This window comes from Macaca mulatta, chromosome 3, assembly GCF_049350105.2.
Source record: "Macaca mulatta isolate MMU2019108-1 chromosome 3, T2T-MMU8v2.0, whole genome shotgun sequence".
Lineage (NCBI taxonomy): Eukaryota > Metazoa > Chordata > Mammalia > Primates > Cercopithecidae > Macaca > Macaca mulatta.
In genome coordinates this window covers 89656173-90232888 of record NC_133408.1, presented here as the reverse complement: position 1 = coordinate 90232888, position 576716 = coordinate 89656173, and the positions used below count along the sequence as shown (strand labels likewise).

At 39.7% G+C, this 576716-nt stretch overlaps 5 protein-coding genes, 4 long non-coding RNA genes, 2 pseudogenes and 6 gene segments (V, D, J or C); 3 read left to right on the top strand and 14 right to left on the bottom strand.

Moving 5' to 3' along the window:
- The first annotated feature begins 25161 nt into the window (after nt 1-25161).
- On the top strand, nt 25162-78610 carry STARD3NL (STARD3 N-terminal like). Of its 4 annotated transcripts, none has more exons than XM_028844925.2 (10): nt 25162-25359; nt 51383-51497; nt 54948-55230; nt 61852-61929; nt 62521-62598; nt 64473-64526; nt 64641-64758; nt 67031-67126; nt 76737-76809; nt 77859-78610. In XM_028844925.2, exons 3-9 carry the CDS (start codon nt 55006-55008, stop codon nt 76790-76792), a joined length of 705 nt encoding a protein of 234 aa, XP_028700758.1. In that variant the 5' UTR covers nt 25162-25359; nt 51383-51497; nt 54948-55005; the 3' UTR covers nt 76793-76809; nt 77859-78610.
- LOC144339868 (uncharacterized) lies at nt 59331-69411 on the bottom strand. The gene is made up of 2 exons (XR_013415397.1): nt 69252-69411; nt 59331-59559 (listed from the first exon to the last, which is right to left on the bottom strand). It is a non-coding gene; the product is annotated as an uncharacterized LOC144339868 (long non-coding RNA).
- Nucleotides 78611-86484: 7874 nt separating the features above from the next.
- TARP (TCR gamma alternate reading frame protein) lies at nt 86485-161811 on the bottom strand. Of its 11 annotated transcripts, none has more exons than XM_077996919.1 (8): nt 161584-161811; nt 161158-161472; nt 103104-103151; nt 98927-99256; nt 94558-94605; nt 91717-91764; nt 88967-89014; nt 86485-87092 (listed from the first exon to the last, which is right to left on the bottom strand). In XM_077996919.1, exons 1-8 carry the CDS (start codon nt 161624-161626, stop codon nt 86929-86931), a joined length of 1044 nt encoding a protein of 347 aa, XP_077853045.1. In that variant the 5' UTR covers nt 161627-161811; the 3' UTR covers nt 86485-86928. The 11 variants fall into 11 exon arrangements, 5 of the variants coding, with proteins under 5 accessions (XP_077853045.1, XP_077853046.1, XP_077853047.1 ...); XM_077996920.1 differs by having other exon boundaries at nt 86485-87071; XR_013415390.1 differs by lacking the exon at nt 161584-161811 and having other exon boundaries at nt 161158-161248.
- On the bottom strand, nt 122415-179041 carry LOC720538 (T cell receptor gamma constant 1-like). The segment is given in 4 exon segments: nt 122415-123003; nt 124892-124939; nt 128109-128438; nt 178818-179041. Coding segments are annotated over 4 exon segments (567 nt in total).
- LOC144339865 (T cell receptor gamma variable 9-like) lies at nt 138238-144030 on the bottom strand. The segment is given in 3 exon segments: nt 138238-141112; nt 143011-143120; nt 143902-144030. Coding segments are annotated over 2 exon segments (435 nt in total).
- LOC114676934 (uncharacterized) lies at nt 164062-168027 on the bottom strand. Its single transcript, XR_013415395.1, has 3 exons — nt 167834-168027; nt 165985-166788; nt 164062-164940 (listed from the first exon to the last, which is right to left on the bottom strand). It is a non-coding gene; the product is annotated as an uncharacterized LOC114676934 (long non-coding RNA).
- An 8824-nt stretch (nt 179042-187865) lies between the features above and the next one.
- On the bottom strand, nt 187866-190908 carry LOC144339867 (uncharacterized). Its single transcript, XR_013415396.1, has 2 exons — nt 190769-190908; nt 187866-189369 (listed from the first exon to the last, which is right to left on the bottom strand). It is a non-coding gene; the product is annotated as an uncharacterized LOC144339867 (long non-coding RNA).
- Nucleotides 190909-191905: 997 nt separating this feature from the next.
- On the bottom strand, nt 191906-198285 carry LOC106997452 (T cell receptor gamma variable 4-like). The segment is given in 3 exon segments: nt 191906-193455; nt 193559-193618; nt 197659-198285. Coding segments are annotated over 3 exon segments (630 nt in total).
- On the top strand, nt 193109-221172 carry LOC144339866 (uncharacterized). 2 transcript variants are annotated; one of them, XR_013415394.1, is made up of 3 exons: nt 193109-194044; nt 203666-203769; nt 220325-221172. It is a non-coding gene; the product is annotated as an uncharacterized LOC144339866 (long non-coding RNA). The 2 variants fall into 2 exon arrangements; XR_013415393.1 differs by lacking the exons at nt 193109-194044; nt 220325-221172 and adding exons at nt 197896-198326; nt 206048-206339.
- Nucleotides 196951-197525, bottom strand: LOC106997418 (T cell receptor gamma variable 8 pseudogene; annotated as a pseudogene).
- Nucleotides 202277-203693, bottom strand: LOC704883 (T cell receptor gamma variable 5-like). The segment is given in 2 exon segments: nt 202277-202985; nt 203101-203693. Coding segments are annotated over 2 exon segments (601 nt in total).
- Nucleotides 206089-208274, bottom strand: LOC106997453 (T cell receptor gamma variable 4-like). The segment is given in 2 exon segments: nt 206089-207355; nt 207459-208274. Coding segments are annotated over 2 exon segments (570 nt in total).
- Nucleotides 211621-212382, bottom strand: LOC106997451 (putative non-functional T cell receptor gamma variable). The segment is given in 2 exon segments: nt 211621-212084; nt 212199-212382. Coding segments are annotated over 2 exon segments (385 nt in total).
- Nucleotides 221173-228224: 7052 nt separating the features above from the next.
- On the bottom strand, nt 228225-475124 carry AMPH (amphiphysin). 2 transcript variants are annotated; one of them, XM_001100126.5, is made up of 21 exons: nt 475034-475124; nt 384697-384777; nt 352920-352974; nt 343388-343482; nt 340034-340129; nt 326009-326116; nt 324507-324592; nt 316050-316125; nt 315346-315428; nt 312858-312996; nt 311168-311296; nt 279928-280044; nt 276154-276177; nt 274110-274133; nt 271212-271244; nt 266642-266698; nt 262118-262243; nt 238526-238732; nt 236294-236563; nt 234339-234440; nt 228225-229455 (listed from the first exon to the last, which is right to left on the bottom strand). In XM_001100126.5, the coding sequence occupies exons 1-21, from the start codon at nt 475100-475102 to the stop codon at nt 229348-229350; spliced, it is 2085 nt and encodes a 694-aa protein (XP_001100126.3). In that variant the 5' UTR covers nt 475103-475124; the 3' UTR covers nt 228225-229347. The 2 variants fall into 2 exon arrangements, with proteins under 2 accessions (XP_001100126.3, XP_001100038.1); XM_001100038.5 differs by lacking the exon at nt 262118-262243.
- Nucleotides 271901-274056, bottom strand: LOC144339864 (uncharacterized). Its single transcript, XM_077996918.1, has one exon. The coding sequence runs from the start codon at nt 273794-273796 to the stop codon at nt 272069-272071; it is 1728 nt and encodes a 575-aa protein (XP_077853044.1). The 5' UTR covers nt 273797-274056; the 3' UTR covers nt 271901-272068.
- Nucleotides 475125-499661: 24537 nt separating the features above from the next.
- Nucleotides 499662-500765, top strand: LOC712596 (keratin, type II cytoskeletal 8 pseudogene; annotated as a pseudogene).
- Nucleotides 500766-532146: 31381 nt separating this feature from the next.
- On the bottom strand, nt 532147-533881 carry LOC704337 (protein CFAP144P1). Its single transcript, XM_015133686.2, has 2 exons — nt 533103-533881; nt 532147-533005 (listed from the first exon to the last, which is right to left on the bottom strand). Exon 2 carries the CDS (start codon nt 532796-532798, stop codon nt 532391-532393), a length of 408 nt encoding a protein of 135 aa, XP_014989172.1. The 5' UTR covers nt 532799-533005; nt 533103-533881; the 3' UTR covers nt 532147-532390.
- Nucleotides 533882-576716: the final 42835 nt, after the last annotated feature.

Here is a 576716-nt window from a genome sequence, read left to right as displayed (position 1 = left end):
TCCACTCCTGCTAACTGCCACTGCAGACAGAGCTTTGATGGACACAGAGCCGGCAAGCTCCATCCCCACCAGCACCCCTCCCTTGTGTTACACTGCAGAAAGAACAGGGGATCCTCTCACACCCTGAGAGATCACTCCTGCTCGCAAGGCACAGAGAAGGCACCCAGACCTCCACTGGCCAGCACCCCACCCCAAGCCAACACCACCTCCAGTTGCAATAATGCAAATCGGATTATGTAAAGAGACTGAATCTACAACTGATTGTTCTACTTGAAAGAGATGGGGAAAATGAAACCAACCTGGAAAATATATTTCAGAATATCATCCATGAGAACCTCCCCAACCTAGCTAGAGAGGCCAACATTCAAATACAGGAAATGAAGAGAATCCCACTAAGATACCTCACAAGAAAATCATCCCCAAGACACATGACCATCAGATTCTCCAAGGTCAAAATGAAAAAAAACAAAAAAGTTAAAGGGAGGCAGCCAGAGAGAAAGTTCGGTTCACCTACAAAAGGAAGGCCATCAGACTAACAGTGGACCTCTCAGCTAAAACCCTACAAGCCAGAAAAGACTGGAGGCCAATATTCGACATTCTTAAAGGAAAGAAATTCCAACACAAAATGTCATATTGGCCAAACTAAGCTTCATAAGCAAAGGAGAAATAAGATCCTTTCCAGACAAGCAAATGCTGAGAGAATTTGTTACCACCAGACCTCTCTTTCAAGAGCTTCTGAAGGAAGCACTAAATGTGGAAAGGAAAGACCATTACCAGCCACTACAAAAACACACAAATACACAGACCAGTGACACTATAAAGCAACCACATAAACAAGTCTGCAAAATAAATAGCTAACATCATGATGACAGGATCAAATCTATACATATCAATACTAACCTTAAATGTATATGAGTTAAATATTTTAATTAAAAGACATAGAGTGGCAAGTTGGATAAAGAAAACATTGGTATGCTGTATTCAAGAAGCCCATCTCACATGCAGTGACACACATAGGCTCAAAATAAAGGAATGGAGAAAAATCTACCACGCAAATGGAAAACAGAAAAAAGCAGGGGTTGCAATTCTAGTTTCTGACAAAACAGACTCTAAATCAACAAAGATCAGAAAAGACAAAGAAGGACATTATATAATGGTAGAGGGTTCAATTAAACAAGGAGATCTAACTATCATAAATCGATATGTACCCAAAACAAGAGCACCCACATTAATAAAACAAGTTCTTAGAGGCCTTCAAAGAGACTTAGACTCCCACATAATAATAGTGAGAGAATTTAACACCTCACTGACAATATTAGATAGATCACTGAGACAGAAAATTAACAAAGATGTTCAGGACCTGAACTCAGCACTGCATCAAATGCACTTGATAGACCTACAGAACTCTCCACCCCAAAACAGCAGAATATACATTCTTCTCATCACCACATGGCAAATACTTTAAAACCAATCACATAATCAGAAGTAAAACACACCTCAGCAAATGCAAAAAACTGAAATTATAGCAAATAGTTTCTTAGACCACAGCACAATCAAATTAGAAATCAAGACTGGGAAATTCACTCAAAACAATTAAATTACATGGAAATTGAATAACCTGCTGCTGAATGACTTTGTGGTAAATAATTAAATTAAGGCAGAAATAAAGAAGTTCTTTGAAATTAATGAGAACAAATATACAACATACAACAATCTCTAGGATACAGCTAAAGCAGTGTTAACAGGGACATTTATAACACTAAATGCCCACATCAAAAAATTTAAAAGATCTCAAGTTAACAACCTAACATCACAAATAAAAGAACTAGAGACCCAAGGGCAAACAAATTTCGAAGCTAGCAGGAGACAAGAAATAATCAAAAGCAGATCTAATCTGAAGGAGACAGACACATGAAAAATCATTCAAAAGATCAACAAACCCAGGAGCTTGTTTTTTGAAAAAAATTAATAAAATAGATAGATTGCTAGATAGACTAATAAAGAAGAAAAAGAGAAGATTCAAATAAACACAATCAGAAACGATAAGGGAGATATAACCACTGACCACACAGAAATGCAAACAACTATCAAAGAATATTATGAACACTTCTATGCACATAAACTAGAAAATCTAGAAGAGATAAACTACTTCCTGGACACATACACCCTCCCAAGACTGAACCAGGAAGAAATTGAATCCCTGAACAGACCAATAACAGTCTCTGAAATTGAAACAGTAATAAATAGACTACCAACTTACAAAAGCTTGGCACCAGATGGATTCACAGCTGAATTCTATCAGATACACAAAGAAAAGCTGGTTCTATTCCTACTGAAACTATTCCAAAAAAATGAGGAGGAGGGACACCTTATAACTCATTCTTTGAGTTCAGTATCATACAGACATCAAAATCTGGCAGAGATACAACAAAAAAAGAAAACTTCAGGCCTATGTCCTTGATAAACATTGATGCAAAAATCCTCAACAAAATACTGGTAAACCAAATCCAGCAGCACGTCAGAAAGCATACCCACCACGATCAAGTAGGCTTTATCCCTGGAATGCAAGGTTGGTTCAACATACACAAATTTATACATGTGATAGAATTGAAGACATAAACAGAATTGAAGACAAAACCTACATGATTATCTCTATAGATGCAGAAAAGGCTCCGTGAAATTCAATATCCATTCATGTTTACAAACTCTCAATAAATTAGATATAGAGGAACATACCTCTAAATAATAAGAGCCATATATGCCAAACCCACAGCCAACATCATACTGAATGGGCAAAAGCTAGAAGCATTCCCCTTGAAAACCAGCACAAGATAAGGATGCCCTTTCTCACCACTCCTATTCAACATAGTATCGGAAGTCCTGGCCAGAGTAATCAGGCAAGAGAAAGACATAAAGGGCATCCAAATAGGAAGAGAGGAAGTCAAACTATCCCTGTTTGAAGATGACATGATGCTTTATCTGAAAAACCCTGTAGTCTCAGCACAAAACTCCTTAAGCTTATACGCAACTTTAGGAAACTCTCAGGATACAAAATCAATGTGCAGAAATCACTAGCATTCCTATAAACCAACAATAGTCAGACTGAGAGTCAAGTCAAGAATGCAATCCCATTCACACCTGCCACAACAAGAATAAGATACCTAGGAAAATAGCTAACTATGGAGATGAAAAATCTCTACAAGGAATACAATAAGGCACTGCGCAAAAAATTAGAGACGACACAAACAAACGAAAAAAACATTCTATGTTCATGAATACAAAGAACCAATGTTGTTGAAAAGGCCATACTGCTCAAAGCAAGTTATAAATTCAATGCTATGCCTATTAAACTTAAGATTATTCACAGAACTAGAAAAAAAACTATTTTACAATTCACTGGGACCAAAAAGGAGCCTGAATAGCCAAAGCAATACTAAGCAAAAAGAACAAAGCTGGAGGCATCATACTACCTGATTTCAAACTATACTACAGGGCTACCGTAACCAAAACAGCATGATACTGGTACAAAAACAAACATATAGACCAATAGAACAGAATAGAGAGCCAGAAATAAGACCACACACCTACAACTATCTGGTATTCAACAAAACTGACAAAAACAAACAATCAGAAAATGATTCCCTATTCAATAAATGGGGCTGGGATAACAGGCTAGCCATACGCAGAAGATTGAAACAGACCTCTTCCTTACACCATATACAAAAATTAACTCAAGATGAATTAAAGACTTAAATGTAAAACTGAAAATCATAAAAACCCTAAAAGACTACCTAGGCAATACCATTCTGGACACAGCAATGGGCAAAGATTTCATGACAAAGACTCTAAAAGAAATCACACAGAAGCAAAAACTGGCAAGTGGGATCTAGTTAAACTAAAGAGATTCTGAACATCAAAAGAAACTATCAATAAACAGACAACCTACAGAATGCAAACATCTACAAAGGTCAAATATCCAGCATCTATAGGGAACTTAAACAAATTTACAAGAGTAAAACAACATTATAAAAAAGTGAGCAAAGGACATGAACAGATAACTTTTCAAAAGAAGACATACATATAGACAAAAAGCATATAAAAAAAGCTCAACATCACTGATCACTAGAGAAATGCAAATCAAAATCACAGTGAGATACAATCTCACACCAGGCAGAATGACTAATATTAAAAAGTCAGAAAATAACAGAAGCTTGCAAGGCTGTGGAGAAAAAGGAACACTTAAAAATTGTTGGTGGGCATGTAAATTCATTCAACCATTGTGGTAGACGGTGTGGCAATTCCTCAAAGACCTAAAGACAGAATTACCATTTGACCCAGCAGCAATCCCATTACTGGGTACATACTCAAAGGAATATTAATTATTCTATTATAAAGACATATGCATGCATATGTCTATTGCAGCACTATTCACAATGGCAAAGACACAGAATCAACCTAAATGCCTATCAATGGTACACTGCATAAATAAAATATGGTATATATATACCATGGAATATGATGCAGCCATAAAAAGAATAAGATTATGTCCTTTGCAGGAACATGAATGAAGCTGGAGGCCATTATTTTTAGGAAACTAATGCAGGAACAGAAAACCAAATACCTCATGTTCTCACTGATAAGTGGCAGCTAAATGATAAGAACACATGGATACATAGAGGGGAACAACATGCACTGGGGCCTACTAGAGGATGGAGGATGGGAGGAGGGAGAGGATGAGGAAAAATAACTAATGGGTACTAGGCTTAAAACCTAGGTGATGAAATAATCTGTACAACAAACCCCCGTGACAAAAGTTTACCTATGTAACAAACCTGCACGTGTGCCCCTGAATTTCAAATAAAGGTTTAAAAAACCTGCATGTGTATCCCTGAAATTTAAAAATAAATCATGTTAATGTGGCTTGCTTAACTAAAGGAGAACAGAGATAAACAACTAAATGAAATCAGGAAAACAATGGATGAATAAAATGAAAATATCAATAAAGAGATGGAAACATTTTAAAAAAACAGAAATTCTGGAGCTGAAGTGTACAATAGCTAAATTTTAAAAATTTACAGTAGGTATTTAACAGTATACCAAGTAGAAGAAAGAATCAGTAAACTTGAAGACAGCTCATTTGAAATTATTAAGTTAGGGAGTGAAAAGAAAAAAAAAATGAAGAGAGACTAAGGGTCTTACAGGACACCATCAAGTCAACCAATATACACATTATAGTAATTCCAGAGGGAGAAGAGAGAGAAAAGAGGAAGAGAGTCTATTTGAAGAAATAATGACCAAAAACTTCCCAAATCTGAGGAAAGAAATGGACATACAAATTCAAGGAGCTCAAAGAACTTCAAAAAGACATACAATAAAAATAAAAAGAATTACACCAAGACACACTGTAATCAAACTGTCACATCACAATGAAAAAATCTTGAAAGCAGCAAGAGACTCATCATTTATGAGGGAACCAACCCTGTAAGATTATCTGCAGATTTCTCAGCAAAAACCTTGCATGCCAGAGGGAGTAGGGTGATATGTTCAAAGTGCTACAAAAAAAAAAAAAAAAGAAAATAACTGCCAATCAAAAATATTATCCAGCAAAGCTATTTTTCAAAAAATTAAGTACAAATTCAGACTTTTCTAGATAAATAAAAGTTGAAAGACTTTAACACCTCTAGACTTATCCTACAAGAACTGCTAAAGAGAGTCCTTCAAGTTGAAATGAAAGGACACTACATCTTAACTCTAAAAAAAAAAATTACAAAGTCTTTACAAATTTGGAGAAGGAAGATGGATGTGGTGGCTCATACCTGTAATCAGCACTTTGGGAGGCCAAGACAGGCAGATTACTTGAGGTTAAGAGTTCAAGATCAGCCTGGCCAACATGGTGAAACCCTGTCTCTACTAAAAATACACAAATTAGCTAGGTGTGGTAGCACAGGCCTATAGTCCCAGCTACTCAGGGGACCGAGGGAGGAGAATCACTTGAACCTGGGAGGCAGAGGTTGCAGTGAGCTGATATCATGCCACTGCACTCCAGCCTGGGCAACAGAACAAGACCCTGTCTCAAAAAAGATTTGGAGAAGGAGACTTTACTTATTGTAAAGGGTTACAGTATGCAAAGTGATCATTCTGCAGGCGAGGAAGCATGGTCTCTGACAGAGAACCAGAAACTGGCACTTCAAAGGAATAGGGGTTGGGATAGGAGGTTTATGCTGAATGAGTTGGCGAAACATACATATGTAACAGGTTATAGGAGGAGCTATGAATATTCATGAAGGTGGTTCTAATGCATGTGTATTGAACACAAATGCACGTTACATGGGTCATAGCCCATATTCGCTTTGGGGTGGAGCCTTAACATGTAAATGTATTACAGTTAGGCCCTAAATGTCAAAGGATCTTTTCAGGACGCAAAAGCACTCAAGTCCATAACCCCTGTAAACTGGCCAGAAACAGTTCATTGTTGGTGGTCTTCTTTTCAGGGGAAAATAACTAAAATCAGCATCGTGTTCAATCAACACTGTAGTTATGGCTTGAGGAACAGAGGGACTCTGTTAGTCAGTGTTTGATGGTTGGTGAGCTGCAAATTCTTCAGCATTGCTTATCTCAAGGTCAGTGCTTGTTTAGCTGCTAGAAAAAGAGAAAAACCTTGTGGTATTTAAAACATAGTTTATTATTTAAGTGTAGAAGTACATGACTTAAACCCTTGCTTACGTGACCTTAGATCCTATTTATAATTTGGTATCTTATGGCCCTAGGGAGCCTGTTTTGTCAGTCTTATAATCTCTATTTTAATATTAATTCTGATCAGTTTTTGTATCTAAACCCCAAAAGGGAGGGAGTATGATGAGGCATATATGATCTCCCACCCCATCATGACCAAGAACTCAGTTTTTAAGGTCTTTCTGGAGTCCCCCTGGCTGGGAGGGAGTCCATTCAGTAGTGAGGGGCTTAGGTTTTTATTTTTACTTTACAACAGCAATGTAAAAGCATATGAAAATGTTAAGTTTTCTGGGAAAGGTAAATATTTAAATAAATATAGAATCCTCTAGTATTGCAATCACTTTTATTGTGGTATATAAGTTAAAAGACAAAAGCATAAAAATAACTATACATCTATGTCAATAGATACACAATATAAACAACATAATATGTGACATCAATAACATAAAATCAGCAGGGTACAGAAATGTAGAGTAGTTTTTATATGCAATTGAAGTTGTTAGCAGTTTAAAATAGATTGTTGTAACCGTAAGATGTTTTGGGTACTTCCCATGCTAACCACTAAGAAAATTTCTATAGAATATCCACAAAAGGAAGTAAGAGAAGAATTGAAGCATGCCACTACAAAAATCAACAAAACACAAAAGGAAGGCAGTAAGAGAGGAAAAGAATGTTAAAAAAAAAAAATAGCTTCAAGACATACAGAAAACTATTAACAAATGACAAAAGTCTTTCTGTCAGTAATTACATTAAATGTAAATGAATTAAAACACCAATCAAGAGACATATTTGGCTGAATAGATTTTTTAAAAATCCACTTATATGCTATCTATAAAGGACTTTAGGTCTAAGGACATACATAGACTGCAAGTGAAAGAATATAAAACTATATTCCATGCAAATAGTAACCAAAAGAAAGCAAAGGTGGTGTGTTAGTTCATTCTGGTATTGCTATAAAGAAATACCTGAGGCCGGGCATGGTGGCTCATGCCTGTAATCCTAATACTCTGGGAGGCTGAAGCAGGCAGATCATGAGGTCAGGAGATCGAGATCATCCTGGCTAACATGGTGAAACCCCGTTTCTACTAAAAATTCAAAAACTTAGCCAGGTATGGTGGCGGGTGCCTGTAATCCCAGCTACTTGGGAGACTGAGGCAGGGGAATGGTGTCAATCTGGGAGGTGGAGCTTGCAGTGAGCCGAGATTGCACCACTGCACTCCAGCCTGGGCAACAGAGTGAGACTCTGTCTCAAAAAAAAAAAGAATACCTTAATTGGTTCACCGTTCTACAGGCTGTACAGAAAACATGATGTTGACATCTGTTCAGCTTCTGGGGAAGCCTCAAGAAACTTACAAACATGTCATTAGGCAAAGGGTGACCCAAATTCTTACATGGTAGAAGCAGGGGCAAAAGAGATGGAGGCAGGAGGAGCTACACACTTTTAAACAACCAGATCTTGTGAGAACTCACTATCACGAGAACAGCACCAAGTGGATAGTGCTAAACAATTCATGAGAAACCACTCCCATGATCCAACCATCTCCCACCAGGCCCCACCTCCAACACTGGAGATAACAATTCAACATGAGATTTGGGCAGGGACACAGATCCAAGCCATATCAGGGGGCCATACTTATATTGGACAAAATAGACTTTAGTCATTTATGCCTAGTGTTCCATTATTGGAATGCTAAGCTGTAGGAGATCTATCAGAGTGGTGGTAGAAACTATAGGGAAAGCAGCAGGCCTTCTGAAAGGTTGGAAGGCTCTGCATAGCTTTGGGGCGAATAGCTGAAGGCAGTTGTTCTCTAACCCTGAGACATAGAGCAAGGAGTATGTGCAAGGGAGTGAAGGGGAAGTTATCTTGATCAGGCTTGTTTGTTTGAAGTTGTCCAGGAAGTGACCTTTGAACATCCGTGCACATGACATTCCCTGAAAGGGGAATATATACATGTTAATTACTCACAGATAATACATGTTAATTACCCACAGCTGTGTTTGCTCCAGACTCTTGGTATGTGCCTGCACTCAATAAAAGCAAGCAGCTCCAGATTCTCTAGGTTGCACTTTGGCCACTAGAGCCGGGCAGTCCACTAGCTACTCTTACACTGCATACCTGTGTCTGAGTACTCCTTTCATCCATCAGCCAGGGTCTATGGGACAGACTTGGCAGGTGGTGCCCCATCTGATGAACACTGCAATGGATCATGACAGAATCCTCGAAAATGAAGGTGAAGTGACTGTGCAGTAAGTAATTGGTGCCTACTTGGGATTTCCAAGTTCAAGGGGGTTTTCAAGCTAAGGTTTCATGAGACAACGGTTATCAGCTCAACAGCAACAGTATATAAAAGTATTGAAACAGTTGCTTAAAGCTATTAGAACCTTGGTCTCAGAGGCCCAATTAAGAGACCTAATGCAAACTGTTGTTTCCCATAACCCATGGTTCTCAGAAGAAGGCACGCTAGTCTTAGAGCTCTGGGAACAAGTGGGAAGAAATCTTAAAAGACATCATGCACAAGGGCAACAGGTCCTAGTAATATCTTTAACGTTATGGGCCTTAGGTAGGGTTGCTTTATCCCTTCTCTACACAGAAGACCCTAAAAAGGGAAGGGAAGAGGAACCATCACCTACCTTACTGCCTCCTCCTCCTCCCTCAGCCCCGCCGTTACCTGGTATAGGTGCCACAGAAGAGACAGAGATTTTCTCTGAGCCCCCTCTCCCAATAAATTGGAAAAAAGACATGGGATACACTATGGGACCCTGTCTTCGGCAAGTGGCATTAGAAGGGGAGCTCTTGGCCTGCCCGGTGATGCAAGATCAACAAGGCAATCAGGCACATGAATCCATTACTTTCAACTCTTATAAAGAAATAAGAAAAAGCATTAGAGAAAACGGAGCCACTAGCCCATTTACAAAAGGATTAATTGAGGCCACAACAGATAACTTCCATATGACCCATGGGACTGGTCAGTGCTAGCTAAAACAACTTCAGAGGCCAGTCAATACCTCCTCTGGTGGGCAGAATATGATGAATTGTGCAAACAAGAAGTCAACCAGAATCAATTGACTGGGCAAAATATAATGGCTGCTATCCTCCGGGGGGGGGGTCCCTATGTCAATGTACAACAACAATTAAATTTTGTACCCCAAGCTTATGCTCAAGTGTCCTTATGCACCCTCAGGGCTTGGGACCGAATCCCCAAAGATGTTCAACAGGGATCTTTTGTAAATGTTCAACAAGGGCCTCAGGAGCGATTTGTTGAATTTATCAATCAGTTAACCAAGGCAATTAGGAGACAAATTAGTCATGCCCAGGCCACTGGTAGCTTATTGTTGCAATTGGCTTATGAAAACGCTGATGTAGACTGCCCGCGGGCAATGCAGGCAATCAGAGGAAAGGCAGCTACAGTCCAGGAACTTATACTAGCATGTCGGCTGGTGGAGACTGAAACACACAAAGCCAGAATATTGGCTATGGCCTTAAAGCCTCCTTGCCGCTGGCAAAATACTCCAGTTCTTATCTCATATTCCCATAGTTATGCCTACAAAGGTAGTTCCCTCCCCCATACCTAATGCTTTAACGTTTTTCACTGATGGCTCTGGTAAAAATGGAAAAGCAGCTATCTGGTGGGAACCACATAACTCCCTCACTCGATCTGGGTTTACTAATACTCAGAGAGCTGAGGCTAGAGCCCTAATATTGGCCCTGGAAGACTTTTCCGCTCAGCCCATCAATACTGTCAGTGACTCTGCTTACTCCATTTATGTATTGCAAAACCTCGAAATAGCCCTCATTAAGTTCACTCTTGAGCCCACCCTGTGTGCCCTTTTTCTTCGACTTCAGCAATTGCTGGATCAATGCACACATCCTATTTTTATTATACACAGCCAGGCCCACAGCTCACTGCCCAGTCCACTAGCTCATGGCAATGATCAAGCAGACCTGCAGGTTATGACGTCACTGCTTGACCAAGCCACCCAACCACATCAATTTTTCCACTAAAATTGGAGAAATTTAAACAATTTCAGTTAACCCAAAGACTAGTGAAACAAATCATCCTGCAATGCCCTGATTGCCAGCTCACAGGCACATCCCCTCCTTCAACAGGTGTTAATCCTAGAGGTCCAGAACCTAATCAGTTATGGCAAACAGATGTTATGCATGTCCCTGAATTTGGAAAACTAAGACATGTACATATATTCGTAGATACTTTTTCCCACTTAATTAGTGCAAATGCTCTTCCTGGAGAGTTCACCCGATATGTCATTAAACATCTTCTCTTAACTTTTGCGTTTATGGGGCGGCCCACAAAAAATAAAACTGATAATGGTCCGGCTTACACCAGCTCACAATTTCAACAATTTTGTCACATATGGAATGTCCAACATTCCACGGGTATCCCACATAACCCCCAAGGACAGGCCACAGTAGAATGTGCCCACTCCACCCTTTAAAATATGCTCAGAAAACAAAAAAGGGGGAATATGAGTAAAGACCCTACAACACTACTAGCACAAGCCTTATTCACCCTTAATTTCTTAAATTTAAATAATAAATTTTAATCAGCCATAGAAAAGCACTTTGCTAAAACCTCCCAAGATATAAAACCTTTAGTTTTATGGAAAGATGTAAATAATAATCTATGGTGCAGTCCAAATGACTTATTAACATGGGGAAGAGCATATGCTTGTGTTCACACCCCCTCAGGTCCTCTTGGATTCCAGTACGACACATCCAACCATACTATGGCATGGCTGAGACCCAATCCAGTACCAGAAATGAAGGAAATGATCCTGCAGGACCCACAGCCCAGATGATGCAGCTTCCTTGGACAACACAGACCCCGGACATTATGCTGAAGAAGACAACTCTGGAGGCTGAGCAAATCCTGCTCCAGACACAAACCCCATTCACTCCAGATAATCTGTTCCTTGCTATTCTCTCTGTTGTACATTGCAACTCTCATAGGGTATTGGATTTTCTTATTCTCTCACTCCACCTGCAGCCTGTACCTGTTATACTCTATTAGGCCCATCTTCTAGATCTGCCTTTCTTCCACTCTGTTACTTCAGTGGACACCCTGTTCCCAGCTTCTAACAATGGGACTGCTTGGCTAGGATGGATTAAAATACCCCTGGTGGGGTTTCTTAACAATAACCCTATAGAACAATGTGCAAAAGCACCCCTCCTGGATAGATCCCCACTCCTGGGGGTCACTCTTTGATTGGAAAAGAATGTTACTGATTATACTCATGTTTGCCTTATGTGATCTACTGGTTCTAGGATGCAAAGCCAGAACACAACTGTAACCACTGTGCCTGTCAAGCCTGTCACTGTCCACATCTGTAGGCTGCTTCAATCAACAAAATCTGATGTAAAAAACAGAAAAGGGGGGGATGTAGGAGATCCATCAGAATGGTGGGAGAAACTATAGGGAAAGGAGCAGGCCTTCTAAAAGATCAGAAGGCTCTGCATAGCTTCAGGGGAGAATAGCTGAAGGCAGCTCTTCTCTAACCCTGAGACAGAGGGAGAGGAGTATGTGCAAAGGAGTGAAGGGGTGATGTTCCCTTAAAGCGGAACAATAAATGTTAATTGCCCATAGATAGTGTTTGCTCCAGGCTTTTGGCATGTGCCTGCACTGAATAAAAGCAAGCAGCTCCAGCTTCTTGAGGCTGCACTTTGGCCACTAGAGCTGGGCAGTCCCCTAGCTGCTCTTACACGGCATACCTGTGTCTGAGCACTCATTTCATCCATCGGTTGGTGAGGGTCTGTGGCACAGACCTGGCACTGAGCATGTGGGAGTTATTTATATCCTACTGCTCAAGATCATTGCCAAGGTCTGATTGCAAAAATTCAAAAAATTGCAACCTGAGGCATAAATGAGTTAAGTCAGAAACTGCCCTGGAAACAAATAAGGACACTTTATAATGACAAAATGGTCAATTCACCAGAGAGCTATCACAATCATAAGCAAATCTTAACATCAGAGGTCCCAAATATATGAGGAAAATATTGACATAATTGAAGGGAGGAATAGATAACAACAACAAAAATAGTAGGAGACTTCAATATTCTATTTGTAATAGTGGATAGAATAACCAGACAGAAGATCAATAAGGAAATAGAGAACCTGCGAAACACTATAGCTCAATGGGACCTATAGACATATACAGAACACTGTATGCAAAACAGCAGAATATACATTTTTATCAAGTGCACATGGAAAAATTATCCAGGACAGACTATATGTTAGGTCACAAAACAAGTCTTAACAAATTTAAAAAGATTCAAATCATACCAAGTATCATTTACAACCACAATGGAACAAAACTAGAAAACAACAGCAGAAGGAAAACTGGAAAGTTTAAAAATATGTGGAAATCAAACACCACACTCTTAAGCAAACAAGGTCAAAGAGAAAAAAAATCATATAGGAATTTAGAAAATATCTTGGGACAAATGAAAATGAAGCCATGATGCACCAAAACCGATAAGATACAATGAAAGCGGTACTAAGAGGGACGTTTATAGTGGTAAATGCATATATTAGAAAATATGAAAAATCCCAAATTAATGATCTAAAGTTACACCTCAACAGAACAGAAGCAACTGATGCAACAGAAATAAAGAGGATTATATGAGATTGTATGAACAATTATACAACAACAAAATAGAGAACCTAGAAGAAATGGATGAATAGCTAGACACATACAACCTACAAAGACTGAATCATGAAGAAATTAAAAATCTGAACATACCTATAACTAGTAAGGAGATCAAATTGGTTATCAAAAATCTCCCCCTCCCCCCCAAAAAATCATTAAAAATGGCTTTATTGAAGAATTCTCAAAAATACTTAAAGGACAATTTATACCAAAACTCCTCAAAATCTTCCAAAATATTAAAAAAGAGGGAATGCTTCCAAACTCAGTTCATGAAGCCAACATTAACCTGATAAGAAAAGAAAATTTACTGTAAGAAAAGAAAAAATTCAGACCAATATCCATAATAAATATTAATGTACAAATTCTAAACAAAGTACTAGCAATTCAAAATCAACAGCATATTAAAAGAATTATACACCATGACCAAGCAAGATTTATTCCTGGAATGTAAAGATGGTTCAACATATGAAAATCAATCAGTGTAAAACATAACATTAACAGAGTGAAGGATAAAAAACAAATGATCATCTCAATCAACAAAGAAAAAGCATTTGACAAAATTTAACACACTTTCATGATAAAAACACACCATAAACAAGGAAAAGAAAAAATGTACCTCAATATAATTAACATCATATATGAGCAGCCTTCAGCTAACATCATACTCAAGGGTAAAAAGCTGAAAATTTTTTCCTGTGAGATCAGGAATATGGCAAGGATGCTCATTCTCACCACTTCTATTCAAATAACATATCTCTGGAAGTCCTAGAACAATGACACAAGAAAAATATACAAAAGGCATGCAAATTGGAAAGGTAAATGTAAAATTATTCCTGTTTATAGATGATGTGGTTTTATATTGCAGAAAACCCTAAAAGTTCAACAAAAAAGCCTGCCAGAACTATTAAACAAATTCAGCAAAGTTGCAGGTTACAATATCAACACATAAAATTTGTTGCATTTCTATACACTAACAATGAACAATCCAAAAGGAAATTTAAGAAAACAGTTTCATTTACAAAACCATAAAAACAATCCTTAGGAATAAATTTAACCAACGAAAATAAAAATGTGTACACTAGAAACTACAAAATATTGCTTAAGGAAATTGAAAAAAGACACAAATAAATAAAAAGATACCCTGTGTTCATAAATGAGAAAGCTTAATATTGTTAAAATTTCCATACTACCCAAAGCAATCCACAGAGTCAAGGCAATCTTTATAAAAATACAATGTCACATAACCATCCTAAAATCAAGGGACTCCCATATAGCCAAAATACCTTGAAAAAGAAAAAAGTTGGAGGCCTCACACCTTCTAATTTCAAAACATTATAAAGCTACAGTAATAAAAACTATGGTAATGGCATAAAGACAAATGTTTTGACCAATGGAACACAATATAGAGGTCAGAAATAAACCCTTGTGCATATGGTCAAATGATCTTGGGCAAAGGTGTCAAGACCATACAATAAGGAAAGGATTATCTTTTCAACAAACGGTGCTGGGAAAATTGGATATCAACATGCAACAGAACAAAGTTGGACCTTTAAGCTACACCATAGATAAAAACTAAATGGATTAAAGATTTAAACATAAGATTAAAGATTTAAACTCTGAGACACCTAGAAGAAATTATAGTGGAAAAACTTCATAACATTGGATTTAGTAATGATTTGCTTATAGTGACTGAGTTCACCACGAATGAATATTGATTATGATGATGTTGTCCGCTTGTATTATTTTTCATTTTTTAAAAAGCAACTTTTATAGATAGCATAATTTTATAAATAAATTTTTATATCAATATCATGCTGCCAAAAGTTAAAAATTATTAACAATGCTTTCATTTGAAATCTTTTTTAACACAAGAATTTCTTAAATTATTTTATTATGACACCAAAAGTGAAGAAAACCAAAACAAAAATAGATAAATGTGATTATATCAAACTTAAAAACTTATGTTCATCAAAGGAAACAATTTACAGAATGAAAACAAAACAAAGCACCCTGGCCCAGAGCCATCTTACAATATTTCATTAAAATTAACATCATTCCTATCTGACTGTCTCCCTGACCTCTCTTTCTCCTCCATTCTCATCCCTCCAGCTCCAACTTCAACTGGGATCAACCATCACTGTCAGAGAGTGGGGAAGGAGTCTGGTTAGAAAGACAGAAGAAAGAGACAGCATCCTTTTATCCAGGAGCAAGTTGTCCATATGTAAAGAGCCTGGCTAAGAGAAAGGGGATGGCTTTCCTCTGAGAGGAGAATGAAGTGCTGATCAATAAGATGAGGCATTCAAATTTCTGGCATAGGACTATATAGTTTACAACTTAGAGTGAACTAGGAATGAACAGAAGAGTCAATAGACACGCCCAGCTTTAATCCATTGGAAAAAAAAAAAAAAAAGTCCTGCTTAGCTTATTTAAGGAGACAATAGGAAACAAAAATAAAGATGTTTTAAAATTACAGCCTGTGTATTTTACCTGTTCAATACACTGGTTTAAAATATTAATGCATACAATGTTAATACAGAGAGAAAGTTGGAAAGGCTGTACCTAGATGGTTAACAGTTAACAGTAAGCATCTTTGGGGAGGGATTGGAAAAGGGTGTGTTTGAAAGGAGATTTTCACTCTACACTCACTACACATTTATGCAAGCAGTATGTATTCCTATGACACTTATGTAAGTGATGTGGTATTTTTAAAGTCAAAAGTTGAAATTAACATATCGTACAGGTTTATTTCATATATGTAACGGGTCTAAGTACTGTCTAACTTTGTTATAACCAGATATTAGTGAACCTCTGTGAAAGACAAACTTTTTTGAAACTGTTGGAATCCAGCATTGATAATAGAGCCAGATGACAAAACTGTTTTTCTAGATTTTTCACTTTTCTGTAGCTAAAAGAGGAAGAAAGAAAAGAGGAAGGAAGGAAAGAAGGAAGGAAGGAAGGAAGGAAGGAAGGAAGGAAGGAAGGAAGGAAGGAAGGAAGGAAGGAAGGAAGGAAAGGAAGGGAGATCGGTTCAATTTCCTTTTCCCTAAAATTTTAAACAGGCGAATTTTTAAAACAAACAAACAAAAGTACCTCAATAACTCTATCAGTTTCTGATTATAGGGACTGAGTTCACCACAAATGAATACTGATTATTATAATGTTGTCTGTTTGTATTATTTTTTCTTTTTAAAAAAGCAACTTTTATGGATAGCATAATTTTATGGAGAAACTTTTATATCACTATCTTGCTGGCAAAAGTTAAGAATTACTAACAATGGTTTCATTTGAATTCCTTTTTAAACACAGAATCAGTATCAGGTTTCACATGCTTACAAAAACACTAAGAAAACCCCCAATAAGTCCAAAAGGCAATGTGGATAATTCCCTTTGAAAATAATTAATGATAATTGTAAACATTGCTTTCCTGGATATTCTGCCATTATGTTGGCCCTTCCTCACACGTTACCACTAGAATCTTTAGGAGCATCTTCTTGCCAACATAAACTGTGTGAAAACTTTACAAACATAGCTGGGAAGAATAGACCAATGACCTCTCTATGACTTCTTGGCAGCTTTGCAAGTCAGAGGCCTAATTTGAAGTGTGGAATTGGTGGTTTGACCAGTTTTGGCTAACACTGGGTCCACATGTCAGAGAGATGCAGCAGCTCCGTTCCCGGGTCACCAGCTCAATCCCATGCATGGTGAGTCACAGTGGCAGAGGGTGCCTCCTTCCTGGCTGTCTTGACTCACTCAGTGGAGCAGGAGAGGATTTTCATGGGAGTTGTGGTCCTGTGTTACATGACAGACCGCAGTGAGCTAAACTGCTTTACCAAAATGCAATCAAATACCTCAAAGAAGGAGAGAACAGGATGGAAATGACCAAATTTACTGATGGTTTGGGTTGGCAAAGTTCTATAAAGTTCTAACATTAGCTCTGGGCTCATAAATCATCATTAGCTCTGTCTTTTCCACTTCTGATAGTTAAATTGCTGCAGTTGAAGTTGATTTTTCAATAAGTTCTATAGTAATTTACATGCAGTCAAGGTTGAATGAATGGTAGACTCGCACGTTGTTCCCTCTATTTTTCTCCTGTAATGGCTTGTCTTTCTCCGTCTTCTACTTACTGTCTTACTGCTTTATATCACTTATATCCTTGAAGTTGCAGCTGGTCTATTTAAGCAAATATTCCCATATTTGTGTCATTCTGTTAAGATTTCTATTCTGTGTTCACTTAATTTTTGTTCCATATCACTTATTACTTTATTTAAAGTCTTTTATCACTTTGCGCTCAAAACACTATGTTTTTTAGTCAACCATGACTTCTCCCTATGTTTCTTCTCTCACCTGAGTTCACTGTGTCCATGTTTCCTTTTGGTCTCTTCTGCTTCAGCCTACTCTAAATAATGATATTGCCAAGATTCTACCATTGGTTCTCTTTCCTTCTCAATCTGTACACTCTCTGAGCAATAGCACCTATACCCATGCACATGATGATGTCTGTCTTGAGCTCTCCAGGTTTATCATCTAGTTGACTTCTAGACATCCAGATGAACTACACCTATCTCAGACGTGAAATGTTCAAGAGTGAGTTTATAGCTTTCCTCCTGAATTCCTGATTTAAATCAATGGCAAAATTCCTTAACCCATCACCCTTTCCCCATCCCTTTATTTTCCCAAATAAAGGCAATTGTCAGCTTTTGTCAATTCCACGTCTTTAATAGATTACATATTTAAAACTTATTTTCCATCTACCCTAATGTGTATTACTGATTTCCATTATCAATATATTTCTTGCAAAACTTCAGGCTTTCATCATGTCTTCAGTAGAGGCAACGTAGAGAATGGATTTGATAGAAGCATGTATTTACATGAAATTATAAACTAATATGTTCATTGCATCATTTATTCAACAAATATTTCTAAGCCCCAGTTCTGAGGCAGAAAACAAAAGGTATACCTAGTTTAAAATACAAAGTGGGAGGATTAGTGGCAGATGAATTGGGAATATAATAGTAAAAATTTCCCTAGTAATTTCAGTGTTTACACTGTCATAATTTAAGTGGAACATTGCAAATATTTAAAGTAATTTAGATAGTTCTTTCATAATTACAATAGCTATAGATCTCCCTACTACCTTCACTCCATGAAAGTTTGGGAAGGGGAACAAACCTCTTCTGAACATATTTCTTTTGGTAGTAGTTGAGCCACTGAATTAATGTTTTTTGAGTTGAAATTCACATAACATAAACTTAAGCATTTGAAAGTTCATTAGGGTTTGAAAAATTCATTAGGGTTTACTTAGTACTTTTCAAATGTTGTACAACTACCACTTCTGTCTAGTTTCAAAATATTTTCATCACCTCAAAGGAAAACCCCTTAGCCCATAAGCACTTTCTCCATCCTCCCCCTACTCCCAAACCCTGATAAGCACCAATCTGTATTCTGTCTGTATGGCTTTACCTATTCTTAATATTTCATATAAATGGAATCACACAATATGTAATCTTTTGTGTCTGGCTTTTTTCACTTTACATAATGTTTTCAGGTTTATTCGCATTGTAGCATGTTTCAGCACTTTGTTCCTCTTTATGTTAAATAATATTCTATTGTATGTATACATCACATTTTTTTCTGACCATTAATCTGTTGATGGATATTTGGGATGTTTCCAACTTTTGGTTCTCGTGAGTGGTGGGACTATGAACATATATATGTACTTATACTTGTTTGAGTACATGCTTTTAATTCTTTTGGGTATGTACTTAAAACTGAAAATGATGAGTCACATGGTAAATCTAAGTTCAATTTTTTGAGGAGCAACCAAACCGTTTTCCACAGCAGCTTCCCTATTTTCCATTCTCACCAGAAATGCACAAGGGTTCCAATTTCCTGTCATTCTAGTGGCTGTGAAATTGTGCCTGTGGTTTTGATTTTCATTTCCCTATTGACTAATGATTTTGATCATGTCTTCATGTCTTCTTGGTGATTTGTATATCTTCTTTGAAGAAATGTCTGTTCTGTTTCTTTTCCTATTTTTTAGTTGCGTTGTCTTTTTGTTGTTGAGTTGAGGAGTTCTGTATATATTCTGGATATTAGACCCTTATCAGTTAGATGACTTGCAAATATTTTCCTCTATTCTGTAGATTGATTTTTCATTTTCTTGATAATGTTCTTTGACATAAAGCCTTTTTAATGTTGATGAGTACAGTTAATAGCAAAATTTTTGTTGTTGATGTTTATGATTTTTTTCTGCTACCAAGGAATCCATTGCCAAATCCAAGGATTTACCAAGATTGACCCCTATGTTTTCTTCTAAGAGTTTTTGGTTTTAGCTCTGATATTTAGTCTTTGGTATATTCTGAGTCAATTTTTGTAAATGGAGTGAGGTAGAGGGTCTCATTTCACTCTTTTGCATATGTATTTCCAGTTGTACCAACAACATTTGTTGGTGAGATTATCATTTTCTACATTTGGTACCCTTGTTCAAAATCAACTGGAAATAGTTGTACGAGTTTATTTCTGGACTCTCAATGATCTATATGTCTCTATACACCAGTGCCACACTTTCTTGATTACCATAGCTTCTTTGTAAGTTTTTAAGTCAGCATATATGAATTCTTTAACTTGGTTTGTTTCAAGATGGTTTGGCTATTTTAACATTATTGTTAAATTCTTGTAGAATTTAACAATGACAATTCTACATGAATTTGAGGATTAGTTTTTTCCTGTTTGTAAAAATGCTATCAAAATTTTGACAGAGATTTCACTGAATCTGTAGATGATATTAACAGAAAAACTTTTGAGAAGTTAAATTTAACAGCATTTGAGCAGAGAATGATTCATGAATTAGGCAGCACTCAGAATAGAAGAGGTTCAGACCTCCACTTTGCAACATGGGCAGTGAATATTTATAGACAGAATGTGATGTAAAGTGCAGAAATAGCTCGATTGATTAGAGCTAGACATTTGACTGACATGGATATGGTCCGATCAGTTGGCTGCCTGTGACTGGTAAAGATCAGGCCATGTGTTATAAAAATCAGACTCCCAAGTTGTTTCTTTATGTACTGAGTTAGATTGTGATACATTATGAAGGAACTCAAAGTACGGACACAGTGTTAGGTCAATGGCCTCCTGTTTATTTAATTTAACAATGGTGATCAGAAGTATTGGCATCTTAAGTATATTGTCTTCAAACTCTTGAATACGGTATGCAATTCCAATTATCTGGGTATTAAATTAGTTTTAGCAATGATTTTTAGTTTTCAGTATACAAGTCTTTCATTGCTTAATTTCTAGCTATTTTAATTTTTGAATGCTTATGTAAATGACATTTTCTTAATTTACTTTTCAGTTTGTTCATTACTAGTGCATAGAAATACAACTTAGATTTGTGTTGATCTTGTACCTGCAACTTTGCTAAATTATTCGTTCTAGTGGTGTCATTCTTGTTTTTTCAGATTCCTTGGAATTCCCTAGAAAGAAGATCATGGCATCTCTGAATAGAGATAGTTTTACTTCTCCCTCTCTAATTTGTATGCATTTTATTTCTTTTCCTTGTCCACCTGCTCTAACTACAACTTCCAGTACAATGTTGAAGAGCAGTGGTAAAAGTGGGCATCCTTGTCTGTTCTTGATTTTTAAGGGGAAACTTTCTTTATTTCATTATTGAGTATGACGTTAGCTGTGGGTTTAGGAAATTCCCTTCTTTTCTTAGTTTTCTGAGTGTTTTTATCAAGAAACAATGTTGATTTTTTTCAAATGCTATGTGTCAATTGACATGATCATATGGTTTCTTTCATTTTCTTACGACGATACATTAAATAAACTTGATTTTCTTTTGTTGAACCACCCTTGCATTACTAGGATACATCCCACTTGGTCATAGTATATGATCTTTTAATATGCTCTTGGATTCAAATAGCTGATAGTTTGTTGAGAATTTTGAGTCCATAATCATACAGGAATATTGGTCTCTAGTTCTTATAGTGTCTTTGTTCGGCTTTGTCTGCTTTGGTATGAGAACATTACTAGCCTCAGAAAATCAGTTAGGAAGTGTTCCTACCTCTTCAATTTTTTGGAAGAGTTTGAGAAGGATTGGTGTTAATAATTTAAATGTCCAGTAGAATTCACCAGTGAAGCCATCTGGTCTTTGGCTTTTGTTTATTAAGTTTTGTTGTTACTGTTTTTAAAGGACTAATTCAATCTCTTTGTTAGAGATCTGGTACTTTTTTCTTGAGTTAGTTTTGGTAATTTGTGTGTTTCTAGGAACATATCTTTTTCATTCAGGTTATTTAATCTGTCAGCACACAACTGTTCACAGTGGAATCTTATAATCTTTTTTCCTTATAAGTTTGATATAATGTCTTCACTTTCATTTCTGATTTTATTTAATTGAATCTTCTTTTTTTCTTTGCCAAATTTGGGGAGTTCTTAGACATTTTTCTCCTCTAATGTACTTTTTCTTTTTCTCTCTCTTTTATTTGTGTGACTTCTGTAATACATATTTCGGTATCCTTGTTGATATCCCCTAGGTCCCTTAGGCTTTGCTCATTTTCCTTTCTTGTTATTTCTTTCTGCTCCTAAGACTGGATAATTTCCGTTTTCCTCTCTTCAAGTTACTGATTCATCCTTCAACATGCAAAAAGTGTCTCCTGAAATTCTCAAATGAGGTTTTCATTTAACTTATTTGTACTTGCAAGCCCAAGATTTTTCTATTTGGTTCCTTTTCACAATTTCTATCTTTGTATTGATATTTTCCTTTTGCTTATACATCATTACCCTATTTTCCTTCACATTTTATGTTCATGGTTTTGTGTCCAGAATTGGTGGGTTCGTGGTCTGGTTGACTTCAAGAATGAAGCTGCAGACCCTAGAAGTGAGTTATCACTCTTAAAGATGGTGTATCCGGAGTTTGTTCCTTCTGGTGGGTTTGTGGTCTCACTGAGTGCAGGCGTGAAGCTGCAGACCTTCGCAGAGTGCTACAGCTCTTAAAAGTGGCGCATCCAGAGTTGTTCATTCCTCCTGTTGCGTTCGTGGTCTTGCTGGCTTCAGGAGTGAAGCTGCAGACCTTCACCATGAGTGTTACAGCTCATAAGAGTGGTGCAGACCCAGAGAGCCAGCAGCAGCAAGATTTATTGCGAACAGCAAAATAACAAACCTTCCACATTGTAGAAGCGGACCCCACCAGGTTGCCCTGCTAGCTCTGCTGGCCTGCTTTTATTTACTTATTTGGCCCCACCAACATCCAATCCTGCTGATTGGTCCATTTTACAGAGAGCTGATTGGTCCATTTTACAGACAGTTGATTGGTCCATTTTACAGAGTACTGATTGGTCTGTTTTTACAGAGTGCTGATGGGTGCATTTACAAACCTTCAGCTAGACACAGAGTGCTGATTGGTGTGTTTATAAACTTTTAGCTAGACAGAAAAGTTCTTCAAGTCCCCACCCAGACATAGAGTGCTAATTGGTGCATTTATAAACTTTTAACTAGACATAGAGTGCTGATTGGTGCATTTACAATCCTTTAGCTAGACAGAAAAGTTCTCCAAGTCCCCACCCAACCCAGAAGCCCAACTGGCTTCAACTCTCAGTTTCCTTTAGTTCTTTGAGCATATGTGAGACAGTTGACTTAAATCATTGTCTAGTAAGTCCAATATCTGAGCTTCCTCAGGAATGGTTTCCATCAATTTCTTTGAGACTTCAGAGGCTACACATGAGTAAATGCAATTAAATCCACAATGTGATGACCCTACCTATTCACCAGAATGTATAACATTTAAAAAGGAAAAGAAAAAGGAAGAACACAAAACACAAATGAGTACAGTAAGTGTTGGCAAAGATGCAGAGTAACTGAAATTTTCATTCAGGGCAAGGGCATGTATAAATTAGTAAAACCTAAAAACTATTGGGCAGTGTCTATTAATACTGAATATATTGAATATATACCCTCTGCATAGTAACACTACTTCTAGGGATCTTCCAAAATCAAATGTGTAACTATGTGCATCATAAGACAGGTACAAGAATATTCATAGCAGCGTCATTTGTAATTACCCCAAACTTTAAATGATCTACTGTCAGACAACAATAGAATAGACAAAAAATTTTGGAATTATATACAAAAATGAAAACGAAACTATTATATTCTTTAATATGGATCAATCTTACAAATATAGTATTAAGCAAAAAGAGCCACATAAGAGTACATATTATGTATGACTACTTATAAACATTCGAAAGCAGGCAAAACTAATTTGATGGTAGGATTCAGAATTGTGCCTGTGCATAGGGGTATAATGACTAAGACTGAGCATGAGGAAAGCTTCTATATTGCTGGTAAACATTTAAAATTTTGGTATGAGGTGGTAGTTACACAAGTTTGTTCACACTGTCACTAAGACAAGCACTTATGATTATTGTATTTTGTATATGTGTTATCCTTTAAAAGGTTTTCGCATCTACCAGTTTATAGAAGTTTTTAAAATTGTATTTTATCAATTTTGGCAAGGATACAGGGAAAAATTGCTCAAATACTAGGAGTGGGAATGTAAGTTAGAACAACTACTCAGGGGAGCAAATCAGTGAAATCTATTAAGGATTTACATCGTGCATACTCTATGATCCAGTACATTCTCATGTTGGTATCTGTACTCTAAAGAAATACTTGGACCTAAGTACAAAAAGACACCTACATATATGTTTATGGAACCATTACTTCTCACAGTAATATTAATAAACAAATATAGGAGGTTGGGGGAATGGTACATTAATTATGTATATGTGTATATATATACATATTGGTTCTGAGGACATGCAGCATTTTCAGAGAATGAGGTAGATTTATATACAGATATGGAAAGATTTCAATGCTGAGTGTAAAAAAACATCTACACCTGCAAATGCACAGGATCTAGGAGTCATCATCTACAGATTGGGTTTGTAATTAGGGCCTAAAAGGTATACAAGCATAATTTGTAACGTTTAAGCTTTTTTTTTTTTTTTTTTTTTTTTTTGCATGGACATAGTCTTGTGTAATTTAAAATTAATATCGACACTTATAATGACTTTGGAAAAATATACAAATAATGAAACGGGGATCCAAAGAATGCTCACTGTATACCTCTGTACTTCTAAAAATGTGTATAACTGTAGCATCTATTGGGAGAAAAGTTTAATTAAATTTTAAATAAAACAATAAAAGGTGCCTAACTTCGTGTGAAAACAGACACAGAATCAAATGTGACTACCCCTTAGAGATGTTAATTACGAACTAGGAGCGCAGAGAAAAGGTATCCTAAATAGGTCTGGGGGAGGTGAGAGTTAGAAGAGGTGACTCTTGAACTAAGTACCGGCATAGAAATGGTTTGCCCTGTTTTCATTCCTGGAGGGCTCAGCATGAGATGCCCAAGGGGCCCTGAAACCCATTTCCATGACATTTTCCCACGAGCTGGAGCATAAACCCCCATCGAATGACTGAAGGGAAGCGGAAGGCGCAGAAACGCGGACGAAAAGGAATCCGACGCTTGTTAAATCGTGTGATGCAAAATGCGGGAAAGTCCAACCAGCTCGGTGTTTCAAAGCTGGAGTCCAGATTTCCCACCCATTCCTACAGGCAGGCCGGCCCGCCCTCTCCCTCCTTTCCGCGTCGCTTACTGGTCAGTAGGAGATTGACAGGTCATTTGACCAATAGGTTGGCTCCTCTACGGAGGCGCTCGGGAGCCAGTCGGGTCTTTGGTCCCTCGAGCGAGATGCGAACTCTGTGCGTCGACGTCAGCGTGCTGACGTCACGGGCCGGAGGTCCCGGGGCTGCTGGGTGCGGGCGGTGGGCTGCACGTCGCCCGCCGGACTGTGTCCCGGGTCCCGCCCCGCCAAGCCCCGCCCCTCAGGCCGGGGAGCGACCGCTGAGCCGCAGTTCCCGGGCCAGCCTGGGGCGGCCGGCCAGGAACCACCCGTTGAGGTAGGCTGGGTTTCTCGTTCCCCTATTTGACAGGTTGGAAAACTGAGTCTCTTGGGTCAGATGACTTGCATGGGGGCGTACAGGGGACCCGCGGACGGAGGCCATAGCCCACTCCTGTTCTGTTTACTGAGTCCTGCGCGAGCCTCCGGGGGAGGAGGGGCGAGGCAGGCTGTGCTCATAATGGACACAAGAGTGAAGTTGCAGAATGCTGAGTCCCGCTGCTCCCACGGCTTGGGCAGGGATTCAGCGATGGATATAGGTAGCGGGAGTGTCCCCATTGCTGCAGCCTGCGGACCCTGAGGAATCCCCAATGGGGTCGTCCCCGTGCTGGCGCCATGGGCCCTCCAGAGGGACCAAGAATTTGTGACTGGGTGTAATGCGTGGGTTGTCCAGACATAGGCGGCTGTGAGTCTCTTCTATTCATTGAGAAAAGTCGTGTTCAAAAAAAAAAAAAAAAAAAAAAAAAATGAAAGCACGAATCATGAATGTTCTCGCTGTGGTTTCAGTTCACTGCTTCGCCTACTCATAGATATCTCGCCATTGTTTGAAATTTTAGTTGCTTGATTACTTTTGATTTAGGGTTAGGGATTTTTTCCCCCTCTCTTTTAGTTCAAACATGGGTCGACATTGTGGAACTTTTCTTTGTTCACTATGTCATTTGTCTTCTATTTCACAGATGGAATCACTGAATTCAACACTTGTACTAGTTTGGATAAGTTTAGCAAGGTAACAAAGTAACGGGTCTAATTAAATCTTTACTGGAATTAGTCCAGTTTGCTGCATTTCCTTGTTAGGTAGAGTTCTGAAAGGTAATTCCCATCTACATACCATCTACCCATACGCCTCTTTATAGAAGCAGGATCTCACAAAACAACTTATGGTATCCTTGTATTATTTACGGATTCTGGTAATTAAAGTGGTGGATTATTCGTGTTCATAAAGTGAAAACGTGTACAATATGTTGTCATGCAGAAGTCACCCTCTTTAAAATCTAGCTGTCTCAAACATTGGTCTTTTAAAACAGCATTATTGCATTGCCTAAAACTGCATGAAAGAAATGAAATTAAACAGCCTCTGAGGGATATTACCTTACTTATGTTCACAGAAGGATGGTAATTAACATCATTTGGATTTATTCATTGGACAGTTTATCTGAGTGATTATCTATGCCATCCATTGTTTTAGGTGTTAGAGATTGAGTAGTGAGCAATTTAGATAAGGCCCCTACCCTCAAAGATTTTAACTTTTGATGGAGAATATAATACACATGTAAATCAAAAAGACAAGTTTAGATAGTAATTAATGTCAGAGAAGGTATTACTGGGTAGGGAGCTTGAGAGTGACTGGGTTGTGTGGAGAAATGGGGTGGTCAGGAAAGACCTCCATGAGGAGGTGACATTTTGGGTGATAGCTGAATGTTTAGCTGAGTCAGCCATGAGAAAATGGGCTGGAAGTTTCTAGGCAGATATAAACAGTGTAAAGGAGCTAAAGGAAGAGTGAACTTGGCATGTTGCAGGGACAAAGGGAACCTTTGAGTGAACCTAGGGAAGGGTGAGGTGAGGGGACAGGGGTCAGAGGTGGCACTGGAGAAGTGTACAGGGATTGGATCATCTTGTATCCCATGTGAGAATTACAGGCAAGCAAGGGAAAGATAATTTGTATATTGCAAAGTCTTGTTTTCTTTTAGTGATACTCATAAACTCTAACCAACTTTCTGCTTTGTTTTGGTTATGAAATCATTGCAGTAATTCATTGTGTATATATTTTTTCTCCAGAGGCCCTCTGAATGAAAAGATCTTGTTTCCTTCAGCACCTTATCTTATGTAGTTTGTGTCCTTTCCATTGTTATATGCAGAACTCAAAGTCTTTGCTTTTTCTTCAGCTCCCTGCTTTTTAATCCTTTCTACTTCCAAGCATGAATCCTCTTTCTTATTACCTGTACCTGCCTTCCACTTGGAAAGCAGTGGCAGTCTGTCTCTGCTCTTCTCCAAGCCAAATTCTAGGAAGCTGCATTGGCAAGTGGATTATTGTTCTTCATTAGAACTTGTATTACTGACCAGAAACGTAATGCTTGCCTTTATTTAGTACCTATGATATGCCAGGTATGTTATATACATTCTATTCCTTCCAACATGTTGCAAAGGAAAATATTAAGCTTTTTTGATAGTGAAGGAAACTTACACTTCAGCTACTGAGCTAGTACTGATGGAGCTTGGATTTGAACTCCCATTAGCTTTACTCCAAAGCCTAATTCATTCTACCCCACCTCCCATTAACCCCCAACCTCACGACCCTGAGCAGCAGCAAGTCTCTATTACTTAAAATTATGTTTTATGATGTGGCATTTTAGAGATCACGTGATTCACCCCCCTTAATTTAGCGATCATGTGATTCACCCCTCTTAGTTTAGAGCTGGGGCTGTGGAGGCCCAGAGAAGGTCAGTGAGTTTTAAAATAATGCACCTAATGGCCAAACTGGTATCAAATTTTCGCCCTGCTCATTTTCAGGCTAGTGTTTTTTCTGCTATATTTCCTTCATGAAAGTCCCCTATCAATACATTTCTGTATATATAAAAATATAATATTTCAACAGCATGAATTTATTGTCCACAAACTTGTAAAAGTTAATTTTAAAAAGATGAGACGTTGCTTCTTCTTGGGCTACGATAATCCTTTGCCTTATTTTCCTTCCCTTTTCTGAAGAATGAACAGGTATAAACTTTCTGGATGAATCTGATTTCTGTTAATAGAAAGCTGTAGTTTAAAAATGACTTTTAACATTTTGTTTTAATTTTAGAAATGTTTGAAAAGGAGTTTAAAATGTGTTACTATTTTCCTAGCCTTAACTTTATGCTTAGAAGTATTGTCTAGAGTTTGCTGACTCATAGTTTCTCTTAGCAAGTAGAGTTTCTTCCTGTTATTGAGGAAGCCCTTAGGTCAGTGATATAACTTCTTTTTCTTAGTAATATGTTATGTTTAAAAATAAGTCAAAATCAGTTTATAAATTAATGTGATTGAGCATGCTGTTAACAGTGGTCTTAAAATTTAAAAATACGCATTATTTATTTCTAAGGTTTGCATATTTTAGTAATTATGAGTGGAATATGGTAGACAAATAACAACAGACTAATAAATAGCTTAATTTACTTTCTGTATGTCTTTTTGACTCTCCTGTAACTTAATAGAATTTATTTTTTTCTTTAGAATAATTTTAATGGAATTAGTATCTTCTTTTTTAAATATTGGAAGGTACTTAAGTTTAAGCAAAAGAGAGTTTTTGCTCTTTAGGCCAAAATATGAAAACTAGACATTCTGACTATCTCTGTTCTTTAAAATTGTTCATGCAACTGATGCCCATATTCTGAAGACCCAGGTCATCATGATTTGACCTCCATCTTTTGCCATGAGCCCAGTGCCCCAAATTGGACTCCTGGTCTTTGCCTCAGGCTTTCCAGCTTCAGTGCCATTACTTGTTCTGCTTGGAATGCCCTCTGGATAGACAACTCCAGCCAGCCAAAATTCTACCTGTCCCTCTAAGTCCACTCAAATGCTGCTTTATCAATAAAGCATTTCCTGTGTCTCTATAACAGAAGCCTTCTTTTCTCATAGCACTTTTGGGAGCATCTCTTTGATACCAGTTACCAGTCCTGATAGCATTGGTATTGCACTATTACATACACAGGTGTTAAAATATATGTTGACTTGAGCTTAAAAGACTTGACAATTTGTGTTATACATGCACAGTTTTTTGCAGATTGTAGAGCTCTGTTATTTTATTTACACTTTTATCATCTTATCTTTGAGAGACAAACTGTTAGGCTTTTCTCAGCTTTGATTCCACAGAACCTGTTTTCTGTTGTAGTTAAGGGTCTGCCTTCTGCAGTTATCAAGAGGTCCTTTGAGAGAACTCATGTCTTTGGGCTATAAATGCTGAAGGCACACGGTCACGAATAAAATCAGTGTTCGCTGTGTTTATGGTATTGGAAAATACTAACAATGATTTCCACTTTTTAATATTAGAGATGAGAAAACTGAGGCCCAGAGAGATTAGCCCTGTGTTACTTGCAGTGCTAGGCTAAGAAGCCTGGTCAGTACCCCTGGTTCATGGCTGCAAGGGCTTGTAGCAGGCCGTCATCAGTTCTGATGTCCTGTGTTGGAACTCCCGGCAGCCTCTTACACGATATATCAGTACAGCTCAGGCCTTTTCAGTTGTTTTGCTTGCTTTATTTGTGAGCTGACCTGGATCCGGAAGATACTTCTTGTGGTGAATCAAGATTAAAGCTTTAACTCTCACCAGGAATCCCTGACTCTGAGCTATTTAAGCCTGGAGGATCTTCCTGAACAAGCGGTATGGAATCAAGTTCAGTAGGCTCTTTAGTTTAAAACCCTTCTCTTCTTCCTCTCTAGTTACAGTTTTCAAAATAGTATTGTGAGACTAGCGAGCAGCCTCAGTGTATTCAGTCTGGAGTTTGGAGGAATTTGGCCCAGGACCTTCCAAGTTGCTGTAATCATAGGTTTCTATGTCCTATATTTTCCAGGACAGTATACTTTTCAAATACTGTGCATTATTGCTCACCAAAGTGTGTTCTTGTTTGCTGCTTGTTTCAGGAAAATATATTATCAGAATTATTTTTTAAAATTAAGCATTTATTAAATTAATGATGTGGAAACTGAATTTCAAGTACCTTTTGCTATTTTAATTGTATGTTAAATTCCTCAAAGGTAACACAGAGGGCATCAAACTTTTCTCTAGCTGAGGGGAGGAACACCAGCCAAGACTTGCCTTGGGCATTGGTGGTAATAACTGATGCATACTGAGGACTTTCTTTGTGCCAGGAGTTGTTCTAAATGCTTTATGTCAGGGCTTCTGTGCCTCAGCGCTGTTGATATTTTGGGCTGGGTAATTCTTTGTTGAGGGCTGTTCTGTGCATTGTAGGATATTTAGCAGCATCTCTGGCCCCTACCCACTAGATGCTAGTGGTACCTTCTCTAGTCATGACAACTAAGAATGCCTCCAGACATTGCCAAATGCTTCAGGTCTTGACGGGTGAGGGAGGGGGAGTACACAATCCTCCTCACCACACTGTTGAGAACCACTGTTTTTTATAAACTGATTGATTCCTTACAGCAACCCTCTAAGGTAAATTGTAGTATAATTGTCCCTGGTTTACAGAAGAAGAAACGTAGGCATAGAGAGGTTAAGTAACTTGTCTAAGGTTATACAACTAGTAAGCAGCAGTACTGGAATGTGAAACGAGGAAATGCTCTATCTGAGCACTCACCCAACACAGCTGACTCAGACTGGCCACCAACTATTAGGGCTTCACAGACCCTGTAAGCCAGGAGGAATAATAAATGCTGGCAGGGACCAGGCAGAGCTGGGAGTGAGCAAGGTGGCTGGGTGGCAGACGGGTAAATGGGGGAGTATTGCCACGATTGCCTGTTTTTATAGAGGAACAAGAAATCTGGATTTTATTTATGTGAAAAGCTCACATCTTTAATATTGCAGTTAATTCAGTGTTTAAGAAACATTGTGTTCAAGATCAGCCTGGCCAATATGGTGAAACCTCGTCTCTACTAAAAATATAAAAATTAGCTGGGCATAGTGGCAGGCGCCTGTAATGCCAGCTACTTGGGAGGCTGAGGCAGGAGAATCACTTGAACCCAGGAGACGGAGGTTGCCATGAGCCAAGATTGTGCCACTGCACTCCAGCCTGGGTGACAGAGTAAGACTCTATCTCAAAAAAAAAAAAAAAAAAGAGAAAGAAACATTGTGCAAGCCAACAAATACCATCACCTCTGTAGGGACAAGATTTGGTCCCAGGCTGTTAGCTTGTAGCCTTCTTTGTGTGGACTGCAGCAGTGTGACGCTAAAAGGAAGTGTGCATTCATTTGATTTAGGAAATGAGGTGGATTCTATGTGGAGGGCAAAAGATCCTCTTTGTTGAAGACTGGAAATGAAGGTGGGTGAGGTGGGGCTTCTGGACTAGAAGGGGCCATCCAGCCCACTCTGAAATTTGAATGCTCCGCAGACTCAGTTTGAAAGTTACGTACTCCTCCTAACTTTGAAAAGTGTTATTCATAACTATTTCTTTCATGACCTCCATTTGTCTGGGTGTTAAAATAGATATTTTATAGGACACTGAGAAAATGTCATTTCTGGAGTTGACCAGCTGTATCCTGGAGAAACCACAGCCACACCTTTTTGTTGACAGCCAGTAACCAGTGGAGTCCATGTTTGTTCTCTTTGAACGATGAGGCTCTCTGCCAGCTTTTTAGAAGCAATGGACTCTTGCTGGCCTTTGGAACATTTTCCTTGTCCTCAGGACCTAGCCTCCTCAGTCAAGCCTGCATGCCCTTGGTGTAAAAGGCAGGCGCACACTCCCATGCTGACTTCCTGGCACTCTGTGCCATTCCAGCTTTCCATTCCGGCTGCACTTCCTGTGACTCCCTCACATGGGGCCTCTCCAGATTGTCCAGCTCCTTGCTGTTCACAGACCTGCTTGTGCTTCTCTTTTTAATTTAGTCTACCCTTTCCTTGGAACATAAATTTTCGTTTCTTTGAAAGTCTCATTTTCTCTGAGGCCAGCCTTTTCATTAAGCCTTTCTGGTCATACACACCAGAAGTTCAGTCTTCTTTGTATTATAATTATCTTTGACTCTGATTTCTAATTATTTATGTAACTGTATTACCTCCTTTATCAGACTCATTCAAGCTTGATAAAGGAGGTAATACAGTTACATAAATAATTAGAAATCAGTTATTTAAGATTGAGGATCAGTACCATGTCTTCCATTTTATTTCCCGCATAGTATTTAGCATGGTGTTTTACTTATGGAAGATGCTCAATAAATATGTCCATTTGTTTGGGTTAGATGGGTTCCTACTCATGTAGTGATTTCTTTCTGTTTCTCTATAATTGTATTCATTTTTGTAGTGTGTTGTTAGAATGACTTCACTAAATAGCATTCAAAATATATTGGAAAGAAAGATTACCAATTTAGTTAATTTGGGAGAGTTGGGAACATTTTTATTAATTAAATAAAAATATTATTGGCTTATTTAATATACTGCTGACCCTTGAATAACACAGGTTTCAACTGCACAGGTCCAGTTGTATGTGAATTTTTTTCATAAATCAGGGACCTGACCTAAAATAGTTTTCACAGCATGCCCTGTATGCTGGTCGTCCTGGAACCAATTCCCTGCATATACCAAGGGAGGGCTGTACTATGTTGAAACTCCAACCATATATGTAAGTTTTTCTCACCTTAGTTAGCAAGTACGCAGATGACTTTGTACTTTCATACAGTGATAGTTGCAATTTTTAAACTAATTGAATGCCTAACACATGCCAAGCATATCTTTAGGTGCTTAGAATATAGAATGTTCTCTAGGAGTTTTCAGTATAGTGCTGAGAAGAAGATGTGAACAATATGTGAAACGTGAAAGACTGGAGGTGCTCTTAAAGAAAGGTATGTGGAATTTATATTATACATAGGTGGTCAGAGAAAGTTTCATTGAGGAAGTGATACCTAAGCTACCTTGAACAATGAATAGGCTTATTTTTGCTGTTAATATGATAGTTTGGTGTTCAAGGTAAAGGCATTCCAGGAGAGGGAGAACTGGGGCAAAGGCAGGATGGTGAAACTTCCTGTGTTAGTCCATATGTGTCACTTCCGATAGGTACCTTAGGCTGGATAATTTTTATGAAGAAAAGAGGTTTAATTGGCTCACAGTTCTGCGGGCTATACAGGAAGCATGGCTCGGCTTTTGGTGAGTCCTCAGGAGGCTTACAATCATGGGAGAAGGAAAAGCTGGAGCAGCATACCACATGGCAAGAGCGGGAGCGAGAGAGAGAAGGGAGATGCCACACATTTTTAAACAAGCAGATCTCACACGAACTCAGAGTGAGAGCTCACTCATCACCAAGGGGATGGTGCTAAGCCATTCATGAGGGATCCACCCCCATGATCCGAACACCTCACCCCGGACTCCATCTCCAACACTTGGAATTACATTTCAACATGAAAATTGGAGGGGACAACCGTCCAAATTCTATAACGTCCTGTGCAGGGGAACTGAAAATGGTAAGCACTGGGTGAGGGAAATGGTATTTTGAGTAGAGGAATGAATGTTTTGGAGATGAATAAGACTGAATTGTTGGAGTAATGTGGGTGAGGGATGATTAGGAAATAGTGAAGGAAACTGATGAGAGATAGTAAAGGGATGGAGTTGGTCACCATTCTGACTCTTTGGAGGATAGAGTCAGCAGCAGAATCAAATTTAATACATTTTCATTAGACAAACTGTAAAGAAGATTTTACTGATTATTATTGGTTATTCTTACCTTAAACATTTTAAAGTACTTATAGGCAGCATATCTACTATATATATGCATTATATCTACTATATATATGTATTATATATAGTATATATATGTATTATATATAGTAGATATGCTGCTTATATGTCTGTATCTCCATAGTCATAATTTATTGCTTGTTTTGTTGCATTATTTGAGAGCAAGTTTTTCAAGAATGGTGCTAGTTTCAAACCTTTGTTGAGAGCCTTATGAAATTAAAGAGATCCTACTACTTTTATTGTATTCTCTGCCTCTGTAATGTGCTCTGAGTCTGTTCTCATTATTAGACTGTAAGGCACACTTTATTTTCTGAGTATTTTAGCCTATAGTTGAATTGAGTCTTGTGATTAGTTGTCTTTGTGTGATTCTATTTTCTGAAACATGAGTTAGGCTGATGGTAAAGGGGATCACGAGGTTACTTCTATTGCTGATCTTCTTGAGGGTCTGATTTTCTCTATGACTGCCTAAGAAGTCTTTTCTTTGTTTTTGTTTTGTTTTGTTTTGTTTTTTTGAGACAGGGTCTTGCTCTGTCGCCCAAGCTGGAGTGCAGTGGCACAGTCTTGGCTCACTGCAACCTCTGCCTCCCAGATTCAAGTGATTCTCTTGCCTCAGCCTCCTGAGTAGCTGGGATTATAGGTGCCCACCACCAAGCCCAGCTAATTTTTTTGTATTTTTAGTAGAGACAGGGTTACACTGAGTTGGCCAGATTGGTCTCGAACTCCTGACCTCATGATCTGCCCACCTTGGTCTCACAAGGTGCTGGGATTACAAGTGAGCCACCACGCCGGGCCAGAAGTCTTTCAGAGAAAAGGATACTGGTGATTTTTAAAACTTAGGCATCAAGATTTTGAGATTGACTTTCCCTATCTGTCACATGTGCCAAGCTTTGGACTACAAACCTTTATCTGTGGTATGATTCATACTTTCTTTTTGGACTTATGTGCTGTTATTATATATCACATCGTGGGAGATAATGTGTGTAACTTCTGCCTGTTGGTGGATACCTCTGGCCATACATGTGAATGGCACACCTTTCATTAACCTGCTCTATTTTGTGACATAGGGTGTTGGTCTCAGCTGTCTCTGGGGGCAGTTGATGTTACATCTTCCCTAGCATTGCTGTTAGTGTGCCACTTCCACCAACTAAGAGCCACCAAAGGGACAGTGAGTAGAAGATGACTCTGTCAACTGGACTGACATTTTCAGGAACACTTATCTCCCACATTCTTGAGGAGTTTTATGTTGTTGAATGAAAAGAAACCTAGCTTGTCTATGAATAGCTGTGCTGGCTTTGCTGACTACTTACCAGCTGGCCCCTGGGAATTCAGCTTCTGTTTAGAAAGCTGAACAGAAAGATAGGTCCGGGGAGGCATTGAAGAATGTGTGATGAACACACATTCTTTGGGATGAAGGATAGTTACTAAAAGAAGAGTACACTTTTAGTCACTTGCCTATGATTCCTAGGAGAGCAGTGAGCTCACCGCCGTTCATACTATTGATTTTCAGATCTAGATTAATAAGATCTCAAGTCCTGTGCTGAAAGTTGACAGCATTTATTTGAAAATTGCTTGTAGTAAGTATTGAAGGAATGACATTATGTGATGCAGAGATGTCCTCATATGCATTGGAAAATATTTCAAGTTCCTTAATTGAGGGACCTTCACCTGTCTAGATAGTAATATGACTCTTGACTCCTTCATTGCCAAAGCTGGTGATACATCTCTAAGATGAAGTTTTAAATATTCATAGATAATATTTATATGTACACTGAGGAGCAACACAACTCCTCGGGTGCTGGTCTGCTGATGGTTGACAGAACTAATGAGTCAAAATTGGCAAAAATAATGGTAACTTTGCACTAGCCATCAGGTATTTTATAACTGATGTATTGTGTGATTTTTTAGGAAAGCTAAAAGTAGATTTTGTTATGGGGGACCAAAGAAAAGTTCTGGAAAAAGACAGTCAACAATTAAAAAATCAGCAGTATTTTGTACTTGTGGAAGTGACCTTATTAGTCTCCTAAAGGAAAAATTGGGTTACAAATAGCTCTGTGACCTGGAAGATTAAAACAAAGGAGTTTCTAGGTGAGCTGTGGAGAAAATACAGCTATATACTGCATAACAACATTTAGGTCAACGACGGACTGCATATATGATGGTGGTCCCATAAAATTATAATACCATATTTTTACTGTATCATTTCTGTGTTTAGATATGCAAATACTACTTCTCGTTGTGTTACAGTTGCTTACAGTATTCAGCACAGAAACATGCTGTACAGGTTTATAGCCTAGAAGCAATAGGCTGCATCATATAGCCTAGGTGTATAGTGGGCTCTACCATCTAGGTTTGTGTCAGTTAACACTGTGATAATGAGGAAGCTACCTAATGACACATTTCTCAAAGTGTATCCCTGTCATTAAGTGACACATGGCTATATTTAAGTTTAGGAGTTAGAGCCAAAGCTGAGAAAGGCGGGGGGAAAAGGGCTGCAAAATCAATTTGAACACCAGGAGAAATCCACTATGAGGAGAATAAAAGGTTGGAGACAATAGAAGCTGGAGGAAGGTAGCTGTAGAGACCCCGTTTCAGTTACTTTGGGCTACCTTACAGCAGCTTCTAAAAAAAAAAGAGAGAAACAAATGAAAGAATACTCTTAATCCCCAGGGCCCATCTTGAGAGAGACTTGCACTAAACGAGTGATGAGATCCAGCTCCAACATGCCAGCTGGCTGACTCAGCCCATGCTAGTGAAATAACTGACTACCAAGTTGTTGACCCCTGCAGGGTTGATGAGCTAACAAGTGTTTCGTACCACCCAACATTACTGGGCAGCTGTATGGCATCTTCCCATTTTGCCAACCTGTAGTCTATGGAATGACCTATATACGTTGTCAAATGCCTTTCCTCTTTCTGGCTTGCTCTTCTTTCCCTGGACCAAGCAACAGTCCTAATGTCATGGTTATTGTCAATAATATATACTTGATTTTTTCCCCTCTCTTCAGTCATTCCCTTGTATTATTTATGTATCTTCCCTATTGGCTAGTTGTAGGTTCTGCTGAGAGCATGAGACCTTTTGTATTACCTTTGAACCATTTTAAATGCTTGTGTGGTGTTACATTTCTTTGGTTTTCAACGCTTACGGTTTGCTAAAATGGGAACTCTTAGTGGACTTACATAGGACCCACTTTATAATTGTTTTCTGTTCTATAAATAGATACAATTTATTAGTTTTTGGTTTTTTTTTTCATTTTTATGGCATAGAAGAATATTCTTATTTCTGCATATTTTATGTTTTAAAATTTCATCTCTATGCTCCCCTGAATTCCTGATTCATATCCAGCTGCTTACTTTATCTCGACTTGGATATTAATAAGCATCTCATGCTTTATGTCTAAACTGAACTGATATTCTTGCTCAAAACTGCCCCTTCTCTAGCTTACCACTTTCACTAAATAGCACATCCATCCTTCCAGTTCCTCAAGCTCTACATCTTGCGGTTCTGTTTTAGTCCTCGTTTTCTCCCATACCCCATGGCTAATCTGTCACCAAATGCTTTGGGCTCCTTATTTAGAACCAATCTATTCTCATCCCCTCTACTGCCCTCACCCTATTCTATGGAGTCAGTACATCATCTCTCTCCTGAATTATTGCCGCTGTCTCCTAACAGGTTTCCCCACGTCTATGCTTTTTTCAGCAGAGCAGCCAGAGAGCCTGTTAAAACTTAAGCTCATTATTTTTCTCTTCTACTGAAAATCTTCCAGTGTCTTCCCATCTCATTCAGAGTAAGACTTTACAGTGGCCCATACACAAGGCCCAGCCCTTTGTTAACTGATCTGTCATCATCTGATGTTCTTCCTCTCTCTCACTTGGCTCCAGCCTCGCTGGCCACCTGGCTGCACTCCTCTGTGACCATCTCCACCCCTCCTCAGAACTTTTGCCCCTGTTCTTCCCTCTATCTGAAGTGTCTTTCCTCATATCTACCTGGCATTTCTCCCTTATCTCCTGCTAGTTGTTGCTCAGATGCCGCCTGCTCAATGAAATCATCTTGACCTCTCAGTTTAAAATGACAATATTTCCAGCCCTACTTTGTCTTCCATCCGCTTCCTCAAGAAGGTAAACTATGTGAGGATAGATGTTTTGTTAATCACCATGGGAGTGCTCAGAAGAAGACCTGACACAATTTTAGTGCTCAAACATATTTGTGGGTGAATGTAGTAGATGTGGTATATTCTTGGCAAACTTTGAATTTGCAAACATTATCAAGTGCAGTTCTGAAACCATGTAGTTCACGTCCAGATTCAGCTTCTCAATGTCTATTTTAGGTTTGTCTCGTAAATTATGAAAACATTGATACGCGTTTACCCAGCCATCTTTAAATCTTAATATTTCTCTCTGCACTGTGTCAAATGAAAGTTTAGTAATATTTTTAATATTCCTATAGGAAATAGATCACACAGAAATTATGTTGCTTTAAAAGACAGTTGGAGTTCAGGAGATAGATTAATGTCTGCCAGAGGAGTGACTTAAAAGCACTATGACATGTGTTTTTCCCCTTTAAGTTTTCTAAGTCATTGATGTTAATTTCTAAATAAATCTGAGTCTTAAAGCAGATTGTTGAAAGGTTAAGTTCTGTTATGTGCACACAATTACTTTTATCTGCTGATGGTAACAGAAATCATTGAATGAGACAAGACTACAAAACGAAGACCAAACTTTAGCAGGCAGCCTTGGATGTGTGTGTGTGGGAAGAGGGCAGAACACAAAGCATTCACGAGTAAGCAGATTTATTAAGACGGAATGAAAGCATTAATTACATCCCAAAGGAAAGTAAATGACACTGGAAAATACGAGGCCTAGAAAATAAAGATTAAGAATAACACCATGGAGATAATATATAAAGATGTTACCATGGAGTTGGGCTGTCGAAATTCATAAAGAAAAGTAAGGAGAGGAGCAGAAGGAAGTGCAGTTGAAATGTGCGTCCTAGTGTAATAAGTCAGCCATGTGAATTAAATAACACATGGTGTGTCCGAGCCTTGGTAGGTGGTGCTTTGTAAAAGATCTCTCTTTCCCCAGGGGTCCCTGAGTTCTAGTGCAGGGAACAAATGAAGTTTGTTCATTTGTTTGTTCATTTTGAAGCCAAGTTACAACAAACTTGGCTTGTAAAAGCTTGTGGTGTATGTTATACACATTTTTACTAAAGACCTGAGCAAACTTTAGACCCTGAACCATTGGATGATGTGACTCCACTCTCACATACATCTTATAACAGCAGCAATAATAAAAGACCATTTTCAGTTATATAAGTGACATTGGCTCAAAATGAAAATAGAATGACTTCTATCTATAGTCACGCACACTTTAGAAGCCTTTAAATATCTCCATTTGTGTTTCGGTAATTTGATGGTTGTATTAAGGGCAGAATGATTTGAGTGTCCGGAATTCTTATATGGGTTTTCTTTTAAGTCTATTAGTGCAACTCAAACTGTTGTGTAGGTAAGAATTGTTATACAAAGGTACATGTACAAAATTCATATGCATTCTGTGTTATAGCATGATTTAAGAGGTTTTTGAGGATGTTTGGTTTCTCTTTGCCTGTAAGTGTAGCACATACTTAAGAGCAAAGTTGGTCTCATGATTTTTTTGCCATGAAAATTTGCCTTTGCTTTCTTTGCTATACAGTAGTTACCTCTTATCCATGTACAGTACATTTCAAGCCCCCCCAGGGGATGCCTGAAACCACACCCCTATAAACCAAAACCCTATAAACATTTTGATTTTACTTATGCAATAATGGGCGGATAACACATATGATGTGGCTATTCTGGACAAAGGGGTGATTCATGTTCTGGGTGGGATGGAGTGAAATAGTGGGAGATTTCATCACGCCACTCATAATGACACACAATTTAAAACTCATGAACGTTTATTTCTGGAATTTTCTATGTAGTATTTTTGTAGTTCAAGCAGTTGACCACAGGTAACTGAAACTGGAAAAGGAAACTGCAGATAAGGTTGGGGAGGGGGATTATGGCACATACATATGTTACATACGTATATGTATACTATATGCATCTTATGTTTAAATGTATTCATACTGTGTGTATGTGTGTATATACTGTGTATAGATAGACAGGTACAGACACAGCAGTGCCATCTCAAAACAGCCTTATGTGTTTACGTTTTTCCAAATAAATCAGAAATAAGTTTTTTTCCAAGTGAATCAGAAGTAAGTTGCATACATGATGACACTTATCCTTTAGTACTTCAGTGTGCATCTCCTAAGAATAAGGGCATTCTCCTAACTGTAATCAATTCTCCAATTGTCTTTTGTGGCTTTTGTTTTTTAATTCAAGATTCATTCTAGGCTTGTGCATTGCGTTCGATGCTCGTGTCTCTTTATGCTCTTTTCTATTTGAAGAGTATTCACACCACTATCCTTTTTATTTTTGTTTTTCACCACATTGACTTCTCTGAAGAGTCCAGGATAGTTGACTTGTAGAATGTCCCATATACTGTTTATTTATTTTTTTTAATGACTAAATTCAAGTAAAACTTCTGACAAGGATTTATCATAATTGATGTTATATAGTTCTTATTGCAACATATCAGAAGGCAGGTAATGCCAGCTTGCTTTAGTATTGATGCTGTTTGATTACTTGGTTCAGGTGGTGACTGCCAGATCTCTCCACTGTAAAAGCGTATCATCCCCAATGAAATTATTAAATAATCTGAGAGATGCTACTTTGAAACTATAATATCATATGCCCCAACAACCTTTTAATAATTGCTGGTGTCCATAATGGTCCTTGCCTGAATCTGTTACTACTCTGGGAGTTGCAAACCATTGATTTTTCTAATTTTATTATTCCTTTTACATTTTTATCTGACTTTTTTCTTTATAGAAGAACTCTTCCCATGCCATCTGTCTTTTATTTACAATATTACTGTGGACTCATGGAATTTTTAAATTCGTCCAATGTAAATTCCAACATTACTGTCATTATTCATTTTTATGTTCAAGTTGTCCCAAATGGACCAGGGGGAGCCCCTTCATGACAGCCTACACAATTTTTTTAAAGGTTATAACTTTTTGTGTCTTCTTTAAGAAATCTTTGCAAAAAAGATTGCAAAAAAATTGTCCTACACATTCTTCTAAAGCTTTGTGTTTTTAATTTTTATGTTTAGGTCTGTAAATCATCTTAAATTATTTTTTACCTGGTGTGAGTTAGGGTTTGAAGTTCCTTTCAGTTTTAATATCCGGTTGTTTTCTGCATTGTTTGCAGAAAACACACTTTATTTTCACCATTGGATTACTTTGACAGCTTTGTCAAAATTGAAGTGACCATATATGTCTGGACCTGTTTATATGTTATATGTTTATCTGTTTATATGTTATATGTTTATATGTTATATGTTTATATGTTTATCTGTTATGTTCTATTGACCTATTTGTTTATTCTTATGCTGGTACCATACTGTTTTGATTACTGAAGCTTTACGGAAAGTCTTTAAGCTAGGTAATGTGTCTTCTATTTTTGTTCTTCTTCCAGATTGCTTTGGACAGGCTTATTTCTTTGCATTTTATATACATTTTAGAATTAGCTTGTCAGTCAGTTTCTATTAAAAAAAAAAAAGGCATGGTGGGATTATGATTGGAATTGAGTTGAATCTGTAGATCAGTTTGGGGAGAATTGATATCTTAACAATATGAATTCTTCCAATCCATGAACATGGTATATCTCACAATTTATTTTCAACTACTTCCATTTCTCTCAGCAGTATTATGTAGCTTTCAGTTTTACGATATTGCATATCTTTTATTAAATTTATTCCTTAGTGTTTTGTTTTTGATGCTATTTTAAATGGCTGCCCTTTCTTTTTTTTTCTTTCTCTCTCTCTTTCTGTGTCTAATTTCTTCTCCCACTCTCCCAGATTGAAGGAAGTGGTAAATATATGAATCACAAAGTCATAAAAGTAAGCTCTTGTTAACAAAGTTTTGTTGTTGTTGTTTGCTTGCTTGCTTTTTTAAATGGAAGAGCAAAAGTAATCTTGATGCAGCATGATAGATGTAATAATAGAGGTCTGTGTACACTTTTCTCTGATGGGGCAGAGAACTTTAGAAGAGTAAGAGGAAACAAAGGTTTCCCTGAGAAAATGGGCTTTGAATCAAGGCTTATCAAATGGGTCAGAACTTTAGAGATAAGGAGAGTGGCACTCGAGGTGCTTACTGGAGAGAAAAATGCAAGCAGAGGTTTGTGAGAACATAATGTCTTTAGGGAACTGCTTGTGATTTTTTTACCATGGTGAAGTGGTTGTGGAGACGTAGGCCAGTGTTAGGTTAGGCAAAATTAAAGAGTTTGAGCTCTACCTGAATGAAGGTCCCAAGAAACCATTTAATAAATGATCTCATAAATTTAATTGGCTTCTCTAAAAAATCTGCTGCTGTCGACTAAGTGCTTTTTTAAAAAATTGAACTAATGTTTAATATTCGGAAAATTTCCTGTTACAATTCAGATTTCTGGCTTCCACTGATAAATAAAAGTCTGTGCTCTCTTTCCACACATATAGCCTCTGAAGATTGGGCACACACCCCTCTCCTGTTTGTTTCTCCTTGTCTCCTGAGGCCAACTGTTAGTTTCTACTTTTCTTTCAGCTTACATTGTTGTTTTTTTAATGTCAGGGATGTGTTTATCCATGGCTCTTCCCAAAATCCTTCTCTATGTGTTTCTCTATGTCTCTTTCAGAATAAGAGACTTAGAGAGCCACATTTTAAGAGAGTGAAACAGATATCTACTTGGAAATGAAGAGTTGTCCTACAAAGTTTGAAATTATGCAAGTTCCCCCCGCCACCTGCCTCCAATTTAAAACCAGTCAAAATGTACATAATTTCAAAGCTTTTGGCCCAAATGAATTGTAAGTTGTGTTGGTGCATGCTTTTGAAATGCAGTGAAATGTTTTAATGAGTAAACAGAAATGGTCTCTTCTCCTATTAGGATTAGTTTTGTTGTTGTTGTTTTTTTTTTGTTTTGAGACGGAGTCTCGCTCTGTTGCCCAGGCTGGAGTGCGGTGGCACGATCTCAGCTCACTGCAAGCTCCACCGCCCGGGTTCACGCCATTCTCCTGCTTCAGCCTCCCAAGAAGCTGGGACTACAGGCGCCCGCCACCACGCCCGGCTAATTTTTTATATTTTTAGTAGAGACAGGATTTCACCGTGTTAGCCAGGATGGTCTTGATCTCCTGACCTCAGGATCCACCCGCCTCGGCCTTCCAAAGTACTGGGATTACAGGCGTGGCCAGCGTGCCCAGCCGGGATTAGTTTTTATCTATATGTGTTTTGAATTATGTGAGGTTTTAGGAATAAGCTGTGATATGTTTGTTCTACTTGTGGGAGCTGTTCTGAGGTTTAAGTGACATAATGTGTCTTAAGTACTCAGCATTGTGTCTAGACACAATAAGTCCCGGTGTAAGGAAGCTCTATTGATTTTGTTATTATGTTAATATATGGTATATAATGTTATGTAATAGATAATTATGTTATATTAATATGTGGAGTTAGTTTATACTTTTGTCCTGTTGTATGTTACAGCCTTTCATATTCTTGTGTTGTTACATGTTCTTGTTCAGATAATGTCAGTATTATCCTAGCTTTATTTAATAATAGAATAACTTTCCTTTTTAACATTCTGAATCAATATGTAGGATTTTGTCTTTTATTTCAAATATTGAAATGCCTATAAAACTGTCTGACTCCAGTCCCTTTGCTAGATAATTATTTTTTGCTTTTTCAATATTCTTTTTCTGGAATGGTTTATTCTATTCAGGTCATTTGCTTCTTCTTAGTGTAATTTATTTCCAGAGTATTGACTTTAGTTATGGTTTTCAATGAAATTAAAATATTACTTATACTTCGAAAGTGACCTCTTCTTTAGTGGTACTTGTATTCCTTTATGAGTACTCCCTGTATTAGTACTTTATTTTTATTTATTTCCAGAGTATTTTATTTATTTCCAGAGTATTGACTTTAGTTATGGTTTTCAATGAAATTAAAATATTACTTATACTTCGAAAGTGACCTCTTCTTTAGTGGTACTTGTATTCCTTTATGAGTACTCCCTGTATTAGTACTTTACATATGCCCTCTTAAAGGACTGATCACTGAGTTTATCTGTATATTTTAAATTTGTTTATGAAGTGTTCATCCAGTGCAAAAGTAGAGTTTTTGTTATAAAGAATCACGTTTTTCCCACTCCCCAGCTTGCAACAGTTATCATTCTCCTTTTGGATTTACTAATTGTATTCATTGTTTTTCTTTTTTATTTTCTATCCTTTTCCATATAGAATAGTTACAGCTTTCTAACTTTATTATTTACATGCCTAATTATTTTATTTTATTTTTTATTTTAAAAGTAATTAAATTACTTTAAGGTAATGATTTTGATAGTAAGCCCAAGTTTACAGCTTTCCACTGTTTTTACTGTCATTTTTTTTCCAATAGTTTGTTTTACTTTTTAAGTATTTTTACCCCAATGTTATTTTAGAAAATAGTACTATGTTATGGAAGTCTATTTTACGGCACTGCTCATTCTCTATAGAGTTCCTTATTGCAAGATTTATTACGTGTTTTTTGGTGGTCTAGTTTTGTTACCAATTTTATAAATATGGCTTACCTCCTCAACATAGTATATAGTCTATGACTGTGGAGTTAAAATAATTATCTGTTTTAAAAATTTTAATTATAGTATTGAAATAATCTGTATTCATATCATTAAAATATCAAATAGGCTAAACAAGTAAATGTCAAAACCTTTCATTGTTATTATAATCTTCCATTTACATAGCATTTGCCTTTTTTTTTGTTTTAAGAACATTTTGTATCTCTGTTCTTTCACATAAAGCATACACTGATACTGAGTGGTGAATATTAAGCCTAATTTTATATATATATATATAAAATATATATATATATTTATATATATAAAATATATATATATATTTATATATATATATATATAATATATATATATTTGGAGTGAGCCTCACTTTGTCGACCAGGCTGGAGTGCAGTGGCGCAGTCTCGGCTCACTGCAACCTCCACCTCCCTGTTCAAGTGATTCTCCTGCCTCAGCCTCCTGAGTAACTGGGACTACAGGCGTGCATTAGCACGCCTGGCCAATTTTTATATTTTTAGTAGAAACGGGGTTTTACCATGTTGGCCAAGCTGGTCTCACACTCCTGACCCCATGTGATCCACTTGCCTCGGCCTCTCAAAATGCTGGGATTACAGGTGTGAGCCACTGTGCCCGGTCACACTTCTCAGTTTTTAAAAATCCCAGTGTTAACCATACTTGCTGAGTTGAAAGAGTATATGTCAGAATTTTCAGAGCTTAATTATGCACCTTGAGTTATTGTGGACTTATTAAAAGCCTTTGTGTGAGCTGTGAACCTCCTCTGACTTTTATTGGGTATGAATTAGTAATCATACCCAAATACATGCAAGTCAGAATAAACAAGTGTAGTATTATTATTGTATAGTCAAGTTCAGTGATTCTAGCTTTGCTTTGAGCTTGCTAACTGTAGTCCACTTAATAATGCCAGTTATGGAAAATTATTGATAATTACCTGTAAGTTTATAAAGAGATACTGGGGGAATATCTGAGTGATGATACAACCTTTCTACAATTCTTTTTTGGAATTACTACTTGCATACCATGTACAGAATGTGTCAGTATTTTGTGATAGCTATCCATCATTTAGATTGTGTCCGAATAATCTCTCTAGAAGTTCCCAAAGAGCAGTTTGTAGCTGATGGTGCCAGTGTAGGTTATTAGAAACACATCTAGACTCCATCTCCCAAAAAACTACTCAGTGTTATCACACTGGTGACCTTATTCGTGTTTGAACCCAGACCTTCGCGTTGTTAACTGAGAAACTTGATTAGTCAGCAGCTTAAAGAACTCAGTTGCAAGTGGCTTTGCCTTGCATGAGTAGGCTCACGTCTCAGTGTCTGCAGTGAACACCTTAACTGCCATGTGGACTGAATGTTTGCTTCAACCTGACCAGCTTGTTGTTTCCTTACATAAAATATTACATCTTAATCAGAAACATGGAATTAGAAAAAGGATGTGGGAGGTATGCAGAAGATTATTAAATTAAATCGTTGTCAATTAATTATAGGAATTACTTGGCCAATGGATGGGAGATGCTTGATGGAGTGTCACATTGGATTGTGACACTCCTTTTCCTGTGTTTTCCTGGCTGACCCATCTTCTTTCTGATGGGCACATTGCCTCTTCTCCTCTTTAGACTTGAGCATGTGCCTGTCAGCTTGTTCTCATTGGTTGGCTTGTGAGCTATTTTGTTTCTTTAAGGATCCAGCACATCTACTTTGATTCATTATGTGTTGATTTAATAGGGTAACTCTCAGTATTACTTTGTTTCAAAATTTTTCCCCATTGTAGAACTGATCATGTGTATCTGTGGAATGCTTTGTAGAGTTTCATACATAAACCTCTTTTTTTCTATTTCTTTTTTAAACATTTCACTCATTTTCACTTGGCACATTAGGAATTTGATGACAAAATTTGATTATTTGACTCCAAAAATATTTTTTAATTTGAAGTAATACCAAATAATTGGCTGGGTGAGTTTATTTAAATGCTTTATAGAATTTTTCACATATTATTTTGGGATGACTGGTTTCTACCCATATTTCTCTATATAGTAGCTTTCTGTTGCCTCAGCTGTTAATTTGGATGTAATTTATGAGAATAAATTTTTAGAAAAAACATTTTTAAAATTGGGGCTACTAGATTTAATTTTTAAACACCTTTTTTTTTTTTTCTGGACATTGTATTTAATAGGGAGCATATATGGCACACAGGAAAACAAGGCTGCTTTGAAATGTCAATGTAAATGTAATGGGCAGTTTGCCAAAGAAAGATTTGTTTGCTTTTGGCTTTATGAAACTTTTCCTGTAGAGCTTCGTGGTGAAAGTTCTCAGATTCAGGAGGCTGGAGTGTCACACACATGCATCAACTCCCTAACCTTGCCCCCTGCCAGTCCTTTCCCTATGAATTTCTCATCCTGTGGGATAGCATTACGTTTTCTTTCTTCTCTTTCTCTCCTTCTCTCTCTCTTTCTCTCTTTCCATCTCTCTTTCTCTTTCTTTCTTTCTTTCTTTCTTTTTTTTTTTTTTCTTTCAGGGTGTTGCTCTGTCTCCCAAGCTAGAGTACACATAATCTTAAGCTCACTGCAGGCTGGAACTTCTGGGCTCGGGTGATTCTCTTGCCTCAGCCTCCCGAGTAGCTAAGATTACAAGTCTACACTGCCATGGCGAGCTAATTTTTAAATATTTTGAAGAGATGAGGACTCACTCTGTTGCCCAGGCTACTCTCAAACTACTCAGCCTCCCAAAGTGCCAGGATTATATTTGTGAGCCACTGTGCCCAGCCACTTGTTTCTTTTTTTAAGAATATCTTATCTACAAACCATTTTTGAAGTGTTTTCAAAATTTAGACAGGCTCATATAGGCAGACATTAAGCAGAACTTTTTATTTTACCAAATTTTGAATTACAGGTTAAATTTTACACATCAATTTTCCAGGTCTTGTTAGCATGCCATAATGTTCCTCATGTCACATGGGTGCCTTTAGAATATGAAGGTGACTCTGTCTTGCTATGTTTTTAGTATTCTGGATTAGCTTCTGCCCCACATCTCTCTCTTCTCTATGCATGCTTATTTTTAAAGCATCTGTGTTTTTTCAGGCCTCTTTCTCATACTAGCAAGGTAAGTATATAAATGTCAGGTTATTCACTCACTGTTCTCATATCCTACTTCTAGCTGCTTCACCTCGGAAGGGAAGGTGAGGACTCTAAACAGGACTTCTGTGTCATTAACCAGGTCTCATAACAGTGGGGGGCCTTGCAAGACAGCCAGCTCAGGCTGCTTCTTGCTTCCAAGGACACCCAGTCCCAGGATACAGTAGGCACAGCCATGGCAGTCTGTGCTTTGGGACTCTCAAATTGCATGACTGTATGTCGCACACCATGTGAACACTTCTTGATGTATCTCCCACTTCCTTCTATGAATCTGGGGTAAGGCAGGATGATGGAAAGGAAAGAACCAAGTTTGAATCATAACTATACACCACCTTGAAATATCTCTTAGATGGATCCATGTAGGCCCCACCGTTTTTGCCTGTAAGAAGAGTCAGAAAGATCAGGCTGGCAAAGTCAGTTGCCTCCATGCTAGGTGAAGATTGAGGCCAACTGGAGAGTGTGTGCCCCACTTAAAGTGGTCAGCAGCTTGGCTTTATCATCATGGTAAGAGAATGCAGGCCTGATGATTCTATATCTTTTGACTTTTCAAAGAAGCTAGAAGTCTGGGGAAAAAGTAATTAAAATGTTAGCAGTTAAGTCAGTATCTTAAGAAACACTGTTCAAGACCAAGAAAACGTGTCTCTAAGCCAAATCATCTCCAAAGACTTTTGCTAAGATGATGACTAAAGCCTTTCTAAATTAAATATTTTTAATGTCTGTTATTCCAACATTCTTTGGAAGAAAACATACAGTGTCCTGGCTGCTGCCTTAAGTAGTGCTGAGAAGGCGGGGTGGTTGGGTTGAGAGACTTGGCTTCGGGCTGTCAACAGGAGGTGCACAGTCTCTCTCTTCTCCTCCTAGGAAGGCTGAGAGATTGTGGGGCTCCTGTAAAATGCAAGCAGTGGTAGCTCGTTCTCCACGGCAGCTGCTGTCCACCGTCTGGGTAGTGTCACTTCTGTGTGGGAAGCAGATGGAGCTGATGTTTCAACCCGGCTCTGTACCCATCATGAGGTGCGGCCTAGATCAGGTGAAATTCAGGCAGCGTACAGACCTGTGAGCTTGAACATAAATGTGGGTTACTTTCAGCCATTGAGTGTTTAGTGATTTGTTAATGTAGCATAAATAGAAATAGCTGACTGATACTATAGTATAGAGGAGGATAATTACACATTGGTATAAAACAAGACATCAGTCTCTTTTTCAAAAAACAACCAAAGGGGATTCTCATCTTCTCACCCATATGTTTTTCTTTATTTTCTAATTCTTCACTCCCATACTTCCCACACAGTTGGGATAAATTCTGAATTGCAGATTTAGCTTCCTGTGTATACAGCTAATCAATACTTAGCACCCTCTTTAGAGAGGTATGGCTTTCCTTAAGCCAACCCCAGAGAGGATCTCAGTACTCCGGATTGAATATTTAATAATTCTGAAATGACATCTGGAAAAATACCCAAGCTCTTCCTCAGAAACAAAAACAAACAGTTGTAATCTCCTGAATTCAACAGAGATTGCTGATAGCCTACTCTCTGCTAATATCTGTGCTAGATGCTAGATAGAATTTATACAGTTGATATTTGTTCTGTTCCTGCTGTCTGTCATGTGCTGTGGTCATTTTCAGAGCCTTTAAGGAATATACTACTTAGTGGGAGAGGCAGCAAAGTGGATAATTAAGGCCTATTGTGGTAAGCAGTACCATTAAGTGTCACATCCACAGATTAGGGGAGCTTGGGGGAAATGTATCTGGTTGGAATATGGGGAGCGTTCAGAAAAGTGTCTCTGAAGGAACTCAACTGTACTTCAGCTTTCTGAAGGGTATGGTTAGGGTGAAATCCAATAATCAGACAGTGGAAAGCAGCTTTAAGGAATGATCATTCTCTTTACTCATTAAAAGGAAGCTGTCTTTCTCAATGAGTGTCAGAATCACATGGATCAGGTATTGAGGATTAACCAAGATCTACATGTGATATTGGTACATATGCACACCAAAAATTCAGAACTTTATTGCATGTGAAAATCCCATGACACGTTTTCTGCGCTTTCTCAGCCTCTTTTGGCATTGCCTCAAGAACCTGCAGCCACTGGCTTTGCTGGGCAAGCAGCTCTACTCTAGTCTGTGGGGTTCCAGCACCTAGGCTAGCCAGTCCCACACCCAGTTTTCGTGTCTTCCCTCAAGACTCGAATGAAATGTCATACCCAGGAATGTGTAATCTGGTTTTAAGAGAGACTGCTTTGGCCAGATGAAGCAACTAGAAGTTTAATAGAGTTGGCTCACTGTCAGGAGGAGTTTGACAGGTGGAAATAGGCAACAAGAAGCAGCTGGGTAGATGTAGTCCTCCCCACTGTTCCCCTCAAAGCCCCCACCCGAGACTGCTCTGAGGCATGGTTTCTCCATTTCACCCATCTGGAAATGTATCACAGCCCTTAACCTGCTGTGTCGCTTCAAGGCTTGTGAAGAAGCTAGTGCAGTGCTTCTCGTTCTTCCCTTTTCCACTATTTGTTATACTCATTTAACCTATATATTTTTTAAGGAACTCAAGCTAAACATTCTATGTGTTAAGCCTGAGTTCCTTAAAAACATTTAGAAGTATATCTAGTATATTAACTCAAATACACTTGTATTTAGAATATCTTTAACTCAAGTTTATCCCAATGAAATGAGTCACAGAAAAAAAAATTCAGTCTTATTATAAGGGCCAATAATGCAGAAACCAAGAGTTTCCTACAGAGCATAAATTAGCTGACATTTCCTTAGTATTTTTCACCAGTGCTTCCCAAATTTTCCAGTTTACAGTCTGCTTTGTGGGAGTAAGAAAGATTCTTGAGCTCTCTTTTCCCACCAGCCCACAGGCCCTTACCAATCCCCCAAATATATTATCAGTCAGGAGTAATTGTTTTTTGGGGGCATGGGGAGAAGAAGCTGTCAAATTTGTTGACCTGCTGTTGTGTGCTGCAAGAGGCCATATGTGACTGTTAGTCAGTTTCACCAGCAGTAAGGGAGATAGAGGACAAAGATGGCCAAATGTTTCTGAGTTCGAATAGTATGTTTTTAACATGAGTCCCTCAAACTAAGCACCCTTCTTCTCTTATTTTTCTGTTTTTGAGTAAAAGTTTCACTCAAAAAATTAATTCTAGAAGTCTGAACTGTGTGTTTTCATAACCTAATGGAGATTAACCTTGTCATTGGTTTCATCTAGACCAGTTAATTCACTGGATTAAGTAGGTAAATCAGAAAGAAAAAGAAAAGCAAGCTCGCTTGCCTTTTTACAACTTCCCTCTTTCCCAGAGAAAGATCAGTTTGATTAGAGCCAGTCTGCTTAGAGATGTCTGTGCTTTGTGTAACTTTTTTTTTATTGAGGTGAAAGTATCTATAAATTCTTGCTAATTAGCAGTTACACATACACATATGAAAAATCGTGTAATGATTCTCATTTCCCAAGCCATATGTATTCCATTGTGTATTTAATATCATATTTTGTTTTGAAATGTATCTCAGATTTCTAGGGTTGTATGTTTCTTTATTAATCTTTTTTATCCACAAGAAGTGCGTTTGTGGAAGGAAAAAGGAGTGAAACTAAGAAAATGATTTAATTTCCTTGAAAATGCTCTTCCTCCTAAAATCGGTCCTCAGTTTGAATTTTGAATTTGTTCAATTTTCTGTTCACATATTAGTGAATTTAATAATTTAAATTGATTTTTAAATATAGCTGCTAATTATTAGACTGGCTTAGAATTATCTGAGTTGCTTTATCATAATGTAGGATATATTGTTGCAAAAATATGTCTGTACTCATTCATCCAGATTTCTTTTTTTTGTTTGTTTTGTTTTGAGACAGTCTCACTCTGTCGCCCAGGCTGGAGTGCAGTGGCACGATCTCAGCTCACTGCAGCCTCTGCCTCCAGGTTCAAGCAATTCTCCTGCCTCAGCCTCCCAAGTAGCTGGGACTACAGGTGTGCACCACCGCTCCCGCTCCCTTTGATAGAGACGGGGTTTCGCCATGTTGACCAGGCTGGTCTTGAACTCCTGGCCTCAAGTGATCCGCCTGCCTCGGCCTCCCAAAGTGCTGGGATTATAGGTATGAGCCACTGCGCCCGGCCTCAGCTGTTTTCTTAAACTTAAAATGTGTGTTTCATCACAAAAGATGTATTAATTACATTCATATTTACTTATTGTTTCAGAATTAACTCCTAGAAGTCTGACAGGTGGTAGTGCCTTGCAAGCTTTGTGTTAAGAGCTGCTACTGGGGAATATGCCGTTGCTATGCCTTCCACTAGGGTGGCATTGATCTCATTAAGACAGAAATTAGGCCGGGCGCGGTGGCTCAAGCCTGTAATCCCAGCACTTTGGGAGGCCGAGACGGGCGGATCACGAGGTCAGGAGTTCGAGACCATCCTGGCTAACACGGTGAAACCCCATCTCTACTAAAAAATACAAAAAACTAGCTGGGCGAGGTGGCGGGCGCCTGTAGTCCCAGCTACTCGGGAGGCTGAGAGGCAGGAGAATGGCGTAAAAACCCGGGAGGCAGAGCTTGCAGTGAGCTGAGATCCGGCCACTGCACTCCAGCCTGGGCGACACAGCGAGACTCCGTCTCAAAAAAAAAAAAAAGACAGAAATTATATAAGAATGCTTTCAATTTGGGAGCTTAATATTTTCTTTCCTTTTACTAAACACTTAAGTGGCTTCTTACTGAGTTTTTCAAAATGCTTTGCTGATTTGCTGACTCTGAGGAAACAAATTGAATGAGACACATTACCTAATGTTGCCTGGATCAGCAGAAAAGAAAGGGAAAGTCTGCTTAGGGTTCTGAGGACATCTGTCCAGAACCCCGACAGAGTGATGTTTGAATTTAGTGCCTCTCTTTGTAAACATATAACACGTGCAAAAAGTGTGAAAAAGGCCAAAGGAGGGGGAAAATATAATCTCATCAGTCAGAGAGAATCATTGGTAATATCTGATATATTTCATAGGTGCATTCCTATAAGAATTCGGTTTGGGTTTATTTTACAGAGTTCTGAACATACTATATGTGTGTGTATTCCATTTAGTATTCGATTTTTTTTTTTTTTGAGGCAGAGTCTTGCTCTGCCGCCCAGGCTGGAGTGCAGTGGCATGATCTCAGCTCACTGCAACCTCCACCTCCCGGGTTCATGCCATTTTCCTGCCTCAGCCTCCCGAGTAGCTGGGACTATAGGCGCCTACCACCACGCCTGGCTAATTTTTTGTATTTTTAGTAGAGACGGGGTTTCACCATATTAGCCAGGATGGTCTCGATCTCCTGATCTCGGGATCCGCCGCCTTGGCCTCCTAAAGTGCTGGGATTACGGGCATGAGCCACCCCACCAGGCCTAGTATTCGATTTTTAATTTAGTTATCATAACCCAGGCATTTTTAAGTCATTACAAATGCTTCATAAACATTTATTTTAGTGACTATACTGTGGCTATACTGTGATTTATCTAATTATTCTAATTAGTTATTTAGGTTGTTTTCTAATTGAGACTATTATAGATACCTTATGATAAAGTTTTTTAATAGGGATTTTTATTGAAAGATAATATACACTATTCAGTTGTGTGTACATGTATATACTATATAGCATTTTGAATTTTTCCTGAGCTAACACATGACTAAAACTACTGTGTACATCAATAAATTATCACTAAATGAACACAACCATGTTGTCACTACTCAAGTTAAGAAACAGAACTTTACCAAGTCCCCTAAATATGTCCTCTACCCTCTGCCTTCTAATCACTGCTTCTTCCCTCTTTCTTGAAGATAATCACTAACCTGACCTTTAAGGCCATAGATCAGTTTTTGCTTTGAATGTCTGTAGCTTGGTTAATCTCATTTAGATTTAGGGTTACAAGATCAAGAAGTATGGATGTTTTAAAGTAACTTATTTCATATAATCAAATTGCCTTCATAAATGCTGTGCCATTTTACCACCACATTGTTAAAAAGTATGAGAAAGACTTTGATTCCTGAGTGTGGAATTAGGAATTAGAAAGGAAGAGAAATTAGGGTCAAGTGTAAAGAGAAAAAGTTCTGGACAGTGAATGATAAAACCAAATAGGATCATATTGCCTTAGGGAAATCTCAGCCATCTGTTTCTAAATTCTATTTGAAAGAATAGAATTTGAAAGTCTAGGCTTTGAAAGTCCTCTTCTTTACCTGGACATTGCCAGTCATTGTGGCAGAAAGAAACGAGAACGTAGTGAGCCACATACTGGCTCTTCATGCACCGGCTCTGGACACAAGTGGCATATGAACTTCTGCCCACTTACATGTCACATTCATGACTAAAGAACAGATATGAGTTCAGTAGAGCCAGGAGTATATAATCCCACAGGGAGAGGTCCTACAGAAAAGGAAACTTGACTACTTGACAATCATACCATGCACCACACTTTGTTTAATATCCTTGTCCCATCCATAAGCAGATCAGATTATTTAGATTGCTCATCTTTTATTTTTATTATAAAAGTGCTCTCTGGTCTTGAGGGGCCTGCATCTCTGTATAGAACTATACCTTCTGTAATTATTGGTTGGGTGGTTTGCCTGGTGCTAAACTTTTTGAAGTGTGCACTTCTTTTCCAAGAAGAGGCCTGGAAACATCCTTGTTCATTGAGAGGATGGGGAAATGCTAACTTTAGTTTATAAGGTACTTTTGATGGAAAGAAATTCCTCCTTAGGAAGTAAGGATTTTTGTGTGATTTTTGTTTTGTTTTTGTTTTTTTGTTTGAGGCAATGTCTTGCTCTGTTACCCACGTTGGAGTCCAGTGGTATGATCATAGCTCACTATAACCTCAACTCCTGGGCTCAAGCGATCCTCCCACGCCACTCCTGAGTAGTTAGGACTATAGGCTTGTGCTGCCATGCACAGCTAATTTTTCTTTTTTGTACAAACAGGATCTTGCTGTATTGCCCAGCCTTGGAAATAAGCTTTTTTATAGCTAATTTACACATTCTGCTTACATGCTCCAGGAAAGCTTTCAGTAAATGATTTTCTAGCCTATGCATAATTATACTTACAGGACTGTGGAGGTTTTCTCCCTGGCACAGAAAGGTAACCGGCATGAGTTGTTCACCAAGAGGCTTGCTCCAGGTCATCAGGAACACTGCTTTCAATTGTAGCTAACATCCTGTTCTTCACCCTTTCCTAGTCAATTTGCTTCTTCTCTATTGCCATTCTTTGCTACAACAGCTGTTTTGTAGTATTGCTCTAAAACATTATGTTTTGCTCTCATTTCTCTTTCTCTTTATGTCTTCATGAAAACATAAATCAGTCAAGGTACTCTGTTGTTCAGTTAGAGAAATAGTTGCACAGTGGAGAGGGTAACACAGTTATATTTGGTCAGCTTGGATTTAACATGGTGTCTCTATTTTATTTCCCAAAGGTGTCTTCTCTTTAGGGATGGTGAGGTTGGAAAAAGGCTCCTGTAACCCTCCTCCAGGATGAACCACCTGCCAGAAGACATGGAGAACGCTCTCACCGGGAGCCAGAGCTCCCATGCTTCTCTGCGCAACATCCATTCCATCAACCCCACACAACTCATGGCCAGGATTGAGTCCTATGAAGGAAGGGAAAAGAAAGGCATATCTGATGTCAGGAGGACTTTCTGTTTGTTTGTCACCTTTGACCTCTTATTTGTAACGTTACTGTGGATAATAGAGTTAAATGTAAGTTGGTGGTTCTTTCATGACTTTTTAAGAAGTGTTTCCAGAGACAACAGGGTTTTTTTTGTTCATTTTTCTTATCATTTGTCTCATTTAGTAATTTCCATCTTTTTCCAAATGAAGCCATTGCTGTTCTTCTGCTGATTTGGACCTTTCTTGTACTTTAGTATTATTGTTTAAGGCAAATGTGGTCAGTTTAAAACTCATGTTGTCTGGGATTTTGAAATTTGAATTGCTAGTATTTTGCTCTGTAACAGGAGTTGACAAACTATAGGCTGCAAGACAAATTCAGTAGACCTGTTTTAATAAAGTTTTATTGGAACACAGCCAGGCCTATCTGTTTACATATTGTTTATGGCTGGCCTTTGCACTGAGTAGTTGCAGTTGAATAGTTGTGACAGAGACCCTCTGACCCACAAAGGCAAAAATATTTATTCTCTAGTCTTTTTCAGAAAAAGTTTACCCATCCTTCCTCCAGAAAATGTAGGATGCTTTTGGAATATGTTTTAGATGTTTCGTGTACTTTTCTAGTTCCCAGATTTAAGATTTGGCATATGTTTGTTCTTTACTTTCTTGCAAAGAGATTACTTATTTATGTTTCACCAGAAAAGTTGTCCTGGAGACATTCGGAGGTTTATGCAGTTATTCTGTATTACCAACCAATTGTCTAGACCAGTACTGTCCAATAGAAATATAATGCAAACTATTAAATATGTAATTTTAAATTCTCTAGTTACCGCATTAATAAAAATCAGAATAAACAGATGAAACTCATTTAATATTTTTTATTTAACCCAGTATATGTGTTTTCGTCCCAAAGCCTTGGCTCTGATTGTTTACATTCCTTACCGACAAATAGGTGAGCTCCTCCAGAAGGTTTTCCTCACAGGCAGAAAGTCTCTGCTTTCCTATTTTCAGCAGTTCATTTATTTCCAGGAAATGTTTGCTAAGACCTGGTTAGTACTAATTATTCCCTGTTGTTGTTTATTTTTAGGGGGTTACTCTTTGCTAGGCACAGTGCTAGATGCTTTATGAGAATTTGTTACAATACAGAAGTTGTGAAAAGATGCTGATTCCTGTTTGAAAATTATTTTAAATTTTGTCTTTTAACAGCAAGAAGGAACATCTTAACCTAATTTTTTATTAGTATTCTAATTCATAGCAGTAATTTCAATTCTAAACTCTAATTACTTAATAATTAGGGTCACTGAATCTCATTTAATTTCTTCATGAATCCTAACAGAGGACCTAAACTCATTATGAAAGCAGGCAGTTACATTAGAAAATAATGTTCATCCCATAATCACAGTGATGTGGAACATGAGTCCACTGTTAAGTTTCTGTTTACAGATTTTTCTTCTGTTAATTTTGCACTGTGGGAATGCCTAAGTTTTGTTTATAACCAGACAGGCCAGTGATATGACATAGTAATTTAGAGTTTCTTTTTACTATTTGTTCTATATATGCACATTAAAGAAAATATTTTAATGCATATTTTAAAGGAGTAATATGTTTTCAAAACTATAGCTATGTAATGAGAGATGAAAAGGAAATGCATCTCTTTTTTTTTTTTTTGAGATGGAGTCTTGCTGTGTCACCCAGGCTGGAGTGCAGTGGCATAATGTTGGCTCACTGCAACTGCTACCTCCCGGGTTCAAGCAGTTCTCTTGCCTCAGCCTCCAGAGTAGCTGGGACTGCAGGTGCACACCATCACGCTCTGCTAATTTTTTTGTATTTTCAGTAGAGACAGGGTTTCACTATGTTCTCCACACTGTTCTCTATCTCCTGACCTCATGATCCACCTGCCTCAGCCTCCCGAAGTGCTGAGATTATAGGCATGAGCCACCGTGTCCGACCAGAAATGCACCAGGAAACACAGCAGTAATTTTAAGGGGGCACACTTAAAAATCATTTTAACGTCAACAGCAAGTCCAGGCATTCATTGCTTTGGCTGCTTATATCACTATGTGCCATTAAATGAGGAAAGTCATGGGGCAGAACTGTGGTGGGGTTCATGGGATCACACTTCTCATTTCCCTCCTTTCGGTTTTCTCCAGGGAAATAGAAATGAAGTAGGCCGCCCCCCATTCTTGTTCGCAGACAGGTTATCTATTTACATCTGCATGCAACATGTTCTAAATGAAAAATCACCAGGCCTAGCAATTTAGAAATGTGTTTTTATCCTCACTTTTTCACCAACTACTAGTTTCCCCAGTTGTAAAATTAAAAGATTGGAAAAGGGTATACGATCTTTAAGCAAGAACATCATGACTTTTTTTAGTATGAGTGTTTTTCAGTGTCCACTTTCTAGTTCTACTAGTTTTGAATTGTCAATCTTGACCTGGCGTTTCGCTACACACAGTACCATTCATTTTGTTTTGTTGTCTCTCTGTAAAACTCTAATCATTCAAATCCATTATTATTATTTTTTGTGTCTTTACATTTACTGAGTGCCAGAGAACAGGTTTCTAAATCAGGTGTTGCAAGCTCTACCAAAAAAAACTACGTGAAATTTAGAGTTTAGCTGAATAAATATGGCACATAATCTTATGCTGCCTTGTGACGTAGTCTTAAAAGAAGAAAGAAAATGTCATAAAGAGTGCTTAGGCCTTTAGAATATGGGGAACCAGCTGTTCTCTGCAATTATAACAATAACCAAAGTACTTTGCCTCCATGTATGACTTCCACCTTAGCCACCTTCCCTCTGTGCTCCAGGGACCTGACTGGCACCATCCCAGCCTTGAGTGTAGGGCTCGGATGAGCCAGAGAAGCCTAACACCACCTTAGTTCATTTTCCTTCTAGAAGATCTTAGGGTTCCTGATCTCTTTTCAGTCAGTTAAAAGGATGGTTTTGATTCTATCCAAGGCCTCTTGGTCCACCTTTGAGTAGACTGATTTCCCAAGTTGGATCTGGAATTAATTATGGCTTGGGTTCCCTGAGGACTCTGTTCCCTCTGCAGACTCTCTCCTAGTCTCTGTAGACAGTATGAACAGGGATCAAAATAGTGACAGTCGAAAGGAATTTGGCTTTCTTTTTAGCTTTTGATGCTTGATTGAGATTATGGTTCAAAAAAAGCCTTTATCAGTGCTTAGTGACTTTTTTCTTGTTATTTTCTAACTGGTGTACTAGAAAATGTCATAACATTCCTAATTTGACTTAGAGCTTTCGTGACCAGGTCTTTGGCCTTAGGCAAGCTGTTTAATAAGTTCTCTGGGCCTTTTGATCAATTCAGCAAACTAATACTGGTCTTGCCTTCCTCATGGGTCCATGTGAAGATCAAATGGAAAGATGTATACAGCAGCCCCTTTGAAGATACAAAGGTCTGCACAATTACAGGTTGTGTAATTTATTAATAACTAAAATAGATTTGACCCAGAAAAAGGAAAAAAAATGCTGGTTACTGTTTTCTCACTATTGTTACATTTAAGTTTCAGGTACTTATTACCCTGCTAATTCTGATTCTATTACCTCATTCCTATTATGCTCTATAAACTGTGATGACCAAGTATAACAGAAATTCAGATGAGAGAGATCAGTGGCTTGGACTGTTTGAGGGAGTGAATGGAAGAGATGGACTGTGAATTGGATTTGGAAGGATAGGTGGCAGTTAAGATGGGAGGATGATCTGGGAAGGATGATCCTTCAGTGTGGAGCTTGGGGAGAGAGTTTGGAGATCAAGGTGCATGGAAGTACTGAAGCAGGAGTATGTGCTTATGTGTGGGGAGTGTGTGCTCAAGTGCTTGTATTTGGAGGGGACAGGGGCAGAGGCCGAGAAAATACTAACCTGACTAGAAAGTAAGGTGCCTATTGGAAATGAAATTGCATAGGTAGGCTGGTGCTAGATTATTCAAGTTATTAAAAGGTATATAGAAGGATTTATGTTTACTGCAATGAAGAGCTGTTACAGATTCTGGAGCAGAATGGACAATGTGATTTTGAGATTTTGCAGAAGTCAGTGACTCACAGTCTACATCACAGCCTCCTTGACCTGTCCAGTTGGATGTCTGACTTAACATGCTTCCCCCAACACGTACACACAGCTTCTTTCCCCCTTCTTCATCAGTAAGCAAACGCAGAGACTCAGACCAAAAGTGAAAACTCATTTTTGATTTGCTTGTTTGTTTTATATTTTTCATGCTTCATATCCAGTCTAAAAGTAAGTCCTGTCAAATCTGCCTCTAAAATACATTCAAAATGTGACCACTTCTCCTCTTTTCCACTGTTTCCAGCTTCAACCAAGCCACATTATCACTCATCCAAACTGCACTCCTGGCTGGTCACCTGCATCCGCTCACCATACAATCCATTCTTCTCACAGTAGCCAGGGTAACCTGGAAAAAACAAAAGTCACATCATGTCACTTTCTGTTACAACTCTTCACTGGCAGGCCAGGACATTTAGAGTAAAATCCAAATGTCGTACCTTGGCTTGCAGAGCCCCCAGAAGCCTCTCAGACTTCCTCCCCATCCTCTGTTCCTGGCTCATGGTAGATGAGCACACTTGCCTCCTCCTGTTCTCAGTCAGGAATAAGCTCCTTTCTATCTTGGGGCCCTTCTACTAGTCGTTTCTTCTATATGAAATGATTAATTTCTTTTATCTTTTTGTAGAATTCAACTTCTTATCTTGCTAGTATCAGTTTAAATGTCTTCATTGTTCTATCACACTGTCCTGCTTCTGTTGTCTGTGTAGCATTTATTTTCCTACTTGCCATCTCTCTCACCTTGCCTGAATATAATCTCCATGAAGACAGATATTATTTTGTTTACTGAAGTATTTCTTATATTTAGAACAGTGCCTGGTGCATAATAGATACTCAGCAACTATTTGGTGAATGGATAAAGATCATTGTGGCAGTGGTGTACAGGTGGGACAGATTGGCAGTAAGAACATGAATCAGAAGCTGTTGCAGGAATGTCATTGAAGGTGGTGGGAACAGGAAGGAAAGAACTAACCTGAGAGTCACTAAAGGAAGGAGTGTGAGAAGACTTGTTGATAGGCTGATTTTATCATCCCCAGTATGCAAAGATGACTCTAAAGTTTCCAGTGATGAAACCTAGAAGAGTAGTACCAGAACTGACTGGGAAGGGATTTTGCGTGAAACTAATGATGGTTTATTTAAGACATCTTGAGCTAGAGATAAAAATTTTGAAATGAGGATGTAGAGTGTAAGTTAGGGATAGAAATATAAATTTTAGATAATGTCTGTTTGAAGGCAACTCCAAATCAGAGTATTTTAAAGTATGCAGATACCAGTGAAAAGCTATGGGTTATTTATTGCAAAACTGTATTGGCAGCTTTGATTCCTGTTCTCCCAGGAATCAAGGGGAGGTCTCTAAGTGGTAGAGAGCCCCTGTTTGCTATAGGCTGCTTGGAATATTCATTCTTTTAATATTCTGGATATTGGCAAGTTTCCTTAGTCTGGAGAGACACAGTATTGAGACTAAATGGTTGGGTGTCTTTCGATCATTATTCCTCCTTCCTCCCAAGTTTTCAATTCTATTCATTTGTAAAGGTCTATAGCCAAGCAGGTCTACAGAGGATCCAAGCTAATTACAAAGAAATGTAGACCTCCTTAAGGGATTTTAGGGCACAGGATAGTATTTATGGTATGCTTTCATTTGCATAACAAATACAAATATGTGAAATGACATCTAAGCTAAGAATACCGTTCCCTATGGCAACTTTCATTCGAATTTGAACCTGGCAAAGGTGTTCCTTATTGTTTTCCCTCTTATCCAGGTCTCTGGTTAACTGTCCTTCCTTTGGTCCTTTTTCAGGCTCTCTGCATTTGTTTGCCAGGCCCATGCTCTGCATTGGAAATTTGAATTTACTTTTGCATGTCCTGCTCCCTCTGATCAGGCTAATTCAGGGACTCTGACAGTTACCCTGCTTGGGTGCTGCATTAGCTGCCGACACATGTCCCCTTACTTGATTTTTAAAAAGTATTAAGCTCCATAGTTTAATTTGTCAAATTTTGAACTCGATGATATAAGATTTATTTTGACAGTAGAATTGGGAGAGGACAGAAAGTTGTATCAGGTTTGAGTCTAGTACTGTCCTTATTTTGTTATCCATGTTAAAAATATATTTAAATTGATAAAAGTGCAGAATGTTTAAATGCCAGGAGAAATAAAAATGAGAAACCGCCACAGAGAATGTTTACACTTCTATCCTGTGTCATGCTAATGGCCATCATTGACGTTTGCCAGGAGGTCAGGGGAGCCATGGCCTTCCAAGACCTAAGACTGTGGAGAGTGATCAGAAAGTGAGGGAGTCCTGGATAAAGGTGAATTGCCTTTAAAAGTATACTTTTGTATGATTGAAGACTTTATCTTAGAAGGGAAAAAATAATTTTCTTAACATTTTAATTTTCCCAAATATGAACTACAGAAGCTATTATTTTTCACTATACAGTTACATCTGTTGAATGAATGAATTCAGAATTGAGGAATCAGAAAGTGCTATCCAGCCCTTTTCTATTAAAATGAGAGTTCTTTTCTTCCGTACTTTAACATTTCTGGGTTCTAAGAAGATAGGCAGGAAAGTTGGATAGGAAATCTTACCCTTGTTTTAATTCCACACATAAACCTCTCCTTGTTTTTGCTTCTTACTCTCCTTGCTAGGTGAATGGAGGCATTGAGAACACATTAGAGAAGGAGGTGATGCAGTATGACTACTATTCTTCGTATTTTGATATATTTGTAAGTATGATGTTTCATTTCAGATGTGGTAAAACTGACCCAAAAGGCAGATTTCCTCTAAATAGACTTCAAATTCCATGCCCTTTTTTCCTCTTTTGAACACTGACCATATTTTCCTTTTCTTTTAATTCCCCACCATTCAGTGCTCTCTCCCTCTAAATAAGGAATTGTCTGACCATCTCAAGGAAATAAAAGATTAATGACAGATAAGGGAGGGCAGCATAAGGAGCCGTTCCTATTTTCTTGTTGGAGAGCCTTTATTCTTTCAAATGACTGAAATAGAACCTATTGACATATCTAGTCACTGAAAGGAAAATTCACCTATTTATATAATAGGATGATAAAAATGCCATCTTTTTTTTTTCTTGCCTTGTTCTTTCTTTCATAAAGGGAGATTAATGTGAGACCTAATTTGCTATTACATTAAGTTCTAGAGCAGGGATTCCCAAATGCTGGTCTACAGACCAGTGCCAGTCCCTGGTAGTCTCCAGCTAAATCACAGTAATGAAGACAGTCTGGTAAGTTCTTCATAAAGCTATGTCATTTTTGTGTAGATTTTTTTAAAACATCTCTTTCTTTTCTTGCTTTCAGCTTTTGGCAGTTTTTCGATTTAAAGTGTTAATACTTGCATATGCTGTGTGCAGATTGCGCCACTGGTGGGCAATAGCGGTGAGTATGCCCTGCTTGAGTGGGTCATCGCCTCCAGTGCTGGTGGCCAGGTGCTGTTCTCTACAGGCCTGGGCTGGAGAAGATACAGTTCTAATGCAGGTGGAATCCCACTAGCTTTCCTGAGTCCCGTTTCCTCCATACTTAAGTAGGTTTAATACTCCAGGGCTTCTTTCCAGTGTTAATGAGTAACTAGATTTGTCTCTTGGTGCTGAGCCAAATGAGGAATCTAGAAGCCCAACAGTGATTATTGGCCAAGCACCAAGCCACCCTCTACTTTATTTTGCAAATAAGAGATGGGAGTAATACATCTGTCACAGAGATATTTGGAAAATGTCTTATTTGGTTGAAACTGCTTAGTGATTGTTTTTCATGATATGGTCTGTACTTATTTAGATAATTGCCTTAGCCCCTTCTTTCTTCCCCACAACCCCCCATCTTGGAGGGAAAAGCTCTCAATCTTTCTGTTGTTGCCTTGGGCTTCTCAAGGACAAGGACTTTTTTACTCCTCTGTTTCCTTGCATCTAGCACAGAGAGCTTTGGTATTCTTAATAAATATTTAGAGATTGATAGAATTGCTAGCAATTCTGCCTGACAGTTGTCTGAATATTTGCCTTTTGTACAGCTTTAGTGAGTCAATTCTGTGGGAAGAAAATGTGGAGCTCCTCAGACTAGAGAGAACTGCTCAGAAATAACCTGCAGTTCTGCCATTAGAAGGCGAGACCTCAGGTCTGGGTGGCCCAGGCTGCCCTCCTGAGTCCACTAGGGGGCGATATCTGTCTGGGCCATCTGTTCTGAGCATTCTCAGAATCACGGGGCAGTGGTCAGACCATTTGTTAATCCAGAAGCTCTCATTTCATGGATATAGGCTGACAGTCTTGGCCAGATTTGACTCCCTTTCCTGAATACTCTTTTGCTGATATAGTCATAGCTTTTGATGATTGTACCCTCCCATTTTTCTGCATTTTCTACAACAGATCCCTTTGGGATGTTATATTCCTAAGTCCCCATATGTATGCTGGTATTTGTCAGACCATCCCTCTCAATGTTTGTTTTAGAAAAGTGTTTGACATGTATATTCAGTGAGAGCTGTAAGACAGTATCTTCAATATCTGCTTTCAGATTATCTGAAGAATAAGTCTAATTTAGCAAATCATTTTATTGCTTCTGATTCTTGCTTTAAAAAACATTTGCAGAGAAGAGTCCAGAAGCTGGAAGGAGGAGAAGTCAGCTGGTATCTAAAGAGCACTTAGTGTGAGCCTGTAAAGTTAATTAGTGTCAGAATATGAAATGCTAAACTGCCTCCTCTCCCAAGCAGCTTACAATGTGTGTGTGTGTGTGTGTGTGTGTGTGTCTGCAACTTTGATAATACTTATTGAGCAAGATACTTGGTGTTCCCTGTCCTCCCTTCTGTCGATCAAGCTATTATTGGTATTCATTTTGGTCAGGTTTCACCATGCTAAAAATATTAGTTGACGGAGACAGTGACAAGGCTCAGGTATTACGGTATCTCTGGACTTCACAACCCCTGACGAAAGCCCTACCTATGCACTTTACCGGTCTGTTCATGTGCTTGAGAGGCTGTGGAATTGTACCTTCTGGTAGATAAATCTTAGTTACCTAGCACACCAGCCTGCTGACATGTGGGAGGAGAAACCACATGCAGTCATTTAGGGATCGTGTCACATATAGAAGCCCGTTTTACTGCAGTGTGGGTCTAGGGGATAGAGACTGAATGATATGGGAAGGAGCCAGGCTAGGCATAGGTTTTTCAGTCATTGCCTGCTCCTAGCTCAGATGGGTCTCTTGTGAAGAGGGAGGTACCTTCACAGTGTGAGATGCCTAATGTGAACAGTGCTGGATTATGTGTCTTGCAGTTGACAACGGCAGTGACCAGTGCCTTTTTACTAGCAAAAGTGATCCTTTCAAAGGTATGGCCTACCACTGTTTCTGTACAGTTACCATCTTCAGTGATGAAGCCTCGTTGTCCAGTGTGAGTTTGTGGTAACTGCATTTCCCTTTCCTGGTCCTATCTTTTCTTCCAGCTTTTCTCTCAAGGGGCTTTTGGCTATGTGCTGCCCATCATTTCATTCATCCTTGCCTGGATTGAGACATGGTTCCTGGATTTCAAAGTGTTACCTCAAGAAGCAGAAGAAGAAAACAGTAAGTTCCTCTCAGAGTCAGCCTCCTGAGACGGACTGGGTACCAAGCTGGGAGGAAGAGATATGGTGTCTTGGTGTGAATCGGGCTGCAAATGGGTAGAGTTAGGAAGTGGTGGGGTCTCCATTCTTTAGTGGCTACAGCAGAAATCGAGAGAAAGGTTGGGTGGATGAAAGGGTAAATAATAGAAAGCAGCTCCTCTCTCCCGCTATTGAGCCAGGCTTTCCCTGGAAGAAAATGTGAACACTGGTGTAAAGAGCATTCAAGCAATAACAAAAAATAGCCTGCACTTCTTTCTCCCCAGACAGCTTGTTCTTTTCTCCCTGTTAGCAATAGGCAGGACACAAAGCATTTTTTTGCATATGAACAGAACTGTGCTGTTTAGGGGCAGAGAAAATAAAACCAATTTTAAGTGAGTAGAAGCAACTATTCTAAATACAAGCCAGTGATTCTCCAAAGTCTCCCATTGTGATCCATACAGCAGTTGGTGGCTTCAGATGGGCCACAGTTAGAACAGTTAAATGCCTAGGGCTGAGGACCATTGGTGGGTTTAGGATGAAGATTATTCACAGGAGGATGACAGCAATCCAGAACGAAGCTCAGCCTTTCAGCGTCCTCTGAGTAGCTGAGTCATAGCTAACAGGGTGTACTCATGAGTCCTGCCAAAGCTGCTATAATCTCATCATGGCTTTGAGTATCCCAGAATATTCACTAGGAAGGCCAAATGATTGATTAAGCTTTATGATCAATTACCAAGCTGGAACTCTTCTCCACATAATGTCCTTAATGGAAGCCCACCTGCCCCACCCACCCATCTTAAGGATGAAACAATCAAAGCTCGTTCCAGACACCCATGCAGTTTCAAGACATGCTGTTTTTACGCCTCTGCCAGTCATCTGGCTCAATTTGCCTTGCCTCATAGGAAAAAAAAGTATCTTATAGAAAGGTAAGCATGATTATAACTTCAAAAAGCAGCAGGATGCAAAATAATCTTGCAAGTGATTTTACTTTGGAAAATCTCATTTACATAGAAGAAATATGTAAGAAAAGAATTACAATTCAAGAGTAGATTTTTAAAACCCATTAATCAGACTGAGGTGTACCTTCTATCCTGTGCCCTCTATTCCTTTGTGAAAGTGTATTGTGGAGAGGTTATGAGTAAAGCTAATTAAAGTCTTTTTTAATTGTATATAAATACGAAACTGAACTTTATTGAAAACCTATCAACTATAACTATGACTGAGGCTTGAATGGTTATGGGATTAAACCACACTCAAAGTGGCTAATAAAGCAGAACACACAATTAATGAAAATTTTTAAAATAGCACTTATTTTCATTGTCAGTAGCATGTATGACACACATACCTGGCATCTACTATTTGGCCTGGTGCTTCCTCCTACTCTATCCTAAGGTTAACTCAGCTTTCAGTCAAAAGAACTTAAGTGTTGATGGCCTTGCATGTGTTAGTGTTCCTCAGCTGTCCACGTCCTGCTTTCTTACCTTTTCTTTGTTTTTTTAAGACATCTTTTTTCTTTTGAAACCTTCCTGTTGCATAAATATTTCCTCGTTTGTCATCTTAATTGTTCTTTATATATTTATAAAAGGCCATCCCTGTATTGCACTTTACATCTGGCATCTCTCTAACGAGACATAGCCAGCAGACCATTTGTAGGAGCTGACTGTCTTTTTTATTTTACTTTGCATTTTGGTTTTGAAATTGTGCTTTTTTTGTAGGAAGGCAGGTATTCACAAGGGAAAGATGTAAATACTCAGTTATTTATTCTGAGACAGGGTCTCACTTTGTGAAGTGCAGTGGCACAATCATGGCTCACTGCAGCCTCGACTTACGGGGCTCAAGCAATCCTCCCACCTCAGCCTCCCCAGTAGCTGGGACTACAGGCATGCGCTACCACACTGGGCTAATTTTTAAATGTTTTGTAGAGACAGGGTCTTGCTATGTTGCCCAGGCTGGTCTCAAACTCCTGGGCTCAAGCGATCCTCCATTCTTGGCCTCCCAGAATGCTGTAATGACAGGTGTGAGGCACCATGCTCAGCCCCATGAGGCACTTATTTAAACTGCTTAGTTATCTGTCCTTACAGTATTGTTTGTCGTTTGTTAATGAAACTTATTGTTTGGTTGAAAAATTTTTAAAGTACCTCTTTTTCTAAAGGTATTTCATTGTAATAATAATACCATTTTATTTTACTTAATCTTGCCAAAAAGCTACCAGAAAGGTGACCTCATTCCCAACATCTGAATTTCTTCTCTTCCAGGACTCCTGATAGTTCAGGATGCTTCAGAGAGGGCAGCACTTATACCTGGTGGTCTTTCTGATGGTCAGTTTTATTCCCCTCCTGAATCTGAAGCAGGTAAAAAACTTCATTATTATTTGTGCTTGTTTCTCTCATTCAAAAGCTCTGCTCTTCCTCCCTCTCCCTAACCCCTCTATTTCTCAATATACTTAGCTAACATTTAACATGCCAGGCATTAGGGATATGAAAATAGGTGAGACACAGTCTCACATGAGACCAGTGGTAAGACACAGAATTGTAAAAATAAATGTCATGGAGGAGTGATTAGACATCGTGGTTTGTGATATGTATCTTAGAAGACACACAGACAAGGGGAAGGGTCTCAGTGCTCTCATTATTCCAGTTCATCACCAAACCAACCTCCCTCTTGGACTCCCATGTCTGAGAATGGCAGCACTGTCCACCCAGTTGCCCAGATCAAACACCAGAGCCTCACTGTTGGCTCCACCCCGTTCTTATGGCTCACCTCTCATAATTCACAAAACTGTTTCCATCCTCTCTCCCTCATTTCTACCTCCATTTTCTCGTTCAAATCCTGCCACTTCTTATCAGCTCCAGCCTCATTTCAGCATTACTTTCTGCAGTTTCTGCAACAGCCTTTGTCTCCCTGCCTCTGGTTTTGTCTTTGCTAACCAGCAACCAGAGTGCTCTGTTAAAAATAATAATTACACTCAACAACAAAAATAAACAACCTGATTAAAAAAATATGCAAAGGTTTTGATAGACATTTCTCCAAAGAAGATATACAAATGGCCAATAAGCACATAAAAGATACTTAACATCACTAATCATTAGGAAAATGCAAATCAGAACCACAGCAAGATACCGCTTCATACACATTAGGATGACTATTACAGAAAGCAAAACCAAACAAAAAGGCAGAAAATAAATATTCGTGAGGATATGAAGAAATTGGACCCCTTGTGCATTATGGGTGAGAATGTAAAATGACATAGCCCCAGTAGAAAACAGTATGGTGTTTCCGTAAAAGATTAAACATAGAGTTACCATATGATTCAACAGTTCTACCCCTGGGTATGTACCCAAAGGAAATGAAAGCAGAGACTACAGCAGATATGTGTATACCCATGCTCATAGCAGCATTATTCACAGTAGCTAAATGGTGGAAACAACTCAGACAGCTGTCAGCAGATGAATGGATAAACAACATGTATGTATGTCCAATGGAATATTATTCTGCATTAAAAAGTAATGGAAAGTTGGGCACAGTGGCTCATGCCTATAATCCCAGCACTTTGGGAGACCGAGCTAGGAGGATTGCTTGAGCCCAGGAGCTCAAGACCAACCTGGGCAACATAGTGAGACCTTGTCTCTACTAAAAAAGAAAAAAAAGAATAGAATTCTGACACATGCTATAACATGTATGAACTCTGAACACACTATGCTAAGTAAAATAAGCCAGACACAAAAGGGCTGTCATATGATTTCACTAGATGAGATACCTAGAGAAGTCAGATTCTCAGAATGGGATTGCCATTCTGAAGGTGGATGTTGGTGATGGCTGCACAACAGCGTAGATGAACTTAATGCACTGGACAGCACGCTTAAAAATGGTTAAAGTGGTAAATTTTATGTTAAATATATTTTTCTTTGGTAAACACTATTTTTAAAACTGCTAACACTTTTTTAAGTTGTCAGGTGCTGTTCTAAGCTTTATTAATATTCACTCATTTATTCCTCCCTTGTCTGCTTATCTTCTGAGATACAGATCACAAACCATAGTGTCTAATCCATTACATTCATTTTTACAACTCTGTGTCTTACCACTGTTCTCTTGTAAGATTGTGTCTAACCTATTTTCATATTTTTAATGCCTAGCATATTAGATGTTTGCTAAGTGGCTCCACTCTGTGATGTAAAACTCATATTATCCCTAATGTAGAGATGAGCAAATGAGGCACAGAGAATTGAAGAAATTTGCCCAACATCACACTAATAATAAGTGGTGTAGCTGGGATTTAATCTGGGGTCCAGTCCTAGAGTTCATGCTTATAACTGCTAGAGCATATTAGCCTCTTGGTGTTTATGAAAATATAGACTTGGTCATGCTAGTCCTCTGCTCAAAAGCCCTTCAGTAGCATAAAGGATCAAGAAATCAGTAGATCTTAGCCTGGCTGGAAGTGCCCCTGGGGGCACTGTCACCAGTTGTCTAGTTTCTCACCTTGCGACTGCCTTCTCGTGTGCTGTTCATAGCTCTTGTGAAAATGCTGTGCTCCAGAGCCCTCCAGCCATTGTCCACCTTGCTGTTTCCATTCTGAACATGATCTCCTCTGCAATCTTAGTGTCTGCTCACATGTTCCCAGGTTCTTCCCAGCCATGCCTACCCTTCCTGTCTCTCCCAGCAGTCTTAGAACATCCTCGGCATGTTCTTTGGAACCTCTTCCACAGCCCTGTCATCCTGTGTTGTCTGCACTGCCTTCAGCGCTGACCTGGTCTGTTTCTACTGCTGGGTTGTAAACTCAATTTAGGGACTACATTATTTTATCCCCTACATTAGGCCTAGTTAATATTTTCTCACACACACACACACACACACACACACACACACACACACACAGAGTGATAAAACAGATTCCAGACAGACAGAGCCGTGAATGATTGAAGGTGCAGCAGTGTGAAATATCAGTGTGCTGGAGGAATTCCAAGTAACTTGAGATTCCGGACTATTGGTGTTGGATCTGAAAGCAGCGTACCACACAGAAACATGGAGCCAGATGAGACACAGATATGGATTAGTAGAAAATCTGTTTCTATAACAGTAAGAACTAGAATTAAGTATTAAATTCTTTTTTTTTTTTTTTTTTTTTTTTTTGAGACGGAGTCTCGCTCTGTCGCCCAGGCTGGAGTGCAGTGGCGCGATCTCGGCTCACTGCAAGCTCCGCCTCCCGGGTTCACGCCATTCTCCTGCCTCAGCCTCCCGAGTAACTGGGACTACAGGCGCCCACAACCGCGCCCGGCTAATTTTTTGTATTTTTAGTAGAGACGGGGTTTCACCGTGGTCTCGATCTCCTGACCTTGTGATCCGCCCGCCTCGGCCTCCCAAAGTGCTGGGATTACAGGCGTGAGCCACCGCGCCCGGCCAAGTATTAAATTCTTTATTACCTCATAAGGATTATTTCATTGAGAAGTTTTGTGTCATAGGACTTTACTCTTTGAAAAAAGGAAATTCATATTAGAGTTCATGCATCTCTACTTCTTTTTCTAAGACTAATACAGGTTCCCAGTACTAATGTATTTTCTTAACTAGAGTTCAGAACATAGAACAGTAGTGACATGAGGAACACCACCTCAAGCAAGCCTCATCAAGCTTTCTAGTTCTGGGATCCATCCGCATTTCACCTTTATCATTTACCACCACCTAGTGGTATCCTGGAGCATTACCCTTTCCTTGAGTTAGGAAGGTAAACAGGAACAAAATATTTTCTTGGTGTTCCACTGTGTAGCTGCTTTGGTTGACAAAAGACAGGTTACTAATGGGCAGAGAAGGAGGGGTCAGAGTGGACTACCTTATTTTATTTGCATTGTCTGAATGTTCAATTTAGGAAAGAATTAAAAATGAAAACTCTTACTGGAATTAATATGCCTAGGAAAAAAAAAAGACTACTCTAGAGCAAAGCTTTTCCATTATGCCAATAGCTAAAAATTCAAGCCTTTCGGTAGCTGATGTTCTAAGCTGCTGTTGCCCTGCTACAGTGCTGACTTCCCTGGTACACATGAGGGCGTCTGAAAAAGGCCTGACGTGCCTTTTTGTTGTCTTTTTTTTTTCTCCACCACCTAATACAGTATCTGGCTTATATTAGACTTATAACTGTTGAAGAAAGGGATGAAAAGAAAAGGGAAAGAAATAGGAGGCACCATAAACAAAAATGTTAGCAGTTTTCCTTGTGAAGGAACAGCCTGAATTTTAGTGTCACAGTTTATTAGATACACTTGTAAAGGATATAAAAATAGTTTGTTTGCAGGCTTGCTTATTGATCAGACCACATCCTGCATCCCTGTGTATTAAGTGGAAAGACCGAGGAAGCATGATCCTCTATCAGATGACTGGGTTGAAATTATGCGTGGTCAGAGAGCTTAAATGAACCAGTTGTGAAGCTGAAGAAAGGGTAATTCTTCACCTCCTAGACCATGGAAAGACTAACTTAAAATGAGGAATTGCTCAATTGCATCATATAGCCTGTCCTGTGCAAGTCTAGATAAGGCATTCATTACAGTTCTAAGTTGCCACCTCCCCAGAGTAGCCATGCATCCTGGATTGCCTGCAGCAGCCCTGCCTTCTTCTGGTTGCCGCATGTAGTTATTATTAGAAACCCTGTATCTCTCAGCAGTGTTCTTGTTTAGATGATGATTTCTATGATCACCCTATGTGTAGTGAATAGATTTGAAACACAGTTTTTTCCACCTTTTAATTAAAATTTTGAAAATTACTGAAAAATCATTACCAGGGATACTGAATAATATTCACTTTTTTAAAAAGCTTGATTGAGGTGTAATTTGCATATAATAAAATTCATCCATTGTAAATGTATAATTGCATGATTTTTAGTAAAGTTATACATTTTTAACCAATATTACAATGTAATTTTGGAAAGGTTTCATCACTTGAAAAACTTCTTCCATACTTATTTGCAGTTAATCCCCACTTCTACCTCTGATCCTAAGTAACCACTCATCTTCTTTGTATCTTGACAAATTTACCTTTCCTGGGCATTTAATGTAAATGTAGTGATATGATACATGGTTTTGTTGCATCCAGCCTCTTTTGCTTAGCATAAGGTTTGAGGACCAACCATGTTGTAGCATATATCAGTGTTTTGCTCCTTTTTATGGCTGGATATTATTCCATTTTATGGATATACAACATTTTGTCTATATCCACAAGTTGATGGACATTTAGATTGTTTCCACCTTTTGGTTATCATAAGTAATCCAGCTATGAACATTCACATACATGTCTCTGTGTGGATATTTGTTTTTATTATTCTTTTTTTTTTTTTTTTTTTTTTTTTTTTTTGAGACGGAGTCTCTCGCTCTGTAGCCCAGGCTGGAGTGCAGTGGCCGGATCTCAGCTCACTGCAAGCTCCGCCTCCCGGGTTCACGCGATTCTCCGGCCTCAGCCTCCCGAGTAGCTGGGACTACAGGCGCCCGCCACCTCGCCTGGCTAATTTTTTTTTGTATTTCTTAGTAGAGACGGAGTTTCACCGTTCTTGAACAGATTTCTAAGAGAAGATTTGCTGTGTCATATGGCAAGTTTAACTTTTTTTAAAATTGTGAAACTGTTCTTGATCTTGGCTGTTTTATTTTACATTCCCTCCAACAATGTACAGTAGTCCCTTCTTATCCACAGTTTCACTTACCTGAGGTCAACTGAGGTCTGAAAATATTAAATGGAAAATTCCAGAAATAAACAGTCCGTGAGTTTTTAATTGTGTGCCGTTCTGAGTAGCATGATGAAATCCCACACTCTCCTGCTTCATCCTGCCTGGAATGTGAACCATCCCTCTGTCCAGATCCATACTGTGTGCACTGCCCACCTGGTAGTCACTTAGGAGCCATTCAGGTTATCAGATCGACCATCCCAGTATCACAGTGCTTGTGTTCAAGTAATCCTTATTTCACTTAACAATGGCAAAGTAGTACTTCTGGCAATTCATATATGCCAAAGAGAAACCATAAAGTGCCTCCTTTAACTGAAAAAGTGACAGTTCTCACCTTAATAAGAAAAGAAAAAAAAAATCACATGCTGAACTTTGTCACGTTTGTCATACAGTAAACTTTTTCATAGTTATGTATGTATAAGAAAAAACAATATTGATAGGATACAGTACTGTCTGCGATTTCCGGCATCCAGGGATAAGGGGGATTACTGTATATGCATTTCCGTTTCTCCATATATTCACCAATGCTTAGTATTGGGTCTTTTTCATTATAGCTAGGCTAGCAGGTTTAAGATGGTATCTCATTGTGGTTTTAATTTCTATGTCTGTAGTGATACTATTTTTCATGTTTCTATTATATGTAATTCATAAGTCTTATTTAGAGAAAAATCTATCTCATGTCTTTTGCCATATCTTTAATTGTGTTGTCTTTTTATTATTGAGTTGTAAGAATTTTTTATACATTCTAGATAGAAGTGCTTTCATATATGATTTGCAAATCTTTTTCCTAGTCTATTGTTTGTCTTTTCATTGCTTCACAGAATCTTTTGAAGCACAAGTTTTAAATTTCGATTAAGTGTAGTTTATGAATTTGTTCTCTTATGGATAATGTATTTGTTGTGGTCATATCTAAAAAACTCTTTACCTTAACTCTATGACATGAAAATTTTCTCCTACATTTTCTTCTAAAAGGTTTTATAGTTTTACATCTTTCAATTAAGATTACAATACATTTGAATTAATTTTTAAATATGGAGGAGGTAAGGGATTATCATTCTCTTGCTTTTGGATATTCAGTTGAACAGCACCAGTTCTTGAAATGACAGCCTTTCCCCATTGAACTGATTTGACACATTTGCTAAAATCAGTTTACTATAAACTGATTTTGTGCCAAACCAATTTTTATTTTTTTAATTCTGCTTTCTTAAGGTGAATACTTATATGATTGATTTGATACTTTTTTTTCTTTTCTTATATAGCCATTTAAAGCCATAAATTTTCCTCTAGGAATTGCTTTAGTGACATCACATGAATTTTGATATGTTGTGTTTTCATTTGAATGCATTCCCTGGCTTTCAGCAGGTTGACATGGATGTATCTGCATGTGGATCTCTTTGTATATATCCTAATCTGTGTTTATTCTCCTTATAAAATATGTGGATTAATATTTCTCAGCCAGTTTGAGAAATTTGAACCATTAAGTCTTCAAACTTTTTCTGACTTTTTCCTCCTTCTGGGATTCCCATTACATGGTTGATTGATATGCTTGATGTCTCTGAGCGCTTCAACCTTTCTTCAGTCTTTTTCTCTCACTCAGAGATAGTTTGTTTTGACTGTCATTTTTTCCTGGGAATGGTTACACTTTCTTGATTCTTTGCCTATCTTGTATTTTTTGATGAAAAGTATTTTGCTGAAAATAAAGTAACTCTAGGTTCTGACTTTTTTCCTAAAAGGTTACTGTTATTGCTCTTTATTAGTTTAGTAAATTGTCTGTGCTAAATCTGTGAAATCTGTACACCCTGGGATGTGTGGCTACTTCTTGTTTTATTGTCCATTAATTAATTCTTGCCTGTATTTTTAAGCCTAGCTTCCTAGGAGTTACCCGTGTCTAGAGCTTACTGATTAGGCAGAGCCTAGCTTGTGATTACACAGAGGATTGCACTGAAACACCTGGATTAAGGCTTCCATCCTCTGCCAGGTAGAAATGTACATGGGTTGGATAGCACCTTCAGAGTTCAGGCCATTTTCAAGTCCTCCCCAGCTTTTACTTTCTGCTAAGTCCTTTCCTGCTCTGTCTGCATATGCTTAGAGCTCAGGCTAATTGGCTGGCTTGTGCTCTCTTGGGTCTCCTCTGTGCAGGGAGACAACCCCAGCTGGGCATACACTTGTCCCAGTGGTGACCACAACTCAGGCTCCCAGGGTAGTTGGCCCTTTCTGTTCACTTGCCTCTGAATTTGTCACTTCATTGTCAGTGTCACTGGGCATGAGCATGGCTCCCCACTCCAAATTAAGTGATCTCCCTTCAACTGAGTAGCTTTGCTGCCAGTCCCCATGGCCTGCCCCACCCTGGCAGAACCTCCATGGCCATTGAGCTGGGTATTGGGAGGTTGGAGAAGAACAGGAGCAGCTCCAGGCAAGACACGACTGCTATTCTCTGAATTCTGCAGTGTTTCAAACATAAACATTTCTCCAGTTGTCGTATGCTTTTGGTTATTTCTCCAGTGGTGAGATGGCTAGTTTTGCCCATTTTGCCACATTTTGGGGGTGCTTTTCAGGGAGAGGATTTATTGACTTCTTCACTTGGCTGTAGCCAGAAGTCCCTTTAAAAATATGTAAAGAAGACATATTGTTATGTTTTAATTAAGGGTTTAGCTTTATTTAGGACTCCCAAACAATTCCAAGACATGGCAACTAATTGTGGTTTCAGTGCCGCTGGCCTGGCAGGTTGAAGTGAGCCTGGGAACAGGAAGATCTGGTGTGACCATCTTCCTCAGCCTCCTTCCACAGTGAGGACAGGCAGTTCACCACCTTTTGTCTCTACGATGGACAGCATGTTAATAGGCTAGAAAGTAAAGCCTTCAACATTTAAGTCTTTACCTATTCATTTTACTACAAATTCAACCTAACCATGTGACATTTATGAGGTTAAAATGTTCTCTTTAGATTATCAGGCATTCTTTCCCTATACCAAATTTGTTATTGGCTATAATTCAGGTAGACATTCTTTTAAGGAAAAAAGAATGTCCTTTATAAAGTATGTTATCTAACAAGATTCAGGTGCAGTTGAGAGAGGCTGCGGCTTTTACATGTGAATTGGTGGCATCTCTCACCTACTACTTTGGTCTTCTCTCAGGGCCCCCTCCCCTTTTTTAAATTCCCCTTCCCTGAGTATGAAAGTCATGCATTTAAAAAAGTGGAAAGAACAAAAATTAGAAATCACGTATCCTTCAAACTATTTGGTAACATCAGTGTTGACAGTTTAATTTCCTTCTTGGTGGGTGGGGGTGTGTGTGTGTGTGTGTGTGTGTTTAATATCACATCATTGTGCCCATGCTGCCTATATTATTCATATTCTGCTTTTTAAAAATATAATTTAAAAATAATAAAGACAATTCAGGTTTATTGTAGAAATGTTGAAATATCCAGAAAAATATATAAAAGTTACACGGTTATTTTCTTCTACTCTTTCTCATTTGCACACATATATTTGGTTTTTAATTTTATCAGATGTGATCTCATGGCATATAAAGTTTTATTTGCTATACATTTGCTTTTACCTTACAGCATATGCATTTTTCATGTTATAAATTCTATATAACCATAATTTTAAGTGGATGCAAGATATTTTATGGAACTATGGTATTAACCTTTCTTCTATTATCAGACACTTAGGTTTCTTTTCTAATTTTTAGAGAGAAAATCTACATAATGAATAATAAGCATTATTTCCTCAGGGATAGGTCTGTCCTAAGGAAAGAATTCCAGAGTGAAATGACCAGGTCAAATCTAGGAATATCCTGAAGCTTATGAGACATTGATCCAGAAGGTCCAGACGGTGGTCACTGCCACAGTGCTCTCTCACTGCTCTCTCACTCATCTGCCACAGCTATTGTTAGAAACACTTAGATTCGATTATTTGTACCAAGCTCAACATTTTTGCATGTAAAAAATATATACAAGCTCATCAGCAAAGAGGTGGAGGAAGAATAGTGATTGATAATAATTATTGGTCTGCATGAATGTTCTTAGTACATAAGTGAAATCCATTTTGACAGATTAGTGTAAGTGGTAGATTATTGTTTAAAAGTTTTCATCTTACAAGAAATAAACTAAAACTTTCAAATAGCAGTTAACCTAAAATCTCTTGAGGATTAAACATGTTTAATGTTTTTGTGTGTATATGTTATAATTTTAAACATTTATTTAAAATAGTTTGTTAATATAATGGAATGAAATACTTTTTCTTCTTCCCTTTTTCCGCCATGTAGGATCTGAAGAAGCTGAAGAAAAACAGGACAGCGAGAAACCACTTTTAGAACTATGAGTACTACTTTTGTTAAAGTAAGTGTTTGAAATGAAACCGTAACAACAAAGTAGTTAAGTATGGAGATTTCCTTTGAGTAGAGTCCAAGTAGAATTCAAAGAATAAGAGTTTAAGTATAGCCAGATTTGGCTTACTTGCATGAATTTATCAGTCACATTTTATTAATATCAAGTGTCTTAACATTTTTTGTATAGGTATACATTTGTACGGTTTGAAAAATCCCTCAGATTTCTAAATTTCTAAAGAATACAGATGAATTTATGTTAGTTTACTTAGCCAGAATGTCTACATGCCAGTCACATGTCATTGTTTTAATGATAAGTATGAACCTGTGTTAGAAGGGCAGCAGTCCTGTGAGATGTGAGTGCTGTTATCACCTCCATTTTACATTTGAAGCAGCAGAGACATAGAATGGGTCACTTATCCAAGGTTGCACAGCTAGACATGGCAGCACCGGGCTCAGGCCCACACTGTCTGGTACCAGGTCCACTGCTGCCCCTCACTGGGATATTTCTCAAGGATTTTGGAGCCTCTGAGATGAAAGCTGCTGTACATGCAAAGCAGTCATGCTTAATGGGCTCCAAAGTGGAACACATTGTTAAATCCCTTTAAGTCATCAAATAAAATCATTTCAACCTCATAAATACAAGGCAATTGAAGTACATTGTAGTAGCAGCAAATCTGCCTGACAGTTTAACAATAGAAGGAAAAAGCTCCCGGATTGTGAGTCATTGGGAAACCGGGACAGAGGGTGACTGGGTGGGAGAGGCAGCCAAGGTCATGTCGCGTGGAGCCCCTGTGCCTGCCTCCTCAGCCCCCAGCACACCTCAGCTGCATCTCTCCACCACAGTCATGTACACACGAAGCAAAAAGGTGGGCATGCTGGTAGTTGAGCCTTTTCTGAAATATTTTAACATGAATTCTAGTGTGACCACACCCATGGTCCTTCGTGTGTCTGTCACAGCCCCTCTTCAGCACACAGACTTTTATGTACATGTAAGCTGACCATGGCATTTTGCCTTTTAATGCTATTTCTCAAATACTTTGTCTTCTCTCTTTTTCGAAGTGTGAAAAACCCTCACAGAAAGTCATCGAGGCAAAAAGAGGCCGGCAATCGAGTCTCCCTGTTGACAGTAAAGTTGAAATGGTGACGTCCACTGCTGGCTTTATTGAACAGCTAATAAAGATTTATTTATTGTAATACCTCACAGACATTGTACCATATCCATGCACATTTAGTCACCTGCCTGTGGCCGGTAAGGTAATGTCATGATTCATCCTCTCTTCAGTGAGACTGAGTCTGATGTGTTAACGAATAGGTGAAGAAAGTCTTGTGCTGTATTCCTAATCAAAAGACTTAATATATTGAAATAACACTTTTTTAGTAAGCAAGATACCTTTTTATTTCAGTTCACAGAATGGAATTTTTTTGTTTCATGTCTCAGATTTATTTTGTATTTCTTTTTTAATACCCTACATTTCCCTTGTGTTTTTTAACTCATGCACATGTGCTCTTTGTACAGTTTTAAAAAGTGTAATAAAATCCAACGTGTCAATGTGGCTAGCTTTTTTCTTGTTTTGCATTATGTATGTGGCCTGAAGTGTTGGACCTGCAAAAGGGGAAGAAGGAGGGATTGGGAATACATGTAAAATGTCACCAGACATTTGTATTGTTTTTATCATGAAATCATGTTTTTCTCTGAGATATTGTTCTGAAATGTTCTAACTACTCTTATTTTGAATGCACAAAATGACTTGAACCATTCATATCATGTTTCCTTTGTGTTCAGCCAATTTCAATTAAAATGAACTAAATTATACTGTGCACTATTTTTTCAAACATGAATATTCCCCTTAATGATTCATGGGAAGTCAGGATGTCTGTTAGTTTTCTTTCATCATTCATTGTGTCATTCAAGAAGAACCTAATTGCCTGTAGTGGTGATGATGCTGGCTTGGGTAGAAACTGACATTTTGTGCATATCAAGTCACTTCTATCTGTGCTTGTTCTAAGAGTGGATCAGATCGCAACAGTGCAACAGGGAGGCTTGCTGGGAGGCTGGAATCTAACCAGGATGAGTGTCTCATAGTGGAGAAGGGGTGAGGAAAATCTCTAATGTCTGGCCTTGAGACTAAAACCTTAGAACTCAATGGTGTTATGTGAGTGAGAATCTCCTGTTTCAGGATTGGAGTTGCATATACACCAACCCACAGATGATGCTTAAGCTGCCAATCAGGTTGTTCACTTAACCGGAGAAGGAGCTCTCACCCAGACATGTTGAGCGAACCAGTAGGATGTTGCCAGTCCTCAAAGGAAGCCAAGTCTGGCTCAGAAGTCACGTCTCTAAGCACAGACCAAGAAGAATGTGGTATAGTATTTGAATATGCTAGGAAGTCAGACTGTGGGAGCCTACAGTGATTATTTCAACGATTGAGTTACATACTCCCCTGGGACTGCATAGATTCAGCCCAGGATTGTGGGTACCCACTCTGCCATGTTTCGGTGGAGTAGGAGTGGAGCCGTTTGTCCTTTATGCTCACATTGCTGAGCAGTCCTCTTATGGACCCCTATCACTTATTTATCTGATGTTGATGTCCTCTAGTAATCCTTGCTCTGGTTGACGCCGAAGTCATTTTGTCTCTGTAGAGGGACTCGATATGATTCCATTTATGACATTGGTTACACAGTTGATCTCAGGGCTTCTATATCCCTGGTTTCCTGTGGAGAAAGAAGCACAGCATTGTTGCCCACATCTATGATCTACCTGTGCTAATACGTTCATGAGTCTTGTGTCACCCTGTTTACACTGAGGAAATGAAACCAAAGGTATTAGTGTCTCTGAATCAGGTGCCTCTGGAAGGTACAGATACTGGATGGAATGTTAGGATCATCTCCATGCCACAAGATGTCCTCTGCTCTTCAGAACAGTGTCATGGGAGTGGACCGAAGGTGCAGTGTCTGAACAGTCCTGAACAGACACTGATTCCCAACTCACCTAGTAGCTAATGAACCTTGAGTATCAAATGCAGGGAGCCCCACCTACCCACAGCGTGGAGAGTGTGTTTGATAGTAATCTTGTATGTGTGAAGATGGATATTCTATTTCCATTAGTTGTGGGCTCTTGAAAGTGAGCAAAGTTGGTTGTGGTTTAACTGTCCTCGTTTTGTCTTATAACACCCTAGCCACCTCATGCACAGGCCCAACCGGTAGGGGCCGGTTTGACTGAGCATTTTCCATGAATCAACCACATTTGACAGAGCACATAAACAAAAGAAGCCTGAGAAAATAAAACACCATCAGCCACATCAGCACCCTCCCACCACCCACTCTGCCTCCTCCACCACCACTGCGTTCTGTCTCTACATTGCTGAAGTTCAGGGCAGCCCAGCTTGCACTAGGGAAGGAAATCGCTAAGAAGTGTGAAACCACAGGAGACGTTGCCACATTGCCCAGTACCCCGACCAGTGATAGCCCCACAGAGCCCTTAGTGATCTGAAAGTTTCCTCTCCCAGTGCAGAAATCATTCCAGATTTCTCTATAGAGGCCAGGTATTTGCCCTAAAGAGATTCAATCGATTCATGAGAATCAAGGAGTAGATCTAAATTAAATTTGATCCTTCTTAAGTCTGGTTGTTCTTACTTTGTTTACAAATAGGATTCTCTACTTGGTTTCCAAAAGAACATGTTTCACAGAAACTGAAGCTGATTGTAGGCAAACCAGAAAACCTTCCCAATGTTCGGTAACACATTGTTTTAATTCTAATGTATAAAAATGTCTACTTTAAAAGGATTCACTGGAGAAAACAGAAAACACACAATCACTTATCATTTTTTCACCCACCTACTATACATGGAACATTTTGTTTTATCTTTGTCTGCAGAAATACACAGTCACACATATAAATGAGTGTCATGCCTATTTGTATTACTACTCAGAAAACACGGTCAAAGGACATGAACAACTACGGTACAGAATAATATAAAATAGACCTTAAACATAAAAAGATGTTTATCTTCACTCACAGTAAGAAAAAAACCAAAACCACAATGTGGTACTATTTTCACCTGTCAATTAGCAAAACCCCGACATTTAGCAGTACGCTCTCAGCTCTCACACACATTGTGGGAGAAGGGTTTAGGGCTATTTCTATGGAGGGCATGTGGGCGGTATCTATCAGAATTACCAGTGCACATGTCCAAATGACATAAAACACTATTATTCATTTCAGCATTTTTTATAATAGCAAAAGATTGGAACTAAACCAAGGCACTGATTAAAAGTATGTTCACCAGTGAAAAATACCGGTATTTAGCCGGGCACAGTGGCTCACGCTTGTAATTCCAGCACTTTGGAAGGCTGAGGTGGGTGAATCACTTGAGGTCAAAAATTTGGGACCAGCCTGACCAAACTGGTGAAACCCTATCTCTACTAAAAACACAAAAATTAGTTGGGCATGGTGGTCGGAGCCTGTAATCCCAGCTACTCGGGAGGCTGAGGCGGGAGAATCACTTAAACCCAGGAGGCGGAGGTTGCAGTGAGCCGAGATCAGCCACTGCACTCCAGCCTGGGCGACAGAGCAAGACTGTCTCAAAAACAAAAAAGAAAAATACCTGTAGTGAAGTGCCCCTGTATATAGACATAAAAAGAGCTTTAGGATTTATAAATGAAAAGAGATGTACAGAATAATATATGTTGTATACTCCCTGTGTAAGAAGGGGAAATGAGAATATATATACATGTACATGGATACTTATATATGTATATCCATATTTAAATAAAAATTGGAGTGTTTTTGAACCATGTAAGTGTTCAAATGTATTTATCTCACAATAGGATTAATAGGAATTTGCTATGAATATTATTTTTCAACACCACGTCTATTTATTTTCCAGTTTTTAACCCATTTCCTATTTGCCCCAAGAATACTCATCTCTAATCCTAACGCAACAGAAATGTATATGATGTTACATTAGGATTAGAGACAAGTTCTGTATAGAAACAACTCCAAGAACAGTTTTTGTTTTGTTCTGATTTTAAGAGAGTCTCGCTGGGTCGCCCAGGCTGGAGTGCAGTGGTGCTGTCTCGGCTCACTGCAACCTGCATCTCCCAAGTTCAAGTGATTCTCCTGCCTCAGCCTCCCAAGTAGCTGGGATTACAGGCGCACACCACCAAGCCCAGCTAATTTTTTGTATTTTAATAGAGATGGGGTTTCACTGTGTTGCCCAGGCTGGTCTCAAACTCCTAAGCTCAGGCAAATCCACTCGCCTCAGCCTCCCAAAATGCTAGTATTACAGGTGTGAGCCACTGCGCCCGGACCAGGAACAGTTTTTATATTTTATTTTCACATGGAAAATCAGATTTGCTGCAGCCTCAAAACCATGTTTATGTAAAGACAGCAAGTTGCACTTTTTTCTAAATGAGAAATGGGTTAAAGAATCTATACTTTTTGGAAGATGCATATTGGTCTATTTATGAATTTCTGATTGTTCATCTGAGTTAATTTGGGGCTGTTTGAAATAGCACTATCGTGAATGAACATCCTTGCACATAAATCCTGGTACACACCTTTCGTTTCCTTGGGAAACAGATGGGTGCCATGATAAGAACACCTTCCAGGTGGTGTGTGTTCCACCCGTGTGTAGCGGGCTCTGCGTTGTTTCCTCACGGCTTGCCTGGAGCAGAGCTGGAGTTCAGGTGCTATTTCAGTCACTTGTTGACCTCCACCCTGGCTGCGCATTCGAATTACGAAAAGAGGATTTTCAAAGGCCTGATGGCTGGTCTGTGATAAAGGCTTCCAGAAGGAGAGCCCCTGGTAGGATGGATAAGGCAGCAGGTCTTAAGTCAGACAGTCCTGGAATCATGTGAACTCTGGGACTCACTCAATGGGTAATTGGGCGTATTTTTTAACCTCGAGACCTGGTTTTCTTATCAGTGAAAGGAGCATAATGGCTGTAAGGTGATGCAGTTGAGAGCATCGAGAGAGAGGACGCAAGCTGCCGAGCCAAATTTCTGGTGCTCAGTAAGTGGTTGGTACTCACTATTCCTCAAATACAACAGAAAAAGCCAACAAATGAAAAAGAACCTAACAAATCATGGTGCAAGCTACGCATCTACTCAAATAACTTTTCATGGCTAATGAAAATCTTGAGTTTCTAGCTGTTGGACTGAATTATATTGGTGTAATATCTCTGCTTATCTCTTATTACTCAGAATTCCTCACTGGCAGTTATATAAGACTTTGATTAGTATAATGGGGAAAACATTAATTGTGACCTTCTTGAAAGACCAAAAACCTTCAGAAATGAAATCTATGAGGAAAGGAATTCCAAAACAGTAGAAAGAATGCATAATTAGAAATATCTTGAGAACTGTTGAACTGAAGTTTTCCTTCTTTATAGTTGAGAAATATATGGAGTATATATATATATATATATATTTTGTTTTGTTTTGTTTTGTTTTTCCTTTTTTGAGACAGAGTCTCGCTCTGTCGCCTAGGCTGGAATACAGTGGCACGATCTCGGCTCGCTGGAACCTCCGCCTCCTGGGTTCACGTGATTTTCCTGCCTCAGCCTCCCGGGTACCTGGGATTACAGGCACAAGCCACCACAAGTGGCTAATTTTTGTATTTTTAGTAAAGACAAGGTGTCACCATATTGGAGTTTTTTTCTTTTTTTATTTGACAAGCATATGGAGTATGCTAGCTCTGCAGTGATTATTGAGATATGTATTTTTATGTAGAACTGTATAAAACTTTGCCTAATTTTTCCATTGCATACCTGTGGGTGCTGCCTGTTCTGGTACTTATTTTGTCCAACCATGTGCTTCGGTCTTTAATCACAGAAGTCCTATTTGGTGGATGGGAACTCAGCATATAAAAGTCTTCCCAGCTTTGACAAATGGACAGGTTGGCTTATAACCCTCTAATGATCTGAACAGCATTGGAGCAAGGAGGAGAAATGTGAACAGCCAAAGAGGCAGATTCCTTCCTACTTCGTAGCCTAATAAGGAAGGACATTTTCCTGTTTTAATTGAAACTACAAGTAACCTGTTTTCATGTAAGATGAAATAACATAGAAGGTAAGAGCAGAGCTCCTGGAGCCAGGCTGCTTGAGTTCAAATTCCAGCCCTGTTTCTTAGTAGCTGTTTGGCTATGGGAAAGTTCTTTAGCCCCCCGCCTCAGTTTCCCCATCCGTAGAACAGAGATAATTGTACATATAGGATTTTTGTGAGAACTAAATGAGTGAACATGTCCTTAAGCTGGTACCGGGTACATGGTGAGCACTATATGAGTGATTGCTGTCATTACTTCTTCAAGGTGTTAATCACTGAATTTGCAACTTTAGGTAGAAATCTGAAATTATTTAATCTAAACACATTCTTCTGAAGACAGATGAACTTAGGCAATGTGGGATGGTTAAGAACAAATGGTGGCTGGGCGTGGTGGCTCAAACCTGTAATCCCAGCACTTTGGGAGGCTGAGTTGGGCAGATCACCTGAGGTCGGGACTAAGATTAGCTGAGTGTGGTGGCAGGCACTTGTAATCCCAACTACTTGGGAAGCTGAGGCAGGAGAATCGCTTGAACCTGGAGGAGGAGATTGCAGTGAGCCAAGATCGTGTCACTGCACTCCAGCCTAGGCAACTGAATGAGACTCCATCTCAAAAAAAAAAAGGAAAAAGAAAAGAACAAATGGTACAGCTGTTTAGAGCCAGACCAAGTGGCCAGGGCTCTAACTAGCTATGAAGTGTGACTAGTATTCCTCCCACACCACGTGGCCTCCCTATATGTGGTAGCTGCGCCATGGTGGAAACGTACTGGACCAAGAACAATGCATAACCTTCTTCTACCTCCTATCTCAGAAACGCACCTGAGTGTTCCAGAATCTCCTCCAAGGTGATTCTGCAGAGCTCTGGGCCTCTTTAGTCTCTGGAAGGAGCTGGGGTGTCAGAATGCTATACATACCCAGAGAGCACCATGAACCGTCCTGCTGTGCCTGAAACTTACAGTCCATTAGCACCCCAAAAAAAGCAGCTGCAGATCTAGGACACACACTCGCAGAGGTAGAATTTCCATACTCTTTACAGCCAGGGAAGCAAGTATGGTAATTCCAGAGTATGTCAGTTTTACCCAAAGAGAAAAATCAAATGGGAAATTAGTGACAAACCAGTGGCCTGCAGTATAGATAAGGAGAAAACACAGGTGCGCCATTATTTCCTTAAGAAAATTCTCATTGACTCCGGGGAGGATAACTTTAGTAAAGAAACAATGCATGTTTTGTTTTTGTTTTCCCCAGTTGAAAGTTGGTGAAAGGAAAGACATGATGTTGGATAAATATGTGTATGTGTGTCTCTAAATATATGGGCTCTGGGTTCACAGAGACCTAGCTTTAAATTATGACTATTACTTTAAAAATAGTGACCTTGAGTAGGTAATTTAATCTTTCTAATCTATAAACTGTGAGCCTTAATTGTACTGACCTCAACGGGCTCATCAAGGATTTCTGGATGCCTAGTGCATAGTAGGCACTCACTGAGTCCCTATTCCCACCACCTAACCTCTATGCGGAGAGGTAAGACTAGAGATAACTGTTAGTGCTTTTGCATATGTATGGAATCTACTGTGTGAAAGGAAAATAAATACTCGGGACCCCAATTCACCATGCTATGTTTTAGAAAAAAATAAGCCAAAAGCTGGGTCATGCGAGAAGCTGCCTTTCCTTTTGTGCCTAAACAGAGTACTACAGATGAAAGGTCAAATAGCTCCAGAGGTAGCTACTCTATGTTCACCGTATCTTATGTAAAGTGCTGATTTACTGATCTCAACATGAACACATCAGTGGCAGTTCCCCTGCCTGCTCCCTTGCTCTTGCAACATGTGGATTGTTATACCCTCCCTCTTTTCCCTCCAGCCCACTTTCCTTTTTTAAATATTGAGGCCCTCAAATTCATCTTTGGAGAAAGGCGCAGACCATAGACAGTTTCTGTGACTCCGTGTTATTTTCTTCTGGGCGTGCCCTTCATCTACCAAAATAAACTTCTAAGTTGATTGATGCCTGCATCAGATACTTTTTGGCTTATTACTGTCTCTAGAGTAGAGTTACCAACGGTGCACGCTGATACTATGGAGGACTTGCATGTGCCAGGTGCTATTGACTCATCTAATCCACATAACTTCAGGAAACGGGGCATTATAACTTCATTTTACATGAGGAGATTATGGCACATAGAGTTCCTGGAACAGATCTGAGGTCACACAGATACTAAACACCATACCCAGGATTCCTGGGACCAGAGAGACTGTGCTGAGCTTCTCCATCATGCTGCCTCTTTGATGTTAGCTCTCCTGGGGGTATCGTGAGGATCAGGAAACACAGTGTCTGCGAAACACTCCAGAGCTGAGCTCGCATGGTACGCGTCACAGGAGATGGTGTCCTGTTGCCACTGGAATGTCCTAAACCAACTTAATCTGGTGACTCTGGTGACATTTAAAACAGAAGCCACATGGGCTCCTTCATTCGGTTATGATTCCTCTTAGAAGGTGTCATAGACACTAGCTCAGGGAAAGAAATAGAAATGGGATGTGGGACCATTCTTACAACCAACACAGAATTCCATAGCCCAATTGCCATGAGGTTTCTTACCTTGGATTTTCAATTCGATATCATCCAATTAAAATACACATGGACAAAAGTCAACTTTTCATTGTTTTAAATTTATTTTGCCTATTAGGAAAAATACACCACGTAATTCAACTAGCAAAGAAGGCTGCTTCAGGACATGTAAAATGAAAGGCTTCCAGGCAGTTATCTGATTAAATAACACTAAGGGAGGGACAAGGCTAGAAGCTGCGGACTGTCTACACCATGGCAGTGGCTATTTGGGTTGGCTGGAGGAGCTGTGGAGACTATGGAGAGAGTGGTGCTGGGGACCGCCATGGCTGTTCCTCATTGTCATCACAGAGTGAGGTTTTCCGTGTGCCCACTGGTTTGAAAACCATTTTACAACAATGATAGAATAGTACACACATGAGAACTGAAATAGCCCAAACCCGGAAAGAAAGCCCAACTAGATCCTCAGAAGACACTTCTAGGCACAATAGCCGATGAGGAAAAGATGGCGTCCTTGTGCCACCGTCTGTTACGATCTCTCTCCATTGCAGCAGACAGCCGTTCTTCTAAGCAGACAGACGGCGATGATGGCAAAATAGACCTCACTCTTGACGAGCAGGAGGAGGTACATGTAATATGCAGAGGTGTTTGTGAGCTGCAGCAGTTGTGCATCTAAGAGAAATTTCACATGTTCTTTTTACAGAATAAGACATATTAATGGGAGAGGGGTTCACAAATACTTATTTCTGACGATTTACGTTGAAGTGATATTCTACCACCACCAAAACCTAAAAGTAAACATCTACTGCTACCACCACCACCAAGAGTCAGACAAGTCAGCATTCAGCTTTCAAGTTGATTAACAACCTCTGCTAAATTCACGTAGAACATTCCAAGCTATTAAAAAGTAAGGTTGCTTTGTAGGAAAGCAAAGAAAGTGGTTAATCCAGATTCGCTGATGTGTTAGGTAGTTGTGGCACACCCACCTGTCTTTCCTAAATGTCTCTGATTATGGCTATGCTATTATTGGGTGATTGCATTTCATATTATTTGAAGCTTTGCAAGAGATATGTGCTGTCAAGGAATAAGTAAAGACAGTGATGGTGGACAGCAGTTGCTACTCAATGAGCTACAAGGCTGAGTCTCTTCCTGCGGAAATTTCCATTTACATGTTTTGTCTTCATCAAGTGAGAACTCCAGAAACATCAGTCCTTGGTGTGGAAAAGGATCTCAAGAAGTGATGTGTTCGTAACTCCCTGCCCTTGGTCAAGTGAGATGTTACTGCCCCTCCTTGCCTGGTGTGGCAGCTTAAGTCAGAGCCCCTTGGTATTGGAAATAAAGGAAAGTTGAGCAGGGCTAGGGCCAACGCTTCTGGTCACATTCTTTGTGTATATGTAGAGAGAAAAGGCCAGAAACAAGTACTCATTCTGTGTCTGATAAATGAGATACCCTATGCCAGACATCTCACATTCATGTCCTTATCTCTTCAATAACTGTAAATCAGGTGTAATTATTCGTAGTTAGGTGATGAGAAAAATGTTACTCACAAAATGTAGGTCACTTACACCTAATCATTAAAAGAGCTGGAGTGAAATTTCACTCTGCAAAGCCCATGTCCTTTTTGTTTCAGGTCCCTGGCTTTGTAATTTCTTGCTATCTGACTCTACTGTAGAAAAAGAATAGAAAACTTAGTAACTGCATGAACTCTTCGTTTGATGTCCTGATTTGAAATCCCAGGCCTAGCTGTGTGACATGTATAAGGGATTTTTATAATTATTTACTTTAAAGGGACTATAAAATGGGAGAAAAAAATATTGTACCACTTTATAGGAATATTAAGAGGATTAAACTAGAAAATGCAGAACAAGCCCTTCTGTGTAAAAAGCACTTGATAAACACTAGTTTGTGTTATTAGCTACTAGCAAAGACAAAAGACTAAAACAAAACTACTGGAGAAGCAACATGGTATCATGTTTCCCCCAGTCATTAAAACAAAAGACATGAAGCCGGGCACAGTGGCTCACACCTGTAATCCCAGCACCTTGGGAGGGTCGAGGGGGCATATCACGAGGTCAGGAATTCGAGACCATCCTGGCCAACATGGTGAAACCCCGTCTCCATTAAAAATAAAAAATTAGCCAGGCATGGTGGTGTGCACCTGTAGTCCCATCTACTCGAGAAGCATGGCTGGAGAATTGCTTGAACCCAGAAGACAGAGGTTATGGTGAGCCGAGATCGTGCCACTGCACTCCAGCCTGGGCAACAGAGCAAGACCCCATCTCAATACAAACAAACAAACAAAAAGACACATGGATGAATAAAGTCTGTTTTTTTGAAATAACTTTTGAAATAACTGAAAGCGTATCACTCTAATTTATAGTCATCTCATACCTGAAGCAGTAGTTAGGTTTGTTAATACAACTCCTAGAAAAGGAGGGACTAATTTAAAATATCACTAGGTCCATTCTGCAGCATCCAACCTAGCAAAATCTATTCTCTGATTTTTGAAACTAGAGAAGTTCAAAGGTTAAAATGATCAGGAGGAAATAAAAAACACAAAAACTTACCATTTGCATCTTCTGAATAATTGTCTTTGGGATCCACTGTGGTGTCATCTAGAAGAATGAGAGCAAGTACTAGTCAATTGTTCATGCCCATTATTTGTCAAAGGGTGTGTGTGTATGTCTGTGTCCATGTGTAATTAAATGAATATTCATAAAATCTTTCAACAGAGAGGCAGGAAGACAGTTATTAAAAATATGAGCCCACAATCCCAGAAATAATTGGTCTGATTCTATGTAATTAGGTAGAGCTAATTCAAATATTACGTTTTTGCACATCAAGATGTTGAAGTTCATGAAGAATAGTGTTTTCTTTTTCCTTTTTTATCACAACTGGAGTGTAGTTTCCAAGAACATTTGGTCTTCCTTCTGTATTCATAGCTCCTAGCACAGTGCCTTTTTATTTATCAAAAAAGGTTTTTGATAAATACTTGTTCAATGGAAAAATAAACAGAACAAGTGGCTACTTTACAGCCTTCAGCACACACTGCTGACCTGAAATCAGCAAAAAAAAAAATAGTTTTGGGTTTTTTGTTTGTTTGTTTGTTTGTTTTGAGGCAGGGTGTCACTGTTGCCCAGGCTGGAGTGGAATATAGTGTGGTGTCATCATGGCTCACTGAAGCCTCAAACTCCCCATGTTCAGGAGATCCTCCCATCCTAGCCTCCCGAGTATCTGGGAGTCCAGGCACACACCAACACACCCAGCTAATTTATGTACTTTTTGTAGAAACAGGGTTTTGCCATGTTGCCCAGGCTGGTTTCGAACTCCTGGGCTCAAGCAATCTTCCTGCCTTGTCCTCCCAAAATGCTGAGATTACAGGGATAAGACACCACACTGGGCCAAGAATTCTTTCAGTCCTAGAATCCACAACGGAATCTTATATGTTTGAAGGAGTCTGGCTTAGAAAAATTTCTCATCTAAGCAGGAAAAAGCAGTCATTCCTTTCCAAACCATGCATATCCCCCAAAGTCTCGAGCAAGTACCCACGATTTTCTGGAGGTATAGTGTTTCTAGACATAACAACAACAATGTTAACAAAAGCTAATATCTACTGAGTGCTCGTTATTGTCTCAAGCACTATGTTAAATGCTTCCCATGCATTTTTTTTTTGTTTAATTTCCCCTTAACACTGAAGTGAGTTTTATTATGTATGGCCCCATGTTCTGAATGAGGAAATAAAGTTTTAAAAGTGCAGGCAACTTGCCAAGAGTTATATCAGTGAACAGCAGAGCCAGTATTCAGACAGTAGTCGTAGGGGAAGAAAAGAAATTGGACATTTCAAAAGTACTTAGTAGAAATAATCCACAGAAATAGATAGAAAGTAATTTATAAAGAGACAATATAATGTCACCATTGTGTACTCTAAGAAAATCTCTTTGAGTATGTTAATTACTCTCAGTAAAAGGTCTTTTTTATTATAGGAGCTCAGCATTTCAGTGCAATTCTTTCTGGGACTAGAAAGAGACAGGCCAAGCCACACTGATAATTCTCTGAATAAAATCTGAGGTGAGACTTGAATTTATCTGTGATTTTTTTTTAAAAAAAAGGAAGACGCAAACATGCATACAAAGATAACATATTTTAAAACAGAGGAAAACAGAGTCACATTGGTGTTTGGGTTTATTATTTTTCTAGTAGATGTGTTCTTGTCTATATGGATATGACTGGTGTGCAATTTTATGTACTCACTGAGATCTTTATTTCATGTATTCTAAAAAAATGGACTTGAGGTATGGGTTTTGGGTCAATCTCGCAAAGGCAAATGTTAGTTATCACGTCTGCATGCCCAAATATCTTTAAGAACTGATTTTAATGGGTTTTCAAGGTCTTTTTATTTTCCTTAGGGTGACTTTATTTATTAAAAGATAAATAAAAATGACTATCACTTATTTCCATGCATTGATTGAGGTAAAAAGAATAAAGCAACTATTCCCGGTAATAAAATCTCTAAGTGTATCCTGAGTTCTCTCTCTCTCAGTCAAGATTGGTTGCAAATGTGGACCAGATTAGTTTGATCTCCTTCAAAAGCAGTTCATTGATTATACAATATGATCACTTCCATGATATATTTTTAGCTTTTCTCAGAAAAACAAACTTCCAAGAAAGAGCATTAGAAATCTACTGTAGAATTTCATTAAGACAAGTGTCCTCCTTAATGTAGTTGCCTCAAGAAGTGCATGAAAGACAGTTTACTTTTAGACTGGGCGCAGTGACTCACGTCTGTAATCCCAGCACTTTAGGAGGCTGAGGGGGAAGATCACGAGGTCAGGAATTCTAGACCAGCCTGGCCAACGTGGTGAAACCCAGTCTCTGCTAAAACTACAAAGGTTACCCAGACAGGGTAGCATGTGCCTTTAGTCCCAGGTACTTGAGAAACTGAGGCAGGAGAATCGTTTGAACTCCAGAGGCAGAAGTTGTAGTGAGGTGAGATTGCGTCGCTACATTACAACCTGTTCAACAGAGTGAGACTCCGTCTCGAAAAAAAAGAAAGAAAGAAAAAAGACACATGGATGAATGGATGAATAAAGTCTGTTTTTTGAAATAACTAAAAGCATATCACTGTACCCTTCAATTTACAGTCATCTCATACCCAAAGCAGTAGTTAGATTTCTTAATACAACTCCTAGAAAAGGAGGGACTAATTTAAAATATCACGAGGTTCATTCTGCAGCATGCAACCTAGCAAAATCCTTTCCCTGATTTTTCAAGCCAGAGAAGTTCAGATCAGGAGGAAATAAAAAACACAAAAACTTACCATCTGCATCTTCTGAATAATTGCCTTTGGGATCCACTGTGGTGACATCTAGAAGAGTTAGAGCAAGTACTAGTCAATTGTTCATGCCCATTATTTGTCAAGGGGTGTGTGTGTGTGTGTGTGTGTCTGTGTCTGTGTGTAATTAAATGAATATTTATAAAACCTGTCAAGTTTTTATAGGCAAGAGGCAAGAGGCCAGTTATTAAAAATATGAGCCCACAATCCTAGAAATAATTGGTCTGATGCTATGTAATTAGGTAGATCTAATTCATATATTATGTTTTGCACATCAAGATGCTGAAGTTCGTGAAGAATACATTTTTCGTTTTTTATTCCAACTGGAGTGTAGTATCCAAGAACATTTGGTTTTCCTTCTGTATGCATAGCTCCTGGCACAGTGCCTGCCACAAAGTATGTTTTTGATCAATACTTGTTCAGTGGAAAAATAAACAGAACAAGTGGCTCCTTTACAGCCTTCAGCACACACTGCTTACCTGAAATCAGCAAAAAAAAAAACAAAAAAAACAGCAAAAACAAAAAACAAACAAACAAACAAACAAAAAACAAAAAAAAAACCTAAATAATTTTGTGATTTTTTTTTTTTTTTTTTTTTTTTTTTTTTTTTTTTGAGGCAGCATCTCACTGTCGCCCTGGCTGGAGTGGAGCATAGTGTGGTGTCATCATGGCTCACTGAAGCCTCAAACTGCCCAGGGTCAGGTGATCTTCCCATCTCAGCCTCCGGAGTATCTGGGAGTACAGGCACACACTGCCACGCCCAGCTAATTTATGTACTTTTTGTAGAGACAGGGTTTTGCCATGTTGCCCAGGCTGGTTTCGAACTCCTGGGCTCAAGCAATCTTCCTGCCTTGTCCTCCCAAAATGCTGGGATTACAGGGATAAGACACCACACCCGGCCAAGAATTCTTTCAGTCCTAGAATCCACGACGGAATCTTACAATGTTTGAAGGAGTTTAGTTTAGAAAAATTTCTCACCTAAGCAGAAAAAAGCAGTAATGCCTTTTGAAGTTATGCATATTCCCAATGTCCCCAGCAAGTACCCATGATTTTTCTGGAGGTACAGTGTTTCCGGACATAACGACAACAACATTAACAAAAGCTTATATCTACTGAGTGTTCATTATTGTCTCAGGCACTATGTTAAATGCTTCCCATGCATTTTTTGTTTAATTCCCCAATAACACTGAAACGAGTTGTATTATGTATGGCCCCATGTTCTGAATGAGGAAATAAAGTTTAAAAAGTGCAGGCAACTTGCCGAGAGTCGTATCAGTGAACAGCAGAGCCAGTATTCAGACAGTAGTCATAGGGGAAGAAAAGAAATTGGACATTTGAAAAGTACTTAGTAGAAACAATCCACAGAAATAGATAGAAAGTAATTTATAAAGAGACAATATAATGTCACTATTGTGTACTCTAAGAAAATCTCTTTGACTATGTTAATTATTCTCAGCAAATGCTCGTTTTCATTATAGGAACTCAGTATTTCAGTGCAATTCTTTCTGGGACTAGAAAGAGATGGGCCAAGTCACATTGATAGTTCTCTGAATAAAACCTGAGGTGAGAGTTGAATTTATCTGTGATGTTTAAAAAAAAAAAAAAAAAAAGGAAGACGCAATCACGCAAACAAAGACAACATATTTTAAAACAGAAGAAAACAGAGTCACATTGGTGTTTGGGTTTATTATTTTTCTAGTAGATGTGTTCTTGTCTATACGGATATGACTCTGGTGTGCAATTTTATGTACTCACTGAGATCTTTATTTCATGTATTCTAAAATAATGGACTTGAGGTATGGGTTTTGGGTAAGTCTCACGAATGCAAATGTTAGTTATCATGTCCGCATGTCCAAATATCTTTAAGAGTTGACTTTAATGGGTTTTCAATGTCTTTTTATTTTCCTTAGGGTAACTTTATTTATTAAAAGATAAATGAAAATGACTATCACTTATTTCCATGCCTTGATTAATTGAGGTAAAAAGAATAAAGTAACTATTCCCGGTAATAAAATCTCTAAGTGTATCCTGAGTTCTCTCTCTCTCAATCAAGGTTGGTTGCAAATGTGAACCAGATTAGTTTTATGTCCTTCAAAAGCACTTCATTGATTATATAATATGATCACTTCCATGTTATATTTTTAGCTTTTCTCAGAAAAACAAACTTCCAAGAAAGAGCATTAGAAATCTACTGTAGAATGACATTAAGAGACGTGTCTTCCTTAACATAGTTGCCTTGAGAAGTGCATGAAAGACATTTTACTTTTAGACTGGGCGCAGTGACTCACATCTGTAATCCCAGCACTTCGGGAGGCTGAGGCGGGTGAATCACTTGAGGTCAGGAGTGCACGACCAGCCTGGCCAACTTAGTGAAACCCAGTGTCTACTAAAAATACAAAGATGACCCAGACATGGTGGCGTGTGCCTGTAGTCCCAGCTACTTGAGAAACTGAGGCTGGAGAATGGCTAACTAGGGAATCGGAGGTTGTGGTGAGTGGAGATCACGCCACTGCACTCCTGCCTGGGCAACAGAGCGAGACTTCCTCTCAAAAAAAAAAAAAAAAAAAAGGCACATGGATGAATAAAGTCTGTTTGTTGAAATAATTGAAAGCAAAACACTATACCCTTCAATTTACAGTCATCTCAAACTCAAAGCAGTAGTTAGGTTTGTTAATACAACTCCTGGAAAACGGGGGACTAATTTAAAGTATCACTAGGTTCATTCTGCAGCATCCAACCTAGCAAAATCTATTCCCTGATTTTTCAAACTAGAGAAGTTCAAAAGTTAAAATGATCAGGAGGAAATAAAAAAGCACAAAAACTTACCATTTGCGTCTTTTGAAAAACTGTCTTTGGGATCCACTGTGGTGACATCTAGAAGAATGAAAGCAAGTACTAGTCAATTTTTCATGCCCATTATTTGTCAAGCTGTGTGTATGTGTGTGTGTGTGTGTGTGTAATTAAGTGAATATTTATAAAACCTGTTACAGAGAGGCAGGAGGACAGTTACTAAAAATATTAGCCCACAATCCCAGAAATAATTGGTCTGATTCTATGTAATTAGGTAGATCTTATTCATATATTATGCTTCTGCACATCAAGATGTTGAAGTTCGTGAAGAATACTTTTTCCTTTTTTATCACAACTGTAGTGTAGTATCCAAGAACACTTGGTTTTCCTTCTGTATGCATAGCTCCTAGCACAGTGCCTGCCACAAAGTACGTTTCTGATAAATACTTGTTCAATGGAAAATAAAGAGAACAGGTGGCTACTTTACAGCCTTCAGCACACACTACTGACAGGAAATCAGCAAAAAGAATAATTTTGGATTTTTTTTTTTTTTTTTTTTTGAGGCATGGTCTCACTCTCACCCAGGCTGGAATGGAGTATAATATGGTGTCATCACGGCTCACTGAAGCCTCAACCTCCCCAGGGTCAGTCGATCCTCCCATGTCAGCCTCCTGAGTAGCTGCGAGTACAGGCACTCAGTACCATGAGCAGCTAATGTTTGTATTTTTTGTAGAGACAGGGTTTTGCCATGTTGCCCAGGTTGGTTTCAAACTCCTGGACTCCAGCAATCTTCCTGCCTTGTCCTCCCAAAATACTGGTATTACAGGAATAAGATACCACACCAAGAATTCTTTCAGTCCTAGAATCCACAACAGAATCTTACGTGTTTGAAGGTGTCTAGTTTAGAAAATTTTCTCATCTAAGCAGAAAAAAGCAGTCATTTCTTTTGAAATCATGCATATTCCCAACATCCCCAGCAAGTACCCATGATTTTCTGGAGGTACAGTGCTTCTGGACATAACAACAACAACATTAACAAAAGCTAATATCTACTGAGTGCTCGTTATTGTCTCAGGCACTGTGTTAAATTCTTTCCATGCATTTTTTGTTTAATTTCCCAATAATACTGAAGTGAGTTGAATTATGTATGGCCCCATGTTCTGAATGAGGAAATAAAGTTTAAAAAGTGCAGGCAACTTGCCAAGAGTCGTATCAGTGAATAGCAGAGCCAGTATTCAGACAGTAGTCGTAGGGGAAGAAAAGAAATTGGACATTTGAAAAGTACTTAGTAGAAATAATCCACAGAAATAGATAGGAAGTCTTTTATAAAGAGACAATATAATGTCACCATTGGGTACTCTAAGAAAATCTCTTTGAGTATGTTAATTATTCTCAGCAAATGCTCGTTTTTATTATAGGAACTCAGCATTTCAGTGCAATTCTTTCTGGGACTAGAAAGAGACAGGACAAGTCACATTGCTAGTTCTCTGAATAAAACCTGAGGTGAGAGCTGAATTTATCTGTGATGTTAAAAAAAAAAAAAAAAAAAAAAAAAAGGAAGAAGCAAACATGCAAATAAATACAACATATTTTAAAACAGAAGAAAACAGAGTCGCATTGGTGTTTGGGTTTATTATTTTTCTAGTAGATGTGTTATGGTCTATATGGATATGACTCTGGTGTGCAATTTTATGCACTCACTGAGATCTTTATTTCGCGTATTATAAAAAAATGGACTTGACATATAGGTTTTGGGTAAGTCTCATGAATGCAAATGTTAGTTATCATGTCTGCATGTCCAAATATCTTTAAGGGCTGACTTTAATGGGTTTTCAATGTCTTTTTATTTTCCTTAGGGTGACTTTATTTGTTAAAATATAAATGAAAGTGACTATCACTTATTTCCATGCCTTGATTGATTGAGGTAAAAAGAATAAAGTAACTATTCCCGGTAATAAAATCTCTAAGTGTATCCTGAGTTCTCTCTCTCTCAATCAAGGTTGATTGCAAATGTGGACCAGATTAGTTTTATCTTCTTCAAAAGCACTTCATTGATTATATAATATGATCACTTCCATGTTATATTTTTAGCTTTTCTCAGAAAAACAAACTTCCAAGAAAGAGCATTAGAAATCTACTGTAGAATGACATTAAGAGACGTGTCCTCCTTAACGTAGTTGCCTTGAGAAGTGCATGAAAGACAGTTTACTTTTAGACTGGGCGCAGTGACTCAACGTCTGTAATCCCAGCACTTTGGGAGGCCAAGGCAGGCGGATCACTTGAGGTCAGGAGTTCGAGACCAGCCTGGCCAACATGGTGAAACTCCATCTCTACTAAAAGTAGAAAAATTAGCCAGATGTGGTGCCAGGCACCTGTAATTTCAATTCTCGGGAGGCTGAGGCAGAAGAATCGCTTGAACCTGGGAGGTGGAGGTTGCCGTGAGCTGATATCACACCATAGCACTCCTACCTGAGCTACAAGAGAGAAACTGTCTCAGAAAAAAAAAAAAAAAAAGACATTTTACTTTTAGAATTTAGTGTGAAGTAAAACACATTGTGAAACTGTAACTTCTCTCCCATGTAGTATTCACTGCCCTGGAATTTACTATACTTTTTATTTTGCCGTGATCACTGGAAAAATCAGAACACTTATGCACAGTGGTAAGACTACCCTCAAGCTTTGCACTTTTGTCTTCTCTTGGTGTCTCAGCAAAGGAAATAGAAAATTGGGACTCTAGGGGCTGGGCACCCTGGCTCACGCCTGTAATCCCAGCACTTTGGGAGGCTAAGGCGGGCAGATCACCTGAAGTCGGGAGTTCGAGACCAGCCTGACCAACATGCAGAAACCCCGTCTCCACTAAAAATACAAAATTAGCCGGGCGTGGTGGTGCATGCCTGTAATCTCAGCTCCTTGGGAGGCTGAGGCAGGAGAATCACTTGAACCCGAGAGGCGGAGGTTGCAGTGAGCCGAGATTGTGCCATTCCACTCCAGCCTGGGCAACAAGAGCGAAACTCCGTCTCAAAAAAAAAAAAAAAAAAAAAAGAAAAGAAAAGAAAATTGGGACTGTTTTTATAACCCCACTTCAGTTAGTTTTAGGAAAGGCTATACCTAATACAGTAAATACACGAATGAACATATCCATGCTACCGTGTTGAAAGCAAGCATTTTCCCTGCCATTGTTTCTTTTGCACTCCATCATAGCCCCAGGAGAAAGTCAAGGCAACTGTCCAAATCACATTTGATCATTGCAGAAACTCAGGATCTGAAAAGCTAAAGACTTACCCTAGAAATTTGGAATGGTACATGGCGAAGGTCTTCAAATATTTTGTTAATGCTTTTTCCCCCACTGGCTAAAAAGGACTTGTTAACCACAGGAAAATGCACAAAATGAGTCCTTTTCATGACCACTCTGGAGCTGTTGGACTGTTATGTTCATATTCAGGATGTTGACATACAGTGAGGGACTGGACAACTGGCCCAGGGCACGTTCAGCCCTCTGCCCAATGGTCTAGACGTGTACAGAGTCTGCATCAAAGGCACTGTTTGGGGACCTCATGCATGAATCATGAGTGACCCTGAGTGATCAGGAAGCGAGTATATTCGCTGCACTGTCATGCATCCTCCTTAGGACAGTAACTCATCCTTGTCTGCTCATCCACATTTCCACTAAGCCTGGCGTGTCATAATTGTACAATAAATGTTTATTGAGATGCATTCACCAATGGTAGGAAATGCATTTATTATGGAAAATGGAAAAATGTTTGTACATGTAAACCTTACCAACCTTTAATTATGAAATGTTACTTTATGGTGACATGTAAACTGAAAATCTGAAAAGCACAAGGCCCCCATAAAACTACAGTGGCCAAGACTATTTTATGTTTTGTAGAGCCTTGCTCTGGCTTCTTCAGATAAACATCATTTTGTCAACAATGAACCCATGGTTTGTAGGTTAAACTTTGTGGGTAGCAAGATTGAGGTGAGTTACTCTCCTGCTTGGGCAGAACATTCCTGAAAGACGTATACTTGTTTTTATTTCCCGATCAAGTAAAGTCATCAAAAGAAAGGAGAACTCTTTTTGAGCATTTACCACTTGCTACATTGCTAGATGCTTCCGTGTAGGTTGTTTCCTTTAATCCATCTAACAACCCTAAAAACCAGCATGTGACTTTCTTATTTTGGATAATGGAGCTGAGGCTGAGAAACCTTCAGTAACTTTTTCAATTTCGTTTTCTCCAAACCCATACCATTTTAATTCTATAGAAAAGTAGCAGGGCATTTACGCTACCATTAAATGTAACAACATCTAAGAAAGATTTATGTTTGTTTTTCATTAATTACTGAAATTAAAAATGCAGGATTCCCTTTCAAAGACGTGTTTGGAGAGATATGTGTAAACACATACCTGTCTTTATTGGAGGAAAGATAATTTCTTGATCAACTCCATTTCTATTATTCTCGTGTCTGACGATACATCTGTGCTCTTTATCCAGTGACTTTTCTGGCACCGTTAACCAGCTAAATTTCATGTATGTGTTGTTAGTCTTCATGGTGTTCCCCTCTTGGGATTTCAGAACCTTGTTGCTGTTCTTTTCTTGCCAATGTATCTCAATAACATCTGGGAAAAATTTCTCAAGAAGACAAAGGTATGTTCCAGCCTTATGGAGGTTTGTTTCAGCAATGGAAGGAAGAAAAATAGTGGGCTTGGGTGAAACATCTGCATCAAGGTGTTTATCTATGGGGAGAAATGGAATATGAATTTAAAAGAATCATGAGAGAAACACACACATTGCACGGTTTGGAATGGCCTAGTACATAACAATAAAAAGAGACAGTGCCATTGAGCTAGTGTCCACCGGGGCCTTTCATCCAGGATAGGCTGCACAGTACTTGTTACTGTGCTTATTTTACAGAGGTTGAAAAGAGGATCAAAATGTTAAATAACTTGCCAAAAGTTACAGCTCTCAAGTGTCACATGCTGGATGAAAATCTGGCCTTTGTTTATTCTGCACATGCTGTGAGGGAGTGTGATTTTTAACTGCCTCCTACCAAGGCTTCCAATGTTCACAAACATATTTATTTTATTTTTATCTCTTTTGTTTCATCATATGAAGCATGTTTTCAAGGTGGATGGCAGGGGAAAGGGGAAAAGATCAGATAACTTCAATGATCTTTCTACAGATGAAACTCTGGTCCTTTTCCCACTTCCCTTTTCCATCCTTTGTAACTTATGTTCTTTAGCCAAATAACACACATTCTCACGTTTCACAATTTTGTGTCCTCCCACTCTTCATTTCACTGATTCTGCAATGCACCATATTTATCTGATTATTTATCTTATTTTCCATATGAATAAATGTCAGAATTTTAAAATATTATTATTTATCTTATTTCCCATATGAACAAATGTCAGAATTTTTTTGTTTGTTTGTTTGTTTTTTTTTGAGACTGCAGCTTGCTCTGTCACCCGTGTTGGAATGCAGCAGCACAATCATGTCTCACTGTAGCCTCAACTCCCCAGGCTCAAGTGGTCCTCCCACCTCAGCCTCCCACGTAGCTGGGACTACAAGTATGCACCACCATGCCTGGCTAATGTTTGTTTTTTGTAGAGACACATTTCACCATATTGACCAGGCTGGTTTCAAACTCCTGTACTCAAGTCATCTGCCTGCCTCAGCCTCCCAAAATGCAGGGATTATAGGTGTGAGCCACCATGCCTAGCCATTTTGTTCACTTTTATTTTTAACAATACATAGTCACTTGTTTTAATCAGAATCTACTTCCACGTGTACGTACTGTCTATCGAGTTAACCATGTAGCTTCAATGTATATACCATGAGCAGTCCTCCTAGTTAATATCTAACTTTATATAACATCTCAATTTCACATCTGCACCCTCCAAATTTTGGGGTGGAGCAATATTTACAGCTGTACCTCCAGATTATTCACCATCTCTTGAATTTAGAAACAAAATGGCAACATTTCCAAAACTCTTATTTAAATGTTTTATTGATTATTTTCAGAAATCCTCTCGAGTTCATCTTATCCAATAATACACTTATCAAAATTTTGTTTTCCTTTAGAAAACATACACCAAAAGCAGGTTTTATTTTGGAATTTCATTTGAATTTTAAGAATGACTAAGAATGCACCAGGGGTGTATTTTTTTATATTGGTTTTTATATAAATTTACCCCATTAATGAGAAGATCTATGTAAATCAGTATATCTCTATTTTGACTCCTTATGTCTCTCTTAGAATTTGTGTCTGTTCTCTATATTACTTAACTGTTTTAAAGCTCCACTATTCTCTTTGTCTTAGCCTGCTGAATAAAATCTATATGTAATTGCTCTATTAAAATCATGGTTCCAGCGCTTCTTATATGCATAGGGTCAAGATATATAACAGAGCATTATACGTTTACAAAGGCATATCACTTGAATCTGGAATGTTAACGGGTTCTACATTTATTTTTAATCTAATAAGTGAAATTAGAAATGTTACAATTCTTTCTAATTTGATTTCGAATTGAAATTCCAATGCTTTGGCTGATGTGAAGTGAGTTTGATAATTGAACAATTTCTTAAGAAAATAAGAATTAAATTTCTCATTTGAGAAGAAAAGAAAACAATCTTGATAATTTCTGTTTCTGTAGCAAAGTTTCTGATTTTCATACAAAATTAATAAACATATACAGTAATATTAATTTTTGAGCATGCTATAAATTTAATTAGGCATAATGTGCTTACTTTAATTTCATACTCTTTGCTTTTAGTGCAAATAGTATTTTATTTGTTATACTTGTGAGACAGTGTATATTTTTCCACTATATAGTTTGTTTCTAATTTTAAAAGCATGTTATAAAATATAAGATTAATTTTTCAATTGTACATTATATTTCTATAATTTTAGTCTCTAGTCAATATATTTTCCAATCTAATTTTCATCCTAGGAACTAGTGTCTCTTCATGGAAATACTTCTAATTCATTGTACTAAAGAAATTAAAAATCAAATGATAAACTTGGACATTTTTTGTATGGTACCAAGGCATTCATTGCCTCTTGTCCCCTTTCTTTAGCTAGATTCTTTAAGTTTCATTCTTTTCAGGACAAAATGAATCTGGAACTTCCATAACTTCCTCAACGTAATAGTTAACAAATCATTAAATAGCATACTTCATTATACATGGTAAGGGCCGATATTCTGAATCATCCTCTCACATGATTTTTAAAAATACTACTTTTAAAATGTACATATTAAGAGTGTTTTTTATGGTCAAGTATGATAAGTTTTTACTTCAGTCATAAATAGAATTTATATATTTTATTTATTTAAAATGATAAACCTGCTGGATTCATCTATGCACATTTATTTGCATAATTAAATAGTATATGTGAGTTAAATTGCCTAAGTTGTTTGTAGTTTATTAAAATACAGCATTGCAAATTTACCAAGTATCAACTACATTTTCTATAGACGGCATGATATATTAAATCTACATATGGGTATTTATTTCAGTGTTCTCTGTTTCTTATTTTTTCGTTAGATAAATAGTTATAGCCATTTTATATTTAAATATGTATTTCAGATTTATGATGTTTCCATCTGGATTTAATTGATTTGATATCTTGACCATTTTTGGTAAGATTTTAACCTTTTTTTTCCTGAGACATAGGAACAGAACCCTAAACTAATTGGCTACAAATCTTAGGACCAATATGTTGGTGTTAGAAATGGTATCAATTAAGATAAAGGATTAAGTAAAGCACATAGAACAACAAAAATAAAAAATAAACATCTTAATGCAATGTTTTTGCCAAGTGATTAAAAATCTTCTAACAAGAAACGAATCGATAAGTTCAATTTTTGTGTGTGTGAGCCGATGTTGAGATAACCTTCCATTTGAGCAGTTAGAAGTACAGCTGAATTCTCTGGAGAAATTTTATGGGCTGAGAGCAACTCTCCATAGTAGATCCCATTCTCTCTTTACACGTGAATCCAGAGAACATTTGTTGGGCACCTATTTTGGGTTGGACAATGTGCTGGGTACTAAATTCACACTATCTTGTGCAATTCTTATACAACCCTGCTGAATTCATACTGTTATCCCATTTTATGGATTAGAAAACTGAGGTCAGAGAATAATCACTCAATTTCACTAAGCAGCGAGTGGTGGAGGCAGAGTTCCAGGTGGACCTGACTCCAACACACAAGAGCCAACATCTCTTGTGACCATCAGAGATGAATATGTGTCCACTTTATGGAGTCTATCACAAACTTACCTGTCATAATACATTTTGTCTCAGGGTCAAACATTTTAATGGTATCATTTCATACAATATATATGAGCACTTTATAGAAGTCCATATATGCACAAAGGCAAATCCTATTATGATATTTGTGCAATGTTATCTGTGTTCTCTTTTAGTATGAGCATTTGTTTTAAAGTCTCTCCTGAGATTTCTACATCAAATCCCCATCTAATTCCTCTCTTTTCTAAACATTATTACATTATTCCATTGTAATCATTTCTTGCCTTCCCTCTATTACCTTGGAAATATTGTATTCTTCTGATACTTACCTGTGACAACAAGTGTTGTTCCACTGCCAAAGAGTTTCTTATAATAATTCCACAGTGATTCAGTCCATATCAAAAACTCTAATTCAGTTTCCCTGAGTTCTTCAAATTCTGGTGGTCTGGGATTCTCAAAAGACCAGAGTTCCAGTGCTGGTTAATTTTGCTCATAACAAGCTCTGTTGCTTCACAAATCAAATAACTTAAAGCTTTTGGTGTTTTATCTATCTAAAAACAGTGATGTTAGTGGAAATCAGTTCAACATCACTACCAGCACTGAAGTGAGACCAAAATGAAACAAGATATAAAAAAGCAATTTGATTAAAATGTTATAGATCCCAGTGCAGTGGCTCATGCCTATAATCCCAGCACTTTGGGAGGCTGAGGTGGGAGGATTGCTTGAGCTCAGAACTTCGAGGCCAGCCTGGGCAACATAGTACCTAGTGAGACTCCATCTTTACTAAAAATAAAAAAAGCATTAGCAGAGTATGATGTGCATGCCTGCAGGCCCAGCTACTCAAGAGGCTGAGGCAGGAGGGTTACTTGAGCCTAGGAGTTTGAGGCTGCAGTGAGCCTTGATCACACCACTGCACACCCACCTGGGCAATAGGGGAAGACCCTGTCTCAAAAAAAAAGTGCTATGGAAATATAAGAGGCTATGATGATAATGTCATCATCATTGTTATGATTAGCAATCTGTTTGCTATGATTGTGTGCCTTGACATGACATTTTAACCCTATAGGACCAAGCATTGCCTTTACTAAAAAAAAAATTCAGTGTTTTGGAGTGTGGCGGTTAAATCTGTAGCAATTAAGCAGGAAGAATCACTTCTTTCTCAGTTCCTCTGTTTGCATTCCACTTTGCTCTGACATGCCTGGGATTCTGAAAGCCATCATCCCCATCATCACAAGAAACATGCCTTCCACACGCCCAATCTTTAATAGGCTATCATTTGCCTTACCTGCCGTGTTAAGAAAATCAAAGAGAACATTACATTAACTAAAGTCTAATATACGCAGTCAGTGTATGGAAATTCTTCACTTTTGTTTTTCGAAACAAGTGAGGCTTTTTCTAATCAGCAGCACAATTTATTTGCCTTCCAAGTTTCACCAGAAACTTCAACCTCAAACTGACTTCTGTCTAGTTCATGCCAAAGTCCAGCTTAAAACACCTGGCTTGACCCTTCAAGGCAGAATGGCAGAGAAATGGCAGGAGGCCTGGTCCTCAAATCCATCTTTCTGTTGTCACTTTAGATCACTACATGTTATCTGCCTGACCGTGTCTGCTGAGCATCACCATCTGTGCATCTCATTAAATGTCAGGCTGCCCATAGCACTGATCCAGTGGTAATATGCAATGGGTTTGTTTCATGACCATTCCTTTCATTTTCCAAAATGGAATTTGAAGGCAATGGCCCACTCTTCCATTTCCTTCTAAAGGACTCATGCATTGAAGTCCTTTTCTAATTTAGTAATAGAAAAAAATACGATATTTGAAAAGTTGATGTGCTTCTTTTTATCAGTTAGTAAGAAGTATGTATTCCCCTACCTTTTTCTCCTTCCTTTGATCATAAAATTTTAACCTGTGCTCCTTGCTAGGTAATCACAGGCCTTTTTCCTTCTTTCCTTAGAGCTTTAGATCATCTGCATTAATTTAATGGTCTGACTGTGCTTGTGTGTTTTAACTTAGGTCTTCTCAAATAGATTTTGGAACAGGTAGCTTAAATAAATAACAAATAGTTTGTGCATTCAGCATGTTTCTCTTTTGTCCTCAGGAGTAGATTGTTTTGTAAGGTCAAGCTCAAATAAAACACAAGGAATGGAGAACACGTTTGGAAATCCTAGCTCTGTGATAGGGATACCTACATACTAAATTTAGATAGACGGGAAGTGCCAGACCATAAAATGAGGCTTTCTTTCCCAAAATTTTCTCTCACAACATGGGGAGGTGCCTTGTGTATGGTACAGTCTTTGTGTAACATCTCATATTAAAAAATGTTCTTCTAATACTCTGCTTTGATCCAGAAGGATGGACTGGACGAAATACCACATGAAATGAACTCAGTGAATGCTAGCTTTGGCAATGGTAAAAGGAAATAAAAGCAAAGAAATTTATCATGAATTTGGTCATTATTACTTGGGGCGAAAGTCCTTGTAGTTTTTACTTACTTCATACAAATATAGAATAACAGAATAAATCGGAAAAAATAATTTCCTTTCCTTTTGTGAGTGGATAATTGTTTCTTAGAATAAAATATTCAGGAACACCATCGGAAGGGGATTCCACAGTGGAGACTGAGACCTGAGATGCCTTAGAAAGTTGCTCTAAAGTAGTTGCTTTAGATGCATGTGAAGCATCAAAACAAAATCTTTAATGAAATATAGGGCCACAAAGCCAATATTTCTCAACTGTAGGCATAATCCAGTTAGGAAATTAAATGTTGTAAGTAGACATTTGACTGTTTTACCTGTATCCCTATAAATTTACACATTCAAGTTGGGGGAGGGGAAAATACATATTTTCTTAAACTTGTATAAATTTTCTCTGGAAAATGGAAAATCACCTTGTATTCAGGCACATCATATTTGAGATAATACGTAAAACATTCTAATTACTTTTAGAAGCAGGTACAATTAGTCTTTTAGAAATAGAAAGCATTTTACAAATAGTGATATTTGTTCTGAAGTGAGCTGTTGAATAGATGGGGGTTGATACATTTGTCTTATTCCTGAGTGTATAAAGACCTCTCATGGGTAGTAACTTGAATTCCGGAAGAGGAATTAATATTTCTATCACCTACCAAGTGCCAGGCATTCTGGTGGGTAATTTCCATATTTAATTTCATGTAATATATACAACATTCCTTCGAGATACATAATCTCCATTACCTTCATTGTACAGATCAACTTGAAATTGGAACTTTCAACTTTGCTCTGTTATTGCAAAATATTAAGGACATTTGAAAAGAATGTTTATGAAGTAGTGAGAAGTGAAAAAGCCAGATCTATTATTGTGTGTCTAGTATGATTCCAACTTTGTAAAGCAAACAAACAAAAGGCATGGGAAAAAGGTTGAAATAAAAGTATAACAAAATGATAATGTGATAAGGATCGATATCATACTTAAATGCTTTGTTTATTTTTGTGTGTTTTCGAATTTTTCTATAATGAACCAGCATTTTTATAATTTGAATACTTGGTGAATCAAAATACACTTCCTAAAGGGCAGTTACATAGAAAGCGGCAGCCCCAGGAGTCATCGAGAAACAAAGTCCATACACTTTCCTGCACCGCACTTTCCTGAAAAATCACTTCTCAGAAAACTACAAATTATGACTTTGATTGCTACCATTCACATGAAATCAACCGGATGAAAGAGAATCAGAAGGTCACTTTTTAACTTATAAGTTAATTTCATCATACGATCTCAACCACTAAGGAAACAAAAATATATAATTGCTTTTACTTTTCTCAATGCTGTGTCAACTTTGTGAAAATTCTCTGAAAACTTTCATTTCAGTGGATGTAATAGACAGAGTATCTTTGTAAGATGTTTCTTCTCATCCAGGCAAAATGACATCTGAAGCTAACACATAATAAATGAACTTATTGGACTGATTTATAAAAAACAATAAATGCAGCTTATGTCACTTTTGAGTATGGTCACACTGTGAAATATTTCGACATTTGATATTAATCATGCTTCGGTCAAATTATCAAATATTTCACCTTCTGGTGACCAAATGAGGAGGGTAGCTGATTTTTTTTTTTTTAACTTTTTTCCATTGGTTATTTTTAGAATTGAAGAAACGAAATCTCTGAACTAAACTTGTTCACAAAACTTTCAACAGAGAGATACCAGTGGAACATAAGGCCTCCGTCCTTTAGAGATTTGCAGTTGGTCTAAGCTCCTTAGTAATGTCTCCCATGCTAGGGCTGGAAAAGTTCTGACTCCCATGGCATGAACCAAGTCACCTGACCTCTCTGTAGGTTTCACCATGATTAGTGACCAAACCAGGAGGGAATCCTAGAAATCTGAGCCAGCTCCTGCATGCCTGCGTCACATCTCTTCTCTACATTGCAAAATTTGAAGAAAACTTACCTGTAATGATGAGCTTTGTTCAGGGGCCAAACACCTTGATTTTTTTGCCAAACTGTTGCCTACCACCTGAGAAGTCTTTATAAGAATCTCCCCTTATGTTTGTTTTAAAATTGTGCCAACATTTTTCAATATTTACATAAACGCATAAAAATTGGCCCTGCTGACATTAAGCCAAGACAAAGGTCAAACAAAATCACAAAAAACCTGAATGTAATCAGGAATTTAAGGACTGACCTCACCTTGCCCTGGGCACTTTGGGTTATGTACATTCTCTCCTTGTATCACATACATTGAAATGTCTGATTTTACCTTTTCTCATGATTTTGCCTGAATCTTCTAAATCTTCCCTAAAGAGTTTTCATGTATACACTTTGTCTTAAGTGTAATTTAGAGTTAATATTTCCTTAATTTTCAAAGAGAAACAATAATAGGATTTGTATGTTTGACATTTAATAAATAGATATTGAATATGATTTATAGGTATTTTGCGATTCGTATTTATGGAGGGATGGGTATCTAGATTGATTCTAATGTAACTTCTTTTGGGTCGGGCAGGGTGGCTCACACCTGTAATCCTACCACTTTGGGAGGCTAAAGCCGGTGGATTACTTGAGCTCAGGAGTTCAAAACCAGCCTGGCCAACACAGTGAAACTTCATCTCTACTAAAAATATGAAAAAACAAAATTAGCCAGGCATGGTGGCAGGTGCCTGTAATCCTAGCTACTCAGGAGGCTGAAGCAGAAGAATCTCTTGAACCCCAGAAGTGGAGGTTGCAGTGAGTGGAGATCGTGCCACTGCATTCCAGCCTGGGCGACAGAGCTAGACCATTCATAGGATCAAGTTACAGAAGAGGAAATATTCAAAGTATAAAAATATTACTTAATATTGCTAAATATCACATAAGGGTCCAGACCAGGCACTTGGAAACAGATAGCCTTAGCTAGATCCCAGTCGTTGCCACAGTGACTAGTCATGTGACTTTAAGAAAGTAACTGCTCTTCTCTAGGCCTCAGTTTCCTCATCTGTGAAATGGGACTAAGAGGATCTCCTGCATAGGTCTAATGAGGAAGGAGATAAAGCACTGAAACTATTTACCATGGTGTCTGGCTCTCATTAAACTATACTAATATTAATTTTCTCCTTAAAGGAACAATATCGGGTCATTTTATCAAATCTTTCCGCCAAACACCATACATAGATCTTATAAGCAATAACTGCTACATAAATTAAGAAAGAAAACAAGCTCATGAACCCAAGACCTTCTGCTTCTTGGGCAGCCACAGGCCAAAGAACATGAGCAAGGCCCAACCAAGCCAGCATCTAGAATACTTATCTGCCAGACTGGCAGCTTTTGAGTGTTGAGACTGTGCTTCTTTGCCCTTTTATCTCCAGCATTCAGAACGAAAACTGTTTACAGTAACTATTTGCTGAGAGGATGAATGAAGAAATGAAGATGTAAAATCAGGAAGACTCTTTTCATTGACCTTGGAGCTGACATGGCTGGTTGAACTTACAAATTCTATTAAACTGGGCCATTTCCGGGTGATATAACAAGAGTCCTAGTAGCATAAGTTTTGACTGACTTCAGCCTCCCTCAAAGAAACTAGAGCACTAATAAGTAGGATGCATTGACGTTCTATAGTAATTCACTATAAGAAGCAATTTTTTCTGTACTGTTTCTCAGGATGAGATCAAAATCAATAATATGGATTTGGCAGGCTAGCAGAAGAAGGGAACACTATGTTATATCTGAAAATACAGAGAAGAAGTAATTTTCAAAATTCCATTTTTTATGTCTCTCACTTAAAAGACCTACAAAAAAGTAACTTGGATCAAGGACTTACAGCAATGGTTTACAGACATGGTCCTCGAAACATTTTAATTTCTCTCCAGAGTCTACCGTGTGTGTGTGTGTGTGTGTGTGTTAGTGTGTGTGTATTCTAAAAGTAGAATTTCAATCCACTTACAGACAGGGAAGGGAAGATATCATGGACAAAATCGTTTTGTTTCCATATCCAGCTAGCCTGAAAAATTGCTGTTCATATACTGAGGCCAGGGATGTGACAAATTCAGATAAGGTTGATCATTTTTTTTCTAAAAAGTGTCTATCCATTTTTCATTACTGGGATAACAACAGAAAAAAAAAGTTACTCACCAGGCGAAGTTACTATGAGCCTAGTCCCTTCAGCAAATTTCTTGATCCACCAAGTGCTATCACACTGGTCTGAGCTTCTACAAAAATCTCAGCCTTCTGATCCTCATGACATGACCAGCAATCCAACAGCTTTGAACTAGCAATTTGATCTTCTGGCTTTTTTGGAAGTCCTTGAATATAGGTTTTGTGACATCTGATAGTTTGTAATTTTTCCCCATAAATTGCCTGCTTTCTTCGAAGGCAGTAATTCTTGAAAAGCACCAACAGAAAAAGGAAATGTTAAGAAAAAAATAAAAAGAAAAAGATAGGCCAGGTGTGGTGGCTCACGCCTGTAATCCTAGCACTTTTGGAGGCCAGGCGGGCGGATTGCCTGAGCTCAGGAGTTCAAGACCAGCTTGCGCAACACCGTGAAACCACATCTCTACTAAAATAAAATACAATAATAATAATAATAATAAAATTATCCAGGCGTGGTGGCATGTGGCTGTAGTTACAGCTACTAGGGAGGCTGAGGCAGCAGAATCGCTTGCACCCGGAAGGCAGAGGTTGCAGTGAGCCGAGATCGTGCCATTGCACTCCAGCCTGGGCAACAGAGCAATAAAACAGCAGGCTCAATGGGTCAACGTACTACTTTTCTAAATTGCCAGGAAAAGTATTCAGAGATTTGTCTTTAAAAAAAAAAAATTTCCAGGTGTTCAATTGTGTTGAAACTGCTTTGAGATTACATCAAAGGAAAAGTGCTTCTGTCCGCACAAACACCAGGGCCTTTCTGTTGGCAATCTGGGAAGATACTTCTGAAAGGAGGAAGCTCTTCAGTAACTGAAAATGCAAATGTGTCAGTGCAGATATACTTGAGAAATTTGAACAAAGGTCTCCACTTTCAAAAAGCCGCTTTTATCATTTGTCAACACGATGCTTTACCAAGGCAATGCCAAATGAGAAAATGTGTTGTACAATGACTTATTATCATTTTTCCTGGAATAGCAGAAGAATTTTGTAGAATTCTCTCTCCCATGAAATAATAGATTCTTTATTTAAACTATAACATAACGAAAAAAAAAAAAATCCAGTTGTCTGATACATCGAAAGATCTGCCATCTTAAGCCGGGGTCTGCTGTGTGATCTCCTGAGTACAGAAGAGGTGTTCATTTGCAAGGACTGAGGAGAACAGGTCTAACGACCTCCATGTCCACTCCAGCTCCACCCTGCTCCAGCCTAAGTCCCCTGAGTCCTCATTCAGGAAGGTATAAATGAGGTCACAGAGGGCACCTGTCCATACAGTACGGCTCACAACCCCCAAACCAATGGAGAGGACAATGGGGCTGGGTGAAAATTATGTTTGGAAAGGGTTTCTTTTTAGTAGAAAATTCAAAATTATTACGTGGCGCTGTCGATGACCCTTTACACCTGTGATAGACGGAATGATGGCCACTCAGTCTCTTTTGTCCTCTGGCCTTCTGTATTCCAGGACCATGAGGGGAAGCATCAGGAGTCTTAGCAGCTGTCAATATTCAGGAACCATGGAGGATTTAAGTAATAAAATGTGAAAAACTAATGAATTATAAAATCTTTTATTAAATTTACCAAAATATATAAGAACAATATGAAGAACACAGTATTTAGTTTCCCTAAGGACATAAGATAAAACCTAAATACATGGAGAAACATACACTGTTGAATAAAAATCTTCTGTCATAATGAGGCCAATACACCCTAAATTCATCTATAAATTTCCAGCAATTCCAGTCAGAATTACTATGAAATGTTGTTGTTGTTGTAGGGTGTGAGGTTTAATGTTGGGCCAGATAAGCTGCTTTCAAATTCTATACGGATAAATAAATATGAGTGATTGAAAAAGTATTTTCTGGAAAATGGTACAGTGAATAGATATTTGGCATAGTAGATCTTAATAAGTATCACAAAGCTACTGAGATAATATGATAACGATACAAGAATAATGAAACCGACAGATAAAACAGTAATTCTCCAGAAAATGTGTCAAATATGTGTGTTCATTTAAAAAACTCTGCAGCATTTTTAAATTTAAGGAAATGATGGATTGTTCAGAAACGGGCATTAGGAAAATAATTACCTGAGAAAATAAAAATATCACTCTACCTCATCCCAGATAACACAGGGTCCAAATAGATGAAAACTAAAATTACAAAGCTACACGTGGCCAGAAGGAACATGTAGGAGAATAATTGCATCCATTGAGTAAAAGGGCATGGGATGGAAATGGGGTAGGAGAAACTTAACACACTAATTTTTAAGAAGTAAGAATGTGGTCAATTTTCTATTTTATAGTATTTTCAAATAAATGTTTTTGAAAGAAGAATAGACAATGAGGACTTGCTAAAAAATTTAGAGAAGAAAGTGACATGATCACATTTGCGCTTTAGGAAGATATATGTATGAGCAGAAAGCAAGGGTGCTGCCCGAGACAGCAATTTGTGTGAAGCAGATGGTTTTATAGTTGGTTGCCATAAGCCAATAAGAGGCAACAAGGACCTGGGTTGTTGCAGTGATCGTGGAGATGGACAGAGTGGCTGGAACAGTAAACATCAACAAGTTTCCTCGAGTTTTCAAAATATTCCTATGAAATAAATTATTATCTCAGGAAGTTGGGAATGAAGAAAAAGACACTTTAAAATTGGAAAACCTAGGTTCAGATTCCAGTTCTTCCACTCCTGGTGATGTGCCCTTGGGCACAGACACATCTCAGAGCCTTGGCTTCCTCACCTTTTAAACGGAGAGGATTAGACCTAATTCCCAGGACTTTTGTATGATATTTATAATAGAGTTGGGGACACAGGAGGTGCTAAAAACTGACTAATTTTCTCTTATCATTTATGCAATAATTCAGACTGAGAGACTTCACTTTGTAAGGTAGAATGGAAACGTCTTGTTTCTGTGTCTTATTATCTGAAAATTATAAGTTATTGTTACTTCGGACTGTCAGTTGCCCTTTGCACCTGTCATAGATGGGATGATGTCCATTCAATCCCTTTTCGTCCTCTGCTTTTCCTTCTTCCAGGACCATGTGGGGAAGTATCAGAAGACTTAGAAGCTGTCTACATTTCAAGAGCCTTGAAAGATTTAAGTAATAAAATGTAAACAAGTAAGTAATGAATTATAACATCTTTTATTAAATTTACCCCCCCAAAAAAGAACTATGTGACGACCATAATGTTCAGTTCTACTAAAGGCATAAAATGAAACCTAAATGAAGGTGTATAAAGATGAGCAATTTTGCTTCTAACCCTACGTTTTGGAACACACACAGCACCCCTCCCATATTTGTCATGTCTTGACATAATCAACTGAGGCAACTTAAATCCTGCATCCAAGAAGATGGGTTATGAATGAATAAATATATAAATAACAATTAAGTCAAGTGAGGTAAAGCACAGCTGGCACTGCGTTGCTTGAAGTTTTGCATCACTTTTTCAAGTTTGATGATAATAACTTTCATAGAGAACAGCTTCAACCAAATTTGTTAGACCATCAAAAGATATGAAGACATACCTCACATTTCATCAGACTATCTAAGCTAGTCTTTCCCACAATTTAATTCTTACAGTAATACTCCAAAGGAGATATAATCAACCACATTTCACAGATGAGAGAATTGGAATCCTAAAAAGGTTACATTTTTCAAGGTCATTTGACAAGTAAATAATGGAACCTGGATTTCAACTGAAGTCTAACAAATTCCAAACTCCTGGTTAACACCCATTTTATATATATATAAAAAATATATACATGATGTATATAATATGTATACTTATATGTATATATAATATATAATATATACATATACCACATATATTATATATTATATATCTTATGTATACATATAATACACATATCACATATCATATGTACACATATATAATATATAATATATAATATAATGTATAATTATATATTTAATAATAAATGTATAATATATAATTATAAATATTGTAATATATTATTAATATTATGATATTGTAGATACAATAAACATATCATATGTATATAATATATGTGTCAGATATATATATTATTTTATATACATATATTTTTTATTATACTTTAAGTTCTAGGGTATAGGTGCACAACGTGCAGGTTTGTTCCATATGTATACATGTGCCATGTTGGTGTGCTGCACCCATTAACTCATCATTTACATTAGGTATCTCTCCCAATGCTATCCCTCCCCCTTCCCCCTTCCCCAAAATAGGCCCTGGTGTGTGATGTTCCCCTTCCTATGTCCAAGTGATCTCATTGTTCAATTCCCACCTATGAGTGAGAACATGCAGTGTTTGGTTTTCTGTTCTTGTGACAGTTCGCTGAGAATGATGGTTTCCAGCTGCATCCATGTCCCTACAAAGGACACGAACTCATCCTTTTTTATGGCTGCATAGTATTCCATGGTGTATATGTGCCACATTTTCTTAATCCAGTCTGTCACTGAGGGACATTTGGGTTGGTTCCAAGTCTTTGCTATTGTGAATAGTGCTGCAGTAAACATACAGTGCATGTGTCTTTATAGTAGCATGATTTATAATCCTTTAGGTATATGCCCAGAAATACCATTTAAACCAGCATTATTGGGCATGCTGGGACCCAGTAATGCTGGTTCAAATGGTATTTCTAGTTCTAGATCCTTGAGGAATTGCCACACTGTCTTCCACAATGGTTGAACTAGTTTACAGTCTCACCAACAGTGTAAAGTATTCCTATTTCTCCACATGGTCTCCAGCACCTGTTGTTTCCTGACTTTTTAATGATTGCCATTCTAACTGCCATGAGATGGTATCTCATTGTGGTTTTGATTTGCATTTCTCTGATGGCGAGTGATGATGAGCATTTTTTCATGTGACTGTAGGCTATATAATTGTCTTCTTTTGAGAAGTGTCTGTTCATATCCTTTGCCCACTTTTTGATGGGGTTGTTCGCTTTTTTCTTGTAAATCTGTTTGAGTTCTTTGTAGGTTCTGGATATTAGCCCTTTGTCAGATGAGTAGATTGCAACAATTTTCTCCCATTCTGTAGGTTGCCTGTTCACTCTGATGGTAGTTTCTTTTGCTGTGCAGAAGCTCTTTAGCTTAATTAGATTTCATTTGTCAAGTTTGCCTTTTTTTGCCATTGCTTTTGGTGCTTTACACATGAAGTCCTTGCCCATGCCTATGTCCTGAATGGTATTGCATAGGTTTTCTTCTAGGGTTTTTATGGTTTTACGTCTAACATTTAAGTCTCTAATCCATCTTGAATTAATTTTCATATAAGGAGTAAGGAAAGGATCCAGTTTCAGCTTTCTACATATGGCTAGCCAATTTTCCCAGCACCATTTATTAAATAGGGAATCCTTTCCCCATTTCTTGTTTTTGTCAGGTTTGTTAAAGATCAGATGGCTGAGGTGTGTGGTATTATTTCTGAGGGCTCTGTTCTGTTCCATTGGTCTATATCTCTGTTTGGGTGCCAATACCATGTTGTTTTGGTTACTGTCGTCTTGTAGTATAGTTTGAAGTCAGGTAGCATGATGCCTCCAGCTTTGTTCTTTTGGCTTAGGATTGTCTTGGCAATGTGGGCTCTTTTTTGGTTCCATATGTACTTCAAAGCAGTTTTTTTTCCCGATTCTGTGAAAAAAGTCATTGGTAGCTTAATGGGGATGGCTGAATCTATAAATTACCTTGGGCAGTATGGCCATTTTCATGATATTGATTCTTCCTATCCATGAGCATGGTATGTTCCTCCATTTGTTTGTGTCCTCTTTTATTTCACTGAGCAGTGGTTTGTAGTTCTCCTTGAAGAGGTCCTTTACATCCCTTGTAAGTTGGATTCCTAGGTATTCTATTCTCTTTGAAGCAATTGTGAATGGGAGTTCATTCATGATTTGGCTCTCTGTCTGTTATTGGTGTATAGGGATGCTTGTGATTTTTGCACATTGATTTTGTATCCTGAGACTTTGCTGAAGTTGCTTAAAGTATAAGCTATAAAGTATAAGAGACCATGAAGATAATTTCAGAAAGATTTCAGAAACTCAAGGGTCACTCTCAGATACCAGAAAGCAAACAGCCTGTTGAATTGTATTATTTTAGTTAATTATGGTGGACCTCAAAAAGCAGTAGAAATTTCCTCTATCACTCATAATAGTTGATGGCCTTTTATTAAAAGACTAAATTTTAAGGTCATAAGAGATATTATTGATCCACTAAATGATAGCAAATACCTTTTGAGTGTCAAACATTATACGTATTTATTCTTTTCTTGCTAGCAGGAAGTAGGTGTTACTTTTCCCCATTTTTCAGACGAAATTGAAGCTTACAGAGGTTAAATAACTCCTCAAGATCACCTAGCTAATAAAGACCACACCAAGAATTTGAATCAAACAGACCAGTCCCCAGAGCCTGTGCCATAAGGGAACTGCTTGGCTGTTTATAATTCAGGGATTAATTTATGTCTTCATAAAGCGGCTGCATTTTAATACAAAATATGATGTTCTATTTCCTAATGGTTTTCAACTCTCAGCTTCATGCTTTAAAAGTAGTGTTTTGAATGCATTTAGTTATTTGTACTAACATGTAGCACCCCTTCCTCGCCATTTGAGGTATATCATACGTGTTATATTCCCCAATATTAGACTCCAATAACTGGCGTATATTAACAGTAAAGTCTTAGTATAATGAATGGAAAGGGCCCCAAACGCAAGGCAGGTTCCAATTGCATGCCTTCTGTGCTTGACAGTTTTAGGCAAGAGACTTCTACTTGCAGGGTTGTCATTTCCCCCGCCTCAAAATCAGAGGAGTGGGTGATCTTTTTGATCCTTCCAGTTCCAACTGTGATTGTGAATTCAAATGATAAACTGGTTATTGAAACAATAGGTGTGGTGAAATGAAAAATGGAAGCTTCCTGTTTTTATTTTGATCCAATAATAAGGCATGTTGTTTGCTTCCTCTTGACTCAACACTGTTCTAGGAAAAATCTATTCTACATAGATTCCTTAACAAAAACACGTTGATTCCTAAAGGTCTTCTGAATGTTTGGATAGCTAATGGCTTTGCAGCCCAGCCTGGCCACTACATGAGGCCCATGACTCCAACAAACTTATTTCAGGCCAATGTAAATGCAATGTTCAAAAATCCCACCTAAGAAGGATGGGAACACTGAGGTTTGAGTAGGTAACATGCAGGTGTGTGCACACGTCCCCAAGAATGCACACACACATACATGGACACAACTGCAATCGATACAAAACGCTGAACTGTGCTGATTCTTACAGGTACTTGGTTCTGGCCCAGTCTAGAAAAGCAAAAAGACCGTAGGTCAATCTACACATGCATACAAAATAGAATTCCCACCATGCTTCGATGTTATCTATTTATAATTTTCAATGTTTTAATGTTTTGTGGTCTTAAAAAATACAGGAATTATTATCAATGTACCTAATGTGCCTTGACTCTGAAGGACATGGTAATTGCTTGTGGTTTGGAAAATGTTTGGGCTAAAAGACAAGTTCTCCTCTTCTCATTTTTATATCACAGAGCTGTGCAGGGGCTTGGATCAGTGCCTGAATCCAGTGTTCCTGAGTGCAGAGCATCTTTGCTCTGGGTGAGCTTTGACCATCCTGGAGAAGAAGGCTGCTGCAGGGGTGGGACAAAGCCAAGACCAATGGCCAGCGGCCAAGGCCAGTCAGATGGCTGTGTGCTGGCAGCCAGCATACACGGATTTTACCTGAAGGAAAATGTCACGTTTTCCACAGACAACTGAAGAAAAAGAGCTCTTTGGATTACCCTAATCGTTATTTACTCGTTGGAACCACTGTTTGTGATGGATGGGTTATTCATTGTCCAAAATTAAGTCTCAAAGCATAAACATGAGGCTTCAATGAGTTATCCTGAAATCGGTGCTTGATATTCTGTCATATTTCTCAGTGCCTCGTACATTATCACCATTAATCCTTGTCAGTTATGTGTAGTTTTACACGTTTGTTTTTTTATTTTGCTCTTTTCTCTCCTTCATTCCCTACTCCTGTTCCCCCATAGGTGCCCAATCTAATGTATTTGGTATCTGTCCTTAGAGCCTCCATATCTGTGAAGACTAGAGTCAGGCACTTCCTCACATTTCAGTAACGATGGACCACATGGACCACAGTCCCGTGAGATGATAGTGGTGCAGAAACATTCCTGTCACCTAGTGACATTGTAGCCATCATAATGTCACAACACATGACTCTCATTTGTGGATGCTGGTATAAATAAACCTACCGTACTGCCAGTTGCATAAAAGTCTAGCACATCCAGTTATGCACAGTATATAATACTTGATAATAAATGACCATGTTACTGGTTTATGTAATTACTACATTATACTTTTTATCATTATTTTAGAGTGTACAACGTCTACTTGTAAAAAAAAAAAAAAAAGTTAACTGTGAAACGGCCTCAGGCAGGCCCTTCAGGAGGAATTCCAGAAGAAGGCATTGTTGTCCTAGGAGATGACAGCTCCATGTGTGTTATGCCCCTGATGACCCTCCATGGGGACAAGATGTGGAGCTGGACTACAGTGATATTGAAGATCTGGACCCTGTAGGCCTGGGCTAATGTGTGGCTGTGTCTTAGTTTTTAGCAAAAATGTTTTAAAAGTGTTAAAAATAGAAAACGGTTTATAGAATAAGGATATAAAGATAATATTTTGTGCAACTGTACAGTGTGTTTGTGTTTTAAGCTAAGTGTTATTACAAGTCAAAAAGTTAAAAAATAAAAGTCGCGAAGGTAAAAAAGTTACAGTAAGGCAAAGTTAATTTATTAGTGAAGAAAGAAATGCATGTTTTGATGAATTTAGTGTAGCCTAAGTGTGCAGTGTTTATAGTCTACAGGAGTGGACAGCAACGTCCTAGGTCTTCACATCCTCTCACCACTCACTCGTTCACTCGCTCACCTGCAAGCTCCATTCACGGTAAGTTCCCTATACAGGTGTTTTTGTACTTACACTTGTATATCCTATTTTTTACTGTAGGTTGTCTATGTCTAGATATATTTGGATCACAAATACTTACCAATGTGTTACAGTTGCCTATAGCACTCAGTACAGTAACATGCTACACAGCTTTGTAACCTAGAAGCAACAGGCTACACCATATAGCCTCTGTGTGTAGTAGGCTGTGCCATCTGGGTTTATGGAAGTGCATTCCACAATGTTCGCCCAAGGATGAAATCGCCTAAGGACGCATTTCTCAGAATGCTTCCTTGTTGTCAAGCAACGCATGACTGTATATAGAATTGTTCATGAATACTGTGTTTTTCGTTGTGTACTGGCATGCCATTTCTACCTGTCCACGTCTGCACACCAGCTCATGCCCCTCGTTCATGCTCCTCTCTGCTGCTCATCGCTCCATGGCTGGCAGCCCCTGCATTCCATCCATCCATTCCCCCAAACACAGGCATGTTGCTATCAGCAGGGAGCTCTGACGGACCCCTCACAGTGTCCTCTTTTTCCCTGGTAAGCCTTTCCCTGGGAATGTCCTCCCAGCATTGCTGGTCAGGGGGAACACACACTCATATCTTCACTAAATGCTACCAGGGCCATGGTGTTATCAGAAACGCTCATTTTATTTATTTATTTATTTATTTATTTATTTATTTATTGCCGATCTGATAGCTATCAAGCTGTCCTGTCTCTACGGCAAATACAAAATTAGGGATTTAGTAGAAACCCCATCTCTAGTAAAAGTACAAAAATTAGCTGGGCATGGTGGGGCACACCTGTAATCCCAGCTACTTGGTGTCTGAGGCAGGAGAATCACTTGAACCCAGGAGGCAGAAGCTGCAGTGAGCCAAGATCGCACCGCTGCACTCCAGCCTGGCCAACAGAGTGAGAACCTGTCTCAGAAAAAAAAAAAAAAAAGAAGGCACAGATCTGATTATTAGGAAGCTGAGGTCCTTTTTTATAGTTAGTATTCACTGAAGTATGAATTACCTTTCACGTCCTCTAAGCATACCAACAAGGAAGCTGGAGTTAGAACTTATGTTAGAGTGCGTCTGCCTGGGGCACAGCCTGGCCCTGCCATTTATTGACTGTGTGACCATGAACAAGCTTCCTCATGAAACTCTGTCTTAGCTTCCCCGCCTTAATAAGTAAAAAGATCAACTACCTCATAGATTTGTAAAGATTAAATAAAATAATACACACAGTGTGTAGCAAGTGACAGTCAACGAATGTTATTATTGTATTATAATATATTATATTGCCATATTATAAATAAATGTAAATGATATAAACAAATTATAATAATAGTAATTATTATTCATTTCTTGACTTGAATAAGTTCATTGTGGTTTTTAGACATTTATCCTTTGTGAATTTGGGGTGGAACAAATATTTTAGGCAAATCTGTCTGCCGACTAACTATCTCAAATATCTTTTCATTAAATATAAATTCTTAATTTTGGAGTCAAACTCTTTTTTTCTTCTTGCCATATACTTTGGGTGTTTTGCAGTGCTGTTTAAGAAAACTTTCCCCTCTCCAACATCACGGAAGTAGTTAGCATTTTCTTCTCATAGTAATTTTCAAATTTTATTCCATGCTGATCCTGAGGTTAGGGTTTCTGGACTTCCCTGAACTAATTTTTCAATCAGCCTCTTGTTCATTGACTCAGCACACGAGTGTACAAGATCAGGAGTGAATACAGCATGCAGAGAAGGTTGGAGACAGTGTGCCACTTGGTGGGGAAAATGAAGGGCTAGGGAGTATCGTATTTACTCTAAATGTGGAAAGGATGTAGAAGGGTGAGAGGACAATAACACATTGTTTTAAATCTAATGTATTAAAATGTTTACTTTAAAAGGAGTCACTGGAGAAAACAGAAAACACACAATCAGTTGTCATTTTTTCACCCACCTACCATACATGGAACATTTTATCTTTGTCTGCAGAAATACACAGACACACATATAAATGAGTGTCACGCCTATTTGTATTATTACTCAGTAGAAAAAAATGGTCAAAGGACATGAACAAATATGGCACAGAATAATATAAAATAGACCTTAAACAGAAAAAGATGTTTATCTTCACTCACAGGAAGAAAAAAGCAAATTAAAAACACTATGTGATACTATTTTCACCTGTCAAATTAGCAAAGCCCCAAGATTAAGCAGTACGCTCTCAGCTTTCACACACATTGTGGGAGAAGGGGTTAGGGCTATTTCTATGGAGGGCAAGTTGGCAGAACCTATCAGAATTACCAGTGTACATGTTCAAATGACATAAAACACTATTACTCATTTCAGCATTCTTTATAATAGCAAAAGATTGGAACTAAACCAAGACACTGATTAAAAGTATGTTCACCAGTGAAAAATACCTATATTTAGCTGGATACGGTGGCTCACGCTTGTAAATCCAGGCCTTTGGGAAGCTGAGGTGGGCAGATCGCTTAAAGTTAGAAGTTCAAGACCAGCCTGGCCAATCTGGTGAAACCCTGTGCCTACTAAAAACATAAAAACTAGCTGGGCATGTTGATGGTAGCTTGTAATCTCAGCTAATGGGGAGACTGAGTCAGGAGAATCTCTTGAACCCGAGAGGCAGAGGTTGCAGTGAGCCGAGATGGTACCACTGCACTGCAGCTTGGGAGACTGAGCGAGACTGCATCCAGAAAAAAAAAAAAAAAGAGAAAAATACCTGCAGTGAAGTGTCCCTGTATAGAGACATCAAAAGAGCTTTAGGATTTATAAATGAAAAGAGATGTGCAGAATAATATATGTTGTACACTCCCTGTGTAAGAAGGGTAAATCAGAACATATATATATGCACATGGATACTTATATATGTACATCCATATTTATCTAAATAAAAATTTGAGTGTTTTAGAACCATGTAAATGTTCAAATGTATTTATCTCACAATAGGATTAATAGGGTTATGTTATGAATATTATTTTTCAACACCACACCTATTTATTTTCCAGTGGAATCTACTGTGTGAAAGGAAAAGGAAAACTCGGGACCCCAATTCACTATGCTATGTTTTAGAAAAAAATAAGCCAAAAAAAATAAGCCAAAAGCTGGCTCATGGGAGAAGCTGCCTTTCCTTTTGTGCCTAAACAGAGTACTACAGATGAAAGGTCAAATAGCTCCAGAAGTAGCTACTCTATGTTCACTGTATCTTATGTAAAGTGCTGATCTACTGAGTGCAACATGAATACATAATTTGGCAGTTCCCCTGCCTGCTCCCTTGCTCTTGCAACGTGTGGATTGTTATACCCTTCTTCTTTCCCCTCCAGCCCACTTTCCTTTTTTAAATATTGAGGCCCTCAAATTCATCTTTGGAGAAAGGCACAGACCATAGACTGCTTCGGTGATTCCATGTTATTTTCTTCTGGGCATGCCCCTCATCTAGGCAAAATAAACTTCTAAGTTGATTGAGGCCTGCATCAGATACTTTTTGATTTATTACTGTCTCTAGAGTAGAGTTACCAACAGTGCACGCTGATACTGTGGAGGGCTTGTGTGTGCCAGGTGCTATTAACTCATCTAATCCACATAACTTCAGGAAATGGAGCATTATAACTTCATTTTACATGAGGAGATTATGGCACATAGAGTTCCTAGAACTCATCTGAGGCCACACAGATACTAAACACCATACCCAGGATTCCTGGGACCAGAGAGCATGTGCTGAGCCTCTCCATTACGCTGCCTCTCTGGTGTTGGGGCAGCTCTCCTGGGGGTATTGTGAGGATCAGGAAACACGGTGTCTGCGAAACACTCTAGAGCTGAGCTCGCATGGTACGCGTCACAGGAGATGGTGTCCTGTTGCCACTGGAATGTCCTAAACCAACTTAATCTGGTGACTCTGGTGACATTTAAAACAGAAGCCGCATGGGCTCCTTCATTCGGTTATGATTCCTCTTAGAAGGTGTCATAGACACTAGCTCAGGGAAAGAAAGAGAAATGGGATGTTGGACCATTCTTACAACCAATACAGAATTCCATAGCCCAATTGCCATGAGGTTTCTTACCTTGGATTTTCAATTCGGTATCATCCAATTAAAATACACATGGACAAAAGTCAACTTTTCATTGTTTTAAATTTATTTTGCCTATTAGGAAAAACACACCACGTAATTCAACTAGCAAAGAAGGCTGTTTCAGGACATGTAAAATGAAAGGCTTCCAGGCAGTTATCTGATTAAAGAATACTAAGGGAGGGACAAGGCTAGAAGCCGCGGACTGTCTACACCATGGCAGTGGCTATTTGGGTTGGCTGGAGGAGCTGTGGAGAATATGGAGAGAGTGGTGCTGGAGACCGCTATGGCTATTCCTCATTGTCATCACAGAGTGAGGTTTTCCGTGTGCCCACTGGTTTGAAAACCATTATACAACAATGATAGAACAGTACACACATGAGAACTGAAATAGCCCAAACCCAGAAAGAAAGCCCAACTAGATCCTCAGAAGACACTTCTAGGCACAATAGCCGATGAGGAAAAGATGGCGTCCTTGTGCCACCGTCTGTTACGATCTCTCTCCATTGCAGCAGACAGCCGTTCTTCTAAGCAGACAGACGGCGATGATGGCAAAATAGACCTCACTCTTGACGAGCAGGAGGAGGTACATGTAATATGCAGAGGTGTTTGTGAGCTGCAGCAGTAGTGCATCTAAGAGAAATTTCACACGTTCTTTTTACAGAATAACGTATTAACGGGAGAGGGGTTCACAAATACTTATTTCTGACGATTTACGTTGAAGTGATATTCTACCACCACCAAAACCTAAAAGTAAACATCTACTGCTACCACCACCACCACCAAGAGTCAGACAAGTCAGAATTCAGCTTTCAAGTTGATTAACAACCTCTGCTAAATTCACATAGAACATTCCAAGCTATTAAAAAGTAAGGTTGCTTTGTAGGAAAGCAAAGAAAGTGGTTAATCCAGATTCGCTGATGTGTTAGGTAGTTGTGGCACACCCACCTGTCTTTCCTAAATGTCTCTGATTATGGCTATGCTATTATTGGGTGATTGCATTTCATATTATTTGAGGTTTTGCAAGATATATGTGCTGTCAAGGAATAAGTAAAGACAGTGGGGGTGGACCACCAGTAACTACTCAATGAGCTACAAGGCTGAGTCTCTGCCTGCAGAAATTTCCATTTTACATGTTTTGTCTTCATGATGTCAGAACTCCAGAAACATCAGTGCTTGGTGTGGAAAAGTGATGTGTTCCTAACTCCCCGCCCTTCATCAAGTGAGATGTTACTGCCCCTCCTTGCCTGGTGTGGCAGCTTAAGTCAGAGCCCCTTGGTATTGGAAATAAAGGAAAGTTGAGCAGGGCTAGCGCCAATGCTTCTAGTCACATTCTTTGTGCATATGTAGAGAGAAAAGGCCAGAAACAAGTACTCATTCTGTGTCTGCTAAATGAGATACCCTATGCTAGACATCTCACATTCATGCCCTTATCTCTTCAATAACTGTAAATCTGGTGTAATTATTCGTGGTTGGCTGATTAAAAAAGATATTACTCACAAAATATAGGTCACTTACACCTAATCATTAAAAGAGCTGGAGTGAAAGTTCACTCTGCAAAGTCCATGCACCCACCCATCCCCACATTATGTCCTTTTTTTTTCGGGTTCCTGGCTTTGTAATTTCTTGCTATCTGACTCTATTGCAGAAAAATAATAGGAAACTTACTAAGTACATAAACTCTTTGTTTGATGGCCTGATTTGAAATCCCAGATCTAGCTGTGTGACATGTATAGGGATTTTTATAATTATTTGCTTTAAAGGGACTGTAAATTGGGAGAAAAAAATAATGTACCATTTTATAGGGGTGTTAAGAGGGTTAAACAAGAAAATGCAGAACACAGCCCAAACCCTTCTGTGTAAAAAGCACTTGATAAACACTGGTTCGTGTTATTAGCTACTAGCAAACACCAAAGACTAAGACAAAACAACTCGAGAAGCAACATGGTATCATGTTTTCCCCAGTCATTAAAACAAAAGACATGAGGCCGGGCACAGTGGCCCACATCTGTAATCCCAACACTTTGGGAGGGCGAGGGGGCAGAACACGAGGTCAGGAATTTGAGACCAGCCTGTGAAACCCCGACTCTACTAAAAATACAAAAATTAGCCAGGCATGGTGGCATGTGCCTGTAGTCCCAGCGACTTGAGAAGCTGAGGCAGGAGAATCACTTGAAGCTGGGAGTCGGAGGTTGTGGTGAGCTGAGATCGTGACTGCCTGGGTGACAGAGCAAGACTCTGTCTCAAAAAAAAAAAAAAAAAAAAGACACATGGATGAATAAAATGTTTTTTGAAATAGTTAAAAGCATATCACTTTACCCTCTAATTTACAGCCATCTCATACCCCAAAGCAATAGTTTGCTTTGTTAATACAACTCCTAGAAAAGGAGGGACTAATTTAAAATATCACAAGGTCCATTCTGCAGCATCCAACCTAACAAAATCCATTCCCTGATTTTTCAAGCCAGAGAAGTTCAAAAGTTAAAATGATCAAGAGGAAGTAAAAAACACAAAAACTTACCATTTGCATCTTTTGAACAATTGTCTTTGGGATCCATTGTGGTGACATCTAGAAGAATGAGAGCAAGTACTAGTCAATTATTCATGCCCATTATTTGTCAAGGTGTATGTGTATGTTTGTGTGTGTGTGTGTGTCATTAAATGAATATTGATAAAAACTGTCAACAGAGAGGCAGGAGGACAGTTATTAAAAATATGAGCCCACAATTCCAAAAATAATTGGTCTAATTCTATGTGATTAGATAGATCTAATTCATATATTATGGTTTTGCACATCAATATATTGAAGTTCATGGAGAATATACTTTTTCTTTTTTATTCCAACTGGAGTGTAGTATCCAAGATCATTTGGTTTTCCTTCTGTATTCATAGCTCTTAGCACAGTGTTTGCCACAAAGTATGTTTTTGATAAATACTTGTTCAGTGGAAAAATAAACAGAACAAGTGGCTACTTTAAAGCCTTTAACACACACTGCTGACATGAGACCAGCAAAAAGATTAATTTGGGTTTTTTTTTTTTTTTTTTTTTTGAGGCAGTGTCTCACTGTTGCCCAGGCTGGAGTGGAGTATAGTGTGGTGTCATCACGGCTCACTGAAGCCTCAAACTGCCCAGGCACAGGTGATCCTCCCATCTCAGCCTCTTGAGTAGCTGGGAGTACAGGCACATGTCAGCATGCCCAGCTATTGTTTGTATGTTTTGTAGAGACAGGGTTTTGCCATGTTGCCCGGGCTGGTTCTGAACTCCTGTGTTCAAGCAATCTTCCTGCCTTGTCCTCCCAAAATGCTGGGATTACAGGGATAAGACACCACACCCGGCCAAGAATTCTTTCAGTCCTAGAATCCACAACAGAATCTTACATGTTTGAAGGAGTCTGGCTTAGAAAAATTTCTCACCTAAACAGAAAAAAGCAGTCATTCCTTTCCAAACCATGCATGTCCCCAACGTCCCCAGCAAGTACCCATGATTTTCTGGAGATATAGTGTTTCTAGACATAACAACAACAACATTAACAAAAGCTAATATCTACTGAGTGTTCAGTACTGTCTCAGGCACTATGTTAAATGCTTCCCATGCATTTTTTGTTTAATTCCCCAATAACACTGAAACGAGTTGTATTATGTATGACCCCATGTTCTGAATGAGGAAATAAAGTTTAAAAAGTGCAGGCAACTTGCCGAGAGTCGTATCAGTGAACAGCAGAGCCAGTATTCAGACAGTAGTCATAGGGGAAGAAAAGAAATTGGACATTTGAAAAGTACTTAGTAGAAATAATCCACAGAAATAGATAGAAAGTAATTTATAAAGAGACAATATAATGTCACCATTGTGTACTCTAAGAAAATCTCTTTGAGTATGTTAATTATTCTCAGCAAATGCTCGTTTTTATTATAGGAGCTCAGCATTTCAGTGCAATTCTTTCTGGGACTAGAAAGAGACGGGCCAAGTCACATTGATAGTTCTCTGAATAAAACCTGAGGTGAGAGTTGAATGTATCTGTGATGTTTAAAAAAAAAGGAAGACGCAAACATGCAAACAAAGACAACATATTTTAAAGCAGAAGAAAACAGAGTCGCATTGGTGTTTTGGTTTATTATTTTTTTAGTAGATGTGTTCTTATCTATACAGATATGATTCTGGTGTGCAGTTTTATGCACTCACTGAGATCTTCATTTCATGTATTCTCAAAAATGGACTTGAGGCATAGGTTTTGGATAAGTCTCACGATGCAAATGTTAGTTATCATGTCTGCATGCCCAAATATCTTTAAGGGCTGACTTTAATGGGTTTTCAATGTTTTCTTCTTTTCCTTAGGTTAATTTTATTTATTAAAAGATAAATGAAAATGACTATCACTTATTTCCATGCATTGATTGAGATAAAAAGAATAAAGTAACTATTCCCCATAATAAAATCTGTAAGAGTATCCTGAGTTCTCTCTCTTTCTCTCTCAATCAACGTTGGTTGCAAATGTGGACCAGAAGAGTTTTATCTCCTTTAAAAGCACTTCATTGATTATATAATATGATCACTTCTATGTTATATTTTTAGCTTTTCTCAGAAAAAAACAAACTTCCAAAAAAGAGCATTAGAAATCTACTGTAGAATGACATTAAGAGCAGTGTCCTCCTTAACGTAGTTGCCTTGAGAAGCGCATGAAAGACATTGTACTCTTAGGCCAGGCACAGTGACTGGCGCCTATAATCCCAGCACTTGGCAGGCCAAGCAGATGGATCACTTGAGGTCAGGAGTTCGAGACCAGCCTGGCCAACATGGTGAAACCCCATCTCTACTAAAAATACAAAAATTAGCCAGGTGTGGTGGCGGACGCCTGTAATCCCAGCCAGTCGGGAGGCTGAGGTAAGAGAATCGCTTGAACCCGGGAGGTAGAAGTTGCAGTGAGCCGAGATGGTGCCACAGCACTCCTGCCTAGGCAACAACAGTGAAACTCTGTCTCAAAAAAAAAAAAAAAAAAAAAAAAAAAAAGCAGGTAGAAAGACATTTTACTTTTAGAATTTAGTGTAAAGGAAAACACATTATAAAACTGTAACTTGTCGCCTGTATAATATTCACTGTCCTGGAACTTACTATACGTTTTATTTTGCCCTAATCACTGGAAAAATCAGATCACGTAAGCACAGTGGTAAGACTACCCTCAGGCTTTGCACATTTGCCTCCCCTTTGTGTCTCGGCAAAGGAAATAGAAAATTGGAACTGTTTTTAGATAAATATCATTTTGTCAACAATGAACCCATCATTTTTAGGTTAAACTTTGTGGGTAGCAAGATTGAGGTGACTCTGCCTGCTTCAGTAGAACATTCCTGAAAGGCGTATATTTGTTCTTTTTTCCAGATCAAGTAAAGTCATCAAGAGAAGGGAGAACTCTTTTTGAGCATTTACCACTTGCTTCGTTGCTAGATGCTTCTGTGTACGTTGTTTCCTTTAATCCATCTAACAACCCTAAAAACCAGCATGTGACTTTCTTATTTTGGATAATGGAACTGAGGCTGAGAAACCTTCCGTAACCTTTTCAATTTTGTTTTCTCCAAAACCCACACCATTTTAATTCTATAGAAAAGTAGCAGGGCATTTATGCTACCATTAAATGTGACACCAATTAAGAAAGATTTATGCTTGTTTTTCATTAATAATGAAAGGAAAAAATGCAGGATTCCCTTTCAAAGACATGTTCGGAGAGATGATATGTGTAAACACATACCTGTCTTTATTGGAGGAAAGATAATTTCTTGATCAACTCCATTTTTATTATTCTCATGTCTGACGATACATCTGTGCTCTTTATCCAGTGACTTTTCTGGCACCGTTAACCAGCTAAATTTCATGTATGTGTCGTTAGTCTTCACGGTGTTCCCCTCCTGGGATCCCAGAATCGTGTTGCTCTTCTTTTCTTGCCAATGTATCTTAATAACATCCGGGAAAAAATTCTCAAGAAGACAAAGGTATGTTCCAGCCTTATGGAGGTTTGTTTCAGCAATGGAAGGAAGAAATATAGTGGGCTTGGGTGAAACATCTGCATCAAGGTGTTTATCTATGGGGAGAAATGGAATATGAATTTAAAAGAATCATGAGAGAAACACACACATTGCAGGGTTTGGAATGGCCTAGTACATAACAATAAAAAGAGACGGTGCCATTGAGCTAGTGTCCACCGGGGCCTTTCATCCAGGATAGGCTGCACAGTACTTATTACTGTGCTTATTTTATAGAGGTTGAAAAGAGGATCAAAAAGTTAAATAACTTGCCAAAAGTCACAGCTCTCAAGTGTCAGATGCTGGATGAAAACCTGGCCTTTGTTTATTCTGCACATGCTGTGAGGGAGTGTGATTTTTAACTGCCTCCTACCAAGGCTTCCAATGTTCATGAACATATTTATTTTCTTTTTTATCTCTTTAGTTTCATTATAGTGAAGGGTGTTTTCAAGGTGGATGGCAGGGGAAAGGGGAAAAAGATCAGATAACTTCAATGATCTCTCTACAGATGAGACTCTTTTGTCCTTTTCCCACTTTCGTTTCCCATCCTTTGTAACTTATGTTCTTTGACCAAATAACACACATTCTCATGTTCCACAATTTTGTGTCCTCCCACTCTTCATTTCACTGATTCTGCGATGCACCATATTTATCTGATTATTTATCTTATTTCCCATATGAATAAATGTCACATTCTAAAAATCTTACTATTTATCTTATTTCCCATATGAATAAATGTCAGCTTTTTGTTTTTTTTGTTTTTGTTTTTTGTTTTTTTTTTTTTGAGACTGGGCTTTTTCTGTCGCCCACGCTGGAATGCAGCAGCACAATCATGTCTCACTGCAGCCTCAACTTCCCAGGCTCAAGTAGTCCTCCTACCTCAGCCTCCCAAGTAGCTGGGACTACAGGCATGCACCACTTTGTCTGGCTAATATTTGTATTTTGTAAAGACAAATTTCACCATGTTGACCAGGCTGGTGTCAAACTCCTGCACTCAAGTCATCTGCCTGCCTCAGCCTCCCAAAGTGCGGGGATTAGAGGTATGAGCCACCATGCCTAGCCATTTTGTTCACTTTTATTTTTAACAATACATAGTCACTTGTTTTAATGAGAATCTACTTCCATGTGTATGTACTGTCTATCAAGTTGACCAGGTAGTTTCAATGTATATACCATGAGCAGTCCTCCTAGTTAATATCTATCTTTATATAACATCTCAATTTCACATCTGCACCCTCCAAGTTTTGGGGTGGAGCAGTATTTACAGCTGTACCTCCAGATTATTCACCATCTCTTGAATTTAGAAACAAAATGGCAACATTTCCAAAACTTTTATTAAACATTTTTATTGATTATTTTCAGAGATACTCTTGCGTTAATCTTATCCAGTAATACACTTATCAGAATTTTATGTATTCCCCTACCTTTTTCTCCTACATTTGGGGATAAAATTTTAACCTGTGCTCCTTGCCAGGTAATCACAGGCCTTTTTCCTTCTCCTTTCCTTGAAGCTTTTGATCATCTGTATTTATTTAATGGTCAAGCTCAAATAAGACACTAAGAATGGAGAACACGTTTGTAAAACCTAGCTCTGTGATAGGGACACCTACATACTAAATTTATATAGACAGAAAGAAAGTGCCAGAACATAAAATGAGGCTTTCTTTCCCAAAATTTTCTCTCACAACATAGGCGGGGCGGGGGGGGGGGAGGGTGCCTTATGGATGGTACAGTCTTTGTGTAACCTCTCATATTAAAAAATGTTCTTCAAATACTCTGCTTTGATCCAGAAGGTCTAACTGGACGAGATGTCAACATGAAATGAACTCAATGAATGCTAGTTTGGGGCGATAGCACTGGTAAAAGGAAAGAAAAAGCAAAGAAATGTATCATGAATTTGGTCATTATTACTTGGGGCTAAGGTCCCTGTAGTTTTTACTTACTTCATACAAATGTAGAATAACGGAATAAATCGGAAAAAATAATTTCCTTTTATTTTGTGAGTGGATAATTGTTTCTCAGAATAAAATATTCAGGGACACCATCATATGAGGAATCCAAAATGGACACTGAGAACTGAGATTCCTTAGAAAGTTGCTCTAAGGTAGTTGCTTTAGATGCATGTGAAGCATCAAAACAAAATCTTTAATGAAATATAAGGGCACCAAAGCCAATATTTCTCAACTGATATTGGTATTGACATAATCTTTAACTTTGTAGGTATGATCCAGTTAAGAAATTAAATGTTATAAGTAGACATTTGACTATTTTACCTGTATCCCTATGAATTTACATATTCAAGTTGGGAGAGGGGAAATACATACTTTCTTAAACTTGTATAAATTTTCTCTGGAAAATGAAAAATCACCTTGCATTCAAGCAGATCATATATGAGATAATACATAAAACATTCTAATTACTTTTAGAAGCAGGTAAAATTAGTCTTTTAGAAATAGAAAGCATTTTACAAATAGTGATATTTGTTCTGAAGTGAGCTGTTGAATAGATGGGGGTTGATACATTTGTCTTATTCCTGAGTGTATAAAGACCTCTCATGGGTAGTAACTTGAATTCCGGAAGAGGAATTAATATTTCTATCACCTACCAAGTGCCAGGCATTCTGGTGGGTAATTTCCATATTTAATTTCATGTAATATATACAACATTCCTTCGAGATAAATAATCTCCATTACTTTCATTGTACAGATCAACTTGAAATCGGAACTTTCAACTTTGCTCTGTTATTGCAAAATATTAAGGACATTTGAAAAGAATGTTTATGAAGTAGTGTGAAGTGAAAAAGCCAGATCTATTATTGTGTGTCTAGTCTATGATTCCAACTTTGTAAAGCAAACAAACAAAAAGCATAGAAAAAATGTTTAAATAAAAGTTAACAGATAATGTGATGAGGGTCAATATCAAATTATATTTTTTGTTTATTTTTGTGTTTTCCAATTTTTCTATAATGAACCAGCATTTTTATAATTTGAATACTTGGTGAATCAAAATACACTTCCTAAAGGGCAGTTACATAGAAAGTGGCAGCCCCAGGAGTCATCGAGAAACAAAGTCCATACCTTTTCCTGCACCGCACTTTCCTGAAAAATCACTTCTCAGAAAACTACAAATTATGACTTTGATTGCTACCATTCACATTAAATCAACTGGATAAAAGAGAATCAGAAGGTCACTTTTTAACTTATAAGTTAATTTTATCATATGATCTCAAGCATTAAAGAAATAAAACTATAAAACTGCTTTCATTTTTTTCAATGCTTTATCAACTTTGTGAATATTCTCTGAAAACTTTCATTTCAGTGGAACTAATAGACCAAGAGTATCTTTATGAGATGTTTTCTCTCATCCAGGCAAAATTACATCTTTAAGCTTAAGCTAACAAATAATAAACAAACTCATTGGACCAATTTAAATAACAACAAATGCAGCTTATGTCACTTTTAAATATGGTCACACCGTGAAATATTTTGACATTTGATAGTAATCATTCTTTGGTCAAATTATCAAATATTTCATCTTTCAGTGACCAAATGAGGAGGGTAGCTGAATTTTTTTTTCCTTTTTTTACTTTTTTCCATTGGTTATTTTTAGAATTGAAGAAACAAAATCTCTAAACTAAACTTGTTCACAAAACTTTTAACAGAGAGATACCAGTGGAACATAAGGCCTCCATCCTTTAGAGATTTGCAGTTGGTCTAAGCTCCTTAGTAATGTCTCCCATGCTAGGGCTGGAAAAGTTCTGACTCCCATGGCATGAACCAAGTCACCTGACCTCTCTGGAGATTTCACCATGATTAGTGACCAAACCAGGAGGGAATCCTAGAATTCTGAGCCAGCTCCTGCCTGTCTCCCATCCCTTCTCTACATTGCAAAATTTAAAGAAAACTTACCTGTAATGATGAGCTTTGTTCCGGGACCAAATAGCTTGACTTTTCTGCCAAACTGTTGCCCACCACCTGAGAAGCCTTTACAAGAATTTACCTTTGTGTTTGTCTTAAAATTTTGCCAGCATTTTTTTCAATATTTACATAAAGACATAAAAATTGGCTGACATTAAGTCAAGACAAAGGTCAAACAAAATCATAATAGTTCTGAATGCAATCAGGAATTTAAGAACTGACCTCACCCTGCCCTGGGTACTTTGGGTTATGTACATTCTCTCCTTGTATCACATACATTAGAGAGTCTGATTTTAACTTTTCTCGTGATTTTACCTGAATCTTCTAAATATTCCCTAAAGAGTTTTCATGTATACAATTTGTCTTAAGTGTAATTTAGAGTTAATATTTCCTTAATTTTCAAAGACAGACAGTAATAGGATTCTTATGTTTGACATTCAGTAAATAGATACTCAATATGATTTATAGGTATTTTGTGATTCATATGTATGGAGGGATGGGTATCTAGATTGATTCTAAAGTAACTTCCTTTTGGCCAGGCACGGTGGTTCACGCCTGTAATCCTAGCACTTTGGGAGGCTGAGGCAGGTGGATCACTTGCGCTCAGGAGTTCAAAACCAGCCTGGCCAACATGGTAAAACCCCATCTCTACTAAAAATACAAAAAAAAAAAAAAAAAAAAAAAAAGTTAGTTGGGCTTGGTGGCAGGTGCCTGTAATCCTAGCTACTCAGGAGACGGAAGCAGAAGAATCTCTTGAACCTGGGAAGCGGAGGCTGCAGTGAGCAGAGATGGTGCCACTGCACTCTAGCTGGGTGATAGAGCGAGACTCCATCTCAAAAAATAAAAATAAAAATATATAGAGTAACTTCTTTTTAGAATCCAGTTTTCATTGATAGAATACCAGATAAGTTGTTACAAAATATGAATTCTTAATGATGATTCATTGCTGAAAGACTGCTCCTTTTGACTTGAAAATACCCTTACAGTTTCATTGAATTAAATCGTGTGCTACTCCACAGAGAATCTGAGGCAGCTTGAGTTACGCAACTTAGCACTGCAATACAGCATAGCTGCAATAGCTCCTTCATCAGTTTCAACATATCTAGCAAATTTGATGCCAATACAGAAAGACAACTGAGCGGAATGATGTCAAAACGACTCATTCTATAGAAATACGGTAAAAATTATATTTTGAATATTTTATGCATGCGTATTCCATATGACTTTTTGGAGGAGAGAGAGGTCATTTCAGTGCCATAATTAGAAGTAGAATAATTATATTAATACACAAACAGTAATACAAATTGGAAGTTGGTACAAGAAAAATAGTCCATTCATAGGGTCAAGCTACAGAAGAGGAAATATTCAAAGTATAAAACTATGACTTAATAATGCTAAATATCACATAAGGGTCCAGACCAGGCACTTGGAAACAGATAGCCTTAGCTAGATCCCAGTCGTTGCCACAGTGACTAATCATGTGACTTTAAGAAAGTAACTACTCTTCTCTAGGCCTCAGTTTCCTTATCTGTGAAATGGGACTAAGAGGATCTCCTGCATAGGTCTGATGAGGAAGGAGATAAAGCACTGAAACTATTTACCATGGTGTCTGGCTCTCAATAAACTGTACTAATATTAATTTTCTCCTTAAAGGAACAATATCGGGTCATTTTATCAAATCCACCCACCAAACACAATACATAGATCTTATAAGCAATAACTGCTACATAAATTAAGAAAGAAAACAAGCTCATGAACCCAAGACCTTCTGCTTCTCTGGCAGCCACAGGTCAAAGAACATGGGCAGGGCCCAACCAAGCCAGAATCTAGAATACTTATCTGCCAGACTGGCAGCTTCTGAGTGTTGAGACTGTGCTTCTTTGCCCTTTTATCTCCAGCATTCAGAACAAAAACTGTTTTCAGTAACTATTTGCTGAGAGGATAAATGAAGAAATGAAGATGTAAAATCAGGAAGACTCTTTTCATTGACCTTGGAGCTGACATGGCTGGTTGAACCTTACAAATTCTATTAAACTGGGCCATTTCCAGGTGATATAACAAGAGTCCCAATAGCATAAATTTTGACTGACTTCAGCCTCCCTCAAAGAAACTAGAGCACTAATAAGTGGGATATATCGACGTTCTATAGTAATTTACTATACTAAGTAATTTTTTCTGTACTGTGTCTCAGGATGAGATCAAAATCAGTAACATGGATTTGGCAGGCTAGCAGAAAAAGGAAGAACTATGTTGTATCTCAAAATACAGAGAAGAAGTAATTAATAAAATTCCATTTTTATGTCTCTCGCTTAAAAGACCTACAAAAAATTATCTTGGACGAAGGACTTGCAGCAATGGTTTACAGACATGGTCCTCGAAACATTTTAATTTCTCTCCAGAGTCTACCGTGTGTGTGTGTGTGTGTGTGTGTGTGTGTGTGTGTGTGTTAGGTGTGTGTGTATTCTAAAGTAGAATTTTAATCCACTTACAGACAGGGAAGGGAAGATATTATGTACAAAATCGTTTTGTTTCCATTTTCAGCTAACCTGAAAAATTGCTGTTCGTATACTGAGGCCAGGAATGTGACAAATTCAGATAAGGTTGATCATTTTTTTCTAAAACGTATCTATCTGTTTTTCATTACTGGGATAACAACAGAAAAAAAAATTACTTACCAGGCGAAGTTACTATGAGCTTAGTCCCTTCAGCAAATATCTTGATCCAACCAGTGCTATCACACTGGTCTGAGCTTCTACAAAAATCTCAGCCTTCTGATCCTCATGACGTGACTAGCAATCTAACAACTTTGAACTAGCAATTTGATCTTCTGGCTTTTTTGGAAGTCCTTGAATATAGGTTTTGTGACATCTGATAGTTTGTATTTTTTCCTCATAAATTACCTGTTTTCTTCTAAGGCAGTAATTCTTGAAAAGCACCAACAGAAAAGGGAAATGGAAAAAAAAGCAGGAAGAGAAAACAGCAGGCTCAGTGGGTCAACCCACTGCTTTTCTAAATTACCAGGAAAAGTATTCAGAGAACTGTATACTTTTTTTAAATTTCCAGGTGTTCAATTGTGTTGAAACTGCTTTGAGATTACATCAAAGGAAAAGCCCTTCTGTTTCCACAAACACCAGGGCCTCTCTGTTGGCAATTTGGGAAGATACTTCTGAAAGGAGGAAACTCTTCAGTAACTGAAAATGCAAATGTGTCAGTGCAGATATACTTGAGAAATTTGAACCAAGGTCTCCACTTTCAAAAAGCCACTTTTATCATTCGGCAACACGATGCTTTACTAAAGCAATGCCAAATGAGAAAATGTGTTCTGCAATGACTTATTATTTCTCCTGGAATAACAGAAGAAATTTGTAGAATTCTGTCTCCCATGAAATAATAGATTATTTAATTATACTGAGGCATGATCAAAAAAAAAAAAAAAAATCGAGCTATCTGATATGTTGAAAAATCTGCCATCTTAAGCCGGGGTCTGCTGTGTGATCTCCTGAGTACAGAAGAGGTGTTCAGTTGCAAGGACTAAGGAGGACAGGTCTGATGACCTCCATGTCCACTCCAGCTTCACCCTGAGTCCTCATTCAGGAAGGTATAAATGAGGTCACAGAGGGCACCTGTCCATACACGGCGGCTCACAGCCCCCAAGCCAATGGAGAGGACAATGGGGCTGGGTGAAAATTATGTTTGGAAAGGGTTTCTTTTTAATAGAAAATTCAAAATTATTACGTGCCACTGTTGATGACACTTTATACCTGTGATAGACAGAATGATGGCCACTCAGTCTCTTTTGTCCTCTGGCCTTCCGTATTCCAGGACCATGAGGGGGAGCATCAGAAGTCTTAGCAGCTGTCAATATTCAAGAGCCGTGGAGGATTTAAGTAATAAAATATGAAAAAGTAATGAATTATAAAATCTTTTATTAAATTTACCAAGAAAATACAAGAACAATATGAAGAATACAGTATTTAGTTTCCCTAAGGGCACAAAATAAAACCTAAATACATGGAGAAACATGCACTGATGAATAAAAAGCTTCTATCAGAAAGAGGCCAATGCATCCTAAATTCATCTATAAATTTCCAGCAATTCCAGTCAGAATTACTACGACATGATGTTGTTGTTCTAGGATGTGAGGTTTAATGTTGGACTAGATAAGTTGATTTTAAATTCTATAGGAATGAATAAATATGAGATGATTGAAAAAGTATTTTCTGGAAAGTGGTACAGTGAATAGATATTTGGCATTGTAGATCTTAATTCTTATCATAAAGCTACTGAGATAATATGATAATGATATAAGAATAATGAAATAGACAAAATAAATTCTCTAGAAAATATGTCAAATATGTGTACCTATTTAAAACAAGCTGCAGCATTTTTAAATTGAAAGGAAAGGATGGGTTGTTTAGAAACGGGCATTAGGAAAATAATTACCTGAGAAAATAAAAATATCACTGTACCTCATCCCAGATAACAAAGGGTCAAAATAGATGAAAACTAAAATTACAAAGCTACACATGGCCAGAAGGAACATGTAGGAGAATAATTGTATCCATTGAGTAAAGGGGTATAGGATGGAAATGAGGTAGGAGAAACTTAACACATTAATTTTGAAGAAGTAAGAACGTGGACAATTTTCTATTTTATAGTATTTTCAAATAAACGTTTTTGAAAGAAGAATAGACAATGAAGACTTGCTAAAAAAATTTAGAGAAGAAAGTGACATGATCACATTTGCACTTTAGGAAGATATATGCGTGAGCAGAAAGGAAGGGGTGCTGCCTGGGACAGCAATTTGTCTGAAGTAGATGGTTTTATAGCTGGTCACCATAAGCCAATAAGAGGCTTATGCATTGTTGCAGAGATGGTGGAGATGTACAGAGTGGCTGGAGCAATAAACATTAACAAGTTTACTCGAGTTTTTAAAAGATTCTTATGAAATAAATTATTATCTCAGGAAGTTGGGAATGAAGAAAAAGACACTTTAAAATTGGAAAACTCAGGTTCAGATTCCAGTTCTTCCACTCCTGGTGTTGTGCCCTTGGGCGCAGACACATCTCAGAGTCTTGGTTTCCTCACCTTTTAAATGGAGAGGATTAGACCTAATTCCCAGGACTTTTGTGAGATATTTACAATAGAGCCAGGGACACAGGAGGTGCTAAAAACTGATTGGTTTTCTCTTATCGTTTATGCAATAATTCAGAGAGACTTCACTTCATAAGGTAGAATGGAAACATCTTATTTCTGTGTCTTTTTATCTGAAAATTAAAAGTTATTGTTACTTCGGACTGTCAGTTGCCCTTTGCACCTGTCATAGATGGGATGATGTCCACTCAATCCCTTTTTGTCCTCTGCTTTTCCTTATTCCAAGACCATGTGGGGAAGTATCAGAAGTCTTAGAAGCTGTCTACACTTCAACAGCCATGAAAGATTTAAGTAATAAAACATAAAAATGTAAGTAATGAATTATAACATTTTTTATTAAGTTTACAAAAAACCAAAAACTATGTGAAGACCATAATGTTCAGTTCTATTAAAGGCATAAAATGAAACCTGAATGAATGTGTATAAAGATGAGCAATTTTGCCTCTAACCTTATGTTTTGGAACACACACATCCCCCCTGCCACATTTGTCATGTCTTGAGTTAAACAAACTGAGGCAACTTAAATCCTGCTTCCAAGAAGATGGGTTATGAATGAACAAATACATAAATAAGAAGTAAGTCAAGTGAGGTAAAGCACAAGTTGGCACTGCAATGCTTGAAGTTTTGCATCACTTTTTCAAATTTGATGATAATAACTTTCATAGAGAACAGCTTCAACCAAATTTGTTTGGCCATCAAAACATATGAAGACATATCTCACATTTCATTTCAGGGTTTGGTGGCCAACATGAACCAAAATAATAATTTGCACTATTTTTCACATTGATTTGTCTTTTAGAAATTTTAATGGATCTTAATTAAATCAGGTACAGAAGTAAGTTAAGACACTTCCAAGAGAGACCACTGTCTGAAGCAAAATAAACACATTATCTGACATGTACAAGAGATAAAAAAATCACATACTGACCATCTGTGGACCACTAACTTTCAAAAATTAGCATAATTTGATTTCACATATGTCATCACTTAGATGATATCAGATATGTTACGATATAGTCCAGTGGATCTTTACTTGTTTCTGAAAACACCGGGGCAGTGTTTGGGAGAGGCCAGGTCACTGCGCTTTCAATCAGTCTCCCTTTTAGCAATTGTGCCACCTGCCTTCATTCTTAACCTGATGATTTAGTCTTTTAGGGTTTCTTTTGCACTTGGGGTATTTAACATGCCACTATGCGTATTATAGACACTTTTCAACTGATACTACTCCCACAGGCAACATGCCTGGTGAAACACTTGTTTCTTTTTGACAAACAAGAAATGTTTGCATAAAAAGACTTGTGTCTGGAAGAATGTCTTGGGAAATTAATATTCTACTCTAAGCCCCAAATCTCCTTTTGGCTTCCCTTCCCCCTGCTCCAGGATGACAATCCATGGCCCTGTGCTTTTTGATATTGAAAGAGAAGAAACTCATAAATATAGTGTCTACCGTGAGTCAGGCACCAATTATGCATTTCTCTCTTTCTGCCTTACCCTATAAATGGTTATTACTATTAAAAGTCATGTGAGGAAACAGAATTAGGGAGTTGAAACTGAGCCAGGATTTCAGTGCAAATTTTCTGGATCCCAAACCCTGTTCATCAATTACTTGGAAAGATATGTGTAAGGAATGCAGTTCCCAGGTATAGTCTAGGTCTGTATAATACAGATAATCTGTATCTCAAATGGCCATATAAAGGATGCTGGGTATTGCTTTCTAGGAAGCACAGAGCATATCAAATGAAATAAAAAGCAGATGAAATGGCTGATTTGCATATTCTAAAAAGCAATGAGTAGGCAGTGCCAGCACCTAGCAAAATAATCTGTGAGGAGTGGGACTAGTTGAATCTGAATATCAAATTATATCTCACAATTTATTTTCTTTGTATTTGTCTTTCAGTGACACCAGGAGATTATAACATCCATGAGGCCATTTGAGCCATGCACTTCAGAATGACAATCATTGCTGTCGTGGCTGGCCTGTTGCCCTGCACATGTCAGGGGGAACACAAAGAGTTTCTAAACCTGCAGTAAGTTAGAAGACTAGGTGTTCTCTACATTGGGTCCGTAGTGTTTCGGTTGGGGGCTCTGTTGAGACAGCCTACTCCAGTCTCAGATTGGGCCACACAAGGTTGGGCCTGGTTTGTGGGTGTCTTTCTGGCAGGTGAAACCAGTTTCCAGAGGTCCTATAACCTCCCTTCAGATCTCATATCACAGGAAACTCAATAATAGTTGGGTCTCCTCACTCTTCTCTCATTACCAGGAGAAACAAAAAAACATGGAAGTCAACAAAACACTATCTGCTTGAGAAAAAACCCTTGCCATTGCATCAGATGATACAATATACTGTTGCCATTTACTGCAATAGGAAAGTCTGGTGAGGAAAATAATACATGCTTGGAGATTGGGGGAAGGGAGTGGAATTGGAATCAATAATTTTTTGGCTACTTGTCAGACATCTAAAAAGAGAGGTACTGAGCTATAATGTAATGATATAGATATGGTTGCTACTATTGTTCTTGCTATTTTCTAGGTGTGGCTGGTAAGGCCTTGGACATGAACAAGGCCTAGGTCACTCTAAGAGAGCAGAAATCAAGCCAGGGCTACCCAATTTGAAACAAGTGTGTGGCCAGCCAATTAGGATTGGTTCCAGGTTTCAGAGTGAAGAGTAGGAAATTCCAGCCTTGGTTCAGCAGGCACTTCTATTATAAGAATTTACTAATGTAGTCAGAAGAAAAGTTAATCTCTACTTCCCACTTGCCCATATGTGTGATGGGCATACCAGGGAAACTGCTCTGATTAGTAGGGATTTCAGAACAGATAGGAAGCTATAGAAACAAAGGGCAGTAAATAGCTATGGGAAGACAACATGGGTAGATGGAGTGTGGAGTCCATCCCTGCTGACCTTTGTCCCCTTCTCAGCAGTATGGTAGTTACATGTTTGGCCGATATCAGAGTTAATTGGGGCCTAGGGGTACCACTGAGGAAGACGACGCATAGGGAAGTTGTCACAGTTCCCTTTTGAAAGAAATGTGATTCTGCTGAAAGAAGTTCAACACAGACCACAAGAGAGGCAGGAAGAGGCACTGGACTGAGAATCTGAAATGCAAGAGTGTGGCCCTACCTCTGTGGTTAACTAGCTTGAGACAAGTCACTTGCTGTCTCTGTGCCCCCAGTTTCCTCATTTGAAGTGGGGACATTGGGCTAAATATGTTCCAAGGGCCCTCCCTGTTCAAACAGCCTATGAACCAATGAACAAGAGCATTAAGGAGTCTGTTGTGGTCGCAGGAGTATGAAAGCAGTCAGGCGGTGGTCATAGGAAGGTTTTCTTTCAGGTCCCTTCTGACTCTGTGACATTGTGAGATCCCAGCAGGCACAGTAGTAAGTGGCTTCATCCAACTTGGCAACATTGTTAATGATCAGGTAAAAAATACCATCATGTTTATCATCTGCCTCCAAGCGGGGATTGGGCCTGTCTTGCTTGTAATTTTTGGCTGAGCCATAAAGGATTCGTCTCAGGGGCTTCCCTTCTTTTTGTTGATACCAGTGCACAACGGTCTTCTCGAGAAGAACCCCAGATAGCTTGCACCTTATGTGCACTGTTCTGTCTTGTCTGCGTGTGGAGGAGAGTTGATCCTGAGATATTCTCATTTTGGTGTCTCCATCTGAAAAACAAGGAAGAGAAATGAGAGGCACTGAAAACAGATGACTGTGGACACAAAAATTATGAAAAGACAAGCAAGGAGTAAAGTCAACCTACAAACCCAAGCCAAAGACACAAGAAAAACCCATGAGGTTGACATTGCCAGTGGCTAGTCAGAGTAGACGCTACAAGGGAGCACAGATTAGGACTGAAGATGTAGTGGCAGCTGTTGCTCTGTGACAGGGAGGGAAAGGTTTGTTTGAAAACCAATGAAAGTCCTTCACAGGGAGATCTCTGTTGAAGTGGTATTTGTCATGTTCTGGTGTAAAGAAACTATCAAATCCAAGAAGATCTCGTGAAAACACTTCTGTAATAATAAGTCAATGTTAACTTCCCCTTTGGAGTAATTCCCTCCTATTGTTTTTTTAAGTGTTACTTTAAATAGGTCTATCTTTGACCTCTTTCTCCACTCCCATTTTGGCCATATTTTGTCAGAGTTGTGGGTAGCTATGCAGTATCATGAGTATTGGAGGAAAAGTATAATCACTGTGTATGGTAACAAACGATATTATAATTTCACAACCTCTTGCAGTACTATGTACATTTTATAGATTGGAAAATGTCCCCAAACTTCACAGTGTGATAAATATTAACAATTCATGTGGTTATTGCTTTAGACACTGGGCTGTTATACTCTATTGTGACTGAAGCAAAATTTTGGAGGAAAAAAATATTTTTGGTTTATTACCCTCCACTCTTTTCCCATGCATAATTTTTAGTTTTTCAGAATTAAAGTTATAATTTACTGTTGTTTAGGGGACAATATAAGATTTTATATTTATTTATTTAGAGACAAGGTCTAGCTCTGTCACCCGGGCTGGAATGCAGTGGCACCATCATAGCACACTGCAGCCTCGAATTCTTGGGCTCAAGTGACGCTCCCACCTTAGCCTTCCAAATAGCTAGGGCTACAAGTGACTACTTCCACATCCAGCTAATTTTTGTATGTTTTTTAGAGACAGGGTCTCACTATGTTGCCCGAACTGGTCTCACACTCTGGCCTCAAGCAATCCTTCCACCCTGACCTCCAATACTCACACCTGAGATTACAGGTGCGAGCCACCATGCCTGGCCTGTTTTTAAGCTTCTACACATGGCTATTTTAGGTGAGATAGCTCAGTGATTTAGTCATAAGGGAAAGGACACAAAAGAAGTGATTTGTTGAGCACTATGTCAGAAGCTTTCGTATATACGAGGCTCATTTAGACCTCAGCGACTCTATGAGGTGACTAATGTTAGCCCCACCTGAAGCTGAATAAACAGAATGAAAAGGCATTAAGAATTTTCCTACATCACACTGTCAGTAAGTGGCCTGGCAGGAATTTGAAATCCATGTCTATGTTACTCAAAAGGCCTTGTATTTTCCAGCACTCTTTCATTCATTCACAGTCAATAAACCAGCCCAAAAGCCAGCCCAGGCTCCCAAGGGGTGAAGTTGGATGATAAAGTTTCTCACTGAAAGGAGCATCAGAGGTTGGGCCCTTGGGCTCGTGCTCAGACTTTGCTCAGGACACATGCACCAGAGAAAAGTGCTCTGTGGTCAGCAGCCAGGTGCCTCTAGGAGGCAGAAAAGAGGAGGTGTGTGTTTGCACAGGTGCAGCGGGCGTGGGAGGCGTTTTTGTTCAGTTACAGTGGAGCATTTTGATAGAGTGTATCCCAACAGGCACAGTAATATATCCCTGCGTCCTCCTCGGCAACTCGGTGTATTCTCAGGCTGGAGGACAAGTCACTTTGCCATTTTCTTGCTTCATATCTTTCCTCACTAACACCTTGTTCATGGACTACATTTTCATTTGAGGAGATATACAGAATTCGCTTTAGGGGCTGGTCTGGCTTCTGGTGGTACCAGTGTATACATACATTCTTCTTGAAGGTACTGGATTTTATCTGGCATTCAAGAAATGCTGTATTTCCTTTTTTCTTGGTGACGGATGTTACAAGTTGTGTTATGAGATTGTCTCCGCTTGTATCTGAAAGAAAAACCAAAAATTTTGAAATTTTTCAATATGAAATGTTGATGTTGACTAAGATAGTATGTTTGTTTTCTATTAAGGGAAAGCTTGGGTGTGAAGCTTACATTTTCTTCCTGGAGAACTCAAGGTAATGGTGGAATTTGTCAGCTTAGCTTGAATTACCATGTGGCTTTGTTCCGCCTGAAAATAGTGTGATTTAAGTGTCCACACTTAGGTTGATTCATGTCTTTGCTATTGTGAACAGTGCTGCAATAAACATACATATGCAATGTGTCTTTAAAACAGAATGATTTCTATTACTTTGGGTATATACCCAGTAAAGGGATTGATAGGGATACCATGGAATACTATACAGCCATTAAAAGAACAAAATCATGTCCTGTACAGGGACATGGATGGAACTGGAGGCCATTATCCTTAGCAAACTAACACATGAGCAGGAAACCAAATACCATATGTTCTCACTTATAAATGGGAACTGAATGATGGGAACACATGGGCACATAGAGGGGAACAACACAAACTGGGGCCTATCAGAGGGTGGAGGGTGGGAAGAGGGAGAGGATCAGGAAAAATAATGAATGGGTACCAGGTTTAGTATCTGGGTGGTGAAATAATCTGTACAAAAAAACCCCATGACACAATTTAACCTATATAACACACCTGCACATGTACCCCTGAACTGAAAATAAAAGTAAACATTAAAAATAAATAAATGTCCACATTTTCTGTGCCTCCCTTCCAATGAGCGAGATGTCCCTTGGGTAAAGCAACTCACACGTCCACAGGGAGGCCACCAGGATGCCTGGTAGCAGGAGCAGCATTCTGCAAGCTCTTGTCCAGAGAGGTGGCTGAACACGGGGTATTCTAATCACAGAGAAAATCTGAGGTCTGAGATGGCAGGAGGAAGTGCGCTCTGAACACACAGCTAAGACCCGCAGACTGCAGGGGAAGGGACCCATGCTATTTTACTCAAACATCCTGTGAAACTGGTTTTCTAACTCAGTGTTTCAACGGATTTCTCATTGCTGTGTGATTTTTACTATCTGAAGATGTTTGTGTAAAGAGCCATTTTCTTGCTAAAATATAAACATTTTTTATTGGTCTAAAACAGAGAGGGAGAGAGAAAAAGAGAAACCCTAAAGTCTGCCTTTGAGGTGCCTCGGGGGCAAGTGTTCTAACACAGTTGCTCTCACTGCACATCAACACCTAGATCCACTTAGCTGTGGATCTAGGCTAAGGCAAGAGCTAACTTACGTATGACCCAGGTTTCTCCTGTAGACAGCCAAGCCAGAGCAAACTTTTTTCAGATTCTCTTTCTTTTGAATGTTACCATTAAATGGGAACCTTACAGAGGTTGTGTCCTTGAAGTATACTTTTAAAGCAAAACATTTTTATACATTCTAAAAACAAGGGCCATTGTTATTTCCTATCATAAAACAAGTGTAGATTCAGTAGGGGTCATAAAGAAACATAGAGGAGAAAATAGTCACTTTTTGTCCCCACCAGCCAGAGGCAACTACTATTAACAGTTTGGTGTATTCCCTTACAGGCTAATATCTGCTCATCTTTTTCATTTGCTTCACATAGATATAAGGTGTGTGCTCGATTTTAAGCTCTGTCTTTGTAACTTAAGATAACACCATGAACGTTTTTCTGTTCTGTGGTTACTTTCTTATCGTGTTCTGACACTTAGCGAGATTCCCGGTTCATCACCATACTGACCATCAGATCACATAGGGGTCTGCAGATTTTATTTATTTTACATGGCCAGTCCCACAAATTACAGGAACAGAAGAACAAGAAATTATTATTTAATTGATCACTTAGGTTTTGAACTTCTATGAGGTTCCTGTTGCTCCTTTAGTATCTAGTTAATGAAAGTAACTTAATTCTCTGCCTTCCTTTTCTAACATCACTTCCTTATTCTCCTACTAGTCTTCCTGTATCTCCCAAACAAACTAGTTGTCCTTAAAGCCTGAGGCTCACTTCCCAGGGGAACTCAAACTAAGACCGGTTGACTGGGTCCTTTTCAATAAAGATGCCCTCCCGGTTGTTATAACAGCTCCATGTCCCTCCAGACCTAAGAGTAGCAAGGACTTTTGTGTTGCAATAGCCCATTTGAGTAGTTAGGACAGAGACAATGTTGTCCCCCGACATGGAATATATTTACTATTGGGCCCTTTACAAAAATAGTTTGCCAACTCCTGTTTTAGAGCAATTAAAAAATAATATTTAAAGAACAATATTTTACCTTCATTTATTCTATTTCCAGTGCTTATCGTTTCTTTGTGTGAATTCAAGTTTTTGACCCATATCATTTTTTTTTGCCTGAATGACTTCTTCTAACATTTCTTGTGAAGTGCATCTGCTGGCAATGAATTCTCTCAGTTTTTGTTTTGTCTGAAGCTGTCTTTATGCCAAGTGACAGTTTTTTAATTCAACACTTTGAAGATTTCACTCCAATGTCTTCTTGCTTGCACAGTTTCAGATGGAAAATCTGCTTTTTTTCCTCTAGCTACCTTCAAGTGTTTCTCTTTATTTTTGGCTTTCAACAGTTTAAATCTAATATGTCTAGGTATTTTGTTTTGTTTTTAATATTTATCCTGGTTGGTGTTTTCTTAGCTTTTTTGTTCTGTGGTTTGGTGTCTATCACTACATTTGGAATACTCTCAGCCATTAGTTTTCCAAATATTTCTTCTGCTCCTTTGTCTCTTTTGTTTCTGGGATTCTAATGACAAACATGTTTGAAAATACAATATTGTCCACAGTTCTGTCCTTCCATGAAGATATGCTTTCTCTCCTATTCTTTCTTTCTCATCTCCTTCCATTGCAGTTTGGGTCATATCTAGTGGCCTATTTTTATGTTAACCAAGTCTTTCCTTATCTCCATAGGGTCTACTGGTGAGCCCTTCAAAGGCATTCTTGATTTCTGTTACTGTGGGTTTTTTTTCTTTTTTTATGTCTTGCATTTTCATTAGATTTTTTTAATGTAATTGCTGTCTTTTTGCTGAAATTCTCTGTCTGATCTTGCATGTTGTCTACCTTTTCCATTAGAGCCTTTAACATACTCAGCAGTTATTTTCAATTCCCTGCCTGACAGCTCAGACATCTGAGTCATATCAGAGTCTCATGCGTATGATTGCTTTGTGTCTTCAGACTGTGTTCCTTCTTGTTTTGGGGTAAGGTACTTAGATTTTTTTTAAATGAAAGGGGACTGTGTTGTATAACACGGTAGATAAAGAGATAATTATATTTGATGCTTAAAAATGCCTACATTGGACAGGCATGCTGGCTCACACCTGTAATCCCAGCACTTTGGGAGGCCAACGTGGGCAGATCATGAGGTCAAGAGATCGAGGCCATCCTAGCCAACATGGTGAAACCCCGTCTCTATTAAAAATATAAAAATTAGCCAGGCATGGTGACGCATGCCTATAGTCCCAGCTACTCAGGAGGCTGAGGCAGGAGAATTGCTTGAACCCAGGAGGTGGACGTTGCAATGAGCCAAGATCAGCCACTGCACTCTAGCCTGGGAGACAGAACAAGACTCTGTCTCAAAAAAAAAAAAAAAAAAAAAGAAAGAAAAGAAAAGAAAAGAAAAATGCCTACATCTTTCTTTCTGCCAGACCTTTAGTGTGGGAGTTTGTGTTAATCTAATTAGGAGCAAGACTGGGTTAGAAATTTATTGTTTCTACTAAGTTATCTGGACTGGAGTTTGTTCTTCGTAGGACATCAGAGACTTTAGATTTCTCTAATCATCCCTTGTTCTTGGCTTTGAGCCTTCCCTTTGTTCTGCTCCTCAGAGATAGTCTTGTCTTTTGAAGCTCTCTTCACTGCATTCTACTGTTGCTTTTACTCAGGATAGTATGGTGGTGAGAGGTGAAGAAAGGAGACATTCTCTATTTTCATTCAGCTTCTGTCTTAAACAGGCATGGTCAAACCGGGACTTGAGAATGTACCTTCGCAACCATTGCTGCTCCTATTCCAGAGGTGGCACATTTCCAGTCATAGGAGGCAACCACCAGTGCCTTGGGCTATGCTTTTCATACCCACCCTCCTGCAAATTAAAACTTGTTACTCTGTGGAGATAGGGATGAAGTATTGGGCACAGTCGGTGGTGGCCTCCTTTTCCCTCCCTCAACTAAAATGAAATTCCATGGAAACCTTCTCTTGCAGACTAAGTCCTTCTTCTACAGTGGAGAGGAGGTGGGGTAGGTCTGGGTGAATTTCAGCAGTGGCTACTGTTCCCCTCCTGCAGCCAGTACCAAAAGGGGAGCTTTCTGTGGATTCTCCATGCTCTTCCCTGCAAGAGCCTGGTAGGATTCCTGGAGAAAAAATATAAAAGATGGTGGGAAATTCCTTAAATTTGTGGCCCCCAAGAGCTCACACTCTCCCACTAGTCTGCACTCAGCCTTTATAATTTCACTAAAATGTCTAGTTTAATCTCCTATCAGTTTGCTTTCTAGCTGTAGAGACCAAATATTAGATGCCATTTTTACTTCCTCTCTCAGAGTCAGGACACAGCATGGTTACGAGGACAGACACTGAAGCCAGAACCCCAGCCCCTCCCCACCCCAGTTAGAACTCTGTGACCACAAAGTAAATCACATCACTCTGCCTCTGTTTCCTCCCCTGTAAGACGAGAATCGCAACAGACCAATGTGAAAAGATATCCCAAGGATGAGATGAGTTACACCTAAAGGATTTAGAGCAATGCCCAAGAGGGAGCAGAGTACCCTAAATAAACGGTTGTTGTGATCACAGGCAGAAGCCGGGAAGAGGATCCATCCTGGTGGGTATCTGCCTTGTCAGTGGATCATCTAATGCCCCCTCCCTTCCTTAGGAGGATCTGAGACCTGTGCAAAGGAAGTGTGCTGGCTGGGCTATAGCAGGATCCCTCAGAGTGGAATAAGCCTGAGGAGAGGGCAGAAGCTTCATTCCACACTCACTCCCAGCATGAGTGGAGCAAATGAATGCTAACTTCTTCAGGTCACAGGACACTGCTGAGGAAACGTGGGCATTTGGGGTTTAAGAAGGTATTTTATCTTTCAAATTATTTCATATTAAAGTGGAAAAAAATGAAGATGACGTTGCAAAAGTATTGCAACGGTTATATAAGATGTGTGAGATACCCAGCATGTTTCCTGCCACTCAGTGATTCCCTCTTTGAGTCTGGATCGTATAAACTTACAGGTAATTCCTGGACTGTGAGCACAGAGTACACTGATTTCTGTATGTCCTAATGTGTGAACATAATCAAGTTTCCAGAGGTTGAGGGGGAAGTCCTGGGAGGTGCAGTCCAACCCTCACAACCTGCTGAGCCTGTGCTCCTGTTACAAGGGGGCCGGTACACACAGACCTAAAGAGGGATTATGTGTGGGTGTCCTGACATCTCTCATCTGTGATTCCAGCAAGCACATAACTATCCCCATTTCCTTTTCCTGAGATTTTATCTTACAGGTCAAAACAGATCTAGGAACATCATTTTCAGCTACAGCCCCTAAGTGAATTGAGCAGGTCATGTGTTGAGGAAAATGCATTAAGTTATGCTTCAGCCAGTATAAGCGGCTAGATATCACCCCGGATAGTATTTGGACTTTTAACAGTTTTCCCTGGAAATTAATATTCAGGTTGCTCCAATTTATTCTATTCAAAACAAGCTGTAAGCAAAGAAGAGAAATCTGTATGAAAACCTAAGGTATAACAATGCACCATTAAAGAATTTCTTTGTTCTCTCCTCAAGAGTCAAAATGATGGGGAACACGTATGAGGCCAGAGAGAGGAGAAAATGATGTTTCCAGCAACGACATCCTGCTGTGTCCCAAGGAGAAGGCAGGGAAGTGTGTGCTTGATGGCCAGTGGCTCAATAATCACAGCAGTAAGTGATCTCACCTTCCTTTTTGTGAAATTTACTTTCAAGGTTGAAGTGGAAGGATGAGCATCATTGTAACCACAACACCTAATGGACCCCGAGCAGGTGCGATTGTCAACACACATCCGATGCTGACTTTGGTTTTAGTTGACACCAGTTTTTGACTTCATTTTCAGTCTTGGCTGGATATTTTACGAGGTATAAAAGCATCACTATCTTTTGCCTTGGGCATTTTAAATTTGTGCCAACTTTAACTCCCCGAGAATAACTGTAAGCAAAGAAAATTAATTCTTGTGAACACCTGATATGTAAAGATGAAGTGATAAAGAATTTCTTCACCTGACATACAAAGTGAAATGACTGAGGAGCAATCCCCAAGGTGAATCTCTACATGCTCCTAGTGCTGACATGCTCTGGTCTGCCAGGCTGTGTTCCCAAGGAGAAGCAGGAAAGTGAGGATGCCTGTGCCTAGAATGTTTAGCGTGTGGCAGGGGTAGCTTGGTCTGAGCAGGTGTCAAAGAAAGAAGTAGTGGGTCACAGTGACTCCCTGACAGCCCTCTCTGTAGAGTGCAGCGTTGTCAGGTCTGAAATGGCTGGCCCTCTAAATACTCCAGTGCCCAGGAGATCTGGCAATATGGTGATGGTTAGAGGAGAGCTCTTCCTATGAAGGGTGAGGTGTGGGTGAGTGGTGACAGTGGCAATTAACTTCATTTTCTCTCCCCTTTCCTGTTCGCTCCTATTTCATTTTTCAGTAGCCTTAGTGATATGAGGATATGTGATATGTGGATATGAGGATATAGTGATATGTTTTTTGTGCGTGAAGCAAAAGTTACTCTTCTTGTGGGTTGACTGTGGATCTAAAACTCAAGGTTATAAAAGACCTGTATTTCTCACTATATAAAATACTGAAAATTTGTGCTGATTTTATAACAAATTTTATAAATGAAAATAAAAGTACATATACGTGGACTGTTGAGTACATTTTTTTTTAATTAATTGGGATGTTGTCAGCTATTTCAGCCCCAGAGAGGCCAAACATCAGCTCAATATTGCTCTCCAGAAATTAGAGAGGACACTAGATAAAACCATCCTATGGAAATGGGATTGTCTTGCACTTGTCCCAGACTATGGAGCTTATATCTTGAACACTTTGGTCCTTAGACCCCCACTCCCCACACCATAGTATGTAGGAGGGACCTTCTGAAAAGAGCTTCTGACTCAGTAGGCCTGGGCTGAGGCTTGACTGACTAGATGTAAAAGAAGCTCCTAAGTGAAGCCAATGCTGCTGGTTCACAAATCAAACTTTGAGTACCAAGGACTTAGAGTATTAGCCTAAATAATTTTATTTTCTAATATGCAATAATAACTCATAGGATCAATGTAGTGCTTCAATTTGTTGAGCATTAGGCATGCCCCAAGCACTTGCAAGAACTTTATTTGTATTATTTAAGTTACTTTTCTCAATAGTTTATTCGAGTAATTATTATTACGTTCTCCATTTTACAATCAGGAAAATGAATCAAACATAGGCTAACTAATTTATCTAAAGTCACACAGCTAATATGGGGAGGGTGGATGTGTAACAAATGGTCATTAAAGAAACATCGAGAAATTGGGAAACACTAAATATGAATAAATGTCACTCATGAGTATTGTCACTCTAGGGCAGTGACTGAAAATCATTTTCTGTAAAGACCCAAATAGTAAATATTTTGGGCTTTGAGGGTATCTGCTGTAGCTATAGTCATCTCTCAGAATCTGTAGGGGATTGGTTCCAGGACTCACAGCAGATACCAAACTCCATGTATGCTCAAGTCCCTGATATAAAATGGCATAGTACCTGCATGTAACAAATGTACATCCTCCTCTATACTTCAGATCATCTCTACATTACGTATAATACCTAATACAATGTAAATACTATGTATGTAGTTGCTATATTATATTGTTTTTATTTATATTATTTTTATTGCTGTATTATTTTTTATTTTTTTCAAATATTTTTGATCCACAGTTCGTTGAATTCACAGATGTTTAATGCATAGATGGTGAAGACTGACTGTACTCTACCATTCGAGTGCAAAAGCAGCTAGCAAAAACAGCCATAAACAATATATAAATAAATAGGCATGGCTGTATTTCAATAAAACTTTATTTACAAAACTGGAGCCTGCTGGTCATAGACATAGTTTGCTGAACTTCTGCTCAATAATAACCAGTATTATCATGAAGGTTGGTATTTTTGTTTGTTGTTTTTTTTTTTTTTTTTCTGAGAGCTATAGAGTAGTTATGTGATTAAGTGGAAGAACGTAAAAATAATTTTAAGTGTGCCATATATAGTTGTATTTTACATTGTTGTATAAACAATTTCATTATCAAGTACATAAATCAATAAAATATTGAAGCCATTATGGCATACAGCTTTAAACGTAGTAGCAGCTTTTAGTTACAATGTGTAAAATCTGTGCAAGTATCAAGAAGATGTTAAAATCACCCATGCTTTCAGAGACACCCACTCTTTAAACTTTGGAGAAATTTTTTCCTTTTGCTCTTTCTTCAATATATACATGTATGTACATGAGAGCTTACTATTTAAATCAGTTCTGTGTTCAATATCCTCCTTGATAATATATGGTGAATACTTTCAATTTTACTTATAATTCTTGAAAAACACTGTGCTTAATTGCTACATAGTATTTCACTACTTTAAATTCACACAGATGAGGTGTCTTTCCTTCCTGTTCCTCATTCTAGTGTGTCTCTAAGTTTTCTTCCCCATAAATCTCCCAGGAGTCTCTTGAAAAGTCAAAGTGGCTTCATCTTCTAAGACCTGACCTTGTATGGCCACTATGGTCACTTTACACTGCTCCTTTGAGGATTAAATAAAATAATCCATGTAAAATACTTAACACTGGGATTGTGAAAAGCTGAATTCCATCTTTTCACTCACCTATTTCTGGAAAGGTTCATGTTCTCAGGCTCTGTATTTCCTTAACAGTCTTCTTACCTTTGCTTCTACGTATGCATCAGGTGAGAGGTGAGGTCTCTTGAGACTCACTCAGGCATCGGGTCATTCTCCCTGTAGACCACCATGGTCAGGAATCATGGTGGACAGGATGTGGGACTCCAGATTCTGAGTCTGCCCCTGGAAAGGGGCTGATCTGCCAGGGAGGCTCCTGGTATTCCCTCACTCGGCTTTCAATAGCATCTCTCCTCTTACCCTATCAGGATGGTACAAGCTGATCCTCAGAAGGGAGAATGGGGAAAAAATACATTGCAATTACTTCAAGGACTGTAAGTAGATTGCATGCATGGCAATATGCTGTCAGATATCCATAGTACTAAAGGTACCAATAGGAGAAAATTTTAAAAACTAAGGATTTTTCATCATTAATTTCTTTGTTGTTTGAAAGTGAGTTTCAAAGAAGTGAGAGAGGACTTTTACAGTTTTACAGTTTACACTTTGTTTCATTATTTTTTGAAAGCTCCCAACTACCCAATGATTAATCATGGAATACACATAAAATAATTGCTAATCATTATTTCTTATTTATTAATTTATGAGGGGTATCATGGTTATTTCCTTTATCGATGCAGAGAGCATGTATTATCTTTCTGCTTAACTATCTAATCTTATTTTACTCAGGAGTTTTAGTTTTCTTTGCAGAACCCTGAAAGACAAGATCTCCAAAGCATAGCCCCCACCCTGCGATCCCCCACTGTGCCTAGGAGCTGGGTTGCAATGCACAGTGCTTGTTTTGTTACAGCACTAAGCCCTGAGTGTGAAGTGAGCTGCATGCTCTTCCTCTAGGACACAGGATTTATACTTTCATCTGTCATATAACCCAAACAGCTGATTGTTTACTTATAGATCTACTTACTTGTCCCTAGATTTCTTCAGGAAGGCCTCAGGGTGCTAATAAAAAGCATACAATTACTATGTTTGACAGATCATTCTAACTTTGAAAACCTCCAATGCAATTGAACCAAATGGGAAAATAGTGATAAGAACAGGGAATATCTGTGTAAAATATATACCGCTTCCTGCCTTCTTTCTGAACCATTTAGTTACTAGAAATCTCTACGTAGTGAATTACTAGACAGATGAATTTTGCTCTAAGCCACCCACCCTGTATTTTCAGAGTTCCCAGCTATCCTAATGTTGTGGGAAATAGTGTCAAACTGTTCCTAATTCGGATCCTAATTGCTGACACCGATATGGGATTGGGGGAGGGAAGTGCTGGGAAGGGAAGGGTGTGGTCCCTGTCGAGGGCTCCACCCCCGGGCCTGTGTCCACGGACCTCGGTGAGGACAGGCACTCCTGCCTCGGCGCCCAAATGTTGCATTTCCCAAGACCACCCTGGCCCACCACGCCCCCATTCTGTGCCTATAAAACCTCCGAGACCCTGGCGGGCACACACAGAAGTGGTTGGACATCGAGAGGAACACCGCTGTGGAGGAGCACACCTACGGGGACTGGCAGGCTGCAGACCATCGACTGGAGGAACAAAGTGGAGTTTGGCCGGGGTGGCTGGAGGGAAGCCCGGCCGCTGAGCTGTCAACTCCAGGGGAAAACCACCTTCCCACTCCATCCTTCTGGTTCCTCCATTTGCTAAGAGCTGCTTCCACTCAATAAAACTTTGCACTCAGCCTGGCGCGGTGGCTCACGCCTATAATCCCAGCACTTTAGGAGACCAAGGCGGGCATATCACGAGGTCAGGAGTTCAAGACCATCCTGGCTAACACGGTGAAACCCCGTCTCTAGTAAAAATACAAAAAGTTAGCCAACCGTGGCGGAGGGCACCTGTAGTCCCAGCTACTCGGGAGGCTGAGGCGGGAAAAAGGTGTGAAGCCGGGAGGCGCAGCTTGCAGTGAAGGAGATTGCGCCACTGCACTCCAGCCCAGCCACAGGGCGGACTCCGTCTCAAAAAAAAAAAAAAAAAAAGAAAGAAAGAAAAAAGAAAAGAAAAAATTTGCACTCATTCTCCAAGCCCACATGTTATCCAATTCTTTCAGTACACCAAGGCAAGAAACTCCGGGATACAGAAAGCTCTCCGTCCTTGTGATAAGATAGGGGGTCTTATTGAGCTGACTAAAACAAGCCGCTTATGGACAGCCAAACTAAAAGAGCACCCTGCAACACAGGCCTACTGGGGCCTCAGGAGTTATAAGCATGCACCCTTAGACACTGCTGTGGAGTCAGAGTCCCACAACCTGCACGTGTGCATGCTCCCCCTAGAGGTTTGAGGAGTGGGGCACCAAAAAGTGAGCCACATCCTCATCGCACGCCCTGAGAAGGGACAAGAGAACTTTTCCCGTTTCGACACCATGAGTCACTGATGTGATTCTGCACACCAAGGGAGCGGAATCTAAGATGTCTTCCTGCAACTTTCCAGAAGAGTTGCAGGGAGGGCAGGCTCTGGCTGGGCACTCAGCTGAGCAACCCTCTGTGGTTGCCCATACGGAGAAGGATGTGGATGGGCACAGACCTGGAGATAGTTTCAGTGTAGGTTATCTTGAGAACTCTAACCCTGTGGCGCCTAATCCAGCAGGCACAGTGGTATACCACCTCATCTTTCTCTAAGAAGTTTATTTTCAAAGTGGAAGCGGAAGTGTGAACATTTTTACTTACCTCAAGTTTCTTAGTCTTAAGAAACTTAGTCTTAGTCTTCCCACCTGAGCCATCTTGAGCAGAGATTGCCAAGAAGACATGTAATAAATATTCTAAGCTTTGGTTTGGTTTCTGCCAGTACGAGTGTATGATTTTACTGCTAAAGCCTTGGATGGATGCCTTTCAAGATATGTGGGCACTCTTATTTGTTGGTCTGGAAATATATGTTTCAGGTTGCTTCAAATGCCCAAGTCCAATTGCAAGTGAGGAAGAGAAATTCCCATGAGCCAATGATATGTGAAGAGGTAACAATACAGAATGACTTCAGTCTCTTCTGTAGACTGAAATGATTAGGGGGTAATTCATAAGCCCAGAGGGAGAAGAAGATAATGGCTACTACCAGTGGCATGCTTTCTGCCAGTCTGGTTCCCCAGGGAGAAGGTAACCCTATTAGCTGGCGGTCTCAAGTCAGTGGCTGGAGGGCAGGGCTGTTGAGGTCTCTCAGAAGTACTAGATCAGGTGGTTTCTTGAGGTTCTTCATGAGCTGCTACAGTTATGAGCAGTTCCAGGGTTTCCTGTACCCCATGAGTGCTGGGCAGATCGGGTAAGTGGGTTAAGTGGTACACATACGTAATGACGCTATCGTCTTAGTATTACTACCAAACAAGAGAAAATTACTTTGTTAAGTATATCTTACAACAAAACCTTAGTTTTTCCCTTAAGAAAATATATAAAAATTAGTAAAAGTACATAGAATAATTTAAATGATTATTCCCTTGGGAATAATTATTCTAAAATTTTGGATAATTCCTTTCTGGCTTTTTAAAAATTATTCCATCAACACAGACATTTATATTTTAAGAGGTTTTGTACACTTCAAGAACTTTTCTTTACATTGTATTGTGAAGATGTTTGAATTTTATTAATAAATGCATAAAATGTCATTTTCACAGGCTACATAGTATTCTATCATTTGAATGCACTATGAATCCAGTGTCTCTTTCTTTGTTTATTACCATTTAGTCTGATCCTAAAAGGCTGTGGGAGAGCTCTGCTCTATGATCTTGACACAGGTATCTGGCTGTGGGTACCTCATTGCTGCTCTCTGAGGCTGTTTTGAATAGTAGATGAGACAACCACAAGAAGAGGGTGACACAAGTATTTCCACAAGGCCGTTTATGCATCCCTGTCTGAAAACAGCTTATGGTCTCAGATTCGCTGTGTTTTTCCTCAGATCTTACTGTCTACTTTAGCTAATATTAAAGTTAACAAGTAAAGGCCCATATAGATTCGAGAAACCAAGTGTGGCCTACCCTGAGGGAACATGATGGTCAGGAATTACACAGACAAGATGTGGATCACAAAAGGCTGAGGTGCATCGGGATGGGAGGATAAAGACTGACCGATTGTCTGATTCCAGCCCCAGGTCAGCCTTTCCTGGTACCCCCTTTATTTCCTTCAGTAACCTTCCTGGGATGATGAGGGTGAATATGTTATCCTGACCTTGGAAATTATCGAATAAATAAGACAACACATGGCACAAATGCAAGGTGGTATCTATATTTTTCCATGGGGTGCCTAGTATGTACTGCTATAGGAAAAGTACATGGATTAAAGGTATTCTTCATTTTTCTTAATTATTTTAGATATGGCATCATAAAATAATCTAATTTGTATCACTTTATATTTTGAAAAAATTGATAATTTATTGTTATTTCACTTATTCAACCAGGATTCCTAATTGCTCAAATGCTAGTTACCTGATTCGGTTCAAAATAATAATTATGCCAGTAAATGTTTTACAAAAGTTGTCAGTATTGTCTTCTCCATGGGAGTAGGAACAATGTACTTCTCTTCACCCTTCTGTGATTAAGGAGTACAGACTCTGGAGCCAGATTAGCTGGGTCCAATCCTACACTGCCACGAACCAGCTGTGGGACCTGGATGAGTGGCTAGGACACATAGATCTCACTTACCTGAGTAAAATGCACTTCTGTTCATAACAGAACAGACCTCAGAGGTTGCCAGAGGTTAAAGGACTTAATAAATGCAAAATATGGCTCATTTAACAGTCTGATGCCTGGGGCTCTTTTCTGATGACATCACACTGCCACACCCCTTAGTGTGAAGTGAGGAACCATCTTCTTCTCTACAGAAAAAAGACACTTGCTCCACCCCAAAGTCACCTCAAAGAGTCTGTTTGTTGTACAACTGTGATTTTTAGATATTCAGGGTGGCCTCATGATCCTGTTTCAAAAAACAAAAATCATGCACTTCTTGTCTTCGACCAGTCACTTTAACCTTGTAAGCTTTAATTTCTTTATTAAATGGGCAAATAATAGTTCTGTTGCAGGGGTGTTGTAATAATGATATATGGGATTCCTGATACACAACGATTCTCTTCCTTGGCCTAAGCCATTTGCAGTTAATAGAAGTCTCCGGATGCTGACAGGAATGGGGCCTTAGCCTGTGTCCACTCATTCCCTTAATTCATTAGGAAGTAGTGTTCAATGAATATCGGGGAACGTCATGATCAGGCATGCTTCCTGCTTAAAACATTAACCCAAGGTGGCTTCCTACAAAGATCCAGAAGTGCTGCAGAGAAGGCAAGGTTGAGGCTGGGAGCCCAGCTAGGAGTCCATAGCGTTTGCTCCCATGGGAAGAATGTGGGGTTGGGCAGAGACCCAAGAGAGGATGTGGTGTGGGACAGTGTGGCACTGATGCTGTGGGTCCTAAGCAGTGCAGTATATATGGCCTCCGCTTCCTTTTCTATGAAGTTTATAGTAAAGACTTAAGTAGGCATTTGAAAATTTGTTCTTACCTCAAGTTTGTTGTTTTTCTTACCTAACCAAACCTGAACTGGGACTTTCTATTGAAGTGATATATGTCAGATGGTTCATAATTTAGAATCAGTTTCTGCTGGTACCAGTGTATAACTATATTTACATAGTCTTCAGTGGACACCACACAAGATACCTAGACACTTTTATCTGTTGCTCTGTTGACAAAAATGCAGTTGACATTTTTTATTGCTTTAAATTTAACTTACCAAGTGCAACTGCAAACAGAAAAGAGAAGTCCCTGTGAACCTGGGGACATAGAAAGAGGAAGTGATAATGAAACACTTTCATCTGGCCGGGTGTGGTGGCTCATGCCTGTCATCACAGTACTTTGGGAGACCAAGGAGGGCAGATCACTTGAGGCCAGGAGTTCAAGACCAGTCTTGCCAACATGGCAAAACCCTGCCTCTACTAAAATAAATAAATAAATAAATAATCTATGTGCAGTGGTGCATGCCTGTAATCTTAGCTACTCTGGAGGCTGAGGCACAACAGAGAAATGCTTGAACCCGGGAGGCAGAGGCTGCAGTGAGCTGAGATCACGCCATGGCATTCCAGCCTGGATGACAGATCGAGACTGTCTCAACATAAAAGAAAAAAAGGAATTACTTTCATCTCTCATCTATGTTGAAATATTGAGGAGCAACTCACAGCTGCAGAGGGAGAAAAAGATGAATATTCCCAGCAGGGACACTTGCTGCTGTCTGCTGAACCGTATCCCCAGGAGAAGGGCCCTGGTTGCTGGCTGGCCCCGGTCAGTGGGGAGAGAGCGTGGCATGACTTGGTGAGAGAGAAAAATGTGGCGGGTCAGGTGACCTCTGGGGACTTGATGGCCTACTGCAGAGCTGAGCAGTTCCCAGGAGCACTGCACTGACCACTGACGCGGTGCAGAGTGCATTACCTGACAAGAATGTGTCTGTGGAACCGGATGGGGGCAGCTCTAGAGTTGAACTAATTCTGCTTCAAACTTAGCTGTGGAACCGGATGGGGGCAGCTCTAGAGTTGAACTAATTCTACTTCAAACTTAGCTGTTCCCTCCTTGATTTTCAGACTGTACAATATTGTTCCAGATATATGAGCGTGTAGCTTTCTTTACCTCACATAAAAATTGATCCCTCTGTTAATGTTTTGGGGATTCAGGACTCAGGAGTATAAAACATGGACAGTATTTTACAATTTTAAAAAAGGTAAACTGAAATTTTACACTAGCATTATTCATGCCTCATTTTAAAAACTCTAGTCATTTCTATTTGAAATCCAGTAAAGTATTTGGTTTATAATTAATTGGGATGTCACAATGCAGATTATAACTCAGAGAAATCCAATTTCACTTATAATGAGGGTGCGCCTCAAGAGGAAACTTGATTGAAATTGCTGGAGGGACCGACAGGGTGGTCTGTGGGGACTCACCTTGGAATTTGGAACTATCTCATGAACACTATGTCACAGAGAGGGGTGTTTTTAAATAAAGTTCATTTTTACATGTGATAATAAACCTTTAAAATTAACGTTATATCAAACATCTATTGTAGACTTGCTAACATTGTTCTAAACATTTTCTTCCATTACTTCCTTCACACTTCTCACCAGCGTTGAGAGGCAGTGGTATTATTATCTCCCTCTGATAGACGACAACAACGTGGCACACATGACGTCCCAAATCACAAAGTTGTGGAGCTTGGAAAAGTACCCAATCCTCACTGAAGAAAACCTCACCAAATGTTGCAAAATGATGAAAATATTTTGAGAAGATTCTAGTAGAACATTAATTAATTAATTAATTAATTAAAATAAAGAAAATAAGAGCAACCAGAATTTATTTTTAAGCATGTTCTCTACACATTTGTAGATAGTAATATATTTGTTTGGATCATTAACACAGAATCACAGGGTTAAATTTTTTTTTTTTTTTTTTTTTTTTTTTTAGACAGAGTCTCACTCTGTCACCCAGGCTGGAATACAGTGGTGCGATCTCGGTTCACTGCAACCTCCACCTCCCAGATTCAAGCGATTCTCCTGCCTCAGCCTCCTGAGTAGCTGGGACCACAGGCGTGCACCACCACGCCCGGCTAATTTTTGTATTTTTGGTAGAGACCGGGTTTTACTATATTGGCCAGGCTAGTCTCAAACTCCTTACCTCATGATCCGCCCGCCGTGGCCTCCCAAAGTGCTGGGTTTACAGGCATGAACCACTGCACCCAGCCATGATTAAACATTTTTAATGGGTTTTACATTTACAGTTTTATATTCTGTTCTTTTAATTTTATATTTAAAAATATATCAGGTCCTTCAAAAGCTCATCTGAATATCACTATTAATGACCTGTGACAATATGCACTCTTCTAGACCACTTACCCTATCCAACATTGGCTGAGTTATTTGAAATCTTTGTGTCTCAGTTCTACATCTACAAGTGCCTAAATGGCTTCCAGAGACTTAAGAAATTTACACGATCACATAATAATGATAATGAACATGAAGTATAGATAACAGTACCTGTCACATACCTAGATATGGAAAACCCAAATTTCTTATGTTTTTATATTGAAAAGTCAATTGGTACTTTATCGGCATTTTATTCTCTGAATACACCTAATCACTGGAACCCTGGGCACGTGCTTCAGCACACAGTAGTAATTTGTGTCAGTTAATGTTTCATGATGGTCAGTTCTGTCTCCTCCATAGGGATAGAAACAACGTGTCTTTTCTTTTATACTCCTGTGATTAAGAAGCAGTTTAGTGTCATATTCAAGAGGAACCAGATTACCTGGGTCCCTCCCTGGGCTGTCTTGCCACTTATCAGCTCTGTGATTTGGACAAGTGCATGAACTAATACTCCACTTATTTCAGGAGTTAGATATGTTTGATAAGAACAACAGGGCAGACGTTATAGGTAGTGTGGGTTAAAGGAGCTAATACATACAAAGAATTGAGAACACTGTAGAGAACTTACACACACACACACACACACACACACACACACACACGATACAATTCTCTCTTCCTTTACAGGTAAGATGAAGGGTTATTCCAACATGGAGGGTCTCATCCAACGATACTCGGGGTGACTTGGAGCTCTAGTCTGACGATCTCATGCTGGCAAATTCTCCTCTCTACCCCTCGCAGAAAAAAAGGCACTTACTCCCTCCGGAATTTATCTCAGATATCCTAGCATTTACTTAGAGAATTACAACCCTTAAACTGTTCGGTGTGGTCTCACAGACCAGCTCAAAGACATGACTCGTCTGGCAGATCATGCAACCCCAATTCTGTAAGCTTTCATTTCTTTCATTGTAAATGGCACCAGTGATAGTTATATTGCAGGGGGGTTGTCTTGACTGTACATTATAAGGATCCCTCTCTCAACTGCACCTTGCTACTTACTAGAAGTCTCTAGGTGGTGATATGATGGACAGTGGCCCGACCTATGTTCTCTCAGTCCCCAGACAAGCCTTTAACTCATTAAGAAACAGTGTCAAATAAAGATTCTGGAGCACGAGTCCTGGGATCAGGTGGGAATGAAAGTGTAAGCACAACCCATAACAGCTTCCTGGAAAGCCCTGGAAGAGCCTCAGAGAAGGCGAGCCTGAGTCTGGGAGCCCAGCTGGGGACTGGCTGTGGTTGCCCCTGTTGGGAAGGATGTGGTGGGCACAGACGCTGGGAGGGGATTTTGTGCATGTTGTCTCTACAGTTCTAGTACAGTGTAATCCCATCCTGCACAGTAGTAAATGGCCATGTCTTCTTTCTCTATGGACTTGATGGTAAGGATTGAAGTGAGAGTTTGAGAATTCTTTCTCGCTTCCACTTTGTTGCTCCTCTTACCCATGCTGCCATGAGCTGCGGATTTTGTTGAGATAATATAGATCAGATGCTCCAAAGCCTGATTCGGTTTCTGCCGGTACCAGTGAATGACATCGTTTTCAAAGTTTGTGCTCCTTATCTTGCAAGATATGTCAATACTTTTCTTGACTTCCGTGGAAATGGATAGCTGGAACTGCTCCACTTTCGATAATCCAAGTCCAACTGTAAGTAAAAGAGGATAATTTCCAATGAACATCTGAGAGTGGAAGAGGGAAACATTGAAGAATTATTTTGGTCATGCAGCTAGACTGAAATGTTCAGACAGCAACTCACGTGCCCAGAAGGACGAGAAGGCGAATGCTTCCAGCAGTGACATCCTGTCTTCAGGGTGGTGTCCCCAAGGAGAAGGCAGGAAAGTGCGGACCTGGTGGCTAGACACCTCGGGTCAGGGGCTGGAGGGTGTGGCCTGAATTGGGGAGAGAAAAGAAAGTGGTTTTTTGGGCACTTCAGTGCCGCCTGCAGGCTCAGCACTGCGCCCCCACCCTGCTCACCCTGCTTATCTCAGTTCAGGCTAGCAGTCTCGACGGGGTTCTCTGCCCGAATTTGAGGGGGCCATGGGGATTGCCTAATTTCTATGGAAATGAGAAGGATTTCTAATTGCTTAGGAGTTGTTCATAAACACTTTTCCTCAGCATAATATTTTAAATTGTTGCATATTTAATAAACATTAACTTTTATAATAGCAAATACTTACTGAGCATTTTCTATTTGCTAGCCTTTTTTTTCTAAATGATTTTCACCTTCTAATCTTCACAATGATCACGTAATATGGGTACTTGGAATTTTCATTTTATGGATGAGGTAATGAGGCACAGAGTCATCAAGTAACGGCACAGAAGTCACACAGCGGATAGGTAGAACGTGCTGGTAACGGTGCTGGTTGAAGAAACTCAGAGCAATGGGGAAAGATAACAATAAAAACATCTATGGTCATATCACGAAGGCCCACTACTATTCGCATTATCATATGCTCGACTGTAGATTTTTTCATTGTAGATACATGAATATTAATATGATTTTATGGACTATAGATATATTTACATGTATAGTGTTCTGTATTCTTTCAGTTCAGCTTATGTTCTGAGCAACTTCCCATGTCATTGGAGAATTTTTTATTTATATGTATTTTTTGAGACAAGATCTTGCTCTGTCGCCCACCCTGGAGTGCAGTAGCACACTCATGGCTCACTGCAGCCTCATCCTCTCAGGCTCAAGCAATCCTTTCATCCCCAGCCTCTTGAGTAACTGGGACTACAGGCGCACACCACCATGCCTGGCTAATTTTGTATTTTTTATAGAGATGGGGTTTCACCGTGTTGCCCAGGCTGGCCTCCAACTTCTGAGCTCAAGCAGTCCACACACCTCAGCCTCCCAAAGTGCTAGGATTACAGGCGTGAGCAACGGCACCCAACCAAAACATTTTAAAATGTCTAACTGTTCATCTTTATCACACAGGGGCTGCCTCACCCTGTGCAGACTTCTTAATCTCTTTGCGTCTCAAATCTCTCATCTGAAAATGGATACAATAATAACACAGACTAAATAGCCAAGTACACCTAGTATAGCTCCTGACATACAGTAAATTTTCAGTAATTAGTAGATTTTATTGTTACTACTACATTTTTATCTCCCCCCTATTTTTTATTTTTATTTTGCAGAGATAGGGTCTTGCTATGTTGGCCAGGATGAAGTGCAGTGGTATAATCATGGTTCACTGCAGCCTTGAATTCCTGGGCTCAAGCCATCCTCCTGCCTCAGCCTCTTGAGTAGCTAGGACTACAGGCATGCACCACCATGCACAGTTTCCCTCCATTTCCAGCCGTTTAATTTCCCCAACAGTTTTCATTGTTAAAATGCTTTGCTGACTGTTTTGAAGTGGTAACCCAGCTAAATCAAGGGGAACCAGTCAAATATTGTTAGTACTTCATTTTCCCACATTACGGAACTTCTCTTCCCCTCCATTCGGTTCCATTTTATGACTTCCATGTGGCCTTCTTGGAGATCTTCTGGTGCCTCAGGGCTCCTTTAACCTTGGACAGTGATTGTCCCTGTCACTTTTGTCCAGCTCTGGCTCGTGTGGTGTGGGACAGGTGTGAACTCTGACAGCTTAGGTTTCTCCCTAGGAGACAGGAGAGGAAGCAGCTGGCTCGGAGGGCTCCTCCTAAAGCAGTTGCCCTGTTCACCCTCTTTTCTGATAAATACCATTTCTGAGATACTCAATGCTGGGAAGTTGAATGTTGAGGAGGTGGAGGTCAGCAGACCAACGGACCTGTGGCTACAACTAGAAGGACTCGTTCTTCCCCTGCACAGGATGTGTCCTGGGAATGGGAAGGAGGAGAGGGCACCCATGCTGCAGGGTGAGCCAGTCTGCAGGACCCGGCTTAGAGCCCTGGTGCTGCCACAGCTAGGGCAGCCACAGTCACCCTGGAACTCACTAGGCACCCTGCACACTCCATCCCTGCCAGACAGTTCCTTCCAGATCCTGCAACTCCAGCAGCCGTGTGTGTGTGTGTGTGTGTGTGTGTGTGTGTGTGTGTGTGTGATGGGGAGGTTGTGAGGAGTGTGTCTAATTGCTGGAGTCCACAGTCTACCTGACTACCTGGAATAAAGGCTGAGAAAATGCATCAGGCATTTTCTTTTCTGTAGAGGCAGATGAATTCATTCATTCACCAAAACCCATGAGGTAAAAATTCCCTAAACACAGGAAAGGATTACTAGCAGTCTAGAAGAAAGACAAATGGACACTTTAAAGACACTTTTTTGTTTGCTTTTTTATTTTTTTATTTTCAAACAAATAAAGGGAACAAAGGCATAATTTATATTATTGAAAACATTGTCAGAAAACAGATATTCACTTTTCATAATATTAATAGTTTGCATTAATTGAGGACATTGTCTGTGGCAGGCTCTGTGCTGTAAGCACCTTTGTCCATTATCTGTTAAGTGAGGGTTCTTATTATTGTTCCCATTCTCCAGATGGGAAAATAGAAGCTTTGACATAGCAGGCATTTTATTCAAGACCAAGGCATTTTTACAGAGCAGGCATTTTGTCCAAGTATGCACTTTGTTCTGTCAGGAGTTAAGTGACAGGACAGTAATTTGCAACAGAGGGTCTAACTCTAGAACCTGTGTGCTTAATGAAACCTTTTATTTCTCCCAAATATATCAATTATATAGATATATGTATACACAAACATATATACATATATAATGTACTTGTGCATGAATACATTTATTCTTCTTTTCTGTTGCAGATATAAATATTTCTGGTTGTGCCATTTTGATTACCCAACTAGGAAAAGAGAGAGAGAGAGATGGAGAATAACATAGGCTTTTGACTGAACACCTGAAATATCAAAAGAGCACATTAAATTCTTTTTAAAAATATTCTCACATAATTTGAGCAAAGAGAAAAGCAATCTCATTAGCTCAGAGGAAATTGCAGATGATTGCTGGTAACCAGGCATCTTGTCTACTCAGTCTTTGCCTCTGAGGACAGGTCAGAGGCTTCAGGTCAGTGTCAGGTGTGTGTGATTGCTGGTGTGAGGAAAGCAGGTAAGTGGTTCAAGCAGGGACTACCGTTCCATGTCACTCCTGAGGTTTCGATACATCTGGATAACATTAGCCAGGCTGCAACAACAACAAACCCACCAGTTCATTTACAAATAATTAGATAGTTAAACAGCAGCGAGACACAGATAGAGACAGAGAAGAGATAGAGGTGGAGGTGGAGGTGGAGGTAGAGATAAGTGTATCTAGTGAAGATTGCAATATCAGCAATGTCCCTGAGGGAAGGTTTTCCTTGATTAGTTGTCCAAACCATTTCACACAAGGGGATGCAGACAAAAGTGAAATTAAATAACAAATACTGGTAATTAGTACTTATTGAGTCCTTTCTCTAGTCCAGGCTGGATGCTCAGCATTTTGTATTTATTATCTCAACTAATCCTCACAACAGTCGCTGGAGCCTGTCACACAGAAGACAAAGCTGAAGACACTCAGGTTGACTCAAGCCCTCTGACTCCAGAGTCTGCATTCCTTGACTTCACACCATGGTGTCACTTATGTGAATGACTTTTTTCATGACCATCAGTTTTTCTCAAGGCTCTGGAATGTACTGTCTGGTGGCTGAATTCAAACATTATTTTCATTAGTTCTTTAATGATTATTTTTGTGTAAACTAATTTTGTCTTTCCATGGGGTTAGGAAGCTTCATAGATTCAATTTATTTAAAGCCTTGTATCTTGTCTGTGTGGCTTTATCACGAATTACCTCCTAAACAGACACCCACTCCCTAGAGCACAAATAAGGGTTCTTTTTACTAATTAACAAAAGGCATGCCCTTAGGCAGAATAATTAGACAAAGACACCTTTCTCCAGCATGTGGCAGCCCAGCTCCAGAGTGCGCAGGGGGTGGGTGTGAGATGGGATTTTGGTTCCCACTGGCTCCCCTCACCCAAGTGACTTTGAGCAGGGCACAGCCACCCAGCTAACTTTGAGCAGGGCACAGCCACCCAGCTAACTTTGAGCAGGGCACAGCCACCCAGCTAACTTTGAGCAGGGCACAGTGGTGGAACATGCACACTCTATGATTCAATGCAGAGGGGAAATGTACACAACCTATACCTGTCATCTCTTGCTCATTCTGATATTGCGGGGAGACAGTAAACTTACCAACTTAAAATAGTTTCCACCAGGTTAGAGCAGCCTTTTTCAGATGGGCTCGGTCTCTTTGTGGTGCCTGCTTAGGCTTTTCTGTGTTTCTCTGTCTTCCTCCTTGTCATCCCCAGGATGACATCGCTACCCAGGGGCAGGGTGTGTGAATGAGTTCTTAGCGTTGTCTTCCTGCTAATCTCTGCATCCTCAACAACTTCCAGCACTTTGCCCTGCTGATCTCAGGGATTTCACTCTTCCTCTGAACTGGCTGGTGTAATAACCAGACTGAACTTACCACTATTGACTCCACATCATGCCCTTGGGATGTAAAGTTCCCTTCCTGCAGCTTCTCATCGAAATCCCAGGTGCTGTGCTCATCGGCCCCCTCAGTACCTTTGTATCCTCTCAGAGACCCTGAGAAGCATCTGGGACTCCTACATGCACAGCCTGTGTGGAAAGTGGTGCTGGTTTGGGCTCACCTTTGCAAATGCCTTCCACTTTTGGTGAAGTTCTACGAGGGCCATATTAGAGAAGCTTGACAGGAGCCAGACACTCACAGATTCTCCTTATGCCTATCTTGGGTTTCCATTGGGCTTTCTATCCCTTCTGGCATAAGGCCCTCAGAGGCAGGGGAACCAGAAAGTTCCTCCATGTAATGCTCTACCCCTCTCACTCTCCTCACCAGCTCGCACTTCCCAGCCAGAAGGAACAGCGCTTCTCCCTGGGAGGGTGTTAACGTCACCGATATCATATGCTGAGTCTTCATATCCAGCAGATGTAATAAAATTCTGTGTTCTTAGTTTGCCAGGGTGGCCTTTTGACCTACAAATGAGAGAATCACAACTTTAGAAAACTCTTTAAAAAAAAATTGAACCTGATTTTCAAGCCCAGCATCTCACAATTAATTCAAAAAGTGAGTTTGTTCTAGGCAACTATCATCTCTTTCCATGGGTAGTAAATATGGATTAGCTATAATAAAGATAGATCGAAAGGTGACATGATTTATTTTGGAGAATAAAAATATGTTGGCCACATGTTTCCAAAACATGATCCTCATTACACATTTTGATCATTTCCTTAAGTCTGGGCCATGAGGTTTTGATCCCTCTCCAGGTATCCCACCCATGATATTATCTGCTAAAGTAAGTTCACAATAACAGAGACGATTTTCTGTTTTCTTAGCCTTTTCCCCTCCATTAAGAAGAAGGGTCCTAGGGCAGAATGCTGGTGGGGAGCGGTGTGGGGAGCAGGGTGGGGGTGGGGTGGGAGGTGGGAACTCTTCCAGATGTGTGTCCAACATGATCCTTTAGCCATGGCTTCTTGAGTCACTGCCCATTCTGTCTTGACCTGGCTCTGCAGGGCTAGGCAGTAGGTCCGGGTCAGCGCATAATTACCCACAAAGGCCATAGTTTATTCTATAAAGTTTTGTTTGTTTTTGAGACAAGGTCTTGCTCTGTAGCCCAGGCTGGAGTGCAGTGGTGCAGTGGTGCAATCTTGGCTCTCTGCAACCTCTGTCTCCTGGGCTCAAGCCATCCTCCCACCTCAGCTTCCAGAATAGCTGAGACTACAGGCACGCCCCACCACACCTGGCTAATTTTTGTGTTTTTGTAGAGATGAGGTTTCACCATATTGCCCAGGCTGGTCTCAAATTCCTGAGGTCAAGTGATCTACCCACCTCAGCCTCTGAAAACATTGAGATTATAGGCCTGAGCCACTGCACCTGGCCCTATTTCTATAAAGTTAATAAACACTAAGGGTATTCAAGGTGGTCCAATAGTGCAATTGAAAGAGCATGAACTATTTGTTTGGACAGATAACTGTCCCTGTCTAAGCATCAGTTATTTCTTTCACGAATAAGTTTACTTACCAGGTTCTTATGATAATCACCTGAGATTCTGAACATGTAGGACATCTATCCCATTTTCTGGCAGTCAATGGGAACTGAATGGATATTAATTCCATTTTGTTCCTTGCCAGCATCTTCACTCTGAGCATTTCACTATGACTAGAATTCTCTAAAAAATGAAATAATGGACCTTGCCTTCTCTCTGAAATAATCATGTAGTTTCAACAAACATAGTCTCTAAATAGGAACCCAAGTCAATAGGAAATGATGTCAAATCAGAAAGTTGGGGGTATAGTTACTGGCATTTGTGGGGTGCAATTGATAGTCATCAGGTTCCCTTTCTGGTTTCCTGTGATCACAGAGGCATCATCTGAGGAACACAGGAAGTGCTGCAAGCTGAGGCTGAGGCCTAGCCAGGGCGTAGGGCTGAAGGAGGCTCTTCCACATTGGGAAGGATGTGGTCGCCTACATGATAACGGGGCAAGTGCTCATTACCTCGGCTCCAATGTCATGCTAGGTTCCTGGGGGCCGTTGTATTGGGTCATCATGTCTTTCTACTTTTCTGGGAATTTTATATTAAGAACTAAAGGGGAGTAGCAGAATTTTATATATAGAATTTATATACAGAATTTTATATATGGTTGCAACTCTTTGCCTATCATGGACCTTGAACAGGGTTTTTTCCAAGTAAATATCAAAGCCTCAAATGCCTGATTTGGTGTTTGTCAGTACCTGAGTGTGTATGAAAAGTTCTATCTGGATAACCTATGGTGAAAATACATGCTTTGTTTCTGCTAATGAAATAAAGATTTTCACTTGCTTCCATTGTTTTTACCCAGTTTCAACTAGAAACAAACTAGCATTTTCAACAAAACCAAAGTTATCAAGAAATGAGACATTCATTTTCAAAAAAATCCCTCAGCCAATCTGAGAAGTAGGGGAACAAGTTCACATTCCCAGAGTGAAGAATAGGTGCATGTCTGGAGCTGTGATGTCCCTTCTGCTCAGACTGAGTGCCCGAGAGAGGCTGAGGAGATAGGAAACCTGGAGCAGGAGAAGCCATGCCAGGATGAGGAAGGGGAACCTCGTAGAGTGTTCACAGAGAAAATGGGTGTCCCCAGGCCCTGCACCCAGATCAGTCATTTCTGAGGGTGCTGATTGGTCAGGATCACATGGGAACTCTACCCATAGCTATATGACACCATGATAATCAGTCCATTTGCCAGGGTAAAAGTTATTCACATCTTGTTGACTCTTAGAAATTTTAGAAATATTCTTTCTCATTATTATTATTTCATCATGATTATCTAACTGGTTTCAGGGAAGAGTTGGTCCAAGTTACCACGTGTGCTATGACCTGAAGCCACCTGTCCACTTTTCCAGGTGAGAGTCCTCACTGGTTTATCTGGCCACCCAACGCTCATGGCACAGACCCAACACTTCCATGACCCACACGAAGGGCTCTGCTCTGGACCCACGGTGGATGTACGACCTGAGAGTCCTATTTGGTGTGGAAGTAGGAGAGCTATCTCATCATCTCCTCACTGGGAGAGAAGGGAGTTTCCAGGGAACTCCCAACAGTGCTTTTCAGAGAAAGTCTTTGCAAAATTAGAGTCTCTAAGCTCTACTGTATTTAGCCTGGATATAGCTCATGAGTCAAAGATTGGAGTCATCAATTTTGTCTACCTCTTAGCAAGTCTTTGAGAAATATAGCCAACTAGCCCAGGGTTTCTCAGCCTCTGCATTATCGACATTTTGGGCTGGATAATTCTTTCTTGTGGAGCCGTCCTGTGCATTGTAGGATGTTTAGTATCATCTCTGGCCTCTACTCACTAGATACCAGTAGCATTCTCACTCCATTTGTGACAATGAAAAATGTCTTCAGATGTTACCAATGTCCGCTGGAGAGGGGATTGCCCTCCATCCAGAATCTCTGGTTTTGTCCTCTTCTTTTGGATTACTACCATTCTCCTGAGCTTAGAGTGTCAGCGGAGATTGGGACAAAATGAAACTCCCACTGAACATCCAGTATGTAAAAATTCTCATCACTCAATGAGCAGTATCACTTAATCTTCTTTGCCACCATCTATTTTCCTAAGGAATTGGAGTGGATATTACAACAAATACCTCTATCGCTCAGCATATAGCACTGCAGCTTTGCTAGACCACTTGTTACCGGCTACTTTCATAGAACACATGCTAGATTTCATTTTTGCTACATCAAAGTCATATGTTGTAGGGATTGTTAAAGCCCCTCATTTCATCAAGAAGGATGCCTTCCCTATACTGGGAGCTCCATAAATATTGACTATCCTTAGGAGGTAATTCATATGAGAAATCATATTGCAATGAATGAAATGTGTTAAAATAAAACTATAACTCTTCGTTATGGTGTTTACAATTTCCAAAACACTTTTACGAACATTGGCTCATTTAATCCAAACAATATTTTGAGGCAGGAAGGGATTCCCCATGGGGAAGAGGGGGTAATGTAAGGCCTCTCAGCTAGTAAATGGTACAGCTGGAACTAAAACCTATTTCTTCAATACCAAGAAAATCCACATATTGTGCTATACAGGTGAGCATGCAATCATTCAGTTCTGCTTTTAATTCCAGTTCAACCTGCTGTTAGCTTGACTTGTTGCTCTCTGACACCCAGTGCCCTCAACTATGAAAATGAAATTGAAATGTCTATCTACCAGCATTGGCTTAGATCGATGCATAATATGCCTGGCATACAGTGGGAGCTCAGTGGATTCCATATCCTTCACCTCCTTCCTCTCTACTCTGCCTCCTTGTTGAAGCAGGATCAGCACAGAGCTACTGTTAGAAGGCCTAGTTTTGGTTTTGGGATATGCTCTTTATCTTAGGATTTTAGTTCTTTAACTTGAATGACAATAAATAACATCTCTAGACAGAAGAACTCCCCATCATGAGGTGTGGTGGGGCTCTCAGCCTTGCCCTCCAAGTGGAGGTTCTGTGACGTGGGGCCTCATGACCAGTCGTGGGGCTGCCACACCCCTCCTCTTCCCCCAGAGAGGTTCCCCACGTCTACACCTCACCTCACAGCAAACATGGGCAAGGAAGGAACTGTCTGCAAATGTCCCATTTATCCTGTACCCGAGGAGGTGGTAAAAATTAATTCACTGAAGAGTTTGATTAAAAAAATAATGAAGTTCTATAAATAAAAACATATCTGTAAATTTGGGATGCTTTTTTCCTAAAATACGTCCTTTCAGTATTAGAAAATGTAATGATGACAAAAGCTAGGTTTTACTGTTGCAACCAGACTGTGCGTGACAAAAATGAACTTTCTCCTTTTCTTGTTTGGCAAGACTTTGACTTGAATATTCTGGCTCTGTGAACCCTTCCCAGTGATCCATTAACTTCTTCCTGCTCAGAACATTTATCTATGTCATGGAATCAAGGACTTTCCTTTTTTTTTTCCTTTGAAGAACAGTGAATAGTATGCTGGTATTCTTATTGATATTCACTCAAAAGAGTCAGGCTGTTTGATTGCTGCATTATGTTTCATCCAGTAAACTGGAAGTCTTCCTGCTTCAACCTTTTTCATTAAAGGGCCAAATTCCCTACTTGGGTACACTTACAGGAACACATTCTGCATCCTTGTAAATATACAGAGAAGTCTGAGCCCCTCTTCCCTCCCTTGTCATTTATTCCAGTTCTTGCTGTGTGAGTGTGGTGTGGTGGGAAGAGAGTAAGTCTTATGGACCGTCGCAATGGCTCTATATCCCTTCTCTGCTACTAGTGATGTTTGCGTGATCTTGGAGGCTACAGAGTTTCTCTGAATCTCCAGTTCCTCCTCTGAGAAAGGGGATGATAGTATCTAAGAGAGAAAAGCATGTAAAGTTCCAGGCCTGACATTGACTTGGCCCTCCGCCCATCCAAAACCTCCCTGGGCAGCCACGCAGGAAGCAGAACATGATGTGGCCATCTCAGGCCAGGCTGCAGTTGGGTCTTGGCCTTTCCTCCCTTTCCCGTCCACCTTTGGATAACATTTCTGTGCTCCTCAGCGGACTGAGGGTAAGGGAATGCAGCAGAAAGGTGATAATTAGGGTGAATATCTTTGTGTTCCATCTCGCTGCTTTTCGGTTACTCAATAAGCACAGTTTTGGTTACGCTTTTTTTCTTGTTTAAAAAAAAAATCTTAGAACCCAGAAGTCAGAAAAACTTGATTGCATAAGAAAATTCTCTGTAGAGAATTCTCTGCAGATTGTATCTAAGTAAACACCGTTAGCATCAATTTAACTAACTTCATGTGACCCTGGGGAATGGAGCTTAAGGCTGCAAGTGAAAAAAAATCACAAAACGAAAAATAAAATTTTTTATTTTCCCCCGAAATGTTTCCATTTAAAAGGTCGTGTTTGGTTTTGTTTTTCTCATCACTGTAGGAGATCAAGGCAATAGATTTTGTAGTCGGACAGACCTGGATTCAGATCCCAGCCTCGCTGCTTACTATCAAGTATCTTAATTTATCAAAGCCTCAAATCTGTACCTAGAAAATATCTATAAAGGGCATTTGTTCCTGCAACAGAGCCGCTGCCGCCATCTCTGTCTTTTTAAGATCGCCCAGGTCCCTCCACCGCCACCACGCCTCTGGGATGCGGCAGCGCGACCCTCTGGCCAGCCAGCCCCCTCCCGCCGCGCCCTCTGCCCCCCCCCCCGCCCGCGCACCCCGCCCACCCCCCCGCCCGCGCACCCCGCCCACCCCCCCGCCCCGGCAGCCGCCCCATCTCCGCCCCTTCCGGCCAGCGGAGCCTCATGGCTCATATGGCGTCCACGCCGCAGGGGTGACCGTGGACTCGGCTGTGGGACACGTCATGGGCAGTGCCTTAAGCTGGGGGAGCTCGGAGCCTGCCCAGCCTGCTGCCCAACAGACCTCCACCTACACTGCCCCTCAGCCCTTGCAGATGGGGCCCTGTGCCTACGACAGCAGGCAGTTCCTGGACTGTTCGACCACTCAGAGTGACCTGTCCCTGCGTGAGGGCTCCAGCGAGGCCCTAAAGCAGTGCAAGTACAACCATGGTCTGAGGTGCCTGCTCTGAAGAGTTGGTACAGACTCGGGGGCCAGCTCTGCACCCACCTCTACCCTTTGCTGACAGCTGGACCACAACACTAGATTGTACCAGATAGCTGGGATTGGAAGTGAAGAGGTTTCTCACCCCACGAATAACCCAAGACACAAATGTGGAAATAAAATAGTTTATTAAAAAAAGAAAATATCTATAAAAATGAGATAATAATAATGATAGTATTTTGTTAGGCTCAGATGTCATAAAGCATGCAGTATAAAGTGTCATGCACATAAAAAGTACTCAATAAACAATAGCTACTATTATTACAGTCATAAGAACATTTACTACATTATTTATTTTCACATAGAACTGAGCTCTTTCAGAGAACAGTTTGTACATTTAACTCTGTACACGTAAACTCACTGATTTTTCTGTTTTTCTGTGGCTAAACAAAGAAAATAAGGAAAGTCAGAGACACCTGCTGACCCACGGACTGCAAATCCAAATTCTGCCAATTTCAGAATACAAATATGGAGTTTTTATAATTACTCTAACTTTAACTTATAAGTAAGTAAAATATAAAGAGAATGGGACTACAGTAAAGTACAGCACATGATGCAATCTCTCTGAATCCATTAGTACTTTGCTAATTTGCTAGTTAAAAGTTGACTTAAAAGTGACAAGAAATTAAATTAGGGATCTACAGAAGAGACACATCAATTATAGCAACAGGGGTAAGGGAATAAATTCTACTTGATACGAACGTGACAGGCATTTCTCTATTCTCAATCATCTAATGAGAGTTGAGATTGTTTCCCTATTTTAAACTTAGTTATTGTTGTAAAGAACACTATGAGCACAACTGGATTAATCATACTATTGATTCATGAAGCACTATAAACATAAAGCACTATAATCATTTATCTAAATGTATGTCACTTTTATGTTTCTTATTTGAGTCTACTACATGTTGGTTATTTATTTAATGAGTCAACAAATACCTAAGACTCCTTCACTTAACTCAAGAACAAAAGCATTATAAATAATCTACATGCTCCTCTATATTAAGAAATCAACTAAAGAAGTACTAATGAATGATGATCTCTCAAGATTTGTCCAGTTTCCTGTTTTTTTACTCAAGGAACAGTCACACATCCTGTTCTGTTGGAGATGGGACCTTGGTGGCTTTGTGGAAAGTGAAATGAAACTAGATAAAACCTTCTTGCTCCCTAGCTTGTCTTACTTATTTGAGGTCAAACATAATCCACTTATTGGGCCATCTGCAGGATTTCCTCCTTTGCTCATCCAAGTTCATTTTCCACCTAACTCTGCCTTAAAAGTCTGACCGCCCTGGGCTGCGTGGATGGTCTTCCCTATCCTGCAGGTGTTGTTTGGGGGTCGAAAATGGAAACACCAGCAGGCAGCCGGGAAATAGGAGAGTGGGGTCAGCGTTCCCTCCCTGAAAAGGGGCCTTAAGTTGGCTGCATCCTCCCCCATTGGCCAATATACAGTGCCATTTGCCCAACAGCCAGAGCTGATGTCCAGGATTCAAGAGGTGTGGGTAGGAGTGGCCATTCTCTTCTATATCGGTTAGCTCACTGAAAAAAGTTGTTTCTTTTTTCCCAAGACCTTTGAGCTACAGGCTTGAAAATCCTAGTGCTCAAGGAAGACATACAAGCCGAATAAGCTTCCTTGAGCACTCAAATCACTAACATTTTCTTTAGCTCAGCATAGTAGTCAGTAGGAAACAGAAGAAAAGATAAGATTTTGTGTTTTAAAAGAAGCAAAAGTTATTAAAGAAGAGGAAAGAAAAAATAGTCAAGCAGAACCCCTTCCAGGCCTTTCTAACCAACAAATTTTACATATTGTCTCTAGGTGCTCAATAATATGCAAGGATATGTTTAATATTATAAAACATGAATTCTTTTTTTAAGTAAATTTTAAAGTAAAATTCAAAAGTAATGTGTTTTCTATTAGACCATTTCAAAAGTACAGAAATGACACATACAAAAATACTCATGAGCGCAACGTCTGGAGATAAGCATTTCAAAGTCTGTGCCCTTTTTTCTCTACCCCAGGCTGCCTCTTGTGAACCCCTTCACAGGACTGAAAGCAAAAAGCACCCGAGACAAAACAGTCGACATGGATTTCCAGGTGGGTACAGCAACTTCTAGAATTGTGGCTTCTATAAGATGACTCCTGGGCAGTAGACATTACTTTTTCCATAGTATTTGTATGTGTGGGGAGTTCGGCAACAGATGCTATGATGTATGAAAATATTCCTTTCCAAGATTTCCTTAGATTTTATTCAGATTTTATGTTAACTAGATAATATAATGTTGATTCTATTATTCAGAGTCATTGTTTTTCACCCACCTCAGGTAGAAAAGCAAATGAGTTGAACCCAAATCATCAGAATATTCAGGGCATCCATCCATACAACCCCCTGACCCATTAGGTAAAATGAACCCCTCAATAATAATGAAAGTATCAATCTCAATTCAATAGATATTCATTGAGGCCCTACTATATGCAGTGCAGTATATTCTAATAAGATGCTGTCAGCGTTTCTGTGAATCCAAAATGTAAACCATTTAATTGGCAAATATTAACTTAGAGCTGGTTTGCCTCTGGCTAGTTTTCCTTTGGTGTGGCCAAAATGTTCCTGGTGAAGCTCACCTTAGCCAAAAGGAGAAGGGCAGGAGGAGTAAAGGACTATAAATTTCAACTTGTTTTTCCCCCATAATGGTCGTCTGCACTACACACAAGGTCACTGTCCTCTCCCGCTGTGTGTGAGTCAAAGGTCTTAGGGAACCATGACCAAAAGCTTAGAATTAAATTAATCTGGGATGACCTCTTTTTTTTTTTTTTTTTTTTTTTTGAAACAGAGTCTTGCTCTGTCACCCAAGCTGGAGTGCAGTGGTGCAATCTCAGCTCACTGCAAGCTCCGCCTCCCCAGTTCACACCATTCTCCTGCCTCGGCCTCCCAAGTAGCTGGGACTACAGGTGCCCACCACCATGCCTGGCTAATTTTTTTTTTTTGTAGTTTTAGAGAGACTGGGTTTCACCATATTAGCCAGGATGGTCTCGATCTCATGACCTCGTGATCCGCCCACCTCGGCCTCCCAAAGTGCTGCGATTACAGGCGTGAGCCACCATGGGATGACCTCTTATAAGAGTTTCTTCATACGTAGCTATTCTCTCTATAAAATGTAATAGCCACACTATCATAGATGTAGGCTAAGCCCTAGATATATAAAGATGTGTGTATTGGCCAGGCATGGTGGCTCACGCCTGTAATCTCAGCACTTCGTGAGGCCAAGGCGGGCGGATCACAAGGTCAGGAGTTCGAGACCAGCCTGGCCAACATGGTGAAACCCCATCTCTACTAAAGATACAAAAAATTAGCCGGGCGTGGTAGCGCGTGCCTGTAATCCCAGCTACTTGAGAGGCTGAGGCAAGAGAATCGCTTGAACCTGGCAGGCGGAGGTTGCAGTGAGCCGAGATCACACCATTGCATTCCAGCTTGGGCAACAAGAGCGGAACTCCATCTCAAAAAAACAAAACAAAGCAAAACAAAAGATGTGTGTGTGTTTTCTTGTATACACAGTCATGTGCTGAATAATGATGTTTCAGTCAAAGATGGACAAATTATAATGAAACTGCCCTATACTCGTGTAGCATTTTTCTTTTATACTGTATTTTTACTATACCTTTTCTATGCTGTGTTTAAATACACAAATACTTATCAGTGTTACAATCGCGTATAGCATTCAGTACAGCAACATGCTGTGCAGGTTTGCAGCCTAGGAGCAATAAACTCTACCATATATCCTAGGTGTGTAGTAGGCTGTATCATGTAAGTGTGTGTTAAGGGCACTCTACAATATCTGCACAACAAGGACATCGCCAAAGGATGCATTTCTTAGGATGTATTCCTGTCGTTAAGGGACACATGACTATATATGTGTGCTTGCTGGTTTTTTTTGTTGTTGTTGTATCTAGTTTTTTTTCTTGTCAGATAACACTGGGCTGTCACAATATGCCAAGCACTGGGCCAAATCCTTTATATGCATCATGTCAGGAGTTCTCGCAGCCACCCATATGGTAACCACAGGACCTTTGCCTCACAGGTAAGGAAATGGGGCTAGAGAAACCCAAGGTCTTGCCACACAGCTTATCTGTGGTAAGCAGAGGCCCATTTGGACCTATGTACTTCTGATATGACAGGCCCAGGTCTTGACCACTTTGTACATTATATGTATACTCAGATAATTATTGAGCTGTTGAAAAATCAAAGTATCAGAGAAATTTGAGAAGATGAGACTAAGAATCATTCATCTCTCAACTCTTTCCCAGTGGAAATCTACTTTTCTCTATTTTATATTTGTAAGATCACATTTCAAGAAAGGGTTTCATGGCAAAAACATAAATTAAACAACACCATCAACCATAATAAATTACAAAGACTGAGTTGAACTAGAAGTAACGAAAATTCATGAGAGATTTACAGTCATGAGTTATATTCAAGTTGAGGACTGTCATTTTAGTGGTGAATGGCAGCCCAGTAGCAGAAAGTGGTTAAACAGAAGCAACCTCGGGCCTTTGCAGAGCATATGGGCCTTGTAATTTCTGCTGTGCATAATGCCTGGCTCAGAGTAGTCTATCAAAAACTCATGGTTGGATGACCAGGCACGGTGGCTCACGCCTGTAATCCCAGCACTTTGGAAGGCTGAGGCGGGCAGATTATGAGGTCAGGAGGAGATTGAGACCATCCTGGCCAACATGGTGAAACCCTGTCTCTATTAAAAATACAAAAAAATTAGCTGGGTGTGGTGGCATGCACCTGTAGTCCCAGCTACTCAGGAAGCTGAGGCAGGAGAATCCCTTGAACCCAGGAGGTGGAGGTTGCAGAAAATGAATTTTTCCTCAAACCCCAATCCAAAGTGGACTTTGATTTAGACTTGATTAGTGGAAGTGTTTATGAATTTTGTACAAAATCCAACATCACCACTCAAGGCATGCATGTGATAGACTTGTCATTGCAGTCTGCCCTGCTCACGGTTAGATCATTCTGCATTTGTTACATGTTAACCTCCAGAAAAATGAATACCATTTAAGGTCATATCCATTTTTTAATCAAGAGAGATAGGAAGATCAGAGAAAACTTATGTAATGCATATTGACTAGTACAAAAGAATCACACTAAAAATGTGTATATATTATGCCAGAAAAACAATGTAGTGAGTAGGAGAGGTTAAACCAGATAAACAAACATGGGTGACCTAGAAAAGCTGTTGGTGAGAGAGTAGAACCCTGAAAAAGATGAGGCTGGTCACTTGTATAGACTTCTGCAAAGCTTCTGCTTTGAGAAAATATAGAATTTGGCAACTCCACATAGAGTCACCACATGAATGTTTAGCTAGAAGACTGTTTACAAGCACACTGGTGGTAACTATGGCTTCCCAATTCATAATTATAAACAAAGACTTAATAAACATTTATTGAATGGGATGGCTCTAACTGTCTGCTACTGTGCACCTCCCACAAGGCACAATAGTAGGTAGCTATGTCCTGTTTCTCTACATTGTGAATGGTGAGGGTGGATGTAGACGTTTTGGGTATCCTATCCACCTCAAATTTGCCCGATGGAATGCTGGATTCCTTTTTGACAGTGCCGTCATAAAAAATGCACACCAGGAACTGTATGACTTCACCAGGTCTTTCTCGATACCAATATATAGATGTTTCAGAAATTGTTACTCCAGACACCACACATTCCAGGCGGGCTGTTTTTGACAGCATTTTAGTACTGGAAATTTGAGGTTGCTCTAGGTGACCTGCACCATATACACACACTGGGGGGAAAAAGTGGGAGGGAGTAAATAAACCAAGAATTTGGAATTTGTAAAAATATATAACAATAGAGAATATCAGTCCAAAGTGATTGGGGGAGCAAAACTACTTACGAGCCCCAAGGACTGCCAGTGTTGACGCGTGGAGCAGTGACAGCATGTCTGCAGGCACTGTGCTCTCTGCCAGGGCAGCCTGGAATCACCGCAAAGAAGCGTTAGACCCCTGTGGCTTGGCTGAGTCCACCAAGTCAAACTTCCCATGGGTGAGGGTGACATGGGGCCTCCTGCATCATTGTAAAGTGGTGTCCTCACCACCTGTTAGCACTTCCAGTCTGTGTGAAGATAGTCCTACGAGGTCTGAGGCCTGAAATCAGACCACATAGTTCAGACAACCACCTCAGACCACACGGCGGCCACCGCAGCAAGTTGTCAGGCTGGTGTCGTTGGTTGTCGGGGCTGTGACATGCAGCCTTGTCTTCTGAGAGCTTGTCTTCAACCAGCTGGAGAGATGTTGATCCGTCAAGCTGCTTAGCTCTGCTCCGCTACCCACACAGCCTGCAGCACGGGGCCCTTCTGGTCACCTTCATGGAGCTGGGCCCTCCATGCCAGTTTGTTTGCTTCTGTTGAAGATTCAGGTTCCTGTCCCCTCCCTCAGCTACCTGAATAATGTACGTCTCCTGAATCCCTGCTTCTCCTCGATGACAGTTTCCTACTGTCTGTTGTTCTTTCTCTAACCCAAGACATTTAATCTGTCCCAAGGTATTTTTACAAACTGCTGTCCCCCAATGCACCCCTTAAAAGCTGCTGTGCTCCAGATTTCCATTCTTAATTTACACACTGGGAGCTGCGGCTCACTGCCACTGCCCAGCATCGCAAGAGAGTATCAAAACCTTATATCACTGTCCTGGGGAAAGAGCAAAGGTCAAATTATGTTTTCTACCAAATGCATGTCACTTTTGCACCATCATAAAGTAAAAAAAAATCTTAAGTTGGACCTTAGTTAAATCAAAAACTGTCTGTACCCATATCCAGCTAACTCTGGGACATTTTCAAGTACGTCTGACACGGGATCTCAAACCAAGTCTGCTCATAGCTAGAGTGAACTCATTCCCTTCTCCCAACCCTTATCTTCTTCCGAGTTCCCTGTATGACATGACTACCCCTAGGACATAATGTGACCTTGCCCCAGCTCACCAGCAGCAATGCACCCACATTGCCCAGACCGGGAACCTGAGTATCAGCCTCAATTCTCCCCTCTAACTAATTCACCACACTCCAATTCCTGAGGATTCTACGTCCTAAACATTTCCTGGCTCACCACTGCCTCCACCTCACGCACTTCCGTGCGTCCCATCTTGGCCCCTCCCACCCACCTTCCCCATGGCCACTAGACTGACCTGGTCATTTTCCTGCTCTAAATTCCTCCCTCGCTCTACCTTGCCTCTGAAGATGACGCCCAGAGTTCTTAGGATAAGAGGCTCTCTGTGATGTGGCCAGTGCCTCCCTGTCCTTCCATCTTCATTCAGTCACTCTCTGCCTAGAATTCCACGACCCACTTCTGTGGATTGACTTGCAGTTTTTTGTGTTTGGACTGCTTTCTAATCCACTTTCCCTGGCTAATTCCTATTTATCCTTTTGGGCTCAGCCCCAGGCAGTCTTCCCCAGGAAGCTTCCCTTACCCAGTAAGTCCCGGATGGAGATGCTTCAAATTGCTTTCTCTTAGCGCCGCCTAGTGTCTTCCTCTCTCCTAGCACCTCCTGCCCAAGCCTTGGCCTGTTTACCCATTTCTCTCTCATTCTGAACTCCAGTTAGAGTTCCCAAGGGAGTAAGATCATGTGCTGTTTATCTCTCTATTCGCAGGTGTTTGTTGAATAGATGAAAGGGTAGAATGAGGGAATGGACGGCCATTGTAGTATTTTTTGTCATTCTGATGTTAATGAAACATTACCATTTAAAATACAGTTTTTAAAGAGTTACCAAGCAATGGACACTTAGTGAATGCCTTTCATGTGTCAAGCACTTTGTAGCCATTATGATATTTAATCCCACAAATTTAGTCTAATCTTCACAAGGCCCTACTTAAAGCAGGTCAGGTAATAGGTCAAGGTTTAACAGCTTGTTGGTGACAGATTTAAGATTAATTCTGTCGGGCTGCAAAGCCTGAGCTCTTTGAATAGTTCTCTCTGCCTCTCTTTTCTCATCTATCGAATGAGAATAAAATCACAGCCTACCTTACCGGATGTTGCAAAGAATAAACGTTAGCCCAGGTAGAGTGTTTAGGGCAGTGCCTGACACGGAGCAAGCCCTTGGAAACTGATGGTGATTCCTGTTATACTCTCCCACTCTGTCTTCTGTGACCTTGCCCCAGCTCAACCGCAGCAATGCACCAGTCACGCTCTTGTCTTGATCAGACAGACTAGCTGGGAGGCTCCCCAAAGCAAGTGACGATGAGAGGGAAATAACTTGGGACCATTTCTAAGAAATAAAAGTTGAAAAGTCTGGTGATGATGCCTCTGAAGGTGAGATCACTTAAGAAAGATATAATCTTGGTCTCTAAGCTAGTCTATCACCCTGGAGGTTGAGGCTGAAACCAAGTGGTATAATTCAGAGGGAGATCAATTTTGGACATTGCTCTTTTCTCTGTTTTGGAGATGAGGAAACTGATGGCTAGGAAATTTAAGACCTTGCTCAAGGTCACAGCGTTCATGAAGAGTAGAAGAGTAGAGCAGGTGTTGGTGAGGAGTGAAGGTGGAGGTTTCTGGTGGTGAAGGTTCACTGTAGCGGCAGAGTCTCCTCTTGAGGAAATGAAAGATGTTGTTCTGTAAGGAGGTGACTGGGGAGCTTGCTCCTCCATTTGGCCACTCCCTGATAATCACTATTTCACCAAATTTGCTATTGTTTGGAGTCAAGCACTGAGAGAGGGGGCAGGTAGCAGAGGGGGCATCTCTCTGTGCCCATTCAGTTTTATCAGCACAATTAGAAAAATGAAATGAAGGAGCAACCCCAAAACAGAATGAAAGTTTACTGCTGTACAGCCTCTGTCCTTCTCACACAAGTTGGAAGGCCTTAGCCGTGACCTGAGCCTTCACTGAGGTTGGAGACACTGGGCTGTTTCAGAACCAAGGCGTGGCTTTTTTTCTTTTGCTTTTTTTTTTTTTTTTTTTTTTTGAGACAGAGTTTCACTCTTGTTGCCCAGGCTGCAGTGCAAATGGCACGATCTCGGCTCACCCCAACCTCTACCTCCCGGGTTCAAGCGATTCTCCTGCCTCAGCCTTCCAAGTAGCTGGGACTACAGGCGTGAGTCTCCACGTCTGGCTAATGTTGTATTTTTAGTAGAGACGGAGTTTCTCCATATTGGTCAGGCTGCTGCCAAACTCCCGACCTCAGGTGATCTTCCTGCCTCGGCCTCCCAAAACGCTGGGATTACAGGAGCCACAGTGCCCAGCCTGCAAGGCGTGTCTTAATTATCAATCTCTAGCACAAAAACAGAAGTTGAGAGAGGTGGACAATGAGTGAAGGAATGCGATGGACTGAGTTCCTTCAAAATTGTTTGGACTTTACATTCATTCATCTTTTTTACTAATGTCATCAAGTCACACATAAACTTTCAATCTTCCATTGAAAAGGTGTTTGTTTTTGGTTTTTATTTGTATAACTTTAAGGGGTACAAGTGCAATTTTGTTACACACATATAATGCATAGTGGTAAAGTCTTGGCTTTTAGTATACCCCACACCTGGATAATACGCATTGTGATGTGAAATTACTTAATTTCCATCTGTACTCCTTCTGCCCCCCACCACCTTTACAAGCCTCCAATGTCTCATTCCATACCCTATGTCCATGTGTACACATTATTTAGCTACCACTTACAAGTGAGAATATCCAGTATTTGTCTTTCTATTGCTGAGTTGTTTCACTTTTGATAGTGGCCTCCAGTTTCCTCCATGTTTCTGCAAAAAACAGGATTTCATTCTTTTGTATGGATGAGTAGTATTCCATTATGTGTATATACCACATTTATTATGGATGAATAGTACTCCACTGTGTATATGTACCACATTTTCTTTATCTAGTCATCCACTGATGGACATTTAGGCTGATTCCATATTCTTGCTATTATGAACAGTGCCATAATAAATGTATGAATGTGGTCTAATATAATAATTTCTTTTCCTTTGGATGGATATCCAGTCATGGGATTGCTGGATTGAATGGTAGTTCTGTTTTTAGTTCTTTGAGAAATGTCCATACTGCTTTCCAGAGAAGTTGTACTAATTTACATTCTCATCAACAGTATATTAAGCGTTCCTTTGAAAAGGCATTTAAATTCAGCTTAGACTTCAAAGAATTTCTTTTTCTTCTGCACATAGAGTGGCAGTGGGGTTTCCTGTTTAGTGCTGGAGGATCAGTAACACAGGTTTTCTTTCATTTATTTTCTGTTAAAGAAGACTGCTTTATACGAAGGTAGTTGGCAGAGTGATCTTATGTGTATGGCTTTGCTTTAATATAAAAATCACAGTCACATAACCTAGCAGACATTTGGCTAAACCCCCTCATTTGTCAGATGGGAGAACAAAAGTCTAGAGAAGCTTGGGATACACACATGCTCCACAGTGGGGTCCTGTTCAAGGAGAAGTGGAAGGCAAAGTCCCAGTGTCTCATCCAGGGAGTATTGCTCACCCTGCCATGGCAACCGTCTATGCACATGAGTTCCTGTGCAGCCTGCCCACCGATGAACATACTGAGGAGTGCGCAATCTTGTTTCCTATGCTTCTAATTGCTGACTCTATTGCAAAATGGTAACAGTCCCAGGGCCCAGAGCCTGGAAGCTGGAAACAGGGGTAGGCTTCCAGTCTCAGCTTTTCAACCATTTTGGGGTAAATCTCAGCCAGCCCTCCACCCTTGAAATCTCTTCCAAAATATTTGATTTGTGCATTCTTCAGGGGAGATGGTCAGACTCTTAAATGATCAGTCTCTAACAGTACTGTCCAATAGAAATAAACGTGAGTCACCAAGGTGAGTCACACACTTAAATTTTTCTAGTTGCTGCATTAAACAAAGTAAAGAGAAACAGGTAAAATTTGTTTTAATGCTATTGGTTTTAGTCCAAGATACCTAAATATAATCATTTCAACGTTTGATCATTATAAAATTATTTCATTTTTTAACACTAGATCTTCAAAATGTGATTTTGGACATACAGCCCATCTCAGCTTGGACTATTGTACTTGGTATGTTTCCCATGCTCAATAGCCACATGTGGCTAGTGGCACCCAGATTCAGGTGCACAGATCATCCTGCAAAGGCTTCAGAGACAATGAACGGGAACATCTTTAAACAGGCCCCTTTCAATGAGATAGATCACTGAATCTGCACAGGCTGAGAGCCTCGTCCGTAGTGGGACTGCGGAAGGGACCTCCAGGATAGATGGGGAGGTGAGGGACAGGGGACAGGACTTTTTTGCTTCTATGCCCCAGGGAAAGCCAAGGGACCAAGAGTTAGTGAAAATGCCCAAGGCCTTGTTGGATTTGGAGGAAGAGTCCTTTTTGTGCAGGCCTGGGGTGGCGTGCAGGGCTGCTCAGGTCCCAGGCAGTGCAGTAGTTCATGCCCTCGATGCCTGTCTCCAGCTTCAGCGCTGCCAGGGTACAGCTGCTGCCATCCTTGGCTGTGATTTTATCTACTTTCAAGATGGAATCCCACTGCACATCCAACGTGGACATGGCCAGCTGGTGGAGCCCCTCAGGGACCTGGCCCTTCTGCTGCCGGTACCAGTGGATGTAGCTGATCCTGGTGCAGACCAAGCACTGCAGGATGACCGAGTTTCCCTAGCGCCCCAGGACATGGGCCAGCTGCTTCGGCCTGATGAGCCACCAGCCAGCTGTCAGGGAGACAGCAGTGAGGTAGGGATGACCCAAAGCCTCGCCACCTCTCCACAGGTCCTTAGGTAAGAGACTGACCTGGAAACAGGATGGACCAAAGGAAGGCAAGGCGGCCCAGCACGTCTCTGATCCTGACCAGGGGAGAGGAGCCCAGAGTGACCTGTTTCAAACTGTGGACCTGAGCCACACTTTTCTGAGTTATGGTAACAGCCAGCTTAGGGCCTGAACTGCTGTTTCCCTTGTGGTGCAAGGAGGTAACCAATGAGAGAAATGGGGGAGGAAGAAAGAAGTCCCAGAGGAGAGACAGAAATCTGACCACAAGATGAAGGGTGAGAGGACCAATAGCTAGAGTTCTAAAAAAGGCTTAAAGAGTGTTGATGGTATAATTAGCGAAACTCTTGGACTGCACTAATTGGTTTATGGTCATTGCTTTATTAAATCCTTAAATAACTCTATAGGATAAATGTTATCTCCAATTTAGAAATGAAGGAGTAAGGCTGTTTTTTAAAGTAGCTTTTCCAAGGCTGTAACACCTAAGGAGAATCAGAGTTGGGACAGAAGCCAGGCCTGACTGGTGACAAACCTCCTGTTTCATGTAACCATCCTATACTCAGAGAACAATGCGTGTGCTGCTTGCTCCAGAGGAAGGGACAAACAAAAAACAGCAATCCCTGACAAAAACCAATGCCCACGTCTGAGCCAGCTTCAGAGCATCGCACCCAGAGGTCCTAGTAGAAGGAGTTTTTCAGTGCCCTAAAATAACATGATAGCTGTGTAGTCTTGGGCAAGTTATTTCACCTGTTTTCCCTCATCTGTAAAGAGGGGTGTCATGGGGCCACGTGGAGAGTAAACAGGAGAATGTGAGCAGAGCACACAGCACAGTCCCAGCTGCATAGACCATGCTCAGGAAATGTGGGGTGTTGTTATTGCACCTGGAAACTGGATGGGTTCCAGTAAATGATCTCTGGGGTTTGCACAAAGTAAAAATTATAGGGACTAATGCAGTTTTCAAGAACCAGGTGTGGGTGTGTGTGCATGCGTGTGTGTGTGTGTGTGTGTCCAAAAGAAGAAGGCTAAGTCAAACCAGCAGACAGAGAGGGCCTGGAGGCAGGACTAGCTCATTCTCTGCCAGTGGCATGTCCTTGGAAATGGTGAAGACAGGGCGTTGGGAAGGACACATCTGCCAGAGGCTTGGAGAAATAGACCCAGCCTTGACTTCCTACTGAAATGAAGGTCAATTTTCAGCTTTGCTAATGATACCCAGGACCTCCTGAGTAGTCAAAGAGATGGCCATGAGGGGAAGGCTGTGGGCATGGCAAGAAAAGGGGTCTGACTTGGGAAGGGAAGTTGTGAGTCCCTGGGCTCCCACGACCAAACCCAGTTCCTGAGTTTCCCTCCTGTGGCAAAAACTGAAAGTCATGATTCCAGTTTTCAGCATTCTCACATGCAGGGCTTAGGGTTGTGCAGAGTTGGTGAGAAGGTGGTCAAATACAAAGCAAGCAGAACATTTTGACAGAGGGATATTCTGGGGCTATCATTTATACCCTCTGTAGACCTCTAGCCCAGTGGTGGGCTAGACTAATGGAAAAGAAAGTGACAACTATGGTCAGAACATGTCAACACAGGGAAACGACAGGTAGAAAGTGCAAAATACAGACAGTGAGCTATGAAAATGGGCAAATTGTTTGTCTTTAATATTTCTCTATTTTTTAGATATTTTTAGCAGTAAGAAAAATATTATTTTGGAGGAGAAAAAATTTATAACCACTACCTTTGTTTTCCATATTCAAATTGGCTATTTATTGTACCTTGTGCTTATAAGGTGCAATATGCACATGAAAACAGTGATATGTTTCACTTTAGTCTCGTCATAACAAATCAAACCATGTTAGAGTCACATCTGAGGTAATATACCAAGTCAACATGGCATTGCATAATGAAGTGCAGTGTAAAGCCTCATCCTGAAGTCTTATCTTGAAGGTAAATTTAATAGGAAAAAAAAAAAAAAAACTTCAGTAATGCTTACAGGATACTTACGCCATCACTGATTTATGCACAAGCTTGGTTATTACTATTCTATAATAAATTTGGTTGACTTTTGGACAACCTCATTAGTGAGAATAATTTTTGTAAAGTTTCCATTTTCTAATTTTTTTGTTTGTTTATTTCAATAGTTTGGGGGCAATAGGTAGCTTTTGGTTACATGGATAAGTTATTTTGTGTTGTCAGTGTTCAAAACTATGTTTCTCTTCATTGCTGTTTTAACCGTTTTAATTCAATTGCGATCATTATATATGTTAGCAACAGCCAACCATATATTTTGTTTGTTTGTTTGTTTCTTTGAGACAGGGTCTCATTCTTTAGCTCAGGCTGGAGTACAGTGGTGTGATCTCCGCTCATTGTAACTTCCACCTCCTGGGTTCAAGCGATTCTCCTGCCTCAGCCTCCCGACTAACTGGGATTACAGGTGCGTGCCACCACACCTTGCTAACTTTTGTATTTTTGGTAGAGATGGGATTTCGCCATGTTGGCCAGACTGGTCTTGAACTCCTGACCTCAGGTGATCTGCCCACCTTGGCCTCCCAAAGTGCTGGGATTACAGGTGTGAACCACTGCACCCAGCCCAACCATAGATTCTAATAGCATCTGCAGTAAACCTGCAGCCACACATTCTGTCTGGTGGCATTTGCTTTCCTTTCCTCTACTTGTCTTCCCAATTAGGTGGGCCTGTGCTCTTCTCCATGTAGCACTTGCAGGTTCTATTTGTCTAAATTAGACATATGTTTAAAATAATAACGGGAAAAATCTTGGGCAAAACGCAGTCAAGATGTAGGAGGGCTTGCCTTCTCAAGCCCTTGGGTGGCTTTTTAAGGATGCTGACCAAGATCCCAGATCTCCAGGGAAAGAGAAATGCGATGCTGAGTGAGGGAGAGGTGTGTCCCCTCATCCCATGTCATCCAATCACTGCCCAGGTGGAAGCAGACCTCAGCCAGCCTGGGGTATGGCTGCAGTGGTGGGGAAGAGCAAATCCAGGCTGAGGCGGCCCCTGCATGAAGATCCAGCGACTGAGGGCTGGACCTTTAAAGTCACGCATCCTCTGCATCTTCCACGTGATTTATCTGACCCAGGACAGCGCTCTTCTGGCCATCCTAGAATCTGAGAACTCATGTAATCGGACTTTGTCACTTTGTCATGTAGGATAAATTGGGTGTTCACAGGATGACAGTTATTAGTGAAATTGACAAGACTGGGACACCAGAAAGAGGAATGCCACTGAAGGGTTTTGATAAGAAGACTGTGGATTAAATTGAATTTTGTTTCCAATTTACAACTTCATAGCACTGTTTGTTGAATAAAACTTTTTGTTAAATCTATTTTGTGGGAATTAGTAATCCTCTATTTCAGCTTTATCGAGGTATAATTGATAAATAAAATTACATATTCCAGGTATACAACATAATGTTTTGGCCAATGTATACATTGTGAAATGGTTACCACAATCAAGCTAATTAATACAGTCATCATCTCACATCATTACCTTTGGGTTTGTATGGTGAGAACACTTAAGACTGACTCTCAGTAAGCTTCAAGTGTACAATATAGTATTACTAAGTATAGTCACCATGCTGTATTCCAGATGTCCAGAACTTATTCATCATAGAACTTCAGGTTTATATCCTTTGACCAACATCTGCACCTCCCTACCCCTATTTATTTTTGCTATGTTTTGTAATATACATGATGCATTTCTATTCTGGTTCATGGTTCATAGTTATAAATAAGTGTACCTATATATTAGGGGTTTATTCTTCAATAAAATTATGCCTTAATTTGATTATGAAAAACTCTTAATTTTTTTTTAAAAGCTATAGTAATTAACATATTGTGCTCTTGGCACAAGAATACACAACATAGGGACTCAGCCCCATATGTAAAGTTGAAGTTGTGCACACACAGCCACCCCACCTCTGGCTGTGTCTTTAGAGAAACTGGCAAAAGTACAAGCCAACATGCACAGTGGAGAAGAAGAGAGAGCAGAAGGGGCTGAGTGAGCATATGGAAACTTCACCATCACAAAGGTGGCCTTGAACTGAGAGTTAAAGATGGGTTAGGTCAGTAATTTGGGGAGAAACTGGCTCTCCACTTTAAGATTCCTAACTCCCACCCCACGCACAAAAGGTAGATCAAACAAATACATGTGCAGAAGAAAACCTTCAAGGTATTGAGAGAATAAAAACGAGAATATGTTTATGCTTCAAAGTAAGGGACAGGCTTTCTTAAAAAGGTGTGATCCCCGAGGAAGGAGAGCAAGTTAAAGCAGATTCATTTAGCACACAACCTTTTCTTGCCTGAGGTCACAGGAAGCCAGAAGGAACTGCGGTTGTGGGATTATCGTGCAAAAGTGTGAGAATCTGTCAAAGCAGCAGTTTGAGGGGTTGGGAGAGATTAGAGTGAGGTAGATTTGGTGAGCTGCGAGGGAGCCCGTGAGCAGCTTTCCAGAATACCTTCATGTGTCAGGCTCAGGACAGTCCCTTGATTTCTTGCCACCAGCGCAGCAGTTTTCAAAAGTCAGTTTGAATAAGAATCAGCTCTGGAGGTTATTTTAAAATACACCTTTTCACCCTTCATTCCAAGATTCTGTCTTATTGTGTTGGGTGCTTCCCAGAACCTGTACTTTATTATTATTATTATTAAAAGCCTCACGTGCTTCTGATTCAGGTGGTCCATGGAGTTCACTTTGAGAAACACTCTTCTAGGAGCCAGGCTGATTCAAGGTTTAGGGTTCTGGAAGAAAGAGGATCCAATAGACGAGAAACCAGATACACATGAACCCAGTACTGCTCCCCTTCAGTATTCTGGACTCTGAATTTCTCAAGCTTCTCTGTCATTATTCAGAAACCTCTTCCTCATGACCACATTTGTTTCATCTCATTCCTGCATACTAGGGCCTTTGACACATCAGCTGTGATATTTTCTAAACAGAAATTAATTATTCACAGTAAGTGTTGCTTACCTGCTTTCTTCTCCTGCTGTTTCCTAATTACTTTCTTATTCTTTACACTAGCCATGTGCTTCCAATTCACCAATTAGAATGAAGGACTGCATTTTGAGACAGGAAGAGTCATTTTCTAAGACCTGCCTCAAAGTCAAGACATTTTCAAAAGAAAAAGATTTAAGACAGGTTGCAATAGCCAGAGTGTGAGCTCCAGTCAGTGAAAGAGAATAAGCCATACGGGTTCCAAATGGAATAAAGGAATGTAGCCTGCCTGGACTATCCAGGAGTGGAGGGCAGCCTCCTTGTTTTATGTCCATTCATCACATCCACTCTGATATTCTCAGACACAGGGTAGACACCACAGTCAGTCCATCCACCTATGGGATTGCACTTTTAGATAGACTTGGGCCTTTAAAACTAACATTAGAGTGGGAGCTTCTATGAGTCCTCACTCTAATGGGGGACCACGTTGACAATATGGGTTTCTTGGTATCAAAGTTAGCTCAGATGCTGTCTCCAACAGCCTTGAAAGACCTGGTTATTCTCCTTCCCTAGATGTATAAATTTCTCAGGTAATTGGTCTTCCATCTTTTGCGGGAAAAGGCTCAGAGAATCACTACCATATATACTTGCTAGAACATTACAAGGTTCTCCCTCAAGACAATCTGCCTCCCCCTTCATTCAAAGGACTCTGAGTTGGAGAATGGGAGGAGCTGACATCATTCTTTCATTCATCTTCTCTTAATATGTTCCAATTACATATATAGATGAGATATGTATATACATGTATATATGGAAAATATATGTGGAATACCATTGTGGTAGCCCAATTTCCTTACCCTTAGGAACACTGTGGTTTATTAGTTGTCACCCCAGATTTCTGTTGAACAGAGCTCCTTGGCTGCTTTTCTGGCTTTACGTCTTCTCACACTAATTCTGCCCATTTGGACTCTTATTTTGAAATCACATCATTTCCATTGACTCTAGGGAGCTAATTCCTTAACAGCATCTCCTATAGTCATCCCCACAGGGCACAGCGTCCACCGAGACTCTCAAGAATGCTGATGCCTCCTATTTCAGAACATGCCTTGTCTTCCTAATTCAGAGGGTTCTCTGGGTTCTCGCAGGGAATACAGTTATCCAGTGAGTTCTCAGGTTTAGTGGGAAAGTCCACTCTAGCATGCCTACCTCTCGAAGTCTTTTCATGCCTTCCTCCATAACTCCGTCCAGGCAACTCTGACATCTCCGTATCATGTCACGTGACCAAGGTTTCCTGCATGTTTCCATGGAGCCATCCCAGGAGTGTCTAAGGACCAACACCAGGAGCCCTGTCAGGGTAATAGATTATGAAAATACCTCTGTAGGATTAAACTCTGCTTCTTCAGGCTTACATTCCACAATCCACCAGCGAGCACCCTCCAAATCTAGTTCTAGTCATGTTCTCCATGTCGGCCAGGATGTGTGAACTCCTTGAGTGGATAATCCTTCCATCGCTCAGCAGGGCTGTAGTCTTCCCCAATGGCCCATGCTGAGACCTGATCCAAATTATCAGTCTAATATCCAGAGGGGAGATGGAGTGAATTCTGCTGCAAGGCAAGCGTCAGATCCTTCAGATGCTCACATTACAGCAGGGATGCTTGCGATGGTTCAAAACCTGTGATATGATTTGTAGGTTGGCATATCTATGACAATCACTTTTTTACCCATTCTCATGCAAACCAATAATACTATGATTTGATATGTCAACAAAAATATCAGTTTGTTCAAAAGATAGCAGATCTGATACATGTTAGGTGTCTTATTGAAGTGCAAAGTTGTTATTCCAACATTTATCCTGAGCAGTGAATAAGCACTATTTCAGCCATGATCTATAGACAATAATTGGATAAATGCTTGAGAGCAGCTGGTCTTCCTATAGAGTTTCCTAAATGTATCCCTCTACAGATCAGTCCATGAGGAACTTGTCTGTCTTAGGAAGCAGAAGGAATGGGTCTCCATCAGCCCCTAGAAGAGCTGAAAGAACTTCGCTGTAAGCCAGGCTGCATGGCTGACACAGCTGGGAGATTGTAGTTTAGACTTTAGGTAACTCATGAGGGTGGGGTAGAGAACAGGGTGCAGCTGGTGCCAGCACCATGTTGGCTAAACTGGTCGCAATCTCCTGGCCTCAAGTGATCCTAACAACCGGACTACCCAAATGCCGGGATTACAGGATGAGCCACTGGGCCTGGCCAGTATTATTATTACTAACACAGTAATTATTGTATAAAAATTCCTGATAGATCAATGATGCCATCATTAAATAATCAATGCATAAAAACATTCAAATACATGATATAGATTTCTTTATGCACACTTATGAAGTATGTGCACCTTTAGAAGTCAGACACAAAATCCAGACACGCGAAAATAAAAGATTGATTAAAATGTATAAAAACCCAAATCGAATATCAGAACGAAAACATAAATATGGCATTGAAATAGAAACAATACATACTCTGCTATGAAAAACAGAATGAAAAGGCTCAAATGAACTGATAAAAATATTGTTACCTATAGGGTGAGGGAGAAAAGAGGAACGAGGAATCTACAACGGAAGTTAAAATCTTCAAATGAATCTTCTTTTATAATTTTAACTTCAGCTCCATGTAAATGTTTTATATATACAAAACAAAGACGAAACAAAACAAAGTAATACAACAAACTTCCAAAATATAAAAATGAAAACTGAACAATTAAAGTAGCTGTATCAATGTTGGCATGAACAAATAGAGAAAAATTATTTCAAATGATTTTGTGGAAAAAGTAGTTTGATTATGTACCCAAAAAGGAAAGAAGGAGAGATAAAAGCAAAGAAGAAAGGAAGGAAAAAAAGGAAGGAGAATGGATGGAAGGAAAAAGGGAGGAAGGGAGGGAAGGAAGGAATGAAGGAGGGAGGGAGGGATGGAGGGATGGAAGGAGGAAGGGAGAGTGAGAAAAATAATAAAAGCAACCAAAGAAGAAAGAAAGAAGAGAGAGAGAATAAAAGGGAAGGCAGAGGGAGAGAATGTTCAACTGTATATCTAGGCCTGGTGTTTTAGTGGTAATTATGGCATTACTTATATTGTTATAGACATAAGGAATAAGCACCACTCTCAGCTGTGATCTCTGGATCATGGGATACACGATTCAGTATAAATACCCTTCCCATTTGCTGTCCAAAATATCTTGCTTCACAGCTGGACCCTAGGTGTACCTGTCTGTCCTAGGCAGCAGAGTGAGTGGGCCTCCCCCACGTCCTAGGAGAACTAAAGAACCTTGCTCTCAGCCAGGCTGCTTCGCTGAGGCTTAGCTGAGATGGCAGCTTGGTCTTCAGGGAAGTCCTGGGGGAGGGTGGGGAACAGGAGGCAGCTGCTGCCAGGGGAGTGTAATCCTGTAGGGGAGATCAGGAGTTAAGCTGTGTTTCTCTTGTTCAGCATACAGTAAATTTGGTGGCAGGAAATGAGAGGGGGTGGTTCTGTCTTGTGTACTAGAAGCAGCCACACGGCAGATTTTCAGTGTGGTGTTCAGCAGGTCTGAATCACTGTGCCTGTCCCAGTTGGCACAGTAATAGACCCCAGAATCATTTTCAATTAGATTTCGCAGTCTCAATCTCAAGTTGTTCCTTGTGCTTCCATAACTATCATACTTTCCTGGACTGATTCCTGATTCCAACACAACCCTGGAGTTGGAGGTGTCATAGTACAGAAGACGCTGTGGGGCCTTCCCCACCTGGTGTAGGTACCAGTGGATGTAGAAGCTACTGACTTCAGGAAGATCACAGGTGATTTCAGCAGATGACCCAGTTGGCCTGGTGACTGACTTTGTTCTCCCTTCCAAATTGGAAGATTTCTGACTGGCTGTAATGGAGGCAACACAAAATATAATAAGGCATTCCTTAGTATGGCACCCCTTGCAAAAGAAGAAAACAAAACAAAACCTCTCTATAGGCAGCACACTCACCAGGAGACAGGAGAGCTAGAAGCAGGACTGGGGCCCACCACATGCCTTCCTCTCTTGGGCCTTGGAAGGAAAGGGATCAGATGAAGAGGAGCAGAAGATCCTCTCAAAACTCAGGTCCCACTCAACAAGGAAGTGATCCCTAGCACAGAAGACAGTAGGAGGAGCTGGTCTTCCTGAGACACAGGCAGAGAGAAGTGACTGAGGATCTGTCTTAGGGGACTCCCAAGCCTTCCTCCCAGCAAGGGTGGTGCCTGGGAGGACCCCGCAGAGGAGCTCCTGCCTCTCTGCTCAGGTCCATTCTCCTGCGCCCTCTTGTGGCAGCTGAGAGCACGCCCTCTGCAGGAGAGAGCCCGGAGCGTGGAGAGCTCAGGCCTGCTGCAGAGAGAGTGCAGATGTGGCGAAGCTGACCCTGGAGGTAACAGTCTCAGGCCTTGAAGCGGGCAGTCTCACAGCAGGCTCACACCCAGCACTTCAGAGTTACAGCAGGTAAGTCCACTGCCCGGCCCTCATTCTGCGGGGAAGCTTCTGATTAGGGCCCTAAACCACCATCCTTTTCACGTCTGCAAGGACACTGGAGGCAACACTGAGGGGCATTCTGAGAAGGTCTGAACCTGCTTTATTAACAGGACTGAGGGTCAGGCATGTTGGTGGGTCTTGGACTCTCCTCTAAGGTAAATGGATGTGTGGGGGTGGGACGGGTGTATGTGTGATCCTGTGTGAGTTTGTGTGTGTGTGTATGTGTGTGTGTGTGTTGGGAATGTGTGCCCGTGTGTGTGATCTCTTTATTAGAGGATTTCCATTCATTCAAGTAGAAGTGTGAGTTGTTTCTTTTTTTAAAGTAATACAGGGTGCCATGTCATGCAATATTTGGTACATACTTAAGCTAAAAACTTGTTATTGAACTGAACTTCCAAATTTCCTGAGTATTGCATATTTTACCTAGCAACCGTACCCTCAGAAAGCTGACCGATGTCTGCAGTGCACCTGGATTCATAGATGGAGATATAGGTGATAAAACAAGTATAGTAAAATAATTGTGAAAATTCAGTAGTGCATACACAGATTTTCTCCTCTTCTGTAAAAAAAAAAAAAATTTAGACACATGTTTAAGATATTCATAAAATGTAGAACAACGTCCCTTTTGGTTGCTGTTTTGACCCAGCTCAGAGAGTTCAGTTTCTGCTGACATCACAGCTGGGAATGAGAAAGGCAGAGGACTCTGGTTGGTCTCACTCTGCCTCTCGACCGCATGTACAGGACTTGAGGCTGCCACAGGAGCAGCTCTGAAAGCTGAGTCATCGGGGTCCTTGTGAAGGAGGGAAGCTCACCTGCCTTGGAGCCAGGAAAATCCTGCCTGGGATAGAACTCTCATGGTTTAAAAATGAGAAGGGAGAGAACTGCCATCACATTAGAATGCACAGAAAATCCTTAAAACAAAAAAGTAATGAGAGAAACAATCTCCACTGGATTATAAAATGAACTATAAAACTACAGTGCTGAAGAGAGGCACTAAACTGAAAAGATTCATGGAACACAGTGGAAAGTCCAGAAAGAGAGTCACATGTATGTAATATTTTATCATGTCCTAAAGTTGTATGTTAATATCCACAAGGAAATACTTGATTATTTACTATGTTCTCCTTTGGGAATTGACTTACCATATGGAAACAAATATTCTTGGGTGGCTAACTTAAAAAGTTAGAGATTTACTTGTAATAAAACTGAAAACAGGAAATCAGACTTAAACGATGATGAATTGCACACTAATTGTAGGTGACATTGGTCTCTCTGAGCCTGACATCATAATACAGACCCTAGAAAAGTTGATAGATTTTATTAAAAGTAATATAGAAAGTTCAGTTCACCAAAAGGTGCTGAAAATAAATGAAAGCAAATGACGAGAAATATTTTCAACACATTTGATAAAGGATCAATATCTAGGAAATGGTGTATATTAATTCTTACAAACAAATAAGAAAAAATTAATACCCCAACAGAAGAATAGGCAAAGAGTATGAAAAGGCAATTCACAAAAGAAGAAGTATAAATGGCCTATAAAGTTGTAAAATAATGCTAGTATTCATAAAGATAAGACAAGTCAAATTGGATGAACAAATCTCATTTTCTGAACCCCAGAGCTTGGATTGAAATCACTATCAAATTAAAGTATATGACTTAGGTAATGTTAGGTAACCCCTCAATTTCTCATATGCTATATTCAATGGTACTTAAACCCGTCAATAAGGTTTCTGTGAAGATTAAATAAAATATACATGTAATGTGCTTAGTACAGTAACTACCAGAAAGTCAGTACCCATATTTATCATCAATATTATTATTACTATAGTAATCATTGTATAAAAATTCCAGATAGATCATGATATCAATATCAAGTAATAAATGAATAAAATATTAATGAAATGATACAGATTTCTTTATGCATACTTCTGAATTATGTTCACCCTTCCAAGTAAGACACAAAATGCAGACATCAGAAACTAAAAGATTGATTGAGATGTATAAAAGCAGAATATCAGAACAAAAACATAAATATGCCATTCAAATAGAAACAATGCATACTGCACATATGACAAGCAAAAGATGAATTTCTGTAATAGTGATAGACTTCTGAATAAATGAGAAAAAGTGAAAAAGTTCAACTGAACTAATAAAGATATTGTTACCCACAGGGTGAGATACAGAAAAGAGAATTCTAGAATAGAAGCTAAAGTCTCGAAATTGATCTTGTTTTATAATTTTGACTTCAGTTCCCTGTAAAGGCTTTACATACACAAATCAAAATAATACAACAGATTTCCAAAATATAAAAATGAAAACTGAACGAATAAACTAGCTATATCAAAGTTGGCATGAACATATAGAGAATTATTCTGTATTCTGATTGTGTGCCCAAAAAAGAAAGAGAGAGAAAAGGAAGAAAGGAAAAAAGGAAGGAAGGAAGGGAGGGAGGAAGAGAAGGAAGGAAGGAAGGAAGGAAGGAAGGAAGGAAGGAAGGAAGGAAGGAAGGGAGGAAGGCAGGCAGGCAAGCAAGCTAGGAAGGGAACTAGGGAGGGAGGGAGAGGAGGGCAGAAAAAGGGACGTGTAGAAAAACAGCAAGTAACCAGGAAAGTAGAGAGAGGAAAAATTAAAGGAAGTTAGAGGGAGAGAATGTTCAACTGCATATCTAGGCCTAGTGTTTTAGTGGTAATTACAGTATTGCTTATATTGTTATATGCATAAGGAATAAGCAACACTCTGGGCTGTGATCTCTGGATATATGATTCAGTATAAATACCCTTTCCGTTTGCTGTCCAAAGTATCTCACTTCACAACTGGACCCTAGGTGTACCTGTCTGTCCTAGGAAGCAGAATGAGCAGGCCTCCCCCATGTCCTAGGAGAGCTGAAAGAACCTTGCTCTCAGCCAGGATGCTTGGCTGAGGCCTGGAGATGGCAGCTTGGTCTTCAGGAAAGTCCTGGGGGAGGGAGGAGAACAGGGTGCAGCTGCCAGGGGAGTGTGATATCAGTGGGGAGATCAGGAGTTAAGCTGTGTTTCTCTTTGTACAGAATACAGTAAATTTGGTGGCAAGAAATGAGATGGGTCATTTCTACCTTGTGTACCAGAAGCAGCCACAAGGCAGATTTTCAGTGTGGTGTAGGGCAAGTATGAATCACTGTGCCTGTCCCAGTTGGCACAGTAATAGACCCCAGAGTCACTTTCATTTAGTTTTAGAGGTATAAATTTCTGACTTATCCTTGTACTTCCATAATTATCATGCTTTCCTAGGCTGACTCCTGATTCCAACACATCCCTGGAGTGAAGGGGTCATAGCACAGAAGATGCTGTGGGGCCTTCTCCTCCTGGTGTTGGTACCAGTGGATGCAGAAGGTATTTTCTACAGGAAGATCACAGGTGATAACAACAGATGACCCTGACCCCCTGGTGCCTGACTTTCTTCTTGCTTCCAAGTTAGTAGATATGTGACTGGCAGAATATAATGAGGCATTTCTTAGTAGGGCATCCTTTGCAAAAGAAGAAAAAAACCAAACCAAACCAAACCAAAACAAAACCCGTGAGCCTCTCTGTAGGCAGCACACTTACCAGGAGACAGGAAAGCTAGAAGCACGGCTAGGGTCCACCGCATGCCTTCCTCTCTGGGGTTGTGGAGGGAAAGGGACCAGATGAAGAGGAGCAGAAGACCCTCTCAAAACTCAGGTTCTACTCAACAAGGAAGTGATCTCTGGCACAGACGGCAGTGGGGGGAGCTGGTCTTCTTGAGTCACAGGCAGAGAGAAGTGACTGAGGATCTACCTTGCGGGACTCCCAAACCTTCCTCTCAGAGGGGTGGTGCTGGGAGGACCTGCAGAGGAGCTCCTGCTTCTCTGCTCAGGCCCGTTCTCCAGCGCCCTCTGTGGCAGCTGAGAGCAGGCCGTCTGCAGAAGACAGCCAGGGGCATGGAGAGCTCAAGCCTGCAGCAGAGGCACTGCAAATGTCCAGGAAGCTGACCCTGGAGTCAGCCGGCTCAGCCCTCGGAGGGGGCAGTCCCACAGTAGGCTCGCACCCTGCACTTCAGAGTTGCAGCAGCAAATGCTGATGCCAGGACCTTGTCCTGCCAGGAAGCCTCTGATTAGGGCCCTGAACTGCCTTCCTTTTTGCCTCTGCACGGCACTTGGAGGCAACCACCCAAGGCCACTCTGAGAAGGGTTGAACGTGCTTTATTAAAAGGACTGAGGATCATGTATGTTGGTGGGTTTGGACTCTCCTGTAAGGTAAATGGGTGTGTCGGGGGGTGGAGGTGGGGAAGGGGTGTCTGTGATCCTGTGGGTGTGATCTCTTTATTAGAGGATTTTTGTTCATTGAAGTAGGTGCATGAGTTGTTGTTGTTGTTGTTGTTGTTGTTTAAGTAGTTCAGGGTGCCATGTTATGCAATATTTGGAACATACATAAACCAAAAACTTGTTATTTGCCTGAACTTCCAAATTCCCTGGGTATTGTCTGTTTTGTTGGGCAGCCCTACCCTCAGAAAGTGAACTGAGATCTGCAGTGCACCTGGATTCACAGATGGAAATATAGGGGACAAAACAAGTACAGTAATATAATTGTGAAAATTCACTAGGGCATACACAGATTTTCACCTCCTCTCTAAGAAGTATATAGAGACACACATTTAAAATATGCATAATGAGATGTAGAACAATGTCCCTCTTTGTTGTTGTGTTGGCCTAGCTCAGAGAGTTCAGTTTCTGCTGTCATCACAGCTGTGAATGAGAAAGGGAGGGGGCTCTGGTTGGTCTCCCTCTGCCTCTGGACCACACGTGCAGGACATGAAGCTGTCGTAGGAGCAGCTCTGAAAGCTGAGTTCTCAGAGTTGGTTGCGGGAAGTCAGGGACCCCGAATGGAGGGACCAGCTGAAGCTGCAGCAGAAGAACATAAATTGTGAAGATTTCATGGACATTTATCAGTTCCCCAAATTAATACTTTTATAATTTCTTACGCCTGTCTTTACTGCAGTCTTTGAACACAAATTGTGAAGATTTCATGGAGATTTATCACTTCCCCAATCAATACTCTTATAATTTCCTATGCCTGTCTATACTTTAATCTCTTAATCCCATCATCTTCATAAGCTGAGGATGTATGTCACCTCAGGACCCTGTGATGATTGCATTATCTGTACAAATCATTTGTAAAACATGTGTGTTTGAACAATATCAAATCTAGGCAACCTGTTCTTACAGGATAACAGCAATTTTCAGGGAACAAGGGATATAACCATAAGGTCTGACTGACTGTGGTGTCAGGCAGAACAGAGTCATATTTTTCTTCTTGCAGAAAGCAAATAGGAGAAATATCGTGAATTCTTTTCCCAGCAAGGAATAACCCTGGGGAAGGAACGTATTCCCAGGGGCAGGCCTATTGACAACCGCTCTAGGAGTGTCTGTCTTATGTGGTTGAAGATAAGGGATGAAATACGCCCTGTCTCCTGTAGTGCCCTCAGGCTTACTAGGTTGGAGAAATTCCAGCCTGGTGAATTCTAGTCAGACCAGTTTTCTGCTCTCAACTCCTGTTTCCTGGTAAGGAAGATAGTATCAAGATAGTATCAAGATAGAATGTACCCAGTGGGACATGGAAACTCATCAGTAATTCTAATTTTGCCCTGGCCTTGTGATCTTGCTCTGCCCTTCTGCCCTTGTGATCTTTTATTGCCCTTTGAAACGTGTGATCTTTGTGACTTACTCCCTATTCATACACCCCTCCCCTTTTGAAATCCCTAATAAAAATTTACTGGCTTTGCGGCTCAGGTGGGCATCATGGAACCTGCCGATATGTGATGTCACTCCCGGTGGCCCAGCTGTAGAATTTCTCTCTTTGTACTTTTTCTCTTTATTTCGCAGACTGGCTGACACTTAGGGAAAACAGAAAATAACCTACATTGAAATATTGGGGGCTGATTTCCCTGATATCTGGTGCCCAACGAAATCAGCACCCAGTAGGGCTCCTTGTGAAGCCGGGGAGTTTGCCTACCTTGGAGCATGAAAAACTCTTTCTGGACAGAAGTCTCACAGTCTAAAAATGGGAAGGGAGAGGATTGAGATCACACTAGAATGCACAGAAAATTCTTAAAACAAAAAAATAATGAGAGAAACTTCATCAGAATGTGAAAAGAACTATAAAGCTACTGTGCTGAAGAGAGGACAATACTGGCACTAGAATGACAAGATTCATGGAACACAGCGGAAAATCCAGAAAGAGAACCACATGTATGTAATATTTTCTCATGTGATAAAGTTATATGTTAATATCCACAAGGAAATAGTCAATTATTTAATAAGTTCTCTTTTGAGTATTGGCTTACCATATGTAAACAAATATTGTTTCATTTCTACCTTACCAGTTACAAATAGTGATTTAGTAGTAATACAAAGAAAATCTTTAGACTTAAACGATGATGAATTGCATACAAATTCTAGGTAAGATTGGCCTCTCTAAGCATAACATCAAACTAGACACCCTAGAAAAATTGATAGATTTTATTGTGTTTTTATCAAAGTTCAGTTCACCAAAAGTTGCCAAATGTAAATAATAACAAATGAGGAGAAATATCTTCAACACATTTGATAAAGGGTCAGTATCTCTAAAATGGTGTATATTAATTCTTATGACCAATAAGAAAAAATTAATAATCCAGAAGAAGAATAGGCAAAGAGTATGACAAGGCGATTCTCAAAAGAAGAAGTATAAACGACCTATAAAGTTGTAAAACAATGCTAGTACTCCTAAAGATGGGGGAATGCAAACCAAATTAACAAATCTCATTTTTGGAACCACAGAGCTTGGAATGCAATCATTATCAAATTAAAGTCCATGATTTAGGGAATGTTAATTAAACCCCCAATTTCTTATGTTACATTCAATGGTACTTTAAATCCTTAATAAAGTTTCTGTATAGATTAAATAAAATATGCATGTAATGTGCTTAGTAAATTAACTACCAGAATGTCAGTACCCATATTTACCATCATATTATTATTATTAGTTTTTTTGAGACAGAGTCTCACTCTGTTCCCCAAACTGGAGAGCAGTAGTGTGATCTTAGCTAACTGAAAACTCCACCTTCCAGGCTCAAGAGATTCTCCCGCCTCAGCATCCAAAGTAGCTGGGATTACATGTGTGCACCACTACAGCCAACTAATTTTTTGTACTTTACTGTAGAGACAAGGTTTCACCATGTTGGCTAAGCTGGTCACAGTCTCCTGACCTAAGTGTTCCTATTGACTGGAATACTCAAATGCTGGGATTACAGGCACAAGCCACCGGGCCTGGTCAGGATTATTATTACTAATACAGCAATTATTGTGTAAAAATTCCTGACAGAACAATGATGCCATCATTAAATAATGTATAAAAACATTCAAATACATAATATGGATTTCTTTACGCATACTTATGAAGTATGTGCACCTTTAGAAGTAAGACACACAATCCAGACACAGGAAAATAAAAGATTGATTACAATGTACAAAAACGGAATATCAGAATGAAAATATAAATATGGTATTGAAATAGAAGCAATACATTCTCCACTATGAAAAACAGAGTGAAAAAGCTCAAGTGAACTGATAAAAATATTGTTACCTATAGGGTGAGGGAGAAAAGAGGAACAAGAAATCTACAATGGAAGTTAAAATCTTCAAATCCATCTTCTTTTATAATTTTGACTTCAGTTCCATGTAAATGTTTTATATATACAAAACAAATATGAAACAAAACAAAGTAACACAAGTTTCCAAAATATAAAAATGAAAACTGAACAATTAAAGTAGCTGTATCAATGTTGGCATGAACAAATACAGAAAAATCATTTCAAATGATTTTGTGGAAAAAGTATTTTGATTATGTACCAGAAAAAGGAAAGAAAGAGAGAGAAAAGTAAAGCAGGAAGGAAGGAAAGAAAAGAAGGAGAATGGATGGAAGGAAACAAGGGAAGAAGGGATAGAAGGATGGAGCGAGGGAGGGAGGGAGGAAGGAAGGGAGAAAAAAATAAAAGCAAGCAAAGAAGAAAAAAAGAGAATAAAAGGGAGGGCAGAGGGAGAGAATGTTCAACTGCATATCTAGGCCAGGTATTTTGGTGGTAATTTTAGTATTGCTTGTATTGTTACAGACATAAGGAAAAAGCACCACTCTCAGCTGCGATATCTGGACCATGATTGGATACACGATTCAGTAAAAATACCCTTCCCATTTGCTGTCCAAAATATCTTGCTTCACAGCTGGACCCTAGGTGTACCTGTCTGTCCTAGGTAGCAGATTGAGTGGGCCTTGCCCATGTCCTAGGAGAGCTAAGAGAACCTTGCTCTCAGCCAGGCTGCTTAGCTGAGGCGTGGAGATGGCAGCTTGGTCTTCAGGAAAGTTCTGGGGGAGGGTGGCGAACAGGGGGCAGCTGCTGCCAGGGGAATGTGATATTAGGGGGAGGTCAGGAGTTAAGCTGTGTTTCTCTTTTTCAGCATACAGTAAATTTGGTGGCAGGAAATGAGAGGGGGCGGCTCTATCTTGTGTACCAGAAGCAGCCACAAGGCAGATTTTAAGTATGGTGTTTAGCAGGTCTGAATCACTGTGCCTGTCCCAGTTGGCACAGTAATAGACCCCAGAATCATTTTCAATTAGATTTCGCAGTATCAATATCCAACTCCACCTTGTGCGTGTATGAGTATAATACTTTCCTGGACTGAGTCCTGATTCCAACACATCCCTTGAGTTGGAGACGTCATAGTACAGAAGACGCTGTGGGACCTTCCCCTCCTGGTGTAGGTACCAGTGGATATAAAAGTTACTGTCTCCAGAAAAATCACAAGTTATTTCAGCAGATGACCCAGTTGGCCTGGTGACTGACTTTGTTATCCCTTCCAAGTTGGAAGATTTCTGACCGGCTGCAATGGGAAATGACAACATATAATGAGGCATTCCTTAGTATGGCACCCCTTGCAAAAGAAGAAAACAAAACAAAACAGAACCTATGAGCCTCTCTGTAGGCAGCACACTCACCAGGAAACAAGAAAGCTAGAAGCAGGGCTAGGGCCCACCGCATGCCTTCCTCTCTGGGACCTTGAAAGAAAAGGGATAAGATGAAGAGGAGCAGAAGACCCTCTCAAAACTCAGGTGCCACTCAACAAGAAAGTGATCCCTAGCACAGAAGATAGCAGGAGGAGCTGGTCTTCCTGAGACACAGGCAGAGAGAAGTGACTGAGGATCTGTCTCAGGGGACTCCCAAGCCTTCCTTCCAGAAGAGGTGGTGCCTGGGAAGACCTGCAGAGGAGCTCCTGCCTCTCTGCTCAGGTCCGTTCTCCAGCGCCCTCCTGTGGCCGCTGAGAGCAGGCCGTCTGCAGAAGAGAGCCCAGGGCATGGAGAGCTCAGGCCTGCAGCAGAGGGACTGCAGATGTAGGGGAAGCTGACCCCTGAGTTAACAGGCTCAGACCTTGGAGGGGCAGTCCCACAACAGGCTCACATCCTGCCTTTCAGTCTTGCAGCAGCTAATGCTGAAGCCAGGGCCTTGTCCTGACAGGAAGCCTCTGATTAGGGCCCTGAACTGCCTTCCTTTTTGCATCTGCAGACACATGGAGGCAACCACTCAAGGCCACTCTGAGAAGGGTTGAAGCTGCTTTATTAAAAGGACTGAGGATCAGTACGTTGATGGGTGTTGGACAGTGCTCTAAGGTAAATGGGTGTATGTGTGTCTGTGGGGGCGGGGGGCAGGGGGTGCCTGTGATCCTGTGGGTGTGATCTCTTTTTTAGAGGATTTTTGTTCGTTAAAGTAGGAGTATGAGTTTTTTTGGTTTTTTTGGTTTTTGTTTTTTTTTTTAAGTAGTACTGGGTGCCATATAATGTAATATTTGGAAATACTTAAATTAAAAACTTGTTATTTATCTGAACTTCCAAATTGTCTGGTATTGAATATTTTATTTCTCAGCCCTACCCTCAGAAAGCAGACTGAGATCTGCAGTGCACCTGGATTCACAGATGGAAATATAGGGGACAAAACAAGTACAGTAATATAATTGTGAAAATTCACTAGGGCATACACAGATTTTCACCTCCTCTATAAGTAGCATATAGAGACACACGTTTGAAATATGCATAATGTGATATAGAACAATGTCCTTCTCGGTTGTGGTGTTGGCCCAGCTCAGAGTGTTAAGTTTCTCCTGTCATCTCAGCTGGGAATAAGAAAGGGAGGAGGCTCCGGTTGGTCTCCCTCTGCCTCTGGACCACAGGGAGAGGTCATGACATGACATGAGGCTGCCACAGGAGCAGGACATGAGGCTGCCACAGGAGCAGCTCTGAAAGCTGAGTTCTCGGGGTCCTTGTGAAGCCGGGGAGCTTGCCTGCCTTGGAGCGTGAAAAAGTCTTGCTGGACAGAAGTCTCATGGTCCAAAAATGGGAAGGGAGAGAATTGAGATCACACTAGAATGCACAGAAAATTCTTAAAAGAAAAAAATGATGAGAGAAACCTCATCAGAATGTGAAAAGAACTATAAAGCTACAGTGCTGAAGAGAGGGCAATACCGGCACTAGAATGACAAGATTCAAGGAACACAGTGGAAAATCCAGAAAGAGAACCACATGTATGTAATATTTTCTCATGTGATAAAGTTATATGTTAATATCCACAAGGAAATAGTCAATTATTTAATAAGTTCTCTTTTGGGTATTGACTTACCATATGGAAACAAATATTGTTGCATTTCTACTTTACCAGTCACAAATACTGACTTACATGTAATAAAAAGAAAATCATTAGACTTAAACGATGATGAATTGCATACAAATTCTAGGTGAGATTGGCCTCTCTAAGCCTGACATAAAACGAGACATCCTAGAAAAATTGATAGAATTGTTTTTTTTTTAAAGACAAATTCACCAAAAGGTGCCAAATGTAAATAATAACAAATGAGGAGAAATACCTTCAACACATTTGATAAAGGGTCAGTATCTCTAAAATGGTGTATATTAATTCTTACGACCAAGGAGAAAAAATTAATCCTCCAAAAGAAGAATAGGCAAAGAGTATGACAAGGCGATTCTCAAAAGAAGAAGTATAAATGACCTATAAAGTTGTAAAATAATGCTAGTACTCTTAAAGATGGGGGAATGCAAACTGAATTAACAAATCTCATTTTCGGAACCACAGAGCTTGGATTCCAGCATATGACTTTAGGGAATGTTAATTAACCCCCGAATTTCTAATGTTAAATTCAACAGTACTTTAAACCTTTAATGAAGTTTCTGTATAGATTAAATAAAATAGAAAGTAATGTACTTAGTAAATTAACTACCAGAATGTCAGTACCCATATTTACCATCAATATTATTATTATTATTATTAACTTTTTTGAGACAGTGTCTCGCTCTGTTGCCCAAACTTGATAGCAGTAGTGTGATCTTAGCTCACTGAAATCTTTACCTACCAGGCTCAAGTGATTCTCCTGCCTCAGCATCCAAAGTAGCTGGGGTCGCATGTGTGCACCACTACAGCCAGTTAATTTTTTGTATTTTTAGTAGAGACAGGGTTTCACCATGTTGGCTAAGGTGGTTGCAATCTCCTGGCCTCAAGTGATCCTAACAACTGGACTACCCAAATGCTGGGATTACAGGATGAGCCACCAGGCCTGACCAGTATTATTATTACTAATACAGTAATTATTGTATAAAAATTCCTGATAGACCAATGATGCCATCATTAAATAATCAATGCATAAAAACATTCAAATGCATGATATGGATTTCTTTGTGCACACTTATGAAGTATGTGCACCTTTAGAAGTCAGACACAAAATCCAGACATGGGAAAATAAGAGATTGATTAAAATGTATAAAAACCAAATATAAGAACAAAAATATAAATATGTCATTTAAATAGAATTGATACATACTGTGCTATGACAAACAATGTTAAAAAGTTCAAGAAAACTGATAAAAATATTTTTACCTATAGGGTGAGGGAGAAAAGAGGAATGAGAACTCTACAATGGATGCTAAAATCTTCAAATGGATCTTCTATAATTTTGACTTCAGTTCCATGTAAATGTTTTATATATACAAAACAAATATGAAACAAAACAAAGTAACACAACAAATTTCCAAAATATAAAAATGAAGATTGAACATTCAAAGTAACTGCATCAATGTTGGCACGAACAAATAGAGAAAAATTATTTCAAATGATTTTGTGGAAAAAGTATTCTGATTATGTACCCAAAAAGGAAAGAAAGAGAGATAAAAGCAAAGAAGGAAGGAAGGAAAAAAAGGAAGGAGAATGGATGGAAGGAAAAAGGGAAGAAGGGAGGGAAGGAAGGAATGAGGGAGGGATGGAGGGATGGAACGAGGAAGGGAGAGAGAGCAAAATAATAAAAGCAAGCAAAGAAGTAAGTAAGAAGAGGGAGAGAATAAAAGGGAGGGCAGAGGGAGAGAATGTTCAACTGCATATCTAGGCCTGGTGTTTTAGTGGTAATTATGGCATTGCTTATATTGTTACAGACATAAGGAATAAGCACCACTCTCGGCTGTGATCTCTGGATCATGGGATACATGATTCAGTATAAATACCCTTCCCATTTGCTGTCCAAAATATCTTGCTTCACAGCTGGACCCTAGATGTACCTGTCTGTCCTAGGCAGCAGAGTGAGTGGGCCTCCCCCACGTCCTAGGAGAACTAAAGAACCTTGCTCTCAGCCAGGCTGCTTCGCTGAGGCTTAGCTGAGATGGCAGCTTGGTCTTCAGGGAAGTCCTGGGGGAGGGTGGGGAACAGGAGGCAGCTGCTGCCAGGGGAGTGTAATCCTGTAGGGGAGATCAGGAGTTAAGCTGTGTTTCTCTTGTTCAGCATACAGTAAATTTGGTGGCAGGAAGTGAGAGGGGGTGGTTCTGTCTTGTGTACTAGAAGCAGCCACATGGCAGATTTTCAGTGTGGTGTTCAGCAGGTCTGAATCACTGTGCCTGTCCCAGTTGGCACAGTAATAGACCCCAGAATCATTTTCAATTACATTTCGCAGTATTAATCTCAAGTTGCTCCTTGTGCTTCCATAAGTATCATACTTTCCTGGACTGATTCCTGATTCCAACACAACCCTGGAGTTGGAGGAGTCATAGTACAGAAGACGCTGTGGGGCCTTCCCCTCCTGGTGTAGGTACCAGTGGATGTAGAAGCTACTGACTTCAGGAAGATCACAGGTGATTTCAGCGGATGACCCAGTCGGCCTGGTGACTGACTTTGTTCTCCCTTCCAAATTGGAAGATTTCTGACTGGCTGCAATGGAACCAACACAAAATATAATGAGACATTCCTTATTATGGCACCCCTTGCAAAAGAAGAAAACAAAACAAAACCTCTCTATAGGCAGCACACTCACCAGGAGACAGGAGAGCTAGAAGCAGGGCTGGGGCCCACCACATGCCTTCCTCTCTTGGGCCTTGGAAGGAAAGGGATCAGATGAAGAGGAGCAGAAGATCCTCTCAAAACTCAGGTCCCACTCAACAAGGAAGTGATCCCTAGCACAGAAGACAGTAGGAGGAGCTGGTCTTCCTGAGACACAGGCAGAGAGAAGTGACTGAGGATCTGGTCTCAGGGGACTCCCAAGCCTTCCTCCCAGAAGGAGTGGTGCCTGGGAGGACCCGGCAGTGGAGCTCCTGCCTCTCTGCTCAGGTCCGTTCTCCTGCGCCCTCTTGTGGCAGCTGAGAGCAGGCCCTCTGCAGGAGAGAGCCCGGGGCATGGAGAGCTCAGGCCTGCAGCAGAGGGAGCGCAGATGTGGGGAAAGCCGACCCTTGCACCAGCTAGCCATGGCCCTTGGGAGAGGGCAGTCCTACAGCAGGCTCACAACCTGCTCTTCAGAGTTGCAGCAGCTAATGCTAATGCCAGGACCTTCTCCTGCCAGGAAGTCTCTGATTAGGGAACTGAACCACCTTGCCGAAATTTCGCATCTGCAAGGGCACTTGGAGGCACCACCCAAGGCGTATGTTTATTGCGGCACTATTCACAATAGCGAAGACTTGGAACCGACCCAAATGTCCATCAATGATAGACTGGATTAAGAAAATATGGGACATATACACCATGGAATACTATGCAGCCATAAAAAAGGATGAGTTCATGTCCTTTGTAGGGACATGGATGAAGCTGGAAACCATCATTCTGAGCAAGCTATTGCAAGGAAAGAAAACCAAACACTGCATGTTCTCACTCATAGGTGGGAATTGAACGATGAGAACACATGGGTTCAGGGTAGGGAACATCACACAGTGGGGCCTGTAATGAGGTGGGGGAAGGGAGGAGGGATAGACTGGCAGAAATACCTAATGTAGATGACGAGTTGATGGGTGCAGCACACCAACGTGGCACGTGTATACCTAAGTAACAAACCTGCACGTTGTGCACATGTATCCTAGAACTTAAAGTATGATAAAAAATAAAAATAAATAAATAAATAAAATAAAATAAAAAAGGACTGAGGATCATGTGTGTTGGTGGGTCTTGGACTCTGCTCTAAGATGAATGGGTGTATGTGTGTGGGGTGTGTGTGTATGTGATCCTGTGGGTGTGATCTCTTTTTGAGAGGATTTTTGTTCATCGAAGTAGGAGTTTGTTTGTTTTTTAAAGTAGTTCAGGGTGCCATGTCATGCAATATTTGGAACATACTTAAACTAAAAACTTGTTATTTACCTGAACTTCCAAATTGTCTGTCATTGTATATTTTATTTGTCAGCCCTATACTCAGAAAGCAGACTGAGATCTGCAGCGCACCTGGATTCACAGATGGAAATATAGGGGAAAAAACAAGTAGAGTAATATAATTGTGAAAATTCACTAGGGCATACACAGATTTTCACCTCCTCTTTAAGAAGACACAAGTTTGAAATATGTGTAATGAGATGTAGAACAATGTCCCTCTCAGTTGTGGTGTTGGCCCAGCTCAGAGAGTTTAGTTTCTGCTGTCATCACAGCTGGGAATGAGAAAGGGAGGGGGCTCTGGTTGGTCTCCCTCTGCCTCTGGACCACACGTACAGGACATGAGGCTGCCATAGGAGCAGCTCTGAAAGCTGAGTTCTCAGGGTTCTTGTGAAGCCGGGGAGCTTGCCTGCCTTGGAGCGTGAAAAAGTCTTGCTGGACAGAAGTCCCACGGTTTAAAAATGGGAAGGGAGAGGATTGAGATCACACTAGAATGCACAGAAAATTCTTAAAACAAAAAAATGAGAGAAACCTCATCAGAATGTGAAAAGAACTACAAAGCTACAGCGCTGAAGAGAGGACAATACCGGCACTAGAATGACAAGATTCATGGAACACAGTGGAAAATCCAGAAAGAGAACCACATGTATGTAATATTTTCTCATGTGATAAAGTTATATGTTAATATCCACAAGGAAATAGTCAATTATTTAATAAGTTCTCTTTTGGGTATTGACCTACCATATGGAAACAAATATTGTTGCATTTCTACCTTAGCAGTCACAAGTAGTAATTAAGTTGTAATAAAAAGAAAATCATTAGACTTAAACGATGATGAATTGCATACAAATTCTAGGTGACATTGGCCTCTCTAAGCCTGACGTCAAAATAGAGACCCTAGAAAAATTGATAGATTTGATTTTTCAAAGTGCAATTCGCCAAAAGTTGTCAAATAAAATAATAACATAGGAGAAGATATATTGCAACACATTTGATAAAGGGTCAGTTTCTGTAAAATGGTGTATATTAAGTCTTTCATACCAACGAGAAAAAAATTAATCTTCCAAAAGGAAAATAGGTCAAGAGTGTGACAAGGCAATTCAGAAAAGAAGAACTGTAAATGAGCCATAATGTAAAAAATGCAAGTACTCCTAAAGATGGGGGAATGCAAACTGAATTAACAAATCTCATTTTCAGAATCGCAGAGCTTGGATTCCAATCATTATCAAGTTAAAGTATATGACTTAGGAAATGTTAATTAACCCCCGAATTTCTAATGTTAAATTCAACAGTACTTTAAACCTTTAATGAAGTTTCTGCATAGATTAAATAAAATAGAAAGTAATGTACTTAGTAAATTAACTACCAGAATGTCAGTACCCATATTTACCATCAATATTATTATTATTATTATTAACTTTTTTGAGACAGTGTCTCACTCTGTTGCCCAAACTTGATAGCAGTAGTGTGATCTTAGCTCACTGAAATCTTTACCTTCCAGGCTCAAGAGATTCTCCTGTCTCAGCATCCAAAGTAGCTGGGGTCGCATGTGTGCACCACTACAGCCAGTTAATTTTTTGTATTTTTAGTAGAGACAGGGTTTCACCATGTTGGCTAAGCTGGTCGCAATCTCCTGGCCTCAAGTGATCCTAACAACCGGACTACCCAAATGCTGGGATTACAGGATGAACCACCAGGCCTGGCCAGTATTATTATTACTAATACAGTAATTATTGTATAAAAATTCCTGATAGATCAATGATGCCATCATTAAATAATCAATGCATAAAAACATTCAAATGCATGATATGGATTTCTTTGTGCACACTTATGAAGTATGTGCACCTTTAGAAGTCAGACACAAAATCCAGACACAGGAAAATAAGAGATTGATTAAAATGTATAAAAAACAAATATATGAACAAAAAATATAAATATTTCATTTAAATAGAATTGATACATACTGTGCTATGACAAACAAAGTTAAAAAGTTCAAGAAAACTCATAAAAATATTTTTACCTATGGGGTGAGGGAGAAAAGAGGAACGAGAACTCTACAACGGATGCTAAAATCTTCAAATGCATCTTCTATAACTTTGACTTCAGTTCCATGTAAATGTTTTGTATATACAAAACAAATATGAAACAAAACAAAGTAACACAACAAATTTCCAAAATATAAAAATGAAGACTGAACATTTAAAGTACCTGTATCAATGTTGGCGTGAACAAATAGAGGAAAATTATTTCAAATGATTTTGTGGAAAAAGTATTCTGATTATGTACCCAAAAAGGAACGAAAGAGAGAGAAAAGCCAGGTAGGAAGGAAGGAAAGAAACGGAGAATGGATGGAAGGAAGGAAGAGCGGGGGAGGGAGGGAAGATGGAAGGAAAGGAAGAAGGGAGGGAGGGAGAGAAAAATAATAAAAGCATGCATGGAAGTAAGAAAGGAGGGCGAGAATAAAAGGGAGGGCAGAGGGCGAGAATGTTCAACTGCATATCTAGGCCTAGTGTTTTGGTGGTCATTATAGTATTGCGTATATTGTTTGGACATAAGGAATAAGCGCCACTCTCAGCTGTGATCTCTGGACCATGATTGGATACATGATTCAGTATAAATACCCTTCCCATTTGCTGTCCAAAATATCTTGCTTCACAGTTGGACTCTAGGTGTACCTGTCTGTCCTAGGCAGCAGAGTGAGTGGGCCTCCCCCATGTCCTAGGAGAGCTGAGAGAACCTTGCTCTCAGCTAGGCTGCTGAGCTGAGGCCTGGAGATGGCAACTTGGTCTTCGGGAAAGTCCTGGGGGAGAGTGGGGAACAGGATGCAGCTGCTGCCCAGGGGAGTGTGATATTAGCGGGGAGAGCAGGAGTTAAGCTGTGTTTCTCTTTGTACAGAATACAGTAAATTCAGGGCAGGAAATAAGAGTTGGCTGGTCTATCTTGTGTACCAGAAGCAACCACAGGCAGATTTTTAGTGTGGTGTAGGGCAGGTCTGAATCATGGTGCCTGTCCCAGGTGGCACAGTAATAGACCCCAGAATCATTTTCAATTAGATTTTGCAGTCTCAAATTCCAGCTCTTCCTTGTGCTTGCAGTGTCATACTTTCCTGGACTGATTCCTGATTCCAACACAACCGTGAAGTAGTAGGGTTCATAGTACAGAAGACGCTGTGGGGCCTTCCCCTCCTGGTGTAGGTACCAGTGGATGTATAAGGTACTGACTCCAGGAAGATCACAGGTGATTTCAGCAGGTGACCCAGTAGGCCCGGTGATTGACTTCGTTTTCCCTTCCAAGTTGGAAGATTTCTGACTGGCTGCAATGGAAACAACACAAAATATAATGAGGCATTTCTTAGTATGGCACCCCTTGCAAAAGAAGAAAAGAACAAAACAAAACCCCTGAGCCTCTCTGTAGGCAGCACACTCACCAGGAGACAGGAGAGCTAGAACCAGGGCTAGGGCCCACCGCATGCCTTCCTCTGCGGGGCCTTGGAAGGAAAGGGACAAGATGAAGAGGAGCAGAGGAACCTCTCAAAATTCAGGTGCCACTCAACAAGGAAGTAATCCCTAGCACAGAAGACAGTAGGAGGAGCTGGTCTTTCTGAGACACAGGCAGAGAGAAGTGACTGAGGATCTGTCTTAGGGGACTCCCAAGCCTTCCTTCCAGAAGGGGTGGTGCCTGAGAGGACCTGCAGAGGAGCTCCTGCCTGTCTGCTCAGGTCCGTTCTCCAGCGCCCTCCTTTGGCCACTGAGGGCAGGCCCTCTGCAGGAGAGAGCCAGGGGCATGGAGAGCTCAGGCCTGCAGCAGGGGGAGTGCAGATGTGGGGAAAGCCGACCCTGGTGCCAGCTGGCCACGGCCCTTGGGAGAGGGCAGTTCCACAGCAGGCTCACAACCTGCTCTTCAGAGTTGCAGCAGCCAACACTGCTTCCAGGACCTGGTCCTGCCAGGAAGCTTCTGATTAGGGCCCTGAATCACCTTCCTTTTCACATTTGCAAGTCCACTTGGAGGCAACCACCCAGGGCCGCTCTGAGAAGATTTGAACCTGCTTTATTAACAGGACTGAGGGTGAGGCATGTTGGTTTGCCTTGGACTCTACTCAAAGAAAAACAATGGCCGTGGCTCTCACTAACCATCGGTAGGACATTGTAAGCACCAAAAGAATAACACCTACACAAAATCTTGAAAACCATAGCATAGCGATTCCTCAAGAATCTAGAACTAGAAATACCATTTGTCCCGGCTATCTCATTACTGGGTTTATACCCAAAGGATTATAAATCATGCTGCTATAAAGACACATGCACACGTATGTTCATTGCGGCACTATTCACAATAGCAAAGACTTGGAACCAACCCACATGTCCATCAATGATAGACTGGATTAAGAAAATGTGGCACATATACACCACGGAAAACTATGCAGCCATAAAAAAGGATGGATTCATGTCCTTTGTAGGGACATGGATGAAGCTGGAAACCATCATTCTCAGCAAACTATCGCAAGGCCAGAAAACCAAACACCACATTTTCTTACTCATAGGTGGGAATTGAACAATGAGAACACTTGGACACAGGAAGGGGAACATCACACACCGGACCCGTCATGGGATGGGGGGAGGGGGGAGGGATAGAATTAGGAGATATACAAATGACGAGTTAATGGGTACAGCAAACCAACATGGCACATGTATACATATGTAACAAACCTGCACATTGTGCACATGTACCCTAGAACTTAAAGTATAATATATAAAAAGAAGAAAAAAAGAAAAACATGGTATAGCAAAATAAAGTCTCCTCTGGAGGTTTCTAAGACACTACCTCATTCTGAAAACAGAAAAGGAAAAAATCAAACATTTACATTGCCAGTTCTGTACAAACTACTTTTCAGAATACCACAGAACTTAAGAATGAAAATTCTTTTTTTTTTTTTTTTTGGAGTCTTACTCTGTGGCCCAGAGTGGAGTGCAGTGGCACGATCTCAGCTCACTGCAATCTCTGCCCCCCGGGTTCAAGCTATTCTCCTGCCTCAGCCTCCCAAGTAGCTGGGACTACAGGCACATGCCATCGCGCCCAGTTAATTTTTATATTTTTAATAGAGACAGGGTTTCACCATGTCGGCCAGGCTGGTCTTGAACTCCTGACTTCAAGTGACCCACCCACCTTGGCCTTCCAAAGTGCTGGGATTACAGGCGTGAGCCACTGTGCCCGGCCAAATGAAAGTTCTTTTGTGGAAGTATTACGACCAATAAATTTAGGAGAAATGTTAAAAGGAGAATATTAGCATTATGCAACCCTAATGATATATTGAATTTAGACAACGACCATGAATTGCTTTATAGCTTTCATGTGCACTGGCTATATTTCTGTCTCTACTATTCTATTTCTCTATCTCCTGCATTGCTTTCTATCACTATGTTCTTCCATCTCTGTCTTTATGTCCATATTTATTTTTTCTCTGTCCCGTTGCTGTTCATCCCTTTACATTTTTCTTCTATAGCTCCCTCTTACAGCTCAGTCTCCTCTATTTTGCTTTGGTGCTCCTGTTTCTTAGTCTCTCTCTTCATATCTCTATATTTCTGTCTCTCTATCTGCCTATCTCTATTCATCTCTTTTTCTGTTTCTCTATTTGTATCTCTCCTATCTATTTACTTTCTCTCCTCCTCTCTTTCCATTTCTTCCTATGGTCACAATAGCGCCTTTAAAGTCTTTGTTATTCCAACACCTGTGTCATGTCAGGATTAGCATCTGTTGTTTGGCTTTTCCGTTTGGAGACGCTAAGATTTTCCTCGTTCTCCACATGCGGAGTAATTTCGGATTAAATCCCGTACACTTTGAATATCATGTTATAGAGCTCTGGGCATTGTTTAAATATTACACAGAATGTGGAGGGTTTTTTTTTTTTTTTTTTTTTTGGTTAGCAGGCTACTGACCCAGTTAGGGATTACAAGTTCCTACTTGTGTTTGGTGGGCAGTTCCCCTTGGTTCCGTTTTCCAGGCTTTGCAGTGCTTGTCAGACCCGTCCTGTGTGTGCGCCACCCAGTGGCCATTCTGGGACCTGGGCAGTGCCTACTCCTGCTTTGGTTTGCAAGGCCTTTGGATTTGGAGCTGTTTGGGGTTGTGTTTATGCATGCACAGGTAATGGGTGAGCCCAGGAATCCAGATATCATTGCATGATGTTTCTTTCTTAATCTTCCTCCCTCTGCACGCTCTGCAATACTTTCTAGTTCTTTCTAGTCCCCTCCAGTCCTCTGGCCGGACAGGTGTGGCTTTAGTACACTGCATTTCCCACCATTGTGTCTGACTCCAGGGCCAAGCAGTGAGAGGATATAGAGAGAACAAAAGCCACCAGGATTCTCTCTCAGGGCCACAGCTTCCCTGGTCAGAGAGAAGGATCCCTTTCCTAAGAGTTTTAGGCTCCTGGCTCACCATAGCTGCTGCCACTGCCACTCAGATTGCCTGGGGGCTGCAGGAGAATGGAAAAGGATGAAAAAGAGAAAACCAGGGCTCTCTGACCACAGAGAGTCCCCCTTTCTCTCTGTCCTCACCAGGTGTACAGTTGTGCATTTCTGATTATTTGTGAGTACAGGCCAGGGGATAATTGAGGAAAAATAAATAAGAAACTTACTGTGAATTCACAGTGCTTCACTTTCCGATTTCCTCCTCCAATTGACTTGCTATTGCTTATTTTTCAAAGTCCTCAGATTCAGGGTTCATAGTTGCATTTGTGAGTCAGACAAGGCAGAGTGGGCTCACTGCAAATTTCCCAGAGGTGAAACTCATTCGTGATAATTCAAAGCTCCTTCGATTAAGAGGCGCCGTTTATTCCCCCAGCCTTTTTTTTTTTTTTTTAAATACAAAAAGAACTCACAAGAACTCACAGGGCTCCAGTTCTGAATCGAGGCCTCAAGTGGCCTGATATGCTCTTCGCTTTCTGTCATTGTCATTAGAACAAATCCAGGCTAGCCTGCAGGAGGATGAAACCCTGTGTGTAGTGGAGCTGATTTATTCGGACCCAGGCACTTTGACCAGGCAGTCCCCCTCCCAGCTAACCCAGCAGCTGCCTGACATGTGGCCAAGCCCAACCAAGATGAGATGAGCTTGGTTTAGATCAGCAGAACAGCCTAGCAAACCTATGCACTTGTAAGAATTCGTCGATGATTATTGTGCTAAGCCACTGAGTTTGGCATATTTGCTACATGGCGTTATTGTGGCAATGGTATGGATAGACAGACAGATAGAATATATAAAGAGAAAAGGAAAGCTAGAAATACACATAATTTTTTTTTTTTTTTTTGAGACGGAGTCTCGCTCTGTCGCTCAGGCTGGAGTGCAATGGCCAGATCTTGGCTCACTGCAAGCTCCGCCTCCCGGGTTCACGCCATTCTCCTGCCTCAGCCTCCCAAGTAGCTGGGACTACAGGTGCCCACCACCACCTCTGGCTAGTTTTTTTGTATGTAAATACATATAATATTTTATATAACATATTATACATGTATACATACATTTATATATTATTTTTAACAATATATAAATATGCATATTTCTTTATTTTTCTCTTTATATATATTTTTCTATCTCAATGTTTACCACTATTTCTGTATATTTACCTCTATCTTCCTAACACTCCCACACTCTGTGTGTCTATGTGTAAGCTTCTGTCTCTCCAGATCTATCGTTCTCTCTCTCCCTATCTCTCCCCCTAACTCCAGTTCTCTCTTCTTGTATCTTTCCCTATTTCTCTGTCTCTCTCAGTCCCTGTCCCTCTCCCTGTCCCTATATTTTTATCACAGTCTCTCTCTCTTCTCTGTTGTTTTCTCGCTCCATCTTCTCTCCCTCTCTCTATCTCTCTCTGTCTCTCTATCCCTCTGTCTCTCACCCTCTCTCTGTGTGTTTTGTCTTTCTGTCTCTGTTCTCTCTCTTTCTCCCAGTCATGATAGAGACCTACTCCTCTCTATGTGTCTCTGTCTCTTGCTCTTTTTGCTTGTATGGCCACTGTCCCAATCATTTTCTTTCCTTCTCACTTCCACTCTGCTCTCCATCCCTCTTCATCTTTCTAGTTTCTGTTGCCATCACTGTCTCTATATCACGCCCTCTCCCTCTTCATATTAACCTCTGTCCCCTCTTGTGTCTCTCCTTTTGTCTCTATCAAGTCCTCCTTGCCAGTCTTCTGGGCGCCTGAGGGTGTGATCGGCTCACTATGGTGGGAGACAGGTGCAAACTCACAGATGTAAAAGTTCTTCTGCTTCTCCTCATAATTGTACCTTTACCTATCAAGAGGTCAGAATGATGATGATGATGATAGAAGAATTGTTAAAAAAAAAATAGCACTGCCTTGGGGAGAAAGTTCTAGTATGCAGATAGTTGCTTATATTTCTGTTTCAGTCTGCTGTGAGATGTTCCCTAGCAACATTTTGGGAAATAATCTTCTTACTAAGAATTGTTAGAATTTCCTCATCTCTAAATGGTTGTCTGGGCTCTCTGTATCACTTTGTGACCACAGTGACACAGGACAGTAGTGTTTTCAACAAGCTTAAGGGGGCACACACCTCAGTATCAACAGCACACAGCACAAGGCCTGGAACATAGTAGGCATTTAATGTGTATCAGTGAGGCTGGGCACGGTGGCTCATGCCTGTAATCCCAGCACTGTGGGAGGCTGAGGCAGGCAGATAAGGCAGTTAAGCCCAGGAGTTCCAGACCAACCTGAGAAACATGGTGAAACCCAGTCTCTACAAAAAATACAAAATTTAGCTGGGTGTGATGGCACACGCCTGTAGTCTGAACTACTTGGGAGGCTGAGGTGGGAGGATCACTTGAGTCTGGGAGGTCAAGGCTGCAGTGAGCTGTGATCGTGCCACTGCACTCCAGCCTGCGCAACAGATATATGCAACAAATATATGCATATTTGAATGGGATAAATTATCAGGTATGTAGTTTAGAAGGCTTTTATAAGGGTGCCAATAAAACTGAATTATATAACGTGTGTTCTTTCCATAGAAAATTAAAAGGAAAAATGACAAATTCTGCAAAGAACAGGATTTTAATATGGTCAGTCTGGGCTGGGGCATAGATGGGAATGAGTAACTCATGCACATCGTCACTGATCATCCTGGACTAAAATAGGAGTGGACAATGGAGAAGATATGAAGCCAGAGTGGGTGGAGGACGGTCCCCAGTTTATGTTCCTGTGTCCTGTGCTGCTCACAGGGTCCTGCATGTTCCCAGAAAACAGCAGCATCTCCTGCCAGTGTTGTGGCCAGGCTGTGTCAGGCACCGTTTCCAGGGAAGTTAAGTGTGTCGCAGAAACCTCAGCCAAAGCTTCACTTCCTGCCTGCTCTGTCCTCCGACCCTGTGGCTGCCTGGTGCCCTGGGAGTGGTCTCGTCATGGGCCTCAGCCCAGGATGAGCAGCCAAGAATGCAATCCTACGGAGAGTGTGCGGAAGGGAGAGGTTGCTTCTCAAGATGGAGCTGCCAAATAGGGACACTTTGGAGAGTTTGACATGAGAACTTTTAGCTCCGAGAACATATTGCTTTGGAAAAGGCAGAATAAAAATCCAAGCGCTGCCACTTAGAGGTAGTATGTCCTTGGGAAAGTCACTGTATGTGAATAATAACCTTTACCCTGGATACATCATTCATCTCCTGGGGCCAGGGATTGTGCCACCTCATTCATTTCTAAACTAAATGGTATCTAAGCTAGTCTTTACCACAATTTAATTCTTACAATAATACTCCAAAGGAGATATAATCAACCACATTTCACAGATGAGAGAATTGGAATCTTAAAAAAAGGTTAAACTCTTCAAGGTCATTTGACAAGTAAATAATGGAGCCCGAATTTCAACTGAAGTCTAACAAATTCCAAACTCCTGGCTACCAGCCATTTTATATTCATATATATGCATAAATATTTTAATATAAATTATGTAACATATAATATGTCTATGTATGTCATATGTATATAATATTATATATATTTCTTTTTAAGCTATAAAGTATAAGAGATCATGAAGAAAATTTCAGAAAGATTTTAGAAACTCAAGGGTCACTCTCCTATGCCAGTAAGCAAACAGCCTAAGATACTGTTGAATAGTATTCATTCAGTTAATTATGGTGAACCTCAAAAAGTCATAGAAATTTCTTCTAGCACTGTTAAGTAAATAGCTAATGGCCTTTTATTAAAAGACTAATTTTTAACATGATAACAGAAATTCTTGGTCCATTAAATGATAGCAAATACCCTTTGAGTGTCAAACATTGTATATATGTATTCTTTTCTCGCAAACATAACGTAGGTGTTACTTATCCTCATTTTTCAGATGAAATTGAAGCTTACAGAGGTTAAATAATGCCTCGAGGTCACCTAGCTAATAAAGAGCACACCAAGAATTTGAACCAAACTGATCAGTCTCCAGAGCCTGTGCCATAAGGGAACCGCTTGGATGTTTATGATTCAGGGATTAATTTCTGTCTTCATGAAGCTGCTGCATTTTAATACAAAATATGTTATATTTCCTATTTGTTTTCAACTCCCAGCTTCATGCTTTAAAAGTAGAGTGTTTTGAATGCATTTAGTTATTTGTACTAACATCTAGCACCCCCTCCTGGCCATTCAAGGCATAGCATACGTGTTATATTCCCCAATATCAGAGCCCAATAAGTGGTGTTTGTTAACAGCAAAGACTTAGTATAATGAATGGAAAGGACCCCAAATGCAAGGCAGGCTCCAACTGCACACCTTATGTGCTGGATAGTTTTAGGCAAGAGACTCCTTGCAGGGTTGTCATTTCCCCCGCCTCAAAATCAGAGGAGTGGGTGATGGTTTTGGTTTCCTCCAGCTCTAATTGTGATTCTGAATTGAATTGATAAACTGGTTATTGAAACAATAGGTGTGGTAAAATGAACAATGGAAGTTTCCTATTTTTATTTTGATCCAATAATAAGGCATGTTTTTTGCTTCCTCTTGACTCAACACTGCTCTAGGAAAATTCTATTCTACATAGATTCCTGAACAAAAACACATTGATTCCTAAAGGTCTTCTGAATGTTTGGATAGCCAATGGCTTTGCAGCCCAGCCTGGCCACTACATGAGGCCCATGACTCCAACAAACTTATTTTAGGCCAGTGTAAATGCAATGTTCAAAAATCCCACCTAAGAAGGATCGGAACACTGAGGTTTGAGTAGGTAACATGCAGGTGTGTGCATGCATATCCAAGAATGCACACACACATACATGGATACAACTGCAATTGATACAAAAGGCTGAACTGTGCTGATTCTTACAGGTACTAGGTTCTGGCCCAGTCTGAAAAAAAAGAAAAGATCCTTAGTCAATCTACACATGCATACAAAATAGAATTCCCACCATACTTCGATGTTATCTATTTATAATTTTCAATGTTGTAATGTTTTGTGGTCTTAAAAATTACAGGAATTATTATCAATGTACCTAATGTGCCTTGACTCTGAAGGACATGGTAATTGCCTGTGGTTTGGAAAATGTTTGGGCTAAAAGACAAGTTCTCCTCTTCTCATTTTTATATCACAGAGCTGTGCAGGGGCTTGGATCAGTGCCTGAATCCAGTGTTCCTGAGTGCAGAGCATCTTTGCTCTGGGTAAGCTTTGACCATCCTGGAGAAGAAGGCTGCTGCAGGGGTGGGACAAAGCCAAGACCAATGGCCAGCGGCCAAGGCCAGCCAGATGGCTGTGTGCTGGCAGCCAGCATACACGGATTTTACCTGAAGGAAAATGTCACGTTTTCCACAGACAACTGAAGAAAAGGAGCTCTTTGGATTACCCTAATCGTGATTTACTCGCTGGAACCTCTGTCTGTGGATTGTCCAAAATTAAGTCTCAAAGCTAAAATATGAGGCTTCAATGAGTTATCCTGAAATCAGTGCTTGATATCTTCTTGCTTTTTGCTTGTTTTTTTAAAATCTTAATTATCATATTTTTCTGTCGTATTTCTCAGTGCCACGTGCATTATCACCATTATCCATGCCAGTTATGTATAGTTTTGCATGTTTGTTTTTTATTTTACTCTTTTCTCTCCTCCATTCCCTACTCCTGTTCCCCCATCGGTGCCCAATCTAATGCATTTGGTATCTGTCCTTAGAGCCTCCATATCTGTGAGAACTAGAGTCGGGCACTTCCTCACATTTCAGTAATGATGGACCACATGTGCCACAGTCCCGTGAGATGATAGTGGTGCAGAAACATTCCTGTCACCTAGTGACATTGTAGCCATCATAATGTCACAACACATGACTCACATTTCTGGTGACCCTGGTGTAAACAAACCTACTGTACTGCCAGTTGCATAGAAGTCTAGCACATCCAGTTATGCACAGTATATAATACTTGAAATTGATAATAAATGACCATGTTACTGGTTTACTGGTTTATGTAATTACTATATTATACTTTTTATCATTATTTTAGAGTGTACAACGTCTACTTGTTTAAAAAAAAAAAAGGTTAACTGTAAAACATCCTCAGGAAGGCCCTTCAGGAGGAATTCCAGAAGAAGGCATTGTTGTCCTAGGAGATGACAGCTCCATGTGTGTTATGCCCCTGATGACCCTCCATGGGGACAAGATGTGGAGCTGGACTACAGTGATATTGAAGATCTGGACCCTGTAGGCCTAGGCTAATGTGTGGCTGTGTCTTAGTTTTTAGCAAAAATGTTTTAAAAGTAAAAATATTAAAAATAGAAAACAGTTTATAGAATAAGGACATAAAGAAAACATTTGGGTACAGCTGTACAGCTGTATAATGTGTGTGTGTGTGTGTGTGTGTGTGTGTGTGTGTGTGTGTGTGTGTGTTTTCGAGATGGAGTCTCGCTCTGTCACCCAGACTGGAGTGCAGTGGCGTGATCTCAGCTCACTGCAACCTCTGCCTCCTGGGTTCAAGCGATTCTTCCGCCTCAGCCTCCTGAGTGGCCGAGACTACAGGCAAGCACCACCACACCTGGCTAATTTTTGTATTTTTCGTAGAGATGGGGTTTCACCATCTTGGCCAGGCTGGTCTTGAACTCTTGATCTCGTGATCTGCCTGCCTCAGCCTGCCAAAGTGGTGGGATTACCAGCACGAACCACAGCTCCTGGCCTGTTTGTGTTTTAAGCTAAGTGTTATTAGGAGTCAAAAAGTTAAAAAATAAAAGTTACTAAAGTAAAAAAGTTACAGTAAGGCAAAGTTAATTTATTAGTGAAGAAAGAAACACATGTTTTGATGAATTTAGTGTAGCCTAAGTGTGCAGTGTTTATAGTCTACAGGAGTGGACAGCAACGTCCTAGGTCTTCACATCCTCTCACCACTCACTCATTCACTCACTCACCTGCAAGCTCCATTCACGGTAAGTTCCCTATACAGGTGATACCATACTTAAGCTTATATATCCTATTTTTTACTGTAGGTTGTCTATGTCTAGATATATTTGGATACACAAATACTTACCAATGTGTTAAGTTGCCTACAGCACTCAGTAGAGTAACATGCTACACAGCTTTGTAACCTAGAAGCAACAGGCTACACCATATAGCCTCTGTATGTAGTAGGCTGTGCCATCTGGGTTTATGGAAGTGCATTCTACAACGTTCGCACAAGGATGAAATTGCCTAAGGACGCATTTCTCAGAATGCTTCCTCGTTGTCAAGCAACACATGACTGTGTATAGAATTGTTCATGAATACTGTGTTTTTCGTTGTGTACTGGCATGCCATTTTTACCTGTCCACGTCTGCACACCAGCTCATGCCCCTCGTTCATGCTCCTCTCTGCTGCTCATCGCTCCATGGCTGGCAGCCCCTGCATTCCATCCATCCATTCCCCCAAACACAGGCATGTTGCTATCAGCAGGGAGCTCTGACGGACCCCTCACAGGGTCCTCTGATTCCCCGGTAAGCCTTTCCCTGGGAATGTCCTCCCAGCATTGCTGGTCAGGGGGAACACACACTCACATCTTCACTAAATGCTACCAGGGCCATGGTGTTATCAGAAACGCGATTTTTTTTTTTTTTGCCAATATGATAGCTATCAAGCTACCCCATCTCTACTAAAAATACAAAATTAGGATTTTAGTAGAAACCCCGTCTCTTGTAAAAAAAAAAAAATACAAAAATTAGCTGGGCATGGTGGTGCACACCTGTAATCTCAGCTACTTGGTGGCTGAGGCAGGAGAATTGCTTGAACCTAGGAGGCAGGCGCTGCCATGAGCCGAGATTGCACCACTGCATTCCAGCCCGGGCAACAGAATGAGAACCTGTCTCAAAAACAAAAACAAAAACAAAAAATGGCACAGGTCTGATTATTAGGAAGCTGAGGTCCTTTTTTATACTTAGTATTCACTGAAGTGTGAATTACTTTTCACGTCCTCTAAGCATACCAACAAGGAAGCTGGAGTTAGAACTTATGTTAGAGCCCATCTGCCTGGGACACAGCCTGGCCCTGCCATTTATTGACTGTGTGACTATGAACAAGCTTCCTCATGTAACTCTATCTTAGCTTCCTTGCCTGTAATAAGGAAAAACAGCAACACCTCATAGATTTGTAAAGATTAAATAAAATAATACATACAGTGCCTGGCAAATGACAGACAGTAGATGAATGTTGTTATTATATTAACTATTGCCATAACTATAAATAAATATGATATAAACAAATTATAATAATAATAATTATTCATTTCTTCTTGAATGAGTTCCTTGTATATTTTAGACATTTATCCTTTGTGAATTTGGGATGGTGCAAATATCTTAGGCAAGTCTATCATCTGTCTACCAAGTAACTAACTATCTCAAATATCTTTTCATTAAATATAAATTCGGAATTTTGGAGTCAAACTCTTTTTTTTGCCATACACTTTGGGTGTTTTGGAGTGCTGTTTAAGAAAACTTTCCCCTCTCCAATATCACAGAAGTAGTTTGCATTTTCTTCTCATAGTCAGTTTCAAATTTTATTCCATGCTGATCCTGGGATGAGGGTTTCTAGACTTCCCTGAACTAATTGTTCAATCAGCCTCTTGTTCATTGACTCAGCAAACGAGTGTACAAGATCCAGGAGTGAATACAGCATGCAGAGAAGGTTGGAGACACTGTGCCAGTTGGTGTGGAAAATGAAGGGCTAGGGAATATCGTATTTACTCTAAATGTGGAAAGAATGTAGAAGGGTGAGAGGACAGGGGGATTTTGAAGATACAGGACTTGAACTATGCCTGGGGAATGGGATTAGAAGCCAACAGGAGCTGGGAAGGCATCCCAGGAGGGGGATTGCAACATGGCAAGAAAGGTGTATAGCTGAGGGGGAGAAGGTGGGTGGGGTGCTGAGGGGACACCTCTGAAGCAGGCAGTGGATGAATACTGGGGAAGAGATGAAGTTCAGTTCTGAAGACCAAGCAGAGGCTCCTGGATCTGGTATGACATGCAGTAGATATTCATCGTTTGTGTGTGTGTTTCTGAGAGGGAGAGGTGAGGAGGGAGTGGGGACCTGTTAGGTACTTAAAATGGGTGGGCAGTAGGGTACGAGGAAGACAGGAATTCAAGTGACAAGGGAAACAACAAGGATCCAATTTGTCTTCTCTGGCAGTATGAAGAATAGAACCCCAAATAGATTAAAGTGCAAGGTTGTATGTTTTGAGGGGAAATCATAGCAGGTGCCCCAAATCTGGAAAATGATGCACAAAGGAAGCTCCCAAGTCTTCAGGCCCAATATTCTGAAGAATGGAGAAGCCCCTTGGTGATGCATCATACAGCAGTTTGGAAGGAAGTCCCTTGAGCGCAATGTCTAAGTCTTATGAATGCGGTCCCCATGTACGGTAACTGACACTTAGCTGGTGCTTGATATATTTTAATGAACAAATGAACATGTGTACTTGGAAGCAATAATTGGACACTCCAAAGGCAACATTCCTTGGACAACTAGAACACAAATTGAAGGACAGATCGCTATTGCCCCACCCCACTTCCAGCACCCACAGGAAGAAGGAAAAAAAATTAGGAACATAACAGAGAAGGAACAACCAGAGAGGTAAGAAAACAAGGAAAGTTCTTATCTTGGAATCTTGGGGGAGAACTGGAAGTCTGGTGGCATCTCCAAATGCCACAGACAGAACTTTGTGATCACTGGTAAGTTTTTGGAGAGCAGAGCATAATGACACAGAGTTTAATATTTACTGGTGGGAGAGGGTATAGGATATCAGCCATGTGGCAGGGTGCTTATGGACAAGGTGCTCCTGGGCTGGGCTGGTCTTACAGGGCATCAGAATGCAGCAGGAAGAGTTTCTGGAGTGTTAACTACAGATGCACCCTATGTAGGGTGCGGCAGGGAGGGAAATGAGCATGTAATTCTGACCCAACCCTCAATCAGACAACCTGAGTGTTTGACTTGAGATCAGGGGGGACTGGGAATTAACTGGATTTTAGGAAACAGAGATAAAATTTAGATTCCTTTGGATAGAGCTTCAAGGTACCTACCTGGCCTTCCTCTCAATTTGCATAGATGTAAGGGTTGTGTCTCAAATACCTTTTAAGTGAAAAAAGTCACTATTTGCTGCTGTTTGTTAAGTGGTCCTTAAAAGGTATTACCAATGAGTCACAAAATATTTGGATGGAATATTACGCTTATTTGAGCATAGTTTATTTGGCTTTATGAACAATTTATCAACCCCCTGCTGTGTGCCTTGAAGAACACTGCCCGTGAACAGCCAGGTGGTCTCCTGTTGGTGATTCAGGACAGGATCATCATCAAACAGGGATGCACCTGCGGGGCTCACAAATGAACAGAACCACCTGGATCTCCATTTTCTAAGTCTTCCAAGAGAATTTTGATCATTGTCTTCTCTGTGCGGTTGCCAAATGTCTGATTCCACTTACTGAAGTCCTAGGAAGAAGTCACCCCAGGAAGACAGTAGCTACAGCACTGTATAGACAAGCTGTGCGATCTGCTCATCTCCAAGTTCTGACATGTTTATAAGGTTTTTAGTTGAGTTCCAAGTAAAAATCCGAAGGCAGCTGTTATTTGGGCTCCTTTGAAAAGAGGAGTAGAGTCCTTGCAAGGCCAATCCATTGGCCGGTCTATTTCTAAGGCTTCAAGGTGTTCAGCCGTGCAATTTGGCAATTTGTGTGGAATAAAGCACTGAGCTTCCGCCATCTTTAAACTCATTGATTTCTCATAACTTTTGTAGTTTCCCGAAGGCATTTTCTTTAATGGGCCATCTGAATGGGCCATGAGGTCATGCCGGGATTGTTCCAATGGCCTGATTAGAGGCTTATGTGAGAAAAGAGGGCTCAGAATTCTAAATGTGCACACGTCACTGGGTAGCCTAAGATGTGATGGATATGGTTTTCTGGCTGACTCCAAAGCTGCCCCAGCTTTGTCAGGAAGAGCAGGCATGGTGGAAGCAATGTGACAGCATGGTACAGGAACCTTTACCTGTCCCAGGCGCCCTGGCTACTCTGCGATAGTGTTAAAAATTCAAATTGCCGGCAGGGCGCGGTGGCTCACACCTGTAATCCCAGCACTTTGGGAGGGTGATCACAAGGTCAAGAGACTGAGACCATCCTGGCCAACATGGTGAAGCCCCGTCTCTACTAAAAATACAAAAATTAGCTGGGCATGGTGGCACGTGCCTGTAGTCCCAGCTATTTGGGAGGCTGAGGCAGGAGAATTGCTTGAACCCAGAAGGCAGAGGTTGCAGTAAGCCAAGATCATTCTACTGCACTCCAGTCTGGTGACAGAGCGAGACTCTATCTCAAAAAGAAAAAAAAAATTCAAATTGCCAGGCAACTTTACTTTGCAATTATATACATCACACAGGTTTAAATGAGTGACTGTCATATTGGTAGGAATGCCAGGTAGGTGTATGTGTGATAAGAACTACTGGCTTTCTTTCCAAACAGTTCTGACTCATAACTATTTGAAGGTCTACGTGCCATTGGGTTTCTAAGAGGAATCTTAAATCCTGGAGAGGAAGCTCAGAAAGGACCAAGGCCTGGTTCAACGCCATTTGGGATCAATGAGCTACAAACTCACCATTATATGACTGGGTGATGTGCCTAGGATGGGTTGGTGGCGTGAGAACTTGAACAGAATAACTAAGAAAGGGAAGTGGGAAGAACTTCACAATAGTAACCCCAGAAAGTCCTTGAAACTAACATACCTTAGAAAATGCACTGAAATGGAAAACAATGTTCACTCCACATTCAAGGACATTTCTGGGGAATGCCACCACCCCACACCCATCCCCTCCATCTCCTTTGTTTTCAATGCATTAGGAATTCTTGGATTTTGGCAATTCCTGAAACAAACAAACAAACAAACAAAAATCTGATGACTCTTATTTAGTGTAAAAAAATCCAAAGGCATTTTAAAAAACAGGACTAAATAGCTAATTAAAACCACGTCATTTCAGAAGAACTTGTTACATTCATCCAGGAACATTCATCTAGGGCTACCGTTATCTGGGCCATGTCCTGGCCAACAGTACACTGTGAGCAGCCACTGTGGGCAGGAAGGTGAAAGGAATTTAAGAACAATTCATCACATCTTCTGCTCCAGGAGATGTGGCAAGGCAATTATCTTTGCAGAACATTAGGTGCATTTTTTTATTAGAGCTAATTTTTCAGTCTTGGCTTTTAACATCCTGTGTGCACTCTAATGTCAGGAGTGGCTTTCTATTATGAATCTTACATTGCTGTCTTCCACTTGCTGAATTATCAGTCATGCTCCTGGGCAGTGACATTTGCTTTTCTTGCACTAGAATAGCATTCATGACGACCCAGCCTCTCTGTAAATTAGCCCCTGGAAAAATCTTGGCTCAATAACAGTTATTTCCCTATTCACACTTAACACAACAAAGTCAGTAATACGCCAGGAAGATTCAAACCGTGAATCAGGAATACACACCAAATCTAAAAGTCTAATAATATACATTCTTGATCAGCCTATGTTGTATAAAGAATTACATTAGCAGAAAAGAGTCCAAATTAACTAAAAGGCTTCTGGGTTAAGAATTCTCTTCTGGAAATAATGGCCAAGTGAATTCACTTTCCTATTCCATCTGATATAATTTTTATGTACCTACGAACATAAACATGCCAGAAAGAAAAGTGACCAGAAAATGAAGCTGGTGTGAGAAGAAATTGCTGATTATGAAGGTCGTAAGATTATCATTGATTCACGTACTGGGAGTCCACAGCCGGCACCTTTAAGGGCTCTCCATTGGCAGCTGTTATTGGTGCTGCAGTAATTGCTGGATGTCAGGGAACACCGAGTGACCAGCAATGACTGGAATGAAGGAAGTGGGGAGGTGAGGTGGGGGCGTGGAGTGCATCCTAATGGAAGAACAAGCATATTTCTGCACAAATAACAACTCCAATATCAACTGTTTCAAGCAGAGTATCCGACTGGAACAAAACAAAATTTCAAAAAAAAAAAAAAAAGACTCATCAAAAGGAATTAGGGTAATCGTTGGAGATTACCAAAGGTTTATTTGGAATGACACAGCACTGAAAACATAATTGTTACAGATGATTTGTGGATACAGCATACACCATCTATTTTACTTTAGAACAATCTGTGAAGATGAGTTGCATAAATAGAAAGAGGTGGAAATATAGAGGAGCTGTTTTTATAGTGTTCTTTTGGGGGTGGATGAATATGCCCCATCTTTCTACCCAATCTCATAAAGGCAGAAGAGAAGACTACTTAGCTGCCCATCCCAACTAGCCTACCTCCAGCCACAGCGGCTGGACAGCTAGATAAATCAGGCCCTGCTTTTTCTGAGGGGGCCTCAGTGTGGTCATGCTATCTGTCATCTCATCCTGAAAACTGCACAGTACAAACACAGATACTGTTGACTGTTTTGGCAATGGGATGGCTGGTTTTGCCATGAGGCAAAACTGCGACTGTAATGCCAGTCAGCATAAGAGCAATGCATGTATCAATGACACTTGAGAGGCAAAGAGTTACAATGGAAAGGAAAGAAAGCAACTATGTATATGTAGCCTTCTGCATACACATAGATCCAGGAGTCATGGGAACTAGCTTGCGTGACTGTGTGTCCATATATATATACATATAGATGTGTTGGAAAATAACATTGAGAACTTTTGCAGCAGTTTAGTTTTAAACACAGTAAACCTGAAAGGGAGCGAGAGCACGTGCTCACACCTGGTCAGGGGAATAAGATAATCTTGTACCACAGGATAATTCATCACATCTTCTGCAGGGCAGCCACTCAATACCATACACCTGATGCAGAGAAATAAAAGTCTGATCTGGAGAAAGCTATTTTAGAATTGGTGGGAGGGGATCAAGTACAAGAGTCCACTGTTTGGACAAAGCACAAACAAACCTGTTATTGACAACATGGGAACGAGTGAGGATTTTTTCCTTAATTTACTTTTCTTTCTCTTACGTTTTTTTTGCACACATACTCCATTGATACATCTTCCCAAGGTTCGTCTGGCATCAGTCTGTAAATCATTAAGAGCATAATAGCAAAAGTGAACTCTTCAGGTTTTCATGAAGGTTTAAAAACCCAGTAACTGAGCTCTTTCTTGCAATACTTGTTGCCCTAATCCAAGCGTCGGGTGAAGTTCTCCGGAAAAAGGCCTTTGTAGGTGGCAAGGTCTCTGTACTGAAGCCAGTCTGATTCCTTCACTCCCACCAGCCAGCCTGCATCCTGAAACACAATGACAGGACTTTCAGGGTCCAGCAAACTACTGGAAAATCCACACTGCCACAATTAATAAATAATGTGTTACATTAGTGTTGGGGTTCTGCACCAGGATATCACACTACAGGTAAAGTGCTGTGCCATGATCAATGGGAAGGCCTATCCCAAATAAGTTGTTAGTTAAAAAACAAAAAAGAAAAAGGAAAAAGAAAAAGAAGGAATAAACGTTTTCAATGACTTATTGACTGTACAAAGTATAGTTAATTGACAATTAATATTAATATTAACATTATGACTGTACAAAGCATAGTTAATTGACATTAACTGGATTATAATATGAGTTCTTAAAGAGGAGAAAAGGATTACAATTACAACCAGTGCGAAGACAGGAATACCACGTGAAAGCATTTCATGCACAAGAGCATGACCTGTTCTGGGGTCACAGTGTAAAAAAGGTTTTAGGTTCCTTGGGTTAGAATGGAGTACTGATGAGACCATGGAATGTCTTATATTTCATCCCAAGCCACTTGTTATAAGAAAGAACTCTGACCCCCAGCTCATATCCTATAACCCCAATAAACTACCTATGTAGGGCTTATCAAATACTAAAAGCTAGATGTGTATTGCCTGATATTACTATTGTGGTTTTTATAATACCTAATTTTTCAAGTTTATATAAACTACAAATCAGTTGGATGTCATGGTATTCTTGCTGGAAGCACTCCTATATCCTTTATAAATTATTTCTCATAGACATTTGTCTGTCCTATAGAAGTGCCATCACAAAAATGGAACATTTTGCCCCAGAAAGGGTAGAGAACCCATCCACGTATGGTCATGCAGAATGGGAGACGATACTTAAAACTGAGAAACAGAGGCTGTGGTCTGCCCTTGGCTTCCTAGCAGAGTCTAGCTGGAAAAGCTGTGTTGAAAGAAACAGCAGGAAACGAGACCATAGGAAGTTCAAGGAGTGGGAAATGACTATCCTTATTATGTTAACCAGTGCAGAAAGGAAATTCCACTTCAGATGAGGGATGGCCAGGGTTAGTCTGAACCAACCCCCAACATAGTTCAAGTACATCAGATAAAATTAGACCTCAAAAATTAAATGAAGAAGCTGAATTCATTCGCTTTTGATATAATCTGAGACTATAAATTGATGCTGCCATATAGACAAGAAATATCAGTATTTAGACAGCCCAATTTTTGAAGGCAGGAAAAAAACCACTGGAGAAAAAAATGACTCAATAAAATAACTGATAATATCCTAGCTGATGAGGAAAAGTGCCCTCTTTAAAATTATGATGTCATATATGGGAAGGACAAAGCTATACTTAAAATAAAAGATGATAGCTAAATATTTTCTGAACCTCTAGAAAGCATATAAAAGGTCATTTTTCCCCCACAAGTGTCTATATTTGACTTTATTTACAGTGAGTGAAAAATCTAATGGAGCCAAGTAGAGTTAAGCACTTAAAAATTGTTTCAATAAAGAAAACAAGTAAAGGACTACACAAACCCACAATCAAGATATATTCCAACACATATATTCTGAAAGACAACTTGTAGAGAATAATAGCCAACATCAATCTTTAGCTGAGGAAAATATAAAAAATTAAATATTAACTGCTTAAAATATGTGGTAGAAAAAGATTTCCAGTTTTGGTAATGGCAGAATAGCTTGTATTAGACAAATCCTTCTGGAGAGAATAATTAAAAACACTGCAATAACTATATATCTATAAATATCTATATATACATATATGCAACTATTTATACATAAAAACAACTCTTGGTTATATAACATATAAAGTATACATTTATACATAATGGGATGGGTATAAATAATGGGTACAACTATTTGAAGATGCTGGAAATGACCAAAAGCAGGCAGAAATTACAGGGTATTTGACCCTTGAAAGTAGAGAACTGCACGGGGTGAGATCTATACTGATACAGCTTTTCCCCGGAGGATTATCCTCACTCAGTGTGATGTGGGGCATTCAGATCATAGAGTGTAAGGCTGTCAGAGAAGCTGTACACTCAGGGGGTATTATCTTGAAAAGAAAGGAGCCACTGGGGGATGGGTATCCTAATATATGTGGATAAATTGCCTTGAAGTCCTGGGCTGACCCCCAAGCTGTGCATGCATAAAGGGTACAGACCCACCCTAACAAAGTATAAAACCAACTCCCATCAATTCAAGGGAATTATTCAGTAATTTATATGTCTACTAAAACAAAAATAAGGAATTTTCAGATATAGAAAACAGAGTCAGACTCTTTACCATGTATGGTCTGCCTACTATGTCTAGTATCAATTAAAAAATTACTAGACATGGAAAAAAACAGGAAACTATGACCCAAAGATTAAAAAGCAAACAATAGAAATATGCCCTGAGATGGCCCAGCTGTTGGAATTAGCAGTAAGAAATTTAAGGCAGCTATTATAAATTTGTTCAAGTATATAAACTGAGAGACAGTGATAATGAAAGAATATAAGTGGGAAATCTCAGCCAAGAAATGGAAACCATATGAAAGAACAATATGGAAATGAAGAATTCTAAGACTCTAATATCTGAGATGAAAAAGTCACTGGATAAACTTAACTACAAACTCAAAGTAGAAGAAGAAACAGTCACAGTACTTGAAGACAGATCAATAGAAATTATCCAACCTGACTACCAGAGAGAAATAGTGAAAGAAAAAGAACAGCATCTTAGCCCTCAAGAAGTCCAACATAAGTATAATTAGATACCCAGAGAAAAAGAACAAAGAGAATTAGTCAGGAAAAAAAATTAAAGATAAAAAGCAAATACGGTGAAAAACATTAGGTTACAAGTTTAAGGAGCTCAGTGATTTTCAAGTATGAAGACCATAAAAAAAACCAAAAAAACCCTACCCAAACACAATATATTCAAACTGATGAAAATGAAAGATACAGAGAAATTTATTAAAAGTAGTCAGGGAAAGTCACTTTGCATACAGAGAAGCAATATTAAACAAATGACAGTTGATTTCTAATTATAAACAATAGGGACCAGAAAACAATGACACATGTTTAAAGAGTTGAAAGAAAAAAAAAATCAACTCAGATTTCTTTCTTAGTGAAAGTATCATTAAAAATTAAGAAGAATAAAGACATTTTCAGATAAACAGAAGCCAAGAAGATTTGCAGCCAGCACATTAGCACTGCAGGAATAGCTAAAGAAAGTTCTTTAAGGAGAAAGGAAATTAAGACCAGATGGAAACTCGGACTTATAGGAAAGAATGAAGACGTGGAAATGATAAACATGATGGTAAATATAAAAGACTACCTTTTTTTCCTTTTATTTCTTTACAAAATAACTTCTGGTTAATACAGACAAAAATCCCATTATAAATGGGACTTTTAATATCTTTGAGATGTGTGATGCTGACACTTTTTCTTGATATTGGTAATTTATGTTTTGTGACTTTTCTTTCTTGAGTCTTTCTAAGGTTTTAACAATTTTGTTAATCCTCTCAACAACCTACTTTTGGCTTCATCAATGTTATCTGTTATGTCCTTTATTGCATTCATTTGTGAATTTATTTTTATTATTTCCTTCCTTCTATACATTTTCTACTTAATTTCTATTTAATGATCATTATGAAATATTTTTAACTCACACTATGATTTCTTTGACCCAGGGGTTATTTAGAAGTGTATTTTAAAATTTTTTAAATCTTTGGGGGCTTTTAAAGATACATTATTGTTATTAAGGTTTTTTTTGAGACAGGGTCTTGCTCTGTTGCCCAGGCCGGAGTGCAGTGGCGTGATCATGGCTCACTGCAGCCTTGAATTCCTGGGCTGAAGCGATCCTCCAATGTCAGCTTTTTGAGTAGCTGGGACTACAGGTGTACACTGCTGCACCCAGCTAATTAAAAAAAAAAATTTTGTAGAGATGAGGTCTTGCTATGTTGACCAGACTGGTCTGGAACTCCTGGCCTCAAGTGATCCTCCTGCCTTGGCCTTCCAAAGTCCTGGGATTACAGGCATGAGCCATCCTGCTCAGCAGATTATTGTTACATAAATTTCAAACCTAATTTTATTGTGGTAGAGACTGTTTGACCCAACACCTGATGTATCTTGGTAAGTGTATTGTCAAAAGAAAGAACAAAATGTTGAACATGTTAAGTCTTAACCTCAAAGGCAGTGATGCTTGACTTTATTTTTTTAAGGGGAGAGCTCATGAATCTCTTTGAGAATAGTATGGAAGTTAGAGCTTTTCTCTCCAGAAAAATATGTTTGCAGATACATTTACTTGTGTTGCATACCATTTCAAGGGTTCACACATTTTATGAACGAGAACAAGATGGAGTTCTCAGTACCTTACATCAGATGACTCTTTTAGGAAGTGATATTTTTAAAGAATCTCTTTAAATTGAGGTATAACTTGAATACTGTATAATGCAGAGATGGTTAGGTATATAGCTCAATGAGTTTGGACAAATACATGCAGATATCCCTCTCAAGATACAAAGCATTTCCATCACTCCAGAGTGTTCCCCAGGTTCTTTCCTAATCAATATCCACACACCCAGAGGCAACCACTTTTGAAGGGGTCTTTTAGTTCACATTCATAGTGTCTGCATTTCCTGAAGACAGGTGTTACAGAGACAACATTCCTAGAAAGTGGTTACATGATTAAGAAATGGTCAACTGTTTGTATTACATTAAAAAAAAATGCAACAGCATCCCAAAAGGGTGTCCTAGAAACCTGGTTAATGATCTAGGCTGTCACAAGCCCTTAACCCCTTTTTAGATGGCTTGTAGCATCTCAGAAAATAGAAACATCTTTAGGAAGTGATTGTGTCCTCAGAAAAAATCAATGTAGCACAAAGCATCTTCCAATCTTTATCTTTTACCTGATCAGCTTCTGAATCTGAGGGGACCACCAGCACCACGTCACCCCTTTGTAAGGTAAGTTCATCAGAATTTGCTGCCTCAAAATCATGCAGTGTTTCCACCTGCAGAAGATAAGAAGAATATATAAAAATCAATTTCCCAGCCAGATTATAAGCAGACACTCTTACAAGCACTCTCCAAGCTGGATGAAAAGATGAAGATATTTGCCATATGCCAAGGAAGAAGAAGGCCTCTAAAGCCAGAAGAGAAGTCCTATTCTCTGATATGAGGCCATTCATATGTATATTTATTAATAGTAATGCAATGCCCTCTACAACAGGGAAAAGTACTATATTAATCAAATTTTATTTCATCTTATTTTTGTTAGAGATTTGCATTTTATTATCACTGATGCTTTATTACTGTTTGTTGTTTAACTGGAACCAAAAATGTCTAAAGCTCCTCTAACCCCAGCTTCTGTCAAATGATAATCAGGAAAACCACCACTTGTAGGTTATACAGTAATTACTACGAAATAAAACTCTGTGATCAATTTCCGTGTAAATATATTTCCTTTCTTCCCTATCCTACCTTATATACAATGGCAACCAGTTTCTTTTCCTTTCCCATTTTGAAAAAGATTTCCTTAAAATGTTATTATAGGAAAATATTTTAAAGCAGAAGAAATAACGTAATGAACCTCCATGCATCCGTCACCCAGTCTGAGTCACTCTACCATCATGGCTGATTTTATTTTTCCACCTTTCCCTCAACTCCACCCCTGAGAGTAAACATCGGCTTTTAAAGTGTATATTTTGCCATTGGGCATATTCATAGAATCATAAATTGTCAGAGTTGGAAATGGATTATGTTATCCCTAAATTAATTTCTCTGATGGGAGAACTGATACCCAGAGAGAGGATCTATAGGGGTGCCTTAGCTTACTCTACAGTTAGTGAGGAGGCCAGAATGGGCCAAGCAAGCTCTGGCCATGCTTGGCACAAGGCTTCTTAGACTCCTTGTGCTCCAATTAAAACAGAACCTGGCAAGAAACAACCCCCCATCTACAGGTTTAATTTTTTCTCTAAATTAATCATTCATAAATCCATTATAGCTGACCCTGTCCCCACAAGAGGTAGCAAGGTAGTAGTTACTTTCTAGTGGAGAGAGATAAAGACACACACACACACACACACACACACACACACACACACACACAGAGAGAGAGAGAGACAGAGAGAGAATGATATGACATTTTACGCTTTAGAAGAAAAAGAGCTGAATTTTGAAATGTAAAATCAAATTTAAAAACTTAAAATTCCTTTTCAGATTCTATTAGGAAACATCTGAGACAGGAAACACTTGGGTTAGGCCAGTGTTTTCAGGTATTTACTAAGTTTTTCGGTAAGAACGCTTTGGTTTATGAAGGCTCTAAGCAGCCTGTCTGAGCAAAACCTTCCTCCCATTAACTTAGCCACCTTTTTTTTCTGCCTTTTGGTGCAAGTTTATTCATATATGTATCCACTAATTTACAAAATATTTATGGGCTTCCTACTCTGTGTCATGCACCCTACAAAGTGCCAGAGTTGACTGAAGGATTGCTGCCTGACCCCCAGCGGGTATAGCCCAGTCAGGAGCTCTTGGTGATTCGAAGGCCTGGTCTGAGCCAGGCTCCACAGATTCACAGGCACCCGGGGGGAGTAGAGAGGAGGGAGGGCTGGAAGAGACTCTCTCATTCATTACCCAGGGGCATACTGTTTGCCCTGTGGTGAGCTTCCCTTTAGTTATTCTTTGTTAAAATATGAAAATCTATTACTGTCGACCTGGCTTGTCCAAGTGATGTTGTGGTGAAGGGAAAGCAGTTCAGAGAAATAATAATTGCAAAAAGTAAAAGTAAACACTGGAAAACCAAAGGCTTAAGCAAAAGGGACTCAAAGCAAAAAAAGGACAAATGAGAGTTAAAAAATAAGAATACCTTGTAGAGAAAGCCAGGAGGCAATTCCTGAGAGGCCTCCCTTACAGATGCTAGCTGGTCAGCAGTCCCCAAGGCTGGTGCAGAAGGCATTGGCTGAGGGTCCTGCAGGGGCTTCGGCTCCGTAGCCAGCTCTGGCGTCTCACTGGTGGGGCCCAGAGGAGCCGTGTCCTCGGTGGTCTCCTCGGGCTCTGCACCTATAGTTATTTCGTGTTCTCCCTCCTCTTCATGATTGGAGGCAGGCTCTATGACCACTGAAGGGATGACCTTCTCCTGGGGGAAGAAAACCCGTGGCAGTGCCCAGCAGGGCCTGGAAAACAGAACCTCCTTGTCCTGCACAACCTGCCTCAGCCCCCAGCCCAAAGCTGGGGCTGCCACTTCCATAATTCCCCATCAGCCAGAGTCAGGCTCCGGGTCTTCTGCTGTGCCACACAGCCTCCTTCTGTTCCTCCTGAGGCCTAAACCCTTAGTGGAATTAACTTCTGGATCCTTGAATAGCCAGGCAGTTTGGTAAGCATGAGGTTTCCGTGGAAATTGGGAGGAGGCATAGGGGATGGGAGACTGAGTCTTGAAGGGTGAGGGAAACCATCCTGAGAGGGATTGCAGGAGTCAGTGCAGGCCGGCCTGGTTCTTTTTTTTTTTTTTTTTTTTTTTTTGAGACGGAGTCTCGCTCTGTCGTCCAGGCTGGAGTGCAGTGGTGCAATCTCGGCTCACTGCAAAGTCTCCCTCCTGGGTTCACGCCATTCTCCTGCCTCAGCCTCCCGAGTAGCTGGGACTACAGGTGCCCGCCACCACGCCCAGCTAATTTTTTGTATTTTTAGTAGAGGCGGGGTTTCACCATGTGAACCAGGATGGTCTCGATCTCCTGACCTCGGGATCCGCCCGCTTCGGCCTCCCAAAGTGCTGGGATTACAGGCGTGAGCTGCCGCACCCGGCCCCACAGGCCGGCCTGGTTCTTGTCCCATGGAGCCCTAACTCTTGCCGCTGGCAGTTCACCTCCTATGAGCCCCTTCCTCCCCTCCCCCAGTCCCAGGAGGCCCCCAGTGCCTGAACCATGCTTGCTGGTGAAGATCCAGCCGGGGTTTGGAGATTATCCACCAGTCCTTCGCTTGTGATTCCAGCCCCCCACTGCTGTGGCCGCTGCAGGGACCACACCTCCCACAATCCACTCCAGGTACTCTAGTGTCTGAACGAAAGGATTAGGACCACGCTTTCATTTGTTTAACAAAGATGAGCATGGAGGGGAGTTTCATCAGCAAAACAGGAGTCTTTCTATATTCCCTCTGCTATCAGCGGACTAGAGCAGTAACATTCGTCAACTTAGAGAGATAATACCGTCTTTCCATGAGTACAACAATATACGCAAAAACACTCTGGGAACTGTGATGAGAAAATCTAAGGGGAAAAAGGAATATTCTTTTAAGTTCCTTCTCCCACAACACTGCTATCTGCCTCAGCCCCCAGCCCAAAAAGGGATAATGAAAGGGATAATTCAGTTTCAAGTTTTAAGCAACCCTGGAGAAATTTTTGAAAATTTATTGGGAGTAAAATCATCAGGAGAAAACAATACATACCATTAAGGCCCCTCTTAACATTGCCTTCTAGAATACAGAAGAACCAGACAGTGGAGGCAGGCCCTGGGGTTGGAGGCCCCTGCAGCGGTAGAGTATGTGGCTTTGTGGCCTCTCAATGCTGCTCTGAGGCAGTGCCGAGCAGGGCCCGCTCCAGCCTCATGCACAGACCTAATGGCCCAGGTCCCTTTGTTTCCCTTCTCAAAGTACCACACAGTGGTGGGCTCTTGGTGAAAGGGGCCTGATGGTGAATTTGGGACACTCTGATGATGATAATAACCACCAAACAGTAATAAGAATAATAAGATCTAAATACTATTGAGTTCTCCCTGGGCTAAGTGCTCACTTCATCACATTCTCTTTCTCCCAGCTCCATTCTCATCTTTTTCACTGTCCTGCTTCATTCCTTTCTCCACGTCACCCCAGAGCTCCCCCTTCCCCTTTCCATGCTTAGGCCCAGTCAGCCACGCAACATTGCGATGCTGATACTGAGCAGCTGGGATTACTCTTTCTGAGAATCTGATAATAATGTTATTTGGTGGAGTCACAAAATTGCTACAAACCTATTTTACATCCAAAGAGTTATCACCATGGACCAACCAACAGAGCACCCAGCCCACGCCACCTCCCAGGAGCTACCCTGGCTGCGACATGGGACACTCACCTGAGGCACTGTTGCTGCCAGCTCCTCTGCTTCAGCTTGGGCACTCTCTGCACCCTCGGTTTCAGTTCCAATTTTGGCCTCCTCTAAACTTACTCCTTCCCCGGCAGGGAGAGTGGCCTTCTCTGCCTCTGCTTCCTCTCCTGGGGCCCCCTCAGCTGCTGACACCAAGGTTCCAACAGCTGCATCAGCATCAGCTCCAGGTATGATCTGCAGGGCAGAATCCAACAGGTCACGTCTGCATCTCCATGGGCCTCCGCCAGGAGTCAAACTCAAGCCTATTTCTAATCTCTCCTCTGCGGAGGCTATTCAGATTTGGAACATTCTTTGCACTCCCAGGATTTAGGTACAGCAGAGTCTGCCATGTATTCATCAACACTCTGACTTCTCTTCTCCTGAGCTCCCAACAATTCTACACTCCTTAGCTTTCCTTGCTGTCAGGTGTGGCAAATGGGATTGGAATGGAAGTGACATATACTATTCCAAAAACACGGCTTTTAAGGTGTAGGTGGTCCTCTCCACAAGCTATTTCCATTTTTATTGGCTGGAAGCAACAAATGAGGCCTTAAGGGAATAAAAGAAATATAATTGAATCTCGAGACCTTAAACTCACCATGCCAAAGGAAAGCTAAGCTTGGGAACAGAGTCACACAAAAACAACCTTCCTTTCATTCCCAAACACAGAGCTGTAATTTCACATGCTTCCTTCATCTTATGTAACATGCAGAACTACAGAGCGTGAGATGAAGGCATGAGTGACTGTGTGCCCACTCCCCCTTTTTATATGTGAAATGTAGATTCACTGAGCACTAATTAGAGCCTCACAAGAATGTGACACTTGCCTCATTGCCTACCCACCTTCCTTTTAAAAATTTATTCCCTTCTTGCTTGCTATTTCCCCTTTAAATACTGAAGTTCTCAAAACTCTCTTCAGAAAAAGCACCGGTTACAGATCCTCCTTTGACTCATGTCTCTTTTTCCAGGTGCATCCTTAACCTTGGCTAAATAAGCCTTTCCATGACTGAGACCTGCCTTGCTCACTTTTTGATTTACATAGAACATCTGGGTCAGAGGATGGAAGTGACCTGGGTCAGAAAGAAAAGCCATATCAGAAAAGCATCCTCATCGCACAAAGTCCACATTTCGAAAAATTGCATTTTAGTATAAACTTTCAAATCTTTGTGAGGAAGGTTCCAAAAGCCAAATCACTTTCATAGGAAAAAAAAAAAATAAGGAAGCTTTCTCAATGAACCCTCAGGAATGAAGGGGAAATAATTTTTGTAATCAAATATGCATGGTAATGCTCCAAATAGCTGCAGAGCCCATTACAGGCAAAATACCAAAATCACAGTTTAGGTCCAGTAAGGAGAAGTGAAATAGAAAAAAGTCAGAATTTTCTTTCTAAGGTAGAAACACAGTCAGAAGAAGAGTTTTAAGTAGTATTTAAAATTTGAGATAATGAAATAAAGGAAGTGCAATCAGAAGTTTCAGTTTTGAACAAATGGGTTGGAGTCCAACTCTTTAAACAGGATTCTGACAACATCAGCTTGACAGACTTGATTTGAGAGGTTCACATGAGAACGACTACGGAAGAAGAATCTCAGGTTGATCTTATATAATATATCCAGGACACATATTTCAAAAGTGGCTCTTACTATCTGATGTGATTAGGATTAACTACTTTTTCCATGTTGAATACATTCTACCCAGTTCAACATCTTAAGTTAGGAAGGCCCTAATGTTGCAAATATTAACTTTCAAACTCAGAAAACAGAAAAGGATAATGAAGAGTACCTCCGAGTGGGCATCAGAAATTGGAGATGAAGAACATGAACCATACACCTACACTTATAACAAAGCAGTTTTAAAAACGTTTCTGCTGGCTCAAAGCTATAGGTAATAGTTTAAATAAAAATGCCTGTTACAGAATATATACAGTACATTTTTCTACAAGATAATATTTTATTTGGGAATGAAAAAGAAATGTTAACAGCTATACTACTCATTATATGTCCAAGTATTCCTCATATTTTTAGAAATTTATTTCCCTCTCTTATGAGAATCTCGTATTATGAGGATGTGGCTCTCCACACAGGGTGTACAATGATTTAAAATACAATCCCTAGCCATGACTTACTTCCTTCTTCCTGCCCTGTCATGAAAGTATATGTGACATGGTTTGGCTCTGTGTCCCCACCCAAATCTCATCTTGTAGCTCCCATAATTCCCGTGTGTTGTAGGAGGGACTCAGTGGGAGATGATTGAATCATGGGGGTGGGTCTTTCCCATGCTCTTCTCGTGACAGTGAATGGGTCTCGCCAGTTTTGATGGTTTTAAAAATGAGAGTTTCCCTGCACAAGCTCTGTTATTGCCTGCTGCCATCCATGTAAGATGTGACTTGCTCCTCCTTGCCATGATTGTGAGGCCTCCCCAGCTATGTGGAACTGTAAGTTCAATAAACCTCTTTTGCAAATTGCTCAGTCTCAGGTATGGCTTTATCAGCAGCATGAAAATGGACTAATACATTATGGGTTCACAAAAGTAATGCTTTCTCATGAATTGTAACAGACACTTATTTAAAGTGAATTATAAATGCTGATGGTTATTTAAGTGGGGTAAAAAGTACATGAGGGTTTATATTTTGGCAAATGGCTGAAAATTCCTATAATAAAAAGTTTATTTTGAAATCAAATAGAATTTCATCTCTGTTTTAAATAAGCATCGACCTTTTTATGGATGCTATTGTTACTGTTGTCAAGAGAATAGTAATCAGAACATAAATTAGTAGGGTATCTTAATCCCAAGAAGAACAATGAGCAATTGCTCATAGCTTTATTGTTGGAGACATTAACAGGGTTTCTCTAGGATACTAAGGACCTAACAAAGTTTCTTCCATATTAAAAACTATCCTGAAAGAAAATGTGCATGCAATAAACTTATGAGCTCAAATGTAGAAAATAAGTTGTGTCATGATTATAAGCTTATTCTCTCCATCTGCCTGGAAAATCACACCTATGACTATCCCACTAGTTTCAACAGCTTGGAAGCAGATGGACTCTATCTACATGCAGACGGTATGGACAAACAGAGCAGCAGACACCACCACTACACACACATGCAGCAGAGGCACTGCTACAGATGAGAACGCAGACAGGATGTTATTTCATGGGCTACTCTCCCAGTGGTTATGCATAAATCCTTTTATACACATCTGTTGCAACTACACATTATTAGTAATTGGCTTTTAGTCTCAGTTGAATTGATCCTACATCTCTGGGACAGAATATACTTCTGTGACCTATAGATGGTGTTGCCACAGGTAATTTTTTAAACTTGTTCCATACAAACATGTTTATTATTAACCTGTAACTTACCTCTAGAGATCTATCAATTTGGTTGTATAAGATTTTACCATCACTAAATATGCATGTTATCACCTTTCCTTTGCTAGATAATTTAAGCAGGCAATGAAACTAGACTCCTATCTTTTGCCATATACAAAAATTAAATAAAAATGGATTAAAGGCTTAAATCTAAGGCTTCAAACCATGAAACTACCAAAAGGAAACATTGAGAAAACTCTCTAGGACACTGGACTGGGCAAAGATATCTTGAATAATACTCCAAAAGCACAGGCATGCAAAGAAAAAATGGACAAATAGGATTACGTCACATTAAAAAGCTTCTGCACCGCCAAGGGAACAATCAACAAAAATGACCTGCATAATGGGAGAAAATATTTGCAAACTACCCATCTGACAAGGGATTAATAACCAGAATACATAAGGAGCTCAAACAACTCTATGGGGAAAAAAAATCTAATAATACAATCAAAAAATGGGCAAAAGATCTGAATAGACATTTCACAAAAGAAGACATCAACAGCAAACAAGTATGTGAAAAGGTGCTCAATCTCATTGATCATCAGAGAAATGCAAATCAAAACTACAATGAGATGTCACTCACCCCAGTTAAAATGGCTTTTATCCAAAACACAGGCAATAACAAATGCTGACGAGGAAGTATAGAAAAAAGAAAACTCATATACTGCTGGTGGAAATGGAAATTAGTGCAAATATTATGGTGAACAGTTTGGAAGTTCCTCAAAAACAAAACAAAACAAAACAAAGGACAAAAACTAAAAGTAGAGATACCATATGATCCAGCAATCCCACTGCTAGGTATATACCCCCCAAAAAGGAAATCAATATATCAAGGAGGTATCTGCACTCCCATGTTTGTTGCAGCACTATTCACAATAGCCAAGATTTGGAAGCAACCTAAGGGTCCATCAACAGATGAATGGATAAAGAAAATGTGGTACCTATACACAATGGAGTACTATTCAGCCATAGAAAAGAATGAGATCTTGTCGTTTGCAACAACATGGATTGAACTGGAGGTCATTGTGTTAAGGGAAAAAATTCAGGTACAGAAAGACAAACTTTGAATGTTCTTACTTGTTTGTAGGTGCTAAAAATTAAAACAATTGAATTCATGGAGAGAGAGTAGAAGGATGCTAACCAGAGGCTAGGAAGGGTAGTGAGGAAGTAGGGGAGATGGTTAATGGGCACAAAAAAGTTAGAAAGAATAAATAAGACCTAGTATTTCATAACACAAACAGGGTGACTACAGTCAACAATAACTTATTGTACATTTTAAAATAACTAAAAGAATATTATTGGATTATAATGCAAAAAAAAGGATAAATGCTTGAGGAGGTGATAGATATCTACCCTGATGTAATTACTACACGTTGTATATCTGTATCAAAATATCTCATGTACCTCATAAATATATACACCCCCTATGTACCCACAAAAATTAAAAGTAAACATAAAATAAAATAATTAAAAAAAAAAAAACAGGTATTAGCTGCTGTAACACCAACTACCAGCAGGTGGCGGCTAAAGGCTCTACCTGACTGCTCTGACGTTCCTGACCTTGCAGGAGCAAATACCTCAGCCTCAGCACCTCAGCAATTTACCTCATTTCTGTCATATAAAAAAGAACTGCAGCATGCAGAAAACTGATTTTAAGAATAATAAATAAATATCAGGAAAATACTGAAATTAAAAATTCTGGCAAAAGTAAGGTGCTAAGGAATTGGCACTTTAGACTATAAAGGGAAGCCAAACAATTTGAATGATCTGCTTGGAAAACAAACAATTAACACTTCTACACCCTATCTCTGAGTCCATTAGTAATGAATTGCCACTTCTCCAGCTGCTGTTTACTTAACACGTTGATTTTACAGAGCTTAAAATCGTTACTTAAACAGAGAAGGATCATCCACTATCTGCGTATCCTTACAGCTTTCTGTTTCTGACACCGGTCTGATGATCAGGGGTGCCTCAATCCTCCCTTCATGTCTGGAATCTGGTCCAGATTTTTTGCTCTTACCAAAATATTTCCAATGCCCTATTTACTGACCGCAAGAATAGAACAACATAAAAATACAATGGAAAACAGGAACCCATTTGTTCAGATTAGGTGTTAGCTGTAGACAAAATCAAGAAAAGAGTGAAAAGGTTTTCATTGACGAAAGTTATACCTCTTATTATTATTGTTGTTGTTATGCATTTCAATTTGTTAGCTATTTGTAGAGCTATAAAAGAAAAAAACCATTTTCTATGCTTTGCTTGCTACAGTACATGTTATATCTGCTAGGAAAAACCACAATGATAAATGACTGCTATTTGCTTTTTAAAAAATGTTACCCAGGAAGACCAGAGGACTGAACCTGCTGAAAGTATTTCAAGCCTTTCATACCCAGTGCTATCAAATGCTTCTCTTCACTCTAAATGTTCAGAAAAACACAATTATCCTATCTTCTGCCCAAACTATACTATTTATTGGTCAAATATATTTATGGGGGAAACAGCTATTGCAAAGAGAGACTAAAAAGGTTCTCCTTGACCTTGGGCACATATTTACTTTATCTATGAGGTCTATGAGGTGCAGAAACTAGGAGTATTGCTAACCCTCCTATATATCACACAGAAATCACAGCGACCAGCACAGAACCTTCTGGAGAGAGTAGGTGGTGGGTCTCTGCACCATACATACCTCATTGCTTTCTCTTTTTCTTTTTTGAAATGAAATCTCACTCTTGTTGCCCAGGCTGGAGTGCAATGGCACGATCTTGGCTCACTGCAACCTCTGTCTCCTGGATTCAAGAGATTCTCCTGCCTCAGTCTCCCGAGTTGCTGGGATTACAGGCACCTGCCACCACATCCGGCTAATTTTTTTGTATTTTGAGTGGAGACAGGGTTTCACCATGTTGGCCAGGCTGGTCTCGAACTCCTGGCCTCAGGCGATCCACCTGCCTTAGCCTCCCAAAGTGCTGGGATTACAGGCATGAGCCACCGCGCCCGGCCCCTCATTGCTTTCTAATATTCTGCCTCAATCATCTCCTTGGTGGAAAGCCATATAATTATGGTATTCATGCCAGGGTCCTCTAAACACCAGTTTAAAGTTGCTTTAGCAAAATTGTCTGGAAATGTAATGACATGAACAAAATACAACAATAGCCTAGGTTATCAATCATGTAAAATAGCCAAACACAACCAGGTGACAGAAACTAGCCAGTCCTGCTATGAGATGGTGCCGTAAAAGCAGGCCAACAAGGACCAAGACTCCCAAACATGTCAGAGTAGTGATAGGCTCAAGAGAACTTGTCGTCTCTGAGGTTTATGTCATGCATTCGTACATTCATTCACTCGTTTATTTATTTGCTTGTTTTCTTGGTAATATTAGCTCTGAACAATGCCTGAAAGTAGTTTGTCAATCACGCAATTGGTCTGGATGAGACAATTGAAGAAGATACTTTGATTCTCCTTCTGCCCATGAAATTCCATACTTATTTATCAAGCAGGTTATTGTAAGTGATCATAGGCATTTTTCTAATAAAGCAATTAAAATATTTTTTCTAACAAATTTTAAAATAATAAAAGATAATTTATGGCAACATTTTGATATATTTAGTTGTATTCATTTTCTAATCATACAAGGTTTATTTTGCAAAACATGAGTCATGTTTCTTAGAAAAGTTATAGTAATGGATATGTAATAATTTATTGCTTATTCTATTTAACAAGTTATTTAACAGTTCTATTAGAATTAAACACTAGTTGGTTTCATTTTTAAATGTTACTCTAACACTGTGAGAAAGATCTTTGGTTTGTAACCCAACAATTATTTAGGTTACATATTTCAATAATTTAAATACTAAATACTGCTCTCTTTATTTATTTATGATATTTTCATTAAACATGTTTTTGGGGTTTCTGCTCAACATAATAACAAATTTTTTAAAAAAAATTTCAAAAACATAGAATACAATGAACTTCTAAGTGCCCACCACCTAGGATCTTCAACAGACATGTCACCACATTTGCTTTATCACATGTCTTCCCACCTATCTGCCTTGATTTGAGCCATCTTTTGGTCAACTGCAATGTATCTTCACAAAATGCTTTTTAGGAATTCTATGGAAAGTCTCTAGCACCTTATGTAATTGGTAATGTCTTTCTGCTGCTTTCCTACATGGCCAACTATTGACTTGGGGTAGAATTACTATGTTGTGTTTCTTTGTGCTCAAAATCTGTATGTTATTCTAATAGCTTCTGACCTTTAGTATTGATATGGATAAGTCAGAGAACAACCTAATTGTTGTTCACTTGTAGTGCTTTCTTATTTCTGATCTAGATGCTTGCAGGACTTTTTTCTTTAAACTCTGAACTTAAATATTTAAAATCATACATTTCAATGTAGTCTCTCTCCATTAAGTTTGTTTTTTTGGGTGATTTCTTATGATCCACATGCATTAATTCCATCAACTAGGAAAATTTCTGCTCGAGCATGTTTTCTTCTATTATACTGGCCACTTCTGCTTCTGTAACATTCTTATAGTCTCTTCTTCAGGATGAACTTCTACCCATGAGCTGTATCTTCACTCCTTGGCCCTAAATCCATCACCTTTACTTGTGCTTCTCTTTATGTGTTGGGAGAACTCCTCCAGCTTGTCCTCATATCACTAAATCAATTCTCTATAGTGTTGCTTCTCATCTTTACCACATCTCATGCAAATTTTAATTCTAATATTACATTTCCTCCCCTTAAAATCTTTACCCATGTTATTGAGTTCCGTTTTCATCTGCCTTTCAAAGTGACTTTCTTTTCTTCTCAATATGGTTGCCTTATCATCTCACCCTTCATCTTTTGTTTCACCTATCGAGGTCATCTTGAGTACTACTGACAACAAAAAGGAAGGCAATTTTCAAATTTTGTCTTTGTATGTCAGGTAATTTTTGTTATTGTTGCATATTCTCTAAAGAAACTTTTAACTCTGGCATGCAATCATTATTTTTTCTTTTGTATTGCTCTTTAGGTGTTTGCTAATCTTAAAACGTATTTATTTGCTTAGTTTTCTCAAATCAGGGGAAATCTCTATAGGCTTGATGTTTACAGTAGATGTGGAAACATTTTCTTTGTTCCATTTTACTCATTATCTGGGGACTCTTAGATATCCTTTTCAGAACAGGAGCTGGAGAGGGATTTATCAAGTCTTTACACAGAATCATCTGTTACATAAATCCCCCAAATATATGTGTCAAAGGATATACTTGTGTGAGAGTAGCAGCAGGCCCCAAATGGCCTGGATGCTTCAGAAAGGAATCCCATACTCATGGCGGGGTAGATGCAAGTTGTCTCTGATTGAGGGTGGAGATGGATGACACTCTCAGATATTTTCCCTTGCCTGGCTCAGGTATTATGCTTCAGGGATCCATTTATACTTTGTTTTATAGAAAATTCTCTTGGGTTTAGCTAACATTTCTAAAATATACTTTTGAAATGTTGACTTTCTTTTTCTATATGCTGGGTTTTTTTGTTTAAGAGTAAAATCATTAAAATGAAAACAAACAAACAAAAAAAACTGGTAATAATGAATCTGATTTTTTGAGTGATTTTTAAGTGTTTTCAGCTTTCTCATGAATCTTCATTTATACATCCCAATGATAAATTTCATTTTAAAAAAAAATGCTCCAAGGATTTTTTTTTCCTCCCAAGATGGCTGACTGGAGACGTCAGATGCCAGTTCTCTTCAGAAAGGGGATCAAAGTTACAGATGAGTGGCCATGATCTGAATGGAAAGCTGAGAGAGGAGAGCCAGGACCTGTTGGAGTTCCCATGGAAATAAGCTGGGGTGTAGAAAAGGAAAGCTACAAAAGTCTGGCAGAGACTGACCCTTAAGGAACTTAGAATTCGGTAGTAAGGATAGGTGGGGGTGTTTCTCTACTCCCCTCTCTTCTGTGACAGACTGCTGACCACTAAATTGTCAGAGAGCGCCTCTGCCCTTGTGGCCTTGGGCAATGCTGCTGGTAGCAACCTCTGAACTTCCTGAGGACAGAGCAGCGGTGGTCAGCTCCTCCAGGTGTACTCGCACTCCCCTCAGGCCTGCACTGAAACGGCAGGTGCCATACCAGCTGTGCGCACAGTGTAGGTCACTGCCTGCCTGAGGAACCTCGGCCTTTGTGCAGCTGTATCACCAGACCCCCTGCAAACATACCTCAGAACCCACTCTGATTTGGCATTGATAGGTGACTGATAGGGAGGATGCTGGGAAGTTGTGGGTACTCCAGAGAGCTAGCTCTTGGCACAGGCCACCCTGAGGGAAGGGGGAATACGGCCTGTCAAAGTGCCCCTTGGAACAAAGGAAATGCAGGCATGGTGCTGATTTCTGCAAGGGGCAGGACTAGTGGCTGGGAAAGATCATGGAAAAGGGGCCATTTCCCACCTCCCCCACCCACTGTTGTGGATGCAGAGCAGATTTTCTCTGCTGGGGGCTGGTGCCAGTGCACTCGGAGAAAGCCTTTTCAGTGCATTTCCAGATGGCCGCATCCCCAGTGAAAGTGAGCCTATGCCATTTGGGTTTGCACAAAGGGCAGAGCCCATCTTCCCCTCCCTAAACAGAGTGGGCAGCATGGTGGCAACAGAGGACAGACAAGTCACAGAGCTATCTGCTCTGGATTGGGGGAAGAAGCTCTGCCCCAAGGCCATTTTGCTGATAGCCACCAGACAGGTCCTTTCACAGACCTCAGTCACACTGCAGACTGGAGTCAAAGGACAGCATCTATTGAACTGAAGGTCACGAGTCCTGCAACAGTAAAGTGGATCACATTCCTGCCTATCTAGGATGAGAAGCTGGCGCAGCCCCCTAACGCTTATCCCCAAGAGCTCAGCACATCCCAATACAAATCCTCCTGTCACTCTTGTCAGGGTAGGTGCCTCCATTCATCATCCAGCTACCCAAGGGTAAGCCAGCTCTCATCCTTAAATGCCACCTACTGGACTGGAGACTGAAGACCAAATAAAAAACCTGCTGCAGAAGGGCATAGTGCTAATGTATGACATAAACTTCTTGAAACCTCCACACTCCCAGCCCCCACAGAAGACAGTGTATCAACTCATATACCCAATATATTGCTACAACAAGCAGCATTTGAGAAAGCCACCACACAACAGATATCCATAACCAAGGAACCCATGTAGAGCCTTGGCCTCCTGAATGCACCTAGAAACAAAGCCAAATAATCATATACAACAAACCCCACAGCCATATCCTCAAGGGAAAAAAGAATAAAAAATTTAAATGTCCCATGAAAGGATGACTAATTTAAACATAAGAAGTGACAGCTTCTTCACATGAGAAAGAATCAGCAGAACTCTGGCAATACAAAAAGACAAAGTGTTTTGACACCTCCAAAGGAGTGCAGTATGTTCCCTTAAACATATTTGAGGGAATGATTCAGAAAAAGTTTTCCTGATCTTGATAGAGAAGTATTTATCCAGATACAAAAAATTCAGAGAACACTTGGGGGGTACTATATGAGATTAACATCATCAAGAAATATAATCAACAGAGTATCCAAGATCAACACTAAAGAAAAAAATCTTAAAGGGAGCTAGAGAGAAGTGTCAAATTTACCTACAAAGGAACCAACAGACTAACAGTCGACTTCTCAGCAGAAACCTTATAGGCCAGAAGAGATTTGGGGCCTATTTTTAGCCTTCCTAAAGAAAAAAAAATGCCAGCCAAGAATTTCATATCTTGTCAAACTAAGCTTCATGAACGAAGGAGAAATAAAGTCTTTCCCAGACAAACAAATGCTAAAGGAATTTGTCACCACTAGACTGCTCATACAAGAAATGCTGAAAGGAATTCTAAACATGGAAGGGGAAGGATGATACCACCATAAAAGCACACATAAGTACAAAGTTCACATATCCTATAAAGCAATTACACAACTGAGATTGTAATGCAACTAGCTGATAACACTATGATAGGAACAAAATCTCACATGTCAATATTAAACTTGAGCATAAATAGCCTTAATGTTCCACTTACAGATTGGAAAATTGGATTAAGAAAAACAAAACCCAAACCCAGCCACCTGCTGCCTACAAGACACCCATCTAACATGTAATGACACCCACAGGCTCCAAGTAAAGGGGCTGGAAATGACGTATTATGTAACTGGAAACAAAAAGAGCAGGAGTTGCTATCTTTATATGAGATAAAACAGACTTTAAGCCAATAACATTAAAAAGAAAGACAAAGACAGCATTATGTCATAACAAGAGTTCAATTCAACAAGATTTAGCTATTTTATATATATATAAATATATATATAAATGTGCATATATATGTGTGTATATATATATGTGTGTGTGTATATATATATCCAACACCAGAGCACCCAGATTTATAAAACAAATGCTACTAGCCCTGAGAAAAGAGATAGCCATCACTACAGTAATAATGGAGGACTTCAATACCCCATTGATAGCACCAGATTGATGACCAAGGCAGAAAACTAAAGAAGAAACTCTGGACATAAATGTACTTTTGACCAAATGGACTTAATAGATATCTATAGAACATTCCACTCAGAAACTGCAGAATGTACTTTTTTTTTTTAATCTGTACATGGAACATTCTCTGAAATCAACCATATGCTTAGCCATAAAGCAAGTCTCAATAAATCCAAAACCCTGAAATCATACCAAGCAACTTCTCAGACCACAGTGGAATAAAGTTAAAAATAAATACCAAGAGAAACTCTAAAAACCACACAAGTATTTGGGAATTAAACAACTTGCTCCTGAATAACTTTTGAGTAAATAAGAAATTAAGGTAAAAATAAAAAAATTGAAACAAATGAAAACAGAGATACAACATATCAAAACTTCTGGCATACAGCAAAAGCAATGCTAAGAGGAAAGTTTATACTGTTAAATACCTACACCAAAAAGATATAAAGATCTCAAATTAACAATCTAACGTCATATCAAGGAACTAGAAAAATAAGAAAAACCAAACCTAAAGCTAGCAGAAGAAAAGACATAACAAAGATCAGAGCAGAACTAAATGCAATTGAAAATTAAAAAAAAAAATCTTATGAAGGATCAACAAAACAGCCAGTTGGTTATTTAAAAGGATAAATACAATTTATAGACTGCCTTAATAATTAATATTAGGTGTCAACTTGACTGGATTGAGGGATGCCTAGATGGTTGGTGAAGTATTGTTTCTAGGTGTGTCTGAGAGGTTGTTGCCAGAGGAGACTCACATTTGAGTCAGTGGACTGGGAGAGGGAAGACCCCTCCTCAATGTGAACGGGCACCATCCAATCAGCTGCCAGGATGGCTGGACCACCATGTAGAAGAGGGGGATAAGCTTGCTTGCTCTAAGTCTTCTCTCTCTCTCTCTCTCATGCTGGATGCTTGCTTTCTCTCCTATTGCCCTTGAATATCAGACTCAAGGTTTTTCGGCCTTTGGGACTTACACCAGTGGCCTCTTGTGGGCTCTCAGGCCTTTGGTGTCACACAGAGGTGCATTGTCAGCTTCCCTGGTTTGAAGCTTTCAGACTTAGACTGAGCCATGCTACTGGTTTCTCTCTGTGCCCAGCTTTGCAGGTGGCCAGTCGTAGGACTTCACCTTGTAATTGCATAAGCCAATTTTCCCTAGTAAACTCCTCTCTCTCTGTCTCTGTCTCTCTCTCTCTCCATATATATATATAGAGAGAGAGATGTCTTCTCTATCTATCTATGCCTATATCTATATATAGAGAGAGACAGAGAGATAAGATTCTGTTAGGGAAACTCTCTCTCTCTCTCTCTCTCCAGATAGATAGATAGATATCTCCCCAATGGGCTCTGTCTCTCTGTAGAACCCTGACTATACAACTGCTAACTAGATTAACCAAAAAGGATGATTCAATAAATATAATCAGAAATGATAAACATGACATTACAACTGATACCACAGAAATACAAAAGGTCATCAGACACTATTATGACTATCTCTGCGTACAAATTAGAAAACCTAAAGGAAATGAATACATTCCTAGAAACATAAAACCTACCAAGATTGAACCAGGAAGAAGCAGAAAACCTGAACAGACAATAATGAGTAATGAAATTGCATCAGTAATAAAAAATCTACCACCAACAAAAAAGGCCCAGTATCAGATCGAATTCACAGTAGAATTTCACCAGATGTACAAAGATGACCTAGTAACAATTTTACTAAAACTATTCCAAAAAAAAAAAAAAAAAATCAACGAGGAGGGATTCCTCCCTACTTCATTCTACAAAACCAGTGTCATTCTGATACCAAAATCTGGCAAGGACATAACAAAGAAAGAAAACATTCTTGATGAACATAGATGCAAAAATCCTCAACCAAATACTAGCAGCTGAATCTCACAGCCTATCAAAGACATAATCCACCATGATCAGATGAGTTTTACTTCAGGGATTCAAGGATTGTTCAACACACATAAATCAAGAAATGTGATTCACCGTATAGACAGAATTTAAAACAAAAACCAATGATCACCTCAATAGATGCAAAATTTTTTTTAACATATCTGACATCCCTTCATCATAAAAACTCCCAACAAAGCAGGCATCATAGAAACATACCTTAAAATAATAAGAACCATCTATGACAAACTCACAGCCAACATTGTATTGAATGGGAAAAAGTTGAAAGCATTCCTCCTATGAACTAGAACAAGACAAGGATGTCTACTCTCCCCACTCCTATTCAAAAAAGTACTGGAAATCCTAGCCAGAGCAATCAGGCAGGAGAAAGAAATAAAAGGCATCCAAATTGGAAAAGAGGAAGTCAAATTATCTCTGTTCACCAACAACATTATCTTACATTCAGAAACAAGGACTGAAACAGTTTGTCTAACTCTAAACTCTGTATTTTCTCACACCATCCCATAACCAAGAAGACCACACACCTCTCAAGTCAGGGAGTTCCACAGAAATTCTGAGACCTCCTAAATAATTTTTGGTTCCCAAGTAATGTCTGACAAAGAATGTGAGTGTATTCTTATAAACAGTTGATACATTCACTTAAGTTGTTGGAATGCTACTCTTTAAAGTGAGATGCATAGATTATAAATTTTTTCTTTATTCATGCACACATACTACCCGGGCACCAAAGCAAACATATCACAAAATCCCTCTTAATCAATAGTGAATTATGCAATAAAAAGATATCAAGAAGAGGTTGGTTTGATAGAATTTCTCTACATTACTTTTGCCTACATTATTGTTCTACATTATTTTGTCCTGTAGTTGTCCTATAGATTTCATTTCGTCCTGTAGATTTCATCGTTAAGATATGTACAGGCTGGAAAAGTGGAAAAGATGACCAATTGATCCATTGCACTACAGAACTACAACTGAGAACATTTAGAAGTTGGACATTTTGCCTTTCGTTTATAAGTATGTTCACAAGTTAGAGATTAATCTGATCCCATGGCTGGAAGGACCACAGGGCCTAATGTTCTCATTTTACAAGGGAGGAACTATTATAAAGTAGAAGCAGCACTAGAGATAGACTGGAGACTGGGTTTTAGTTTTGACTCTTCCACTAATTCACTATGGAGCTGGAGGAAGTCCCTTTGGGCCTGGCTGTGTAAACTCATGGGGAAAAGTAACAAAGGAAGACAAATACAGTGGGAATCCTGGCTGCAGGGCACCATTGCCTTTTCTTGACTATCTCTAATTCTAGATCCAACTTGAGCTCTTGACTTGTCTGAAGATCCTTGGCATTTTAATGAAAATACAGCATTTTCTTCAGAATCCATTTTAAAGAAAAGCCCAAGAGGTAGGTAGAGTCTCTAGATCATCATTATGGCCCCAAATAGAAGATGACTGAACTATGGCACGGGCTGGTGACTGGTAAATCTCTTTGCGTGAACTATATTTAAAACAATCTGGGTCATAATTTTCCTTCGGTGTGACTGCAGGGGCAAGCTCTCTCATGGTACCCCGTGTCCCCAGTAGTGTTCCTTTCAAAGCTGGCACTTGGTATCGCAAATTTCATTTGACATATTTATGTGCTTCCTTTCTAATAAAGGAATTTAGTGGTGTCCCCCTCACAACGTTCAGCTCAATCATCTTTTTCAGTCTGCTCTCCAGGTATTGCCTGCAGTCCCATCATGAACCCTCAGCAGCTGGGTCCCAGAGCAACTCAACTGCAGGCAGCACTGTTGCCATGGCAATGTCTGTTAGAACTAGCTCCATCACTTTCTTTAAAAATTAAAGTCTTCTACAGAGATCTCAAAGTTAACACATTTTGGTTAATTTGGCCTTTAAGTTTGTGTCAGAATATCCAATAATAATACAGATCAGTATTTAAAGTTTTAATTAGTGATTTATCTGCAACATGTAGGGGACAAGTGGATAGGAAAAGGGGACTTATCTTTTAATGCAAATGTAAATACCATGGATTGTTCTCTCTCAGAGACGAGGAAATGAGCACACACTAGTTTTTGGAGCAGTCACCATGGACAGCTTCAACAGGGATTGCAAATAGTTTGTTAAAGAGGTTGCTTAAGGAAGACACTTTCATGGTACAATAAGCATTTTCCCATGGCTGGCTATGTCATCTTTGAATGGTATGTAAAGTGCCTGCTGTTACCGCTCAAACTGCCTTCTCCTAAGCAGGCCCAGGCTCAGGTTGGCAGAAGGCAGAAGGAAGGCTGCCAGACACATCCGGAGACTAGACTGATAAACAGTGATCTGCAAATCACCTGAATGTCATTACACTTTGTTGGCAAAACTCCCAAACCTGACCCTGTAAAGCACGACATATATCTCAGTGTGCAACCTGGGACCCAACCCAGATGGCAGTGTGGGGCCTGAAGCTTGAGGAGGGGTAGGCAGCTGAAAGTCACACTTGGAAGGCCTGACTGCCAACCTTTGAGTTCACAGCCTTTGAACTGGCCATGGCATTAGTAAGTAAAAGCCACTCCGCAATGATATGTCATCCCAAAGGCCTAGCAAACAGAGGCTGGAAAAAAGCCATAAACACAGGGTGCTCTTGTTACTACAAGGAATTGTTACTACAATGAATTTTTAAAGTAATACATTTTGATTTTGGGGAGCAGGAAGAGGTTATCGTGTACAACGCTCTTAAAGGAGGATGAGAAAACTGGCATGGAGGGTAAAATTATTTCCCCAAGGCCACCTCACTGGTTGGCCATGGAGTCAGTTCCCCCATATTCCTAATTCAGGGTCTTTCAAATACATCCCCTCTGAAATTGCTTTGCAGCCAAAGTGGAGAATTAGAATATACATTACCTCTGAGAAGCTCAAGGTTGAGGCTACACAGAGTTTCTGTTTCAGTTCAACTCCTCAACCACAAACCAGGAACATGTATCAAGTCTAAGCATTCGTTGTAGGAAGTCTTTGTGTCAGCTTGGACCCTAAGTTGTGAACCTAATGGCTTTAGTTAGACGTGATATGAAATGTGTTGATAATATATTTTTATAAAACCCGCTCTTTTTAAAAGCACCTGGAGTAGTCAGGAGATGGACAGCCATGGATTAAAAGAGCAGGTTTTGAATCACAGGTCACTACTTTGTAGGTGTGCGATCTTGGTTAAGCAAATAATCTCTCTGTGTCCGTTTTCTTAATCTGTAAAATGGGGATCCTGATGCCTAAATAATCCTATTTCATGGGACTGCTGTGAGAGAATGCATGACAATGCTAGTGCTCCCTAGTATCTCTTATCACAGTATGGCCTTCTTTACTATCACCTTACTCTCTTCGATCATACTCCTTCACTTCAGGACACACACAGTAGTCCTTAAAGGCAGTATCTGAGCTGCTTGGGCACTGATGCTGGAACAAAAGGCAACTGTCCAGAGAAAAGGAAGGGATCTCTGATCTCAAATCAAGCACTTTTTCCTGATCATATTTAGGGTTCCAGCTCATGTCTCTGGAGGGCTAGCAGGAGGGATTCATGCAAGGGCTTTTCACTCCTGGAGATGAGGGATGGACAGAATAGGAACAGGCAAGAAGCGGACGAGAACTCAGCACACATGGTCTGGGGGGTTGGTTCCACATCATCCATGGACTAAACAAATCCCAGCACTGCCACCGGTAGGCGAAGAGGGGTGAGCCAGTAGGTAGAACACATCTGTAAGGCTCTTGTAGGTCTAAATTCTGATTTCTGGAATGGGATTGGGCTTCATATTGGGGTGGGGCTTTATTATCTCAACAGAGTTGTCTTTTTAACCTCTGAATGGGTCTGGTCTTACATAGGCTACCCAATTGTGTTGATGACCAGGAATCGTTTCAATGAGGGATTATGAACTGGGTCCAATACATATTCAGAAGAGAGAATAAGAGTTTCTTATCCTGAAGCTAATGATAACAAGTCACATTAAATATTTCAAGCTAAAGCTCTAGAGTTAGTATGTGACAAAAAGTATACACCAAGGCAGACACAAAATCATCTTATACTCATGTGTTGTCTGGTTCCATTTATATCAGCTCTCTAGTTAGATAAATTCATAGCAGATTGGCAGGTACCAAGGGCCTGGGGAGGGGAAGATGGGAGTCACTGCTTAATGGCTATGGGCTGTGATTTGAAGTGATGAAAATGTTTTGGAACGAGATAGAGGTGATGATTGTACAACACTGTGAATGTACTAAGTGCCACTTAATTGCTCACTTGAAAATGGTTAATTTTATTTTATGTGAATTTCACCTCAGAAGAAAAGTACATGCCAAAAGTAATACTTAAAAGCCACTGGGCATCTATCACCTAAAAATGGCTCCTCAACAGTGGAAGAACAACCTGAATCCTGAGTTCGTGTTCACATAGATTTATAACCACACTCTGAATAAACAATGACATTTCAAAAGTCTCACTTGGGCCTGTCTGCAATAGGGCTTTGGAAATCACACTCCAGAAGGCAGGGAAAATGGTGTGTGTATGCTGCTACTAGCAGTTGGTAGGTGGTTAATGAATACTTAATATCAGCCACATCTCAAAACATCAGAGATGGCCACCTACCAATCCAGATCAACCTGCTCTGTGAGTTTGGGGGAACTGATCACCGTGTTGTTACTTTCACTTTACTCTTGGCTAACTTTATCTCTTCCCTATGACTTCCTGCAAAGACAGAGAGAAAGATCTAAGTTCAGTTACTTGTATCGGATTTGGATGTATCATATTTATAGATCATCTGCCCTTCTTTTTCCTTCTACAACCACATTGAAAGAGGACGCAGCTGAGAGGGCACTGCCAGTTCTCTGAATACTCATATCTCCTTGGCAATGAAGATAGAAAAAATCCCTATTCATTCACTGAGTATGAAGGTGCCTAGAAAACAGAAAGTCTTCTTAGAAAGGACAAAGAATTTTGATGGGACACAGCTTGTTTGGAAACCACATGGAAATTTGTGTTGATGGAGATCTAGCAGGGACTGGATCCTTTGCCATTTCTGACACGAGGCAACACTGGAAGAGGGGGCTGTTATCCTTTGCCTCTGCTGCTTTCTCCTCCCCAGAGTACATATTTCCCCTGCTTCTGCTTATTTCCTTCTCAACAACTTTTCATGAGGATGGTAACAATAATGATATCACCAAACTGTCATTAATAACTTCTGCATGACAGATGCTGAAACTGACAATATGTATTATTTCTAAGCCCTCATAGAAAACTTTTAAGGTGATTATCATTAACTCCATTTTATATTTGAGGTAAGTGGGGCTTAGGTGTCACAGAGCTGTGGGGCAGAATGAAAAAACTGACATTGCTTTTGATCATCATAACTGGCTTGCTTTTCCTAAATATAAAAAAGCCAAAATGTCTGAATGAAAAAAAAAGACAAGGAAAACGACCATATAAATATCAGTACTTTAAGAAATCAAACTGCAGCCCCTTTAAGGACCCCAAGACTACAGTGTCAACCAATTAACAACTCAATGACTTAGAATTTGATGGGCATGTATTATATACTCTGCTGTGTGCTTGGTATCGTGAACAAGAGAGAAACAGACACTTGTTTAGCTTGAGGGGCCCTGAAAATGTAATTATTTGCTAATGGGAATACAGTCAAACTCAGAAAACAACCAATTCTGTGATTTTTTTTCTACGAAATGTAAATAGGAACATCCATCTCCAAGGTTCTCATAAAAAAAAGAAAAATATATACATACGTATGTTTGTTGACATCTTAAAGCATGCTTCAGTATGAGCACTTGGAGTTGGAAGATCATTCTATATTTATAAGGGCAGGCAATAATTCAAGCTCCCTGGCTTCCTCTGATCTTCAATGTCTTCCTCTGACTTACTGGGAGATGACATCTAGAGGCACAGGGGAAACGCTAGCTCTCATGTTTACCCTGCAAAAGGAGAAAACCCAAATGCTGTTTCCCACGAACATGAGTGTCACTGAAGGACACCTCAACCTCCGTGTAACGTGCATCTCAACCACCAGTCTGTGGAAACTAGGAGGCAGGAGCCATATCTATTTATCGCATCCCTGTATTCTCCAGATCCAGAATAGAGCCTGACACCTACAGAGGACTCAAATATATCTGTCAACTGAGTAAAAGAGGAAGTGAACACATGCATTCTGTTCAGACAGAAATATTCCTAGCAAGATGAAGCTGATAGACTATAGTCTGGCAATTCTGATATGTATATATTTGTTGGTTTAAATTGGTCTTGACCAGTTAAGTGGTAAAGTTTTTAAAAAACAAAACACAGCAAAAACCAAAGTTGTCCCCAGAATAATGGGTCAATAATGTTTCATAATCCAGGATTCCCCAACAATTTTAAAAACGTCTTTACCAGTCTTTCTTACATTTATATGTTTTAAAAACTATGCTAACTCTAAATTTAATTACATGGCATTATTTTGAAAAAATAATAGGCAAAAAACACCAACAGTGGTATAATTCACATAATTTAAGCAAAATACAGGCACTGACAGAAATTTAGAGAAAATTAGAAGGGGCCTCTCTAGAAATAAATGGAACAAATGTGGGTAAAAATTTAACCATAATTAATTGTAACCAAATAATTCATTATGAATTGACTCTGTGCTCATCTTTACCTGCTTTTCAACCTAATTCTCTAAAATACATTGAAACGAATTGAAATCGTATTGAACTTTTTTTTTTTTTTTGAGACAGAGTCTCAGTCTGTCACCCTGGTTGGAGTGCAATGGTTAAGATCTCAGCTCACTGCAACCTCTGCCGCCCGGGTTCAAGCGATTCTCCTGCCTCAGCCTCCCAAGTAGCTGGGATTACAGGCACCCGCCATCATGCCAGGCTAATTTTTGTATTTTTGTAGAGATGGGGTTTCACCATGTTGGCCAGGCTGGTCTTGAACTCCTGACCTCACGTGATTTGCCCACCTCACCCTCCCAAAGTGCTGGGATTACAGGCGTGAACCACCGCCCCCGGCCCCAAATCATTTTTTTCTAACAAATATTTTCATTATTTACATAACATAGAAACATCTGGAAAAGGAAAGACAACAGTGTTGTTTTTGTAAATGCATCCTGTAGACATACTAGTAAAATTTGATATTATTGGAAAAACCATCAACAACACTAGCTATATGAGAAATAAAACAACAAACTAAAATGTAATAATTAAACTTTTCTTAAAAGCCCTTTGGAAAACACTGTTAAAATTTCCCATGTTTGAAATTATACTTGCCTCTTAAAAAAAAAAAAAAAAAAAAAAAAGAACAATCACAAACTTCATCTCAGATGAAATGCATTTTGTCAAAACCTGAACTAATAATTATGGTGACATTTCAGCAGTGAAAGGGATTACCTCAAAAGGTCATGTCAACTCAATGCTGACTAATGACAACCACAACCAGCCTATTAATTAATGCTAGGGACACAATGGGGATTTTTGTTTTTACAATTAATATCACATATCTAGCAACCTAATAGACACTTCTCCAGAGAAATATAACCCTAATATTATGTTAGATTATTACGACCAGAAGGAACAAGCTATAAATCTACTTTAGGAAACAAAAATACATTTTATCTGATTCTGTTTTCCTAAGGAGAAGGGAGAATGACGGGAAGAATTGATTTCATCCAAGTATGTCCATGTTAAAAACATGGAAGGCAGCCACTACTGATGAGCATTAGGCAAACTGAATTGCTGTAAACTGTCTCCTCTTAGTTAACATTGTTACTGTTATTTTTCAGTCCATATGGAGAAGTGAACTTGAATTTTTTCTCTGTGGAAAGCGTGGATCACACTGCGAGCTCTGCACCTGCGATTCTTGCATCACCTGTGGATCTCAGGAGGTGCCTAAATCCTTCATAAGACTGTAAATTGCCTTATATTTTATAAGGAATCACAATTTTTGATTCTTTACATTTCACCTATGAGCTTTAGGAGAAAAGGTATTTTCAGAATGAAGCATTCTTCCAAAGAGCTGCTTACCCAACATGAGGGAAGCCGGTTTGAGTGACGGTTGGTGCCTGTGCCACAGGGTGTTGAATATTTTTCATATTACCCTTAGTTTAAACAATTATCAAACATATGCATATATATTAGCTATTACATAGTAGGTACTTAATAATTTGTGGCCACTAATATTGTCCACTGGGAAACCATAAACCTGGATTCTGAAAAAAACAAAAGCCTTCTTAGATTGGTTTGTTGAAATGAGGATGGGGGTGTGGGAGGTATATGGACATGGCATTCTTAGAAGGGATCGTGGAGAATCAACGTTCAGCCTGTATTGAACACAGTAGCTCGTCTATTCCACATTTCCAATCTATCGCACAACATCCAATGCTGCCCGTGCTCAAACACATGGGCATGATGGCATTAAGCCTTACACTGAATAGTCTTGGGCATAAAATCAATGAACTAGTTTTAAAACATTGGTGAAGGTGAAGTTGGTTCTGCTGTTCAAAATAGGGATTTGATGAGAGCTTTTCAGAATTGAAACGATTTCCCTCAAAACCTAAATCAATATCTTTTTAACTCCCTGGCATCATCCACATTCCTTTAAAAATCAATTATCTTCTTAATTATAACAGTAGTGAAAAATTAAATTCTATTTTTCCCTTCCTTTGTTATTTAAATAATCTTAAAGCTAAGGTGAGTAGACAGATCACCATTGGACACCAAATGAAAAAGCACTGTCTGCATGGACTTGCTGAAATCTCCAGCAAATCTGGGAGCGGCCCTGGACACAGCACTCCCTGGTCTAAAGTCCCTGCAAGCAACGCCTCTAGGAGAGATTCAGTCCCACTTTAAGTAGTTCCATTACTATCTTGCACTATTATTTATTTTTCTACTTGATTAATAAACTGTTGATGTGACAGATGACCTACCATTTTCCCTGTAAAATGACTTAAGGCACCAACGACATGAAGTAAGCCTTATTTCTCTAGGTATCTAATCTAGGGAATGTTATTTTTGGTAATAGAGAAATTGGTTTTCCTATTTATACAGTCTATGAAGGCTGTAGTAAATGGTACCCTGATTGAAACTGTTGGAAGACATTTTTCTTCATTTCATAAATAAATGACTTTTCACTCACCATGGGTATTTTGTACTCTACACTTTCATGGGTATTACAATGTCCAATTCTACTTGGTACATATCAGAGCTCAGCCCAGTTTGCAATGTGGTGTTCTTTATGGCTGCATGGATTAGGGTAAGAGCAGGTTTCCAGGCAGACAAATGGATCTCCATCCCAGCACAGAAACACAACATCCTCAAGGTCCATATTATTATAAGAGTCATCAGCAGACTTAATTGTGAGCAAATGGTGAATCCTTATAGATTCATGGAGTTGTGATAGGGGATTTCAGCACCTCATTGGACCTTAACCAACCTACAAAATGAACATTGTAAGTAATCAATATGTACACACAATGAACAAAGTTATTATTCTGTTTGTCACATCCCTAATAAAGGTACGTCTCCAGCTGTCACAGATAGAACAATGCATTAACAGTTCTGATTACTTGCAAGTTCTACAACCCTTCTACTGTGCTAAACCTGTGGCTGTGCACAGTTTTCTTTAGATCATAAGATCAGTCATTAAAAAATGAAAGAGAACAGGAATGAAGGCTATTTGAACCTGGGAGCTACAACAGATATGGAGCATGTTTGGCCCAAGTGAGGCAAAGATGAGAGTGATGCATGGGGTCATGAGATGAGCATGGCTGTGGCAGCGAGGCAGATAGAGGGTGAGAGGGAGGTAGCGCTCACCACTGCCTCCTCCACTGGCTCCTCAGCCCGAGTGTCCATTCCAAGGTCCAGCCCAACGCCAGGTGTGACAGCAGCCAGGGGCTCCTCTGCTTTTGGCTCTGTGGGTGGAGCCTGTTCAGATTCAGCCTTGGAGTGTTTGTTTTGAGGGTTAGAGGAAAAAGATTCAACAGGTAAATAGATAACATTACAGAATACTGGACAATTAAGATTTTCTTTGTCATCCCACAGGCAACTAGCTTCATGAAATCCGTGCTGGAGAAAAGCCCCCTGTTTGACATCATAGGCTTTTAGAGAACGGAAAAGACTAGAAATAAAATCTTATTAAACTTCTGCTTTACCATCATCAAGACTGTCATTTCCCTTGAAGTCAGGCAAGACTTACCAAGTTTTACCTACCCATTTTACTTACTTGCAACATTTTGAATACCTACTTACCTATGATAGCTATAAAAGGTTCTGCTATTTTCCAGAGAGAGAGAGAGAGAGAGAGAGAATTCTAGGAGGACCCACAATTATTTGCCAGTGGGAAGGAGTAAGGAAGAAATCGCAGGGCACACAGTTCCAGGGCCTTTCAGTTTTATGAATATGCATTGCACCAAAAAAATCAAAGAGTCATTCTAATAGTCAGACTAAAATGCATTCATTTGACTCAACAGGTCACCACGATGCTAGTGTTCCACTTCCAAGGCTGGGAGGAACAGAACCAGCTACCTGGCTATTCGCTACCACAATCATAGATACTTTACTGCCTTGTTGTAAATTCCTGTTCAGTTCCTTGTTCCCTTTCTCCCTCCGACAAAATCCTTAGTAATGCATTTACTTCATATAATAGTTGTTTAAAGAACCACAGGACAGTATTCTCCATGTGGTTCAATTACACCCGCTGAATTGTGTAGGCGGGGTGAGGTCTTTTTGTCCCAACACAACACATAAACATCATCCTGATTTCAATTACATATATGCTAAATCAGGCTTCTGGCATCTCTTAGATCAAGGCCTTTTTAGTTTTAAAATTAGCGATATCAACTAACAACAAGCCATTAAAAGCACCACAGCCAGTGCATGTCACTACAACTACTGAAAATATTCCTTCTTTTTCCATTCTTATTAATATAAATACACATATTTATCTAGCATGATTCTTTCACTAAATGGATGGCCATTAGAGGGCTCATAAGATCCTTTTCTATCATCACTTAAACTGTAAAAAAAAAGCTGAAAAGTGATTTCCCAGTGGAGTAAGAAGTCTCTAATTAATGCTGTGATTGGAGAAATCAGCAACTTCTATCCAACTCACCATAAGCAATCAAAACCCACCTCTATTTGTCCTGTACATTTATCTGAGTCAGTGCACATGGCAAGTTCCCCAGAGAAGTGATGGAAAAGTTATGCTGAGGTAATACAAAATGAATATGAATAGCCTAGTGTTGGACAAACACACAAACTATTTGTCTTATGTCTCCCACCAAATCATTCCATTTTTATGCATGCCAGGATCACACGACCATTCTTTTCAAAGGGCATAATAAATTCAAAGGACTGGTAGACAGGTGTATAGACATTTGATTTTTTATGGGCTTTTTTAAGCTTTAAGAGGTGGCCTGACATAATTTTTAGGAAAGAATGAGATAAAATTCACACGAATATGCTCTCAGGAGTCCTTTATGGAAAAATACTTCACTTTTATTGTTCGAAAAGAATTATCTTCATAATGGAACAAGTTTTCATAACAGCAAACAGATACTGTAAGCGCTCAGGGAATGATCTTACCATTTAGGAAGTCAAGGTGATTTGCTATGACAGCCTGGTATCAAATGACCTTCACAATGAAGGATAAAAGGGCAATTTGAGAAAACACCAAGAAATCCACAAGTAGATGCTGTTCACTGCAAGCTGAGTCTATGCTACGGAAGAAGTTAGATTGAAGCCAGATGAGAAGCCAAGAGATGTTTTAAAACATGAGTCAAAGAAATATATCATCATATATTTTACAAAATGCAAAGATATCTCAAAATGCAAAAAATATTTGCATCAGAGTCTAGGTTTCTTAGAAGTCTCAAGAAATTCTGACATTTTTTATAAGGCAAGAATAAATAGCTAGGGTGATTCTATACATGAGTCTAATTGCATTTGCTTGTTGAAATTTGACAGTGTGACTGTGGTCTAGTATCAGGAGAACATAGGATTGCTTATGTCCCCACAAGTCACAAGATGTTTCACATACGACAATAACACATGAAATTTCACAGTAAGGCATTACAACTTAACCTAAATTCCAGGAGGATAGTATAACTCACTAAATGATGAGTAACAATGAAGCCTGGTTGTATATAAAATCAGCTACCTAAATTTAGAAATAGAAGCCACCTTTCTTTTCCAAGATAATGCAAAATTATAAGTGTTTTGTCAAGAAAGAGGGAAAAACTAAGATAAAATGTGAGCAACCTCTTGTGGAGAGATTCAATATAGTCCTGTGGGAATTGTGCCCTACCTTCACCATTTTTTTCTATAAGATGTCTCCCTCGAGAGACATTGCAAATAGGCTGATCCCCTGCCACACCTATTTTGGAGTGCTGAGAATGATTTCCTATTGTTTGTTTCAGTAGCAGTCATTACACATTCAGAGAAGAGGTGCATCCTTTACAGATATTGGTGGCAGTAGATACCACAATGGTTGAACTCTGAGGACCATAAACGAATTCTTCCTTTAGAATAAAATAAGGAGTATAGCCTTGCAGCACCTTTTCTGGTATCCTTTGTGATAAGATGAAAGGCGGGTCAACACAGAGGAAAAGGAGATGGGTTGGGAGAGCAGGGGCAGAAGTCTAGTCACATCCAATGTGGCCTTGTATCCAGTTTCTCCAATCCTGAGAGAGCTAATTTAGTGAGAACTGCAGAGGGCTTTAGAGGCAGCTCTGAGCTCTGAGCAAGAGTTGCTGATTCAAAAGGGTTTAAACCTGTACTCAAAAGATGTCCTGTGGGGCTGTATGATGCAGACTGGAAGATGTACAGCTGATTATCAACTTCATCTCCTACTTCGCTCAGAATAGTCAATGAGCCAAACACTGGGAAGTTTTCTTGCTCCTGGGAAGATCGTGTACAATCAGGACTCACTGGGAGACATCGGTTCACTGTGATTTCCTAGATCAGAGGGCAGGGCCAATGTTAGCAGCATTTGCAATGCTGAACATGACAAAGCTAAGTTCCCCATGGAAAGAAGGGGCAAGATGTCTGCTTCAGAGAATACATACAAAGAGAAGAGAAAGACAAGCATGGAAGCTCCTAGGACCAGCCAGGGATGATATGGAAAGGCTCACCAAAACTTAAAAACCACTGAATTCTAGACCTGAATGTTTTGCATCAGTGTAGTAGGTGTGAGTTTAATTATAACCAATTGCCTTTCCTTTTATACTGGTATTTCTCCATTTCTCATAAACCATTCACGGTTGATAATTAAAAATTCCATTCTCCATCTCCATCACCCAGCTGGAGAATCACCAATGAACATGAAGAATGAGTTTCACTGGCTCCATGACTAACACAAGTATAATTTGTATTTGAAACATTTAAATATTTATTTGCAGGCCAGAGAGACTCTGTCTTTCAGCTGGTTGTCCAAAAGGCAAAAGCGTGACAATCTATTGACAAGGTATGAGAGACACACCTGCCTTTGAAAATATATCAAACCAGCCTTGAAGACAAACCCTCCAGAACAGAATTCCTTACTTACAAATAAAATAGTTTTAAAAAATTCATTGTATTTAATCTTAATTCCAAGTATCCAATATGAAAGGCAGAAGCTGGGATAAGTATGCACTACTCCCATAAGAAAACCACAGTGCTACAAATAACCCTCATGACCTAGTCCTCAAAGAGCCCAAATCCTCTGAAATGTAGCAATGACATGCTCAAAAGCGACATCTCTTAAGGTCTCTTCATTCATCTTTACTAGTAAGCTTTAAGCTGTTGCTAAAAACGTTTTCCATCGTAACTGCAACACTGATCTTTTAAGAATCTCCTCTAACACCAGGAGTAACTATTTCTATTTCTTACTCATCCCCTAACTAAGCTTTTGTCTCTCCTCTCATTTGGTATCAAATTAGAAATCACAACTCTACTATGCATTACTGCTTTCTACCTCTCACAGAGTGGAGGGATGAGATGAGAAATGGGGTAGTTTCAGGTTCAAGAAACAAACAAGGATTTCTTTTGAAACATGGATTCTTGAGGCAATTTCACTTTAAATACTGGAGCTTAAGTTATATTCATATGGAAATATACATATCCTTAATGGATTCACTGTGTTCTGCTGGGGTTCATAATTAGGAGACTGGTTTTTGCTGGAATGACTGTGCCTGTGTGAATAGAAATAACTAAATGCAAAGTCACACTGAGGTTTTACAGACACGTTCTCTCCTGTCTTCTAGAAAAGCACAGGATCCAGAAACCACATTCTGGATATTAAAACTCTAGATGCAGGGATAACTAACAACCTCCCGAGAGCACAAACCCAAATCAACTTACCAAGTTGCAGATCATACTCTGGTCTGTCTGCATTGCGAATAATGAAGTATCCTGGGGCTGACAATCAAGGATAAAAATAGAAGATGTTTTGAAAAGATATTTAAATTAGCTACCATCAATTCTCTCTCTCTCTCTCTCTCTCTCTCTCTCTCTCTATATATATATATATATATATATACAGACACACACACACACATATATATAGACTCTAATTTTTTTTTCTTTTTTTTTCTTTTTTTTTTTGGAGAAAGGGTCTCCTCTGTCCTCCAGGCTGGAGTATAGTGGTATGATCATGCTCACTGCATTTTCCACCTCCCTGGGCTCAGGTGATCCACCTCAACCTCCTGAGTAGCTAGAAGTACAGGTGCACATCACCACGCCTGGCTAATTTTTGTATTTTTTTTTTTTTTTGTATAGACAGGGTTTCATCATGTTGCCCAAGCTGGTCTTGAATTTCTCAGCTCAAGCAATCTGCCAGCTTGGCCTCCCAGAGTACTAGGATTAGAGATGGCAGCCACCATGCCTGGCCTCAATAAATATTATTTTAAACATGTTAAAGTCCCCTTTTATTTTAAATCATTAAGTCAAAACATGCAAAAGTAAGTTTTAATATAAGTCTCTGCTAGCAGAATACTACGAGAGTCATTAAACAGAGGCCACTGGCTTCAGGGGCATCTTTAGTCCACAGCTTCTCTTCTGGCTGTTGATACCAAATCGGAAGTTAATGGTTGAAGTTCCAAAATTCAAACTTTTTAAATGTTGTGAATTCAATCTCACTATATTACTTAAGTGTTCTTTCTAATGGGTTATGTATGAGCCACATGTTAAAATTTCATAAAATATGTTCATTGACCTAAACAAATCAAGCTGGAGGAAATCTAAAGGAAAATTAACCTCTAAAGGAACCTTCATCTCTCATTACATTGGTAGCCAGGCTTGCACCCTCCAAACAGGAGACCCAATTGCCTTTCCTGGGAAATCTGCTAGCTCAAGGGAAAAAACAAAATGCCTGAAGAAATGACATCCAGGGGACGCCTAACAGAAAAGATGAGTCAGTGACTTTTGGATGAAGATGGTGTTTTGAACACATGCAGTTACCTCTGTTACCTCCTGAATCCAAACTAAACAACAATAAAGGGATTTTTTTAAAGGCATAAACCTGTAAGAACGAAAAGAATGAGAAGAAAGACAGAAACAACAAAATGTTGCAATTGAAAAGCAGATGAAAGAGTAGTAACTTGGTGGATCAGAGAAATCTGTATCCTAAGGTGATGTTAGAAATGCTGAAAATCAGTCTGATTTGTTCCTTAGAACTCCCAGTGATGAAGAATTAGAAGCATAAAGAGCCATAGGAAACAGGAGTGAGGGCGGTGGTAACAACAGAAAAATATAATAGACTTTGTAAATGTAATAGACTTTGTAAAAGTCTATTACAAAGTTGTCAGACCTCAAGATATTCTTACCTACTAAGAACACCAAGCAACATCCTTGCCTACCCTAGCAGAAGACTTGAGATTAATTATACAGAGGCTGAAACAGGGTCCCTGGACTGGGGAACACACAGGCACATCAGGAAGGTAGAAGCACTGAGTATTTACATAATAAATACTGAGACCATGCACCCCTCTCTCACTACTCTGCTCCCATTTTTTCCCCAATCACCTCCATTACACTAGTAGTCAGACCTGAACTTTGCAGACAGGAGACAAAATAAATCTTCCTTGGGAAATCTGGCCAGCCCAAACGAAAAAAAAAAAAAAAATGCCTAAAGAATCTGACCTCAGTGGCTCGCCAACAGAAAAGATGAGCCAGAAAGTCCTGCAACAATGCCCACAGTCAATGAACTCTATCTACCTGTACAACTTTCCAGTCAGCTTTTCAGATTCCCACTTTTAAATATGAGTATTCAGTCAAGATCACCAAACATTTGATAAGTCTCAAATACAAAAGAGAGAAATGGAATAGAAAGCAAGTGGAAGAAACAAAGACTTTGCAAAAAAAAATCAAAACTGATTATTAATATTTTAGAGATATAAAGGAAGAGAATCATTCATGACACAAGAAGAAGACGCTGTTGGAAAATAAATATGCAGTAAATAAAAAGAGTTATTGGAAATTGAAAAAATTATAGGGGTGAAAAACCTGTTAGAATAATTGGCAAACAGAGAAAGTAGAGAAAGACAACAGAGAAAAGGAAACAGCAAAGAAAAAATAATAGAATACTAGTCAGGAAGTTAACATATGAAAAAGAGAAGTGTTATGGAATGAGAGAACAAAGGAAAAAAAAGATAAAGCCATGATTATTTTTTTACAATTCTCCCAAATCAAAACCCATAAATTTTGAGATTAAAAAGGCTTATACAGTGGATGAAAAGAGACTCAGACCATAGCCCATCATTGAAACATTTCAGAAACACTGAAGTAAAAAGAAGATGCTACAAAGTTCCACAGAGAAAGAGAGAAAAGGAAGATGAAAGAAGTAGGAGGAGGGAGAGAGAGAGAAAGAATGAGGAGTGGGAAGAAGGTTTCTTACAAAATATCAAGACTCAAAATTACAATTTCTTGAAGGCAACACTAGGTGGTAGGATTGAGTGGAGTGATGGCTTTAAAATTCTAAGGGAAAATGATTTACAGCTTCAAATATAATACCCAAACTAGCAGTCCATTATATTAATATATACGTAGGACATGTTCAGATGGGTAAGGTCACAAATATTCACCTTCCGTGTACACTTTTTTCAGAAAGCTACTGGAGGTTGTGCTCCACCCAAGTGAATGATTAAACCACAAATGAGGAAACTTGCATCAGAAAACAGTGGAAGGACAGGAGAGAGAGGTGAAGGTAGCTCCCATGATCAACAGGATGGAAGAGCCAGAGAACAGCTCTGCAGCAAGTCACAGGCATAGGGTACCAGGTTCAGACCAGAGCAGCCCAGGAGGACAGATAGGCAATTTCTTCAAGAAGATGAAACTGATCGAATGTCTAATGTTTTCAGCAGAATAGGAGATTTATATAACTACAGAGTATGGGGTTGAATATGCGATAAGTACCTAGAAAACTAAGTGGATCAACCAACAGGCAAATAAATAAGACCCACAATTATAACCACAAAGGAAAACAAAAAAATTGGCATGAAACAAAATGTGAACTTCATGACTTGGCTACTAATAGCATTTTCATCACTGTTCCATTACCACAGATTGCCTGGATGGCTCTGATGGAACTCTATCAGAGGAAGGGCAGGAAGCAGAAGAGGGGGCGAATTGGGTGGGTAGGAGGTGGAAAATACTTTAAGTCTTCGCCTTCCAGAGGGATGAGTCAATAGATAATACTTTAGAAATCAAAAAGCAGCATAATAAGAAACCCATGCACACATATAGGGCGGAAACAGAATTTGTTGAAGGAAGTGAAACTATTCACCTCTAAGAAAAGGAAATGAAGGGAGTGTATGATGGTCTGAAGTTTTAAAATAAAAGCCCTTATAAAAGTTGTTACTTTTAAAATTATGTGCATTCATAACTCTGATAGAAATACAAACCTGAAAAGAATGAGAAATTTATGACAATGCCTATGATAACCTTTCAAAAGAATTATCTGAAGATGGAAGAGATGCATTAACATCTCTCTTTGTGTTTGTGTGTATCTGTATTTGGATGTAGGAATATCAGTGAGTTTTTATCTTTTTATAGGTAACATGGAAAAATAATGAAACCTTTAAATAGCGAATTCTATTTATGAATATATTGTGAATATGTATTTAGAGAATTCTAAGTGCTAAATTATTAGAAACTGTTCACGTCTGACATTCTGAGACAAAGCAGGCATCACAGACGAGCCTGTTTGAGGTCTCCGTTGAAGAGGTTGTCCGAACTGATCCAGGAGCCTGAGAGCCATGTGGCCAGCCTTTTACATATGTTACACCTGCCTACCTGTTGGGACATACACATACACTGTCCTAATGGGACAATTCATCTTGTGGTTTCTCTTTCACAGACTCCCAAGGAAAATACTGCCTTATTGGACACAACCAGCATATGGTTTCTGAGCTTCCAACAGATCCTTCCTGGAGAACTGCTGAAGAGGCAAGGCTCTGTGCAGTGGGGTTCCTATAGAAATCTCTAGAAGGAAGCTCCTAAAACCCTCTCACATTTTCTAAAGATCCATCTCATTAGTTCAAAACAATCCTAGCTCTTCTTTAGAACAGCTGAATCCAGTGGATCTCTCAGATCAGAACAACTTCTCATTTCTAGTAGAGGAATCGGTAGAAGGTAGAAGCCCATGGTATAGCTAATCATATTAATAAAAGCTAACCTAAAGTCAGGGAGAACTTAGTGTGTGCTAGCCTGCTGGGCTAAACACTCTGTTGCATATCTCATTTAATCTTCACAATAATCATACATTGTTGCTACTATTCTGTTTCCATTACTCAGTTTGTAAGTAGTGGGGTCCAATTTTGTGCTGACATTCTTAATCATTATGCTGTATTAGTGGCACAGAGAACCAAACCACATTGAAAAAAATGTGCATCATGCTCAGCAGATGGATCTTGTAACAAAATAGATTCCTTACCTGTGTGAATCCATTAAATGAACCACCAGAAGCCTAAACAGAAACGAAAATCAGATTGTGTTATTTTTTTCATTATCATTTTTGTAGGACCAGTAAATATCCATTAGACAAGTTGGAAAGTAAAGACTATCACAAGTTTTAAAATCATACAAAAGGTTGCTGTGCATGAAATAACTTAGGAAATGCAAAAGGCCACACTGCATGATTTTAAATAGGCTGACAAAAAAAGAAAGGTTAATTTTACAATGATTGCTGCTGCATTATTGCTTGGTGCCGACCCAAACCCACTTTCTCTATGAGAAGATGATTCCGGAAAAAGGCCATTAGGAGTTAAGGTGCTTGTTTTCAGGCCATTGATAGAATCTGGAAGAAGCTTTTCCAGTGTTTCTACAATGCATCATTTTGATGAACAGCAATTATGATATTTTACAGTTTCAGTGGGCCTGGGTTGAAACATTTCATGTGTTCTTATTGGAGCAGAACCATTTTAGGAACAGTAAATTAGTCTGTGCTGCTCTTGGTTTAGCACATTTTTAGTTCTTGAATAGTAAAAGTGAAAGTAGAGAGAATCAACTCAGAAAATGAAATGGTAACATAGATTCTCATTAATTCCCAACACAATCATTCTGCTTTGTGTGTGTATGTGCCTATGTTGTTGGGTTTTTTGTTGTTGTTGATGCTGCTGCCTTTTTTTTTTTTTTTTTTTTTTTTTTGGTCAACCTATTTGTGTTCGGTTTGCACAGATTTCAAGAAGTACATGACAATCTGTTAGAGAGATTAGGCCTCCTAGAAGATAGTGATGGATAATGAAGTAGGTGAGAGACATGAGGAAAAACAGAACCTACAGAAGTTTTTGGCTAGTCTATGCTACAGACCAGGGTAAGTACCTCGTCTTTGTCAGCCTCTATTTCTTGGTACAACAATCCATATCTCTGGTTAGCAATTTCATCTTCAGATAAATCTGAGTTGTTGATGTCCTGGTCTCGGGAACTAGCAGAACTCTCAGTGCTAGCATTCCGGGAGGTCCCCAAAATCAATGGTCTTGCTATCTCCTGGCTTTGTTCCCAGCAGCTAGCAATGGCTTGTTTCCTACATACACCTGCTAGTAAGTCCACCTCCAGTTCTTCCTTGTGCTCAACTACATCTAAATGTGTCCAGCTATTATCTAAGCCTTCTGTATCTCTGATAGGCCCATGGTTAATAGAATCCAGACAATTGGCAAATCCACTTGCTTGGCCATCTGGTATACCAGAGAATCCTGTTATATCCAAATTATTCAATGCTGAATCCAAGCTTGGCTGCCAGATTTGACCTGGATCTGTTCCCCAAGAGTCTATCTCTGCAATTCTTGGCAAGTTAACAGTATGACTACAGTTCTCAGTTACTGTTCTTTCAGACCCTTCTATTAGTGAACTTTCTGCCTTACATGAACATAAATCTCTTCTGTTTGCATCCCTTCCCAGAGAATAATTAAGGTCAGTCCTAGACTGAGCTTCTACTTCAAGTTTTATTGATAAAACAGCCTGATTTTTATCACTGTCACCTACAAGAGCATTTAACACAGTCTCACACTGAGTTTCTTCAGCATCTGTACTGTCTTGTGCTGGGTAATATATCATATCATGGTTGGGAGTGTCTATTGCATTTTTCTTTATGTCTTCTCTAGTGAAATCCCATCCCTCAGGGCTGCCATCTTTAATCTTAGATACAGAGTAGGTCTGGAGAGATGGATTCAAGATATCTGGGTGATTGGCAGGTTTGGCTCCAAAGCCGCCTATCATCTCACAATTTTTGATTACCTTTTGAATTCCATCATGTAGACCTTGGTCTCTGTCACTAAGTTCTTTTGCCATATCTCCTCTTTCCATGTCCTTTTCTAATAGGTCAGTTTTCTCAAAATAATTTTCATTGGTGTTTATACTTTCCTTATACCCTGCTCTTACATCTTTTCTAGTTTCCACTTCATTAATTTTTAAGGTCTTATGTGCTTCCTTTCCTATGGTATTAAGATCTACCACTCTGTTTCCTGTCCTTTCACATGCTTTCTCTTCAAATTCCTCTGTACCTTCTAGTGTCTTGATATCAATAGCTCCAGTGTCTACCTTTTGACATGTCTCCACACCTGCCCACAGAGAATCTTCTATCTTCTGTTTCTCTTCCTCTTCATCTGACTTCTTCACATCTTCATGACTTTCTTTGAACAGGCCAGCTGTGTCCACGGCTGGCATGTCTGAGTCAAGTGGGTCATACGGCTGCTCCATCTCCACACAAGGAGCAAAGGTAACTCCAGCCTCAGGCGCAGGCTTTGGGGGCAGTTGTTCATTTCCACCTGGAAGGGCTGGCCCCGGGGCATGCTCACCCTGTTCAGCTACAGTGGGCCAGTCAGCAGACGAAAGCAGCCTGGTGGATAATCTTATGTCTTGCTCTGCTTCGGAGAGACATGCAGAGTCTTCTCCAAACCCGCCTGAGGTAATTTCCTGGCTGACCCTGTCTGTACTAGCGTCAGGGCCCCAAGTAAATGCACCTATATCATTTTGAGATCTTTGAATTTCTTCGGCCAACCCACTGTCTGGAGTTTCCTCCATGATCACGTTACACAAGGAAAGACTTTCTGAAGAGTCAGTCTTTAAAGTATGCAGAAGAGCAAAGGAAAAAACAAAAACAAAAACAAAAACAAAAGATGAAACAGATCATGGCAAGATTTGATGAGAAACACAAAGCTCTTCAGGCAGGTAGCACCAGTAAAACCAAATTGGAAAGTGATTACATTCATTGGCTTAAGGTTTAAATCTATGACTAGCAATGACATGGGGAAACAGTTCACTCTAGAAAATATGCTATGTATGTAATGCATATCAAATACCAAAAAAATCCAGAATGTTCTGGATATTTACCTACCGGCTGTACCAAATCAGCGCTTGTCTGTATAGGTAAAGAAAATAGTAACAATAAGGCAAGAGAAGAAAATTCACTAACACACTAACACTAATCCTATGGTGTCTAGAGTCAACATTCTGCTGAAGGCTATAGCTTTTACTGGCTTAGGAACAAACTTTACAACTTGTTTTGTGATGGGAATGATTTTTGTTCCAAAATTGTTTAAGACCACTGTAGAAAAGGTACAACTAAAACCCAAAGAAAGCCTCTGTCATTTTGTAGCATCAACAAGGATGTTTTATGGCCAGTACATGACTTCTGCTTTAGCAGACTCTGAAATGTAAAGTTTCAAACACATAAGCAAGTTTGAGAACATCGGAATAAGATCAAGCACTCGAGGTCAAGAAATTACACAGTAGCACACACTCTGACACAGTATCAGAAGAAAATATTCCCCAAACTCATCCTATACTTGGCTCTGTCTTTGAGGTGGATGTTTAGATGGAGAATGGTCTGATATTAACCAGTCTGACTGCCTGGAGAGTTCTCTTGATGTCATTCCTCCAAATTAGCAGCCATTTTCTCCACATAACAAAAAAATCTTGCAAAGTTGAGACGATTAATAGCTGTGAGCAATTATGTTCAGAAAGCTGTTGTTTTGCATTCTTGTTATTGGTACCATTCCTAGCAAGTTTGTCCTCTGAAATGTTCAATAGCTGTTTCTAGATGATACCTTCACCCTCTCCATACCCTCCCAGCTAGGGAAGGAAAATGTGTTACAGTTCCACTAAAGATACAAATATTGGAATAACAAAAAAAAAAGCTTTGTCTTTTTAATCTCCAAGAAAATTAACACAGAGTTGAAGTTAGAATTCAAATGACTTGAGCATCAATCCATGCATGCCTTTTTGTGAATATATGAGTAAAACTTTTCACTAGAAAAGATATAACTTAGTCATTGGTAGTTTCAATCGACATTTTTAATCTCTCTTCTTGAGCACCTTCCTTGATGATCCAAGGATCTTAAAGACTGCAGTATAAGCCCTGCAACTGCAGAAAGAAGGGACAGACATCTTTTTGTTTTGAAGGGAGAAAGAAAGTGGCAAAGTCAATCCAGAAGTGGCATTGCCCAGGAATAGCTAGATCTAGATCTATTAAACTTTCCATTTTTTGCCTCACTATAAAAGAAGAAAACATACAACTTAAGTTGGGTTCTTAAGACCACATCACCAGGGCTTTTCTAAAACAAAGACTCTGCTGCAAGGGATATGAGGCTGTAGAGGTGTGTGACCAGTCACCTAATTTCACAGCACCAATGAGACCACCACAAAGCTCTGTTTGTGACACTTTCCCAAGTCTAAATTATGGAGTAGTTATCCTTACACGTCAGATTAGCTGAATAAACATCAATAATAATATCTACCTTTTATTGACACATACCAGACACCAGGCTACATACTCTACAATTATCTTATTTAAACCTCACACAACCTTCTGAGGTAGGCATTGTTACCCTTATTTTATAAATGAGAAAAAATGATGCTTAGAGAGTTTTAGAAATTGCCCAAAGTCTCAAGGTTATAAGTAGAAGAGTTTGGACTAAAATCCAGGGCCATCTGGCTGTAAAGCTCAAGTTCTTATTAACTCAAGCTTCATTAAATATAATAATTTTTAAAAAATGATTCCATGTGCCAAGTAGCCCATCTCTTCCATTTTCTCATTCACACTTTCCTTGTCTTCTATTTAAGTGTGTGTGTCCTTCACTACAATAGCTCCTTTTGCCATCAACCACCACAGAAAGAAACAAAGGGCCAATTTATTGACCATTATTCAAATTATTGACCATTATTCATCCAGGAATCTGGTCCACTGTACTCTTCCTTCACCATCATCTTCAGGTTCTCATAATGCTCAAGACTTTCAGTGGCCTAATGACCACCCTAGGGGTCTACATCATCATTAAATTGTATGAGTCTTCTTTCTGTTGCAAATGAAATAAAATATAACAAGGTTTCCAAATTTCTGGGGATCAAGATACATGAAAACAGAGTTATTAGTGGCTTACCGTCCATAGGTCCCAGGGCAATGTCTGAAAGCAAATAAACAAAAATATTGTTAGTTATACAAATCTAAAATGTAAAAAAAAGCTGACGTGACAAAAGTTCTTGAAATTATAAGCATTTTTTAAGCATTTCATACGGCACTGTTCAATAGAACTTTTTTTGGTGATGGAAATGATCCATATCTGTACTTATCCAGTACGGTAGCCCTGGTCACATGTGGCTATTGAGCACTTGAAATGTGCTAGGGTAACAAAAGCACATTTTAAATTTTACATAATTTTATTATACTTAATATAAGCTTAAATGGCATTTAGCTTTGGATAGCACAGGTCTAATCAATCTCACCTTTCACTATGTGAGTAGAAAACTATATTTGAAACATGAATGAGGTTACTTTAACACACACACATACACACACATACCTCATTAAAATGAAGTAAACGAGGTGTCCAAATTTTAGAGCTTATCACATCTTTGAGGAAATGCAGGCGCTAATCACTGCTAATGCTATTTCCTTCTCATCTCATTTGAGAGGATATAGGATGACCAGTTTGATGGTAAATGAGCCCCAGAAAAATAGTTCTTCAATATGTTAAATTAGATGATAACACACTGCTCAATGAATTGGTAATCATACAAATTGGCAGAGCACCCCCTAAGACATGAATGAATTACACTTACTACTGCTATTTTATTTATAAAGCTTATGAATCCTGGGGAGTGAGGCCAGATGGTTCAAATGACTTCCACTATGGCTGAGGGGAGTAGGGGAGACTTCTCTTTATTTCCTTTATGATTGAGAATTGCTGCTAAAGCCACATCGTGTTATGCCCATGTCTTTGTCATTAGAATGGATCCATGTTTGTGTACTTATTTTGAATCACTAAATGTGAACAGCAAACTAGAGAGCCTGGCATTCCCACCTTAAAAATACGATGGTTTCCAGTAGAGATTGCAGAGGCCTCATTTGGGTTCTGTATTATAGAAAGCGGGCCCTGAGTTCTAACTGACACCCACCCACCTGGTTCGGACCCATTCTAACCGCTCTGCACTGCCCGCCTTGCATCTATCTCCATGCAGCCTGCCTGGTCTCTTGCTTAGCATCTTCTTGTAGGACGACTAAGACAGGAGAGAACAGCTCCATGGAAAGCCACAATTTTCTGTACATGGATCTAATATATGTTTTCTGATTATCTAGATGATTTGCATTTCATTGCTTCACAGCCCCTTAAGAATCAAAGATCATAAAAGCTAGTACATGTCTCTGCATTATGCACACATCACCAGTATTTTCTTTAAAAGGAAGGCAGGAAATGTGAAATGTCATGTTTATCAATCCTCAGGATCATGAAAGGATGCGTTAGTGTGCACAGATACTGCAGAGATCACAAGATGAGGTGTTCTGCTAGCAGCAAGAACATCACTTGAAAACATGGGGTCAGGTGATGAGTAAAGGAGGTCATTTTGAGTGAAGAGGAAAGAAACCAGGCAGACCTAACAGTGCTGTGCTTTTTTTGTCATTCAGTCAAGACTTTTGTTCTTAGCAAGAGAGGAGAGGTATGATCAAAGCTGAATTGTAGGACAACGATAGTGTAGTGACTCAGTTATGGCCACCAGGAGGCTAGAGGGTTTTATTACCTGGCCATGACGAAGAGCACAGGGACACACACAGCTTGCCCTCACTGCGGTGATATATGTCCTTCAGAACTAAGATTTTGAAGATTAAACCAGGTCATTTTTGTTTAATTTTGAAGAATCTCTTAGTCATGAGGCCACACACAGTTTCATGATTTATGGATTAATGTAACCATGAATTAACATGAAAGAGGTTTCTCTCCTGATTCAAACTTGTAGACAGAAATGCTACGAAATCTTACCCACTAATCATTCTAGCATCCACTGCAGAAACTTTGCTTCTGCCACAAAAGAAGTGAAGCATGGGCCAGGCATGGTGACTCATGCCTGTAATCCCAGCACTTTGGGAGGCCAAGGCAGGTGGACCACGAGGTCAGGAGATCGAGACCATCTTGGCAAACATGGTGAAACCCCATCTCTACTAAAAATACAAAAAATTAGCCAGGTGTGGCGGTGGACACCTGCAGTCCCAGCAACTCAGGAGGCTGAGGCAGGAGAATGACGTGAACCCAAGAGGCAAAGCTTCCAGTGAGCCAAGATCGCACCGCTGCACTCCAGCCTGGGTGACAGAGTAAGACTCTGCCTCAAAAAAAAAAAACAAAAAAAACAAAAAAAACAAAAAAACATGGAGCGTAAGGCAGAGAAAATCCCGTGAATTCTGAAGGCTGTCTATACAATGAGAGAGCTCTGAGAAGGAAGTATATTCGATTATATGTATATTCACTTTGTACTTTTCTTGGTCACCAAGGTGGAATCCTCAAACTTGCTGACAATACTTCTCAAAATATTGTTTTAGAGAACATTCCAATGAATATTAAGACAAGTATGGTTAACATAAATTTCTGTGGTCAAACATATTTGGGAAACTCTAAGTTAAACAAACATAAACAGTTTTTTTAATTGCAGAACTTCTCAGTCTTTAGTATTCTCAGTCTTTAATATTCATAATGCACATCATGAATCTTCTAGAAGAGAGTTAATACAGGAGGCTTCCTGGAACATTCACCTAAGAGACCCATTTATTTTTTGCAAAGCATCTTTAAGGCTAGTGTCTAGACTATTAATTTCCTACTTTATTAACACCTTAGACATTTATTGTTCATATTTTACAACAGGAAGGCCTTTAGAAGTCCAATCACATTCTAGAATAAAGCATGGAATAGACATGATCCTTATTTATTGGGGTTCATATTGAGCTATTTATTCCCTAGTAGTTTACTGTGATATACCAAGAAGGCTTCAAGACCAGGGAATCAAGCTAGGTCTCAATTCCTAGGGTGAATGTTACAATACTCTTTCACTAATTCATTTGAAGCATACTCTAGCAACTTTGGTTTTGCCTAAATTCAAATGTGGGGCTCCAACCATATGCAAAGTACTCATATAAACAGTTTCTGTTTCATCAAATTTTGAGTTAACTTCCTTCTATTAGCATAGAGAGCTGTAAACTAACTATATTTCAGAGGACCTACCCACAGGTCATTACGGCATCTACCACCAGTATCCTCTGACAGAAAATGTAACGACAGTAACTATCAGAAAGGAAGAAATGTGGAGAGGGAGGGAGTGGTGAGCAAAAAGGCTTGGGGAAGCAAGGCAACTCTCCATCAAACCATAATCATGATCACAGGAAGGGAGCTTCTTCAATGTGGAGGATGAACACAGCATCATCAAGTTCAGAACTATCAACACTGAAAACGGCTTCTGCTGGGCCATGCTCTCATGGTCATTGCAAACACACCTTAACTTGCAAAGTATGAGGAAGGGAAGTAGAGAAAACAGCAAGAAGAGTAAACCCAAAGCCAAAAGAAAGAGCTTCATCCAGGGAAGCCATAAAATGTATCCTGTAAACCTGAACAGTTCTGAGTGCAAAGTGGACACTGGTAACAATTACTCTGGGAGAGAAAACAGGAATGTATGGTTATGCCAGCTCTATGGGTAGAGAAAGCTGATGGCATGGGAGGCTTAGAATAACTAATATCGATAAGGTCCCCTTTCTACCCCTCTTTCCTATTAGGAAATATCTGTCGACCAAAATTAAAAATAGATAGTAGTCATGAAAGGTATAGGGATCATTGTTTACCACACTGAATTATTGAGGTTTACGAAATATCTCCAAATATCCAAAAAGCACCTGATACCTGAGACATGGGTGAGTGGGTCACTCCAGCAGAACCTGCAGGTGTCACCTCGGGCTTGAAAGGATCGAAGTCCAGATCCAGCAAAGTCTCCTCTTTCTTCACCTCAGGGACTTCGTTCTGTTAAAACAAACAACAAAACAAAACAAAACATGTATTAGCTTGAATCTGATAAGACCATGATATAGCCCATGTATACTCTCTCTAATATTATTATTGGGTATCCCCAAAACACACTTTTATAAGCATGGTGGCTCACCAATATGTGCCCAGTCACTCAGCTAAACACAGTGAGAAGGAAATAACTACCTCTGGCCAAGTATAACCTAAGTTGCTCTGGAATGTGTTCCAGGCTCTAGCTCTTGTCCTTTGTCTAGTTCCAAGTCCAGTCAACAAAGAGAATGTTCCAAAGATGCATCCTAATGTACTAAGATGCAAGGAGTCTCTTCTGTCAGCTCAGAGAACTCAGATCAAGAAATTACAGATGACCCAATCGATAAAATGGGTCAAGATCTGGACTTACTACAGCAATACTGCTGATGTTATTCTGGGAAGCTAAAATTTTAAAAGGAAGGTGCCATTGTGTACTGCTGACCACATCCCAACTGCCTCATTCCCTCATTGGCACCCTATCCCTTGATTTGGTTATCATTTGATCCAGTCTTCATCCATAGTATTGTTAGTTTCAGTTGTGTATGTGTATGAGTGAGGGTGAACGGGAGGGAGAGAGGAGACAGCCATGCCTCCCAACATTTGCTGCAAAATGAGCTCCCATTAATAATATTTTTGAATTAGAAAGAAGGTAAGCCAAATAAGACATAGGACAAAAGTCCTGCTCGGATAATAAAAAAAAATCTGTAATACTAAACATTATCATTTGTTCATTTATTTCTGGTATCATAACACATGAAAACCATGTGGGCTTGAAATCGGCATAACCCAGGCTCAAGTTACACAGTAAAGGGCCAGACTAAGACAAAGTCCCATAAAGTATAACACAGAAAAGGGGGTTGGTGTCAGTTTTCATACAATTTAAATTATATGTGTTTAGCATTCAATATAAAATTCTTTTTAAAAAAAACTCTGTTGCCTAGAAATTGAAATGTCAAATCAATGGGTAAAGTATTACATAAAAACAGATTTTTGGAGACTGATTTTTGAAGAACAGGAGTTATTTTAATTAATATTCATCACAGACATTAAAAACTGAGAAATGTATGAAAAGTGAGGGCCAGACAAGTGGCTCACGCCTGTAATCCCAGCACTTTGGGAGGCCAAGGTGGGCAGATCAGGAGGTCAAGAGATTGAGACCATCCTGGCTAACATGGTGAAACCCTGTCTCTAGTAAAAATGCAAAAAAAGAAAAGAAAAGAAAAAAGAAAAATTAGTTGGGCATGGTGGTGCATGCCCATAGTCCCAGCTACTTGGGAGGCTAAGGCAGGAGAATAGCTTGAACCTGGGAGGCGAATGTCGCAGTGAGCTGAGATCGCGCCACTGCACTCTAGTATGGGTGACGGACCGAGGCTCCATTCCCTCCCAAAAATAAAAAATAAATAAAGAACAGCGAAGTGGTATAACCTAAATACTTTCCTTAGCATATCCGTACTTATTGCAGAAGAAAGCTGCTAATATATCATGCTATTAGCCTTGTGTTTTCTATTTTGCAGCATAGTAACTCCCCATATATACTTTTAAAAAAATTTCACAAGGATAATGCCCTTCTGAGAGCTACACTTTCTTCACTAATTACAATCACAAAACTATCAACCGATTTCCTATTCAAAATCTGCATAAGCTTTGTTTTTCCCCAACTTTTATGTTGGTACAAATTATATTTTTAAAATTTAGTAAATGTATTCTACTTGAAATATGATAGGCACTGTTTGAAGAACTTTACACATATGGACATTAGCTCAAGTTAACAACACACTTTGGTGCAGTCTAATGTTGACAACACTTTATTGCCTTTAAAGCATTTATCTTGCCATCTTCTCCAAACTGCATTGTACTTGCCTTTTCAAATATAATCCTTACAAAAAATTGAGGGAGATATGGCAGCAATTCCCCATTTGGGAGAATGAATAGAATTGGCTGAATGGTAATCTGTTGTCATGGCCCCCAGCTGCCATGCAGCAGAGGTAAGACTGCAGCTGGTGCCTCTGACTCCAAGGCCTGCCAGGCTGCTGCTGATGCCTCAGACCCAAGTTTCTCAATTAGGAACCCCAAGAATCCGCAGAGGAATTCTCAAAGTTCTGCAAGTTCTCCATAAAATTTTAGGTCATGTGAATATATTCATTATTTCCCTTTAAGCCGAATGAATCCCCTTAAGGAAGCTCAAATGGGAATTTAGAGATGAAGGATGAAATGAGGCATCAGACTATAATGGGCTATGCTCAGACTTTGATTGAGATCAATCTGTGTCTATACCCCAATATTACCACTTGCTAGCTGTCTCTCCCTGGCCAATTAATTGAGCTTCTTTGAGCCTTGGTTTCTTCGTGAATAAAATGGGATTAATAAGACCTAATAGGATTACCATGAGTAATAAAGATGATAAATGTATATGTACATAATAGATAGGAAATACTCAAAATGGAAATGGAAGCTAATGTTATTATCATTAGCAACAATGCATACATGTGATTATGGTTTGGCTCTGTGTCCCCACCCAAATATCATCTCAAATTGTAATCCCCTTGTGTGAAGGGAGGGACCTGGTGGGAGGTGACTGGATCATGGGGGTAGTTTTCCCGATGTTGTTCTCACAATAGTGAGTGAGTTCTTGTGAGAGTTGATGGTTTTAAAGTGTGGCACTTCCCCCCTTGCTGTCTCTCTCCTGCCACCATTTAAGATGTGCCTTGCTTCCCTTTCACCTTCTGCCATGATTGAAAGTTTCCGGACGCCTCCCCAGTCATGCGGAACTGTGAGTCAATTAAACCTTTTTTCTTTGTAAATGACCCAGTCTCAGGTGATTCTTTATAGCAGTGTGAAAATGGACTAATACAACATGTGAATACATAAAATTACTGTCATCAAATATCCATAATGCCAATTTGACTGCCTTCAAAATATGTAGCTGGTTTTTTCAGACTCAACTTCTACTTAGCTTTGCCCTCTTAATCTTGAGAATTATCCCTTAAAGTACTCATGTCAAAGAATATTCTGGTAAAGCTACAAAAATAGCAAAAGGATTTTGCCTATTTACGTAGTATTCTTTTTTAAAAGGGCAAGAATGTACTCACAACTCTGTCACTACATGTTGAAACACAGTAAAGTATAATTTTCCTTAACAAGACAAATGAATCCTGTACACCTTCATCACAATTAGAGTACATATGGTATGGTCTCAACGTTCTTAGCTTTTTAGGAACTTGATCATAAGTACTGCTTTACCATCAGAAATCTACAAGGGGTGACTTGGAATGTGCTCCTAAGAAAGGAGACCAGCTGTGGAAACCACAGTAGTGAAAAATCTTCCAATAGGAAAATATTGCCAATTGTAATAATCTGTGCTATGTTTCATGAGGTGTCTTCTACTTGGGACATCTAAGTTTATTAGCAAGGTAGTGGACCTCTTCCAGCGCAGATGTGCAATTTGAGCATAATCTATATGCCTAGCCTTGCCAAAGCTTCTTGATAGATGGATTTTACTTCCCCATCCCTTATGTGGGGTTGACCATATGTCATGCTTTAGCTAATGGATATTAGTTAATGTAATGCAAACCAAGGCTGGAAATATGCTTTCATAGTTGGTTGGTTGGTTTGCATTCCTGCCATTCACCATGAAAAGTACAGCCTTGTGTAGCTGCTAGTCCGAAAAGAATGAGACACATGCAGCACATGTGGGCCAATCATAATATAATTTTCTAATCAGTGTTGAAGACAAATTCATAAAAAGAACCAGAGAAAAGAAGACATTTCACTGACAGAGGAACAACATGAAGGTAGCAGTAGATTTCTCACCAGAAATAATGAAGCAAAAAGACAGTGAGGAAAGTACTAAGAAAAAGAAACTGTCAACTTAGAATTATATGCCTCTTGATAATACTTTTTAAAATAAAAATTCAATGAAGATTTTCAGACAAACAAAATCAGAAAGAATACATCACCATTATATATACACTACAACTAATATGAAAGATATCTTTCAGGCAAGAGAAAACGATAACAGAAATATGCATCTACACAAAGGAAGAGAACCAGAAATACTAACTGCCTAGGTAACTATATATGAGTTTTTATTATTTAAATCTTTTAAAAAGATAATTGGCTGCTTATACAAAAATCATAACAAAGTAATGTGAAGTTTATAATGTAGATAAAATAAAATCCATGAAAAACAATTGCACAAAAACAGAAGTGGGGAAATGAGAGTATATTATTATTAGATTTTTATACTGTACCTTAAATGACTTTACATAATTGAAAGTTAGACTGTGATAAATTAAAATATATACTAAAACCCTAAAGTAACCACTAAAATGATAAAACAATGTATAGCTAATAAGCAAATAAAGAAAATTAAAGATAATAATAAAAATATTCAATTAATACAAAAGAAAGCAGAAAAAGAAGGTTAAATGAGCAGGGAGAAAATGGAAAACAAGTGATCAATATGCTAGAGTTAAACTTCATCGTATGAATAATAACCTTAAATGAAAATGGTCTAAATCATGCAATTAAAAGGCAGAGATTATCTAATTATACAGAAAAGCAAGACCCAACTAGATACTGTCCAGAAGAAACTAATTTGAAATATGTAGACACAAATAGGTTCAAAGTAAAAGGACATAAAGGATACACCATGCCAATCTAACCAAAAAAAAAGCTGTAATAATTACATTAACAATAAAAAAGTAGATTTCAAATCAAAGAATATTATCATGGATAAAGAGGATCATTGCCTAAACATTTATGCACTCAATTACACAGCTTCAACATAAAGCAAAAACCAAGAGAGCTGTAAAAAAAAAAAAATTAAAAAGCACACACACTTTTATAGGAAAGACTTCAATGTTCCCCTTTCAATAATTGAAAGAACAAATGGAGAGAAAATGAGCAATGGTATAAAAGATTTAGATAACACTATGACTAAATTTGACCTAATTTATACTTATAACATTCTGTCCAATAACAGCAGAATATAAATTCTTTTCAAGTGTACATGGAAATGTAACATGATAAGCAGTATTCTAAGACATTAAATAGGTCTCAACTAATTCTTTTTTAAAGGCCCTATCTGTGATTTTACTTCTAAAAACAAACAAACAAATGAACAAATAAACAAAATGGAACCTCTTTCTTGCATAGATACCAAATACAATGCTAAAAAGTTCCCAGTATAACTTTATTATAAAGACATACGCAGGGGTTCCAAGATGGCCGAATAGGAACAGTTCCAATCTACAGGTCCCAGCATGAGGATCACAGAAGACGGTTGATTTCTGCATTTCCAACTGAGGTACGAGGTTCATCTCACTGGTGCTTGTCGGACAGTGGGTGCAGCCAACAGAGCGTGAGCTGAAGCAGGGCGAGGCATCGCCTCATCTGGGAAGTGCAAGGGGTCAGGGAATTCCCTTTCCTAGCCAAGGGAAGCTGTGACAGATGGCACCTGGAAAATTAGGTCACTCCCAACCTAATACTGTGCTTTTCCAATGGTCTTAGCAAATGGCACAGCAGGAGATTATATCCCACGCCTGGCTCAGAGGGTCCCACGCCCACGGAGCCTCACTCATTGCTAGGACAGCAGTCTGAGATCAAACTGCAAGGTGGCAGTGAGCCTGGGGGAGGGGTACCCACCATTGCTGAGGCTTGAGTAGGTAAACAAAGTGGTTGGGTAGCTGGAACTGGGTGGAACCCAATGCAGCTCAAGGAGGCCTGCCTGCCTCTGTAGACTCCATCTCTGGGGTCAGGGCATAGCCAAACAAAAGGCAACAGAAATCTCTGCAGACTTAAATGTCCCTGTCTGACAGCTTTGAAGAGAGTAGTGGTTCTCTCAGCACAGAGTTTGAGATCTGAGAACAGACAGACTGCCTCCTCAAGTGGGTCTCTGACCCCTGAGTAGCCTAACTGGGAGGCACCCCACAGTAGGGGCAGACTGACACCTCACACGGCTGGGTACCCCTCTGAGACGAAGCTTCCAGAGGAACAATCAGGCAGCAACATTTGCTGTTCAGCAATATTTGCTGTTCTGCGGCCTCCACTGCTGATACCCAGGCAAACGGTCTGGAGTGGACCTCCAGCAAACTCCAACAGACCTGCAGCTGAGGGTCGTGACTGTTAGAAGGAAAACTAACAAACAGAAAGGACGTCCACACCAAAACTCCATCTGTGCATCACCATTACCAAAGACCAAAGGTAGATAAAATCACAAAGATGGGGAAAAAACAGAACAGAAAAGCTGAAAATTCTAAAAATCAGAGTGCCTCTCCCCCTCCAAAAGAACACAGCTCCTCACCAGCAATGGAACAAAGCTGGACGGAGAATGACTTTGACGGGTTGACAGAAGAAGTCGTCAGATGTTCAAACTTCTCCGAGCTAAAGGAGGAAGTTGGAACTCACAGCAAAAAAAGCTAAAAACCTTGAAAAAAGATGAAACGAATGGCTAACTCAAATAACCAGTGTAGAGAAGTCCTTAAATGACCTGATGGAGCTGAAAACTGTGGCATGAGAACTATGTGATGAATGCACAAGCTTCAGTAGCCAATTCGATCAAGTGGAAGAAAGGGTATCAGTGATTGAAGCTCAAGTGAATGAAATGAAGTGAGAAGAGAAGTTTAGAAAAAAGAGTAAAAAGAAATGAACAAAGCCTCCAAGAAATATGGGACTATGTGAAAAGACCAAATCTATGTCTGATTGGTGCACCTGAAAGTGACAGGGAGAATGGAACCAAGTTGGAAAACACTCTGCAGGATATTATCCAGGAGAACTTGCCCAACATAGCAAGGCAGGCAAACATTCAAATTCAGGAAACACAGAGAACACCACAAACATACTCCTCGAGAAGAGCAACTCCAAGACACATAGTTGTCAGATTCACCAAAGTTGAAATGAAGGAAAAAATGTTAAGGACAGCCAGAGAGAAAGGTTGGGTTACCCACAAAGGGAAGCCCATCAGACTAATAGCAGATCTCTCGGCAGAAACTCTCCAAGCCAGAAGAGAGTGGGTGACAATATTCAACATTCTTAAAGAAAAGAACTTTCAACCCAGAATTTCATATCCAGCCAAACTAAGCTTCATAAGTGAAGGAGAAATAAAATCCTCTACAGACAAGCAAATGCTGAGAGATTCTGTCACCACTAGGCTGCCCTACAAGAGCTCCTGAAGGAAGCACTAAACATGGAAAGGAGCAACTGGTACCAGCCACTGCAAAAACATGCCAAATTGTAATGACCATCAATGCTAGGAAGAAACTGCATCAACTAATGAGGAAAATGACCAGCTAACATCATAATGACAGGATCAAATTCACACATAACAATATTAACGTTAAATATAAATGGGCTGAATGCTCCAACTAAAAGACAGACTGGCAAATTGGATAAAGAGTCAAGACCCATCAGTATGCTGTATTCAGGAGACCCATCTCACATGCAGAGACACATATAGGCTCAAAATAAAGGGATGGAGGAAGATCTGCCAAGCAAATGAAAAACAAAAAACAGTAGGGGTTGCAATCCTAGTCTCTGATAAAACAGACTTTAAACCAACTAAGATCAAAAGAGACAAAGAAGGCCATTACATAATGGTAAAGGGATCAATTCAACAAGAAGAGCTAACTATCCTAAATATATATGCACCAAATCATGAGTGCCCAGATTCATAAAGCGAGTCCTTAGAGACCTACAAAGAAACTTAGACCCCCACACAATTATAATGGGAGACTTTAACACCCCACTGTCAACATTAGACAGATCAATGAGACAGAAAGTTAACAAGGATATCCAGGAATTGAACTCAGTTCTGCACCAAGCGGACCTAATAGACATCTACAGAACTCTCCACCCCAAATCAACAGAATATACGTTCTTCTCAGCACCACATCGCACTTATTCCAAAACTGACCAAATAGTTGGAAGTAAAAAACTCCTCAGCAAATGTAAAAGAACAGAAATTATAACAAACTGTCTCTCAGACCACAGCACAATCAAAGTAGAACTCAGGATTAAGAAACTCACTCAAAACCACTCAACTACATGGAATCTGAACAACCTGCTCCTGAATGACTACTGGGTACATAACAAAATGAAGGCAGAAATAAAGATGTTCTTTGAAAGCAATGAGAACAAAGACATGACATACCAGAATCTCCAGGACACATTTAAAGCAATGTGTAGAGGGAAATTTATAGCACTAAATGCCCACAGGAGAAAGCAGGAAAGATCTAAAATTGACACCCTAACATCACAATTAAAAGAACTAGAGAAGTTAGAGTGAACACATTCAAAAGCTAGCAGCAAGAAATAACTTAAGATCAGAGCAGAACTGAAAGAGATAGAGACACAAAAAACCGTTCAAAAAATCAGTGAATCCAGGAGCTGGTTTTTTGAAAAGAGCAACAAAATTGATAGACCACTAGCAAGACTAATAAAGAAGAAAACAGAGAAGAATCAAATAGATGCAATAAGAAATGATAAAGGGGATATCACCACCAATCCCACAGAAATACAAATCACCATCAGAGAACACTATAAACACCTCTATGCAAATAAACTAGAAAATCTAGAAGAAGTGAATAAATTCCTGGACACATACACCCTCCCAAGACTAAACCAGGAAGAAGTTGAACCCCTGAGTAGACCAATAACAGGCTCTGAAATTGAGGCAATAATTAATAGCCTACCAACCAAAAAAAGTCCAGGACCAGATGGATTCACAGCCGAATTCTACCAGAGGTACAAGGAGGAGCTGGTACCATTCCTTCTGAAACTATTCCAATCAATAAAAAAAGAGGGGATCCTCCCTAACTCATTTTATGAGGCCAGCATCATTCTGATACCAAAGCCTAACAAAGACACAACAAAAAAAGAGAATTTTAGACCAATATCCCTGATGAACACCAATGCAAAAATCCTCAATAAAATACTGGCAAAACAAATCCAGCAACACATCAAAAAGCTTATCCGCCATGATCAAGTGGGCTTCATCACTGGGATGCAAGGCTGGTTCAACATACGCAAATCAATAAACGTAATCCAGCATATAAACAGAACCAAAGACAAAAACCACATGATTATCTCAATAGATGCAGAAAAGGCCTTTGACAAAATTCAACAGCCCTTCATGCTAAAAACTCTCAATAAATTAGGTATTGATGGGATGTATCTCAAAATAATAAGAGCTATTTATGACAAACCCACAGCCAATATCATACTGAATAGGCAAAAACTGGAAGTATTCCCTTTGAAAACTGGCACAAGACAGGGATGTCCTCTCTCACCACTCCTATTCAGTATAGTGTTGGAAGTTCTGGCCAGGGCAATCAGGCAGGAGAAAGAAATAAAGGGCATTCAATTAGGAAAAGAGGAAGTCAAATTGTCCCTGTTTGCAGATGACATGATTGTATATTTAGAAAACCCCATTGTCTCAGCCCAAAATTTCCTTAAGCTGATAAGCAACGTCAGCAAAGTCTTAGGATACAAAATCAATGTGCAAAAATCACAAACATTCTTATACACCAATAACAGACAAACAGAGAGCTAAATCATGAGTGAACTCCCATTCACAATTGCTTCAAAGAGAATAAAATACCTAGGAATCCAGCTTACAGGGGATGTGAAGGACCTCTTAAAGGAGAACTACAAACCACTGCTCAACAAAATAAAAGAGGACACAAACAAATGGAAGAACATACCATGCTCATGGATAGGAAGAATCAATATCATGAAAATGGCCATACTGCCCAAAGTAATTTATAGATTCAATGCCATCCTCATCAAGCTACCAATGACTTTCTTCACAGAATTGGAAAAAAGTACTTTAAAGTCCACATGGAACCAAAAAAGAGCCCACATTGCCAAGCCTATCCTAAGCAAAAAGAACAAAGCTGGAAGCATCATGCTACCTGACTTCAAACTACACTACAAGGCTACAGTAACCAAAACAGCATGGTACTGGTACCAAAACAGAGATATAGACCAATGGAACAGAACAGAGTCCTCAGAAATAATACCACACATCTATAACAATCTGATCTTTGACAAACCTGACAAAAACAAGAAATGGGGAAAAGATTCCCTATTTAATAAATGGTGCTGTGAAAACTGGCTAGCCATATGTAGAAAGCTGAAACTGCATCCTTTCCTTACACCTTATACAAAAATTAATTCAAGATGGATTAAAGACTTAAATGTTAGACCTAAAATCGTAAAAACCCTAGAAGAAAACCTACACAATACCATTCAGGACGTGGGCATGGGCAAGGACCATGTCTAAAACACCGAAAGCAACAGCAATAAAAGCCAAAATTGACAAATGGGATCTAATTAAACTAAAGAGCTTCTGCATGGCAAAAGAAACTACCATCAGAGTGAATAGGCAACCTACAGAACGGGAGAACATTTTTGCTATCCACTCATCTGACAAAGGGCTAATATCCAGAATCTACAAAGAACTCAAATAAATTTACAGGAAAAAAACAAACAATCCCATCAAAAGGTGGGCAAAGGATATGAACAGACACTTCTTATCAAAAGAAGACATTTATGCAGCCAAGAGACACATGAAAAAATGCTCATCATCACTGGCCATCAGAGAAATGCAAATCAAAACTACCATGAGATACCATCTCATACCAGTTAGAATGGCGATCATTACAAAGTCAGGAAACAACAGGTGCTGGAGAGGATGTGAAGAAATAGGAACACTTTTACACTGTTGGTGGCACTGTAAACTGGTTCAGCCATTGTGGAAGACAGTGTGGCGATTCCTCAAGGATCTAGAACTAGAAATACCATTTGACCCAGCCATCTCATTACTGGGTATATACTCAAAGGATTATAAATCATGCTGCTATAAAGACACATGCACTGTATGTTTATTGTGGCACTATTCACAAGAGCAAAGACTTGGAACCAACCCAAATGTCCATCAATGATAGACTGGATTAAGAAAATGTGGCACATATACACCATGGAATACTATGCAGCCATAAAAAAGGATGAGTTCATGTCCTTTGTAGGGACATGGATGAAGCTGGAAACCATCATTCTCAGCAAACTATTGCAAGGACAAAAAACCAAACACTGTATGTTCTCACTCATAGGTGGGAACTGAACAATGAGATCACTTGGACACAGGAAGAGAAACATCACACACTGGGACCTATTGTGGTGCTGGGGGATGGGGGAGGGATAGCATTAGGAGATATACCTAATGTAAATGACGAGTTAATGGGTACAGTACACCAACATGGCACATGTATACATATGCAACAAACCTGCACGTTGTGCACATGTACCCTATAACTTAAAGTATAATAATAATAAAAAAAGACACATGCATGTGTGTGTTCATTGAAGTAATATTCACAACAGCAAAGACATGGAATCAACCTAACTACCTATCAATGAAAGCCTGGGTAAAGTAAACATGATACACACACACACACACACACACACACACACACACACACATATATCATGGAATACTGTGCAGCCATAAAAAGAATGAGATCATGTCCTTTGCAGGGACATGGATGGAGTTGGAAGCCATTATCCTTAGCAAACTAACACAGGAACAGAAAACCAAATACCACGTGTTCTCACAAGTGAGAGCTAAAGGTTGAGAAAACATGGACACATAGAGGGAAACAACACACACTGGGGCCTATTGGAAGTGGAAGGCAGGAGGAGGGAGAGGATCAGAAAAAATAGCTAATGGGTACTAGGCTTAATACCTGGGTGAGGAAATGATCTGTACAACAAGGCCCATGACACAAGTTTATCTTATGTAACAAACCTGCACTTACACCCATGAACTTGAAATAAAAGTTTAATAAAAACTTGCCCTTTTCCAGAGCACAGCATGAAGGTGGCTGCCATATGCATACTCAGTCCACTCTTGTCCTAGTGGCCTCATCAAGTGAGATGCAGCCTTCTTCCTCTCCCTGGCAGTCTATCTTCTGTTTTAAGACCCCATGTGTCCCACGTGGAAAAAACTGTCACTGAATCACTTCTGCCTTCAACTAATTTAAAAACATTCAAGTCACACGAAGTATGGTCTCTGACTCCACTGGAATTAAATTGGAAATCGTTAACAGAATGGTCTCTAGAAAATCCACAACTATTTTAATCATCCAGAATGATCTCTGCAAAATCCACAAATAATACTCTTCTAAATAACCCATTAAGTCAAAAAAGAAATCAAAGTGGAAATTAGAAACCTGAATGGAAATGAAAACAAAATATCAAAATATATGGGATGCTACTAAAGCAGTACTTATGGGAAAATTTATAGCACTAAACTCCAATATAAGAAAACAAAAAAGGTCTGAAATCATTAACCTCACCTTCTTTTTACCCTAAATACTAGAAAAAAATATAAACAGAGCAATAAAACCCAAAGTAGAAACTGGAAATTATATAGATTAGAGTGGAAATCAATGAAACAGAAAACAAAAGATAAAGTGAGAACAAGAAAAAGAGAGAATCAATAAGACCAAGGGCTAGTTATTTGAGAAGATCAATAAAATTAATGAACATTTAGCCAGTCTAATTGGGACAAAAAAGAGAGAGAGTGAAAAAGGATGTATATTACCAATATTAGGAATGAGATAGGGGAGCATCATAATAGATATTAGAGATATTAAAAAATAAAAATAAGGAAATATGATGAACCACTTTATTCCAAATACATTTGACAATTTAGATGGAATGGACAGATTCCGTGAGAAACACAAACTACAAATACAAAGATCTCACTCAAGAAAAATAGATACCCTGAACTGCTCTATATCTATCATATAGAAATATATCAAAACAAAAGAAAACATAACAAAACAGAGCCCAGATGAGTTCTCTGATGAATTCTATCAAACCTTTAGGCAACAAATAATACCAACACAAATTTAACCAGTACACTGAAGGGGAGCAATTGATTTTCAGTTCAATTCATTCAATACCATTACCCTGGTAATAAATCATAAAAACCCTTTTCTTAAAAAAAAACCTTAAAAACTAATATTCCCCAAGAACAGGAATCTAAAAATTCTAGACCAAGCTTTAGCAAGCAGACTAAAAGATATATAGATTAAAAGGATAACAAACCATCACCAAATGGGGTTCATCCTAGGACTTCATGGTTGGTTTACCATTGGAAAACCAATAAGTATAATTCACCATATTAACAAACTATAAAGAAAACTCATATGATCATCTTAAGAGATGCAGCAGAGCATTTGAGAAAATCCACATTAATTCCTGTTTAAAACTCTCTAAGTGGGAATAAAAGGCTGCTTCCTCAATCTGATAAAAGCCAGCTAATGAAACCTACAAGTAACAAACACTGTGTTCAAAAGTGAAATACTACATGTTCTTCCTCTAAGATCAAGACAAGGATGACTGCTTTACTGCTTTTACTCAATATTTTTCTGGTAGTACAAGAATGAAATAAGGTAGGAAAAAGAAATAAAAGGCACCTAGACTGCAAAGAGAAAAGTAAACTTTCTTTATCCATAAAAGATATAATATATATAGAAAAATCCAATGAAATCTACAAAAAAGCTATCGAAACTAATAATTCAGTTTACCAAAACTGCAGATACAGCATCAATATACAAAAATCAGTTGTACTTACACACAATAGTGTGAACATCCAGAAAAAAACAAATTTAAAAACATGATTTATAATAACAATAAAAATATAAAATACTTAGGGATAAATCCAACAAAAGATGTGTAATGTCTGTACATTGCAAACTGTAAAACATGGCAGAGAGAAATTAGAGAAGATCATTAATAAAGGGAGAGATATATTGTGTCTATGCATCAGATGACTCAGATATCATTGATCTATAGACTCAGTACAACATGATTTAATATCTATACTGCTTTGAGTAGTACCCCCCGCCCAAATTTCATGCCTATCTGGCACCCGTGTGTCCTTAATTGACAACAGGGTCTGAACCAATACAATAAAATAAAGATGAGGTCATACTGATTAGAGTGGGTCCTAATCCAGTGACTGGTGGCCCTGTAAATTACCCAGTCTCAGGTATTTCTTTATAGCCATGTGAGAATGGCCTAATACACTAACCATGCCAACAGTTGGATATGTAGACGCAAGAAGAATGCCATGTGAAGACACAGAGCACACAGACACACAGGGAAAATGCCATGTGATGACCAAGGTGCATACTGGAGTGATGTATCTGCAAGCCAAGGAACCCCAAGGACTTTCAGCAACCACCGGCAGCTAGGAGAGAAGAAAGGATTGATCCTCCCCTAGAGCCTTCAGAGAGAGCATGTCCCCACTGACACCTTGATCTCAGACATCTAGCCGCCAAAACTGTTAGAGAACATTTTTTTTTTCGGGGGTGGGGGGGTTTTGTATTTAAGCCATTCATTTGTGGTACAGCAGCCCAGGAAATAATGCAGTATCAACTTACAGTTGATTCTGAAGTTCATACGGAAATTCAACGTACCTAGAATAGCCAAAACAACTCTGAAAAAGAACAAAGTTGAAAGACTAACCCTACTGACCCTGATTTCAAGATATTACAACATGACAATAATCAACATAGCATGCAACTGGCACAAAGGCAGGCAAAAAGATCAATGGATAATCATATAGTCCAGAAATATAGCTCTCTCTCTATATATATATGATAAATAGATAGCTATTAGTTGTCTAATTTTCCACAAAGGTACAAAGGCAACTCAGTAGAGTAAGAGTACTTTTCAACAATGGAATATTCATTTCTAAAGAAATAAATTCCAACACATACTTTGTATTACATAAAAAAATTAACTCCAAATTAGTCACAGGCCTAAATGTAACACCTGAAGATAAAACTTCTAAAAATTATTAAGAGAAAACCTTGCGATTTTTATCTTGGGTTAGGCAAATACCTTTTAGACATTAAATGAAATATATAATCCATTAAAAATGGATAAATTGGATTTCATCAAAATAAAAATGTACTACTGTTCAAATGACACTGCCAAGAGAATGAAAAGAAAGCCACATATTGGAAGAAAGTATTTGCAAATCTTATCTAATGAGGGACTTGTATACAGAATGGATAAAGAGGTCCCAAAACTCAATTAAAAAATAAATACACAAGCAAAAGTTTTTAACAGGCACTTCACTAAAGAAGATAAATGGGTGTTAAATAAGTACATGAAAAAATACTTAACACCACTAGTCATTTGGGAAAAGGAAATTAAATCAAAATGAAATACCACTATCACTTACTAGAATAGCTAAAATTAAAAATACTGACTGATATGGTTTGGATTTGTGTCCCCTCTCAAATCTCATGTCAACTTGTTATCCCAGTGTTAGAGGTAGGGCCTGGTGGGAGGTGACTGGATCATGGGGGTGGAGTTTTCATGAATGGTTTAGCACCATCCCCCTTGGTACTGTATAGTGAGCGTCAAGAGATCTGGTTGTTTAAAAGTGTGTTACGCCTCCCTCCTCTCTCTTCCTCCTGCTCCTGCCGTGTGAGACAGCTGCTCCTGCTTTGCCTTCGCCATGAATAAAAGCTCCCTGAGGCCTCCCCAGAAGCAAATGCTGCCATGCTTCATGTAAAGCCTGCAGAAACATAAGCCAATTAAATTTCTTTTCTTTATAAATTACCCAGTCTCAGGTATTTCTTTATAGCCATGTGAGAATGGCCTAATACACTAACCATGCCAACAGTTGGCAAAAATATGGAAGAACTAGAACTCTTATGTAATGTTGATGAAAATATAAAATGGTACAAACACTTCTGAAAATCTGTCAATTTTTTTAAAAAGTTAAATTTATTCCTAAAGTATGATCTAGCTAGTTTATCCCTAGGTATTCACCCAAGAGAAATGAAAGCATGCATCACACAAAGATTTGTATACAAGTGCTTATGGTGCCTTTATTTATAACAATCAGAAATTGGAAACAACTCAAATATCCATCAGAGGGAAAGATAAATTGTGATAATTCCATACAATGGAATACTACTCAATAAGAAGGAATGAGCTACTGATATGTGCTACAACATGAATTAATTTCATCATTCAAAAAGTATTTTTTTTATTCTGTATGATTCCATTTATATAAAATTCTAGAAAATGCAAACTAATGTATAGCAACAGAAAGATGAGTGTTTGCCTAGAGATGCTGGTGCCCATGGGGAGGAGCAACAGAAATTAAAAAGTGGCTCAGAAAACTTCTTGGAGTGACATATATTCATTATCTTGATTCTGGTAATGGTTTAATGGCATATACATATGTGCAAACTCATCAAATATGTGCATATATAAATATGTACAGTTAATTGTGGATAAATCATACATCAATGAAGCTTACTAATAACATTAAAAGGAATCTAATAGTGGGAGATGGGTTAAACCTACATTCTCTTAACACAGTGCTCTGCTGCTATTTAAAATAATAAAATAAATACTAAATTGACATGGAAATACTTTTGTTATATTTGTATTAAAAAATCATAAATTAAAAAATTGACATAGAATGATCACATTTCCAAAAATACACATTTCAGTTACTTTTTTTTTGTTTTGTCTTTTGAGATGGAGTTTCACTCTTGTTGCCCAGGCTGGAGTGCAATGGCGTGATCTTGGCACACCGCAACCTCCGCCTCCTGGGTTCAAGTGATTCTCCTGCCTAAGCCTCCCAAGTAGCTTGGATTACAGGCATACACCACCATGCCCAGCCAATTTTGTAGTTTTAGTAGAGACAGAATTTCTCCATGTTGGCCAGGCTGGTCTTGAACTCCTGACCTCAGGTGATCCACCCACCTCGGCCTCCCAAAGAGATGGGATTACAGGCATGAGTCACTGCACCTGGCCACATTTCAGTTACTATTTAAATGGAAAAAAGTGGCATTTTACACACAAAATTAGTAAAAGTGAGTTTTCCTGGGGAATAGACTTTTACTTTTGAAGTTTTACTTTTTGCTTCTCTGTAATTTACTATTTTTTTTACATTAACTATGCATCCTTTTGGGCATTATTTTTATAAGCCTATCAGGTAAAAGAGATTTCAATATATAACTATAGCCATAAAACATTTAGTAGTGATACATCTGTATGTAGTTTGCAATTATTTGATTGACCCAGAAATCTAGCCTCCAGAGCAAACACACAACATATTTTCTGAGGATCTTAACCTTTAGAATTTGAATAAAATGTATAAAATCTGTAAACACCTCAAAAAAACCATTTAGAAGTAAAACACATGGTCTCTAAACCATCCTCATGGCTGCATGCAGACAAACAGACAGAGAAACACACATGCACACACACACACACACACACACACCCATACACAAAATTTCTTTAATCAACACAGTATTATAGTAAGCCAGATTACCATGAGGGCATAGAGATTTTCATCTTTTCATCTCCTAGAGATTTTCATCTTTTATTCTTTCATTAAACATATTTTGAAAACCTTTACTATATCCTAGGTATTGTGCTGGACACTTGTAACTTCCCAATGAGGCAAAAGAGGCGGAGTAGGAAGCTTAAACGGAGAGGTGAAATAAAATCTTTAGGAACAAGGCCAGTCAGAAGTTATCTTTTATGTAATAGAAATACTTTTCACGTAAAAGTCACAATTTACAATTTATAACAGTGAGTAAAGTTTTAGGATTTCATCCATAATTACAATGAAGCAGTGGCCTAGGAAAGTTTACCTTCGTGGTTAGAAGCCTATAACAGGATTGCTCCAGATTGGTACATTACAGTTAACATGAGTCATATAGCACATGGACAGGGTTCAAGTGCTTTATATTGCAGTCTTAGAATGGAAAATCTTTCAGTCATTTAAAATGAGGTTGCCAAGTATTTGTTCCACAGAGTTTATTGTAGTATACTAGTCCTTCCTTATTTGCAGGAGATATGTTCCAAGACCCCCAGGGGATGCCTGAAACCACAAATGGTACAGATAGTACTGAACCCTATACACGCTATGTTTTTTCCTATACATACATACCTATGATAAAGTTGAAGTTATCAATTAGGCAGAGTAAGAGATTGACAACAATAGCTAATAGTAAAATAGGACAATGATAACAATATACTGTAATAAAGGTGAATGTAGTGTGAATGTGAATATAGTCTCTCGCTCTCTCCAAATATCTTACCGTTATGTAGTATTTTTGGATCATGTTAACCATGGGTAACTGAAACCATGGAAAGTGAAACTGTGGATAAGGGAGGACTGCTGTACAGAGAATTAAAAGGACGGTATAATGCAGATCGCTTTACTCACAATCTGGACCTATAGATTGCTCTCTCACATTTGCTTTATGTGCATACCTATATTTACATAATCCTGAAATGCTCTAGGAATGAGTTGACACACAATAAACTAGACCTTCCAGGAAACTGTTTTCCTACTTTGTTTTGTTTTGACTTCGTTTTTTATCAGAACAAGTTGGTAGGTTGCAAAATCATTCTTAGTGTAGCATGTGGGTTTTGTCCATTGTTTTTATGTATATTATGACTAATAGTATAAAAGCTGACAGTCAAGAGAATAGAGTCAGCAAGGAAGAGGGATAGGGCCTGTGCTTACAATAAGGTTCTGCTGTGACTAGTGGAAAGACAGACGGCTAAACTGGTTGAGTGAAGGCCCTCCTACCACTATATCATGGTATTTACCAATAATGTCACTGATGTGTAGCAACCTGAAGAACTTTGCTAATATCAAAACCCAGACAAGTTCTAGAGAACCTGCATTCTGGACACTAAGGATAGAAAGAATGATATCGATTTGTTCATTTACTGAATGCCTGGTACTGCTCTCTTTTGGGTGCTTACAATGCGGTCACACACAGCCTACAGCATTCTGCTTTCCACTTCTGCACTAGGAGAGGCATGGTTCAGCAGAAAGACGAGAGGTTTGCTCTTCTAGAAAGTAGGACTAATGACGTGTAAATCACAGGATTGATGTCAAGGTTAAATTGAGTGAGACCTTGCAGAAAGATATTTAGTAACTTTCTCTGTTCTGTAGACAGAAAAAGGCTAGGCACTGTTAGTGGCTCTGGAGTCAGAACCTTGAAAGATAGTGAGGCCTAATGACCCAATGATTTTAAAATATTTTCAGAATATCAGATGACACATAAACTGCATTGCTTGGTTACTCCTGCTCAAGGAATGGAACAATGATGTTGGTAATCCACCAGGGCAACGAACTGACTAAATTTGGGCTTGACATGCACTGTGTAGTTTTTCTTCCTTCTAATTTTCATCTTACTAATTCTTTCTGTCTTAAAATAATGTTAACGTGTTTACTTTGAAAAATAGCAAGGGAAAGAAGAGGCAGCTGGTCCAAAAATATGTTATGTTGAAAAGCCAGTGTGGTATTTAGAACCAGGTTACAGTTACCCAGTAAGTGAGAGATGCATATGTTCATAACTGAAGGCTGGCCCCATCAGGATTACATGGGTGAAAAAGCCATCTGATGGACTGATTCTGCAAGTGAGTTCTATTTCAGTTCAATTGGCTAGGGAAAACAGCATGATTTAATGAACTTAAAAAGTAAGATGCAGTATCAGGCTGGAAAACAGAGACATAAGAGTAGAAAAGCCAATGGTGCTCAATTGGCCCCAACACACAGGATTGAAAGGCTGCACTCATGTCTGCCTGGGAGCATGGTAGGCATCCTATGGGGTGATGAGCAGAGCTGAGAGAAATAAGCGTGGATGTTCAAGGGATAATCCTTCTGGATTTGTAAAGGGGAACTCTTATCAGAGAAAATATGCAATATCATAGTTGGGAAAAGATTTAGGAAAAATAGTTGGGGGTATCTGCTATGAAAAAATCCTGAGACAGGCAATATTTTCTTCCTTTCTGCCAATGGACACAAAGATAGAGTCCCTGGCAAAGAGGGGCCCTGCTCCAAGCCCTGAATCTAAGGTGACCCTCATGTTTTTGAGCACCTTTCTTAAAGTTTCCTAAGTCTTCCTCTGGCAGAAGGGACCAGCTGCAGCTGCAGTGCCATCTGGTCAGGGCATCCTGAGCCCGTACAAGGACTGGGCTTCGGTTGCCATATCTCCTCTTTGGAGAACTCCCCAACCCTACTCCATGTGTAAGGTCAATTATATGCTTCTGGCACTCTGGGGCTCCTATTCACAAAGGCGTTGTGAGAATGAAGATGGGGCCTGTTTGCAGGAGGGTGAGGGGTGAGATGGTGAGACTGTTCTTTTTGGTCAGCTTGGCATTTCGCTTATAGAAACCCCTGAGACTGACCATCAGAATGGTGCTGATAAGCTTATTTCAAGTGACTCCAAGTTTTTATATAGAAGAGGTCCCCAGCCAAAAATATTTGCTCAGGGTCATAATCCTAAAGGGAGGGTGACCACTGGATTTAAAATCAAGTCATCAAGTTGTAATAAAAGCCAATCCAAAACAGTTTTTGTTTTTTTTTGAGACAGGGTCTCGCTCTGTCACCTATGCTGGAATACAGTACTGTGATCATAGCTCACTGTAACCTCGACTTCCTGGGCTCAAGAGATCCACCTGCCTCTCAGCCTTCTGAGCAGCTGGGACTACAGACATATACCGCCATGCCCAGCTATTTTTTTTTTTTTTTGTACAGACAGGGTCTCACTGTGTTGCCTAGGCTGGTCCCAAACACCTGGCCTCAAGCAATCCTCCTGCCTTGGCCTCCCAAAGTGTTGAGATTACCGATGTGAGCCACCATACCTGGCCCCAAAACATTTTCTGAGGACAAGAATTGAAAAAGAGAGAGAAATAACCTTGCACGTACACACATACGTTTGTATGTATACACATATATATACACACACACATACACATATATACATATATACACACATATATATACATATACACACATACACACATACATGATTGCTTTATTTTTTGTCTTGATCTCTTGTTAGAATCATATTTATATGGAATAGATTTGATTTCCAGGGACAAAATATCTTTTAAATCTTTATTTCTTAAAGTGTTTTACCAAATACCATCTCCTAGGAAAGCATATTTTGGGGGTGAAGGAGAGACTGTCTGAGAAATTCTGCCCTAAACAAAGTTGAATGGAGTTTTGTTACAGAACTTTTCAGAGCCTTAAACGTGCCGATGTAAACTGTGAAAAATCAAAAGGGATGTAGCCCCCAAGTCTCATGTAAACAGAGACTCCCTTTTCAAAGCATCTAATGATACTAGTTTTCCTCAAAAACATACTTTGGAAAATGCTATTTCAAAAGAATGATGTAGGGACACAAACACACAAAGAGGGAGGGAAAGAAAAAGAGAGAGAGAGAATGGATTTCTAAGTTCTTAGGAGGGAAAAATAGGAAACAATTTTTTGAATCTTTGGAAGATCCATTTTTGTAAACACAGAACCAGAAAAGTAAGATAAACCATTGGGTCATAACCATGGGGCATCTCCCTACAAGCAGATAAGGACATTTACCAAAGAAAATTCTATGCTACATTTACAGTTTGGGCCATTAGAGGGCTCTCCAGACCTAATGGATTTCTGTCTTCAATCCCAGGACACATTCAGGAGAGAATCATCACCGTGATGGTGCTTGATGGAGGAGACATACAAATCCATCCGAGACTGGGTACATTTCAGTCACTACACTTTGAGCTTCTGGGCAGGATTAACACAAATGCTTTTCTTCCCCCATTAAGGGCATGATAAAAATAGCAAGCTGCGGACATAAATCAATCTTCTAAATGTAAATGACTCGTTTAAAAAATTAATATTAAAATAAATGTAGACGGATCATCCTATATTGTTATATGTGTCAGAGAAAACCTTTTCAGGTACGTCTAAGCTGTCTAGTTTTCAATGCTCTACTTCCTTGCAGTTAGCATCTCGTTTTTTCCAGGTATTGTTATTTATTCTCTTTTATCTATTTATCTGTAGATTGTCAAACACATTATTGTCTGGATGATACAGTTCATTTCACTTATAATATGCAGCTCGACCTACAATCTGATCAACACATCTAATGTTATAAGCACACATGTGTATGTGTATGTGTCCAACCGCCCTAAATATGGAAGACTTTGAGTCACACTAGTTTTGAAGGGAGCAGTTATGAATGGTTAATCATAGCACACACTTGACTCAGCTGGGTATTTCCCTGGAAGAAATCTGTTAATTCACTGTGGTGCTTTGTTAATGGTCACTGACTTGTGCCATGTGGAATCCTGACAGCTTAAAACAGTGGCTCCCAGAGTGTGGTGCCAACACCAGCAGCATCAGCAGCATTTTCCTAGGAAATGCAGATTCCTGACCTCATCCCAGACCTGCCAAATCAGAAACTGCTGGATGGGCTGAAGTAACACAAAATGGCTATTTATATCTACAGAGGAACGAGCCACTTAAGAAATTGCCAAGATGCTTCAGGAAGAGAGAGCATCTGTATATTTTTAATTAAAGCCAGATTATGTCACTCAATAAACCAGAAAGCAGACAGAAATATAAATCCCCGTTTCACTCCCTCTTTTGATATCTTAACCTGAGACAAATGGTCATTTAGTCCATGGAAACACTCCAAGTCATACTCTGTGGTCCAGCTGCTAGAGCCATGTTGCTTTTCAGATTTAGAAAAATGGCAGAAACTCCTTTCTGACTCCTCCTCTGATTAAAAGAAAACAATATAAACAAGGCTGTTTCCCCCAAAATGCACTCCTATAATGTCTCTCATGCTTAGTTATTCCAGAATTGCCTGGAAGATTGAAGGATGTGACACACAGCCAGTGAGATATAGGAGGTATTGATGGAGAGACGCTGAAAGCTCCCAAATTCCTTTCCCAGCAGCCTTGGGGTTATGCATACAGCACTAGCAAAGCCTAGGCAAGCGGACCCGGGAATAGTGTCCTCGCAGGAACTGCAGATGGAACATGCTTCTATTTGGAAAGGCACTTCCTCTCCCCCAGTTCTTGACTTTTCCCATCACTCTCACTCAACAGTATCAGCAAAAGTTAATGCTCTTTTAAGTACTTAAGGGACTCTCCTGGCATCTGTAATTTTCAAAAGTGCTTTGATTCTTTTTCCCCACACCATCAAGTGTCCTGACCTATGAGCCAGCACATTACAAATAAAAAGAAAAAACATTGAAAAAGAAAGAACACTTCTGAACCTCATCTTTACTTCACGATGAGTCTGCATGTCATGTTGTCTCTACTTCAGTTGCCTTATCTACCAAATGGGGATGTCCTCAGCTAAGCACACAAGGCTTCTAGGTGACCAAAGTCTCTATTTGTGATGGAACTGACAGGATGCTCTTGGAGGGTCCAGGTCAAAGCAACTGAGTAAGGGTATTGTTGCCTTAAAACACTCCCGGTTCGAAAATTCAAGTAGAGAACAAAGAGAATGAAGCTGGGCAGTAGCAAATGCAAAGGGACTGTACAATTTTGGAAATTAGAATTGCTCAAGTTTGTCCCAGGGCAACTGGCAGATGCTGGGTAAGATCCTTTGGTGCTAAGACAACTGTCCCTGGTGGCATCTCTGTATCCACAGACATACAATCTGGCCATGCACTGATAAACACCATTTCCCCTTCTCAAAGGAGCTGCTAAATCACATCTCAAGCCCCAGTTAATTTTATCAAACTCAGCATCTTATGCATACAACACAAGAAACAAAACAATAGCTCAAAGCATTTTGCCTATTGATAAGTGTGCTTGAAAAGGATGAAAAATCATGATTTGCCACTGCATTGTGTCTGAGTTTTTATTTTCTGAGGTCCCTATTATTATCAATACACCATCTCTGCCATTATCAGTAGGATGTGATTATAATTGGGATATTATGCATATTGTAGTTATTGATGTGCTCAGTAATTATAGTACTGCATTAGTACCTCTTGTAAAATGTAAATATTATTCCAGACCCTGAGAACACTGAGAGGAAATAGTATCACCATGACTTCTGTATGGTCTTTTACTTGTAGAAAAAAGAAATGGTTCCAGTGACATTAGAGGCAGCTCCGGAAGTCATGATAATTCTCGAGTCAATTAAAAACAAAAATAAAAACACAGCCACTAGCAGGAACAGGCCTGGAAGTAGCTACGTGAACCCAGGTATCTTCAAAATCAGTAGGAACATTGACTTTCATTTGCCAATTCATGTCAATAATATGCCCCTGTTGAAGGACAAAAGACTTAAAATTATTCACCTCTTTCAATTTCATTTCCTATTCTCTACTAAGAATCAATATAAAGGCAATAATAGAAGACATAAACATGAAATAACATATAAAAAGATGTTTACTGAAGTGCTGGTGGAGCAACAAAAAAGTTGAAAGCAACCTGCGGCCAGTAATCAGGGGTTGGTACAACCAACTGATAGAATACTATGGGTGAATATGTTTTTGCAAAGATAATATTATGACATGAAAATATGCTCAATAAAATTAAGTAGAAAGGTCAGAAATACATGATAGTACAATCTCAATTTTATAGTGCAAAATTGATATATACTCAGTGATTTGGGAAGACTAAAAGAAGACAGACCAATGTGTACTAGTGGTCATGTCAGAGTGGTATGATTGAAGTGATTATTAAAGTGATTATTAAAATTCTTTTTTTTTTTTTTTCTGAGATGCAGTTTTGCTCTTGTGCCCAGGTTGGAGTGCAATGGCACAATCTCGGCTCACTGCAACCTCCGCCTCCCAGGTTCAAGCGATTCTCCTGCCTCAGCCTCTCGAGTGGCTGGGATTACAGGCATGCACTACCACGCTAACTTTTGTATTTTTAGTAGAGATGGGGTTTCTCCATGTTGGTCAGGCTTGTCTCGAACTCTCAACCTCAGGTGGTCTGCCTGCCTTGGCCTCCCAAAGTGCTGGGATTACAGTTGTGAGCCACCGTGCCCGGACTAAAATTCTTTATTCTGGGAGACTGGCTCAAGATGACTGACTGAAGAAAACTAGTACATGCCTCTTCCACAGAGCAGAAGCAAAATAGCAAGTAGATATTCACACTGTGAATAGATCACCTAAGAGAGAACACTGGGACTCAACAGAGAAGTGATGGGAAGCACTGAAAGCAAGCAAGGAGAGGACAGCAAGGCTTTCCTCAGCTGGGATCCAGGAGAAGCTCCCAGATGGGAGGAAAGGAAAAGTGAGAATCCCCAGGACTCCACATACCCACCACCATCTTTTACAATCCTAGCTATGGGAGAACCCCTCAACTGATGTGGGCTTCAAGATTTACATGGGTAGCTGCCCAGGGACCACACAGAGACATTGTTCCAGAGAGAGAACTCACAAGGAGCTCCATAGGCAACCATGTCCTGAGTGGCTGCAGCTTGTAGGTATTCTGAGCTAAGCCCCCAAAGGACTGCATTCTGCTCTGGGGCAGATACTGCTGCTGCCATGGCCAGGCCAAGAAGGGAGAGGGGAGGCCTCGTACTTTCATGTACTGCTAGGAGAAATCCTATGCACCTCTGAGGGCTGCTGTGGAACCAAAAAATGAGAAAACTGCACTCCCCACAGACCTGCAGGTACCTGCCTACTACACCACCTTAGAGTGGCCCCACCCTCCCCAGTGGCAGTGGGTGCCGTTCTGAGATCCTAGCTTCCAAAGGTCTGCATCCCTCCCTGGGGCCAAGTCTGATGCTACTGCTGCCACCACTGGGCCAAAGAGGGAGAGGGGAAGCCAGGTACTTTCAGACACTTTGTGGACAAATCCCACTGCTGCTGCTGCAGGCTGAAGTAGGACTAAGGCACGAAGAAACTACTTGTCCCACAGCTACCTCCCTACACTGATCCCACCATGAGAGGCTTTGACCTCCCTATTAGCAGATCCACAGGGCAGTGTGGTGCCTCCTACACCTGAACATTGTGTCAGCAGGCTGGAAACCATCCTACCTAGCCTGTCACAACCAGTGTCAATGCAGCTTGACCGTAGGACAAGCTACTGAATCAATCTTGTCACCCCAGTACTTCAGCATCCTGTTCAGGGTCCCAGAAATCTCCCAGCCCAGTCTACCACTGTTGGCACCTGAATATTCCTCCTGGGTCTGAGATTGGGCCAGCCCAACCTGCCAAAGCTACCACAGGTGGCACCCATCAGAATGCACCACCAGCAGGCCAAGGGACTGGCACACCCAACCTGTCACAGCTACCACCAACACCAGAGTGGACCACTTGGGTTCCCGTGGGTTATTCCACCACCACTACTGACATCACCCACATCACATTAGCTGCCCAGAGATTTGAGAACCCGACCACACACTCATCCCACTGCTGCCACTACCAATATCTGAGCAAGCCACCTGGAGCCCAAGAATCAGCCTGTCTGGACTCACTAACACTGGAGCTAATGTAACCCACACTGGGGCCAAGCACAAGCATGCTCAGCCTACCACTGCCACCACAGGGGCCCAAAGACTGGTCAACCTGGCATCCTTGTCCTCAGCAAAACTTTACTCTGGCCCCCCGCTAGCAAATGCACCCTAAGTCATTGAGGAAATTACAAGTACAACTGACACTATTTATAGCCAAATAAATCATACAAAGATCACACTACTACATGTGGCCAAAATCAAAGCCAAAATATCCGACCCAACCAACAACATATATACATCTTCAGAGAAAAGCCCTCCCCTACAAAAACCAATTTCAAAGAATTGGAAGAAGCAACCAGATTGGAAATTGAAAATTGGAAGTTATACCAGATGCACAGATATCAACACAATGAAACAGAAACATAAAACGGCAAGGAAATATGACACTTCCAAAGAAACAAGACAAAGAATTCAAAATACTGCTTTTAAAGAAGCTCAGTGAGATACAAGAAAATTTTGAAAAACAAAGAAATCAGAAAAACATTTTAGCATATGAATGAAAAATTTACCAAAGAGATATTTTTTAAAAGAAACAAATAGAAATTCTGGAACTGAAGAATTTATTGACTGAAATACAAAATACATTTGAAAGCTTCAACCAGAGACTAGATAAAACAGAAGAAAGCACCTCAGAACGTGAAGACAGGTCTTTGAAATACTCCAGTGAGACAAAAATCAATAAAAAAGAATGGACAAAGCCTTCCTGACATTTGGGACAATATAATACAATGAAATATTTGAATTATTGGTGTACTTGAGGGCCAAGAGAGAACAAATGGGCCAGAAAATCTATTTAATGAAGTATTAGATTGAAAACATCCCAAGTCTAGCAAGAGACCTAGCCATCCAGATATAGGAAGCCCAAATATCTTTAAACAGATATAATGCAAAAAGGTCTTCTCAATGCTATATTACAGTCAAACTATGTACTAAGGCAAAAATAAAAGAGAGAATACTAAGAATGGCAAGAGAAAAGCATCTATTTATTTAGTCAGTTTATCTTTTAATTTAATCTGTTTTCTCTCAAGGCTATTACTAATATGTGAGGTTTTGTGACTGTCATAATGTTAATCGCTTTCTGGTCATTTTGTGTTTGTGCATATACATGTCACATCTATATGTCATACAATGACATACATGTCACCAGGGTTTGGTAGTATACGGCAGTAGTACCACTTGAGTCATTTCTCTTCCTTGTTTGTGTGTTTGGTCTCACAAAAGGATTGCGGAGGGATGGAGGGAGGTGGGCAAAGGTAAAATACTACCTACTGGGGACTATGTTCACTATCTGGGTGTTGAGATCATTAGAAGCTCAAACCTCGCATCACACAATGTCTCCATGTTACAAAACTCCACATGTATCTCCCGAATCTATAATAAAATAAAAATAAAGAAGTCTCCCAACAAACAGAAGCCTAGAACTAGTTGAATTCACAGCCCAACTCTATCGATATCAATCCTCCTAAAACTATTCCAAAAAACTGAAGAGGAAAGAACTCTCCCTAACTCATTCTACAAGGCCAGCACTATCTTAATACCAAAACCAAACAGAAGCACAACAACAAAAAGAAAACTATAGGCAAATATTCATGATAAACATAAATGCAAAAATCCTTAACAAAATACTAGCAAACGAAATCCAACAGCACATCAAACAGATGACATACCATGACCAAGTGGGATTTATACCAGGGATATTAGGATAGTTCAACTTATGCAAAACAATAAACCTAATACATCACATCAAGAGAATTAAGCACAAATCTACATGATTATCTCAATAGATGGAGAAAAAGTATTTGATAATATTCAACACTGCTTCATAATGAAAACTCTCAATCAACTAGGAAATAAAAAGAACTGACCTCAAAATAACAAAGGCCATATACGACAAAAGCACAGGTAGCATCATAGTGAATGGGGGAAAAGCTGAAAGCCATTCTTCTATGAACAAGATAAGGATGCCCACTTTCACCTCTCCCATTCAATATAGCACTGAAAGTCCTAGCCAGAGCAATCAGGCAAGATAAAGAAATAAAAGGCATTCAAATTGGATAAGAAGAAGCCAAACTATTCCTCTTTGCTGACAGTATGACCTTATAGCTAGAAAAAACAAAAGAATCCACCAAAAAAACCTCCTGAATTTGATAAATAAGTTCAGTAAAGTTGCAGGATATAAAAAAAATCAACATACAAAAATTGGTAGCATTTCTGTACACCAATAAAGAGCTAGAAGAGAAAGAAATCAATATGGCAAGATCATTTACAAGAGCTACAACAAAATAAAATACCTAGGAACAAATTTAGCCAAGGAAGTGAAAGGTCTGTGTAAGAAAAACTACAAAATACTGATGAAAGAAAATCAAAAGGACAAGGATCAGAAAAATTAATATTGTAAAAATAATGATAATGCCCAAAGCAATCTACAGGTACAATGCAATGCCTACCAAAATACCAACAACATTTTCAGCAGAATTAGAAAAAAATCATAAAATTTGTATGAAACCAAAAAAAGAGCCAAAATAGCCAAAGCAATTCTGAGCTAAAAGAACAAAGCTGGAGGCGTCACATTACCTGACTTCTAAATATATTACAAGTCTACAGTAACCCAAACAGCATAACATCAGTATAAAAATAGACACGTAGACCAATGGAACAAAATACAGAGTCCACTAATAAATTCACATTTTGACAGCCAACTGATTTTCAATAAAGGTATCAAGAACATATACTGGGGAAAGGACACCTTCTTCAATAAACAGTGCTGGAAAAATTGGATATCCATATGCAGAAAAATGAAACTGGATCCCTGTCTCTCCTGATATATAAAAATCAACTCAAGATGAATTAAAGGCTTAAATATAAGACCCAAAACTATAAAACAACTAGAAAAGGACATAGGGAAACACCTCAAGACATAAGTTTAAGGAAGACTGCATGGGTAAGACCTCAAAAGCACAGATAACTATAATAATAATAGAAAAAAGAGGTTATATTAAACTAAATGGCATCTGCACACAAAGGAAACAATAAATAGGGTGAAGAGACAACCTGTTGAATGGGAGAAAATATTTACAGACTATTCATTCAACAAGGGAATAATATTCTGAAGGTACAAGGAACTCAACTCAATAATTAAAAAAAACAAATAATCCCATGAAAAAGTGGGCTAAGGACACAAATAGACACTTCTCAAAAGAAAACATACAAATGGCCAACAGGTATACAAAAACATGCTTGGCCGGGCGCGGTGGCTCAAGCCTGTAATCCCAGCACTTTGGGAGGCCGAGACGGGTGGATCACGAGGTCAGGAGATCGAGACGATCCTGGCTAACACGGTGAAACCCCGTCTCTACTAAAAAATACAAAAAACTAGCCGGGTGAGGTGGCGGGCGCCTGTAGTCCCAGCTACTCGGGAGGCTGAGGCAGGAGAACGGCGTGAACCCGGGAGGCGGAGCTTGCAGTGAGCTGAGATCCGGCCACTGCACTCCAGCCTGGGCGACAGAGCGAGACTCCATCTCAAGAAAAAAACAAACAAACAAACAAACAAACAAACAAAAAAAAACATGCTTAACATCACTATCAAGGAAATCTAAATCAAAACCAAATTGAGATGTCATCGTACCTCAGTTAGAATGGCTATTCCTAAAAGAACAAAACATAACAGATGCTGGCAAGGATGTGGAGAAAAAGGAACTCTTATACAATGTTGGTGGGAATAGAATTGGTACAACTACTACAGAAAACAGTAGGGAGATTCCTCAAAAAAACTAAAAATAGAGCTACCATAAGATCCATCAATCCCATTATTGGGTATTTATCCCAAAGAAAAGAAATGTGTATATGAAAGGAATACCTGCACTTGCATGGTTATCACAGCACTATTGATAACAGTAAAGATAGAGAATCAACCTAAGCATCCACTGATGGACAAATGGATATAGAAAGTGTGGTATATAAACACAATGGAATACTATTGAACCCAAAAAGAATGAAATAATATTGTTTGCAATAATATGGATGGAACTGGAGGTCATTATGTTAAGTGAAATAAGACAGGCACAGAAAAGACAGATGCCACATATACTAATATATGGGAGCTTAGGAACAATCGATCTCACGGAGATAGAGGATAGAATAATAGATACCAGAGGCTGAGAAGGATGTGTGGGTGGAAGGAGGAGATAAAGAGAGGTTGATTAGTGGATGCAAATGTACAGTTAGATTGAACAAATAAGACCCAATATTCAATAGCAGATTAGGGTGACTACAGTCAGCAACAATGTACTATGTATTTCAAAGTAGCTAGAAGAGATGACTTGAAATGTTACTAATGCATAGAAATGATAAATACTCAAGGTGATGGATACCCCAAATACATTAACTTGATCATTCCACATCCTATGCATGTAACAAATACATGTGTCCCATAAATAAGTAAAATATTTGGTATCAATACAAAAATTTTTTAAAATAAAATAAATTCTTCATTTTATACTTTTCATATTTTTTCAATTTTCTGTAAGTATATACTACCCTTAATTAAAAAAAAGATAATTTTCAAATACTGTACATCTCCCATTTAGAATGCTTCAGACTAATCAAGTAATGAAAACAATCCTGAATGACAATTAAAATTATATTGTTGGTTCTGGCAGGTGCCACTTTCTTTAGGGCTAGCCCCTGAGAGTCCTTCCACCATGGGACTTTCATGGATATCCCAGCCCTGAACCAGGCACTTACCTGGGAAGGTGTCGTCACACTGATTTCTGGAACAAAGTTGTCCTCAAAGAAACTGATGATGTTCTCCTGCCGCAGTTCCTTTGTCGGGGTGACTTTAGGTAGAGGTGGTACAGGAGGCCCTTTCCTTGTCTAGGAAGCATTAAATACAAACATTAATCCAGCCAAAGACGATGTGTCAGACATGAAGGCAGGTTACATGAACAGAGCCACGTGGACAGATTGAGCTCTGATCGAAACTTATATCTGCATATAGCAGCAAGCCTATCTGATTCAGGTAAAGAATGCTGTCTACTTGGGAGGCTCTCTGAGCCCTGATAAGCCATGGTTCAGGGGAAAAACAAAACTGAGGCTATAAGAGTCCATTCATCTCAACTCAAGTACAATACACAGAACTGCAGGGCCAGGTACATATACTTTTAAGGTTAAACTAGGACAATACCCTCTTCTGAACTAAACTGAAAATAATTTCTCATTTCAGAAATAAATTAAAATTTCAAAACTAAAGCAGCTTTTCATTTGAATTGGTGAGACCAGCGGTAGGCAGCTTACATTTCACTTTCCATTCACGGATTTCGAAAAGTAGAAAACTTTAAAGGTCTGTTTAATACATGTATCTTCCCAAGACCTTCCTTAGTTCAACTACATATAGATGGTCCTCGACTTACAATGGTTCAATCTATGATTTTTTTTGGATTTCAGGAAAGTGTGAAAGCAATAGGCATTCAGCAGAAAGTGTGAAGATACTCTCTCATGAGGCTGGGCAGTGGCAGTGAACCACACTTCTGTTAGCCCTGTGATCACGAGGGTAAATGATTGCCATTATGTCCTACAGTGTACTATAATCAGTAAATTACACAAGGTATTCAGCACGGTTATAAAATAGGCTTTGTGTTAGATAACTTTGTCTAACTGTAGACTAACGTTAAGTGTTCTTGGCACGTTTGAGGTAGGCTGGGCTAAGCCATGATGCTCAATAGGTTAGGTGTATTTAATGCATTTTGACTTGCAATATTTTCTACTTATGATGGGTTTATCAGGACACAACCCCTTTGTAATGCAAGCAGCGTCTGTACAAGAAAGCTTGAACTGGACTAGAGACTTTAAGTTTTTCCACAGAAATTCTCATTTTCACCCAACATAGGGAGAATAAAGGTGGCAGTTCTGCTCTACAGTTACCATTGCCCAGCCCTTACTGTTTCTTTTCAATTACTTGTTCAATACAGTTTTAGTAATTGGCTACTCGTGTGCAAATGTGTGCACCAAAAATGTCCAGAGGTACCAAAAATGTGAAATGACATATAAACATAACTGCTTTTCTTGGCAGAACTTGCTAACTCTAAATCATTAGGAGAGGGAAGGTTTCATGCAGAGGAAGGATTTAAATGGAGCATTGAAAGAAAATAGTTTTGTAACAAGAGATGGGAGAAGAGAGAGCATGCTAGCCCGAGCATGCAGAGAACATGGTAAGAAATCCCAAAAGACTTGAATATATGGCATGTGAGGACATATCAAGTCAAATAAGAAGAGCAGGTGGATACCTTCACGACAATCACAATGCCTAAAGCCTCACATCTCAGTCTCCCTAACTGGAAATTTCTCTTAAAGCCCTAGCACCGTGGGATTATCGTAGATGGGGCCACCTTCACCTTACCATGAGCTCCATCCCCGAATATATTTGACCTCTTCCTACCTGTGAAGGCGACCGAGGCCGTGCTGGTGCGGGAGATGCAGGTGCTAATGTATGATTTGGACTTGCTGTTGGGCTCGGGAGTGGTGAAGGCTCCTCAGGTGGTGATGGCGTCTTTGCAATGCGGAGAGGACCCGAATCACTAGAGGAACACAAGAGATTAGGCAAGGGGCCTTCCAAAGAACAGTATTCATCTGATCAGGGACTATTCCATCTCAGAGAAATCCTGAAGCCTTACAGGTACTGTCTGTTCTCCTGCTCTCCACTTCCAGGTTAATTCTGGTTAATCGCAACAGTGATGGTGATAACTGGTACCATTTATTTGCACTACACAGGCCTCATTCATATATTATCTCTTGTCTTCACAGTAGCCACGCTTTAATGTCCCCACTTTACAAGTAGTAAAGTGGGGCATATAGAGTTTAAAAATAAAAACCCTAAAATCACCCAGCAATTTAGTGACTCTGAATTCAGGTCTTAGCAATGCAAGCCCTCTGTTCTTTCAAACAAGCTCTGCAAGAATCAGGTCCAAACATAAGCTGAATTGATTTTACTAGTTTCACTTTCTATTTACAAGAGAATCTTGTCATGTCACAATCTATTAAAAAAACTACTCTGAAAATTGTAACATATTAAAAGGCAGCCTTAAGATAGTGTTAGTAAGGATTCTGAAGAAGTGCTTTCTAATAACATTTGGAAATAAACTCACTAATTATTTCTCTTTCTAGACCTTATAAATAACTACTCAACTCAAGCATCTTGAAATGTGCAACAAAATCAGATAAGATTCAGTTTCGTTTACTAAGAACCCATCATGTTCCCGGCATGTGGCCAGACGCTCAGGAACAGCCCAAATGTGATGACTAAGAAGCACTTGGGACACATCCTACTCTCTAAGAATTTCTAAAGTCTACAGCTCAAAGAAACAGAGTCTGTACCCCAAAATAAAAGAGCATGTACACAGCAGCATGGTCTACATATTCTAAGGGCTGAGGGAACTGGGTCCTTTAGCGAGAACACAGACACGCCGCATGATTGGGGTCATATGTCAGCAATCATGGCCTCAGACGGAAACATAGCCCCAATCTAAGCTTAATAGAGATGCCACTGAGCTCACTCACCACCTCATTCTGCAGAGGAATGTCGAAAAAAATGAAAGGAACATTCATTAAGTGGTCATGGCCCCGCTTTTTCTTCACTGTATCTGATTTGGCAACATTAAAATTTTCAGATGAATTTGTCCCTTTCATTTCCAGGTAAGGGACCAACCCTTAATTTTCTCATGCACTTCATTTTTAAAACACTCAAATTTCCTTCTGATATTCCTATTCCAATCCTTCCTTTGTGCCTAATACTGAAATAACCATACTAAAAGCAGTAACTCTGCCTCTCCTATGTATTCGTTCAGGCAATATCTTTCCCTTAGAAAGAGAAGATATACTACAGCTCACATAGTATAGAAACCATAGCAGAACGTATAAGTAGGGCTAATCCAAAGAGCAGGGAATAAGAACATCAACAACCTCTAGAGGGATCCAAACATTAATATATGTAGAAGTTGGTTCATGTGTATGACTATGTGTGTTTTCATAAATGTATGAAAATAAGTGTTTGTATTAAAATGACAAATATAGAATGTCAGGACTGTATATTACCTTGGGAACCATGTAGTTCAATAGTATCTTTTTTTTCTCTATTGAATTAAAAAACTGAGACCTTCAACCAAAGAGGTTTTGAACTTACTCAAGGAAGGCAAAGCAAGTTAACTGCAAAATCAGAAACCGAAAGCTGGGTCTTCTGACTCCCAGCTCACTAGCCTGCATTCTCTGAGTACATAAAGTCTGCGAAGAACGGAATAAAGAGGTTTCCAGAATCACCGGAGAAAGCTGGTGTGCAGCCGAATGCCGGCAAGGTAGACAGTTCACCTACGGATCGCTGGGGCTCCGGGGTATTTGACTGGCATACTCATAATGCAACGTGCAATAAAACAAAAACAGTACAGTGTTCACCAGATCAAGAGTTGGGAGGTAAGAGGAAGATGAGATCTTACCTACTTCCTCTTTCCTTTCCCAAAATGGATTCATAAAAGATGTCAGCATCAATGATAAGAATCAGGACAAACTGTCATAAACTTTAGGAATTCCTTTCTTCTCCAGAGAAAATATTAAGTGCATAACAAATTATATATTACAACAAGCATATACATAATCTATTAAAATTTCACACTGTTGCTATCAGGCCTCATGGAAAGCAGAGAGAGGCAGAGAGGCAGAGAGTCAATGCTGTTATGACAAGAAGAAGAATCCTAGTTGGGTCACTGAAGGCCAGAAGTAAATGTAAAAGCCCTGAAATAAAATTAGTGTCAGCTTCTAGTGTGAAAAGGCTCCCATGAGACTTTTGTAGGATAAATAAAACAGTATAGGCTGGCCCAGAGATTGCAGAAATTTTAACGAGCAGTACATTATGGGAGCTCCAACGAGCAGGGGCCTACCTGGGCGCTCCTTGGATGGTGAAGGCCTTGTCGGCATGCTGGTCACCCAGTTTCGTCATTACTTCATACAGTTTGTGGCAAAGCTAAGGGGACAGAGGCCACTTGTCTATTAGTCACATGTCATCCTAGTGCCAATTCAGGCTATTCTCCCCAAGAAAGAAATTGCTTATTGAGAAACTATAAATTTTATTATAGTTTGGATAGCCTCAGGATAACTGAAATTCTGTATATGGTTCAAATTTAAAATCTATGTCAAAACTGAAACAAACGAAACACAAGTAAACAAAAAAATACGTATTTATTAATCAGAGGACAGAGCAGAAAACAAAAGCTTATTGTTTACATTGACTCCACCCTTTTGAACAACAACAACAAAAATCAATCAACAACAGAGTTGTTGATTACCTAAATATTCTGAGACCAATTTTTCATCAGCCTAAAATACCATTGGGAATTCCAACTTTACAAACTGCCTGGTAAAAGAAACAACACTGTAAAACTGTGGCAAAATCTTCAAAAGATACAAAGAACTATGTGATCACTATGAAAACCTGTAGAAATGTTACCAAGGGTAATAACGCACTACTAAAAGAAACATACAAAAGAGTGAATTCTTTGGATAATTCTATCCCATTTCATTTGCTTCCAAAATAAACCTTCCTTTACTTTAGATTCCACATGCAAAAATAATCACCATGACTCACCACCGCAATTTCCTTATGAAACTTGGCTTCAAGGCTGGAGACGTTTTTGAAAGTATTAACATAAAATCCAACTCGTCTGCCATGTGGAAATACAAAGAGGAAAGAAGAGAGAGGGAAAGACCAGTCAGCAAAAATAATTTTAATAGCAACGAAATGTATGAAAACCCAGGTTTCTTTTACATCATGTTGAATAACTTTGGATTAAATAAAATACTGAACCCAAAGCAAGCCCAACATTTCCTCGTCTGTTAATGAACGAAACCAAATATCTTTTGGCATAGAGCATGACCTCTCCTAAAATTCAGTTACTGCCTTAAGACAGTGATTCTCAAACCTTAGTGTGCATGAGAACCATCTGAAGGGTGTGTTTCTGATCCCGTAGGTCTGAGCATGGAGACTGAGAATCTGTATTTCTGGTGAGTTTCTAGATGACAACTGATGCTGCTGATTCAGAGACAATGCTTATGGAACCACCGCCCTGAGAACTTATTTATATTTTAGATAATGTTTCTTGCTTTCGAGATTTGAGAAGTTCATTATTAATTTTTATAAACTATAAATGGTCTAGTTATTATTATGTGTTTGGACTCTGAAATTTGTTTCATAGAGGGAAATAAAAAACACATAAATTAATTCTAATTGTTCATTAAAAATTAGAGCATGTCATCACTGAGTAAATGAAAACATAAGCTGCCCATTCATAATAGCAACGAGATTAACTTCTTCTATGGCTTATCTTTACTTACATCCCTAACATATTTGACTTAATCTTAATTTTCTATACTTACAGTGATCATGTGACCCTGATTTCATATATTTTTCTTTTAATTGATTTTAAAAGATCATATACTTATTCATAAATACATGAACATATATATATTCATATGCATACAAATACACATGCATATAGACATCTATTCATTAATAAAGAAAATCCTCCACAGTGTATTTGGGAAATGGTAAGCCCCCAGGAGGATCAGATCAGAGCCTGGGAGAGGAGAGCCTAGTGAGGAAGCAGATGGTTCACTGGGGCAGAGGTCCTTGCCAGACCATGAAGCACAACATTTATTGGCAGGCAGTGGGCAACCCCTAGAAGTGTTTGAGATAGGGCAAAGGAGAAGACTTGCACCTGTATTTGAGGAAGCTAATTAAGGCAGCAGTTTGACAGGCAAGGAGAGACCCTACAGGCTACCTGTACATTATGCAGAGGGACCCCACTCTCAGAGTTTGCAGAGAAGTCTTCTGGGGCACTTTGAGTGGCAACTCATGACTCCTTCTCCAGGGCCCCAATCAACTGAGACAGTAATTCTTAACACCTTTCTTCCTTCAATTACTCAACAAAGGACCTATCCAACTCTGGGTACATGCATAGTGGTAGGTGAACATGTCTCTAGGAACGTACAAGCCAGTTAGAGAAGCACCCAGAGGGGTTGCTTGATGAATATATGCTCCATTTATATTTACAATGGAAATATATATGTGTGTGTGTGTGTGTGTGTGTGTGTGTGTGTGTGTAAGAGAAAAAAGCAGATTTTACATATATTTGAAACAAGCAGATTATAAAACCACATGGGAATGTTAAGTTACAACAAGAAGGCATACATGATTAAATATCAAAAGTGAGTGGATATGGGCAGAAACAGAGAAACTGAGAGGAGAGGAGAGAAATGGGCCCTGTGATAGCTGCAAACACCTGCTTAAGAGGATAAACTTGGGCTGCAGAAAGAAGGGTCCAATTTAAACAGAAGGTGGGTACAGATGGAAGAGGTGTGTAAGTTGAACTTCATTGGGGAGTATTATTTTATTTTTATTAATTTTTTCTATGGTAAACAAAACCCTAATGAATATCTATGATTAAGGTTTAGTACACAGCTTATTCATTTCCTTAGGACAGATTTCTTGAAGGTATTTGCTGGTAAAAGGAGTGAACCAAATAAGCACTGATGTTCACTGTCAAATTGCTCAACTGCTCCCAGCAGACTGGGCCACTTATAGTCCCAATTACCTTATATATGTGGTAATTGAACATTACTTTACATACGACCTTTATAAATATAACAGCCAAAAGTTGGCATCTCACTGACTTTTAGGTTTTTATTTCTTTAATTCAAGTTAACACTTTTGTTCATTTATTTACTGTTCATTTGTATTCCTTCTTTTGTGAATCACCTATTCAATTTTTTTTGTTATTTCTTAGTATTGTTTTTCTTATCAGTATGTAATGGCACTTCTATTAAACATATTTAACTTTGGATGCATTAGGCAAAAACAAAAAAGAAGTCCCATTCTTCTATATTTCAATTTTGTTTTCTGATATACAGCGTATCTTATGTTGTCAAATCAATTATTATCCTGAGAAAATGGTGTAGTATCAGAAATATCTTATTTAGAATAACTAAACATCTATGCTTTTCTAATATTTTGTTTTTTAATTTAGAAATTAAATTAACTAGCATGTATTTAATTAGGATAAAGTGTCCAACATTTTTGATACAACTGATAGTGATTTTCTCCAATTTATGAAGTCAGAGATCCTGCAAAGAGGGGAATGCGTTTAACTAGTTCACTATTACAGCCCCAGCACCTAGTACACAGGAGGCATGAATAAATGAATAAACTCCATAAATGAATAAGCCAGTGAATGAAGAAACTTGGCACTCATTCTACTACAAGAGCACATTCTGATGTGACCCTAGCTTGTAAAAACCTAATGTAACCAGCAGTAGAATATACAGACACAAAGTACCAGAATACCAGGCTCTTGATTCTGATACTATCTGCTTAAAAGTTTAATTTGGCAAGTTCTTTATAAACAAGGGACTCTGAGACATCACCATTTCCCCAAATGTGGCATCCTCAGGACCCTTCTGATTATCTGTCAAAACCAACTTAATTTCTTTATTAAGATGTTTCTTTGTTCTCAGAAATAAAGGAGTTGAGCTTATCACAGCTACAGTTTGCAGACCTGAGCACTCTCCCCTCTGCAATGCCCGAAGGAAATCTGTCTCCCTGGAGGGGAGTGTCAGTGCTTCCCCCCAGACCCTCTTGCAGTGGAGGAGGCATCCCCTGCTGTCCCTCACTTACCATGGAGATAGAGTACGAGCAAGAGTTTTTTCCTAGCTCTCTTCTGATCCTCTAACTCCATTCTGGGATTAATGGCACTCATATTCAACCTCTTCAAAGCCTAATATCAACCTCTCAGCAACACTCCTCAACCTCAACCACAATCCACAATGGCATGCCTCATGTTTCCCCTCTCTCCCTCACCAAATCCTAACACTAACACTGTAGATCTTGACAACCATATGACTATCCAGCCAAAACATGAGCCCTCTAACTAGTGACCCCAGCATCCTATTTATACACATTCTGCATTGGCCTCTGACATCTTGGATCTTGCCATGACTCACAACTATTTCACCTCTGAAATGGGGCAGATCAGTGGCCCACCCACTAACCTACTTTCCTGGGCCATGAGCTCCCTCATTCATTCATTTCCATTCCACCTGCTTTTTTCAAAACCTCTGTGAGATCAATGCGCTTTTCTTCCAGGCCATTACCCTTGATCAGGTTGAACATCCTGCTTTATCAAGCTTGGGCCCTGTGGTGTACCCCTCAACACTCTCTGGCCAGTCCTATCAATACCCTTCCTCCTTGTCCTGATCCCCTGTTTGCCCCACGTATCCTCAGTCCTAAATTATTCCACCTCTCCCACAGCTATGCCATCTTCTCAAAATGACAAAAGTTGTTTTTAGAAAGCTTCCCTTGCCCTCTAATTTCCCTATACCAGCTGCCACAATTCCTCAGGCCCATCATAGTTAGAATCCTCAAAATAACAGACACCATCACCTGTTGCTGCTTTCTCATCTCCAACGGAGTCTCCAATGCCTATAATCAAGCTTCCGATCCCAACATCTACTGAAACCCCTCTGGACGTTTACCGAAGGTGATGCCTTTTTAGTCCTCATCTGCTTGACCCCTCTATTGTAAATGACAGTCCTGGCACTCCTCATTTTTAAAATTCTCTCCATTCTTGCCTTTTTGAGATATCCCTCTGTCATGGCTCCTTCTACATCTCTGATTAATTTTTGGAAGGCTTTTCCACAGTTTCCTCTTCTTTTGCACATTCCATAAAATATTGGTGCTCTCAAAGGTTCTGCTTTGATCCTCATCTTGCCATTTGATCTATCTGATCATCTATTTCATCAACTCTCATGGCATCATTACCACCCATATGGTAATGACTCCCAAACCTTTCTTCAAGCTTTAGACTTAGCTTAAAAGACATAACTTTTTGAATTTCCTAACGATTCTTCAACTCAACATATATAAGCCAGATTCAATCTTGCCAAAATTTCCTTTTCTTTATATATTGTCTATCTCTTTGAGAGATGACTTCCCTAAACATCCAAACTACAGTCTGAGTTACCCCATCTCATGTCACTCTCTACTAAATTATCCTTTTTTAAAAAAAAAAAATGTTTCTGCATTGAACTTATTGCCTGATAAATTTTTCATTTCTTTTAAAGGTAACTGCCTTTCCCTGTCCTTCAATACAAGCTCCAAGCAAACAAAAAGTTTCAGTACAGAATCTTTAGCATTTAACAGAGTTCTTCACACACAGTAGGTGGTCAATAAATATTTGTTGAATGAATGATAAATGTATCTGATCCCTGTCTTTCTCCTGCTTCATCAATCACCACAAGCCCCTCCCAAACACTATCACTCTGACTTTGAGTTACATCAGACCAATTAAAGTTCCATGAACCCAGATATCTGCTTCAACACACAGGCCTTTATTCATGCTCTATGTCAGTCTGGCATATCCTTTTCACTAAATGGTGGCTTTACTTATTTTACAAGATTTACCTCAAGAATTCTCTTGAGTCCTTCCTTCTTTCCATCTCTCTTTATATAATCTATAAGCTCCTTTAAAACCTGCAATCATATTCTAGTATTTTCTTTTTTTAAAATTGAACTTGCATCCCCCTCTAAGCAGCAGTTCATTTCTCCTTCATGAACTACTAATTTCTGGAGATCAGTTTAAATCCAAAATTTTGAAAGTTTTCTACACTTGGCAGTAATGGAGGAATAGAGAAACAAAGAAGATATAAGGCACACAAAGCAATTAGCAAAACAGTAGACAGAAAGTTTACATTATTGGTAATTATATAAAGGCAAATGGACTGAGCACAGCAATCAAAAGGCAGAGGCTGGCAGAATGGATAAAACACACACACATGTGCACACACAAATGATCCAACTAAATACTGCCCACAAGAGACATGCTTTAGAGTCAAGACAGGTAGAAAGTTTAAAAATGGAAAAAAGAATATTCCATGAAAAGTAATGAAAAGAGAGCTTGAATGGCTATACCAATATCAGACAAAATAGTCAACATTATTAGAGACAAAGGACAGTTTGTAAAGATAAAATAGTCAATCCATCAAGAAGATATACCAGTTATAAACATATATACACCTAACAACAGAACCCTAAAATACATTAAGCAAAAGCTGACAGAAATGAAGACAGAAATAAGCCCAATAATGGTGGGAGACTTCAACAAGGCAGAAGATAGTAAGGAAATAGAAAACTTGAACAACATATAGTCGACCTGAACCTAACAGGCATATATAGAACATTCCACTCAACATTCTGAAGGATTATGAATAGTTTCATGCATTAATAACTAATAGGTAATATGTTTATTACTCCATGCCCAGTAATATGCATTTCCTCAAAGGAGGCAAAGAAGATACAAAATACTAATTTCAATTTCAAGGTTGAGTAATATGGCTTGTTAAAGAACATATGTATTTATGGAATAACTTGAAAAATTATGACTGAATGCAATCTCATTTTAGATAAAGAGGCCCTAGATAAAAGCAGCAGGATTTACAGGAAAACAAAACAAAACACCAAAGTGTTTTTAAATGCTACCTTTAGGATTTACAAGCTTAACAATCTTAGGCAAGGTATTTAATGAATATGATCTTTAGCTTCTCATCTGTGAAATGGAGAGATCTGTAATTGTAATGATTAGAGGTTATGTATGTAAAGTATGTAAAATGACACCTAGCAAATACAAAGTATTACAAAAAATGATCTTTTGTACACAGCACAAACAATGCACACAATTATTATGGTTGAGTAATCTGGATTTCATCAAGAAATATGCTACATAGAAAGGAAGGTTTAAGTCAGGTTTTGATCAAAAGGCAGGATCTGGATTGAAAAACTAGTTTTGACTGATGTTATTTCCTAAGTGCCAGAGTGAGACATTAGATTGATTTCAAAAGCATTGAAACATTTATACTGTGTATGACCAGAAAAGGGGAAAGGCTTCTTTCCAAAATTATCCCTCAGATATTCCCTTTGTTTTTAAGTCCCTACAAAGTCTTTCATGCTACAAGACACTCCAACAATTACTTTACTTTGAATAACCAAATACAATTTAGGAAGGGCACAAAAGACTGAAATAACATCAATGCTAGTATTGGATGTAGTAGAACTCATTAGAAAAATCTTAGTTATATACCCAATCCATAATAAGGCAAATGATAAATATCTGTCTCTTGAAAATTCTGGCAATTTCCCCAAAGTTTCATAATTGGCACTGGCAACTTCCCACGGTATTATCTCATAATTGAAAGCCTTGAACACTGTGGTATCCAAGTCTTTTTGAAGATCAGTTTAAAAAGCAATCAGGCAATTACATTAGAAATCATAAAAAATTCCTTTACAGGAGAAATAAAAAGAATAACTGTCTTAATTGTATGTAAATGGCAACTTATGTTTGGAAGTAAATATCTGTTGCAGATGAAGATAAGCTCTGGAGAACTACTAGTTGAGGTGATGAGTATCTTAAGTGAGGACAAAAACACTGATGCTAAAGATATATGTAAAGACTTTGAATAAAAGTATTCCATGAAATGTTAGAGCAAAAAAGTAATATCTATATTTTTTAAAAAGCCATAGCATCATATAATTTTTGATTTTAAATAAATGCGAATAACTAAATAAATTCAAATCATAAATAGATATTTGTTTTATCTCTATCCCTAAAAGTTGTATACATTCAGGTTGTTTAAATCCTCCCTGGGGTAGAGAAGAGGTCTTCTTTAGGCACATACAGTGAGGTCCTAAGCAGGCCACAGAGATGTCAAGGTGGAGCTTCTGAAAGAAAAGGTGTACAGGAAGAGGTCAAAGAAAGAAATGTAAAGGCAAGACTACTATCATAATCCACAACAGGATGATGAGGGTTAGGGTGTGGACAGTGGGACGAGAGAAAGGGAGAGCGATCCAGAAGCCCACACCAAAAAATGATGGATTGTTTATTTTGATGGCTCTTTCGTTTCCTGTAGGTAACAATTCCAAAGCTTTGAGGCTTGGGAGCCCAGAAATAATGGCACACACACACAAAAAGAAAGAAATGCAGATGTAGAGAGAATGAGTAAATTCAGACGAACAATGACATAATTTCGCATGTTGGACTTTGGGTGATGGCTGGACATTGAGGTAGAAACCAGCCAAAATTTCATCCAGATATTTCAGCAGTTCAGCGAGAAACACTGAGTACCTTTTATTGGCAAAAATTAAAAACACTAGAGATGAACTCAAAAATGGGCGAACTCTAGTATAGACCCTCAAAATGCTTACAATTTTGGCGGGTAAATAGAAGCTCTAGAATTTGTATATAAGAAGGCTTTCGAGGCACACCCATCTAGTTGGAAGTTAGAAATAGAGGACCTGATTTAAAATAACGTGGCATTATTTTAAGTACAATTCTGGATAATTTGGGGTAGGAGCATGAGGATACTGACAGAGATTGAGGATCATAAGGTACTATTTCATCCAACAACTTCTTTGTTCTACCACTGAGTAGGAAAAACAGAACAACTATTTAAAAATGCACTTAATTCCACGAGAAATGCAGAGTAATGTGTAAATAAGAGTATCTGGTGCTCAAAATATGAATACAGTTCAGATTTAAAAGTCAGGGCTGAAAGTAGAAGCTTACCATCTAAGCCAGATGACTAGATGAGCTCTTGGAATAAAGGACTAAAAGGACATTATTGTAAGTTTCAAGATGAGGGACAGTCTTCCTAATGCCTCTAATTGAGATTTAGGTCTTCACTTAAGAAATGGATTGAGGTCTAAAATTGTGTCATCCTATACAGCAGCTACTAGCCACAGGTGGTTATTTACATACAAATAAATTAAAACAAATAAATTAAGTTTAAAATTTAGTTCCTCCTTTTTAATCCTAGCCATATTCCAAGTGATCAACATCCACTAGTGACAAGTAGCTACCATACTGGAAAGTACAGATAAAGAACACTTCCACTGGACAGTGTTGAAGTATCACAGTAAAAACAAAGACAAGATAAGGGATATTCACTGACCTTGAATTTCTAAAAGGAACATGTGCAACCTGTAGAGAAATATTTTTACCTTGACCATAATGATGGTAACTCTTCTTGTAAGTCAACATTAAACTCTTCAAACACTTTCTGTGCTTTCTGAAATTCTTCTTCTGCCTAGGAATGAAACATAACATGCGTTTACACTAAGAAAGACCATTTCTATACACAACAGCATCATTTAATATAAAATAAGAATAGTTTTATGGCATCTTGGAAACATTTTGAGAAGGAGAGTATTTGGTTAAAAGCATATCCTTGTTTTTCAATTAAACAGGAAATGCTAAGAATCCCTAAAACTGGAAACTGGATCGATTACAATGGTTGCTCTTGCAGTTTCTGGCTGAATCATTTATTCTACAAAAATGTGTTAGCTGCCTGCCATGTAGACAGCTCTGCTATGGATACTGAACATGAATGCATCCCCAGCAAATTCCCAGTCTAGTGGAAACTCTAAATAATTACATTACAGGATGTATTTACAAAAGGGACTTACAATGTGTTATAGAGCATGCTATGTGGAAGGTGATGCTGAATCCTAGAGAATCAGAAAATGTTTGCTAAGGGAGGGGGTAGGAAAGACATTACAATACATAAGGGTGGAATGCCTTGAAATGGAATTCTAGCTTACCATGTGAACTTGTCATACTGCTTTACTACTGTGTACCTTACAGGTTGTTTTGAGTATTAAGGAAAGTTAATGTAGATGAAGTGTTGAACAGGATGCCTGGTATCTAGGAGGCCTCTCATGAAGGGCATTTATTATTGTGAACTGCTCAGAAACTGTTGTGTAGCTCTGGCTCGGGGTATGTTTATGGAAGAAGGCGAGGAGGGGAAAGGAGACTTGAAAGTTGATCAGGATGGACAGGTGAGTTACAGCCAAATTGTGAGGGTCTTCTATGCTGTACTAAGAAATTTAGCATTTTTCGTAGAGGTAATAGAAACCATTAAAATATTTAAGCAGTGAGAAACATATTTTGATGTAGAAAGACCATTCAGACAGCTGTGTGTAGGCACATAGGAAAAGGCAAAACTGGAAGAAGAGGGTGTACTTAGGAGATGACTTCAGTTAGTCGGCATCTGTAACTTGCTGATATACATGGTGAAAGTTACATAAAAACTTTTCTAACAGAAAAATAGTTTTATGCAAATCCACACGTCTGTACTCTCAGACAATCAAAAGTCACCTCTGAGAATTTCAGCTTGGTGTCCTATCTGCATCTGCATTTCAGCACTGAGGGTGGACCACAACTACCTAAGGAAGTGCGGACACGCTACTTTCTTTGATCCCGCAACATTGCAGGTCAAAGTTCATTCTGATCAAAATGTGTGAGTCAGTGTCCCCCATATGAACTGTACAATATAATGAAAAGCCTTATTTCCATTAAAAATAATAAAAAGCACTATGTTTCAGTTTAAATTCTGTTCAGTTTCCAATCTCCTTTTACAGAGGAAGCACTTAATTTTAAAAAGCAAAGCTGCAACAGGTCATAAAATATGGAGAGTGTTATTCACCCTAGGCTCAATCCCTACCTTAGAGATTCGACTCTCATCCTTCCTCTTGGAGCTCTGCAGAGCTTCCAGATGGTGGCGGGCACTGTCATAGTCCACCAGCTTCCTGCTGCGCTTGGCGATGCGATTCTGTCAACAGGAAATGCACTCATTAAGAAAGAAGCACGGACATAGAGTCTCCCTTTGACAGCCAGGTGCCAAAAATGCTTTCCTTGTCCAGAGCTGCTGAGGATCTTGACTGGAGATCAAGAAGAGCTGGAGTTTCACTAGCTAAGTGACCCCTGAAAATCAGATGAATGCCTCCAATCCTTTGTGTGGAAGCCATTAGATAAATATCTTCCCTTTTGATAATAATTAGGATAATCATGAGCAGCTGAGGGCAGTTTGCAGTCAATGACCAGAAAAAAACCCAGAATTGGTCAGGGAGAGAAGGCAAAACTATACTCATTATTCTCTAGTCTAAATCTTTAAATGTTGTATTCTGAAGATAGTGGAAAACTATGTTAGATTTGGTTTTATAATTCTAATAACACTCACACCAACAGCAGTTCTATAAAAACAGATTTACTTCCTAAGAAATCTCTTTTCCTACAAGTGATTCTCAATACTTTGTTCATTAGAATCCCTTAGACTAATGTGTCATTTGGAATAGCTGGTGGCCAAAGACACAGGGCCAAAGGCACAGATTGTGCTAGTGGGCAAGCCCTTTCCCATGGGTCAACATTGGAAGCCATGACAAAGTCTGAGAACAAGACATTCCCTTGAAGTGTGGATGCAAATGAGGTGACATATGGCTGCTAGGGGATAGGCATAAAGCCCTGCTCATTTCTATGGAACATTTCCTCTTAACAACAGCAACAAAAAGCTTTAAGCTGCTTGAGGAGGGGGCACCAAACCCTTCTACCCACAGGTGCAAGCAAAGATCTACTGCTTCTGGGGAAGCAGTCAAAGCAAAACCAATGTGGCTCCGGTAGAGATGGAGAGCCTTCTGACCTCTAGATTTTAGGCAAAAATAATTGTTGTAGGCAAAAGGGTAAAAGAAAAAGTCTCAAGGGGCATAAAAGCTTCCTAGGCCCAAGACCTGACTCCTTGGGCCTAGGAAGGAGTGGACTGTTCCAACTTGGGCAGGGAAGGAAACTTGCTCAAATCCAACCACAGTTATGAGGCTGACTTTGCCTAAAACAAGGCCGGGAAAGGATTTAAAACAAACAAATAAAACAAAACAAAACAAAAACCCAAAAGCCCTAACTCCACTAGAAGCTATAACACTAAAAAACAAGCAATAGTGGCCTACCACTGGAGGAGGACAGTGCAAGGAGAGAGACCCCTTTGGCAATACAGGCATACAAAGACAACTAAAATCTAATAAGCAGCAGCCACACTGAGAAAAACCCTCTAGCACCTAAGGGCCCCAAAATCAGGCTTCAACCTAAGAATTTGAAAATATTACAGACGTTAAAATATAAGTACAAGGCATTAGCAGTCTAATTCTGGAGGAATTTGAAAGCTGTAGTGCACTGCAGTAACAATAGCAAAAATAAAGCCCCAATCCAGCTCGGGTCCTGATTAATTGATTCCAGCTATCATATTAACAGCCTGATAAAAAGGCTGGCCAATTTTCAGACATAAATATGATTTCAGTACTCACTATCCTATACATGATGTCTGGCATTCAATCAAAAATTACAAAATACACAAAAACAAACAAACAAAAAAACCCATGAGAAAAGATAAAGCAAACAACAGAGACAGACTCAGACATGACCCAGATGTTGGAAGTAACAAACAGGAATTTTAAAATGAGTATAACTAATATGTTCAAGTATCTAGTTTGAAAAAGTCAACAACAATGATAATCAGATGGGGAATTTCAGAAGAGATATAGAAACTTTAATGGTCAAATAGAAATCAAATTGAAACACTAGAAATTTTAAAAGTGCTATCAGAGAGGAAAAATTGATTCGGTGGGCCCATCACTAAACTTGAAAAAGCTGAGGAAATAAACAGTGTAGTTGAAGACAGGTCACAATAAATTATTTCCATTAAAACACAAAAAGGAAAGAATTGAAGAAAAAAAGAGAGAGAATTGAGCGTATAAGACCTACAGTGCAATATAAAATGGTCTAACATAATATAATTGAAGTCTCAAAAAGAGATGAGAGAATAAGAAGCAATATTTAAAGAGATAATGACGGAAAATTTTTTTAAATAATGAAGACATCCAAGTATAGATCCAAGAAACTCAGAGAATCCCAAAAAGGAAAAATACCAAACAATACACATCTAAATACATCATAGTCAAACTGCTTAACATCAAGAAAAAAAGAAAAACATAAAATAAAAAGGTAAGAATTACAGGTTGCTAATCTTCAGAAACCACACAAGCCAGAACACATTGGATGATATATTTATAGAACTAAAAAATAAAAGTTAAAAGAAATCTGCCAACTCAGAATTCCACACCCAGTGAAAATATCTTACAAAAGTGAAGGTGAAATAGTTTTTTTTTTCAGACAAACAAAGGCTGAGGAAATTGATTGCCAGCATAAGAATTTTAATATGAAGTGGAGCTACACAGAAAAATGAGTACCAGAAATGATAAAAGTCAATGTAAAATATAAAAGATTTTGTTTTCCTACTTTAGTTGCTTGAAAAGGTAACTGATTATTCAGAGCAAAAAAACATAACTAATATATTGTGGTGTTTATAATATATGTAAAAGAAAAATGTATGACAGTAATAGTGCAAAGGAAAGGAGGTGGGAAATGAAAGTGTACTGCTGCACGGTTCTTAAATAATACATGAAGTAATATACATTATTTCAAGTTAAACCTAATACATCAAAGATGTATGTTATATACTGTAAGGCAACAACGAAGAAATAAGTTAATAAAGAAGTATCTATGTGTCCCAAAAATATGAGCAATTATTATATGCCAATTAAATAAATTGTTATATGTCAAATAAATGAGAAAAAAGTAAAAATAAGTATAACTAATAAGGAAGTATCATAAAATATACTGATTCCTGAGCCCTACACTAAGAGATTCTGATTTAATTAGACTGAGGCAAGCCCTAGATATCTATACTTTATAAAAAACTTCCCCATAGTCCAGTTATGCCCAGTTATTTGAAAAATAAGAACTAACCCAGGAGAAGATGCTTTAAAATTTTTGATATGGTAGAAAAAAGAAAAAAAACACAATAATAATGTAAATGGTTATGGCTTACAAGGCATTGTCACATCTGATGGATCCTTCTAGCAACCTATAGAATGAGTGTTTCAGGGATTACCTCCATTTTACTTTTAGGAAATGTGGAGCGGCATGAGATTAGCTCTAATTTGTCCCAAATTGCTCAGCAAGTCTGTGGCAAAAGTGAACTGAATTAGAAGTTGGCCCCAGTGACCAGCGCCAGGAGTAGGGGGAGGCAGGTGAGACAGGGCACAAAATTTAAGAAGGCCGCTTACTCTCATGGTCATGTGAGTTCAGGGTTAGCAACTGCCTCCTTCTAATTTGCACCACGGATTCTTTGCTCGCTTCATCCAATCTCATCCCTGCTTCTGAGTCTTGGTTAGTGCTCCTTCCAACAGCTCCCGCTATCTTTCTGACAGACTTTATGAGTCAACTACAACCTGTCACTCTATGCTATTCTTCTACACACCCTTCAGGACTGGTGAGAGGTGGGTTGGGGCAGTTAACCTCTTTGGCTATTTCTAATTGCTTTCATTTTCCCTGCACCTACCACTTCCAACTAGGATACTGGCAGAAAGCATGGAGATACACACCCAGTCACTCAAAGGATGCAATGAGTTAGCCCAGGCAGAGTGGAAACCCTTCAATTAGGTATGGTGAACACCATGTGCCTATAAGGTGACAAGGCTCATTACTTTTAGCAAAAATCTGTTACCTTCAAAGGAGGTTATCCTTTGAAGCAGTGGCCTGTGTAACTATATGCAAACTCTTATAAAGATCTTCCTTATGGAATTGCCTTCTAGCTTGGGCATTGCCTTATTATCTTCCAAGTAGCAAATCTTGATTCTCTGAAGATAAATTTGATTTTTGGAAGCAGCTATGAATCAATAACTTTTAAGTCTTAGAATACGATGGAAGAGTACACTGGGTAATCTTATTTTTGCTCAAAAATAAGAAGCAAAGTAAATAATGTGACTCATTTTCTTATGTAATTTTTAAGTCAATTACAAGGATAGCTTACCATGGTAGAAATGACTATTTTGAAGAATATCACTCACTTTGATGCATACATTTTGGGGTTAGAAAAGACAAATTTATCTTATTTTCTTACCTATCTGATATTTGGGAAACTTGGGGGCAAAAACCCAAATCTCCTAAATAAGGGTGAGGTTGACACATATTAGCTTTCTTAAATAGAAAATTACATAATTCTTATTTAACCATCCAATAGGAAACTTAATTAAATTACATTATAAATTTAACTGACATTTCTTGATAAAAGAAAAATCTTGAGATTTCTCATTGTGCACTGAACCTCTATAGTTAAAAAATAATTTAGTATACATTTTTTAAAATTCTATAATAATTCCAATTTGGAATTCATTTTGGTACACTGCAGTAAATACATGCTTAGTTGCTCATGCATGGCTGCCAAGATAGAATCCAAACTATATTTTACAATAACTGCTCACAGTTGTAAGCTTGCCTGGGTTGGTGACAAGCAGGTTCTTATAACATTGATTTCAGATGTCAATGCTGCATAACAGAAACTATAACACAGGGTATCCTGCCAATCACAGCTGCAACATCATCCCTCATGAATGGTCCTTCATAGACCTCACTGATGGGCTCAAGTAAACATTTGGAAATTTGCGTGAGGTTTTAACTGCACATGGCCTGTCGATTTCAATAGGAAGCAAAGAAGTCAACTGCGTTACATGCCTCAAAAATTCTCCATTGAATATTTTTAATCATAATCTTCCTTTCCATCAATAACTCATTCATTACAAAATCACTCAACACTACTTTTGTAAAGTGATGGAGTCTATACGTACTTCTAACTTCCATTCACTGAGTAAAGGCACGCAGAATAACAAGTCCATTTTCACATAAAAACGTCTTTCAAATATTATATACCGCTATATTCTCACTCTCCAATTCCAAATTATTTCCTTTCCAAGTTAATAGCATAGGTATTTCCTCAACTGTTGGTTGTGTTATATGGCTTTGCAATTATCTATCTTGGTTGATAGCCTCTATGTATGCTCCAGTTTCCTAAATGTGGCTTGAGGGAGACAGAGAGAGAGAGATTCAGCCTTTTTCCATGATACATATAAACCCTTAACATATATTTACCTTACCTTCAGGGCATCCAGCAAAAGATCTAGATGATATTGTTTCCAAATCTTTACATGGTTCAGAAACTGCAGGATCATCTTTGTATGTGACCTCAACCATGGATCCCAAAAAACTAATTACTCAAGGAAAAGTTATAATGAGCTCTTCATCTTTCTGACATGAAATAAACTGAGAAGACCAGCCAACATAATCTGTCATAATTTTATTTTAATCTTTCTGTGTTTCAATAAATGTAATTCTGAATGTGCTTGTATTCAGAAATTACACGCTCCTAGACAGTGCGGCCAATTTCTAAATACAGTACAATAACTAAGATCTTCCAATTTTATTAATGATACTAAGCTTTTGCTCCTGAAACTCAAAAAACTTTCAGATGTTTGCTTCTCTAGTCAGTCACACAGCCTTTATTTGCTTAGTTAAGTCATACTATGAACATATATCATACGAATAATTTGAACAAGTTGTAAGCTGCTTTGGAATTTTCAAGTAAGAAGATACAATATTTCCATAACCTTGTCTGATTTCTTAAGTATTGCTTTTAAGGAGATTAAATTACCATGCAATAAAGGTGATGGTAGCAAGGGGGAAGAATAGGAAGCCCTGGACTCTCCTTCCCAACAAACATACAGATTTAACACCAACACATGAATCAATTTTTTGTTTGTGAGACACCAGAAACTAGTTGAATGGCTCCTGAACCCTTGGCAAGTGCAAATCCAGCCACATTGAAACAAGAAGGAAAAGGGGAGATACCTTCTTGCTATCCCTAGCACAGTGCCATATAATCAAGAGGGAACCTCCAGCTCCCTGCTTCTCAGTGAAGAGTGAATAAGTAGGACTGAACATCTAGCATCCCAACTTTTCTGACTTCTACCCCAGGGAGTGTCTTCTACTTGCCTGTCTTGGATAGCTGACAGGTCCAGCATACACTAGTCCCTGGGTCTACAGAGAATAAACAGAGGTTTGAACATGCATGCAGGCACTTGCCATAGCTCCTCTCCCTGGCTCAGTGTAGAGCAAGCAGAAGGAAATAAACTAACAAATAAAAACACACTTCTAGGTAGTATGGCCTACCATACAACTAGTTGCCACAGCCCCTCCCCTCAGTAAAAAACACCAAGGTCCCTGCTTCTATCTATGCAGGGAAAGAGTTAAACAAGCATCCAATGATACAACTTTTGTGGGCTTCCCAAGAAAATGGCTTCCAAAGAAAATGAGTCTTGCTTGTCTCAGAGCACTGAAATGACCTAGCATTCTTTAGATGTCTAGGGGTTGCTAAGAACAAGGAAAGCAATCAGAATAGTCAAAAGTTTGAGAGGCTTCTAAAATCTATGACTGGGATGATTGGTGAAGGTCTTCTCCTATATGGAGCTAATCCACAAAGATTAAAAGATGTGGCTGTTTTGTCTAATGTGAAGATACCAACATAGAGATCCAAGGTAAATTTAAAAACAGGGAAATATGTATCAAACAAAGAAATAAAATTAATTTACAAATATCAACCCTAATGTAATGGAGATATATGATGTGCCTGACAGAGAATTCAAAGTAACTGTCACTCAGATCAGGATAATAATGTATACACAAAGTGAGAAATTAAACAAAGCGATATAGAAAATATCAAACAGAAATGATAGAACTGAAAAATACAATAAGTGAACTGAAAAATTCACTGGGGGAGGGGGGTTTAAGAGAATATTAGATCAAGCAGAAAAGAGGATCAATAAACTCACACAGGTCATTAAGAATCATTTGGTCAGAGGAACAGAAAAACAAATGAAAAATAGTGAAAAAAGCTTAAGGGATTTATGGGACACCATTACATGGACCAACTTATGCACTATGGGAATCCCAGAAGGAGAAGACAAAAATAATCATAAAGCTATTGAAAGAAATAATGGCTGAAAACTTCCCAAGACTGGGAAAGAAAATGTTCATTCAAATTCAGGAAGCCCAAAAACTCCAAATGAAATGAACCCCTAAAAGTCTACACAGAGACACATCATTTCAATTGTCAATTACAACTATGGAATTTCAAAATAGCAAGAGAAAAGTGACTTGCTCACATACAAGGGAATCTCTGTAATACTATTAATGGACTTTTAGCAGAAGCAAGCAAGAAGGGAGTCAGATGACATATTTAAAGTGATGAAAGAAAGAAAAAATTGTGAAACAAGAGTACTTGTTTCTTGTATTCTTAAAGAAGAGACAAAGACATAGCTAGACAAACCAAAGCTGAAGGAGGTCATCACCATTAGGCCTACCTTGTAAAGAATGCTAAACAGATTTCTTTAACATGAAATTAAAGGACAGTAAACAGCAAACAATAGCATAAGAAAGTATAATATTTGTTGGTAAGTGTAAATATATAGACAAATACAGAATACTGTATTACCGTAACGGTGATGGATGAATCACTTTCAATTCTAGTATAAAAGTCAAAAAGACAAAAATGCTAAGCATAACTATATCTAAAAAATATATTTATGGAAACACAATATAAACATATGCAAATTTTGACAATATAAATTATACATGTAGTGAAAATAAAAGTGTAGAGTTTTTAGGGGTGATTGATGTTAATTTAGTTTTTAGCTTAAAATAGACTGTAATAATTATAAAATATTTTATCTAAATTCTATCATAACCACAAAAATACATATGGAAGGTACACAAAATTAAAAGAGAAAAAAAATCAAAGCATATCAATACAAAGAAACAACAAAATACAAAAGAAATTAACAAGAGAGGAAAAGAGGAACAAACGAACAATAAGACAAACAGAAAACAATGAAAAAATTTGTAATAGTAAATGCTTTCCTACTAATAATTACTTTAAATGTAAGTTGATTAAATTCCCAGTCAAAAGACATAGAGTGGCTAAATGAATTTAAATTTAAAAAAAGATCCAATTATTTGTTGTCTACAAGAGACTCACTTTAGATTACAGGACACACATAGGCTGAAAGTAAAGAGATGGAAAAAGATATTCCAGGCAAATGGTAACCAGAAAAGACTAGGGATGGCTGTCCTTATCAGACAAAATAAACCTTAATTCCAAAACTGTCACAAGAGAAACAGAAGGCCATGTAATGATAAAAAGGTCAATCCCTCAAGAAGATATAGCAATTATAAATACAAAGCACCTATATATATAAAACAAACATTGACAAACTGAAGAAAGAAACAGATAGCAATATGATAATAATACAAAACCTTAATACCCCACTTTCAATTGCAGATAGAACCACAATTTCGATTACAATTTCAATTATAGACAGAATATCAACAAAGAAACAGTAGACCTGAACAACACTATAGATCAAATGGACCTAACAGACATATACAGAATATTCAAAACAACAACAGCAGAATGCACATACTCTTAAGTTGCACATGGAAGATTCTTCAGTATGGAAAGTATGCTGGGTCACAAAACAAGTCTTAACAAATTTAATAAGACGAAATCATACCAGGTATCTTTTCCAAACACAGTAAAATAAAACTAGAAATCAATAGCAGAAAGAAAACTGAAAAACTCACAAATGTTTGGAAATTAAAGAACACAATTTTAAACAACCAATGGGTCCAAAAAGCTATCAAAATGGATATTAAAAAGTATCTCAGCACAAATGAAAACAAAAACAAGTAGCAGCAAAAGAAGTACTAAGTGGAAAGTTTTAGTGATAAATGCATACATTAAAAGGAAAGATCTCAAATAAACAACCTAACTCTACATCTCAAGGAACTAGAAAAAGAACAAATGAAACTCCAAATTGTCAAAAGAAAAGGAAAGATAAAGATTAGAGTAGAAATAAGTGAAATAAAGATTAGAAAAACAATAGGAAAAATCAAGGTAACTACAAGTTGTTTTTTTGAGCAGATAAACAAATTTAACAAACTTTTATCTAAATTAAATAAGATAGAAGACTCAAATAAATATAATCAGAAATGAAAGGTGATACATTACAACTGATGCCATAGAAATAAAAAGGTTAAGAGACTAATATGAACAGTATATACTGCCAAACTGAATAATATAGATGAGACAGATAAATTACTAGATACATACAACCTACAAAGACTGAATCATGAATAAATGGAAGGCTTGAACACATCTTTAAGTAGTAAGGAGATTTAATAGGCAACCAAATACCTCCCAACAACAACAAAACCAAGACCAGATGGCTTCATTGGCAAATTCCATGAAACATTTAAAAAAGAATTAATGCCAATCATTCTCAAGCTCTTCCAAAAAGATTCCAAGGAAGAGAACACTTCAAAACTCATTGTCTGAGGCCCTGATATCAAAGTCAGACAAAGACACCACAAGAAAAGAAAACTACAGACCAATATCATGATTAACACCGATGCAAAAAAGCACTACAAAATACTAGCAAACTGAATTCAACAGCAGATCAAAAGGATCATACATCATAACCAAGTAGGATTCATTCCTGGGATGCAAGAATAGTTTAACACATGAAAATCAATTAATGTGATACACCACATCAATATAATGAAAGATAAGAATTGCATAATCCTTTCAATAGATGTAGAAAATGCATTTGATAAAATTCATTACCCTCTCATGATAAAATGCTCAGTAAACTAGAAATGAAGGGATATTACCCCAACATATCAAAGGCCATATATGAAAAACTTACAGTTAACATCATATTCAATAGAGAAAACTGAAAGCTTTCCACTGACATCAAAAACAAGACAAGGATGCCCACTCTCATCATTTCTTTTCAATTGAAAAAAATTAGGCAAGAAAGAGAAATACAATTCATCCAAATTGGAAAGCAAGAAGTAAAATTGTACCTGTTGGCAGATACTGTGATGTTCTACATGGAAAACCCTAAAGGCTCCACAAAAAAACTGCCAGAACTAGTAAATAAATAAGAAAAGTTTCCGGATACAAAATCCACATTAAGTAATTAGTTGCCTTTAATCATACTACCTGACTTCAAACTACACTACAAGGCTACTGTAACCAAAACAGCATGATACTGGTACCAAAACAGATATATAGACCAATGGAACAGAACAGAGGCCTCAGAAATAATGCCACACATCTACAACCATCTGATCTTGGACAAATATGACAAAAACAAGCAATGAGGAAAGGACTCCCTATATAGTAAATAGTGTTGGGAAAACTTGCTAGCTATATGCAGAAAACTTAAACTGGACCCCTTCCTTACACCTTATACAAAAATTAACTCAAGATGGATTAAAGACTTAAATGTAAGACCTAAAACTATAAAAACCCTAGAAGAAAACCTATGCAATACCATTCAGGACATAGGCATGGGCAAAGACTGCATGACTAAAACACCAAAAGCAATTGCAACAAAAACCAAAATTGATGAATAGGATCTAATTAAACTAAAGAGCTTTAGCACAGCAAAAGAAACTATCATCAGAGTGAACAGGCAACCTACAGAATGGGAGAAAATTTTTGCAATCTACTCATCTGACAAAGGGCTAATATCCAGAATCTGCAAAGAACTTAAACAAATTTACAAGAAAAAAAAAAAAAAAACAACCCCATCAAAAAGGGGGCAAAGGCTATGAACAGACATTTCTCAAAAGAAGACATTTATGTGGCCAACAAACATATGAAAAAAAGCTCATCATCACTGGTCATTAGAGACATGCAAATCAAAACCACAATGAGATACCATCGCACGCCAGTTAGAATGGCGATCAGTAAAAAGTCAGGAAACAACAGATGCTGAAGAGTATGTGGAGAAATAGGAACGCTTTTACACTGTTGGTGGGAGTGTAAATTAGTTCAACCATTCAGGAAGACAGTGTGGAAATTCCTCAAGGATCGGGAACCAGAAAGAACATTTGGCCCAGCAATCCAATTACTGGGTATATACCCAAAGGATTAAAAATCATTCTACTATAAAGACACATGCACACATATGTTTATTGCAGTACTATTCACAACAGCAAAGACTTGGAACCAACCCAAATGCCCATCAATGATAAACTGGTTAAAGAAAATGTGGCACATATACACCATGGAAGACTATGCAGCCATAAAAGGATGAGTTCATGTCTTTGCAGGGACATGGATGAAGCTAGAAACCAACATTCTCAGCAAACTAACACAGGAACAGAAAGCCAAACACCACATGTTCTCACTCATAAGTGGGAGCTGAACAATGAAAATATGGACACAGAGTGGAACATCACACACTGGGGCCTGTTGGGGGATGGGGAGCTGGGGAGGGATAGCATTAGGAGAAATACCTGATATAGATGACATGTTGATGGGTGCAGCAAACCACCACGGCACATGTATACCTATGTAACAAACCTTCACGTTCTGCACATGTATCCCAGAACTTAAAGTATAATTTAAAAAATTATTAGTTGCCTTCTATACACTAGTAACAAATTGAGAAAGAAGTTAGGAGAGCAATACCAATTACAATAGCATCCAAGATAAATACTTAAGAATAAACCTAACTGTGGAAGTGAAATGATTTGTACGCTGAGAACTATAAAATATTGATTAAATAAAGAAGACACAAACAAATGTAATGGCATCCTGGGTGCACAGACTGAAAGACTTTCTGCCCATACTACCCAAAGTGATCTACAGATTGAATGCAATCCCTATCAAAATCTTAATAGAATTTTTAACAGAAAGTTTTTTTTTTAATTCTAAAATTCACATGGAAGCACAAAAGACCCCAAACAGCCAAAACAACTTTGAAGAAGAAAGACAAAGCTAGAGGCATTACACTTCTTATTTCAAAATGTGTTACAAACCTCAGTAATTAAAACAGCATTGTCCTGGCATAAAGACAGTTATATAGACCTCTGGAACAGAATATAAAGCCCAGAAGTAAATCCACAAATATTCAATCAACTGATCTTCAAAAAGGGTGCCAAGAATACACAATTGGGAACAGGCAGTCTCCTCAATAAATGTTGCTGGGAAAACTGGATATTTACATGACAAAAAATTAAATTGGACCTTTATCTTATATCATACACAAAAAATCAACTTAAAATGGATTAAAGACCTGAACTGTAAGATCTGAAACTGTAAAACTCCTAGAAGAAAAGCTGAGGGGGAAAGGCTTCATTTTCTAAATGAAGATGTTTTAGAATAGACATTGGTGTTAGCAATGGTTTCTTGGACTTGACACCAAAAACACAGGCAACAAAAACAAAAATAGACAAGAGGAACTACATCAAAGTAAAAAGCTTCTGCTCAGCAAAATAAACAATGAAGAGTAAAATGCAAGCTATGGAAAGGGAGAAAAGATCTGAAACCACATGTTTGATGAGGAGTTAATTTCCAAAATATACAAAGGAACACCTAGAGCTCAATAGAAAAAAAACTAATAAGCTGACTTAAGAAAGGGCAGTGGACTAGAACAGACATTTATCCAAAGACCTACAAACAACCTCAGAGAAGCAAACAATACATAGAATGATGGTTGCCAAGGGCTAGAGAGAGCTGGAAAATGAGAGTTGCTAATTAATGGGTATAAAATTTCAGTTATGTAAGATGAATAGTAACAATACTGCATTGTGCAGTTCAAAATCTTTTAAAGGGTAGATCTCATGTTAAATGTTCTTACTGCCATAAAGTAAAAAATATAAATAAAATAAAATAACATTGAAAATAAATTGCAATGCAATAAGCAGTACTCTTAAGTGTTTACTATTGTGAGACTGTTTGCTCCACAAACACTACAAATCCCAAGGCAAAAATTGAGTGACTAATCAAAATTATCTGAGGATGTCTCAAAACATGTTCCCTGGTGCACACAGTTTTACAGAATTTTTAACAATTTCATTTTTTAATTTCTCAGAGAATTTTTAAAACCCAATTCACACCTGTTAATGAGGTTGCATTCGCCCAACTACTCAATAAAGCACTTTGCTGCCTAATACGGTAACATCATCGAAAACCCACTGTTTGGATTTGCTTTCTGTGGCATTTTGTCAATAGGTCTAACACATCTAGTCTGATCTATTCAGGTTCATTTACCATGTACCAACCCTGTTAGTTTAAAAGCCATCTTTACCTCCAGAGTCTATTCCAAATCTATAATATTCAATACTTCACTCGTCCATTTACCTCTGTAATAGATTCAAGGGTCAAATAAGATCAGTGTTTTAGACCTAGTAATTTTTAGGTCCAGATGCAAATGTATTTGAAATGCTTATATCTTAACATTTTAACTTCTACCTGAAAATTTCAATGAGAGAAAAACTATCCAGGTTCACTATAAATGCATGCAAAATAGACAGTAAACAAGGAAAGATCAGATTTTGCTCTCACATTTACAATTGAATTTCTCCCTTCCTTGTGACCACTGGTTATTCTAATGGAAATCCTTGTCAAATGCTATATAATAAAAAGTTTTGATTATAAAGAAGATTGGAATTTTTGGCAGCTCTGGTTTATGATTTTATATCTATAGGTTTAAAAAGACTTCTGTAGAATAATAAAAGCTGAAGCAGTTCACTAAAGGCAAAATGTGATTTCTGTAATGACATTTCTTTTCAAACTGATAGGAACAATATAAAAATCCCATGCTTAAATAAATGAAAAGTTACCAAGTATCTTTGATGTCAGTTTGAGGACCTTTAATAATTTTTTTCTTGCCCATGTTTCAATAACTACATGACCCCATTCAACTCTTTTCTTTATAGATACAGAGTAAAATACCTTTATGTCAGGAAATTGCCCCAGGTAGGTATCCAGTGTTAGCAAGGACCCATCCACAAGTTTTTGATGGAAGTCTTCCCACAGCACATCACATTTCTAAAAGAAATAAAGAGACCACTGCTGAGTTATTTTAATTGGATACCTTTCACCAAACTCCTAAAACGTATCTGAAACTATAAAATTAGACAAGTAATACTTTTCCAGATATGAGATGCTAGGGAAAAATGAGAATCATTTAATAATGCAATAAAATTTTAAAGCAATTTGGCCACTGGTTCTAGCTAGCAAAACAGGCTAGCTCATTAAAATTGTATTGCTGATTCTAAATTACCAAAGAATGCAGAAACTTCAAAAGATCCCCATAACCCTATAGATGGACTTTGGGGCTAAGAGAATAATTCCACTAAGACAATTTGCTTCTGAAGCACTCCATGAAATTAGAACACAATCCACACTGAAATAAACAACAAATCATTTCTGAATCCTCCACAGGGAAAACAGAAAAGTTACAGTCATATTGGGAAAGGTCTTACCATTTATGCAGTATCAATTATGTTAAACACACAATGAATATTAGGTATTAGTATTATTACACTAGTATTCCCACTGCCACTATGTTAAGGCATTCTCACAATTGTTTTATGAGAAAAGACTTTGTTTCCACAGTACAGAAGAGGACACGGAAGCCCAGAGATGTCATATAACTTGGCCAAGGTTATGCAGTTGATAAATGACAGACACAGGTTTCAACTCAGATTTGTCTCCTTGAACTCAAAGCCATGATATGAAAGTCATGATATGACTATCACACCGGGCTGCCTCACCAGGGGACTTTTTAATCCCAGCTGTGTGACTTCGGGGACCTAGACCTCCCTGAATTTCAATTTCCCCAGTTAAATGAGTTAGCAATGTAAAGTGCTTCACAGAATTTCAGGCAAATAGCAGGTACTCAAGAATGTCATCTTCAATTTTCTCTCACTAGCACATTCTGGGTCTCTTGACAGAGTCTGCTCTTTGTCACCCAATCTCTATCCTTTCTTCCTTCCTACTAACTGAACCTCCCATTTTAGCTGGGCACTTGGCCACCTAGGATAAAGACTCTACTTCCCAGACTCCTTTGCAACCACGTGCGGTCATGTGGCTGTGTTCTAGACAATGGGATATACTTTCAGGAAGTGTCCTGAAAAAGAAGGAAGGAGTGGGCTGTCTTCCAGACTTCATCCTCCTTGCTAACTGGCATGCAGAAACAAGAGCTGATGGCCAGTGCTCAGAGAGTACCTTGCCCCTGAAGCCAGACTAAAAATGGCAAACATGGGCCCCTCATACTTGTGGGGCCGATATGCAATGCCTGGACTGCCGACGTTTAAATTCCTCTATGTGAGACATAAGTTTTCATCTTGTTAACACACACACACTTTTAAAATTTGCTTTTGTTTCTTTTTCACACTTTGAAAAGTAGTCCTAATTTTTACAAATCTCAATTCAAGAATTTTATGCAAACCAAAACATTCAAATCCACTGTTTAAAAACGCTCAACTGCTGACGTGAGTAGACCCTCTGAACACGCAGTATTCAGTTTCTTCATCATTACAAGAGCCTATGTTTGCATCTGCAACTGAGGATTCCAAAAATCCTGGCAGCTGCAAGAACCAAGGTAGGATAACAGCCATTTCCTAAAAAAGAAATGCCAACAGTGGCCTTTGCCATACATAGAATGTAATGCAGTATTTTGAAAAGTTATTAACACAAATTTCTATTATTCCCTTAAAAATTCTTTTCTTTCGCGATGAATTTTCAGTTATACCACTAATTAGAAATTTACAAAGTGTTCAGTCAGCAACATGATGTTGAAATACTGTGTTTTAATTGAAGAAATATGAGAAGATGCAATTACTTAATAATTGCATCTGAAAGTAATGTGTGCGGTCTGGTTTGGCCAAACCTACATCCTGAAAGTTTTTGAAAGATGTAAAAGAACCAACAAGCGCTTTCTTCATAAATAAGTCTCTGTTAGTATCTCAGTTATAAGAAGATTATGAAGCTTAATGTCAGGATGTCAGAATTGTCATGGAGCAGCCTAGGACTCTGCTGTTAACACCTGTTTTCCAAAGCCACACAGACATTCAGTGCATCACCTAACAGACCTTCCCCTGAGCTCTGGCTGCCACATCGAACTTAGGTTGTCTGTACCTAAGTGAGCTGCAATAACTCACCTGGAGTAGCGGACATGACAAACAACTGCTCTTTGTTTTAACAAAGAACTTGGATGTGAGACAATCTGTGACTGGCAGTTGTCTCACATCAGTAATCATAACATGTACCAAACACTGAGTAGGTAGAGGACATCCACACAAAGGCAATAAGTGTCCTATTAGTGGGTACAATTGTTTTTCTCATTTTGTAGATGAGGAAACTAAAGCCTAAGAAGATTAAAGAACTAGTCCAACATCACACAGCGATACTCAGTCTCTGGTCCATTCTGCTTTCGACAAAGTGAAACCCACTTACTCACTTCCCGTCAGCCAGACAGCCCCCAGCCAGAAACCTGATTTCAGGTGTTAAGACATGTCTAGGGCCAAAGCCATCCTGAAATCAAATTCCTTTTAACATTCTGACTTTGTGCTTGTCTTCATGAAGTGAATATCTGTGAATGGACTAGCTGGTGTTAAAGTGGAATGGACCCTCTTCTGAACTCCTGTCCCTGCATTTGGGGAAGGATAGTCAATAGCGGGATTGAGATGAGGGGGTGAAGTTGGGACACAATTCACACTGTGATCCATGTCTGCTAGAAATGGGCTGCTAAGGCTTGTAGAGAGGACAGAAAAATGATATTGTCATTTTGCAAAAAGGAATCTTAAAATACTGCTCTCTACCCAAGTGGTTTTATGATCATCTTCACTTTTATTTTCTTCGAGATGGAGTCTTGCTCTGTTGCCCAGGCTGGAGTGCAGTGGTGCGATCTTGGCTCACTGCAACCTCTGCCTCCTGGGGTCAAGCAATTCTGCCTCAGCTTCTGAGTAGCTGGGATTACAGGCATGTGTCACCACGCCTGGCTAATCTTTCTGTATTTTTATTTCACTATTTTGGCCAGGCTGATCTCAAATTCCTGACCTCAGGCAATTCACCCGCCTCGGCCTCTCAAAGTGTTGGGATTACAGGCGTGAGCCACCGTGCCCGGTCCATCTTCACTTTTCACTGTAAGTTTGGAATCATCAGGCAGCAGAACTGCACGGTGCCTTCTTAGCACACTGTCTCACCTCATGATTAAGACTGTGAAGTGTGAAGAGCAAGTCAGGGGACAGGTGGACTGAGCAAGGCTCTTGGGAGCCTCATGGAAGCCACCCCAGTTCTTACCTCGCCAACCATTTTCACATCTTCCCGCCCATACCAATCCGGCTCATAGACTTCATGTAGTGACTCCGTTAGCTTCATGGAGGCCTCTTGCATGCCTAGTGTCGGAGAGAAACAACTCCTGTTACACAGAAATGGGTGAGGATTCTCTTCTCCCTTCCTCCACTTTTTTAAGTGAGAGAAAAATATTGACTACTTGCTAAACATTTAAGGAAAAATTATAAAGGCACAGTTGCTGCTTGTATCTGCTGTCGTATCTTTCTTTGAGGGTTTCTAAGACTTATCACATTGTGCATTTTCTATTATTCACTTGATACTGATAGATATGGGGTCTCGGGAAAAATCAACAAATATCCTACTCTGAAAACCACAATAATCATAATGTGTCCTATTATGTGTGCTATCACTTGCCAAGTGGTGTCGGATGCTAAGAACACTGGTCCATACAACCGCAGAGTTCTCAAACTAAAATTAGTCCTAAATGAATTTAAATACAAGGCATAAAGCATTTTTAGAAGGGACTAGAAGTAAAAATGAATAGGATTATAGGGCATAACAGTCAAAAGTGGTTAAGTGGCCTAAAATGGTAAACATGGTTAGAGTGGTTAAATGGTTAAGTTTTAAGTGACCTAAAATTTTTACAAAGAGCAAAGAAAAAAATGTTTGTCATTTTTCAGTATAGTAAGTCCTTACTTAATGTCATCTATAGGTTCTTGCAAAGTGTGACTTTAATTGATATGAAGAATAATGAAACCCATTTTACCCAAGGCTAATTCATATAAATAAGAGTTAAGTTCCCGGGACATATTTTTCACAGACACATCACAAAACTTCTAACTAAAGGTCAACACACTTCTAATATTGAACATTGAAATAAATGAGAGCAGTACATACATTTAAGAAAGATTAATAAAAACAAGTAGGATAATTATTTACTTGCTTACTCCAGTTTAGGGTCATGGGTGACCAGATCCTCTCCTAGAGGCTCAGAGTACAAGATGGGAACCAGCCCTGGACAAGATGCATATTACTGCAGCACGCACTCACTCACCCACACTCACTGACACGCCAGTAAACTTCACCTGTATATCTTTGGGACGTGGGAGGAAGTCAAAGTACTGAGAGAAAACCCGGTGTACAAATTCCACACAGACAGTGGCCCTGGCCAAGATTTTTTTTTTTTCTCATCGTTATTATAACAAAATGATGTTGAATGAAATGATGCTGTTTGAAGACCTGCTGTATTATTTAAAACTATGACTGCAGTTTTAAATCAAAACTCTTAGAAATTTTAGGGTTCCTAAGCCTTTGGGTCTCAATTTTCATTAGGGATACATTTGATATGTTGCAAAACTATGGTTTGCAACATTAAAGAACAACATTAAAGATACATGCTTCTGAGCACAACATGGTGACATAAAGTATCACCCAGTCCTTTTTAGTCTCTTCCAAGGACCCCCTGCACAAAGGTTAATGTATGTACTGAAAAGTCACGAAGACAGTTCATGGCTGAGAGCAAAACAAGGTGCCAGGAAGAGCTGGGGACTTGGAGACACGCCTCTGGCAGAAGACTCTCCCTGACAGTGGAAAGGTAGATACGAGCCTTGCTCAGTCCACCTGTCCCCTGACTTGCTCTTCCCACTTCACAGTTTTAATCATGAGGCGAGACAGTGTGCTAAGAAGGCACCGTGCAGTTCTGCTGCCTGATGATTCCAAACTTAAAGAGTGAAAAGTGAAGATGGGCCAGGCACGGTTGCTAACGCCTGTAATCCCAACACTTTGGGAGGTCGAGGCAGGTGAATTGCCTGAGGTCAGGAGTTCGAGATCAGCCTGGCCAAAATAGTGAAATAAAAATACAAAAAATATTAGCCAGGCATGGTGGCACACACCTGTAATCCCAGCTACTCAGGAAGCTGAGGCCAAGACATCAATGTGGCCAGGTCCCACCTAGCGAGGACTAACGGGGATAAAAGGGGGCTGGAAACAGGGAGAGGAGAGGAAAATCAGAGCACTGTCATGAGAAATAAAAACCACATCCTGTAAACTTAAGGTCAGTGAATCCTAAGATGAAAATCAGTTGTTAAACTGAAAACTCGACACCCTTGCTGGATTGGAGGTAGCTAATTCTGGGTTCAACTGAGAGAAAAGAACAAACTAAAAGATGTCTGAAATGACAGAAGTATATCCTTGAGAAGTATGTATAAAAGTCTACATGTGACTTGGAGTTTCATAGCGCACTTGTGTTCTCTTTAGACACAGAACATCTCCCTTCCCTCAGAGCATCACTGGGCACATTCCAGGAAGCCCTTGACAATGAGGTATCCTGCCCACATGAGCTGAAGTGACTTGACCACCATCAGATGAAGCCCTGGCAGAGTCTGGGGTAGGAAAAAAACAGTATGACTCAAGACTCTGGGGACTCTGATGAAACACAGTCGTGCAGGTGAAGGGACAGCAAACAAGAGACAAAACCTGAATCCGACCCCTAGCACTCTGAATCCAAGCAAGGGGGATGCGTTCTCTCGTGATATGGTCAACACTGAGGCGGAAGCTACATTATCCCAAGTGTCCAAATTCACCCTCACCCAAGTACAAGCAAATCTCGATCAAGAAATATATCCCTCAAATTCATACCAAGTGTTAGTCATTAGTGGACCCCCTTCTATAATCCAGATGCCAAAAGACTTCTGGCATTTTCTTTAAATCTTTGTCTTAAGTCTGACGGAAACTATACATAGCTGTGTAGATAGGTTTTTTAACAATGTCTTAAGAGAAGAAAAAGAAATTTGGCACTGTAGGCCAAATAATCTTTGTGATGAAAAATAAAATCATGAATATAACCTTAAAATAAAATTATATAAGACTTTAATCATCAAGACTAAAAGCACGATGTTGCAGTAAATATATCTATTAACAGCCAAAAGTAACTACTAATTACAGGGTGGATAAGTGGTGGTGGATCATTTGGACAGAAGCCATTTTGACATGGAAATTGTTTTGAGAACATTTCCTCCATAGGATGCACTTTAATGGATACACAGGTGAGAGGCTGCAAGCCTAGCTCCAGACTGGCAGAGCTTTTAGGGATTTAGGGATTACTCTGCTGACAGAGTGTGATGGGCAAATAAAAGCTAAAATACACATTCCCTTCAGAGTAGTTTGGCAACATCAAAGCAGAATAGGTGCTAAATGCTACCTCTGGGGTTGAATAATATACAATATCCAAATTTTCTTAAAAGATTAGTGATTTCTAAAACTGTAAGACAAATGCCCAGCATCATATATAGAAGAATTATTATTATTTTACTATTGGATGGGAATCACTTCACTCTCCTCAAAATTTTGGACCTTCTCCAAGACATTTCATAAAATGTTGTCTATTCCCATTCGCAGCCAAATTTATGAGCTTCTATTTTCATCCTTTAAGACTTGTTGCATAGATTGCACTACTTTATACATACTCCTTGCTTAAAAATAGCCTGAGAGTATGTGTTTTAGTTAAAAATAACATCAGTTAAAATAAATAACCAGCAGCAAGGATAAACCATTAAAAGAACGTCTAAAATACTGCAAGTATCTAGCAGCTTTGTCCCATTGTTTAGAAGAGAATTGTGTAAAAAGACAGCAGCTGCCTCAAAGGAAAGCAAGAGTGGGCATCTTTTTCTTAGATTCTCAAGGAGAACAAGGATGGAACCAAGAGTTGGAACAAAATAGGCAGTTGGTGAAGTAACTCAAGAATAGTCAACCCTACCCCATAGTTATGCCTACACATAAGACACATAAACAAAAAACTATTAATGACACCACCTGCACTGTGCTCCATTTAGAGAAAGATCTGGCATGTTCATCATCCATGTGTCTGGCCCCCGCTGCACGTGCATGCCAGTGACTCCCAATTCTAAATTCCTACTGGACATCTCCACTTGGATGTCTTATTAATACCTCAAACTTCACATGTCAAAAACAAACTTTAAATTTTCCTGTCTAAACCTGCTTCATCTCCTTTTCTTAGTTCTCATGAATGCCACCCAGTTGCTCCAGTTTGAAAACTGGAAGTCATCCCAGATTCATCCTCCCAAAGCTCAGTCACCAATTCCACCTGATTCTCAAACCCAGCCCCTTCCTTCCCTGCCCACTGCCCTTCCCTGGATTAGGTACTCATCACCTATGATTTAGATTAGATAACATAATCCACGTAACAGGATTAGCAAAGTAGCTGGCACAAGTTACTGTCAGCCATCATAATACAAAATATTTTTGGAGGCAACATAACAAAATAATTAAAACTATTATTTGCAATTAATCAGCCTTTGTTAAAAAATTGGTTCCATTACATGTGATTTGTGTGATTTTAGGCAAATTATTAATCACCTATAACCCCAGTTTTCCAAAGTGTAAAATACCAATAAATATACCTGCCACACGGTTATAGAGAAAATTACATAAACTGAGGCATGTCAAATGCTTATCTCAGTGCCTAGCACATAAGTGCTCAGTAAGTGTTAGCTAATAGTATTATTGAAGTATTGAACTAGACTTCTACTAAATCTCCATGCAGTTGCACTTCCTGTAGCCTGAATTCCACACAATCACAATAACTATTTTTCTAAAATGCTAATCTGATCATGGAACTTTTTCCCTTGCCGACAATAACTCTAACAATGACTCTCCTGTCTATTGATAGAATAAAATTCCCGTATGATATGATACATGAAGCACTTCTTTATATAAATGCTGCCCGCCTTTCCGTGTTTCGTCCAGCTCAATTTTCTGCTTGCATCTAACTGCTCTGTTTGTTCCCTCAAGAACCCATGCTTCCTTCTGCTTCCTGGTCCGGTTGCTTCTTCCACCTGCAATGTCCCTCTGAAATCTATCTTTCTCTAGAAAACCTAACCATTTGATGGCCACCTATGACCCCACTTCTTGGGTTCATTCAAATGTAAGTTCCTTGGAAGAACCATTCCTGCCCCAGTCTCTTGCCTCTCCTAAGGTGGGAGTCTGTCCTCTGTTATGATGGCACTCAATGCACGTTATCTATTAAAATACATATTACTATGCCCATCTGGCCTTTTTTATTTAACTGTCTCCCCACTCCGCTGTGCGCTCCTTGCATGCAGGCAGTATGTCTTGTTCATCTCTGCATCTCCCTGTCCTAGAACAGTGTCAGGTGCACAAATGGTGCTCCAGACGTGTTTGCTGCTAAAATGAATGCAAGCATAAGATCTGCCTCACGAAGCCTAAGCATCAGCAGAAATCATAAAGACCCACAGAGGAGAAGCCATCCAGAAATCAGTCATAATAAAATGATTAGAATCCATTTAACCGAACTTCACAGAATCCCAGTTTTGGGGTCTTTGGGGGCTTCTGAGAGAAATGAAGCACTTAATAGATAAGGAACCCAAAGCAACTAAGAGACTTAATGATTTTCCCACAATTGCCACAGGACCCATGACTCTCCAGGGCTAGATATCACTTTCTCCTATGCTGCCCTGATGCTACCTGCATTACAGCAGGGTTAGTTAGCCAGAGTTGTCCTTGTGAAAACAAGAAAAATTGCCCATGAAAACCTTTGAAAATGTAAATTATGATCTACTTAAGGCATTGATATGGTTTGGCTCTGTGTGCTTACCCAAATCCCATCTTGAATTCTAATAATCTCCATGTGTTGTGGGAGGGACCTGGTGGGAGGTAACTGATTATGTGGGCGGGTTTTTCTGGTGCTGTTCTCATGATAGTAAGTCTCATGAGATCTGATGGTTTGATAAAAGGGAGTTCCCCTGTACATACTCTCTCTTGCCTGCTGCCACGCAAGACATGCCTTTGCCCCTCCTTCGCCTTCCGCCATGATTGTGAGGTCTCTCCAGCCATGTGGAACTGTGAGTCCATTAAACCTCTTTTTCTTTATAAATTACCCAGTCTGGGGGCATGACTTTATTAGCAGTGTGAGAACGGACTAACACAGGCATATACCTTGTTTTCAAGTTTGGTCCCAAAACCCAAAATGTGTTCTCAGGAACACTACTCATTCTTCACAAGGCTTTGAGAAGAGAGGAGGGTCCTGCAGTCAAAAAAACTCAGAATTCCTGCCTGTCCCACAGGACTTCTGGAGTTGACTTTAGCATATTAAGGGCTCTGAGAAACTCAGTAGTAGCCTGTTTAAAAATTCATTCCAATCAGCTGTGGAAAAAGTAATTTAAACAGAGATCTCTTTTTTGGAGCATCACTTGTTAACACAGTCAATCAGCAAACCCAAGGTGGGGAAAAGCTGATAGAATTCCTTTCTCCTTCATACGGAGCCATGGCCACTAGCCCTGGAGTGCAGGCGCAGTCTGCCAAAAAGGCTTATTTGATGCTTTACCCAGCTTTTCTCCGGAGCTCAAGCCTCACCCTCAGGTAATTCTTCTAGATCACATTAAGGAAAATAATTATGCCAGTCTTTATAAAGCAGCACGCTTTATAAGCAGCACAGACCAAATTGAATAGACTTGGGAAAGAGAACTCACTCTTTCATTCAACAAACTTATCCACATTTCCAAAAAATCAACTACCCAGAGAAAGTCCTGCGCTAGAAATAATATATGACTTCTGTGTTCAAATCCTAAATCAATAATAAAAGAAATACCTAGAGTGGCTTCTGTTTTCTGACTGAACTGTTACAAATACTTAAGGTTGATTTGGGAGTAATTAATGATGAGCTCCATCAAACTGTGGAAGTTAAATTCTCTGAGACTTACTTCTTTGCAAATATAAAATCAAGTTAATGACATTGATAATATGGCTATGTTGGGAAGTTAGAAACAGGTAATGTGCCTAAAATGCTCAGCACAGACTCTAGCACATAGTAAGTGCTCATGAAAAAGTAATAGTAGTAGGTTGCCATTATCCCATTGTATAGATGAACTCTGACTTGTGAAACTGATGCCTTACCATTGGTCATGTAGTTCAAAGGCAGTAAAACAATAGATAAAACCAGGGCTCTGGAGAAACAGAACGAAATATGCAATCTGGCCCTGTTGTTTCCTTGGCATGCAACTTTGGATGAGCTATTTAAACTCTGTTTAAAAAATCACTTTTTCTTTTTTCTTTTCTTTTTCTTTTTTTTTTTTTTTTTTTTTTTTTTTTGAGACAGGGTCTCACTCTGTCACCCAGGCTGGAGTGCAGTGGCATGATCTCCACTCACTGCAACCTTCACCCTGGTTCAAGCAATTCTCCTGCCTCAGCCTCCTGAGTAGCTGGGACTACAGGCATGCGCCACCACACCTGACTAATTTTTGTATTTTCAGTAGAGATGTTGTTTTGCCATGTTGCCCAGGCTGGTCTTGAACTCCTGGCCTAAAGTGAGCCACTCGCCTTGGCCTCCCAAAATGCTCAGATTAAAGGTGGTGTGAGCCACTGTGCCTGGCAGGAACTCACTTTTCTTATCTATAAAATGAAGATAATAAAACTACCTGCCTTATAGAGCTGTCATGAGAATTAAAATGCTATGCCTGGACTATAAAATTCATAAATATATTTTAGTTTAAAAATCAGTTTTGCTATTTTTTATTATTTTGGCCATTTTATTATTATATTTTTATTATTTCATTATTTTAATAACATGTTTGTATTCAGTTTTACACATCCACATTAAAACTGTGAGAATAAATTCTTAGAATGAAACTGGTATGTCAAAAAGCATACCAAATAAATAAATCAATGAATAAAAGTTTTTACTAAATGGTCTCCAGAAAAGCTATCCTCCTGGCAATACATGAATGGAGTCCACTTCCCAGAGCTTTACCAGTACTAAATACAGCAGTATTTTATTTGTAATGTCTTTGAACATTTGGAGGAAAAATGATAAAATCTTCTTTTCAATGCTACTTAATATTCTTTGATTATTCATGAGGATAAGGCTTTTTCGTGTTTATCACCCATCTATAGTTCTTCTTTGGCTAATTTTTCCTTAGAGTTTTCTGCCCAATTTTAATTTAACCAATTGACCTTCATTTAGTCTACTCACTGAGCTCTTTATATCTTGATTTACTTTCATTAACTATGTTGCCAAAATGGTGTTTTTAAAAAACATATTAAACTCTACATACTTATGAGGTCAAATTTCTCCCTCTCTATGGAGAGATTTATGGGTTTCTGACTTGCGAGTAACCCTTATAAAGACCTCTACAGCCTGGAGACTAAATTTACTGTATTTTATTCTAGTACTTTAGCACATTTATTTGCATAGTGATGCATGGCAGACACACCTGACAGTGATAACTTAAGCGTACCCTGAGAATCACCCTGTATGGTAGATGCACCTGAATATGTGCTCAGAGTTCTGAGCTAAGGAATCTGGGAGTGGCCAACCCAGAGATTCATTCCTTGTCTACAAGGAACATCTGAGCCCTGAGCCTGTCCCATGGAAGGTAAGCCATACAGGGGATTGAGGCCATGTGTTTTGGGTTAAACGAAGGTTGCCAGGTGGAGGTTGTTAGGTAGAGGGTGCTAAGCGAAAATGTTACAGAAACTGCATTGCTTTTTGCAAATGGATGCAGTTCTCCTGCCCAGCCTGCCACCACTTGGCGGTGCGATACTCCTGCCCAGCCCTGCCATGACTGGGCCCACTCTGTATGTAAGTTTCCCACTAATAAAATCCTGTGTCTTGTTTGCTGACTCTGGTTCCCTTTTTCGGCCTTTTGAACCTGGTGCCATCCCTACTGAAGTTAATAGAGTCCAGTACAACATATTTACATCTTTACTATATCTGGAATTAGGAAGGAGGGAGTAAAGTGTGAGGTTGAGAATTTCACTGTTTTCTAAGTGTTTGGCCAGTTTTCCAATACTCCTTGTCAGATGATCCATTCTTTCCCCACAAAATCTGCCTTATGATACATCATATCCATGGGCACACTTGGCTGTGACTCAGGGCAGGCAGCGTGATGATGGATAGCAGGCACAGGCTGAGCCCACCTCCCTATTGCTCTCTTCCCCCTCCTCCAGTGGCCTCATTTCCTTGCCTTACATGGCTGAGTCCCAGAAACTCATGCCGGGGCCTCTCTCTGCCCGTGCATTGCATGTTGGTAGGGCTGCAAGTGCTGCTAGTCCACACAAGTCACAGCCAGTCCAGGGCCATGTTTGCTGATCATCTTCCACCTGCCTCTGCCACCATGTCTTGCCCCTTCCAGTGAGAGGGCTTAGGTGCGAGTCTGTGAGTGCTCCACTCTTGGGATGTGGTCTCCCTCAGGAGGTAAGCCAACTGCAGCTTTTCTTAAACAAGGTCTCAAGCTCACTCTAAGAAATTTTCCTGGAAATCTCTGGCATGTAGGTGGCATTTATTTCTAGTTTCCAGCATAAGGGCACACATATTTTTTCCTTATATATTCTGATTATCATTTCAATGGGAATTTGGGGGTGGGTGGAATGGAACACCTGTGTTCAAGCACCCATCTTGCCAGGAAGCCAAATGGCTTTGTAATTAACACTCAATCCTGTCACTCACGAATTCCAAGAACAACCTGTGCTTAGTAACATGCAGTAAACAACTCATACACATTACCTTTGATTGCTGCTAAATATCCTCGGAGTTCTCGCTGAAGTCTGGTACCCTCTGCCTAAAAAACACAAGCACAGATGCTAAACATCTAGTCTATATTTTGCATGAAAACATCTAAGAAGTGTTAAGTCTCAAATTTACTATTGCCAGAATCTCATTCTTGAAAAAAACATAAATATGTGGACACAGACTAAACAAGGCAATAATGTCCATCAGTCTAGATATTTATAGAAATTTCATTCCACTTCAAAGAGCAAAAGGAGAAGGCAAGATTTTGCTAATAGACAATACAATTCATTACACAGCCTCTAATTCAAGAGCTATTAAATTTCTAGATTTTGATACATGGGTTATAATAGCAGGGAAGTGATCACCATTATCTAATATGGTAGCCACAAGCCACATATGGCTATGAGTACTTGCAATTGAGACACACTGTAATGGTATTTTACATTTACAGTGTAAGTATATTTTATACAACAGATTTTAGAGACTGAGTACCAAAAAAAAAAAAAACCTCATTAATTTTATACAGATTACATGTTAAAATGATAATATTTTGGGTATACTGAGTTAAAGTACATTATTAAAATTTCACCTCTTTCTTTTCACTTTAAGGTTGTAGCCACTAGAAAATTCTAAACTATGTAGTTTGCATCATGTTTTTATTGGACTGCACTGAAATAGAGAAACTGTTAAATTGTAAATGTTGACACATGAATGCCTGGTTTGGTTTGGATACCTTTTTAGAAACTCCGAGACTCTCTGAAACTAGGATGAGACTGCAAATAGTTTAATTTGGAGTTAATCAAAGAAATGCCAATAGGAGAGTAGAGAAGCGAGGAAAAGAAGGGAAGACAGTGGATACAGGGAGCATTATCAAGCAAGTTACCACTGTGGGCAACTGGACCTCAGTTCCTCTGGGGAACTCTGGAAGACAGTGTCAATGAAACACCCTATAGATACCCTAACGGAAAGGCAAGGAAGCTGAGGCATTTATCCAATATCTCCGGTCAGCTATGTTTCTAGGTGCTCCTAGGGGACACTAATTCCCCAATATATCTAAATAGGGGCAGAGAGGGCTCCAGAAACCAGAGAAGCCCTCAGGCAAAGGGTTGCCAATGCTGGCAAGTCAGTCTGGTGGGCTCAGAAAAAGGAGGTACTAGGGGCATATGTCTGAGCACCAACAGTAGCTTCTATGACTTTACAACTGAAAATCTGTTTAAAACATGCATGCATTTTAATTGCAGAGTCATTTAACAAAATTGCAGAGGGCTAGCATACAGGACTCCACCTTGAGCTCAATAATTTCAATAGTTATGTTTGATTTAACAAACACTGTTAGTATTTGCCCAAAAGAGTGGTGGTGGGGGGACCCTCTTTCTTCATTATAATCTAGTGGGGGAGCTAAAATATATAAGCAAAAAAAAAAAAAAACCAATTGCACTGCAAGGCAGATTACATTTAGCATTGCAACCACTATTCAAAGTGTCGGAGTACAAAAACAAATGCCCATCACATTTAAAGATAATGATTAATACAAAGAAACTGAAAAGAAATAATTAAGACTATGCTTGATGGCAAAAGGGATTCTGAATTAGGATATTTTCCGTATAACACTTGCATTGTGCAGGTATAGTGACATTATTTCTTTGAAATCTATGCAACACTGAGGTGAGGTATTCTGTATCTGAGTCAAGCTCAGGTTATTTTTGTAGCTCTATAAACCCAGTTACTACCAGACAAAAGCTTAGGATGAGTCCGTTTGCTGGTACGTATGAACTTCAAACACAAAGGTTCTATTCAGAATGGCAAAGCAGAAATCAAAGTACTAAACAATTGACTCCCTTTCTAGTGTCTCAACATGGTTTAAAATCAAAACTCAAGCTTTCTATTCTCTTGTTGAAACACTCAGAAGTTTGTGTGATGGCAAATTCCATCAGCTAGAGAAAATAAAGCAAATCATGGTGGGGTTCCAAACAGCAAAGTGTAGTAGAAAACTATTTCCAGAGAGAGGAAGAGGAGAATAAAGAGAAAATGCTCATGATAAACACTTGAGTAAAAGTAGACAATGAAGAGGACCCAGAGAAGTCAGGGTGAAGTCCTCAAAACCACCAAGAAAAGTATATTGGAACAAAAGAAGTGGGTCTTTCGCCTTCTAAATATCCATTATGTGAGGGCATTGTGTCACATTTGGAGTATATAAAAAGTGGGAAAAATATGGCTTTGGTATAATGTCATATAATAATTTTGGTAGATTTTATTATTGTCAATCTATGCTGCACATCCCTACCAGATCTGTCATTGGAGAAAGATCATACTTCCTGCCTCAGCAACATCAGGCTTGGCTGTAGGATTTGACTTAGCCAATGAAACATGAGTGGAAGTTACATGTCCTACTTTCAAGCTGAAGCTAAAAGAGCCATCACATGCTCCTGCCATTTCTTTCCTCTCCCCATACAGAATTTGTTTCTTCAATCTGGATCCCAGAGTGAAGGGACCACAGAGCACAGCCACCACCTGCATTTTCATGAGTGAGAAACCTACCTCCGTTGTTGAAAGCCACTGAGATATTGCTACCATGGCATAAACCTAGCCCAAACTTCCGATAAAATGATTCACCATCAACAGAGGAAATGCCAAAATGTGGAGAGAAGCTGAAATCTAACCACAACAATAAAAAGCCCAATCAAGTTAGTGAACAGAAAAGGACTAATGGCATTTACGGAAACATTTCAGAAAAATCAAATTGGAAAGATTAAGGACAAACTGAATGGTTCACAAATGGAAGCCCAAGTGGTGGTCAAGCAATGGAAAGAGATAGAATGGTACTGAAAGAGAAGCAAGCTCCAGAATCATTTGTCCCATCATATTTCAGATAATTTAAGAGAGAATAATATCTGAAATTTACTTAGACAAATATAGACCCAAACCAATCTAAAGCCTAAAACCCCTAAAAGGTACGATTAGGAGGGCTTGAATCCATTAAGGCCACATTTCTCAAACTATATAATTGTAGAATCTGGGGGCATTTAGTGGTTTGTCTAGGGCACATACATCCACAAAACAAAGCTAAAAGATCTCTCTGGAACATCAGTTTATTGAGGTGAAGGGAAAGAAATGGAAGAGAAACCATTATTTTACAACCACTAAGCCACCTCTTATGAAGTCGAATAAAAAACCAGCATGGGGATGAAACACAGAACGTCACAGATTTCTGCTGCTTTCAGCTGTCTGCTTTAGGATTCTGCTGTACCAGTCGTAGTCCTTCCATGGAAATGTGTGAGGGACACCAAGTTAAGCAAGGCTCACTTCTCACCCAGAAGGATGTGTTCCCTCAGTTATACAGAGCCAGCCATGAAAAGGGATGGTTATGAGTCACTAGGATTGCTCAGAATATCCAGAAATAGCAAAAAAGTAGCAGTGAAGGGCATTCTTTTCTCAAATGTTCAAGGAATAAAGTTATGTCAAATTAACCCCACAATGAACTAATTGCCTTTTCCTTCAGTAGAAATCAAGTGAAATAATTCAGGTTCCAATCCATATACTGGATTCATCTTGTCAAAGGGAAGCACTGCAGACTTTTTATTTTAATGAAATAAGAAATCCAGAAGAGACTTTTTATATAAGAGTGGAACAAAGTTCAAAATTGTGTGATAATTGCTTAATAAATGAGTTCAATTTAAGCAGATAAACTAAAGGCTGATTTAAACGACTTTCTTCTTTTCCAGTTATTAAAATTCTTAATTTTCCCCATGAGTATTTGGGTTTCATGAACCACAGTAATAGCCACACTTAATTTCATGTCAAGTTCTACTTTAATCAAAAAGGTAAAAAGCTCTGGAGAAAACTCCTCCACCTACAATATGCCATAAAGTAGTTTCTTCTATACAAAACTTATTGCATAACAAAATTTCCTTAAGATCATTATTCTGCAGGAATAGCAGATGTTTGAAAGTAAACAAATTCTTATAACATTGCTCAGATTTCACTGAATTTGAAGTTCATTCCAAATTCCTTTGTAAAGTATCATTTTAGTAATTCAGCTGTGAATTATGTATTGCACATGTGTGTGCAGAAAACAAAGTTTTCTACACTCTTGAGATTATATGCCTGTTTTTCCCCTTCTTGTTTCTTTATATCGTTTTCTACAAGATATCAGGAAATGATTGTTCTATGTCCTGGTCACAGGGATCATGGCAACAGGAGGGCAGGGGGGTCTATTATGATTAAGTTGTCTGAATTGCCTAGTAATACTCCTCTTTGGAGAAGATCCAACTGCATGAAGATGCAATGAGTATGGGAAATTACGGAGTCAAGCTTTTTGTTTGTTTGTTTGTTTACATACACTAAATTTTGAAGCCCTGCAATATACTAATATTAGTAAATACATATTCCAAGACTTCAAGAGTCTTGAAAAAGGTATAATTTTGTTAGTTTACCTTTAACCTAGTTATTTCTGCCCAGAAGAAAGAAACCATACTTGAGGCATTAATTTAATTTGGTTGTGGACAAAATTCATAGAATGAATTAGTGATTCCTAAGGAACTAAACTTAGAGCAGCAGCAACCACTGCACAATTTAGGGGCACCATTCCCACATACTACCATGTGCATGACACCCCGGGGTGGGGGTGTGCATCACGGTAGCCCCAACTGCACAAGAAAAACCAAACCCTGTGGATTTTATTAGTAAGGTTAAGCAGGTCTGGAAAATACCTCAAATGATAGGAGTTCAATACCTATTAAACAGGCAATAGCCTGTTGAATTGGCTTGTTAATATATGGTCAGTGTAGCACTGACTTATCTTTATAAGTAACTTTTGTTATAAAAAGAAAAAGAAAGACAAGAGGAAGAAAATATCACACACAGTATAGAAAAATGTTTCATTAAGTTGCCTCTTCAACCCAGAAATTGTGAGCTGACATTTTAAAAAGGGCTCAGGTGGAAAGCCAGCAGTACTAACATCTGCATGAAAGGTGGATCTTAGGAGACATAACTTCATAAAGTTGTAATTTTACAAAGGTGAGTCCTGTCATCTCATCTGTGATCATAAGCCTATAGACATTCCCAGAGTTGCATTATTATTTTTGGCCTTTGATGACATTTTTCTCTTGAAAATGGCTGAAGTAACATATCAAAATTAAAACTGGCTCAATTTCTCAGAGTTCAGACAGGTTAACTCAATCTTGAAAGCAATGATAATAAATTTGCTGATCATTTTTGAAGCTTAGAGGAAAATTAGATTATCAAGGATATGAGATTTAATGAGCCCATAATCAGCACCTTGATTAACAGATGACTAATAACATAATATCTGAATCCACTTACAATCAAAGACATTAGGCCACTGAGCACTACAGGCATTCCTGGTTTGTTAAGAAATAGAGCGCTCCCTATGAAAAGTTCAGGTGCTGTTAAATGGGAAGATGAGAGTTTTTCATCAGTAAAAGCACCAGGGTCTCTGAAATTTACATTTCTGTTTCCTTGCTTTGAGCTCTTTGCACTATTGGAGCTGTCTGTCATTAAGAAGCCAGCACTGACTTCATAAAACAGTTTCTCTTTTTTTATTTCTTATTTTCACAGATATTAATGCAGAAGCTACAAGATAGAGATGAAATAAGACTGGATATTTGCAGTCATATTCCTGGGATGATGAGGCAGGGAGTGCATGGAAGGAAGAGAAATGTCAAAGAGAACATCTCGGTTTCTACAATTTTATCCAAGATTCGTGGCCCAATTTCCGACTATCCCTGTCACCAATTCCAAGAATATCTACGATCTGAAAACTGATTATCACATACTTTCTAGCTTCAACAAAACAATATCAAATTATTCTATATCAAAATATATCATAATTATGGAAGTATAGTGACATCATCATAATCACATGTACAATCTCTCAATTTATTTCCCTTAAGCCAGTCAACTTTTTTGAATGTATGCAGATCTCCATTCAGATCTTCTGGAAAAGCTAACCCATATTGTGTTAAACTGCCATTAAATCATCACAGCATGCAGACTGGATATTGCTGGAAGATCTGCTTTATTGCCTTGAATTTGTGACCCTTGAAAAACCACTCAGTTGTTTTTCTCACTGTGTGTGTGTGTGAGGAGACTTGACTTACAAGGTGCATCACGGGCATGATTTAAAATCTTTTCAGCCTTCACCTTAATAGCTAGAGCACAGTATTGAATATATTGGTAGGGGAGGGGCATGGAGAGCTGACCCAAAAATCAAGGGAGACTTTAAAGGAGCTCCACTTCCAGCAGCAAGTCCTCCTGTGACTTGCTGTTCAGTGTCCCCTGCTGTGGGTATAGATGCTAGCTCTATCTATAACATTCTGTCGTGACCAAATCAGACAGCAAGTACAAGGACTAGAAAAACAACTGCTGTGTCAAGGCACAGAGATGCACTGATGGTAGAGAAGGAAGGGCCTTGGCTATCATTATTCCAGGCCTAATCAACAGCCAGAACATTTCTGAAACTGCCATTTATGATGTCTGTATTAGTTTGCTTGGGCTGCCACAACACACAACCACAGACCAGGTGGCTTTCTCACAGTTCTGTAGGCTGAAAGTCTAAGATCAAGATGTTGGCAGGTGCAATTTCCCCCCCATGGCCTCTCTCCTTGGCTCGCAGATGACCACCTTCTTGCTGTGTCCTTGTGTGACTTTTTGTCTGTGTACATGTGTCCCTGTTGCCTCTCCCTCTTCTTATGAGGACACCAGTCCTGCTGGATTAGGGCTCAGGTATATGACCTCACTCAACCTTAATCACCTCCTTAATGGCAAAACAGTGACATTCTGAGGTAGTGGGGATTAGGAATTCAGCTAATGACTCTGAGGAGAACACAATTCAGTCCATGATGCAGCAGTGAAAGTTTTTGATCTGGCAAAACAATCACAAAGTCTAACACCTACTGAGTGGCCACTTTAATCCAGGCGTTGTTCTAAGTTTCACAACTCTGTTAGCTCATACTCCTCACAATAATTGCATACGGTTGGCATATTGTTATGAGAAAACGGAGGCACAGAGGCTGAGAACTTGCCCAAAGTCACACATCTAATAGGTGGCAAGCCAGAATTGGAATCCAGGTAGGCTGAGTTATTTTAGCCCTATGATCCACCTCAAGAGCCCACCAGCTTGATCCCTGCTCTCCCACCTCTATGCTCCAGAGTGTAAAGGATGATGAAGGATAAAGCTGCCCAACAAGAAGCAACTGTTGATAAATGAGGATAAGGTAACTAAATGCACCATTCTCCATGCTCTCAGGATATAGTACTCATCTGTAAATAAAGATATCAATTGTTCACTAGTTTTTCTCAAAGGCCCACAATTCCACAGAGTTTATTAGATGTGATTCATATCACATAGTGGTTAAGTCTACGGGCTCTGAGATCACACTTCCTGCCCTTAAAATCTGAGCTCTGCCACTTCTAACCATACAACTTGAGGCAAGTTACTTAATCTCTCTAGGCCTCCAATTTCCTCATCTATTAAATAAGGATGATAACAATACCCACCACCTAGAGCTATCATGAAGGTTGAGGGAGTCAAGTTATATAAAGTATCTGCTGAGTGCCTGGCACATATCATGCACTCCGGAAATGCTGGATAACACTATTATCATTCCACTAACACTTTGTAAATGATAAATTATGCAAAGGATAGGTGTTTCACAAATGCTTGATTGACCTACGTTCTGCTACATGTCATATTGCAAATGAATATCTTCGTGAGGAAGATGCATGATGAAAAACCTTCCCAAAACAAGCTACTTGGGAATTTATAATGCTTCCTTGTTTTTTCATTTGTAGTTTTAAGAATCAAAGACACAGTTATGTTTTTCAGAAAGTTATTTTATAGCTTTGAATATTGCAGTAATAGAGGCTCCCAGAGTATACAAGAATAATTTATGCAGATGTAAAAGAACCAACTAACAATGGATATGAGAAAAATAACCCAATACGATAAACTACTGCCTGAGGAAACAAGAAAGCATGAATACTAAAGGAAAAAAGAATCATTAAGTTCATTTCCAAAATGAAAACTTTTATGACATATACTCAGTTTTCTCATGTAAAACAATTATAATTATGGATTGCCATGAGAATCAAGTAGCTAATATCCAAAACGCTTTCCAAATGTCAAAGCCCTACTTGTAGAAAGTCTTCAATATAAAAACACTTTGTCACTGCTTTTGCCTAAGTCAGTCAAATAAGGCTTGGAAATTTGGAAATTGTTAAAGCTCCTTGGAAGATTCTTATAACTAATCAGGTTTGGGAACATATTTGAGCAGATATGCAATCAAAGAAGGCATTATCTTTATTATATGTGTGCAATCTCAGGCTTATAACCGAGTGGTTAACATCATAGAATGACTCTGTAGAGACACAAGTCAAACATGTGACCTGACTCATAAGTCTGAAATAGGACCCAGGAATCTGTATTTTTTAAAATCCTCCAGGTGATGGTTATTGGGAAACTTTAATTTTTCACTGTGTCTGTCACTTAATGGACACTTAAGTGTGTATATAGCTCTAGTATGAGATTGCTAAAAAGACACTTAAAAATATGTCTGGTTCCATGTTTCAGTCAGTCACCATAAGACATTCCTTCTAATGTATGTCCTTCCTTTAGATTGCTATGCTAATGGCAAAATCCATGGTAAGGCTTACAAGGTGACTTATAAGAGAGAATCACCGTCAATGGGAACCAATAAAACTCATGCAAATCTAAAAAACAACTGTAGCTCATTTCTGCAGATTTCAAAACCATTTCCAATAGTCTCCCTGGGCTTGGATGACAGACATGCCTCATTCTCTGCATCCCATTACCAGAATGGTACAGTTAACCTGGGAATCATTTAGACAGATACATCCAAACTAAATAATGAGCTTAATTCACAAGGGAAGTGGAAAACATATAGAATTAGTCTCTAAATAATTGCTGAGGAATGGGACTCTAAACCCTCCCTAGTTGGCATGGTTAATTAATATTGTAGAGTAAAATGCAATTAAAGTGGGTAACAGAATAGAACAGATAAAAGGAAACCATCAGAGAAATAACATGAAGAGCTTCCTCTAGGAGTGATTCTTAAACTGGGGACAAGCTTCATAGGAAATGGCACAGTAATGCCTGTGACATCTGCAATTTGACTGGGTCAATTTTTAGCTCCATTTGAACTAAGGCTTTTCATTTAGATGGGCTAGAACTGAAGAGATATTCTTACTGATGAAATAAAATAAGTAAGAATAAAGAGGTTAACAGATAAACAAGTTCAACAAATGTAACAAGTTTTAGTTTTCTTCCTCATGTCTGGCACCATGGACAGCAACACCCTAGCATTCCCATGAAGTAGGCAGACTTATTTGCCAGTGAGCAAAGAGATTTATTGGATGTGTTGGAAATGAAATAAATAGAAAGACTATAGATAAATGCAGAACAGTTTGAAAAGCAAGGGCCATTACATTCTTTTGACACCTACAGGTTTCCACTATCTGCTCCCTCCCACAGAAGTAAATTTTATTGGCAATCATAGTGGTTTATACTTATATTTTAAAAACTTTAAATCAAGATTGTATAATCAAAACACATGTTTCCCATAAGAATAATATTACCAAGGAGAGTGGCAGTCTTGACTAAGAGCTCAGTGGCCACATTCCCTTGTTTTTTGCCATATAATGAATACAACTATATCTAAATTAAACTAAGAATCTCATAGCCAATCACCTAACAATTTCATGACTATTTAGCATGCTATGTGAGCAGCTTTACAGGGTGATGATTTTTGCAGAAATGAACAGGAGATACCCATTGAACCTGGGAAGTCTAGCTGAAAATAGGATTGTGGAAAGGTATAGAAATCATTTCTTCTAAGAATACCAATTGGGGTGAGAGAATACTCATGCACTGATGATAAGTGATGAAACTAGGATATCAAAATATATGATAATTATAGACGTATAGTGACATCATCAAGAGATTCTGTATCTTTTTCCTACTACTTTAATTGCTTCAAAAGAAAGAAGACTTTTGTGCACTAGACCACAAGCTTGACCAAAACAGAAATTTTTCTCTAAATTGTTCATTTATTTCAGTGCTTTGTACAATGCCTTGAGTCAGTGAAGAATCCTTTTGGTAAAGATTTGTCTATAGGGAATTTATTCTCTCTTACCTTAAATAAAGTGTCCTGCTCCTAGCTCAAGTCAATTTCTCAGTTGTGTTTTAGATACCATCTCCTCCTGCCTACTCGAGGACACAGATCAGCTGTTCTCCCCTTTGTCTGATGAATCACCACATTTTCATTCTGGACTAAATGAGTCCCTTTAGTACACAGATATTTCTGCCTTCTTAAGAAAATGTTCTTTTGACCCTCACTCCTTCTCCCAGCTATAGTCTTGGTCTTTGACCGCACTTTGCTTCAAAAGGCAAAACTTGAAAATTGCTGCCTCCAGGCCTCTAAAAACCATTCCCTTTGCTCTGCTTATTCTTGCCTTACTTGATTTTCCTTCTATAGCTCTCATTATTTTCTAGTAGACAGTATAATCTACTTATTAATTGTACTCTATTTATTGTCTACCTCCCTGTTTTGGAAGTAAGATCCACAATGGTAATGACCTTTGTCTGTCTTGTTCACTGAAGTTTCTGGAATACCTAGATCAATTCCTGGTATGCAGCGCACACTCGGTAAATCCATAGCAAATGCATGCCTCAGTAGTTACCTGCTATTGTTTTAAATGGGCCTGCACATGATATCATCTATCAAATAACCTAAAAACTTCCTTAAAAGTTAATACTAAGATGAAACACTTTAAAATTTGGAAATTATTTACACAATAAGATGGTTTTCAATATTAAAGAACCCCTGCAGAAAATTATAGCTACAACTAAGAGTATATGCTATGGTTTCAATGTCCTTGCCAAAACTCACATTGAAATTTAATTGCTGTTGTAACAGTGTTGAGAGGTAGGATTTTTACGAGGTGATTAGGCCATGATGGCTTCACCTTCATGAATGGATTAATGCCATTATCATGTGAGTGGTCTAGTTATCATGGGAGTGGGCTCCTGGTACGAAAGATGAGTTTGGCCTGATTTATTCTCTGTTTTGTGCACTTGGTTTCACCTTCTGTCCTTCCACCAATGTCTGAGCAGATGCTGATGTCATGCCCTTGGTCTTCTTAGCCTCCAGACTGTGAGAAATAAATTTTTCTTTATAAATTACCCAGTCAGTGGTATTCTATTGTAGCAGCAGACTAAGACAGAAAATTTATACCAGAAAGTGGGACTGTTGCTATAAAAAATACCTGAAAATGCAGATGAAGCTTTAGAATTGGGTAATGGATAGAGGCTGGAAGAGTTTGGAGCAGGCTAAAAAGAGCCTTTATGACTGTGAACGGAGCATTAAGGGTGATTCTTGTGAGGGCTCAGAAGAGGAGAGCTGTAGGAAAAACCTGAATCTCCCTAGAGATTACTTATGTGGTTGTGACCAGAATTATGGTAAAAATATGAACAGTAAAGGCCATTCTGGTGATGTCTCAGACAAAAAAAGAGGAACAAGGCACTGGAACCTGAAGAAAAGGGAATCCTTGTTATACAGTAACAAAGACCTTAGCTGAATTGTGTCCATGCCCTGTGGTCTTTATGGAATGTAGAAATTTAGGGTGATTGATATGGTTTGGATTTCTGTCCACACCCAAATCTTATGTTGAACAATAATCCCCAGTGTTGGAGGAGGGACCTGTTGGGAGGTGACTGGATCATGGGAGTGGACTTCCCCTTTGCTATTCCCATGATAATAGTGACTTCTCGTGAAATCTGACTGTTTAAAAGTGTGTAGCACTTCCTCCTTCACTCTCTTCCTCCTGCTCCAGACAAGTAAGATATGTGTCCTTCCTTTTCACTCTCCACCATGATTGTAAGTTTCCAGAGGCCTCCCCATCCATGCTTCCTGTAAAGACTGTGGAACTGTGAACCAACTTAACCTCTTTTCTTTATAAATTACCCAGTCTCAGGTAGTCCTTCATAGCAGTGAGAGAATGAAATAATACGAAAAATTGGCACCAAGCCCTGCGGCATTGCTATAAAGATACCTGCAAATATGGAAGTAACTTTGGAACTGGGTAATGGGTAGAGGTTGGAAGAATTTGGAGGACTCAGAAAAAGACAAAAAGATGAGGGAAAGTTTGGAACTTCCTAGAGATTCATTAAATTGTTGTAACCAAAATTCTGATAGTGATATAGTCAATGAAGTCCAGGCTGAGGAGGTCTCAGATAGAGATGAGGAACTTATTAGGAATGGGAGCAAGGGTCATTTGTGTAATTTGTTAGCAAAGAGATGGGAGGCATTGTGCCTCTGCCCTAGAGATGGTGGAAGAAATTTCTAAGCAGCAAAATGTTCAAGATTTGACCTGGCTGCTTCTAGCAACCTATGCTTATATTCATTAGCAAAGAAATGACCTGAAGCTAGAACTTATGTTTAAAAGGGAAGTAGAGTATAATGTGGTAGAAAAGAAAAACCCATTTTCTGGAGAGGAATTCAAGTTAGCTGCAGAAATTTGCATAAGTAAAAAGGAGCCAAGACAATGGGGAAAATGCCTTGAAGGCATTTTTTTCAGAGACCTTCTTGGCAGCCCCTTCCATCACAGGCCCTGAGGCCTAGAAGGAAAGAATGGTTTCGTGGGCTGGCCCAGGGCCCTACTGCCCTGAGAAGCCTTGGGACACCGCTCCCTGCATCCCAGCCACTCCAGCTCCAGTCATGGTTAAAAGGGACCCAGATAAGTCTCAGGTCACTGCTCCAGAGGATGTAAGCTGTAAGACTTGATGACTTCCACACAGTGTTACGCCTGTAGGTATGCAGAGGGCAAGAGCTGAGGCATGGGAGCCTCTGCCTAGATTTCAGAGGATGTATGGAAACACCTGGTCCAGGCAGAATTTTGCTATAGGAGCAAAGCCCTCATGGGGAACCTCTACTAGGGCAGTGCCAAGAAGAAATATGGGATTGGACCCCTTATACAGATGCCCCACTGAGGCACTGCCTAGTGCTGTGAGAAGAGAGCCACTGTTCTCCAGACCCCAGAATGGTAGATCTACTGACAGCTTGTACCCTGCACCTGCAAAAGCTGCAGGCACTTAACACCAGCCGATGAAAGCAGTCTCAGGGGCTGTGCCCTGCAGAGCCACAGAGGCAGAGCTGCCCAAGGCCTTGGGAGCTCACCCCTTGTGTCAGTGTCACCTGAATATGAGGCATGGGGTCAGGGAGATGATCTTGGACCTTTCTGATTTAATGACTGCCTTTCTGCATTTCAGACTTGCATAGGGCCTGTAGCCCCTTTTTTTTTTGGTCAATTTATCCCTTTTGGAATGGATGTATTTACCCAATGCCTGTATCTCTATTGTACCTTGGAAATAATTAACTTGTTTTCTATTTTTACAGACTCATAGGTGGAAGGGTCTTGCTTTGTCTCAGATGAGACTTCGAACTGTAGACTTTTCAGTTAAAGCAGAAATGAGTTAAGACTTGGAGGACTGTTGAGAAGGAATTATTGTATTTTAAAATGTGAGAAGGACATGAGATTTGGGAGGGGCCAGAGGAGGAATGATATGGTTTGGATTTGTGTCCCGACTCAAATCTCATGTCAAATTGTAATCCCAAGTGTTGGAGGAGGAACCTAGTAGGAGGTGATTGGTTCATGGGGGTGGACTTCCCCCTTGCCATTCTTGCCATTCTCATAATAGTGAGTGAATTCTCATGAGATCTGGCTGTTTAAAAGTATAAAGCACTTCTCCCTTCACTCTCTTCCTCCTGCTCCAGCCATGTAAGATCTACCTCCTTCCTCTTCACTTTCTGCCATAATTTTAAATTTCCTGAGCCTCCCTGCTCCATCCATGCTTTCTATTCAGCCTGAGGAACCATGAGCCAATTAAACCTCATTTCTTTATAGATTACCCAGTCTTAGGTAGGTCTTTATAGCAGTGTGAGAGACTAATACAGTGATGCACTAGGATATCTGATAGAAGAAATATCTAAGCAGCAAAGCATTCAGGTTGCTGTGTGATTACTTTCAACTACATATAGTGAGATGCCAGAGAAAAGAAATGACTTAAATATGCAATTTATAATTCAAAGGAAAGCAGAACAAAAAGATTTGAAAATTCACAGCCTGACTATGTAAAGAATAAAAAGCATATCAGAGAAACAATGCTAAGGGTATAGCCAAGTATCATTTGTTAAAGAGATTAATATGAACAAAAAGAAGCCAAGTGGTATTCATCAAGACAATGAAAGACCCCACAATCATTCTGAAAATCTTCTAGGCTGCCCATCCCATCACAGTCTCAGAGCTCTAGAAGGGCAGAATGGTTTTGGGAGATGGACCTGGGGTACCCTCCACAGGCTCACTGCCCAGGACAACCAAGGGACTCTGCTTCTTACATCTCAGTGCAGCACTCTTTGGCCAGCCCAGCTGTGGCTCAAGTGGTCCCAAGAGCAGCTCAACCCACTGCTCCACATGGTACAAGTGGTAAGCCTTGGTAGTGTCCACATGGTGATAATTCTGCAGGTGCACAGAATGGAAGAACTTTGAGGAAATGGCTTCTTCTTCCCATGAGATTTCAAAGGATTTCATGAAAAGCTTGGAACTCAGGCAGAAACTTGCCACAAAAGCAGAGGTGTCACAGAATCTCTACTAGGGCAATGTATAGTGAAACCCTTGGGGCAGGGCTGCCACAGAAAACATAGAACTTGTAGGGCCACCAGCATGGAACTCTAACCCATTAAAGCTGGGTGAACTGAGCCTAGCAAAGTCATGGGGGCAGGGCTGTCTGAGACCATGGGGGCCCAACCCCAGCCCCAGTGTATCCAATAAGTGGGATATAGAGTCACAGGTGATTATTCACCAGCTTTAATGTTTAATGTTTTCTCTGTTGGGTTTTGGACTTACTTGGGAACAGTTTTCTCTTTCTTCTTATCTATTTATCCCCTTTAGAATAGGAATGTCTGTCCTATGCCTGTTCCACCATTGTATTTTGTAAGTAGATAACTTGTTTTGATTTCACAGGCTCACGGCTGAAAGGAATTTGCCTCGGGATGAATCATGCATTCAGTCTCATCCACATATGATTTATACAGGACTCTGGGCTTTGAACTTTTGAATTGACGTTGGAATAAGTTAAGACTTCTGGGGCTGTTGGGATGGAATAAATGTATTTTGAATTGTGAGAAGGACATGAGTTTTGAGGGATCAGGGAGGAATTCCATGGTTTGAACATCCCTGCCAAAACTCGTCTTGAAATTTAATTACCATTGCAACAGTGTTGAGAGGCAGGATCTTTAAGAGATGATTAGGTCATGTGGGTTTCACACTCATGAATGGATTAATGTCATTATCATGGGAGTGAGCTAGTTATCATGGGAGTGGGCTTCTGATAAAAAAGATAAGTTCAACCCAATTTCCTCTGTGTAATGTTAACTTGCTTCTACTTTCCACCCATCTGCCATGGGATGGTCTTCATCAGATAGCAGAGTCAATGCTGGCATCACATCCTTGGACTTCCCAGACTCCAGAACTGTGAGAAATGTATTTCCTTTCTTTACAAATTACACATTCTGTGGTATTCTGCTACAGCAGCAAAAAACAGACTTAGCATCTCTAGGTAAACTTTATTTAAAGAGATGCAGACATGCACCAATTCACTTATAGAATACTGTGCAACTATTGAGTTTAAAGATCAATGGAAATCCCGTATGAATTCAGGCAACAAGACTCATAATTACAAACAAAGTTTCTCATAGCAATTGATTGATATCAATTAAATATTTTAAGGCTCTCTGGTAAAAACATTATCCTATAAGAGAATACTCTTACTCCAAAACCCAGTATATTAAAAATATTTTAAAATTGTACAAATTGAAGAACCTAACTTGGACTTAAAGACAAGAAAAACATTCTTAGGCAAAATTAAAATTATTTATTTTATTGTTTGTAAATGTGTGTAAAATTCTTAGAAGACTAAAAATACTGTGTCCACAGATACCACAGGAACTAGGGCAGTTTTTGAACCAGGAGTGACCAAAACTTTGCTCTAGTCTCCATAGTCCAGGTTAGGATCAAGCCCAGGCCATGTCAGGCCTGGATAAAAGAGGTATAATAAATGACAATATAAAAAGAGGAGTGTTGACACATGCACTCACATGTTCATTGCAGTACTATTGACAATAGCAGATTTATGAAATCAACCTAGGTACCTATCAGTTGTTAATTTGATTAAAAAAAAAAGTGGTACATATACACCACAGAATACTATGCAGCCATAAAAGGAATAAAATTGAATCTAAGAAGTTGAAAATAAATAAAAATTTTAAAAATAAAAAATCATCTTGGCTCTTCTAATTCCCTTGCCTTTCTCTCTCTCTCTTTTTCTCTCTCCCCCCGTATGTGTGTATGATGTGTGTGTGTGTGTGTGTGTATATATATATATATGTATATGCATATAATCTTAGAATCAGTTTAACTATATCTATAAAACATTCTGTTGGAATTATGATTTATATAGCCTAAATTCTACAAGACGTCAACTTATCAGAAAAAAGTATTCATCTGGGAATCAAACCATCTACACTCCAGGAATAAACTCTCCCTAGTCACAGTACATTATCCTCTTAATATAGTGATGACTTCAATCTTCCAATGTTTCATTTATAAATGTTTTGCATGTATAGTCATAAAGTTTACATAGAGTTTTTACAAAGAGGGGCTTTGATATTAAATGAGTGAGGCAGTACATAATAACACAAAGCAAAGGGTAAATACAGAGAATAAGTGTGACAAGCAGGCAAGTCAAAACTGGGATGTACTTATTAGGTACCTAGCAAGTACTAGAAGCCATTGAAGGTTTGTAAAAATGACTAAATGTTGAGTCTTCCTTTAAATATTTCACAATTTAATAAGAACATAGATACACAGTTAAATTACTATCATGTAAGAAAACTGGATAACAAATAACATATTACTGAAGTATACAGAGGAAAAGAGACTCCTGACTGAGGGGATGGGGAAAATACCACTAGAATATTCCTTGTGAGTTGACCTTAAAGAAGGATGGGACTTGAGCATAAGGAGAAGGGAGATCCAGGAAGGAAGGGCATTCAAATGATAAGGAAGTAGTTGCAGTGAGGGAAGTGGAAAAGAGTTTGAAAGCCAGCAATTCAGTCCCCAAATTACATTACAGACATAGACCACCAACTATTCATTGTAGCAACTTCTTTTCTGCTTTTAATTACATCAGAGCATCTCAATTCATATCAACCTCCTTAACGGGATCCCTAAAGAGAAAAGCCACTTATTTGGCTGTTAGGCAGTTGAGTTCCGCCAAAAACTAAAAGGGGAAGTGTGATCAAATCCTTATGGATGGCCAAAGAAAGACTGAGTGCTATGAATGTGAGAGAAAGCCCAAAGCAATCTCTAGGTACAAATAATTTGTGTCCTATAGAGTGGGCACTGAATAAAGAAAAATTCCAAACAAGTAGAATTTGCTCCAAGTCATGTAAATATATATTCCTAAGAGAGTATCTTAAGGAAACTACCCCAGACAAGAGGTCAGAGATTTTTCTGTGTTAAAATGTATGTGTGGGTCAGGTGTGGTGGGTCACACCTGTAATCCCAGCACTTTGGGAGGCCAAGGCAGGTCGATCAGTTGAGGTCAGGAGTTCGAGACCAGCCTGGCCAACGTGACGAAACCCTGTCTCTACTAAAACTACAAAAATTAGCCAGGCATGGTGGCAGGTGCCTGTAATCCCACCTACTCAGAGGCTGAGGCAGGAGAATCACTTGAATCCAGGGGGCAGAGGTTGCAGTGAACAGAGACAGCGCTATTTCACTCTAGCCTGAGTGACAGAGCGAGACTCCATCTCAAAAAAAAAAAAAAAATGTATGTGTGGAGTCAGATACATTTTTTAACAAATGGAAAAAGGTAGAGAGAGATTTTTGGAAAAGTGCAGATTGAGTAGAACATACCCCTCCATGCATCGTCTCTTTTTTTCTTAATACTTCATTAAAGGAAAGGAAATATTATCCTCCACCCCATTTCTATGTTGCTTTCTTGATCTACAGACTTTTCACTCTCTGTTGGAGGGATTCCCATCCCCTCAGTCAGGAGTCTCTCTTCCTCTGTATACTTCAGTAGTACGTTATTTATTATCCAGTTTTCTTACATGATAGTAATGTAGCTGTGTATCTGTGTATCTGAGACCCAGACATTCAGTAGGTGCTTCCCATATACAATCTTTGCTGAAATGTCACCAGAATTCTGTCCCTATGGTTTGCCATGTCTATTTAAGACCTTGGTGGGTCTTAAACCAGCACCAAGACATTTTCTTTTCTCTCCATTTAACACCCTTGCACATTATATAAAGGACCCAATGATAAGCCTGATCCAATTTTAGGCTTGTTATGCTCTGCTAAAAGATGTCTAACAATGGACAGTAAACTAAACATGAAGACAACCAGCCATTTAATCCCACACTTAATGACATACCGTTAAATGAATGTAATGACTACTGTGACACTGCATTTCAAATACTTCGACCACTGTGATTATAAAGAGCCCTGTGAAGCCACTATTGACTTAAATATATTATTTTTCTACCCTCCTTTTCTCAAACACATGACTGGAATAATGCCTGTTTTATATAAAAGTATTAAAAATCAACAACAGAAAGAATAATGCTCCATATATAATAAACCTGTAATTTGTACTGCCATGGCATGGGTGACCCTTATCCCAGTGTTGAAAATTCTACTGAGATTTCCCTCAGCGGCCACAGTGGAACAGGGATAATTAAGGCCAAATCTACCACCCTATGAAGTTTATTACTACAGTTACCATAGGAAATTCCTGATAAGGTAGAGTAACACTGGTTACAATGAGCTGCTTGGGACCTGTGGGGTCACTGCATGAGGTAACGACAAAAGAGACCTCAAGCAAGGATCTTGTACTTCCAAAAGTCAAGAACCACATTTTAATTCTTTTAGAGTAAACGCAAACAAACCATACATTTTAAATTGATAACTGCCATCCTATTAAAGTCTAAAAAGCAAACTGCTCGCTAAGTTAATATGGCCATATATTAACTGTTATCTTTTCCTCAGGACATTAATAATGCTTATCCTTTAGTACACTTATATGTGTAATAATGTTTGTAGGTTTAGTATGGATATAGCCCACGGGTCAAATGTGTTCTATAGACATTGATTTATTTTACAAACTCCATCATGAAATTGACTTAGGTGCCAGTATTTTAAATAAGCGGGATACTTCCTGTGATGCACAGTCAGAGTGAGTGAGTATAGCAGGGAGACTCTCAGAAGGCATGGTGCAAGGAGTGAGGGCAGAGAGAATGCAGCAGGCATACCATCAGCAAGCGGGAACTCGGCTAGGGCACTAAGTGGGCAGGGATTCTTGGTCAGCAAGCCTCCAGAGGGGAGAGAAGGGGAAAGTGTAGGTATGAATGAAAGTGTAGGGTATGAATCAGCCCATAGCTAGAGAGCTAGAGAGCAGGAGACCCTGGACTGGTGCAGCACAGGAGACAAAGAGATGGCCCACATGGTCAGGAGGCTGGTTACATAAAGGAGACTGTGCAAATAAATATACATATATTGAAGATAATGAAAGCAGGTTTCTCACTCTCAAAGAGGAAGGTATAAATCTAGAAAGGGGGAAGGCCCAGCCGGGCGCATTGGCTTACGCCTGCAATCCCAGCACTTTGGGAGGCCAAGGCAGGCGGATCACAAGGTCAGGAGTTTGAGACCAGCCTGGCCAACACAGTGAAACTCCCATCATTACTAAAAATACAAAAATTAGCCGGGCGTAGTGGCAGGCGTCTGTAATCCCAGTTACTCAGGAGGCTGAGGCAGGAGAATCGCTTGAAACCGGGCGGCGGAGGTCACAGTGAGCGGAGATCGCACCACTGCACTCCAGCCTGGGCAACAAGAGTGAAACTCCGTCTCAAAAAAAATAAAAAATAAAAAATAAAGGAGTGGAGGGGAGAGCCCAAATAAAGCAGGAGATACTGAACTGCAGTTAGAAGGGTCATGGTTTCAGATAGATAGATAATATAGATGTCTGTGTGTAGAAATACTTGTATATAGATATGTATTCTTAGACATGTATGTGTGTGTGTGTATACACACATATATATTCTGTCCACTTAGAAGGCCTAGAAGCATGATACCCTAGGAGCAAAGAATACACCTGGAACCCAGATATTGGTTTCTAAATCCCAATCTCCACCAAGATTTTTCCAAGAAACCAGGCTTTCTTGGAAAAACAGCTGATTCCAAGCTATGTGGGCAAGGGAAGCACAATGAGATCCTGAAACATCTAGTACCAAAAAGGTAAAAATATCGTCAGAGAATTAAGCAGATCTGTCAAAAGGACAAAGGAGTCAACTCCTAGGAGCTTCTACTGGCTAAATTTGGCACAACTGCACTCCAAAACGACCAATAATAATGAATTATAACCCAACAAATAACGTAGGAATCCATAAGCACATGCTGATATAATTAATTAATTAAGAAAGAAACATTTTTACCAGGAGTGAGGGCAGAGATAACAACATTTTGCAAAATGATTGTACAACGTCACAATACTCAAAAATGTTACCATTGAGTAGAATGCTAATTAATAAGTTTAAAAGGAATTCAAAATAATTCACAATGTAGCAAGCATCAGAGTAATAGCTGATTTAAAGAAGAAGCATTAGTGGATAAAACTAGTAGGTGACAGTTTGATGAGAAACAGGACATTTACAGTCTCAAACTAATCCCCGCAAAATATTTATTAATATTACTCATTAAATATTTATTAATTTTAATAGAGAAAATACTTATGTATTAACTCTATACTAGAGACACCTGGCAGATATCATCTTATCTTACTAGAGATACCTGGCATATCATCTGTTGAGCTGTGCCATCACAAAGTGATAAAAGTTAACATCACTAGCAGTGGCACAAATAAACATGATGTGTGTTCTGACAGCATACACTGGGCATCACTTACTTTTGTAGTAACCTTCCCAGAAGCTAATTATTAACATGAAGCTAATTATGAGAAAAGTATCGGGCAAATCCAGAGTGAGGGACACTCTACAAATAAACACTGGGCAGTACTCAGAAATGTCAAGATCATACAAGGCAAGAGAACGCTGAAACATTCTTCCAAGAGAGTTAGTTTAAAGAAACTAATGAAACCTGACAACTAGGGGCAACACATGACCCTGTATTGGATACAGGCTCTTTAAAAAACACAATTAGGGCATATGTTGCAAACATTTTCTCTGGGCCTCTAACTTGTCTTTTCATCGTCTTCCGCACAGCAAAAGTTTTGTCATAGGCAAAATTTGAGGATCTGTGAATTAGACAGTAATGTGGGATCAATGGCATTTCACTGACTTTGACAGAAGGAACTATGGCTGTGTAGGATAGTGTCGTTTTTGGATACTAATGGATGGATGCATAGATGGATGGAGGCATGGAGGCATGGATGCATCCATGTATAGACAGAATGATAAAATAATTGGAAAGTCTAGGTGAATGGTACACAGCAGTTCTGTATACTATTATTATAGCTTTTTGTAAGGTTAAAATTACTTCTAAATTTAAAATATACAAAATAAAATTGGGAAATTTTATTAAAATATGAATTTAATCTTTTCTTGAAAATCTGATGTACCAACGTGGGGCCCACATCCTCCTGTGACTTGTGTGCACTGGAGTTGACAGCTGCTTCAGCACAGTCCTCACCACTCCTTACTGTTTTATACCTTGTCTACTTAGCCCGTGTATGTTCCCTGACCCATCTCGGCAAGAACATGAATCTGTGGCTTCTGCCTTCAAGTGTGTTTGTTCTGACAGAGGTAGTGAGGCAGTATGCTTTTCTAGGTAAGCCTGTGAAAGGGGATATATTTTAATTGACGTTTTAATGATGTAATTATGGAATCATTTGCAGTTGTGTGTGGGTATATAGAGTTGTGTGTATATATACACAATTATATATATATAATCTATATACTATACACAATTATATATATATAATCTATATACAGTTGTGTATATATGTGTAGTGTGTGTGTGTGTGTGTGTGTGTATATATATATATATATATATATATATATATATATATATATAGTGAGAGAGAGAGAGAGAGACTTTGCATCCTGTACTCAGTCTTCCTTGACAGCAACATTTTGTAAAACTATTGTACAATGTCACAACATAGATGCGATCTACCCATCTTATTCAGCTTCTCCCAGTTTTACCCATATTATTTGTGCTTGTGTGCGTGTGCATGTCTTTAGTTTTATGCAATTTTACCACATGTGTAGGTTCATGTATCCATCACCACAGTCAGAATACAGAACTTTCTAGTCAGGACAAGAATCCCTCGTATTGACTTTTTATAACCACATCCACCCCAACCCCCATCACTCATTCTTGGCAACCACCAAACTTTACTCCACTTCTGCAATTCTGCCATGCCAAAAGAGTTACGTAAGTGGAATCCTACAGTATACAACCTTTTAGAATTGGATTTTTTCACTCAGAATAATTCCCTGGAGATTCAAGCAGGCTTGGGTGTGTGGCCGTAGTTATTTCTTTTTCATTGTTTACTAGTATTCCATAGTATGGATATACTCCAGTTTGTTTAACTATTCACCCCTTGAAGGCCATCTGGGGTGTTGCCAATTTGGAGCTACTATAAATAAAGTTGCTATGAGCATTTGTGAACAATCTTTTGTGAGAACATAAGTTTTCATTTCTATGGGATAAATGTATAAGAGTGCAGTTGTTGGATTGTATGGTATACATGTCTAATTTTTTAAGAAATAGCCAGACTGTTTCCCACAGTGGCTATGAGTCATTTCACATAATGTATGAGTGATTCAGTTTCTCCAAATCCTTGCCAGCATTTAGCACTGTCACTAGTTTTTATTTTAGCCATCCTGAGAGGTGTATGGTGATTTCTTGTGTGGTTTTAATTTGCATTTCTCTGATGGTTAAATACGTGTTAAAATTTTTTTCATATTATTCTTTGGCAGCCACATATCTACTGCAATGAAATATCTATCCATGGTTCCTTTTTTTTTTTTTTTTTTTCCCTGAGACAGAATCTCACTTCGTCACCCAGGCTAGACTGCAGTGGCATGATCTCAGCTCACTGCAACCTCTGCCTCCAGGGTTCAAGCAATTCTTCCCCCTCAGCCTCAGTAGGTGGGACTACAGGCACCCACCACCATGCCCGGCTATTTTTATTTATTTATTTATTTTCGGTAGAGACGGAGTTTCGTCATGTTAACTGGGTTGGTTTAGAACTCCTGACCTCAAGTGATCCACCTGCTTCAGCCTCCCAAAGTTCTAGGATTACAGGCATGAGCCACTGCACCCGGCTGCTATTCATATTTTTTGCCCATTTTCTAATGGAACTGTTTAAATTTTTTTACTATGGAGTTTTAAGAGTTTCTTTTACGTATTCCGGATACTAGTCCTTTCTTGGATATGTAGTTTGCAAATATTTTCTCCCAGTACATAGCTTGTCTTTTCATTCTCTTAACAGCTCTTTTGCAAAGGAAGTTTTTAATTTGCATGAGGTCCAATTTATCACATTTTCCTCTTTTGTATTGTGCTTTTGGTAGCAAATCTAAGAACTCTTTGCCTAACCCTAGATCCCAAAGATTTTCTCCTATTTTTCCCAAAAGTTTTAAAGCTTTATGTTTTATATTTAAGTTCTTGATCTATTTTAGGTTAATTTTGTATAAGGGTTAGTTTTAGGTCAAAGTTCATCTTTTTGGCCTCTGGATGCCAATTACTATGGCATTATCTGTTGAAAGGTTATCTTTCTTCCATTCAATTGCTTTTAAACCTTTGTCAAAAATCAGTTGAGCATATTTGTGTGGGTCTATTTCTTGGTCACCTATTCTGTTCTATTAATCTACATGTCTATCCCTCTGGCAATACAATGTCTTGATTATTTCACCTATGTAGTAGGTCTTAATATTTGAGTAGAATTTTCCCTCCTACTTTGTCTTTGTCACTGTTTTAATTATGATAGGGCCTGTGCATTTCCATATAAATTTTAGAATAAGTTTATCTATGATCATAAAACTATGTGCTATAGAAATTTCAAGGAATTGCATTAAACCTATAGGTTAATTTAGTGAGAACTGACATGTTCACTGTGTTGAGTCTTCAAATCCATGAATATAGTATATCTTTCCAAATATTCAGTTCTTTTTTATGTATTTCAGTAGTATTTTATAATTTTAAGCATATAGATCCTCTATGTGTTTTGTTTAGTGTGTACATACATATTTCATTTTCTTTGGAGTGACTATAAATGTTGTGTTTTAAATTTTGATTTCCACATGTTCACTATTAGTATATAGAAATGTGATTGATACTTACGTGTTGATCTTATATCTTGTGACCTCACTGAACTCATTTATTTGTTACAGTAGTATTTTGGGTGATGTCTTGGGATTTTCTATGTACATAATTATGTCATCTGCAGATAAAATGAGTGTAATTTCTTTATAAGCTGTACGCCTTTTGTTTCCTTTCATTTTCCTTCTTGTACTGGCTAGGACTTCCATTTCTACACTGCATAGCATTGGCGAGAATGGACATCCCTGCCTTGTTTCCAATTTTTGGAGAAAAGCATTCAGTCTGTTACCATTAATTGTATTAGCTGTAGGTTTCTTTGTAGATGTTCTTTACTGAGATGAGGTAATTCTCTTCTATTCATAACTTGCTGAGCATTTTTATTGTGGAATAGGTGTTGAATTTTGTCACAATTTTTTTCTACATCAATTGATATAATCATATGATTTTTTTCCTTACCCTGTTTATATGGTAAATTACATTGATTGATTTTGGAATGTTAAACCAGTCTCGCATATCCTGAATAAATCCTACTTGGCAAAGTTGTGTAATTCTTTTTATACATTGTTAGACTTCATTTGCTGATATTTGAAGGATTCTTATATGTAACTTCATGAGACATGTTGGTCTGCAGTTTTCTCTTTTTATACTACTCTTGTCTGGTTTTGGTATCAAGGTAATACAGCCCACATAAAATCAGTTGAGAAGTGCTCCCTCCTCTTCTATTTTCTGAAAAAGATTATGTAAAATTGATATTAATTCTTTAAATGCTAGAATTTTCCAGTGAAACTATCAGAGGGTGTGGAAATTTTTTTCAGATTTTAAATCACAAATCCACTTTCTTTAATACTTATTAAACTATTCAAATTGTCTACTTCACCTTGATTAAGTTTTGGTAGTTTGTGATTGTAAAGGAATTGATCCCTTGTGGTTGTCGAATCTGCAGTGTAACGTTGCTCATAGAATTCCCTTATTATCCTTTAGATGGCTACAGAAGCTATAGTAATAGCCTTTGTTTCATTTCTGATGTGGGTAATTTGTGTCTTTTTTCTTCCTGTCAGTCCTGCTAGAGGTTTATTAATTTTATTGATTGTTTTCAAAGAATCAGCCTTTTGTTTCATTTATTTTCTCTGTTGTTTCCCTGTTTTCAGTTTCAATGATTTCTGTTCTTTTTTATTTCCTTCCTTCTGCTTGCTTTGGGTTTATTTTCTTCCCTTTCAAGTTTCTTGAGGTAGGAAATTAGATTATTGATTTGAGACCTTTCCTTGTTTCTAATGTAAGCATTTAATGCTATAAATTTCCCTTCCAGCATTGCCTCGGTGCTTCAGGACCAGACAATTTCATTTCCAAGGCCTTGTATTCACCAAACCTGATTTCCCAGATAATCATTTTTTTTTTCCCCAGGACCCTACGTCCAGAGTTCTAATACTTTCTATAACTTCCCCTATTAAACCAGACTATCTTAAAAGAGCTTCATGAAACTCCTTCTCATCAAGGTGTGAGCAGGGACATTCATTTCTTAACAGGGCATCCAGCCTCCCAGCTCTACAACCTTGGAAGGAAGTGAGCTCCATCACTGCACTCAAAAATCATGGCTGTTAAATATCAGATCATCTTAGTTTATTTAATCTGTGCAGATCGCAGATAATCCAGAACATAGCCACCAAATCTTTATCCATATTTATAATAGACACTAAAAATAGACATCAAACATAGAATTAGAATTTTTAAGGACAAACCAGAGGAAACACTTGTAAAAATTTGCATGAATAGATACAATGCATTGGTCCTCAATGTGTTGTCCCCGGACCAGCATCACTGGCATCACTTAGGAACTTGTCAGAAATGCAGATTCTCAGGCCTTGCCCCAGACATCACTTGCATTGAAGTCACTTGGAAGGCATTGGTACAGCACAGGCTGCTGGGTGCGACCTGCTCTACCAACACCTTCTAGGTAACTTCAATGCAGCTAATGTTTGAAAAACACTGCTCTGGAGGGCACAAAACTTGCCAACTTAGGTTCTTATTCAGAATCCAGAAGGTCTAGTAACCTGACAGGATGCTGTGTAGGCCAAATGAGGCTCTCCACACTGCCATTTGGAATTGGATCATTATTTGAAACAGATCTTATGGGATCACATTTAATCAAGGCAGTAGCTATATCACAAGAAGGTCAAGATTAATATTTAATGAAAGGTAGATACATTAATATACTCATATCATGGTTATCTGTGGGAAAAATAAATGTTCTAAGGTATATACTAGGCCTATCTGCTCAAACAAATTGCAAAAAGCTTCTTAAGGTAAGTATAAGTTTTCATAAATTAAAATTTTATCCACATATTAACATATATACAGTGGCAGTATACCTTTATTTTCCTATTCTTTCTTAAAACTTCTAAAATTTTTCTCTTTAGTCATTTATATGTACATATACTAGGTTCTTGAAAATGTCATGAAACTGCTTACAAAAATACATACCATATACATCATCTCTTCCATCCCAGAAATAAAAACGTACTCTAGGAATGTATTCAAAGTGATAATTTCTGCCACTCGTTCAGCTTCAAGTTTAGCAAGTATTTGTTAAGTTTACTTGCAAAGCACTAGCTCCCATGGAAATAAAAACATGAAAGCAATAAAACAGGATCCGTGTGCCCAAGAGGGGTGAGTTCAGTGTAAGGAGAAGACATGGCCCAGCTTTAAACAGCTGCTAGAGCATCCTACCCATGGGAGGCTGGTCTGAATTCTCACCACTGGAGAGGATTTCAAGGTCCCAGGGTTTCTTCTCTTATTGGATCATATTACACAAAAGTTAGCCCATCACTCAGCCATGGCCAGGAGGAGCCACACAACACTGCTATGGTATTTCAACGAGGGAATGGAAGCCTATGGAGATGCCAGAAGGAGAATCAAAGCTCTCTTTCCTTTATTTGAACTATTGTTCTTAGACGGGACCTAGATGAGGGTGCTTACACCTGCACTCACTAAAATGTGACCAAATAGTTGGTTATCTAGACTCAACCAGCCCTCAATGTATCATCTTTTAATTAGCACACTTGCCACAGGTGCAGCATCTTACTGGGCGAGTTTATTAGCAGGAAGGAGGGAAAGAAACCAAGGACCTTCCTCCCACAGGGGACCTTTTTTTCTGCTCATTAACAGACCTGTCAGCAGAAAACCGGTAGAACTGAAAGCAGGTGATGTTCACACCAGTCAATTTTGCTACTTGTTAGCAGCTTTCATAACAGACGGAAAATAGAACGGGGAAGAAAGGCCCTCTGAGGAGGAAATGAAATCAGATTTTGTTCTTTCTGCTGGATTTCTACAATCCTTGCTCTCCTTAGCATGCATTGTCATGGAAAATTCCAAGTTCTCTGTAGAAGAGTTCATTCTATTCCCTAATGCACTACTCCTAATTACTTCCTCCCTCCTTCCTTCCTTCCCTTCCTCCCTTCTTCCCTTCCTCCCTTCTGAAATGAGTTCTCACCGTGTTGCCCAGACTGCAGTGCAGAGGCTATTCACAGGTGTGGAGTTTTTACCTGCCCCATTTTCAACCTGGGCAGGTTCACCCCTACTTAGACAACCTGGTGGTTCCCTGCTCCTGGGAGGTCACCATATTGATGCTGAAATTAGTACGGGCACCCAATCAGCATAGCACATGACAACCCAGGACTCCTGGGCTCAAGTGATCCTCCAGCTTCAGCCTGCTGAGTAGCTGGAACTACAGGCATGTATCACGGTGCCAAGCTCTCCTTGTTTTAACTAAGTAGTTTATGAAACATAGACCACAAAAGCAACAGCAATTGGGAGTCCAATGGACAAAAGAAAGTATGTACAGACCCTTTATCGATGCTCTCAGCCTCACACAAACCATGTTGAAGGAAAAGAAGTTTGAGATCAAAAGGAAAACTTAGGGTTGGGATAAAATAAAGCATAGCCCCAAGCCAGAGTTCAAACACAGACCTTTCAGCCACTTTTGTTTCCAACATGAACAAGCAAGGAATATATCAATAACTACAAGGATCTTATGATTTTGTAAAAGGAAACTAAAAGCAAGATAATCGAACCCCCATAAATGTTTGAATAAGTCTAGAACATCCTAGAATGGTCTACTTCTTTATTAAGCACTACTTGAGTGTGGTCAGGGGACTATAATACAATGCACAAATCCAAATATGGTTTCATTTTATACTACCAATAGTATCTTTTGGGATATAAAATATATATACTCATAGAAAAAATGTGGAATCTAGGTTTCCTAGGTTAGATAATGCCTTTAGAGTATGTAGCCTTTAGATAATACTTTCTCTTCAGATTACTGATTCACCATCACATTAATACTAAGAATAATAGACCTTGCAGATGTAACCATAATCTTGGCAGATCCTTCCTTCTAGGTTAATGTTTCTACATAAGCACCACTCCTTTTTCAGCATACGCAACACATACAAATTGATCACCAATACATATTGGGGGTAAGAGGATTCTTCTCTCGGTAGAGTATTAATAAAATCAGCCTTCGGCTACACTTCTCAACCTTTAATATGTTTCAAAAGAAAATAAGTAAATCCCTCCCCTTCTCTTCCTTCTATCCTCCTTCCCTTTCTCCTTGTCTCTCTCTTGTTTACAAACAGGGGTAAGGCACTCTCCTTTCTCACTCCACTATAATGATTATAAACTTTCTGATAAAAAAATATCAAAATGAAATATGAAAATGCAAGATGTTTTAGATGCAAAAATGTTTTCAAAGTGAACCAAATGGGGTCAAGAAACTCCCTGAGAAATAACATTTCCTAGATTTATAGTCTATTTGCCTTCCTCTTATGAAATAGGATTGCTTATTCAAATTTCCCCAAGTTTTGAAGTTTCACACAGGTTTTAAATACTGCTAATATTCTTGGGAGAACTAAGGTAGTAATCTTCACAGGTGCTAATATACTATGCCCCATAACATTTGAAAATGAATATTGTATGTAGTGACCAAAATACATAGCAGGACAGCAGTTTAAAGTCACCCCATTCTGCTGCTCCTAGTGGCACAGATCATTCTGCCAATGTAGTTGATGATTTAATCAATGGCACATTTCTCTAGTACCTTCTGGTACCTTCGACAAAAAACAATCCTCACCTGGGGCAGTCAAGAAAGCTGAAAAAAAAAATGAAAATTCACTGTAATCGGAAAATGCAAAGTGCTTCCGGGCATGACTGCATTACTAAACCTGATGCTTCCAAAGTTAACCTTCTGGGGTGCTAACAACATCAAAGTGCCATAGAAGTGATAGAGAAAAACTCCAAGAGCAAAGAATCAATTAGCTCCATGGGGATACGCCAGACAGGAAAACAAGGTTTCGAAGGGTACAGTGTGAATCCATAGGTAGGGAAAACTGTAAACATGAATCACTTCTTCAGTCTAAATCCAATCTTTTAGAGCAGACATTTGGGATTGCCTGCAAAGTCACAGGGCACTGACGGACAAGTTTGTGTATGGGAAGTTCTTGTGATCCAAGACAATGATCTATTTGAGAGTTACCCACATGCAGGAGATGTGTGAAAAATCACCAGATGAGAACAGAAGTTGATTTGGAGACCCTTTCTCCTGGAGGAGAGTAGGAGAGTGCTTATTCTGTGGGCCCAAGTCCAATATTTCCCTAGGAATTCTCTTTCCTACCTTTATTAAGCCAAAGCTCTCTGTAATATTTGTTCATTTGGCCATGATCAGTTTTTCTCTCTGTTACTGTTTGTTCTCCAGCTCCCCTCTCCCTTTTCTCATGTTCAGATAGAATATGTTTGCTATCCCATTCATGGTAAACTGACTACCTATCACATCTGCCAACCCTTAGTCTTGGGATGAAACTGGAGACATTCAGGAATGTGTTTTGGCAAAACTGATCTACCTGGCTCCATACCTGCTGAAATGTATAATCCCTCTTGGTGAGGAAAAGAAATAGAATGTCTTGGTGAGAGAAACAGCAGGAACCCTGATACACAAATGGAAGAAAGAAACCTCCAAGGTCAGGAGCAAAGGGGGCAAAATAAAACCTGTGATGATTTCCCATTGTTGGTGTCATCCCTGAGGCCATAATTCCTTCTGTGGACACTGGTAGCTCCAATGACAGCAGGAAAATAAATCCATGTCCTTATATTGTTCCCCACATAATTAGACATTATAATGCCCAAACCCCATTTCCCAAAGCCTTCTCAGCCTTTCTTCTTCCCACCCCATCTCTAAGATGATCTCTAGATTTGAGGCTTCTAACCTCAGACAGCCCCACTCCTATCTTCCCCTCCCCAGCCCTTATGTGTGTTACCGAAAGAGAGATATTCTAGCCAATTATCCAAGCATTAGAGATCAAGACATAGTTTAAAAATAGTTTCTATATTCACATGTCTGTTAAACACATACACTAAAGGAACAAACATCACAATCTGTTTCTCAACCTTTTTTTTTTTCATTGTCACCTTCCCAAGGAGTCTTTTAAGACGTTTTTTCCTAATTACACCGCCTGTAAAATTTTAATATCATAAGTATACTATATATCTGTTTATCTAATGTATGTTTATCTTTGCTTTATACACTGAAAAAGTTTTCTTCACCCACCAAGAACCAATTTTCAGCCCCTTAGGGAAGGTATTAGTATACTCCCTGTTGCGAATGCATGCTCTTGAAGCATGCAACAATTAAGGTTATTTTACCAGAAGTGTTAAACTACTGCTTTTCTAATGTTCAATGAAATATAAATCTTCAGCAACACCAGCATTCCTATAGACCTGTCATCTGTATTAAAGTGGTCCAAGACTGGGCCTGGTAGCTCACACCTATAATCCCAATACTTTGGGAGGCCTAGGTGGGTAGATCGCTTGAGTCCAGGAGTTCAAGACTATCCTAGGCAACATGGTGAAACCCCATCTCCACTAAAAACACACAAAAAATAGCCACATGTGATGGTGTACACCTGTAATCCCGGCTACTCAGGAGGCTGAGGTGGGAGGATCACCTGAGTCCAAGGATGTTGAGGCTGCAGTGAGCCAAAATTGTGTCACTGCACGCCAACCTGGGCAATCTGAGTGAGACCCTGTTTCAAAAAATAAAGTATAATAAAAAACTAAAGCAATCCAGGACAGCAGAGTCTTTATCTCCTGGAATTCCAAAATCTACTGTCTATGGCCTTTTACCATCTTCCATAGGAAATTCTACAGAATTAGCAAGTGTTACTCTCAAGTTAGTGCCAACTCCACCTATTCTTTTTTAAATCTTAATGCATTTTGCTTATATGCTAAGACACAAACACATTTAAACCATTTCCCACTCCAGAAATGAAACAAATGGACTCACTTCTTGCCGTTTGAAGTTCTGGACATATTCTTCGAACTGTTCGTCTTTTGTCTCATCAGCTTTCCCCAGTTTCTGGAGGACCTAATTTGCAAATAAAACAAAATGTTTAATTTAATAATGTTTTAAAAGAAAGATGCGCATTTTCTGTTAATGGAGCAAGGTTGATGTTTTGCTCTGAGGAGTAGAGCAAAAACTATCAGCACTCCTAGTTTTTCTGTTCTGGAAGCATCTTGGCTTGGCAGCTGTGGAGTTGAACAAAAAAAAACTGAATCCCAGTCCTGCCCCTCACAGGCTGTGTGGCTTTGAGCAAGTGTTGTGCTACACTGCACTTATTTCTTTATATAACTGTTTCCTTTAGCAGGCTGTGCATGACTTAGAGACAGAAGCTATGCCTTATTTGTCTTTTTGTCCAAAGCATCTGGCACAATGCTGAATGCATAATTGGTACTCAGCTGCTTGTGAACAGTAGACCAAAGCTGTCTGACTAAAGCATTCATCCACTTCAGTGGTCCCCAACCTTTTTGGCACCAGGGACCAGTTTCATGGAAGACAATTTTTCCACTGACCAGAGGGTGGCGGGGGGAATGGTTTCAGGATGACTGAAGCACACTACATTTATTGTGCACTTTATTATTATTACATTGTAATATATCATGAAATAATTATACAACTCCCCATAATGTAGAATCAGTGGGAACCCTGAGCTTGTTTTCCTGCAACTAGATGGTCCTGTCTGGGAGTGATGGGAGACAGTGACAGATCATCAGGCATTATATTCTCATAAGGAGTTTGCAACTTAGATCCCTCGCATGTTCAGTTCACAGTAGGGTTTGCTCTCCTATGAGAACCTAATGCTGCTGTTGATCTGACAGGAGGCGGAGCTCAGGCGGTAATGCTCCCTCGCCTGCTGCTCACCTCCTGCTGTGTGGCTTGGTTCCTCACAGGCCACAAACTGGTCCAAGGCCAGGGTTTGGGGACCCCTGATCTACTTCATCGGGACAGTATTAGAAGCCAGGATGATGGTAAGTTCCATCTCAACCATCTTCTGATACTCCCTTCAACTCAATAAACACTCAAAGAAATCATGGGATACACAGGCCCCATACTAAACAGGGGTCACCCAGAAATACGAAAAAACAAGGCCCCAACACTTGATCCTAAAAAATGTATTTTTTAGCGGAATAGACAAGCCAGGTCCACAAATAACAAATCAAAAATAAGTTAAAGACAAGACACAGCATACAGCCTCTTTGGGACAGAGGACATAAGTAACAAATTGTACTTGATGCCTTTAAAAAGTAGGGCAGAAGGAAGATAACTAATATACTTTAGGAATATATGAAGAACTCATTTTCCTGAGTAACAAAATAAATGATACACATCTCTTGCTTTACTAGACATTTTCATAGCTCATATATTTCCCCAAGATATATTTATAATGTTATATTAATAAATAAACCTAAGTATCAAAGTAGTTACCCAATAAGTCAGAGTCCATGCAGATTCCTTCAAGAGGTAAATTTTCTTTGGAGCAAAAGTAATTATTCTAAATGAAAAATGATTTTTTATTCTATTCTAAAACTAGTTGTTCATAAAATGTGCTAGTATTTCTCCTTTTTCACTGTCATTAACAAAGATATATGTTTTAAATAAAATTGTATACAGATTCACACATGTATTACCAATTGTTCAATATCATTCAATTTCATTTCACAAACCAATACTACATGTAAGTAATAGGAAATATGTTATTTTTCATTGTAAATGTATTGTTTTTCAAAAGTTGGAGGAATCTAGTATCATAAATATTTAAAGGACATATAATTACTGTATTAACTAATATTGTCCTGTCACTTATATAAGAGTTTCTTTGAAAGATGGAGTAGAATACACTGCATTTTTTGAAGAATTGGGCATTATAACTAGGGAAGAATTGATAAGCATAAGAAACATGAAATTAGGTATATATGTAAAAAGACTATAACTATGTTAAAAAGTTAATAGTGGCTATTTCTGGATGATAAGATTAAGGGTGATCATTATTTTCTTCTTTATAACTTTCTATATTTTCCACAGTTTTCTTAATGTTTAAAGTAACAAGAAAATTCACTAACAATGGTTAAAGTAACAAGAAAAGAGTTTATCATACTATAGAGTTTTTATAAGAAATGTACATACTAGATTTTAGTACAAGTTAAGTGGAGTGTTGGTAGCTGGTTAAAAACTCCCATCAAAAAAAAACTCCCATCAAAAATATTGACAAGAAAATTAATATAAACTGAAAATAAGACTTCCAGAGGCAACCATGAAGGACCTATGTCTGATTGAGTGGCTCACATGTAAGATAAAGGTATTAATAGTGCCTACTTCACAGTGTTGTATGAAACCACCAAGGATACACATGGAAATACCAAGCTATGATGACCAGCGTATAGTTAATGCTCAATAAAGAATATCTATTATTTATAGATATTTTTATCTAACCCCACTGAACGTCACCAGTTTATAAGCTTATACTGAGAAAAAGCCAGAGAAAATGTTGAAAATTTTACATGACCAGAATCAGGATTCACAAAAGACCTTCTTTAACAAGATGAAATTCAACAAGGATAAAATTTAGGACAAAAACATAACTGTACTAGCACCAGATTTATTATTCAACTTTCAACCAAAATGCAACAAGACAGATGTTAGGAATGGGTGGTTTCCATCCTTAAGTAGAAGTAAGGGATGACTTTAACAGATAGTCAATATGAGCCAATGAAGTGATGTTGCTGCCAAAGCATCTAATGTAATCTCAGTCTGCACTAACAAAGCTTAATAGCTATCAGGAAAGTGGTCCTGGACGCTCTCAGAGGTGAACAAGTTGGTAAACACATAAATACACAGAAAATCTGGAGCCAAAAGAAGGAGCTCTCAAAAAGGCAAAGAGAGTTGATACTATGCAATGAGAAGAACACTTGATATGATTTGGTATATTAGCAGGGAGAAGAGAAGACCCAAGGAAAAGAGCACAGCCATCCTCAAACACTGGAAGGACCATCACAATAAAGAAGGATCAAACTTGCTCTGCCAGAAAGACTCAAAACTCACATCAGTAGGCAAAAAGTGCATGAAAAATTTGTTTTCACAAAAAATTTTCATCATAGTTTTATAGAAATTAAAAATAGTTTATTGCTAGAGTTAATGCGCTCACCATTCTAGAAGTCATATGAGCTTAACCAATAGTTAGGGTCCCAGAGAAGAGACTTACTCATCAAACAGGTAAATAGACTAAGTCACATTTCAAACACAATCTGAGAATCCATAATACATTTATTATGTTAGACATTTTCCCTAGTGAAGAATGCAAATCACAATGAACAGTAGCAAAGAAGAAATCCTCTTCATGTTTACTAAACACTGTGTGTCAAACACTGGGCTAAGGGGCTGCAGGAATAACAGGCTACATTCTAGGGACTGTGATTTTTCAATAGTATTCAAACCCAGGGTTGGAGGTGTGGAACTGAAGTGGACAAGGGTGGCGTGATAGACAGAGGGCAGATTACCGAAAGGCTTAGGCAGCAAGACTCAGAACTTTGATTTTCTTGTACAGACCATGGAGAGCCAATGAAGTGTTTCTCTGGAGGGAGCCACATGGAAAGGTCTGCACTCCTTGGTGACAATGTTAGAGACAGATTAGAAGAAGGCAAGATAGAAATAATGAGACCAATTAAGAGGCTTTTTAATGGTCCAAGCAATAAATGACAGAACTGGAGCTAGGAAACAGATAAATCTTTAAGAAATATAATGCACAGTGTATAATGGCTTGTGAGATGAAAAGGATGAAGGACAGAGTGAAGGATGACCTCAGATTTCTGCGGGAGAGACTGAGTAGGCATTGATTCCTTCAAACAAATTAGAAATCATTTTGGACATACAGGGTTTGAGACAGCTCTGTGGCATCCAGGTAGAGATATGGTAAATAGCATGATAGGGCCAAGGTTCTGAGAGATGCTCTGAGCTACAGTTAGACTTTGGAAATCACCAGAGTATGGTGACAGTAAAGCTACTACAGTGTATGAAAAAGCCCAGAGAAACTATGATGTACAGAAAGAAATAGGCCGAAGACAGTCCTGAAAAATCATTATTTAAAGAATGGGCAGAGGAGGAGAATCCTTGACAGGAGCCTGGGGACCCAGAGGTATGGTCAAACCAGGAGCAAATTCATAGAAACCAAAGGAGACAGTTTTAATTGCTACAGAGAACTCAAGCAAGTTGAAAAACCAAAAGCCCTGAAAGTGTCCACTGGATTTAGGAACCAGAAGGTCCCTGGGGTCCTTGCCAAGGGCTATGAGTGGAATGGCAGTCAGAAGACAGATCACAGTAGATTGAGCAAATAGAAGGAGAGGAATCTGAAGAGTGTGCAGGTACTCTTTCCAGAACTTGGGGGCATAAAGAATCAAAGGAGCAATTCCTGACCCTGTTTCTAGGCCAGAGAGAACTGATCAAAGAAAGGAGGCAGGAGCTACGAGGGTGTCATACGGTAAGAAAAGTTTCAAAGGGGGTGGAAATGGCGGCATCTCAGATTCACCAGAAAGGACCCATCTTGCTCAGGAAGAGGCACAGCCATTCCTCAGAAACAGGTAGGATTTCTGAGAAGGCAGGGAAGATTGCCTGTGCAAAGGCCAAATTGGAAGGAATGCACGCACGACAGATCCATCTCTCCTGTGAGGTAAACGACCAGATCATCTGCTGAGCAGCAGTGGGGTGAGGTCACAGGAAAGGTCCCGAGGAGAGGGGAGTGATTCAGATGTGGAACTGGAAAAGATGAGAACCAGAAACACATGACATGAATTTTAGATGAAACTGAAGGCCCCGCTGAGGCAAAGACCATGATGCGCAGTTGCCTACATGTAAGCAGTTTTGTGATTTTTCTCCAGCAGCCTCAATGGAGGTGGTAAGATTGATCTGCTATATAGAAAAGATCTTAAGGCACCAAAGACAGCGAAACCTAGAACTGAGATGACTAAAAACATTTTTTGCCTTGCTCTATGTCACGAGTATTTGACAGTGAGCTGATAATTTAAATGACCTCTCTCATTTGCCACTCCTTTGGCAGTGTTGAAAACACCAATTAAACCTGAACAGTGTGGCACTGTTGATATTACAGGAGGATTACTATGTATTTATGTATTTGATATGCAGATTTTGACATCAACATGACACATCTTCCACCTACAGGCAAAAGGAAGAAAGTTCAATGCCTCGTGCATTTTGGCTTAAGACTTGAATCTTTTCCTTCAAAGATAATTTCATCTACATTGACACTTTAGTATTTTGAAACAGTAAGATTTTTGTTGTTGCTTTTAGTGCTGCTGTTTTTCAAATGCAAAATAATACACTACGTTGAATAAGCTTTTCCAATTCCACTTCCTTTCAGTGAGATTCTGACATATTCTGTTAGGGATGTGTGCTCCTCCTCCAACCCTCACCCCAAGCTCAGAAGTTCTGACCTAGTCCTAAAAGACATCATGACGTACGCAAGTAAAAAATTAAATAGGAAGGAAAAGCAGGAATATGGTAACTTGGAATATTTCATCTTAAATCACCTTTCAATCTCTCCTAAGACAGTTAGTTCCTCAGCTTGGGTTGCAAGGTCTCACATTTTCTTCTAGGGCAATTGCCCATGTATAAAGTGCCCAAGTAAAGTCCCTAAAAATTTAGAACTCTTTGATTTGGGCAGTTTCTCCATACTACAAAGCCAAAATTCTGATCAAGTTTCAAGTCTTCATAGTCCAATACAAACTAAATCCTACTATAGTAAGAGAATAATTGCCTTCTCTTACCATTTTAAATTAGGAGTGGAATATTGTGTTGGCAGCTTTCAAAACAGTGACTGGCATTTTAAGTCAAAGATAAAGTTCACAATCTTCCATTCCACACAGAAATAACTTCTGTTAATCAGGAGAAAAGATCAAAGAAAAATCAAGCTATGAGAAGGTGTGACCCCAAGCAAAAAAAAATAAAAGCTAGTCCTACAATCAGAAATGGGGCAGCTGAGGAGAGGAAAGGCTGCAGGTCACAAAGCAGTTCCAGGCAAAGGCCAGGCATGGTTTGTTACTGAGACAAGAATGACGGCAGGGTTGGCCACCAAGATGCCTTAGTGACATCCATTGGATGAAGTCTCCAACTAGACAAATTTCCAACTCTGGGTTACTCACACTTCCTTGAGCCAGACTCTAAAAGTCAAGAAGAAAATCATACAATTTTATTAGTCTTCTTTAACAACGAGATACCTCTCTTCACATTTTCTGTTCTTACCAAAAAAAAAGAAGAAGAGCACAAAAAATAATGTGTACATTCTCCATGTTGTTGATCAGGAGTGAACTAAATCAGAAGGCCATGGACTCTTCTGGGCAGGACATGGAGGGGTGGTCTTCCACTTGTGCCCATGTCCAGATGATTCATTCATTCATCAGTCCATATACCCACCTATCTATCAAGAGTTCTTATCCTGTTCTCACCCTAACACTACAAAGTCCCATAGCTTACGACTGGAGAGGGAAGGTAAGTGCAGGGTAGCTGCTTGTCCTAAAGCTTCCTGCTGGGCACGTCCTACACTGTTTCCCAAACTTCAGGGTACTAGTCCTTTGACCTCTTTCCGAGTGTGTTTCAGGACTTAAGGAAGCAGATTTAATTTGCCCTAATGTGAGAGGACTGAGATGAAACACTAGAAATGCATCTTTTGGTGTGGTTCATGGGCCTTCGTGGTCCTCACTTTGCCCTCCAGCTTCCCCTCTGGGGGATTTATTTCTGTACCATTACGACATCTACTTCTTACCTTGGTAGATTTTAACAGTGCATTAGCCATCACGTCATCAAAGCCTCTGAGGCTGGCATGAGCCTTCCTGCCAATTCTGGGAAACACTTCTGGGAAAGTAAACAATAGATAAGAGAGAATATTCACAGCCTCTGTTCCATCTGAATGGTCTTCAGATTTTAAAAGGTTGAGAATGACATAGAGTAGAGAAATTACATGTCTCATCCATGAGTAGGTTTATCCTAAGTGGGACAGAGGCAACTGGGAATTAGAAAACTAGGGAGAAAAGAAAATTTAGTCCCTAGACAGGAACAGAGGTAAGTGAGAAGGGGCCCTAAAAGGCAGTGCAGTGAGCACCCGCCAAGGCTGCTTTCCAATCACACATCTACCTGAAAAGGTATTGTGTTCCAGAATGCTGCTCTCTTCTCTCCTTCCTAATACTTTCAATTTCAGGACATTCAGTCCTCTGACTTCAAGAGGAAAAAAAAAATATTGGTGGGGAAAAACAGCTTGAGGAATATTGACCTGGCAAAGATTTGAGTCCTAGCATCCAAAATGATCCGCTTCTCCAGGAGTTGGTGCCTGCTGGCTCTCCCTCCAGATTGAGTCACCTTGTCCCAGAATTACTTTTTCATGAACTTGATATCCTCAGGATGCAGCCTAGAGTATAATAATTATACCAAAACCCAGTGGGAGTCTGCTAAAGCCTGCGAGTCATCCCATGAGACTTGGATAAAGACCAGATTTTCCTTCTCCAGTGGCCCCGTTCACAAACAGAGCACTGTCTCATGTCATTATTGCACAGGATAATGCAATGAATCTCCAACCTCTTTAGATCATGTAAATTAGTCCTCATGTTCCTTAGCTAGGCAAAGGGATCCTCCATATACTACCAACCAGATGTTCGAGAGAAAGCTCACATCTGCCACACTGGTAGCAACCAGTCCTGCATCAGAGCTGCTGTAAACACACATGGCTGCAGAAGTCAGAGAGGGTTCTCCATTTGGGAAATTCACCAGAGAACAGGTCTGTTCCTTATTGCTTTATACAGATTCTTCAGGCAGTTTTCATGTCAGTTACCCATTAGACCAATAAAAGATGAGTTAGCAATGTAAAAACTGATCTCCTGTAATCCCAGCACTTTGGGAGGCCAAGCCAGGAGAATTGCCTGAGCCCAGGAGTCGGAGAACAGCCTGAGCAACATGGCGAGACCTCATCTCTACAAAAATTAAAAAAGAAAAATTGGCTGAGTGCAGTAGCTCACACCTGCAATCCCAGCACTTTGGGAGGCTGAGGCAGGCAGATCACGAGGTCAGGAGTTCAAGACCAGCTTGGCCAATCTGGTGAAACCCTGTCTCTACTAAAAATACAAAAATTAGCCAGGCATGGTGGCACACACCTGTAATCCCAGCTACTCGGGAGGCTGAGGCAGAAGAATCACTTGAACCCAGGAGGCGGAGGTTGCAGTGAGCCGAGATCGTGCCACTGCACTGCAGCCCAGGTGACAGAGCAAGACTCCGTCTCAAAAAAAAAAAAAAGAAAGAAAGAAAGAAAGAAAGAAAGAAAGAAAGAAAGAAAGAAAGAAAGAAAGAAAGAAAGAAAGAAAGAAAGAAAGAAAGAAAGAAAGAAATTAGCCAGGCATGGTGGCATGTGCCTGTGGTCTCAGCTACTTGGGAGGCTGAGGCAGGAGGATTGCTTGAACCCAGGAGGTCGAGGCTGCAGTGAGCTATGATCACATTGCTGCACTTCAGCCTGGGTGAGAGATCAAGACCCTGTTTCAAAAAAATTAAATATGAAAAAATATGAAAAATTAAATATGAAAAAACACTAACCTGCCATACAAATATTAAAGAAGATGTTGACTTAGGTAGAACAAAAATTCCACAAAACTCCACCCAGGATTTCAAATGGGAGCTGTAAGTTCCCTAAGGCAGGAAGGGGCCGCTAGTGGTGATGGGTATGAAACAGATGAAGAAGATAGATAGGACATGTTCTTGCTTTTCTTCCTCTTATAAAAAATGCCCACTTAACTAAATCTATAATTCTCTAATTTTTTAGCTATCACCTATGGAAATTTACAATATATCAAGCACAGATCTAAGTGTCCTATATCTAAAAATGTATTTAATCCTCCCAATAGTTAGGTTGCTATGATTATGTTCATTTTACTCATGAGAACATTGAAAATTAGAGAGGTGAAGTAATTGATCTCCGTCATATAGCTGGTATGTAACCAAGCTTATGTAAGGCTAGGATTTGGTTTTCAGCTACCCTTCTGATTTACCATGATCTTTCTGGAATAGTGTTTTCCAAAATGTGTTCTCTGGGACATAATCTCAGGAATCTCTACAAAAAAAATTCCAAGGGCAATTCTGTTTGAAAAATACCAAAGATTATATATCCATCTACCGAGTCTCAAAGAATATTGTTAAAGAAAAAAAGGAAGAAATCGCAATACCCGTAAAGTACAATGTGAACATGTATCGATTATTTTTGTACTCATTAATTAATGAGGAAACTGGTAAGATCCTAACCACTATACTACAATGCCGTAAAAACAGGAGCAGAGAAAGAAACACAGCCTGGTGACCATACTCTTCTACTTTCCCCTTGACAATTAAGTCATTTTTTTCTATTTTAGATTCTACTCTGACTAACCATATCATATTGTCAGGAACTCAAACATAATAACTGCTTGATCCATACTTTCATTAAATGGAAACTATATGACATCATCTCCCTCCCAAAATAGGTTATTGTATTAATTCAAATACCCTAGGAGAGGAAGCAAGTTATACAAAATATATGTTCTCCCTACTCTGTCTTCACTTAGAGGAACCAAATTAGCCTCTGATGAGCAAAAGGCCAGAGGACATCTCCTCCTTGTAAGGATATTATGGATCAGGCCACCAAGGGGGTCTCATAGGAGCATCAGGAAAACACAAATGACCATGGCCTCTCTCTGGATACCAGGTTCTATATCTGGGGTCCAAGAACAGATCCCAAGATGTCCAGGAATCGCCTGGAATTGTGGCTAATATAATATGGCTGTGCCTTTTATTAAGAGGGGAGGAAGGGTCTCCTGGTTTCTGTAAGGTGAAGAACCACTGAATTCTAAGAGACTTCATGGGTACAAGTGGAAAGAAAATAAGTGCTAAAATCAGACAAAACTGGGCCTCACTTGATCACTTCTGAGAGGTGGAAAACCTTTGCCAAATGTTTAACTTTGTTGAGACTCAATTTCTTCATCTTTAGAAATGGGAGGATACCAACTCTAAAAAGTCTAAGTGAGAACACAAGCAAAAACTCCTAGCCTGATCTGAAAAGTGTTTATTGAGGGTTTATTCTTTCTTTTCTCCTTGAAAAAAGGAGAAAAACTTCACTTTAAGTTGCAATAACAAAGGTCTGACAGGGAACTTAGATCTTCCAGTAGATCCAATGGAAGAGACTCTTACGGGTTTGGCCAAGCTCACATCTTCGACTTTCTATGACACAGATGGATCTTTTAGAGCTAAAGGGATACTATAAAGTCTACGGAAACATCTGTGCTTAGAAAATTATTTGCTGGCAACTCTCTTTGTGCAGTTCAGTAAGTGTCTCTTGAGCAATTCTATAATTCCAAGAACAATGCATGTGCCAGCAATGTTGCCAACACAACCAAGAAAGCCTAGAGTGGCAGTCTACATTTCTAGAAATCATCTTTACTGGTGGCTTCTCACATTTGAGCAGACTTTTGTAGCAGCAGGAAATGGGATCCTTCCATGTGACCCCATTCAAACCTGACCAAATGCCCCCATCAGATCTGCTGATGCCTTTCTTCCTGAACAGGAAAATCTGGGCCTGGGGTCTAAGGATGGATCTGGCGTGACCCCAAGAACAGCTTGATTTTTCCCCCTTAAGGTTTATTTTCAAGACTTAAAGCTATTTGAAAGTTCAGTTTGTTTGGGGCGGAGGGGGTTGTTTTGATTTGGTTTGGTTTTGGTGGGAAGAATAGTGTGACCAGAATTCTCACGCCAAAATTTCCACCGCAGTCCTGCTGGGGCCACTGAGTGACATCAGGAAGGCCACCTATCCTCTTTGAGCAAACTTTCTTCCTGTTTTTACTGTTTTTATTAAATGACGCCTTTTGGTAATTTGCCTCACAAACACATCACAAATGAAGAAAAAGAGATAGGCTACAGGGTACTTACATAACTTTTGAAAAAACATTCTGCATAATCTCAAATTGGGAGATGTTCTGCACAATCTCAGAGTGAGGTACCACCAGAATTCCCCAGGTTCTTAAGTGGTCCCCCAAAAGTCATGCAATATGCCCCAAATGCCAGGACATAATTACCAAGGATTTCAGACAGATTCAACGCAATGTGCATGATCACAAAAGCAATTTCACCGATGGTTTCTATCTTTAATGTTTATTGATCCAAAAATAAAAATAACCTGATACAAAACAAACTCTACATATATTGCAGGTTTGAATGGAAAAAAAAAAAAAAAGGGAAAAGGAGATGATTGCTAACAGACCAAAAAACCAAATCCTACTTCCTCTGGTAATGACTCCTAGGTGAAGGCTGGACATGGTACTTTCAGTTCAGTTTGTCCATGTGGTCGTTTTCTAAAGATTGCTCAAGAAGGAACTCTGAGTGCCTTCATAACCTTCCTTGAGAACTTGGACAGAAGGTAACGGAAGGTAGCAGAGAGATGCTGTCCCTTCTGGCTATCTGAGGCTGCCTCTGGCAGAGCACACAGCTTCCAGCTCTGGGTACCAAAAGCTGAAAACACTTCTCACCAGCAGAACAGGCAATCAACACAAATGAATAAACGGACAAATGAATGAATTTGTGAAACACTACTTTTGTATACATTTCTATACTTTGATCTGTGCTTTGATTTTCCATTTTATGCAGCCGTTTTAAAGTCTGATCTGCATGAAGTGAATTTCTAAAAAAAAAAAATTACACACTGTTTTGTAGGAGACCTATGTTTCAGATTTAATTTGAGCTTCTCAAACTGAAATTTCCATGTTCATATGATTAACATGGATATTTTATAATAAAAAGCTAAATACAAAACCTGCAGGAATTTTTTAAATAAAATTGGGACTTCAAAGAAATACTGTGTTACCAGTATGTGCTTTGGGTAATATCATCACACTCTCTCGTGTGCTATTTGGGTATACCAGAGGGGGATATTTTAAGACGCAGTGTTTGGTGTATAAGAATGACTGCATGATAGATGGGTGGGAAGCATAGAATTCTATTCCGGTGACCCTGGGTGACACACCTAGCAGCTTTGCATACAGAAAAGTAAAAGGTGATACTGGAATTGCATTTCGCTAGCTGTTCACACCATCTGTAAATACTGGCAGACACTTCTATGCCGCATTCTCTCCAGTTGCCCCTCCAGATCCATAATCCACCCTTCTCCACACTGCTGGGTGCTCCAGGAAGCTAATCTCTAAGAACTGCATCCTGCCCAGGTCCTCTGGCTTCCCTCTGGCCTCAACCAATGGCAAGCGTCAGCAAGAGATGCAAGGGTGGGCAAAGGTGGGAGGAGGGAGAGGGTAGGGTGCTGGTTCCCCTGGCTATCTCCCAGCCAGCCACCACCAGCTGCCATCTCATTCCCTTGCCTTTCAGGTGGCCCCAACAATTGCATCTCCTCTCTGTATGTTTCGATAAAAACTCCCTCCCCTTGTTTTTAGACCTGGGGAAAATTGTCACCAGCAGCCCCCACTGCCCCTAGATCCCTTGCTGGTTTCCCGTAACCCTCCCCACAGGGAATCCAGAAATAGAGTTTGGGTCTCAAAATTCTTAGCTCAAAATCTTCCACTGCCTTTCACCCTTCAACTATGAGAAATAATGAATTAAAACAATCCAACACACTTCTAAAAAACCATCACAGTGCGTTACAGTGCAGAAACAAACCAGTACAATTCACCAGACCAAAAACAATTTGCATGCTAAGCAAGCCTGAGTATACTAATCCCACAACAATGGGGTCTGCCAATCACACACTTTTGAGGAACATAAGCCCTGCAGTTGACAAAGGATAATTATTAAAAAGTGTTTAGTAGGATGTTTTCAGCTGTGAACCCAAAATATCTGAGACAAGTCTCAGTCAACTCAGAAAGTTTATTTTGCCAAGGTTAAGGACACGCCATGACACAGGCTCAGGAGGTCCTAATGACATGTGCCCAAGGTGGTTGGGGCACAGCTTGGCTCTATACATTTTAGGGAGACATGAGACATCAATCAATATGTGTAATATGTACACTGGTTCCTCTGGAAAGGCAGGACAACTTGAGGTGGAGAAGGGGGCTTCTAGATCATAGGTAGAGAAGAGACAAACAGTTGCATTCTTTTGAGTTTCTGATTAGACTTCCGCTGACTATACAATTTACAGAAATAGTCACTTATGCTTTCACTGGCTTAGTGAAACAATGGAGCAGAGGAAGCAATCATATATATGCATTTGTCTCATGTGAGCCTCAGGGTGATGACTTTGAGTTCTGTCTGTCCTTTGCCTACTAGGAATTTCCTTGTGGGCAAATTTTGAGGGAGGTATGCAGCCTTTTTATCTTTGTGTTAAATAGCTATGTTATTTAGGAATAAAATGGAAGTAAGTTTGCCTGACACAGTTCCCAACTTGACTCTTCCCTTGGCTTAGTGATTTTGGGGTCCCGAGATTAATTTTCCTTTTATGTGTCCTTTGACTGAAGGTATCTAAAATGAAGTGACATCATTCATCTGGGGTAGTATCCAAGGTTCATTGTCCCACGCCAAGGAAATCAAGGTTATGAACACACAAGGAGTGAGGTTAAGAGAGGAGGTTTAATAGGCGAAAGAAAGAGAAAAGTTCTCTGCTGCAGAGACAGGGGGTCCTGAGCAGGTCTTCTGGTCCACAGTGAAGTGTAAATTTCATAGATGAGCTTGCGGAGGCAGTGTCTGATTTACACAGGGCACAAAAGATTGGTCGGACCAGATGTGCCATTTGTACACGTGAAGAACTGGTTAGGACTAGGTGTGCCCTTTGCATAGTGCACAAACAAGCTGGCTGCCTCACCCTAATCTTTTATTATGCAGATGAGTTCTCTACGTGGCCAGTGCCATGTTGTCTGCTTTTTCACTGTGGTGACAAAGAAACAGAAGACGGATCCTCCATGTTGAACATGCCTGGCTCTCAGGTAGCCCTTTTCGATTGGCACAGCCGCTGGCAGACCTGTGCAAGCTTCCAGCTTGCTTATCTGTGTTGGCAGCTCGATTTTTCAGGCTGATCTTTTTTAGAAAAGAAATGATTTGGGAGTTTTATTTTTTGTTAAAATGGAAAGCTTGCTGAGGACTCCTTTACCCTATCTTCCTAAATAATTTCTTTCTAGCTGCTGGATCAAAAAGGCAGGAGTTGTTTTCCCCTTCTAATGATTGCAGACTTATCACAAAAGTTTACACAACATAGCTTCATCATTATTGGTAAGATGTTGATTTTCCTCCACTGAGAATGCAAGGCAATCACAACCAACACCATAGGTACATAACAGACAAGGTACATAAGATCTGGCTCTTTTGAAGAAATTAACAAGCTAATTCTCAAAATCACCTGGAAAAGAAAAAGATGCAGAATAGTCAAAACAGTTTTTGGAAAAAAGGATAATAAAGAAAGGATGTTACATCCCTCTCCAAAGTTCTTCAGAAAAGCCCAACTTAGAGAATACAAAACTGAAAATGTGATGAGTTATTTCTGCCCTGCTAAAAAGGTAGTTTCATTCAAAACCTTTGACCTTAGTACCTAGAAAAGACTAAGCATAGTAAAACTAAATAACAACAAACAACTGATTTCCTATGAACCTTACTTCATGTCCACAGGGAAATCAAATCCCACATGTGGTCTTGGCGTAAATCACAGGGGCTGTAAGGTATTATAAAAATCAGTGTAGAAAAAAGCTGGACTGTTTTCAGAAAAATGACCGACTACGTTATTAAGACAAAACTTCTCTCTACAGACTGCATTCTTACAAGATAATTACTTTAGATTCACCAGACATACTGGTTCCACAACTTATTATATGAAATAATATAGAAGTATTTCTCTGCCTTCTATTTAAAGTGATTGAGATGTGTTTGCTTTCTAAAACTTTGGGTTTTGTTATTCCACTCCTGTGTGTCTGTTAAAGCCATAATTTACAACACGTAATATTTGATTAGTTAGAATGTTGAAAGAATGTTGTAGTCTGACCAATACAACATCCTGGTTATCTGAAAGGAGTAAACACTTCCAACTCTTGTTATAGCATAGCTTCCAAGAATAAGTTGGTCATCTTGATGAATGTATGAAGCAATAAGTATGCTGATTCTTTATTTGAAGAAATCCTTTCATCCACTTACATTTTCTCCTCTAAATCCCTGACACTTAAAAGTGGGCCCTCACACCAGCATCAGCCTCACCAGAGAGCTTGCTAGAAATGCAGAATCTAACAACCCTATGGCAGAATACAATCTGCAATTTAACAAGATTCCCATGCAATTCATCTGTGCACTAAAGTTTGGAAAGCCTGTTCTAAATTACAAACTCAAGGTCAAACTCTACAGGTAAATGAAGAACCAACATCATTATTCCAGGCATTTGATGTAGATGCAGACAAAGATCAGATAATCTGATTGAAGTTGTAATGATCACAGGATACACCACAAATGTTGGTTATTAAAATAAATGCATGATCTATGTTCAGCATTTCCCTCATTCTTTTTCAAAAATATTTTTATAGATTTTGGGTATATAAGTGTCATTTTGTTACATATTGCATAGTGGTGAAGTCTGGGCTTCCAGTGTAATCATCACCTGGATAGTAGTGTATATCGTACCCATTAGGTAATTTATCATCCCTCCTCCCTCTCCCACCACTCACCTTTCCATGTCTCCAATGTCTATTAAAGCAGAGGACAGAAATATTTCCAAATGTTTAAGTGTTTTGGATGGTTGGCTGGGTTTTGGGTGTTTGTAGTTTAATTTGCATTTTAATGAAGCCATCACCATTAGATTTTTATAAAAAGATGATTCGGCAAATCTCCATAGGAAGTGGAATCACTCTGATTAGTCACATTTTTGTCCTAAAAATGTGAATTAAATTTGAATTTCTGGCTCATTGACATTCAACAACTTCACATAAATGAAACAGTAACATACATGAAGCTATTCCTGACCATGACCCCAAATGATAAGCCATCAGTGGCTTGCTCAGAACCCCCGTGGATGATCCTGCCCTTTCATGTGGAAAGAACAACTGAAACCAGATGAGCTGCATCTAGTTTTGTATTTCAGAAACAGTGTTTCAAGCAACTCAGATTGCAAGCAGGGGTTTTTAACATCAGGCAATTATAGTCATAAATAACAGCAAATCTATGTCAAATTTCCTACGATGACTTTTGACATAAAATAAGAAAAAGGCTTTAACCCTGTTTTGTGTGCCACAGCATCATTAACACTGAATCAATCTTCACTTCTTCCTCCAAAACCTAAGGAGCAATCAGCAACCAAATCCCTCCTCAGCACGTGGCTGTGAACAAGGCACCATGTCTGCCCTGTTCTGAGCATCTGCAAATAGGAAGAATAGTCAATGCTTCTTTCAAATTTATAATTGAAGTAAAAGCAGGTTCTCTCTCCCCATCATTTATTGCCTTCTTTCTTTTTTCCTTTCCCTCCTTACTTCTTATTAGGAGTCCCCAGACTTTGTTAGCATACAGTACACTTAAATTATGCCGTGAAAGGTTGCCAGTATTAGCAGGAGAAAGTTTCATTTTGTGTGTCTGTCTAAATAGTCTGAAGGGCTACGCATCCTCCAAGGATGCCTAGGACCTAAATAGTGCAAAAACCTTCCTCCACGGCCCATGGACCCAGGGATGTGAGTGAAGAGCCAAAGGGATGCTAAGGAAAGAAGAGAGAGGAAGAGAGAAACAGAGAGAATGAGGGAGAGAAATATCTGTGGCTGCACATCCCAGGTAGGCTGCCTAGGAAATGTTAAGCAACAAACCGTTAGAAAATTGGAAAAGTACAGAAATGTCTGCATCACACTCAGGAATTAACATGGGTGTGTGAGCAATTGAAATGCCCTTCCTTTTAAATTCCTAAATGCCTCTGTAATTTAGAATATGGAGTGGACATACACTCTCCTGAGAGTTAAAGGCCAAATTAAAGGATTACATAAGTACTTAGAAAAACAAAAGATAAAAAGCGTAAATTTAGATAATTCACTCTCAAAGAAAATTATCCAGGAAACTAGAAAACTTCATATAGACTTACTACATCAAGTACATTTTGAATCTCCAAGAGGAAGATGCAGAATGTAGTGTTCTCCAATTTTTCTTTTCTGACAAGAGAACGCTTTTGTCAAAAATGAGTATCCTGCAAGACTAATCTGTACCAAATGGACTCGGAGGGAACTCGGCCACACCATAGAGATCCAGACCCCAGGACCCCCTGCACTTCAGAAACAGAGCTCCTCGGCCTGGCTGGCATGAGGACCACCTGGCAGGTTTCTGATGCAGAAGGTCTGCACAGATCATTTGGATGAGCACCAGAACTGCTCTCATTTGTCAGATGTGGGCAAATCCCTATGCACATTCCTTAGGAGTAATTATTTTAATTTAATACTCAATTTATACAACACCCAGAAGTAAGCAACATGAGCTAATAATTAGATGTCTTGATTTGGCCAAGTATAAGCTCTGTCACGTGGAATAAGTCACCAAGGCTCTGTGAGCCTCCTTTCCTCCTCTGTTTACTGACCTGCATCTCCAATCAGGGTCCTGAAGACCACTTGTGCCCAAACGCAATCTCTACATTATAATCCCTGCCAGGTGTACGTCAGGTTACTGAGATGCATACATCAGCACCATTAATTTCCCTGTGTAAATAATTCAATATCAGCTAGGCTCAGATAAGGGAGGAAAAGAGCTTTGGAGAAGGTTCATGACCTTGACCCCACTCTGCTAAGTAGAAGCTAAAGTTTTCTCATCTCCTCCTCTTCTCTCTATCACTCTTTCATGATGCAAATGACAACTAATTAAATAAAACTATCTGTGAAATACATGTACATTGAGACCTTCCAGAGACAAAGATCCAACCTTCCACCAGCCCCAAATTCAATCTCTGTTGTTCCCTCTGCCCTGGGGCACTGACCCAATGGACTGCATTCCCCAGGTTCCCTTGATCTTAACTTCCTGTAAACTGGCAGGAGAGACACCAGCAAGAGAGGAAATGTCAGGCCCTGCTCCATCCTGCTTTGAACTATTTCTGGCAGTCCCTAGGTCACTTCACACCTGTCTGGAGACCTCTCCTTTATTACTTCTGATCTCACCGGGACCAGTCGTACTATTTTCTCTCCTTGCCTCTTCCGGCCTTGCAGTGGTTATAGCTTTGTGCTATTGTTATTGGTCTTTGTTATTGGCCTCAACTCCACTGCCGATTCCCTTAACACTTCCCATACTTCCACAAACAGTCCATGCAGTAAAGCCTCTTGAACCATCTGTGATGAACTCTGCTACCTGCCTGCCAAGCTCTGGCTGATAGAGTCCCAGACAATCTCTGGCCCTGGGGATCATCACTGTTCCAGTGTACCCATCCTGAACCCAACGGGGCTGCAGGCAGGCTTTGTGTAGTTTTAAAACACATATGCAAATATACATAGTCACAGAATTAAAAAATGATGTCTGGAAATAGGTTACTGAGGGTTCACACGTGCCATTTTAAAGCACACCAAGCAGTGTGCATTTAAATGTATATTACACTGAGTCAAAGTTCTAAAGTTCTAATTGCAAAACAAGCCTGCACCCAAGGAAGGACAATAGATATTTATTCAGATTAAATATTGTCCTCTTGAGCTTTCACTACACTTGATGGGGCCTTAAGTACTGCCAAAATTTGATTTATGTAAAATAAAACTCCAAAACTCAAATTGATATCCATTGGAGCCTGGTGGTTTTCATAGCAAAGCCCTCTGGGCAGGGCTGGAATCACATGCTTGGAGTCTCATCCTCCAACTCTGTAGGCTAAAAAAGAGCTTGGTTTTGGCCACAGATGAAAAATAGAGATCATTTCCTGGTTTCACCAGAGTGGTTAAGAGTATTGAGCTTATTAGAGAATTTACAACCAAATAGCTGGGGCTCTTCAAGCACCACTAGACTCTGCCTCCAAAAAAGCACTCCTCATAAGGTGCTGGGGACCTTAGTGACCCGCAGCCCCAGCTGCATCCTTTCTGCCACATCACATTCCATTGTCCACACTGCTCCACCTCCCCTGCCTGGCTGGGACTAGCTTCCTGACACCAGGAAGATGCAGAGAGCCACATTCTGGGCATTTTCATCAAGTCCACCCAAGCCTCATTCCCTTTGAAGCCCATGAAGAATCTTGGATTTGAGCACATTATGATTTCTGGTGGCTTCCCAAATTCAGTAGATAACTAGGTAAATCTGAAACTCAAATAACTCCAAATGCATCCTGGGCCTTCCTGTCTGCTCCATGTGTAAGTCTCAGAAGAATTCAAAATCATGTTCTCTTGAGGGATAAAATAAATAAATGAGCATTTTTGTGAAGTCAATTTGATTTAGTCTTTCTGGCGTATACTTTGGCAGCGTTTATCAAAATCTTTTAAAACGTCTATACTTATTGACCCAGCAATCCTACTTCTATAAATATGTTCAAAAAATAATCAAAGATATGCCCAAAGATAGGACTACAAAAATGTTCATTATAAATACTTTATTTATAATAGCAAAACAGTAATGACCAACTAAATATCCAAAAATAGTTAGTTAAATATATTACTGGCATTTCCACTTCTTACATGATGAGTGGGTTAGAAACCCAGAACAACCCTCCCACTCAAAATTTCCAGACAAAATATAAGCATTGTTTTCAATGCATTGCTAAGCTAGCAGAAAGTCAGGAATTCCGCAAGGCCAATAGCATGGTCTGGGAGGCTTTAGCCCAGAGGGCATCTTCCACTGTTTTGACAGCTGCACTGGTGGTACCAACCAGAGATAAAGTTTAGATACTGCTAAGCCAGAGTGAGAAGTCTACCAGGAGATGCACACCCTCTTCTCCCCAACCTTAACCTGCATAAGGTTAAGACCCAAGGGGCTATACTTTCAGTGTGAATTAATTTACCTGCAAATGGTAAATTAGAATTATACCTGTCCCCAGAAGGAGAGCATAAAGAAGAGTTGCCTGTTTTGACCTGGCTCTTGGGGGAAGTGGAAAGAAATCCTTTCCTTGAAGTGGTGAGCACAACTTGGCCACGGCATTTGAGGTCCACAGTCCCATGTCAGGGCATGAGTTAGAACCTCAAGTGGAGAATTTCATTTAATGCAGTTCTTTGGGAGACCGGTGAACAATCACTTGAGGCCAGGTATTCAAGACTAGCCTGGGTAACATAGTGAGAACTTGTCTCTAACACAGTTAAAAAAACATTAGCCAAGCATGGAGGCTCACACCTGTAGTCCCAGCTACAGGTAGGACGATTGCTTGAGCCCAGGAGTTTGAGGCTGCCGTAAGCTATCATCATGCCGCTATACTCCAGCCTGGGTGGCAGAGAGAGACCCTGTCTTTAAAGATAATAAATACATACATACATAAATAATAAAGCAGTCCTACCACATAGTCCCCTCATTGATGGTACCTGCAAGGGCTGGCCTTGACAAACAAAAATCTCCTCTGGAGGAATTTAACTTCAGCCCCATCGTCAAAGAATTCCCATGTGTTAGGTTTTAAGGAATATTATAATAAGGAATGCTAGGCTTAATAATAAATACATTTCCAGAATCTTCATAAACAGAGGAAAATATTCACAGTATTTTACTATGTGAAAAATTCTGTATGATAATAAGAAAATTATAAAAATTAGATAGATCTGAAGGCTAGGAGCAAATATATTTCCACTGCCTAAAGTCAACAGGGATCAAATTATGGGTTTTCTCACTTTTTTCTCACAATTTATAGTGTTTTCCAAATGTTCTATAAGCATATATACTTTAGAAATTAGAAAAAAAAATTTTATTCAGAAAGCCAAATACCACATGTTCTCACTTATAAGTGGGAGCTGAACATTGGGTACACATAGACATAAAGATGGCAACAATAGACAATGGGGACTCCTAGAGCCTGCAGGGAAGGAGGAGGGAGGGAGGAGGCTAAACTAACTATTGGGTACTATGCTCAGAATCCATTGTACCCTAAACCTCAGTATCACACAATATACTCAGGCAACAAACCTGCACGTGTATCTCCTGAATCTAAAATAAAACTTGAATAAATAAAATAAATATTAAAAATAAAAATCAAAAGAAGATAAAATTAATGCTTTTTAACTTGAAAAACAGAGGAAAAGAAAGCTATTCAACAAAACTTAACCTTGTAAAGAACATCCCAACCTTTAAAAAAAAATGTGATCTCATTCCTGCTATCTTTTGGTTCCCCTAAAGAAAATACTAGCCGAAGCAGTGATGTGAGCATTGAATAACTTTTACTGTTATTAGACACCTGCTGTATGCCAGACTCTGCTAGGCATAAGAGAGAAAAAATGAATGAGAAACCACCCAGGCCTTCAGAAGCTCACAGCTGAGACGGGGTTTCAGAAATGAAATAAGTGTAAAGCCCAGTGTGCCTGGACGGGCTCACTCACCAGATACAAGGAGACACCAGGGAAGGCCCTCGCTCACCATAGTCCCACAGTCAAGGAGGGCTTTCAGCCTCCTTCTTAAAGGATAACTGGGAGCGACTCAGGCAGAAGGGAAGGGAAAAGGTGCTTCTAGCAAAGGAGAAAGTACATCACTCTTACCACCTTCCACTCCTGCACTCTCTGCCCCCTGCTCTGCTTTATTTTTTGTCACAGCAAATGTTACTACATTATTTATGTAGTTGTTTCCTCATTTGTTATCTGTTTCCCAATTCCACCGTAAGTTTCAAGAGGGAAAGGGCTTTGTCTGGTATACCACTATCCCCATTATGTGCTAGGCATAAAGATGGCAGCAACAGACACTGGGGACTACTAGAGCGGGAGAGACAGCGGACGGCAAGGGGGGAAAACTAAGTCTTGGGTACTATGCTCAATATCTGAGCATACGTATGCTCAAGCAAATTGACTTGGATGAATGAATGAGAGGCCAGAAGGAGAAGTATTGGCGTAGAATAATACTATGCTTCAGTTCATTGTCATTGGACTACAACACCAAATTCCCAAGAGCAATGCAGATCCTTTTAGGAGGACAAGGGGATGATATGGTCCAGGACAGCTGTGTAGAGGAATTGATTCAGGGTGGGAAACAAGGAAAGCATGGGATAAAACAGTAGGCAAGAAAGAGAAAGAGAAACTGAACCAAGGGGCAGGCATAGCTATACCCATTCATTCATCCCACAACTACTTAAACTACACATGATTACATGAAAGCAACACAGCTATAGCAGTTATCACAGCCGTGGGTATAGTAGTTCCTAACCCAGGTGTTGTGGTTTGGCTGTGTCCCCACCCAAATCTCATCTTGAATTGTAGTTCCCATAATCCTCACATTTTGTCAGAGGGATAAGGTGGAGATGATTGCATCATCAGGGCAGTTTCCCACTATCCCTGTTCTCATGATAGTGAGTGAGTTCTCCGAAGATCTGATGGTTGTATAAGGGTCTTTCCCCTTCACTGGGCACTCGTTCTTCTCCTTGCTGCTGCCATGTAAAGAAGGATGTGTTTGCTTCCCCTTCCGCCATGGTTGTAAGTTTTCTGAGGCCTCCGCTGAACTGTGAGTCAATGAAACCTCTTTCCTTTATAAATTTCCCAGTCTCTGGTATGTCTTTATTAGCAGCATGAGAACAGACTAATACACCAGGCCCTGCTGTAATCTCTGGAGATACGGCTGTGAACAAGACAAAGGCCCTCCTTTATGGAATTTATATTCTATTGTGAGAGACATTAAAAAAAAATTAAATAAAATAATTTTAAAAAGTAATTCATCCCAGCACTTTGGGAGGCCGAGGCAGATGGATTGCCTGAGACTAGGAGTTTGAGACCAGGCTGGGTAACATAGCAAAACCCAGTCTCTACTAAAAATAAAAAAAATTAGCCAGGCATGGTGGTACACACTGTAGCCCCAGCTACTCTGGAGGCTGAGGTAGAAGGATTGCATTCCAGCCTGGGTGACAATGAGGCCCTGTTTCTAAAAAAGTATTTCGTGTTATATGAAGAAAAATACAGGAAAGGAAAAAAGAGAAAGATTCATGAAATATTTAAGAGGTAAAAACTGCAAGACAATGTAACCACAAAGCTGCCTATGAATTTTCAGAATGTTCTATCATCTTGACTTCAGTGCTAAAGTAAAGAATCTACCTGAACATTGTAAGCACAGTTTCTAGAGAAAGTCCATCTAATCAAGAGCACGTAACAGATGGCTCTTGATCCGGTTCCACAACACACAGCTCAAGGGCGACGTATTGATGGTTTGGGGCTGCCATATACCAGGGGTTCTGCACCATCCACAGGCGACAGAAGCAGGTGGAGTGCACCTGACCAAAATCCATTGCTTGGAATTTCAAAGAGACAGCCTTTGGCAACAGAGCTCTGAAATTAGGGGTCTAGTTTTATACTGCATCCTGGCTCGCTCAGAGAATGGAAACTCTTCTGGACTTAAGAAGTTGTCTCCAATGCCAAACGTTAAATCTGAGGAACAATTTTAAATGCTGATTAATGCTATTTTTCATCTGCAAGATGGTGGGAAAGACAGGATTAATGATGGGAAGGAGGGAGGAGGCAGTTAGTAAACATCTGGTTGAGAAAGACATAAAGCATTTTCTTTTAATGGAATATTTGTAGGTTAAGAGATGTAAAACAACATGTTATGTAACAATTTCCCCATCTCGAAGGAAGTTGCCTTAGAAAGACACTGGTGCTGGTTCAGCATTTGTCCTGAGACACATCCTGCTGACACACTGGACTCCGGTGACCCAGGACGACCAATGTGGTTGGACAAAAGGCATCTAGAGTGACAATTGATGAAAGAAAATAACAGTGCCCTGTTTTTGCAATTGGCACCTATGCAAGAAACAGACCTGCATAAAGAAGCTTATTTTGCATTATTCTATTTGTAGTCATTCCTTTTAATCTATACTGGCAGCGTCATACCATACAGTAAACAGTGAGACATAAGGAAATTTATAGATAGATTCTGAATCCAAGAACAGTTCATTTAATGAAAAACTAAAGTCACAAAGGACATGCCCTTTTACTGTTCACATTGTCGAACTGTATAATTCATGTGTTTTCCAGCCTTCTCAGGTTCCTAGGGACCCACAAAGTGTACAGCTTGCCAGCTGCCAGCATTTTGTAACATGGCCCATGGGCAAACCCAGCAGGCCCACTAATGAAATCACAACCAGTTACCCAGCCGTATTTCTTCAGCTTCTCTCTTGATTATGGCAACAGCAAAGAACAGAGCAGTCAAAGGTCTGCCTCATTTACAGCTCACCCATACAAGGTGAATATAGATGAAGGACGATGACGTGTAAATCTAATTTTTAGGCTCGGGAAAAACAGACAGTGGTTTCTACAGAATGTCCTGGAAGAAAGTCAGGCACACTGGGTTTCCCGACGGAATGGGGAGCCAGAGATCCCAGCAATATGCCCCAGTCAGCTCTCACTGACAACAGGCTCACATGACCAGCTGGATCCCTGAGTCAGGCTGTATAGAAATGAAGGAAGGTCCACCTTGTCTTGCTGACACTTGGAGATGTCTAATTTTCACAACCTCACTTACTGAATACTTATGCTGTGCCAAGAACGGTGCTGTATGCTTTATTCCACTGAAGCCTCATAAATACCCTATAACATAGGTACCATTACTAGTCCCATTTTACAGATGACAAAACTGAGGCTTATAGGTTGGAGTAATTGGCCTAATGTCACATAATTAGTAAGTGATAGAACTGGGACTAGAATTCCAGATCTGTGCTTTCAGTAACCTATTGCTGCTTCAGGATGCCAAGCTTATGGATCACCTCAGGTCAGGAGACCCCGTCGTGCTCCTCTTACAGCTGACACCTATGGTGCCTGTATCCATGGATTAGTGGCTGGGATCACCTAACTAGTCCACTTGAAGCACAAAGCAAATGATAAAATAAGTGTGCATCTACAGATAATTTCTTCTGTTTCATATGGAATTCTGTTCATTGGTATACTGTGGTTACAAAAATGCCCACAAAATCTTTCATTTCCTGTATGTAGTCTGCTTCGCAGTGTGACCCTTCAGCTCCTCCCATGAAGAGGTGAAGGCTCTCTCTCCATCCTTGAATTTGAAATTAGCCAAGTGATTTTCTGTGGCCAATGAGAATTTAACAAACTATAGGCAAGCTGAAGCTTGAAAAGTCCCTACTCATGATTCTACTTTCTTTTGCTTAAGAATCCTGGGCCCTCCTCTCTGCGGACAAACCCAGGCTAGTTTGTTAGATGATGCAGTACACAGAGCCACGTCATCCCAACTGCCCCAGCCAATAACAAATCAACCACCCCAATCAGTCCATCCAGCCCCAGCTGTGACACTCACAACCTCAGCTGATATTAGCTGAGGCAACCCAGACCAGGAGAACTTCCCACCTGGCCCATTGAATGGAGAGAAATGATAAACATTTGTTGTTTTCAGCCACTAAGTTTTGGGATGGTTTGTTACACAGTGCAAGCTAGCTGGCACAAGCATTTAGAAAGTAAAGCTCTGACATCTTTGCAGTATTATCAGTAGTGCAACTTGACTCGGGCCACACTCCTGTCATCCAAACAGCACTGTCAGATGGGTTATTTCTGTTCAAGAAGAGAACTTGTTCTAAATCCAGGCCAGTAGCACAATGCATGCTTGTTTGTTTTATTTTGCGTTGTTTGCAGCCTACCTCATTCCCAAAAGTTTTGAATTGAGTACTTCTCCTAGGGTGGTTCCCAAGGCTAGCTGCAGCACAGCACAATGACCTGGGAAGCGTCTAAAATACCGATGCACTAGGTCCATCCTCAGGGATTCTGATTTCCCTGGTCTGGGGTGAGGCTGCAGTCTGGCTATTTTATTCTCTAGAATCAGACTGTGATAGCTCTGGCATTGGCTAGATGATATGTTATATATATTACTTGTTCTCTCAGACTTGGGCTATCAGGAAACTTCAAAAACCCATCCTTTCAATTAAAGCAAGTTAATTCTTTCACTAGGAAAAGTTATCTTTAATGAAGCATCACCAGATGCTTAGCCTTTTCTGAAGCACTTACATGTCAGTATTTGAAGGCCAGTAACCAAGACCCACAGCAGGCACATGGTTAAACTAACAGGGCAGGCATATGGCCACTGCCATGTGAGATCTCAGGCAAGTCACTGAACCTCTCCTATATTCATCTTTCCCATCTGGAAATAGGTAGGTGTTGAATAACGAACCATGAAGTTCCCCTCCAGCCCTGAAAGTATGACTGTTTAATAGTTATCAACATTCCAAGCTAAATGAGCAATACCTGGTTCCTCTCATGAGGTTAGACTGCTAGCCCTGTCTTATCCTCTAGAAAGTATCATGTGTACAGCCCAGAGGTACCAGCACAATGGGTCATGCATCAGTCCCTGACTCAGTCAAGAAACAGAGTGCCAACATGTGTCAAGCATTGTGCTAGGCACTGCACGACAGAGAGAGGGCAAAATGCTGGTATTCCTGAGCTTATCGTGTTTAGAGAGAAGTAGAAGAGAGAAAAATAAAACCAGAGAGCTTCATGACTGGCACTTGATTGAACCCTAAATGAAGGAGAAAGGTGGAACCACTTCTGGTTCAGATGAAGGAGGGTGCTGAGAACTGAGTGTTTGCATCCCAGTGAAATTCATTTGTTGAAACCCTAATCTTCAATGCCATGGTACTTTGGGAGGCAAATAGGTTTAGATGAGGTCCTTGGGATGGAGACCTCATGATGAGATTAATGTCTTTATAAGGAGAGAAACAGACACTAGTGTTTCCTCTCTCTGCCATAAGAAAACACAGCAAGAAGGTGGCCATCTGCAAAAGCAGGAAGAGGCTTCTCACCAGACCCAGAATCTCCTGACACCTTGATCTTGGACTCCTAAGGGGGAAAAAAAAAAAAAGTGTTGTTGCTTAAACTACCCAGTCTATATGGTTTTTTGTTATGGCAGCCCAGGCTAAGACAGAAGACTTTTCCAAAAACAGTGGGACTTCAGATGAAGGCCAAGTAGAAAACAAGGTGGGGAAGTGAGATAGGTGGAAACGAAGGAGAAGAAGAAAAAAGTCATTTCACGGATGGAAAGCTGAGGCTAAAAGAGAAAAATGAAAAAAAGTCAGCAAGGTAAGCACAGAGCAACCTCCTTAGACAGAGAAAGTAAAAAAAAAAATGGTTTGTTTAATCCTAAGCAAAACACATTGACACTTTCCATTCTTTCCAATAAATCTGACATTCAAAAGAGAAAGCCATCATTGTCTGGCAGCACTAAGCAGTTAGTTGTCTGACAGGGCGAGTCCATGCTAACTGCTTTAGAGTTTCCTTTTCTAATTAAATCAATTAATTTTAAAGCACGTCTTAAATTGGGTGATGTCATTTATAATACTCTGACAGCATCAAGAAAGAATCACTAGTTCATAAATATGTATTATCACCTACTGGCACAGCAGAGAAGGGAAGAAAGACTTAAAGGCCTTTCACACCATGAAAGTGACAGATCCAAGGCAAAAGTTGAGGAATCCTAAGTCTAGAGGGGCTGGTAAGACTCACAGTCTCAGCCTCTGAGGCAATATTGGACTTGTAACAAAATACTCAAAGAAATCATGACTTGAACACAAAAAGAGGGAGAAGAGAGGAAGAAGAGGAGAGGGGTATGGAGAAAAGGGGAATGAAAACGTAAAAGAAAGAAAAAAAAACCCAAAAGCATCTTTTATTTGTGATGTGCCATTATTAATACTGCAGCTAAAGGGACAAACAAAAAATCAGCAATGCAAGGAGTGTGTCTTCATACTTATTTTTCTTCTCCTTTAAAAGAGTAAAGCTTAACTTGAAACAGAATTTCAAGCCATCATTAGTCTCAGATGCAGCTTACCTGAATGTTTCTGTAAGTTCTCCTTACTGAGCATAGCCATGAGTACCTGAATTCAACCATAGTATCTTGAAGTCAACTTCATTTGCACCCAGTTGGAAAACCAATTGTTAAGCATGTTATGTTTTCCTATTTGAATTAAAATGTACTTTCTAAGGAAAAGGCATTAGAAAGAGATTTTTCAGGCCTATCACTACACATGCAGATACTTGTTAAGTGTTCAATGATGAATGAATGAATGAATGAATGAGTGAATGGATAAGTACTTTCCATGGTTCACCCAGGGGCAACCTATTAATTGCACACATAAATGTCCCCATAGAACCAACCAATCTTCTGTAGGGAGAAGACTCTCTAAACCAATTCTTTTTCATTTATTTATTTCAATCACTTATTCTCAAATACTATTCTCAAATTCTATTTGAGAACCTATTAAATCAGATGCCTCAATAAACACATCATGATTACATTATTTCATTCCATGGTATTTCGTGAGTATTCACACCACGACTTCCTAGGAGACTATAAGCTCCACAAAAGGAAAGGCCCGACTAGAGTAACTTTCCAAAAGTCATACAACCAAAAAGTACCACAACTGGGTTTTGAATCTAAGAATCTGGCTCCCAGGACCTGAATAGCTGCACGCTCCGGTCTTTCTCTTGGGGGCTCAGTAAATATTTGGGGAATGAAAGATTTACACATGATCCATGACTTTCAAATACCTTGAGAAGAGCAATAATACACATTATTTTTAAATGAATCATATTTGAAAACAAAAAAATCCCAAAAGTGTTAGGAATAATTCTGATTTAGATATCTGTTACCAAAACATGGAAAGCCTAAATAAAACAAAAATTTCTTCCACCAAACACTACCATTAGCATTTGACATATTTCCTTATGTTCTTTTATTGCAGTTATTTATTTATTTTTACATTTCTGGAATCCTATTTTTCTTCAAATTATATCCTAATAATTGTATCATCTCACCACACATTTTTCAAGCATCTAAGTTTTAATCACTCCATAATATGTTATCACATGAATAGACCCCAGCTGGTGTGATCAATCATTCCCCTGTTGGTAAACGCTTAGGTTGCTTCCAGTTTTTTACAATAATGAAACAGTTCTTTAGGGTTATTCTCAACAGTTCTTTCATAGTTTCTCTTTTGAATTAGAACAAATCCCTAACATTTTTAATTAAATGTGTAGGTGAAGTAAAAGATCTCCCCAAACTGTGAAAGCAAGGGCATAACTAGATTTTAGATGCTATGTAGTTTCAGATGATGGGCCTGAGGCTCCATCACCATCACCCGGGGAATAAGGTGGAGATGAGGAGACAGAACCCCTGCATACATCAAAGGGGGATCAGGGACTGTACAGACTGTGACCCACTTGCAGGGCAGTGTGAGAGATGGGAGGGCTGTGGCACAGCCTGACAGAAAAGCAGCTGCAGAGCAAAGTCCTCAAGCGGCAAGGCAGTGGCCACTTGGACTTGGTAAGAGGGCTGGCGGTGAGGTAAGAGGAACAGAGCACAGGTGAGAAGAGAAGGTACCGAGCATGTGAACCTGGGGACCAGAGAGTTGGTGTCCAAAGACCATGAGGAATAAGCCATGCCTCAGGGCCGCCATGATGAACCAAGGACAGCACAAAACCAGGAGACCCTCAAAGATGCTGGGATGATCCAAATCCTCAGCTATTCAGCTTACTCCAATTACCTCATAGATGGAAAGTGAACTGCCATCTATAGGAAGTAGTCTCTTTCCCAATACTTAATACACTGCCTCTGTTCTCAGGCACCCCTCTAAATTAAGAATGGCTATTTGTGGGTTGAGGTGCTGAAAAAACCTTATCAAGGTGAATATAAGTTTTATCTATAAATGCATACTATAAAAGAAAAGAACCTTCCTGGGATGAATCCTACTTTGTCCACATAAATGATTCTTTTAAATAATTTAATATGATTTATTATAATTTTATTTAGAGTTTCAAGCCATATTATTCCAAGCCCCTGTTTTCCTGAGCTATGCTTCTCAAGCAAAGAAGTGTATATAATGGTTTGCTAGGGATGTCATAACAAAATACCATAGACTGGGTGGCTTAAAACACAAACATGTATTTTCTCACAGTTCTGCAGACTGGAAGTCTGAGATCGAGGTGCCATCAACTGTTTCCTCAGGGTGGTCTCTCCTTGGCTTGCAGGTGGCTACTCCCTAGATGCCTCTTCACACGGTCTTTTTTTCTGTGCATGTGCTCTCTCATAGTTTCTGAGTAAAGTCTAAATCCTAATCTCTTTTTATAAGGACACCAATTATGTTGGATTAGTGCCCACCCTAACGACCTCATTGTAACTTAATCACCTCTTTCATGGCCCTAACTCTGAATACAGTCACATTCTGAGGTACTAGAGGTTACGGTTTCAACATATGAATTTGGGGGTGGGGAGTCACAATTCAGCCCATGTCAGTGGGAGATGAAAGCAAAGGGAAGCTGAGCTGCAAGAGTTCTGGGTCCTTCACCTCCTTCAACCCATCTCTCCCTTTCAACGAGTCGTCACCCATTCTTATCTTTTCCCCTACCTTTATCAGCTTTTTGTAAAACGGTTCTGTTTAAAAGAGAAAATGCTACTAGTCTAAAAACACTGAAATCATAGTCAATGCAACATTTACAAAATTATCACTTTCCATTTAAAAATCAAAGAAAAGATATCTGAGTCACAAGCTTCATATGAAAATATTAATATGAACAGGGACCACCTTTAGAAGAAATGTGTTTTTTCAAAACTTTCTTCCTAAGTCCCCCACCACCTGCTCCTTTACCTTACTCTCTGTTTTTAATTTTTGTTTTTGTTTTATTTCAGGGACCTGTTTGCTTTTGTAGTATTTTCTACCTATTAAAAGGTAAAACTTCTTAAGCACTATGACCAAAAACAGTAGTAATGATTTTGGGAAAAGCACCTTGAGACAAAAGCATCTCATCCTAATGTTGTCAGGCTATCAAGGAGCTCAAACTCTCTTGAAACTCATTAATGTCTTTCTTTTGTCTTGCTTTTTGTTTTGTTTTGTTTTGAAACAGTCTCTCTGTGTTACCCAAGCTGGTCTCAAACTCCGGGCTCAAGAGATCCTTCTGCCTCAGCCTCCCAAGTCATTAGTTATTAAAATATGCAAGGACCCAACACCGTAAAAACCCTAGAAGAAAACCTAGGCAATACCATTCAGGACATAGGCATAGGCAAAGACTTCATGACTAAAACACCAAAAGCAATGGCAACAAAAGCCAAAATAGACAAATGGGATCTAATTAAACTAAAGAGCCTCTGCATGGCAAAAGAAACTACCATCAGAGTGAACAAGCAACCTACAGAATGGGAGCAAAGTTTTGCAATCTACCCATCTGACAAAGGGCTAATATCCAGAATCTACAAAGAACTTAAATTTACAAGAAGAAAACAACCCCATCAAAAAGTGGGCAAAGTATATGAACAGACACTTCTCAAAAGAAGACATTTATGCAGCCAACAGACATATGCAAAAATACTCATCATCACTGATCATCAGAGAAATGCAAATCAAAACCACCATGAGATACATCTCACGCCAGTTAGAATGGCGATCATTACTAATAAGTCAGGCAGCAACAGATGCTGGAGAGGATGTGGAGAAATAAGAACACTTTCACACTGTTGGTGGGAGTGTAAATTAGTTCAACCGTTGTGGAGGACAGTGTGGTGATTCCTCAAGGATCTAGAACTAGAAATACCATTTGACCCAGCAATCCCATTACTGGACACAAAATCAAAGAATTATAAATCATTTTACTATAAGGATATATGCACATGTATGTTTATTGCAGCACTATTCACAATAGCAAAGACTTGGAACCAACCCAAATGCTCATCAATGATAGACTGGATAAAGAAAATGTGGCACATATACACCATAGAATACTATGCAGCCATAAAAAAAGATGAGTTCATGTCCTTTGCAGAGACATCGATAAAGCTGGAAACCATCATTCTCAGCAAACTATCACAAGGACAGAAAACCAAACACTGCGTGTTCTCACCCATAGGTGGGAGATGAACAATGAGAACACATGAACACAGGGTGGGAACATCACACACTGGGGCCTGTCAGTGGGTGGGGAGCTGGGGGAGGGATAGCATTAGGAGAAATACCTAATATAAATGACAAGTTGATGGGTGCAGCAAACAAACATGGCACATATATACCTATGTAACAAACCTACACGTTGTGCACATGTACCCTAGAACTTAAAGTATAATAAAAATTTTAAAAAATAAAAACAAAACACACAAGGATAAAACTATTATCACAATGCATTGCTATCCATAAATCCTTCAAATCATATTCTATAAGAGTACCTGTCTGCCCATGCAGAAATATATTGTCATCAAATGGATGTTACTAACCTGAGCTTTCAACTGCATGCAGGAAAAGCTTATGTTTTAGCTGCTTTGCACTGTTCAGAAAAACTCAAATTGAAAATAATTACAATAGTTTGTAAGCCAGGAAATTGAGTTTTGTGTTTACAACATCCCTCTAACCTCAATAGTAATAATAATAATCAACCCATGTGATTATTATGACTCTCCAGTTGAATCTATCTTGAAAATGTTGATAGCATATAAAGTTAATGAGGCAGCTGTAACAATATAACAGGTGTAAATGAAAATATTTATATATTCTATTATTCGTATTTCTATTTTCCTATTACATATTATTTTGATCTAGATTTCATTGGCAATACCCCTAAAATCTTACATATTTAATAAAAGTTATTCCAAATTAACTTTTCCAAGTGTCTTCATGCTTCCCAAGCTTTTAAGAAATGCTAACTCTAAAACAAAACCAATTTTTCCTTATTACTATTGGGGTATTATGTGCAAATTCAAATTAAGCCAATTTAGGTACACAATTTACATAATGTATATTTCCTAATACGTAAAGAATCCTTCCTTCTAAAGCTATGACTACTCTATAATGGGTTTGAGCTAATATCTCCCCAAATTCTGAAACAAATAAGTGTTATCACACATGGCTGCTGATCTGGTTGAGAGGCATTATTACAGTTACTATCACTATACTAATTATTCTGAAGTTGCTCCTTGATGCAACAGGAAGAGTGCCATATTTGATTATTGATGTCTGTCACAGGCATAGGGGCAGGCACAGAAGCGCAGGCAGTGCCTAATACCCACACCAACTCCAGGATCATGACTGACTTACCACACCTTGTGCCCAGCAGCAAGACATCTGGTTTGCACTAGGCCACGTGTGCAGCAGGGACCAATGGAAGGGAATGGAATTAATGAGAGCTGAACCCTGACACTGGCAGGTCTATAAACATGTAAGAATTGCCCAAAGGAAATCCAATGATTTTGTAACAGCTCTACATAATGGGTGATACAGATGCTATTATTGTTGAGTTACATAAAAACTGATGCTTAGAGAGGCACAAGGTAACACCTGGGTCAGAATGAGACTCAGAATCCAGGTTCCTCCAACAACAAAGTCCATGCTGTTAGCTGTAACTATATTGCCATTAGAAGCTACATGTTTTAACATTACACTTTAAAAATGATAATATAATCCAACCCTCATCTATTTTTGCTGATAAATGTAACCTGCATCATATGAAAATTGGGAAATAATTTATGCTACTTAAAAGTAATAGTCTAAAACCCAGAAATGACTTTTGTACAAATACTCTTATCTCATCTTTTTCTATTGTAAAAAAAAAAAATGCCCCCAAATTAGTGAACTGCTAAGTATGCAATTTACAATCATAAAAAGTATGTTTTAAATTACTATACACATAATTTCTAGTGCTAGCTAGAATTTTAATATATGTATTCCTATCTAGCTACATTACAAATATAGTATTTGTGTGATTATACATTTGTTTTAAAGCAAACAAACACCAGCTAACATTATATGAAAAACAGATCCACCTGATAGAAGTACTTGTCGTTAGTGCAAAGCATAGTAGAACTGAAATAGAAAAAAAAAAAAAAAAAGAACATAAAGAAAAATAATGGCTGTAATAGGGCTGCTTCCATTTTATAATAAATTGATAAAACCTATATATAAAAATATGAAAACACTTTTTTAAAAGAAATTTTCAAGGAGGTTAGAATTCAGAAAGTCTTAGGATGAACAGCAAATCCCAGTCAGGGTTTTGACAGGTGGGGAGGTATAAACAGAGTAATCCGTGTGAGAGGTTGGTTATGAGCACCATTTTGATTAAGCTGACCACAGCCCTAGAGGCAATAGAAAAGTGGCATTAATAGGTCTTTTGAGATATTATGCATATGTTCTTTCTTATTAACATAGAAATTGAAGCAATTTTCATAAAAACAGAAAACCAAAATATCGTAATTACATTACATTTGTCAGGTCATAAGTTTCTTGGAAATAAATTACTGAAACAAATGAATTACATTTTTTCAATCTAAATGGTAATTCTCCATGACAGCAAAAATCTTATACAACACTGTACTGAGTGTAAATGGATGTTCAAGTAGATTATAATTCTGCAGCTTGCCTGGAAATTGCCTTAACCAGTCCTGAAATTGGAGGCCCAGGACTCCAAGTCTGTTGGCAAGACTCAATCTCAACCCAAATGCAGCCTTTTGGTGAGGAAAGAATACTCAAAGAAGTAGCACAAAGAACAACTTTAAACTAAGTAGTGAATCTTATATTAGTAATGCAGACTTGATGGTGAGGCCAGTCTTCAAGCTTCTCATTGGTTTTATTTTGCGGATTAGTGAGACAACATATGATCATCCAGAAACCTCCTGAATTCATTGAGTTCTGATGTTTGTATCAATCAGAAAAGCAGAAACCACTTCAAGCATTTACAGTACAGTCATGAGCCACATAACAATGTTTTGTGTCAATGACAGACCAAATATCTAATGGTACTCCCATAGGATTACAGTGGAGCTGAAAAATTCTTACCACCTAGTGATGTTGCAGCCATAGCAATATCATGGCACAATGCATTTACCCACGTGTTTGTGGTGATGCTGTTGGAAACAAACCTGCTATGCTACCAGGCATATAAAAGTCTAGCATATGCAATTATGTACAGAACATAATGATAGTGATAATAAATGGCTATGTTACTGGTTTCTATATTTACTGTACTTCTTATCATTAGTGTGAATTCCCATCGATTAAAAAAAAATAACTGTAAGTCAGCCTCGGGCAGGTCCTTCAGGAGGTGTACCTTCTAAAAGAAGGCATTGTTATCCTAGGAGATGACAGCTCTATGTGTGTTAGTGCCCTGAAAACCCTCCAGTAGGACAAGGTGTGGAGGTGGAAGACAGTGATATTGGTGATCCTGACCTTGTGTAGGCCTAGGCTAATGTGTGTGTGTCTTAATTTTTAACAAAAAAATTATATATATACACATTTATATTTATACTTATTTATATATAAATTTAAAACCAGAAAAAAGCTTATAGAATAAGGATATAAAGAAAGAAAATATTTTCATACAGCTATACAATGTGTTTGTTTGGAGCTGTTATTACAAAAAAACCTCTAAAAATTAAAATGTGTATAAAGTAAAATGTTAATGTGAGCTAAGGTTACTTTATTAATGAAGAAAGAGAAGTATGATTTTGATAAATTTAGCATAGCTTAAGTGTACAGTGTTTATTATCTATAGTTGTGTGATGCCCTAGGCCTTCACATTCACTCACCGCTCACTTACTACTCACCCAGAGCAACCTGCAGTCCTGCAAGCTCCACTCACGATAAGTACCCTATACATGTGTACCTTTTTTTTTTTTTGAGATGGAGTTTTGCTCTTGTTGCCCAGGCTGGAGTACAATGGCGTGATCTCAGCTCACCGCAACCTCTGTCTCCCAGGTTCAAGTGATTCTCCTGCCTCAGCCTCCTGAGTAGCTGGGATTACAGACATGCGCCACCATGCCCAGCTAATTTTGTATTTTTAGTAGAGACGGGGTTTCTCCATGTTGATCAGACTGGTCTCGAACTCCCGACCTCAGGTGATCTGCCCACTTCACCCTCCCAAAGTGCTGGGATTACAGGTGTGAGTCACCACGCGCAGCCAGGTGTACCATTTTTGATCTTTTATACCGTATTTTTATTGTGCCTTTTCTATGTTTAGATACACAAATCCTTACCACTGTGCTATAGTTACCTATAGTATTCAGTACAGAAACATGCGGTACAGGTATGTACCCCAGGAGCAACAGGCTATGCTATACAGCCCTGGTGTACAGTAGGCGCTATCATCTAGGTCTGCTTAAAGTACACTCCATGATGCTCACATAACAATAAAATTGCCTAACGAAGTATTTCTCTTCATTTTACCCCCATGATTATGCCACACACGACTGTACAGGGGATGCAGGAGCTGAGAAGCCAATAAGGAAGAGCCAGGTATTCCAAAGATTAGCAAATGTGGAAGGCTGTTCCCATACCTGAGCCGAAGGGCCCAGGGAGGAGGTGATATTATTAATGAGCCCAAGGCCCAGGGTCACCTGAAAGAAGCTGGCACCAGAAGCCAGTCCATGGGAAGCTGCTGGTAAAGCAGCCACCCAGCGTGAAGTGGGAGCACGAGGAAGACCTTGTTTTCTCACTTCCACTGACCCTCTGGTCTCCCAGCAGGACCTCTCATTGGCCAAACCCAGCCAGAAACAAAGAAGCCAACCAACAGGGAGCCTGGGATATGAACAGCCTGCAGTGTCCATCCCACCTCCAACACAGAGGGCAGAGGAAGGGCGAGCATGGCCTCTGAAGACAAGCAGGCCCAGGCCTGTGGCCTCCAAGCTCCAGCACAATATCAGTGTCCTCAACTGCAAAAAGCGCCTTACTGTACCCTGCCTTGGTGTGGTGCCATCACTTACACCCAGAGAATGAAATACGTCATCATAATTAGTGTTATTGACAAAATGGTGTCAAGATTCTGATTCATTACATAGTCCGTACTCTCTTTTGAAGGTTCTGAAAAGAAATGTTCTGCTGTTGTCAATATCAAAAAATATATATATATATTTGTACCCCCCGATGTAATTACAAAGACTGGGGCTTGTGGACATTGGGCTGTGACATTGCTCGGGTTTCCCTTGTCACACTCTCCATCATGGCCAAACTGGTTTAGCCTCAGTCCTCCTTATATGTTTTCTGCTTTTTCTTTTTCTCCTGTTTTTAATTTTTGCTATTTTGTACCTTTTGTATTATTGTAAACTGACTTAAACAATTTATGGATCAAGCAGGAAAGAAATACATACGAGTATACACACATACATACACTCCTATGAGTGGCACACATGCATAGTTTTGAACACGGGCTAATGACAACCAGAATATAACATGAATCCAATGTGTGAGCTTTGGTGTCACAGTACATTGGGTTTAAAGCCTAACTATTAACTCCACGTTTGTCAGACATGTTGTAACTATTGTGTGTCTTTATTTACTTTTCAGTATTGTAAAATGTATACTTCACTTCCTTGACATATACAATACAGACTTTTAATGTTCATGTAGTCAAATCTATCAGTCCTCTGTGGTTTTTTGCACTGACTGCACGCTTAGAGAGACTCTCCTGATCTGAATTTATTTTTCCTTCTGATTAATTTATATTTCCTTCCGATTACTTTATGGTTTCTTTCAATAAAATAGTTAATGCCTTAAGGCACTTAATAATAATAATATCAAACAATTGTATGGAACCTGCTTTGTGTCAAATATTGTTTTAGATTATAGTGCTAAATAGTAACTAATGTAGTAACTCATATAATTTTCATGACTGTCCTAAGGGAGTAGCTACTATTATCACCCCCATTTTACAGATGAGGAAATAGAGGCCTATAGAGGTGAAGTAACTTGACCACTTGCTAGTAAGTGACACAGCTGGGACTGGAGTCCAGGTTCTACATAGATTTCAGTGCCCAAACACAATGCCATGCTACCTCTGCAATGGATTTTGATGTTAAGTATAAGGCAAAGATGTAAAGTTTTGTTTTTTGCTATCCTGAATAGTCAGTTAACAACCCTAGCAACATTACTGAATCATCTTGACTTCCCACAACGAGTAATGCCAACTTTATCACATATATTCTTATTTTCCTTGACATCACATATGTGCCAGACGACGGAGATGAAGCAGTCTGTTATTCCCATTGCACACTTACAGATTCAATAACTAAGACAACTGAGAGGTGATTTATCAAAACCTCTCCACTGGAGACTTCTGCTCCCCACGGCATCTGACCGGCAGACCATGAGTCACCCTCTCCAGCGGCCCCTCTCAAACAGCAGGATCCTCAAGACACAAATGAACACTCAGAACAACACTGCAAATTAGAATTTCAGCCAAACTATTGCTCCCTCATTAGGATTTCCTCTAATTACAAGATTTAGGAAGCTGAAATGAGATTTGCCATTGCAGCTGCTGTTCACACAGCCTCTGCCACTTACAAGGGAGAGAAAACGGGTGGCCTGAAAAATGTAACAAACAAAGAACACTTATTACAAGAATAAATATTTAGGGATAAATAAAAGAATATTAGGAGTGATTATCAACATTATGTTCATGTGGTAGAATGATGGGTGAGATTTTTATTCTTCTATTCTATTTTTTTCTAGGCCTTCCAAATTTATCATTCAATACTATTACCTTAATAAAAATCACTATTAAGGCCAGGCACCGTGGCTCATGCCTATAATCCCAGCACGTTGGGAGGCCGAGGTGGGTGGATCTTGAGGTGAAGAGGTCAAGACCATCCTGTTCAACATGGCGAAACCCTGTCTCTACTAAAAATACAAAAATTAGCTGGGCATGGCGGCACACACCTATAGTCCCAGCTACTCGAATGGCTGAGGCAGGAGTATCACTTGAACCTGGGAGGCAGAGTTTGTAGTAAGCCAAGACTGTGCCACTGCACTCCAGCCTGGCAACAGTGCAAGACTCTGTCTGGAAAAAAAAATCACTATTAAAACATTTCACAATGATAGAATAGTGTAAGTACATCCAGATCTCAAGTTTCCTGTTGCGTCTTTCAAACATGAACAAATATGTACTTTCAACTCTACTCTGTATAGACCCTCCATTGGTACTGGGTATATAGTACCAAAAAATATTTAGTCTTATATATAACAGTTTAATTTTTTTAACCTAGATAATATAGTCATGAATATTGGTATAATTAAATACTAATTTTCAAAATGTTTATGAATGTAGGAAATGGAGAATGAGCATTACATGTCAAAGCAAGGATTCTAAGGGAAGTCTCCAAAGGACATTTATATGGTTTGGCCATGTCCCCATCCAAATCTCATCTTAAATTGTAATCCCCATGTGTTGGGGGAGCGACCTCATGGGAGGTGATTGCATCATGGTGGCAGTTACCCTCAGGCTGTTCTCATGATAGTGAGTGAGTTCTCACAAGATCTGATGGTTTTATAACTACTTCATTCAAACCTCTCAAACCCACTTCATATAAACCTCTCCTTCCTGCTATCATGTGAAGGACATGTTTACTTCTCCTTCCACCATGATTATAAATGTCCTGAGGCCTCCCCAGCCATGCTGATCTGTGAGTCAATTAAACCTCTTTCCTCTGTAAATTACCCAGTCTTGGGCAGTTCTTTATAGCAGCATGAAAATGGACTAATATAGCCCTCTTGATGCTCCTTCCACTTTGTTCATCTCCACCTCTCAATCGCTGCCCAGGCTCTGCTACTCACCTTCATTCTATTCCTATGGGGAATTCACCTGAGATAGGAGCCAAGCAGAGAAGCAGTTGCCCTACCTTTCCTAACCTGGTAGGGATACGGTGGCAAAGGCACCCCCTGGAACTTCCTCCATCACTGTTATATTTTTTATTTAGCTTCCCTAATTATTCTCTTAAAACGAACCTTCTAATTCTAAGTTGGCAAACATTTTATAAGCCTCTGGGATAGACTGCCACTAGACTAGAGTTCCTAAACAACCTATTGAGGTGTGGTGCTATGTAAAATCACAGGCCATAAAGAACACAATTGACAACGAAAACACTTTCACAACATGCCTTTGATGTGACCATTCATTGCTGGAGAATTCAAACCTTTCAAAGGAGTCCATATCACTTTGGAAAGGTCTAATTAAAAAACAAATAAATGAGCAAACAAAACAAAACAACTTCCTAATATTGAGCTCCACGACGCATGCTTATAATTCTTTTTATTGGTCCTTCTAGTTCATATCCCCAGGGCAGAAGTAATAATCCCTTCTCTACACAACAGTCCTTCATGTTTGATTTAATATCCTCAGGTACTAAACTACGGCAATTTTCATTATAATGTATTGCTGCTCTATCTTTCTTGTTTTCATACTTAGCCACCCGAGAATACCTAGAATTAACCATCTGAGGCCTTCCAGGAAATCAGATGCTAAGTGCTGGTTTTCAGGAGAAAACTGGAGAAAAATGCGAATTAGATGGCCAGATAATCATGATCTTTGTCTTATTTATCAGAATATACAAGACAAAGGCAAAAAAAATAGGGCATGAGTGTTGCTCATTATTCTTTTCTATTTTTATGTTTTTAAAAAAGGCTAAAGAAATGAGACAGAACCCCCAGACTCATGCCTGAGAGATCTCACTTAAGTCTTTACTGTGTCTAACACAAGGACAATGTGCTAGGCATGTGGTTATAAAGCTGGACTTACAGGTCAGAATCCGGACCCTGCTAATCAACAGTTGTGTGACCTTGGGCAAGTCACGTAAGCTCCCTGAAATTAGTTTTCCCATCTGTACAAAGGAAATGATAATATCTACCTGGCAGGGTTGTTCTGAGAAACCAAATGAAGTAATACATCTAAGGTTCATGATATGCTTTTGATAGCTAGCAGTGATTATTATTATTTCTTAAAGAGGATTTCTATGGGGCTCTGGCCAACCACCTTATTCTTTTCTAGTCTACATACAAATCAACGGTACCAGTGTGTAATTCAGAAATTCAGAAATAGATGTTTATGTAGCAGGCATAGGCAGAGGATGTGCTACTTTATTATAATTTTTCTAAAAACTGCTGAACAAATGACATCCAAAAACTAATTTTAAAAAATCAGAATAACAAGAGGAGCATCTGGACAAATGTACACCTGTGGCCAGGTCTCCAAACTATATGCAGTGGAGGTAAATCACCTTACTCCCAAGACCTCCCTCTTCATCCCTAGGTTGTAGTTCCAGCCCACGCCCTGTCAGTTACAAGTTCTCATACCAGTCTTCCCTTGTCCATATGCAGATGCTAAGAAGGGGTATCCACTGGAATGCCACCTCACTGTGAACTAGCACATTTCCATTGTGGTTTAGATTCTTTATTCCCTTGTGATTTTAAGTTGACTGCAAAGAATTCTGGGATACTGACCAAGTTTCATGAAGGCAAGAATATCACCTTTTTTGTTTTCTCCTAAAAACCAGCACTTATCATAGTGTCTCACATGCCACAGAATGAATGCAGCAAATAGTTGTTAAACAAATGAGAGGGAGGTGGAGAGAGAGGAAGAGGGAAGGAGGAAGGAAAGAAAGAAAAAAAGAGAAAGAGGGAGGGAAGAACAGAAGGAAAGGAGAAAAGAAGAAAGGGCAAAAGGGAGAGAAGGAAGGAAGAAAAAAGGAAGGAAGGAAGAGAGAGAGAGGAGGAAGGGAGGGAAAAAGAGAAAGAGGAAGGGAAGAAAGGAAGGAAAGGAGGATGGAAGAAGGAAAACAAAAGAGGAAAGGAGAAATGAATTAATGCATGAATGAAGTCAAGATAATACCCGTGAAGCCTCTTGGAAGTCATCTCTACATCCCTCTTGGCAAATACTAAGGGCTGAACACTGGAAACAAACACAATAGCTGTGCCACCTGTGCAGGCTCTGCTATAAGTGACAACACACAACTACACTGTACTTAGTAATAAATGACAGAGATTGGGCTGAAATCAGTTGCTGATACTGCCACACCCTTATAGGTGATGCCCTTCCAGTAGCGCCCAACCTTTTCCAGGAGAAAATCATACCACTGCAAAGTCAGAAAGAAAGACATCAAGAATAATCAAGTGTGCTCTTAAAGTTGGTTCCAGTGCCCACTGAACTGGCAGTAAGAAGAATTGCAGTGTCTCCACCCTCTCCCCAAACAGCAGGTGTTAAAACCTACTGCAAATACAAGGGCTGAGCAGGTTATGTTGTCAGATTTAGTAAATAAAAATGCATGCAATATTTGGGAAATACATGTGCTGAAAACAATTCCCAAAGAACTTTGGCTTATGTAAGTTATATCTTAGTATTTATCATGTTAGATTTTAACAAAAAATTTTTTTTAAATATTGCATCATTTAAACTCATAATAGGTGAGCTGCACAGCCTCACATCTGTAATCTCAACCCTTAGGGAGGCTGAAGTGGGAATATTGTTTTGAAGCCAGGGGCCTGGGTAACGTAGCAAGACCCCCATCACTACAATAACGATTATTTTTTAAATTAACCATATGCTGTGGCACGTGCCTGCAGTCCTAGCTACTTGGGAGGCTAAGGCGAGAGGATCACTTAGGCCCAGGAGTTTGGGCTGCAGTGAGTTATGATCACACCACTGCACTCCAGCTTGAGCTACAGGTTGAGACCCTGTTTCTAAAAAACACAAAAAATAAACCAAAAAACCCCTAACAAACTCATCACATGTCAATAGAATAACATCTTATGACATTTTAATGTTTTTTTTCTTACATTTTTACAAATATCTTTACTGTTTCCTCTCTGGCCTAGAAAAAGACAGCTAGATTCTTTTATTTACTTCTGCTTTGAATCTGTTGAGATATCGCATATCATACAGCCTCTGGAAAACTCCATTGTACACTTGTAAGAGAATGAGAGTGATGAAAGCAAATCATATCTTAGTGTTATTATGAAAATAATGCTGGCCTCACAAAGTCCCTGAAAGGGTCTTGGGCTGCCCCAGAAGTCCCTAGACCAAAATGCAAGAACTACAACTCTAAGTCAACTAGGGACAAATGGAAAGACCACAAAACACCCAGAAGAGATTTCTATACCTGCTGTGTTGGTGTCCATCACTGGTTTCTAGCTGTTGTGCAGTGTGCAGTGTCTTTGACAAGGGGAGAGACCAAAACACCCATTCTTGGCCCCAGTCCAGGGCTGTCTCCAGTGGCCACTCTCCACTGGGATGCTGGTCCAATGGAAACATGGCCAGACTCTCTTTACCACCTGTTGGCTTTACTTTCCCTTCCAGCACCATTCTTCACAGAACAGTATTCTTAAGCTTCAATGTAGGTATGGGTGACAAACCAATCAAGTTAGCTTCATTTCCAAACCCACAAATCCTGAGTTGCTTTATAATGTAATATACATCAAGTATAGACTATCTTCTCCAGAGCAATAGCTACAATTGTTAGTGTATATTATCTTGACTTATGTTCAGGTACTGGTTGGTATGACCTGAAATCTTAAGAGATAACTTGATGTCCTAAGACTTAAGAAATGCCTGGCCCAAAACTCTTCTTACAAAAGAGGCAACAGTTGTGTCACAAGTGCAATGACATTTATGTCAATTGTTGTACTCCCAGAATAATTCCTTAGGGGAGAATGAAATAATCAAAATTGATCATGGGAAGATATCTTTTATATCTGCACCAAATCTGAAGTATTGATATTAATTCCTAGGTAACCTAAATGTAACATTGAGCTAGCTCCTCTCTCACTAAACCTTTTGTGTAAATTATGCCTAGGGAAAGAGAAGCACAAAAGATCAAGAATATGTACACAATGTATGCCGGAAAATGCACACCAGTCCCTGACTCATGAAGAAACACTTAGGTAAAAAGCACTGCCACATAAAAACATTGATGAATCTCCAAAATGTTAACCTCCAAAATGTCCAGTCGACTTCTGATGCTCACATACATTTACAGATTCTCATCAGAGTACTACGTCAATTTTATGTACATAAAATACCCTCCTAGATTTTGATCCCAAACTAGGAAAAAAATGCTTAATTATAAGATCTTTCTACTTAATTTTTGTCTTTCTCTTCCTAATATTGGAGGCCAGAGGAAAGATGAAAAAATTAACAAATATAAATAGTAAAACTTCATTATTACATACCTGAATTCCCCCAGTGAGATGCTACAAGAACAAAAGGCTCTGAATTCCATTAGGTGTGTGAAACCCTGCATTCTTTGTCTCCTTATTAGGGATCTGTAATGCACAATCGCAAAATAAAGACCCTGGGAAAACAGAAACTTTAACTGATTACCTCCCAGATTATTTTCTCTTGAACTTCACCTCTTTTTGCATAACATCTGTTGACATCACCAAACCCCTGTGGCTCACTCTCTAGGTTGGATGTCCTCCCATATTAAACCTGGGGTCGCCAAACCCCAGGAGTATTAGACATGATGCTCTGTATGAATGGACCAGATCTGTAGCTGGCCCACTTCCCTCAGCCTGTGATATTCACCCTCCATATCAGTGCTATGACCTGAGGATGAGAAGTCCAAGAGATATGGGATGATAATGATGATGGTGATGATGATGATGATGATGAAGACAAGGGTCTGAAAAGTCTGGAATAGTTGTCCTTGTTCTCAAAGCAGAGCCCCACACTGAAGTTCCTCTACCACAAAATCAGTTTATGCCCAAAGCACCTAACTTTGTAGGTATAAGTCTATACTTTAACTTCAAAATAAAATTAGGACATTCCTTTGATCAAAGCCACATCTTAGTCACATCTTATTATAAAAGATTTTTTTCAATTATACCTTATTTTGCATACTCTGGCAAAACTTGGAGTTTAGAATGGATTAAACCTATCATATTTCTTTGATATGCTTATAAATGATTTATCAACATGAAGACATAAAATGGTCTACTTTCCACTTATTCATTCATTTTGAATATTTAATAATACTCTAGTAGGTACCAGGCACACTCAAGGCTGAGGAGCAATAGAAGAACAGACAAAAGAAATGGCTGTCATAATAGATTGCTCAGCTGTGGTTGGAAAATGAGAGGCAATTATTTTAAACAATAAGTAAAATACATCATAAATTAAATGGCAAAAAAGTGCCAGGGAGAAATATAAAGCAGGAAAAGGGGGAAAGAGTGTTGAAGGAATTGCAATATTAAAGAGGGTATTAAGGGAAGGCCTCACTTGAGAAGGTGTTATTTGAATAATGGTCTAAGGTCGACAACAGAGTGAACCCTCCAGAAAAATGGGGACGGGCACTCTAGGAGGATGACACTGTAAGTGCAAAAGCCCAGAGGTCCCACAAGGATATCAGTGTGGGTAGACAGAAACTGGTCAGGGAAGGGTTATAAGAGGTAATGGAAGTAGGCATCAGGTCAGATGGGGTTTTGTGGGACATTTTAAAGGACTTTGGCTTTCTTTCTGAGTGACATGAAAAGTTGCTGGTATGTTTGGGACACAAGAGAGCCTCACTCACCTTTTAACAGGAACAGTCTAATGGCTGTGTGAAGAAGAGATTCTGGTGGAGCAAGGGAAGGACAGGGGACAGTTAAGAGGCTCTGAAGTAACTCAGGCAGGATGTCATGGTGTTGGTAGTTGTGGAGATGGTAAAAATGGTAGCATTCTACATCTATTTTAGAATTTGATGCAGATGAGCTTGGCTGATGGACGAGATGAGAAGCATGAAAGAGAAGCCTCGAGAATGACTCCATGTTTCTGGACTGAGCAACCTGAAAGATGGAATTTGCTGAGGTGAAACAGACTATAGGGGTAAGAGGTTTGCAGAAGACAGAGATGGGGTGCTCATTTTTTCATGCACCAAGTTTCAGATGCTATTAGATGCCTAAGAAGAGATGTCAAGTAGGCAGCTGGATACACAGGTCTCAAGTTCAGAAGAGAGGCTGAGGCTGGAAATACATGCCTGGTATATAAAAACATGAGGTTGAATGATGTCCACAAAGAGTGAATAACATAGATTAAAAAAAGAAAAGAAGACCAAAGCCTGAGCCATGAGAAACTCCAACATTAAGAAGTCAAAGAGATAAAGAGGAACCAGCTAAAAAGGAAGTGAGGCTGGTACCCTGGAAGCCAAATGAAGAAAATAGTTCAAGGATGGGTAAATGATATGTTGTGCCAAATAATTCTAAGAGATGGGGAACTGACCACTTAATTAAACAATGTGGAGGTCACTGGCGACCTTGACAGCAGTTTAAGTGTCATGGTCATGTAGAAAGCCTGACTAAGGTGGGTTCAAGAGAGAAGAGGAGAAATAAAAAAGCGTATAGATCAGCAATTATTAGAGTGTGTTCCAGGCACCCTGAGGGGTTCTCAAGAGCTTTCCATGCATCAACAGAGTCAAAACTACTCTTATTCTTTCATAAGTTTATGGCAGAGTTGTTCAAAGATTCCATGACATATAGATGACATCTTGCACTGACAACTAATGAGATGTGTGCTTTGTGTATTATGTTTTATATGTTTTTAATTTCTAATATGGGAAATACTAATGAATATAATCAAAATAAACTAAAATTCTTTGGAGGTGTTTTTAAGAGTTGTAAAGAGTTTTAAGAGTTGTAAAGAGGTCCTGAGATCAAAAAGTTTGAGAATGGCTGAGTAGACAGACAGACATGCATGCATATACTTATAGCAAAGCTTTAGCCTCAGAAGTCACGTCAGGGGACGCACAGGGTCCTAGTCAAAAGCTGATTCTATGCAGTGCAATATGTGACTGTCTGAAAAGCTCTAGCCTGAAACAACCTTATTTATTCAGGGCCGGATGTCAAAATGAATAAGACCATTCTTCACTCAAGCACAATTTGGTCCATAGATTCAAATTCTCTTTAGCATTATTACTTTTTTGTCTAAGGGGAAATTTATTTTAGAATGGTTTGCCATACATAAGAGTTGACAATGTATTGACAATCTCAAGGTTTATTACTGATGGGAATAGGGAATTATTTTAATAAAAGATTAAGGTTAAAAGAATCACCACCATCCCGTTTATTCATTTTCAAGAATAATATGCATCAGAGCTCCCTTTCACCCAAAACATATGAAGAGCCCAAGATTACATTTCTGTATCTCAGTGTAGTAAAAAGACCATAGAACTTTAGAGTTAGCAGACCTGGGCTTGTCCACTTCCTAGTTCAGTGACTTTGGCAACATACTTGACATCTCTGAGACTTTATTCTTCAGTCTTTCAAATAGAGATTTCATAAGTTCGTGACAATCAAATAAAATATGCTATACAAAGAACCTAATAGAAAGCCTAGCAAAAAGTAGCTATTCAATAAATGGTGGATTTATTTATTTATTTATTTTTTAGTATTTCAGTAACTAAGCACAAGACACATACCTTTTAATACTTAAATCTGAAATAATAATATGAAAACACTTGTTCAAAGCAAGAGAGAATAAAGGATTTGTTGAGACAATACTTACATGTAAGACATCCACAGTGAAGCCTTCTGCATTCATTTTGAGGATGAACCCTTCTGTACAGGATACACATATTTTATCAGGTATTTATTTCCTAAATGCTATTGTGTGCCAGGCACTGTGGTGGACAATAAGAATACTAAAGAAAATAAAGCAGAGGCCCTGCCCCCAGGGAAACTCACAGCCCACTAGGGAAACAAATTCTGAACAAAACTGCAATAGAGAGGGATAAAACTGTGTCAGCTTTATCCAGCTGGGTGCCCTGGAGGCAGAGCGAGGGGGGCCAGCAGCCCCTGCACTGCTTGCTACCCACCAAGTCCTATAGTATTATTTCAAGTGAGTAACAACCGTTGAAAAATATCCCTAAGGAACCCTGCTACTACCATTGCCATTGACATATCTCTGAGTTCTGCTCTATAATGACAGGGTTAGAGAGAGGTAGGATGGTCATGTGTTTCCAGGGTTTAGAATTTGATTAGCAGCTATCTAAATCCATGGAAAAGACTTGTTTATAACCAGTTTATTTTTACATGTGCATTTCTTTAAAAAAAAATTAAGGTCATTAAGAGCCCATTTGTTTTTATATGTTTGACTTGTTTCAATTCATTTTAGTCACTGTCCTTTCATGCTCTTACTGTAGCATTTCGGGCTACTGGAAGCACCTTCAAGTTGGCCTCTATTCCTTTTGAAGTGACTCCAGGTAGTCTTTGACAGCTTCCTTGCTTCAGGGAATAACAAGCTATTCCAGATGCATCTTATACATTTCCTACCCACATCTGGAATCAGCTATTTCTGCAAAGAGCCCTGGTAGTAGGAAGTTTTAGTAGGATATGGTTTCTTTTAGTAAGAAATGTGGCACTGCTGCATGGCTATCACTGCTTTGAGGCCTGAATATCATTCTAGATGTGGTCATGTTCATGAGATGTCGCTGCAGTCAGCTTAGTCATTTACTACCGCCTAACACTGTCCTTTTCTGACAATGCCGTCCATGAGGGGATGTCCCTGAAGGCAGTTATTCTGCCAAAAATCAAAGCTCCCCACAGAGATATGCCATTCCTGTACTGATAGGTAGGTAGCTTAGCAGGTCATTCTTGGCATGTTACCATGAATCACGTCATGTGGCAGAAAAGGAAAAGAACCTCCTAGAGATTTGGAAGCCCAGTTTCTGATGAGAGAACTAGGGAATCAACATTCCCAGGCATCACCTTCCTGGAAATCTTCCCTCTGCACTCTCTTGGGCACACAGCCTGATTCCATCACTGCCATGGCAGAGACCTGAGCAGATGGAGCTGAGTCCTTGCAAATTCTACCTAAATAAAATGGCCATTACGTAAATATCGGGCTTGAATCCAGTGTGCAAGGGCATGTATGTATTTCAGTCAAATAGCCATCAGGTCTACATTTCTCCCACGTGCTTCAGGCTTTAGACCAAAATTTCCTATCCCTTCTGAGTAAGAATTACGAAGTTCGTCTCTGAATTCTCCATGACAACCAAGAGAGGTGGCAATTTCCAACCTTGGGAAAGAGCAAGCTACATGTTCCAACACTCAGACTTCTCAGTCCATGATTCATCATCATAATCACCATCACAATTCACACAATTGTTTATTTACGGGGTGCCAGTTAAGTAAGAAGTATCTCATTTCCCCTCACAAGAACCCCTTGTGATAGATGCCACTATGATTCCATTTTTACGGTGAGGATTCTGAGAATCTACGAGGCCATGTGTTTCAAAGCTATTAGGAGGCAGTGCCAGTCTCAGGTCTGTCTGACTCAAGGTGGATGCACTTAGCCATTGCTCTGAGAAAGAAGAGAACAAGCATCCTTTCTCCAGTTGGCAGGACGTAAGATAGGGAATATAACTTGGCCACTAGCTCCCAGCTAATGGGGAGTGGAGATGCATAAACTCTGCTAACTAGGGCACTCACAGGGGCTTTTGCAAAGTAAGAAGATGCTGTCACTTGATGGTGACAGCAGCGCTAAAGTCATCTGTAGTACCAGGTCCTGACGACACAAGCCTGGCTTAAGAAAAATACATTCCCTTTACACATATGAATCTTTGAGGAAACAATGCAGAAAAAGCACTTTATACTAGGTTCTGCTGTTATTTTACACACCACAGAGCCAAATTTAGCCTAAGCTTTTAATACATGGATGTGTCCAATAGCCTCATGGTCCACTGTGCCAGTGGAATTTTCCTGTCTACTCTAATAGGCTCTTTAAAAGCAGCAAGGGCTATTTTTGAAACATTTTTCATCATTTAAGTGTGGTATATAGTGGAATTTCTAAATCTCAATAATGCTTCAGCACTGATTACTTCTTTTGATGGGAACATTAAGTATAAATGTATGCATAGCTGTGGATTCACAGAAGATTTCACTTACATAATCCTTAAACCAGGGGATAGTGAAGTAGCAGCTAGCCTGAGAGATTCTTTTCTAAGCTTCATCTCTTTGCACTGAGATAATTTTCTCACATTTCTTTTGAATTTAGCTTTCACCTTTTTCACCCTTGAAAATAATCTTATCCTACAAATAACGGCATGCTACATTAAATGACACCTAAAAGATGGCCACATGAAGTCCAGACATGGAACTAAAATATGCCTGGACTTCCAAATATTTCAATAGGAAGGCAACCATCCCAGCATTTGTTTAAATATGAAAATTTTCATTGTGGAAATTTTCCAACCAACACGTAAGTAAAGAGAACAGTATAAAGAACCCCCACAAACCCTTCACCCAGCTTCAAACCCTTATCAACATTCTGCCATTCTTGTGTCACATGTCAATCTCATCAGAATTTTTAAAAGAACATTCTCTGAGCAAAACAAGCCTTCCGTCAGAACTACAGTGGTGTCTCAAATTTTGTATTTTCTATGATAACATAGACTCTTCTACCTTGTGGTACCAATCACAGAGTATCTCAACTCAACAGCATCTGCTCGATTTCAACAACTACTCTAAACAGTAACTCACACTTGCAACAAATCAAGATATGAAAGAGTCAATTGCTAGTGAGTTAGTTCTAAGCAACACAGACTGATCTTTTCATATATATAATCTATATAGAGAGATAGATATATATATCACATTCATGTGAAAATACAAGGTCTGAGATGGAAGGAGGGGTCTAGAGCTGATGCAGAGTACAAGTGACAGCAGGTGGCTCCAACCAGAAACACAAAGGTACATACATTCTACATTTTGCCACACCAAGTAGAGGACACAGGTCCCAGGCAGGTCTGCTTCTCATCATTATCCTCATCCTGACTATTTACTGACAACCTGTGCTATCCTGTACCCTGTGCTAAGCACTTTATATGTCTTCTCTTTGATCTCCAACAGGATAGATCTTTTTTATCTTCAACTTGCAGATGAAGAAACAGAGGTTTAGAGAGATTTTATGACTTGTTCAGCAGAGTCTAGATTAGAAACCAGGTTGTCCTAACTTCGAGGTCTGCATTATTTTTCCTATCACACACTTTTGGTCCCAAGTATTATTGACCCAAATATTAGGAATTATGTAAATACACATATATACACGCAAATATAAAATCCACACTTATTCTGAATCTCTAGTGTGCTAATGAATAAAATGACCAGTACCTGTGCAATATGTGGTTAAAATCTGAGACTGTGGAACTCTCACCAATTTTATAACTTTTTTTCACTCCCGAAGAGAATAAACAAATCAAGGAGCTGCAGCCAAGCTGATCTGGACACTGAGCCGACACTGTTTACTGTACTTCAGAGCACCTTCAATATTAGGAAACACCTCTGGGTGCTAATGTTTCCGGGGCAGTTGGGTCAGGGGGTTTGGCAGCTGTGACTGGTGCCACCAAAAACCAATCCTGACATCGATCTAAACGTGCTTCAGAAGAGGTGGTTTCAGGCAAAACTGTCAGCTTAAACTCTCTGAGTTATCTGTGGTGTTTAAGTCTAGGTAATAAAAGGTCCTCTGATGTTTGGATCACATTTTGTACTGAAATCACCTGAAAGGGTATTTGGGGAGATTTTGACAGTTAAATAATGAAAGTTTGCAAAAGAGAAAGCACTATGTTACAAGCTAAGGTATTCACAGGGGGCTGGGAAATGCAAAGCTAAGTCCTCTGAACTTAATTCTTTGAAGAAAATATTTAATTAGCAAACATCTTAAATCATGGAAGAAACTTTCAAATAGTACAAAAAGGTGGTGCAAGAATGGCCCTGATTTGATATAATAAAACATTGTACCATGTGTATCCCAATGTCTTCAGTCCATTCCAAAAGAAAACTGTCATAATAGTTGTGCTGCCAATGGTGCTCATTCTCTAACCCTAACCTACACTATTTACTCTAATATTAATCCCCTCTATAATGGTGGGTGATCAGCTAGGCTCCACAGCTTCAAAATGCTGAACTTTAAACAGCTTATTAATTTCTCTCTCTCTCTCTCTCTCTCTCTCTCTGTGTGTGTGTGTGTGTGTGTGTGTGTGTGTGAGAGAGAGAGAGAGAGAGACAGAGAGAGAGACAGAGAGACAGAGAGACAGAGAGATTGAGAGAGAGAGCGAGTCTTACTTTTTCACCCAGGCTACAATGCAGTGGCGTGATCTCGGCTCACTGCAGCCTTGACCTCCTGGGCTCAAGCGATCCTCCCACCTCTGCCTCCCAAGTAACTGGGACTACAGGTGTGCACCACCTCACCTGGCTAATTTTTTTGTATCTTTTTCTGGAGATAGGGTTTGGCCATGTTGCCCAGGCTGGTCTTGAACTCCTGAGCTCAAGTGATCAGCTGCCTCGGTCTCCCAAAGTGCTAGGATTACAGGCATGAGCTACCATGCCTGGCCTTATTAATTACTATTAATTAAGATGGAAGATGGGATAGTATCTTCCATCTTATCCCAAATAGTCATTTTCTCCGAACTTTAGTTCTGCATTCTCTCTCAATAAACCGTACATAGTGGGGTTCCATATCATCTTGAATCTTCTCCATTAATTCTTGGTTTCCTAGACATAAGAAAGCTATGGAACTCCAGGCATAGGTATAACCACTATCCTGCTTTTCCTTTCTCGGTGAACTGATCTGGGAAAGCAAAGGGCACTCAAATTTTCCAAATATCTACTGTATGTGCCAGACATGTTAATGGCACCACATCAAAATAAGCCTGTCAAGATGTAAAACTCCTTTTTTAAATTTTTGCCAATATGCACTACTCACATCCCTGTCTCTGTTCTGAACTCTCCAATTATGGGGCACCAATTGGATTAAGAGCTATGTGTATTTATTAGAAAAAAATCCAGATAATCAGGGGAAAACCAGATATTTTCAGAAAACCCATTAAAATTGGCTTTGTTTCTAAATGTTATTATTACCTCCAAACTATCATTATAAAGAAGACTTGTAATATTAACTTTAATATACATTTTATTGGGATTGAGGTCATAATTGTTAAAAATTAATTGAATATTTAATGGGCATCTGAAGTTCAAACACCCTCCTCCATACCCTCTCCTGCCTCTCAAACGACCACTGACTACTACACAGTCAAACAAATGTAATCAATTAAAACAATAATTTAACAAGAAATTATAAGAATAATTATGATTTTAATCATATAATTAAATATAAGGATAGTAAAAGACCTACAAAAAGTAGGTGAGTCCGTACTTTAGAATAGAAAATACCATATTCCTATCAATCAAATTCGAATTTCAATTAATAAATTTAATTGATCTTGAAGTCTGACTATCCAACATTAAAGTAGAAATAAGATAACCAGAGATTCAGACCATAAAAATTGCAAGTGTGAGCAGAACACTTCATAAAGAACAAGCAATATCCTTTTCTAGAATAAATGATATGGTCAACACACAACTCTTCATGAGGTATGACTTTACTTCCAGATTGCACCTAATTCTCACACCGTCACTTACCCCATCTCTGAGTCCCGCTGAATTCCTCATTCCATCTCTCATTCCTACTTTTGCCTTAATCCTCATCTCAGGGTTGATGTGACTATAAAGCTTACATATTGGATGAGATTGCCTGTCTCACACATTAGTTGGTAATTTTTTTAAATAGCGGAATGTTTAATGGCTTGGCTTCCAGACTATGTCAACCTACCCCTAGCATCAAAACAGCTGCATCCAAACAATAATGGTCACACAAAATGTCATGTATTCTTGCCACTATTAGAGTAATTTCATCACAACAATTTTGTAGAATACTGTTTCTGCCCAACCTGAAGATGAAGTTTTATTAAAATTATATCTCTAAGAATACAGGCTTTGCATCTGATTGCTGACACAGTTATTTCATATTACGTAGCTCTCAATTATTAATTGAGTATGAGAAAGTTTAGTTTGGGGTAAACACACCAACCTGATACATCCTCAGTCAATGCCAGTTTTGTATGCCCAGAAAGGGCACCTGTGAACACATGATTGCAAATGTTGGACCTTGTCATAGGCAAGATTTCAGAGACCACTTAAAACAATTCAGTGGGTGGAAATCACCAACAATCACAGAATGGATAAAAACAGTCAACTGTCTTAATGGGTTCTTGTTGCTCGAAATAAAATTTCAAGGGACACTATCACACAGGGCTTCGAAGAGTGCTTTGTCTGAAATGACATTGATGGAGTGTTGAAGTTCCCGGGAAGACTGAGTGGGATAACTCAAGAGGTGGCTCTATTGAGGACAATGACCACAAGGCCATAGACGCATGTGAAAGACCAATATAACTTTCATAAAATGTAAGAATAAAAGGTCCCACCTCAAAAGTAAGATATAATTTTATATTATAAGAGATTTCAAAATGTTCCCCAATTAATACACTAATATTATAAGTTGGCATTCAACCATTTGCAGTGTAGCCCTAAAAGTTCATTTATAAATGGGAGGGATATTTTGAGAGGGAATCTTCTCACCAGTTGTCTTATATTCAGGAGAATGTGGTAAATATCATTATCATAGGGCTAGCTTACCAGGTCTCTTCTGACTCCCATGGCAAGCTCTCCAATGGCAAGCGTCTCACATGGCAAGCGTCTCACAAACGCTAAGGCAATTTTCAAATATAAATTATGCCAACTTGTCCTTCTCAACCAAGAGAGAATAATTTAAGAATCCTGGAAGCCCAATGCCTCCTTTCTTTTGTTTTCTCTCCCTTTTTTTTTTTTTTTTTTTTTTTTTGAGACAGAGTTCCACTCTTATCACCCAGGCTGGAGTGCACTGGCACGATCTCGGCTCACTGCAACCTCTATCTTCTATGTTCAAGTGATTTTCCTGCCTCAGCCTCCCTAGTAGCTGGAATTCCAGGCACGCACCACCATGCCTGGCTAATTCTGTATTTTTAGTAGAGACAGGGTTTTGCCATGTTGGCCAGGCTGGTCATGAACTCCTGACCTCAGGTGATCCACCCGCCTTGGTCTCCCAACGTGTTAGGATTATAGGTGTGAGCCACCACGCCTGGCCCCAAATAACTCCTTTCTATAAACCGACTCTCATAAGTTAGAAAGGGTCCCAAAAGTGGAAAGATTCTGCAAAGTTTCCCCAAACCTGATCATCCCTCCACCACCAGTAACAATAAACTCATACCAAACTGCTGACAAGCCCACAGCTGTCCTCAGCGTGCCATCTTTACCACCTCCCTAATTCTGTTCACTGCCCTGACACTTGTCCCAAGGAACCATCTATAACCCTTGAGGTCTATGTAAAGCCATTCACATTTCTCTGACATCTTTCACTGCAGCTATGATCATTCCCTCTTCATGGCTACCGTGGCCCCTTCTGAGCCATGTTTGATTGGAAAAAGAAATGATCTTGGGTCCAATGATCTCATTTAAAATTCAGTTTCTGGGCCAGGCGCAGTGGTTCACGCCTGTAATCCCAGCACTTTGGGAGGCCAAGGCTGGTGGATCACCTAAGATCAGGAGTTCGAGACCAGCCTGACAAATATGGTGAAATCCGGTCTCTACTAAAAATACAAAAATGAGCCAGGCGTGGTGGCGGGCACTTGTAGTCCCAACTACTCAGGAGGCTGAGACAGGAGAATTGCTTGAACCCAGGTGGCAGGTGTTGCAGTGCGCCGAGATTGCATCACTCCACTCCAGCCTGGGCGACAGAGCAAGACTTTGTCTCAAAAAAAAAAAATCAGTTTCTCCCACTGTGTGGTCTCACCTGGTGCTCTTGGGCCAGCTACTGAGGCTGCATCTCGTTTCACTAATCAATAAAGAGGAAATAGCAATACCTGCTTCACAGCTGAATAAATAAGAGCATTGCTTTGAGAAGCCTAGGACAACCTGTGGAATATTCTAGCCCCCACCACTGTTAAAGTTGGGACTCTGGTATTGTACTGACACACCTCCTCTTGTAACTTCTTCTGAACCTGCATTATCTCTCCAACTAAATTGCAAGTGATCCAATTGTAATTGAAATCCAACTGAAGTTATTCAAGTAGTGAAACAATGCAAGTACTTTGTGTTACTACTTCTCTTTTTTCTTACAAAGCACTTGGCGCGCAGTAGGGGCATAATAAATCTGTTGGCTACATGATACAGATGAAAGCCTTTTTATAGGAAAGAAACCATAAAGCATCTTAACATTAGGGTAAACATTTACTTATTTTTGTATCTGTGAAAGGATCTACTTCACTCTAGGGAAGCAGAAACTATTCTTTCAGTATAGAATCATTTCTACTAATTTGCTTTGGTAGTCTTCAAAAACAATAAAATAAAGAAAAAGTAAAGAAAAAAACAAAAGCTCAAGCAACTTCCAGTGCGCCCTACCAAATGTGTGTTTCAAGGGAGCAAGCCTGGCTGAATTAACTGAGGTTACATCCAAAGGGTAACAAGCAGCATTCCTGAGTGACTCTTACATTAAGTCAAATGAAAATATTAAAGGACCTGTAATTTTCCCTTTATTGCTCTCAGTTCCATCACAGGAGCTAACTGCCTCTATAAAAATAACAAGTGTTAATTTGCTGCATTACTTGATAGCATTGCTTTGCAAAGAAGAATGCCACATTTGGTCCTGCTTTGATTCACCTTCATTCCTTCATCAACAAACGTGTGGGGCATGCACTGAAATGCTGCATACTGTTCAGAGATCTGGGGATACAGTAGTGAACACACAGTCAAAAATCCCCACCCAGAGCTTGCATTCAACTGGGTAGAGAAAGAGCAAGACAAGTACGTAAAACACATAGTGTGTGAGATGATAGTAAGGCTCAGGGTATAAGAAAGAAGCTAGACAGGAGAGAAAAGGAGCAGACAAAGCCGGCGGGAGGGTGGTGGGAAATGAGGTCAAAGAGGGAACAAGCAGCCAGGTGATGAGGGCCAGTGGGGTATGGCGAGAGCAGTGCTTTGACCCGGACGACACGGAGAGCCATCCAGGGCTTTGAGAGGAGGCCTGACAAGCTCTGGCGTTAGCATGCTGGTGGTCGTGTGGAGTAAGGCTGCAGGGGGTCATGGGAAGAAGCAGGAAGCCAAGCTGGGAGGCCAGTTCCATAACCAGGTAAGAGACAATGGTGCCCTGAGTCAGAGTGGTGAGGAGCGATCGAATTCCAGGTATCTCCTGAAAGTAGAGCTGCCATGATTTATTGATGGAATGGATGTGGGGCAAGAAAGAAAGGAGTTTAGAGTGACAAGGTTTCTGCGAGGTCTGTATACAATATACATGAATGATCCCAGTGAATTCCAAGTTCCTTCCAAGTAACTTCTACTGATGTCCTGAAGACACTTTCCCAGAACACGCCCTCTCCTCCTAACCCTGGATACCAGCTGTTTGGAGGACAGAAACCTACAGACTGCTTCCCTACCTGGTATGAGACATTGTGCAAGGTGCTTTGATTCCATGTGATCTACTAACAACCTGCAAGGTCATGGTTATTGTCCTGTTTTATGGATAAGAGACCTGAGACTGAGTAGAGGTAGGTGACCTGCTAAGGCTTCATCTGGGGAAGAGGGGGTACATTTGAATGGGGTGGCATCTCTTCCACTCCAATAGTTTGCTGTCAAGAGGGAAAGCCAGGCCAGTATTGCCACATTTTCATATTTCTCTAGAGAACTATGAAATCAAGACTACATGTGGATTCTCCTGATATTTAAATATGTAGTTTTTAAAAAAACTAACATTATATGGGCCAAACAAACAAATCTGCGTCCCAAATTTTCCCTAAAGGAAGCCCGTCCTAGCAAGATAAAGACAGCAATGCTGCTTATTCTAAATGATTTCTAAATTTTTAAGCAATATTTTTTTCAAATGATGATCTTAGGTGATGCAAAGGCAATTAAACCCTTTAAATCTAATGCAGAGATTAGAAGTAAGTAAAAAAGAAAAAAAAGGCAAGAATTTTAAGATGGATGCTTAGGCCACTGTTGTGGTGTACATTACATGCGAAATGTACCAGAAAGAACACAAACAGCCTTTGCCCTCCATGAGAGAAACTTGCCAGAGGAAAACAGGGACAGGAGTCTCCTAAGGGCCAGGGCTCTGAGTTCCATGGCCATGGAGGGACAGAGTGGAGTTGCGCCCTGGTTGCCCTGGTAACACACTGCCCCACCCCTGCTTTGGGAACACAAGCAAACTGCTTCCCAGGGCTTCACTCCTGTGTGTCTTCCTTTCCTCTCCTCCACACATCACAGCTCCCCCTTTCCCACAGCAGGAGGCAGCATTAGGGGCCCAGGTACATGGGGTCGTGCTGTACAGATGGGAGGTGCTGGGAAGACGAAGGTCATGCTGAAATTAGGCTGTATGAAAAGATAGTGTCTGCAATCTGGGCTGGAGGACTCTACAGCCAGTAGGATAGTCCCTGCCATGTTTCTCTCATAGATAAAGTGTATCAGAATGGCCAGTGAAGCCCGAATACAGAGTAAAGGCTATGGAGAAGTGCAAGAATCCTCCCAAAGGAATTTAGCACAAATATCAATCAGGGTGTCCAGAAAAGTCCAACTTTATTTTTTTATCTAATTTTTAATTTTAGATTCAGGGGTTACATGCACAGGTTTGTTACATGGGCATATTGCATGATGCTAAGGTTTGGGATATGATTGGGCCCATCACCCAGTTAGTGACACAGTACCCATTTGGTAGTTTTTCAACCCATGCTCCTTCCCCCACCTCTAGTAGTCCCCAAGGTCTACTGTTCCCACCTTCATGCCAATGTATGCTCAGTGCTTAGCTCCTACTTATATGCGAGAACATGCAGTATTTGTTTTTCTGTTCCTGCATTAATTCTTTTAGGGTAATGTCCTCCAGCTGCATCCATGTTGCTGCAAAAGACATTATTTCATTCTTTTCTATACCTGCATAGTATTCCACAGAGTATCTGTACTACATTTTCTTTATCCAATCAACCATTAATAGACACCTGGATTGATTCCATGTCTTTGCTATTTTGAGTAGTACTGTGATGAACATATGGGTGCATGTGTCTTTTTGGTAAGGTGATCTATTTTCGTTGGGGTATATACCCAGGAATAAGATTGCTGGGTCAAATGGTAGCTCTGTTTTAATTTTTTTTGAGAAATCTCCAAACTGAGAAAGTCCAACTTTAGCTTGGATGTGAGCAAGTGTGAGAGAACAGTCACTGGTGTGAAAGTTTTGAACATTGCTGGGAAACAGGAGGTATTACTTGCCCTGTGGGAGAGAAGGAATAAGTCCGTGGAGGGGTAGAGCTTGCTTGCAAGCAACCAGCTTCTAGGAACCAACGGTAGGCTTCCTCCAGCCTCTTGTCTCAGTTCCAGCCTGGGCACACACAGGATTGGCTCTTCAGACAGAAATCAGGAGCCCAGGGAATTGTTAGTCCTATCAGGCAAGAAGCATAGGCAGTAGAGAATAAAAGTTCTGTATGTTGAGACACTACTGAGAGGTGGGAGAAGAGAAAGGCAGAGGGCAGAGTGGATTATTCACACCCAAATCTTAAACTGGGACCCTACATTATAAATATGCCCCAACTTGTGTTTTCATGTCGTAATTTGATAATTTCATGTTTGCCTGATGCAGTCAAACACAATCAACTTAAGTTACTTAACATAAATCTTTCTAATTTTTCAAGTAAATTGTGATCAACCTTTTTAATTGTTTTCTAATTCTTTGAGTTGTGGACAGAATATGGTCTATGTGATTTCTGCTTTTAGCAATGTAATGAGATGAACTTCATTGTTTCTATATACTGTTGACCCTTGAACAACACAGGTTTCAACTGCACCGGTCCATGGACTTTCTTCTGCCTCTGCCACCTGTAGGACAGTAAGACCAACCTCTCTTCTTCTTCATCCTCCTCAGCCTACTCAACGTGAAGATGTTGAGGATGAAGAACTTTATCATGATCCACTTCCACTTAATGAATTGTAAATATATTTTCTCTTCCTTATGGTTTTCTTAATAACATTTTCTTCTCACTAGCTTACTTTATTGTAAGAATGCAGGATATAATACACATTGCATACAAAATATGTGCTAATCAACTGTTTGTGCTATTGTTATGGTTTCCAGTTAACAACAGGCTATTAGTAATTAAGTTTTGGGGGAGTCAAAAATTATATGTGGATTTTTGACTACATTGTGGGGTTGGCACCCTAACCCCCATATTGTTAAAGGGTCAACTGTAAATATGTATCTACATATTACATCTACATAAACTGATATGTTCTTATACATAAAAATATGTATTTGGTCTGTAGCATGTGCTTGTATTAATATTTTAACATTAATAGTAAATACATTTGAAATATTTTAAATATTTAAGCATTGTAAATATTATTTTAATAGTAAAATAATAAACAGATTCAATATAAATGAATTAACAAAGCTCCTACTTTCTAATAGTATTTATTCCAACAGTCCACTGTTATGAAACTACTCCTACAGAGCACTGTGATATAAAATATCCTTGTCTCTTTATTTTCTTATAATATTCCTAAGAGTGGAATCACTGAATCAAAAGTTGTAAGCATCTTTAAGGACCACTCCCAAACAACAATCTGAGAGAGTGGCCTTTGGATTCAGCCCTCACCAAGAGGTAACAAGGTTTTTTAAATACATTTTTATTTGTGATAGTTTAATAAAATAAAAGATAAAATTCCAACTTAAATGCATCTATTTTATTATTAATTAATCCGACCTTTCCCCATACCATTCTAAATTATTTTTGTTGCTTCTTTTGAGAATAATCTAGGCCAATCATGAGTTTTAACCAAACATTGAAATTTTTCTTTGTATCTGTTTATCATGTCACATTCCTATTATAATATTCCTTCCATTTAGAATGCCAGATTAACATTAAAAAATAGTATTTAATAGTGGAATCCTCTTCATATTCCTGATTTTTAAATACAATGACTTAAGTGTCAGCATACTCTGATGTTCATGTAAGATTAATATGAATAGTTTTATCATGAAAAAGGTTTTACTTTTAAAACAGGAATGAGTGGTGAACTTTATCATAACTTTTATATATCTACTGAGATTATTACCTACTGATTGGCTACATTTTTTATGCTGAACCATAGGGAAATGTCAATCTTTGATCATTTTTTACCTAGAAAATATGATAATTTTCTATTGTTAAATGTAGCATATTAAATGATATGCTAGATATTAAACCATCCTTGCACTGAAGAGACAACTTGTACCTGGTTATAGAGGTTAGTTCTTTCAGTGCCCTTTTTGATTCAGTTTGTCAATGTTTCTATACGGGATTTTGTGTCTGCATTCATGAGTTAGCTTTGGCTAGGTGTTCTTTATTCAATCTTTGTTATAAGGTAATTTGCATAAGACATTAAGACACTGTTATAAAGTGACAGGTACCACCACAAACACTACCATGCTGGCAGTGAGCCACAGGTACAGCTTGTCTTCTGCCAAACAGGAAACTGTACTCAAAAGACCATTACAAATGATTGCTCATTACTCCAGTTCACATCTTTTCCTTGACGCTCATTAGCACAGAGACACTGAACTCTCTTGAGGTCCTTGTTATCCAGGGGTTCTCCTCTCCTGCTCCAAAGCAGCCTTTCCCATTGTCAGTGAGCAGTGCCACCTTACCAGCTGTGCCCAGCCAAAACCTGCCCTTCTGCAAGAGAAATCAAGAGAGAATGTCCAGGTATCCAAATGCCAAGGCATCATCCACAGCCACCATGGCAGGCCCTTCTTCGCTATTGCAACAGCTGTCCCAAGAATTCACTCTGACACTAATTGGAAGCCCTCATTCCCAAGAAGCAGGTGTCTGATTACACTCCTTTTTTCCAGATCTGTTAAAATAGCATCTCATTAAAAGCAACCTCCCTTGGGAGATGAGGCCAAAGACCTCTGTCTTACTTCACACTTAAATTATTTTTTCTCTTTGCTTAATCCAAGTTCCATTTTGTGAAGGGGGCGTTAAGGTCAGTTACTTTTTTCATGATCTAGGACACTCAAAGCTGTATTCTAATAATTAAATTTATGATATTTGAAAATCCAAGCTATGCCTTATTCATCATCTTATTATTTCAAGCTCTCCCAGTATCTATAGCACAGTTCTGCTCAATAAATGCTGGATGGATTCAAAGTATTAACATAATCGTATTTTTCAGAGGTAAGGTAATGGAATGGAAAGTCTAGGACCTCAAAATGCTAACGATTTGCCTGGAAATCCCAGCTCCACTGTGTAACTTTGTGCAAGTGACTCAAGCTCTCTGAGTGTCTGTTTTCACTTTTGCAATATGGACTAATCAGATTGCTGGCAGCTCTCAAGAAGAAAGCAAACATAATTTATATAATATTTGAGGAGAGCAAGCACTCTCCTCACCTTCTCTACTCTGTCATTGTAATATCCTGTAAAGAACCCCAGAAAACTACAGAAGACCTGTGTATTGCTCAGATCCCCAAAGCAAAACCATAACTACCTGTGGGTATCAATGCAAAATCATTAGCAAACTTTCTATGTGGATCTAAATGCCCTAAGGAAGGCAGCAAACAAAAGTCCTTGAAGCCCACTGGTCATCTCACCCTGTCTATGCCATGGAGGATGTTAGGCACAAGCCATCTGAGGACAGCCCGGACACTGTACTGGCCAACAGTGGGCAGCACCACAGATGCCAATAAGGAGGATGAGACACCTTGTCACAAGGACCACAGAGTCCCACGCTGACCACCTGGCAGTCCTCTCTCAGAGCCTCCTCCACCTTAGCTCAGTAGCCCAGCTTTCTAAATTGATCTCTGTGTCTGTTTCCCACAGCTGTTATAACAACTTACCACAGACTTTGTGGCTGGAAACAACACAAAGTATTTGTTCTGGAGGTCAGAAGTTTGAAATGAGTCTTACCAGGCTAACATCAAGCTGTCAGCAGGACTGTGCTCCTTCTGGAAGCTCTAGAGGAGCATCATTCCGTTGCCTTTTCTGGTTTATAAAGGCTGCCCACATTCCTTGGCGCATGACCCTGCATCACTCTGACCTCTGCTTCATGGTCACATCTCCTTCTCTGACTCACGTACCTCCTTCTTGCTTTTGTAGCAATCCCCATGGTTACAGTGAGTCTACCCCAGTAATCCAGAATAATCTCCCCATCTCAAGACTCTGAACTGAATTATATCTGCAAAGCCTCTTTTGCCAGGTAAGCCAAGATATTTAAAAATTCCAGAAATTAGGATGTAGACATCTTTGAGGCTACATTATTCTGCCCACCACAATTTTCAAGACCTTGATGTGACACCTGAAATGATGCACCAAGAACACTGCTTCTCTTCTATGGTATTCCCACTGAAATTGTGTAGACTGAATCATGGAATTGTGAGGAAACAGACTGCCAAATTAAGGGACATTCTACAAAATTACTGGTCTATCATCTTCAAAAAGTAAATATCCCAGCCCAAGGGAAGGCTGAGAATTGCCTGAGATTAAACTAAAAGGATATGATGTTGTAAAGAGCACAACTGGCAACACCTGAATCAGGTCTAGAGATGAGATAATAGTACTATATCTATTTCCTAATTGCAAATATTGAACTTACTTTATGGCAGGCAGATCACTTGAGGTCAGGAGTTCCAGACCAGCCTAGTTACACAGCGAAAACCCATCTCTACTAAAAATATGAAAATTAACTGGGCGTGGTGGCATGCACTTGTAATCCCAGCTATTTGGGAGGCTGAGACAGGGGAATCACTTGAACCAGGAGTTGGATGTTGCAATGAGTCAAGATCGTGCCACTGTACTCCAGCCTGTTGACAGAGTGAGATTCTGTCTCAAAAAAAAAAAAAAAAAAGGAAAAAAAAAAGCCAAAATAAAAAGCTAAAATCAAGGCAGAAAATATCACATAGAAATCACATTAAGAAACACAATCCTCATTTCTCAGAATTTCAAAGCAAAGAACGAGGCTACATGAACCAGCTTTGAAATGCTTTTCTATTCTCTCAGGCTCCTTTGGACTCCATAAGTGCCAGATCCTTCCTAGCAGCTGAACCATATTTGGTAGTTAGCTAGGTATAAGCTACAGCTATAAAGCTACATGCTTCCATGGTGGCTTAAAACTGGTTGGTTTCTAACGCCCCTAGACTGTGCACATGGAGTTACACGGAGTGTGCACAAGAAGAGACAGGCCTCCATATCTATCTTCCACGGAGGTTCTGAAACCCAGCACGCCAAGGGCTTGTCAGATTCAGTGTGACAGCTCACTGCTAGACCAAGCATCACAGCTCCAGCCCTCCCTGCTCATGCAGTCTGGTCATTTATGTGACACCCCCCTGAGGCCTCAAAGGATTACTAACTCCCAGAGTGGACAATGCTACCAATCCAGCTAAACTGTATTCAGACCCTGCTCTCATCCTGGAAGCAAAAATAAGAAAAGAGATGCACATTTTGACAAATCTGACAAATATGTGACTGTGTAATTCATCACACGTGATGTCCTTTTTCTTTAGTGAACACAGGATGGAGCAGAAAGGATTTAGGTTACATGGCAGAAACAATTACAGCAAGAGAATTATATCCTATACTGATTAAGATGTTGAGAGAATTTCCAGAAAGCTTCAAAAAATAGACACACGAGTGTGATTGTGCCTGTCTGGGATGGGATGACATGGTCATTTATGAAAACCACATCTGTGGAAGATGAGTGGTCCTCATTCACCTGTGCTCTAAGATCTTTGTAAATAGGAGATTTCTGCACTATCTCCAACAAAGCACACACAGAAACAACGTATAGTAACAGATCTAGAAAACGAAGAATAATCATACATTGTGCAGGCAGATAAATTTTGACTATCCAATGATGGCAGGATAGATTGCAACAAGATCAAAGGACAAGGTGACAAACCCTCTTATCCCCTAACCCGGAGTCTCTGCAACTTCAGCAAGTCCAGCATGTCTGTGAACTGGGCAATGCTTGTGTGCTGACGTGGGGTAGAGAAAGGAGATACGCAAGAATGAGGATAAGCACACACTGCCCCAACCCTGCACAGGGCAGTTGAGAGCTTAGAATGAGTCTATGAGCTTGGGTTGGGATCCTGGCTCAGCCATGTTTTGCTCACATAAGTAGAATAGATTACTTCACCCCATGGAGCCTCAGCTTCTCAATAACTACCTCCTAAGGTTCCTGAGAACTGGAAGAGTCCTTCATCCAAAAACCCAGCTCTTCTTATTACCAGGAATCCACCCTGTTACAAAAAAGCCCTATACCAAATGAACTAAATTCCCTCTTCAATCTCCCCTCCACCTCGGGAGGACTGACTTTGTCATCTAAAGCAAGTGATGGTCCATTCAAAGTTCTTTTTTCTCACCCTTTTCTTCTCAGGCTGTCTCTAAGAATAGCATTTTCCTTCATCTTTTTTTTTCCTAATTGTTTTCTTTATTTGGAGGTACAAGGTGATTAGTCAAAGTAGACTATCATTTTTATTCCCTCCACCCTTCATAAAACTGACAAAGGATTAAAAGGTGATTCATTTGGATGTTAGTGAAGATTAATGAAAGATGTTTATCACATAAACACACATTTCTGTGGCAAAGATAAAGCAATTAGCTTTTCTTCAGCGAAGTCTGAAGCCTTTCGGGGTGCTGATCCCATAGTAAGTACAGCTACAGAACCAGAAAGGCCTAGACAGAGGATAAACTGATATGCAGTACGGAGGCAGAGCCACTCAGAGCAGAAAGGGTGGGACAAGGGGACAAGAAAGGAAAGGTGAGAGGATGAGGGGAACATGGGCTAAAGTTTGGGTATTGAGAGATAAGGCAAGAGGAAGAAAGGGGTTTTTAGGGGGCTACACTGCCATGACACATGAAATGATGGAAAAGAGATGAGATGGAAAGCATCTCTAGAACATTCCGCTGTATATTAGTCAACGTACTTCCCCTTTGGGCCCCTTTTAGAGAACCTTCAGCGGAGACTTCTGGAACTTTCTAAGGCTTTTGTGGAGATCACATTCGGTTCTCTATGAAAACATAAGGCAGAGTCCATTTAATATTTCTTTTTATTTTAGAATTTTGATTCAATATTCATGGAGATTTATAATGGATTTTTTTTTATTTGTTTTTTCTTTTTCTTTTCTTTTTTTTTTTGAGACAAAGTTTTGCTCTTGTCACCCAAGCGGGAGGGCTCACTGCAACCTCCACCGCCTCAGTTCAAGCGATTCACCTGCCTCAGCCTCCCGAGTAGCTGGGATTACAGGTGCCTGCCACCACGCCCAGCCAATTTTTTTTTTTTTTTAATATTTTAAGTAGAGACAGGGTTTCACCATGTTGGCCAGGCTAGTCTCAAATTCCTGACCTCAGGTAATCCACCCACCTCCCAAAGTGCTGGCATTACAGGGGTGAGCTGCCACGCCTGGCCTTTATAATGTAAGTTTGAGTGCAAGAGGCCTAAACTCAGCACGAGTCTATGGCAGTCCCTCATATGCATGACCTCACTTACTCCTCACAACTGTGTGGTGTAGAAAACGCTCATGTCCTTACATTACAAATCAAGAAACAAGTGCTCAGAGAGATCGTGGAACTCCAGCAAGCCTGCACAGTAAGTAAATGGGAGAGCTGGGACCCAAACCTAGGTCTTGTACTAGGTCAGTACAAGCCCAGTCCCCATGCTTTGGGTTTTGGGGTATCTTTGGTTTAGGGGTTTGTTTTCTGCTTTTTGCTTTTTAAAAAAATTGTGGTGAAATTCAAATAACATGAAATTCACCATTGCAACTCTTTTTAAATGTGTAACTCAGGGGTATTTAGTGCATTCACACTGTTGTGCAACTGTCACCACTATCTAGTTCCAGAACATTTTCATCATCCCAAAAAAGAACCCTGTATTCATTAGGCAGTGAGTCCCTATTCCTCCCTCTCCACAGTTCCTGGCAAACACTAATCTGCTTTCTGTCTTTATGGATTTGCCTATTCTAGATATTTCATACAAGTGGAATATCTAGAATACATTATGTGGTCTTTGGTGACCACTCCTTTCACTTAGCATATTTTCTACATTCATCCATACAGATGGCACATATCAGAACATCATTCTCTCCTTTTTTTTTTTTTGAGACAGGGTATCACTCTGTCTCCCAGGACAGAATGCAGTGGTGCAATCTCAGCTCACTGCTTCAAATTCCTAGGCTCAAGCCATCCTCCTGCCTCAGCCTCCTGAGTAGCTGGGGCCACAGGCACATGCCACCACGCCTGGCCAATTTTTAAAACTTTTTTGTAGAGATGGGGTCTTGCTGTGTTGCCCAGGCTGTTCTTGAACTATTGGCCTCAAGCATTCCTCACGCTTTGGCCTCCCAAAGCACTAGGATTACAGGTATGAGCCACTGTGCCAGGCCAATCATTCCTTTTTAAAGCTAAATAATATTCCACTGTATGAATTTTCACATTTTATTTATCTTTCTTCAGTGAATGGACATTTGTGTTGTTTCTACCTTTGACTGTTATAAATAATGCTGCTGTGAACATCCAAGTGCAAGTTTTTGTTTGAACACTTGTTTTCAATTCCTTTGAGAAATCCCCGTGTTTTTCATCCTTACAGTGCCAAGCTCTTCAAAATGTGACTAATTCCCATGACAACCACCTAGCTTTGAGGGATCCAAGGAGGCTCAGAAAAGCATTTATTAATGGAGATGGTGACTTAGAAATGACACATTCAGAGAAATGCCCTAAATTCTACCAACTGAAAATTTCTCAACTCCAGTACTAATTTCTAAAGGTCGCAAATATTCATAGAAGATCCACCCAATACCAAAGCAACTAACCAGCACTTCGAATCACCTCATTTTCTTAATTACAAGCTCCCCTTTAGCTAATTTTCCAAAGCAGAACATGCAAAATGCTAACATAGCTAAATGTCTATTTGGTTATACATAAGTGGTGCATGTCCATTAATGTATAAGGAATTTGGAATGCAAAAGGTAAATACCCTTTATGATTTTTCTAGTTATCATCAAAGAGGCTCCAGTGGTCAAGAGCAGGAAGGCGACAAACCCCTTCAGGGACCTCAGGACCCCCGGTGAAGCAAGGCAGAGGCACAGTAAGTGGAGGAAAGGAGTTGAGGGAAAGAAACGAAGAGGCTCTGTTTGTACTACTGGAAAATGGTTTAATTAATATCTGCTAATTCATCGATTTCTATGACCGCACAATAAAATGAAAGTACAGGGGTCCAGATGCTATAAGGGTGAACAAAAGGAACGCTGCGCAATGTTCCCAGTTTATTTGAATTGCATAGACCACTGAAGGCACTGAAAATAGGACCTGAGACTTCCAATAACCAGGCCTTTGTGGGATGAATTCCTGATGTTAAACTCCATTTACAAAGCCTTATGAAAATTACTTAAAACATAGAATTTTCTTTTAGTTTCCCCCTTGGCGAAAAGGCTGATATAAGTCAGTGATTTTCTTTTTCTTTTTTTAATTTGTCACGTTGATTTTACTTCTTTTCTTTCTTTAAAATTTTTTAAAGTTTTTTTCAATTTTAATGTTTAGTAGAGATGAGGTCTCACTGTGTTGTCCAGGCTGGTCTCGAACTTCTAACTCAGCCTCCCAAAGTGCTGGGATTGCAGGCAAGAGCCACCACACCTGGCTCTTCATAGAACCCCTGTAAGAGCATCCATGGGTGTTGCTGCGCATAAGACACAGCCTGGGTGGCATGCAGGATTGTGAGTGTCTGAGCACGGCTCCCTGTCAGCTTTCCCAGGCGCGGCTTCATAATCACTGTCAGCGGCTCCGACCATCCAGCCCTCTATCTCTCTGCTCCTGGTGTCCTCATGGGTAAAACTGAAGGCAACGTGCCCTCTCTCCCAGTGAAGATAATTGCCTGGCAAGGCACCTTTCCTCTCTGCCCCCTTCTTCCACCTTCTTTTCACTGGGGAGCTCCATGTCTTCCTAACACACTATTTTGACCCCTCTCTAGGCTTTTGGGGTTTTGTAGCACACCTATTATTCTGGTCAGCTCCCCAAAAACCCTGACTTGAAAGGAGAAAGGCTAATAATTTTGCCTTTGCTGTGTATCTCCCCAATCCTCCAATATATTGATGCCAATAACCGTCACTATGGACACCAATAATCAATACTGACATCAAACAGCAGAAAGAAAGCTGAGGGCTGCATGCGGAGGTAAGTGACGTGGAAGGCCTGGTCCCCCGACGCTGTCACCTGTGGCATGACTCGTCATTTTAACCCACATGTGCAGTCCACATCAGCAACTGAAACTATGCAATGACCATGTTCTTCAACGTGTCCATTTCCCGTAGGCAAGCCCACATTAGGAATATTCCTACAGAAGAATTGGGGCAAAGGAGATATGAGTGTTCTGAGCAACACAACGGGCAGTTTAAATGAGCTAGTGTCTTTTGGTTGCTATATGAACATGCTTTACATAGTCAATGATAAATCATCATGAGGCAAACAGTGATATTTTAAGCCAAAGCAGAACTTTGGTAAAAGCCCAGTGGGCTCTTGGCCCCAGTCCCATTTGCTGGAAAGGTGAGATGACTGTGAGAAGATGGTGATCATTAGATCACAAGGCGGAGGGAGGGGCTGGCTGCTGAAATCAGCTCTCTGCTTTCAGGCTCGTCTCAGATAAATAGGAACTATTTTCAGAGCCAGCTAATAGTACCAAAGTCAGCACAAGCAGGAATATTCACACAGCACACGGGAGGGCAGGAGCAGAGCTGGTTTTGGATAAGCACAGGCTCTCTTCTTCGATGGAGGTTTCCTTTTATTTCTGTTTAACTTGGGTGCCAGTAAAGGCCCTCGAAGTCACCCTGAAAGGCATCTGCTAAATCTCCCCGCCATGCTTGATTATATCTAGAAATCCTTCAGCCATAGTGACCACTGGCTCGAAGCACTTTAGACATTTTGTCAGAAACTGCTGGCACACTATAGAGAGCCTGAGGTCACCCCAGGAATTCCACAAGGGCAGTCAGTGAAGAATTGGGTCCAAACAATGGTTCATCCTTAATACACCCATTAAAAACCACATTCTCCAAGTGGACCGAACCAGGAGGTGCTAAGCAGAAAGATCTGGATCTAAGGCTATCTACTGTATGATCTCAATTTGTAAAATTTCTCTCTCTTTTTTTTTTTTTAAAAAAAAAAACAAAATTGGGACCATACTGTATAAAGTGTATATATACATTTAAAGAGTGGTTACCCCTGAGTGATAGATTGCAGGTGCTTTTGTCAATCAATATGTATTACATTCACAATTGAAAAGAATCTATTTCTAAAAATGGAAATTTAGTTACAGATCATACAGACAGCACTCAATAATCATTAATTCATCCATTCCAGAAGCATTTTCAAAAACTTACTCTGTTCAAAAACCAGCAAAAGGGGGAAAGCACGTAATATAAAAGAAACTCAGCTGGGCGCAGTGGCTTATGCCTGCAATCCCAGCACTGTGGGAGGCCGAGGGGGGAGGATCACCTGAGGTCAGGAGTTCGAGACCAGCCTGACCAACATGGAGAAATCTCGTCTCTACTAAAAATACAAAACTAGCTGACTGTGGTGGCACATGCCTGTAATCCCAGCTACTCGGAAGGCTAAGGCAGGAGAATTGCTTGAACAGGGGCAGAGGTTGCAGTGAGCCAAAATCGCGCCATTGCACTCCAGCCTGGGCAACAAAAGTGAAACTCCGTCTCAAAAAAAAAAAAAGAAAGAAAGAAAAGAAAAGAAAAGGAAATGAAACTCAGTGAGTTACAGAAAAGACAAATCCACAGAGGGGCACATACAAATAAAAAACCAATTTTGTTGACATTTTATTCTAATAAAAGTATAAAACACTAGATGTGGATTATTTAAAAAATAGAACCTACCATGTTTTGAGAACTTACTATATCCCAGGCACTATGCTAGACTTTTACTTATGCTATCTACTAATCTTTCAGTTATCCTTTAAGTTAAGTGTTTTACAAATGTTACAAATGAGGAAAGTGAAATTTAGGTAGGCTCCATTGCCAAATAACAAGTAATTGGAAGAGACACATTTTAAACATGGGTCTATCCATCTTGATTTGCCCTATAAATAAACAAAAAGGAATGTAAAACATTTAGTAACAGAGCAAACAAAAAATACCATTTAATTTCAACTTATGAGCTCATAGAGACAAGAGTTAAGGAGTATAAGGACAAAGCGGCAGAATGAGAGAGTAGAAAGGAAGAAAAACAGAGAAGTGAATGGTACCCAGACATTAGATCAAATATCAAGTTTAATGATCCAGCAATCCCACTCTGGGTATTTATCCAAAAGAACTGAAAACAGAACCTTGAAAAGCTATTAGCATTCGCATATTCACTGCGGCATTATTCACAATAGACAAGAGGTGCAAACAAATGAGATGTCCATCAATAGATAAATGGATAAAGAAAATGTGATACATACGTACAATGGAATGTGATTCTGCCTTTAAGAAAATTCAGCAATATGCAAGAACATGGATGAACCTTGAAATTAAGCTAAGCAAAAGAATCCCATCAGAAAACAGAAAGACAAATACAGCATGATTCCATTCATATGACGTATCTAAAACAGCCAAATTCATAGAATCAAAGATTAGAATGATGGCTGCCAGGAGATGCAGGGGGGAAATGGGGAGTTGCTATTCAATGAGCATAAAGTTTCAGTTTAGCAAGATGAGTAAGTTCCAGAGATCTAATATGAGGCAAATCTCATGTTAAGTGTTCTTACCACTATAATTTTTTTTTTACAGGAGGTAAACATCTCTTATCTGGACAGTGAGATCATATTTGTTCTCCAAGATTGTGAATATCTGATTCACCCCTACGTACAGCCTTAATGGCTAAATTGAAATTCAGTCTCCATTGTGGAAGGCATAGCCACAGTAGGAAATACTCTTTTGACTTCTGTACCCTGGCTGGAACAATAATTCCACACCTGCTATTTGCAGCAGTCCAGGAGAAATTAAACCAAGAATTGAGTTCTACCCACTGGCCACAGGTCCTCACACCTAACTTTTCCTGCTTACATGAGCTCATCTTGCCTGCAGGTGTCTCAAATATTTTTTTGGTGCATGGGACTCAGAAGGTTTCATTAATTCCCTATACCATAAATGTTAATAATAGGAGCTAATTATTAAAACTTTGATTTTACTGACAAGATAGCTAAATCACAGGAAAAGAGATGAACCTTTGGGTGTCAATCCTCTTACAGGGTCTGTCTACACAGCTTAGTAAGTGAGCTAAGTAAATGACCCAGGTCTGAGGACACACCTCTGATTGCTCACTTCTGTTCCAGCTCTAACATTCTAAGTTCAATAAACACTGATAAGACTGATTTTTGTTTTTGTCTTTTTTTTTTTTTTTTTTTTTTGAGATGGAGTTTCACTCTTGTTGCCCAGGCTGGAGTGCAATGGCACACACAATCTCAGCTCACTGCAACCTCTGCCTCCCAGGTTCAAGTGATTCTCCTGCCTCAGCCTCCCAAGTAGCTGAGATTATCGGCATGTGCCACTATGCCTGGCTAATTCTGTATTTTTAGTAGAGACAGGGTTTTTCCATGTTGGTCAGGCTGGTCTTGAACTACTGACCTCAGGTGATCTGTGCGCCTCGGCCTCCCAAAGTGATTTTACAAATATCACTGTGAAAATGCCACTGAAGTTTCACAGGGGGCTCTGGAGCTTAAATAGAGGGCAAGGCTGGTGTCTTTTACATCTTACCCACAGAATACAGTCGTTTCCTACAGCTTAAACTGTTTTCTCAAAGGGCCTCAGAAGCATCGATTTGGAGAGATGATCTGTATGAAAGAAGAGCCAGAGAGAAAATGGCTTTCTATCTTGGTCTTACCTAAAGATGGTTCTCCGCAGGAAGGGGAATCAGGGTTTTTCAAAAGGTCCAATGGGTCTGTTTCCCCATGGTTGAAGATGAGGGTACCTGAGAGCCAGTAGATGATGTCAAATGGTCTGTCTCCAACTGCAGTTCTGGGACACCTCTTTAGAACTCTTGGGTGTGACCAAAGGAAATATGTGATGTATGCTAGGTGTTCACAGTTTAAACAAGGTGCTTCCCCGTTTGGTTCAAATAGATACATGGGTTATACATTTAGATCCTCGTTTATGCCATCTATTCTAAAGGAAGGTTAAAAGCATATAAATACAGCCCTAATTTGCCACCTTGAGAAAGACACTGAAATCCAAAGAAAATAAAAATAGCTACCATTTACATTCTATGGAAATACTACACACTGTGCCAATACTTAAAATATTAGCTCTGACTGTAACTGCAACCTAAAAAAAAATAGCATCATTTTCTGCATTTTGCTAAAATCGAAACATTGATTCAGAGAGACTTGCCCAAGACCACACAGCTGAGAAGTGAGAAGGTCGGGATTTGAATCCATAATTTTTTATGGATTCATTGACTCATTCCAAAGCTTTTCTTATTATTCTGAACTGCTTCCAAAATAAATTGTACCAAAATCTTTCTGTAATTCTAGCACTACGGCTTATATTTTACCAAAGTCACCCTTTCTAAAACGTCTTGGCCAACTCCAAATAGTCCCCTTATAGCATCATCACACCTACCATGGCATAGGACACAATACAGGTAGAAATTTCACCTCACAGTTCAAGTAGAAATACCGCCCAGGGGCCAAATTGTAAAGCTCTGTATTGAGGTGGCTGCCTTCCAACTAATTAGACGAAAAGTACCTGACAATGCTTCCAAGGAGGTCTTAACTAAAGAGATCAATATTTTTAACAGATAATCGGGATAATTTCTAAGCAATCAAGCACCTGGTCATTATCCCCTGTTCTGAGCTGAGAGTGTTTCTCCACCGTGCCTGAATCAACTCTGAACCTTTCATAAAATGCTCTCCACTTTCATGGTATGCAGCCTCAGACGGTAGGTGCAAAATTCAATGTTTACAAATGAAAGTATATTCTTAAGTTGAACTGCATGAGATTGCTGATATTTGACAAATTTTAATTCACACAAAAAAATGGCAATTTCAAATGGTTCAAAGTAAACCTTAGGACAGAGGTTTAGCTGCAGGAATAAAAGTCAAAAAACAAATAGCTTCTGTAGATATAGAATTCTCCTGCTCCCTCAGGCAACTGTGCTAGTGTAAGGAGCCCAGGATGCCACAGCAGTTCCATAGTACAGAGGACCCATGCTCCTCCATGCTCATATTCCTGCTGCACTCAACATGTGACATGGCAGGAGTCCACCCCATAGTCTAAAGGTCACAGCTCCACCTCCCACCATGGCATCCACATCCAAAGACTGGGAAAGGGAAAGGCAGCAGTGGAACACAAACCTCTCCCCTTAGGATCAAGACCTAGAAGTTTTCCATGCACCTTCTGCACATCTCCCACTGATGATAGCTTAGCCATATGACACATCTAGTCACAAATGATGCTGTGAAATGCTATCATTTATCATATATGGATAGTTATATCCCAGCAAAATTTGGAGTTTTATTACTAAATGAAAAGGGAGGAATTGATACTGCGGGCAACCTGCAAACTCTGACATATAGTAAGGAAAAGAATTGCAATTGGCATACAATCCTGCAGTTTCCATGATGGATCATGTAAAATTGACTGAAGGGGAAAGCTCTGGAAAAGCACCTGGAAAGACGAAAATTGAGTTATTGAAGTAAGCTTAAATTAAGTGGCAATCAGAATTCTTGGCATATGGAAGTTACTAAGAAACAGATATAGAACACGCATGAGTTCTCTGATGGCCTGGGAAACATCTGCCCTTTGTAGAAATTGGCCCTTTGCCAACTGGTAGAGCACATGCATCGAGGCTTTGCTCTCATCTTTCTCAGTCTGTAAGGTCATATTTGGAGGCATATCTTCCTTTATTTCTGGTGTTCAACTTAGGATGAGCTGTAAAGGTTTTGTAAGATGTTCATCTTGTAAGAAATGAAATGAACTCAGATACTCAAGCATTCTTTATGATTTTTCTAAGCCATCTTTCAAGACACCAAGGCCCTGAGGTAGAAGTGCCTCTTTCCCAGATCCCACAAAACCTTAAGCATCATATTTATTAAAACAGTTTAAGTTGCTGGGATACAACTACTGTGCAACTAAAAAGAGCTGATTGTCACATCAGTTTGCCCCACTTTAGGAAAGTCCAGTATATTAAAGAAAACCCTCTCCAAAGTTATAAAGAAGGTAATTGGAAGGCCCTAGTGATATAAATATAATGACACATAAAGCAATGAATGAAATGTAAAGGCATAAAACCTTTTCAGGTACCAGACCACTTGGAATTTCTCCCTTACCCTTGGCCACCACATGACACCTGACATTTTCTCAACTCAAGACTGCAGAATAACTTCACCAGAACTGAGGAAAAGAACATTGCACTGCAAAGTCAAACGAGACTTCCAACATCAATTCCATATTTAACTAGCTAAGTAGTCTCAAGCAAATTGCCTAACCATTCATCTCTGTGCCACAGTCTGTTCATCTGTAAAACAGGGATAATAATAGCACCTACTTCATAGGTTCACTAGGAGGGTGAAATGAGTTAATATACGGGACTGCTCATCACAGAGCCTAACAGAGGGGAAGCACCCAATTCTTCATTCTAACTGGACTTGGCACAAGAATTAAGATACCTTGAGTGCAAATTTTCCATAACCCTTCATTAAGGCTGAAAAGGGAGATAAAACCCGCAAGCCCCAGCTCATAGAGCCCTCTTCCCCAAAGTGGAATGAAGGTGCCCCCTTCATCCATGGTGCCTGGCAAGCTCTGCCGCAGGAGGATATAATAGAAGGAAGAAGAAAGCCTTCCCCTCTGCAGAAAAGAGAAACAAAAGTGGAAGAAAATGTGCCCCAATTTTTTCTCCTTTCCTCTCCAAGAAGTGAGGATAATGTCAGGGTCAGAAGGGAGCTACAGTACTTATGCCCCACTGAACACTCTGGAAAGATCACTTCTTGGGCTGCCCCACTTACCAGCCTAGAGCACAGTTACATCACTGTAGCTGCACAGTGTAGCCAGGCTAAGAAGACCCGAAGTTGAGATTACGCCAGCTGCCCTTAATACTCACGTAGTGAAGACACAGCAGGTTAGCTACTGCAGCAGTGGCCACGTGGTTCTGTAGCAAGGGCTGGGGATCAGAGCCCAATGTCAGTGCAGCCAGATGGCAGGGCAATCAAGGTGTGCCATGACACTGGCCCCTGCTACAGCCAAATATGGAGATCATGAGTTAATGAACCACATATACATGCAGGGAACGCCACTCATGTGAGTATAGGACACTGCTCCCAGAGGACACGAGGCAGAATATAGCACACCAAAGAACCTCTGACACCACGAGACTATCCGCACCACAATCCTCCCCCCATCACCTACACAGACACCACGTGTACATTTCCTCTGCACAAGCAAGTCGTAGTCTGAGTTTAAAATGGTGACCACTCCCCCACCTGATTCAAACACAAAATGTGGACAGTTCATGACAGAAACGTTCCTACGACTATGTGTGAAATATATAAAGATAAAATCAATTATCATTAAACAAATATGAGTCCTATGGGGATACAGGAGTGAAAAAAATACAACTCGGTTAGCAAAATCAAACTTAGAACATGAAAATATAAGCTTTCTAAATTCTCACAACTGTGGACAGGACGATAAATTTGATGCAACTTTGGAAAACTGTTTGGCACCATCTCTAAAAACTAAACAGGGCCTACCCTAATGAAACATTTATTCCACTCTCAGATAAATAAGTCACTTTCTCTACCAACAGACGTGTATAAGGTGTGTTCAGCAGCCTTATTCACCATAGCCTAATACTGGAAACAGACGAAATGCCTAATAAGTAAAGAATGGGTAAATAAATTGTGGGATATTGTACACTATAATACAATTTATCAATAAAAAAAGAAGGAACTGCTCCTACAGATGGCAATAAGGATGAATCTGAAACACATGATGAGGAGCAAAAGAAGTAATATTCATAAGCATACATACTATATGATTCCATTTATACAAGGTTCAAGAACAAATGAAATTAATCTATGGGGTTAGAATCAGAATAGTGGCTAGCTGGTAGTAGGAAGTGAGCAGAGGAGAGGAGGTATTAGCTGGGAAGAGGCGTGAGGGAGCTAATGAATTCTGGAATTGCCCTGTGACTTCATCTGAGTAGCACCAACAGGATAGATATAGATAAGATATAGATACAGATAGATGTAGATATAAATATAGATAATGTAGATAGAGATTTTGATTTAGAAATATTTTACATAAAATTTTTACATATATAAAAATGTATGAAGCTGTACAGCTAAGATTTTTGCTACCTACTACATGTATTTCATACCTCATTATAAAAGCTTCAAAAACACACACATGCAGTCTTTCTACTTCAATTTGAGGAAGCAAGGTGTAAGAGGAATGTCATCAGTGTTATTGTGCTACCCCAAGGGGGCTGCTCTACAACCAGACTCTGCAGGGCCTCATCTAATGTACTCTGGTGATAAATGTAGACATCCCCCAGTCACCTCTGATAAGGGGTTCCTCCCATTTACCTGGGCCACCTCTACACAAAGATCTCTAGTTTCCATGAAATGGACAACTAGAAAAATTTGTAGGCTGTGGTGACTTGAAAACTGAATTACCTTAATAAATTTTATTATCCCTTAAATAACAGATCAAAATAATTATTTTAGAGATGTATGATGAGGAACATGGAGTGGCAGAAGGCATTCACCATAGGTTTATGTTGAAACTATCACAATACTTGGGCCAAATCCTGAGGGGCCTAGATAATCTGAGTCTTCAAGGGCAAAGACCATAACCAAACCCAGAATAAACTATGCTGGGTGCCCGGATGCCAGCGGCTGTGTCATCCACTGATGACTTAATTCTCCTGCCTGCTCTTCAAGTTTTGCAGAAATATGTAAGCCAAGAGTCCCTTAATACTTTAGATTCACTGGTGTTTACGCTTTTTAAGTCATAGATCTTTTTGAAAATCTGATAAAAGTTACAGGTACCCAGAAAAAAGGTATAAAATGTTGCATGTATCTTGAGGTATCATAAATAATACTTACGATTAGCTCCTAACTATGAAATGGAAAAAAAAAAACTGGAATTGTAAAACTACTAAGGGGAGTATGAAACATTTCCTCAATAATCCAAACCAGTTGGCAGACAGTAAGTGTACCTTTATTTATACTATGGCTAAAAACTAATTAGTTCCTTATATTACCTTATGTTTAGCTGGAGTTATGCTTAATAAATGTGCTAGTAACACCAGACATCTCCTACTATGATCTTGCTTTATTTTTTAACGAGCAAATGAGCTAATAATTGTTTATTAAACAGAGTCCATTTCGTAAGAAAAATATATTTTTGAAATATCCAGTAACAACATAGGTTAATGCAAAAGACAGTATAAATGTATTATTGCTTATAACTCATTGTTATTCTATCTGATTTAAAAGAGTTGCATAAAGCAATAATTATACATCTTGTTGATGAACATAAAATAAATAAACATGTAAGGTGTTTGACAATCACAATACAACAAAAGTGAGAAAATGGAGCTATACAGGAGAAAAAATGTTATATACTATTGAAATTGAGTTAGTATTAATCTGACCTCCATTGTGACAAATGTAGATGTTAACTGTAATCCCAGGGCAACCACTAAGAAAATAACTCAAAAACTATTTGTAAAAGAAACAACAAGGGAATTAAAAGACCATACCAGAAAATATTTAACACCGAAAGGCAGACATGAAAAATAGAGCAACAAAGAGAAATAAGATATACATGACAAACACAAATTCTGTCTTTTCAGTTAATTACATAAAATGTAAATATATTTAATATTTCAATTAAAAGGCAGAGATTGGCAAAATTGATTTAAAAAACTAACAAAATACTGTCTATAAGAGACAACATTTAGATTCAAATACACAAATAAGTTGAACATACAAGAATGAAAAAGATATCTCATGCTGCCAGGCATGGTGGCAAGTGCCTGTAGTCCCAGTTACTCCGGAGGCTGAGGCAGGAGGATTGCTTGAGTCCAGGAATTCAAGGCTGCAGTGAGTTATGATTGTGCCTGTACTCCAGCCTGAGTGACAGAGCAAGACCCTGTCTCTTAAAAAAAAAAAGATACATCATGCAAATATTATAGTAACCAAAAGAAAACTGGAATGGCTACACCAGTATCAGACAAAATAGACTTTAAGACAAAAGTTACTACTAGAGACAAAGAAGGACATTTAATAATGACAAAAAGGTCAATCTATGAAGTAGATGTAACAAATATAACTATGCACCTAATAAAAGAGCACTAAAATACATAAAGGATAAACTGACAGAGCTGAAGAAACAGACAATGCAGCAGTAATAGCTGAAGACTCCAATACCTTAGTTTCAATAATTGGCAGAACATCTAGATAGAAGATCAACAAGAAAACAAACCAACTCATCCTAACACACATCTATAGAACACTCTACCCAACAACAGCAAAACAGTTATTCTCAAGTGTACATGGAAGATTCTCCAGGATAGGCCATATGCTAGACTATAAAATGAGCCTCAATAAATTTTAAAAGATTAAAGTGACATAAAATGTTTTCTCCAACTACAAGGGATTCATTGTCTATGCTTAACAGGAACAACTATGGGCCAATATAGGTCCCTAGGAGAGACCTACAAGGACTTAGGTCTCAATCTATAGTTTAGGAATGCCGGTGGTCCCCATGGTCACAGGCATTTTGTAAAGGGATGGGAACAGAAGTCTGGACACCATTTCCCTAGAGACTCTCAGAGAAGACATTGTGTTAGAAAAATCTGTAAGTTAAAGAAGCAGGATGTCTTACACAGATGTCTCATATATTAAAGATTACAGAGTAATTACAGAGAAAGGTATTATACTGTTCTTCAACATCCTAGGAGTGCTGCCATAAGGTGGAAGATCCTCCCGATGTTTGGACCATCTACACTATTTAAAATTTTGTAACCATTATCAGATAGAGGAAAAGATTGTCTGCTACAAAAGATTCTCTTCCCTAATTTAGGATTCCTTCCAAGCTGAAAATCACTTCAAGCTGATTATTCCTATGTCCAAGACTACTGCCTGCAAAATAATCAAGTCAATGCCCATAATTAAGTCAAGCTGCCAGCCTTAACTATATTTCTCTTACTCGCTCACTCTCTCTCCTTCCCTCTTTCCCTCTCTCCCCCACCCCCTGTGTACAGTGTACATTATATACCAATTCGTTGAAGTTATATATATATTTTTTATATATATATAATGTTAAAGAAGCAGGATGCCTTACACAGATGTCTCATATATTGAAGAATTACAGAGTAATTACAGGGAAAGCTATTACGCTGTTCTTCAACATCCTAGGCAGTGCTGCCGTAAGTTGGGAGATCCTCCCAAGGTTTGAACCATCTATGCATCTATGCTATATATATGTGTGTGTGTATATATATATAAATGCATATATATATGCAATTGATTAAATGTTAGGTATCCAAATGCAATTAAGACTTTTAAAGACAAAAGCATCTTTATAGATGGGTGACACTTAATAATTTGATAAGGGCTTTCTTTTTTCTTTTGGATTTCTGATGGTTTAAAATAAGGGACCCTTCTCTCAACAAATCCATGAACACATACTGGCTTGGAGTTTATTGCTACTGTAAAAAGGATGACAGATAGTTCAGAGGGCAAGTCAGCTCTGAACCAGTGTCTTGGCTCTGTGTCAAGGGGGCAGCTATGCCCCAGAAGGCCCTTTCAACAGGCAAGGGTAAAAATCTGATCACACAAAAGAGGGACTGCTACTACAGTAGGACCATCCCAATTAGGGTCCACTTTGCCTAGTTAAATATCCAAATGATAGAAGAGATCATTTATAAGGCCAATGTCTGCAGTCAATTCTCTATTCTACAGTTCTTATTTATGCTCAAGGAGTAAGGTCAAAGAGTCAGAGGTATAGAATGCTTCCTGACTCCTGTAAGCACACCCTCACTCCTCTGGTCTGATGGGTACAATTCATTCTTAGGGTCTTAGCTTGAAGCCTACCTTCTTTAAGTAACTGTGTTCAAATCCTCTGACTCTAGATTAGTTCCCTAGTTAAAATTACTATTTTTAATTAATAACTATGTACTTAGTAGTGTGTGCAAAAGTTTATCTCACTATCAACTCTTGCAGCTCTGTATGCTCAACCAGGACAGCTCTGCCAACTACTATATCATGAATCTATAGCAAGTGCCTTCCACATATTAGATTCTCAATAAATGGCTCTAAATAAATGAATTCTACCAGATTGACGTAACAATAGAATAGATAACTAACAGAGCATGTAAATTTAACATCCTTTACTCAACAACTTTTAGGTGCCTTGATAAAAGCGCATTTATGCATGGGTCTATGCATATTTTATTAAATCGTTATAGGCACTTTAAGATAGGAAAAAAATCATATATTTATTAATTTGTTAAATTATTATATATTCAAGCTCTTCCCATTTATGAACTCAGTTTTCAACTAAATAACTGCATGAGAGTAAGATGTAAATGACCAAAATGGTGGTTTTGTCATTTTTGTACATCTGTTCTAAGTAGCTTCAGGGTGATCAAAATCGATATATGATTATCACATAGCAAATATTTCAAAACTAAGATCTTATTCTTGGCTTTATACGACATCATTCCTCAGAAGAGATGTGGTCAATTTGTGTTTAGGAAGTACATCTACAGCCAAATGGTACACTTATATTTAGATTTCAAATCAATAAGAATGATGTTTCAGCATTTCCCTCTTGAAAGGTGGCCCATAGATGCAGTCTCAGAAAATCGTGATTATTATCACTTCAATTTTGCATGATGCTGTATAGATGGTCTTACTATATTCTTTCATGGGTAAATTCCTTAAACTCTGTGGTGATAGCATTTCCATTATGTAAATGTTAGCCATTTACTGAGAATGTAGGAAAAATTATATCTGCAACACAAGGAACCTTTGTATCTTTTGTCCCTTTTACAGGAGCCCACTGAACCCCTTATTTTCTCAGAAATTCTATGCAGGTGGCCTGTAGTGTAAATGGCTAGAAAGTCTTTTAAAATTGTGTTTGGACAGTAAGGTGGAAATTTACAGACTTTAAAATATCAGAAAAATGCATCATTTTAAAAAATATTCTTTCCCTTCTCTACTCATTTTCTCCTAAGGTACTTCACAATATTTCTTGTTTGAAATTTAGTCATATATATGTATGTATGTAATATATATAACTATATATTCGTATGTATGAATACACACACACACACACACACACACACACACGCACCCTTAGATGAACTGCCATGGCCCAAAAGACAGTCAAGTTACAGGAATGGATACCAGAGGTCCTCTAGGGTAGTGTTTTTCAAACTGTGGATTTTGAATCAATTTAGTGTGTCCCAAAGATAATTTTCTCAAAAGTGGAAGAGTAGCGTGGAATGAAATAGATAATTCTAGGCACAATGTGTGCGGATATTGAATCTTTCCTAACTTTGGAACCCTGGTACTTTTTGCAAATCTTGGGGGAGGGAGAATTTGTGTGTGTATATGCACAAGTAAACTTGAGAATGGCTTGTACAATTTGGGAATGGTTTGTATAATGTTCATGGATATTCATTTGTAAAGAGCTCACACATGTGGAGCTCAGGCATACTGAAGCTGAGTCTGACCCAGGAGAGAGAGGCTTCCAGCCACTGCCTCCACCCTAAGACCCACTGGTGAGGGCACCATACTGTGCTCTTGTTCCCTGCAGTGTTCATCCAGGGATGAGAACAGTATCCGAATGCTGGACTCACATTAGGAACCCTTTCTCACAAAGTTGTAGCAAAAACCATTGACTCATTTAAAGAAGGGAAGCTCACCACGGGTTCCTGAAATTATCATAAGAGACAGGGACCCCAGGGAGGAGTAAGAGATTCTCATAATAATTGGGTAGGAAGGAGAAATCATTTACTTTGAATATTTAAATAAATGCAACCTAATTTCATATACCAAGTAAAGGGGGCCATATTGTTTATACAAATATTTCTGTTATGATAAGTTGTTTGGTCTATTAAAAAAGGTAGCTTTTCAAATGTGACCAAATATGCTGTGTTTAAAAGGAGAATGGTAACTTTTATTAATGTTAAAATCTGAGTTCCTACAGTTCTTATTCTCTGCTGTACTCATTCCTGGAGAAAGAAGGATACGTTAGTATATATATGTTTGCGTTAACAAAAAAGGTAGAAGAAGGAAACTTTACTCTGTTGAGAATGTCCCATAATTATTATTTTTAATTTTTGAAGGTTCCAGTACAGCTGGAGAAAATAACCCTAATGGAAAAGAAGGCATAAGCTTTGTAAAACATAGAAGCAGGTAACAAAAGAGATTTCAGATAATCTGAAAAAAGAGAAACCCTGATATGTCTCAGAGATTTGGTCTCTGAAGTGTCCTCGGAAGTAAACGTGGCCGTATAAACTACTCTTCTACAGACAAGGCCCTGGGCCTCACAGCACAAATCTCCTTGACAGAGGAGGATCTTCCTTCTCCCATTCTGTTTAGACACACACACCGTCCACATTTCTCCTTGAGAACAAAAACTGCAGGCATCGGCAAAGCGACAATCAAAAAAGAATCCAAATGTCACATAACCAGACACATGGAAGGAGACAACATTGTTTTCTTACCATATCACTCAATCAACATTGTGTTGAAGCACATGACTGCCAATATTTGACTGTTTGACTTACAAATACGACAATTCCACATGATTCAGCCTAATATTTATAGTGTTCCCACCATGTATAGAATCCATAAGGATAATTACATTTGCTGTACTATTTTCACAAAATGACAAAGTGAATGACGATGAAACCCTTATGATACTTTCACAAAAGTCACAGAAAGAATCGTGGAAGGATTCTTTAAGACAATGTGTTTTCAGGAGTGGGAAGTTAACAAGCAAGAACATGGAAAGGCAAATCAGTACATCATCACTGAGTATATACAGTTCGCAAGATATTTGGTCCTTGTCCTCAAATACCTATAATTTAGTTTGGAAGATGTAATGCATGAAAAAAAATTGCACCTAAGACAATTATATAATAATCACTTGGGACAGAGAAAATGACACAAAGCATATCACACTGGGCAGGTCCTTAGAATTTAAATAGTCTAACTCCATTATTATTATTATTATTATTATTATTATTATTATTATTGAGATGGAGTTTGCTTTGTCACCCAGGCTGCAGTGCAGTGGCATGATCTCAGCTCACTGCATCCTCTGCCTTCCAGGTTCAAGCGATTCTTCTGCCTCAGCCTCCTGAGTATCCTCCTCACTAGCATCATGGTAAAAAAAAAAAAAAAAATGTTTAAAGGCAGTGCTTCACTGATTTAAATATTGCATAGAGGTCAAAGAGAGGTAAGACCAAATAAATGCCACTGGATTTCACAAATAGAAGAAGATGGGGAAAAAAATCCCAGAGAAATCAAGTATTTAAATAAAAAGGTATCTGGTTAAACATGGCAGGTTGACTGCATGTGCTTATTTCCATCTCATTCCAAAGCCCAACTAAAGCAACAGTAAAGGAGTAAAAAATTATGAACATACAAGGACAAGAACAGGAAAGGCAGCATTAGTGAATAAGAGAGTTCCATACATTTTACAGAAGCTAAAAAAGATGAAAGAATGGAAAGAAATCAGCAGAACAGAGGAAACTACAAGAAAAAAAAAAGTATGCAGGTACAGGAACAACCAATGAAGAAGCAACCAATTCTCACTGCACAGTTACACACACAAACACACTCAGGGTTACGACCTGGTCCCACCACACACCCTAGAAGGTAAGAATGAAGCACACAACACTGACAACAGGGGACTGTTTGAAAGTCCAGGAATACAGGATACTTGAGATTTCAGGTCCATTCCTCAACCCCAACACTGGCAAAAGAAGACCGAGGATGGCACGTATGCAGCAGGTGTACAGAAAAATCAGCCCAGATTATTGCAAAAGGGCAGAGGCATCCAAAAAGGATATCTCCAGGATGAGAAAACGAGCAATTACACTATTTGATATATTGAACCTTGAACAATAATATTGATAAACATTTGACATATCTGATGAAGCAAGAATAAACAACTTTTTAAAGTTCATTTAAAAAATAAGCAAATTTTTAAAGGCAAGGCAATTATTAACTCCAGGAAAAATAAAAAGCTGCATGAAAAACTTAATTCTCACATAAGACTTCAGGAAAACTTTAAACTGCCACTCATCAAAGGGTACCACTAAGAAAGTTAAAAAGCAAGACACTGTCTGGAAGAAAATATAAGATGTCCACCTGATAAAGAACTCATATCCTGAATACACAGAGAACTAAACAGCAATAGAAGAAAGACAAGGGACCCAAATAAAATACTGGCAAGAGACTTTAAAGAGACTTCATAAAAGAAGATATCAAAATTACCAATAAGTACATGTAAAGGTGCTCATCAGGGAAAAGAGAGTAAAGTAATTTAAAAGGTATGAACATAAAAAGACAAAGAACAGGAAAGGCAAATAAATGATAGGTAACTGGGATGGAAGAAATATTCTGTTGCTTATCTGGGTGATAGCGATGCAGATATCCATATACATAGAAACTCATGAAGCTGAACACTTAAGATTTGTGCACTTTATTCAATAAAAATTGGACTTCAATCTTTAAAATGTAGATTTTGCAATAACAATTTTTGTTTCAGTATATAATTAGGGGAAGAACTAGAGGAGAAATAAAAACACTAAATCTACATATCTTCACCATACATTAAAAGATAGATCAAGAAACAGCTGTATAAGCAAAAATTTTTGAGAAATCTCATGGTTAGCACTATTGCCTCTGAAAAGATTGAAGGTTGAGAAGAGGGGAACAGAGGGCTGCTATTTTTGTTTCTTTTTTTTTTTTTTTAATTTTACTTTAAGTTCTGGGATACGGGATACATGTGCAGAATGGGCAGGTTTGTTACATAGGTATACATGTTCCACGGTGGTTTGCTGCACCTATGAACCCATCATCTAGGTTTTAAGCCCCACTTCAAACTATACTACAAGGCTACAGTAACCAAAACAGATATATAGACCAATGGAACAGAACAGAGACCTCAGAAATAATCCACACATCTACAGCCATCTGATCTTCAACAAATCTGACAAAAATAAGCAATGGGGAAAGGTGTCCCTATTTACTAACTGGTCCTGGGAAAACTGGCTAGCCATAAGCAGAAAACAGAGACTGGACCCCTTCCTTACACTTTATACAAAAATTAACTCAAGATGGATCAAAGACTTAAATGTAAAACCTAAAACCATAAAAACCCTAGAAGAAAACCTAGGCAATACCACTCAGGACATAGGCATGGGCAAAGACTCTATGACTAAAATACCAAAAGCAATTGCAACTAAAGCCAAAATTGACAAATGGGATCTAATTAAACTAAAGAGCTTCTGCATAGCAAAAGAAAATATCATCAGAGTGGGAGAAAATTTTTGCTATCTATCCATCTGACAAAGGTCTAATATCCAGAATCTACAAGGAACTTAAACAAATTCACAAGAAAAAACCAACCCCACCAAAAAGTAGGCGAAGGATACACAGTTTTTCATGACAAGTATTTTACTAATATTTTTTAACTGCATGCATAAAAATGTTGAACAAATATTAAATGTGATTATTTATATAAACCTGGGATGGAGAATGTCTTTTAGGGACGCCTCTGTGAATATCATTTATTTTGCCAGCCCAGCATCCACTCCCCATTCTGTACTCTGAGTTCCCTACCTCCTCCACTAACAGTCTATATCATTCGGGGAATCTTCATCCCTGGCTTTTGCACTGGCTCGTGACTTGGGCCTAATTCAACTAGTCCAACCCATGGTCTTGGCCCTTGCTCTCAGAGATGTTTTTTCTTCCAGAGATAGGCACAAGGCCCAGTTTGGGCCATTGAGAGTTATACCAAATAGTTCTGTAAAAATGCTGAAGGAAAGATATAGTCTGCATATACTTTTATATATACATATGTATAAGAATACATATACAGCCTAATATAGATAAGATATTCATATACCTTATGTGAATATATAGCTTTCATTCATTGAAAGCTAATCTAAATTTATATGTATAAGAACCATATATAAATTGTTAGATATTATTATTATTATTAGCAATTAAATTCCTTTTTTCCTTAAGCCAGTTTGGGTTGAGCTTTCTGATACCTGCAAGTAGCAGGATCCTGACTAATTCAACCACACAAAAGAGAAACGAGACAAAACCAACCAATACATGTAAGTAGATATCCATAAAACACCAACAGAAACATTTTATCAGTAGAAATCACCAAACAATTTAAAAGCAAATAGAAAAGGAAGAAAGCATGGTTGTAACCCTTAGGATTGATAAACTTTTTGCCCTTACTAATAACAATATGGAAATGCTACAGAAAATGGGCAAAAATATAAATGCAGAATTCAAGAATAAAAACAGGAATGCAAAAAAGTTTACTTTTTAAAAATCAAACAAATGAAATTAATCATGAACAAATTTTATCCAATGACATAGCTAAATATTGTTTTAAATCTTATTATCCAGAGTTGGCAAGTGTCTCATGGACTGCTGATGAGAATGTAAATTGGTACACCTTTCTGGAAGGCAATCTGGCTATAATAAAAATAGGCAAACCTTGGACACAATAAGTCTTCTTCTAGGAATTTATCTAAGGAGATAAAGATGTATGCAAACATTCTCCCTACAAATTTACTTATTGACTTGTACTTATTTATAGAAACACTGGAAAATGAATATTCAAAAGATAAGGCATTCATTATAATCCATACATTCCAATAGTGTTCAATAATTTAAAATATTGATGGAAAATATGTACATGTATAGAAGGATGTTCGTAATTATGAAGTGAAATAAACAGGTCGTCAAACATACAGCAATGAGCCTGTTTTGTTTGTATAAATGCATACACATGTGGAAAAAGATCTACTCAGATACACATCAAATGGTAGTAAAATTTCCGAGTAGTAGAATTATGTGTTTCCTAATTTGCTGGAGTTTTTTTCTGTTTATATGTACATTTCAGCCTTCTGGGTTTTTTTCTGCTGACTAACACATTTCAGCCTTTCTCCAGTGAATCTTCACTGACTTTCAGTAAGAAAAAAAAGTATTTAAAATTCATAAAAAGCCATAAGTCACCTCTAAGAGTGATTTCGAACATGCAGTTGGAGCCTAAACGTATGCAAGCTTTTAGGTGAAGCACAGACGATAAGAAAGTCAAGGGAGTGGACTCTCTTTTAAGAAAATTTGGTTGTAAAAACAACAAGTAAAAGGTCTCAAGGATATATATGGTCTATAGTTATTAAGATGAAAGTCTGCTCTGGAGAAGAGGAAGAGGCCAAAGGTGTGGAAAGAGGGAATCACGGGGGGATATGTCTAATGGAGCCTCCCACAGTAACATACTGTGCTTTCCATTCTCAGGCGGCCTCCATTTGGGGGCTGGGCTGCTTCACCTGGATGCCCACATGCCCTTTTCTCTTTGTGCCAAGCATATTCCGATGCTACACAGACTCAGAAATGGGGGCAGAACTCACCCTGGGGCAGAACCTATACTCTCAGCCTCTTAGTGTTTGAACCTCCTATGCTAGGTGCGGCAGGCACTTTTCATCAGCACCTTTCCCCAGGGAAGAAAATAGGACGCTTGAAGCCCCCAAGAGGGACTCTTACCCCCCCCTCCCATAGAAGACTGACCACCATCCACAACTGCAGTCATAAATTACGCTTGAGTTTGATCGTGAAAAAGTGAGTTTTGACAATTCATAGGACTTGAAGGCTCTGCAAGAGAGATTAGGTTTTCTTTTCATTTATTTTGAGCGTATTAACAGCTGGTGACCTAGATTAAGAAATAATTCAATATGTGAAAAGGCAGACCATACCACTGAATTCCTTCACAGATGGAAAGTGAATTCAGTGAAAAGCCTCAGACCGAAGAGTCAAATAATTACTTGGAAGGCAAGAGGAGGAGTACCTACAAGTGGGTAAAATGAAGTGTGGAAAAAGGATGACAAAACCTGGCCCAGATCCCAAGGCCAGCAGATCCCTGGCTACTTTCTGCACAAGTAACCCGGGCCTGGAAAGGAGCAGGCAGCCTTGCTAATTCAGCTGCGGAGGGAGCGGCAGGAGGAGGATCACTTTAGTTCAGGATGAGCTTGGGTAGATATTAAAAGAAATACAATCCTCTTACTGCATGGAGAGTGTGCATGTGTGGAGGGAGGGACTAGAGGCAGCCACCAAGCCTCTGGGCCTGGGGACAAAAGGGATCAGTGGCCCCTCTGCTCAGCAACTCAGGGTCAGCTGAAACTGGGAGGCAGCCTGAGATTGGGTCTGAAGAGGGAAATTCATTGCCATCCTGAGCAACATGGCAAATCCGACTTCCAGTAAAACAGGAAAACGCTAAACATCCCATATCCTGGGGACGGAAAATACTGCCACGTAAAAGAGAACACAGTTCAAGTGATACCAATCATGGGGCTCATTAGCCGGTGTTGATTTTCAAGTACAATGCTCAAGCTACAATATCAATGAAATGTCCCTTGCTCAGGACACAAATGAAGACCTTAGGGCCGTCAGATACAGCAGTCACCAAGGAAGCCAGGCAAGCCTGGTGCCTGGTACAACTCCCCTCCACCTGCTTGGGGCTGTGCTTGCTACGGACTTGGGTTCCATTCATGCACATCTCCGGGGAAAAAAATTACTGTGGGCAATTTACTGACGGACTTGCAAAACAACAGAGAACCCAATCTGTGTAATCTGGATTTTTAAAAATGCAATAAAAGGTCCTTCTTTGTGCAGAAATGTGCAGAAAGGAACTATTAGGTTCAGGTTATATTTATTTTTGACCTTCTAAAGAAGGACACTGGCGTCAAAAGGGACACAAACATACAGACCAAAAATAAAAGTGTGTGTATCTAGCTCTCTGTTTTGAACTCCAGAACTCACTAGACAGCACTCTGTGATCACGATCCTGCCCTATTGGTCCTGAGAGATATTTTGGTGGCTTCTCTGTTAAGTCGTTCTTGTCTACTGCGCTTAAGTAGCTACAAAATCCCCCGCAAGAAGGACTGCTGCCGCAATCTCCCGCCCCAATCTGCGGGCCGCGTCCCCGCGAGCTGCCTGCGGGCGCGCTGGGAGCCGACCCGGGGAGATGCGGGCGCCGGGAGATGCGCTTTGCTCCGGGCGCAGCGAGCGAGCGGCCGCACCTGCTACTTCTGTTGCCCAGCTTGGGGCCAGGAGAGTGGCCACCCCGGGCGGGCTCCGGGGCTGGACATATCCCGCGCCTCCGGGGCCGGGGTCTGCGGGTCCCTGGCGCTCCGTCCTCCCGACCCGCTCCCCGCGGCGCCCGGGTCGCGCCTTGCTGCAGTCACCGAGCGGAGGGCAGGGCGTCCCCGCATCCCTGGCCCCGGCCCCGCTCCGCAGCGCGCCGCACCCCGAGGCTCGGGCCCCGCGCCGCCGCAGCCGGTGCCCTCCAGCCAAGCCCCCGCCTGGCGTCCCCGTCCCCAGCCCCGGCCGCCCACCGCTGACCTTTTCCTGCGCGCGGTTGAGTCGCTTCTGGACGTTCTTGGCGAAGATGCCCGTCTTGATGTCGGCCATGGCTGCGGGTCCGGGGAGCTGCGAAGAGCAGAGCGCGCAGCGGGGCTGGCGGCGGCGCGGAGGAGCGGGAGGAGGAGCGGGAGGAGGAGGAGAGGGCCGAGCAGGGGAGGAGCGGGAGAAGCGGCGGGGAGCCGCGGAGCGCGGAGGGGTGAGGGCGGGGCGCAGCGGCGGGACCAGCTTAAAGCGACAGAGCGGGGGCGGGATGCGTCGGGACTGGCTGTGACACTAGGAGAAGGGGCGGGGGAAGAAAGGGAAAAAGGCCAAGAAAAAGAGAGGGAAAAGCCAGAAGCCAGATTGTGTCCTCAATGATGGAAGAGTGTCGAGAGGAGAAAGGGAAGCAAGCCAAGCAGAAGTCCCTGGGCCCAGAGGCAGCTCGGGGGTTCTTTTAACGCAGTTCGTGTTGGGAGAGAGTGAGGGGACCTGATTCTTTCCAGCAAAAAAAAGGAACAGGGGAGACAAAAAAAGGAAGAACCCTGGGGATGTGGAAGTCAGCTGGATTGGAACTGCTCTGAAGTGGAGGTTATGGGGCTGGTCCCTTGCTGCTCCTAAAAGTCTCCAGCTAACAGAGCCCCCTCCATCCACCCTGGGTGTTGCAGAAGAAGGTATGGAGGTCGCCCTACTCTCAGGAGGCTCACAGCCCAGTGAGGGGGCGTGGCTGAGAAACTAACCAAGTTAGAGCTGCAGGAGAGAGGCGGGTGGAGAGCAAAGCGGGGAGGGACCATCGCTGACACTTGTTTAAACTTTAAAACAAGAGTTAGCAGGGTGGGGAGACCCGCGTTGAGAAGGGTCAACTTCGGGAAGACAGGCGATGTGTGTTGGTCATCTCCAAAATTCCTGTGCTGGGCAGAAACTTTAGAATAAACGACACCTCAAGAAATGGTGCATGGAAGAGTCAAGTTCCTTATAGCTTCACATCAACCGTGGAGACCCAGGCCCCCTAACTTGTTGCTTCCTTGGAAACCTTTTAGCAACCTTAACAGGGACTCACCATCCCTATTATTCTTACTAATGCTTGGGAGAAGTACGAATAATAGGGATAAACCTGCCCAACACCCAGAGCTCTTGTTGGCTCTGACCAATGATCAAACTATTCATATTCCATTCTCACTGCGAGTGTGAGGAGAGGAAGTCAGGTGGTGCCCTACAAAGAGGCGTCAGAAGTGGTCACTCGCAGTGAATCCTATGAGTCCAGGTGAGCATCCTACTGCGTCTCTGGAGGAAACTGTTACATTGGTAGACCTTAGCGAGCTGCCACCTGGTAGTCACTCTTGTGTCGTCCTGTAGTCCCCTCACCTTGATTCTAGAATGATGCTATGGCCAGCTTTAATCAATAAGATGTGGTGAAAGTGACGCCATGGTAATTCCAGTCCCCCCCAACCTAGAAACCAGGCAAGTTTTGCACTCTGGGGATTCCTGAGACACCATATAGGAAATTCAACTAATTCAGCTACCCTGCTGCAAAAATAAAATAAAATAACAAGGAGAGGCCATGCAGAAAGGGAGAGTCCTGAGATTACGCAGAGAGAGAGAGAGAGAGAGAGAGAGAGAGAGAGAGAGAGACAGAGAGAGAGAGAGAGAGAAGCCAAAATGTCCCAGCTGAGCCCATTCTCCAATCACTTCACTGGCTGGATGCAGCCACACAAGCAACCATCAACAAGACCAGTGGAAGAACCACTCAGCTAATCCCAGCCAGAGTGCAGAATGTGAGCAAACAGAACAGTTTTTATGAGTTGAACACTTTTGTAATGCTTTATTATAAAACAGTAAGTACCTGGAACACCTGGTCTATGTGCTTGGCTCTTATTTCCCTAGGATAAATATCTGCCCAGTTTGCTTAGGAATTAAGGAATTTCCAGGACACAGGACTCTTAGTGCTAACACTGGGAAAGTTCTGAGCAAATTTGGATGAGTCCTACTTATAAAACTCCAAGTAAACAGAGGTTTATTTCAGAGAGATTTAAAAAAAAATCCACCTCTTGGTCAACATTCAATGGAAAAGGCTATGCTCAGAAACCAAGAATTTGAGTCACCTCCCTCAAACAGGGGTCTTTGGAGCTGAAATTGTTATACTGAGTGTCAACTCGATTAAATTGAAGGATACAAAGTATTGATCCTGGGTGTGTCTATGAGGGTGTTGCCGAAGGAGATTAACATTTGAGTCAGTGGGCTCAGAAAGGCAGACCCACCCTTAATCTGGGTGGGCACAATCTAATCAGCTGCCAGCTTGGCTAGAATAGAAGCGGGAAGAAAAATGTGAAAAGAGAGACTGGCCAGATCTCCCAGCCTACATCTTTCTCCCATGCTGGATGCTTCCTGCCCTCGAACATCAGACTCCAAGTTCTTGAGTTTTGGAACTCTCCTTGCTTCTCAACCTGCAGACAGCCTATTGTGGGACCTTGTAATCGTGTGAGTTAATACTTTAAAACTCATATATATATACACACACACACACACATTTATATATCTCCTACATACATATATCTATACATACACACACATATATACACACATTATATATATATATACACACATAATATATATACACACATTTTATATATATATATATATATTTTTTTTTTTTTCGTCAGTTCTGTCCTTCTAGAGAACCCTGACTAATACAGGGTTCAGAATCTTAGCTCTACCTCGGGATCTTGACTATGAGGATACAAGTCTCAGAATGCTGAAATACACCAGAAGTGTTCTAGACAATATCAGTCCATTGCCACTCTTGCACTGTGAGCCCCAGAGCCATCTACACTGGTTTTAGATACAGCTGCCTCTGCAGACATCAGTGCCCTCTCTCTGTCAGGCAAGGGACGGGAGTTCCGAGTACCAGAATTACTTTTTCTCTGCTTCCTTAGAGCTCAAGCCCTCAGCCTCCAAAGTACCAGCTTTTGTCTGTCCTGTAATTATTCCCACCCCACCCACCCACATTTTTGGAACTCAATAAATATATTTTAAAATAAATTTGCAAACGGTTAATTTTCCTTATTATTCAGATGCCCAAATCTAGTTCTGTAATGTGGGTGGAAAAGGGAGGCTTGTCATTTCTTGATAATTCTACTTGGAATACACGCTGAGCATATTAAAACGTTGTTATGTGCAAACTGTCATCAAAACTTTTCACTCCAACAGAAAGGTAAATTGGTGTCCACTTTTAGGTTGCCAGGTGACTCATTCTAGCCATTCTGGAATATTGACTAAGCACTTTAGCTGGTATTTAGTGGCTGTTCTGTAAATATTTGTTGGAAAATGCATGTATGCATGAGACTAGCTCATGAGCATCCATCATGCAAGATATGATGATGTCTGGCATGCTAGAGGGGAGGGGTACCCACTCCTTAAGAACCCTGAGCTAGGATTCATGAATTCTTCCCCAACATCTCTTTAGAAACCTAAACCTGGCATGTTGGATTTACAAAGATGCATACAGCGGATGAATCTACTTTGCCAAATCTGATAATGCCGGTAAAAGAGACCCCTAAAACATGTGCCAATGTGTAGCTTTGTAGATCTTTATTTCCATTCTTCAATAATGTTGCTGAAACAGAGGTTGTGGGGGAGTGAAGGTCCCAACTACAATGACTTGAAATGTTGTTATTCCATACAGCAGAGTCTTTCTTCACATAAAATGTTATGTAAAACCCAAATATATTAATCAGATGGGCCTCTCTGGTTGCAGAAAGCGTTGGGTTCCCAGAACCCCACCCATTAGGCCACTGTTTACTCCCCACACTCTCTAAGGGCCCTCTGCAGAACTGCAGCACTGCCCTGCCAAAGAAGGGGGGTCTACAGGACAAGATGATCTCAGCGGAACCATTCGACTCCAAAGTGATAGGACCATGATTTTATGCATACTTCCTTCATTCTCCAACCATAGGACATGCCCACAATTTCTTGATGGCTTGTACTTCTTCCCAGTATTGGCTATCCATTTTTCTCTCCCTTCAGTCAAGGAAAAATATGATCCGTCCAATCCTTATAGATTTACTGTTAATGAAAAGGAACCACAATTCTTTCTAATTTTGGGGACACACTTAGGCATCAAATTATATTCAATATTTACTTAGGTAGGGTTCACAAAAAGTATCACGACACCAACTCCAGATTTTCATCCATGCAAGGCAGAATTCCTGAGTCAATGTTCACTTCTGATTCACCTTTCTTCCTTCTAACTTGCATTTCAAATTGGCTGATAAATCAAAATGTGCAAAATGTGAATTATGACAGGTACTGATAATGGATGGAATAGGCCCAAAATTACTACTGTATTATCACAGAACTCATTTTCCACATGTTTTAATGGCACAGAAGTTTATCTCTCCTATCTTTATATCTTGGCAGTCCAATTTAGAGCCTTAGGGAATTCTAGGACTTTGCTAACACTCATAAGAATTATAATATAACACCATATATAATGTGATTTATATGCTAAAACATATTCCAATTAGCTACAAGTTTTTTCTAATTATTGGGTTCTTTGTGTCATTGTATAGATAATTGAAGAGATTCCATTTAAACATTCGCAGGAACCTAATTGAAATTGGGGTCTCAAATTATGACTACTTGTTATACTTACCTTTTTGTTCAAAGAATCAAATAACTTTTATTTTCTCTCACAAATGTTACTTGAAAATGGTAGTGTAAGAAGGATGTTTTTCAAAAATATATATTGACTGAGTATCTTCTACATTTCAGGTGAAAACCATCAAATATAGACTCAGTCATGCTTCAAATTAGGCCAAGAATATACATTTTAGCTCCACATATATTTTTACTAAATTGTGCCTGCATGAATACCCTCTTTCTTTCCCAATTTTACCAAATAGCTTTGTTTGTCTAAAACTAACACTTCCTAATACATTAATAATGCATCACTAATGTATCCTGAAATGCTAAATAGGAAACAAGAGCTTTGTTTTAAACAGTCATTGGCCACTGAAGAAAACAATGACACTGTCTTAAATTGCCTAATAACTTTAACATATTTCAATACCATCTTTGATGCTTTTATGCAAAGTAGATGCAAAACAACTCCTATACCTCAAACAAATTGCTTGTGCATCACTTAATAGCTTACAAACCAATTGAGAGGTCAGGGAGCAAAATAAAAGAGAAATTCTAATTAGCCACAACTCTTTCTGAAGAAGGAGACAAGTTCCTGCAAATATTTGATGCTATTTTCCATCCACAAATAAGCTATAAAAATTCCATGTCAAATGCGAGAATCAGCACATTTGTGCTACTGAGAGCACCTTTGTAATTGCTTTTATAGCTCCAGCTTGGACAAACCCCAGCCTTGTAACAGTGAGCTACTTCAAAACCTTTTAACAAATGCTTAACTTTATCATATATTGGCAGAGACTTCTTTGGTTCAGGGGACCTATTTTTAGTTAAGTTGATCCACATTTATAATTTTGTATGAATATGGCTTTCTAGATGTGCCCACCTTTGCATGGCAGCTCCTGTGCCCTCACCCGGCTGTTTTCTGCCTCCCACCCTCCTTGAACACAAGGACTCTCCCAAAGCTGCTCTGGGAGCTGTGGCCACCAGCACAGTAGAGGGATTACCTTGCACCATGGGATCCCCCACTGCAATGTGCCACCACTCAGAACCTTCACTTCAGCAAAAGCTCCTGGGTAATGGTGAAGCCAACTCACTGCTCACCCTCATCAGGATTAAGGGTATGATTCCATATGCAGGAAGCCTGGATTAATTATGGTGCTCTCCCTTATGGTAAACAGATCCCAACTTACTTGCAGTAGAGCCTCTTCCCTCTCCAGAGCCCACACAACCTTCTGGCTGGTCTTACATCTAAACTTTCCTCACTCTCTTTACTTCTCTTCTCTAAAGACCCCAACATGCTGCTGCTGGGAGCCGCCTCCAAGGAGATCAGAGAGTTAAGTAGTGACAGAGGGAGGAGTTCCTATTTCCGTTACTTTCAGTGCAACTGCTACAGTTCAGCATTAAAACTCAGGCCTAAAGCAGCTTCAGTGGGCTAATCTAGGAGGAAATCTGTTGTGGATGGAATCATGTCTCCTAAAAGGATATGTTGAAGCCCTAACCCCAGGTACTTGTGAATATGACCTTTTTTGGAAATAGAGTCTTTACAAATATAAGTAAGATGTAAGTTAAGAGGAAGCCATACTAGAGTAGGGTAGTCCCTTAATCCAATATGATTGATGTCCGTAGGAGAGAAGAAACATGGATACAGACACACAGAGCGGAGAACACCATATGTAGATAGACATAGTGGGAAGGAGGTCATGTGATGACAGAAGCAGAGATTGGCGTTATAAAGTTGCTTGCCAAGGAACACCGCAGATTGCCGTCAGCCATAGGAGCGAGGAGAAAGGGCATAGTAGTGCTGACTCCTTGATCTTGGACTTCTGGCCTCCAGAACTGTGAATGAATAAATGTCTGTTGTTTCAAGCCAACCATTTTGTGGTACTTTGTTACAGCAGACCTGAATTAGAGAACTGATATGCAATCCAACCTGTTTCTTCTCAGAACAGGGCATCTCCGAAAATTCATCCCCCATCCAAATGACTGATCTTCATTAGTTCATTAGATCTCCAAAAACAAGATCTTCATTAGTTGGAACAGCCTGTGTTCATCTGTTGCTCTCTTTTGAAACAATGTATTTTTTTAAGTGTATGATTTGCCCATATTTTCCTTCTTAATTTAGTGGAAAAATCAGTAGGTTTCCAAGAAGCCTGTTTCCAGTTGGATTCTTGGGAAGCAGAGGCTGAGATGGAGTTTGGGTACACATTGATTACAGATCAACGAGCCTGTGACAGGAAGTGGGGGAAGCAGGATTGGCAGAGGAAGAAGTCCAGGCCAGCAAGGACTCCATCCTGAGCATTGCCAATAGAGTGTCCCCATCTGGCTGATGGGGCTGAGCTTTTACACCCTGCCCAGCAATCACCCCAATGCACATGGCCAAGGAGAAGCGTGAGCACAGCTGCTGGAGCCAACCCTGAAGGTGCTGGCAGATGGAGGTGGAGGCTGCTGCTGACTGTTGAAGTGGCATAAGGGCAGCAGGCTAGTCCCCTACTCTCTGTGGTTCCAGTGTAGCGCTCTGAGCACATAGTAGGCACGTGTTCCTCAGTTCTCCTCCCCAAAATAGCATCTTCTGTTTCTTCGCCCTCCCATATTTTCATGCCTTATACCTACACTGAGATGTTTCTGAAGGTGTCTTAATACTGACTCAGTCATACTCTCAAAGCCCAGACTTTTACATTTGAATATGGGCCATTTGCCTCTAACTGATAAAGTTAATTATAGACAACTGTATTGTCAAGCTTCACCACTCTACAGCTACCTGCTTCCCAATTATAATAAATAAGAAAGAAATTTGTAAGGAGATACTTTGAGACTATGCCAATATCTTGTCTCTTGTCAGACTCTCTGTCTCCCACTTGTATATGCATCATGATTCTTGCCTAAATCTCTTTTCACTATGATGGCTTATAATGGGTGATTTTCTAAATCCATCATTGTTATTATATTGATTAGTCAGCATGCTACCGTATAAAGAGCTTTTCCCTTCTGTCATTCATTTATTAATTTATTATTTACTATCTGAACTCATGAATTCTTATTTTATTGTTGTCTATTATTGTTCTTATTTACCTTGATTATCCAATTATCCCAGATTTGGCCACTGAAATCCCCTTCAATTTTTGTATGTATCTTCATCGTTTTTGAATACTTTCTTATTTTCTTCTGGTACAATGAGATGTTCCAGGTACATCCTGTATTTTCCCTGCCCCAGTCCTTGAATAAGCCACTCTTTTATGGACCCCTGCTTCCTTTGAATGGTGAATAGCATTTAGAAACCAAGATCTAGTCTCTCAGTTTGCTTATTGCTACAGTGTGTCAATGTTCCTAGGTTTTTCAGTGGAATATATATATACATACACATAAACACACACACACACACACAAATGTGTTTTTTGTGTGCATGAATAACTTTTGCATATGCTTTTTCACATTGTTAAACATGTGTCTTCAGGGTATGTTCTTAGACGTGAAATGTGCGTGTGTGGGGGTAAAATATGTTTATACTGATGCCTTTAATTTGAATTTGTCCAAGGTTCTTGTTTCCTTTTCCCCATTATGTATTTCTATCTCCCATCTTCCATGTTGCTCTGGACAACCTCGCTATATTCACTCATTTGCTCAGTTCTACAATACCCACAAAATAGTTTCAGGATATTCATACCACTACAGCAAACAAGCCTGTTAAGAGTTCAACATTTGATTACAGGTATTTCTTCAGACCGAAGCCAAAGTACTGTGCTCTAAACTTATTTGGAATATTGCCATAAAAACAGACATACAAATCAATGGAATAGAATAAAGACCCCAGAAATAAACCTTTATATATATGGTCCATTGATTTTCCACAAAAGTGCCAAGATCATTCAATGGGGAAAGAACAATGTTTTCAACAAACAGTGTTGGTAAAATGACATATCAACAAGCAAATAAATGAAGTTGGACACTTACATTATTCCGTATTCAAAAATTAACTCAAAATAGATCAAAGTCCTAAACATAAGACCAAAAACTATGAAAGTCTTAGAAGAAAATGTAGAAGAGCCTCATGACATTGGATTTGGCAATTATTCCTTGGAAATGACACTAAAAGCACAGATAACAGAAAAAATAGATAAATTGTGCTACATCAAATTTAAATCCTTTTGTGCACCCAAGGACACTATCAACAAAATGAAAATGCAAACCATGTAATCAGAAAAAATATTTGTTTATCACATACCTGGTAAAGGATTAATGTCCAGAATATTGTTCAAAAAATCTCTTACAATTCAACAACAACAACAACAACAACAACAACAAAAACAACTTGTTTAAAAAATGGACAAAGGACTTGAATAGATATTTCTTCAAAGAAGACATGCAAATAGCCAATAAGCACATGTAAAGATGCTCAACATCACTAATCTTTAGGAAAATACAGACCAAAACCTCAGCGAGGTATCTCCTCACATCCATTAGGATAGCTACTACTAAAAAAACAAAATCAAAAGAAATATAGCAAGCGTTGGTGAAGATATGATGAAAGTAGAATCCTTGTTCACTGTTGGTGGGAATATAACATGGTGCAACTGCTGTAGAAAACAGTATGGCAGTTCAACACATTAAAAATAGAATTACTGTATGATCCAGTAGTTTCACTTCTGAGCATATATCCAAAAGAATTTACAGTAGGGTCTCAAAGTGATATTTGTACACCCATTTTCATATCAGCATTATTCACAATAACCAAAAGGTGGAAGCAACTCTAGCATCCATAAACAAATGAATGGATAAACAAAATGCGTAACATACATGCAATATATTTATGTCCACTTTACAAAGAAATGACATTCAGATACATGCTACGATATGGATGAACCTTGAAAACATTGTGCTTAGTGAAATAATCTTCTCATAAAAGAACAGATACAGTATGATTCCACCCATATAAGGTGCCTAGAATAGCCAAGTTCGTAGAGATAGAAACTAGAATGGTAGTTGCCAAATGCTGGAAGCAATGAGGAGTTGTTGTTTAATGGTTGTAGAGTTTCAGTTTTGCAAGATGAAAAGTATTTCGGAGATTGATAGTGGGGATGGCCTCAGAACAATGTGGATGTACTTAGTGCCACTGTACTGTACACTTTAAAAATGATTAAAATGGATAAGCCAGGCATGGTGATGCGCACCTGTAGCCCCAGCTATCCAGGAGGATCCTTTGAGTCCAGGAGTTTGAGACTACCCTGGATGACATAGTGAGTCCCTGTCTTTTAAAAAAGAAAAATCTTTTAATAGATACAGATTTAAAATGGTTACAATGATAAGTTTTATGTTATGCATATTTTCCACAATACAAAGAATTTTTAACTTCCTCAGGAAGTTACTTTACTCATTGAAAGCCATTAAGTTCACTTGTTACTGTTTGCATTTAGTTTGGGGTTTCCCCCCACCATTGTAATTTTATTTCACCTTATTGAATATGTAAAGCATGAACATACAATTAAAAGTCAAAATTGTGTAGAAAGGTATACTAAGAGAAACAACATTTCCTCCCCTCCCCTGCAACCCTATCCGCTCATCTCCTTCCCTAATTAGTAACCAGTTTCACTCATTTTTGTATTATCAGTCTTGTTTCTTTTTACAAAATTATACAGGTACGTGTACATTTTCTTGTTTTCTGTTCTTTTTTCTCACAAGAGGTAGCATATTGCATATGTTCTCTTTTATTTTTCACTTTATAATACATTCTGGAAACTTCTCCCTTTCAGTTCATAGAGATGTTTCTCATTTTTTAAACCAGTTAATAATACCGCATAGTATGCATGTACCATAGTTTATTCAACCATTATTTTTCTTATCTATCTTAATGCTTAAATTATATCAGATTTGGCCAGTAAAAACAGTCTTCTTTGTTCTCTACTTTAGGTAGTTTATAGTATTTTACAACGACAATACTGCAACAAATAACTTTTGCATATGCTTTTTCACATTGTTAAACACGTGTCTTCAGGGTATATTCTTAGACCTGAAATCCATAGGTCAAAAAAAAACCAAATACATGCATTCATAGTTTATCTCAGTATTGCCAAATTCTCCTCCATGGGATAATTGCATTTTATATTTCAACCAGCAATATATGAAAGTCCCTGTTTCCCTACAATCTTGCCAAACTTGTCAAGTTTTTGGATTTTTCATCAGTATGATAGGGGAAAAAAAACTGAGGGAATTACAAGCTTCAAATAAATAAGAGATTATTTCCTAAATATCTCTCTAAGTTAAGAAAAGAGATTATGAAAGTTCATGTCTCTAATTTCAAAATCTGTGTCATCTGCATCTGTAGGTCTGCTGCTATGAATGCTTTTTTAAAACTAAATTATAGATAACATTTTCCTGCTTCTTCATATATTTTACACTTTTTAAATTTTATGATATGTATGATGGACAAAAGAGAGGAGACTGAATCATTTTTCCCCAAAAAGGTACACCTTTTTTTTGTCAAATAGCTAAAATGAAGGGATGATCTCTTCTATCACATTAGGAGTTAAGCTGGGAGGGGATGAGTAACAGTTTTGGCTAGTTCCAGCTCAGAAATGGTTCTCTCGAGAGTGAGGTCAGGCCCATTCCTCCATCAGGGCTCTCCACGTGTTTGACCAGGCTACTAAAGACTGTAAGATTTCTTTCTCCTTTCCAGGTTCTCTAGGAGTTCATCTCTTTGATCTCCTCAGGATGTCATCTGGGTGGCGTTTGGGGTTCTGATTTAATTAATTTGAGGTATTTTTTAGTTTCAAGTGTTTTGGAGGTGATATCTGACTTCCCTAGTCCATGATGCAGGCACAGTGAGACTAAGAAATAGCTCTAGCCACCACTAACTCAGAAAAAGTAGGAAAGAATTGTTGAATCTGGAGGGGCTAGCTTTACATTTGGGGCTACAGTAGTTCTGGCATTTTCCCTCATTTAGCAGAGGGTAGTGAGGAGGTGTAGGCCATCATTTTGTCCATGCTTCTAGGAATCCTTGCAGGGTAGTAAATTCTATATCTTGGAAGAGTACAAATAAATTATAGGCTCTCCCTCATCCAGTCTTATGCTTAGAGCTCCCCTTGTCAAGCACTCAGAATCCAGCCCCACACTTGCGCCCCTGGCTCCAACCAGAACGTGCTACCTGGGAATGGCAATCCTTTGTGGTATAGGCCTTTTCCTCCATTTTCAGGCCCTGTATTGTCTGCATTTTCAGGCTGAGACATCCTGTGACCTCTCCCTAGCGACAGGCCTAATGACAAGGGAGGAGGGAGGGGGCAGATCCTGAGTCACATCCCGGCCTCACAAGGGAGAGGCCTGTGGATTGTCTTCAAGGGAAGGGACTCTTGATGGGGAAGGATGGCCTCTTTCTGAAGGCTCAGAACTTCAGGGAAATGTGCATATTTAAGGTTTTCAGGATTCAGGGTTTTCAACGTAGGTATCTCATCCTATGTGTGAGTGTCTCATTCTTCTGACCATTGCAGGCCTGAATGGCTGGAAGTTAAACCTTAGGCGCTCTGCTTCTCTGATGATTAACTCCTGGGCCCCATCTTCAGCTTTCTCTGCACTTTCACTGCAGGCCACTTGCAGAGCCTCCTTGCTTCCTACAAAGAAAAAATACTCTGATGTTTACATTGCTCTTTCAGTTGCCAGTTAACTGCTTTTAGTCTTTCCTTATCTTTTTCTAAAGTGTCAATTGAGTTTAGCAACAGGTATCTAATCCTACTGTCTTTTTTTTTTTTTTTTTTTTTTCTTTGAGATGGAGTTTCACTCTCGCCTCCCAGGCTGGAGTGTAGTGGTGTGATCTCGGCTCACTGCAACCTCCACCTCCTAGGTTCAAGAGATTCTCTTGCCTCAGCCTCCCGAGGAACTGGGATAACAGGTGCCCACCACGAAGCCCGGTTAATTTTTTTTGGTATTTTTAGTAGAGACAGGGTTTTGCCACGTTGGTCAGGCTGTTCTCAAACTCCTGACCACAGGTGATCCGCCCACCTTGGCCTCCCAACAACCATTGTCTTTTTAGTTACTATTTCTCTGGGCCTTTCAAAGGTTGGCTGGTGCGTTTCACCAGCTTGGACTTTCCCTTCTGTGCGTCCCATCAGCATTTATCGCTAGTGAAAGTTTTCACAACTGGACTGTCATCTTGTGCCACAGTTACGTGGCACTTATCACCAAGGATATAGGGTCCTCACTGCCAGCTGGGAAGAAGGCAATTGAGCTCCAAAATCCGACTTGAATATTCGCTTTCTTGGACACTCCAGGCATTAACTGCCATGGGTGAAGTTTCTCAGGCAGCAATCTCTGAGACAGAGTCTAATGGATGGAATGTTTATTAGAAACCAATATCCATGGAAGGGAGGGGGGAAAAGCAGATTTAGGCAGAAAGGGAAGTCAACCCGCAATGCAGACCCTGTAGCCTCAACCAACCCCACAAAGAGTTCTAGAATCAAATGGCCAGTCACAGTTTTCCTGGGTTGGGCCAAAATGCCTTAGTCATTGGATATGGACCACCCCAAGGAAAGCATGGCTTTGGGCGAGTTGGCTTTCTGCAGCTGAAAGCAACCCATGAAGGGATTAATAGTCCAAATCTGTCATCTGACAGCATTCCCAACCGCTGCACCAACAGGTCTTCCTTCAAGGGGTTTTTGAGGGGCACATGCATGCCACCAGACAAGACAACTACTCTCTCACATGGAAATGGCTGCTGGGCACTCCTCACTCGGAAAGAGCTTGCCCTGCTCTGCAACGCCGATCATTTAGACTTCAATGTGTCCACAGCCCTTCAATGTCATTAAAGAAGAGGAATTTTGAGTTTATCTGACGTCGTCGTGTGGGCAGAAACAATGATGTTTCACAATTTCAACAGCCTAATCAGTAGTGAAACTCCTTCAGCCTTTTGAATTCTTAATTTCAGTTTTTCTATCTTTCGGTTCTAGAATCCCATTTAATTCTTGTTTATTTTATTTTATTTTTTCATAAGTTACTGGGGTACAGGTGGCAATTGGTTACGTAAGTTCTTCAGTGAAGATTTGTGAGATCCTGGTGTACCCATCACCTGAGCAGTATACACTGCACCATATTTGTAGTCTTTTATACCTCAGCTCCCTCCCACCCTTCCCCCCAAGTCCCCGAAGTCCACTGTATCATTCTTATGCATCTGCGTCCTCGTAGCTTAGCTCCCACATATCAGTGAGAACATACGATGTTTGGTTTTCCATTCCTGAGTTACTTCACTTAGAATAATAGTCTCTAATCTCATCCAGGTCATTGCAAATGCTGTTAATTCATTCCTTTTTATGGCTAAGTAGTATTTCATCATATAGATAAGCCACAGTTTCTTTATCCGCTCGTTGACTGACGGGCATTAGGGTTGGTTCCACAATTTTGCAACTGTGAATTGTGCTGCTATAAACATATGTGTGCAAGTATCTTTTTTGAATAATGACTTCTTCTCCTCTGGGTAGAACTTCCAGTCTGTGCTGATAGTCACCATTTTGTCATTTAATTTCTTGAGTGCTTTAACCATTATTTTAACATTCCTACCTGTTAACTCTAATATTTGGATTTCACATGCAAATATTTTCTTGTCTTTTTCCTCTTCCTTTTCTTCTTCTTTTCTTTCCTTTCCCTCGCTCCCTCCCTCCCTCCTTTTCTTCCTTTTATCCCTTTTTCTTTTCTTCCTTCCTTTTTTCTTTTTTTTTTTTTTTTGCATGCCAGGTTATTTTTGATTGACTATCAGACATTGCATGCAATAAATTGTCAAGATAAATTGAAGCTCTAAACAATGATATCTTACTCTGAATAAGATTTACTTTTAGGGAGCAAATAGGAATAAAGATCTTCTTAATCCCAATAGAGATTGAGCTCATTCAAACCTTTTTTATTTTTATTTTTGTAAAGGCTGGGCAATTTATAAGTTATTCTTATTTGGCGTATCTATGCTTTTGGTGATCCCAGCTGAATGTTCAAGGTGTTTCTTACCAGGTTTCTTCCTCTTCTGTGGGTCTGAAGTTTGATTGTTATATCCCAGCCCCATGAGACTTACAGAAGTTCTGCTTAGCCTTTTTCTCCCTAAGCTTTAGATTTATCCTCAACTTCCTAGCCTTGCAGTCACCTCTTAACCAAAAAGCTTGGAGGGGAAATAATGGTGCCAAATGTCAGTCTCAGCTATCTCTCTTCTCTCTGCCTTCTCAAGTACTCACTGCCTTGGTAGCTGTCTGATGCCTTCAGATGGGGGTGTGTGTGTGTGTGTGTGTGTGTGTGTATGCATGCATGTTAATCTGCTCTGCTAGTCTACACCTTCTCAGCAGGAGAATTGGTCTACTACAAAATAGTCCATCATTGCCAGAAGCATGATTCCAAACTCTTGTTTTATTGAATTCATGTTTTTAGTAACTTGTTTTACAGCAAAAAGAAGCTCTGAGGGATTTCCTTCTGTTCTCTGAGTTGTATTTTTATCTATATGGTGCTCTGTTTGTCTTTTGCATGAAAAATTTCTTACATTACCTTATTTTTTCTTGGTATGTTTACAGGTTACTGTTCTGTTTCTTTTCATCTTAATTACTCTTCCCTGGTACCTTCCTGGCATTCTCTTTCCTCTGATATAATGTGAGTGATTTCTTGACTTTCTTCCCTTTGTATCTAGGACTAAGATTGTTTTCTTTCCCCTAAGTCCTGTTTGAGGGTTGAGCAGTTCATGTTCTGCCTGTTTTTTTTTAATGCTGGAAGAAGTAGCAGAGAGTGGGAGAAAGTTTAGGGGAGGCTCTGTTCAGTCTTCATTTAAATGTCTCTGCTTTTCACTTATTCATTCATTCAACAAATATTTTCTCAGTGTCTACTATGTACCAGGCACTTATCTAAGTACTTGAGATCCATCGAGGAACAAAACACACAAAATCCTTGTATTTGTGCGTTATATTCTAGTGAGGGAAACAGACAATACATACTAAAACATTAGATAAGTGCCTTTGAAGGTGATGAGTGCTATAGATGCATCACGGAGAATAAAAAGGATGAAAAGTGCAGGGGAAGGAGACACTGGCAGTGGCCATTTTAATTGGGTAGATAGTGTGAGTCTCACTCAAAGGTGAAATTTGACCAAAGATTTGAAGGAGAAGCCATACAGATAAATAGAGGAAAAATATTCTAAGCAGTGGGAATGATCCCCACAAAAGCTCTCAATCAGGGGATGCCTGGTGTGCTCCAGGCAGAGCACGGTGGCCTCTGGGGCTTGAGTGGAGCAACCAAGAGAGAGAATAGGACGGGGAGGAATCAGGGAAACAGGGCACCTCACATAGGCTGCTAGGCCATGGTGAGAACTGTGACTTTTACTATGAATGAGATGAGAAGCCGGCCTTTGCCCTCCGCTCCCCTCCCCTCCCCTCTCCTCCGCTCCCCTCCCCTCCTCCCCTCTCCTCCTCCCCTCCTCCCCTTCCCTCTTCTCTCCCCTCCTCTCCCCTCCCCTCCTCTCCTCTCCCGTCCCCTCCTCTCCCCTCCCCTCCTCTCACTTTCCCTCCCCTCCTTTCTCTCTTTCTTACTTTGTTTCTCTTTCTTTGTTTCTCATGTTTTACATTGAGGTATAACATTCAAACAGTAAAGTCCACGGATCTTAAGTGTATACAGCTCAATGGATATTACTGATGTCAACAAATATACAATCACCACACAAAGTTATTGAGTGTCAGCAGCACCCCAGGAGTCTCCTCATTGTTTCCTCCTGGTCAATAACCTCCCAAAGGAAATGACTCTTCTGACTATCATGCTCAAAGACTAGATTTCTTTCTCCTGTTTTTGAACTTAATATAAATGGGACCATTCAGTATGGATTACTTCGTGCTTCTTCCACTCAGCATCATGGCTGTGAAATGCATAATGTTTTGTGGAGCAATAATTCTTTTTTTATTAGATGAATAGCAACCTCCTGAGGCTGAGGCACGAGAATCGCTTGAACCTGGGAGGTAGAGGTTGCAGTGAGCTGAGTTCGCACCATCGCACTCCAGTCTGGGTGACAGGGCGAAACTCTGTCTCAATTAAAATTAAATTAAATTAAATTAAATTAAAAATGAATATTATATGAATATATAATAATTTTTCTCATCTGTTGAACATTTAGACTTGTTTAGAGTTGGGGCTATTAAGAATAAAAGCTGTCAGTGACACTCATGTGTGTCTTTTGGCACACACATGTGCCCACTTATGTTGAATATCTGCCAGGAGTGGAATCAAAGCTTTTCTTGAACAGAGTAGTGACGTTATCTAATTTAATTTTAAAGGGATCATTTTGTTGAGCATAGACTGTAGGTAGCAAGGGTGTAAATAGGGAAGCCAATTAGGAGTCATGATAGTGATGCAGGTGGCATGATAGTGATGATGGTGGCTTGGGCCAGATGGCAGCACCAGGGGGTTACAAGTGAGGTCTTGGGGAAAAATAAAAAGAAAGCAAAGATAAGGCTATTCACTCAGGCTGCTTCTCTCTGGGTGGAGAACATTAGTTAAAATTCACATGGTTTTGTTGATTTATCAATATGAATTTTGTGGATGGGGACAGAGGTGGAAGTAAGAGCTCAGCCTGGTGTGCACAATAATTTTTTGTTTCTTTCTTTGGACATTAATTTTTGAAATGTATTGAATTAGCTTATAGTCCTTTCCTGGTTTGATTAAAATTGGCATTGTTTTTCTGGTTTTAACTATTTTTGCTCACTCTATTAGATATTGGGAGAAAAGAAAATGTTTAGACAAGTTTCAATTCACCATTTAAGGCTAGAACTCATCTCTCTTTTTTTTTTTTTTTTGAAAAAGAACTTTTTACATACACTAAGATGACTATGATTTAAAAGTCAGATTACAAGTATTGGCAAGCATGTGGAAAAATTAGAACCCTCTTATACTGCCAGTGGGAATGTAAAATGCTGCAGCCACTTTGGAAAACAGCCTGGCAGTTTCTCAAAAAGTTCAACACAGAATTACCATATGGCCCAGTAATTACACTTCTACCCAAGAGAAATGAAAACATACGACCACACAAAGACTTGGGCAGAAATGTCCATAACAGCCCTATTCATAACAGTGTAAACGTGGAAATAATCCAAATGTTCAGCAACTGATTATTGGATAAATAAAATATGGTATATCTATGAAATGGAATATTATTCTGACATGAAAAGGCATTAAGTACCAATTCATGCTACAACATGGATGAAGCTTGAAAGCATTAGCTAAGTGAAAGGAGCCAGACATGAAAGGCCACATATTGTATGAATCCATTGATGTGAAATGTCCACAATAGATACACTTAAAGAAACAAAGATTAGTGGTTGCTTAGGACTGGGGAAGCCATGGAGGGAGAAGTGGGAGATAGCTGAAGAACCTCTCAGAGGTGATGAAAATATCCTAAAATTCATGACGGTCATAGTTACACAACTTTGTGAATATACCAAAAACCATTTATTTCTACACTTTAAATGGGTAAGCTGTATGGTACGTAAATTATATCTCCCTAAAACTGTTAACAAAAGCAAAAAAAAAAAAAAAGAACATTTGTGACATATTTAATACGGAGAAATAAAAATATAAAATGGCCTATCATCTTATCATCTATAGTTCTTTGTGACATTTTAAAAAATGAAATAATAAATATACAACCATGTCATCTCCAAATAGAGACAATTTGACTTCCTCTCTTCCTGTTTGAATACCTTTTACTTCTTTTTCTTGCCTGATTGCCCTGGCCAGAACTTCCAATACTTGTTGAATAGGAGTGGTGAGAGAGGGCATCCTTGTCTTGTGCTGGGTTTCAAAGGGAATGCTTCCAGCTTTTGCCTATTCAGTATGATATCAGCTGTGGGTTTGTCATAAATAGCTCTTATTATTTTGAGATATGTTCCATCAATACCTAGTTTATTGAGAGTTTTTAGCATGAAGGGGGGTTGAATTTTATGGAAGGCCTTTTCTGCATCTACTGAGATAATCATGTGGTTTTTGTCATTGGTTCTGTTTATGTGATGGATTACATTTATTGATTTGCATATGTTGAACCAGCCTTGCATCCGAGGGATGAAAGCAAACAGAGAGCCAAACCATGAGTGAAGTCCCATTCACAATTACTATAAAAAGAATAAAATACCTAGGAATACAACTTACCAGGGATGTGAAGGACCTCCTCAAGGAGAACTACAAACCACTGCTCAAGGAAATAAGAGAGGACACAAACAAATGGAAAAACATTACATGCTCATGGATAGGAAGAATCAATATCGCGAAAATGGTCTTACTGCCCAAAGTAATTTATAGATTCAATGTTATCCCCATTAAGCTACCATTGACTTTCTTCACAGAATTAGAAAAAACTACTTTAAATTTCATATGGAACCAAAAAACAGCCTGTATACCCAAGACAATCCTAAGCAAAAAGGACAAAGCTGGAGGCATCATACTACCTAACTCTAAACTATACTACAAGACTATAGTAACCAAAACAGCATGGTACTGGTACCAAAACAGATATATAGACCAATGGAAAAGAACAGAGGCCTCAGAAATAACGCCATACATCTAAAACCATCAGATCTTGGACAAACCTGACAAAAACAGGAAATGGGGAAAGGATTCCCTATTTAACAAATGGTGCTGGGAAAACTGGCTAGCCATATGCAGAAAACAGAAACTGAACCCCTTCCTTATACCTTACACAAAAATTAACTCAAGATGAATTAAAGACTTAAATGTAAAACTTAAAACCATAAAAACCCTAAAAGAAAACCTAGGCAATACCATTCAGGACATAGGCATGGGCAAAGACTTCATAACTAAAACACCAAAACCAATGGCAACAAAAACCAAAATTGACAAATGGTATCTAATTAAACTAAAGAGCTTCAGCACGGCAAAAGAAACTACCATCAGAGTGAACAAGCAACCTACAGAATGGGAGAAATTTTTTTGCAATCTATCCATCTGACAAAGGGCTAATATCCAGAATCTATAATTAAACTAATTTACAAGAAAAAAAAAAAAACAACCCCATCAAAAAGTGGGCAAAGGATATGAACAGACACTTCTCAAAAGAAGACGTTTATGCGACCAACAAAAATATGAAAGAAAGCTCATCATAACTGGTCATTAAGAAATGCAAATCAAAACTACAAGGAGATACCATCTCATGCCAGTTAGAATGGCAATCATTAAAAAGTCAGGAGACAACAGGTGCTGGAGAGGATCTGGAGAAATGGGAATGCTTTTACACGTTGGTGGGAATGTAAATTAGTTCAACCATTGTGGAAGATGGTATGACCATTCTTCAAGGATCTAGAACCAGAAATATCATTTGATACAGCAATCTCACTACTGGATTTATAATACCCAAAGGATTATAAATCACTCTACTATAAAGACACATGCACACATGTTTATCGCAGCACTGTTCACAATAGCAAAGACTTGGAACCAACCCAAATGCCCATTAATTATAGACTGGATAAAGAATATGTGGCATGCATACATGGTGGAGTACTATGCAGCCATAAAAAAGGATGAGTTCATGTCCTTTGCAGGGACATGGATGAAGCTGGAAACCATAATTCTCAGCCAACTAACACGGGAACAGAAAACGAAGCACAACATATTCTCACTCATAAGTGGGAGCTGAACAATGAGAACACATGGACACAGGGAGGGGAACATCACACACCTGGGCATGTCAGGGTGTGGGGGGCTAGGGAAGGGATAACATTAGGAGAAATACCTAATGTAGATGATGGGTTGATGGGTGCAGCAAACCACCATGGCACGTGTATATCTATGTAACAAACGTGCACATTCTGCACATGTATCCAAGAACTTAAAATATAATAAATAAATAACATTTAAAAAGAAATTAAAAATGATATAATTTATGTGTGTAATTAGAACAGTCCACAAATACAGAAAGGCACAATATAGTGAGAACTTTGTATTCCTTTCCTCTCCCCTCAAAGTCTTCAGAAGTAACTACTACTGAGATCTGTTTTAATTTTCTTTCAGAAGGCATTTTATATGTACGCCAGCATATACCCAGTGCATATCACCTTCATCTTCATTTACACAAAGGATCATACTATCCACATGGCTTTGCACCTGACACATGTGCCAGTTATTACTCTTTAGAGACCTTTCCATAGAGGCTCACATGCAGCTTTCTCTTTTTTTCCTTCCCACCTTCCCAGCTGGCCTCCCTTCCTCCCTCTCTTCTATCCTTTCTTATTTTCCTCTCAGAAATAAAAGTTTTGGGTTTTTCACTCATACTTCATAGAGAAAGCGAAGGGGAAAAGTTTTTTTTTTTTAATTGTATGCTTTTTCAAATCAGAAAATTCTACTAAAACAATACCCAAGTCTGTTCCTTTAAAGTCGTTTACATTTTTTCTTTTCTTTTTTTTTTCTTTTCTCTTTTTTTTTTTTTTTTTTTTTTTTGAGATGGAGTTTCACTCTTTCACCCAGGCTGGAGTGAAGTGGTGTGATCTCGGCTCACTGCAACCTCTGCCCACCTGGGTTCAAGTGATTCTCTTGCCTCAGCCTCCTGAGTAGCTGGGATTATAGGTGCCCGCCACCACACCCGGCTAATTTTTGTATTTTTAGTAGAGACAGGGTTTCACTATGTTGACCAGACTGGTCTCGAACTCCTGACCTCAGGAGATCCACCTGCCTGGGTCTCCCAAAGTGCTGGGATTGCAGGCATGAACCACCATGTCTGGCATTTTTTGTTTTTTCGGATTATATAAATAATACCTTCTGGTTACAGCAAAATTAAGCCATGTGTGAACATTTAATTAACAAAGACTTATACAGTGCTTACTGTGTGCTAGGCCCTCATCTAGGTGCTTTAAATATTGACTCGTTTAATTAAATACTCATAACAAGCCTGTGAGTTAGGTCTTATAAATTCGTTTCACTAATGGGGAAACTGAGACACGAAGAGATTAAGTAAATGTCATAGTTAAAAGGCAGCTGAGCTGGCCTTCAATTCCAACTCGTCTGGTTCCAGAGCTCACTCTGCTCCGTGGCCTGTCTTCAGACTCAAAAGACACTAGAGACACAGAAAACTCGTGTCCTGCAGTAACCACCGTTGACCTTATGGTGATCATCCTTTCATAATATTTTTGTGTGTATATTTATGAACAAACACATATTTTTATAAAAGTAAAACCTACAGCTATACAACATATATACACACATATATGTAAAATCAAGGGGCTTTTTTTGGTCATAAATTTCACAAAAATGAGATTATCTTATATATATGTACTCCTCTGCATCTTGCATTTCTAGTTTGTTTCATAAAATTCCTCCAAGTCAATTAGTGTAGCTCTAGCTGATGCTCTAGTACCTGCATGATATTCCTTGGTCCAATATACCTCAATTTATTTAACCATTCCCCTGTTAATGTGTATTTACCTTGTTTCCAGGATTTGGGGGGTACCACAATTATGCTGAAATAAACATCTGAGTGCATACTTCTTTTTGTATTGGTAATTTTATATCTAGGTATTAGGAGGCTTTTAAAAAAAACAGATTTTGCCAGATTGCCTTCACAAAAAGCTGAACAATTTACATATTCATCAACAGTGAATGAGGATCCCGTTTTCCTGACAGTCTTACCAGCAGTAGGTGAAAGTCCTTTGTAATTTTTGTTGATAACATTGGTGCACAGTGGCAACTCGTTGTTAGTTTAATGTGTTTTCTCCCTGACTGCTAGCAAGTTGAAAGACCAAAAAGTTGTTGTTGTTCTGCTAGAGCATTTGGATTTGCTGTTCTGTGACCTGCCTGCTTATATCTCTACCCTTTTTTCTATTAATCATCTTTTTTCAGTTGTAATTAATATAGTTCTTTGTACTTAATATACCCTTCAGCTGTAAGCTCCATTATACATTTTCCCCAATCCATTATTTGTACTTTACTTTTGTATGTCTTATAGTTCACCTTTTAAAATGTCTTAATATTTATAAAAATCAAATCTGACTAATTTTTATAATAGCTTATAGGCTTCCTGCTTCATCAATCTCCAACTTGTACCTATTATCTCCTATATTATCTTCTAAGGTTTCATCCTTTTATTCTTTACCTTTAAGATTTTGATCCATCTGAAATTTATTTGTATATAAGATGAGAGGCAGGAACCAAAATTATTCTTTCCCAATGCATAGCTGATTTTGCCTATATTACTTATTAAATAAACCACTGTTCTGTGATAAATTAAAATATATTTTTTATATATTAAATTCTCACAGGCTGCAGAATCTATTTTGGGGTACTGTATTCTACATAGTTCCACTTATCTTTTTGCCTGTTTCTATGATAATATTACGCTGCTTTTATTACAGAGACTTCACTTCTGTTTTAACATTTTCTAAGGTCCTTTCTTTCACATTTTCTTGACTATTCTTGAACATTTATTCTTCCATGTCAACTTTAAGTTTATTTAATACAATTTAAGCACATATATCAATGTCCTCATTTGGATTGCATTCAATTTTTATATTAACAGGAAAATTCATACTTTCATAATATTAAATTTTCTCATTCAAGAATGTAGTATATCTTTCTGTTTATGCATGGTTTATTTTATGTCCTCATATGGAACTGACCTCCATACACCCTTATCTGGAGCCATGAAGGGTAGGCTTGCCAGATCTTTTTCACCTAAGTCAACCCTGCAATAGGAGGACATCTCAGAGCACCTTTTGCATCTCCACGTGTTGCCCCTAATGGTAACTTGATCGTATCCCACTCTCTTACCTCTTAGAAGACACTTTTATCCATTCTCATCTTTTATTGTTTCTTTGATCATGTCTGACTTTCTTGCACCAGCTCCTAATCTTCAGAATTCACTCAAATCTCTTCTTTTCATATGGTCACCACCTTCCACTCCTCCCCAGCTGTCTCCAGTGTGTGCTGCAAGACCTGTGTGCTGCAGTTGCTCTCACATCCAACTCTCCCTGGGGAGTGAACCAGCAGCCCAAGCATTGTCCTAGTGAACTGCTTCCAGTGATCCCTGACCTAGAATCACAAGAGGCTTGGGGAGTGGGGTGGCTCTGACACTGCAGGCCTCCAGAAGGACCCCTCACCGACACGTTGTTCCTGCCACTGTCCTCCAGTGTTCTCATGTGGGGTTCTTATGTGGGCCTCTGGGCTGCTGTTTCCTGGGCTGCCATAGAGCCTTACAGCTGCCATTTACTGCTTTCAGGATCTTGAACATTTGTCTCCCAACTTTTCTGACACTAAGTGCGTCTTCTGAGTATATTCCCATTGTCACTAACATTCAGAACTTTGGCTCTTGTCAAATTGCTTCATTTTTGGATATCTGTGTCACTGGAGAAGTGAATCAAGCTAAGTGAAGAATGCCCTTATTTTTTCTTGTATGTTCTCTCTCTGCAAAGAGGAGAATGATCTTTCCCAGTATTGTGCTTTCTGAGACACACCTAGTGGATGATCCAAACGGTCCTCGATTCCAAGTAAAATGGCAAAGATCCACATGTAGCTGGATCCCACCTGTGATCGCAATCTTTTCATGCTCTCAGATTCCACCCCACCTCAGTGTTTGAAAAGAAAAAAATTTCAGACCAAGAAGCAGCTTCTCCACTCATTCTGGAATCCCTACCTTGTTCAGCCCCTCTGCCTCCACTCCTGCCTCCACTATATCCATCAGGGTGACCCAGAAGTCCTACAAGGTGTCCACCTCTGGCCCCCAGGCCTTCAGCAGCTGCTTCCACACAAGTGGGCTCGATGCCAGCATCAGTTCCTTCAGCTTCTCTGGAGTGGGCAGCAGCAGCTTCCAAGGTGGCCTGGGCAGAGGCTATGGTGGGGCCAGCAGCATGGGAAGCATCACTGCTGTCATGGTCAACCAGAGCCTGCTGAGCCCCCTCAACCTGGAGGTGGACTTCAACATCCACGCCATGCGCACCCAGGAAAAGGAGCAGATCAAGACCCTCAGCAACAAGTTTGCTTCCTTCATTGGCAAGGTATGGTCCCTGGAGCAGCAGAACAAGATGCTGGAGACCAAGTGGAGCCTCCCGCAGCAGCAGAAGACGGCTCGGAGCAACATGGACAACATGTTGGAGAGCTAAGTCAACAACCTTATGCAGCAGCTGGAGACTCTGGGCCAGGAGAAGGTGAAGCTGAAGTCAGAGCTCGGCAACATGCATGGGCTGGTGGAGGACTTCAAGAACAAGCATGAGGATGAAATCAATAAGCCTACAGAGATGGAGAATGAATTTGTCCTCAGATGTGGATGAAGCTTACATGAACAAGGTAGAGCTGGAGTCTCTCCTGGAAGGGCTGACTGATGAGATCAACTTCCTCAGGCAGTTGTATGAAGAGGAGATCCAGGAGCTGCAGTCCCAGATCTCGGACACGTCTGCGGTGCTATCCATGGACAACAGTTGCCCCCCTGGACATGGACAGTATCATCGCTGAGGTCAAGACTCAGTATGAGGTGATCGCCAACTGCAGCCTGGCTGAGGCTGAGAGCATGGACCAGATCAAGTATGAGGAGCTGCAGATGCTGGCTGGGAAGCGCTGGGACAACCTGCGGCATGCAAAGACTGAGATCTCCGAGATGAACCGGAACATCAGCTGGCTCCAGGCTGAGACTGAGAGCCTCAAAGGTCAGAGGGCTTCCCTGGAGGCTGCCATCGCAGATGCAGAGCAGCACGGGGAGCTGGCCATTAAGGATGCCAACGCCAAGCTGTCTGAGCTGTAGGCCGCCCTGCAGCGGGCCAAGCAGGACAGGGTGCGGTAGCTGCGTGGGTACCAGGAGCTGATGAACATCAAGCTGGCCCTGGACATCGAGATCACCACCTACAGGAAGCTGCTGGAGGACGAGGAGAGCCAGCTGGAGTCTGGGATGCAGAACATGTTTATCCATACGAAGACCACCAGTGGCTATGCAGGTGGTTTGAGCTCAGCCTATGAGGGCCTCACAAGCCCCGGCCTCAGTTGCGACCTGGGCTCCAGCTTTGGCTCTGGCGCAGGCTCCAGCTCCTTCAGCCACACCAGTTCCACCAGGGCCATGGTTGTGAAGATCAAGACCCGCGATGGGAAGCTGGTGTCTGAGTCCTCTGACGTTCTGCCTAGGTGAACAGTTGCGGCAGCCCCTCCCAGCCTGCCCCTCCTGTGGCTGCCCCAGAGCCCAGGAGGGAGGCTGCTGTGCAGGGGAGCAAAGGGAACAGGAGATCCATCTGAGGCTCACCCCTAGCTCTCAGCCCACCCATGGGGAAGTTTACTGCCTGGGGATACCCCTTGCCCATGCCTCCAGCTACAAAAAAATTCAATTGCTTTTATTTTTGTCCAAAATAAAACCTCAGGTAGTTCTTTCAAAAAAAAAATCAGTCCCACAAGGGCCCATTAGTCTCATTCTGTAGGCCAATGAGGATTTTCTTCATATTTTCAATGTGCTAAGAAGAATCTGCAGAATGTTAGGACATATATAGACAGATGAAAATACTCACACAAGGAGTAAGAAAATCTTCAGAGGAGCCAAATTTGTGAAGCAAGAACTGTGCCCCTCCCCAGTTCTAAGTCAACAACCACCCCATTAAGAGTCTATCTTAATTCTGGGGTCGTTAGCAGATTTCCTTTCTCCTACTCTTATTTGTTCATTTTATGGAACACGATAGTCTGCCTTTTTTCATGTCTAAATTCATTTCCTGTTGAGAAAGTTCATAACCATGGCACAATAGTAATCATCTTGCATAAGTTACTTAGCTCCTTTCTGCTCTTGTTTCCTCATCTCCAAAATAAGAATAAAAATAGTACTTCTTTTATAAGGTTGTGTTGAGGATCAAAATAGCTAATACATGTTAAGCCCTTGGAACACTTCCCAGACTATAATCACTGCTATATAAATGTTTGCCATCATCCTTCTTGGATGGTTTCAATGTCCCTTGGTTACCTTTGCCAGGACTTTTTTTTTTTTTTTTTTTTTTTTTTTTTTGAGATGGAGTCTTGCTCTGTTGCCAGGCTGGAGTGCAGTGGCACGATCTCAGCTCACTGCAACCTCTGCCTCCTGGGTTCAAACAATTCCCCTGCCTCAGCCTCCCGAGTAGCTGGGACTACAAGCTTGTGCCACCACACCCAGCTAAGTTTTTGTATTTTAGTAGAGACAGGGTTTCACCATGTTGGCCAGGATGGTCTCAATCTCCTGACCTCATGATCCTCCTGCCTTGGGCTCCCAAAGTACTAAGATTACAAGTGTGAGACAACGCGCCTGGTCCCTAGGACTCTTATTTTCTAAATCCTATTAGAACATTAGAACATCTTTTTTTTTGTTTTTTTTTTTTGTTTTTTTAAGAGTCAGGATCTCACTCCGTCATCCAGGCTGGAGTGTGGTAGCACAATCATAGCTCACTGTTGCCTGTAACTCCTGGGCTCTAGTGATGCTCCCACCTCAGCCCCACTGAGTAGCTGAGACTATAGGTGCATGCCACTACATGGGGCTAATGTATTAATTTTTTTTTGTAGGGATGGAATCTTGCTATGTTGCCCAGGCTGGTCTTGAACTCTTGGCTTCAAGAGATCATCCCATATCAGCCTCCCAAAGTGTTGGGATTTCAGATGTGAGCCACTGCACCAGCCCTATTAGAACGTCTTTCTAAATTACATGGGAATGTACAAAAACAAAAGATAAGAACCTGTAGAACCTTAAAACATTTTCATGGTCCTCATAAGGTCCTTCATATTCAGGAGAGCAGGCATTGCAACATTTAAAGCCTATCTCCAAGGAAGAGACTTTTGCCCAAAGTCTGTATAGACTAAGGTTCTGTCTACATTATAATGTCTTCTTCTCAAATCACCTCCTTGACTTCACATTACCATAATAATCTACATCCCATTATCAACTTTTGGCTTTTAGCGAGATAGGCTGTTTTGCAAAAGAGGAAGGCAATGGGAGGCTTTCGATGTTACTTTTCAGGACTAGTTTTCCTTATCTTCTTCCTGTTTGGCCCCTGGGATCTTATCTGCCTTTAAGTGTTATAATAATTCCAGGTGCATTAGAGTATCCAATATGTCACTGAAATCCACATCTCCCCTGATATTAACCATACACTAAATAAAAGCAGCACATAATAAAATCATCCACATCCCAAAATAGAAAAATCACCCAAAGTGTTTAAATTTTACATAGGGAGTAAGTTGTATCACACTCGATGCTATCCATGTTTATAACCATTTATGCTTACACATATGTCATTTCAACAGCTATGATTGAGCTTCTGCTCCACGTATGTCGGGCACTAGGCTGGGCACTAGCAACATACTGGAACAATAACGGGGTGGTTCTGCTGGGGAGGCAGCTAAGACAGACCAAACAGTGGGAGTCCCAGAGGTTTACTCAATAATCATGATAATGAATACATGCAAACCTTCCAACTGAGTTCAGTGTTCCAGGTAAAAAGGAATGTAATACGAAAAGCTGACCTGGGCTTGGGGGTTCATGGAAAATTTCTTTAAGGAAGAGACGTATGACAAATAAAGAATTGTGAAGTTACCCAAGGTAAGAGAAGAAAGAACATATCATGAAGCTAGATCAGGAAGTGCAAAGGTCCTATGGTGGGAAAGAAGATGGCCAGTAAAAGACGTGTGAGTCATTGATGAGACAGGAACCACTGGCAGAAGACAGGATTTATGGGGGAAGAGCCTCAGTTCAGTCTGGGACATGAGGTGTCTGAAATACCTTTGAGACATATCAAGGGAAAATATGAAATAGGTGGTTGGATATATACATCTGGAACTCAAAGGAAATGTCTGAGCCAAAGATATAACTGTATATAAATAGCTTATAGATAGCAGTTAAAATTAATGATCTTGGATACAGTTGCCTGGAAAGAAAGTATATAACGAAAAAAGACCGCCTTGACAGGCTTCACTTTTAATGGCTGAGTAGCAGATGAGCCCACCAAGTAGGTTAAGAAGGAGTAGCAGAGAGGTAGAAAGGACACCAGGAGAATGTGGTAGCACCCAAGGCAAGGGGAGGAAGAGCTGCAAGAAGGTGGAAGTGGTTAATAGTATTTAAGAACATTGCTGAATCATGTAGTAAAATAAGGTCTGAACATCATTGGATGTCCTTGAGGACAGGGAGATCACTGTTGACTTTATCAGAGCTGGTTCAGGGGAGTGACTGTGGGAATGGGAGAGTGATGGGCCAGGACATTCGGCCTTAAATAGGTTGAGGAAAGACTGGGAGTTAAGAAAGTGGAGACAAAAATTTTAGGCATCTCTTTCAAGAAATCTGGTTGTGAAGGAAAAAAGAGATGTGCAGTGGTGGGATAAAAAGTGATTTGAGTAGCTGTTTGCCCGGATTGTCAAGCTGAGCCACCCCACCCTTCCCGTGCAGAGATCTGGGTGCAGAGGGGCCCTCTCCACTCCATGCCAGACAGATCTCCAGGCATTCAGAGCATCTACTCCCTGGAACAGCAGTCTGAGTTACCCCAACCTTCCTATGCAGAGATCCTGGTGCAGGAGGCCCTCTCCACTCTATACCCAGGCAGAATCTCCATGTATCTGCAGCACCTACCCTCCTGGGTTAGGAGTTTAGGCTGCCCCCAATCTCTATGCAGAGAACTCAGGGCTGAGGAGGTCTTGCAGCTCCATGCTGAGGCACACCTCTGGGCGCGAGGCGGCCATCCACTGGATTCTCCCTCAGTGCTGGTGCATGTGCCTGCCATCAGGGGACCTGTAGGTGGACCTGCCTGGTCTGGCCCTGCCCATCTTGCTTCCTCCCCTCCACTGGGGCTGAGGAGGGAGCTCACACCACTGTGCATTCCATGAATCAACCCATTACCTGAGGCAAAAAAAGAGCTTCTTCCAGTAAATAAGGATCACATATATTCCCAGCCACATAGCACTTTTTTTGAGACAAGTTTTCACTCTGTCACCCTGAGAGCAGTGGTGTGATCATGGCTTACTGCAGCCTTGACCTCCTGGGCTCAAGCAATCATCCCACCTCACTGTACTAAGTAGCTGGGACCACAGGCACATGCCACCATGACCAGAAATTTTTTCATTTTTTTGTAGAGACAGGGTCTCGCTGTGTTGCCCAGGCTGTTCTTGAACTCCTGGATTGAAGGGATCCTTCTTCCTCTGGCTCCCAAAGTGCTGAGATTACAGGCACGACCAGCCACCGTGCCGGGCCACACGGCCAGCTCTTACCCGTAAGCGCCATCTATTGGCTTGCAGGTCAAATTGCACAGCCCAATATAAAACCTGGTGACGAAAGTGCATAGTGCTATACAAGCAAAGTCAAAAGACCCTACCTAGCATTCTCTACAGTCACACACTCTGCGGTGGGGAGGAAGGAAAGGGAAAGAAGAAAAAACAATAATATTATTGGAAAAAAAGAAAGAAAAAGAAAAAATTCTACCTGCATGAAAACAGTTACTAAAATTAGAAAGGCAAGCATCTCTAGATGAAAAGGAACTAGTGCAAGAAACCTGGCAAAATCTGAATGTAGTGACACTACCAAAGGATCACACTGGCTCCACAGCAATAGTCCCTAACTAAAATGGAAACTCAGAAACAATAGATAGAGAAATAATTCAAGGCATGGATTGCAAGTAAGCAGCAATGAGATCCAAAACAAGGTTGAAAATCAACAAAAAGACGCTTCTAAAGCAATCCAAGAAAGGAAGGAGGAGATAAACATCTTTAAAAGAAATCAACCAGAATTTCTGGAATTGAAAAACTCACCTAAGGAATATCAAAATACAACTGAAATATTTATGAATAGAGTGCACCAAGCAGAAGAAAGAATTTCAAAGCTTGAAGACTGGTGTTTTGAACTACCCAGTTAGATAAAAATAAAGAGAAAAGAATTTTTTAAAATGTACAAAGTTTTCAAGAAATACTGGATTATGTAAAGTGACCAAAATTATGAATTACTGGACATTAACAATAGATACAGAAGAAAACAACCACGAAAACATTTGAGGCAGTAATTCAAGAAAAGTTCCTAATCTTGCTAGAGAGGTAGATATCCAGATACAAGAAATCCAGAGAACACATGTGAGACAGTATACAAAATAAACATCATCAATGCATATAGTCACCAGACTTCCCAAAGTCAATGCTAAAGAAAAAGGTATTAAAGGCAGCAATAAAAAAGGTCAGATCACATACAAAAAGAACCCCGTCAGGCTAACAGCAGATTTCTCAGAAGAAACCTTATAAGCTGGGAGAGATTGGAGGCCTATTTTCAGTATTCTTAAAGAAAAGAAATTCCAACCAAGAATTTCATATCTTGCCAAACTAAGCTCTACAAGCAAAGGAGAAATAAAATATTTTCCAGACAAGCAAGTGCTAAGGGAATTCATTACCACTAGACCTTCCTTACAAGAGATCCTTCAGGGAGTTCTAAACATGAGGACAAAATAATGATACCTACTACCACAAAAACACACATAGCCCACAGACCCTATAAAGCAACCACACTATGGAAACTACAAGGTAAGCAGCTAACAACTTCCTAACAAGATCAAAACTTCACATATCAATATTAATTTTGAATGTAAATGGTCTCAATGCTCCACTTAAAAGGCACAGAGTGGCAAATCGGATTTTAAAAAATAAGACCCATTCATTTTCTGTTTTCAAGAGGCCTGTCTCACATGAAATGGCACTCACAGGCTCAAAGTAAAGAGTTGGAGAAAGAAATCTATCATGCAAATGGAACACAGAAAAGAGCAGGGGTCACTATTCTTATATCAGATAAAACAGACTTTAAACCAACAACAGTAAAAAATGACAAAGAAGGACGTTGCATAATGATAAAAGATTCAATTTAAAGAGGACTTAACTATCCTTAATATATATGTACCCAATATTGGAGCACTCAGATTCATAAAACAAGTACTTCTAGACCTATAAAAAGACTTAGACAGTCACACAACAATAGTGGGGGACTATCAATACCCCGCTGACTGCATTGACAGATTATCAAGGCAGAAAACCAGCAAAGAAACTCTGGACTTAAATTCAACACTTGACTGATTGGGTCTAATAGACATCTACAGAAAACTCCACCCAACAACCTCAGAATATACATTCTTTTTATTTCCACATGGAACATACTCTAAAATCAACCACATGGTAGGTCATAAAGTAAGTCCTAATAAATTCAAATAAATCAAAATAATTCCAAATGTCCTCTCTGATCACAGTGGAATAAAAACAGAAATTAATACCAAGAAGTCTTTCAAAACCACACAATTACATGGAAATTAAACAATTTGCTCCTAAATGACTTTGGGATAAACAAATGAAGCAGAAATAAAAAATTCTTTGAAATAAATGAAAACAGAGACACAACATACCAAAATATCTGGGACACAACAAAAGCAGCATTAAGACAAAAGTTTACAATGCTAAAGACCTACTTCAAAAAGTTAGAAAGATCTCAAATTAACACTCTAACATTACACCCAAAGGAACTAGAAAAACAAGAACAAACCAACCTCGATGCAAGCAGAGGAAAAGACATAACTAAAACCAGAACAGAACTGAACAACATTGAGACCCCGAAATCCATGCACATAATCAACATAACCAAATATTTGTACATTGAAAGGATAGATAAGATCAATTGCTGCTAGCTAGATTAGTGTAGAAATAAAGAGAGAAGATCCAAATAAGCACAATCAGAAATGAAAAAGGTGGCATACAACCAATCTCACAGAAATACAAAAGATCCTCAGAGACTATTATGAACCTAGAGAAAATGGATAAATTCCTGGAAACACATGATCTGCCAATATTGAATCAGGAAGAAATCGAAAGCCTGAATAGACAAATATTGAGGTCCAAAATTGAATCAATAAAAAAAAAAACTACCTACCCAAAAAGCCCTGGACCAAGTAGATCCACAGCCGAATTCTATCAGACATTCAAAGAGGAGTTGGTACCAATCCTACTGAAAGTATTCCAAAAAATCAAGGAGGAAAGACTTCTCCCTAACTCCTTCTACAAAGCCAGCATCGCTCTGATACTAAAACCTGGCAAAGACACAACAACAACAAAAAAGGAAAACTACAGGTCAATATCCCTGATGAACATAGATGGAAACATCCTCAAAAAATTACTAGCAAAGCAAATCTAGCAGCACATCAAAAAATTAATTTTCTATGATCAAGTAGGCTTCATTCCTGAGGTGCAAGGTTGGTGCAACATATACAAATCAATAAATGTGATTCATCACATAAACAGAACTAAAAGCAAAAACCATATGATCATCACAATGTGGAAAATGTTTTTTAATAAAATTCAACATCTCTCCATGATTAAAACCTTCAAAAAACTATGATTAGAAGCAACATATGTCAAAATAATAAGAGCCATCTATGCAAACCCACAGCCAACATCATCCTGAATGAGCAAAAACTCAGACCATTTCCCCTGAGAACTAGAACCAGACAAGGATGCCCACTCTCACCACTCTTATTCAACATAGTACTAGAAGTCCTTGCCAGAGCAGTGAGGCAAGAGAAAAAAACAGGCACCCAAATAGGAAAAAAAGTCAAACTACCTCTCTTTTCTCATGATATGATTATATACTTGGAAAACCCTAAAAACTCTACCAAAAGGCTCCTAGAACTGCTAAACTTGTGATGATATTTCCATTCAACCCAGCAATCCCAATGCTGTGTATATAGCTGAGAGAAAAGAAATCATTCAACCAAAAAGACACATTCACTTGTATATTCATCACAAACTGATAAACCAAGAAAGAAAAGAAGAGAAAGAAAATAAAAACCTAGGAATACATCTAACCAAGGAGGTGAGCTACAAGTTCTACAAGGAGAACTACAAAACACTGCTAGAAGAATCATAGATGACGGCCGGGCGCGGTGGCTCAAGCCTGTAATCCCAGCACTTTGGGAGGCCGAGACGGGCGGATCACGAGGTCAGGAGATCGAAACCATCCTGGCTAACACGGTGAAACCCCGTCTCTATTAAGAAATACAAAAAACTAGCCGGGCGAGGTGGCGGGCGCCTGTAGTCCCAGCTACTCAGGAGGCTGAGGCCGGAGAATGGCGTGAACCCGGGAGGCGGAGCTTGCAGTGAGCTGAGATCCGGCCACTGCACTCCAGCCTGGGAGACAGAGCGAGACTCCGTCTCAAAAAAAAAAAAAAAAAAAAAAAAAAAAGAAGAATCATAGATGACACAAACCAATGGAAAAACATTCCCTGCTCATGGTTTGGGAGAATGAATATGCTTAAAATGGCCACGCTGCCCAAAGCAATCTACAGATTCAATACTACTCCTATCAAGCTACCAACGTCATTTTTCACGGAACTGGAAAAAGCTATTCTAAAATTCATATGGAACCAAAAAAGAGCCAAAATAGACAAAGCAACCCTAAGCAAAAAGAACAAAGCAGTAGACATCACATTACTTGACTTCAAACTGCACTGTAAGTTAACAGTCACCAAAACAGCATGGTACTTGTACAAAGACAGAAAGATAGGCCAATGGAACACAACAGAGAACCCAGAAATAAAGCCACATACCTACAGCCATCTGATCCTTGACAAAGTCGACAAAAATAAGTAATGGGGAAAGCACTCCCTATTCAACAAATAGAGCTGAGATAGCTGGCGAGCCCTACGCAAAAGAAAGAGACTGCCCCCCTCTCTTTCACCAAATACAAAAATTAATTCGAGATTATTTAAGGACTTAAATGTAAGACTTCAAACTATAAGAATCCTAGAACAAAACCTGGAAAATACCTTTCTGGACATCGGCCTTGGAAAAGAATTTATGACTAGGTCCTTAAAAGCAACTGCAACAAAACCAAAAGTTAACAAGTAGGACATAATTAAACTAAAAAGCTTCTGGACAGCAAAACAATCAATACAGTAAACAGACAACCTATAGAATGGGAGAAAATATTCACAAGCTATCCGTGTGATAAAGATCTAATATCCCGAATCTATAAAGAACTTAAGCAACTGAACAAGTAAAACCCAAATAACTCTATTTAAAATGGATAAAATACGTGAACAGACATTCTCAAAAGAAAAAAAAAAGCAGCCGACTGGGCACGGTGGCTCACGTCTTTAATCCCAGGACTTTGGGAGACTGAGGTGGGTGGATCACCTGAGGTGGGGAGTTCGAAACAAGCCTGACCAACATGGGGAGGTGTCTACTAAAAATACAAAATTAGCCAGACGTAGTGGCACGTGCCTGTAATCCCAGCTACTTGGGTGACTGAGGCAGAAGAATCGCTTGAACCTGGGAGGTGGAGGTTGCGGTGAGCGGAGATCATGCCATTGCACTCCAGCCTGGACAACAAGAGGGAAACTCCGTCCAGAAAAAAAAAGAAAGAAAAAGAAAAGAAAAGAAAAAGAAAAAAAGGAAAGAAAAGCAGCCAACAAACATGAAAAAATTCTCTTCACTAATCTTCAGGGAGCTGCAAATCAATACCACAATGAAATATCATCTCACACCAGTCAGAATGGCTGTTACTAAAAAGTGGAAAAAAAAAAAAAAAAGATGCTGACAAGGCTGTGGAGAAAACAGAATACTTACACACTGTTGGTGGGACTGTACAATTAGTTCAGCCACAGTGTAAAGCAGTTTGGGGATTTTTCAAAGAAAACAGAAATACTACTCAACCCAGCAATCCCAATGCTGTGTATATAGCTGAGAGAAAAGAAATCATTCAACCAAAAAGACACATTCACTTGTATGTTCATCACAGCACTCTTCACAATAGCAAAGTCATGGAGTCAACCTAGGTGCTCATCAACAGTGTCTTGGTTAAAGCAAATGTGGTGCATATACGCCATGGAATACTATGCAGCCATAAAAAGGAATGAAATCATGTCCTTTGCAGCAATATGTATGCAGCTGGAAGCCATTATCCTAAGCGAATTAACATAGGAACAGAAAACCCAATGTTACATGTTCTCACTTATAAGTGGGAGCTAAACAATGGGTACTCGTGGACACAAAGCAAGGAACAATAGACACTGGCAACTACTGTAGGGGACAGGGAGGGAGTGGGGCAAGGGCTGAAAAAAATTACCTATTGGACACTATGCTCAGTACCTGGCTGACGGGATCAATTGTACCCCAAACCTCAGCATTATGCTCTATGCCCAGTTTGCATATGTAATGCCTTAATTTAAAATATGAGTTGAAATTATTTTTAAAAACTAATTTGAGATTGAGAGAAGGCTTTGTTTTGCTTTACCTTTGAAAATAATTATATATGAAATAACATATACAATATGTGTGTGTGTGTATATATATATGTATGTGTATAGATAGGTGTGTGTGTGTGCAGTTTAAAGAATAACAATAAATATCCATGGCTTCACATCCACATTCAGGAAAAGAACATTACCAGAACTTTAGAATTTCTTGTGGTCCCTTGCCCATCGTATCCCGCTGAAGGGAAATTATTTTTAAGATAAAAGAGACTTGAGCACATTTATATGGTAATGGAAGCATCTAGTTGAGAAGAACTGGTTGAATATGCAGTAGATTAAAGAAAATGATGTTTGATAGTGAGGCATTATTGCAATAGCAAGAGTGAATAGGATCTAAGGCACAGGAGGAGGTGTGGTCATGTATTAGGAGAGGGGCAGCTCTGATGAGGGGAAATTAGATAGGTTTGGTGTTATAAAGTTCAGGAAGTTCCTTTTTGATGCTTCACAATTCTCAGTAAAATAGGAAATGGGCCCATCTGCTGAAAACAAAAAAATCTTCAAGGAAAGATGGGACATGATTTGAAGTAGTCGTTGTTGAGAGTTGGAGGATGAATTGCTCAGAGAAGTTTAATAGTTCTGCTGATCAGTGTTGAGGGCTTATTTGAGGCTGATCATGGTTTTTTTATTATTATCATACTTTAAGTTCAGGGTACATGTGCACAACGTGCAGGTTTGTTACATAGGTATACATGTGTCATGTTGATTTGCATGTAAATGATGAGTTTACATCAACTCATCATTTACATTAGGTATTTCTCCTAATGCCCTGCCTCCCCCAGACCCCCACCCCTCAACAGGCCCTGGTGTGTGATGTTCCCTGCCCTGTGTCCAAGTGTTCTCATTGTTCAATTCCCACCTATGAGTGAGAACATGTGGTGTTTGGTTTTCTGTCCTTGCGAGAGTTTGCTCAGAATGATGGTTTCCAGCTTCATCCATGTCCCTACAAAGGACATGAACTCATCCTTTTTATGGCTGCATAGTATTCCATGGTGTATATGTGCCAAGTTTTCTTAATCCAGTCTATCATTGGTGGACATTTGGGTTGGTTCACCCTTTGCTATTGTGAATAGTGCTGTAACAAACATATGTGTGCATGTGTCTTTATAGTAGCATGATTTATAATCCTTTGGGTATATACCCAGTAATGGGATGGATGGGTCAAATGGTATTTTTGTTCTAGATACTTGAGGAATCGCCACACTGTCTACCACAGTGATTGAACTAATTTACACTCCCACCAGCAGTGTAAAAGCATTCCTATTTCTCCACATCCTCTCCAGCATCTGTTGTTTCACGACTTTTTAATAATTGCCATTCTAACTGGTGTGAGATGGTATCTCATGGTGGTTTTGATTTGCATTTCTCTGATGACCAGTGAGGATGAGCATTTTTTCATTTGTCTGTTGGCTGCATAAATATCTTCTTTTGAGAAGTGTCTCTTCATATCCTTTGCCCACTTTTTGATGGGGTTGTTTGTTTTCTTCTTGTAAATTTGTTTAAGTTCTTTGTAGATTCTGGGTATTAGCCCTTTGTCAGATGGGTAGATTGTAATAATTTTCTCCCATTCTGTAGGTTGCCTGTTCACTCTGACGGTAGTTTCTTTTGCCATGCAGAAGCTCTTTAGTTTAATTAGATCTCATTTGTCTTTTTTGGCTTTTGCTGCTGGTGCTTTAGTCGTGAAGTCCTTGCCCATGCCTATGTCCTGAATGGCTTTCTACATATGGCTACCCAGTTTTCCCAGCACCATTTGTTAAATAGGGAATCCTTTTCCCATGTCATATTTTGGTCAGATTTGTCAAAAATCAGATAGTTTTAGATGTGTGGTGTTATTTCTGAGGCCTCTGTTCTGTTCCATTGGTCTATATATCTGTTTTGGTACCAGTACCATGCTGTTTTTGTTACTGTAGCCTTGTAGTATAGTTTGAAGTCAGGTAGCGTGATGCCTCCAGCTTTGTTCTTTTTGCTCAGGATTGTCTTGGCTATACTGGCTCTTTTTTGGTTCTATATGAACTTTAAAGTAGTTTTTTCTAATTCTGTGAAGAAAGTCATTGGTAGCTTGATGGGGATGGCATTGAATCTATAAATTACCTTGGGCAGTAAGGCCATTTTCACGATATTGATTCTTCCTATCCATGAGCACGGAATGTTCTTTCATTTGTTTGTGTCCTCTTTTATTTTGTTGAGCACTGGTTTGTAGTTCTCCTTGAAGAGGTCCTTCACAACCCTTGTAAGTAGGAACCCTAGGTATTTTATTCTATTTGTAGCAATTGTGAATGGGAGTTCACTCATGATTGGGCTCTCTGTTTGTCTGTTCTTGGTGTATAGGAATGCTTGTGATTTTTGCACATTGATTTTGTATCCTGAGACTTCGCTGAAGTTGCTTATCAGCTTAAGGAGATTTTAGTTTGGGACGATGAGGTTTTCTAAATACACAATCATGTCATCTGCAAACAAGGACAATTTGACTCCCTTTTTTCCTAATTGAATACCCTTTATTTCTTTCTCTTGCCTGATTGCCCTGGCCAGAACTTCCAACACTATCTTGAATAGGAGTGGTGAGAGAGGGCATCCTTGTCTTGTGCCAGTTTTCAAAGGGAATGCTTCCAGTTTTTGCCCATTCAGTATGATATTGGCTGTGGGTTTGTCATAAATAGCTCTTATTATTTTGAGATACATTCCATCAATACCTAGTTTATTGAGAGTTTTTAGCATGAAATGCTGTTGAATTTTGTTGAAGGCCTTTTCTGCATCTATTGAGATAATCATGTGGTTCTTGTCATTGGTTCTGTTTATGTGATGGATTATGTTTATTGATTTGAGTATGTTAAATCAGTCTTGCATCCCAGGGATGAAGCTGACTTGATCATGGTGGATAAGCTTTTTGATGTGCTGCTGGATTTGGTTTTCCAGTATTTTATTGAGGATTTTTGCATCGACGTTCATCAAGGCTATTGGTATAAAATGTTCTTTGTTCACCGTGTCTCTGCCAGGCTTTGGTATCAGGATAATGCTGGCCAAATAAATGAGTTAAGGATGATTCTCTCTTTTTTTATTGATTGGAATAATTTCAGAAGGAATGGTACCAGCTCTTCTTTGTACCTCTGGTGGAATTTGGCTGTAAATCCATCTGGTCCTGGGCTTTTTTTGGTTGTTAGGCTCTTAATTATTGCCTCAATTTCAGAGCCTATTATTGGTCTATTCAGAGATTCAACTTCTTCCTGGTTTAGTCTTTGTCCAGAAATTTATCCATTTCTTCTAAATTTTCTAGTTTATTTGCATAGAGGTGTTTATAGTATTCTCTGATGGTAGTTTGTATTTCTGTGGGATCGGTGGTGATATCCTCTTTGATATTTTTTATTGCATCTATTTGATTCTTCTCTCTTGGTCAGTTAGTGGTCTACCAACTTTGTTGATCTTTTCAAAACACCAGCTCCTGGATTCATTGTTTTTTTGAAGGGTTTTTTGTGTCTCTCTCTCTTTCAGTTCTGTATTTTAAGTGACATCAATCTGCTCTGTTGTGTGTCTTTCTGTTTCTTTCTCTGGGAATATTTGGTTATATGGTTTGGATGTGTCCCCACCCAAATGCCATCTTGAATTATAGTTCCCGTAATCCCCATGTGTCATGGGAAGGATCAGGTGGGAAGTTATTATTGAATTATAGGGGCAGTTACCCTCTTGCTGCTGTTCTTGTAATAGTGAGTGAGTTCTCACAAGATTTTCTCCCCTTTTTGCTCAGCACTTCTCCTTCCTGCCATCATGTAAAGAAGAATGTGTTTGTTTACCCTTCAGCCATGATCATAATTTTCCTAAGGCCTCCCCAGCCATGTGGAACTGTGAGTCAATTAAACCTCTTTCTTTTATAAATTACCCAGTCTTGGGCAGTCCTTTATAGCAGCATGAGAATGGACTAGTACATTTGGCCATTTCTATGTAAGTGTAGAAAAAAAGAAACTTGGAGAGTTGCAGTTCTGCTGGACATATGAAGAAAATATTGAGGATCAAAGTAGTAGAGAATATTAGCAAGAGCTTAAAAATAAATCCCCATTATGATAGAAGGGAGAGGAACAAAAGAGTGTCACAAGACCAGAATTTCCAATGAGGGTGGAGGGTGGTCAGCCAGGAGTAGGAGCCTTGAATGAATGATTTGGAGGTAAAGGAAGTTTGGATGATAACACAGCCCAAGCTGCAGCGGGAAGGATCACTCATCCTCCACTCCTGGCACTGCCTTTATTTGGAGTGGTTCTCTGTGTCCTTCATTCACCTCTACTCTGTGAGATGAACAGCTTCTCTGATTGGTAAGCTGGTAGAAGTTATTCATGAGTACCCAGTTCTGTTCTCCCTTGCACTGCCCCAGGAAGCGCATTCTGATCTGCTTCTCTGACTTTCTCCTGGAGAAGCCTACACCCATTCAGCCTGGCAGGCGCATTTAATTCTAGGGCCCACTATCGGGAAGCTTATTGTTGGCTGCATGGATAATTCAGTATCTGTATAATGTTGAGAAATTCATTTCCATCTATCTTGCTCTTTCTTTATCTTATAATTGGCTCAGAACTTAATTAGAAAAGAGGAGTGGAATTATTTATGGCCCATGTTCAATCCAACACCATAATTTTTGGAGATGGAAGCTTGGGAAGTGTGGAGGGGAAGGTCATTAGAAATGGAGTGATCAAAGAACAGTGAACCTAAGTGTTAAATGAGTTGTTTCAATAGATGTTGGAGTCACTCAGGATGTGGGACTTGGGACAGAGAGGAAGGTTAGCAGGCAGGTTTCAAAATATTTAATCAATGGGGAAGACTGAGCATGAGATCAGGTCAAGGGTATGGTGTGAGCCAACAAAGAGCTGAATTTTGTTTTGCTTTATTTTTTTAAAACTGCCCATGTCTAATGTTTGGAAATGGCAATGGGAACAGAGAGGAAACCAGCTCCGTGACTTATAAATGGGTCAACAGCAAAGTCATGTGGAGCATGACAGAGATGACGGCATAGTGAGATTAACAGCCATGGGAACTCATGCTTTGGAACTAAAGGAACAATAGCAGGGCTTCCAGGCAGGGATGATTTAGTCCAACCAGTTTCTTTGAGTAGTCAGGAGTTCGCTTCCTTAGCCTGAAAACAGAAGATGAAAGGACTGATTCCCAGCAACTGCAGTCCCTACTCACAGGGACCAGAACAGGGACCAACCCAAAAGCTAATGGTCTTTGTGTTCATGCACAGCTGACCCTAGAGCTTTTGGGCCTCATTCGTGTGATCTGGGGAGTTGGTCCCACAGCCTAGTGGATGGAGGTGAGCCCTGTGGCTGAAAGCTCATGATGCAAGCTATATGCACGCCCTCCACCACTGCAGCCATCCTCACCTGTGTACCCATGCACCCAGCTAAAACAGAGTGCTGAACACCTCCAGAAGCACTCTCCTTTACTAGGAAATTAAAAGAGACTGATGGGTAAGAAGACTTACCCATACTTTTGGTGCATTTTAGAGAAGTCTCTGCAGCCCACTGCAACAGGGCTTCTATCATAAGGGCTTCTAACTGAAGTTATAAAGGGAGCTGAGGGAGGCAGGCTGTTCGCAATTTAGTATCTTCTACCCTTCAAACAGGGAGTGAGAGTAGTATCAGGTGTGTGACAAAACAGATGTATGCAAAGACATCAAATGAATTTTTAAAAGCAAATCCCATTTCCCTTTATACATACCCATTCCTTCTCAGCAGTGGATAACTGGACATTGATCTTGTCTTTTTCTGCTATTCTATTTACTCCTGTTTTAAAACTCCATCACATTGAGGTAAATATTCCATTGAAGTGAGCTGTTATATCCGTGGAAGCTCCTAGCTTCCTCACTCAAACTCCGTCCCATCCTAAGGTCTTCGCTCACCTCTTACTGACGCCACTTCTATTTCCACAGGCGCTGGTGTTCCCATCTTTGGGCAGACTCAGGGAGAAGTGTCTGCTTCCACGCGCTGGCACGCTTGGGTGGAAATGTGAGGGAGCCACACACATCTCCATCGCCATCCACATCGGCTTGGCCTCGGCACCCAACTGCAGCAGTTTCCCTCAGCTCCCTTACCCTAAATGTGCCCAGCGCTGGTTTTTTGTGTGTGGCAGTTAGACTACTTTCAGGTACCTAGGTGTGCCCTCCTCCAGCTTCATCACTGGGTGACCCTCTGGAAACATAACCACTTCCTCCTGCACTCCAGTGCCTGGTGCGCCCTACAGCTTGACATCACTTTGTTCGAGCAGCATGAGCTCTTGCAGATTTCATCTCTCACAAAACAAACCCCATCGAGAAGCAAATCCTCGATTGTCTTGAGACAGATTCCCCAAGAGAACACTCTGAGATGAAGAATTGGGTGCACGTGATTTATTAAGAAAATGCTTTCAGAAATAAAAAGGAAATAAACCAGTAGGGGAAGTGAGGGTGGGGAATGGGAGGCAAAGGGGAAGAAGGCAACCAAGGGTGAGCTTTCGGGCAGATTCCTGGGGAGGATGGCTGCAGCTTGACCCCTCAGGCGAACTCTGAAGTATAAATGAGCCTCAGAGATGCCTGGACCTGAGGGAGGGAGCAGGCAGTCATCTTCCCAACTCCACATCCACACCCACCAGTCATCCATAAAGGGCCATCAGGTGGGGCACCAGTTCCCAGTCACCTGGAACTCTGAGCTCCTGCAGAGAAGGCAACTCTGAGAGCATGGGGAAGTCCCCTGCAAGACGTGCAGGTGCAGACCTTTGAAAGCAGAAGGATGCTTCCAACAATCCCAGGGGACTGACAGGGCAGAGGGGCAGGGCATGATGCTCTTCCCTACCTCCAAAATCCTGTCCCCCAAGCTTTTCCTAATCTTCCAACTCTTCTAGCATAGCCCCATATCTTAACCTTGATGGGCCAACCATCAGCTTTTCTGGTGCATTTACCCTCCCCAGGTCCTGTCATCTCAAAACCAACCTGCTCACCATTGCCAGCTTTGTCATGTTTGTCACGTCAGTCCTTGGTTTTGTGTGTCTCTGTGTGTGCACAGGTGTGGCCATGTGCACACACATGTATATGTATGAGAGCATTAGTCACAGGCAAAGAGAAAGCAAAACTCACCATTTTTTGTTTCAAATTATCAGTGATTCACATCTTCCCACAAAGCAGGAGCATTGCCTTTTTGAAGCTCATCCATCACTCCCACTTCTTCATTGGGTGCCAGCTCATCTTAACCCACGTTGCTGGGCAGGGCCTCAGGCAGAGCTCACACACTCCCTTTAGGCTGCTCAAGCTTTTCCTGTGCTGTCTGTGGATCCTATCACGCCTGCCACAAACTGTCCCGAACAGTTCTCAGTTTATTCCAGCCACACCCTGGATCTCCCTAGTGATGTGCTCATTTCTTTGAAAGTTGCCTTTAAGACACACCCATCACTCCTGCTCACCCCTCGAATCCTCTCATTGGTTGAGGTTGATTCAATTGCAGTCATGCACTGCAAAACAACATTTCAGTCAACAACGGACTGCATCTAGGACAGTGGTCCCATAAGATTATAATGGAGCTGAAAACTTCCTATTACCTGATGATGACTTGATCCTGACCCTGGGTAGGCCTAGGTTAATGTGTGTGGACCTTCATATTTAATTTTAAAAGTTTAAAAGGCAAAAATATTTTAATAGAAAAAAGCTTAAAAGATAGCTATAAAGAAAATATTTTTGTAGAACTTTCCAATGTGTTCGTGTTTTAAGCTACGACTTATTACAAAAGAGTCAAGAATCAAAAAATTAAGGTTGGCCTGGCACAGTGGCTCACGCCTGTAATCCCAGCACTTTGGGAGGCTGAGGCGGGTGGATTACGAGATCAAGAGATCAAGACCAACCTGGCTAACATGGTGAAACCCCCTCTCTGCTAAAAATACAAAAATTAGCTGGTTGTGGTGGCAGGCGCCTGTATCCCAGCTACTCGGGAGGCTGAGGTAGGAGAATCACTTGAACCCATGAGGCAGAGGTTGCAGTGAGCCGAGATCACACCCCTGCACTCCAGCCTGGTGACAGAGCAAGACTCCATCTCAAAAAAAAGAAAAAAATTAAAGTTTATAAACTAAGAAAGTTACAGTAAGTTAAGGTTAATTTATTAGTGAAGAAAGATAAATATATTTTTATCAATTTAGTGTAGCCTAAATGCACTTCCAGTCCTGCAAGCTCTATTCGTGGTAAGTGCCCTATACAGGCGTACCATTTTTATCTTTTGTGCTTAATTTTTACTTCACTTTTTCTATGTGTACATATGCTTAGATACACAAATGCTATTGTGTTAACAGTTGCCTACAATATTCAGTACAGTAATACATTGTGCAGGTTTGTAGCCTGGGAGCAATAGGCCATACCATGTACCCAGGTGTGTAGTAGGCTACAACATCTAGGTCTGTGTAAGTGCAGCCTAGGATGCTTGCACAATGCCAAAATTGCCTAACAACGCATATCTCAGAACGTATTCTTGTTGTTAAGCAACACGTGACTGCAAATGTCCATTCTGAGTTAAAGGACCAGCCATAGGATTTCCCAAATCTGCCCTACTAGTCACATCCTCTCTTTCCCCGTACAAACACCATTTGCCAAAATCATACCCACAAGGGAGAGTAGCAGAACAGAAATTGAAGTGCCACTTTGCTAATAGAGATGAGGAGGGCCAGGGTCATAAAGCATTAGCTAAAGTGTGTCTTGTGTCTCCCTACACTCCTTATCCTTACCAATTTGGGTCACCACACTGAGACCTTCATTACTCCAGGGGGAGTTGTGATGTCAGAAACAGCAACGCAAGGCATCAGATTCTTAAATGCTAATTTTGGAATATCTTGTGTGCCTTCTGCAGCAGGAGAAAGCTGTCCTTCTGACAACTCCTTTCTTATGATATTGGGATGTGTTTCTAGAGCCCAGATTCCTTCTGTTGTTTCCTGCTCTCTTCAAGCAGTCCCAGCTGAGTTTAAAATTTAGCCAGCTTGTCAGCTGGTCCTACTTTCTTTCTAGCAAATGTAAGGCTAACACTGGATACTGGACCAGACTGCTCTCTACTTCTTTTATTTTTGCTTTTGGAATTAAACATTTCTTTTCCTAACATAATCATCCATAATTTACCTTCTGGGGTTCTCTCCAGTATGAAATATACATGTAGAACAAGTTCTCAGTCCATCTGAGAACATCTATTTCACAAACACATTCTACACACTTCTGCACGTCTTCATATCTAAATGAGGTAATTTTACCCAGGAAGCATCTTCCCATTACCCCATCATCTGACCCAGACCGGGACTACATTGTTGCGCTTCAGCCTGGCTTGACTTTAATTGTGGTTTTTCTCCTCTTCCCTGCCTCTTTGAGCAGCCCTGATTCCCATAAGCAAAGTGTCCAGGAACACCTATATTTTACTTCTAGACTTTGACTTTATAATAATTACACATGAGTCAGGATAGGCTAAGCTACACTGCACATCTTAGGGACTTGCAAGTTAAAGGTTATTTTTCACTCACATTGTATGTCTTTTGTGAGTTGCTTCTGTTGCATGCCATCTTCATTTTTGGACCAGCTAGTGAAGCAGCCTCTACCTGCAATATTGCCAGTTGCTGGGGCAGAGAGAAATGAGACACGGAGAATCACATGCTGACTCTGAAAGCTCCTCTGTGAGTAACATGCATTGCATCTGCCCTTATTTCATTGGTTAGTGCAAGTCATAGGACCACTTCTGAGTTCAACTGCGTAAGACTACAATGCTCCCACAGAGGCATCTAAGGAAGAAAGTTAAAATATTTAACCTATGAGAATACAATTGATCAGAATGCACCTTAACTCAGAATGACATAGTCCTTGTATAATAAGGCCCTAGGCTTCTTCATCTATTTCTTGATAAAATAAATTCCATCACCCATGGTGAAACCACAGTTTGAGTCATGAAATTTTGAACACACTAAAGGGTTAAATAATCAGCAATCCCAAGTCAAGCGGATACATGAAGAGAAGGAGGAGGTAAATCTGCACAAGCCAAATGAAGCCAAGAAGTGAGTCTCCCCATGGCTCCTTTCTTGGCTCTGCAGACACAGTCTGGGGATACAGACCCAGGGCCACCTGCCTCTGTGCAACACTAATGAGCCGAAAGCCCTGAATGTCACACACTTGAGCTCCAAGGCGGATGTGTATTGTAGCTGCTTTTTGTAGTTCAATGTCCCTGTGTGCTCTCGTGGCTGAGAAACAGATTAAAGGGGAAAACAAGCTGTGATAGCAAAACAACATTCTCCCCACAACCGCCTGAAGGCCTGTTGGAAGCTCTGCCTTGTTTTGAAGGCATTCTTAAGTGGAACTAAGAGAATCTCATTTCCCAATAATCTCATCACAGCCGCAGCCACCCATCAACCTCCACCACTCACTGCACAGTGAGAAGTGGGCCTCCCTTGAAGTACGCTGATCCTCAAGTGCTGGTTTTTGCCAGTGTCCTCACTTGGCCAGGCACCAGCAAGGCAGAATTCACAACCCACTCCTCACCCTTTCTTTCTCCAGCATTCCCTCCGGAGAGGCCAAGGATCAATAACTAAATAAGGAGTATGCCAATTTCATAAATAGCTAAGCCTATCATTTATCATCGAAACAAGAATGCTTTTGAGACCGAAGAAGTTTGCTAAATTAAATGGGGTATATAAATTGAAATATTCATTGACCCTCAAATAGTTTTATGATGATAAGTTTATAAAATAGTTCTCTAAAAGCTATTTTAACAAATAAATCCCCTTTCTAAAAAATAAAAATAACAGTCTTATGTACATGAAATAACATTTTTTGAAATCTTTTTTATATTGGTTATTTGAGCATTTAATGCTCAAATAATGTAAGCAAATTGATGATTGTTAGTACATATTCACTTACTGTAATCTGCTTCTCAGCCACATCTGTTCTCTGTCACTAATATTTTTCTAAAAAACTTATTCTTTAAAATGATTTGATTGTTTTCCGAAACTTTTTTAAGTGTGCATTTTATGGTTAGTAGATTTAAAATTATTTATATGTTCACTTGACTCTTCTCTGTACACCATAATGTATATTGGAATTGAGAAAATGCTGTCTTAATAGGCACTAAAAGAGAATCATTTACTGTGCTTATTGGGCATTTGTATGTCATTTGAAGAAATGTCTACTCAATTTGTTCCATTTTTCAACTGAGTTTTTGTTGTGATTGTTGTTGAATTATAGAAGTTCTTTATGTATTCTGGATATTAACCCTTAATTAGAAACATAATTTGTGAATATTTTCTCCCATTCTGTGAGTTGCCTTTTTACTCTGTTGTGTCCTTTGATGTATAGAGGTTCTTAATTTTGATGTAGTTTAATTTAGTTTTTCCTTTTGTTATCTGTCAAAATTAATTTAAAAGATAAACTCTTTAGATAATATGTATCTATGATTCCTTTAAAAGAAATTCAAATTTAGATTATGTAAAATTAGTATATTTTATCTACAAAGCAAGGTATTGCAAAATATAATCATAGAATTTCAAAATGAAATATTACACTCCTTTTGAGCTCTCATTGTTTAGTTTTTTCAGTTTCTCTATTGCTTTATTAAGGAAACATTTCAACAGTTTTTTGTCTGCAAGTATTGTTTTCAAACTGCAGTTTTTTTAAAAAAAACTTCAAATGCTGAGATTTGGGGGGGCTACATTTGTTAAATATTTGGAACAAAATGCAGATAGATTTTAGATTACTTAATCACACAAACGTTCAATACCATTTGCAAGACACTACTTAATTTGATGTATAAAGTAATGCTTCAAAGGCTCAAACATTTCTAAACTTCAGTTGATGATGGGCAGCAAAGGATAAAAATCTGTATTGCCTTTTCATTAGGGTTTTTAGTTTTCACTCTCAGCTTACACACACACATACAATACAGTTCAATTATACTGGTTTATAAAAAAATTTTCACAAGTAGAGATGTTATTTTGATTGCAACATGTTTGAAAGCAATTGTGAATTACGTGCTCTGCAAGTTTCTTAATTTAGTAAGAATTTTTTTTTTTTACCATGACTGCACTGCATAAAAATTTGTATTTATATTAGTACAGCAAAAGAAAAATAACTTATCCCTTTCTTAGTTGAATTTCCTTGAGAAACAGACACTGAGGCTAGGATTGAGTGCACATAGTTCATTCAGAGGTTCAGGAAACCATCAGGAGAGTGGGAAGATGACATTAGAAGTGAAGGCAGCCAGTAACAAGCTGTTCCTAAGCCAGCTAACATGGTGGGCTTAACCTTGTAGGAAGCTCTAGGTATCCCTGTAAAACACACTATGCCAGGCAAGGGGCCACGGAGCTGGGGCATTGATACCCCTCTTTTCCTTTTAATTATTGGCTAGGAAATGCTCCTGAGGGTAGTGCCCTAAGTACTCCTGGCCTTAGAGGTGTGGCAAAGTGAGTTAGAACAGCTGTGAATAGCAGTCTACTGACAAATACATATGTACCAGCTAGCACATAAAGTGAGAAGGTTTGAGCAGGGCATTCACTGATCACGTCTGCTTCAGTTTTTGATGTTGAATTTGTATCAGTCTAGATCAATCAGGAAGCAAAAAACACCCAGTAGCTTAAATAAAAGGAATGTTATACAAGGGTAAGCAAACTGTGTCCACAGGTCAAAATCGGACCTGCTTTTATAAATAAAGTGTGACTGCAACACAGCCACACCCATTCACTTGCATATTGTCTATGGCTGTTTTTGTGTTACAACAGCAGAGGTGAGTAGTCATGACACAGCTGTATGGCCCACAGAGTCCAAAATATTTACTATTTGGCCCTTTACAGAAAAAGTTTGCCTACTCATAATTTAATACAAAGAATGAATAAGCTATGGTAGGACAGTAACTATGAAGATCCAAAGGGAAATCTAAAGTGCTGAGGAAAATATATAAAAAAGAACAACCTTGGGGGTCCCCTCCCCAAGGGTAGGTTCAGAATTCATTGACGGGGGTGTGGACAGTGGAGAGGTTGTTAGGTTGCCCAGGCCAGAGCTGGCCCACGGTGGCCAGGCAAGCAAGAACAACCATTTTTGTGCAGATGAGCCAAGGCTGGTGGGCTGGTGGGCAGATTTTGGGTGCCACCACAGAAGCGAGGCCTGGGGCATGTCATGTTTCAATTTTGGCGGGGGGGGCACAGAGTCAACCCTCCAGGTCAAAGGTGAGCCAAGGCGGATGGGGGGCACACAGAGGGAATCAGGCACCCTGAGGGAAGCAGGGCACTGCTGAAGTTGCTGCTGGAACTGGGAGCTGAAATGACCACCTTGTGTGGGAATCTACTGCACTATGTATAAGGCTTGGGTTGGGCTCCATGGCTGGCTGGGTGGGATAAAGGTCAGGCAGGCAACTCACTAGATGACCATCCCCATGTGACCACACATGTGTGCATGGTTGGGACTTAGGAAGAGGTACAGGGAACAGCGAGGCCACACTCTCAAGGGCTCCTGACTGCAATGCCACTGCTTGAGTTGAGGGATGCAGAAAGCTCATGGCAAATGCAAGAGAAAGCTGCATCTGTAGGAACCTAGCAGTGAAGAAACAGAAAAAAAGTGCCCCATCCAGAAGTGGTTGTGTCATACTGGAACCAGGAAGGAAACCCCTTCCTCCTGCAATGTCTCTCCAGGGGTCTCTACTTACAAAGCTTAACATTGTGCCAGCCAGTAAAGGAAAATATATACAAGGCCGAGAACTGTTATCAGCGAGCAGGCAAAAATATGAATCTGGAGCTTAGAGGCAAGAAATTGGCAAGAAGTAAGAAGTTGACTCTTCTTCAGTAGTTGAAAATTCAGTACTTAATTTTTCATTAAATATGTACCTTCAATATTTTAAGCTACTGATGTAAATGTTTTAAATTAAACAAATATTATTAAATAATAAAAATAAAATCACTGTGCAAAACCACACAGACTTTATTCTATGTGTTCTCCAGCAAGACTACTCAACCTCTATTTCCTCTGCGTATGTTCCACATCGCCTATTTACTTTGATGACTAGTCACCTGGAAGCCTTTGTGCATCCTGTACCCCAAAACGTGGGCCAAGGCACAGCCCACTGGTATGCGGGCATCCACATAAAATACTTCTCCACCACTGCAGAGGGGGGAGGAGGAAGCTGTCACTGGCTGCTTGCAGCTGAGAACACTTTGTTTTATCTGAAAGCAGTATGTGTTGTCATGAAAAAGGAGATGTAAACGATGTTGCATCTGTATACATATGGGGAAAGAGTAATAAGTTATCTCTGACTATTTTCACTTGTTAATATGAAAACTATGCTCACTGCACAGGCAAATCACCCATGCCCAGCTGAGATCATGGCAGGAAACAGAAATACAAAGTGCAGTTCTACCAAATCCATCCCAGCTTCTTTTAATGTAACTACTAATAGCACAACCTTAAAATAGATATATTTAGGACAAGAGATAGCCAAGTCATGTTTTAGCCAGGTCTATCCCAGACAAATTTGGATGAAATGTTACCCTACTGATTCCACACTTCAAATGCTGAAAAGCTGACATGGACATTGTAGCTTAGACCTGGATGACCACACAAGACCTCATCCACCTATTCTCCTCCCTTGAATCTCAGAGACTCTTTTATCCAGTCCACAGAGTAAAGGGCAGGTCTGTGTTATTCACCCAGGCACAGTGTATCAGAGAAGATGGGGCAGAGCTGCAGCACTGTTCAATGCAGGAACCTAACCCAGTAGTGAAGCTTGGTCCAAAGAGTGACTGCTCAGGTCTGATCGGATGAGATCAGCCACTCTTTCTTCCATGAGGATGCCTGACTGGAGAGATGGAGAGAGATGCAGGATTATGGGACAAAATATCCCCACATGGCACCACCTACCTCCACTCATTCATGTCTGCCTCCTCCTTCAGCACTCACACGCCTTACCCATACATCTGGCGAGAGTCCTGTCTCTCCTTTCTCAAAAACATACCTAGACTCTATTCCCATTCTTTCCATTCCTTTCCAACTGCTGCGGTTTTGCCTTTCATTTTCTCCAGCCTGAACTCCTACAACAGTTTCCTCACTTGCCACCACACTGACCACATCTGCATCCCTCTACAGATGCGGTCAGCTCCCTCTGATGACCTTGTGTTATGGATGAGATGAAGCTCAAACTCCTTAGCCTGAAAGATAGTGGTTCCCAGAGCTGCATGTACATCCCAGTTATCTGGAGGTTGTCTTTAAAACTAACAAATAGTGGTCTCCATCTCAGGCTCCCTGGGTCCCTGGAGGTACAGGAATTGAATAATGCTGTCCCTACAAGACCCTTCGCAACACAGCGCCAATCTCCTTTCACTACCTCCTGTAACCCACCATATCCTGAACCCACAAAGATTATTTTCCATTTTCCTACCGTGACATGTGCTTTCATGCAGTGACTTTTCATATTCTTTTCTAGAGTATTTTTTCTTGCCTTCCTTATCTTTATACTTCCAGATGCTTCAACATTTAGCCCCAATAACATCTGCTCTGTGAGGTCCTTACTCATCCACTGTGAAAAGCTAGGCTCTCTTTAGTGTCTTACAGCACTTATTATTCTTAGCACAAATCGTATTTTTTCTTAGAGTTTTAAGGGGCACATAAAGTAACATCACTCTTCCTTGCTTAGTTTGAAGAGAGACACATTACTGAATTCCTATACCTCCAGAGATTCAGTGAGCCTGAGGTGAAGACCACTATCTGTTAAAGATAACTCCAGACAACTTGGATGTACATTCAGTGACATCAGACGGAAATGAAAATATCAGCTTCATTACTGATAGACTGCACGCTGGAAGGTCACACTTGTGTGTGGGCGTGGGGGCTTAGTACCACACTTTTCTGTCTAAATTACACTCCCTCCAAATGGTCAGAACCTGCCTTACTATGCTGTTTACCTGGAAGTGGAGTGGCAGAGAGCTTAACAGTAAGAATGGAGTGAGGGGAGAGAAAGAGAGGCAAAGAAGCAAGCCCATTTTTCTCTTCCAAACTCTTCATCAGATAATCCACTGTGACTGACCCCCAGTGAAGGGCTGAGGAGGCGAGAGAGGTAGAGAAAAGCCTAGTGTGGTCTGGTGGAAATCCCTCATGAAAACATAAGAATTTTAGAATAAATGCCCCCTAAGAGTACTGTAATTATTTTGATATGATCATCTTACTCTATTTCCTAGACTTCTAGAATCCCGAAGATGCGATTTTTTCGTTTCTTCTGCCTAGTACTAAATTCAGTAAATGTTTGTTAAATGAATGCTTAATCCTGAAGTGTTATTTAACACGTTAGATTTTAAAGACAGTGATAGCTCAAATTTTAAAATCAAACAGCTTCTAGTCATTTCAAATTCCCAGTATTCTCTCTAACATAATTACATGGTTTATTGGTTATGTTTGAACATTGTCTACAAGTATTATTTGTGGTAGACTTTATCCTCCAAATGGCTGAGTCTTCCATTTATTTTTAGTTGCTTTCTTAATTTAAATTCAAATAGGACAAAAGCCAGGACATGATGTCCTGCTGCTGTGTACATAGCTTAAGAATGATTTCTAAATATTTGCTACCATTTGTAAGAGAAACAGACGTTGTGAGGCATCACATATCTAGATAGATTGGAACCAGATGAGAAGCATGTGGTCCTTATTTCCAAAATCCTTGTTCACATTGGAGAGGGGTTGGCAGATGAAAGCTGAAACCTCTCCTTCTGAATAACCAGATAAAGGGAAAGTGTCTGCCTATTCAAGTTGTGGAATAGTTTGGAAATCAGTAATGAAGAGAGGCCAAAACAGACCTCGGACATTGGAGAGTAAAGTGGACAGAAGAAAGGCATTGAAACAAGAGAACTTTGGCTTGGAATATCAGTAGGTCACTTATATCTCAGTAGCAGTTTCTTCATCTTGAAGGGGAGTTAATATCACTTTTGCAAAGTTGGCTGTGATAACTGAGTGAGGCCAGGTGTGGTACCTGGCCTAGCAGACATCGGTCTCTGTCATTTATACATTGGACTAATAGCACACCAGCATCATGGAGTAGCAACACTGCTTCTCTGTCAGTTTGTGGAGACAGGGGTGGAGATGTTTCCTGAGCAAATTTATTTTTCAAAAACTCCTTCAGAGGCATTGCCCGTATGTCCCATGGTTGATTTCTTTTTTTTCATTTGTGAAAATGTAAACACAGGCTTGGGCACTTTCACCATGTTACCATTGCTGTACTATTTACCTTTTTTACTTGAATACAAGCTGTGAGTTTCAATGCTCATCTGGTCTACTTGGCTAGGATGGCATTTATGCTACTTAGGAATGGTTGACATTTAGATCTTAGCAGTAACTGTTGGAACACATCCAGGTTAATCTTGGATAATTGGTTTAAATCCAATTCTTTTTGTTTTTCCCTGAGAGGAATGATAAGAAACTATTAACAGTGATTGCTTTTGGGTGAAAGAGACATGGCAGGAGAGGAGGCAGTCTCTAAGATGGCCCCCAAAGACCCCCACCTCCTAGTGTTCACCTCATTGTGCAATCCCCTCCTCTTCAGTGTAGACTGGACTTACTAGCTTGCCTCTAACGAACAGAATTCAGCAGAAGCGATGGATGTCACTTCCAAGATGAGGTTTTAGAAAGACTGTGACTTCCACCTTGAGTGGTTTTTTTTCTTGCCTTTTCTCTCACACGCTCACTCAGAGGGCCTCTGGTTTCCAAATTGTGAGCTGTCCTATGCAAGACCCCCGTGGCAAGGAACCGGGGGAGGCCTGCGGGAAACCACCTATGAACAAGTCAGGCCCTCAATCCACTGCCTGTGATGGACTAAATTCTGCCAAAAACCAAATGAGCGAGCTTGAAAGAAGACTTTCCCTTTGTCAAGCGTTTAGATGAGACTGAAGCTCCAGTCAACAGCTTGACTGCAACCTCTGAGAGACCTCATGCCAGAGACAACCAACTAAGCAGCAGCTAGACTTCTGACCCCGAGAACTGTGACATGATGAGTGCTTTGTTATATTAAACTGCGAAATTTGGGAATAATTTATTGCACAGCAATAGATAACTAATAGATAGGGTAATCTGGCATATCTTAAATGTATGTGGTTGATGTCTCATGCCTCCCTAAAATGTATAAAACCAAGCTCCACCTCAACCACCATGGGCACACGTTCTCAGAATCTCCTGAGGGTTGTGTCACAGGCCATAGTTATTCATATTTGGCTCAGAATAAACCTCTTCAAATATTTTACAGAGTTTGACACTTTTCATCGACAAAGTAACACTCTTTGGCAAGATTCCCCTGACATATTTTGCCCATCTGTTTATTTAAAATTTCGATTGCACTTGCTTTAGGAGTATCTCTTGTCAACACTAATAATTATAGATGCACTGTTTTAACTGTATCTCATATAGACCTGAACTCATTGGGTTTAATTTTGAGATTCAATACATGAGTAAATGCCATTTGTAGGTATTATTACCAGAGACAGTTTCACTCTCATTTTGTTTAAGTGTGCTTTCTTAGTTTGTATCTTTGCTACATGGCCTGTATTTTTTTTTTTTTTAGGTAATTTCACTCTTCTCCCTGTGGTAATTTGAAAATTATTAAGACTGATCTTCTTTCAATTTTAAGTAACATACTTAAAAGTGAACATTCCAAGTCATCTTCATTCAACCTCATAAAGCAAAACAAAATCTACTTACTTCTCCCTGTGGAAGATGAGGGCACTCACCCCCTTAGACTTCCTTCTATAAGCTTCAAGATTGTGTCAGAACATATTAGGATTTTTATTTGTCTATTGTTGTTATTTTTAACATTATGTAGCTTTTCTATAAATAGGTATAATATCTACATTCTGTACTATGAACATTATTTTTCTATTTTTAAATAATTTACGGTTTACTCTCGGTCAGTGGTGGCCACCTAATTTTTTTTTTTTTTTTTTTTTTTTTTTTTTTTTTTTTTTTTTTTTTGAGATGGAGTCTCGCTCTGTCCACCCAGGCTGGAGTGCAGTGGCGTGATATCCGCTCACTGCAAGCTCCGCCTCCCGTGCTCACGCCATTCTCCTGCCTCAGCCTCCCGAGTAGCTGGGACTATAGGCACCCACCACCACACCTGACTAATTTTTTTTGTATTAAATAGAGACGGGGTTTCACCGTGTTAACCAGGATGTTCTCGATCTCCTGACCTCGTGATCCGCCTGCCTCGGCCTCCCAAAGTGCTGGGATTCCAGGCGTCAGCCACCGCGCCCGGCCGGCCACCTAATTTTTAAGGCCCAGTTCAAAATGAAAATGATGCTGAACGCTTGCCATGGTCTTGGATTCCCCGTGTCTGCCAGGTCGTTGCTGGGAATCCACAGTCCCGGCAATTCTGAACCGCCTGAGAACTGCCCCAGTAGGAGGGAAACCATTTCTCCAGGGTGAGATTTGTAAGCTGTCAGGTCTGGTTGGGGGTGGCTGGATAGGGAGTGGGGACTAACTAATAGAAAAGGGTAATAAAAAGCAGCTTTTACCTTTTATTTTACACCTGCTCTACTGTATATTTCTCATTTTATGTATGTACAATATTTACTTTTAAAAATACTGTCAAGAGGTGTTATTTAGGCCAGTAGATTATGGAAAATCCTGCAAATTGGCTTACTCAGTGCAAACTCCAACAGCTTCTATTGCTTTCCCATACTACAGAAGCTAGCAAACTTAAAAAACAAAACAAAACAAACAAACAAACAAAAAAAAAAAAAAAAAAAAACACCCTGCATTTCCTAGACTCTCTTGAAACTGAGAACACATATGTGACCTAGTTTTCATCAAGCAAACACACTGCTTAGGTAAAACTCAGAAAAATATTAGCACTTGGGATGATGGGATGTTCTAGCCAATCTGTGGGTAGAAATACTCTGCAGTAACTGTAGTGGAGGTTCTATGGTCTAGGTATAAATTAGACTCTAGTCCTCAAATCAAAAGTGTGAAGGGATAGTGTGAAGTGGCCATGGAGTTTCCATAAGAGCAGTTCCATAGAACTGCATTCTATGTGGTGCCATTGTTCCTGTTTGGGCAACATCCAAGATGAGAACTTAACTCACTTAACACTTCTCCCTCCTGCTTTTCTCCTCCTTCCCAAATTTTATTTTATTTATTTTTTTGAGACAGAGTCTCACTCTGTTGCCTAGGCGGGAGGGCAGTGGCACGATCTCAGCTCAGCAACCTCCACCTCCTGGGTCCAAGCGATTCCCCTGCCTCAGCCTCCTGAGTAGCTGGGATTACAGGTGCACGCCATCATGCCTGGCTAATTTTTGTATTTTTAGTAAAGACAGGGTTTCATCATGTTGGCCAGGCTGGTCTCCAACTCCTGACCTCATGATCTGCCCACCTCAGCCTCCCAAAGTGCTGGGGTTACAGGCGTGAGCCACTGTACCTGGCCCCCAAATTTTTAAGTTAAATAATTAATTAGCACTAATTATTTAAAATGTTAAGTTAAATTTCTTTTGGTGGCTTCAAAACTGACAGTATAATGGTTTACTATTTTTGCTCAACTATCTTTATCTTAACTTTCCTTAACTTCCCTGTAAAACTCTACCCTTTCCTCCAACTTTCTTCAGACTTGCTTCCACTAAGACTTTTGAGAGTGAAAGAAGGCACTATTTTGTAATTACACGGGGATAAGAGGCATAATCAAATCTTATATGTTCATGCCACATAAGTAGAATCATATTCCTGTCCGTTTTCTCCACCTGTCTGAAAATATATGCTTACGATCTTTTATTAATCAAAATGTAAGATCAATAAGTTCAAATATACAGAAAAATATAGAAGTATGCAAACATGTTGGCATATTTAGATTCACCATATAAGTGAGATCATGTGGTATTTGTCTTTCTGTGCCTGGCTTATTTCACTTAACATAATGTCCTTCAAGTTCCTCCATGTTGCTGTAAATGACGAGATTTCTTTCTTTCTTAAGGCCGAATTGTATTCCATTAAGTAAATATACCACATTTTCTAAATCCAAAAAAGTCAAACTCATAGAATTAGAGATTAGAATGGTGATTACCAGGGGTTAGGGGTAGGAATTGGGGCGATGTTGGCTAAAGGATACAAAATTTCAGTTGGAGGAATAAGTTCAAGAGAGCTGTCAAGATTAACTGTAGTGACTACAGTTAATAACAATGTATTGTATTCTTGAAAATCCCTAAGAGAATAGATTTTAAGTCCTCTCACCACAAAATAAGTATGTGAGATACTCGATTTAACCATTCTACCATATATACATATTTCAAAACATCACATTGTACACAATAAATATATGCAATTTATTATTAATTTTAAAAACAAATGGTTCAATATGCTAATATTAGTCACTTCCATATGGTGAGATAATGGGCAATTTTTATTTCCTTCTTCCGCATTTTTTTATGCTTCCTAATTTTTGCCATTATCCATGAATTATGGACGGGGGGTTAAAGTAATATTTACTCTTCTAGGCAGCGGATATTTAGGACATTAAATCCAGGAACTGACTCCATTGCTGAAATGCTACTTGTGGCGATCATCTTCTCCCAAGCTCCACATTTTAGCTTTGTACAGAGTGATGTCATTGTAGACCCTGAAGTGGTTCATCCTACGGTCACTGCGTTCTGGGTCGACCAAGGGCTCTGAGTCCCACCCAATTTCCTGGTTTTCAGTTTGTGCCTCCGGGTACTTCTTCCTTGGCCCCTGGGCAGCATGGTGAATGAGATTCAGAAACCTGGCGTCTGCGGGTTCCTCCAGGTTATCATGCCAAGACATGGGCTTCCTCGTAATCCTGTGAACCTTGCGCAGGGGATTCACGTGGTACTGAGTGTAGAGTTTCTGGGTTCGTAACTCTTTGAGGTACAGCTCCCGCAAGATCTGGTTCTGATGAACCTCATCTGTGACCACCCTCTCTTTCGGGTGTCCCGCCATGGCCTTGGAGCTGCTCGGTGGGTCCGGCGCTCTCTTGGCGTCCTCTTACCACTCGCTCGGCCGCAGGCCTCCTGCAGTCTCTAGGCAACGGCGCCCCACTCCACCTCCAGGCAACAGCGTTCGTATGATACCACTCTGGCCTCTCGGAATCCAGCCTCTTTACTAGAACTGCCTCTCGATACTGCCAGGAAAAAGGCTTGCCATCAACTGGCAAACCCAGGAGATAATGAACATAAAACTGGACCTCACGTTGGCCAATCACCTCCCTCCTTGAGAACAGATTCGATGCCTTTCAATCCCCTACCTTCTCTGCTCCTGGTTCTACAGTTTGCTCTGTGGTTACAGACCAAGTTCCACGGAGAAGCCAGTTCAAATGCAGACGCTTGTGCAGTCTGCCTGCCCAGGCAGGAGAGGAAAGGCGCAGGCCAGGCTGAATATTCGCTTGCCATGGTCTTGGATTCCCCGTGTCTGCCAGGTCGTTGCTGGGAATCCACAGTCCTGGCAATTCTGAACCTCCTGAGAACTGCCCCAGTATGAGGGAAATCATTTCTCCAGGGTGAGATTTGTAAGTCGTCAGGTCTGGTTGGGGGTGGCTGGATAGGGAGTGGGGACTAGAGTACAGGAAACTAGCAGGAAGGGCTATGAGGAGGGCGAGGGGGGAAGATAGGAGGGCACTGGGAAAGGGGTGCCTGACGAACAGGGGGGCGGCACACAGACGCTCTGGTAGTAACAGAGGAAGAGCTGGGCAGAAAGTTCCTTGAGGTAGGGTACTGGGAAGGGGAGACATCAGTCAGCTTGGGCAAACGGGTAGGGCAGAAAATCGAACAAGATGGACGGCTCTGGAGAGGAGGCTGAGGGCAGGAAGTTTGAGGAGTAACGGGGGGAAGGAGGGCTGGAAGACGAGAGCGGGAAGGAACAGAAAGAAATGGAGCCTGGGGTTGAGGCCGAGAGATTGGAGGTAGCTTTCTAGTCATTTTTCCAAATAAGCGCTGTAGTAACTCACTTGTCCAAACGAATCAAAATGAGTAACTGAGATGTGCTGAGACCGATTCCAGCTTTTATCCCCTCAGAACATTCCATCACAGAATGCCTATTATGAAATGTACATGTATCTCCTTAGGACATTTCATCACAGAACTCTATTATGAAATGTACATACTCCCCTTTGTTCCAGTGAGGAAGCCCCACCAACCAGAGAAAAGATCTCAGTTTCTTGGTTTAAGAGTGATCAAGGGGGCCGGGCGCGGTGGCTCAAGCCTGTAATCCCAGCACTTTGGGAGGCTGAGACGGGCGGATCACTAGGTCAGGAGATCGAGACTATCCTGGCTAACACGGTGAAACCCCGTCTCTACTAAAAAATACAAAAAACTAGCCGGGCGAGGTGGCGGGCGCCTGTAGTCCCAGCTACTCGGGAGGCTGAGGCAGGAGAATGGCGTAAACCCGGGAGGCGGAGCTTGCAGTGAGCTGAGATCCCGCCACTGCACTCCACCCTGGGCGACAGAGTGAGACTCCGTCTCAAAAAAAAAAAAGAGTGATCAAGGGAAATAGCAAAGAAAAGAAATGGGGCTGTAATATTGGTCCCTGTTCTTGGGATACCATGTAGTTTTGCCTCTCCACAGACAAAGATTGATCAAGGGGCTAACAGAGGTAGGGGCTTGGAGCCTAGGAGAGCAGTTCTGAAGCAGGAATTGGGAAAACGGGAAGTCAGTATCTTACTCTCTTTCCCTTACTACATTGTTCAAAGCCCTTTCACATTATCTACCTCACTACATGAATATGCATGATTAGAGATGTTATGTTAATTTTACCAGTGAGGACACTAAAGACCAGAGAGGGAAGGACTATAGGCAGGCAGTGGGTGGGTAAGCAGGCGGGACAAGAACTTGGACCAAAAAGAGGGGGCAGGTGGGAGAGGCCACAAAATGGCACAAAGCGCTGACCAGCACCATTGCCTCCTCCGGTGTCTCTGGACAGGATCTTGTAGGGGATGTCTGGAGAAGAGCTGTAGTTTTTGCAGCTTACCTCTTGGTCCCTGTGCTCCCTTGGTTTGATGACTTAATCTTCACTGGAACCAGACACACAGGGTCCAAGCTGGCAGGATGACTGCCCACTCCTGAGCACCTAGTGACTAGATTTGGACTTCCTTGCTCACTACCTGAGATGCCTAACTCCATCAGATGATGAAGGGAGCTGCTGCACCCTCCCCTCTTTTTTGTCTGAAGTAGCAACCCTCTCTGCTGAACATTCCGGGTTTCTTTGAATAGCATTCGAATCATAAGCTCCTTTGGTCCCCTATTCTCTCCCGTGCTTGTATCACCATAAGATTCTGAATTTTCTCCCTTGGCCCAACACCCTTTTCCTCCCATGCTGCATAAAACTTCCAGTTATGCTTTGGAAGTCCAGCTACATGATTAGCAAACTTCCCTTTTTCCATAGACTGCTTCTTTATTGACAGTTCCTTGCCTTTCCTTGCTTTAATTGTAACTTGGATTTCTCTTAAGGACATTGCTTTTTATCTCAAGTAGAAACTACTTATTCTCTCAAACTCTAAAGTACTTCAGAGTAAGAATGTGGTTTATAGAGTCTCCTCGCTCCTTCTGACTCCTTGAAAACCGCACTGCATTATTCCTCTCTTCATACTGGAAAATCTCTTGCTCCTTATGAGTTATCTTTAAACTAGGAAAGAAAACTTATTGGGAAATAAAAAAGTAACACCTTCCTTATAATCACCTAAATGAACAAAAATGTTAATTCGTAGTTCAGAAAACTTTGTCTATTCAGAAAACAAGTATGTTCTCTATTTTCACTGTGTTTTAGTCTGTTCTCATGCCGCTAATAAAGACATACCTGAGACTGCATAATTTACAAAGAAAAAGAGGTTTAATAAACTCACAGTTCCATGTGGCTGGGGAGGCCTCAAAATCATGGCAGAAGGCAAAGAAGGAGGAAAGGCACATTTTACATGGTGGCAGGCAAGACAGCATGTGCAGGGGAACTCCCCTTTATAAAACCATCAGATCTCATGAGACTTACTATCATGAGAACAGCAAAGGAAACTTTGATTCCATTACCTCCCACCAGGTCCCTCCCATGACATGTAGGAATTGTGGGAGCCACAATTTAAGATGAGATTTGGGTGGGAACACAGCCAAACCATATCACACTGATTGTAAACAACAGCCAATAGATTGTTTACTTTGGAACAGGTTGAAGGAAGAGTCAACATATAGTTCCATAGAACATGTTGCAGGCAGTGAGGGAAGAGAAAGCATGGGAATTTTTGAAGATCTTTCTAAGTTCCCTTCAATTTGGAGAATAGCACTTAAGAATCTGGGAAAGCCAAGAAAAGAAAGGAGCTCAGTTCCTCACCACAGAATGACACTGGTAGTAGAATCAAGAAATAGCAGGTGCCTACATGGACTTTCCATTATGGAGACCCAGGTCCTGCAAGCAGCCTGACCCATGGCTGGCTGAGTTACTTTCCACTAAGTGGACCACAGATTTGAAAGAAATGTATGTGAGGACAAAGTTACCAGAGTGCCTAGTTTTCTTGCCAATCCATCAATTATCTGGAGAACTGGGCTCATCAGGGATTCTCCCAAGGTGCATGAAACCTGGGAGAACCAGCATGCACAAGGGAGCCACAGTAGAGGCCAACATGTGGATACTTTGGTGGTTCTGCCTCAAATAGAGGAGAGAACAAATGAAACAGAAACAAACATATTCTTAAAAATATTTTAGAAGAAATTTTCTCTAAAATGAAGGAAGGTAGCGATCATCTGATCAAGAAGAAAATTTACAATGGCTGGCTAATGTCACAACATTCTGGAAAATTTGCTGAACTACCAGGTTAAAGATAACCTTATGAATACTCCTGTCACCTATTAAACTTAAAAACTGAGACTGAACTCACACATCTTCTAAGTAGCATTAAATGCTAGCAGATAATGGAGCGAGTTTCAGAGGAATGCTACTCGCATGTGGTCTGTAGGCTGGCAGCTTTAGCATCACCTGGGATCTTGTTAGAATGCCAAATCTTGGACCACTATCTCAGACATACTAATTTCAATTCTCTGGAGGTGGAACTCAGAAATCAGTGTCTTGATATGCCCTCCAGGTGATTCAGATGCATGGCTAACATACGAGAGGCACTGCTCCAAACTTTAGTAAAATAAACACATGCAACTCATGAATTTTACATCATGCTAGACTGTCATTTGCATATGAAGGTAACAGACAGCCATCTCTTCTTTGTATAAAATCAAGAAGTATATTTCTCATGAGTATTTGAAACAGGAGGAACTGAATAAAGGAATTCAGTTTCACTGTTGATGTAAGAGCTAAGATAACAAATAACATTAAGATACTTCAAGATTAGCCCAATAGCCAGTCCCTGGGCTGACTGGACAAAGGAGTCAGGCCAGGGGTCAGAGTTGCCTGAAGGAATCTGGAATCCTAGCAGGCCTGTCCAGTGGGGATGGAGATAGTGCTTTAGACAGTGAGGAGCTGGTTCCTGAGATGCTGACTGAGATGAACCGGGAGAAAAAGATTCTGCTTCACCTTCCTCCATCCTTCCAATTTATTGACAGCCATTCCTGTGGGCCAAATCTAGCTGAAAAACCAGCTGAGTCAAGAACCTATGGCTCAAGGCACAGCAGGGGAAGGGGAAGGAAAGACTCTGAGGGCCAGCAGGGCAGGGACTGGTGCAAAGTCTATACCCAGTCTACCAAATGAGAAATCAAACTAAGTGACAAATAGGGAAGGGCATGAAAAGACTGGCAGCAGGGCGGTCTTCCTAGGCTTAGGATGCGGTTGTAGAGGGCATTGTGCTGAAACAGGCCTCATGTGACTTAATGCTCAGCTGTTGTCATCTGAAAATTCTTAATAATGTTTGAACAAAGGCTCTACATTTTCATTTTGAAATGGGCCTTAAAAATTAGGTGGCTGGCCACGCGCAGTGGCTGACGCCTGTAATCCCAATACTTTGGGAGGCTGAGGCAGGCGGATCACGAGGTCAGAGATCGAGAATATCCTGGCTAACACGATGAAACCCCATCTCTACTAAAAAATACAAAAACTTAGCCAGGTGTGGTGGTGGGCGCCTGTAGTCCCAGCTACTTGGGAGGCTGAGGCAGGAGAATGCATGAACCTAGGAAGTGGAGCTTGCAGTGAGTGGATATTGCGCCACTGCATTCTAGCCTGGGTGACAGAGCAAGACTCTGTCTCAAAAAACAAAACAAAACAAAACAAAACAGAAAATAGGTGGCTACCCCTGACTGAGAGTAAGCAGTAAATTATGTAAATTATTTAAAAATAGAAAATAGAAAAATAAAAATAGAAAATAGAAAATAAAAATAGAAAAATCATGTTCATAGTACAGAATGTAGATGTTATACCTATTTATAGAAAAGCTACATAATGTTAAAAATAACAACAATAGACAAATAAAAATCCTAATATGTTCTGACACAATCTTGAAGCTTATAGAAGGAAGTCTAAGGGGGTGAGTGCCCTCATCTTCCACAGGGAGAAGTAAGTAGATTTTGTTTTGCTTTATGAGGTTGAATGAAGATGACTTGCAATGTTCACTTTTAAGTATGCTACTTAAAGTTGAAAGAAGATCAGTCTTAATAATTTTCAAATTACCACAGAGAGAAGAGTGAAATTACCTAAAAAAAAAATACAGGCCATGTAGCAAAGATACAAACTAAGAAAGCACACTTAAACAAAATGAGAGTGAAACTGTCTCCGGTAATAGTACCTACAAATGGCATTTACTCATGTATTGAATCACAAAATTAAACCCAATGAGTTCAGGTCTATATGAGATACAGTTAAAACAGTGCATCTATAATTATTAGTGTTGACAAGAGATACTCCTAAAGCAAGTGCAATCGAAATTTTAAATAAACAGATGGGCAAAATATGTCAGGGGAATCTTGCCAAAGAGTGTTACTTTGTCGATGAAAAGTGTCAAACTCTGTAAAATATTTGAAGAGGTTTATTCTGAGCCAAATATGAGTAACTATGGCCTGTGACACAACCCTCAGGAGATTCTGAGAACGTGTGCCCATGGTGGCGGAGGTGGAGCTTGGTTTTATACATTTTAGGGAGGCCTGAGACATCAACCACATACATTTAAGATATGCATTGGTTCGGTCCAGAAAGGGAAAACAACTTGAAGGAAGGGTCATTAGGGGCGGCGAACATCCAAATACTGACAGTGAATCCATACAGGTCTGCAGCAACCTTAATTCCTGCCGCCTCAGAAGAATTTGACTGATGGCTTAAGGCAGAAAAAGAAATAGAGGCAAGTTTCAGAGCAGGAGAGGAAGGTTTTTGTCTTTTGTTTGTTTGTTTGTTTTTGAGACAAGTCTCACTCTTTCGTCCAGGCTGTTGTGAAGTGGTGCGATCTCGGCTCACCGCAACCTCTGCCCCCCGGGTTGAAGTGATTTTCCTGCCTCAGCCTCCCGAGTAGCTGGGATTACAGGTGCCCACCACCACACCCTGCTAATTTTTGTATTTTTAGTAGAGGCAGGGTTTTGCCATGTTGGCCAGGCTGGTCTCGAACTCCTGACCTCAGGTGATCCATCCACCTCAGCCTCCGAAAGTGTTGAGATTACAGGCGTGAGCCATCGCGTCCAGGCTGGAAGTTTATTAAAAAGACGTAGAGCATGAAAGAAAGGAAAGTACACTTAGAAGAGACCCAAGTGGTGACTAGAAGGACAAGTGAGGCATTTGACCTTTGGACTTGGGGTTTTACATGCTGGCATACTTCCAGGGTCTTGCATCCCTTTTCCCATGATTCTTCCCTCAGGGTGGGCCACTGCATGTGTGGTGCCCTCCTTGTGCTCGGTAGGTGAGCACGCACAGTGCGTTTAAGAAGCTGTACAAATGCCTGCCTGAGGCTTTCTTCCCTTTTCTGGTGGAATGCCCCGGAAGGTCACATTCCACCTTTTGTCTCTTAATGTGCATGCCTCAGCTCACTCGCCCAACTCCTGAAAGCTGCCGATTACTGGTGTTTCCTATCAACATAGGGAGACTGCCTTTCCCTGGTGCTGACTGTGACCAATTATTATTTTCCAGTGACAGTTAACAACCGCTTGACCGTCACCTGATGGTCACCTGACTTTCCTGGTAGGGGTGTGGGGGGAGCCCTCTCTTGCCCCACCCACGCCTGGCTAGCTGCCTCCTGGAACGGGGGACTTCCAGGTTATAGGTAGATTTAACATTTTTCTGATTGGCAATTGGTTGAAAGAGTTATTATCAATAGAAAGGAATGTCTGGGTTATGATAAGAGGTTGTGAAGACCAAAATTGTATCATGCAGATGAGGCCTCCAGGTAGAGACTTCACAGAGAGTGTATTGTAAATGTCTCTTATCAGACTTAGGATGTGTGTTGCTGTTAATGCCGGAAGGTATAATGACACACGTCCAACCCCAACTTCCCATCATGGTCTGAACCAATCCTTCAGGTTAATTTTACAATGCCCTGGCCTAGGGGGAAGTCCATTCAGATGGTTGGGGGGCCCTTAGAATTTTATTTTTGGTTTACAACTTTATGTGGTTGAAGAGTCAAGTTCGTAAGAGATTCCTAATTGCCATGAAGCCATAGCATCAAAACATCATGTGAGCAATTCTTTTTATTTATAAGATAATCTTGAAAAAGTTTATGAAAATGTAATATGCCAAAGCTGATAAACCCTTTAAGTTACAAAGTGAATTTCATTCCAAGAGAGCTACTGTATGGTAATATTTCTACACCTTACCTTCTGGGTCTGCGCCCTCCATTACAACAGCCACTGGCCATACGTGAGCACTGCAGAGTGCCTGAGAGCATGGCACGTCTGAGGTGAGACATCCTGTAAGTGTAAAATAAGTACCAGCTTTTTAAGGCTTAATATGAAAAAAATGTAAATTGCCTTATTAGAATTTTTTAATATTTATATTATGCTGAAATGATAATGTTTCTGGGTACATTGTATTAAATAAAATATATCGCAAATTTAAATTTAATTTCATGTGTGTGTGTGGTTTTTTTTTTTTTTTTTGAGATGGAGTCTCGCTCTGTTGCCCAGGCTGGAGTGCAGTGGCGTGATCTCGGACCACTGCAACCTCCGCCTCCCGGGTTCAAGCGATTCTCCTGCCTCAGCCTCCCAAGTAGCTGTGATTACAGGTGCGTGCCACTGCGCCTGGCTAATTTTTGTATTTTTAGTAGAGATGAGGTTTCACCATATTGCCCAGGCTGGTCTTGAACTCCTGACCTCGTGATCCACCTGCCTCAGCCTCCCAAAGTGCTGGGATTACAGGCATGAGACACTGGGCCCGGCAATCTTTTAATGTAGCCTGTAGAAAATTTTAAATTACCAGTGTGGCTTGTATTATATTCCACTGGACACTGATATTCCAGATAATCAACTTTATTAATATAGTTTCAATGTAGTTCATGTAGTTTCATTAATTTTGCTTTACTTTCACAATAAATGCCTGAAGGAAACTGATGATTTGCTACTTGGTTACCTCTAATAAATTCCTTCTTTATTGCATTAGAATTAATCTTATGAAAAAGCTACAGTTCTTACCACCAGCATCAACCCATTTATGTTTAGAGGTTACAATCATTTTTATAAAATAATAAAGGTGAGATCAAATTAATACTCAGATAATTTCATAAGACAAGAGAGTAATAGTATCAGAAGTGAACTCTTAGCTAGGCACAGTGGCTCACATCTGTAACCTCAGCACTTTGGGAGGCCAAGGCAGGAAGACTGCTTGAGGCCAGGAGTTCGAGACCAGCCCAGGCAGCACGGCGAGACCCTGTCTCTGCTGAAAGAAAAAGAAAAAACAAAAATGAAGTGGACTGTTGGCTGGCTGACAGGAACCCCCACCATGAAAAATATCTCAGGGAGTTTTGAGGTCAGTTCATGTAGGAACGTCTGAATTCAGCACATCAGAGCGGATGTAGAGGAATGAAAAGTCATTTAAAAATACATAAAAGTTTAACTTTTATGAAAATCAGATGTAAACAAGTCAAGGATTACCTATAAGAATCCTGCTGAAAATTTAGAATGTGACAATAATACAAGCATAGTAACATAAATCTCTTCCAGTCACTGACAGATTACACAGTAAAAAGTTGTTACAGCTGAATAATGTTATATTATATATACTTACATATATAGTATTATTCATATATATATAAATAGATACAGATAAATAGAAACCTATAAAAATTCTATCCCTTTCTTTGAAAATATACCTCCTTTAAGAAAAATATAACCATCTTCTGATTGGACCCAAAGATTCAATAATGTAGAGGTGTCCCATTGTATTAGTCCATTTTCACCCTGCTGATAAAGACATACCCAAGACTGGGTAATTTATAAAGAAAAATAAGTTTAATGGACTCACAGTTCCACGTGTCTGGGGAGGCTTCACAATCATGGTGGAAGGCAAAGGCATGTCTTACGTGGCGGCAGGCAAAGAGAGAATGAGAGCCAAGTGAAAGGGGTTTTCTCTTATAAAACCATCAGATCTCATGAAACTTACTCACTAAGACAAGAACAGTATCAGGGAAACTGCCACCGTGATTCAGTTACCTCCCACTGGGCCCCTCCCACAACACATGGGAATTATGGGAGCTACAATTCAAGATGAGATTTGGGTGGGGACACAGCCAAACCATATCACCCATCTTCTCAAATCTACAAACAAATTAAATGCAGTTGCAAACAAAAATACTTTTGTGATTTGATCAAATAGTTTAAAAGGTCATATAAAATAATGTATAACTGAGAAGAGCCATAAGACATTCTAAAAATAAAAAATAATGAGATAGGTGTGCCCTTTGCACATAGAAACACATGAAACCATAGCAATTAAAATAGTACAGGGAAAGGACTAGACAATGAATAAATCACAGAAAATTGGTATATGATAAAGGATCACTTAGAATAGGTGTGGAAATTCAGTTAATAGCAAACTACTTCAGAAAAATAAAGGCTAATTCCTATCTCACTTCTTAAATCCAACAAAAATACAAAATGGATCAAAGTTTGTATCATAAAAAAGAAAATCATTATACATATATTCATCTACATTACCTTGGTTTACTACTACAGTTTGCATTTTGTGGCTTGTTTACATTTATGTGTTTAATCCATCTAGTGATATCTATTTTTGTTTTTCTAGTTCTAAAGTGCTTTTAATTTCTGCCATTCTCATTACTGTCTTTTTCAAACATTTCTTAACATTCTCACAGGTTTTCTTTCTAATTGCTAACAGGTTTATTCTTATATATTAACTTAGAACTTGTTTTTATTATGCTTTAAAAGCAGTGTTTATGGATTTTGATTGGAGTTGTGTAAAATACATAGATGAATGTGGGAAAAATTGGTACATTTATAATTTGTCTTTCCAACCAAAAATCAGAAATATCTTTTAATTTCATTGATTCAATTATTCACAAATATCTGTAACTTTAGTTGTTTTCTTCAATATTGATCTTTCACATTTCTTTCTTTTCTTTCCTTTTTTTTTTTTTTTTTTTTTTTTTGGAGACATTCTCTTACTCTGTCACTCAGGCTGAAGTGTAGTGGTGCATTCATAGCTCACTGAAGCCTCGAACGGGGGTCAAGCGATCCTCCCACCTCAGCTTCCCACCTCAGCTAGTGTTAATAGCTAGGACTACAGCTATTAATATGTGCCACCACACCCAGCTAATTTTTTAAAAATTGTTTTTAGAGATGGGGGCTTGATATGTTACCTAGGCTGGTCTGGAATTCCTGGCCTCAAGCAGTCCCCCCACCTCAACCTCCCAAAGTGCTGAGATTTAGAGGTGTAAGCCATCACACCCAGCCTCTCATTTCTTTTTTAATTTGTGCCTAGGTGTCCTACAATATAGGTTTCTATCATACTTTCTTTCTTCCTTTGAGTTTGCTTGTACAGGTTCGACTTAATCATGCTCCTCAGTTTTATGGTCTGGCGGCTTGTCATTTTTGTGGGTTTGCTATTCGTTAGTTATTAGTTGTCATGCCACTGGGGGTGCGTATGTAGGCAGTGATCTCTTGAATGGCTGTATCAGTCTTAGTCTTCCTGGTTTCTCACTTGCAACATGCACCTTCAGGTACCCTCAGATGCCTCAATGGTGAATTCCATGCAGACTAGGGAACTCCTTCCTCTGCAAATTCCCTTCACTTCAGGAACTTGGCTCCTTAATTCCTAGCTGCCTTGGTAGCCCTGAACAATTTGGGCCTGCCTAGGCTGGTGAGACCGTGTCAGCCTCCGGTTCATTTTGGACTCTGTTGGGCGTCTACGCCTGCAGTGTGGATTGGCAAATGCTCTGCAGATACAAAGCTGTGGAGGAGGCCCAGCTCACCTCTGTGAGTTTCCTTTCTCTCTCCTAAGGCCTGACTACCTTGGTTGCCCTCTGATACCTCCCAACAGTTTTGTTTTGTTTTTTGCTGGGAGTCCTAGAGGTGGTGTTTTTTTCCAGCTTTTAGAGTTCAGGAAGTCAGATTATCAGCCACTCTGTCACAGCCAAACACAAGCCCATCCGATCAGCTTCTAATTGGTTAAACTACACTGCATCCTTTCACTTCAGTTCTCAACTGTGATCACGTTTTTATCAAGTGGGAAATGAAAGTTGAGGAAATAAATGGTTCTAAACAGGAAACTTGGATAATGTAGTGAAGATTGCATGACCAGGCAGACATCTGTTTTCAGAATTTAAGGTTTTGAAGAATATTTCCCAACTGAAAATCTAGCTTGGTGGGGGTGAGTCTCTGCCCTCATGTCCCCACCAAATCGGCTTTGTTTCATGATCCTGCAGGTACCGAGACTAGCATAACAGAAAGGGGCCTCTGACAGTGAAGACAGGGACACTCACTCTATCACATGGTAGCACACAGAAGATATGCCTAAGGCTGCTGGCAGGTGTGAAGGACCTCTGTCTGTTGGGTAAACAGTTCCCTTCACTTCTCTGGAACATTCTCACTGAACCAAGTGGAGCTGACAGAAGCTGTGCTCGAGTCCCCAGGGCATGGGTGGCAGCCGGTGGGCTCCAATGAAGCCGTTTGGGGGAGAGGAAGAAAGAATTGGAATGGGTTTCCCTGCTGAGTGTGATAGGGAGGCCATGTGTGATTGAAGGGATTAGCTTTATTTGGAGCTTTAGCTATTACACCTGACTGGATTTGAGTGTGACCAGGTGGCTTCAAATAGGACCACCCTGTGTTCCGAATCAAGCCGTATGGGTACATCTGATTGGCAGGCTATAATTGCTTTGAAGTCTGTCTCAGAAAGGTAGGCTATCCACAGTGGGGAACTAGTCAAAGGTGGAAAGGGTGTTCAAAAGATTTGGAGCACTTGTGAATGATAGGACTCCCTGAGAGATAGAGACCCCAGCGACAGAAAGCAGCAAAAATTGACTGCTTCTGATTAAAATACAAAGGCAGACAAAGAAAAAGAAATCTTAAACACATCCAGAAACAGATGAGGCAATGATATTTACGACTCATTAAGGGATTATTCTGGGCCAAGCCGTTTAAATCCTTACCACAAGTCTTGGAGGCAGGCATTGTTATCCTCATTTTATAGGGAGAAACTGAGGTGTCAAGAGGTGAAGTGAACTGTCCCAGACCCCACAGGTTATACATGACAGGGCCAGTATAACACAAACGTCTCCTTCTGAAACCTGAGCCCCTCACCGCCGCTCCATACGGTCTCTCCCTTTGGGGTAGATCTCAGAGGCTGGAGAGTCTCTCTGTTCAACGTTGGTGTTGACAATTACAACAAAGCCAAGTGAAGTTTGGCAAGTGGATGTCCCATATATAGAAAGATTTCACTGGAGATACTCTTTTTAAAAATTTTTATGACTCCAAGGGAAAATACAAATTACTTTTTAAAAGTTCATGTATGTGGATAACTTCATTTTTGTGACAAGTGAAAGAATGCCCTGCAATTGTATATGAATGCCAACCAGTGCGGTATTTTATATAAATTACATGACAGACATGACTCACATAAATATGGAAGACGGAGTGACCATTTACTAGCATCCTTGGAAAATAGAAAGCAGTGTCCCTTGAACAAAATTTCATTTTACCTGGACTACGCTTAACTAACAGCCAGCATAGGAATCATCTGGCAATGAGCCCGGGATCTTGAGATCGCAGCACGGGAACTACAGGAACTTTCTCAAGCTCTGTGGAAAAATCTGCCTGGTAAGAGCTAAAAATGTCCCATTGGTCCAATTTTAGAACTTTCCCTCTGAGTCTTTTAGAAGTAACAGAAACCCAGAGGGGAAAGCAGGGAGAAATGGGAAGAGCTGTGACCCGGAAGTGGAGAGGGGCTCCGTCAAGCCTCGGTCTGGTATTCGTTAGCTCGAGCAAAGTCACGTCACCTTTCCAGCCTGTTTCCCTCCTCTGTAAAATACAAATTAATATGACAATATAATTAATCTATTAAAATATATAAAATCCCAGATTTTAATAATATGCTATTCACATATATTAATATGCTTTTTAAATATACTAATATGCTTGTAGTGTTTCTCAAATTCATCTCACCACATGTCCCTTGTTTTCTGAGCTTGCTGGGGGATCAATACTCCATGGAGCGCTGCTGGGAAACGCTGGACCACAGCCAGTTCCAAAGACTTCCTCTGAAAATCCTAGATTTGTTCTGCAGGTGCCGCCTCACAGCTCCCTCTTTTTGTGTTCAGAAACGTTCATCCTGTGCTATCACGTGTGGCATTGCCTCAGGTAAGACAAGCAGAACAGGGAGCAAAGGAAAACTTTCATTCATTAACTCAACACACATTGAGTGCCCACTAGGGTCAAGTATGAGGCCCCATCTTGGCAATGGATTTTAGAGAAGACAGACAAGCAAAGGTCTGTGGAGAAGTCTTTCCATCTGTAGTTTCCAAGGAGTCCTGAGACTCGGAATCCACTGCTGTTTTAGAAGGGTTTGCACTGGGTTGAGGAGGAGCATTTACCTGGACTATGCTTGTACGGAGGTGTATGGCTACAACATAACATTGGGACAAAAGAAGAGCCAGAATTGCAAACCACAGGCCAAGAAAACCAAAGACATATCTAGGGGAAGTGGGAAATATTTACTCCAAAGTACTAACATTGACTACCATGAAGTGTTGTAATTATGAGCAGCTTTTAAATTTTATTTTTTGGAGATGGAGTCTCACCCTGTCACCCAGGCTGGTGTGCAATGGCACGATCTCAGCCCACTGCAACCTCCACCTCCTGGGTTCAAATGATCCTCCTGCCTCAGCCTCCTGAGTAGCTGGGATTACAGGCATGTGCCACCATGCCAGCTAATTTTTTTGTGTGTGTTTCTAGTAGAAATGGGGTTTCACCATGTTGGCCAGGCTGTTCTCGAACTCCTGACCTTGTGATCCGCCTGCCTCAGCCTTCCAAAGTGCTGGGATTACAGGTTTGAGCCACCATGCCTGGCCACTTATTTTTTTTTATTTTTTTATTTTTTATTTTTTTAATGAACATGTGTAGCTTTTGTGATCAGAGGAAGATAAAATAGCTAAGTTTTTATCAATACCTCTATGCTTATTAAATATCTCAATGTTCAACTTCTTAAAAAATGATGGTCAAGACACTGGTCTAAGTGACAAAACCATTTCAGCCTCAAGAAGGTTCCAGGTAAAATAAATGTTAGGAAATAGGCAAATGATTAGATATTCAATTTTTAAATCATATAAAAAGAGACTGCAGATGAAAGATTTGGAGCTCTCACCTGAAATCCTATGGGGGTGATTACACATGCCCATGCCAAAGGGCAGGCTGCCACGGTGGACACTTAAAATGGTTTTCTCCCCAACACTGGGCGTGTGCCCTAAAGGGACATATGAGCTTATAAATACCTATGTTTGCATTTTCAAGCTAGACAACTTCAATTACTTTCTTCAGTCATAGCTCTTTCTGTTAAGTCTTACTTCAGTTGACAGCGGAAGTAATCTCAAGTGGGAGGGGTGGCCTCATGTGCCCACTCATGGGCCGCACATACTTGACCTTCTCACTCTGCACTAGTGTAAACCATCTGCACCTTTACGTTGGATCCAATAGCCAACACTGCTCTGTTCACAGCCCACCTCTCCCAGTCTTTGGCCAATAAGCACCAGAGAGAAAGTCACAGTCTCAGAGACGGACGAGCACTGACTTGTGCTCTCTGACCTCATCAGGTCCCTCGCACAGCCTTGCATGGCAGCTTATCCTCCATTCCTTGGCAGTAGCCTGAAACCCTCAAACTTGAATAGAGCCCCCAGCTCTCCTTTTCCTACTCTGTTTTTAACAAACCGCATCCTCTTCTTTTTCTCGAAGAAACTAGCAGTCTTTGGGCACAAGTCACTCACCTTCCTGCATCCCCCTCTATCCACTGGTCTGTGTCCCCCACTCTCCCCACTGGGGAAGGGATGTCTCAGCACCTCCTGTGCCTGTCCCCTGGGCCACTCCCTCTCACTCTCATCTCTGCAGGCCCTCACTGCATCTTTTTGCTCTGTGTCTCCAGCCACTCCATCTGAAACAAACTCTCCTTCAAGTCCCTGTCCTCCCCTGGTCCTTTCTTCCTTTGTCCTTTTCTTTCTGTTTGAGACCTGGTGAGTTTGAAGTGACTGGGAAGGGTCACAGTGGATATATCTAGTAGGATTTGGATATGTGAGTCTGAAGTTTTGGAAGGCTACCTGGGCTAATGGCATGAAATTAGGCATGGAATTAGGGCATGGAATTAACTAGCAAACAAAAGATGATCATTGAAAATGCAAGAGTGAAGGTGATGGCCCAGGGATGTGGTTTAGACACCAGAGGTCTAAGGTAGTGAAATCCCTCAGGTACTACAACTTTGAGAAGCTTGAAGTCACCTACACCAGAAGAGCTTTCTTAAATCTTTAAAAATTATAATAACATATATCGAGCAATAAATATGTACCAGTCACTGTTCTAAATGCTTCAGAATTTTCACAAACAAGAGGTAAATATTATCAATGATTTCACTCTATAGAAGAGGAAAATGTGGCTCATAAAGGTTGTGTAACTTTGGAAGAGTTGCAGCTAAGCAAATAATGAAACCTGGCCAGGCGTGGTGGCTCATGCCTGTAATCTTAGCACTTTGGGAGGCTGAAGCAGGCAGATCACTTGAGCTCAGGAGTTCAAGACCATCCTGGGCAACATGGTGAAATCCCGACTTTACAAAAATAAGCAAAAAACCAAAATTAGCCAGGTATGGTGGCGTGTGCCTGTAGTCCTAGCTACCTGGGACCACAGGCGCCTCCCTGAGCCTGGGAGGCAGAGGTTGCAGTGAGCCGAGATTGCGCCACTGCACTCCAGCCTGGGTGACAGAGTGTCAAAATAACAATAATAATAATAATAACAATAATAATAATAATGTCTCAAAATAATAATAATAATGAAACCCATGTCATGGCATTCTAAAATCTGCTTGTGTTCCATATTCTATATAATAACTTCTTGACAGGGAGCAGATCAGATGATATGATAGATCAGGAGAGTTTTTACTTAATTTGTGCAACAAGAACTGTGTGTACACATACATAGAGTTAATGATTAAAAAATGCTTTATAAATAATTGCTTATAAGGATTAATTTGCCCAAGAACTTTCATCAATATACAAACTATAAAGGATCATGAAATTATTTAAAAAATTATTTACAAATTTATTTAGCAACCATTTATAGAGTGTTTTTGTAAGTCAGGTCTGATGCTGAATAGCACAAATATAAAGATGGGCTAGAGGCAGCCCCAGATCTCTGGGGGCTCCCTGCCTTGTGAGGGATACATCTGTGTGCATACTGACTGCAATGAGGAAAAAGCCATGAAAGAAATCACTAGAACACAAGCAGCCTCATGCTTGGGCTCCAGAATCAGGCGGATTGAGCATTTGTTGTTTTATTCCAACAGAAAAGGAGTACTAAGAGTCTCATTGCATTGTTGCAGAGATTACAGGGGATGGTACCGCACAGACTCCCAAAGGCAATCCATGAATGGCAGAGGACGCTTTAGGATGACCATAAAAAATAGTGGTTAGTATTATTAAGTCGGTGTAAACATAATTGCGGTTTTTGCCATTGAAAGTAATGGCAAAAACCGCAATTATGTCATTGAAAGTAATGGCAAAAACCGCAATTATGTTTGCACCAGCCTAATATTTACCAACTCTTCCTAGAGAGAGAGTTAAGTAAGCCTTCTTGGAAAAGGTAATGTTTAGACCAAGGCTAAAAAGTTAGAAAGAAGTTTGCCAAGCAGACTAGGAGGTTAGTTCATCCCAGACAGCAAAGACAAAATGTACAGGATGGCACATTCCACGTACAGGGACCTCAAGCAGTCCAACTTGCTCAGAGTGCAGGGAGTTGCAGAAGAGTTGGGGAAATGGCCCGACCATGAAGAAAATTGTTTAGGAATTTGGATTTTTATCCTTTATATCAGTGAACTTCAAAGTAAAGTGCATGCCCTCCTAAAAGTTAACAAAATGATTCGCTGGCTTACTGAAAGTCAGATTAGAACTTCTGTGAGTACTTTAACAAATTTTTACCTTTTTAATGTTTACAGTTTGCCTGTTTTAAGATGAACACACTGATTTTGTATAGTAGTACATTTATGCGATTTATAAATAAATATGAATATTTTGGGGTGAATTCTAAAAACCTTCAGGCAGATAAGGGTATGTGAACAAAAATGTAGACAGCCACTGAGGAGTTCCAAGTGGGAAACTGACGTGAACAGTTTTGGGTTCATGGCGAACCTCTCTGAGAGTAGGGAGAAGCACAGACAGAATGTGGCAGAAAACAAAGGCAAGGCCAGCCAGGAAGTGGCTGCGATAGGCCAAGCAGTGTTTCCAAATTCCCGACAGATTAGTCGTTGGGATGTGTGAACCAAACTGTGGAATTCCCTGGAATTGTCATGAATTCCTCAAATCACAAGCTATTCTGTAATTTTCAAAACTTTTTTTTTACCTGTTTTTAAATAATAATGAGCAAGCATGATAATATAGGTAAATTATTTTTTCTGGGATGGGTTATACACTAAATATTTTAATTTTCTGCTAAAAACAGATATAATAATAAATAGCTTTAAAAATTTGACCAATATATTGTGACAAGATTATATATTTCAATAATATGTAAAAATGTTCTCTATCTTATATAGTCATCTGATAATAAAACATTATAAGCTGAGAATATTAACATGCAATAAATGGCTGTTAAAATTACCTAAAATTTTTAAAATACCGGCTGGGCGCAGTGGCTTATAATCCCAGTACTTTGGGAGGCTGAGGCGGCTGGATTACCTGAGGTCAGGAGTTCGAAACCAGCCTAGCAAACACGGTGAAACCCTGTCTCTACTAAAAAAAATACAAAAATTAGCCAGGAGTGGTGGCACACACCTGTAACCCCAGCTGCTCAGGAGGCTGAGGCAGGAGAATCGCTTGAACCTGGGAGGTGGAGGTTGCAGTGAGCCGAGATCGTGCCACTGCACTCCAGCCTGGGCAACAGAGTAAGACTCCATCTCCCCCTAAAAAAAAAAAAAAAAAAAAAAAAAAAAAAAAAAAATTAAATACCATATTTAATATTTAAAAGTTATTAATTCTTAAAATGGCAATGTTAAATATACCAAACACCAATTGTCCTACTTAATAGCCTCAGTTTTTATTTCATGACAAACATTCCAAATGTAGAAAAAATTTCTTTCATTTCATATTGACATTAGTTAATTAAGAATGCACCAAACAGCATCTTGAAGTTGGGTATTAGGGCAGTTGCTGCTTCATTTAAGTTTAATCTTTTTTAATCCAATGAAAAGATTTTTTTCATTGCAATGAAAATATTTTGTCTACTTGCCCTGATTTTGGTTTTGTTACTGAAATTTATAATTTATATTGCTTTGCTAACTCAGATTTTTTATCCATTTCTAATTTCTCAATGGAGCATTCCAAAACAGTACTCATAGCTTCTTTTCTTTGCATTTCTTCTGTTAAAGTATTTAGAAACAACTATAGCTTATAGCAAATGTTCAAACACTGGAAAACATCAGGAAATACAAGTGAGTGGTATTTAAATAACCTAACATTTGGATCTCCTAGCAAGGTTAACATTACTAGACAGAATCAAGTTTCAAAATTGCCAATTTAAAGACTTACTATACATTCAAAATGTATTATTTCTTAGAATCCCCCTCATAAGATTTATGTAAAGTGAACCATAGGTATAAATTTTATAATATTTATTTTGATTTGCAAGAATGGCTCCTTGTTTGCAGCAGATAGGACCATGGTACACTCTTGGAACACAGCAACTGCTACGAGCCAGACTGTCAGATTAGATGAGGTGATGTCCCTCCTCCACACTCCCATTCCCATTTCCCAAAATGTTGACCTTAACCTTTGACTCTCTTGTAGGGGTTTCCTGCTCTTAATGTCAATGGATTCCCTTGAAACAGTAATGATCTCTTTGTTGATTGTTAAGCTTCAATCATCACAGAATTATAATACTTTTTTCTATTGTCTTAATTTCTTCACTGATTTTTCTCAAGATTTGCAAAAACCAATTTTGCAGTCAAACCTGAGACAGAATTACTTCATGGGTACACTGAATCCTAAGTTAGAGCAGCACTAGAGGGTTACAGAGGAGGGGTGGATTGGGGTGTTCTTTTGGAAGTAGAGACAAGAGCCTGTAGTATCTCCTAAGGGATGTGAAGAATGAGAGACAGAGGAGATTGTTCTAGAATGAATAAAAAAAAAAAAAAAAAGATTTCTAGCTGGGTGCGGTGGCTCACGCCTGTAATCCAGCACTTTGGGAGGTCAAGACGGGTGGATCACTTGAGGCCAGGAGTTTGAGACCAGCCTGGCCAACATAGCAAAGCCCCGTCTCTACTAAAAATACAACACTTAGTTGGGAGTGGTGGTGTATGCCTGTAATCCTGGCTACTCAGGAGGCTGAGGCATGAGAATCACTTTATCTTGGGAGACGGAGGTTGCAGTAAGCCAAGATAGTGGCGTTGCACTCCAGCCTGGGTGACAGAGCGAGACTCTGTCTCTAAATAAATAAATAAATAATTTCTGTACAGACAGGCCTGTCTATCATAGGCAATGCTAAAGGGAAATGTGATTAATTCATGTTCAAGTTTTCTATTGCTAGGTAATCAACCATCCAAAAACTTAGTGTCTCTCATTAGGAAAATGTACATCAAAACCACAGCAAAATACCAAATCATACCCATGAGGATTGCTATTTATAAAACAAAAGACAACCAAAAACACCCTCAGACAATAACAAGTGTTGACAAGGATGTGGAGCAATTGGAACGCTTACACACTGCTGTGAAAATGTAAAATTGTGCAGCCAGTGTGGCAATTCCTCAAAAATTTCAAAGTAGAATTGTTATAGGATCCAGCAATTCCACTCCGGGATATATCCAGAATAATTTAAAGCAGAGTCTTGAACAGATATTTATATACTAACGTTCACAGCAGTGTTATTTATAACAGCCAATAGATGGAAGCAACCATCAATAAATGAATGGTAAGCCAATCACAAAAGTACAAATATTGTATGATTCCACTTATGTGAGATACCTAGAGTAATCAAATTCATAGAAAGTAGAATGGTGGTTGCCAGGGACTGGAGGGAGGAGGGAATGGGGAGTTAGTGTTTAATGAGTAGTTTCTCCATTTAGGATGAGGAAAGGGGTCAAGATGGATGGTGGTGATAATTGCATAACAGTGTGAATGAACTCAAGGCAACAGAATTGTACACTTAAAAATAGTTTTGCCCACGACGATCCTGAGTGATGAGCAGGAATTTAATGATGCTGCTTCTGTTACCAGTATGGAGTCTTCCCAGAGTGACAGCAGGAATGCCAAGTGTGGGTCTTGTCCAGGTCTGTCCTGCTCTGGCTATGCAAGGTGGCCGAGCCACTTCCACACTCTGGCCTTAGTTTCCTCTTCTGGTGAACAAAGGGAGTAGAGTGGAGGGTGCCCCAGGTTTCCCCAGCACTCACTTTTGTGCCTTTCCATGGGACAGGCTACTATGAGGCTCCTGACTCATCTGGATTTGAACCCCAGACCTGCTGGCTCCCAGCTGGTGATTTTGGGAGTCACTCTCATGTGTGGTGGTTGATGCTGGCTGTCTGCTAGGGTCTTCGGTGGGGCTGTCATTTGCACCACCTATGCAGAGCCTCCTTGGATGCAGGGCCTGGGCTGTCTTAGAGCTTGAGCATCCTGGTAGAACAAGATGGAAGTGCATGATGCTTTTATGGCCTAGCCTTGGTCATCTCTGCCATGTTCCAGTGGTCAAGGCAGTTATATTGTAAGAAAAACATGTGGGATGTATTCTGGTGGCCATTTACAAGTCATTCTTTTCTCTTCTTCTATTTTCTTTAAGTTCTGTTATCCATGAAGGGCTTGAAGAAGTCAGAGAGAATCAGAGTCTTTCCCAGATCAAAAATTACCACAAGTATAATACTGGAGACCATTCCTATTTTGTACGTATTTCAGTGTGCCTGTTTTATTTAAACAGCTGCTGCTGGTGGTGACATGTACAAAAGACTGAAACACAGCAAAAGGACAAAGCAGCTTAGAATTTCCACAGTTGGAACAGACAAAAGACATTAGACACATCTGCATCGTTCCATATGCTGACACTCAAGACCTGCTGTCAGTAATCTCCTCAAAATCATTGCAAAATGCTCTCTCATCCTACAGCCATTTCTGTGATCAGGATTCTGGAACAGACATTTTCTCCTCCCTCTTTTATTTTTATCTAACCATTTTATAGATCTTCAGTAAATTTCTTTCAGGAAAATAAGATCACTGTTTAAATCATGATTTTGGCTGGCTGATGGAATTTTCTAGATTATCTTCTTTAAAAGACTACAGAAACATGATTTTATTTTCTCTTTTGATTTAGCTTAAAATTAAAACAGTCAATTTTTTTTTTTTTAATCATTGATCCTAGCTCCTTTCCCAGCATCCTAACACTGGTCACAAGATGCACAGATTGAGAAAATAAAATCACGCCTTCCGAAAGAAAGCAAGCCAAGTTTTGCCGCCTTCTTTAAAAAAGTACATCACCCACGAGCCTGATGAGATGGCAAATGCACAGCTTGAGTTGGTTCTAAGAAAAATGCCTCAGAAGATTCGTTCTAAAAGTGTACTCTGACCTTACTAAGCAAGACTACAAAGTCACAGTGATACCTAAAGACATCAAAATAGTAGCTGATACGAATATTTTCCTTTGGTGTCATTGAGAAATACACCAACCAGTGACACTCAATACAGAGTTCTTTCCAGGTCAGGGTGAACTTGGAATTAAACTGCTGTTAGAAGAGCTGTCGAGACAGTTTCATTTCTTCCTCAAGTAAAACACTGAGGGAACAACTACAAATGAGAAGATACAAAGCCGTAAGGAATATTTGCTTCCAAGGAGAGAGTCAAAGAGATAGAATCTCCTTACTAACAGAAGGAAACTGATAACTATAACTACAAGCTATAACTGCTGATGATCCTTTTAACACTTTTTATGAGTTTTTTTAGTCATTCAAGTAATGTATAAATATATTCTTATAAAAAAGTATTAGTTGAGCCCAGGGATTCAAGACCAGCACGGGTATCATCATGAGACCTTGTCCCTACAAAAACTTAAAAAATTAGCCAGGTGTGGTGGCGCTCACCTACAGTCCCAGCTACTTCAGAGGTTGAGGTGGGAGGATCACTTGAGCCCGGGAGGCTGAAGTTGCAGTGAGCCATGATTGTACCACTGCACGATCACCGTGGGCTACAGAATGAGACCCTGATTTATAAATAAACAAACAAACAAAGTAGAAAGCCAAAGAAAACCTGTCTTTCCCGGTTCTTCCCTCAATGCTCACCCCATTCCAGGTAACTTACAGCTGTTATTTCTATGCATTGTACACCCATACTTATGCATTTACTTGATTGGATACATACCCAAAGAACAAGATTGCTTTGTTTTATTGTCCGTAAGTGGAACCAACTTGCTTCCTTACACTTTACAATGTCTTGGTCCATTTTAGTACTTGCTAGAATTTCATAGCATGAATCATGGTTTATGTGGGCCTTACTGATGGACATTTACAATATCACTGGTCATGTTTTTTTGTTTTAGTTTTGTTTTTTGAGATGGGGTCCAGCTCCGTCACTCAGGCTAGAGTGCAGTGACATGATCACGTCTCACTGCCACCTCAACCTCCTGGGCTCAAGTGATCCTCCCATCTCAGCCTCCTGAGTAGCTGGGATTACAGGCACATGTTACCACACCTGGCTTTTTTTTTTTTATTTTTTATTTTTGTAGAGATGGGGTCTGTGTTGTCCAGGCTGGTCTTGAACTCCTGGGTTCAATGATCCACCTGCCTCGGCCTCTCAAGGTGCTGGGATTACAGGTGTGAGCCACTGTGCCTGGCTGTCATGCTTTTTGTGTACAAGTGTGAGAACTTCTCTAGGATACCTAGTTACAAGCTGAATCACTGGAATGAGGCTATCTATATTTTTAATTTTAATTAATGTTGTCAAGTTACCTTCCAAAAAAAAACTGTGATCAATTTACACCTCCAACCTACAGTATAGAAATGTATCTGTTCCCTGTCCCCCTGCCAACAGCCTGGCAGATTTTATTACATTTTCCTAAGTATTAGTGAGGTTGAGCTTTTTCTGTCTCTTGTTTTGTCATTTGTTTTTGCTGTACAGTGAATCGCTTCTTCCTATCTTTTGCCCATTTCTTACTTGGGTTATTTGACCCTTTTTTAATTTTAAAAATGGATCCTAGTTGCTTGAGATATTTAGAGGAATTTGTAAAATTCTAGAAGGCAGGAATCATATCTTTATCCTTTTGTATTCCTTTGGACTTACAACTGTGCTAACTTATTTTTGTAACATTTACAAAATTAAAGATGGGTTTTGCTTAAGTCACAACTACATACAAGATTGCAAAGTGGCAAATACATAGAAAAGAGGAATAGTAACTAGACTAAAAGTTGATGTCTTGGGGAAAGGACTAGTCTAGCAATGTGTAGAAATATCTGGTCAGGGAATGAAAAAGATTTGGATACATTTTTATTAAGAAATTGGCAGATCCTTTTTTAATTAGAAATTCAAGCAGGAACAAGAAAAAAAAAACTGAAAGAAGCTGTGTTCAAGGACAGACTCACAGATTGATTTGCACCATCAGGAGGCTCCCGGGTGAATGGACTTGAGCCCACTGAAGGGCTTTAATTCTTGGTTGTCAAGACAACTCTATTCCAACAGACTGTGTCAGCAGAATTCTTCAACAATCCTTACCCTCCCCCTGCTTACAAAGGTCTCTGTTAATGTCTCCTTACTCAATAGACCAAGCTTTTGCATTGCTGTCTGATTAGGTGGCGAGTAACAGGACTCTGCTCTGAGAACAAGCCCCACATCTCCCGGAGTCACCTTCCCGCACTCCTGAAGTGCCTCACTCAGCCTCCCTTCCTGCCCATTGCCCCCAATGCCCTCTTCCTCCTACTCTGACATCGCTACATTCCAAAAGGCTTCCCTGACGTTTCCAATCCAATCAGTTTTCTATTCCAGCACCACTAATCACTGAAGATCATGTTCATGCTCTTAAGCACTGCTGGCGAGAAGACCAATTGGTAGAGTCATTCTGGAAGGCATGTCCCCTTCTCAGGGGTAATTTGACAAAATGTTTCAAAACTCTTATGGGCATATCATTTAAGCTGAGAAGTTACTGTAAGGACATAATGCACTAAGATATACATAACGAAAAAGAGAGTATGGGAAAAAGGGGTTGGGAAAGATGGCAATGAGAGGTCTCACCCAAGACGGTGTCTTAGTTTTTCTCTGTTTAGCTTTTACCTTGAACCAGGGCAGGAAGGAAATAATACTAAAATATTGATAATCTTCGATATTGGGATTTGGGGTGATTTTTAAAACAATCACACTGTGCATTTTCATATTTTCCAAATTTTCTTCAATGAAAATATAAAAATATAAATTGCTTTATGATCAGAAAACATATTAAAACCCACCAAGAAATAAATGCAAACAGGAAAAAAAAAAGAGGAGGAAATGTATAGATGAAAAGAGAGTTAAGAAATACATGAATGCGACTTACTTGGCTCCAGACTTGAACAAATTAACTATAGAAAACATTTGTAAGATAATCAGGTTAATGTGACCATTGACTGGATACTTGATGACATGAAGAAATTATTATTGTTTAGTTATGATAATCAGATTGTAGTTTTAGTTTTAAAAAAGAGTTCTTATCCTTTCATGACATATACCTAAATATGTGCAAATGAAATAATACTATGTGTAAGATTTGCTTTAAAATGATCTGGTGGCATAGGAGGAGGTAGGTGAGTATAGAGGAAACAAGATTGACTACTGAAGTAGGATGGTGAGTACATGAGGATTCATGATAATATTCTATTTTTGTATATGTTTGAAATTTTCAGCACAAAAAGTTTTAAAAGATAGTAACAATGGATAGCATATAACCTCATAAAGCATAGCAGGAATAGGTAAGCATGGTATTGAGGCAGGAGGATGCACATGGAAATTAATTCCCCGAAAGTCAATTTATTCCATACATCTCCCTGTCTCTGGCTTCTGTCACTCTCCAACTTCTGGTGCCTCTCATGCTTTGCACCTCAAATTTGGAGCAATTTCATCCCGATTCTCAACACTCTTGCTTCTGTCAAAGGTTTATAAATGATTTATCTGTCTTGGCTAAGAGCCCCTTGGCCTGATGACCTGGAAAAATATTCCCCTTGGCAGGGCCTGGGGACCCCCATCCTCCCATCCTTCTCTAACTTCAGAAGAAACCCTTTCTGGACATAATCCAGACCCACAGGATCTGCTCCCTCAGTGCTGAAAGGGTGAAATCAATGTCTCTTGTCCAGGACTTCCAGCGGCGGAGCGCCTGTCGCAGCACTTTCTCAATTCTCTTGCTATGTTGGTGTTATGGTTAATGCATATCTGTGTTACCATCCAAAGGAGAATGTCCACCTTTTAAAGGAAGGCATTAGTTCTTCAAATGTAAATACTGTGTCCAGGAATTCTTGGGCTTACCTGATGGTCTTAGCACAAGTGTAGCCATACACTGGGTACATGTTGTTCCATTATCCAGCCTAAATGACCCAAAGTTCTCATATTAATTTGCACTGATAACAGAAGTAAGCAATATGTTTTCCTTATATATATATATTTTTTTTAGTGTTTCATTCCTCTAAAAAATAATTACAAATCACAGATGGGATGGGAGCAAGAGCAAGATCTTTGCATCTCACTTCCCGGGCTTTGATAAATATGCTATATCACCAGCAATGTTAATCTTTAAATTGTTCATAAAGACCCATGTTTCCTGCTAAATATATTGAATTCTCCATTTATAAATATTTTTACGTGTGACTTTTTCAAAATATCTGCAATATCAGTCTGAGTTGGACTATAGTTCTACAAGTGGAGCCAAACTCCTGTGGAAGATGGGCGGCCTCCTTCACAGGGCACTGTGATCAACACTAGGAAGGTCCAGGTCCCAAGGGCCTTTCTCACGCCTGGGTTACCACTGACTTCATGGTCAGTGGTCTAGTCCCTCCTAAAATATTTTCTCCAGTAGCAGCCCACATGATCTCTCAATCCCAGAATATAGGGGTTGGTAAACCTGTTACGTGTATTAAAAAATATCCACCTTAACTTTTCCTTCTATTCCCAGCCCCCTCTCCCTTCTCAATCTATGTGGTTTGGATAGGACTGACTCCCATTTAGTGACTTCAAGTGTCCACATGCAAACCAAGCTGGGCCAATCACGGTTAATAGAGAAAATTTTCTGGGACCATTGGAAAAGGGACTCTTTCTCCTGTGAGCTGTGCCTCAGATGGACTGTAAAAGGAGTTTTAGGAAAAACCTTAGCTCAAGTCTCTTAAGGCCCATATGTCTTTTTCATTCAGGAACCTCACTATTTGTTACTGGAAAAAAATGAGATTTCCATTATTTTTGTGGCCACAAAGAAAAATTATAATCATAAAATTTCAGCTGTGGCTACTGCCAGTAACCAGGCTGCTGAGGTTATTAAAGCCATTTTTCTATCTTAAATGAATATAAGAAATTGTAGGCACTTTGGGAAGAAAACTACAATCTAATATGTTTCCAGTGATCTTGAAGGAGCATCCTAACTATGTATTAAGGATGCAGCCTTGAATACAGGGTCATCTAAAGGTTATGTGGCAGGGAACAAAGATATATCAGACAGGACCGAGGTTGCTATTGAGGTGTAAGGAAGAACGTAAGCTAAAAAGCAAGCAACAATTTAGTTTCTCTGTTGGTCTTCCATACTGGGCATCAAACAAAATGGTACCCCTTGGGAAACTGCCAATTTCATGAACACTTTTTGGATGACCATGAGGCTGAATCATTTTTCACTGTCTGGCTCTGCTTCCGGACTTGGTTAGCAAAATTAGAAGATTAGAACGGGCCAGCCCTTACTTAGCAAAGTTGTGTCATCTCCCTTTGGGAGCATTTAAATCAAGAGATACATATTGATAACTTCGTTTTCCTGCTTCTTCTTTCTCCCTCTTTCCCTGCCTGCTCCCTCTTTCTCCTCCTCCATCTCCTTCTTTTTTTAACATTCTTATAGCATAAGAAGGATCATGCAAGACTCTTTGGACCACCTCAAAGCTACAATGGCAACAGCACTATTCTTGGCACTTGAACAGAGAAGAAACGGAGACTGAATGCAGATTGATTCCCAATTAGGCTTCTGTAGTGACTAAATCTACTTCTCTGTCTTTAGGTACTAGATTTGGGTCTGAGTGGCCTGGGGCTGATGCAGTTAACTCCACTGTTATCCTGCTAGTCAGTTGTCCTAGTCTGTTTTGTGCTTCTATAACAGAATACCTGAAGCTGGGTAACTTATTTTAAAAGGAGGTTTATTGAGTTCACAGTTCTGGTGGCTGGGAAGTTCAAGATAGGGGCAGCTGCAGCTGGTGAGGGCCTCACGCTGCTTCAACTCATGGCAGAAAGTGGAAGGGGAGTTGATGTGTGAAAAGTAATCACATGGGGAGAGAGGAAGCAAGAGAGAGAAACTGAGGGAGCCAGACTCTTGTTAGCAATCCATTCTCAAGGGAACTAATCACTCACCCACGTTGGTGGGCATTTATCTATTCATGAGGGATCTGCTCCCATGACCCAAACACCTCACACTAGGCCCCAACTCCCAACATTACCACCTGGGGGATCAAATTTCAGCATGACTTTAGGTGGGGACAAACCATATCCAAACCAATCCACAACATCAGTGAACAGATATTTGAGTGTCTTTTACATATATCCCCAGGCAGTTAACAGAGGCACTGGAGACAGACAAAGAATTAATGGCACTCCTTACTCTTTAAGAAATAATAGTCTAATGGGAACAAAATGAATCATTAAATTATTCCAAGGGCTCAAATATCTTTGGATAACTCCAGGTTGCTATGGAGGCACTTAAGAGGGAAGGTAGCCTTATCTGGAAAGGCAAAGAAGGCAATTCTGGGGAAGCAATGTTTAAACTGAAGGGTGTGTAGGAACTAGCCAGAAGGCATCTAGGGGAATGTCCTCCTTTCTTACTTGCCATCACTTCCACCCTTAATATTAAGTTAATACCCTGTCCCTATTTATTGAGGAGTAGGGCCCTGACTCTAGCTGATACTATTCACAATGGAGAAGTAATTCGTGAGAACGCAGCTCAAAGTCCTAGCTCAAATACTGACAAACTGCCCATCCTTGTGGTAGAACTCCTCTGGGCAACCAGCGGTTCTCCGAGGCTCCTCAGTCTGTTTATCTGGATTGTGTATGGATGGCAGGTTGTGGGTGACAACTCAACTCCAGTAAGTCAATCTTGCTTCCTCCTTCCTCAGGCTGCACAAGGATCTCCTTTGCAGATCAAGCCCTGGCATCACCAGAGTTCAGGAGGCCCAGGCACAACTCCATCTTTCTTGAAATTCCACTTTAACCAAATTTAGTTTTGAGTTGTGTTTCTGTCATTTGCAACCAAGAGTCCTAATGCAGTCATGTTACTGAATGTTTGTATATTCGGTATATATATTTTGTATAGTATATGTTTTGAATCTAAATCTTAGGTTACGTTTTTTAATTGAAATAAAAATAAATCTTAAATAAGCTACCTATGTAAAAATGAACTTCCAATCATGGTAATATCATTTACAAATATTTTATTAAAGCTCTTAAGAGCAGCTTTTCTAAATTTTTGGAATTAGAAATGTATGTTCTTGAGTCTTTTCACATTGTTTAAATAAGTAGGCAATTCTCAGTTACACATTTTGGTGCAGCATGGCATCAAAGAATAGGAGAGAAAGCGTGGAAAGTCATACCTGGAGAAATGATAAAGACACATGGCATTTTTGGATAGAGATCCAATGTGTGAGTGGGCTCAGGTGGGCCCCCGTGTGTTTATCAGAAGTTCAGGCAGTAGCCCTTTGCACAGGAAGTGGAATTCTGTTCCTATTGCGGAGACAGAGCCCAACAGCAGAATAAGGAATTATGTTGTATTAGTTTGCTAGGGTTGCGCTAACAGAAGACCACAGACTGGGTCGTTTAAACTGAAATGTATTTTCTTAGAGTTCTGGAGGCCAGAAGTCCAAGATCCAGGTTTGGTTTCTTCTGAGGCCTGTCTCCTTAGCTTGCAGAGGGCCATCTTCTTGCTATGTTCTCACATGGTCTTTCCTTTGTGCACATGCATGTCTGTGTCCAAATTTCCTTTTCTTATTTTTCTTTTTTTATTTTATGGAGACAGAGTCTTTCTCTGTCTCCCAGGAAATGGAGTGCAGTGGCCCAACCTTGGCTCACTGCAACCTCCGCCTCCTGGGATCAAGCAATTCTCCTACCTCAGCCTCCCGAGTAGCTGGGACTACAGGAACACGCTGCCACACCTGGCTAATTTTTTGTATTTTTAGTAGAGACGGGGTTTCACCATGTTGCCCAGGCTGGTCTCGAACTCCTAAGCTCAGGCAATCCACTCGCCTCAGCCTCCCAGAGTGCTAGGATTACAGGCATGAGCCACCACGCCCGGCCAAATTTCCTTCTCTTATAAGGGCACTAGTCATGTTGGATTAGGGCCCTCTCATTTGACCTAATTTTACCATACTTACCTCTTTACAGGCCCTGTCTCTAAATATAGTCATCTTCTAAGGTACTGGAGTTAGGACTTCAACATATGAATCTGGGGAGGGCCTAATTCAGTCCATAACACATGTAGTAACATACTTACATGCATTTTCCTTTTAGAAAAGAACTAGCTCATAAGAACTAGTAATATTATCAGTTGAATAACACATTTTCAAGTAAAATAGAGAAGAAAGCTGCAAAATAGATGAGAGACACAAGTAGATCCTGCCTTGTGGGGAGGATAGAAGAAAGGACCCTGTAGTGACACTGAATTAATAAGCTAGCCAAAGATGTGGGTCTTCAGACACACAACAGATGGGCATAGGACCTGCGTATAAAAATAACAGAGTGTGAGAGTAACTGATAAACCTGCTGTTTCTAGGGGGATTTAGATATGCTTACGATGGACAGAGGTGTTAGAGAACAACTTGGCAGCTCAGAGTTCTGTCTGCAGCAACCTGACACATGGTCACCAGGGCTCAGAGCAGGGCTCCAGGGCTCAGACCCACAGGGTACACACATCTGTAGCTGGACATCTCCAGATGTTAGAAAGTTTGCTGTTTGTTTTGAAATGGAGTTTTGCTCTGTCACCCAGACTGGAATGCAGTGGCGCAATCTCGACTCATTGCAATCTCTGCCTCTCGGGTTCAAGAGATTATCCTGCCTCAGCCTCCTGAGTAGGTGGGATTACAGGCACATGCCATCATGCCTAATTTTTTGTATTTTTAGTAGAGACAGAGTTTCACCACGGTGGCCAGGCTGGTCTCGAACTCCTCACCTCAGGAGATCTGCCCGCCTCAGCCTCCCAAAGCACTGGGATTACAGGCGTGATCCTCCGCACCCAGCTGATTTTAGGAAGCTGTTTTATGTTGAACTTAGACCTTTGTTGCTACAACTTTGACTGATTAACCTCAGCAATTGGACTTCTGAAACAACATGCAAAAATGCTATCTTCACATTCCCCTTTGCATGCGACAAACTTCTAACTCTTGCACGTTTAATGTCCTCTCAGTTTTCATGTTTTTGAAATCATGCGCTATCCAATTCCCTCACCAGTTTCTTAAATTTTTTTAAAATTTTATTATTATACTTTAAGTTCTAGGGTACATGTGCACAACGTGCAGGTTTGTTACATATGTATACATGAGCGATGTTGGTTTACTGCATCCATTAACTAGTCATTTACATTACGTATATCTCTTAATGCTATCCCTCCCCCATTTCCCCACCCCATGACAGGCCCCAGTGTGTGATGTTCCTTGCCCTGTGTCCAAGTGTTCTCATTGTTCAATTCCCACCTATGAGTGAGAACATTCTGTCCTTGCGAGAGTTTGCTCAGAATGATGGTTTCCAGCTTCATCCATGTCCCTACAAAGGACATGAACTCATCCTTTTTCATGGCTGCATAGTATTCCATGGTGTATATGTGCCACATTTTCTTAATCCAGTCTATCATTGATGGACATTTGGGTTGGTTCAGCCTTTGCTATTGTGAATAGTGCCACAATAAGCATAAGTGTGCATGTGTCTTTATAGTAGCATGATTTATAATCCTTTGGGTATATACCCAGTAATGGGATGGATGGGTCAAATGGTATTTCTAGTTCTACATACTTGAGGAATTGCCACACTGTCTTCCACAATGGATGAACCTGTTTACACTCCCACCAACAGTGTAAGAGCATTCCTGTTTCTCCACATTCTCTTCAGCACCTGTTGTTTCCTGACTTTTTAATGATCGCCATTCTAACTGGTGTGAGATGGTATCTCATGGTGGTTTTGATTTGCATTTCTCTGATGACCAGTGAGGATGAGCATTTTTTCATATGTCTGTTGGCTGCATAAATGTCTTCTTTTGAAAAGTGTCTGTTCATGTCCTTTGCTCACTTTTTGATGGGGTTGATTTTTTCTTGTAAATTTGTTTAAGTTCTTTGTAGATTCTGGATATTAGCCCTTTGTCAGATGGGTAGATTGCAAACATTTTCTCCCATTCTGTAGGTTGCCTGTTCACTCTGATGGTAGTTCTTTTTGCTGTGCAGAAGCTATTTAGTTGAATTAGATCCCATTTGTCTATTGTGGCTTTTGCTGACATTGCTTTTGGTGTTTTAGTCATGAAGTCCTTGCCCATGCCTATGTCCTGAATTGTATTGCCTAGGTTTTCTTCTAGGGTTTTTATGGTTTTAGGTCTAAAATTTAAGTCTTTAATCCATCTTGAATTAATTTTTGTGTAAGGTATAAGGAAGGGAGCCAGTTTCAACTTTCTACATGTGGCTAGCCAGTTTTCCCAGCACCATTTATTAAATAGGGAATCCTTTCCCCACTGCTTGTTTTTGTCAGGTTTGTCAAAGATCAGATGGTTGTAGATGTGTGGTGTTATTTCTGAGGCCTCTATTCTGTTCCATTGGTCTATATATCTGTTTTGGTACCAGTGCCATGCTGTTTTTGTTACTGTAGCCTTGTAGTATAGTTTGAAGTCAGGTAGTGTGATGCCTCCAGCTTTGTTCTTTTGGTTTAGGATTGTCTTGGCAATGCAGGCTCTTTTTTGGTTCCATATGAACTTTAAAGTAGTTTTTTCCAATTCTGTGAAGAAAGTCATTGGTAGCTTGATGGGGATGGCATTGAATCTATAAATTACCTTGGGCAGTATGGCCATTTTCACGATATTGATTCTTCCTATCCATGAACATGGAATGTTCCTCCATTTGTTTGTGTCCTCTTTTATTTCACTGAGCAGTGGTTTGTAGTTCTCCTTGAAGAGGTCCTTCACATATGTTGTAAGCTGGAACCCTAGGTATTTTATTCTCTTTGAAGCAATTGTGAATAGGAGTTCACTACAATTTGGCTCTCTGTTTGTCTGTTATTGGTGTATAAGAATGCTTGTGATTTTTGCACACTGAGTTTCTATCCTGAGACTTTGCTGAAGTTGCTTAGCAGCTTAAGGAGATTAGGGGCTGAGATGATGGGGTTTTCTAAATATACAATCATGTCACCTGCAAACAGGGACAATTTGACTTCCTCTTTTCATAATTGAATACCCTTTATTTTTTCTTTTGCCTGATTGCCCTGTCAAGAAATTCCAACACTATGTTGAATAGGAGTAGTGAGAGACAGCATCCCTGTCTTGTGCCAATTTTCAAAGGGAATGCTTCCAGTTTTCCCCCATTCAGTATGATATTGGCTGTGGGTTTGTCATAAATATCTCTTATTATTTTGAGATACGTTCCATCAATACCTAGTTTATTGAGAGTTTTTAGCATGAGGGTCTGCTGAATTTTGTCGAAGGTCTTTTCTGCATCTATTGAGATAATCATGTGGTTGTGTTTGATTCTGTTTATGTGATGGATTATGTTTATTGATTTGCATATGTTGAACCAGCCTTCCATGCCAGGGATGAAGCCAACTTGACCTTGGTGGATAAGCTTTTTGATTGCTGCTGGATTTGGTTTTCCAGTATTTTATTGAGGATTTTTGCATAGATGTTCATCAGGGATATTGGTTTAAATTCTCCTTTGTTGTTGTGTCTCTGCCAGGCTTTGGTATCAGGATGATGCTGGCCTCATAAAATGAGTTAGGGAGGATTCCCTCTTTCTCTATTGATTGGAATAGTTTCAGAAAGAATGGTACCAGCTCCTCTTTTTACCTCTGGTAGAATTCGGTTGTGAATCCATCTGGTCCTGGGCTTTTTGGTTGGTGGGCTATTAATTATTGCCTCAATTTCAGAGCCTGTTATTGGTATATTCAGTCATTCAACTTCTTCCTGGTTTAGTCTTGGGAGGGTGTATGTGTCCAGGAATTCATCCATTTCTTCTAGATTTTCTAGTTTATTTGTGTAGAGGTATTTATAGTATTCTCTGATGGTAGTTTGTATTTCTGTGGGATTGTTGGTGATATCCCCTTTATCATTTTTTATTGCATCTATTTGATTCTTCTTTTCTTCTTTATTAGTCTTGCTAGCGGTCTATCAATTTTGTTGATGTTTTCAAAAAACCAGCTCCTGCATTCGTTATTTTTTGGAGGGTTTTTTGTGTCTCTATCTCCTTCAGTTCTGCTCTGATCTTAGTTATTTCTTGCCTTCTGCTAGCTTTTGAATTTGTTTGCTCTTGCCTCTCTAGTTATTTTAATTGTGATGTTAGGGTGTTGATTTTAGATCTTCTCTTGCTTTCTCTTGTGGGCATTTAGTGCTATAAATTTCCCTCCACACACTGCTTTAAATGTGTCCGAGAGATTCTGGTACATTGTGTCTTTGTTCTCATTGGTTTCAAATAACATCTTTATTTCAACCTTCATTTCATTATTTACCCAGTAGTCATTCAGGAGCAGGTTGTTCAGTTTCCATGTAGTTGTGTGGTTTTGATTGAGTTTCTTAATCCTGAGTTCTAATTTGGTTGCACTGTGGTCTGAGAGATAGTTTGTAGTGATTTCTGTTCTTTTACATTTGCTGCGAAGTGCTTTATTTCCAACTATGTGGTCTGAGAGACAGTTTGTGGTGATTTCTGTTCTTTTACATTTGCTGAGAAGTGCTTTATTTCCAACTATGCGGTCTGAGAGACAGTTTGTGGTGATTTCTGTTCTTTTACATTTGCTAAGGAGTGCTTTACTTCCAACTGTGGGGTCAATTTTGGAATAAGTGCAATGTGGTGCTGAGAAGAATGTATATTCTGTTGATTTGGGGTGGAGAGTTCTGTAGATATCTATTAGGTCTGCTTGGTGCAGGGCTGAGTTCAAGTCCTGGATATCCTTCTTAACCTTCTGCCTCACTGATCTATCTAATATTGACAGTGGGGTGTTAAACTCTCCCAATATTATTGTGTGGGAGTCAGTCTTTTTGTAGGTCTCTAAGGACTTGTTTTATGAATCTGGGCGCTCCTGTATTGGGTGCACATATATTTAGGATAGTCAGCTCTTCTTGTTGAATTGACCCCTTTACCATTATGTAATGGCCTTGTGTCTTTTGATCTTTGTTGGTTTAAAGTCTGTTTCATCACAGAGTAGGATTTTCAACCCTGCTTTTTTTTTTTTTCCTTTCCATGTGATTGGTAGATCTTCCTCCATCCCTTTATTTTGAGCCTATGTTTGTCTCTGCATGTGAGATGGGTCTCCTGAATACAACACTGATGGGTCTTGATTCTTTATCCAATTTGCCAGTCTGTGTCTTTTAATTGGGGCATTTAGTCCATTTACATTTAAGGTTAATATTGTTATGTGTGAATTTGATGCTGTCATTATGATGTTAACTGGTTATTTTGCCCGTTAGTTGATGCAGTTTCTTCCTAGCATTGATGGTATTTACAATTTGGCATGTTTTTGCAGTGGCTGGTACCGGTTGTTCCTTTCCATGTTTAGTGCTTCCTTCAGGAGCTCTTGTCATGCAGGCCTGGTGGTGACAAAATCTCTCAGCATTTGCTTGTCTGTAAAGGATTTCATTTCTCCTTCACTTATGAAGCTTAGTTTGGCTGGTTATGAAATTCTGCGTTGAAAATTCTTTTCTTTACAAATGTTGAATATTGGCCCCCCACTCTCTTCTGGCTTGTAGAGTTTCTGCTGAGAGATCCACTGTTAGCTGGATGGGCTTCCCTTTGTAGGTCACCCGATGTTTCTCTCTGGCTGCCTTTAACATTTTTTCCTTCATTTCAACCTTGTTATGACAATTATGCATCTTGGGGTTGCTCTTCTTGAGGAGTATCTTTGTGGTGTTCTCTGTATTTCCCGAGTTTGAATGTTGGCCTGCCTTGTTAGGTTGGAGAAGTTCTCCTGGATAATATCCTGAAGTGTTTTCCAGCCTGGTTTCATTTTCCCTGTCACTTTCAGGTACACCAATCAAACGTAGATTTGGTCTTTTCACATAGTCCCATATTTCTTGGAGGCTTTGTTCATTTCTGTTTACTCTTTTTTTTCTCTCTAAACTTCTCTTCTCACTTCATTTCATTAATTTGATCTTCAATCACTGATATCCTTTCTTCCATTTGATCAAATTGGCTACTGAATCTTGTTAATATGTCACGTAGTTCTTGTGCCATGGTTTTCAGCTCCATCAGTTCATTTAAGGTCTTCTCTACACTGTTTATTCTAGTTAGCCATTCATCTAATCTTTTTTCAAGGTTTTTAGCTTCCTTGTGATGGGTTCGAACATCCTCCTTTAGCTTGGAGAAGTTTGTTATTACTGACCTTCTGAAGCCTACTTCTGCCAACTTGTCAGTCATTCTCTGTCCAGCATTGTTTCCTTGCTGGCGAGGAGCTGTGATCTTTTGGAGGAGAAGAGGCCCTCTGGTTTTTAGAATTTTCACCTTTTCTGCTGTGGTTTCTCCCCATCTTTGTGGTTTTATCTACCTTTGGTCTTTGATGATGGTGACCTACAGATGGGGTTTTGGTGTGGATGTCCTTTTTGTTGATGTTGGTGCTATTTCTTTCTGTTAGTTTTCCTTCTAACAGTCAGGTCCCTCAGCTTGTTGGAGTTTGCTGGAGGTCCACTGCAGACTCTGTTTGCCTGGGTATAACCAGCGGAGGCTACAGAGCAGCAGATATTGCAGAACAGCAAATATTGCTACCTGATCCATCCTCTGGAAGCTTCGTCTCAGAGGGGCATCTGGCTGTATGAGCTGTCAGTCAGCCCCTACAGGGAGGTGTCTCCCAGTTAGGCTACATGGGGGTCAGGGACCCACTTGAGGAGGCAGTCTGTCCATTCTCAGAGCTCAAACACCATGCTGGGAGAACCACTGCTCTCTTCAGAGCTATCACACAGGGATGTTTAAGTCTACAGAAGTTTCTGCTGCCTTTTGTTCAGCTATGCCCTGCTCCCAGAGGTGGAGTCTATACAGGCATGTGGGCCTCATTGAGCTGTGGTGGTCTCCACCCAGTTTGAGCTACCCAGCTGCTTTATCTTCTCAAGCCTCAGCAACGGCAGACGCCCCTCCCCTCAGCCAGGGCTGCCGCCTCGCAGTTCGATCTTGGACTGCTGTGCTAGCAGTGAGCAAGGCTCCGTGGGTGTGGGACCTGCTGAGCCAGGCATGCGATATAATCTCCTGATGTGCCATTTGCTAAGACTGTTGGAAAAACGCAGTATTTAGGTGGCAGTGTCCCGATTTTCCCGGTACAGTCTGTCACAGCTTCCCTTGGCTAGGAAAGGGAAATCCCTGACCTCTTGTGCTTCCCAGGTGAGGTGATGCCCCGCCCTGCTTCTGCTCACCCTCTGTGGGCTGCATTCACTGTCCAACCAATCCCAGTGAGATGAACCAGGTACCTCAGTTGGAAATGCAGAAATCACCCATCTTCTGCATCAATCATGCTGAGAGCTGCACACCACAGCTGTTCCTATTCAGCTATCTTGGAAAGAAACTAGTTTCTTAAATTTTAAGATTTCAAATTCTATCACTCTCCTAATGACTCCTGTCTACTTTGTCAAAATGCTTGTTTAAAAAAAACGCCCTAAACAAAGTGTTCTGAGATGCACAATGGAGAATGCTACTTTCTGTGAATAGGATGAACAGCCCATTAAAATGCTGCATTCAATTTTCATTTCTAGGAATCACTGATGGTCCATATTTGTAGTCAAGTAATAGAAACCAGGCTGATTATTAATGGATTACTGTATTAGTTACCTACTGCTGCATAACAAATTGTGCTTCCCCACTCCCAAATTTAGCAACTTCAAACATTTATCATCTCATACAGTTCAGAAGATCAGAAATCCAGGAATGCCTTAGGTGGGTGGTTCTAGCTCACAGCCTTACATGAGGTTATAGTCAAGGTTTTGTCTGGGATTCCTGACTCTGAGGATTTGACTGCAACTGGAGGATCACTTCCAGGTTCACTCCTATGGCTTTTGGCAGGGTGCTTCCATTCTTCACCAAATGGGTCTCTTCATTCACAACATGGCTTCTTTCAGATGGCATCCATGATATCAAATTGCTGTCTTATTAACTAATCTTGGAAGGGATGTTCTGTCCATTCTGCCATATTCTTTTGGTCACACAAACCAACCCTGGTAGAGGTGGGGATCATGGGGACCATCTTGGATGCTGACACTTATGAAGCATTTGCTACGTGGTAGTTACTCTTCCTATGCTAGCATTAGCTATGCATTTTGCATGCATCATCTCACCTAATGCTGTTAATATCCTCCCAAGTAGATGTTATTATCATCACCCCATTTTACACATGAGGAAAGCAAAACCTAGAAATGTTAAGTACTTAATTGTTGCTTAGTAAGTGACAGAGCAGAGATTAAAACTTAGATCTAACTCCAGAGGAAAATGCTCCAGCTTTCTTACCCAAGGCCTCTCTTTTCATTTGGACTACTAACCAAGTATCTCCTTACTCATCCTTGTATGAATAATTTTCTGAGTATAATTGCAGAATTTTGCATTTCATCTCTATTGATTGTGCTATAATTATTAAAAAATTACATGGTAATTTTCATTCTTGAGTCTGTCATTTGTGAGTTCCTTTCACCCTTACTTGTGTCATCTAAAAATTCTCTTATTTTCACACAGAACATGATGTAAATGGATCATAAACCAGGAGGCGCAGATGTGTCTATAAAATACAATACGCACTAGGATTAGAATAAAATCCTGGTGACAAAATGTATGCAGTTTCTAAACTGAAATTATTTGCCCTCTTTAGCCAAATTTCATCAATAGAGATAGAAACGTGTAATTTGACGTAGCTGAGGTCACCCAGTCTTTTGAATCCATCTAAATTTGGCTCAATGCCTTTCTCCATTGTTCTTTGGGAAGACTAGTCTCTTGACATTTCTGCAAATTTTAGGGTTTTTATATCTTCTTGTCTCTTGTGGGTCTAAATTCCCGTTCCCATTAGACTCCAGCTCCTGCCTCCTGCTGTTCACTTCTTTCTGCTCCTCAGGGTCCCACATTGGAACACAGCTCCTCAGTTTTCCCTAAAAACTACTCAGAGATGACATTGTTTTTATACCAAACTTTACTGAACATTTGCGGAAGATGGACGGGTTTAGCAGCAATGCAACATAAAATTGAGTATTAACCTTTCCTTTCTTAAAATGCTCTTTGATTGCTCAGGTTGCTTGATTTACTCTTTCCCTAAAACCCTCACCTCTCAATTCCCCTCACTTTAGAAAGTCTCACTGCTAATTCTCTTATGGAACTCTAGGCTAATTCCTACCTATCTAAAGATTCAATAATTTGCTCTGCTTAGGAGCAAGGAATTTGAGGAGGCTTTGAAGTTTTAGTGTTTTCTCTTCCTCTTCAGCCTCCATTCTATTGAGTCACTAGTCTTTATAAGTGGAAGTGTGTAGTATAAATATTTTTTTCCTCTGATATGACCTACATAATTTCCCTGAGAAGGCAGAACCAGTTTGGCTTTAAGTAACATTATTTTCCTCATTCTGTTACATGCAGTATTGCATCAATAGTACTACACAGTGGAGATTGGATGAGATACTTCTTAGGTTGCCAGGAACAGTTGTGGTTTCACTAGTTTGCTTGGAGTCATTTATTTTTATTTTATATGTATATACATATAGCTATTTTTTAAACAGAGATGGGGTTTTTCCATGTTGCCCGGGCTGGTTTCAAACTCCTGAGTTCAAGCAATCCTCTCATCTCAGCCTCCCAAAGTGCTGGGATTATGGGCATGGGCCATCGCACCAGCCCTGGAGTCATTTTTAATAATGCCCTTTACACCTCAAAGTGCTCTGATTTGGATCACAAATATATAATCACTCTAGTCAAAGATGAGTTGATGGAATTTTGAAAATATATCACTGACGTGTCAACATCAAAGCAAAAAAGAAGATTGAGGCTATCTGGAATAACTGGGGCAAAAATATTAATTTTGGGAAAAAATGTTTTAACTTGTATTAGTTCATTCTCACTGCTGATAAAAACGTACCCAAGACTAGGCAATTTACCAAAACAAACAAACAAACAAACAAAAAAAACAAAAAAAAAAAAAACGAGGTTTAATGGACTCTTGGGCATGGTGAGGAAGCAAGAAAGATCAACTTGCGTGGTGAAGTCTGCATTTTCCACCATCAGAGCCATGAGGCAGTTCATCAAGTTTTCCCAGCCCAGACAGAGATGTGGCAGGGGCTTGTCAGAAGCAGCAGGGTTACTGCAAGGACTGATGACCACAGCCAGCTGGGACTGAAGACATTCTAGAAATGATGGCAGCAGATGAAGATGCTGGGGGGCCGGTGGGATGATGGCATTCCAGCCAATGCCAGCCTGGATACAGCTCCACTGAGGACCACATGCCTCCTTTTAATTGATTCTGGGGCACAAGGAGATCATTCCTGTCACAACCCCCAAACTTCAAGGCAACCTGCGAGAGGAGGGGGTGCCTAAACTAATCAAGAAAAGCCTGATTTAGCTGAGTTTACTATGAACTAAGTTAAGTTTATGCCACTAGGTAGAACGTGAACTCAAGAGAAAACTTAAAAACCTTATTCATTTGTAGACCTGAGTTTGTCGACTAAGATTATACTTGCTTCACAGACAACTACAATGCAGTGTGACAAGGCAGATGGGTCCCTGGGTACTATATGAGGACAAGTGAGAGGTCTCCTACCCAGTCTAAGGACATCAGGGTGAGCAAGGAGTCCCGTCTGAGCAAGGTATTAGAGGATGAAGGATAGCAGCAATACAGGGGTGAAGGGAACCACAAGTATACTCACAATGGCCAGAGTTCAGGGAGTGAAAAAGGGAGGCTGCAAAGTTCAATGCAATGGGTTGCTTAAGCCAAGCCAAAGACTACAAGCCCTTTCACACACGGGGCACAAAGACTCCCATGGGACTGGAGAAGGGGAATGGCATGACTTTGTTTTCATTAAGAACCACGATTCTGGTAGGTCAGGAAACGTCTGGAGAGTGACCAACTCTGGAGACCTGCTTTTGCAGGCTGGGTTTCTCATTCTTGCTCCTGTCTTATCTTTACTATGAATGTTGCATTGATTCTAATGACTCCAAAACCTGCACTGCATGAGAAAAGAAGGAACTTCATTCCAGATTTCACAAATCAGCATTCAGCTAAGCGTGCCAGGAATGGGAAGTGAGAGTTACAGTTTAGTACCAAAATTGGTGGTTTTAGTAGCCTGAGTCCTGATAATAGAAACCAGAATGAACTGATGCAGTATTTAACACATAGAAATGTCTCCCACACACATATGTATACACATGACTTAATGTTACCAAGAAAGGGCTTTAGGAGAAACTGAGTAATGTATACATTTTTATTTACCAATGTTTACTTAAAAGTGACAACTGACACTGCTATGTGTAGCCCATCATCTGATGGTGGTGGGGCAGTGGTTCTCTGGGCAGCCCAGTTCTGTGGGGTGGCTTTGTGAATTGCTTGAAAGCTCCCTTATTGTTTCTTTGATTCCCATCAATGATTTTGTAAGCCATTTAACACTTTGTAATAAATCCCTTTCTATTCCAAGAGTGGATTTTGCTTTCTATCCACTGACCAAAACAGCTCAAATAAGTATGTTTTCACAACAAAAAAAATCAAATGTGCGCCAGTTAAGATCAGGCACTCTGAAGGTGACTGCATGGGACTGAATTTCAGCTAGGTGTTCCACTATCAGCTACCTGACCCTGGACAAGTCACTTAACCTTTATGTGCTTCAGTTTCTGCATCCGTAAAATGACGATGACGGTAATAACATCAATTTCATAGGGCCGTATTAACACAATTAAATAGTATAAGCAAAGTGCTTCCAATAATTCCTGACACATAGTAATTACTCAATGCATGTTTGATTTTTAATATTAAAAGTAGATCCTTGAGCAATGTGGGGGATGAGGTGCTGACACACCATGCAGTCAAAAATCCACGATAATTCCCCCAAAACCTAACTACTAATAGCCTACCGTGGACTGGAAGCCTTACTGGTGACATAAATAGACCATTAACACATATTTTGTATTTTATTTACATTATATGCCATATTCTTATAATAAAATAAGCTAAAGAAAATAGTAAGAAAATCACAAGAGAAAGAAAATATATTTACTACTCATTAAGTAGAAATGGATCATCATAAGGCTTTCATCTGTCGCCTTCATACTGAGTAGGTGGAGAAGGAGGAGGAAGGGGAGGGCCTGGTCTTGCTGTCTCAGGGGTGGCAGAAGCAGAAGAAAATCCATGTATAAGTGGATCCCTGCAGTTCCAACCTGTGTTGTTCAAGGGTCAACTGTATATAGTTTAACACTGTAACAGCATCAAAATGAACTAAAAATCTGTTGGAAACTTCTCAAGAATTCTCAAGGATGAACATAATTAAACCAGTATGAAATCCCTTTGGCTAAAAACAAAAGCAAACTAAAAGCACTCCAAAATAATTTTGAGCCTGGCTGTTTCACACTTCAAGAACAGCTTTCTTAGCCGGGCGTGGTGATTCATGCCTGTAATCCTAACACTTTGGAAGGCCAAGGTGGGCAGATTGCCTGAGTTCAGAAGTTCAAGACCAGCTTGGGCAACATGATGAAACCTCATCTCAACTAAAGTACAAAAAATTAGCTGGGCATAGTGATGCGTGCCTGTACTCCCAGCTACTCCGGAAGCTAGGGCAGGAGAATCACTTGAACCCAGGAGGCGGAGGTTGCAGTGAGCCAAGATCACACCACTGCACTTCAGCCAGAGACTCATTCTCATAAAATGAGACTCATTCTCATAAAAAAAAAAAAAAAAGGAATAGCTTATGAAGTTTGTACTTTGCAACTATGTTCTTCCCTAATACAAGGGAAATGGCTTTGCTTTTTTACCTGTATTTTAAATTGGGCTAGTCACACATGAAAAATAATTGACTAACACTTGGATTATTTTGCCATATTTAAGCCATTATAGGTTGATGAAAAGTAAAAAGGACTGAATATCCTTTAATACATCACCCAGTATTGCTTATTCAAAAGAAAAGTCATTCTAAGGAAGGAAAGCTAGTGTTTCTTATTAACAATAAAATCTATATTGTTCAGGAATTTTCCAATGTGTTACAGCAATTTCTGAAATGATAAACGAACATATTTTATTATTTTCCTTTTAAATCAGTTACTTAAAAATGAAGACTGTTTAATTATTATCTCCTTTTCTGTAAGTAGGATTTTCTTTATGTCCAAATGGGACTTGGTAACTAGGATAATTTACCCTGAAGTAAAATGACTTCACTGAAATTAGCAAATCCTATTGATGATCTTAAACAACTTCTCTGGAAATGAGCTTGCTCAAATCCTAAGAGGGGATTAATGTAAATGTAATAAACTGAATCTTTGAATTGGTAACGTTGAAAACAAAAAACAATTGGGTAAGAACAAAACTCAAAACTGAAAACAGCAGTGTAGCAGAAAGAGCACTAGTCTTGGGATAAGGAAATGCTGAGAAGGCTGAGGGGTACATTCAATAACAACAAAGAGCCTTCCAGTTCTAAGTATTTGTGACTAACAACAACAAAAAAATCTGTTGTCTGCTAGAGAATTCTTAACTCTAATGTGAAAATATGTTCTGTGTATTTCCTTTGAACTTGGCCCTGTGATTTCTTTTCTTTTCTTTTTTTTGAAACGGAGTTTTCCTCTTGTTGTCCAGGCTGGAAGTGCCATGGCGCGATCTCAGTTCACCGCAACCTACGTCTCCCGGGTTCAAGCGATTCTCCTGCCTCAGCCTCCCGAGTAGCTGGGATTACAGGCATGCACCACCATGACTGGCTAATTTTGTATTTTTAGTAGAGATGGGGTTTCTCCATGTTGG

Coding starts and splice junctions, on each gene's coding strand:
- STARD3NL (XM_028844925.2), top strand. CDS start 55,006: ATGAACCACCTGCCAGAAGACATGGAGAACGCTCTCACCGGGAGCCAG. Junction 55,231..61,851: donor TGTGGATAATAGAGTTAAAT/GTAAGTTGGTGG, acceptor TCTCCTTGCTAG/GTGAATGGAGGCATTGAGAA. Junction 61,930..62,520: donor CTTCGTATTTTGATATATTT/GTAAGTATGATG, acceptor TCTTGCTTTCAG/CTTTTGGCAGTTTTTCGATT.
- LOC704337 (XM_015133686.2), bottom strand. CDS start 532,798: ATGGCGGGACACCCGAAAGAGAGGGTGGTCACAGATGAGGTTCATCAG.
- AMPH (XM_001100126.5), bottom strand. CDS start 475,102: ATGGCCGACATCAAGACGGGCATCTTCGCCAAGAACGTCCAGAAGCGA. Junction 352,975..384,696: donor AGAACTTCAAACGGCAAGAA/GTGAGTCCATTT, acceptor TGTGTTTTTTAG/GCAGAGGGTACCAGACTTCA. Junction 280,045..311,167: donor GTGTGACGACACCTTCCCAG/GTAAGTGCCTGG, acceptor TTGTTTTAACAG/AACGAAGTCCCTGAGGTGAA.
- LOC144339864 (XM_077996918.1), bottom strand. CDS start 273,796: ATGGAGGAAACTCCAGACAGTGGGTTGGCCGAAGAAATTCAAAGATCT.
- TARP (XM_077996919.1), bottom strand. CDS start 161,626: ATGTCACTGCTGGAAGCATTCGCCTTCTCGTCCTTCTGGGCAC. Junction 103,152..161,157: donor TTACTACTGTGCAGGATGGG/ATTACACTGTAC, acceptor AATCACTGTGGA/ATTATTATAAGAAACTCTTT. Junction 87,093..88,966: donor TTATTCAGAAGATGCAAATG/GTAAGTTTTTGT, acceptor TTCTGTAAAAAG/AACATGTGAAATTTCTCTTA.